General features: G+C 42.2%; 1 protein-coding gene and 1 long non-coding RNA gene across 8 annotated transcripts; one reads left to right on the forward strand and one right to left on the reverse strand.

Annotated features, from left to right (window-relative positions):
* Window positions 1–150,290: 150,290 nt before the first annotated feature.
* LOC146346927 (uncharacterized) lies at window positions 150,291–170,379 on the reverse strand. Its single transcript, XR_014790109.1, has 3 exons — window positions 170,132–170,379; window positions 163,115–163,214; window positions 150,291–150,784 (listed from the first exon to the last, which is right to left on the reverse strand). It is a non-coding gene; the product is annotated as an uncharacterized LOC146346927 (long non-coding RNA).
* TOX (thymocyte selection associated high mobility group box) lies at window positions 169,775–454,763 on the forward strand. 7 transcript variants are annotated; one of them, XM_084849474.1, is made up of 11 exons: window positions 170,036–170,579; window positions 171,182–171,400; window positions 315,011–315,076; window positions 334,679–334,921; window positions 380,357–380,395; window positions 386,165–386,443; window positions 392,985–393,215; window positions 425,607–425,687; window positions 435,960–436,346; window positions 450,141–450,292; window positions 451,990–454,742. In XM_084849474.1, exons 3-11 carry the CDS (start codon window positions 315,026–315,028, stop codon window positions 452,024–452,026), a joined length of 1,500 nt encoding a protein of 499 aa, XP_084705600.1. In that variant the 5' UTR covers window positions 170,036–170,579; window positions 171,182–171,400; window positions 315,011–315,025; the 3' UTR covers window positions 452,027–454,742. The 7 variants fall into 7 exon arrangements, with proteins under 7 accessions (XP_084705595.1, XP_084705596.1, XP_084705602.1 ...); XM_084849471.1 differs by lacking the exons at window positions 170,036–170,579; window positions 171,182–171,400 and adding exons at window positions 171,832–171,881; window positions 311,058–311,212; XM_084849469.1 differs by lacking the exon at window positions 171,182–171,400 and having other exon boundaries at window positions 169,775–170,579; window positions 451,990–454,763.
* The last annotated feature ends 60,052 nt before the right edge of the window (window positions 454,764–514,815 follow it).

The following is a 514,815-nucleotide window of genomic DNA, read 5'->3' on the forward strand; positions in this document are numbered from 1 at the left end:
GGAGTACTCAGGCCACACCCCTCCAATTCAGTTGGAGCTCTCAGAAGCTCCTGGTGAGCTCACAGCCAGTCAGAAGGATAAAGGGCAGCGCCCTGGGCTTCCTGCAACCCACTTACCTCTTAGCCTCTGTCTCCTTTGTCTCCTTTGTCTCTTCAACCACTGCAACTCCCCTGGCCAACTCCTGTTTGCTCCCCCTGTTCGCTCGCTCTGTTCGCTCGCTCTCTGGGAGCTTGCCTGCTTCTGTAGTCCCTGGACCAGCTGGAGCAGCTTGCTCTGCTCTGCTCTGCTCAGCTGGGAGGCGGGAAACAGACTGAAGCTTCCCGCCCAGTCAGCTGCTGGGAGTACTCAGGCCACACCCCTCCAATTCAGTTGGAGCTCTCAGAAGCTCCTGGTGAGCTCACAGCCAGTCAGAAGGATAAAGGGCAGCGCCCTGGGCTTCCTGCAACCCACTTACCTCTTAGCCTCTGTCTCCTTTGTCTCCTTTGTCTCTTCAACCACTGCAACTCCCCTGGCCAACTCCTGTTTGCTCCCCCTGTTCGCTCGCTCTCTGGGAGCTTGCCTGCTTCTGTAGTCCCTGGACCAGCTGGAGCAGCTTGCTCTGCTCTGCTCTGCTCAGCTGGGAGGCGGGAAACAGACTGAAGCTTCCCGCCCAGTCAGCTGCTGGGAGTACTCAGCAGGGTATGTGTTTGGCTACACTCAGCTTTTGCTTCCTTTAGAACCAAGAACTCAAGTATAACATGGTCACTTTCCCCCAGAGTTCCCGTAACTGCTACTTTATCCACTAAGTTATCTCTTTTGGTTAGGATCAAATCAAGTTCCTTCCTCCACTTTCTGAAGGAGGAAGTTATCAGCAACACAAGTCAGGAATTTCTTGGAGGGGTCATATTTTGCAGAAATCGTCTCCCAACAAGTCTCGGGGAAATTGAAGTCCCCCATTACTACTACATCATGCTTCCTTGAAACATTGGCAATTTGCTTTTCAAAAGTTTCATCCTCGTCTTCTCCTTGGTTGGGTGGCCGGTAGTAGACTCTGACCACCAGGTTCCTTTTATTCTTTGCTCCATTTATTTTAACCCAGATGCTCTCGATGGGACTACCAAGCTCATCCTCCTGTATTTCTGTGCAGGGATAAGTATTTTTAACATATAGTGCAACCCCACCTCCCTTTCTGTTCCTTCTGTTCTTTTTGAACAAGTTAAACCCTTCAATTGCTGTATTCCAGTCATGAGAGTCATCCCACCAAGTTTCAGTTATACCTATCAAGTCATACCCCTTCATGGATCACTGCCTTGTTGTGGCGAAGGGGCTTGCGTAACTCAGTGAAGCCATAAGCTATGCCGTGCAGGGCCACCCAAGACGGACAGGTCATGGCCGAGAGTTCTGACAAAATGTGGTCCACTGGAGAAGGAAATGGCAACCCACTCCAGTATTCTTGCCAAGAAAACCCCATGGAACGTATGACAAGGCTAAAAGAGATGACGCCGGAAGATGAGCCCCTCAGGTCGGAAGGTGTCCAATATGCTACTGGGGAAGAGCAGAGGGTATTTCCAAGTAGCGCCAGAAAGAGTGAAGCGGCTGGGCCAAACCCGAAAGGACACTCAGCTGTGGATGTGTCTGGTGGTGAAAAGAAAATCCAATGCTGTAAAGAACAATATTGTTTAGGAACCTGGAATGTCAGATCACTGAATCAAGGTAAGCTGGAGGTGGTCAAACATGAGATGGCAAGATTGAACATCGACATCTTGGGAATCAGCGAACTCAAATGGACAGGCATGGGCGAATTTAATTCAGGTGACCATCATATCTACTATTGTGGGCAAGAATCCCTTAGAAGAAATGGAGTAGCGCTCATAGTCAACAAAAGGGTGGGAAAAGCAGTACTGGGGTACAATCTCAAAAATGATAGAATGATCTCAGTACGAATCCAAGGCAAACCATTCAACATCACAGTAATTCAAGTCTATGCCCCAACCACTGAGGCCGAAGAAGCTGAGGTTGATCAGTTCTATGAAGACCTACAACACCTTCTAGAACTAACACTAAAAAAAGATGTCCTCTTCATCATAGGGGATTGGAATGCTAAAGTAGGAAGTCAAGAAATCACCGGGATAACAGGCAGGCATGGCCTTGGTGTACAAAATGAAGCAGGACAAAAGCTAATAGAGTTTTGCCAAGAGAACACGCTGATCATAGCAAACACTCTTTTCCAACAGCACAAGAGGCGACTCTACACATGGACGTCACCAGATGGTCAATATCGAAATCAGATTGATTATGTCCTTTGCAGCCAAAGATGGAGAAGCTCCATACAGTCAGTAAAAACAAGACCTGGAGCTGACTGTGGCTCAGATCATGAGCTGCTTCTTGCAAAATTTCGGCTTAAATTGAAGAACGTCGGGAAAACCACTAAACCGTTCAGGTATGACCTAAATCATATCCCTGATGAATATACAGTGGAGGTGAGGAATAGATTTCAGGGATTAGACCTGATAGACAGAGTGCCTGAGGAACTATGGACGGAGGTCCGTAACATTGTTCAGGAGGCAGCAACGAAATCCGTCCCAAAGAAAAAGAAATGCAAGAAAGCCAAGTGGCTGTCTGAGGAGGCTTTACAAGTAGCTGAGGAAAGAAGGGAAGCGAAAAGCAAGGGAGAAAGGGGAAGATATACCCAACTGAATGCAGAGTTCCAGAGAATAGCAAGGAGAGACAAGAAGGCCTTCTTAAATGAACAATGCAAAGAAATCGAGGAAAACAACAGAATGGGAAAGACTAGAGATCTCTTCAAGAAAATTGGAGATCTCAAGGGAACGTTTTGTGCAAAGACGGGCATGATAAAGGACAAAGAAGGCAGGGACCTAGCAGAAGCAGATGAGATTAAGAAGAGGTGGCAAGAATACACAGAAGAACTATACAGGAAAGATCTGAATGTCCCTGATAGCCATGATAGTGCGGTCACTGAACTTGAGCCGGACATCCTAGAGAGTGAAGTCAAGTGGGCCTTAGGAAGCATTAGTAACAACAAAGCTAGCGGAGATGACAGTATTCCAGCCGAGCTATTTAAAATCCTAAAAGATGATGCTGTTAAAGTGCTGCATTCAATATGCCAACAAATCTGGAACACTCAACAGTGGCCACAAGACTGGAAAAGGTCAGTTTACATTCCAATTCCAAAGAAGGGCAACGCCAAAGAGTGTTCAAACTACCGCACAATTGCGCTCATTTCACATGCCAGCAAGGTGATGCTCAAAATCCTACAAGCTAGGCTTCAGCAGTATGCGAACCGAGAACTACCGGAAGTACAAGCTGGGTTTCGAAGAGGCAGAGGAACTAGAGATCAAATCGCCAACATTCGCTGCATCATGGAGAAAGCAAGAGAATTCCAGAAAAATGTCTATTTCTGCTTCATTGACTACGCTAAAGCCTTTGATTGTGTGGATCACAACAAACTGTGGCAAATTCTTAAAGTGATGGGAGTACCAGACCACCTTACCTGTCTGCTGAGAAACCTGTACGAGGGTCAAGAAGCAACAGTAAGAACCAGACATGGAACAACCGATTGGTTCAAAATTGGGAAAGGAGTACGACAAGGCTGCATATTGTCACCCTGCTTATTTAACTTATATGCAGAGTACATCATGAGAAATGCCGGGTTGGATGAATCAGAGGTCGGAATTAAGATTGCCGGGAGAATTATCAACAACCTCCGATATGCAGACGATACCACCCTAATGGCAGAAAGCGAAGAGGATCTCAAGAGCCTCTTGTTGAGGGTGAAAGAGGAGAGTGCAAAAGCTGGTTTGAAACTCAACATTAAAAAAACGAAGATCATGGCATCTGGCCCCATCACTTCCTGGCATATAGAAGGGGAAGAAATGGAAGCAGTGACAGATTTTACTTTCTTGGGCTCCAAGATCACCGCAGATGGTGACTGTAGCCCTGAAATTAAAAGACGCTTGCTCCTTGGGAGGAAAGCTATGGCAAACCTAGACAGCATAGTAAGAAGCAGAGACATCACCTTGCCGACAAAGGTCCGTCTAATCAAAGCTATGGTTTTCCCAGTAGTAATGTATGGCTGTGAGAGCTGGACTATAAGGAAGGCTGAGCGCCGAAGAATTGATGCTTTCGAACTGTGGTGCTGGAGAAGACTCTTACGAGTCCCCTGGACTGCAAGGAGGTCAAATCAGTCCATCCTAAAGGAAATCAACCCTGAGTGCTCATTGGAAGGACAGATACTGAAGCTGAAGCTCCAATATTTTGGCCACCTAATGCGAAGAGAAAACTCTCTGGAAAAGACCCTGATGCTGGGAAAGACTGAAGGCAAAAGGAGAAGGGGACGGCAGAGGATGAGATGGCTAGATAGCATCACGGATGCAATGAATATGAACTTGAGCACGCTCCGGGAGAGAGCGCAGGACAGGAAGGCCTGGCGTGCTATGGTCCATGGGGTCACGAAGAGTCGGACACGACTGAACGACTGAACAACAACAACAATCAAGTCATAATTTCCCTCCTGTATTAAGAGTTCAAGTTCGTTCTGTTTGTTTCCCATATTCTGGGCATTAGTATACAGACATCGAAGACCATGTGCTTCATAGTCTGGCTTTCTGAAGACTATATGTTTCTGAACATATTTCTGAAGACTATTATTGGGTGCTATTAGAGCTGTTCTCTCCATTGTGGTGCATGAGCCTTCGTCCATTGTTACCTCCAACTTTACGTCTCCCTCCCCCCGTAGGATTCAGTTTAAAGCCCTCCTGATGAAGTTCTTCATGCTGTGGCCAAACACATTCTTTCCAGCCTTTGTGAGGTGCAACCAATCCCTTGCCAACAATCCATCTTCCAGGAAGTATAGTCTGTGGTCCCAGACTCCAGTGAAGGGTTTGGTTAAGTGTTTGGAAAGAAATCATTTTTTTAGCTGTATTTTCAGGAGCATTTTGGACTATTTTTCTGTATTTTAGTTTTGAAATACAGGCCGCGTGCGTCTCACACACACACACACACACACACACACACACACATACACACATACATCATACAGGGAGAGAGAGAGACATTCAAGCTTCAGTCTTTGTATTTCTAGTTACATAAAAGATGGTTCTTTATCAGAGTGCTTTATTTGAGGAATAATATTCTTTGTGTGGTGTCATTGGACAACTCTGATTGTTCTTGACATTATACAGCAGCAAATTAGCTTCCAATTTCATCTTATACTAGTCAATATGAGATCAGCTTAGACAAGACCATTTCAGTTTTTACGAGCTGTTAGTAACGAGGCTACATTCAATGGGATAACTCATGGACATAAAACTCGATCCAGCCTGTGGCAGCCTTTCCCAACCTGGCACCCTCCAGATGTTTTGAATGACAACTCCCAGCATTCCTGACTCTTAGCCATGCTGGTTGGGGCTGATGGGAGTTGAAGTCCAAAACATCTGGAAGGCACCAGGTTGGGAAAGGCTGGCCTGTGGCATTTACATTTACCAACATTTTGTACAATGCTTTAGATCAGACGAAGATTTGAAGACTTTAGAGATGCTATGTATGTATGTATGTATGTCTTTATTTATTTATAACATTTGCATCCCACCCTATATCATTAAGATCTCAGGGTGGTGTACAGATAAAATCAATTTAAACAGTATAAAACAATAAATAATTTAAACAGCTAAAAGCATATTAAACACGCTAATACCAATTTAAAAATCTAAAACAATAAAACAGTTAAAACAATGTGCAATTTTAGGGAATTCAGTTAGCCCTCAAAGCCTTTGGTAAAATGTCATGTTTTAACTTGGCAGTGGAATGAAACCATCATCTGTGCCAATCGGGCCTCCAGGGGACAGCATTCCACAACCGGGGTGCTACAGCAGAGAAGGCCCTCCCCCAAGTCCCACAATAGCATATGTCTTGCACTGGTGGGATGCAGAGGAGGGCCCCTCCAACAGATCTCAATCCTTGGGCAGGCATATTTAGGGAGAGGAGCTCCCTCAAATATCGAGCTCCCAAGCTGCTTAGGGCTTTAAATGTAGGGATGGACGAAAGTCCCTTACCTGATCCCGATGTTTGCTTCGCGGTGGGGGGGAGGCGCTCCGTCCCTCCCACGGAAATTCTGGCCGGGGGGGAGGCACCCCGTCCCTTCCCACCGAAATTCTGGCAGGGGGGAGGCGCCCCGTCCCTCCGGCCACGAAACTAAGTCTCCTGCTGGGATGCAAATGGCGGCGGCCATAGCTGCCGCCATTTGCGTCCCCGCAGTCAGCCGTGAAAGGCTACATAAATGTTTACGTAGCCTATCACGGCTGACTTAAAAAAAAAAAGCGTGTATGCAAATGGCGGCGCCCATGGGTGCCGCCATTTGCGTTCCTTATTTTGGCATGTGTAGTCTACGTAAACATTTATGTAGACTACAGCGAAAATAAGGGCAACGCTATTTGCGTTCCCCCTATTTTCGCCATAATCTACGTAAATGTTTACATAGACTACACATGCCAAAATAAGGAACGCAAATGGCGGCACCCATGGGCGCCGCCATTTGCATACGCGCTTTTTTTTAAAAAAAAAGTCAGCCGTGATAGGCTACGTAAACATTTACGTAGCCTATCACGGTGTTTTTTAGAAATCTAGCCATGATAGGCTACGTAAATCTTTACGTAGCCTATCACGTTTGTTTGTGGGTTGTTTTTTTTACTTGGAAATGGCGGTGGCAGCCGGTCGGAAGACTGGCTGCCGCCGCCACCACCACCCCGCTGCCGGAGCCGCCGCCGCCAGGAGAATTCGCCCAAGCTAAGTCCTGTCCCGGGGGGGGGGCGGGGGGACAGACCATTTCTCCACCAATGTCGGGGGGCCAAATGCGCTGGCATTCGGCCTCCCCGAGATTCGTGGAGAAATTCTCTGACATCCCTATTTAAATGTCATCACCAGCACCTTGAATTCTGACCGGAAGCATATTGGCAGCCAGTGCAATTCCTTTAAAACTGGTGTTACTTGCTTTACGAGATGTTCCAGTTAGCAGTCTAGCTGCTGTATTTTGCACTAGCTGCAACTTCCGAGTCCATGTAAAGTGCATTGTAGTAGTCTAATTGGGAAGTTACTAGCACTGTAGCACATGCACTACTGTGGCTACGTTATCCCTGTCCAGGAAAGGCTGTAGCTGGTGGATCAACCGAAGCTGGCCCCAATTACTCCAGGCCACAGAGTCCACCTGGGGGTCCAGTGACAGGGATGGATCTAGGAGTACTCCCAAGTTATGCACTTGCTCCTTCAGGGGGAGTGCAACCCTATCCAGGACAGGTCACTTACCCAATTCCTGGACTCGGGAACCACCAGTCCACAGAGCTTCTGTCTTGTCAGGATTTAGCTTCAGTTTACTGGCCCTCATCCAGCCCATTACAGCCTCCAGGCACTGGTCCAGCACCTTCCCCTCCCCAGCTGACTCCAGTGACAAGGAGAAGTATAGCTGAGTATCATCAGCATACTGGTGTCACCCCACACCAAAACTCCTAATGACCTCACCCAATGGCTTCATATAGATGTTGAACAAGAATGGGGATAGAATAGAACCCTGTGGCACCCCACAGCTTAATAGCCATCAGGTGGAACAGGAATCCCCCAATACCACTCTCTGGAATTGGCCCTGCAGGTAGGAGCAGAAGCACTGTAACACAGTACCCCCAACTCCCACCTTGCAGAGCCGCTCCAGTAAGACACTATGATCAATGGTATCAAAAGGTCCTGAGAGATCCAGGAGTATCAATGAATAGATGGAGAGGGGAGTGGGATTGTGCTCACTGGCCCCACCCCAACTTCCACATGTTCACAAAAACCTGTGCTCGGCACTTAAATGTGCATGCAGGTTGTCTACAGCTTTGGGGGAATGCATGGGGTCAGGCCAGTGAGAACGATCCCATTTCACCTCCACACATTCATCTGGACACTGAAAGACGTATATCACCTATCTACAGTGAAAGCTTATAGTAGCTTGAAAATCCAGGCACTGCTGATCCCAGTGAAATTATCATGTAAAAACTTATCTATCTCATAGGGTTCAATCCAGATTTAGTCATACTTGGAGTAGACCTATTGAAATCAATGGGAGTTAAATTAGTTATGACTAACTTAAGTTCCACTGATTTCAATTGGTCTGCTCTAGGCATGGCTAAATCTGGATCTAACCCCATAGTCTTTAGTACAGTCCAAAGCAAATGCTGCTGAATTAGAAGCGACCCAGATGTTTTACCCTCAAGTCGGATATTCTACACTAAAAAGACTGTTGCTCAGATTTTGTTTGTTTTTGTCCCCCTTCACTTCAGTTGCTGGGGTTCTGGCTAGCTTGCAAGCCACTCTCATAGTTTTCAGCTTGCTTGGTCCCAGTTATTTTATATATCACAAGGTGGCTTAGAGAACTGATTGGAGAGAACTGGGCCTTGTTTATTGGAAACATCTAAGTTTATTTTGCAGCCATTGCACTAAAACACAGTGGCAGGGATCCCATTAATAACTACTTTAGGTATGCTGAAGGGCTTGCTTGAGTGTGGAACTGTTGACCTTTCTCCTTTGAAGAGCTGACCCTTATGTCATATCACAAACTGCTTTTGAAATGAAACTCCACTCTGTTTCAGAAGGAATTTGCCATGTGACATGGGGGCGGGGGCAGTTCTTTGAGGGTGGGAGGAGGCCAAAGCACATTTGGACATGTTGAACTAATCATGCAGGTCTTTGGATTCAAACCATGTAAAGCAGGGGTGGGCTCCTAGTAGATCAGATCTACTGGTAGATCTCTGGGTGATTTGCAGTAGATAGACAGGAGTTTCTGACTCTCATCTGTCTAGTGGCAGTAACAACTAAAATGCCTCCCCCCACAAATTAAGTTGCTGAAAAAGAAGACTTAGGAGTCTTCCAAGAGTGCATTTTTTGTGTGAAATTATTTGTGAACTTGGCTCTGGTACTGATCACAAATTCCTGGGGTGAGCATATCTACAGAGGCACCTTGTTCTTTAATTCTTGGTGTATCTCAGCCTGCCTGAGCCACCTGGCACTGGTTGGTAGACCTGAAGTAACCACCACCACCACCAAAGTATCTCTCAAGCCCGAAGTCTGTCCACTGCTGATGTAAATTTTATCTCTGCACCCCAATCTAGAGCCCTGACAGAACTACCATGTGCAAACAGACAGTGCCGGTTCCAGGTTTTTGAGGGCCCTTGTGAATGAGGGCCCTCCCTTAGAGAATCTACCTTCTCATCACTATTGTCACCAGCTGCTTTTGTTCCTGATACTTTTTCTCATCATTGCTACCACTTGCTTGCTAAACAGACAGAGAGCCAGTGAACAAGTAGGCTGTGGCATCTACTTCTCCTCCTCCTCACCACCACTGTTGTTTGGGCCAGAGCAAGAGGCAGATAAGAAAGCAGATTGCAATGATAAAGAGGAGGGCCAACTCCAGGGGGGCTCATTTAGGGAATGGGCCCTCAGCATATGCCCGACCATGCCTACCCTTGATGATGGCCCTGCATACAGAGATTCTGTGCATGCAATCTTCCCTGTTCCATTCAGTGGAGGCACAGTTCTATATACACATTCTATGAGCCTACAAAGCTATTTCTGCTGAAGTGAACAAGAAGCCCATGCAGGCAGGGAGCAGAGGAGTTCTGTGAGTACACGGGAGCCCAGATACTCAGAAGGATAAAGTTTTGTACTAATTGGATTTTAAGTTTAGCTCAAGATTCTCCCTTAATGAGCCTGTATGAATTTTTTAGCCTTATAAATTGTTATAAGCTCCTTTTATTTCACATAACTTTACAGTGAATCTGTATCAGAAACTTTGCCGGCTTCATACCAAAAATCACATAATTAGGGCCAACAAAAAGAAAGATTAGATATTTTGAGCAGCTCCAAAGGGACAAACTTTTTCCTTTCAAATTAATCTTTGGAAAGCTGAGAAACAGCAAGAAAATATTATTAGCCAATATAAGTAGAAATAATTGAAATTTTATAAACATATGATTTTGTCAGAAAATAAGTATATTGGAAACAACTTCAGCTATCTTATGGTAATTGTTATGAAATCTGTGCAGAAAAAAAGATGCTGAAGTCAACTTTCAAGGGAACATCAAATGCATTCTGATAAAAGTCAGTTCTCTGCCTTGATATGAGCCAGAAGAAAATTTAGTAATTGTGTGCAAGATGAAAAATGAGCATTCAACCACCACAACAACAATAATCTGTAAATGTGCAAATTCTTTCTAGGCAGAGCAAGTTGCGTGAACTGTCTTTTTGCATTCCAAAATTTAATAAAATTTTTAAGGGATCATAAAACAGTTATTTTTGCAGAACTGTTAGTAGAAATTTGCTATTACAATGGCGATCTGCTTTTAGGGAAAATCAAAATAAAGATAAAGTGTTGGGAGACTGCTCTCTTGATGACATGCATATACAGTGATATTCCACCAGATGCTCTTGCCCTGGAACTCACTTCCTTTTTTCCTCTCCAGATAGAGGAACATATAGGGATGTACGAAAGTTCCGCCACGGATCTCGGGGAGGCTGAATGCCAGCGCATTCGGCCCCCCGAAATCGGGGGTGGAACGGCCCCCCACCCCCCCCGGGACGGGACTTACCTGGGGCGGATCTTCCTGGTGGTGGCAGCTCCAGTGGTGGTGCGGCGGCCGGTCTTCTGACCGGCTGCCGCCGCCACCATTTCCAAGTTTAAAAAAGAAAAAGAAAAGTGATAGGCTACGTAAAGATTTACGTAGCCTATCACGGCTAAATTTTAAAAAACACCGTGATAGGCTATGTAAATCTTTACGTAGCCTATCACGGCTGATAAAAAACAAACAAACGCACGTACGCAAATGGTGGTGCCCATGGGCACCGCCATTTGCGTTCCTTATTTTGGCACGTCTTAGTCTATGTAAACATTTACGTAGACTACGGCGAAAATAAGGGGAACGCATGGGTGCCACCATTTGTGTACGCATGTTTTTGTTTTTGTTTTAATCAGCTGTGATAGGCTATGTAAACATTTACGTAGCCTATCGCGGCTGACTGCAGGGACGCAAACGGCCATTTGCATCCCTGCTAGCCAGCGGCCGGATGTCCGGCCTCTGGCGGAGCTGGCCAGAGGCTCCGCACAATCCCTGTGGAGCGGAGCCGGCTGGCCAGGATTCGGGGGGGGAGGGACGGAGCGCCTCCCCCCCGGGCAGAATTTTGGGGGGAGGGACAGAGCGCCTCCCCCCCAGCATCAGCATAATCCGCGAACAGGTAAGTGACTTTCGTACATCCCTAGGAACATATAAATAGCAACCTTGCCAGTAACCATCTAGAGCAGCCACAGCTATAGTGGCAGGATAGGCTCTACTAAGCCTATCCTGTTCTTCTTCTGTTACTGGACTACATGAGTGGCATGTAACATTTTCAAACAATTATACAAAGTCAGAAAACTCATTTCAGGAGAAAATATTTTTGATATCTATGTACTGGTGTATTTCTTCAGCAAAGGAGATCGTTACCTTGTCGTGGTGCTGGAGCTTAAGCACCTCAATGATACCATGAGCTAAACCATGAAGGGACACCAAAGACGGGAAGGTCATGGCAGAGAGGTCAGACTAAATATGATCTCTGGGGAAGGAAACGGCAACCCACCCCAATATTCTCGCCATGAAAACTAAATGGATCAGTACAATTAGAGATATGTCGGTATACCATCGGAAGATGGGACTCCCAGGTTGGAAGATGGTCAAAATGCTACTGGGGAGGAACAGAGGATAAGTTCAACTAGCCCCAGATGTGATGATGCAGCTAGCTCAAAGCCGAAAGGATGGCTAGCGGCCGACAGTGCTGGTGATGAATGACGAATCTGATGTTCTAAAGATCAGCACACCATAGGAAACTGGAATGTAAGATCTTTGAGCCAGGGCAAATTGGATGTGGTTATTGGGGAGATGTCAAGATTAAATATAGAGATTTGGGGTGTCAGTGAACTGAAATGGACTGGAATGGGCCACTTCACATCAGATGACCACCAGATCTACTACTGTGGACAAGAGGACCACAGAAGAAATGGAGTAGCCTTCATAATTAATAATAAAGTTGCTAAAGCAGTGCTTGGATACAATCCAAGAAACGATAGAATGATCTCAGTTCAAATTCAGGGTTAGCCATTTAACATCACAGTGATCCAAATATATGCCCCAACCACAGATGCTGAAGAAGCAGAAGTAGATCAGTTCTATGAGGATCTGCAGCACCTACTGGATAATAGAAAAGAGATGTTATTTTCATTACAGGAGACTGGAATGCTAGGGTGGTTAGTCAAACGACACCTGGAATTACAGGCAAGCATGGTCTGGGAGAACAAAATGAAGCAGGACATAGGCTGATAGAATTTTGCCAAGACAACTCACTGTGCATAACAAACACTCTCTTCCAACAACCTAAAAGACGACTTTATACATGGACTTCACCAGACGGTCGACACCGAAATCAGATTGACTACATCCTTTGTAGCCAAAGTTGGTGGACATCTATACAGTTGGTAAAAACAAGACCTGGAGCTGACTGTAGTTCAAATCACGAACTTCTTATTGCACAATTTAGAATCAAACTAAAGAGAATAGGGAAGATCCACAGATCAGTTAGATATGAACTCACTAATATTCCTAATGAATATGCAGTGGAGGTGAAGAATAGATTTAAGGGACCAGATTTAGTAGATAGGGTCCTGGAAGAACTATGGACAGAAGTTCACAATATTGTTCAGGAGGCGGCAACAAAAAACGCCTAAAGAAAAAACCAAGAAGGCAAAATGGCTGTCTGCTGAGACACTGGAAGCAGCCCAAGAAAGAAGGAAAGCAAAAGGCAACAGTGATAGGGGGTGATATGCCCAATTAAATGCAAAATTCCAGAGGTTCGCCAGAAGAGATAAGGAATTATTTTTAAACAAGCAATGCGCAGAAGTGGAAGAAGATAATAGAATAGGAAGGACAAGAGACCTCTTCCAGAAAATTAGAAACATCGGAGGTAAATTCCAGGCAAAAGTGGGTGTGATTAAAAACAAAGATGGCAAGGATCTAACAGAAGCAGAAGAGATCAAGAAAAGGTGGCAAGAATATACGGAATATCTGTATGGGAAGGATAATAATATCCGGGATAGATTTGACAGTGTGGTCAGTGAGTTAGAGCCAGACATCCTGAAGAGTGAGGTTGAATGGCCTTAAGAAGCATTGCTAATAACAAGGCAACAGGAGACAACGGTATCCCAGCTGAACTGTTTAAAATCTTGCAAGATGATGCTGTCAAGGTGTTGCATGCCATATGCCAGCAAATTTGGAAAACACAAGAATGGTCTCCAGATTGGAAAAAATCAACTTATATCCCCATACCAAAAAAGGGAAACACTAAAGAATGTTCAAACTATCGAACAGTGGCACTTATTTCACATGCCAGTAAGGTAATGCTCAAGATCTTGCAAGGTAGACTCCAGCAATTCATGGAACAAGAATTGCCAGATGTACAAGCTGGGTTTAGAAAAGGCAGAGGAACTAGAGACCAAATTGCCAATATCCACTAGAAAGCCAGGGAGTTTCAGGAAAACATCTATTTCTGTTTTATTGATTATTCTAAAGCCTTTGGCTGTGTGGATCATAACAAATTGTGGCAAGTTCTTGGTGGTATGGGGTAACCAAGTCATCTTGTCTGTCTCCTGAGGAATCTGTATAACGACCAAGTAGCAACGGTAAGAACAGACCATGGAACAATGGACTGGTTTAAGATTGGGAAAGGAGTACGGCAGGGTTGTATACTCTCACCCTACCTATTCAACTTGTACACAGAACACATCATGCGATGTGCTGGGCTTGATGAAGCCAAGGCTGGAGTTAAAATCACTGGAAGAAACATTAACAATCTCAGATATGCAGACGACACCACTTTGATGGCTGAAAGCGAGGAGGAGCTGAGGAACCTTATGACGAAGGTGAAAGAAGAAAGTGCAAAAGCTGGGTTGCAGTTAAACCTCAAAAAACCCAAGATTATGGCAACCAGCTTGACTGATAACTGGCAAATAGAGGGAGAAAACGTGGAGGCAGTGAAAGACTTTGTCTTTCTAGGTGCAAAGATTACTGCAGGAGCTGACTGCAGCCAGGAAATCAGAAGATGTTTACTTCTTGGGAGGAGAGCAATGACAAATCTTGATAAAATAGTGAAGAGCAGAGACATCACACTGACAACAAAGGTCCGCATAGGAGTTAAAGCAATGGTATTCCCCGTAGTAACCTATGGCTGCAAGAGCTGGACCATAAGGAAGGCTGAGCGAAGGAAGATAGATGCTTTTGAACTGTGGTGTTGGAGGAAAATTCTGAGAGTACCTTGGACTGCAAGAAGATCAAACCAGTCCATACTCCAGGAAATCAAGCCAGACTGCTCACTTGAGGGAAGGATATTAAAGGCAAAACTGAAGTACTTTGGCCATTTAATGAGAAGACAGGATACCCTGGAGAAGATGCTGATGGTAGGGAAAGTGGAAGGCAAAAGGAAGAGGGGCCGACCAAGGGCAAGATGGATGGATGATATTCTGGAGGTGATGGACACTGACTACAACACCTCCACTGAAGATGACAAGACAGTGATGCTGCGGCTCAAGGCTGGCCCTACCATTAGCACAGCGAGGGGGTGGCAGATGCTGGGAGTCAGCAGCCAGGAGTGGAGGATAGAGCTGAGTCCCCCTAAGTTAGCCTGTTGCCTTCAGGTGTGGTGGATGATGCTGGCCCATTGCCAGTGTTGAAGAGAAATTCAGCAGCCATTCCAGCCAGCTTTTGCCCATGGAATGGAGGAGGGCACCATCTTCTTCTTTGCTCAGGCAGCAAAATGTCTTGGGCCAGCCCTGCTGCAGCTGCCAACTCAGTGGTGATCAGATGACACCAGTTGCCAGGAAGATACCCTCTGACCTGATAAGCTTCTGACTCTGGTCTGCCGCCTCAGCCTAAACAATTAAATTGCTCAGGTACAGCATGAGCTGCTCTTCGACTACCTGTCCATCTCTTTCTCCCCAGTGTGGCAGCTAAGTAATGTTAGACTATTATTGGCTACTAGTTCTGATGGCTCTCTGCTACCTCCAGGATCAGAGGCAGTATGCCTCTGTACACCAGTTGCTGGGAAACATGGGCAGGAGGGTGCTGTTGCGCTCATGCCCTGCTTGTGGGTTTCCCATTGGCAGTGGGTTGGCCACTGTGTGAACAGAATGCTGGACTATTTGGACCCTTGGTCTGATCCAGCAGGGCTCTTCTTACGTTCTTATGACCCTGGGCTTAATGGTCTTACCAGAGGCAGAGATGCTTTAGACAACTGTCAAGGATAATGGCCTGCTTTCCGCCATAATGTCCGGTCAGGCTGTCACGTCGGATGTAACCACCTGGAATTGTTTGTAATCTAGAGGCTCCTCAGCCCTTTGCCCACAGCCAGGCGCAGCACCTGCTACCTGGAAAGTGCCAACAGCTGGAGCTGGTGGGGAGTTCCAGCCTCTTGGAGCCTAGGGCGGGCCACCCAGGATCTGAGCCAGTGATTGGCTGAAGCAAAATCTGCTCTGGTTGCCAGGGCTGGGCTTTAAAAGCGGGCTGAGGTCGCGGCATGGTGTCTCCCTTCATCCTGGTGGTCCTGGACCTGCAGATGGCTGGTTGCTATCCGGGGAGATCCATGCTTAGGTATGTAAGGATAGGCCAGGTAGATTTATTGTTTTGGCTTGAGTGTGCATTCACGAAGCTTTCCGTTTACAGTTAAGTGATTTAGCTTTGTACCCTCTGTAACTTGCTACTTCCATTCTTCCCTCTCCCTCTACCCCTTTATTTTGATCTAAATAAACCTTTATCCAACCTTTAGTTGATACGGTCTCTCTGCATAACCTCAGTGCTAATTTCAGTGCCTCTTGGCTTACGAGGGTAGCTACTGGGTATTTGGGGTGACTGAAAGGCCAGGTTTGGCTAGTCCTGTTTTGGGGAAGGGGACCCCGGGATCGGGTCTTGGGCGGTCCTCCCTCTCAGGGAGGTTGGGGCCGGTCCCAGTGGCAGGGATCCTCCTTCCCTTCCCCTTGACAGCAACCATGCATATTATTTCAGTTGTGATGTACACAACTAATATTTCTCTTTCTTCCCCCACACCCAATGCCATTCTATGCTTTACAGCTGCTTCTACACACCTGAGCTTTCAAAGCAAAAAAAATGAATTGTTTGCCACTCTGATAAAGAAAGAAAAGCAATACTCTGTGCAGTTTTGCATTTTGAACTCACTGACATCATAGCCCCATCATGACTGGAGGAATGCCCATGCCAGTCCAGGTGCTGATGCCAGGCCTGTTCGCCATGGCGCCGTCACCTGCTGCTGCTCTCTGGGCAGTCATTGGGGGTGGGCTATGGTGAGGGGCCCAAGACCTCTGCCCTGAGATCCAGGTCTAGCTGCAGCTGTGTCTCTCCCACCTGTTTGACTACTTCCATCACTGCCTGCTTGCATCCAGACCACCAGCCCTGACAGGGTGGGTATTAACCCAGAACATCCTCGGTAAATGCCACACTATCCTACAGCAGACTTGTCATAAAAGACCCTTCTGCTCCCCTTCAGGTGATCCCATCCTGGCTTAAATCTGGCACACCTGAACAGCATTCGGAGGAAGCCTAGCCAGGCTAAGAAGCCCAAGATCCCAAACTACAGACTATTAGCAATGGGCAGGGAAGTGCGAATGAGCGATGTTCCACATCTCCAGGATTTTCCAAACATCATCTCACCACTCGTCCTGTGCCTGGTTCGTGTTCATGTTTACAATCTCTACTTGCTCTGTACAAACATGAAAATTGCTCAAATCGAGCAGCGATTAAATGGGAGATTTGCACAAATTTCCACCAATTTGGGCAAATTTACTAACTTGCACACATGTCCTCCATAGGCTAAAGCATGTCTGATTCAATCTACAGAGGAAATTTGTGCAAATTAGGAAATGTGCATAAATTGAGCCAGGCATCAGGAACAAGACCAATGCGAGCACGTGTCTGGCAATTTGCAAACATTTTCAGCAGACACATGCTCACGCTTACTTTTGGAGCTCTAAACAGGGCATGCACACATTGGGAGCAAAAACAAATTTCTCATACATCCCTAGCAAGATGTGGAATGAGGCATTTGCTGAGGGCAGGGCATTGCTGGGCCATCCCTGAATGTATTCTGCAGGGCCCCAGACCTATTCCTCAAGCCCCCGAGTGTCCATTGGTACTAATGAAAGCAATGGAGGCTGGTGGCTTTGATTTCGGTGGGGTTGTGAATCCATTCTGGGTTTCACTCAGAACCAGCCAAAACTCTAAAGGAGCTATCGAAGGTGCTGAACTATAGCCCCAAAATAGGTTCAGCACCTTGGATGGCTCCTTTAGAGTTCTGGCTAGTTTTGACTGAAACACAGAATGGATTCACAGTCCCACCGAAATCGGAGCCACCAGCCTCCACTGAATGGGAGGGCTTTTTTCTCAGTTTATTTGCTATGCAGGGGGAGATTTTCAAGGGGGACTGCAGCTGGGGAGGAAAGGTTTAACTCTCCTGTCCCCACATGCTGCAACAGACACACACACACACACACACACACACACCCTTCTCCCTACATGGCAATTAGGCTTCGGAAAAAAAAATTTTTTCCATTAGTTTGGAATGATCTGAGGCAGGGTGCAAATTAATTGAAGAATATATTTTATTTGTGATTATTTGGCTGGCTTTGCTTCCTGTGAAATTTAAATAAATCCTAGTGATTACTAGGTATAAATCAACATATTATAGAATCATAGGGTTGGAAGGGGCCTACAAGACCATCCAGTCCAACCCCCTGCTCAGTGGAGGAAGCCTGATTCCCAGGTGGTCTCCCATCCAAGTACTAATCAGGGCTGACCCTGCTTAGGGCCAGGGCCTGAATCTTTCAATTGCCTAGTAACACCCCTGGCTGAGGCCCGGAGACTTTTGAGGGGCTTGCTAACACTTCCTGCTGCCATGTTTCCTCATATTGTGCAAATACGGTTACCTGGTTTGGAGATTCTCTATACCTAATGATTCTTTAACTTTTGGCATGATTCTTTTTGGCATGTTATCAAACTTCATGCCTATAGCAATTTTAACATCCTAATTTCTATGTGGTACCTTGCAACTCATTTACACATGAATCTTCTTAATATGTTCCACTTGGTTTTGGATCAGACCAGCTCTGATCTCTGAAGGCCACATCAACAATGACTGGAATTTCTGAGGGTCTGGCACAAGAGGGTTTCTTGAGGGAAGAAAAGGACGAAAAGAGAGAGAGAGAGAGAGAGAGAGAGAGGAAAAGGTGCTACTTCTTGGGCAGGAGTCAGGGCCAAAATAGACATGATGCAAGAGATCCCCTGCAGCTCTAGCCAAATTCAGAATCCCCAGCCGATGTTCTACAGTGGAAAAAAAAAGTCCAGTCACATTGCTCCTGGACCATGTCTGCTTTGGTCCTCATGTCTACTGGCTGGCCCTGTTGCAGGCACAACCTCCTGAGCAGCAGATGAGTATTTTCCAATGCATCCCCTTCCAGTGAGAAAGTTGCTGCTGAGGTGAGGGAGGAGCAAGAAGAAAAGTAAGACTCCTTGTTTCCCACATCTGATCTAATTCATTCTCCTGATAAAGAAGGAACTTGTTCCTGTGATTGTGTGTTTGTGTGAAAAGAGAAAGATAGAGTGATACAGAGCTTTTCAAGACAAAGCCTTTATTGTGTGCTCACCATTCCGCACTCACGGTTGTTTATGGATGCTTTACATGACATTGTCACCCTCCAGTAGGGATGTCAGAGAAATTTGCAAGGGAACCAAATGAGTTCAGATTTTTATGGATCTGACCTTTAGATTCTGCAGCGGACCAGCTTTTCCCCTGTCGGGTGGGTTCTGTGGACTTGCAGACCATTTTTCTAACCTTCTGGAATTTTGTGCAAATTTCATCATAGAAAAATTTGCAAAAACTAAAAAACCCAGCCAAAAATGTGCATTTCCCCCATAGGGTAAAGCGTGAAAATGGGCATGGGGGGATTTGCACATTTTGTGGGGATTTGCACATTTTTTGCATGTGCAAATCTGCACAAATTTGGAAACTAAAAAAATAAAATTCGGTCGATGGGCAGACAATGGAACAAAAGGTGTCTGACAACCTGCAAAACACAGACAGAACGGATTTTACACAGTCGGTGCATCCGTATCATCCAGCTTCACTTCTGCTTTTTAAAAGCACTTTTTTGGGGGGGTGAGCAGGGAAAATCTGGTAATTTTTGGCATCGTGAAACAAAGCAGAAGTCCCCACCAGTGTAGTTGTGTTATTCTGCTACACCACAGCACTACCTAGAGGTTATGTAGTGGAAAGTACGAAAAGGAAAATAATCCATGTAGAGTTCCAATCTTAATTCTGAAACAAAACCGGAAGTAAAAACAGAAGGTTAAACAGCTTCATCTAGAAAAGCTCACAGTGTGCTTCCAGATGAGTCTTTTACTGCGCAATTGCACTGTCTCAATCACACATTTTTATGGAAGCTCCAGATGTTGTTATCCTCGATTTGTAGCTCTCTTGTGTTTTCCCACCACTTCTTCCAAGTTTTTTCTTACCTGAAAAAAATCACTTAAGGAAAAAAAGACGGAATAGCTACACAATGCCATTTGAATGTTAGCGCTAGAAGACCTCCTTCTGGAAGCACCCTCCGTCCTTTTCATGTAGATTCATTTGGGTGTGATGCATGAGGGAATGCACACAGGCACCCGTTGGTTTAACCTAATGGCCAAATTACTTTTCTATACTAGTAAAGTGATGTATCCAATTTTTCAACCCACTGAAAAACAATAATAAGCAAGAATAGTGAAACTGGTAGAAGAAAAAAAGAGAAAAAAGGCTCTGAAATGCCTGAAAGTGCTCCTTCCATTATTTCTCAATGTACAAGTAAGCCAAAATTAGCAAATCTACTAAGACAAGGTCTCCATGCTTGTCAAAATGGGATAGCAATTAAAGTGGCATGTATTCTGCACCTCAGTTTTTGCGAATATATTTTTCATGGCTTTGACAGTCAAAAGCTATTTAGATTATTTATGACATTTCCAATGAGTTAGTAATGCTTTTTTATTGCATTGTATTTTGCATAATATAATTTGTCACTATTTCTTTATTAAGCTTGTTTTATATTCATAGTTGTCCCACCACACTATATTTTCCTCTTTGTCAGCTCAGAACTTCATTATGAAGGATGAGGTTTTATTGTTTCCTAGTGATGCAAATGTCTACAGTGAATAAGTGTCATTATGCAGGAACAGGAATTTAGTTTTCCTCCATTAAGCAAGCAGGCTAATGACTCAACAAGTTTATAGCCCACCACAAAATTTGATAGCTGAATGTGAGTTAAAACAAATGACTGCCACACATACATGAAAATTAGGACTGCTCTTTTGGGATGGGTATTTCACATCCTTCATTTAAAGCCCAACCTTCTGGCATAAACTGGAAGTGGATCCAGAGGTGTTTTTGTGAATATCACAAATGCTGCCCTCGGTCCTATGTTTCCCCAAGGCCTGTTCAAGCTATTGCTGGAGGAGAACTCAAATGGCAGTGGTAGAGCACAAGCTTTACCTGCAGAGCATTCTGGATTCAATCCCTGGGTTCTCCAGGTTAAGAAAAAAATAACTGGTCACAGGACTGAAAAAAAACCCTGCCCGAGACTTCAAAGAATCATCAGAGGAGTCAGTCGGCTCTGAGTAGATCATAGTGGACTAGACTGATTAAAGGTTTGTCTTTATATAAGGTAGCTTTGTATGTAACTGCTACATCACCATTGTTGCCAGGGCTGGGGTTACCACCCGGCATCCTAGGGCAACTGCCAGGGTCCAGCTTCCTTCAAGGGCCCACTGCTGATGCATGCCCAGGGCTTGCTTGATTCCCACCCCCCGCAGTCCTCTGAGCATCACTAGGCGGCTAAGGGCTCAATACTATGCATGTTTAGACAGAAAAAAGCCCTAGGAGTCTCAGCATTCCCCAGCCAGCCATGCCCTAAGTCTAGCTGCTATTTTAATTGCCCACCATGTTCCTGATGTAGTGTCATTCTGAAGAATGTGTTAGTCTTTAAGAGGTGTTGTTTATAAAGCTAAGAAGTACAGACCAAATTTTTTTCTGGTTGCTCAGCACCACACAATGAAGCAAATCGTAATATCGCTGTTCTTTAAAAATGGTAAAAACCTTTCGTAAAAGACTTGCTAACTAAATGATATTGAGCAACCAGCAAATATTGGGCCCGTACATCTTAGCAGTGGAAAGAAGAAAGATGTCTTGTGGCACCTTAAAGACTAACAAATTTATTATGGCATAATAAACTCTCTCGTGGACCACACATACATGGAATGTCATCATGAGTATGAAGAGAGATATATGGGTATCGGGAGAAGAAGAAAATGTTAGGAGTGAGGTCAAAGGGGAATAAAAGGCAAGAAATACATACAGTGACAATTACATTCAAGTTAGATGTACAGTCAGGGCCAGAAATATTGGAGCAAGGATAACTGTTTTGGCACCACCACATTGACGTTGAAAGGAAACACACCCAGATGGGAGCGAAGTCAGGACTTTCAGCTGTATTTCAATAGGTTTGACAAAAGTGGGGCACTAACCATTCAGGAAGTACAGCCAGTGGCATACACCCCCCCTCATTGTTGGTGGCTCATAAGTAATGGAACAAACGGACATCATTTCAAACTTAAGGATCGCCTGTAATACCTGGATGAAAATCCTTCGCAGGCAATGACTGCCTGAAGTCTAGAACCATGGACATGACCAAATGTTGAATTTCCTCCTTCGTGATGCTTTTCCAGGCCTCTACTGCAGCTGCCTTCACCTGCTGCTTGTTTGTGGGTCTTTCTACCTTCAGTCTTGTCTTCAATAAGTGAGAAGCATGCTCTATTGGGTGGAGATCAGGTGACTGACTTGGCCATTGAAGAACATCCCACTTCTTTGCCTTCAGAAACTCTTGGGTAGCTTTTGCTATATGTTTTGGGTCATTATCCATCTGCAATATGAAGCGGCGTCCTATCAGTTTGGTAGCATTTGGCTGAATCTGGGCAGCAAGTATAGCCCTATACACTGCAGAATTCATCCTGCTGCTTTTATCAGCAGTCAGGTCATCAAAAAACACCAGTGACCCGGTTCCATTGGCAGCCATACACGCCCATGTCATAACACTGCCTCCACCATGTTTGACAGATGATGTGGCATGCTTTGGATCATGAGCTGTTCCTTTCCTTCTCCATACTTTTCTCTTCCAATCATTCTGGTACAAGTTAATCTTGGTTTCATCAGTCCAAAGAATCTTATTCCAGAACTGAGCAGGCTTTTTTAGGTGTTTACTGGCAAAGGCTAATCTGGCCTTTCGGTTCTTGAGTGTTACCAGTGGTTTGCACCTTGTTGTGAAGCCTCTGTATTTACATTCATAAAGCCATCTGTTGACTGTAGATGTTGACAATGACATGCCTACCTCCTCAAGAGCATTCTTGACCTGGCTAGATGTTGAGAAAGGGTTCCTCTTCACCATGAGCAGAATTCTGCGGTCATCTACCTTAGTTGTCTTCTGTGGTCTGCCAGGCATTTTGCTGTTGCTGAGCTTGCCAGTTCATTCCTTCTTTTTCAGGATGTTCCAAACTGTTGTATTGGCCACTCCCACTGTTTTTGCTATCTCTCTGATGGGTTTATTTTGTTTCCTCAGCCTAATGATGGCCTCCTTCACTCTCATGGACACCTCTTTGGACCTCATGTTGGGAGTTCCAGTGAACAGCTACCAAATGCAAATGTAACACTCAGAACCACCTCCAGGCCTTTTATCTGCTTGATTGGTTATGGGGTACCCAGGAAACAGGCCACACCTGGCCATGCAGCTCCTTGTCAGCCATTCGTTCCATTACTTATGAGCCAGCAACGATGGGTGTGTGTATGCCACTGGCTGTACTTCCTGAATGGTTAGTGCCCCACTTTTGTCAAACCCCTTGAATTACCGCTGAAAGTCCTGACTTCGCTCCCATCCGGGTGTGTTTCCTTTCAACTTCAATGTGGTGGTGTACAGAGGCCAACTGCCAAAACAGTTATCCTTGTTCCGATATTTCTGGCCCTGACTGTATGTCAAATAATTACAGACAACATTTACAAAGGAGTGTTGCTACACATCCTGGTACTGATATGTAAATTAACAGCTCTAGTGTGATAAAAACCAGAATGTTTTAGTGTGAATCCAGATTCAAGATAGAGGTGATAGTACTGAAATTCTTGATAAATGTTAATTCAGCAGTTTCACAATGAATTCTCCCTTTAAAGTTTCTTTGTTCAAGAATAGTCACTTTTAAGGTTAGCAATAGAGTATCCAGGGAGAATGAAATGTTCTCCTACTGATTTTTTTTAATATTGCCCAATATAATGGTAGATTGACACTGCTGAATTAGGGATGGCAAGGACATCTGATGGGGCTGGGAGTCCATTGGGCTCCCACCCGCCGATGCCCCTGGACCACACCTGCTGAGCCTCACTCGCCCCTACTTGTTCCCTCCCAGACATTCCCCACACTCACCTGGACCCGTCCATGAGCACCCACCATTTTGCTGAACTTATTTTTATGGGGAAAATGTGCATATTTAAATATGCACAAATTCAGACTGGGAAAGCTTGATATATGCAATATTAGAGATGTAAATGGGACATTTATGGGTGGGCACTCATGGACAGGATCCAGGGTGAGTGTGGATGGCTCAACGAGCTTGTGGGGGCTCGAGCAGGGGCAGCACTTCAGCAGGCGCCCGCCGATACCAGACAGGGGTGGGTTCATCCATCCCTATGCTGAATTAACACTTGTGACAAAGTTCAGATCTATCACTTTTGGCTTGAATTGGGATCACAGGGTTTTTTTAATCATATTACAGGTGTCAATTGACATACATCTGGGCTTTAACAAAATTATCACTGTATGTATTTCTTGCATTTTATTTCCCTTTGACCTCACTGCGAATATGTTTTTTCTTCTCCCTGCATGTGTGTGTGTGTGTGTGTGTGTGTGTGTGTATGACTAGATATATAGTCCAGGCATTCCAAACTGCCACTCCTGATACCCATTTAACAGCAAAGGTACTGATGAGGGCAGAAGCCAAAACGTTTAGCTTAAAATACACATTTTTGATACTCTGTTGTTAGTCTTTCTGTCTTTCTTATACATTTTCCCTTAAGACTGATTGCATCCACAGTAGATCCAGGGTCTCCTTTTTGCTTTGCTGTTGTGCCGCTTTACACCAATCTCTCTCCTCACCCCCTCTGTACAGATGGACAGACAGACAGATAATCTGCAAACTCAGGATGATATTCCATGCATTTGATGAACTGGTGGTCCATGAGAGCTCATACTATAATAAATTTGTTCATCTTTAAGGAGCCACAAGACTTTTTGTTGTTTCTGCTATGGCAGATTAAGATGGCTACCCCCTCTGGAAATTCTAAGCATCGTGTTTTACTACTGAGGCAGGTATAGTCTTCAGAGAGGAGTGTCAGAAGGCTTAAACAACATGCCAATTATTTGTAGCACCACAAAGGGTTGTGAAGTAAAATTTCAAAATATTATTACTACTATTCTCCTGTTGAGAAAATTTTCTTCCCTTGATTGTGTGACACGCTGTAGGTTTCAATAGGTAGCTTTGCACTTTCTGCTATAAAAGAAAACAAGTTTCCCGAGTAGAATGTGTAATGCTAGGTTTTATAGAAAAAGAAAATACATGTAGCAGTTCACAAGCTGGCTTTCGGTAAGTTCTACATATTAACAGTCACAAAAAAATGAGGTTTGTGCCCTCAGGCACTGAACTCAATCACTTCATCTTTCCAAGTAGAAACCTTATTTTAGCTTCCCCACAGGCACATAGTCACACGACAGTCATTTTGAATTTTAAATCCAAGAATGAACAGAGTGGTTAGCTAAGTTTGGGGGTTAGCTCAATACTGCAACTGTAGAAAAACCTCTCTTTTTTTAAAAGTCAGATTTTGGAAGCTTGGACAGACCACAGAACTGCCAAAATATGTCAGCTCCTAATCCCACTGAGAAGGGAACAGTCAGGACTGGCATCAAGGGTAGGGATGGCTGGGCATCTACCGAGGGCCCCCACCCCAGCAGAGGCACACTGACAATAGCCCCTTGGAGTTGTTCCTCCACTTCACCATTGCAACCTGCTTGTTCACCTGCCTCTCACTCTGGCCCAGACAACAGTGGTGGTGGCAAGGGGGTGGGCAACATGTGCCCCCTGCCACCACTGTCATGCTGTGGAGGTGGCAAAAAAATCGGCAACTCAGTGGCAAACCACCGTGGAGGGTAAAACGGTCAAATTTAACTATTTATTTATTTATTTATTTATTTCATTTCTATACCGCCCAATAGCCGAAGCTCTCTGGGCGGTTCACAAAAATTAAATCCAAGCAACACACAATAAAACAATTTAAAATATACAGAACATTAAAACCACAATATAACAATACAACCACAATAAAACCTAGCAGCAGTGCAGGAGTTTAAAATACAGATTTAAAACAGCAAAGATAAAAATTTAGAAAGCTAAAATGCTAAAATGCCTGGGAAAATAAAAAGGTCTTCACCTGGCGCCGAAAGGAATACAATGTAGGCGCCAGGCGAACCTCACTAGGGAGCACATTCCAGAGCCGGGGTGCCACAGCAGAAAAAGCCCTCCTCCTAGTAGCCACCCGCCTCACTTCCTTTGGCAGGGGCTCACGGAGAAGGGCCGCTGATGATGATCTTAAGGTCTGGGCAGGCACATATGGGAGGAGGCGATCCTTCAGGTAACCTGGCCCCAAGCCGTTAAGGGCTTTGAATGTTAACATCAGCACTTTGAATCGGGCCCGGAAATGGACTGGCAGCCAGTGCAGCTGGAAAAGTACTGGCGTAATATGAGCTCGCAGGCCAGTCCCTGTTAACAATCTTGCTGCCCTATTTTGGACCAGCTGAAGTTTCCAGACCGTTTTCAAAGGCAGCCCCACGTATAACGCATTGCAGTAATCCAGACGAGAAGTTATCAGATCATGGATAACTGTAGCAAGGCTATCTCTGTCCAGATAAGGGCGTAGTTGGTATACCAGCCTAAGCTGATAAAAAGTGCTCCGTGCCACTGAGTTCACCTGTGCCTCAAGTGACAGTTCTGGATCCAAGAGCACCCCCGAACTATGAACCTGATCCTTTAGGGGGAGTGCAACCCCCTCCAGAACAGGTTGAATATCACCTAGCCGGGCAGATGAACCACCCACTAACAGTACCTCCGTCTTGAACTTGAAGCTAAATGTTACCTTTTTACCCCTCGGTAGCGGTTTGCCATCAAAGCCGAAAAACCATTGATTTGTTTTCTGCCGCTGCTGCCAAATCCAACAGCAGCAGGAGAACAGCCCACAGGTGGGGGGGATCTGAGGGGTCAAAAGTGGCTCCTGGACCCCCTGAATTTGCCCATCCCTGACCTTCTCGCTTGCTGGCTCTCTGCCTGTCAATCATGCAAGTGGTAGCAATGATGAGAAAAGAGTGTAAGGAGAAATAGCAGCTAGTTACAAGAGTGGTGAGAAGGTAGACTCACTATGGGAGGGGGCCCATTGAGGGTGTCTTGCCCAAAGGCCCTCAAAAACCTGGAACTGGAACTAGGAACAGTGCTTAGTGCCACATGATACAAGCCTGCACAACTTTCGCTTGTAACCCAGCTAGCTGAAGTCAGCCTGCTAGCTGTGTATGGTGTGTTCCCTTCCCCCTCTTCCTATAGACAAGAGAAACCCTGCTGCAGAACTGGGTTAGGAGTAGGGATGTACGAATTGTGTACCTTCTGTGCCACTTGACTTCCGCAGTTTGCGGCCAGTGCTCCATTCCGTCGTTCACAAGTCCCCGGAATTCTCCTCTTTTTTTTCCACTCCGAAAATTACAATGATAAATCCGTACCGACAACCTTGATTCCGGTGCCCAGCCATCTCCGTGAGTCTGCATAACTTCTGTAAGAATCACTATTTTTCGTAAATATTTACATTGGGGGTTTTTTAATTGAAATCCTTCATCTTTGTTTACTTTCAACCAAAACACTTCTTCTTCCTAGGGGCTTCCCAAAAGAAGGCTGTCTTAGGTGTGCCTGAGTGATAAACTCTTTGTTTAAAGCAACACTGTTTTAAAGAAAGAAAAAAAAACATTTTAAAAGGTTTTTTAAAACCGGCATGGTCATTTTAAAAGGTTTTTTCTTTCTTTAAAACAGCGTTGCTTTAAACAAAGAGTTTATTACTCAGGCACACCTAAGACAGCCTTCTTTTGGGAAGCCCCTAGGAAGAGGAAGTGTTTGGGCTGAAAGTAAATGGAGGTGGAGGATTTCAATTTAAAAAGAACACCCACAAACAAGGCGGTGAGCACAATTCATTTTTTTAATAAACGTACGTATTTATTATTGGAATATACTACACTGCGTTTTTATTTACGAAAATGTTGCAACTCTTTGCAGATGACGAAAAAAAAGCCGCATGACTACTGGCTCCGCAGGACCCCGTGGTGCCGTTCCACAGAGGATTCCGTGGCATGGATTGCAGGGAATTCGATCCCATTTAAGCCCATGGTGGAATTCTCTGACATCCCTAGTTAGGAGTACTGGAGCACAATAAATAAATTACCAACAGTTCTATGGAGGTTAAATTAGGGATGGACGAAAGTCCCTTACCTGATCCCGAAGCTTGCTTCGCGGTGGGGGGGAGGCGCTCCGTCCCTCCCCCCGAAATTCTGGCTGGGGGGGAGGTGCCCCGTCCCTCCCCGCCGAAATTCTGGCCAGGGGGGAGGCGCCCCGTCCCTCCAGCTGCGAAACCTCCTCTCCTGCTGGGATGCAAATGGCAGCAGCCGAGCCGCCGCTGTTTGCGTCCCTGCAGTCAGCCATGATAGGCTACGTAAATGTTTACGTAGCCTATCACGGCTGACTTTGGGGGGGAAAAAAAGCATGTACGCAAATGCGTACATGCTTTTTTTTTTTTCAAAGTCAGCCGTGATAGGCTACGTAAACATTTACGTAGCCTATCACGGTGTTTTTTAGAAATCTAGCCATGATAGGCTATGTAAATCTTTACGTAGCCTATCACGTTTGTTTGTTTGTTTGTTTTATTTGGAAATGGCGGCGGCGGCAGCTGGTCGGAAGACTGGCCGCCGCCGCCGAACCGCCGCCGGAGCCGCCGCCGCCAGGGACATTCGAACAAGGTAAGTCCCGGGGGGGGCGGGGGGGCAGACCGTTTCTCCACCAATTTCGGGAGGCCGAATGCGCTGGCATTCAGCCTCCCCGAGATTCATGGAGAAATTCTCTGACATCCCTAGGTCGTTAAATCCAGTAGGTGAGGTTTAAGAGACACAATGTTGTAAACCTTCAGTGGCATGATAAACCTTCTGTTTTTACTTCGTCCTGGGATAGTCAAGCAAATAAATGTCAATACATCCCTGGTGGCAAAGCATTTGGCTTTGCATGTCACAAGCAGGTCTGATCTGACTCACCAAAGATGGAATGTGTATTCTATGCTGGACAGCTGGATAGACAGGGGAATCTGCTAAGCTGGAGGTGTTGAATCTCTTCCAACCTGGGAGCCAAATTCCATTTCAGAGCAGCTTTCAGGGGCCACATGCTAGTGGTGGGCAGGGCTGACAGCAAAACAGGGCTCGGCCAAAGGCAAAAGGAGCAGAGCCAGAAATACCAAATGTATCAGCATATTGTAGCTTAAAGCTCTTACAGCCAATAACTGTGAATGTCCTCAGAGAGGCATTTCAACCTTTAGCTTGCAGAAAAATCAGCAAACAAGCTGGGAAACCACCAAATGATTGGTGGCCAGGGGAAAGGGTGTGTGGGTCTGGAGAAAGGCTATGGCCATATGGGGAACCCTGGAGGGTTAAGCTGGGACCCCAGGCATGCCATATTTGGCCCACAATCCCGAGGCTCAACACCCTTTTCACTCATTACCCATCGGGCACTTACATGTAGAAGGAGCCTGGCCTCACTGTTTCCCCTGATGTCACACAGCTGCTCACAAGTAAGAGTTCCTCTTCAGACATCCATACTCAATGCATAGACATCGTTGCAAGATCAGCTTGGCCACATATTGAGGATGTGACTACACACTTTCTTATATATGTGAATGCCCTATATGGAAGTAAGACACGAAAAGTGTTTTAGTGTACCAGAAATCAAGTTGTCCAGCAGGCTTTCTGACCAAACTGGCTGAGTCGGTTTTAGCAGTGAGAACATAGCCTGGGAATAAACTAGCCACAGTGAACTATTTTTAATGCCACTGATTTCAAGTTCTAAATATTGGCAGGATCTAGCCCTCTTAAATGGATTTTGGAAAGCATGATAGAAAATCAAAGCACAGAGACAGCAACAAATATTTCAGATATCCATAATGGATTAATTATTGTAATTTGTGCTAAGGTTCATTTAAATATCCAGACAAATGGTTTAAAGCTAGTGTGGGGCGCAGCATCTTCTTTGGATTTTGTCACTGTTGTATAGAATATACCTATGTGAGTAAAAGAGCACAATAGTACTGTATGTCTATAAAGTATATAAATCTCCAGAAAATGGTGGAGTTGGGTTATGAAAAGGTTCTTAACGATGATACAAGGACTAGCACAGCCTGGAGCAGAAAGTCTCTTGGTAATAGCAAGTTAACATGCAGCTTTTCTCACCACAACAAAGGGAAGTTTAAGGGATTGTATTACACATTTGTTTAAGAAAGAACATGTTAACTTCCATATGGATTGTCAAACAATGTGTTCGCTGGAACACGGCAAACAGGGGAAGGCATGTTTATCTTTTAAAAGAGCGCACTAAAGGTCAGGGATTTGAGGGGGGGAAATATTTGTATTTTGAGTAATATGATCAGATCTGCAATCTGAACTGGAAACATTTATGTCAGGGGAAAGAATAAGATGCAGACAAAGTGAAGCCTGTATACAGGTGCTGCCCATATCTGCTTCAGACACAAACAAGGAAGCTCATAAAGGTTACCAGCCATCAGTCAAAGGAGCATTTTGAATGTTTTAGTAGATTTCTACTTATATTTCTAGAGGGCTTAAAGATGTGTGCAATTCCTCAGTCCGCACAGTAAGGACCCTAAATAAATATTACTTTGTTATTATTTGTTAAAATTGAAACGACAAGTTTGGAGGAGGAGAAGAACCTGCTGAGAAGCATTCTGAGTCTGGATACGCACATCTGAATTAGGGTGTCTCAAGGAATGGAGTAGGGCTGCTTGAATAGTCACATAGCCCTGTTCGATGCCTATGAGAAAATCAGGATGGAAAGCACAGCTCACCTCAAGGGGGCCTCCTCCCACCCCAACTTTGCTGCAGTGAATACCAATTTAGCTGCTGGATTCCAAGATCTGAATTGGCATTTGGCTTTCCAAGTGAGCCTTTGACCACTATTGAATTTTTTTTAATTTTGATTAGAAAACTGCCACTCTAATGGATGTTTTCATTCATCTTCACTGTTTGAGCAAACCGTTCATTGACTTCAGTGGATGCTTCAGGCTCTCGGGGCCAGGCCACATGATCAACAATCACTTCTCGGTGTGCAGCAATGCCAATAAGTAGTGTAACTAGCAATGTAGCCAAGTGGTCAATTCCTCCATCATATGCTCAAAACATGGCTCAGTATAAAAGTAGAGAACAAGATTAGTCAGGCCATCGCCCACTGAACAGCAGCTGGGATAGGTGAAGGGGTGAAAAGCTTACATGTGGCCTGCCACATGTTCTTCAAGTCAACATGCAACAAGGCTGATATCTGGCTGTGTGATTCAACTCACTAGGTGCTATGACTCAGGGAATATAGAATGTCAGTGCAAATGCGGGAATAGGAACTTCTCTAGTATTTAGTAAATGGTCAAAAGCATGAAGCCCTGACTTATTTTTTTACTTACAGCTTTCACCAAATCGAAAAATACAAATAACAAAAAAAATACACAAAAATTCTATACACCTTTGTAACATGATCAATAAGGATAAAAAGCAGTTGTATCTATGTAATTCTTTTATTCCATGAGAATTTAAAGAAACTTCCCAACTATGTGTAATACCAGTGATGAATCTGTATAAATCTGTGGTAGCACCCATGTTTTGCATGCAGAAGGTCCCAGGTTTGATCTCCAACATCTCCAAGTAGGACTGGAAAAATTCCTGCCTGAAACCCTGGAGAGCTGCTGCCAGTCCTTGTCAAGAGTACTGGGCTAGGTGAACCAATGCGCTAACTCAGGATAAGGCTGCTTCCTATGTTCCCAATCATTGCATAACAACTGAAATGGTGAGCTGTGTGTTTCTTTTTTGGATCATGTATTGAATTATTTAACTATCAGATCAAACCATTTTTGTCATAATCCCTTGTTTTGAGAGCACTTTCATACCAGATCTTCTGTTTTAGGCAGCTTACCTGGGCATTCCCCGCTTTGAAAATAGTCTATTCAATCAGCTCCAAATTACAGTATTTTTCATCTAACTGCAGCATGGAGTCTACAGGAGTCAGGTTGGATTATCTAGTGTGTAGCATGATACAATTTGTAGTAGTTCTGCTGGGATATAAAAATACTTGCTTTTAATGAGGCATATTTATTAGTCTACATCTGGGTGGGGAATGCGTGGGCCTCGGGATGTTGCTGGACTGCAACTCCATCAGCCCTCACCAGTATAGCCAGTCATTGAAGGGATAATGGAAGTTGCAGTTCAGCATCAGGAGGACCACATGTCTCCCATCCCTGGTCTACATATTTAGAATTGCATATATAGTCGGAAAGAACCCGCCCTTTTATCAGGCCAGGGTGGGCCAAAGTTGTCTGTCTGTTGGTGACAGATACCAGATGGTTCCAATCATCAAATTTCTGAGGTTCTCTTATTTCGATAATGTATATATTGTGTGCTGCAGATCGTTTCTTTCAGAAGATTAATTCTGGAAGTGCTCTGTTTATAATACTCCCTGGCATTTCTAAGCAACAAGGCCATTGGCTTTAGGAACTCATTTTGGGAAATTGAATTGCCTCCAAGATACCCTGCACTACCATATACCAGAAAATAAGACTACCAGTCTTGAGAAACTGCTTTGGGGAAAGACCCATCATGAATTCCAGGACTATTCTATCTTGATCAGGTCTGCATGAGCCTCTTTGGATTTTAGATAATTTTATTATGGAAACCAAAAATTATTAAAGTAGACAAATAAGGTTGAAATTACCAAGGCTCCTAACTTGCACACAGGTCTTCTAAAAAGTCTGCTTCTATCAGGGCAAGCTAGTCCAAAGAGAATTACTGTTGTTTGGATTTGATCAGTTTCTTATTGAAACCACAAATGCTATGCTGATTCCTTACCAAATCTGTCAGAAATTCCATCAGTTTAATAGTATATTTAGTTTTCTTATCCTATAAGCACAAGCATTTCATCTGGCAAGCACATAACAAAAACAATTCTTGTAATCAGTTTGACAGCTTAACCCAAGCAAACTCATGGTCATGCAAACTGAATGCACACAACTTTGCACTTTTTATACTGTAAAAAAAGTAAGTGACAAGGCTAACTCATTTACAGCACAAGCCTATGCATGTTTACTCAAAAGTAGGTCCTACTGTGTTCAGTGAGGCTTACTTTCTTGTAAGTGTGTTTAGAATTCCAGCCATAGATCCATGTTGGACTGCTGAAAATATTGAAAAAGTAGCAATCTGTAAAATTGCTATATGTTCCATGTACATGTATGCCAATAGATGCTGCATTGGTCTTCCTTGCAGAGTTGTCAAAATATGGGGACAACTCTAGCTATGTTATTTTCTTCTCACTATCACTTGATTTATTTTTTAAAGTGGTGACAACACTTTCACTCAAATGGAAGTTTTCAGTGATCTTCAGCAATTTCACTTTATTTACATAATTTTTTTTTAAACTATCAAAGGACTAAATTCACAGCTACCTGTGGCATTTCATGCCATGATTGAGGCTGCACTCCTGTACATATTGACCTCGGAGGAAGCTCCCTTGAGTACAATGGACCTTACTTCGAAGTAAACATGCTTATGATTGCACTATTAATAGTGGTTGAAATTGTTAAGCAGAAGCTAGAAAGTCCCTGGCTAAAATCTTACCTCAGCCACAAATCCATTACTTGCCTAAGGCTTAGGCAACAATTTACTCTCAACTTCAACTTTCATTTGCAATATAATCATACAAACTTCCCTTAAAGAGTTGAGTTGTTTAAGGATGATAACTGTAAAAGTTGCTGCAAGATTTCTGAAAAACTTTATATGCTTAAACTATATAATGTTTATGCTTAATCTTAGCCTAAGAAGGCAAGAAGTGATTTGCTGCATTTTATTATTAATGTTGTTGTACAGGGGGATGATATTAAGAAAAGTTGTTGGTCTCCCAAGAACAAAGAATATAAACTGGTGGAATAATACCTTTCATTTGTCCAAGAGTAGTTCAAACCAAAGATCAAACTGATAACGTATATTGCTTGATTATTGATAATCATGGGTTTTTATTAATAGCCTCAAGTAGTCTATAAAACATCCCAATGAAATCAAAGACACTATTGTAAAAGCATGTAATTTGAAGACTAGTTGCACCTTTAAAAGCTACCATTTAATTCACTCAGCACTGCCTTCAATATTATTCAATGGCTGAGGTCAGATACCACACTAAACCATAATTTAAGGTGATGCAAATGAGCCACAGCTTCTAGCTTTTGCGTTCCCCCTCCCCATTCCAATTTTGCTTAATCACAGCTTGTTTGTCAGTTTGGAGAATACGACTAGCTGTGGTTATGCAAAAATGGAAGCAAAAACTTCTAAACTACTTGTGGTCTCCTTGTATACTGTACACATAACTCCAAATTATTCTATATAAATTAGCATAATACATGGAGAGAGTGTCACACATACTCTGCATTATAAAAACAGAACAGAATTTAACAATAAAAAGGGGTTGTAAGAGGTTGTTTTGTTTTCATTTTGGTCAGGACTGCATTCATTTTCCTACCTGAAAACATTATTTCTGTCATGTCTCTCATACTTATCAAGTTTCCTTCATTGGACTATTTTTCTTTTCGGGACTTGCATTTGTCTTTAGGCTTTCTCCCCCTTCTGGGCAATGATGTCAGCAAGGAAGACGTCAGTGGCTGCTCCTGGTAGCTAAGGCTGGTATGCCAACTACGCCCTTATCTGGACAGAGATAGCCTAGCTACAGTTATCCATGCTCTGATAACCTCTCGTCTGGATTACTGCAATATGTTATACGTGGGGCTGCCTTTGAAAGCGGTTTGGAAACTTTAGTTAGCCCAAAATAGGGCAGCAAGATAGGGCAGCAATTGTTAACAGGCACTGGCCAACAAGATCACATTACGCTAGTACTTTTCCAGCTGCACTGGCGGCCAGTCCATTTCTGGGCCCAATTCAAACTGCTGGTGTTAACATTCAAAGCCCTTAATGGCTTGGGGCCCAGTTATTTGAAGGATCGCCTCTTCCCATATGTGCCTGCACAGACCCTAAAATCATCCTCAGCACTCCTTCACCGTGAGCCCCTGCCAAAAGAAGGGAGGCAGGTGGCTACCAGGAAAAGGGTCTTTTTTGCTGTGTCACCCTGGCTGTGGAATGAGCTCCCTAGAGAGGTTCACCAGGCACCTACATTGTACTCCTTCCGGCGCCAGGTGAAAACCGTTTTATTCTCCCAGTATTTTAGCATTTTAGATTCCTAGGGAGGAGGCGATCATTTTAGATTCCTAGGGGATGTTTCCACCAGCGGTTTACTTCGAGCTGGCTGTGTATTGAGGTCATTAGGGATACATGACGTCGTGGCCATCCAGCAGCCACCCCGGAGCTCATCAGGGAAAAATCAGATTTCCTGAGACTGCTTAAAGTCCGATTCTTTTCCTTAAGTTGGGTTCTCCCCGGTAAAGTTGCTGTGTGCCCCAACCCCCGCACTGACCTCAGGTATGCTAGCCCTGCCCAGGGGTGGCCCTTTCACCGTGACCCCAGTCAAGGCGTGTTTCCTCCCATTGTGTTGAATGAGGCTTGCCCTCTCAATGATCACAGAAATAACAAAGAAGCCCCTCAGTTGACACTGCACATTTTAAAGCCCAATTTCTTAAGTGCGATTCAGCGCGATCTCGAGGCTCCGATTCATTGCTTGAGGAAGTAAATACTTCAGCTTCCTTATAGAAATTCTGTGCATTAAAATGGGGGCTGGTTTCCATCTCTTCCCACAACAAATCCATTACTGTCTCCTCAGAAGTAACTCCCATTGTGCTGAATGAGGCTTGCCTTTGAATGCCCACATCAGAACTCACAGAGGTTCCCCTTCAATTGACATGGCACAGTTTAAACCTAATTTCCAAAGTATGGTAAAGCACGATTCTCCTTTGCTTGGTTTATTGCCTTAGGAAGTAACTACTTCAACCCTTCCTTATAGAGATCCTGCGGGTTAAAATGGGGGCCAGTTTCTGTCTTTCTGTCATCCCCCCGCTCTTTCCCAGTACAAGCATATGTGTGTCTACTCAGAAGTAACTCCCATTGTGCTTAGTGAGGCTTGCTCCTGAAATGCAGGTGCATCTGGACTTTCAGAGGAAAGGAGAAATGGGGTGGGGGAAGGGAAAGCCTCTCTTATTGGTTGAGCAGCCCTTGCCAGTCAGATGACGTTCATTCCAACCCCCACCCCCACCAGGAACTACGTTCTGCGAAGCAATTTTTACTGCTGCAGAGAACCTGCTCATGGAGCCCTCCATGGACCAAAGCACAGCAAAGCTGATTCCTTTTTAAAAATGCAGTACTCCTCCATTAGCTTCTCCTTCTGTTGTTGTGGAAACACAGCCCTAGTCTTTTAGCTTTGGTGTTTTAAATCTGTATTTTAAATCTCTGCATTGCTGCAAGGTTTGATTCTGGTTGTACTGTTATATTGTGGTTTCAAGCTTTCATATTTTATATTGTTTTATGCTGCACTTTGTGGTTTTAATTTTTGTGACCTGTCCCAAGAGCTTCAGATATTGGGTGGTACAGAAATGAAAATAAATAAATAAATATCACACACACACACACCCTGTGCAAGAATGCCCTGAAGCAGAGTTGTTCCATTTTGGGGTGCCCCTTTTTTGGTGCCATTTTACCCCCCAGCACCCACAAACAACACTCCATCATGATATTCTGGGTGGAACTTGTAGCCACCATGAGCAGCTCGCATTGTCCCCTCCACTGCTACAGTAGATAGATAATCCTCCTACCCCTGAATGGGACACATAGGCAGAAAGGGAAGCCCCAGACAGGACTCCTCTTCATGCCCATTTGTTCTTCTGACCGTTTGCAAATTGGACTGAATGGGCCCTGTTTGGGCCAATTTCCTTCCATCCTGAAATGCATACTTCTAAGAGAATACCCTTTATTGTGGACATGTTTCTTTATGCGCCACACAAAGCCTTATACAATTCAGGACCAGGTTATCTCAAGGAATGGCTCCCCTATACTGACCTCTCAGGCCACTGTTCTTCAGGGGAGGCCTCACTGTCCATACTTCAGCCTCCAGGTTTCTGTTTGGCGATGACACTGAGACGGGCTTTCTCTGCGTAGTACCCACTCTGTGGAATGATCTCCCCTCTGAGGTATGTCAGTGCGGGTGAGTTTGCTTTGACTTTCCCCCAGCTATGAACTGCCTTTGTCATGATACAATGTGTGTGTGAGTGGTCTTTTTTGTCTGTTTGTTTTGTTTGCTTTTATTCTTTTGTAAACTACTTCGGGATTTATTTCAAGTGAGAAATGGTATATAAATATTGTTAATAAATGAAAGAAAGAAAGAAAGAAAGAAAGACTGGTGCTGTTTGACTGTGTCTTCCCATCTACTCAACGTGTACACCTGTAAGTTATTATGAATGACACCATAATTCTCCATTGCTCTTTCTCACAAGAAAACTGACCCAGTATCATAAACTTCATACTACTTGGCGATGGAGGAGGGAAGCAGTAAGAGAGTAGTTTTATGCATCTAATATGTGAAATAATGGAGTACAGTGGCTCTAGGGGGAAAATGGACGCTTGCAGTGATTCTTTGCTGTTGTTGTCCCAATTCTTGTCTTGGCTGAATAGGGTTTTTAAATGGTATCTCCTGCCAAAAGCCATCTGTGCCATTACAAGGAGTACGAAACTGCCTATTAGTTAATGAAGAGAAACAACTTACCCAGAAAAAAAAATTGTTCTATTTTTGCCTTCAAGGTCGCTAGTATTCATGTAGAGTGAAAAGAGTACAAATCAAATGTCTTTGTAAGTTATGGACCACACTGCTGAAATTCAGTCAGTCAGAAATTCTGTTTCCTAGTAGTGCATTCCTAAATGTGTTTTCTCTCAGAAAGGAGTGTTTGCCAGGAACTATATGAAACATCACCGTTCTGAAGAGTAAAAGGGTTAAAACCAGAAAGGAATGTAGGACTCCAGCTGTTCTAGGATGCAAGAAATGTCAAGCAAAATTGTCTCAATGTTAAACAAAATTTTATTTATTTTAATTTGTTCACTGTCTGCTTAGTACTCTAGTAGAATCACAATATCACTTCCTAAGCTGACAGCCGCTGTGTTTCCAATACTTTAGCAAATGAATACCTTTCTTTTACATTTCCTAAACTATGTCCTGCAGATTTAAAGAAAAAAGTTAGGGAAGATGGGAAAATCTATCCATCATAAGCAACCTACTGACTGAGCAGAAGGGTTCTTAGTCAGGGGAAGTGGTTCAGCTAATATTTCGTTGAGTGTGCATTAAACCAAACACGCAAAATTGTGTGTGTGTGTGTAAGAAAATTCAGTAACAAAATACAAGTGGAAGAAAATATTGTTGCATGCTCCTATCACCATGACCCGTCTGTTGTTTATTCATATATATTTGTATTTTTTAAATTAATCCATGCCTTGTTTCCATTTAGTTTTATTTTATTAACCCCACCCACCCCAATATTAATGCATTTGGAAGACTTTAGCAACTAAGGACATTTCTCTACAAGTTTTTTGACCTTTGGTTCACAGTTTATGGGCAACATATTTATGACCAGTTTAGTTCATAAATCCATATTTGTGAAGAAAGACTAGCAGGCCTCGTTAGAAGTTTATGTCCTTGTTATTTCCTTTTCCTTGTTCGCTGACAAAACTGCTTTTATCATTGGCCGTGCCAAATAGCATCCAATAAGTCTCAATTCTCCTCATGTAGTCAGCTAATTGCAAGTTATGCTGAATTTTTGTCAGTGGCATCCACACTTGAATATTAATAGTTTGCATCTTAATAAGATACACTAAAAATGAGTATGAAAAGTAAATAGTACTTTTACAATGCACAAATCAGTGTATGCTACTTGTTTACTTAGGACATGCCTACACATTTTTGCATACACCAATTCATTGAATACAATTCCAATAAGACAATACCAATCCCTCAGTTTGTGAAACTGAAAAGAATCTCTGGCAGTCAGACTACAGCAATGGTGGTGGGAGAACTGAGAGTGAGGTCCACATGGCCCAAAGTTGTATGAAAATATTGGCTTGGATCCTGAGTTGTCCTACAGTGAGGAGTGTCAGGGGTGTTTCTGGGTGCAGGGAGTAGGGGTGCACGAAAGTCCCTTACCTTTCCTCGAAGCTTTTCGCGGTGGGGGGGAGGCACTTTGCTGCTCTCCCCGCGAAGTTCAGGCCGTGGGGGGGAGGCTTCCCGCCTCGCCCGGCTGAAATTCAGGCCAGGGGGGAGGCTTCCCGCCTCGCCCGGCCGAAATTCAGGCTGGGGAGGAGGCGCCTCGCCTCACCCGGCCGCGAACTAAAAAGTTAAAAAAACAAACAAACACCCCCGTGATAGGCTACGTGACGATTAACGTAGCCTATCACGGCTAGATCTGCAAAGTCAGCCGTGATAGGCTATGTAAATCGTCACATAGCCTATCACGGGTGACTTAAAAAAAAAAAGCGCGTACGCAAGTGGCGGCTCCCATAGGGAGTCGCCATTCGCGTTCCTTATTTGGTCGCTGTAGTCTATGTAAATCTTTACGTAGACTACGGTGAAAATAAGGGCAACGCTATTTGCGTTGCCCTTATTTTCGCCGTAGTCTACGTAAAGATTTACGTAGACTACAGCGACCAAATAAGGAACGGGAATGGCGGCTCCCTATGGGGGCCGCCAGTTGCTTACGCGCTTTTTTTTTTTTTTAAGTCACCCGTGATAGGCTACGTGATGATTTACACAACCTATCACGGCTGACTTTGCAAATCTAGCCGTGATAGGCTACGTTAATCGTCACGTAGCCTATCACGGGGGCTTTTTTTTTCTTTTATTGGAATGGCGGTGGCGGCGGCAGCCGGTCGAAAGACCAGCTGCCGCTCCCGCCCCGGACGAAGACCCGCCGAATCGCCGGCCGGACCCTCCGCCGGGAGGGACATTCAGCAAAGGTAAGTCCCGTCCCGGGGGGAGGGTGCGGGGGGGTGCGGAGAATTTCTCCCCGAAACTTGTTCGGGGGGCCGAACACGTTGGCGCTCGGCCCCCCGAAGTTTCGGGGAGAAATTCTCCGCCAACCCTAGCAGGGAGTGGGATAGCAGTTCAGATTCTGAAGGAGAACCATCAGACATGGGGGAGGTGATTTCCCAGGCTAGTCCAAATATGAGTAGGCCTGCTTCTCAGGTTACAAATGTCCAGATGGCTGAGCTTGAGGGTCCCTCCTCACACACACACACCCCCGTGAGAGGCAGCGAACAGGAGGTTGACCTAATAGATGCCAGGTGCAAGTGCAGAGCAAAGAGAGGGAAGGCAGGGGCTGAACTTAGACGGTCTACCCAGTTGGCCTTGCATGAAAAGCTGCACTTAAAGGCTTCACGACAAGAGAGGGATCTCCCCCCTTAAGTCAGGCTAGCGAGACCGCCTCCCTCTTCAAATAGCGGGTAACTTTCATAAATTCCATTTGGATCCCCTGAAGGCATTCCTTTGTAGACGAAGAGTTCTCTGAGAATTTGCATCTGCGTGACCCTGAGAAGCAATGGATTAAAAGCTGTAGATTGAAGGCTCTCGTCTGTGCATGTTTGGGCATTGAAGTGAAGTGGGGGCCAAGGGAATCCTGACAAAGAGTGTTTCAGCAGAGACTCCTGCTGGTGGAGGTGGTCATGGTGATTCCCACTGGTTTCTCCTCCCTGCAGCCCCTTATGACACTTTCCATGCTGTTCCAGAGGACTCCAATCCTTTGGAGCAGATTGGGGGAGCACACAGAGGGTTAACCCCTTCATGGATCACCACCTTGTTGTGGCAAAGCAGCTTGTGTAACTCAGTGAAGCCATAAGCTATGCCGTGCAGGGCCACCCAAGACGGACAGGTCATGGCAGAGAGTTCTGGCAAAATGTGGTCCACTGGAGAAGGAAATGGCAACCCACTCCAGTATTCTTGCCAAATCAACCCTGACTGCTCATTGGAAGGACAGTTACTGAAACTGAAGCTCAAATACTTTGGCCACCTAATGCGAAGAGAAAACTCCCTGGAAAAGACCCTGATGTTGGGGAAGACTGAAGGCAAAAGGAGAAGGGGACAGCAGAGGATGAGATGGCTAGATAGCATCACCGATGCAATGGATATGAACTTGAGCACACTCTGGGAGAGAGCGGAGGACAGGAAGGCCTGGCGTGTTCTGGTCCATGGGGTCACGAAGAGTCGGACACGACTTAACGACTGAACAACAACAACAGAGGGTTAAAGGGGAAATCGGCAAATATCTTCTCCCCCTCTTCCACCAGTGGGAGCTCATGGCATCTCTGGCCATGGCATCTCTGGTCATGGCATCTCTGGCTATGGCATCTTCTGCTCATGGCATCGCTGGACCCAAGTCATAATGTATAGTACCTTTATGTGGTTCCATTTCTTCCACTTCCAGGAGCACAGGATTTGCTAATATAGTTCACGTATGAGCAACTCTGGATGCAGTTAATGTAAATGGTTTCTATTTATTAAATGATATGTGTGCATGGTGGGGCACACTTTCCAGGGCTTCAGGGCTTCAGCATGCTAGTGGTAGTACAAGAAACAGTACCAACACATGGTGTGGATCATGTTGTATAGAGCTCCCGCTGCAGTATGGGTCCAGCTACATATTAGGGAAGAAGCGACCACATGGCAAAAGTTACTATAACAGCACTATCCTCTGTGTGCAGAAGTAAGCCCCAGTGAATTGCAAGATTTTGGCAGTCCCCCACTTGCACTCAGCCACCCAGGCCATTGTTCCTAAGCTTTGTGCAACATCACAGAAGTTTATGACCACTTTATTTATTGATATAGTTATTTTATAGGCCACCTTTTAGGGTCCATCTCTCATATGGAAGCTTTCATAAGGATAAAAACATTAAAATGTATAATACAATTTAAAGCCAAAGTTACAAACAACACAGTTATCCAACAGCAGTACAAAGTTATTTAAAAACATAGGCCAATTAATAAACAAAACAGCAAAGTAAAAATACTAAAACATTTCAAACTCCATTAAGTTTAGACTTGCAGCAAGTAAGAATTCAAGAAAAAATGACCTGGACTAGATGAGTTAATACTTGCTTCAAAATGTGCAGGCTTGAGGCCATATGCATCTCCATGGGTAGGAAGTTCCATAACCTCAGGGCAGCCACTGAGAAGGCCCTGTCTCCATGCCCACCAACTGGATTGATCTTACACGTGGACCTATGATCAAGGCCTCTAGGGCAGATCTTAATGCCTAGATAGGTTTATATGGTGGCCCTTCAAGTAACCTGGTCCCAAACTATTTAGGGCTTTATAGGTCAGAACCAGTACTTGAAATGGGCCCAGAAAGGTACTGGCAACAAATGCAAATTGGTGTCACATATTCTGATCACCTGACTCCTGCCAAGAGCTAGGTGGTCACATTTTGTACCAGTTACAGTGTCCAGGCAAACGTCAAAGGAAGACCCACATAGACCATTTTATAGTCTAAACCATGGCGAGTTATGATTTCCCTAGATAGGTTCTGTCTAGAGATAGAAGGCACATCTGGCCACTAATGCCACCTCTGCCTTGATAGAGTTTGCCAAGTCCTGGGGAACTTCCAAGCTGCAAATAGTGTCCTTCAGGGAGAGTGCAACCTTATCCAAGACTGGTCCCAGCCCTCTATCCAGATCAACCAACTTCCCCACCCACAGTACCTTCACCTTGTCCAGATTCAGTTTTATCTTGTTCACCCTCTTTCATCCCAAAACCATTTTCAGGCACCTGCTCAACAGTTCCACAGCCTCCTCTGGATTTATAAACAGAAAAGAGAGGTAGAACGGGGTGTCATCCACAGAACAGTGACACCAAAAATCCAAACCTTTTCATGACTTCTCCCAGCAATTTCATGTAGATGTTAAATAGCATGGGGAACAAGATAGCAGGCCCCGGGTTGCCTGTATGAGTAGTAGACTCCTTTAATGTTATTTGATTTTTAATTAATTGTTTTTGATGTATATTTATTTTGTTAATAGCAACAACAGAATCTAGGGATGGCTGAATCTCTCCCTTTTTTGCCATCCCTTGGTGATTTTTTTTTAAAAAAAACACATCAGCACATAAATTAATATGCATTTTTACATTCATTTCTCCTAATATATACATTTTTGTAAACACTTTTGCCTATGTAATATTTTGAAGGGGTAGGGTTACCCCCAAACCCCCACCCCTTGATCCCTGATCTCTGTCAGAAATCATATTAAGCCAGTGCTCTACTTAAGAGTGTCAACCACCCTCATTTACTGACAGACTCAAGCAGTTTCACACCACTCCTGGGCCATCCCCCTTTTGCTCCTTGGGCCCCTACTCTGGACTGGTCTATGGTAGGCAGCATTGCTGCCTTTCTCCGGAGGGTAGCTGTTCACCAGGTGAAGACCCTCAGCTCCTTTGGGAATTTAGCAGGGAAATTAAACTTAGCAGTTTGCCCTAGCTACAACTTCCACATTCCCCCGGCTGAATTTATGGTTTTCCTCAAAAGGGAGCTTTTATCCTGCGATTGAGATTGTTCCTTTACGGAAGTTTGCAGGCTCTTTATATGACGCCAACACTCTCCAGGGCGTCTCCTGCACTAAATGCCCTTTGTTCCATTTTTAAATAGATCGCAGATAATGAGCTATCAAATTACCCCCTGATGTTCCACTTGAGTGAGTTCCCTCCGTGAAAAGAGGAAAAGGGGCAAGAAGAGGAGCAAGATCAGTGAAAGATAATGAAAGACGCCAATACGGGGAGAAGGAGGGGGGGAGGGGAGGAGGTGAAAAAGGAGTCATTGTGATCCTGCATTTAAAACAGAAGCAGAAAGCCCCATTTTAAATGCAGGATTTTAGGCTGGTGTAGAGATACCCTATATATGGAGAGGCAAGCATCAGCACCTTGTTTTGAGGTGACTAACAAAGTGGCTAGGACCACTGCAGCTGGTGTCTGCAGAGGGAAAAGACTACCTTCAGCCAGGTAAGTCCTACAGGATGTTTTTCCTTCAGCTTGCTGACACCTCACATCTTCCCTGGTCCTTTTCCCTTTCCAATTCACCTTTTGGATGTCATCTTCCTCCGCTTCAGCCCACTCCATTATCATTTTCCCCCTGCATGGTGGACATCCTTTTCCTCTTCCCATCTGGTTACCCTGCTGCTTCTATTGTCCTTGCATCTTCTCTGCCTGGCACTTGACTCTCTACATCATTTATTTTATTTTTATTTTATTTATTAAATTTCTTAATTGCCCATCTGGCCGCTCACCCGTCATGCCAGCGTTCCTCATTTCTGCTCTCTACCCCCTCCTTTTTAGCCCCGTTCCAAGATTCAGCTTATCTCTCTCTCCTTCCCTCCCTTGAATCCCAGATGAGCAGGATTTTAAAGCCCCCCTGCTCATGGCAAGCCACGCCACAATCCAGCCTCTTTGTAGTGCCGCATCCTCTTGCTGGCTTTTGGGTCAGTTAATAGCGTCCCAGGTGTGCTGGCCATTGAACCTGAAGCCACCCAGACCATTGCCAGCTGCCTTCTGGCATGATTGTCAAAGGACATTGCCTCTCTGTTTCTCCTGGACCCCTCAGCCAGGTGACAGCCGAATGTACACATTTTTGCAAGTGGTTTTCCCTTGTATAATGCTTTTCTGTGTGTTTCTTTCAATACCATATGCATGTTTGTGTGTGCTTTCCCCTAAAACATTCATTTGTATTCCAACAAATCACTCACTCACTCTCCAAATTTAAGTACTCCCCTTCGACATAAACCATTGCACCTATCCTTCTGAAATGTTGCAGTTTTATTATTTAGTGCAACCTCTATTCTGTCTGTCATTTTCAGAAAAATGATCCATAAGGAACTTAGGGGGACAAGCATGTCCTTGTTTGTATACTGCCAAAATGTAAATGCTACTGTTGCACAGCACTCCCTATACCTATTCAGCTGAAATTTGGCAGGCTCGATCCCCTTAGAAGTGTGAACAATCTCTGCAAATTTCATCCAATTCTGCCAAGAAATAAAAAAACGTTTCCAGCAGTTCCCTTTAAAAAAAATCTAACTTTAAAGGTGTGTTGTACAAAAACTACTGCACCAATTGTCCTTAAATTTGGCACGCATAATCCCTTCATAAGGGGCTTTTATGCCTGGAAATTTTATCCACCTCTGACAGACATAAAAAGGTTATAGCCATTCTTTGATTTTCCATGATATGTCAGTGGAAGGCATGAAGCCTCAGATGTCCAAATCTTGACTCGGGATGACCTCCAAATCAGTCTGAGCAGAAGCAGGCTATTTTCCAGAGTGCTAAATCAGGGTCCGAATAAAAATTTGTGGTGTGTGCACACCTGTAGCCTTAATCAGTACCTGTAGTGAAAAAATGGTTGATAGAGTTACTTAAATAGGTGACTTCCTACACCCTTCAGGCTCAGCCCAACAGTGTAAGACCTGCAAAAGTTTTAAAACACATTTCCCCAAGTGTGCAGATTTTCTCATGACTCTTTTACTGGCAGTCTCTATGATCAGCATATGTTTGGGGTCACACAGAGGGCAATGCCTTATTGAGGCATTGATCCCTTTCTTGATCCCTTTCTTCTATTCCCACTAAAAATATTACATCAACATGTCTGAGGAACATTGCTATCATGTACTCATTGTGTGGGGTTTCAGTCTGAGTCAGTTTTGATACAAGATTTGAAAATAACGTATATAGATACATACACACACGTATTCTTAGGAATGAAAGAGTTGCAGTGCAGGAGATGTGCATTCACATCTGCTTCTTTAAAACAATTAAAAACAGCCCTGTAGCCTCCAAATTGGAATGGGCTGGTGGCACAAGCCCTTTCACTAAACTGAAGTGGAGTGAAAAAGCTCATGTACCATGAACCTGTATATTTTCTGCTGGGGCTCTCATAGTAGCGTTCTGGGCAATTTAGACTGGAAAATGGCACAGAGGAAAGGATTAAGAGCCCTTCCTAACATTGCTGCCCCAATTTTGATCATGGATCTTCCATCACATGAGTTCTAGTTCTCACCAGATTTGCAGATGAATTCGTGTGTGTGTGTGTGTGTGTGTTCACGTGCACGTGCTTAATATCAGTTGTTTTAATTAATTTGTAAAGCTCTTAGTTTGTTCTAAGAACTGAACTTTTAGAAAAGACTATCTAAGAATGTGAGTAGTTTAATGGAACAGTTATCCTGCTTCTAGATAATAAGCACTGCATAAGTAACTGGAGGACTGGAGCCAGAGACAAATAAAAACAAATACTGGAAAGAAAAGATACAAATACTTGCCCTTTGCCACTGCATAGGAAAATATTTCTAAATCGTTGGGGATTATTTGTGCGTGGTGTAAACTTGGATGGGTTGTTTAGTTCTTGATTCATTAAGGATGATAAAGTGAAATTCAGATTTCCATGCAATATGTAAATATTAAAATATAAAGGAATTGTGTGGAAGAGATATGTTCCACTGTGGTATCAAGACCCACAGAAAATAAGGAAATGTTTCCAACAGGAATGCAAACCTACAAATGCAGTATGTAACTTAGACCTGTATATTTCTACATTAAACATCTTAATGAAATACCAAACATATTGGGGTTGTGTTGCTGATATGAAACTATGGGAAAGGTCAAGATAGAAGGGGAGAAATACAAAAGTTGCTTGAAACATTTATTTAAACAGAAATGTACAATGGAATTAACCTGCATACTGTTTGAACCTATAAGTGAACCTTGTGTTTAATGGATAGAATCTGCACCATAGATCATTGCTCTCTTTCCTCTTTCCCCTTGTATTTATTTCTCTGATTCATTAAAATATGAGAAGATGTTCTCGGCATCACCCCTTCACCTCTTATTCCTTCTTTCCTCTCCTACCCCCTTCCCCAATTTGATTTTATTGGTCCTAGACAAATCAGCTGCAAAAGATTCAAATAAGGTGAACAGATGTCCGGGGGACAGGGGGAGAAATCAAGGTGTCCATTTCCCCCCTGGCTTCTCCATATTACTCTACTCAGCTGCACAGTTGGGGGGAAAATAATACGCAATTTACATTAGGGTAAATCATTGGCAAACTCTGCAATAAATCACTTAGATAAGAAAACTTTTACAACTGTTTGTGGAGATTAAGTCAATAATGAAAGAAACTTTGTTCCTTCTTTGTTGTTATGCCAGCAGGTTGTCTAAAACATCTGCTGTGGTAATATGTCACAAGCAATAGTCTGTGCAGGTTAGGCCAGTCCATAATAGAAGTAAATGTATTTTTAAATGCCAGGTCCTAAAAGAAGACAGATCTGCTTGGTATCTCATTATAAAGGAAATAGCTTTTCATGTCACCCCCATCAGTGGCTATGCAGCTTTGGGGAGAGCTTGAAAGGTCACGATCCATACCTTTTAACTCTTAACTAATTTACCATTTTCCCATGGGAGAAAGGGAAGAAGAAAACACCAAGAAGCTTCTAATTCTCATCAGAAAAAAATGTACTCAGTATTTTATTTTATTTTATTTTTGGAGGGAAGAAAATAATTTTTGTCCCTTTTCCTGCTTTTCAGTGTATTATTGTTTAATTCTAAAACGCTTCCTCCCCCTATAAGCCCATTTGGACACAAACATGCCCTTTCATCCGTTTTCACAGGGCTGGCGTCAGTACCTGGCATCCTTGGGCAGCTGCCAGGGCTCCAGCACACTGGCAGGGCCCACTGCTAATGCCCATCCTGGGCCTCCATTTTAAAAAAAGAAATGGCCCACTCTCTGGACAGTGCCAGGTAGCTTGATCAAGCCACTCTTTCTAGCCCCCAACCAAGTGGCTCTGGTGAACTGCGAGGAATTAAACAGAGGAGGGCCTACCAGAGGATATTTTACCCAGGGTCTACTCAGACCTGGACTTAGCCCTGCTTTTCAAATGTGGCATCTCTCCCCTCCACCCGCCCGCCATGTTCCCCCCTTTCAAAACCAGCCGGATTGCCGCCTGTACCCAATCTAATGCCTTTATGGTCTTGCTCCATAGCTTCCTTCATCAACTTGGATCCAGCTACTGATTCATGTTTGATACCGCTTCCTAATATCTCATATTGAGCATTCATTATCTTCTGATAGCTGATTGGATTTCTAGTAGAGGTCATCTTTCCCCCATGTAATGCTTTCTGCACATAATAAACCAGAATGTTTTAGCATAGTTTTCTCCTGATAAGGAGACAGGGCTTTTTAAATTGAAGTGCATTTAAAATATGACATCTCGAGTTGTGTGAACCTCCTCACCCTTCTTGGTGCATATCATATTGAGCTGGAAATAAGCAGAGATATCCCACCATGGAAAATTTTGGCAGGACCTGACTCTTACCCCAGTGAGCATCCTGCTGTCCTCCTTTCCACCCACTGATCCCCAAATCCGTTCCCCCTTTCCCTTTAAACCTGGGTGGTCTAAGAGTGCTGCTTCAGCTGGTCTTCTTCTCCCTCCTCTCTCTCTGGCACCTGGAGTGCTATATAGCAGCACAACAGGACCCAAAATCGAGGTGTCCCCCTTGGGAAATGTAACCCTTTCCCAAGGGCTGCTGAAATTGAAGGGGCACTTTTTTTAAAAGTACATATCCCAAGGACAACTGGTCCCTTGGGTCCTGGCATGTTTCTGTGTTGTATTCCAGGTTCCTGAGGGGAGGACCTTTTTCTTCCCCTCTCTCAGCAGCTGGAGCTCATCACTGCTGCCATCACCACTGGCCCAGCCAGGGAACAGTGGTTTAAAGGGAAGGTGAAGGGTATTTCCAGAATCAGGGAGCTAGTGTGGTAATTTTAATCCAAGCTGGAGAAGTATGCCAGGGCTTGCCTCCTCTTTGAAGTGAGCATTACAAGTCCCTGAAGGTCATGTTCAAGCCTCGATACAGGAAACGTCACCATCATGTGTAGTTATATCCCATCAGACGCTGTACACCCCAGAGTTCTACCACCCTCATCTACCATTTCATTCTATGTTATGACAACAGCTCTGAGAAATTCTAGAAAATGATCCATTCTGAACTGTTATTTTAATAAATGGCAAAAATGTTGGCACCTTGGAAGCCTGAAGATCACATCCTGAAATATATAATGGAACAGTACCCCTACTTTGCAGGTTTTAGATGCATGTAATTACACAATTGGCATATCATTTGTTCAAAAACACTAGAGGGCTTTCACTATTGGGGGGTATAGAAGTGTCATAAATAAATACATAAAGGCCAATGACTGTTGGACACTTGTTCTACATTACTCTTGCTGAGTAGCATAAGATCTGGTGTGAGGGAGGGATAGACCTGAAGAGTCACAGGAGAATATTTTGATTCTCTGCAGTGGTTCAAAATGGTGCCTCATGTTGATATCAAGGTCCTTTTATGGTATGCGAGAGGTGCTGGATGTTCAAGAGGGTACAATGGGAAATCAGAGACATTCAGTGCTTAAGCTGATGTCCTTGTTAGGTTGCTGCTTTACTTGGTTAAGTGAAACTCTTTGTGCTAGTCTAAGAGTCAAAGCAATCCCTTATGATTCGGCTCACTGCCTGATTAATACCAGAGAGAGGTTTAAAAGAGAAAAGAATCTAGCTTAGCATCATCACTCTTTCCAGAGGCATTATAGATCATGGCTCTTTGTATAGTAAAAAAATATGTTTATTTCCTATAGGCTCCATCACTTGTATTCTGTCTAATGTTTTGGCATAAAGAAATTAGACACATGCTTAATATTTTAAAGCCATAAGGAAGAAGTGCGAGGGAAAGGGAAATAAATTATTATTGGGTGTAAAAATGTCTCAGAAAAATGAGACCTGATTATCTGGGAACAGATCTGCTCTGCATTGCTGTCATACAATAATGCTTTGGCCTGAATGTCTTTCAATGTTTTAACCAAATTACCCTTTAAATTACCAGCCAACAGCCAGATGCTTTCCTCATTCATGTCCTCCATAACTCAAATTCCTTCTTAATTTAAACAAGTGAGATGTGATAAGCGTCTCTTTAGTTTAAAAAGGATATATATGCGTATTTTCTTGGTGGAGTTGTAAAGTCAGTGTGTTGAGTGCTGATTTCCCAAAGGCGTCCAAAGGGCCTCTAAGTCCTTTTAGGGCAGCGGTATTGAACCACTGTTCAGCCCAAGGGCCAAATTCAGTTCTGGAGAAGCTCCTGGGGGGCACATTCCAGTGCTGAACAGAGCCAAAAGCAAAAAGGATGGGGCCAAAATATAAAAAAAATACCAGCACATTTTGGCCTAAAGCTCTTACTGCCAGGAACTAAGGCTGAGGGGAGGCATTTCAACTGTTTAGAATGGGGAAAAAATGTGCAAAAGCTGGAAAATCATCAAATGAAAATCATCAAATGATCAACAGTCAGGGAAAAAGGGGTGTGGCCAGGAAAAGGACATGGCCGCCTAGGGAACCATATTAACCAGAGGGCTATATTAAGAACCCCAGGTTTGAAGTTCCCCACCCCTTTCTTAAGATCTCTCTTTCTTGTGCCATTAAACTATCAAACTAGGAGCTGCGCCCCCAGTCCTACATGTTTGAATGGACGAACATAGAAAATAGAATGTGTCATGTGACTGGTTAAACTGGCCTGTCCAGACATCTGTGTTTGAGACTGATTGATTTCCCACCTCCTCCTACTCGTGGGGAAAACCCTATCAGGTTGCTGCATCTGCATCCATGAATAGGCTAGTTCACCTCATACAATGTTCAGATAATTGCTTCCTCTGGGAATGGTCTGGATCCATCAAATAAGGCCAACTTGATCACATGAATAATAAACACAGGCTCTAGATGGAGATCCTTTTAGTATAGTTCTAACTTGCAGGTCCACAGGATCTGCAAGATCAAGGAACCTATTGTGTAATAGCTAGCCGTTCTATTATCTTCTTTAAGAAGGCATCAGGGGAGAAAATAAATACAAAAAGGAGAAAACAGAGTAAAAGAAATAAGGAACAAAACAAGAAAGATTTCATGGAAAGTGAAGAAAAAATATTATTTTCTGAGGTCACAAATTGTCATTTAAGTTTTTCACAGAGGACTATGACTTACTTTACAGGAGACCATAGCTCATTTTATGCTTTATTGTATAAAGCATGTAACTTTAATGTATTTGATTAGTCACTTGGAGAGTATCAAACTTTTCTGAGTGTTCCAGAAATGCTCTCAAACAATGCTTAAGAACCATAGCCCTGAAACAAAAGTCACAGGAAACCAAGCAAGTTAATCAGCAGACAAGTGATAAGCTCATTTAAGATGAAGGCAAACATTCACTGCATTGTCCTTTCATGAATAACCAGATACCCTTATCAGTATACAACAATAGCCAACAAGCTGATATTTACAACAAACATACTAGTGTATGCCTGAACTGCAGAAAAACAGTGAGACACAACTCTATAAGGCAAGAGTGGCTTTGATCACTGCTGGAAATCCTCTTTTGCTCATGGAAGGGATGTTTCTAACTTAGCAGAAGAGCAGTGGATGAGAAAGTGAGCACAAATCCAGATAAATTCCATTTGCACAAGCTCAGGACGTTTTTATAACCCACTTGAGTTTATATTCTACAGCTTGTATCTCTCTTATTCACCATGTTTCTTATACTGTAACACAACTCCCAGGCCCTGCACTGCAAGGCAACTTCCAGCGGCCCATGCAAGAGTTTAAGAAACAGCACTAATACATTTTTCTCTTCCTCCTGATGTTTCTTTGTATCCAAGGTACTGCAAAGTCCACTGCACTCTAAGGGTGCAATCCTATGCATATTTAGCCGGAAAAAGTCCTGCAACTCCTAGAATTCCCAGCCAGCCATGCATAGGATTGTGCCCTAAGGCAATTACACATGGATCTCCTATATCGTGACTGAAAATGCACCACACTGCCCATCACACTGACAACTGAGATATCATAGAATCATAGAATAGTAGGGTTGGAAGGGGCCTACAAGACCATCGAGTCCAACCCCCTGCCCTGCTAAATTCTATAGGAAGGACAGGGAAGGGCATACTGAGGGAGGTGTTGCCCTGTACGTCAAAGAGGGCATAGTGTCAAGCGGACGAGAACACCTAAAAGGGGGATGTTCTTCCAAAATTAATTTGGTGCTAGGAACATGCTATCGTCCCCCAGACCAGAATGCTCAGAGTGACCTTGAAAAGGAAAAGGAAATCAGGGAGGCCTCCAAACAAGGAAATGTCATAATATTGGGCATCTTCAATTACCCCCACATTGATTGGATAAATGCACATTCCAGCCACAACAAAGAGATTACATTTCTTGATGCCCTAAACGATTGTGCCCTAGAACAGTTGGTGATGGATGGAACCCAACCAGAGGGGAGGCGACCTTGGATTTAATCCTGTATCGCCCAGGACCTAGTACGAAATGTAAATGTTGTTGAACCAATTTGAAACAGAGATCACAGTGCTATCAGATTTAATATATATTTGGGTAGGAAATTGCCCGGGAAGTCCAACACAGTCACATTTGACTTCAAAAGAGGAAACTTCTCTAAAATGAGGGAACTGGTGCAAAGGAAGTTAAAAGGGGGAGTCAAGAGGATTAAATCCCTTCAGACTGCTTGGAGATTACTCAAAAGCACAATAATAGAAGCCCAGCTAAAATGTATACCACAGGTTAGGAAAGGAAGCACCAAGTCCAAGAGGTCACCGGCATGGTTAACAAACAGTGTTAAGGGAGCTATTAGAGACAAGAGAGCTTCCTTCAGAAAATGGAAGTCTTGCCCAAGTGAGGAAAACAAAAGGGAGCACAAGCTTCCACAAAGGCGATGCAAGCAGACAATAAGAGATGCCAAAAATTTATCCCTATTAAATTTTGAAGAGCATATCGCTAATAATATCAAGGCCAACAATAAAGAATTCTTTAAATATATCAGAAACAGAAAATCGACTAGGGAGGCAGTTGGACCACTGGATGACAATGGATTTCAAAGAATCATAGAATAGTAGGGTTGGAAGGGGCCTATAAGACCATCGAGTCCAATCCCCTGCTCACTTCAGGAATCTAAGTCACATCATCCCTGACAGATGGCTGTCCAGTCTCGTCTTGAATGCCTCCAGTGTGGGAGAGCCCCCTCCCCCGGGAATTTGGTCCATTGTCATATTGCTTTAACAGTCAGGACGTTTCTCCTGATGTTCAGCTGGAATCTGGCTTCCTGGAACTTGAGCCCATTATTCCGTGTCCTGCATTCTGGGATGATCAAGAAGAGATCCTCTCTGTGACAACCTTTCAAGTACTTGAAGAGCGCTATCCTATCTCTCCTCAGTCTTCTCTTTTCAAGGCTAAACATGCCCAGTTCTTTCAGTCTCTCCTCACAGGGCTTTGTTTCCAGTGCCCTGATCATCTTTGTTGCCCTCCTCTGAACCCTCTCCAGTTTGTCTGCATCCTTCTTAAAAGGTGGTGCCCAGAACTGTACACAGTACTCCAGATGAGGCCTAACCAGTGCTGAGTAGAGGGGAACTAGTACTTCCCAGGATTTGGAAGCTATGCTTCTATTAATGCAGCCCAAAACAGCATTTGCCTTTTTTGCAGCCACATCACATTATTGGCTCATATTCAGCTTGTGATCTACAACAATTCCAAGACCCTTCTCGCTTGTAGTGTGGTTGAGCCACGTATCCCCCATCTTGTAACTGTGCATTTGCTTTCTTTTTCCTAGGTGCAGAACTTGGCATTTATCCCTATTAAATGTCATTATGTTGTTTTCTGCCCAGCACTCCAGTCTATCAAGATCCCTTTGAATTTTGTTTCTGTCTTCCAAAGTACTATCTATCCTGCCCAATCCTGTGTCATCTGCAAATTTGATCAGCATTCCCTGCACCTCCTCCCCCAAGTCATTCATAAAAATGTTGAAGAGCACTGGGCCCAGGACTGAGCCCTGAGGTATCCCGCTCATTACTTCTCCCCAGTTTGAGAAGGTCATTGTTTCATCTAGACCACTTTGAGCTAGTTTGCTCATCAGGATATCATGGGGCACTTTGTTGAAAGCTTTGCTGAAGTCGAGGTATATTATGTCCACAGCATTCCCACAGTCCACAAGGGAGGTTGTTGTTGTCGTTGTTGTTGTTGTTGAGTCGTTCAGTCGTGTCCAACTCTTCGTGACCCCATGGACCATAGCACGCCAGGCCTTCCTGTCCTGCGCTCTCTCCTGGAGCGTGGATATCATGGATATCAGGATATCATGGGGCACTTTGTTGAAAGCTTTGCTGAAGTTGAGGTATATTATGTCCATAGCATTCCCACAGTCCACAAGGGAGGTTACCTGATATATTTTATCAAGTCTCTAAATTGTTGGAAAATACATTTTTTTATATATTTATAATGAAGGAGACAGAAAGGCACTCTACTCTTTAAATGTTCTGCTATTTTCTATCAAGACATCTTATAGCTGAGCATGTTCCAGGCAGAGGGATTGCAAATGTACTATGGTTAGCTAGCATGAGCTGTATTATATACTCTTCTAAACTAAAATTCAAGTTATATTACCTTCACATACTCTGTCTTTCTTGGTTTATGCACTGTCGAGGTAATTCCCACCACTTTTAAAAAATCACAAAGAGTAATGCTTGGATCATCCTCTTTCACCATTCATGACATATTTCCTGGCTTATGGAGTGTAGTACGATGTCATGGAATGTTCTGTTGCCAGCGCATTAATTAATATAACACTGAATCCTGTTCTCAAGTGCATGGATTTGTAAGGGCCAATTCTGTACATATAATACATTCACACATTACATGTTACAACCCAGTTAAAGGACTAATGTCAATAGATAATGTTTATTTTTTGTTTTATTTGTGTTTTTGTACAGTGCACAGTGACTAGCAATTTTAGGAATGATGGTGCTGATGATGTAAGATGTGATTCAGCATCTCGTCTTGGAGACTCAATCAAAAATTGTAAGCAGCTTCTAATCTCCTTTAAAAGGGAGCTACCACACATTTTCAACAATGTCTGTTAATTAGCCAGAAATGAAAGTCATTATCCGTTATTGCCTTCTGTACATTATCGTAAGTAGCAATAAATGATCATTTAATGGCAGATAATACTTCACCCCATCAGAAAGAAGTAGCCAAGGGGTGAAGCAAAAATACTAACAAGTCAATGCATATCTCACTTTCAGTGTCTCATGTCCTTTTTCATTAGCCACATTTGCAGCTTTACAGGAAAAACTAAAATAGATATTCTAAAACTGGGAAAGAGAATGGTGCAACTGAATACTGCCCAGCTGAAAAGCAATAATGATTTTATGACCTTTACTTTTGCCTTTGTTTGTTGCTGTTTTTAATCCCGGCACCTGCTGCTAAGGATTTCTAGCACAGCCTTTGCCAACCTGGTTGGACTGCGACTCCCAACATTTCCAGCCAGCATGGACAATGGGCATTAGTTAATGGGCATTAGTTAATGCAAATGTGCACAAATCTCCCCAAAGGGGGGGTTTATAAAAAACACAAATCCGCACCCCACCCCAATCCTCATTTTCACGCTTGAGCCTATGGAGGAAAATGCATATTTTTGGTCTCCGTTTCTCCTTCCCCGACTCAATTTGCATACAATTCCAGAAAGTTGTTTTTAGAAAAAGAAGACACCTGACAATCCATAAAATGTAGATGGAGCAGACTGAACAAAGTTTTACTTTAAAAAAAAAAAATTGTGCCACAATGAACACTAGGATATGTGCCAGGAGCTGGTAGGGACCAAGAGGGAAACAAATTGTGGCAACCCGAGGAGCACCGGATACTGTGTTGGCAGTAGCTTGGGTTAGCCATGGATTAAAGAAGCTCCTGTGGCTTGTATTCAGGGTGGCTTATTGTGATGTGTGAATTCGCCCCATGTCTGCTAACCAGCCACTTAATTACAAGAGCCTTCCCCAGTGGACACAGAGCTATAGCCCTATTCAGTCCTCAGTACTGCCAGCTGGAACAACATTTGAATCTGCACTTGTGAATCTCCAGCCTGAGTTTCACTTGTAGCAGGGTAGAGGGGTGCAAAACCTCAGAGCCGGGGACCAAATCCAGACCATCTGGCATCCCAATCTAGCCCTCTGGGGTTCTTTGTATGGCCATGCCCCCTTCCCCAGGTCCTGGCCACTTTCCCCAACTACTGATTATTGGGCTGTTTCCCGTCTTTGAGGGTTTTCCCCCTTCTAAAAGTTTGTAATGCCTCTCCTAAGTCTTAGTTACTTGCAGCAAGTGCTTTAATCTAAAATAGGTTGGGATTTGGGGCCCTGCCCCTTTTGCCTCCAGCTCCACCCACAACTGGAATGCAGCCCCCGAGAGTGTCTCTGAAATGAAATTCAGCCCTCAAGCTGAAAGAGGTTCAACTAGTGCTGTGATGAAAATTTCTCCCACATTTTTTTCAACCATTCTTTGTCAATTTGATAGAAGAGAAATTGCTTTTGAAAAGAAATTCAGTGGTGAAGAAATTTCAGAGAAATTCTTGTGGGTTGGGTTTGGGTTTCTTGGGCTTACCTTACTTAGGAGGTGGCCAAGGAGTGAGCACAAGTGTCCTGTTTGTCATTGTGCAATCATCTCTCTGGCCGCCTGTGGCCTCCTCAACTTCCTACACTTCAATTAAAGCCCAGTTTAAGGCACCATGAGGTCATTCCTCCCATGGGGCTTTTTCAGATCTGGATGTGCAGGCAGCCTGGGAGGCTGGCTGTGATTAGGCAAGCTCAGAAGCACCACAAAAATATGTTAAGAAACATCCTGAATGAGGCAGCACAATGGGAGTCTCTTTCATGGGGGAAGAAAACTTTCAGGAAATTGGAGGACAGATTTTGGCAGAGCACAAACTTCACCTCATCCCTGGAGCTGGACACAACACTGCCCCCACCTGCATTGCGGTGGATGCAAACTGGGGGCCAGCCTGCCAAGACAGTTGATGCTCTTGCAGCACAAAACATGCAAAAATCCTTAGGAAAAAAGAAAGAAGCTGTGCTACAAGCCCTGCCAATGGGGAGCCCTACCTGGGAGAAACTGGAGAAATTCGGCGAAATTGTCTCCCAAATTTATCTGCCCATGAGTAAGGTGGAGAATTTCAAGAGGCCACTTGTGCACCTCTCTAGGTTCAACACTCCTGCCATAAAAGAATTAGGAGGGCACAAGCCAGGTAATGATGCTGGCCCTAATTTTAAAGGTTAAGGGGCAGACCTTGATAGTTTGTGGTGGGTCAGGAGGTAGAGCCTGCTTGATTGATGTATAGACTGAAAGAAGGGGGCAGGGGATGTAAATCCCCAGCTCAAAATACTTGGCTCATGTAAGAATTATTAAATGTTTTTGGCCAAAATGCCAAATGGACAGGTAAAATTCCTGATAGTTGCAATCCTACATTCTTCCAAAAATCCATGCATATGACATTTAATTATCATCAAATAAGGCTTGGCATGTTTGAAAATACCATAAATACAGTTTCAATGTAATTTATGTTCCTGTCATTGCTAGGTTGCAACATTACTCTTCCAGCCAGCTAAACAAAAGTGATGGCATTTACTCAAGGTCATTCTTGACATGGAATAGGCGAACCAAAGGTGGTATTTAGACATAGACCTGGCAATTCCAGAAGAACTAAACGACAGCACAGATTTCAAGAACAGTGTTTATCAGTTTCAGATAAAAATAGGAGACCCGTTCATGTTTGCTCTGGATTCTGGAGTTCAGTGTAAACTCACTGCTATTTTTGTTCTTGTTTTTTTCCCTATGGCTAGGCTAGGCTAGAAAGCTAACTTTAAAAAAAAAAGAAACAAAAGAGAGGAGGAGGAAGAAGAAGAAGCAGCAGCAGCAGCAGCAGCGGCTGCTGCTGCTGCTGCTCTTCGTAGATTCAGGCTGCAAATCTATATACACTTACCTGTGAGTAAGTCCCTTTGATGTCAGTTGGGCTTACCTCTGAGTAGACATGTATAGGATTGCAGTGCATGTAATCTGAGGTTACGTGCAGTGCAATCCTATACATGTCTACTCAGAAGCAAGCCCCATTGACTTCAGAGGGACTCACTCCCCAGGTAGGTGTGTATACCAGGGGTAATCAACATGACTAGGGTCGCCCCTTCTTTATCACCAAAAAAAGAGGAAATGCATAGCCAAAAAAAAAAAAGGACAAAAGAGGACACCAATTTGCATGAAATTTGCACATGCTAATTTTTTAAAATATAGATGGAAATTTAGACTTAACAGTTACAATTTAGATAGAAATACAGTAGATGTCGCCATAGTGTGGAAGACTGCAACCAGGTGACTGGCGTGCCTTGCTCCATCTGCTGCCCAGGTGTTGCTGATGGGCAACTTCAAGGCACAGCTGTTCCCTCTGATGATTCTTTATCTGGAAACTGGACTTGGACTGGACAGCCCTTCAAATATAGGGCTGTCCTCTGTAAAACACATGGCCACCCTATGTTGTGGCCTTCCAGATGTTTTGGCCTTTGGCTATGCTGGCTGGGGCTGATGAAAATTGTAGGCCAAAACATCTGGAGGGCCACAAATCACCTACCCCTGGTGTATAGGATTGCAGCCTGACAGACAAAGAGCTCAGACGTACTAAAGAGATCCCCTTGTGTAGCTCACCTCTTAGTTTCCAGAGAAAATCTTGCCCATGTCTTTTAGTTAACAGAAAAGTTAGTTCAAATGAGAAATTTAAGAATAGGACAGAGGTGGGTTGGGCTGAAAAGAATAGGGAGGAGGAAGAAAAGGAAGAGCTGATAGCTCCTTTTTCCTTAAAAAAAATAACATGGGGTGAAGATGACAGAATGTTTGTATGGACAGCAAGAAGACATCCATAGAAGAGGTCATGGCATCTCCTTTGGCTTGTCCTAGTTCACTGAACAGCAGGACACTTATGGCTGCCACAGTGCGAGGTAACAGGAAAACATGTTAAAAAATATGAGTCCAAATGTCACAGGAAAAAAAAGACTTATTAGTTTCATAAAGAAAAACCTGTGGCATTTTCTCTTTTTAGTTATTCTTGGTTTTCAAAAGGTTGTTCTCAATAGAGAACTATGAGCACATTGACCAAAAAACTTTCTTGAAATACATTGGCCCAAAGATGTTTTCCACCACCACCACCACCACCACCACCCCACCCAAATATTTGAAGTGGTTGACAGGCATGCAATCAAAGTGCAGGTCTGAACATTACCAAAGCCATTCTGTACTACTGGTTCCTTAGCTATTAAGAATCCAGAATTGTTTAGGTGTTTGTGGATGGAGATGGTGTTGCTCCAGTTCTTCTTTAGGTCACCCCGGATGGGGCAAAGACTAGTGTTGGGAGGTATCTACAAGTGACTGTGGGAAAATGGAATGGAAGGGGGTAAAGGGTTAAACCCGCTCCCTTAGTGCCATAATCCCAGTCCAAATCAGGCACACACACCCCGCCAGCTGCTATTTACAAAATTTAAAGGGATGGGAGAACTGATCACCGATATCCATCAGCTCATATAGTTCGACCCCAAGATCAAATGACACATTATTATTTATTATTATTTATTAGATTTATTAGCCACCCATCTGGCCATCCACCTGGCCACTCTTGGTGGCATACATACAAATAACAGCACAAAATACAACAAAACAACTGAACAAAACAACATTACTCAAAAAAACACTCCTAACCCACCCCAAATGCTTGCCTGAACAGCTGATGGGACAGACAGAAGGCCTTCCGAGGCCGACCATGTTGAGTGGCATCCCTGGTGTTGCTGGAGGCGCTCCTTGAGATAGGCTGGGCTGGAACTGCATAGGGTTTTAAAGGTCAATGCCAACACCTTGAATTGGGCCTGGAAAACAACTGGTAACCAGTGCAACTCCTTCATCACTGGAGTGATGTGAGCTCGCCAACGGCTGCCTTTAATCAAGCGGGCCACCATGTTCTGCACCAGCTGCAACTTACAAACTGTCTTCAAGGGTAATCCCACATAGAGCACATTATAGTAGTCTAGGCAAGAGGAGACCAGGGCATGAACTACTGATGGGAGAAGATGGTTAGGGAGGTAGGGGCACAGCCGCCATATCAGATGGAGTTGGTGCAGCACCATCCGGCTCACGGCTGACACCTGAGCTTCCATGGACAGCTGGGAGTCTAAAATGATCTGGTCCTTCAGGGGCAGCCGCACCCCCATTCAACACCAGGTCAACATCCCCTAACCTCCCCTTGTCTCCCACCAAAAGTACTTTGGTTTTCTTGGGGTTATGTTTCAGCTTCTTCCTTCATTCACTGACTCTGGACATTTGGACAGGGTTCCTACAGCCAATCTTGATGAGGATTTAAATGAGAGGTAGAGTTGCATGTCATCTGCATACTGGTGACCCTGCACCCCAAACCTCCTGATGATCGCCCCCAGTGACTTCACATAGATGTTAAATAATATCGGGGAGAGAATAGAACCCTGTGGCATCCCACAAGTGAGTAGCCAAGGGCCTGAAGTCTCCTCCCCCAGAGCTACTCTCTGATACTTGCCAGAGAGGAAGGAACAGAACCACCGTAATACAGTGTCCCCCATGCCCAACCCCTCCAGGAGGTCCAGGAAAATACCGTGGTCGATGGTATTAAAAGCCACTGAGAGATCAAGGAGAACAAAGAAGGAGCATTCGCCCCTATCCATAGCCCTCCTCATATCATCTGCCAAGGCGACCAAGGCTGTTTCTGTCCCATGCCCAAGCCTGAAGCCCGATTAAAATGGATCCAGATAATCAGCTTCTTCCAAGTGTGCCTGCAACTGCAACGCCACCACCCGTTCAATCACCTTGCCCCAAAATGGCAGATTTGAGACCAGGCAAAAGTTGTTCAAGTCTTGGGGATCCAAGGAGGGCTTCTTTAACAGTAGTCTTATCACAGCCTACTTGAGGGCTGATGGCATCACTCCCTCCTCGAGGGAGGCATTCACCACCACCTTGATCCCCTCCCTAAGTCTCTCCCTGCAGCTCAAAATGAGCCAAGATGGGCAAGGATCGAGTAAGCAGGTGGTCAGCCTTAAAGACGAAAGCACCTTGTCCGCTTCCTCAGAAGGAAGAAGCTGGAACCGATCCCACACAACCGGTCTGCCACTGTTTGCCCCTCATTCACTAACTGTATCCACAGCACATGGAATAGAACTCCTGATCCAGTCAATTGTATCCACAAAGTGCTTTGCAAACTCATCAAAGGAGGCATTAGAATGCTCTATTGGTTCTGGAACAACTGGACCGACCAGACTCTGGACCACTTGGAACAGCCTCCTGGTACAGCACTCTACAGAGGAGATAGAGGCAGCATAAAAATTATTTTTTGCTGCCCTTATCGCCACGTGGTAGGCTGAAGCTACAGCTCTAACCCATGTCTGATAGTTTTTGGAGCAAGATTTCTGCCACCAGTGCTCTAGCTGTCTCACCTCCTGCTTCAGAGCTCGCAACCATGGGGTGAACCATGGTGCAGTCTGAGGTCTGTTCAGGGAGAGAGGGCATTTCGGAGCCACACAGTCTAATGCCCCAGTGATTGCAGCATTGCAGCCATCCACCAGGGTCTCGACCAAGCGGCCGTTTGCATGCTCCAAAGAATCCCCAAGTCAGGAATCCATTTGGATCCATAAGACACCTGGGGCAGACCATCTTAACGGGTCCTCCACCCCCTTGGTTCTTGGAGTTGTGGAACCAAGAAGTCCAACCCACCAGCTAGTGATCTGATCATGACAAGGGGGTGGTGGATATACCCCCAATTTCCAGATCACTCCCCACCTCTCCAGAAACAAATACAAAGTCTAACACATGACCAGCTACATGGGCGAGCCCAGTTGGAATAGGGTGCGGCTCCCAGGAAGTCATGGTCTCCATGAAGGCCCCCACAAGGATGGCCTCCGAATATACAATGAAGTCCCCCAACTCCAACAAGTTAGGGGAATGCACACATACATCAGAGACCACCTCAAGCACCTCAGCCAGGGAGTCTGTCGTGCAGCGGGGTGGACGGTACACAAGCATAATCCCCAGACTGCCCTTCGGGCCCAACCTCCAGTACATGCAGTCAGCAGCCCTGGTCTCCCAGACAGGGAGTCTGATGAGGACCAAGGACTCACGATGGATAACAGCCACTCCCCCTCTCTGACCCCCAGCCTTTGGCTGCTGTGCATACAAAAATCCAGCCGGACAAATGGCCGCAAGAGTGGGAGCAGCAGCCTCATCTAGCCAGGTCTCCGTAATACATGCCAGGTCCGCACCCTCATCCAGAATCATGTCATGGATGTAGGGATGTATGAAACTCACTTACCTTTGCTCCGCGCGGAATCATCGATGGGGGGGAGGCAATCCGGTCCTCCCCCCCGGAATCCTCGACGGCTGGCTCCACTCCGTGGCCAGGCCGTGGAACAGCCGGCCAGGGCCATCCGCTGCTGGATTTCTGGCCGCAGATGGCCTGGTGCAGACGCAAATGGCGGCCATCGTAGCGGCCGCCATTTGCGTCCAGCTAGACAGCCGTGATAGGCTACGTAAGAATTTACATAGCCTTTCAAGGCTAACAACCCCCCTCCAAAAAAACACGCAGCGTACGCAAATGGCGGCGGCTACGGCAGCTGCCATTTGCGTTCCCTATTTTTCGCCGACTTATCTTACGTAAATATTTACGTAAGATAAAACAGTGAAAAAAAAGGGGAACGCAAATAGCATAGTGGATAAATATTTACGTAAGATAAGTCAGTGAAAAATAGGGAACGCAAATGGCGGCTGCCGTAGCCGCCGCCATTCGCGTACGCTGCGTTTTTTTGGGGGGGAACGTTAGCCGTGATAGGCTACGTAAATTCTTATGTAGCCTATCATGGTCCAAGGATGGCAATGGCGTCGGCAGCAGCCCTGCCACGGCCAGCTAGGAGAACAGCCACCGCCGCTGGAGCCACCACTGCCACCGAATCCGCCACCACTGCCAAATCCGCCGCCGAATCCACCCCAGGTAAGTGCCATCCCGGGGGGATTCCATGGGGGCAGGAGGCTGTTCCGCCACGGATTCTGGGGGGCTAGATTCTAAAGAATCCGGCCTCACTGGAATCCATGGCGGAATTCTCCGCCATCCCTACATGGTTGAGAGATGTTTTATGGGCAACGGACCTGGCATTACACAGCACCAGACAAAGACCAGAGGATGGAATCATGCATCCCACAGCTATCCTTCAGCTCTGGACAGGCCCAGAACAGGGGACAAATATTACGCATCTCTCCCCTGTTCCCTTTACCCAGCATGGCCTGCTCCTAGCTCTCTGCCAGCATCTGCCACCCAGTCTCAGTATATTCGGGCTCCCAGAACTCCCCCCCACTGCCTCTGTCAGGTGGACACATGCCTCCCATGCTTCCACCTATCAGGTGGGCACCCCACCCCTAAATTCACAAACAAAACCCCATAAACCTACCTCCCACCGACAATGTTTAAAAACTATAACCCAGGCCCTCTGCTCCCTTGTGGCTCCACTGAGTTGCTCACCCAAGTTATAAGCCTACACAGGTGGCTATATCCTACCCCTAGTTGGATGGAGCTTATCTTTCTCTACCCACAGACTCGGGGGGGGGGCACACACCACAAACTTCCCCCACCCAGGCTCTTACCCTGGGTGGGGCTCACAGGCCTGTCTCTCACACAGGAGCTTGGCAACCTTCCAGGCACTTGAGCCGCCTCTGTAGCTGGGGTCCGTTGGGGCCCTGCCCTCCAAGGCCAGGTGGAAGAGAGCCAGGCAGAGGAACGGGGTCCAGGTGCTGCAGGACTCACACATGACACACTCACAGTTGCATCGAACTTTGTACAACTTAAATAGCAGGTGCAGGTTTAAGATAGGGCAGGGGTACGTAACGTCTTTTAGCATGAAGGCTAAATTCCGTTTCGGAGAAGCTCTCAGGAGCCAAATTCCAGTGGTACATAGGGCAAAGGCAAAAGGGACAGGGCCAAAATGCCAAAAATACCAGCATATTTTACTTTAAAGCTCTTACTGCCAATAAGTAAGCCTTAGAAGAGGCATCTCAAACTTTTAGAAGTGTGTGTGTGTGGGGGGGAACATAAGAACAGCCACGCTGGATCAGACCAAGGGTCCATCTGGTCCAGCAGTTAGGGGTGTACGAAACCACACTTACCTGCATCTGCGGGGGGTCCGCCGGGGGAGGGGAGGTGATCCATTCCTCCCCCCCGGAATCCTCCCCGGCCGGCTCCGCTCCGTGGTAAGTCCGCGGAGCCGCTGGCCAGGGCCACCCACAGCCGGACTTCCGTCCGCTGCTGGGCTGAGGCCGCAAATGGCGTCCCGCATAGGGGATGCCATTTGCATCCCTGCTTTGCCATGATAGGCTATGTAAATATTTACGTAAAGCCTATCATGGCAAAGAGCAGGGAAGCAAATGGCATAGCGGACGCCATTTGTGTCCCCACTTTAGCTGTGATAGGCTACGTAAGTATTTACGTAGCCTATCATGAAAAGAGTAGCAACGCAAATGGCATAGCCAACGCCATTTGCGTCCCTGCTCTTTGCTGTGATAGGCTACGTAAATATTTACATAGCCTATCACAGCTAAAGCAGGGATGCAAATGATGTCCGCTACGCAGGACGCCATTCACAGCCGCAGACCAGATGGCAGACAGCAGCAGCCGGATCTGGACCCGCCGGAGGCAGGTAGGAGCCAGTCCGCCAAGACTTCGCAGGATGGTGGGGGGGATTGCTCCATTCTGCCACGGACTCCGGGGGGGCTGAATTCACTGGAATTTGGCCTCACTGGAGTCCATGGCGGAATTCTCCGCCATCCCTACCAGCAGTCTGTTCACACAGGGGCCAACCAGCTGTCGACTGGGAACCCACAAGCAGGGCATGAGCACAACAGCACCCTCTCACCCCTGTTCCCCAGCAACTGGTGTACATGGGCTCACTGCCTCTGGTACTGGAGGTAGCACATGGCCATCAGGACAAACATCCACCGATAGCCTTTTCCTCCAGAAATTTGTCCAACCCCCTTTTAAAGCCATCCAAACTGGTGGATATCACTACATCCTGTGGTAGCAAATTCCATAGTTTAACTATGTGCTGTGTGAAGGAGTACTTGTTTTTATCTGTCCTGAATCTTCCACCAATCAGCTTCATAGGATGACCCCAGGTTCTAGTATTTTGAGAGAGGGAGAAAAATGTCTCCCTATCCACATCTTCACATTATGCATAATTTTTTTAGGCCCCTATTATGTCTCCCCTTACCCCCCTTTTTTCCAGGCTAAACAAGCCCAGCTGTTGTAACGCTCTTTCATAGGTGAGATACTCAAGCCCCTTGATCATTTTAGTTGCCATTTTCTGCACTTTTTCCAGCTCTACAATGTCTTTTTTTAGGTGTGGTGACCAGAACTGGACACAGTATTCCAAGTGTGGCCACACCACAGATTTGTATAGGGGCAGTATGATATTGGCAGTTTTATTCTCAATTCCTTTTCCAATTATGCCTAACATGGAGTTTACCTTTTTTACAGCGGCTGCACATTGGGTTGACATCTTCATTGAGCTGTCCACCACAACCCCAAGATCTCTTTCCTGGTCAGTCACCGCTAGCTCAGATCCCATCAGGCTATACTTGAAGTTGGGATTTTTTGTCCCAACATGCATCATGTTACACTTGCTTACATTGAACCATATTTGCCATTTAGATGCCCATTCTCCCAGTTTGGAGAGACCCTTTTGGAGTTCTTCACAATCCCTTTTTGTTTTAACCACCCTAAATAATTTGGTGTCATCTGCAAACTTGGCCACTTCACTGCTCACTCCTAATTCCAGATCATTTATGAACAAGTTGAAAAGCATTGGTCCTAATACAGATCCCTGTGGGACCCCACTATTTACTTCCCTCCACTGGGAGAATGTACCTTTAATTCCTACTCTCTGCTTTCTGTTCTTTAACCAGTTGCTGATCCACAAGAGGATCTGTCCTCTTATTCCATGACTGCTAAGTTTGCTGAGGAGTCTTTGGTGAGGGACTTTGTCAAAAGCCTTTCGGAAGTCCAAGTAAACAATGTCTACTGGATCACCTCTGTCTACATGTTTATTAACACTCTCAGAGAACTCTAAAAGGTTAGTGAGACAAGACTTACCTTTGCGGAAGCTGTGTTGATTCTTTTTCAGCTGGGCTTGTCCTTCTACTGTTTATTCTTACTAATTTTATCTGGATGAAACTGATTATCTGGACTTATTTCAAACCGACTTCAGAGCAGGATACGGAGTTGAGACATGGTCGTCTTGGTGGATGATCGCCTGGGAAATGATAGGGGGAGTGCAATCCTGTTGATTCTTTTGGATCTCTTAGTGGCTTTTGATACCATCAACCATGGTATCCTTCTGGATCGCCTGAGAGAGTTGGGGGTTGGGGGCACTGTTCTGCAGTGGTTCCTCTCCTTTCTCTCAGGTCAGTTCCAGATGGTGTTGCTCGGGGATAGTTGTTCCTTGATAAAGGAACTATTATGTGGAGTCCCTCAGTACTATCCCCGATGCTGTTCAATAACTACATGAAACCACTGGGAGAGATCATCAGGAGGTTTAGGGCTGAGTGTTATCAGTATGCTGATAACACCCAAATCTATTTCTCCTTAACATCTCTGTCCAAGGAAAGTATGACTCCTCTGAATGACTGCCTGAAGTCAGTAATGGGCTGGAAGAGGGAGAACAAGCTGAAATTGAATCCAGGCAAGACAGAGGTGCTCATTGTGAAGGGTCCTAATTCAGGTATTGAGGTATGTCAACCAGTTCTGGATGGGGTTGCACTCCCCCTGAAGGAGCAAGTTTGTAGCTTGGGGGTGCTTCTTGACCCAAGCCTCCCTGCTCCTGGCACCCTAGGTGGAGGCAATGGTGAGAAGTGCCTGTTATCAACTTCAGCTGATACGCCAGCGACGCCCATTCCTGGAACATGTGGACCTGGTAACGGTGATGCACGCACTGGTAACCTCTAGGCTTGATTTCTGCAATGTGCTGTACTTGGTTATGAGCCAATCTGCGGTTACGAGCTCTGAAACAGGAGGTGAGACGGCTAGAGCGCCGGTGGCGGATGTCTCACTCCAAAGACGATCAGACACGGGCTAGAGCTGTATCTTCAGCCTATCACGTAGCAGTGAAGGCAGCAAAAAAGGAATATTATGCTGCCTCCATCGTGTCTGCAGAGTGCTGTCCCAGGAGGCTGTTCCAAGTGGTCCAGAGCCTGGTTGGTCCTGTGGCTCCGGAACCACTGGAGCATTCTAAGGCCTCCTGTGAGGCCTTGGCAAGGCACTTTGCAGATAAAATTGATCAGATTAGGTGTGTTACTCTGCACGCTGTGGATACAGTTAGTGAGCAAGAAGCGGCCTGTGGCAAACAGGTTTTGTGGGATCGGTTCCAGCTTCTTCCTCCTGATGAAGTGGACAAGGTGCTTTCATCTGTAAGGCCGACCACCTGCTTACTTGATCCTTGCCCATCTTGGCTCATTATGAGCTGCAGAGAGAGACTGGGTGAGGGGATCAGGGCGGTGGTGAACGCCTCCCTTGAGGAGGGAGTGATGCCATCAGCCCTCAAGGAGGCAGTGATAAGACCGCTCTTAAAGAAGCCCTCCTTGGATCCTCAAGTTCTGAACAACTTTCGCCCAGTCTCAAATCTGCCATTTTTGGGCAAGGTGATTGAGCGGGTGGTGGCAGTGCAGTTGAAGGCACACTTGGAAGAAACTGATTATCTAGACCCATTTCAGTCGGGCTTCAGGCTTGGGCATGGGACAGAAATGGCCTTGGTCGCCTTGGTAGATGATATGAGGAGGGCTCTGGATAGGGGTGAATCCTCCTTCCTTGTTCTCCTCGACCTCTCAGCGGCTTTTGATACCGTTGACCACGGTATCCTCCTGGACCACCTGGAGGGGTTGGGCATTGGAGACACCGTATTGCGGTGGTTCCAGTCCTTCCTCTCCGGCAGGTACCAGAGGGTAGCACTGGGAGAGGAGGTTTCGGACCCGTGGCCGCTCACTTGTGGGGTGCCACAGGATTCCATCCTCTCCCCAATGCTATTTAACATCTATGTGAAGCCGCTGGGGCTTCAAACCTCATCAGGAGGTTTGGGGTGCAGTGTCATCAATATGCGGATGACACGCAGCTCTACCTCTCATTCAAATCTTCACCAAGGTTGGCCGTAGAATCCCTGTCCAAATGTCTGGAGACGATGAGTGGCTGGATGGGGAGGAATAAGCTGAAGCTGAACCCTGACAAGACCGAGGTACTTTTGGTGGGAGACAAGGGGAGGCTGGGGGATGTTGACCTGGTGTTGAATGGGGTACGGCTACCCTTGAAAGACCAGGTCCGCAGCCTGGGGGTCATTTTGGACTCCCAGCTGTCCATGGAGGCTCAGGTGTCAGCTGTGAGCTGGACAGCGCTGTATCAACTCCATCTGATATGGTGGCTGCGCCCCTTCCTTCCCGACCATCTGCTCCCATCGGTAGTACATGCCCTGGTCTCCTCTCATTTAGACTACTGTAATGCGCTCTATGTGGGGTTACCCTTGAAGACGGTTCGGAAACTGCAGCTGGTACAGAACGCGGCGGCTCGCCTGATTAAAGGCAGCCGCCGGCGAGATCACATCACTCCAGTGCTAAAGGAGTTGCACTGGTTACCAGTTGTTTTCCAGGCCAAATTCAAGGTGTTGGTTTTGACCTTTAAAACCCTATATGGTTCCGGCCCAGCCTATCTTAAGGAGCGCCTCCAGCAGCACCAGACAGGCCGCTTAACAAGATCAGCCTCGGATGGCCTTCTCTCTGTCCCATCAGCCAGGACAGCTAGACTGGTGGGAACGAGGGAGAGGGCCTTTTCTGTGGTGGCCCCCACTCTGTGGAACTCCCTCCCTAGGGAACTCCGTCATGCCCCCTCTTTAATGAGCTTCCGTCGTGCATTAAAAACGTGGTTGTTCAGGCAGGCATTTGGGGTGGGTTAGGGTATTTTAGAAAATGTTTTTATTGTAGAATTTTATTGTTTTAAACTGTTTTATTGTATGTTGTACATTGCCCAGAGTGGCTGGGTGACCAGCCAGATGGGCGATTAAAAAATTTAATAATAAATAAATAAAAATACTTGGGGCTGCCTTTATATTTAGTTCAGAAATTGCAACTGGTACAAAATATGGCAGCCAGGTTGGTCTCTGGGACATCCCATGGAGACCATATTACACCGGTTTTAAAATCTTTACATTGGCTGCCAATTTGTTTCCGAGCAAAATATAAAGTGCTGGTTCTTACCTTCAAAGCCTTACATGGTCTAGGTCCAAGGTACCTTAGGGAGCGCCTTCTCACCTACGTCCCAGTCCGCCACCGAAGGTCCTCTGAGGGCTCTCTGCTGTAGCTGCTACTGTGGGATTGGCAGCCACATGCAAGAGGACCTTTTCCTTTGCCACCCCTCAATTGTGGAAATTCACCTGCTGACCTTGCTGAAGGTTTTTCAGCAGGCATTAAAGACGCTATTATTCCAGCAGACCTTCCCTTTTTAGAACTCTTGTTTCTTTCGTTGGATTTTGTATACTGTTTTAAGCAGTTGTTTTAAGCTGTGTTTTATTGTTGGATTTTTAAAAAAATGTTTTAAATTCAAAGTTGTTTTTAGTTATATGTTTTAATATATTGTCCATATGTTTTATGTAAATGGATTTTAAACTTTGTATATTGTATTTTAATGTTTTAACTTTTGTAAACCACCCAGAGAGCTTTGGCTATGGGGTGGTACAGAAATATAATAAATAATAAAAACATCATCATCATCTTTAATAATGCCTTCAACCAATTTACCCAGAACAGACATTAAGCGAATGGACTTGTAATTTCCCAGTTCCCCCTGGATCCCTTTTTGAAAATTGGTGTTACCTTGGCCACCTTCCAGTCCTCCGATATAGAGGCTGATCTTAGGGACATGTTGCATATTTTGGTTAGAAGATCAGCAATTTCATATTTGAGTTCTTTGAGAACCCTAGGATGGATACCATCTGGACCCCATGATTTATTTGCTTTCAATTTATCAATAAAGTGGAGAACTTCACCTTTTGTCACCAGTATTTGCCTCAGTTCCTCAGACTCCCTTCCTGAAAACATCAGTTCAGACATAGGTATCTGTACTATATCTTCTGCAGCGAAGACAGATGAAAATAATTCATTCAGCTTCTCTGCAATCTTCTTGTCCTCCTTCAATACTCCTTTAAGTCTGTTTCCTGCCTCCCAGCTGAGCAGAACAGAGCAGAGGAAGCTGCTCCAGCTGGTCCAGGGACTACAGAAGCAAGCAAAGTCCCAGAGAGTGAGTGACCAGAGCGAGTGAACAGGGGGAGCAAACAGAAGTTGGCCAGAGGAGTTGCAATGGTAGAAGAGACAAAGGAGACAAAGGAGACAGAGGCAAAGAGGTAAGTGGGCTGCAGGAAGCCCAGAGGACTGTTCTTTTTCCTTCTGAGTGGCTGTGAGCTCACCAGGTGCTCCTGAGAGCTCCAACTGAATTGGGGGGAGGGGTGTGGCCTGAGTACTCCCAGCAGCTGTGTGGGCAGGAAGCTTCAGTCTGTTTCCTGCCTCCCAGCTGAGTAGAGCAGAACAGAGGAAGCTGCTCCAGCTGGTCCAGGGACTACAGAAGCAAGCACACTCCCAGAGAGCGAGCAAACAGGGGGAGCAAACAGGAGTTGGCCAGGGGAGTTTGGCAGGAGAGATCAAGGGGGAGGCCCCTAACATAATATTATTATTATTTCATTTATTTTTCTTGTAGCACAGACTTCCATACCAGTGGGACTCTGCTAGGGATGTACGAAAATTACTTACCGTTTCACGGATCTGCTTCACGGTGGAGGGGGAGGCGCTCCGTCCTTCCCCCCGGAATCCTTGACGGGGGGAGAGGTGCTCCGTCCCTCCCCCCAGAGTCCTGCCTGGATGTCTCCGTTCTGCGGTGATTCCGTGGAGCCGCCGGCCGGCTGCGCCAGAAGCCAAACGTCCGGCCACTGGGTAGCAGGGACAGAAATGGCGGCTGCCATAGCCGTCGCTGTTTGCGTCCCTGTATTCAACCGTGATAGGCTACGTAAAGACTTACGTAGCCTATCACGTCTGGGTTAAAAACAAAAACAAAACACGGGTATGCAAATGGCGGCAGCTACGGTGGCTGCCATTTACGTTCCTTATTTTTCGCCGTCTTAGTCTATGTAAATATTTACGTAGACTATGACAGCGAAAATAAAGAGGAATGCAAATAGCGTAGTGGGTGCTATTTGCGTTCCTTTTTGATTCGCTGTTTTAGCTTACGTAAATATTTAAGTGCAATCAGCTATCCTTGACTTGATCCTAACCAACAGAGATGACTTAGTGGATAAAGTAGCAGTTACAGGAACTCTGGGGGAAAGCAACCATGTTATACTTGAGTTCTTGGTTCTAAGGGAAGCAAAAGCCGAGTGTAGTCAAACACGTACCCTGGATTTTAGGAAAGCTGATTTTCATAAACTCAGAACAATGATAAGTAAGGTCCCATGGCAAGTGACTCTAATGACAAAAGGAGTCCACGCTGGATGGGAGTTTTTAAAGAGGAAATTCTCAAGGCACAATTACAAACAATTCCAACAAGAAGAAAAGGGGGAAGACAACAGAAGAAGACAATGTGGCTTCACAAAAAGCTTAGAGACGACTCAAAAACAAAAAAGGACATATAGGAAATGGAAGGAAGGCCAAGCAACAAAGGAAGAGTGCAGGCAGGTAGCTCAGAATTGCAGGGATGGTGTCAGGAAGGCTAAAGCTGAGAACGAGCTGAGGTTAGCGGGGGATGCTAAAAGTAACAAAAAGGCTTTCTTCAGCTACGTGCATAGTAAAAGGCAGAGGAAAGAAATGGTGGTTCAGCTATTAAATAAGGTTGGCGAAATGATGACAAAGAAAAGGCAGAGGTGCTCAATTCCTACTTTGGCTCAGTCTTCTCCCGAAAGAGGGTCTATGACTCCCCTGGCAAAGGCGAAGTATGGGCTGAAGGGGCAGGATTGCAGCTTGAGATTGATAGGCATATGGTCAAGGAACACCTAATTACTATGAGTGAGTTCAAATCTCCAGGGCCAGATGAACTGCATCCTAGAGTAATAAAGGAACTGGCATAAGAGCTCTCAGAACCACTGTCTATTCTCTTTGAGAAATCATGGAGGACGGGGGAAGTGCCAGATGACTGGAACAGGGGTAATGTTGCTTTCTTCAAAAAGGGCAAAAAGGAGGAACCTGGGAACTACAGACCAGTCAGTCTGACATCAATCCCTGGGAAAATTCTGGAGCAGATGATAAAGCAATCCATCTACAAGCACCTTGAAAACAATGCAGTAATTACCCGAAGCCTACATGGATTTGTCAAGAACAAATCCTGCCAGACAAATCTTTGCCTCTCATTTTTTGATCAGGTAACCACCCTTGTGGACTGTGGGAATGCTGTGGACATAATATACCTTGACTTCAGCAAAGCTCTCAACAAAGTGCCCCATGATATCCTGATGAGCAAACTAGCTCAAAGTGGGTTAGATGAAACAACGATCAGGTGGATCCACAGTTGGCTACAGAATCGGACTCAAAGAGTGCTTATCAATGGGACCTTCTCAAATCGGGGAGAGGTAATGAGCGGGATACCTCAGGGCTCAGTCCTGGGCCCAGTCCTCTTCAACATTTTTATTAATGACTTGGAGGAGGAGGAAGTGCAGGGAATGCTGATCAAATTTGCAGATGACACAAGATTGGGCAGGATAGATAGTACTTTGGAAGACAGAAACAAAATTCAAAGTGATCTGGATAGACTGGAGCGCTGGGCAGAAAGCAACAGAATGATATTTAATAGGGATAAATGCCAAGTTCTGCACCTAGGAAAAAGAAACCAAATGCACAGTTACAAGATGGGGGATACGTGGCTCAGCAACACTACAAGCGAGAAGGGTCTTGGAATTGTTGTAGATCACAAGCTGAATATGAGCCAATAATGTGATGTGGCTGCAAAAAAGGCAAATGCTCTTTTGGGCTGCATTAATAGAAGCATAGCTTTCAAATCCTGGGAAGTACTATTTCCCCTCTACTCAGCACTGGTTAGGCCTCATCTGGAGTACTGTGTCCAGTTCTGGGCACCACACTTTAAGAAGGATGCAGACAAACTGGAGATGGTTCAGAGGAGGGCAAAAAAGATGATCAGGGCACTGGAAACAAAGCCCTGTGAGGAGAGACTGAAAGAACTGGGCATGTTTAGCTTTGAGAATAGAAGACTGAGGGGAGATGTGATAGCGCTCTTCAAGTACTTGAAAGGTTGTCACAGAGAGGAAGGCTAGGATCTGGCAATATGACAATGGAGCGAATTCCCGGGGGGGGGGGCTCTCCCACACTGGAGGCATTCAAGATGAGACTGGACAGCCATCTGTCAGGGATGATGTGACTTAGATTCCTGCAGTGAGCAGGGGATTGGACTCGATGGTCTTATAGGCCCCTTCCAACCCTACTATTCTATGATTCTTTGAAATCCATTGTCATCCAGTGGTCCAACTGCCTCCTTAGCTGATTTTCTGTTTCTGATATATTTAAAGAATTCTTTATTGTTGGCCTTGATGTTATTAGCGATATGCTCTTCAAAATTTAATAGGGATAAATTTTTGGCATCTCTTATTGTCTGCTTGCATCGCCTTTGTGGAAGCTTGTGCTCCCTTTTGTTTTCCTCACTTGGGCAAGACTTCCATTTTCTGAAGGAAGCTCTCTTGTCTCTAATAGCTCCCTTAACACTGTTTGTTAACCATGCCGGTGACCTCTTGGACTTGGTGCTTCCTTTCCTAACCTGTGGTATACATTTTAGCTGGGCTTCTATTATTGTGCTTTTGAGTAATCTCCAAGCAGTCTGAAGGGATTTAATCCTCTTGACTCCCCCTTTTAACTTCCTTTGCACCAGTTCCCTCATTTTAGAGAAGTTTCCTCTTTTGAAGTCAAATGTGACTGTGTTGGACTTCCCGGGCAATTTCCCACCCAAATATATATTAAATTTGATAGCACTGTGATCTCTGTTTCAAATTGGTTCAACAACATTTACATTTCATACTAGGTCCTGGGCGATACAGGATTAAATCCAAGGTCGCCTCCCCTCTGGTTGGGTTCCATCACCAACTGTTCTAGGGCACAATCGTTTAGGGCATCAAGAAATGTAATCTCTTTGTTGTGGCTGGAACGTGCATTTATCCAATCAATGTGGGGGTAATTGAAGATGCCCAATATTATGACATTTCCTTGTTTGGAGGCCTCCCTGATTTCCTTTTCCTTTTCAAGGTCACTCTGAGCATTCTGGTCTGGGGGACGATAGCATGTTCCTAGCACCAAATTAATTTTGGAAGAACATCCCCCTTTTAGGTGTTCTCGTCCGCTTGACGCTATGCCCTCTTTGACGTACAGGGCAACACCTCCCTCAGTATGCCCTTCCCTGTCCTTCCTATAGAATTTATATCCAGAGATGACCGTATCCCACTGGTTCTCTCCACTCCGCCAGGTTTCTGTAATGCCCACTATATCCAGGTTTTCCTTTAAAATCAAGCACTCTTATTCTCCCATTTTGGCTCGGAGGCTTCTAGCATTTGCATAAAAACACCTTTATACGGTATCCCTCCCCAGATGCCTCTGGCGTGTGCATCTTTTGCTATGGGACATCCGCCCCTTTGATTGGCTATTATGTTCTGCCATATGCTCCTGGCCTATTTCCTCCCCGTCTACATTTGGGCAATCAAAAACATTTTCATCTTCATCCCTTTGGGATGATTTAACCTGAATTGGATGCTTTCCAGTTCCTGGTGGCTTTCCCCCAGGGTTTAGTTTAAAAGCTGCTCTGCCACCCTTTTTATGTTTAGCGCCAGTAGTCTGGTTCCATTTTGGTCAAGTGGAGCCCGTCTCTCTTGTACAGGCTTGGCTTGTCGTTGTCCCAGAATTGTTCCCCAGTGCCTAACAAATCTGAACCCCTCCTCCTGGCACCACCATCTCATCCATGCACTGAGACTCCTCAGCTTCGCCTGTCTAGCTGGCCCTGCGCATGGAACAGGTAGCATTTCAGAGAAAGCCACCTTGGTGGTCTTAGATTTCAACCTCCTACCTAGCAACCTAAATTTGGCTTCCAGGACCTCATGACTACATTTCCCCACCTCATTGGTACCAACATAGACCACAACCACTGACTCCACCCCAGCACTATCTACTAGGCTACCTAGACGGTGTGTGATATCTGCAGACTTCACACCAGGCAGGCAATGCGGTCTACACGCCCATCACAAACCCAGCTGTCTATGTGTCAAATGATCAAATTTCCCACTACCATAAGCCCCTCTCCTCCCCAGAGGCACATCCTTGGTGCGAGAGAATATTTGTTTGTCTTCTGAGAAATGGGTCCTTTCTAAGGGATCATTTCCCTCTTCCTCAGAATGACACCCTCCTTCCCTGAGACCCACATTCTCCATGACAGCAGAGGAGCTGTCACCCTGGGAGGGGGACACAGCTAAAAAGTCTCTGAAGGTCTCATCCACCAACCTCTCTGCCTCTCTTAACTTTTCCAGGTCAGCAACCTTGGCCTCAAGGGAACGAACTTGTTCCCTGAGAGCCAGGAGCTCATTACACCAAGCACACACCCATGACTTCTGTCCAGCAGGTAGATAGTCGTACATGTGGCACTCAATGAAACACACTGGATAGTCCCCACCCCCTGCTGGTTTCTACCTTCATAACTGGTTTTTTATTTGGGTGTGTTTTCCCTGGAAAACTTAGTTGTTTACTACAAGAAGTTGGAGAAATTATTTATAGCTATTTATTTACAGTTACTTACTGTGAGTACGGAGTAGGGAGGGAAGAGTTCACTGCCCTGGCTTTCTTGCTCTGTTGCTAAACTCACACAGTTGCTTAACTCACTTGTTTGCTGATGTTTAATTACTGGGGCTGAGATGCTTTGTCACTGGGTCTCCTCGCACTGGGGCTCCCTCGCAAGTGTGCTTCCTTATATAGATAGGCCCAACTGCTGCTGCAGTGAACCCGATTGGAGGGCCTCATTTGCAAAGCAAGGGAGGCTGTATGAAAACTCCTGATCAGCACTAGCTTTCAGAGGCTGAGAATATAGGTCAGTCACCCGCTCAGGCAATGGTGATTCCTAATTAGGAAGGAGGACTATTAACAATAGTGAATGGGTGATCTATTGAGGGGAGTTCCTCTATTCAATGGGTAATTGGAGGGGACAGGAGACAAAAGGTAGGTGATTTGGGAAGGCTGTGGCTTGCAAAGTCTGGATCCTTTTTCTATGTGCTTTTTAAAACTTAAATGATGTGCTGAACCCTTAAACTTGCTTTATTTGGTGAACTGCTATTTAAGGCTGAAAGCCTGAGCCTAAACTGAGACACAACTGAAGCTAGTCTGCATTTTTTTTCCTGCTTTAAGCAGACTCTTATTTCCCCTTTCTAAGCTTGGGGTGAGTTCAAAATATGCTGCTGAGGTTCATTTCAACCACTCAGTGGTCTTTGTTAATGCAAGGCCTGTAAGCTCTTGCTAGATTCCCCCCTGATATTTAGCTCTCTCTTGTAAGTGTGCAAGGGGTTAACCCTCTGGGATTTAGCTGTGCCCTTGTTTTGGCTTCAGCTGCTATTTATCAATTTTATCATACTATTCTATGATTCTATGAAATTGTTACCTGAGGTACTATAATAGATAATGGAGGGAGCAATCCTATGGCTGGTAGTCAGAGGCTAGACGGCCATAGGATATCTGGTTTTCTGGGAACCGACCTCGGAGCCCGCACCCCAAGGTCAGTTCCTGGACCTTTCCCCCCTTCTGTGCTGTCTCGCAGGCAGCATGGAACAGTCCCGTGCTCCGCGCTTGTAGGAGGAGCGCAAAGCTGCCAAAATGGGGCATTCCGGGGGGCATTCCAGGGTGGGGAGGGCAGAAATGCCAGTATGACATATCCTATGTGTCATCCAGCAGCCTCCTCCCCTGCTCCGCCCTCCCACGGCTAGACAGCTGAAATCGGCCGTCTAGCCACAAATGCAGGCCAGGAGAATCATGGAGCAAATGATCCTCCCCGTGCTTCTCCTGCCCTGCATTGGATAGGCAGTCGCCTCCGAGTTTGGAGGCGGCCACCTATCTGCATAGGATTGTGCCCTAAGTAATTTCACTTACCTTTCCCTCGCACAGTTGCTTAACTCACTTGTCTGCTGATGCTTTGTCACTGGGACTGAGACACTTCGTCACTGGGGCTCCTCATGCTTGGAGAGTTCCTTGCACTCAGAGAACCATGTAAATGGATCGGAAACCATCAAACAATCAGCCGTTGGGGGAAAGGGGTCATGACTATCGGGGGAAGCCCAGAGTGCCAGATTGGGACTCCAGGCTGGGCATATTTGGCCTGTGGGTAGGGAGTGGGGATTAACCCTTTCCTCCCATGCGCTGGTCTTGATGAGCTTCCCTGCTGGACTAAATAGCAGCTTCGGGGGCAATTTTCATCAGGACTGCAGAGTGATCAGAAAGTAGCCCTGCCCCACCCACACAATGCAGCCCGGATCCTGACGATTAGTGCTCAGGCCTACTATTTAACATTGTTAAAAGATCTGTACAATTGTGATTTGGGCCCCAAGATTTGATCTCCAACATGCCATTCTTCTGATGGTGCTGCATGTTAGTCTCGCCCTCTGTAGTGGGCAGCAGCCATTATTGTTGCTGCGCTATGGCTTAGCACAAAGTGTCTCCAATTGATCCGATTCAGTTTCCTGCCCAGTGCATGGGAACTTTCCAGAGTGGTGACATGGGAAAGCACCCCATTCCAAGGCGTGCTGCTTCAGCGCCATCTCCCTAGTGCCTTTGCAATGTCGTGCTAGCAAAACGTTGAAGCAAAGGACCGCAGAGGCCCTTTGGGGGACTTTAAAAGGCAAGTGGGGCACGGCTGTATGCCTCTTTCTCCCTCATTTAGCGTAGGATACCATTTCAGCTGTCACGCCACTCGCCTCTGCTTGCACTGCAGCATGCAACATAGCAGCACATGTGGACCACTCCAAATTAATACAGTATACAAGTTAGATCCGGAAGAAGGGAAACAAGCCTTGAGGCAAGACAGGCATTCGTGATAATGGCATGTAATGAGTAAGTCCACTGAATTTTATCAGTTTTGTTCAGCAGAAAATAGTCTCCAAAAGTTTAACATTGAACAAGAATAGCTGAGATGCATTTTATATTGCTGATAAAGATCTGAACAATTAGCAGGCACTATTCCTTAGATTCCAAGCTTCGGCTGCAGTGCGAAAGTGAGTTTACTATGTAAATACTTACCATGGACTGTTTATTGTGTGAACACTTACCATGAACTTTTTAGAATAGTTGTACCCTTGACGTGCAATTCAATCTTCCACTTATTAAGTATTTAAAGATAGAGGACAATGCATTAATTCTCTTTATCTCCATTACTTTTTTTTACAAGCTGTTAAGCTGTGTTTTCTTTATTGCAACTCATCCATACATAATCCTCTGCAGTTTAAAAAACTGCAACTAACATTTTCAGGCCCAACTTTATAAATTGGTTTGATTTATTTCTGTCTCTAAGGCCTAAAACCATTTATTAAAACAACAAAACATTCTCCTATTCTGGTGATGGAAGAACAAAGTCTCCCCGTTTACTGTGTAGTGAGAATTGACAGATGGCCAAATGGGGTGATAGATTTGATTTTAATGTGTCTTAAGAGAGTAAATGAACCAAAGGCAATCTTCATCTCATGTGAAAAGTTGGATTTTTGTGTGGCTTGTCTGCAACATGGAGGTGCAATTCTCACAGCACTTCATTGATTTTCCAATCAAGCATGACCATTCAGATGGCAAAAAGCAGGGTCACAGGATTTTTATAAAGGCTCTCTTCTCTCCACCCACACCGCATTTCTCTGGAACAGCTTGCACAAGCATGGGCACAGAGTGCATCTGATACAGTTTACTGTGCTTTTCTGCCCTACCATGTCCTTCTGGTGAATTTAATTTTGCACAAAATGAAGCCATTTTGTCAGGAGAAACATTTGCATCCCAAAGACAATGAGAATAAAACTTACTCACACCTCCCCACTTTTTATAATACAGAGTGGATCATGTTATTGTTTGAAACTTGGGAAGGGAGTATATTCCAATAGTGGAACGGGAGCAGTACGTAATGTGAAATAGAATAGGACACCGTGGTGTTTTCACCATGAGCTCAGGCCTCAACTTACTTAACAGCATCTATAACCCTTTCTGGAGATCCAGGGTGTTTGTTCTGAGCTGGGGAAAGGAGAAATGCAGACCATTCTTACAACTCAGAACAGTGTGTGTGTGTGCGTGTTGGGCCATATCCTGTCCTCTTCACCAGTTAGGGTGGCCACTTGTGAATCGCCCAAAAAGAGGACGTGAGTCACCAAATACAGTACATCTCAGCATAGTGGTTAGAGTGCCGGACTGGGACTCAGGAGGTCCGGGTTCTAGTCCCCACTCAGCCATGAAACTCACTGAGTGACTTTGGGCCAGACACTGACTCTCAGTCTAACTTACCTCACAGGGTTGTTGTGAGGATAAAATGGAGAGGAGGAGGAGGACTATGTAAGCTGCCTTGTGTTCCTCACAAAAAGGAAAAAAGCAGGATATAAATTTAATCATCATCATCATCTATGTGCTACCTGCTCATTCTCCTGTCCAGGTGCTATTGATAGGCAGCTTCAAAGCTCAGCTCTTTCTTCTGATGGTTTTTCATCTTTAATCCAAACTTGGACTAGACAGCCCTTAGAGGACACATTCAAAATAGAGGACGGTTCCCTGGCAGCCCTTCAACTAGAGGACTGTCCTTTGTAAAAGAGGATACATAGCCACCCTATCACTAGTCTTTAACAAGGCTAAACACAATTATCTGAGGGGCCGTCTTCACAAGTGATTTAGTGCGAAGTTAGAGCAGTCTGAGTTCCTTCATGACAGATGACATCATCACCAATCCGCTGCTAACCAGCCACTTCCCTCTTGGAAAGCTGTATTTTCTGAAACTCCTCTGACTCCAACTTCTTTATTGAAAGCAGCTCACTGGAGGTTTTACCAGTGTGCCATGTCCCCCCGCCCCACATTAAATCCTGGGTGTGCCTCTGTGACCTGGTAGAGATGTGGTCAAGGGGGTGGGATGCCCCATTCCCTCTTGTTCCCCCAATCCAAGTAGTTTTTCCCATTGAGAAAATCCCCAGGAGCACAGCGGTGACCCATCACATTACCACAATAGTGGGGACACTCATTCATCTTAGCTAGCCTGCTTTTAATCTTTAACATATTCTGTGCATGCTTATTCATGTGAAGTCCCTTCTCTGTTTATCACAGTAGCAATCTTTTGGGAGCTTCTCATTGCAAGCAGGGAGAAGGAGAAAGGGAGAAAGAGGGGGATTGGAAGCAATAACTCGGTGGGAGAGGGCTGCAATGGGGCAAAATGGGGGGCTGGGCTGCTCTCATGGGAAGCCCTCAGATACTGCACTTGAGACTTCAGGATTTTGGCTTCTAAAGGCAAAAATGTGCACATTGGGGAAAAGGGGGAGAGATAATGTAGTAGCGGGGAAGCCTTCAGAATTGTGAATTAGTTGCTCTTCATTCATAATAACAAGGGGGAGGCTGGACAGGGGTGGGAAACAAGCCTCTCTCGTTGGTTGAGCAGCCCATGCCAGGTTGATGATGTTCAGTTCTACTTCCCCTACCCCACCCGGAAGTATGTTCCTCTCAAGTGCTGTGTGATCCCTGATAACTGGATTTTAAAGGTACAAAACACTCGATTTATCTTGCTTCATGTGTCCCTGACAGACCAAAGCTGCGTCCATGAAAATCCGGGTAATACTCCAATGTCCTTCTCATTCTGTTGTCGTAAAGATCCCTCAAGTCACAAAAAAGAAACCCATAAAGGAAGGCTTGTCTGCTATACTGGTAATAGTTTCTGCTTTAGTATTCTGGATCTGGAATACCTAGAGCATTCTCCAGTTCATAGAACAGAATAGGCAAGCTTAATCTTAAATCAGAGTAGGCTCATGTTTTTCAAGGTTTTTCAGAGAATTCTTGGGAACACATTGGGCTTTTCGCAAGATTTCTTGAAAATATAACCCATTCCAAATGCTCCCTGCCCGGCCCTTTGCTGTAGTTCAGCCTTCCCCAACCTGGTGCCCTCCAGATGTTTTGTACTACCACTCCTGTTATCCCTGACCACTGACCATGCTGGCTGGATAAGAGTTATCCAAAACATCTGGAGGGCACCAGGTTGGGGAAGGCTGCTGTAGCTGGTTTCCCTCCTCTACCCTTGCAAAAATTTATCTTGTCAGGAGGAAAGGGAGAGAAATATCCCCACCACCACCCCCTTGCAAGGCCCTCCTTCTCTTTCCCCTCTCCAAACTTACCAACTGGAAATGGTAACTAATGCCAGGGAAGACCCAAAGGACTGCTCTTCAGGCCTTTATTAGACCCTAAAGCCTTGCCTACAAAGTCTCCAGTGCTAAGAACTATGATTTGCCAGAACCTGGAAGCCCTGGTAAACTACAATTCTTAGAAGGCAAGCCTATACGTGTCAAAGTCCCACTGTGTTCAATAGGGCTTACCCCTAGGTAAATGGTTAAAGAAGTGCAGCCTTAGGGACTTTGCATAGGAAAACTATTGTTGCTAAGAGCATAGGGCAGCCTTCTGCAGCCTGGTGCCCTCCAACTATTTTGGACTAGAACTCCCCGCATTCCTGACCATTAACCATGCTGTCTGGGGCTGATGGGAGTTGAACTCCAAAAAATCAGGAGGGCACCTCCAAAAAATCAGGAGGTTGGAGAAGGCTGATTTAGGGCCTACTAAAGGCCTGAGGAGCAGCTTTCTCCTTGCTTCTGCCAGAAAGTATATTTTAGAGAAAGATAAGGGCATAAATGCAGCTCATAATGGGTCTGAGCCAATTCTTAAAGTTCAAATGGGTTTTGGCTCAGATCATACAAAGGCATGAATTATTTCCTACACAGAGGCAGACCTGCTGCAATTCTAAAACTCAGCAATATCACTAGAGATAAATATAACATGAAGGCTACAACAGGAAGGTGAAACAATAGCTTGTTTTATTTCTTGGTCTCTCCTCATACAGTTCTCAGTCTGGCATCCATCTTGGAACCACACCCTGAACCACAGTGCTGGAGCATGCTCAGTTCCAATTTTTCTAAAGAAACACTTTTGCTTTCTGACCACAAGGTGGCAACAACCTAAACCTATCTTACAATGAACACTGCACATGCACACCAGAGCTTTGGCTAGGGCTTTTGTAGCTGATCAACAACTACTCTTGGAACCTTCTTTCATCGACTCTGATGTATTCACGTTTCTATATCAGCCATTTCCATGAAGAGTTTGTTAATTCACACAGTAATCCGCTCATGTCGGGATATTTGCCAGTTGGTCTGCCAATTTTCAGCATGCTGCTACAAATCACTCCAAAGGCAGCTGTGATAGTGTAGTGAAGTATTAGTGAATCCATATGACAATGGTCACTCACCAGCAGCTCACCACACAGAAGAGCCTACATCCAACTGCATATGAAAGGACCACCATGCAGCTCATGCATCATATCAATCAGATCTTCAAAAGTTGCTTGTAAAGACTGAGATCTTAGAATCATAGAATAGTAGGGTTGGACGGGGCCTACAAGGCCATCGAGTCCAACCCCCTGCTCAATGCAGGAATCCAAGTCAGAGCATCTCTGACAGATGGCTGTCCAGCCTCGTCTTGAACGCCTCCAGTGTGGGAGAGCCCACCACCTCCCTAGGTCATTGGTTCCATTGTCGTATTGCTCTAACAGTCAGGAAGTTTTTCCTGATGTTCAGCCAGAATCTGGCTTCCTGTAACTTGAGCCCATTATTCCGTGTCCTGCACTCTGGGATGATCAAGAAGAGATCCTGGCCTTCCTCAATGTGACAACCTTTCAAGTCCTTGAAGAGTGCTATCATATCTCCCCTCAGTCTTCTCTTCTCAAGGCTAAACATGCCCAGTTCTTTCAGTCTCTCTTCATAGGGCTTTGTTTCCAGTCCCCTGGTCATCTTTGTTGCCCTCCTCTGAACCCTCTCCAGTTTGTCTGCATCCTTCTTAAAGTGTGGTGCCCAGAACTGGACACAGTACTCCAGATGAGGCCTAACCAGTGCCGAGTAGAGGGGAACTAGTACTTCCCGGGATTTGGAAGCTATGCTTCTATTAATGCAGCCCAAAAGAGCATTTGCCTTTTTTGCAACAACATCACATTATTGGCTCATATTCAGCTTGTAAAATTTTAGGGATGTACGAAAGTCACTTACCTTGAACAAAATTTGATTTGCGGTGGCGGGGAGGCACTCCGTCCCTCCCTCCTGAAATTCTGGCCGGGGGGGAGGCGCTCCGTCCCTCCATCCCGAATCCTGGCCGGCCAGGCCGCAAATGGCAGCGGCCGTAGCCGCCGCCATTTGCGTCCCTGCAGTCAGCCGTGATAGGCTACGTAAATGTTTACGTAGCCTATCACGGCTGAGTAAAAAAAACAAAAACAAAACCGCACGTACGCAAATGGCGGCGCCCATGGGTGCCGCCATTTGCGTTCCTTATTTTGGCACGTCTAGTCTACGTAAACATTTACATAGACTACGGTGAAAATAAGGGGAACGCAAATAGTGTAGCGTCTACGCGTGGGTTTTTTTGTTTGTTTTTTACTCAGCCGTGATAGGCTACGTAAACAATTACGTAGCCTATCATGGTATTTTTTTTTAAATCTAGCCTTGATAGGCTACGTAAATCTTTACGTAGCCTATCATGTTTTTTGGTTTTGTTTTGTTTTTACTGGAAATGGCGGCGGCGGCGGCCGGTCGGAAGACTGGCCACCACAGCCGCCGCCGCCAAACCGCCGCCGGAGCTGCCGCCGCCAGGAGGATTCGCCCAAGATAAGTCCCGTCCCGGGGGGCGCGGGGGGGGCAGACTATTTCGCCACGAATTTTGGGGGGCCGAATGCGCTGGCATTTGGCCTCCCCGAGATTTGTGGTGAAATTCTCTGACATCCCTATGATGGACAACAATTCCAAGATCTTTCTCGCTTGTAGTGTTGTTGAGCCACGTATCCCCCATCTTGTAACTGTGCATTTGCTTTCTTTTTCCTAGGTGCAGAACTTGGCATTTATCCCTATTAAATGTCATTCTGTTGTTTTCTGCCCAGCGCTCCGGTCTATCCAGATCACTTTGAATTTTGTTTCTGTCTTCCAAAGTACTATCTATCCTGCCCAATCCTGTGTCATCTGCAAATTTGATCAGCATTCTCTGTACTTCCTCCTCCTCCAAGTCATTCATAAAAATGTTGAAGAGCACTGGGCCCAGGACTGAGCCCTGAGGTATCCCGCTCATTACCTCTCCCCGATTTGAGAAGGTCCCATTGATAAGCACTCTTTGAGTCCGATTCTGTAGCCAACTGTGGATCCACCTGATCGTTGTTTCATCTAACCCACTTTGAGCTAGTTTGCTCATCAGGATATCATGGGGCACTCTGTCGAAAGCTTTGCTGAAGTCGAGGTATATTATGTCCACAGCATTCCCACAGTCCACAAGGGTGGTTACCTGATCAAAAAATGAGAACAGATTTGTCTGGCAGGATTTGTTCTTGACAAATCCATGTAGGCTTCGGGTAATTACTGCATTGTTTTCAAGGTGCTTGTAGATGGATTGCTTCATCAACTGCTCCAGAATTTTCCCAGGGATTGATGTCAGACTGACTGGTCTGTAGTTCCCAGGTTCCTCCTTTTTGCCCTTTTTGAAGAAAGCAACATTACCCCTGTTCCAGTCATCCCACTCATTACCTCTCCCCAGTTTGAGAAGGTCCCATTGATAAGCACTCTTTGAGTCCGATTCTGTAGCCAACTGTGGATCCACCGGATCTTCATGTATCAATCTGCTGTGCCCACAAAAGCTAATGGCACAATAAACCAATTCATGTCCCACACACCTCTTCACCTTTTTGCTGTTATAAACTAACATGACAGCTCTTCTAGCACATGCCTTTAAACATTGTCCTCACTGTCATAGATGGGGTGTTATAATAGCAGAAGCACAAGTTTCACAGCAGGTTGGTGAGTCATACACACTTCTATACAAAATGTGCATAAGAATCATGTCCTCCAAGCCTTTGAATATGGGCACATGGAGATATGAATTATGGTCAAAGAGACATCTGTTCTGTCTAGCTTTCCTTGCATAGAAAATGGAATGATTCATTTCACATAATTGCATTCTTGCCTTTCCAAATGTAATGTGTATGCACCACATGGAACTTTTCTCTGCTGCTTTTAGCATTTGAACAGATTGGAACTTGGGGGGGGGGGATATTAATACAGCTCATTGTAACAAAAGTATAGAAGTCATCAATGCATTAATTTCTATCGTCTGTAAGCACATGATAGGACTGGGCATTTATTCTTGCAGAGAAAAGAATGATGGGAAAGAATGTCTTGTACAGGGTCACCAGTGAAAACTCACAGTTTGCCTGTTTCACTGCAATAACAGATTCTGTAAAGAAGCATTGGGACTAGGAATGAGATTCAATGACTCAGCATCATTTGTGACATGAATCATATCTTTCAAATTTTTCTACATAATTCATACACATATTTTCAACTGTTGTCATTTCAGATGTACTACATACTATCATGGGTCCCACGTGACCATTTTCAGACCAGAATCTTTTGCGACTGTAATTCATAGCAAGCTGGAGATTACCAGTGTGTAATTTCTCATTTGTTACTTAATCATCCTGATAACCTTGGACAGAGGATAAATCAGTTATTAGCTATAGTAAATATGAGCCAGGAAAGAAACATCATAATAATTAATAATAAAGAATAGCCTGATTAAGTATGAGTTGGTTAAAAAAAAGAAAACAGTACAGTTACAGATGTGTGTGTGTTTGTGTGTTATATTCCCAGTTGCTAATCACAGTATGATGGAAAGGATATGCAAATATTAATAGTGACAAGGAATTTGAGGTCATCTCTGTAGGAGACATTTTTCAAGGATCCAGCATCATTCACTGCAATCGTCTGAGAAACATACAAATGGAGACAAATATGAATTGGGCAAAAATGAGCATAAAGACATGATCAGTTCCATCTATAGGCAGGCAACAATTGCAATTCACATTAGTACCTAGAAGAGAAGTGCTGGTCCAGATCCATTTAGGGCACAATCCTATGCTTGTTTAGACAGAAAGAAGCCCTACAACTCCCAGCATTCCCCAGCCAGCGTGCTGGGAGTTGTAGGGCTTCTTTCTTTCTAAACATGCATAGGATTGCACCCTTAGAATGCAGTTCTATCCATGGCCCCATCAACATGGGGCTTTTACTCCAGTTCTACTCCACCCCCAAATTGATAGTGTCAGATGACACACACTGCTTTCTGTAGCTAGCCCAGCGTTTCTTGCCCTAAATCCCGGGGGGGGGGGGTTCAAACTCATTTTGGATTTTCCTGTCACCATGGCTTCAGTGCCTTCTGAAGTCCATGCTTCGGCATGGCTGGTGGAAGCAGCACTGATTGGCGGAAGGGAAAGTAGCATGGGGTGGGGGCATGGGGAGAGCAGAGGGGTATACATGTCTACCCGGAAGTAACTCATTGCCTTCAGTCCCACATCGCTGCCTCTCACTTTAAGTAGTCGAGCTTGGGAGTGGAGGCGAGGGATCCAGCCCTGCTGTTTTAAAACTCTGCAGCTGCGCAGGAGCACAGCTAAGAAACAGTGGCTCACTGCCTCTCACTTTAAATAGTCATTGAGCTTGGGAGTGGGGGTGGGGGAGTCAGCCCTGCTGTTTTGAAATTGTGCAGCTATGAAGGAGCACAGTTGAGAAAGGAAGGATGCCTGTTGATTCGAAGCTGTGCAGTTGAGAAAGGGTGGCTGCCAGGGCAGATTATTTTCATGAATGTGTACTCATCAACATTACATTGAGCCTGTGTTTGTGAGGGTGGGGGGAGCCTGTTGATTGGGCAGTTAATGTACAACAAAGACAACGTGCTGGTTGCTCTCCTTCCTCGCCAGCGCTGCGCTCTCTGCTCTCAGCACCCCTTGCACTCCCGCTCATTCTGCTCAGTCTCCAGGCAGCAGCGTCTGCCTGCTTGCCTGCCCGCCTCATAAACGTGTGTGTGTATGTGGGGTATGCAGGGTTTGTCATGGACATCTACTCGTAAGCAAGTCCTGCACTGCACCTCGTTGAACATGCGAGGGAGGGGGAGCAAGCCTCTGCTCACTGGCTGCCCCGCACCTAGTGATGTTAGAGAAATCTTCCGTGGATTCAAATGAGTCAAATCCGGACACCTCCGGAATCCGTGGTGGAACAACTGCACTTACCTCCGCGTCCAGAGGATTGTCTACAGAACGGCACTCAGCTGCTTCCTTAACTGGAGCCATTCTCCTCTGCGCCGATTGCCATTTATTTATTTTTAGCCGTGAATCTCGCATATAAGTCTATGGGCACATCCTGCCGATCGCCATTTCAAAAAAAAAAAAGGCGATCAGTGTGGAGGAGAACAGCTCCAGGTAAGCGGCCCTCAAGCTGGGCGGCTCCTCAGAATCCTCATGGAGTGGAGCCGCCCTGGAGGATTCCATGGGAGGGAGGAACGGATTGCCTCCCCCCCAGGTGGATTCCCCACCGGAATGGACAGCGGGGTTTCCATACATCCCTATCTGAACCTACTCAATTGCTGATGTTCATTTCTACTGGTGGCGGGACTCACCTGTAGGGATGTCAGAGAATTCCGCCATGGATCTCGGTGAGGCTGAATGCCAGTGCATTCGGCTCCCCGAAATCTGTGGCGGAACGGCCTGCCCCCCCTGCCCCCCTGCGGATCCCCCCCGGGACGAGACTTACCTGGGGCGGATCTTCCGGGTGGCGACGGCTCCGGCGGCGGCTCCACCGAAGGCGGCGGCAGCGGCCGGTCTTCCGACTGGCTGCCGCCACCACCATTTCCAGGCTTGTGGGGAAAAAAAAAAAAGACGTGATAGGTGACGTAAAGATTTACGTAGCCTATCATGGCTAGGTTTTTAAAAAAAGAAAAAAAAAGACGTGATAGACTACGTAAATCTTTACATAGCCTATCATGGTTGGGGGTGGGTTAAAAAAAAAAACCGCGTACGCAAATGGCGGCGGCTACGGCCGCCGCCATTTGCATTCCTTCTTTTTACCATCTTAATCTACGTAAATATTTACGTAGACTATGACGGCAAAAATCAAGGGGAACGTAAATAGCGTAGCGGGCACTATTTGCGTCCCTTTTTCATTCACCATTTTAGCCTACGTAAATCTTTACATAGGCTAAAATGGGGAATCAAAAGGGGACTCAAATGGCGCCCGCTACGTTATTTACGTTCCCCTTGATTTTCGCCATCATAGTCTACATAAATATTTACGTAGATCAAGACGGTAAAAAGAAGGAACGCAAATGGCGGCGGCCATAGCCGCCACCATTTGCATACGCATTGTTTTTTTGTTTTTTTTGTTTTTTACCCAGAGCCCTCCGCAGCTGGAAATCTGGCTGCGGGTGGCTCTGGCCTGGCCTGGCCTGGCCAGGCCAGGCCTGGCCAGCTGCTCCGTGGAGCTGCCGCAGAGCACAGCCGGCCATTCAAGGATTCCGGGGGGAGGAACGGAGCACCTCCTCCCCAGCCAGGATTCCAGGGGGAGGGACGGAACACCTCCCCCCCACCATCAACATAATCCGCGAAAGGTAAGTCACTTTCGTACATCCCTACTCACCTGCCCCTAGGGATGACGGAGAATTCCGCCATGGATCTCAGTGAGGCCAAATGCCAGTGCATTCAGCCCCCTGAAATCCATGGTGGAACGAAGCCCCACCACCCCACCACCCCGCGAAAGGTGCGCAAAATGGAGCACCCACCTGGTGCCATTCGCGCTGGTTTGCGAATGGCGGCCGCATCTGTGGCCGCCATTCGCTTCACGAGTTTTTGACATGATAGGCTACATAAATACTTACATAGTCTATTACAGCTAATGTAGGAACGCCATTTGCATTCCTGCGGAGGCCGTGATAGGCTACGTAAATATTTATGTAGCCTATCACGGCGAAAAAAAGGGACGCAAATGGCGGCAGCTACGGCGGCTGCCATTTGTGTCCCTGCGCAGCCCAGCAGCAGCCAGATGTCACTTCGGGCAGCCCTGGCCGGCGGCTCCACGGAGTTGCTATGGAGTGGAGCCGGCCGGCCAGCCAGGATTTCGGGGGGAGGGACGGAGCACCTCCCCCCCACCGCAGATGTTACGAAACGAAACAGGTAAGTCATTTTGTACATCCCTACCTGCCCTGCCCCAACTAATGTGGCCTCAGTTCCCATATACACTTCAAAAGTGGAGGAATACAGAGTCATGGAAAGAGCTCATTTGATTCTGTGAAAATGCGGATTTTGCCCAAATCACTTCACAAAGCGTTTCTGTTTAGGTTGGTCTTGTGTCTACTCAGAAGTAAGTGCAATTGAGTTCACTGGGGCTTACTTCCAGGTAAGTAGGTAATCCGGCATTCTGTTTCCCAACATTAGCCACCCTAATTCTTCAGGGAAAATTACTCATAGGGCATGAAATCATGAATTCCTTCCTGTAGCTTGTCCCTGCAATCTTGTATTCATAAGTACACTGCCTTGGAACATTTTGGTTCCAGGAGTGTAGTGATAAATTTTGAAGTGCAGGAACTCATCATGACAGCAGGATATAAGTATAGATAATTATATCCATACCATAGCCTTGCCCCACAAGGAGAATCCAGAGTCCATAATTATCTACACTTTTATTCTGCTTTTCTGTTATTTGTATATTCTGGCTAAAATCTACATCATAAAGCACAGGCATCCAAAGCAAACAAAGAAACCACTACTGAAATCTCACAATTATGTTTATGGTGCATGACTTCAGTCCTGTGCATAGCTGCCTGGAAGGAAGCTCCATTGAACTCAGTAGTGCTTAGTTCTGACTGCATAGGTCGTAAAACACATTGAGCTTTGGCTAGCTGAAATACAGCTTTTAGCTTTTAATTAGAAATGCAAACAATCTTGCAAAGAAATGTAAACCTTCTAAACAGCTAGCATGAAGTAGGAATCCCATCAAAGAAAAGGAAAAAAGTATCCCGCTTCTACTTGGTTGTTTTCCTTGTGCTGACTTTTTCTGTGCTCATCTGTCTGTCACAAACAATAGTAGAACTTGAGAGCCTGACTATTTCATTTCATCAATTTCATTGATTACATTTCTGTCATGCTCACCAGCCAAAGCAATCTGGGCAGATTACAAAGATTAAAACTTTAAAAATACAATACAGTAACATAATATAAAAAAAACCATTTACATACAAAAAATATAAAAAAAAATTTAACAATCAACAATAAGAAATCCCAGGACCCATTAAAAATCCTATCATGTGCTGATGAATGCTTGGGAACAGAGGAAGGTCTTAACCTGGTGCAGAAAAGGTGGCAATGTTGGCGCCAGGCAGATCTCATTGGGGAGGGTGTTCCACAACTGGGGAGCCACCACTGAGAGGGCCCTCTCCCTTGCTACAATTCTCCCAGCTTCCCTTGGAGGAGGGACTTGGACAAGGCCTTGGATGACAATCATAATGTAGAGGTAGGTTCATACCAGGAATGGTGCTCCATCAGGTATTACAGTCCCAAGACATGTAAGGTGTCAGGATTGGGTCCAGGCCCCCTGCGGTTTCTTACGATTCTGATTCTGAGCTGGAAGTAGAACAGTTAGACCAGAGAGTGGGAGAAGACATTCTCCAAGTGTCTCCAGGAGTTGGAGAAGAATCTTCCCAAGGCCTTGACAAACAGTTGGCCTAGTCCGAGACACTGCCGCCCCACTTCCCTTGGGAAACCAAGCCCTTTCTGAGAAGGAGGAGGGGTGCACGACTTCGTTGACATGAGGTGCATCTTCGGTCTAAGAGGGCGGAGTTAGGGAGTGGCTTGAGATGCTCTGCCAGAATAGACACCCACCAGAGCCAATGCAGAAGGGAGCCACCCTAAGGGATGGGCTTAAGCAGCCTTTCAGGTCTTGCTGTAGGTGCCTATTGTCAATGGTGGCAACTTCTCTACATTGCTAAAGTCTTCCCTAACAGAGCGCTGGAGTAGTCTATGAGCTTCACTGAGTCTGTATTGTGGAAAAGCGTGCCATTAGCATAATAAAGCAGTATCCGCTTGAAGTTTGAGTCTCTGTTTTGTTGATTGCGTAGAGGGAGGGCTATAGGCTTGACATAAGGCTTTATAGGTTATGATTATCACCTCATTCGCTTGCCAGAATAAAGGAGGACCCATCAATTTCCCTGGCACTCCAGCAGATTAAAAAAGCCCCAGAGCTGCACTCCCACTCCACTACCACTACACCACGGGAGGTTCCATTTAGTTATTTTAACTATTGTAACATTGTTACATTTAACTTATAATGTGCTACAGAATTCCAAATACAATGTTGCTGTGTTCCAGATGAAGTCTTCAGGTAGAGGGTGATAAATGCAAACTGCATGAAGCTACATTTCATAGGTCAGAATTGGTCAACCATGGAGACTTCTGTGATTACAATTTCTCTTTGCTGATAACGAATTTGTGTATTCGCAAACATCTCTTTAACAAATCCTTTGTATCTGTGACTTTTCATCTTGCCACTCCCAACTTAAAAACATGTAAATCTCATACCCTTTTGCCAGCACAGCCCGAGAAATGTGAGATTAACCGGTAAGGCAATTCGTATTCTCAAATGAATGTAAATGTATTCATCAAGTCAAAGCAGAGCATAGTCTGTTATATACACAATACACTAATAAATAGCCATGCATTAAAAAATAATGAGGTTTTCTACAAAACAACATCCTGTGGTGTATGAGGTCATAAAAAGATGCTAAAAAAGGGGAAAGAAGATTATGGATAAAATCTGATTAAAATACAAAATCCCTGTTATAATTGTGAGATAAAATAAATGTTTTATTAGTTAATTGTAAACAAAAGCACAAGTGCAGTAAAAGGTAATTAAAAATGTAAAAGTGCAGGGAGTGATTTATTTAATTACAATAATTTTAATATTACAAGTGGTATGTAAATTGGTACCAGGCCTGTCATACCAAAACCATTGAAATGGCTTATTTTTTAGAATGAATTATAGTCTTTGTTCTCCTTTTTTTAACTTTCATTTTAAATATTTCAAAATGGCTTAGGAATAATGCTGCTTCTAGGCTTTGTACGTCTTAAGAACCATGCATCTCTACTTCTTTATACATCGGGATTTATTAATATATATAGATTATAGAATTGGAAAGGACCTCAATTTTCATCTCATCCAAACAGATAGGAAGTCAATAGTTACAAACAGAAATGGAAGTTTTTAATAAAATACATTTCAAGAGTCACATAGATTTTCTTTACTGTGTTGTTTTGACATTTTAGGCCCAGTGGCTACTTTCATATGTAATAAACCTCCTCACTGTGTCTCATCTCCAAACAGGCCTGTACAAAAGTACTGCATGGTTCAAATGAGGACAAATGGGGCAACAGAGGTTCAGACACCTACCTCACAGGGATGTTGTGAGGATAAAATGAACCCTACTTGATACTTGGACAAAGAGCAGGATATAAATGGAATGAAAGAATGAACAAATCAAAAAGAGAAATGTGAACATGAGAGCTTTAGCACTCTGAAAGTCAGGCTGAATTTACAGATATATACCCATCGGTCTCTGACAGCAAACATGATACCTTACATGTGTGAAATACAGACCAAACACTACAGAGTGAGCTTTTCAGCTTACTGTGTATCACCACAAATATTGTGCTTTTTGACAAAGGCAATTCATAGGTTCAGCTGCCTGCAAATCAACAAGTGATATTGGTGACATAATATTAATTCCAGACATGCATAGGGTTGCACGCTTGAGAAGAGACATTTTTAAGGCCCATTTGAAAGCCTGCACTAAAAGGAACCTAGTATTTGTTTGGAAGGGAGTTCCATAGCCATGGAGCCACCTCTAAGAAGACCCTAAGAACATAAGAAGAGCTGTGCTGGATCAGACCAAGGTCCATCTAGTCCGGCATTCAGTTCACACAGTGGCCAACCAGCTGCTCACAGGAAACTCACAAGGAGGCCATTAGTGCAACAGTGCCCTCCTGCCCATGTTCCCCAGCAAGTGATGTACATAGGCATACTGCCTCTGATACTGGAGGTAGCATAGAACCATCAGGACTAGTAGCCATGGATAACCTTCTCCTATGTCCACCAACCTAATCAATCTTGCCAGCAGGCATATGCACAGGACCCCTGAACCTAATCTTAATGTATGGGTAGGGTCATGTGGATAAAGATGATAATTTAAATATATAAAAATAAACATTATGGGTATCAGTAACATATTATAGTAAAGGAGACATAAAACAGACCAGTTCTGCTCCAGTTCCTAAGCATAGGATCATGTTTTAGTTATAGCAGCAAAACTTATCAATTGTACGGTACCACTGCAGCTAAAGCTGATTCACAGGCCTGCATAACCAGCGATCCAACAAACCAAATACAATCTCCACCCAGGTATTATAATTAGTCCCAATGTGGCAGCAAAACAGAAGGTTAATTGAACCTCTGTAAGTCACTATGCAAAGCTAGTGACCTGCATTTGACATGGCGGGTCACAAGATGTTCTGGCCTCAGAAGATTAAGGAAAAATCTAAAGAACTGGAAAACAGTCTATTTCCTACTTCCATATTTTCAGTTGCTTACTTACAACAAGTTTAGTACCATTTAATTTCAAGATATATCAGCAATGCTTTTCTTTTTCAGCCATTGGAAAGCTAGAATATATATTTTTTTGTTACCAGAGAGGAATAGGCCTTAAATGTGCTTAATTTTAAGAGTATTGAGAATTTTTCTTAAAAACCAAAACCAAAACCAGAACCCCTACTTACCTGAAAAGCCTGATAGACCTTTCAAATCAACAGCCATATCAAAACCATGCCATTTCTTTTGCTATCTCTCAAAAGCCTATGTACCTGAAATTCCTCTGCAGAACTCATTTGCATCCATGCACTTAATGTGTAACTTGTACCTTTGCATGTAGAATCTAGCATGCATGCTTCCAGTCTGTTGCCCTAAGTATCAAGGCACCAGTTATAGACTATGTTCACTATTCACCTTATTACGACATGAGGTGGGCTTGGGAGAAGGATAGACACATTAATGGGCAGATCAGGGGACAACAACCACTCTACCCCATTTCACGTTAATTATGCCCACTATAATGCTAATGCACTAGCTTTTATCAATGCATCACTTTGTAGTGATGTTCTGATAAGTGTTGTCATCATCCAAGAGAACAGAATGAAACCCACTATCTTTATATACTTTGATCAGGCAAAAGAACCAGCAAATAGCATAGTAGCAAATAGTTATGTGAACAGAAATTATACATGCATATTGTCTAGCTGAACGTTTGGCAGACTAGGAAACCGCAGTCTAAAATGCCATATATAAACCATATTTCTTGATGTTATATTACAGGGATCGGTCTTTGAAAGTAAAGGAAAAAAGGACATTCATTTAAATTGGGCAGGAAAGCAAAACAAACAGAATACTCTCTTAAAAAAAAAAAAATCACAACTTATAAATAGCAACCCAAACTGTCTGTCTGACTTAGCGGGCATATGAGGTTTAATTTAGTTCTCAGTATGTCAATGAATTCCAGATGATTTTTGCAGTTATGTATTATGGGCACCATATCTCTGTGTTTCACTGTGCCTTCAGAAGCCAAAATTGTGGCTGTTGTATCTTTTAAGAAAAGGCATATAAGTTCCTTTAAAAAAAAAAATCAATAGGTAGTCAAATGAAACACTGCAGAGAAAATGATCATTCTCTCATTAGAAAAGCAAAAAGAATTAGGGAGAGGAAATGAAAACTTCAGATGTTTGCTTTCTCATGTATTGCTTGTATTGGCCCTGATTCTGGAATTACTTATGAGTATGTTTAAACTTAAACACCTGAGCAGTCCCTAGGAGGTCTCAGACAAAAAGAAAAAGAAAATTACATCTGTTAGAAATTATTAGCATAATCAAGTTCGTATTGGTGAGTGATAGAGACTGAATGCTATTTTAGGAGCACACACAAAAATGAGTGGGAAAAGAAAAGTCTTCACAGAGTTATTAAAGCAAATGATCCTTTTATACTAGGCGAAGAGGCCCAGGTGTAAGAGACAAGAATCAGACTAAAAGAATCAATAACAGATTGCATCAAAGAGATGAATCCTGAACACCACATATAGAAAACTGAGGTAGCAAAGTAATCACTTAAGTGCTTTACCATAAGCATGGTCAGTCCAACCATTAGGCAAGATGACTCACCTCAAGTAACAGATTTTGAAGTACAATTAAAGGGCAACAAATTATGGATAAATTACTTTTTATGATAATGTTTTTCCTATTGGAGGGTGGATATGCCATTTGGCTTTTCTGATTCAAGCACCAAAATATGATGGCCCCTCTGATTGCAAGCTGAGCTCCTAGTTTAGTGATACTACTCTGTGCATGCGTGCATGCATACGTCATTTGCAGTAGATTGTTCAGACATTGGCTTCAGGTATCTCCACTTTGAATCTATGCTGACAAGCAAAGTCACTGTGGATTTGGATTAGGGATGTCAGAGAATTCCACGACGGATCTCGGTGAGGCCGAATGCCAATGAATTTGGCCCCCCAAAATCCATCACGAACGAAGCCCCCGCCCCCCCCACCCCACGAAAGGCATGCGGGACGAAGTCCCCACTGCACCCACCCCATGAAAGGCACGCGAAACAGAGCACTTACCTGCTCCCATCCACGCTGCTTTGCGAATGGCAGCCATCCTGCAGCCGCCATTCACTTCCTCCTTTTCATAGCTGTGATAGGCTACGTAAATACTTACGTAGCCTATCACGGCTGAAGCAGGGATGCCATTTGCGTCCCTGCAGAGGCTGTGATAGGCTACGTAAGTATTTACATAGCCTATCACGGCAGGGGGGCAGAAAAACCCAGCGTACGCAAATGGCAGCGACTACTGCCATTTGTGTACGCTGGGGGTTTCCCCCCTGCCGTGATAGGCTACATAAATATTTACGTAGCCTATCATGGCTCAATACAGGGACGCAAATGACGGCGGCTACGACAGCTGCCATTTGCGTCCTTGCATGGCTGCCCAGCGGCTGGATGTCCGGCTGCGGGCAGCTGGAGCCGGCTGGCGGCTCCGCAGCTTGGCCATAGAGCGGAGCCAGCCGGGCAGGATTCCTGGAGGAGGGACAGAGCACTTCCCCCCCATCAAGGATTCTGGGGGGAGGGACGGAGCACCTCCCCCCCACCGCGGATGCCCCTGCGCGGAGCCAGGTAAGGGATTCGTACATCCCTACTTTGGATAGAAAAGTGGTTGCTTCAAGTGGATCTCTGGTGCCATCAATTACTTTGGTCTGATTTATACCTCTTACCAATAGCAAACAAAAAATTAAAATCTTTCATATTCAAAGATGCAACTGAAAGTCTGTAGTTAAATTGAGTGATCTCAGAATATTGTAATTCTGATGTTTCTCTGATTAAAAAGAAAGAATTTTGCATAATAAGTAGCCAGTAGGACAGTGCATAAATAGCTCCTAATTCATTCTGGAATTATGGAAGTTCATCTGTGCCTGTGACGTGAGGCTGTTTTGTGGAAACTGATACCTTTCTGTGCGAAGTGCCCCTTTTTTCATAATTTCCATTCAACAAACTTCCACCTAGTGAGTTCTAAGTGTGTATGACACGCGGCCAAAGAATTACAGGCCTATGCCACATCACCTATCATCTGCTGTCAGGGTATATGAAACAGTGACCTAGTTCGCATGACATGCTGGGCTCACCATGGGTTATTTTAGCCAGGATGAGCCACAGTGTTTGCTGGGGGGTGTTTTGAATATGCAACCCTCAGTGGAGTTGCAGTGGGTTATGTGATGGTCAAACAGGCCTTGCATAAACCCTGATGGCCAGGTTCAAATGACATGCTGCAATCCCATAGGGGGTTGCATATTCAAAATGGAACCTGGCACCTGGCACACACTGCAGCTTATCGTGGTTAAGCATGTTGTACAAACCAGGCCAGTCAGCTGGGGATGAGGAGTTGGAGGGCAAATGGGTCCTGCTTAGGGATGGACGGAACACTTACCTTCCTTTCCGTTCTGTTTCTGCTGGGCGGGGGAGGCGCTCTGTCCCTCCCCCCAGAATCCTTGATGGGGGGGGAGGCGATCTGGTCCTCCCCCCTGGAATCCTGCCCAACCACCCACAGCTGGACATCCGGCTGCTGGGCAGCCCTGCAGGGACGCAAATGGTGGCTGTCATAGCCGCCATTTGCATCCCTCTTTTAGCCATAATAGGCTACATAAATATTTACGTAGCCTATCATGGCAGGGGGGGGAAAACCCAGCATACGCAAATGGCGGTAGCCGCCGCCATTTGCGTACGCTGGGTTTTTCCCCCCCTGCTGTGATAGGCTATGTAAATACTTACGTAGTCTATCACGGCCTCCGCAGGGATGCAAATGGCGTCCCTGCATTAGCCGTGATAGGCTACGTAAGTATTTACGTAGCCTATCATGGCTTGAAGAGGAGGAAGCAAATAGCGGCCGCAGGACGGCTGCCATTTGCAAAGCAGTGCAGACGGGAGCAGGTAAGTGCTCCATTTCATGCATCTTTTGTGGGTTGGTGGGGGCGGGGGCTTCATTCTGCGATGGATTTCGTGGGACTGAATGCACTGGCATTCAGCCTCTCCGAGATCCGTCGCAGAATTCTCTGACATCCCTAGTCCTGCTGGGAGGACTAGCTTATGAGGCAAAATACTGGGTGGGTGGATTTGCCACATGGATTGCTAGGCAGACGGTGTGTGCCTAAAGAGATGTTTGCTCCATGAAGGGGGTGGCTCCATGCAGCGATCCCCCAGCTCAGCTCAGATATGCCTGGATGTGGGGGGTCCTCTCCATCTGTCCTAGTGTGGGTGGGTTATAAACTGGATTTGAACCTGGGTCTCCCTACATGTAAACTGTAAGTTGTTCTACTCAGCTTGGGCTCTTCCTGCAGCCCCTGTGCTTCTGGCATCTGTCAGTGTGTGTTATAGGTGGAGGAAAGTCAAGTGCCCTATGATGTCTCTGTCTCTTGTCTGCTTCTGCAGTTGAGTGGTTTGGGAACAGTTTTGTGGAGTTTGCAGCGTGGGTTCAGGTCCTGGGAGCGCTCTCTCTCTCTCTCTCTCTCTCTCTCTCTCTCTCATCCCTGACATGTCCTTTTCTTTTGGGGAGCCAGGCATTCAAACGTCGACTGGGGCCATATTCGCCCCTTGACTCTGCTGAAGCTTGAATTCACATTTCCTGTTTCCCAACCCCATGCTGCAGTGAGCCATTAGTGTGTGTCTGTGGCTGCCTTGTGGCATATCCTGGCCTCCCCACTTTGCCACTTGGCAAGAGAATATTTTCCTCCCTGTGTGGGTCTTGAACTCTTATGTGTGGTCCATGCAGGCATTCTGCCCAGAGAGTTATGTAAGTGCTGTGTAGTGTGTCTTCTCCTTTCTCCCCTTTATGTGTGTTGTGCTCATAAAACAGTGGTTATGAGGAGCGTAAGGACGTTCAGACCCCTCTCTGCAGGAATGCCAGGGGTCTGGCAGTCGCAGGGTCAATGCTCGGTGTGGTACTGGGCTGATCGAGTTGGGGCACTGTGGAGTCATCTTGTAATTTGTGTGTGTGGTGATTCCCAGTGCCCACCTTTAGATTAATTAGACTGCTGAACACCAGGGATGGGGCCTTCTCAACAGTGGTCCCCTACCTTATGGCATTCCCTCCCAAGGGATGTGTGGTTGGCCTCCATCACTTGTGGCATTTTAAAAGGCTTTGAAAACCTACCTAAATGGCTTTTAATTTATGTGTTTTTATTGGTCATGTTGCTGTTGTACTGATGTTTTATTGCTGTGGCTTTGGGAATATTTTTTATACTAGCTGGATTATTTTTCAGTGTATCATTGGCTTGTTGTATTTGTAATGTTGAAGTCTTAAATGTTTATTATAATATCCTATTGTATTTTTATTTTTATACTGTATTTTGTTTGCCTTGGGTGGACTTGGTCTAGAAAGGCAGCCTATACATATTTAAACAAATGAATAAATAAATCGTGCTGGGGGCATGTTCCTGTCATAATTAGTTCACCAGCAACCTCTGCGTGTGGGTGACATGTGGGCATCGTCACTGGCATGTAGGGTGGCCACGTGTGAATTGCACCAAAAGAGGACATGGATCACCAAAAAAGAGGGCAAAAGAGGACACTGATTTACATAAAATTTGCAGATGCTAATTTATATGTATACATACAAATTTAGAAATAATTATTATAATTTAAATAGAAACACAGTACATCTCACCAAACTGTGAAAGACTGTAACCAGGTAACCTGTGTGCCTGCCTACTCATTCTGCTGTCCAGGTGCTGTTGATAGCAACGTCAAGGCCTAGCTCTTTCTTCTCATGGTTCTTTATCTTTAATCCAGACTGGACCACCCTTCAGACAGATGACACCTTCAAAACAGAGGACAGTCCCTAGCAGGCCTTCAAATAGAGGACTGTCCTCTGTAAAAGAGGATGCAAAGCCTCAACTGGCACAGTCCCTGTTCGGTGGGCTGTGACAGGGACACTATGGACATCTTTATGCCATTTCGTTTGGTGTGTTTCCTTCCCTCTTCTGAGTTGAGCATGTATTGGATACAACAGCCATTCCACTAATGTAGCCGTTGTAAATCTCCAATCCTGCAATAATGTGGGTGTAGGATTGCTTTGCATGGGGTCCCTTCTTCTCATTCCATGCCCCTACAAAGCTTTCTGATGGAGCTGGGCTTAGCAGACTGCCCAAGTGCCCCTGCTTAAAACTCTTTCAGCCCCTGATAAAGAAGTGGTGTAGGAAGAAGAATTCACAAGCTGCAGCAGAAATACTCTATAAAATCGTCTCCTTCTGTTCTCTCTCTCTCTCTTTTAACTTGAAAGTTTCCACTTCATTAATTTTACACATTTAAAAGTTTTTCCTATAGTCATTAACATAGCTGAGCCAAGATTCTCAGTGCTCATTCCACTTAAAGGTTTCCAAATTAACAAGCTTTGTCTGATGACATAATACTAGGAAATCACAAAGGACTGAATAAGATTTCATTTGTTTTTCAGAGGATAAAAATGGCTAATAGCTGTGCACACTTCCAGTGTACCGCTACATAGCACCGAGATCCTATTGACTATCGTAGCACCCTATTCAATATTTTGTAATTAGCAAATGCTCCTACAACACAAACCCCAGTGGGAAGAGGTTTTATTAATAGAAGGATTACTAATTAATCTCTTTACCAACCACAACTATCAGGAGTGCAGGGAGACCTTTTCTAGCCTTCCCAGAAGTGTAGTTGACTTAAGGACACTTCTTGATGGTTGCGTATGTATATTTCTCTTCCATTTTATGTGAAGTGACCCTTAGTATACAAGCTACCCTGGAACAATGATTTTCTGGACCCCAACCTTTTCCTCTCTAAAAAGAATATGTTTTATGTCATAATGTCACCATTGGGGTTTCTGAAATTACCATAGATTAATAGGATCAAAGTTTTATTTATATACATCTTAGCAGAATCTCTTTGTAGGGTCAATTAGCTGCTCTGCGGCAACTCAGGATTCAAAGGAGGTACCAAGATGCTAATGAGTTACGATATTAAGTAGTTACATTGAAATGTTCCTGATATTTAAGCAGATGCTATACATTTCAGTCTATTTATAGTGTACTAGTAAATACAAGTTTGATTTTCTCAACATATGTATGTTCCTGGCTGACACTGGAAGTCCCAAATCAACACCTTTTTCAAGCATATGAAGGCAGAAAGTCTACATTTTTCAATTAACTTATATATGGCATGCCCCATTTTCCAACGTACATCTCTGGCTGCCAGTGCCAATTCTCCCCTCCCATAATCTGAGGCTGAATGAACTTTGCGAACTCCCACCTCTTCTGCCTTCCATTTCATTATGTTTGGCTTTACTTGCTTTCCGAGATGCTTGCTGGTATTATGAGAGACTTTGCCTCTGGCTCCAAATTTTGAGAAAGAGACTAGGGATGTTAGAGAATTCCGCCACGGATCCCAGGGAGGCCGAATTCCAGTGAATTCGGCCCCCTGGAATCCATGGCAGAACGGCGCAAACCACCCACCATCCCGTGAAAGCCCCGCAAAACAGAGCCTACCTGGCTGCAGCGGCGGCTGCAGCTCCAGCAGCAGGTGAAGCGGCACTGGCAGCGACAGTGGTGGCTCCGGCCACTGCCAGGCTGCTGCGGCCACAAATGGCGGCCGTTGTAGTGGCTGCCATTTGTGTCCCTACACCAGCCCATGATAGGCTAAGTATATATTTACATAGCCTATCACGGCTAAAGCAGGGACGCAAATGGCATAGGGGACCCCTACGCAGGACACCATTTGCGTCCGCAGCAGCCCGGCAGAGGCTGGAGGCCCCGCTGCGGGTTGGCCTGGCTGGCGGCTCCGCAGACTAGCCGTGGGGTGGAGCCGGCTGGGCAGGATTCCAGGGGGAGGAACGGATTGCCTCCCCCCACCTGCGGACCCCAGCGGAGCCAGGTAAGCGGGGTTTCGTACACCCCTAAAAGAGACACACAAATGTCCCGTTTTCAGCGTACACATGTATCAAATTTCAGTATTTGTTCTTTTTAGAAGTACCCCAATCATATTAATAACCCCATGAGACTCAGCCATTTGTATTTATATAATTAATATAAATACAGTCCGTTTTCAGCAAGCATGTATACATTCCTTGCAGAGCCTGGAAATTCTGCTTCCTGCAATGCAAAGATTTTCTAGCCTGCAGTGTAACAGCCACTTTTCCAAATGTCCTGCATAAATGGCATTGTTAATTGGATGCTTTTGTGTTAACCCAGAGATCACAGTGAAATAGAAGAGAAGTTTTTGGATGGGTTGTGAAAGAATGGTTACTTACGATCCCTTCAATAATATAACCCCACCACTAGGACACAAATGTGAAATGTTATATCCCATTCCTAACGGGATATGTAGGAAAAATGGTGACTGGGTTTCCCAAAAATCCAAATGAAATTTGTCACCAAACTGTGGGGGATCTGGCTTCCAATCCTTCTTCTGACTAATTTATAAAGTATAAATTAACTTTAATTCCTTACATTCCATTAAAGCCATTACAAATCCTAATAAAACCTTCCCTTTAGTACTCCACAAATATTACAGTAGCAGGTTATTATGTTCTAGACATGGGATGAACAGACAAAGAGAATTATTTAAAGGAAATCTGTCTATCTATCTATCAGCTTTACCGATAATGTATAGTAATATAATAAGATTAAATGTTTTCAATAAGTTTCCATAGTTACTTTAAGTGTATACTGCCACTTTAAGGAAGCTGTTATCTGATTTATTTATTTATTTATTTATTTAATATACCATCCTACAACAAAAAGTCCTTAGGGAAGCTCACACAATAAAACAGGTTACACACACATCATTCCAATCTAAAAAATCTACAATGCCTGGGAGAAATGTCTTTACCTGGCACCAAAAACGTAACAGTGTGGGTTCCAAGAAAGCCTACTTGAGGATGTAATTTCATGGAAGGGGTGCCACAAATGAGAAGGCCCACTCTCTTGTAACCCCCCCCCCTTCATTTGGCAGTGGCACCTGAAAGAGGGCCTCCCCAGATGGCCTAAAAGTTATCCTTAAGTTCACTTCCCTAAACAAAACGTATGTCAATTACCCTTCCCTTAACTCCACCCAGTTAGCTGTCCTAGAATGACACAAAGGAAAAGACCTGAAGTTCTTCATCTTGTCTTGGACTCACTGAAAGGATACAGGATTAAGCAGGGCCTCTTCAGTTGTCACTCATGATAGACTCTCAGTTTCTTGACACTGACACACACTCTCTCTGGCATGTTTAATTCAACTTCTATTAAAGTTTTCCTTTATGGTCCTTGGACTTCAGTACCTGGGCACAGCCAAGAGGATGCCACAGTTATCTCCTTTTCATCTTCCTGCTTCCTTAGGCCAATGGCCTGCTGCTGTCACTCTAGCCAGAAGCTATCCTGGAGAACTGCCTTCGGAGTTTTCTTCTCCTGGTTAACTCTCACAGCTTTGGCCTTCAGTGGTCTGAGCTTGCCTTATGCCTCTTCCTAGGCTCTTCTTCTTCAGGTGCTGTCTCTGCTGACCACCAAACTATGCTTCTCCTCTTCTATCTGCTGTGATTGCACTTTTATACAATAAACTTTTTAGTTTCAGTCGGGACTCTCTGAACAATTATCTACAATTACCTCACTATCTACCAGCTCATTGACCTATAACTATAAGTCAATGAGAACCAACAGAATGTTCATAAATGACATATCAAAATGTGACCTTTTGAATCCTCCTACATAAGTTGACAGGTCTATGAAACAATAACAGCTTCTTTGTAGCAACTGACAGATATGGGCTGCCCACAGTAAACTTTAAAAAAGTAACAGGCTTCAGTTAGATCTGACTTTTTTCACCTCTCACTGTTGTTGTTTACAAGTGGGGGTCCCGAAGAGTCGGACAACTTAACGACTGAACAACAACAACAAATTACCTTTCAAAACACACTATTATTTTAATATTAACTATACATTTTAACAATATTTTGATTCTCCACATTGGGTCCATATTATTGACAGGTTTGGAGGTCAAACCTATAACCCAGGGTACAGAAAGAAAGGAAGTTAATTCATCTAATAGGTGATGTTTCATTATCATTTGTCATTTCTTTCCAATTCCTGGAATTGTGGAAAAGCAAACAAATCTAACAAAAAACAGGATGTAACTAAACCTAAGCATGTATAATAGAAATATTTGCATATTCATTTCCTGATTACTCCTTTCTCCCCTTCCTCTGTTGTCAATTTTTAGATTGTAAGCTCTTTGGGGCAGGGACCTATTGTAGTCTGTGGAGTGCCATGTACACAGATGGTGCTAGATAAAAAATAAATAATGCATACTCTGCAAAAACACTTCCCAAATCCTTCAGGCACTCTTCGTTTTAAGAATATTGTGCTCAGTTAGAAAGACTAGATGGTGGGTGGTACTGGGTGGGACCAGACAGAGTATGAAAGAGTGAAATCTAGAAAAGTAATTACAAAAACAGTTGTGGCATGTTCAACTTTTTCTCTTTCTTGAACTCACTATAAGAACTAGCAGAGATTGAGACTTATCCTTTTGTCTTGTGAACAGTGTGATTTTTATTTAAGCAATTCTCTGTTACTTCTATCAGCAAAGTTAGATACCCACCCAAGTTGTTTCAGTAATGCTTGGTGAAATATGATATATTTCAATTGCTGTTTTAACTGGATCTGTTATTTGAATACACAGTATTCACAGCCCTGGTCCAGAAAGTGATTTAAAAAAGAGGGTTTGCATTTTTTAAAAGAAATTTAAGAATACCATAGGGATTATATCACATCGCTGAGAGCAAGTGGCATCTATTGAACACAGCACAGAAGTTTCACCTGGGAGAATTAAAAAAAACCCCAAACTATCAAATAGTTTGAATATGATTTTTGAAATTCAAAAGCTGTACCACTCATTCATCTGCCTGGAGAAAAAAAACTGATAGGACTCAGTGAGGCTAAAATTAGTACTTTTATCCATTTTTTTCTGGCAGGAATATGAACATTTTATATAAGGACATTGATGTCAAAATTTAAGAAACACTGGATTATTAGTTCACAATCCTGATCACATTTATAAATGCCTTTCTCCTTGCTGACAGACAATTCATGATGACTGTACAGTTTGACAGATGTGCCACGATCATATTGCAGAGTATGTCAGATTTCTCTGTAATTTTCATGCGGTCTTAATTATGAATCAATGCAGTGTTATGAATAGGGGTATTCATTGCTAATGCTTTCAACATGCAGAAAGTAATAATTCTGTTACCTAAACCATGGTCATATCCACAGGCACTTCATTCTGGATGGTCTCTTCTGTGAGTATCCCAACATATGCATTTTACTTAATCTAATGGTCAAGGAAATGATGCATTTTGTATGGAATTTAACTTTGCAAATCAGAATGAATTTTCAAACTGGAGAAGTGTAAACCTCATGGGATTGTTTATGACTGACACAATATTTTATCTGCATACTGAAACAACACACTTATCAAATGAAAGAGAAGAAAAATTACTGGAGATTTGATCTCCCTTACAGCTCTTAATAGTAAAATACGCTGTGTGATTAATGAACCTGTCAACTGTAATGGGAAGAATATGTAACAACTAACTGTGCATTACTTGTTTGTGATTTTTATCTTATAAAAGCTCAGCCAAGTGTAATATGATAAGATTAACTCTTTACACATTTAAGGTAACACTATAATAATATATCTTTTCCCACATCTCTGCTCTTCCTTACAGTTCTATTAAAATCAAGACTTCAAGAACACATTTCCTTAACTCTGTCATTATTTAGCATATTTTACATCAGGCTTACTTGCCCTGTATTGTTATGGTCACCTCAGTTCTCCAAGCAATGAGAATTTCCAGGGTTGCAATGCTACCTGGGTTTAATTTGCTTTGGAAGGAGGTCACTGGAGGTTTGTTGACCTTTTGTAATATTTGTGTTTATTTTCAAATGTACAAGTTTAGCATTGGTGGGGTATAGCATGAAACACTCTGACAGATGTCCCACCGCTCCCACATAAGATTTCTGGGGGTGGGGCAGGGCAGTCAGTACCCTAGGATCCCTGCAGGGTCAACTGGCCTTTCTCACCCTCTCCTCTGTCGGCCTTTCTCCAAACTGCCCTTTCTTTACACCCGACCTGTGCCCACACACACAGCTTGATGTCATCAACCCTAGCCAAAAGATGGAGGAAGTGGGGAAAAGAAAGCCATGCCCCCTTCCTCACAATGGCTCTCTCCTTCCAGAAGCAGTCTCTGGCCATTTTCTCATCATTCAAAGGAAGATGGTCTAACAATTAGTCCCTATGGCAACCTATCACCTTAGTTTATCTAACAATAAGGTGTGCCTGGGTAAAAGCTGCCTGGCAGGTTTCAGGGCCCTTAACCCTCTCTCTTAGAGCCAAACTACATGTTATGCTAATTGTATAACACCTGACTTCTCTTTTTTCTTACTCTAGAGTAAGCCCATGCAGCTCCATTCAGATTGGAACCACTACATTCCAGGAGGGGAGGGTTAAACCTTCCCTTACCACTGTTTTTCCCCCCAGAAATTCCTCCTCCCAGGGGTTTAAAAAAGGAAAGCCCCCATTGATGCCAATGGATACATTTTTCTCTTTTTTTTTACCTTCCTTGTGGTGGATTTCAGAGGAAAATGCTTGGGGGAGGGAAAGCTTAACCCTCTCCTCCCAGAGCAAGGTGGTCCTGATCTGAATTGGGGCCATGCAGACTTACACTAGAATAAGAATAAGAAGAAAAAAGACAAGCGTTAGCTACACATGATATGATTAGTGCAAAGTGTAGTTTGACCCTCAGGATTAAGAACCATGGACTTGGAAAGGGTCCCAAGGGATCATCCAGACTTAACTCCTCAGACTCACAACATTAAGATATAAGAGAAGGAAAAGGTAGCACAGTGTCTAACTTACATTAGAGTCCACGATCTTGTTACAGCTAGATTGTTCTTTGTACTCTCCTTTCTAATGCTCCTTGCCTTTTTAATTTAGATGTGGCACAAGCCCTTGCAAGGGCATCATTGGCATAATGCTGCTTGTGAAAATGGGTAGAAATGCACTGGTTCTGTGGTTTCCAAGGTGAATTCTCTCCAAAACTCATCTCCAGTTCCTTCCTTAGTGCCCCCCACCCCCAGCTCAACACAGACAAGACTGGGGATTAGGAGCCTCACCCCACCACCACCACCAGGGCCTCTTCCAGTCCTAAGGACTGGACTCTCCATTGGCCCCTTCACTAGTGTTCCAGCAGTGTGTGAGCCATGGTGCTATTGCATTCATGTCCTACTTGTGGGTTCCCCACAGGCAGCAGGAACTTTCAAGCACCACTTCCTATGATGCTCAAGGGACATTGTAGGAATGCAGTTTCTGTGGCTGCAACCATGTTCATAGAACGGGATGTTTTTCTTCCCCCTTTTTTTCAGTGGAAGCAGAGGCTGGGGGACTGTGGGCTGCCAGACAAGGCTTGCAGAACAGCTTGCAGCCTCTACTTTTTACACCCCTGGTATAGATGAAAGCATTGCACACAGATAATTTTCATTCTCTGAGTTTATACTTCCATAAATTTTTATGTATTACTTACGACTCCAATGTAAATTCAGTGGTGCTGAGACAGAAGCAATCTACTTAAAGATTTTGTTCATTGTAATGCAAAAAGGGGTTATCTGTAAAATATCAAGAACATTTTCTGGATTGACCATTTAGTTGCTACCTTTCAATTCAAATTTCTCCTCCTCATTATCATCTTCTCTGCCCCAGCTCAGTATAGCTAGCCAGAAGGACAGAGCTGTAAACTGACTAATTAAAAATACAGTTACCTTTTCTTGTTATTCCATATTAATAATATTCAGAAATAGAAATATAGTTTGTCAGAGATTTTTTCTTTTTCTTTTGGTCTTTTCCTCAAACTAGATAGCTACACATCACACCCTCTTAAAGACCGGTTATAAAAAGTGCAAAATGAAGGAGGCAGGAAAATAATTTCACTGACCCATATCGTTTGTTTAGGAATGGCTGTTGCCTCTGTCATGTCTATGCGAAGTCCAGTGGCTAGTATTAGAATTGGCAATTTTGTTTTAAAAAAATCATTCTGAAATAATAATATTTATATTCATACTATGATTAAACTTGAATAGTCACAAGGTCTCTGCTTGTATGTGTCTTTTAAAAAACTAACAGATGATTAAGCACTTTGGAGAGAGAGTGAGAGAAATAAGGCATTTACAAGGTTTATCTTCAGCGTTGGCAGGAAATGCCTTCTCTGGCATGCTTTCCTACCACTGCCATATGAGCAGTCAGTTAATATGTTAACACATTAGACATGCCAAAAGAAAAGTCCTTAAACCGCACCCAGTGACATTAATGATAGACTTTGGAAAGGTTATTAATAATCTACATTCATGTTTTACTGCCAGATGCCAAGAAAAGCACTCTTGCTCCTTGAATTCATACCATGAGAAGTGAGAAAATTCTTAGGAAGTGTATTTTGAGTAACGACAATAATAGCATTCCATTTGCATTCATGTCAAGCACCGAGGACTTAATATTTCACATTTTACTCATTATTTACTACCACAGTACTGCTTGTCAAGAATGATGGTAGAGGGGACCTTAACAGGAGTGCTGCCGCCTTCGTCCTCTCCCCTCCTTCACTCTGTCTGATGCCGCTATCACTGGGTATACAAGCAAGTATCAACAGCAGGTCTAACTTTCCAGACCCAGCCTCTCCCCTTCCTCCACCATGTTTACAGCAGCAGAAGCTGGAGAGAAGAACTGTGGAATGGAAAAATGGGAGGAGAACTCTCTCCCCATCTTGCTGTCATGCAGCCTTCATCCATGGCATTGTTGATCTGAAAGAGTATGCCTAGAAAGCGAATATCAACCTTTGGAAGCCAATCTTTTTGCCTTCACTGCTGTAGTAGATGGGCTACAGTTTTGGGAATCAACCCTGCTTATCTGTATAACCCCATCCTGGGTTCTATTTCCTGATCACAATCGCGTGCAACAGAAGCTTAAGAATTGCTAGATATGCTGCTGCTGTTAATGCATTATATTCAGGGGTTAATGAATTATATTATATTATATTATATTATATTATATTATATTATATTATATTATATTATAGGCATTATATTATAGGCATTATATTATTATATTATAATGCATTATATTATATAGAATTGCTAGATATGTTGCTGCTGTTAATGCATTATATTCAGGGGTTTTTTCATTGTATTTGTTATTATTTTATATTGTACACTACTCTGGGAGTCTTGCACCAAAGGGCAGCCTATACATAGATTGATTCATTAGTTAATTATCAATATACAATCTATTTAGTTGAGAAAGTTTACAATAAAGTATTTGGAAATCCTATGGAGTCATAAGGATTTTTCTCTTTCTTGTCAAAATTGTGATCCCCCCCCACAGAAGCTTCAATTTGATCTCTTTTTGCTATCTTTAAATCCCACACAAACCTTTTAAGGTACACAAGTCTGGACATTAAATACGATATTGATATACATACTAATGCAGACTGCCTGTTTAAAAAAATCCTTATTTTCAATGTGCATACTTTGTCTTAAATACCTGGTTGAAACAGTGTATGCCAGACTGAAAGAATATATGAAATTTAGGTTCCAGTTCTTTACTCAAATTCCACTGGCTGAGGGGCAATAGGGTTTGGCAGAAACCCCATTAGGCCAGCAGATTGCCTGTGCCATGACAAATATGCCAGCGGATCTGCGCAGATATGCCAGTGGAACACTCCACCAATGTAGCAGGACAGATAAAATGGGACAGAATTGTGGGCAGGATGCAGGCAGCACAGGGGAGAAACACATTTATAACGTATTCTATTCCCCTTCACAACCACTACCACAACCACACCCCTGTCAATGGCCCCTGCCCAGACCAGGCACAAGAAATTGGGATGCGAGGAAATAGAAACATAGGAAGCTGCCTTATACTGAGTCAGACCCTGGGTCCATCTAGCCCAGTACTGTCGACACTGACTGGCAGCAGCAGCTCTCCAAAGGTTCAGGCAGGATTCTTTCCTGGCCCTACCTGGAGATGCTGAACCTGGGACCTTCTGTAGACAAAGCATGTGCTCTGCTGCTGGGCTATGGCTTCTCCCTTGTATTGACAACTGTCTCACCCACATTGCCACAACAGGGTATACACTATGGTGAAACTAGGCACCCAATCACTGCACACCACCACCAGTATACAAACCATTTCAGGTTCTTCTTCATTCCAGAGAATATTACCTAGCCAACTTACACACAGAATATTACCATTAAGCTATTCTTCCTTGGTATACATTTCCTTAATTACCTTCTAGGTTTTCTTCCAGTGACCAGTTTGAATTATGTTGAAAGCTTTTGCCTCTGATGACATCTTTTTGTGGATTGTTTGTTTATATATTTTTACAAGCCCGAAGGGGAGTTAATCAAGACATCATGAATAATGTGAATGCCTAGAGGAGACACTGAAAAGATTTTGTGGCTGTCACTGACCACTGAATCATATTATATACTGCAGAATGTATTGTGTGGAATCATGTTATATGTTCTAAGAATTGCACAGGATGATTGGAACACCTTAAATCCTTTCAGATTCACAGCCATTTGCAATGAGATGTTAGTTGCAGTTTATAACAGGAAAATAAAGAGGGACATACTGGGTCTTGGGCCAGAACTACATGGGGCTTTTATGCCGGTTCTACTGCGCCCCAAAGTTGATAGCGTCAGATGACACATACCCTTCTCTGTAGCCAGCACGCTGTTTCTAGCTCTAAAATCTGGTGTTTTTGATATGGTTTTTCTGGTGGATTATCCTGTTGCAGTGCTTTCATGGCTCTTTTGGGGTCTGTGTGAGCTGAACTGCCCTCACTGTGGGCTGCTGGAGCAGCGCTGATTGGCGGAAGGGAAAGTGGCATGGGGTGGGCACAGGGAGAGCAGAGTCATGAACTAACTAGCCTGGACCTAACTTCAAATTGCACTTTGCAGAGTACAGGAGCAGAGGGGTTGGGAGAATTCCTCTGCCTGTTGTTATAATATTCATTGAGTGCAGGAGTGGGGAGGGGGAGTGGCAGACTGCAAGTCTCAAACAGCAGGAGAGGGAAGGAATGGAAGGAGTTAATCTTGGGTTTCTCCCTATTGCACTCCTTCGAATATGAATGGGGCCGGCTCTCTCCTTTCTCTCTTTTAATTTCTTTGCATCAAGGAACAATGAGCTGGCATGGATAACCATGTCTACTCAGAAGTAAATCACATTTTTTTCAATGAGGCTTACTCCTGAGAAAGTCAGCAGGTTGCTTTTGGGTTCCGTTTGTAAAAATAAATAAATCTCCATCCTAGTTTTATACTAATTCCTGCAGTTCCCTTCCCCTCCGCTCCTTCCCAATTCTCAGGTATGCAGAGCTTTATTGATTTTAAGAGCTGATGGCCCCCAAATGACTCCTAATCCCCCCAGGACCATTGTTATTATTATTAGCACTGCTGCTGCTCAGTCATTCACAATATCACTTTTCGGGAGGAGCATTGTTGAGCACCTTTGCATTACTTCACCCAGGCTTAGGCACGCCTCCACCAGCAGAGGGAAAAAGAGGGGCAGGAGGCAGAATGTTTGCATGTCTACTCGGAAGTAACTCCTCCACTGCACACAAGTGGGCAGTGGGGGAATCCTGTTGATTCAAAGCTGCAGGGGGCAGGGGAGCAGAGGGCTAAAAAATGGAGATGCGTAGGTACACATAGGGATGTACGAAACGACTTACTTGTTTTGTTTCATAACATCCGCAGTGGGGGGGAGATGCTCTGTCCCTCCCCCTGAAATCCTCGCCAGCTGGCTCCGCTCCGTGGTGAATCCAGCCGCTGCTGGGCTGCGCAGGGACGCAAATGGCAGCCGCTGTAGCCGCCATTTGCGTTCCCTTTTTTTGCCGTGATAAGCTACGTAAATATTTACGTAGCCTATCACGGCCTCCTCAAGGATGCAAATGCGTTAGCCCTGCGTTAGCCATGATAGGCTACATATTTACATAGCCTATCATGGCAAATATCGTGAAGCGAATGGTGGCTGCAGATGCAGCCGCTATTTGCAAAGCAGCGCGAATGGCACCTGGTAGGTGCTCTGTTTCGCGTGCCTTTTGTGGGGTGGGGCGTGGGGGGGCTTCGTTCCACCACAGATTTCAGGGGGCCGAATGCACTGGCATTCAGCCTCACTGAGATCCGTGGCAGAATTCTCCGCCATCCCTAGGTACACAGAATTGTATTGATGTTATGACCTGATGGTTTAAATGTGCGCATATATGAGCTCAAACAGCAATAGTCCTCAACCCCCAACCCCCCTCATTCTCATCCATTTCACTTGACTGAGCGTGGAAAAGAGAACTGGGTCAGAAATAACTTGGTGTTTCCTATTGTCTTAACAAAGCATGAAGCGCAGAGAGTGGCGGGCGGGGGGGAGAGCAAGCCTGTCTGTCTACATGTCCACAGCATTTTAGTTCAAGTACTTTAACTCACCCTGACTTCCCCTGAGAGAGGGAGCATGCGAGGGGAGGTGTCTACTAAACCTGCCTACTCGGAAGTAAGTCATGTGCATCCATTGCACTTGACTGAGCAGTTTCATTCACAGAAGGGAAGAGGGGGGGCAGTAGTGGGAGTGTGGACAGGGCGGAGAACAAGCCTCCCTGATTTGCTGAGCAGCATCTCTGTGGTTGATGATGTTCACTTCAACTGGCAGGACTCCACCCAACCCCAAAGTAAGGCAGTTTAGTGTGCTCTTGTGTGACTTGCGAAAGTTTTAGGTGGTGTATACTCCACTTTTCTTGCTTAGTGTGCCACTGATGGACCAAAGCTGACTTCATGAAAATCTGGATAAAACCTCATTCCGTTTCCATGTAGATTGGGCCTTGGAATTATCTATGTAAATAGATCTAGGATCATGTGTTATATTTTGTCAAAATTGTGATTTCCCCCCCTAGAAGCTTCAATTTGATCTCTTTTTGCTATCTTTAAATCCCATGCAAACATTTTAAGGTACATAAGTCTGGACATGTAGTACTATATATAAGTTAAATACAATATTGATATACATATGCTTAGTTCCACAAGTTTGATCAGCTTCTCTTAAATTTGGTGGTCTTTCCCCCCTAGGATTATACTATTTCTCCTCTTTGTAAAACCCACTGAATAAATGAGCACAGCTTTTTGTTCTGCCCTTCATCCCAAATTATAGCTTCCATTTACAGCATAGATGTGTTACAACAGGAATGTAAATATCTTGGAATATTGTGTAGGGAACACTTAAGCCATGACAGGGCTTGACTGGGCTGTTCATACCAGCATTACGTGCTTATCCAGTGATAACTGCTAACATTATATAAATACCAAATATGATCCTGGAAAAGACTTGACCCCTGCAGTGTTCAAGTTATTCTTGCTTTCACATCCTCAGGTGCTAGCTGGAAAGTACCAAGAGAAGAACTAAAAATGGCCATCATACAGGGTGTTTCAAAATCATGCACCCAATTTCAAAGCAGTATATTTCACAATGGCAACATGTTACAATTACACCAAAACTTACAAACAGTTTAATGAGTTATCAAGTTTTACTAACCATTTTATAAATGCTCTATGTGCCCTCCACCTGCTGTATGGACAATATCGAGATGATAGTTGAATTCGTCCCAAACGCCTCTCAAAGTGTCTTCTTCCACTGAAGTCACCGCTGCCGTGATTCTGTTTTTGTTTCCTTTGTCACCTGCATGAAGAGCCTGTACCAATTGCCACTGGTATGGCCTCATGATTAAACGTCGCCTTAACACACACCAGACAGTCGTATGAGAGATTGCAAGTTCTTGTCTGGCATGACGAGTGGACTTGCGCAGGCTATGCTGAAAACTCTCTTGAATTCTTCTCACGTTTTCCTCTGAAGTACATGGTCGCCCTGTGCTCTTCCCCTTACATAGACAGCCTGTTTCCTCAAATGGTCGGTACCAACAACAAATGCTCTTTGGCATTGGCGGATCAATATCAAAACGCCATTGAAACACATGCTGCACCGCAATTGCAGATTCAGTCTTGCTGAACTGCAGAACACAAAACACCTTGTGTTGTGGGGTCGCTATCTTGCGAATGGCTGAGAGAGGCATCTAGTGGTAATCATTTGAGTTTCATTCATGGGCAGTTCGTGGTTGCAGAGATATAGCGATTTCAAATCAGGTCCATCGTTTTGAAACACCCTGTACTTGAGCCCCAGTTTTTCGAGGGAGGATGCATTAATATAAAGCAAGGAGGCACTTTATCATTGATGGGCTGATTAGTTTTGAAGATTTATACCCCACCTTTCAGTAAAATGATCCCCAAGGCAGCTTACAACAGATGACAACAGGGGTGTTGAACCTCCTTCAGCCCAAGGACTGAATTCCATTCTGGAGAAGCTGGGGGGGGGGCATTCTAGTGGTGGGTGGAGTTGAAAGCGAAATGGATGGGGCCCCAAAATCACAAAAATTCCAGCACATTTTAGCATAAACCTCTTACTGCCATTAACAAACCCTTAGTGAAGGTAATTGAACTTTGTACTATCCTCGGGGGGCAAGGAGAAGGCTGAACAGCACAAAAGCCAGGAAACCACCAAAGGATTGGTGGTCAAGGAAAGGGGGTGGGGCCAGGGGCGGGGGTGGTGTTATCCTGAGAAGGGGGCGACTGTGGCTTAGTTACTGTTTTGGACCTTGGCACTCCTGTAGAGTTGGGAATAGAAACAGTGGGTGGAGCTTTTGCTACGTTCTTCACTTCTGTGTGTGATAAATAAAGGACAGTTGTGTTTGAGGCTTACTGAGTCTTACAGTCCTTCCCTCTACCTATACAAGAGTGGCCATCTGGGGATCCATGGAGGGCCATATAGGGAAACCAAGTGGGCTGAATTTGGCCCCAGACCAAAATTCTGCGCTCCTGAATTTTAATAATACAAAGCAAAGCAATTCTTGGTGGTAGCCAAGAGAGTTAATGGGAGACACAACATTGAAGCATATCCCCAGGTCTACAGTGTCCCTAACCTGGTGTTCTGCTCTCCTTATGGGGCATGAGTTGAGCCCAGGAGAAATACTTTTTCCGAGAAGAAAACATGCTTCCAGGCAGCACTGGATATAACCATCATTAAGGGGATGCGACTTCTCCCACAACACAAGCCAGATGGAACACAGCTCCTTGCTGATCTCTAGAGGTGAAACATCTAAAAGAGTTGCTAGAGGACATGATATTAAAGTTTCTCATCAGCTTTCAGACATTCCTGCCACAGGGCCTGCAATGAGCCCAAGTGGGGGAAGGAGCATGCTGCCAGAAAGCACCAGCTGTAATTCTGGTGTAGTAATTCCCTTCCATTTTAACCATTTCTTGGAATGAAATCTGCTTTCTTCACCCTCATGCCAAGGGCCAACTCACATAATCAAGTTGGCAAGTTGAGCATGTGAGTTGGGTGGGTCTACACAGGTATGAGCATACAGTTGAAAGGCCTGTGATGGCTTCATCTCTCAGTCAGCTCACAGCTTAGTCTATGTTTAAATTGCCATTGTGTGCAAACAATGAGATCCTTAAATAGTTGTAAGCAACTTTTTAAAAGAATTTTTAAAATCCCCCAAGTGGTGCCGGCACAGAGGAGAACGTGTGTTGCTTGCTCGCCTTCTGTGTTGTCACAGGTGTTTTCCTTGAAATAGGTACTACTCAATAAGTATCCATTGGGCCTGCATAGCTATAGTACTTACTAGCAGAATGGAAGCACTATAGTTGGGTGGAGGGGAAATCTAGTTTTCCAAGCCATATCTGCATTTTGTGTACTGGGAAATGGGATTTCCTAGCAACAGTATTATTCCTCGAAGGGAAGATTTCTAGATCAGCATAACAACTGAGAAATTACTGTGCATTCAATATTCAACAAAATAATTATCTGGGAAGACCTTAACTGAAAAGTTTTGCAAAGCAAAATGAATTGTTTCTTAGTATTTGTGGATATTGGCAACTCCTATGTGCAATTCAGAAATCAGACATTCACATGTGTGTGCAAACAATTTATGTTTGTGTATATGTCAATTTATGTGCACACACGCTCTCTGCCCAACTATAGAACAAGGGTGGGTAACCTGTGGCCCACACAGATATTGTTGGACTTCAACTCCTACCAACTTTGATTGGGGATGATGGCTGTGGCATTCCAGCAACATCTGGTTCCCCACCCGTGGAAGATCCTCAGTTTGGTAAGCATATGAACCAGCCCGTTTACATGTTCAAACATACCCACATTCACACCAGAATTGAAAGTTGAGAAGTAGAGGCAGTATGGTTTGGGTCATGAAACTGCAAAGTTCTTTAGAGAAATGGAGTGAGATCCGTGAGCTTGAAAATGGTGAAAAAACCATGATTCTCTCAACTGTAAGTAAGAAGAAAGTATTTTTCATGTGGTCAACCAGGTGAATTTAAACACAAAAATGTTAACTTCTAGTAAGTAACCAGTTCACAATACTTGTAATGTAATAAAATCATTTGTTTTCTTCTTGTGCATAAAATCTTATCCAGATATAGTGACTGAATAATGTTTTATATTTTAATGCCACGGTATATAATAAACCACCAATCCGTCTCTGTTTCTTGAAGGGTAAGATTCTCTCAGTACGTTATTCACACTAATGGCATTAATGAAATACAAAGAATATAGTAAGATCTACACTGTTCATAATGTAGATGTTGTCTTTTCAAAGAAGGGCTGATTGTATTCTGAATAGGTCAGTCTGTGGGCCTGACATTTCTCTTCAGTTTTCCTATGACCTTTTAATAAGCGCCTTGTTCTTCCACTGTAGAAAATGGAACTGTCTGTTTTGAATCAGTAAATATGAGAGGCACAGTTTGAACACCAGATTTATTATATTGCATTATTATAACTACATTAACATAATACAGAAAAACTAGCATATAGACGTGTTAAGCTATAAACAGTGCATCAGTATTAAGGAGATGTATAGGAGGAGGAAAGGAAATAATAGCTAAGTCCTGTTAACTCTACACAGTTACTTAGCAGTGTGGCCATTTCAGCTGTTTAGCACTAAACAGTTGGTCAGTGCTGCACAGCTGTGATTAATGTTGAAATTAATCAACATTAATTGATTAATGTTGAAATTAGTTATTGAAAACCATGTATATGCTGGATATTCAATAGCATGTTTTTAATATATCAGGGTGGCATTTTGTCCCATACTTTAGGGACTAAGTATTAGAAAAACTGGTCAACATTGAAATACAGGACTATGTTGACCTATGAGGTCAATATGCAAAAAGCCTCACTTTACTATGCACAAAATAGTGTATTTTATAACATATATCCCCAATTTCAATTGGTATTCATAGGTATTATCATGTATTTTATGTAGATGCCTTTGCTCTTGTAGAGTAGCAAGTCAGTAACAGCCTTGCTTAATACATTTGTTGTTTGGAATGACCCTGTGAGGCCTTGCTCATATCGATGTTAAGTCGGGCAGTATCCAACGGGGCTGCTCCTCCACCACTGGTTCTGCTTGTGCAACAGGACTTTCACGCTTCCAAAAATAACCCTGGAAACAAGCAGAAACACACATTTCTAGCCTGGGACAGGTCATAGAATCATAGAATAGGAGGGTTGGAAGGGGCCTACAAAGCCATCGAGTCCAACCCAGTGGAGATCCCTTCTGCAAGTTCCGCTGACTTGACCCATTCCAGAAATGGGCATTTCCACTCATTTTGGGTTACTTTCAGAAGAGTGAAACTGAAAGCCCAGTTCCACGAGTGGTCTTTCCCATGAGCACACAGGCACAATACGATATTACCCATAGCTATGAAGAAGAGTTTAAACATAATAATGGGTAATGGCATTATCTTTTATTCGATTTCTGCTGTAAAAGAACATCAGTTATATCTTAAGTGTAATAAGGAACAGCAGTGTCAGTTCCAGTGTGTTGGATCAGAAGCCCCCAGTCATCCAAAGAGAGGGTACTCACACCTGTTGTAGAGAACATGCTGGTTTATTAGTTTTCCATAGCATAGAAGCCCAAAATGGAGTTTAACACTGTAGTAACATTAAGTGTACATTAAAACAACAACCACACAACCAAACAGGAGTGCAGCAGAAGCTCAACCCATCCTACTTGCATTTTTCCTAAACACGTAATATGTGTGCCAATTTAAGATTGTGATTTGTGTGTACTCAAGTTTTCCTGAGCACAAAACTCAATAAATACATAAGCAGTTGTGGTGTGGCATTTAGGCACTCTTCTGCTTTTGTTCCCCAAAAACTGCTATTGAAAGGCCTATCTACTACCTCTGACACTGAAGGTAATATGTAGCCTAGTAGCCATTGTTCCTCCATGAATTTGTCTAATCTTTTAAAGCTGTCCAAATTCCTCACTACATATTGTGGTAGCAAATACCACAGTTTAACTATGCACTGTGTGAATCATATGTGTAACTCAACGATATATCACAAAAACACTATAAGCCTCCAGTACTTCATTCCAGGGAAACCAAAACCCTGGGTAAGACTTACACCTCTAGAGTTCTTACCACTCAGAGGATTAGGGTATATGACACAGAGACACACAAAACCTAGGTTCTCCCATAAGTGTTCACCAAGTTGAGCTGATTTAAGGATGCTTTTGAGATGTGTGAAATTCAGAATGGAAACACTGAGAAATGTATATAGTAGTTAGCACGGATCAAGAATAGAATGGTTTATTTTGGATATATTGTGTATTTAAGCAGTAATCCTGTAGGAATTCTTTTTAGTTTAACTATGTCAATAATCAGACAAGAGATCCCTAGTCAAAAAAGCATCTGGACCTGATGGAAATTGATTACTATGTACAAGGTGTAGCTACGGGAACTTCAAAGCACAGCCAAAAACCTCCAGTGAGCAATCTGGCTTGTATTCACAGCAAGTTGGTTATTCCTGACCCATTCTTGCAATAGAAAGCTGAACTAATCAGGTGTGAATCATTTGATGCATGGCAAGATTAACTAGCATCAGGAGTGAGAAGCTGGCACAGGAGGAGGCCTGGCACTACAGAGAAATAGACATTTCATAGGAAATGTTGTCAAAAACATTGAGATAATCTGATTACAGTTCTACCGGAGCTTGGCAGTGGGCCTTATTTATGATAATAAATTATTTTTCTTGTTGTGTTTCTCATTGTTCCCAGCTTTCTCTTTATTTTAGCATCTGCTACCACTACAAATCCAGAAGAGACTTTTTCAAAGATTTCAGGGAGAAAGAAAAGTGATCATCAGACAGGCCATATATAAACAGCTGGTATAAACTGAACACTCCTAAGATCATATGTTGTTTCTTTATCTGGATAATCACCTGGGTAGAGAAAAATCAGTGCTGGTGATTTATTTATTTATTAACAACATTTGTATACTGCTCCACATCTAAACAGATTCTGGAGCAGTGAACAACAGGAGATAAAATGAACAAAAGATAAAAAGAAGAAACATGATATTGAGATTATTCTTTAAAAAACAGAGTGCCAATAAAACTGAGACTGGTTAACCAAGGAAGGCTGCCTGGAAAAGAAGTGTTTTCAGGAGGCGCCAAAAACAACCCAGTGTTGGTGCCTGCCTGACCTCCAGAGGCAGAGAGTTCCATAGGATGGGAGCCACCACACTGGAGGCTGTTCTCTGGGTGGACTCCAGTCAGGCCATAGGTCCATGTGGAACCACCAGGAGCATGCCCTCCGATGACCTCAGTGACTGGGTAGGCTAGTTAGGGAGAAGGCGCTCTCTCAGGTATCCTGGTCCCAAATTGCCATCCATTTAGATCCCAAGATCCTAAGTCTGTGGTCCAGCAAATGGTAGCAAATGTTAAGTGTAGCAGTACAGAGAGCAGCCAAAGAACAAGATTGCAAAAGAATGGTTCAAGACAGGGCTGATTAGGAATTGGCCCCCAAAAGAGTATATGGCTGTGGAGCTGCAACTGACCTGATCAAGAACTGTTTATACAAAGTTCCCAGCAAATCAGAATGTGAGTCTGGGACTGGAACCCACCATGGATTTGGAAGAAACTGCAACAACTCAAGAACAAGGATATAACTGAGAGCAGCAGGAGTAAACTTAGGAGCAGTGAGAAGGTAATCAGAATCTACTGGTACATCTCCAAGTCGTTCAAAATAAACCAGAAAGTGTTTCTGGCTCCCAATTGTTTAACAAAAGAAACAGCAATAAAAAAGCTTTTCTTTTCTAAATTGGGCAGCTGAAATGAAGAAAGTAGGGTGGCTGTGTCCTCTTTTGCAGAGGACAGCCCTCTCTTTGAAGGGTTGCTAAATAACCATTCTCTGAAGGTATCCTCTTTCAGAAGGGCTGACCTGTCCAGTTCCAGTTTAAAGATAAAGAACCATCAGAAGCCATCACCAGTTAGCACCTGAACAACAGACTGAACAGGCAGGCACAGAGGTTCCCTGGTCACAGTCTTCCACACTATGGTGAGAAGTACTGTATTTCTATTTAAATTATAATTATTATTTTTAAATTTGCATGTATACAAATAAGTTAGCATATGCAACATTTATGCAAATCACTGTCCTCTTTCAGGGCAATGAATTTCCTCTTTTTTGGTGATTCGTTAGTGGCCACCCTAGAAGAAGGTTTGTGGGTGAAACTGGGAGTGAATTTTTGTGTGAAAGGACTGTGAGCTTAGTTCTGCAACTGGAAATACATTCCTGGGTTGAACTCATGCTCAGAGGCACCTTGTTCCTTAATTCTATATGCATATCTGCCCCTCTGCGCATTTTTTTTTTTGCACCTAGCTTAGGTTGGTGGACCTCAAGGTTCTAGTAGAAAACAAAATAGATCCTGTAAGCCTGAGGTTTGCTCACCCTTGGTTTGACTTGGGTTGATATTATTGTTAATGAGCCATGAACTTATCACCAGAAGAAACCAAATACTCTAATCCCTTAATACAGCTGACTAAAATTCAAGTTAAGACCACAAGGTATATTCAAGGCCCAGCTACAAATTTCATTTCAGGTGTCCTGGTAATATTTCAAATGATGTAAGAAATAAGAACATCCTAACATGACACTGCATAAGTGAATTCTGTATTAAAAAACTAAGGGAGCAATCCTATCAAGATCAACGGGTGCCTCCGACCACAGGGGCAACCGCCTATCCAGTGCAGGGCAGGAGGAGTGGTGAGGAGCAGATCCCCTCCATCTCCCCCAGCCTTGCTTTCATGGCTAGACAGCCAACTTCAGCTATCTCGCCACAGGACTTCAGAGCGTGGGAAGCGGCAGCCAGATGACACATAGGATTTCCGACTGCCCTGCTCTGCCCCTGGGAAAGCCCCATTTTTGCCGCTCTGCACTGCTCTTACGAGCATGGAGTGTGGGGCCGATCTGCGCTACCTACAAGGCGGTGTGGGAGGGGGTGGGGGTCGGTTCTCCGGGAACCGACCTATCCTATGGCTGTCTAGCCACTGACTAGTGGCCATAGGATTGCATTCTAAGTCATTAAGGGTGCAATCCTATGCATGTTTAGACAGAAAAACTGTCTGGGGCATGCTGGGAGTTGTAGGACATTTTTCTGTCTAAGCATGCATAGGATTTCGCCAAAGGCACAGATAGTCAAAACCAACCGTAAACTCTGACTGAAAGAAAATGAGGCACTTATTACATATAGACACTTACATTAACAAATCTTAGATCACTGGCATTTTAGGAATAATTCTGTCATGCACTGTGAAACATACGTTAGATATATATAGATATATATATAGATATAGATATATATACACACACACACACAGTATGTGTGTGTGTATATGTGTATATATGTGTGTGTGTGTGTGTATATATATATATTCTATCTTACAGAATTGACAAATGTAACTTATTTCATTTTATACTCTCCTATGCCGTTGTGCACTCATAAATGACAAATAATAAAATGACATGGTGTAATATTAAACTGTACATATGCACATACTGGAAACACTTTCCTTTCTGATTTGTCCGATATCCCCTACTTAAGTGCCAGGTATAACGTTGCTCTGAGGTACATAGTTAGCAGGCAATGGCCTGTCACCCACTGACCTTGACTTCTTGCTGTTCTATAGCTCACCATTTTCAGCTCACAACGTACTCTCACTATGAAACTTCTTCATATCCTAAAATAGAGTGCCCTGTTTGTTAATATTTAAGACTTATGCTATGATCCCAGATACAAGTTTTATCTCTAGTAGCCTTGCAAGTCAGGCTTCATTTTAGACGGGACACACCATTGCTTAGCCCCTTTTTACAGGGCAAATGTTCTCTCTTGGAAAGAAGGTCTTCCAAGCAGGTTTAAGTCTTGACATCTTTCATATCAAAATTAAGAATCAAGGGTGCTTGACAGAAAAAGATAAAATCAATGAGAATCCTGGCATTGGGCGTGGTAGAACACACAGACAAATCCCAGTGCAACCATTCTGGAGACCTGTTGCTTGATTCAGAATCTGCCTTTCACGAGAGGAAGGGATCTTCCGCAAGAGGGAAGGCTCTGCTCATAGAAGGTCCTCCACCCAGTTTTTGGGGATCCCCCCCCACACACACACACTATAGGTCATCCCATTCAGCAGGGTCTCCTGGCTTTCTGTGTAACGTTTTCAAGAGGCTGGCGTGGCTGCCATGGGATGAGAGGGCAGGGAAGTCCAAAAACACAACACAGTTGATCCAGTATAAATCAGGGTCCAACTTCTGCTTTTTGAGGTGTGGTTATTGATTGAGAGGGGTCATTCATTGCTTCTTCCATGAGCAATTGCCCATGCCTCCTTAGTAGGATGTAAGCAGTTATGCTTTCATGACTGCCCTTTGAAGCTCACCACCACCACTACCATGATCCCTTTGGCAGAACAAAATTGAAGAACTTGTTCCTGAAATTGTTATTGGCAGATTGAAAGCAAACAAAAGCAGTGACCTTGGCAAAAGTTGATTTTTCCTTCCATGTAAAGGATGCCTAAAAATTTCTTCAGATTAACGTTAAACTGCAAATTAGGTTTGTGGTGTGAACCATTTGGGGGCAAGTAGCTTAACAAAACAACAAACTGTGCTCCATCTCAGGCCCAGTCATACGAATATATAAAGCTGATCATTGGCCGATCTAGCTTAGAGCTGCCTGCTTTGACTGGCAGGGGCTCTCCAAGGTCTCTGGCAGAGGTCTTTGCAATCATCTTTACCTGGAGTCGATGGGAATTGAACCCGGGACCTTCTGCGTGCAAAGCATGTGCACATACTTTGACTCCTCCCTAATCATAGTGCACAGCATAATTAAACGTGACTTTAATTTATAATTGAGGACATTCTTTAAAAGGTAATTACTGTGTACACACGGAAGCATAAGCATAGATTAATTCTTAAAACCACCTTGCTGCAAGCTTTTAGCTCTTAGAACTAAAGGAGACCAGAGAGGTGGGGGAGGGGGGAGCAACAGTGGCTCAGTGGTAGAGCACATGCTTTGCGTGCAGGAGGTCCAGGGTTCGATCCTTGGCATTTCCAGGTTGGGCTGGGAAAGATTTTTGTCTGAAACCCTAGAGAGCCACGGCCAGTCAGTGCCAGCAATACTGGGCTAGATGGAACAGTGGGCTGACTCAGTATAAGGCAGCTTCCTCTGTCCCTAAGGAGAGCATTGTTTCAGAGTTGACAAAGGATCTGAGAACTGAGGCAAAACAGGAAATAGAACACTGCTGTGTTAGGGCACTCCACATGCACAACTATACATCAATGTGAAAAAAGGGAATAGCTAAAGTGATCAGGAGAGAAAGCAACATCATGTGTGTGTTTTTCAGCCAGTTGGGCAGACCTGGAAAAAACCAGGAAAGTGGTGTCTCCAGGATTTGATTTCTATGAATTGTGAATAATACAACACATATCAACATGAATAAATATAAAAGGGGAGGCGGACAAAAGAGGTTGACATGCTAGTATGTAAAAGCTCTTTTTTTAATCTTCTCCCCTTGGGACGCTTTGAACTGTTGTGCCATTGTATTATCATTGTTGTACAATGACAGAAGCGTAAGCCGTTCATCATTTTGCACACTCCCCCATTTTTCTCTTACGTCTCTCTGTCTCGTTGTTAATAGTTCCCCAGAAATCCTATCACTTTGCTGGAGGATTGATGTAAGTCTCCAGCAATTAACATAATTACAAGCCTGATTATCTTCTAATTGCATTATGAGTATTTGGTTATTCACTACACAAATTAGGGAAAATTAAAGAGGAGCAAGATCCTGCGGTGTGGGCGGCATGATTTTGAAAACTGTTATGAGCATCCGAATACTGCAATATAACAAGACAGTGAAAATATATGGTGTATTTCTTTCAATTTAATGTTGATACTGTCATTGTGGAAGACTTTATTTTTCCTCCCAAAGTGTTGGATAGCATTCTATTTTTCAAATTTATAGCAAAGATACTAGGTCCTAACAGCACCATATCTGAGGCAAGTCTCTAACTTTTAACGTAGGTTATAGAGGAGAACTACAGGACCTCTAAAAAACACCCATAATTCAGGAATGTGATTCTTGGATAGTGTTCAAGATGGTAAGAATGTGCAGCAAAAAACCCCCAATATAGAGATATGTGGGTTGTCTCCTGCAGGATTATTAAGGGGGTTGGACTCGATGGTCTTATAGGACCCTTCCAACCCTACCATTCTATAACTGAAATGTTCTTTCCTATGGAGTGGTACTGGAATAAGCACTGGGATTCCCCCCGCCCCTTTTTCTTTTCTGGAATCAGTTACTCCATATAACAAGCCACATGCATCCTCAGATAGGCTTGCATTGGTCTCATACCATTCTTTAAGGAGTTTGCTGACCTGTCTGCATAATTAAGAATGATAGTGGTCTTGTGAATAAAGTGCTAGTGTTGCAGTGGGAGAATGGATTCAAATCTCCCCTGAAGCAGAGGAAGGGCAGAATACAATCCAGATGAATGTATGAAACCGGAGGTCCAATGCTGGTATTTTCCAGCACCATTTTGAGTCTGAATAAGTCAGATCTGCCAGTCTGAGGTTCACCTACAGTTCTGCGTAAGGCAGGGGGGTGGCACCCTAACGTGACTTGGCTTTTCAAGAACTAAAGAGCTATAAAACTTTTTTGTAAACATTTCAGTAAAACAGTCAATTTGTGTTAAGAAGCCTGTCATCTTAAGTAATTATCTTAAATACTGTGGCATTGGGGGTGGAGAGCTTAAGAAGTGCCAAGTGGATCTGGCAAAGGAATTATTGGCAAAGGGAAATGTTTCCTTGTTTGTTATCATTTACTATTCTGGATTAGAAATAAGATACGTTTGTTCTAGAATTTGTGCAAAGAGCTAAATTTGATGTGATATGGCTAGTTGCTACACAGCCTATAATGCAGGGATGTGGAACCTGTGCCCCTCCAGATGTTTTTGGACTACAGTTTCCATCATCTCTGGCTATTGGCCATGCTCTCTGGGGCCGATGGGAGATTGAGTCCAACAACATCAGGAACAGGTTCCCCACCTGGTATAATTCCCAATCTGCCCACTTAATATAATTGCTGTTAAGGTTTTTTTCAGATTTGAGGTACACAGTTCTCTGTTTTCTCAGATCCAGAGAAGGTGGTCTTAGCATAACCTGTCCTTGGCTAGGCAGCTTCGTATTTACATGTTACAACAATAAGAATGCACTTTGGCCACTGTGGCTTATTAATCACCCTGCACTTGCCAGTTGTGTGCAGTCCGGATTGGCATAATTACCCTCATCAGTGCAGCCTCTCATGTTCTCTGAACCCGGCGAGGGTGCGCTGTTGTAGGGTTGTGAGGTGGGTTGTTACCCATCCCAACAAGCCAGCCTTGCCAGGGTCACGTGACACGAGAAGTTGCTCTGGCAAGGGTAATTATGCAAATTCGTCTGGCACACAAATGACCCACACAGGGTTGTTAACAGGCCATGGTGGCTTGTCAGCCACCCTGCGATCATGTGGACCAGGCCAGTATTTCATTAAGGAATTTGACCCAAACTATTTATGCAGCTGGCCCCACCATCAAAGTGCCATCTACTTTTATAATTTCTTCCTTCTCTATTAGAAGTGAAAAAAACAAAGGGTTTTTTAAACTGCTTCCTTCCTTCATTCAGAAGCATTGACGACATGCTTAGCTGGCAGGAAGAATAATTTATTTCACCATCTTCTTATTTGTTCACCTGCTGCAAGGTAAATAAGAGCTAAGTCACTTTTTATTTGTTTAGCTTCTGAGAGACACCCATACAGACAAAATGAATATAATCTATTAAGTGCAGCAGCAACCCTGTTTTACTGACCACAGGAAAAGTGTGAAATAATCGCCTTTATAACAAAGTTGTCCATTAGATGTTAATAGTTTCACAAACAATGCCTTAGTCCCTGGTTTAGAAAATCATCCATCTAAGCTGTTTTCACTTGTCTCCTTATGTTCAGGATTTCTTTTGACAGCAATTGTAATACTTACAAACTTCTGAGCTGATTTCTCTCCTGTGAGAAAAATCAAAGGTGCAAGAGAATCAACTAGGTAGATGAAGAAGGAAGGAAGGGAGAGAAGGAGGAAAGGAAAGGAATGGAAAGGAAAGGAAAGGAAGAAATAGTATAAAGAACTCAACTCGTTTCCACACTGTTCCCCTATATTCCTGGAATCTAGGCAGCAGCTTCAGATTCCTTGGGTCATGTTCCTCTTTGGCCCAAAAGAGAAAGTTCACCACCACTTACCTTTCATATATAATGCTAAAGCCCACCCACTATCCCTGCTGAACCATGTGCTGAAAAGTGACTGTCCCCTATTCCCACAGGGTCTGTTCATGGGTTTTGGAGACCTACAGACCCTACCTGCTGAGGATTCAGAGTTAGAACTTTTGAAGTTGGGCAGGGTTACTGCCTTACTTAAATGCAAACTGGGAAAAACTTTGAGCAGGGAGAAACCTCCACTAAGTTGAAGGCTAAGTCTGAACAGAGTTGCCTGAAGGGAGGACTGCCTATTTTTGATCTTTCTAAATGGACTACATCAGGAAGAGAGTCCATGTTGGTTTAAGACTGGGGTAGTCTCAACTTGTGGCCCTCCAGATGTTTTGGCCTACAACTCCCATGAGCCCTAGCCAGCTTAGCCAATAGTGAGGGATGATGGGAGTTGTACCAAAATATCTGGAGGGCTACAAGTTGACCATCCCTGGCTAAGTCCCAGATGCCTTCTCCATAACAGCCCTCTTTGTGCATTACTCACATGGAAGGTATTTGTGTAGAAGAAGGAGTGGGGCTGTGCCCCTGGCTAGCCCTGCCCCTAACATCCATGCATTGAGCATGGACATCGGAAAGCTCATACGTGGGCTTTCCTCTTCATATGTCTATGTCCAGTGCATGGACATCACGGTCAGGGCTCACTTGGCTGCAAGATGTGGGGAGTGAGCAAGCAGTCCTTCCATGCGTAAGTGTCCTCCACACAAGTAGTGCATGAAGATGGCTAATGTCATTGGACATTATTCAAATATTTTCTGACAAGGAGGCTTCCTGTTCTTTGAAAAAAGCACACGCATGCACATGAACTCCCAATGTGTGTATTTATTGGTGCACCTTCCCATTGTGTGAATGTACCCACTGAAGAAAAGAGAAGTTCCAGCATGCATGGAGCTCCATGCATACACGGTACTTGCTTCATCATGGGACCCATATTCCATTGATGTCACTGGCAAAATGGTTAGGTTTCACCACTTATGGTCATTTTAGCAACCAATTGCACCCAATAATCCTAACCATTTCCACAAATATGCTAACATGACCATAAGTCAGGAATTGGCAAATGTTTTGACGTGAAAGGCTGCATGCATTAGTGGACAGTGGGTTGGAGGGAGGGGTTAAGATTTTTACATAGCATCATGTGGAGGGGAAAATGCTTCAAATTATTATGGGCGTCACAGTGACCTGTGCTCCCCTTTTCTTTCTTTCTTTCTTTCTTTCTTTCTTTCTTTCTTTCTTTCTTTCTCTCTCTCTCTCTCTCTCCCCCTCTCTCTCTCTCATGCACACTCACTCACTCACTCACTCTCTCCTAATCCCAAATTGCAGGGATGGGAAAGTTTAAATCTCTCTTCCTGGCATTTTGAGATCCCATTACACACCTCCCCCAACTTCCGCTGCCCAGCTGATTAGCACTGAGAACAACTAAGGAATATTCTAATTGTTTCCAGCACCAATCGCCTGGGGAGTTTAAAAGGGGAGGCACATGACTGGATAGCAATGATCCCATTGTACAGCTGCTCATTTGGTTAGTACTGGAAACTGCCGAGGACCATAGTTGCCCATTGGTTTGCTCTTCAGCAATGTCTGGTGCTAATCAGCTGGACAGTGGGAAGGGTGGAAGTGGATCAGCCAGGGGGTGGGGGTGGGAAGGGCCCCCACAAGCTGCATGTAAGTCAGCTGCAGGTTTCATGCAGGCCATGGGTTGTCCATATGTGCCATAAATGATTAAGCTACTTGGGGAAATTTACACCATCATTCATTAGGGAAAGAAATCAGTGTTAAAGAGAAGACACCACCAAATAATTACCTATTGGATGGCATGTGCACATGGGTAGCTCCCAGGTGAACAGACAGGAAGAAGCAGATTTACTTATACATTTCATCATATGTATGGAAATGAATAGGGAAGGCCTTGTAAGCAGTGGGGGCTGGTGGCTCTGATGTCAGTGGGACAGTGACTCCACTCTGGGTGTCAGTCAAAACCAGTCAGATCTCTAAAGGAGCTATCCAAGCTTCCATGCCTTGGATAGCCCCTTTAGAGTTCTGACTGGTAACCTGGAGCAGATTTACTGCCCCACTGACATCAGAGCCACCAGCCTCCACTGCTTGTAAACAAGGGAATTTGGTGTAAGCAATGCTTGCAAGAGTTCACTAGGTCATATCACACATATGATTGTGGGGGTCTTGACACATGGCTTTAAATAAAATATTATAATATTGGAGCTCCAATCTGTATAACTTTCTGGAAGCAGAGTTCATCAAGAAACTTTTTTTCCCCAGGTAAGACTCTTACATAGCTTCAACTGGGGAAAAATGTGCTTCAAATTATTATTAAGATATTCCATTTTTAATTGTATGTTATTATTTTATGTTGTGTGCCACCCAGAGAACAATTGGTAAATAGAAAGAAATAATATAAAATCATATTTTCCCTTTAACACTGTAATACAGTTGTGTTGGTTTTTAAAAATCAAAAATGGTTTATCACATCAAGTAAATATTCCAGAGAAAACCACCTGGCTCTACTCCAGTAGATCAAAGTTTCTGCTGTTGTATATGCAGAATTTCTCCCACACCCTCCAACGCAGTATCTGTTTCTGATTCTCTAGCCCTGCCTTCCCCAATCTGGTGTCCTCCAGATGTATTGTACCACAACTCCCATCACCCCCTGACAAGCATAACAATGCTGCCTGGTGGTGTTGAGAGTTGTAGTCTAACACATCTGGAATGCACCAAGTAGGGGAAGGTTTGTCTAGTGCCTGCTTTTGGTGACACTTTCTGGAAGGTTCTAGAGTGTTCTGCCCCAGAGCCAGAAACCTTCTATGATGCAACAGGCCATGCTGCATGAAAGGATAGAGTGGCATCTTTATATCATTGCAACATTTGGTGCAATTCTGCCTTAGGCAGAACCAATCAATCAATATCAAGTCCTGTTTGGGGTGGAATTCAGAGGCATATCTGGGAAATTTATAATATTTGAAAATGAATGTAAGAACACATTTTCTTCTGACATGTTGCAGATATATCCCCACCCAAACCATGGTTGTGTTCTATAATGTGTCTTCAAAGTACTGTTTTTTCCCATTATTATTACATAGTTGACTGTACATGGTTCTGCATAGAAACTCCTACTGTGTGCTGACTGTACATGTCTTCTGCAGTCTTAGTGGAGTGTAATACCAACAATTGACATAAAACCTCACAGAAAGCTTTTTTAAGACCCCAAATATCTGAATAGGTAGCAGAACTATTGTAATTTTTCTGAGAAATGAAAGTTGTTGAAAACTCATTGCTCAGAATGAGAGTGCAGAGGATGACTCAGGCAGCAGCTTGCTTGCTTATGCCTACTGCACTTTGACCTTACCAAATAATTGCAGGGCAAAACATTCTGCATAAAGAGAACGGGTGAAGTGAGATAGGCTATCTCAGTAAGCAGAGTAAAAGTCAATCAAGGGCTGAAATAAAAATATAGAATAAACAGAAGCAGTTAGGGCTAGTGAATTAAAGTCAATAAGAGTTGAAGCTGGGAATGTACACTTCCAGAGCAATCCTAAGTAATTAGGAGGTGCGGGGTGGGAGGGGAGTGCAGTGGCGGATCTTCTGCCACTCTTCAAAGTCCTGCCAGCTCACACCAGCCAGGATAGGAGATGGAGCAGGTGACTTTGCCAGTCTTTTCAGCCCAATGGATCTTTAAAAAAAACAAAAAAACATTGAAAGTAATAAGGGGAGACAGCTACACCAGCCCCTTGGCTGAGGGGTCTGTGTCTGAACGTGGCCCCTCTTGGGGAAATGGAGGAAATCCAAGCTGATTCCATGCCACCCCTCCCTTGGAATGCTCTCTTTTGGGGTCTACAGCTGGCGGGAACTTTCCACAGTCATAAATCGTGCCATCAGGGTGGATGTCCTGCCTCCTGTCATCAGAAGTCCTCTCTGCCAGCAGAGGAAGAGACTCCCACCACATCCAAACCCTTCCTGGATGGTTACCAGTGGGGAATAGACTGCTAATCTCTTCTATTACAAGCAGAGTTTCTAGCACGTTTTGAGAAGTAAGTGGTGGTGGTGATGATGATGATGATTCACATAGTATGACACCATATGATAAATCATATGGATAGGCTAAGAGCTGAACTATATGATCAGCATACTCATATGATGTATCTATTTCTGGACAGTACCATTTTAGACTGTGGGGGACTTAAATATTTGAATGCCCCATCATATTAAAATCTCCCTTGCTGGATTTTTATCTCTAAACTTATCGGTTGTGATTTTCAGGACTGGCGTCAAAGACCACACCCCAGCAGGGACCCACTGGCAAGAGTCCCCAAGACTTTCTCCTCCTCTTCACCTTTGCAACCTGCTTGTTTGCCTGCCTCTCGCTTTGGCCCAGGCACCGGTGGTGGTGAGATGGAGTAGTAATAGATGGCATTGCCTACTTGCTCACTGGATCTCTGCTTGTCAAGCAAGCAAGTCACAGCAATGATGAGAAAGAGGATGAGGAGCAACAGCAGCTGGTGACAATGGTGGTGGGAAAGTACACTCACTGAGGGAGGGGGGTCAGTGAGGGTGTCTTGCCCAAAGGCCCAAAAAAAGGCCACCAGCCAGCACCACACCTCATTTAATAATAATTTCGCCTCTTGTCCCCCCCACCCCTGCATCCAAACAGAAAGTTTCCTTTCCGAGACATTGTGAATATTTATATGTAGTTAAAAACTTTATAACCCACATTTCCACTATAAAAGATTATTTACATCAAAATTAAAATGAATATGAATATACTTCCATGTCTGACAAAACCTGGGTCAGTGTTTGAATCACTGATATTTTCCTAGGAACAAGAAATGGATTTTCTCACACTTTTCTCTCACATTTTTATTCTGAAAAGAATTATAACGCATCTGTTACTGATAATTATGGAAGGAAGTGGCTCAGTTCATACCACATCCTGAAATCTGTCATTCCTTAGTGCTCTACTTCCTGTTTTATTGATGTGAAAACCCAAATCTCAAGTAAGCTCGTACAAACCTTCCAGTTGTTGATCTGAACAGAAATTTCACCTAATTCCCTAACCACGACAGTATTTATTTCCATTGTTTCCATTTGTTTCTGTCTCACTTCTTTAAAAACACACACAAAGCAATGTAAAATATAAAATAAAACCAACCACAATAAAACAGTAAAATACATGCAGCAGTAAAAATTAAATCAATATTAGTGTGATTAATTAGTTATTATTTTATTATTAATAAAATAATTTAGAATAGCTGAGTATTACAATTGCATGTATCAAATACTACAAACCTGTTGGGATTAAAAAATATATAAATATGTGAAGGCAAGAAGCCATGGAACTTGTCAGATGGATCCCACCCAGGAGGAAATTCCACAGCTATGTTGCTCCTTCATAGAAGTCCCTGTTCCTGCTGCACAATAATTGAAATCCCCTAGGAACAGGCCAGAGACCAGGGTGTCAAAGCTGAGTCCTCAAGCTCAGGCATGTTCATATGGGTGAAGGTGATCCTTAAGATACCATTGTTGTCCCAGGCCATTAAGAGCTTTAGGGTGCAATCCTATGTGTGTTTAGACAGAAAAGGCCTACAACACCCAGCATTCCTGGGAATGCTGGGAGTTGTAGGCTATTTCTCTGACTAAACACACATAAGATTGAGCCCTTCAAGAGTAATACTAGCATAAATTGAACTTGGAAATGAATCAGTAACCAGTGTAGATGCTGTAAGACCAGAGTAATATGTTTGAGACAGTGTGTTGTGTTCCCACAAGCAATTTGGTGTTTGCATTTTTTACCAGTTGTAGCAATGAACATCATGTACTCCTCCAAGCTTTTTCCTCCTGAATGGCACATTTTCATTCTTACAGGTCTCGATCTGGAATGGGATCAGCACATAGTATCCTGCACATTATGCTAGGTGCACATGACTGGAAGGCTGGAATCTTGCCTGGCAGTATTTTCCCTTCACTACCACACACCCACAGCTGTATGAATTAGCCTTTTCAAGTAATACTTCTGAAGACCACTCTGGAGCAAAGGGTTTGTTAAAGCATTGTGCTAACATTATTTTCCTCATTCCGAAACAATCAGGGTACTAAAGGCTAAATTCTATCTCATTTCGATGTGTGATTAAAAAGAAAGTGTTTCTTTTCTCTTCATGGCAGCTCCTTTCCTCCAGAACAAATAACTTACTTATTTTCATCTTGATAGTGTGTTGTAGCACAGCAGATAATTATTTTCTGATACATTTTTACCGATGGGTCTGTCACTTGTGCTGACAAATCAGGATTTATTGTCATGTTTAAACCTAAACGATAATATAAAGTTCTCACTGCTGCTGTTATTGTCCTTGGACAGCACTTCACAATATATAAATTTTGTGTTTGCAAGACGACAGTTGTGCCACTTGCTTTTTTTTTTTTTTTTGGTTACTGTTATATTGCTGGGACTTTCAAAAAGTGACAGATGTCAGTGAGCTGGATGAAAATATAATGGACCCAGATCTTGCTAAGCTTCTAGAAACATCCTAACTCTCTGGACATGAACATTTTCCACTTTTGCATAGTCATAACTTCCATATATTCATTATATGAAAACCAAAATTAATACCTATGCAGGTGTCAAGATGAAGGGCTAGACTCGAGGAAGTGTTTGATCATAATGCTCGTTGTTACATACCTTTCCCCTTATTGCCTGATTAATAACTTTGTCCACATATCAGTATATGTAGAAAACACTCCCTTATATGTTTATTGCACACACATTTCCTTCAAAGAACTCAAGGTGATATTCATGGTTACACACGCACACAATTTTATGCTCACAACCATCCTGTGAGGTAGATTATGCTGAGACAAGTTTGTTTGCTTGTTTATTATTAACAGTATTTGTAGGCCACCCTTGTAACAGAGTTCTCATAAAGTAGAATTTAAATAACTTATAATTAAAATTCAGTAACAATTGAACAAAGTAACAATTAAATCCCCTTCATGAATCACTGCCTTGTTGTGGCGAAGGGGCTTGCTTAACTCAGTGAAGCCATAAGCTATGCCGTGCAGGGCCACCCAAGATGGACAGGTCACGGCGGAGAGTTCTGACAAAATGTGGTCCACTGGGGAAGGAAATGGCAACCCACTCCAGTATTCCTGCCAAGAAAACCCCATGGAACATATCACAAGGCTAAAAGATATGATGCCGGAAGATGAGCCCCTCAGGTCGGAAGGTGTCCAATACACTACTGGGGAAGAGCAGAGGGTATTTCCAAGTAGCGCCAGAAAGAGTGAAGCGGCTGGGCCAAAGCCAAAAGGACACTCAGCTGTGGATGTGTCTGGTGGTGAAAAGAAAGGCCGATGCTGTAAAGAACAATATTGTTTAGGAACCTGGAATGTAAGGTCAATGAATCAAGGTAAGCTGGAGGTGGTCAAACATGAGATGGCAAGACTGACCATCGACGTCTTGGAAATCAGCTAGGGGTGGACGAAAGTCACTTACCTGTCCTCGAAGCTTGTTCGCGGTGGGGGGGAGGCACTTCGCTGCTCCCCCCGCGAAGTTCAGGCGGGGGGGAGGCTTCCCGCCTCGCCCGGCCGAAATTCAGACCGGGGGGGAGGCTTCCCGCCTCGCCCGGCCGAAATTCAGGCCGGGGAGGAGGCGCCTCGCCTTGCCCGGCCGCGAATTCCAAAGTTTAAAAAAAAAAAAAACGCCCCCGTGATAGGCTACGTGACGATTAACATAGCCTATCACGGCTAGATCTGCAAAGTCACCCGTGATAGGCTACGTGACGATTTACGTAGCCTATCACGGCTGACTTTGCAAATCTAGCCGTGATAGGCTATGTTAATCGTCATGTAGCCTATCACGGGGGCGTTTTTGTTTTTTTTCTTTTCTTGGAATGGCGGCGGCGGCAGCCGGTCAAAAGACCGGCTGCCGCTCCCGCCCTGCACGAACACCCGCTGAACCGCCGGCCGGACCCGCCGCCGGGAGGGACATCACCAGATGGTCAATATTGAAATCAGATTGATATGTACTTTGCAGTCAAAGATGGACAAGCTCTATACAGTCAGTAAAAACAAGATCATGAGCTTCTTATTACAAAATTTCGGCTTAAATGGAAGAACGTAGGGAAAACCACTAAACCATTCAGGTATGACCTCAATCATATCCCTTACGAATATACAGTGGAGGTGAGGAATAGATTTAAGGGATTAGACCTGATAGACAGAGTGCCTGAGGAACTATGGACGGAGGTCCGTAACACTGTTCAGGAGGCAGCAACTCAATCCATCCCCAAGAAAAAGACATGCAAGAAAGCCAAGTGGCTGTCTGATGAGGCTTTACAAGTAGCTGAGGAAAGAAGGGAAGCAAAAAGCAAGGGAGAACAGGGAAGATATATCCAACTGAATACAGAGTTCCAGAAAATAGCAAGGAGAGACAAGAAGGCCTTCTTAAATGAACAATGCAAAGAAATCGAGGAAAACAAGAGAATGGGAAAGACTAGAGATCTCTTCAAGAAAATTGGAGATCTCAAGGCAACGTTTTGTGCAAAGACGGGCATGATAAAGGACAAAGAAGGCAGGGACCTAACAGAAGCAGATAAGATTAATTAGAGGTAGAAAGAATACACAGAAGAACTATACAGGAATGATCTTAATGTCCCTGATAGCCATGATAGTGCGGTCACTGAACTTGAGCCGGACATCCTCGAGAGTGAAGTCAAGTGGGCCTTAGGAAGCATTACTAACAACAAAGTTAGCAGAGATGACAGTATTCCAGCTGAGCTATTTAAAATCCTAAAAGATGATGCTGTTAAAGTGCTGCACCCAATATGCCAACAAATTTGGAACACTCAACAGTGGCCACAAGACAGGAAAAGGTCAGTTTCCATTCCAATTCCAAAGAAGGGCAATGCCAAAGAGTGCTCAAACTACCGTACAATTGCGCTCATTTCACATGCCAGCAAGGTTATGCTCAAAATCCTACAAGCTAGGCTTCAGCAGCATGTGAACCGAGAACTACCGGAAGTACAAGCTGGGTTTCGAAGAGGCAGAGGAACTAGAGATCAAATCGCCAACATTCACTGGATCGTGGAGAAAGCCAGAGATTTCCAGAAAAATGTCTATTTCTGCTTCATTGACTACGCTAAAGCCTTTGATTGTGTAGATCACAACAAACTGTGCAAATTCTGAAAGAGATGGGAGTACCAGACCACCTTACCTGTCTCCTGAGAAACCTGTACAAGGGCCAAGAAGCAACAGTAAGAACCGGAAATGGAACAACCGATTGGTTCAAAATTGGGAAAGGAGTACAACAAGGCTGCATATTGTCACCCTGCTTATTTAACTTATATGCAGAGTACATCATGAGAAACAACGGGTTGGATGAATCACAGGTCGGAATTAAGATTGCCGGGAGAATTATCAACAACCTCAGATATGCAGATGACACCAACCTAATGGCAGAAAGCGAAGAGGATCTCAAGAGCCTCTTGTTGAGGGTGAAAGTGAAGAGTGCAAAAGCTGGTTTGAAACTCAACATTAAAAAAACAAAGATCATGGCATCTGGCCCCATCACTTCCTGGCATATAGAAGGGGAAGAAAGAGAAGCAGTGACAGATTGTTTTTTCTTGGGCTCCAAGATCACCACAGATGGTGACTGTAGCCATGAAATTAAAAGACGCTTGCTCCTTGGGAGGAAAGCTATGGCAAACCTAGACAGCATAGTAAGAAGCAGAGACATCACCTTGCTGACAAAGGTCCGTCTAATCAAAGCTATGGTTTTCCCAGTAGTAATGTATGGCTGTGAGAGCTGGACTATAAGGAAGGCTGAGCGCCGAAGAATTGATGCTTTCGAACTGTGGTGCTGGAGAAGACTCTTACGAGTCCCCTGGACTGCAAGGAGGTCAAACCAGTCCATCCTAAAGGAAATCAACCCTGACTGCTCATTGGAAGGACAGATACTGAAGCTGAAGCTCAAATATTTTGGCCACCTAATGCGAAGAGAAAACTCCCTGGAAAAGTCCCTGATGCTGGGAAAGACTGAAGGCAAAAGGAGAAGGGGACGGCAGAGGATGAGATGGCTAGATAGCATCACCGATGCAACGAATATGAACTTGAGCACGCTCCGGGAGAGAGCGCAGGACAGGAAGGCCTGGCGTGCTGTGGTCCATGGGGTCACGAAGAGTCGGACACGACTGAACGACTGAACAGCAACAACAACAACAATAAAATATGATAGCGAATGGCTGAAAGTCACCTACTGAAATTCATGTCTGAGTGGGGAACATGAGTCTTCCCAGTCCTTGTCTGTCATTCTAATGTCATGATCACACTGGATGGATGCACACCACAAAACATCTGCACAAGGTGAATTTTTAAATATCCCAAGGTAAGTTGTTTATGGCTCTGATCTGTTTACACAACCAAGTAGCTGTGGCCAATACTAAATGGACTTTAGTTTGATCCAGCAGGGCTCTTCTTCTGTTCATGTGTTAAACCTTATATCAACTGAAGCCTGAACTGATCAACAGAAGTATGTCATATGATTATTTTGCAATGTCTCTGGACACATCTTCTGCTGCAGGAACAATGTAAGATGGACTAGTGGTCTCCCGCACCCAACAATGGTATATTTACTTGGGTGGACCCAGAATTAGTCATAGTTAGAGTAGACCCATTGAGATCATTGAGTCTTAAGTTAGTCATGACTAACATAAGTCACATTGATTTCAATTGGTCAACTCTAAGTATGAATAAATATGGATCCAACCTGAATGTCTTTATTCATGCCTTTTAAGAACAGGTCAAACTGAATGTCATGTGTTGATCTGACAATATTACACACTTTTCACAAGTCAGCCTTTATATTTTATTATTCTGGCTGTCATGTTTCTAACAGTGATAAATGGAATAGTTAACACCTTTCCTTGCAAGGAGCTCAGGGAAGCTAAGAACTCAGATAAAAAACAATACAACACATCAACACCCTTAAAATTATAACTCTACAATTACAAATACACAATAACATACAATAAAACCATCACTGCAACACCAGAAAACAGATAAAACACCTATACCCCCAAAGCTTGTACAAATAAAGATGCCTCTGGTGCCTGAATGGCAACAATGAGGGACAGCCAAACCTCTACTGGAAGGGAGTTCTATAGTTTTAAGATGCAATTCTATCCCAACTTACTTAGTGAGATCAATGAAATACAATGGAAGATTCAGGGCATTTCTACACCAGCCTAAAATCCTGCATTTAAAATGGGGCTTTCTGCTTCCGTTTTAAATGCAGGATCACAACTGACTCCCTTTACATGTGCTTCCTTTTTCCCTTCCCCTTTCCCCCTTCTCCCGCTCCCCCTTATCTGAGTCCATTATCTGTTATTGATCTCGCACCTCTTCTTGCCACTTTTACTCTTTTCACGGAGGAAACTGAAGCGGAACACAACGGGGTAATTCGATAGCTCATTATCTGCTATCTATTTAAAAACGGAACAAAGGGCGTTTAGCGCAGTAGGGTTATGGCAGGGTCACGGCGACATGTAAAGAGCCCTCAAACTTCCATGAAGGAGCAATCTCAATCACAGGATAAAAGCCCGGTGTGAAGGAGTCCTCAGATACAGGGAGAGGGCGGGGGGGAAAGGAAGTGCATGTAAAGGGAGTCAGTTGTGATCCTGCATTTAAAACAGAAGCAGAAAGCCCCATTTTAAATACAGGATTTTAGGATGGTGTAGAAATGCCCTTAGATTACTGGTGGACATTTTCTCTTCACAACATCATCTCCCTATTAGCCTAATATGACTTGACTCTTTCCGTCTCCTCAGGACAATGTGAATCACCAGCAATGTCAAACTGCATAATGCAAAAAGAAGAAGCCGAAGAAAGAAAATAAAATCAGTTGTACAGGGTGCATATGCTTGTTTTGATAAACAATTAAAATATTCCCTTTTGATTGAATTAACTTTGCCATTTTCTCTACATTAATTTATTACCTCTCACAGACTAACAAAACTAGCCCAATGTGATTTCATCAGAAGATATCAACATGTACAACAGTCATTTTATCAACCTCCAAAATATCCACCTGTCTCTTTGATGTGAAAAACAACATTACTCTAACATTGTTTCTAGAATGCGATTCTCTGAGGAGCCATTCACAAGCAACCAATTATTGCTTCAGATGATGAAAGCATTTGTCTTTCATCAGAGAACTGCTTTTGATACGTTCTCAGGACCATCCTCTCTTCTGCTCTTCCCCCAGTCACTCTCTTTTCATGTGCCTACATGTACACAGTTTACCCAATTTTCTACTTGACCCCATAAAATCAAACATTATTTTTGTTCAGAGCAGACACTGGGTTGTTTTGTTTTTTCCCATGTGAAATTAGTTATCCATCTCATGTAGAGTCATATCGCATCAAATAAATGCTTTGTTCACAAAGAAACTTCATCACAGAAAAATATTAAGATTTGCTCAAGAACTTTATAATAGAATTGAAAGGAGGCCAATAAACAGTTTAGTTCAATTCTCTGCCAGAAGACAGAACCATCCACCATGATCCCCTGCCCCCAAGCAAACCAGGTGGCCATGCAGACCACAGAAGTAGAGCCAAAAGGTGCCTGAAGGTAAGTACTTCCAGAGGACTAAAACAAAGCCATATACCACAGGAGAAGGCAATCCTCCACCCCCAATCAATCTCACTGAGGTGGGGAAATCTCAAACATGATAATACATCAGACCTGGGTCATTGCTAGAATGAGTCAGTAGGAAACTCTGAGGGAAGGGGGGGCTTCCAGACTCCTGTCCATATCCCAGACCTCTGATCACAAAGAATTGTTCAGACCTACTCAGGGCTAGCCAAAGCTTTTTGCTGCCTGTAGTAAAGGGCAAGATGGCAGCCTTCTCCCATTCTACCTACAGAAGCCAACTGGATCAGGAGTTGAATCTTAGGACTCTTCCAGATGGAGGGCTCCTAGCTCCAATCATTGAACTTCTGCTCTAAAGTACAAGCGGAATTTCCATGTACTGCCCACACCGCCAGGGGAATTTGCCACTACATGACACAAACTTCTGTTCACGCTAGTAAGCAGCGATGTAGCTAAAGCTCTTCCCTCCCTTTGCTGCTTCTTCCCACCACATTATTTGTGCCAAGTTGGGGGATTGTTTGTTTTTTTTGGTTGCGGTTTCTTCTTCTCCAGAATTGCACAATTGTGAAGGTTCACTGCTGCGTTTTTACTCCTGTGTAAGTGCACGGAGTGGAGGGTTAACCTACCACACGCCAGTTTTTCCCCTGATGTTCCACACACAGAGCTGTTAACTGGGGAGTTGAAAAAGAAAATGTACCCATTCTAATCATTTTCTTTTTTTAACCCTCTGAGGGCATGGAGTTGGAATTTCAGGGGGAAGGGAACTGAGGAGGGGGGAGATTTAGCCCTGTCCTCCTGGAATACCATGTTCCTGAACTGAATTGGGGCCATGTGCACTCACACAGGAGTAAAAGTGCAGCAGTGAACCTTTGGACTTTCAGAATTGCACAATTGAGCAATTCTGGAGAAGAAGAAAACAAAACCAAAAACCCTCTGTTGTGCAGCTAGGAAGCGCAATTTTGAGAAATGGGTTGTGTGAATGAAGTGAGTGCCTACACCTGCATAGCTTTTCTTTCATTTCACAATCTTTCCACCTTTCCTTTTCTCTTCTTCTCCCTCTCCCTCATTGAGCTCATGGAGCTCTGTTTGTTCGTGCAATGAAAAAATGAAAAATAAAAAGGGCCTGCACCTCCCCTGTGTAAGCAAACCTATGTACAAAGATTACTAGTTGCCTCACACACATACCACCCTTAATTTTGTTGGTAAAACAGGAATGTGTGTGTTGTGGGGTGGGGAATGAAGGGAAGAGCAGCAGCAGCAGGGAGAACTGCGATCTGCTTCCTGGGCGAGGGAGAAATGCAGCTGTCTGGCCAGCCTGAAGCAATGAAAACATGCCCCCAGCAACATCACTTTACATGTCACACGGCCACACCTCCATAAAACACTGCAAGCTCCTGAAATCTGAGAGCCACAGCACTATTTTTTTGCAGATCATGGTGCAGCAGCAAACTGTTGTTAGATTTTCCCCAGTGTGAGAAAATACAGGAGAAGTGGGAGGAAATACGGGATGACCCAGGATGCCTGCGCGAGATTGACGTTGCGTGGGCAGTCCAAAAATTCCCACTAACAAGGCAAGATGATAGCACCTTAAACACCCTGTCTGGAAGAGCCCTTAGTTCAAAATTGACAACACAAGAGCGTCTTCCACTACACCTGAAGGCAGCAGCTAGCTTAGTAGGTACAGGGCAGGCCTAGGGTGGCCATGTCTTCTCTTTTACAGATGACAGCCCTCTATTTGAAAGACTGCCAGAGGACTGTCCTCTGTTCTGAAGGCATTCTCTGTTGGAAGGGCTGTCCAGTCCAGCCAGGTTTAAAGATAAAGAACCACCAGAAAGAAGAGCTGCAATTTGAAGTTGCCCATCAACAGCACCTGGACAGCAGACAGAGCAAGGCACACAGGTCACTTAGTCACAGCCTTCTCCACTATGGTGAGATGTACGGTATTTCTATTATAATAGTTATTTCTAAATGTGCATATATACATACAAATTAGCATATACAAAAAAATGCAAATTGGTGTCCTCTTTTGTCCTCTTTTTGGTGATGCATTTCCTTTTTTTCTTTTCTTGCTTTTTTTTTTTTTTAGCAATTTGTAATTGGCTACCATAGGCAGGACACAGGACACACACATGTCTGTCTTCCAACAAGAAGTCTGTCTGTCTTCTTGCCTGATGCTCCCTGCCCTCCCCCATCTGCTGCCTGAGGTGGCTGTCTCACTCTGCTTAATGGTAGGGCTGGCCCTGAACCCACTCCTATTTCAATCCAACATGTGTGTTTGTGTTAACAAACTGTGGCTTGTTGAAAATGCAGCTGGAGAGAGCTTTTTTATTATTATTATTTCTATACCACCCAATAGCCAAAGCTCTCTGGGTGGTTCACAAAAACCAGCAAGCACACAGTAAAACAATATAAAATATAAAAACGTAAGACCACAATATAACAATACAACCAGAATAAAGGCAGCATAAAACCCCTGTGCTTGCCCAATCTTGCTGTGATAAACAACCCAGGGACCCAAAACGCTGGATTTAACCATGGGTTTCAAACTCTGGGTTGTTCATCCCCCAACAATGCTGAGTTCTGGGTTCAGACATCATGATAAACAACCCAGGGACGGAGCAACAACCAGCATGCACACTCGCTTCTGGACCTTCATAGCTACCCAGGGTTTCTGGATGCACCTGATCTCATCTGATCTCAGAAGCTAAGCAGGGTCAGCCCTGATTAGTACTTGGATGGGAGACCGCCAGGGAAACAGGCTTCCTGCACTGAGCAGGGGGTTGGACTCGATGGTCTTGTAGGCCTCTTCCAACCTTATGATTCTATGATTCCATTATATGATTCTATGATTCTTTAAACATTGGGTAGCCATGACATGTGAACTGGGTCTTAGTATCCTATTTCATTTTAAGGAGTTTTTATTCTGAAGCTGGTTGCATTTTTCCTCGATTGTGGTGATGATAGTGAAGATTTTAAATATTTATTGTGTTTCATTTTAGGTTTTATTTTTAGATCTATTTTTAAATTATATGCTGTTCCGAAAGACTTTGGACTAACCGAGTGGGATAGAAATAATTATAATAAATAAACATCTGTGCAATGCAGAGAGCTTGATCTCTTTCCCACCTGATTTTGCTATAGATTCATTAAAGAGTGAAATGCATACCAGGGTTTGGGTTGGTTTTTCAAAAACATAAACCAAGCTTCACTGCAGGAGAAAGCAAAAAAATCCCCAAGATTAATCTGATAGGTATGGATAATTTATTTTATGAAGAAAGAGACAAATTATATGCTGTGGTTATGCTTGTCTATTAACCTTTACCATTGATCGTAACTGAAATGTCTCAGAAGAAATATGTTATACTAATATAACCATATAAATGTGTGTCATAATAACAGTAAAGTGTTCGAAGATGTACAAATTGGCTACAGTGTTTATCTTACTAAATAAGCGCTTGCATAAACCTGTACATGAAACCTAACAATGCTCAGTGTTACAAATGATGGCTTTAACTGTCTGTGGGCTACATATATGGTCACTGTAAACCACCTTTAGATGACGAAGGTGTTATAAATAAGCCTTATATTTGTGCATGTTTTCTTTTATGTTACACTAGGTAAAGGTCCATCAATTTGGTGCTGTCTCTTCTGCTTTACTCTTGCCTTACCCTTGGGAAGATGCCATCATTCAAGGTAGACCACATGGTTTGCATGCATAAGGTCCCAGGTTCAGGGCATGGGAAAGGCCTGTGCCTTAGACACCTAGAATCACAGAATAGTAGGGTTGAAAGGGGCCTATAAGACTGTCGAGTCCAACCCCCTGCTCAATGCAGGTATCTAAGTCAAAGCATCCCTGACAGATGGCTGTCCAGCTTCATCTTGAATGCCTCCAGTGTGAGAGAGCCCACTACCTCCCTAGGTAATTGGTTCCATTGTCATATTGCTCTAAAAGGACATTTCTCCTGATGTTCAGCCAGAATCTGGCTTCCTGTCACTTGAGCCCATTATTCCGTGTCCTGCACTCTGGGATGATGGAGAAGAGATCCTGGCCTTCCTCCCTGTGACAACCTTTCAAGTACTTGAAGAGAGCTATCCTTTCTCCCCTCAGTCTTCTCTTCTCAAGGCCAAACATGCCCAGTCCTTTCAGTCTTTCCTCATAGGGCTTTGTTTCCAGACCCCTGATCATTTTCGTTGCCTTCCTCTGAACCTTCTCCAGTTTGTCTGCATCCTTCTTAAAGTGTGGCAATCAGAACTGGACACAATACTCCAGATGAGGCCTAACCAGTGCTGAGTAGAGGGGAACTAGTACATTACGTGATTTGGAACCTATACATCTATTAATGCAGCCCAAAAGAGCATTTGCCTTTTTCTGAAGCCACATCACATCGTTGGTTCATATTCAGCTTGTCCACTACAACAATTCCAAGACCCTTCTTGCTTGTAGTGTTGTTGAGCCACGTATCCCCCATCTTGTAACTGTGCATTTGTTTTCTTTTTCCTAGGTGCAGAACTTGGCATTTATCCCTATTAATTTTCATTCTGTTGTTTTCTGCCCAGCGCTCCCATCGATCAAGATCACTTTGAATTGTTTCTGTCTTCCAGGGTATTAGCTATCCCACCCAATTTTGTGTCATCTGCAAATTTGATCAGCATTCCCTGCACCTCCTCCTCCAAGTCATTAATACAAATGTTGAAGAGCACTGGGCCCAGGACTGAGCGCTGCAGTACCCCACTTGTTACCTCTCCCCAGTTTGAGAAGATCCCATTGATATACACTCTTTGAGTCCAATTCTGTAGCCAACTGTGGATCCACCTGATAGTTGTTTCATCTAACCCACTTTTAGCTAGTTTGCTAATCAGGATGTCATGGGGCACTTTGCCAAAGGCTTTGCTGAAGTCGAGGTATATTATGTCCACAGCGTTCCCACAGTCCACAAGGGAGGTTACCTGATCAAAAAATGATATCAGATTCATCTGGCAAGATTTATTCTTGACAAATTCGTGTTGGCTTTGAGTAATCACTGCACTGTTTTCAAGGTGCTTCCAGATGGATTGCTTTATCATCTGCTCCAGAATTTTCCCAGGGGATTGATGTCAGACTGATTGGTCTGTAGTTCCTAGGTTCCTCCTTTTTGTCCTTTTTGAAAAGAGGGACAACATTAGTCCTCCTCCACTTCACGCATCCTCCATGATTTCTCAAAGATAATAGTGGTTCTGAGAGTTCTTCTGCCAGTTCCTTTATTACTCTAGGATGCAGTTCATCTGGCCCTGGAGATTTCAACTCATTCAAAGTAATTAGGTGTTCCTTGACTGTATGCCTATTGATCTCAAGCTGCAATCCTGCCCCTTCAGCCTGTACTTTGCCTTTGCCAGGGGGCTCATAGACCCTCTTTCAGGAGAAGAATGAGCCACAGTAGGAATTGAGCATTTCTGCCTTTTACTGTTATCATTTTGCCATTCTTATTTAATAGCTGAACCACCATTTCTTTCCTCTGCCTTTTACTATGCACATACAGTAACTGAAGAAAGCCTTTTTGTTGCTTTTAACCTCCCTCACTAACCTCAACTCGTTCTCAGCTTTAGCCTTCCTGATGCCATCCCTGCAATTTTGTGCTACCTGCCTGTACTCTTCCTTTGTCGCTTGTCCTTCCTTCCACTTCCTATATGTGTCCTTTTTTGTTTTCAGGTCATCTCTAAGCTTCTTGTGAAGCCACACTGGCTTCTTCTGTTGTCTTCCCCCTTTTTTTCTTGTTGGAATTGTTTGTAATTGTGCATTGAGAATTTCATTTTTTAAAAACTCCCACCCATCTTGGACTCCTTTTCTCATTAGGGTCACTTGCCCTAGGACCTTATCATTGTTCTGAGTGTATTAAAATTGGCTTTCCTAAAATCCAGGGTACACTCAAGACTTGTTGCCAGTTAGAGTTACTGGGCTAGACGAACAAACAGTCGGAGCTGTTATAAGGCAGCACCCTAAATTCTATTTCTAACCCCTTCCACCACTAATCCCCTCACCGTTACTCCTGCTTCTCTCACTGATTTTGCTGTATCTCTTTCCTTCTCAATTAGAGCTCTTCAACATGAGGCTAATAATCCACTGTATCTGCTTTTGGTTTTGTTGCGGAATTGAGATCAGAGCACTGCATGAATAGTGTTTTGTTTCCTGCTTTTCCACTACATAACCTCTAGGAGGCAGTGTGGTATAGCTGAATAGCTCAAATACACAAGTGGAAAAAGCTTGTCTGAAAGACTGTATTCTCCCCTATGAGCCTGCTTGTGCCCTGAGATCTTCAGAGGAGGCCCTTCTTGAGGTCCTGCCACCATCACAGGCTTGCCTGGTGGGAACATGGGAGAGGGCCTTCTCGGTGGCTGCCCCAAGGCTATGGAACTCCCTTCCCAGGGAGGCGAGAGTGGCACCCTCCTTGGTATGTTTCTGCAGGCAGGCAAAAACTTTTTTTGTTCTAGCAGGCCCTTGGGGATAGATAGTCTGGACCTGTGAGAATATGATGGATTGGTACTATTGTTTATATTGTTGTTGTATTTTTAAATGCTGATATTTTACACAATTTTAATATTATTGATGATTTAATTATATTTTTAACTTTTGTATATTTCTATTTATATGTTTTAACTGTACAAGTTTTTAATGTTGTAAAGCCACCTTGAGTCCCAGTATTGGGGAAAAGGTGGGATATAAACATAATAATAATAATAATAATAATAATAATAATAATAATAATAATAATATCATTTTCTTTTGCTTTCACAAATAATACATTTTCCGTGCTCTAAAAAAACTAGCCAAAAGTGCTCTTTAAAAACATAAGCAAAACTGGAGGGTTATGGCATCATCTAAAGAACCCATAAACAACTGTGAGTAGGAAATGATGAGTGCACAATAAATGCTGTGTGCAGAAAAGCTCTTAGCCTCCCCCTAGTTCCCAGGGCATGCCAGCCTTGAGACTATTTTGAGGCTGGTTGGGATGGGGAAACGAGGCAGACTGCTCTCAGCTGCCTGACCCCCCCCCCCCCCCCGCCGCCAAACCATTCAGGAAATAGAGATGGCTCAGTGTATGATGTTTGGTGATGCTTGGTCTCTGCATTCACCCTGCCAATGACAGACTTGCACTCTCCCAGCGCAGGAGAAGATGGGAGGAAGGTGAGGTGGCTCCCTCACACCCAGCCAGCTCTCGTATCATGCACCAAAAGTTTTGATTCTTGATAGAATTGGAGAACTGAGTGTGTGTGTGTGTGTGTGTGTGTGTGTCTGAGCACATGTGTGAGCATGTGCACATATACACAATACCCAACTTGATGACGTTGGGGTGTATGTGGAGATAAGGTTTATATATGACAAGGATACTTCTGTGTATGTCCCGCACTGAACTCCACTGTGAGAATCCTCTGGCTCACTATTAGAGGTAAAGGGTGAGTTTAGCTGACACTTTAACACTGTCACCAAGTGGACCACTGGGTGTTTCTCCAGAGGACTGAATGACAACTTATCACTTATACCTACTTACATGGGAGAACATAAATAGGTGCACATCTTCGAAACACCAGTGAGGAGGCTGACTAAACCTACCCCCTAACCCTGGTAGCCATCAAGGGACTATTCTGTGCCTCTCTCCATAGTCCTGCCCCGTTATCTGCATAGCCTCATTCTGCGTTCTGCTTTGCAAAACTAGAGAATGACACAGTGTTCAGAATTGGCTTTTATATATATACAGTCCTATATATATTATTTACCTATTTGTTACCTTTAGATACTACCACACTCCAGGTGGGGTTACAGTTTAAATTAATGGCATACAATTTAATATAAAAGATATAAAAGGGAAAGGGAAGGAAGGGAAAAGTAAGGGAAAAGGGCTGCCATGAGATGGTTGTGGGAGAGAAGAAGCCAAATGGCAGCTGGTCCTAGCAAGGCCTTTAGAAGGATGATTAATCCAAGAAATGGATTATGTGGTTTTAAACTCATCCCACAGGGGTGTGAATCACCAGGCATCTGTTCACCTCCATGCAGCCAATTGAATCCAATGGATGGTGCCACATAGTGTGTGCCATTTAGAAGTGTGCACAACTATCGGGTAATAACAAGGGAGGTTTTTCCATACTGTGAGTAACTTTCCAATCAGTAGCCCCTATTTACCCATTTTGTACCTGTAACATGGCCCACCTTCTGTTTTTTAAACTCCAGATGTCTGACCATAAGAACTCTGACCCTAAAGAATTCCGGCATTCATTTCTTCTGTGGCAGAGTTCTCTTTTCCACAAGGGAATTCTCTCTTTCGCATGGGAATCTGCAACAGTACTACTCAATTTCAAGAGACTGATGTATAAGCTGTTATTCCTAAATTGCTTATCCCTCCCCACAATCAAATAGACTACAAATTGGATAAAGTAACTGGTCTTGCCCAACTATGAGGCAGAATTTTCACGCTCACTGAGTTTTGCAACTTTTCAAACCATTCAGCCATGAAGTCTGAGTATGACTTTACTAAGCTGTATATTCTGAGAAACATGTTTCTACACTGTAAAAATGGCTTCCATGCTACACTTTCAGCAGGCACACTTTCTTAAATGTACTAATTCAATCATGCTTACATTTAACTAAGCCATCTCCTTTCCTGTCAAGAGTTCTAATTCAGAAAGAATGATATGCAGTAAAACACAGAATTCATTGACTTTGATGCATGCCTCATAACCTTAGATGGAAGTTGACCATTTTGCTTTAGCTGTTTCTGTAAAAGTATATCCATGCTACTCAGACACATTTATAGCTACCATTGGCATGATATGGCCTAGTGGGAGCCGTCAGTTGTAGTTAATCTACACTTTCGACAGCATTTTCAGTGGCCTGATTATAGCATACGGTGGGAACTGGGAAGGGACTATTACAATACCCTATACAAAAAAGAAAATTCCCCAGCTTATGATCTTAGAGTGCAATCCTGTTCCTGCTGAAGTCAATAGCAAACTGTACATTGATTTGAGTGGAACACGACTTCAGCTTTACAGCACCATTCTAAATCAGCTCAATGGGGCTTATTCCGGGTAAATGGGTATAAGATTGCAGCCATAGACTGCAATGCTATGCACACTTCCTTCCCAGAGAGTAAACTCCATTAAGCACCAAATCATGCCAAAATCACAAAGCATGGGGCCAAATATCTAAACTCTGGCCAGCCATCTACTTAAGAGTATTCCCCTCTTATATGTTCTCCAAAGACTTACAGCACAACCCTAAACATTTTTACTCAGAAGCAAGTCCCACTCGGTTCAATGGTGTGTTTAAGATCAAAACAGTCTAAGCAGGTTGTTTCTTATTCATCATGAGAGAGTTGCATGCTGTGTGTACATCTTAAGGGTATTCCAAACCATCAAGAAGCAATTTGTCTTCACTGAGTGGGACTGATCTTATTGGAAGATTGCAGGAGGATGTGAAGAATACGAGCATTTCTACAGGAGGCTTTCATTGCACACTCATGATTCGTCACTTATGGAAATTGTGGGTCCTTTACATGACATCGTCAACCTCCAAGGCATCTCCCGTGCTTTCTGACCTTTATCCCATTTTTTAAAAGATCGGTGATAACCTGATAAGGAACATTAATCTGATATATCGGCTGTGTGTAATGATGGAGTTATGTTATAATCACAGAGCCATCTAGTGGCTCTAAAATGAAATAGATAGAATCTGGAAGCAGAAGCCCCCGTAAGCCTTGTATGTTGAAGCTCTATGTGAAAAAGGTGGTGGAAAAAGGAGATAAATTACCTTTATATGTGGTACACGTAAGCAAACAGGCCATAGTGACACTTGGATCTGCTGGAAAGGTGAAGATTTTCTAATCTGGGAAAACAGTGGTGAACATTGATGACTTTTAGTATCTGGGCAGCATATTCTCCTGAAGCTAAACATTGATCTGACGTGAAACTGGATTTGTAATTCAGCCACACATGGAAAGGCAAAAATATGCCAATGAAATGTAAAATAAAATTGCTACAGTCTCTTGTGCTTAGCATCTGGTGAAAATACAGCATGTGCTGAGAAAAGAAGACATTCAAACGATGTCTCTTTGAACTGAAATGATACTAGCGAATGTTGCTAATTAGGTAGGAGTCATCTGAATTCAAAGGAGAAAGTCGCCTGAATTTACAGCGGAGAAGGGGAAATGAATTTTAGTTTAAATGGACTGGTACAGGTGAAGGAAAATTTGCCTAAATATGCTTTGTAAGTTTTTATCTCAAGGCTGATATTAAGGGGCTTGATAAGGTTAGTGGTTATACGGGACAATTGTGACCTGCAGTGTTGTATCCCCAGCCCCTAAAAAGGAGGCAATTTTCAGCAGAAAAATGGCACAGACCACTGATTCGGAACAGGAGCTGCTTTTCCTCTAAAATAAAAGTGTTTGGATCAAGTACACTCTTTTTTTTTTAATGTGTGGATAACTTCACATGTAGTTTGGCCCTCAGTGGATTCATCTGTGGCAAGGATGTGTTGTTTGTGCAAAGTACTGATTCTGAAGAGGGCGATCAGTAACACCCTGCTGCCTCCAGCTGTAGACAAGCAAGGGAGAATGGCGGGGAATGGAGTCATTGGGAGATGTGGATGAATTGAAGCACTGGACCAGGGGTGGGGGGTGGGAGGGGAGGGAAAGGGAAAGGGCACAGATCAATTCAGGATGTTCTGCTGGCCAGGAACAGTAGGGCAAGGATACCAAAAATGTAGAGCACCCCCCCACACACACACACACACCTTTCAGACACAGGGAGTTACATTAAGAAGTTTAGATAAGTGCAGAGGGCTTTAGAGGAGCTCCAAGGAAAATTAGAATAATCGGGGTGGGGTGGGGGTCAGAAACACCAGCTATAACTTTTTTTGGAGGTATGAACAACTTCTCTTCAAAGGGTTGGTAACTCTGTGGTTCGATGACAGAACATTCTTATTGTCACACTTAAAACAACAACAACATTATGCTATTTTACAATTCCCAGAGAGCAAACAGGAATTGCTCAAGATGCTGCACTTGCTGATATATTGGTTGAAATTTAGATTTGGTTTAAACATGGGCTTTGAATGTAGAACAGGGGGGGATCTGGTTCAAATTCCTCCTCAGCCATTAAGCTCATTAATGGCACAATCCTATGCATGTTTAGACAGTCAAAAATCCCACAACGCCCAGCATGCCCCAGCCAGCCATGCTGGCTGGGGCATGCTGGGAGTTGTGGGACTCTTGACTGTTTAAACATGCATACGATTGTGCCCTAAGACTAAGAGCCATGAGGAAAGTAACTATTTCTCCACCTAGCCTACTTTACAGAGTTGTTTGTTTTAGTAGATTTATATCCTGCTTTTTGACTGAAGGTCCTCGGAGTTGCTCACATTTGCAAGCTCCATTGGATATATGACAAACCATTCATTTTCAGCATGAAACCAGCTGCAGCAAGGGCAGGTGTCTGCTGCTGACTTCACCTGCCTTCTTCTGCTGGAATCCTTCCCACAGGGTGGTGAAAGCCAGATGGCCCTGTGCAGGAGGAGATGATGGCCAAGCTGGAGCTGGAACAGGCACCTCTGGTTGTCTTTACCTGCCTCCCTTTGCAGTTGATCTTAGGATCATTTACATTAAATATCTAGCATGCAGCTCCTGATATATTTATTTTATTTACTCAAAAGTAAGTAATCCTGATAAGGATTAGAACAATAGTGTATAGGGTTGTTGTTGTTCAGTCGTGTCCGACTCTTCGTGACCCCATGGACCACAGCACGCCAGGCCTTCCTGTCCTGCGCTCTCTCCCGGAGCGTGCTCAAGTCCATATTCATTGCATCCGTGATGCTATCTAGCCATCTCATCCTCTGCCATCCCCTTCTCCTTTTGCCTTCAATCTTTCCCAGCATCAGGGTCTTTTCCAGTGAGTTTTCTCTTAGCATTAGGTGGCCAAAATATTTGCGCTTCAGCTTCAGTATCTGTCCTTCCAATGAGCAGCCAGGGTTGATTTCCTTTAGGATGGACTAATTTGACCTCCTTGCAGTCCAGGGGACTCCTAAGAGTCTTCTCCAGCACCACAGTTCGAAAGCATCAATTCTTCGGCGCTCAGCCTTCCTTATAGTCCAGCTCTCACAGCCATACATTGCTACTGGAAAAACCATAGCTTTGATTAGACGGACCTTTGTCGGCAAGGTGATGTCTCTGCTTCTTACTATGCTGTCTAGGACATTTAATCCTTTCCTCCCCAGCTACAACTCCCCCCCCCTCAGAATCCCCCCCCCCTTATGTATAGCAGTACATACAGCACCAATGGGAGGGGGGGTTTACTATGTGGCAGAGGGATTCTGGAGGAGGTCACAGCTGGAGAGGAAAGGATTAAACATCACCTCCCCCATGCACTGTGGGCCTGATTGTGATTAGTCCCCATGCTTAATTTTGTGTAAACAAAAGCACACACAGGGCAGTGCCGGCTTCATGTTTTTGAGGGCCTTTGTGCAAGACACCATCAATGGCTCCCCTCCCCGAGTGAGTCGATCTTCTCACCACCATTGTCATCAGCTGCTATTGCTCTTTCTCATCATTGCTACCACTTGCTTTTTTTGACAAGCAGTGAGCCAGGGAGCAAGTAGGCAGTGGCATCTTCTGCTCTGCCTTCCCACCACCACCGTTGTCTGGGCCTGAGCAAGATGAAGGTGAACAAGCAAGTTGCAATGGCGAAGAGGAGGAGCAACTCCAGTGGTTCTTGTCAGTGGGCTCCTGTTGGGTGTGGGCCCTCGGCAGGTGCCCAATCATGCCTACCCTTGATGTCAGTCCTGACACTGCTACATAATTAAAAAGGGTTGCACAAATGGGATTTCCCTTTCAGTAACCCCTTTGCATATATATTCAACAGGTTTTGTTTTTTAACAACAGTTTTCAGAGAAACTTGAACTGCCAATTTCTCCATCCCCCCCACCCCAATATTGTACAGCATCCTAGGGATTAAAACCTCACAAAACCAAGGCATGCTTTTTAGGGTAAAGGGGGAAAAAATGAAGCTCCCTGGGCCATGGTACAATGAGTTGGAAAAAATCCAGCTCACTAACAGATGTCCAGACCAATTATGTTTAAGCACTTTATGGAAAATCTAGTTTACAGAAAGGTATTTATGGTATTGCAACTGCCTCTCTAGATTCTCTCCTACATATAATTCTTTTTTCAATCCTTCCATAAGAAAATCAATTATTTCATATTCTGTTTTCAGTTTTGCTTTTCCTTGCCTCAGTTCTTCCACCCTCACACTGCAAGCTCCCCCCCCCCCGCTTTTCTTTCATATCATCTCACAGCTTTGAAGGGGGAAAGCTGTCTTTCTGTATGCTATGTTCTTAGGCTTTAGCAATTTTCCATTTCACTTCTTTCTTGTTATACTTTTTCCCATTTAATATTTTGGGAGAAAAATTGTTCTTTTGAAGGTGAACAGGATACTGTCAAAATGATTCAAGCCAAGAATGTTTAAGTAGAAAGTTTAGTTTATGCCCAGTTTCCTTTTAATTCCCTTCAGTGTTGTTTTTTTTTTAATTGAAAGCTCCCACAGAAGATATAACTTTTGGGATTTTATGTGCATGGTCTCTGTCCCTGGCTTCTGCGAATGTCCTCTCAAAACCCTGAACTCCATCACCCACTACTTGGATAGCTGAGAAGAAGAATTGTGTAGGTTTCTTCCTGCCATCTGAGTTGCTAATAATTGCACCTCCCTAACATCCCTGTTCTCTTAGCGGTCATGTGGTTCAATGAAGTGTGTGGGTCAGACTTTCACATCCAGCATGGTACCATTTTCTAAGGACCAGTTTTTTTAGTTGGAAGCAAGTTCTCGGATGGCCTTCTCCCTGTCCCATCAGCCAGGACAGCTAGACTGGTGAAGACGAGGGAGAGGGCCTTCTCTGTGGTGGTCCCCACTCTGTGGAACTCCCTCCCTAGGGAACTCTGCCATGTCCACTCTTTAATGAGCTTCCGCCACGAATTAAAAACGTGGTTGTTCAGGCAGGCATTTGGGGTGGGTTAGGGTATTTTTAGAAATATGTTTTTAATGTAGAATTTTATTGTTTTCAACTGTTCTATTGTTGTACATCGCCCAGAGTGGCTGGGTGACCAGCCAGATGGGCGATAAATGAATGAATGAATGAATAGCTCTTCCATATCTCCACATTCCCTCATCTGGGTTCTTTATAGTATCTTTATAGTATCTGTAGATGATAGATACACTATTGTCTCAGGGGGATGAAACCATTGCATTTGCTCTTAACATGTCAGTCCATCTTTCTTGAGTGGATTCGTTAGCCCTGGCTTGGATCACACATCTATTCACATCACTTGATTTCTCTATACTTGGCATTGCATCAGTGCTGAGTGGTGGTGGTGGTGGTGGTGGAATCTTAAAAGACCCATCTTGGCTGCCCCATGATGCTCCGCACTGAGACGAGCTCTGAGCAGCTGCAGTGGGGGGTTCTAAGTAGCTGCAGTTAGCAAGGGAGCCAATAGTTTAACCTCTCCACAATGCCCCAATGTAGGAGTGATGCTACATCAGGGATATTGTGGAGGAATTAAACTATTGGCTCCCTTGCTAACTGCAGCTTCTTGGAACCCCTCTTGGAGCCATAACAAACATTACTTTCAATGACCTGGTTCACAGAAAATAAACCAACTCCACCAAGTGATGAGAAAAAGAAGAAGGAACAATAGCAGCTGGGGACAATGGCGGTGAGAAGATAGACTCACTGAGGGAGGTGGCCCATTGAAGGTTCAAGGCACCTCAGAAACCTGGAGCCGGCACTGCACTGCACTGCACTGCATTCATTGATTACATTTCTATATCGCCCAATAGCCAAAGTACTGTGGGTGGTTCTCAGCATGGTAAAATAGAATATAAAACCTTTAACATTCACAAATTTAAAACAGTTTAAAAACAAGTTTAAACCTGCTGACAATACAACTATCATGACCTGATTAAAAAGTGAAATGCCCCATCATGTGCTCTCAAATGCTTGGGAGTAAAGTCTTGACCTGGTACCAAAAAGATGACAATGTTGATGCCAGACAGATCTCACTGGGGAGAGCACTCCAGAGTTGTGGGAGCCATCACCAGGAAGGATTTAAATGGGAATTAGACAAATTCATGGGGGATAAGTCTGGCAATGGCCATTAGCTATTGGCTATATGGGAACCTCAAATTCAGAAGCAGTATGTCTCTCAATAACAATTGCTGGGGGCAACAGTGGAAAGGTTCTTGTCTACTTGCCCTGGTTGTGAGCTTCAGAGAAGCTTCTGGCTCATCATTATGGGAACTGGATGCTGGAATTGATGGACCTGTTGTCCAGTCCAGCCAGGTTTTCCTTATGTTCTTAAGGGAAGAACTAGGGACATTCCATATATTATCTACATGGGAGGGAGGATATTCTGCAATGCTGTAATATGTAGCATCACTGGTGATGGATCCTCTAATAAGAGTGCTAAATATCCCTGGAGGTATTCATTTTGAAACTGTACCATATCAGGAAGGGGGGAGGATTACATGTCTGAATGTTCTACCACATAGAAAACTTGCATGTCAGGAATAAGATGATATGCTAGGGTTCCAAGGGCAGGGAGTGTTGTTGCTGTTATTATTAATCTGAGAAACATTCTAACATGTGATTCCACTGCCTAATTGTGAAGTGGTTTCAGGACGGCTGAATATGTAGATCAAACCTAGAGTCTCTTTATTTGTGATTCTCTATTTTAAAAAAGTTGAGTATAATATCAAGCTTTAACTTTTTTTTTCAGTGGACCAGTAATGGAAAGATCATGCATCACCGACACATCACCTTGTATTGTAAGGATGAAGGCCTATATGTCTTTGCCTAATACTTCATACTGAAAATGTTCAACTACAGCTCAATTCTGTTAAAATTTATTTCCTCATTGCTGTCAAGGTTGTTCACGTACTCTGTAAATGCTGATTCAGGAAGTTACAAATTTCAAGGACATCTTTTACACACTTAAAAAAATGTGGACAAATGTTTCAGTTACTTTAGGCAAGTTTAGAACACATTCTCAAACATTCTAGATCATTATTGTGGTGGAAATTGACACCCTCCATCATCAGGAAAAGATACATCAAACAAGAGAGAAGGTGTCGCCCCCTCCTGCCACCCCAGAAATAAACCAAACCAAATTAGCTTTCTGTTTAGAGCAGTTTGGGGACCAATCTACATGGAAACTGAATGAGAAGCACTTTCTCATTATAGCCAGATTTTTATGAAATCACTTTCATTTGTCAGGGGCACACAAAGCAAGAAAAGCAGAGCATACACTATATAAAAACTTGCTTTCATGGGTCAAACTGCACTTGAAACCCCCATATTTAGGGTTGGGTGGGCGGAGTAGAACTGAATGTCATCAACACCGCAGGTACTGCTCAGTACATGAGAGTGGCCTGTTCCCCACCCCTGTCCACACTCTCCTGCTCAGGGAAGTTTACTGGAAGTGCTGAATGATGCCCTGTAGTTTACCCCACACCTCTCCCCTCTCATCCACCATTGGGATATTGTGAAAGATTAAAAGATACTGCGCTGTTGTGAATGGGAAAAATGGGCCAAATAATCTGAATGGGTGAAGAGGTTACTGCACTATTGTGAATGCTTGAAACAGTGCTACTCTGCTATTATGAATCGGAAAAACAGGCTACATACTGTAAACGGGTAAAGCAGCTACTGTGGTATTGCGAATGCTTGAAACTGTGCTATTGTGAATGGGAAAAAGAGGCTAAATAAACCGATTGGGTAAAGCAGCTACAGGTATGACCTAAATCATATCCCTGATGAATATACAGTGGAGGTGAGGAATAGATTTCAGGGATTAGACCTGATAGACAGAGTGCCTGAGGAACTATGGACGGAGGTCCGTAACATTGTTCAGGAGGCAGCAACGAAATCCATCCCAAAGAAAAAGAAATGCAAGAAAGCAAAGTGGCTGTCTGATGAGGCTTTACAAGTAGCTCACGAAAGAAGGGCAGCGAAAAGCAAGGGAGAAAGGGGAAGATATACCCAACTGAATGCAGAGTTCCAGAGAATAGCAAGGAGAGACAAGAAGGCCTTCTTAAATGAACAATGCAAAGAAATCGAGGAAAACAACAGAATGGGAAAGACTAGAGATCTCTTCAAGAAAATTGGAGATCTCAAGGGAACGTTTTGTGCAAAGACGGGCATGATAAAAGACAAAGAAGGCAGGGACCTAACAGAAGCAGATGAGATTAAGAAGAGGTGGCAAGAATACACAGAAGAACTATACAGGAAAGATCTGAATGTCCCTGATAGCCATGATAGTGCGGTCACTGAACTTGAGCCGGACATCCTAGAGAGTGAAGTCAAGTGGGCCTTAGGAAGCATTAGTAACAACAAAGCTAGCGGAGATGACAGTCTTCCAGCTGAGCTATTTAAAATCCTAAAAGATGATGCTGTTAAAGTGCTGCATTCAATATGCCAACAAATCTGGAACACTCAACAGTGGCCACAAGACTGGAAAAGGTCAGTTTCCATTCCAATTCCAAAGAAGGGCAACGCCAAAGAGTGTTCAAACTACCGCACCATTGCGCTCATTTCACATGCCAGCAAGGTGATGCTCAAAATCCTACAAGCTAGGCTTCAGCAGTATGCGAACCGAGAACTACCGGAAGTACAAGCTGGGTTTCGAAGAGGCAGAGGAACTAGAGATCTAATCGGCAACATGCGCTGCATCATGGAGAAAGCAAGAGAATTCCAGAAAAACGTCTATTTCTGCTTCATTGACTACGCTAAAGCCTTTGATTGTGTGGATCACAACAAACTGTGGCAAATTCTTAAAGTGATGGGAGTACCAGACCACCTTACCTGTCTCCTGAGAAACCTGTACGAGGGTCAAGAAGCAACAGTAAGAACCAGACATGGAACAACCGATTGGTTCCAAATTGGGAAAGGAGTACGACAAGGCTGCATATTGTCACCCTGCTTATTTAACTTATATGCAGAGTACATCATGAGAAATGCCGGGTTGGATGAATCAGAGGTCGGAATTAAGATTGCTGGGAGAATTATCAACAACCTCCGATATGCAGACGATACCACCCTAATGGCAGAAAGCGAAGAGGATCTCAAGAGCCTCTTGTTGAGGGTGAAAGAGGAGAGTGCAAAAGCTGGTTTGAAACTCAACATTAAAAAAATGAAGATCATGGCATCTGGCCCCATCACTTCCTGGCATATAGAAGGGGAAGAAATGGAAGCAGTGACAGATTTTACTTTCTTGGGCTCCAAGATCACCGCAGACGGGGACTGTAGCCATGAAATTAAAAGACGCTTGCTCCTTGGGAGGAAAGCTATGGCCAACCTAGACAGCATAGTAAGAAGCAGAGACATCACCTTGCCGACAAAGGTCCGTCTAATCAAAGCTATGGTTTTCCCAGTAGTAATGTATGGCTGTGAGAGCTGGACTATAAGGAAGGCTGAGCGCCGAAGAATTGATGCTTTCGAACTGTGGTGCTGGAGAAGACTCTTACGAGTCCCCTGGACTGCAAGGAGGTCAAATCAGTCCATCCTAAAGGAAATCAACCCTGAGTGCTCATTGGAAGGACAGATAATGAAGCTGAAGCTCCAATATTTTGGCCACCTAATGCGAAGAGAAAACTCCCTGGAAAAGACCCTGATGCTGGGAAAGACTGAAGGCAAAAGGAGAAGGGGACAGCAGAGGATGAGATGGCTAGATAGCATCACGGATGCAATGAATATGAACTTGAGCACGCTCCGGGAGAGAGCGCAGGACAGGAAGGCCTGGCGTGCTATGGTCCATGGGGTCACGAAGAGTCGGACACGACTGAACGACTGAACAACAACAACAACAAAAGCAGCTACTGTGCTATTCTGAATGATCGAAACAGCACTACTGTGCTATTATGAATAGGAAAAACAGTTTGCATATTGTGAATGGATAAAGCAGCTACTGTGCTATTTTGAGTGATTGAAACAGTGCGACTGCGCTATTATGAATGGGAAAAACAGGCTGCATACTGTGAATGGGTAAAGTGGCTACTGCGCTAGGCTACATATTGTGAATGGGAAAACAGCACTACTGCGATATAGTGAGGGGATGAAACAGCGCTAAGTGGGAAAGAAAGCCTGTGTCCAAAAGCATCCTACTGCGAATGGAGAAAAAGGGGGAATATGGGGAGGGGCATCCCCACCCCTTGGCCATGTCACTGCTAGGTCACAGAGGCATGCCAAGGTTTAATGTGGGGGACAGGATACACTGCAGCAGAACTGCTCAGGAGCTGAGTTTAAGGAAAAAAGATGCACTAAAAGGACTTTCTGAAAATGTGCCTTTTCCAGAGGGAAGCTGTGAGGTTGCTGTGGATTGACGACAGCATCATCTGTTGTGAATAATCCAAATGTGTTCTCGCTCCACACTAAATTGGCTGACTAGATTCACTCTGGGTAAGTTCTGAAAGACTCTCAGACAGAATTTATCTGAGAAAAGATAAACATGAAAATATGTTGATGATTCACAATGCTTCTGTGAGTTCTGGCTGTTTATTCAGTGCACACAGTGCATGGAACCACATTTATTAGATGGTGGAGTGGGAAACATCATAAAGTCAAGATTCATTTTACTGGGGGTTTGTATCTCCTTAAGATGGAGCAGGGATCAGAATGCCCATGCAGGAGAGCTCAGAAGGTTTCCCCAGGCTTGTTCCTACCTGACACGGAAGAGCACCTGCATGGACATCTGTACTCCTGAGTCCCAGACTAGTGAAGGAGGAGAGAGTGGCAGAAGGATGCTGGTTGTTGATTAGATCTTAATTTAAATATTGGACATTTGTTCAGTAACTTGTGATCCAGCGGCTTCTGCCTGCCATTGCCTTTTCTCCCTCCACAATAATTCAGAGGCAGCTGGCCAGGACTGAACAACAATGAAGCCCAGCGACAGCAGCGCTGGTCAGCCCATGGAGTTTCCATTCAATGCCTCTCCAAGCCCACTAATCACTTTGGCCTCCACTTTCTCATTTGTCTTCCCTGGCATGATTTTCAATGGAGCAGCAGAAGCAGCATCCTGCCTTGTCCAAGTCTCTTTTTTCATGGGACTCCTTCAAGATCTTTTCAGTTCAAGAGGACGTGTGAGGTTGTGCATATGTGTGGCTCAGGTCTTTGGGGAAAGGGATTTTCCACTTTACTCACAACTCTGTCTGCCTGTTTGGTTATGAACTCTGTTTGATGCGGGTGTATGTATACTTGTATATATGTAGGCCTTGTGCAGATGTATGATGCCCTCATCCAAATCCCCTTTTGTTTTGTAAAATTTATTCATTTATTATATTTCTTTACCGCCCCATAGCTGAAGCTCTTTGAGCGTTTCACAAAAATTAAAAATCATTAAAGCACATTATACAAAGTACAAAAAAAGTATTTACAGAAGGACCATATAAACATACATTTATAAACATATAAACTTGCTTTTATCCCTTGAAGTTAATAATGAGTTAATGTGTGCATGCACTTTGCACATGTGTGTCTAGGGGAAGAAATCGTTTTTTTCAGGAAAGGCTCCTCCCTCTCCAACATGCTTGTTTTGTTTGCAACGTTGTAGTACTTCCTCTCTCTTTCATACAGCTGAATAAGAAGCTGGAATTTTCTTTCTTTGGAAGGCCAGGGAAATTGGGAGCAATTTTTTGGGGGTAGGGGGAACAGGAAATCTGATGTAAAAGTAATTTTTGGAAGGGAAACCCCATATGAGGGATTAATGTTTGGAGCTGAGTCAGTTACCCACCTCTACCACCTTACATTCAGTTTGTGCTCTTGGGTAAGTCTCCTTGTCTCAGCATCACCAGTTGGCTCCACTTCTTCCACACACTCAGCTTATCTTGGGCAAGTCATTTGTCTCCAGTAGTTGGCCCTCAGAGACATGCTTCAACTACAGACCAGTCAGTCTGACATCAATCCCTGGGAAAATTCTGGAGCAGATGATAAAGGAATCCATCTGGAAACACCTTGACAACAGTGCCGTGATTACTCGAAGCCAACATGGATTTGTCAAAAACAAGTCCTGCCAGACAAATCTGATCTCATTTTTTGATCAAGTAACCTCCCTTGTAGACCGTGGGAATGCTGTGGACATTATATACCTCGACTTCAGCAAAGCTTTCGACAAAGTGCCCCATGATATCCTGATGAGCAAACTAGCTCAAAGTGGGCTAGATGAAACAACGATCCGGTGGATCCACAGTTGGCTACAGAATAAGACTCAAAGAGTGCTTATCAATGGGACCTTCTCAAACTGGGGAGAGGTAACGAGTGGGGTACCGCAGGGCTCAGTCCTGGGCCCAGTGCTCTTCAACGTTTTTATTAATGACTTGGAGGAGGAGGTGCAGGGAATGCTGATCAAATTTGCAGAGGACACAAAATTGGGCTGGATAGCTAATACTTTGGAAGACAGAAACAAAATTCAAAGTGATCTGGATAGACTGGAGCGCTGGGCAGAAAACAACAGAATGACATTTAATAGGGATAAATGCCAAGTTCTTCACCCAGGAAAAAGAAACCAAATGCACAGTTACAAGAGGGGGATACGTGGCTCAACAACACTACAAGCAAGAAGGATCTTGGAATTGTGGTCGATCACAAGCTGAATATGAGCCAACAATGGGATGTGGCTGCAAAAAAGGCAAATGCTCTTTTGGGCTGCATTAATAGAAGCATAGCTTCCAAATCCCAGGAAGTACTAGTTCCCCTCTACTCAGCACTGGTTAGGCCTCATCTGGAGTACTGTGTCCAGTTCTGGGCACCGCACTTTAAGAAGGATGCAGACAAACTGGAGAGGGTTCAGAGGAGGGCAACAAAGATGATCAAGGGACTGGAAACAAAGCCCTATGAAGAGAGACTGAAAGAACTGGGCATGTTTAGCCTTGGGAAGAGAAGACTGAGGGGAGATATGATAGCACTCTTCAAGTACTTGAAAGGTTGTCACAGAGAAGAAGGCCAGGATCTCTTCTTGATCATCCCAGAGTGCAGGACACGGAATAATGGGCTCAAGTTACAGGAAGCCAGAATCCGGCTGAACATCAGGAAAAACTTCCTGACTGTCAGAGCAATACGACAATGGAACCAATTACCTGGGGAGGTGGTGGGCTCTCCCACACTGGAGGCCTTCAAGACGAGGCTGGACAGCCATTTGTCAGGGATGCTCTGACTTGGATTCCTGCATTGAGCAGGGGGTTGGACTCGATGGCCTTGTAGGCCCCTTCCAACCCTACTATTCTATGATTCTATGATTCCTCAGAAATGTAGGTTCCATTTAACAACACTGGCTGATAAGAGTAGCTTCTATTGGTGTAGAGCAATTGGGTTGGAGCAGTTAGAAGGAACTTTGAGTGGGTGGGGCTTGGGGAAGACAGGATCAGTGGGACTTGTAGCATCTCCACTAGTTGAGACACTAGTTCTCCTGTGTATATATATCTCTCACCTGAGTTGATGGAAACTGGGATTGTAAAGTGAGGAAAAAATGCTTGTGTCAATTTACTGTTAGTTAATATGAGTTATGTGCTTTATTCTCTGTACAGTTTAGTTAACTGTTTTACTGCTTACTGTTTTGAAGCTCTTCAGATGTACCTGCTTAATTTCAAATTCTTTGCTTTTCTAGGCTGCAGATAATACTGACAAACAGTCATCATCTTGGTAGTTTGCCAGTAAGAAAACCTGCTAAGTTCATTTAGGGTTTCCTGATTTCAGTTTCAGTTTAACCACCTCTATCTGTTTTTGATAACTTGACCGTGGGCTTTCTGTTTTAAGAGAGACAGCATGAGCAAAGAGAACCATATGGAGCCAGTCTTTATCTTGAAGGTGATACTAAATGGGTGGGTTGCTTGATTAAGAAGATATGGTATATGCAGAAAAGAGTTAACCATTCTAACATGCCACAGCTTCTGCTGTTTTAAAGAAAGCATTTGAAACACAGCCAATTTAGGCCTTAAGCCTAAGCACATTTACTTGGAAGCAATTTAATTTCCATTTAAATCCATGGAACTTACTTCCATGTAAACGTGTTTGGGGTCAGGAAACCACCTCAACAGTTTTGTATACAATGCTAACAATCGGTGGAAACAAAATTTAGTTACCAAGGAACTTTTGCTTTTTTTAAAAAAAAACCTAAAATATACAGATAGAAATTGTTTCAATTTACGCTATAACTTCTTGATCAATATGCCCCAGCCCAGCAACAGAGATCTATGTACAGAATACTGCATACACAGCCAACATGAAAAGAGATGTGCATCTTCATTGTCATACTCACCCAGGTCTACTGAACTAGGATGCATCATTTGTTATGGATGAGGACATGCAATCCTTTTCAGAGCCACTAATTGATTCCCAAGACACTTGCATGGAACTAGTGCTGGTTTTATGAACAAAATCCATAAGGACCCTTTGAAATATTGAAAACACCGACCCACAACAGAACATTAAAATGCTTTCCTCATATTGAAATAGCTGCCATGTTACAGATGATTAAAGAACAAAACTAGTAAACTGTTGTTCTAAAAATATTGCTCATCTATATTTTGCATGTCCAGATAGTATTTGTACTGGTGTATTTTGCTGCATAGCAAGGTAAAATTGCAGTACCTCTGGGGTAACATTATGGTTTCTAACATTGTGCAGGTGGTGTACTACATCTTTTGCAATTATCTGGAAAAGTTTTAGGATTGGATTGTAAATCTAATTTACAAAAATCTAATCAATAACTTGGATCCAGACTAAATTAATCACTGTTAGGTCCCACTTAATCAATGGGATTTAAGTTAGTCTTGACTCACTTTTCCTGTTGATTTAAATGGGACCTAAGTGTGACTTAAAAGGGCCGCGGTGGCTTAGTGGTTAAGACACTGAATTGCAGACCGGAAGGTCAGCAGGACAGCAGTTCGAGACCCGAGTGCTGTGTGACGGAGTGAGCTCCCGTCTTCAGTCCCAGCTCCTGCCAACCTAGCAGTTCGAAAGCAAGAAATTGCAAGTAGATAAATAGGTACCGCTTCGGCGGGAAAGGTAACAGCGTTCCGTGCGCCTCGGTGTTCAGTCATGCCGGCCACATGACCACGGAAGCGTCTTCGGACAGTGCTGGCTCTTTGGCTTAGAAATGGAGATGAGCACCACACCCTAGAGTCGGACACGACTGGTTGGGGACACCTTTACCTTTTTTTTTTTTTTTAAGTGTGACTTACATGTTTGGATCCAGCCCCTTGGTTTTACAAGGTGTCTTTATAAGTGGAAAAAATACAGTTGTGGTTAGCTATATAGGCAGACCCTCCTAGGCTTCCCGTATGGCTGCAATCCTATACCCACTTACCTGAAAGTAGCCCCACTGAATTCAATGGTACTTACTTCTGAGTAGGCATGTATAGGATTGCAGTGTAAGTTGTAGAGTTAATTTCTGCCATGAGTCTCACCTTCAGGATTGGTCCAGGTTTCACATACCAATATCTGGAAAGTTCAGTCGATCACCTGGCATTAGGGAGCATGTGTTGAACTTTCAGTCCCCAGCACCTCCTGTTAATAAAAGATCAGGCTGGGAAACATTCTTGGGTAGGGATTGCTACCAGTCATTAGATCCAACAAGATTGGGCAAGATAAACCAATGGCATCCTCAGTATAAGACAATTTCATATGTACATTGTATGGGAGACAATGGAGTAGAGGCTGGTGGCTCCAAGGTCAGTGGGGTGGTGAATCTGCTCCAGGTTTCAGTCAGAACCAGTCAGAACTCCAAGGAGCTATCCAAGGTACTCTGTATCCAAGGTACTCTGTACCTTGGATAGCTCCATTAGAGTTCTGACTGAAATCCTGAGCGTATTCACTACCCCACTGACATCGGAGCCACCAGCCTCCACTGCATATGGGCATAACCTTTAATGGTACACTTCTGTGTTGATTCTATGTTTGACTGATCTTTTTAGGGCTAAATATGTAAACAATATGTGCCTATAATACTGTACTCCCCACTCACCATCCCATAGTGCGTAGCAATACCAAATAGTCCAGAACTAGTAAGACTAGTAATTCTTTTTTCAAGAACAGGCCAAATGTTCAAACCCTATGAATGATCTTTCCTTCATAATCCAAGCCATTTGCCAAATGGATGCAAGGAAAATACTTTCAACTGTTAGCATTTTTTACGTGAGTTCAGAGATGAGTACATGCAAAATTAACATGCAGTAGAATTCTTCCTAGACCAGTCACTTCAGATTACTGGTGGGAGATTAAATGTTTGAACACTCCCCAACCATGTCATAAATTCATAGACAGCTATTTATTATTATATTATTATTTTTACTGCATTTATATCCCACCTTTCTTCTGCCATGCAACTCAAGGCAGTGTACCACGGGTTCCTAAACACCAGGCTCTGACCAGATCGAGACCTGCTTAAGTGGCTGCATCTCTATTTTGATCTAATATTCTATATGCATGGATTGGTGGTGGGGGAGAGAGAGAGAGAGAGAGAGAGAGTTTTTTAAAAATAAAAATAAATTCAAATACAACAAGAACCCCCCAAAGTGGGGGGAAACCACAAAAGAAGAGTGGGGGGAGAAGAAAAAGAAAAGAAAAGACAAGATGTCATAAAAAAATCCATACACAATAATCATTTACATCACCAGGAAGAGGGAAAAACAAGGATTTAACAATTCCATTTCTAACATATATGTCAATGTAAGCAGACCATATATCTAAATGAGCATCCATATGAAATCGATGGCTGTACGAGATATGGGCTTTCTTCACACGGAGCTTTTATCCTGCGATTGAGATTGCTCCTTCATGGAAGTTTGTCTTTACATGACGCCGTGACCCTCCAAGGCGTCTCCTGTACTAAATGCCCTTTGTTCTGTTTTTAAATAGATCGCAGATAATGAGCTATCAAATTACTGCTTGAATTGTGTTCCGCTTGAGTTCCCTCCATGAACTGTAAGGTCTTTCAGTATCTACTTTTGTGTCCATTTGTTCATCCCTGCATCACACGGATGTAATTTAAGAGTGCAAGAACATCTGCTATCATCACAGATTTTTCAAAAACAAATTTATACAAGCCATAGCTTCCAACCAAAATAAGCCATTACAGGACATGCCTATATCATACGCCTCAATAGATGGAAGCACCCAAACCATGCATGCATGTCAAAACCTGCACATATTGGGCTCAATCCAGGTTCTCCCTTCTGTTGACGGAAGGTGCTCTGCCTAATTTGGGGAGATTACCCTCTCGTCCCTGCAATACAGTGCATGCCATTGATCAAGGTCCCCTGACCCTCTGTGTAGCATTTCAAGGAGCTGGAGTGGCTGCCATGGGGAGAAAGGGGCAAGGAAGTCCCTTTCTGCTAGTCTAGTTGCACATGCCTAAAAGTAAAAGTGCAACCGGCTGTACTAAAAGTGCAACCGGCTGTACTTATTTTCTTATCAAGAGCATATTCAGGGCAAAACTGCAATTACACAGTATTTGGGTTGGATCTGGAGTTAGGCATGCTTAGAGATCATTGATGTCAATGAGACAAGCTAGTTATGGCTAACCTAAGTCTTATTGGTTTCAATGGGTCTAACTCTAAGAATGGCTATGTTTGGATCCAACCGTATAACAGCTGGAAAATAAGAAGTACTTGCACATATAGGGGCTACAAATAAATATTTGATGCAAATATATTTCTTGCACATTTGGCTGTCATTTGATTTTTAGTGAGTTGAACTTTGAATTGATTCAGTCTAACCTGGCAAATTTGCATGATGCAAAATTCTGTTTAAATAAACAGGAAAAATTCTGTAGACTTTTTGCCATTTTTTAAATTTGTGAATTTGCAGTTTGCTCTTAGATATTCATGAATTTCTACTCCAGAAATTGTAAATTTTCTAAAACCTGAGGCCTCATGCACGTTATCCAAATCAAAACCCAGATTTCATTTTAGTAACAGAACATGTTAATAGAGCAATACAGGTTCTAAATGTTAGAAACACAAAGCATCTTGGTTGATTCTACAAGAACTCCATTTTAAGAAAAAGAAAGTATGCTCTTTCTGAATACCATGGATAACATTAATTGGTTTTGTCTGGCCTCTTTCATTCATTTTGTCATTATGTCATCTTTTTTCTCTACTTAATTTTTTGTTTCAGTGTTATTAGATTATACTCCCCTTGGGAAGAGACCATGCCTAGTGTACATACATCAGGGCAGAGGGTTATCAGGATAAGCTTTGACTGCAGTGTGTTTGGAGCACTAAAGCTCTAACATGGCCACTTTGGCTTTTCACGGAATCCTGCCTAGAAGGAGTGTATTTAATGGGGTTCAATCCCATTCTATTTTATTATGAGCCCATTCAGTTCGCTTGTCATCTCCTGATTTACTTTAAATCTGTATCTAGCAGCTATGTCTTTCCCCCCATTTTGAGTCTAGAGTAGATGCAGGGCCCCCAATCCAGATCAGCCCGCCCCCCCATGCCTACTCTAGAGTGAAAATGTAGCTATAAAAACAAAGCTGTTAAATACAGACTTAAAGTAATGTCTGTTCTGGTCCTAGGTTTACCCAATGTCAATGTATCTCTCAATTTCACTGTCCATACTTTTCCTACAGAATTCATGTAATACAGTTTCATCTCCTATCTCATCTTAACCTAAATTCCTAGATATCCAAAAGAAACAGTAAAGTTTACTATTAGCCTTCCCTGAGTCTGATCCTCTAGGGTGGTTAATTAGCATCTCCCTGTGCCTGCCTTGCATGGCAGATGTATTCATTTAATTGTATTTATATTTATAAGCCTTGTTTCTGGATCAAGTCCATCCTGGGCAGCAAACAACACATACACATAAACACAAAAATACAATAATATAATAACACTTTCATATTCAAAATATTTTTTTTTAAAAAAAACCAATGATACGTTAAAATGCAATACAGCCTGTACATAAGGGGGGGGGGGGGAGAGGAACATTTCTAGAACCATACCAATAAAACAGCAGCATGTCCAATAAAACACATCAGTATGGAGAGAGGAATGCTGGCTAGTGAGGAGTAAGTTGCCCCAAGAGATGGCAGGGACTGACTACACCCTAGAGTTGTAATGTCCCTGTGCCCCCCTACAGTTTCAGACACGCAACCACTACGTGCACACAAGAGAGAATGCGGGTGACCAGATATATCAGCTGCTCATTGGGACTGGGCCCACTAGGCCCAGTCCTTGACACTGTGGGGCAAAGGTAGTGTCTGCTCTTGCAAGTAGCAGCCTGTCTCCCCTCACTTGTTTGCCTGTGTTTGTGGTCTCTCTGGAGGCTTGGTGGTTGGGATTAGCCAAAGTGGGCCCATTCCTCCCTGTTGCCCAGAAGAGAGGGGAAGCAAGTAAGGCAGAGGCAACCTAGTCGTGCAAAGAGCAGCCACTTCCTATCACTCCCTTGCCTTCCTTCATCCCCTCCTGTTGCCCTGATGCTGGGTGGCCAGGACTGGACTCAGCAGACCCAATCACAGTACTGAACTACCCAGATGGAGAAGGCATGAGACCAATAAACGGGAGGAAGCGGTTGCTACTGTCACTCACTCTCTCGTTCACTTGCTTGGGTGGACAAGCAAGAGAACAGGGAGGGACAAGGAGCAGCCACCAGTGTTCACCTGCCTGCTCCCTCTGGGCGGTGGTGCTGGGTCTGGTCCCTGCCACTGTCTAGCTGTACATGGCATGTGAACGAGTGGAACCAGCTTCTTCTTTAAACAGTGGCCACAGCTTGCTTCCTTGGGCAGATGGGAAAAGTGCCTACCATGTCCCACATCTAGGCAGACATGGGAGGCGCGCTAGGAGAAAACATCCTACAGAGTCGAGGAGCACCCAACTGAGGGATCCAAATCTCCCAGGAGACCCTGCACCAGGGGGTGGAGGCTCTTGCTCTTCAGGGTCAGCTGGTCAGGGACTGCTGCTGTTCAGCCTTCCCTGAAGCACAGGTGCCTCCAATGCCAGCTGTCAGTTTTGAGGGGCACTTGGGCAAGATGCCCCCTCCCTCAGCGAGTCTACAGCTGCTATTGCTCCTCATCCCCTTTGTCATTATTGCTACCACTTGCTTGCTTGACAGTCAGTGAGCAAATAGGCAGTGGCATCTACTGTTCCTCCTTCTCACCATCGCTGTTGTCCCAGTCAGAGCAAGAGGCAACTGAACAAGCAGGTTGCAATAGTGAAGAGGAGGAGCAACTCCAGGGGGCTGTCAGTGGGCCCTTTCTGGGGTGTGGGCCCTCGGCATTGCCCTACCATGCCTACTCTTGACACCGGCTCTGAGTGCCTCTAACAGCTGTCTGAGAGTTCTGATCCATGTCTCTGGGCCTGATAAGACAACCCCCCTGTCTTACATAGATTATATGAATTACATACACAAATTTTGAATTCTTAGAACTGCTCTAGCATGGGAGAGACAGTTTCTGCAACATGTCAGCTGCTACACTCTGACGGTGTTGTTAAAGCTTTCTTTTTGTGTGAATCAGGCTGTAACTGCCCATCCTTCCCATGTCTTCTTTCCCATCTGTTTTGTTTTTCGCTGACTCCTCCCCCTCCGCAACGCTCACTACTTCTTAAAGCTTTACTTTCTTATGTCACCTTTCATTTTTATTGTCCTTAATATGTATAAAACAAAGGCTTTGTTACGTATGCCACTATTTGTACATCGTGAAATACCTCCATCACAGCATCCAGGTGACACTATCCCATTTTACATGCTGGGCAACTGAGGCCCAGGAGAGACAGAGAGGTTTTAAAATGCAGCAGTGGATGAACGAAGGTGCCGTCCCCAATCACTTCAGGAGTTCTGAAGTGATTGGGGACATTCTCTGTATTATCTTACTGCTTAGTGCACTTTTAAAATCCTTTTGTGGTGTGTAGCAGGCTGTGCTGACGAAACCTGGAGTTGCTTCTCTCACCCACCATTGTGGGCATTGCTTAATTTCAGAATGAGATCTCTTGGGAGCTCCAGTTCTTCATTTGAGATATAGGAGGCTGCCATATACCATGTCAGACCATTGATTCATTTAGCCCAATACTGTCTGATCAGACTGGCAGGGGCTGTCCAGAGTCTGGGGCAGAGAGAGGTCTTTCCCAGGATGGTGTAAAAGCTGGAACAGAGTAGGCTGGGATGGCCCCTTTATTAAAAAAGAAAAAAAGGCCATGACAAAAACAATGGCATGTGTTAGAGATACTGGAGAACATCCTATCCAGTCATGTGTGACTGGTGAAATTCGTTATTTGGGCTTACTTGAGGTTGGTGTTCCAGGCCATTCCGTTCCGGACGGGTTATGGGCATTATGGGGTTAATAATAATATACTGCAAAGGTTTCAGTCCCAAAATATTGTTCTCAAGTGTTTCTCACACATGCCATTGCTTTTGGTCTAAAAAAATAAACAAATAAAGGGCCCATTCTGGCTTTTACACCGTCCGGGCTTTCCCATCACCTGCTGCTACTTTTAACTGGGGATGCCAGAGACCGAGCTGCATGCAGTCCACCACTACGCGCCATGTTGGAGCTGTCTCCCTTTGGAGGAAACGACGCTTTGCACATTTATTTATTTATTTATTTATTGCATTTATACCCCGCCTTTCTCCCTCTCGCAAGGAACTCAAGGCGGCTTACATTATCCTCCTCCTCACCGTTGTATCCTCACAACAACCACCCTGTGAGGTGGGTTGGGCTGAGAGTCTGTGACTGGCCCAAAGTCACCCAGTGAGCTTCCATGGCCAAGTGGGGACTAGAACCCGGATCTCCCGGCTCCCAGTCCGTCACTCTCACCACTACACTACACTGGCACTACACATGCTCAAAAGTCCCTCCCCTCTTGAAAATGGTCCAGCCAAGAAGTTGGGGGCAGGTCATGGGGTCTCAGCCTAGCTCAAACTACCCTGGCCGCGTTTCCCTTCCATCTCCGTTCTTCCTTTCCCAGCATTCCCTTCCTTATTCCTACAGAAGCGCTGAGATGGTACCATAGTAACTAGCAGGGGGGTAAGGCTGGTGGTGGAGGAGGGGGAGGAGGAGGGTGGCTGGAAAGGGAGGCTGGGCTGGCGGATGCGACAGCGCCCCCTGTCCGCGCTTCCCCGCGCGCTCCGCGGCAAGCAGCAAATGGCTCTGGGATCGCGAGCTCCTTTGTGTGAAGCACACTCGGAGCAAGGCGGCAGCCGTTCCAGAGCCGGGTCCCTGCCTCGCTTCTCCCCCCAACGGCTCGGCGGGAGCTCCCCCCCCCTTTCCCCTCCAGCCCCTTCCTTTACTCCTCAAGGTGGGGAAATAAAGACCTCAGAAATAAAGCCGTTGAAAAGAAAGGGGGGAGAGAGAGGGAGAAAGCAGGCTGGGAAGGAGGGCGGGCGGGAGAGAGCGAAGAGCCGAACTCTCCGAAGGCAGAGCGAGATCCCTGCTCGGCGCCTTGCCAAGTAGCGCGTGCGGGGAAAGCAGAACTCCTTGAAGTTACCTGCCCTGCCGCGAGAGAAAGAAGGCGGGCTTTGCTGCGTCTCGTGCGGCCATCTGCAGACGAGACGAGACCCGGCGCTTTTGGGGAAGAGTTTTCGCCTCCCCTTTCTTCTCTTTTACAAACCACAGACGGATGTGAGGCAGGGAAGGTGTTTCTTTTTTCTTGTTCTTTTGGCTGCCGCTCCTCCTCCACTCAGGTACCTCAGTCTTCTGGGGCTTTTCCGGGCTTTTTTGTTTGTTTGTTTTTGCCTGAACACAAACACAAAAGAGGGACGAACGAGGAGTTTGCTTGATGCTTTAGTGCAATGGACGTAAGATTTTATTCGCCGCCGCCGCCGCCTCCGCCGCCGCCGCCGCCACCCCCTCCGCCGCCACCCCAGTCTGCGGCCGCTCCTGAGACTCCTTGCCTGGGACCTTCTCCTTGCTTGGACCCCTACTACTGCAACAAGGTGATTTTGTGTTTTGCGTCTTTTCCCTCCGAGGGGGACTGGATGGATTTGCGGAGGGCTGTAGCTTGAAGGGGGGACTTCAAGCCTGGCAGGTTGCAGGCTTGAGCTGCACGCTCGAGGAAAGGCACCGGCGCGGGTGTCTCGCTCTGTGTGTATGGATGTGTGCTTTAAAGGGAGGTGGGCAAACGAGGTCGCTTTCCTTGTTCAGTGTTTATATTGTAGCCGACAGATTCCGGGCGGGGGGGGGGGCTGTTGCAACGGGCAGGCGGGCCAGTCCCCGCTTTTGTAAAGTCAAGTCTGTTGTATCTGAGAGTCTAGACGCCTCTAAAATAGAATCCTAGCATGCTCACGGGAGGGAGGAGATCTGGGGAGGGGATGGACTTCTCTTCGCCTCCATCCTTACTCGTGAGCAAGTCCCATGGCGATCGATGGAGGCGTCTTCCCAAGGAAATACATCTAGGATCCCCAGAGTCCCTAAGATGAAAGTCTCTTCTGAGTAGCCTCTCTGCACGCTTTGGATGCTTATGCGGGAGATTTAAATCCACCGTCTCTCTCTCTCTCTCTCTCTCTCTCTCTCCCCCCCCCCCCCCTGCTCTTTTTAGTGTTGTTTTCGGCGAGTGATACGAGAATGACAAAGCGTTGCCTGCACACGCTGGTTCGAATGTCAGATCTTGGCCAAAGCGCGCGCCCCCAAGTTTTGTGGGAATTTCAAAATCGGGAGAGTGACAAGTTCATATTGTAGAGCCGGAGGACTTAGTCCGGAATCCAGCTACGTGAATCCCCCTATAACTTGATTCGGTCGCGTATCAGCGCAGTTATGGGTAATCAAAAAATAGGTTTTCTCCATGGTCACGAGGGAGGGGGGAGGAATGTGCAAAACAGGCACTGCCAGGGCAGGAAGCGAGGGAGAGCCGTGCTCTAACGCAATCCTACCCAGGTCTGCTCAGAAGGAAGTCCTATTAGTCTATTGGGACTTGTTCCCAAGAAAGTGTGTATAGGGTTGCACCATAAGGGTTCTTCTGATTGGTTTTGTGCTGTGGCATCCTTAGCACTTAAGGCTTCTGTCTAAAAATAAGACCATGGTCATGGATTATTTATTTTCCACATATATTCTTTCTCTCTCTGGTTTGAGCCAGCTGCTATACTAGGCATGATGTTCACTCCCCCCCCCCCCGTTGTGGAATGGGCAGTGCTGGCCTTGGGAAATAATCTGGAAGTGCAAAAGCTTTCCAAAACATTACTTGGAACACACCCCCATGAGGGGGAAGAGAACAAGAGCTGTGAGCAAGCATTGGCAGTAAGGTTTGTTTAAACCTGGATGCCTGTTAGGCTTTTGTTTAAGAGCTGGCTCTGGAAGGCTGGAGCTTTTGCAGGCAGCACCAGATGTTTTTTGTGCCCTATAAACTCATTATCTGTTCTGTCGGTATTGAGCTACTTCTTGCTTTTAGATGATTCTGTGCTTGGTTATTGCTTTGCAACAGACAAGGAATTATAGATGGCCAGTGTTGCTCCACAGAAGGGCAGTGCGTTCACTTTACATTTGAAGGGTTGAACACTGTTGTGTTTTGTCTGTTGTATATGAGGGTGTATGTGTTGTGGGCTGTTTCAAGTGCTCTGGCCAAAATGCACCCAGATCTAGTGGTAGAAGTACAGAGTTCTGCTTTGCTGCTTGTTTCAAGAGTGCAAACTGCTGCACTGTTGTTAGAAAAACACACACACACACATGTTCATTTTTCAGGAAATTTCCAGCATGATCTCATCTGCCTTTCATAATGTGTAGAACCCATTTCTATTAGGACAAGTGTGACAAGGGACTCACAATATCCTCCTAACTTCTTAAATGTGGAATCTGACAGCAGGGTTACAAAAAATCACACAAAAAGATTTGTGTACAGTGATCATCTGAACTGTACTACTTGGTCCTTTGGTTTTAGATCAAGTAAAACCTTGAAGTAAAAGTTTTCTTTAATGATGCTACCATGGAAAAGGAGGGAAAGGAAAGCTTAAAAGTCTGGATAGCACCCACCTACCCTCCCATGGCAGGCTGTTTGTGTGCTAAGGCTCCTTAAGTACTCAGCAATGATTATTATAGAACTACTTTCACTCTGTGACTTGCCACTATAAAATATAATCTCTATTATTTTTTATTGTGAATTGTAAGCCTGCCATGCTGAAAAGTAAAGAAGCATTGGGTAGAATTAATGACATAAGCGCCAAAGTGCCTGAAGAGCCATTTGGCAATGAAAGCTGGACGAACAGTTATTAAATCTATCAGTGATTTAAAGCTTCAAAAAGAAGGTAATGACTTGAATACACATTTTGCTCATCATACTCAAGATGGTGGGCCAGATTTAATTTAAAAGTTAAATGCTTTGGAAAATCAGGAATTACGCTAATATATTAAATCATTTTCCAATTAAGTGCTTTAAATCATTTCGGGTGGGTGTCACTCTGATTGAATAAATTAATTTAGAAAGTCTTTTTTCCCTCCACTCCTCACCCTCTGTCCCCAGTCAGGGTTTTTTGTTTTTTTTTAACTAGCTGGTTAAGTCCAACCATAAAGAAGAAGCAAACTTTTCTTTAAGTATGGAAATGAGGCACTCTATTTCACTTAGCCAGGACTGATAATGGATTTCAGAAATGCACAGTTGTAAGACTTCTTTTTTTCTTTTTTTAAGCTTAGGAGTGACATACCAGGAATGTTTCTCACAAGACAACATTCTTCAAGCAATGCATATCTCTGTCAAGCAGCTCTGCCAATGACCATTGATTATAGTAAATGGAGTTAGAGTAGCTTTGCTGGCTGGGCCTCTCTGAGGCATGTGTTGACTGAACATCTCATTTTCCTCCATTTGCTCATCTTCATCTGATTCCATGTTAAGGCTGATTAACATGGTTATGAAGCCTTAACTTTATGTATCCTGTTGTTCCTGGCTGCAAAAATACACCGTGCCAAGTTGTTTTCATGAAACTGCTGTTGGAAAACTTTTCTAAATGTTGCTTTCCCTTCAGCAAATTTGATGAGTACAGATGGAAAGACTGCCCTGTATCTCAAAGCACTAATGACAGTCAAAAATTATTTGAAACCAGTGGGACTTTTACCAGAATAATAGCCTCGGTGTTCACAGTTTTCTCTGTACTTTCAAGCTGATTAGAAATTGCAAGACAAACTTTAGACTGGCTTGTTTACTTTGCATAGAAACAACTGCAAATATAGGTTGCATTTACTTTAGAGTAATCCCACTTAAGGTAATTGTGTTACTCTACAATACGTGGACTGTGGCTATAAAATATGCCACGAGAGTAAGCATTTATAAACTTGTTAGGATGACGAGCAATCAATCAACATAGGTTTTATTAATGATCCCAGCATCCATGTCTTCTGGCATAGAATGTCATAGTTCACAAGCAGCATTAGAGTTGACACTATCTAGACTTATGTCTGTAGCACAAGTTATAATGAATCAGTCTTGATAATGTTTTAAATAACATGGAATTCTGTAGATCTTTTTGCTCTGCTGGTTTTCTGTTGGCTGTCTTTGTTTCAAAAGATTATTGAGATCGTTTCTTTATAAACTTAAAATGATGTCCCTAAACGTTTTAGTTGGCCATTACTGTGTTTTCCCTTGCAGTGTAGTGTGCTTTGTACGTATTGTGCTGGATCATATTTCTTTCCCATCTAAACCTCAGAGGGAGAAAAGTGAACGAACAATGCAAACAATGTTGGTTATGGCAACTGTGTGAGGTATCTCTTATACAAACAGAGAGAATGGATGGTATGCTGCTGTATATAGGTCAGCCTTTGAAATAATACAGTAAAGCTCATGGGCCGGACAGACAGATTTAGACTTGAGGTAATAAGGCTCATCTCTGAAACTTACAGGAGAACTACATTTCAAGCAGTTTTATGGGTGGTAATTTAGAAGATAGGTATATTTTAATTTTCCTGGAAACAATTACATTGGACATTGTGTGATCACAGTAGTAAAATAATTTCCTACTCTTTTGCTGTTTGGAGATGTCATGCCTTCAGTTTAAAGATGTATCCATAAAGAACAGTACTTATCTTTTCCAGACACTGTTTTGATAAGTATTGTGAGTAAAAGCAATTGCTTACATTTTTTGCCAGTTACCATTCTTTTCAACACTGCTGAACTATTAAGTATTTGCTTAATTTTGTTTTGACACTAGTAATAACAGGGATGCTGACTTGTGCCAAGAGCAGGAGGGACATAATGGCTTTTATTGCTCCCAGTAGCTAGCCTTGCAAAAATATGTACAGATTTTTTTTTCCCTGAGATTTGCTGGTTCAAAGATATAGAAGCCCACAGCTCATTTGCAATTTACTTCCTTATAGTTGTCAATGCAGTGGAAAAATACAAGCTGGAGAGAGAGAGAGAGAGAGAGAGAGAGAGAGAGAGAGAACTAGACTAAACAAAATGGGAGCAGGGAACAAGGCAACACTAGGAAAGAGTACATAGGGCAAATCATATTTTAAAACTTCCTAGTGGCCTCTCTCACAGAACCAAAGTAATTACAGAGTCTTGTTAGACTTTAAGGTGCTACAAGGGTCTGTTGTTTTTTCTGCAACGGGATAACATGAGTACCTCTTGGAAAGTATTTACAGTATTTTAATATTGTATCTTTATCATACCAAACCAAAACTTAGATATTGCTCTTTACGAAATGTTCCAGAAGTATATTTCTACTAGAAGCTCAAATGCCCAATATTACTTTTTTCTGAAATAGCTACATTCTAGAATTCCTTCAGGAAGGCTCCAAAATGCTTATGTAGCAATAGTTTTAAAGACATCTCAACATCTGTGCAAGAGTGGACTCAAATCAGTGTTGGATTTGTTTTTTGGTTTTTTTATTCTCCTGGAAGGGTGGTTTTGGGTGCCACTAACATATTTTGGCTCTATTGTTAATTCTTCTTAAAGAGAGAGGATTCTCTACTCGTATTATTGATTTGCTGTGTTGGTGTTATTAATTAGCTTTGTTGCCCTTTAAGCTACTTCGTGTGTCTTCTGACCACAATCTCCAAAATACTATTGAATTTCAGTTTTTCCAGAAAAAAGAACTTATATTTTATAACATAGTAAGAGGCGATAAAGTTCATCAACTCAAAACCATTTGATTGATGATAGAGATGCTCCCCATTCATTGGCAACACATTCTTTAAAACATTTTACTTGTTTTAATATAAAAACTCAAGATGGCAGGCACCATCTTAGGAAAAAAAATACTCCCTTCTCTCTTACATGAGAGAGAATTAGTTTACTAAGATGGTGTTTGCTGTGACACATACATGAATTATCTAAAAACATTGAAAGCTTTTTTTCTTTCAGCGCAATTGCTTTGTTAATATAATGTAACTACATGCAGATTTAATTGCTTGATTTGTTAAAACCATAAATTAGGATGCAATCCTATGCACCCATAATGGGACTTACTTCTGAGTAGACATGTATAGATCGTGCTATTAGTTGACTAAGGCTTCCTTAATTGCATGACAACTCTAAGATAATAGGGATGTTCACAAGACACAACAGCCCAGTATGGTTATTTAACTGTTTACATTGATTTTATCTGTATGCCGCCCTTAGATCTTAATGATATGGGGTGGGATAGAAACGTTTAAAATAAATAAATAAATATTTAACCCACTATGAGGCTGCAAGGAGTGTGTGGCTGCCATTTGGAATAGGCAACCCCTGCTCCGGGGTGTCATGTTGTGCAAACCCAGCAAGCGTGGGCTATGGGAGGGTTAAACAACCTTTACAGAATCCATGGTCTGTGTGAGGGTTACTTAATCCTCACATAGCCCACACTTTCTGGGTTTGCATGAAATGACAATCCCCAAGTAGGGCTGCATATGTAACCTGGTACCTGTCTCTCGTGGGTCAAATAACCCACTATGAGTCATGGCATGTTGTCCGAACCCAGTCAACATAGTTTCTAATTTTAAATCCCAATATGTAGTTCATTTGGTGAGCCAACTTATTTCAACTCAACAGGAAAACAATATTCCCCTGTTCACGTTGGGTTAAAGATAAGGAAACTCAAGCTTAAAAAATCATTCTTGGCCTATGGACACACATGTATAATCTTGTCATGGTATGAAAATAATATTGAAGAGTGTGAGGATGAGGAGCAAATGATATGAGAAAATGCAGCTGGGTATACTCAATAAGGAAAAAGCAAAGCTTTGAATATCTTCCCAAATCAACGAACAACATGAGCACTACATTGATGTGTAGTTTGTAGCCATTTCTTATAGACAAGTTAGATCCACTTATTTGAGTGGCATTCCTTTGAGAAATGGGTAATTCAGACCCTCACTTTATTTGCAAGCACAAATCTTTGGCAGTCAGTTCATCTTATATTGAACCTATTCTTGTGAATGGATTACGCATGTCCCTGGATTTTCTTTCCTCAAACTCTTGCAAGGTTGTTGACTATGTTGATGGAAACCAAGTATGTGATGAATCCATTCACAAAGAATAGACAACATGTGGATCTCTACCACAACATGACTGTCAGAGCCTACGAAAATGGTTGTGGAAGTTGACCTGAGATAGTTTGGAGCTTCAGCCCACAGGGGTCTGGTCTTGAAAGTCTTGTATCCTTAGATACCAAATAGTATTTTGCTCTGTGGACTTAGTACTGTGCTATCTTTACAATGTTGTAATATTTATTTCTAAAAGAGAGAAAAAGAAAAAAAAAGGTTTTGATAATATCCAGCACTTAATGTAATAAAATATACTTAGGCTTCTGACGGAAGATACAGACCTAGTAAATGAAATGCCATTGATTCCAATAGACTTTGCTCAGAGGCACGTCTGTTTAGGATTAGGGTATGAATACTTACATTAGGCGAGAGACCAGAATTCCTGAAACTCTATATCCACAGCCAACACAATAGTGCATGCTGAATAGTCCTGGTAAAAGCTTCCCCATTATGAACAGGGTTGAAACACTTTTATTAGAAGGTGGTCTAGCGTTCTGTTCCATCTTTGCTCTCTTTGTTAAGACAGATAAAAGTGGCAGTTGCTGACACTTTTAAAAAAAATTATGATGATGGTGTTTGCCCTGTGTGGCTGTTTTGCCCAAGGAATCATTTTTCATTTTAAAAAACCTGTTATAAACTGGTCAGAAAATGTGATTCTTAGTGAAAGTGCCAACAGACAGTTAATTATAAGCAGCAAGACATGGAATTTTCTTTAACCTGAATTACATTTTTCTGGTCATAACATTTTTCCTTATAACATGGGGCTTAAAAATGGCATCCTTCTAATATGAAGGCTGCATTCCACTTTGGCAATATATTAGACAAAAAATCTATTCAAGTCTGTTTTGTTGTACATGCTACAGTGTTCATTTATGTAATGTATATATGTCTGTGCATGTATGTATATGTGTGAGTGTGTATGTATAGTAAAGCTGAGGGCTGGAAATGAATCTTTTCCACTTGCAGTTTAAATACCTGTTTGTCTATAGTCTTTTGCTGTTCGTTCACAAGAAAGTTTTTGTGTTAATTTATTTAAATCTCTTGTGGTATATAAACCTAGTTTTTCTTTTGTATAATTGCTTTGCTCCAATCTCTTGTCCAGCCATTTGGTTTTGTTGGGTCACCAATAGTCTAAATAGCTGACACATCCAGATCAGTGAATAACATGTGTTGGCTTATTTCATACTTGATACTAGAAGCCAAAGATTAGCCAATTAGTTCAAATTAATATATAAAATATATTTGATATCTATCAGGTGTGTGGAAAGCAGCGTGTCAGTCTTTAAACAACTTCACTGTCTTCCGTTTCTGACCATAATTGGTTCTTGCCTTTAAAGCCCTAAACAACTTAGGACAAAGCTACTGAAATACTGCTTTTTCCTGCATGTAATTGCTGGAGTGTTACAGTCCTCCCCAGACATTCATCTCTGAGTCCCCCTGCCTTTGGAGGTAATGTGGGTGGTGACCAGGATAAGGCCTTTTAAGTGCTGGTGGCCTGATTATGGAATATTTTTCCTGGGACAACTTGCTTGGTGCTACTAATTTTGTTTCTCAGAATTGGGTACATTTTTATTTGCTCAGACCTTTTCGATCTGGTATTTTTAAAATTGTTTTTCACTGAGGCTGCTGTGGTCATAGAATCATAGAATAGTAGGGTTGGAAGGGGCCTATAAGACCATCGAGTCCAACTCCCTGCTCAGTGCAGGAATCCAGGTCAGAGCATCCCTGACAGATGGCTGTCCAGCCTCATCTTGAATGCCTCCAGTGTGGGAGAGCCCACCACCTCCCTAGGTCATTGGTTCCATTGTCGTATTGCTGTAACAGTCAGGAAGTTTTTCCTGATGTTCAGCCGGAATCTGGCTTCCTGTAACTTGAGCCCATTATTCCATGTCCTGCATTCTGGGATGATCGAGAAGAGATCCTGGCCTTCCTCTCTGTGACAACCTTTCAAGTACTTGAAGGTGTTGCTGGCTGTTACTTATTTTGTATTAATTTTACTGTTGGGGTTTTAATTAGTGTAAGCGACTCTGAAAGTCTTTTGACTGATGAGTGGGGTAGAAGTAAATAGATAAATAAAGCAGTTGTACCTCCTGCCCTATCATTTCTTTGGTTGGTGTGTCCGGTCTTAAAAGTTCTCTTGCTTGCCCATTCCATTAATGTCAACAGCCAACATTAATGTCAAGCGTACTTTTTAACATCTACCTGAAACCAGTGGCACAGGTTTTCCAGGGATGTGGGCTGAGGTCTTGCCAATATGTAAATGACATCCACCTCTACCTCTCCTTTTCATCCAATACAGATAATGCAGTAGTTGATTTGAACCAATACTTGGACAGGGTAATGGCCTGGATGAAGGCTAATATACTGAGACTCAATCCATACAAGATAGCGATACTATTCATGGGATGATTCACCTCTCTGGTTCGGTGGTGGTTGCCCTCTTCTGGAGGAGGTTGCACTGGTTTGTGTAGATTGTGGGGTGCTCTTGAGTCCATCATTGTCACTAGAGGTAGAGGTAGCCTCAGAGGCTTGGAGCTCCTATTATCAGCTTAGGCCGATATGTCAACTATGAGCCTACTTGGACAGATATAGCCTTGTGACAGTTATTTATACTCTGTGTCTTCCAGTTTGGATTACTGCAATGCACTATACATGGGACTACCTTTGAAAACAGTCCAGAAACTTTAGTTAGTTCAAAACATGGTAGCTAGACTGTTAACTTGGGCTGGCTGATACCATCATATTATGCCAGTATTTTGTCATCTGCATTGGCTGCCAGCCCATTTCTGGACCCAATTCAAAGTGCTGGCTTTTACCTTAAAAGCTCTAAATGGCCTGTGACCAGGTTACCTGAAGGAGTGGCTCCTCCCATATCTATCTACCTGGCCCCTAAGGTCATCATCCAAAGGCTTCCTCCAGGTATCTCCTGCCAAATGAGGTGCCCCCACCAAAAGAGAGAGTCACAGTCATTTTGTACTGTTTTATTATCATTTTATTATGAGCTTGCATTTTAAGTTCTTAATTTACCTTTAATTTAATTTACTCTGTGTATGCTGCACAGAGAACTTCAATTACTGGGTATTCTAAAAGTGTCATGTAGTCTTGTCTCAAGAGGCCCCATGTAAAGGTTTTTCTCAACCATCTTGTTGCAATCTTATCTCCTCAGTTTGTAGTACTTCCTCAGATCTTGTCTCTTTCAGCCATCATTCTCTGCTTTTCAAAACATTCCATTGCTTTTCCCCTCAGTTTCTTCAGCCTGACTCTAAGCCCATTTCCCATTCGTCTTCCTTTTAGTTGCCCAGCATGTCTGTCTTTTCCCCTTACCTTTTCTGAATAACAGTATAAGCCAGCTTCCCCCAACCTGGTGCTCTCCAGATGTGTTGCACGGTAACTCCCATCATCCCCATCCAGCACATACCATGCTGGCTGGGTATGCTGGGAGTTTTAATCTAATACATCTGGAGGACACCAGGCTGGGGAAGGCTGGACAAGCCTTTTTGGCTGTTCTTATTCTTGTTAATATCCCACCTTTACACTAAAAATAATGCTGAGATGGCTAATAATAAATTACAGATAAAATACAAAGTTATAAAAACTGAAAAACAAACAAATTTGCCTTGTATAATGGTTTCCCAGTTTTCCTTTTCTTACTCGTTTTTCCTATATCGTCTGCACTTTTTCATTGGGTAGCTACTTCTTCTACCTATCCTTCCCTGAGATTTATTTATTTATTTATTTCATTTCTATACCGCCCAATAGCCGAAGCTGTCTGGGCGGTTCACAAAAATTAAAACCAAACAACACACAATAAAACAATTTAAAATATGTAGAACATTAAAACCACAATATAACAATACAACCACAATAAAACCTAGCAGCAGTACAGGAGTTTAAAATACAGATTTAAAACAGCAAAGATAAAAATTTAGAAAGCTAAAATGCCTGGGAAAATAAAAAGGTCTTCACCTGGCGCCGAAAGGAATACAATGTAGGCGCCAGGCGAACCTCACTAGGGAGCACATTCCAGAGCCGGGGTGCCACAGCAGAAAAAGCCCTCCTCCTAGTAGCCACCCGCCTCACTTCCTTTGGCAGGGGCTCACGGAGAAGGGCCGCTGATGATGATCTTAAGGTCTGGGCAGGCACATATGGGAGGAGGCGATCCTTCAGGTAACCTGGCCCCAAGCCGTTAAGGGCTTTGAATGTTAACATCAGCACTTTGAATCGGGCCCGGAAATGGACTGGCAGCCAGTGCAGCTGGAAAAGTACTGGCGTAATATGAGCTCGCAGGCCAGTCCCTGTTAACAATCTTGCTGCCCTATTTTGGACCAGCTGAAGTTTCCAGACCGTTTTCAAAGGCAGCCCCACGTATAACGCATTGCAGTAATCCAGATGAGAAGTTATCAGATCATGGATAACTGTAGCAAGGCTATCTCTGTCCAGATAAGGGCGTAGTTGGTATACCAGCCTAAGCTGATAAAAAGTGCTCCGTGCCACTGAGTTCACCTGTGCCTCAAGTGACAGTTCTGGATCCAAGAGCACCCCCGAACTATGAACCTGATCCTTTAGGGGGAGTGCAACCCCCTCCAGAACAGGTTGAATATCACCTAGCCGGGCAGACGAACCACCCACTAACAGTACCTCCGTCTTGTCTGGATTGAGTTTCAGTTTATTAGCCCTCATCCAGTCCATTACCGTGCCCAGGCACTGGTTCAGAACAGCCACTGCCTCACCTGGTTTTGATGAGAAAGAGAGGTAGAGCTGGGTGTCATCCGCATATTGATGGCACCTCAGCCCACACCTCCGGATAACCTCCCCCAGCGGTTTCATGTAGATGTTAAACAGCATGGGGGATAAAATAGAGGCCTGTGGAACCCCATGGCACAATTGCCATGGCACAGAGCAATAATCCCCCAGCACCACCTTCTGGAATCGGCCATCCAAGTAGGAGCGGAACCACTGTAGTGCAGTGCCTCCAACTCCCAACCCAGACAACCTATCCAGAAGGATACCATGGTCGATGGTATCGAAAGCTACTGAGAGGTCCAGGAGAATCAACAGGGTCGCACTCCCCCTGTCCCTCTCCCGGCAGAGGTCATCCCACAGGGCGACCAAGGCAGTTTCCGTTCCAAAACCAGGCCTGAAGCCCGACTGAAATGGATCTAGATAATCCGTTTCATTCAAGAGTGCCTGGAGCTGTCCTACAACCACCCGCTCAAGCACCTTGCCCAGGAAGGGGATGTTGGCCCCTGGCCTATAATTGTTAACATCCTCTGGGTCCAGGTTAGGCTTTTTCAGGAGTGGTCTAATTACTGCCTCTTTTAAAGCAGCAGGCACCACTCCCTCTCTCAAGGAGGAATTTACAACCTCCTGGACCCAGCCGGACAACCCCTCCTTATTTGATTTAATAAGCCATGAAGGGCAAGGGTCAAGCACACAAGTGGTCGATCGGACTTGGCCAAGCACCTTGTCCACATCCTCAGGCCTCAGTAACTGAAACTCATCCAATAAAACTGGACCAGACGGTGCTCTGAACGCCTCTACCAATGGAACTGCATTAATGGTGGTGTCCAATTCATGACGAATCTGAGCGACTTTATCCTCAAAGTGCCGCGCAAACTCGTCACAGCGTGCTACCGAGGGTTCCACCGTCTCTCTCCCTGGCCCAGAATGTAACAGGCCGCGAACCACTCGGAAAAGCTCCGCCGGACGACACTGAGAAGATGCAATGCTGGTGGAAAATAACTGCCTCTTTGCCACCCTCACCGCCACAGAGTAGGCTCGATAGTGGGCTCTTACCTGTGTTCGGTCAGACTCAGCACAAGTTTTCCTCCACCTGCATTCTAGCCGTCTCCCCTCTTGCTTCATTGCCCTCAGCTCAGGTGTATACCAAGGAGCTGACCGGGCTCTGCTCAGAGGGAGAGGGCGCTTGGGCGCGATCGTGTCAACCGCCCGAGTCATCTCTGCATTCCACAGAGCGACCTGGGCTTCGACAGGAGCACCAGCCATACCAGCAGGAAAATCCCCCAGAGCCCTCTGGAATCCATCGGAATCCATTAATCTCCGGGGGCGGACCATTTTAATAGGTCCCCCACCCTTGCTGAGGGGAAAGGCCGCCAGAAGTCTAAACCTCAGCAGGAAGTGATCTGACCATGACAAAGGGACAGATGTTAATTCCTCCACTTTCAGATCACCATCCACCTGCCCAGTCGAGAAAACCAGATCAAGCGTGTGTCCTTTTATATGCGTTGGGCCGATGACATGTTGGGACAGCCCCATGGTTGTCATGGCGGCCATGAAGTCCTGAGCCGCCCCGGATACAGCGGCCTCGGCATGGAAGTTGAGATCCCCCAGGACCATCATCCTGGGGGTCCTCAACAACAAGTCCGAGACCACCTCCGTCAGCTCAGGCAGGGAGTCTGATGGGCAGCGGGGTGGGCGGTACACCAACAGAATCCCTAATCTGTCCCGGGTACCCAACACAAGGTACAAACACTCAAGGTCTGCACTCGAATGAGCAGGAAGCCTGGAGAGGGAGATTGAATTCCTATAGACCATGGCAACCCCCCCTCCCCGACCCTCAAGTCGGTGTTGGTGCTGCACCAAGTACCCAGGAGGGCACAGCTGGGAGAGAGTGACCCCTCCCAGTTCCCCCACCCAGGTCTCAGTAATACATGCCAGGTCAGCCCCATCATCCACAATCAAATCATGGATGAGGGAGGTCTTATTTTGGGCCGACCTGGCATTCAGCAGCAGCACCACCAGACCCGAGGGCAGACTGGTAAGGCTGCCAGGAGATTAACTACTACTTTCCTCCTTCAGCCACCCTGTACCTTATCTGCTGGACCTTTTCCTACTCAGTTTCCTTGCCCTAAGCTTCTCATCCTAACCCTAGTTTATTGTGCAGTTTCCTCAGCCAAACTGACCTTTAAATTTCCCATCAAGAATTTTTTCCCCTCCAGGCACACCTCCAACACATTCTGATGTTGTTGTGATACAGCTGCTAGAGCATAGTTTGTAGGAAGGTAGGGTGATGCACAAAACACTGGCTTCTATGCGTATACTCAATTTGTAGAAGCAAATGCTATATAAGGAATGAACAAAATACATGTGTCCAGGTGATGAATTTTGCAACATTTGAAGGAAATGTCGCCATTGCGCATATGATGGGAGAGTGATGAACTCCTTCATCTTTCCACTCATAAAACTGATACTGTCAGAAGAGGGGTGAGGAAATGCAGAGTTTGTGCACAAACAGCTGCACTAGGGAGTGGGTTTCCTGAATATGGTGGCTTTGTCTGTGCTAAGGATAGCCAGCTTTCCCTCTCTACAGACACAGTAACCTAGTTCAGACATAACGAGAAGCCACCATGGGGAATTTTCCTCATGGGGCTTTTCATTGTAGTGATGGCTGCCATTTTGAATATTTAAGCTGTAGCAGAGGCACGTCGTAGCTTTTCGTTATGTGTGAACCTGGTGAGGGTGGGTTGTTGGGGTGCTTGGCAAGCCACCTGCAACCCAGAAACAGCCCATGGGTTCTGGGCAGAACTACAAACATTAGAATTTCCTTGAAATTCTGCAGGCATCTTTCTATCTTGCGGTAATTTGGTCTTGTGCTCACCTCACTACTTTTCTCAACAGGTGATAGGGCACTATTCATATCTGCCATACCTCTGCTCAACTCCTCAGGTTGGTAGATTGCCTTGTGTGCTTCAAGGAAAGATGTGATTCTCTTGCTATCATTAAATGGGAAGGAGGTTACTATATGGAACCAAGAAAAGGACAATTGTGTAAAGGCAGGAATCCCTTTTTCCTGCTGTGGGCAGTGGAGAGTTTAAGAATCGGTGGGTCTTCTAGAGTCTGTTCTACTGGGGAAAATCATGAGCAGGTCTTGGGCTTGTATTTTTCCTTCCTTGTCCTTCACTCACCTTGCTTCTTACTTACCAAATGAACTGGGGATCTGATGTTGTTTGACTGTGGGTGGGGGAAGGACTTTGTGCAGTCAAGGCCCATTTCAAGATCATACTCTCAAGGTCTCATCCCAAAAGGCCCACAACCTCTCCCCCACCCCCCGAGTCTGGATGAGCATGAAAGCTTACCAGCTTTTATTTGGATGTTAGGGTGGAGAAAGTTGTGTATTTTCTGCCCAAGCACACAGAGTGGAGGGCCATCTTGTCTTAATCTATGTAGAATGTGGTTTATATTTTTAAATGTATTGTACTTTCCAGAAAAAGATAACACTAAAAGAGAGAAAAGCACTATACCTTTACAGGTGTGTCTATTATACATCAGCGATAGGCTGACTTATACCTTGCATGGTCTACTTTTATTAGAATGTCTTCTGATCTACCAATATGTTCTGCTTTGTAAATTTAAGAGTGCATAGTCAGGATTTATTTAACAGTTATGGCATAGCTAAACTATGTTGATTAAACCTGAGTATGTACTGTGGATTAAGAACGTAAGTATAATTGCCTGGCTAGTTCATGATCCATTTAGACCAGGGGTACGCAACTTGTAGCCCTCCAGAAGTTTTGGCCTACAACTCCCATGATCCCTCATCATTGGCTATGGTGGCTAGGACTAATGGAGGTTGTAGGCCAAAACAGCTGAAGGGCCACAAGATGCCCACCCTGATCTAGCCCAACATGCTTTAGAAAAATCCCAGCAACACGCATGCAGTAGGTATTCCACCCGAAATTGGTGGTTCACCAGTAGATCACAAGCTACCTTTTCTGCACCTCCACAACAAATAGACCTTCCTGTCCATTCCCATTAGTTTTCCATATTATTGCTACTGAGTTTATTTTCCTAAAAATCCACATTCCTTGCAATTTTTACCTGTTTAGTGCAGGTAAATAAGTTTATTGGGTTTATGCGAATTCCATGACTTTTTGCTATGAGCATAATAAATTACATCATTGTAACATAGTTCTTATTTTGAGTTCTAACTCATTGCGATACTTTATTATTCTATCCCAAACTTTTTATATGCAATCAAACCTTGTGAATGGGCTGTAATTCTTATGCTGTGAGCAAAGTTATCCTTACAACTGAAAATAGATGTTGAATCTGGTATATTTTTCTCACATAGAAACATGTATGTTGTAAATCTTGGCAGTGCATTTCTGGATCAGTCCAGAAACAGTTTGTGTTATTTACAAGACTTGCTTTCCATGGAAGATGTTTCCAATGCAGCAATGCCCCTTTTGTGATGAATAAAATAAAATAAAATGGATATATGTTGTACATATCTTCCTGAAGTAGAAATGCTAAAAAGGGAAACTCATTCTAAAATGCCCCCCCACCCCATTCAACAAAAGGGACATTTTACATTTGGCAAATACAGTAATTAAAATTAGTCATAGAAACCTACAGATAGCAGAGCTTAGTATCATAGTTAATGATTTATTTTATGTTAATGACTTTCTGCTAGAGCATAAAAGACTGTTCATAATGGACTCTCAGTGCTATATTCAGTTGCTAAGGATAATGGGATAATCTTTCCCAAAATTAAGCTTTTTTGAAGTAAATTATGCTGTTATTTTTCAAGTTAACTCTTGAAAATTTATTGCGGCACTAATCTTTCAAGACCTACTTGTATCCTAATGGAAATGGGTTTTAGAAACATCAGGTTCCTTGCTCATTAACCAGGTCAGTTAATTATGTTGGAAATGTTTCATTTTATGTTTAGTTTTATATTCTGGAGATTAATATTCATGAAGTGGAAGTCTTAAATGTGGAGTTAGATTCTGTGTTGGACCTATTGCTGTTGTAGTCAACTGTTTAAGTGAGGCGGCGGGGCGGGGGGACGGACAGCAGAACTTTTAGACATTTCCAAACACATAACTGTCTGACCAGTAGTAAAACCTTTTAATTTTGAACTGGGAAGTTTGCTTTAAAAAATACCATGTTGATAATTGGTTATAACTAACATCATATTTCAGTAACAGATAATTTGCCTACTGAAGTTTGCATAATGTGCTAATCATGTCTAGTGGTTAATAAAGGCCTCCGATCTCACTCCCCTGATGGCTATAAAAGGCTATTATGTTTGTGGCAGCAGTTCAGGTACAGCTGCTGTGTGTTAATAATGCATAATTGTCCCACTAATAAACACAGCAAAGGTCATCACCCCAAGCACCTAAAATACCTATTTTCTTTCCAAAATATTTATTAACACCTTAAAAGCATATCTATTCATTTTAGTTAACTGTATGCGAGTTAATGACACTCATAGCTTCTTGTGTATCAAAGCTTTTGACACCTCAGTTGTACTGTGGTTAGATTTAATGTGTGTTGTGGCTAATCTTTTACTGCTATATTCCTTTTTAAAGCAAGCTGTGCATTATGTGAATATTGGGCTGGCTATGGTGCAATTAACTTGATAAAGTACTTGGTGGGAATGCTCAGTTCAGAGTGGGTTAGTTTAAGATCATAGGACAAAAGGGCTTCTCCACAGCGCTCTGACTTGAAGGCTTACAATAATCATGGTTGAAATGTAGAGGCATTAATTTGTGTATGTGGACATTACATGCATGGGCAGTGGATGTGTTGCTCGCATCTGCCTATACACCACCCTCATTTAGTTTTAACTTTGTATGCTGTGCTAGTCAGTAACCTATTTATTGCTCACATATTCCCTTTTGGCAGGGATTGCTGTATTCATAAAGGCTTTATAAAATATATTTTCTCTAGACAAAGAGTATTCACATGGGATTTCCATTTTGCCAAGGAAACATGCAAATCAATAGGCCAGCACTTATCTGCATTGAAATTAGGTATACTGTAATTTATGGGCATAGTGTTATTCCACACCCAACACACTCCGTAGCCTAACATTCTTTAAGGTAACCCTGGTTATGTCTCCTTTGAGAGAAGCAACTGAACAAAATCTCATTTTCATGTCATGTGCTGTTGTCTCATGTTTTCTGTTACTCATTTTGATAAGCTTGCATTTTTCCCCTCCTGTTTTGATTTGGAAACAAATGTTCAGAGAGCAGAGAGATTCAACAATGTTTCTATCATCAAGAGAAATTAGAAAAGCCTGACTAACTGAAGGAGTTTCATTTGTGCCGTACATAGCATACAACAGTTCATTTGTCATGCTTTAAATTATAATACAGACAATAAAATATGTGCAGGCACAGTTGTGATATATGTAGTGTCTGGCCCCATTGCCATTGTTCGTGGTCTCTACGCTCGTCATACATTGTTCTTTGTACATCATCCCCCTCACAGCAGAATTTGACACAATTTCTAGCTTTCACTGCTGCATTTTCATTGCACAATATACATGAGTTTGACAGGGTGTGTTGAGGACAACTCTGGCAAGCAATTGATATTTTGAAGTGGCAAGCGTTCCAGCAGCTGCTTGCTTGTGAAAAAGGAATGATAAGATATACTGTATTGTTAGTTTCAGGCAAAGCATTAAGGTTTAAGCTCTGTAAAAATGTACACATTATTCGTCAGTGGTGAAGCAAGCCTTTTATGTTTTTTAGAGCTTAGCTCCCTGGCTGATGTGAACTAGAATGACATTGGTTTAATGGTCAGTAAATGAATAGGAGTACTTTGAATTTGAACTGCTGCCAATTTTGCACCAACAAAGAGACTGACAAAAGAGAGATTTTATGTGAAATGCAAAGCACAAGAAGTGTTTTGGAGGGAGGTGGAAGGGAGAGGAGCAGGAAATCTCCCAACAGAAATATTCTTTAAGGCAGTGTATAATATAAATGATATTAAAATAGTTAAATTATATCCATTTCATGTGGCTCAACAGATTTGGATGTAAGCTGTTATCTTTAATGTTCTACAAAACTTGTGTGTATGCCCAGACTTTTAGGATATATTCTTGTGGAATTTACAGTGTGTTTTTCTAAATACCACACTGTGCCTGGAAGGCCTGTTGGCAGAACATTAGGGTTGTCCACTGCTGCGGTTCCCAAGTATCTCTTGCTATCTGGTAGTGCAAAATTGTCATTTAATCAGTTGTGGCACTTTCAGTGTGTAACATTCATTAGTAAGGCAATTTGTCATGGCTGTTAATAGTCAGGATGCATCTGCTCTCTTCCTCAGTCACTGACTGTGATAGGTAAGAAGGCAAATATTTCCCATATGTGAAGTTAACTTGTGCAAAATTGTAACCCATGGTCAACTGCTTCAAGATACATGCATCAGCAGCAACATGCAAATGTTTGCTGGCCCCTGGTTTTTATAGATTTATTTCCATAAAGTAGACTAAAAGGAAATGCATTCTTTGATTGCTCTTAAATGGGAACTGGAAAGTTATGGATGTGGCATTATCTATATTCTGAGAATAATACTTTGTAGAGACCATCGTAAATTAAAATGCATGCACATCTATTCTTTTAAAACAACAGTGGGGATATAATCTGTCAATGTTTTTTCCATTTGAATTGGATCGCTTCAGTGATTTTACATTCAATTAGTGTATTAAAGCTAAAAACCTTATTTCTTATTTTAAAATCTCTTCTAGTACATAACAGTGAGATTAAAATTTAGTTGTAAAAACTTTTTCTTCCTCCCCGGTAAACTCTCTTGTAATCATTATTCTAAAACTGAGGTTATTTCCATGAAACTTTTCACATATAGATATTGTGAAATACAGAAGCTTTATGAATCATTCTATATTTTATTAAAGTCCCCTACATTTTAAACCAAATGTTTTGTTTTTTAGAATCTGAATCCAATCTTGATAAAATCTCTTCTTCCTGCTGATAACAAAACTATTACTGTTTAAGTTCTCATTTGGCAGTTAGTTGGTACGCTTCAGTGGATGTTGTCAAAAAGGCTTTTCTTTTGAGTGACAGCCCTGAAAGAATGTGAATAGAGATTTTAATTGTATATCATGTGTGCATATCAGAGCAAGTGGATTGACTGAGTCTGCTTAGCTCTCTATCTTTACGAGTTAGCCATATTAAAAGATACTTTTAAAAAAATAACCAATTGAGATATTTTGCTTAAAAACATACCCAGGTACCAAATTGCTTAGGATATCTTTTTTAGTTCACACATTTTTGTTAAAACAGTTCAAATGCATTAGGGACTGTTTTGATTATGTACCTTCATTTGTATTGTAAAATGGCCAGAGAATGCCAGAACATATTTTTCTTGCAGCATTTGCTCTGAAAAGTTATAGCCACCACTCTACTTACAAAACTGACTTAGAAAAATAAAGTGGAAACTTTAACTAAGGCCAGTGGCCTTTCAGTAACATCTGCTTTTTACAGTCCGATCAACAAATCAGTTAATTTAAATAAATAGGAACGCATCTGCTTGAATGGGAGCTGGACTGGCCTAAATCTAAGGCTGAAATCCTATGCATAGTTACCTAAACACATGGGCTTTCTTTTGAATAAATATGCATGGGACTCGAGAATGGCTTCAGACATTGGGAGCAAAACACACAAGTAATTGATGAATTCTGTGTTCCATGCTCCAAAATTTGTTCCCCTCCCTTCCTAGCTGAGATGTCTTCAGATGTGAAGAGAGTGCAAGTTTCTAGCACGGGAAGAGATTTGGATGTTGTGCTTTGGATGTTGCAAAGAAGCACCAGGAACAGGAAGCATGAGTCTTTCTCATTTCCTATTTCCTCCTAAAAGGCTGTAACATCCAAAGCGACTCTCAGGTAATGACTTAATGTGCATTTCATGCTAGAGGGGTACTAAATGAAAAGTGGCATTCTAACTAGATATATAGCCTAAAAGCCTAACTACATGTTACATGGGAGATCAATGCTTTGATTTCCTGAATGTTTTAAATCGTGTGTGAGTGTGCATGCGTGCGCCAGTTTTTTAGGAATGGTGGGGAAGTTCCTTCCTCCCACTATTTCCCCCAAATTTCCTCACTTCAAACTGTTGTTTGTCCTATGAGGGGAATATCCAACAGAGCAAGCAGTAGCTTGCAACAGGAAATTTTGATTGGAAAATTGGTGCAGGAAAAAGGGTAAACCTGCCTCCTGTTCCTCAGTTTGGTGGTGGTGTGGCGGGGGGGGGGGGAAAGTCTGATAACAAATCTCTCATATAAGGTGATGTTTGGTCCTAGTAGACTGGACAGGACAGAGGTTACAGTGCAATCCTATACATGTCTACTCAGAAGTAAGCCTCTTTGCATTCAATGGGACACTCCTAGGTAAGTATAGGATTGCAGCCTATAGGAGTCTCTGATGTCCCTGTGGTCTGTAGAGGCTTTACCCCACTTTTTGACTTGGCATCTCAGGGAGTCACCAGATAAGCAGAATGAACTCAGTGTCTCAACGGTGACCTGGATTTACCACTGGGACTAGATTCTCCCTAAAACATATAAGGTATCAATAACTGGCCACCAGCTGAGTTAAAGCAGTAGAGTTTTGGCGTACTCCGGAGAAAAATTTAACTTCGATCCAGAGTTGCCACTCCTCAGGCTTCAGTCTCTGCCCACCCCAACTCACCTACAGGTTTGGCATACTGTCACTGAAACTTGATTGATAGGATCACTGCATCAACATGGGTTGAGATTAGGTTACCATGATCTACTCAAAATGTACCGGTTAATCAAAAAGGTAGGTTTATTAATGACACACACAGAACCTAGAATGGCAGTCAAGTAAATAAGTGTAGAAAGTGATGTCTCTACTTATCTTGGCTGTTAAAGCAGGGAGGGAGGTCATACCTTACATAGCACCAGGCAGAAGGTATAAATGAGAAAGCAAAAATCCTGGCAGAAGAAGCAGCAAGGCCTCTAAGAAGCATAGCTAGCTAAGGGCCAAACGACATGTTAAACACATAGAGTGTAGTTACATCTAGATTTTTTTTTACTTAAAAGTAAGGGCTGGGGTTCAGTCTGAATTGGGTCCACAGCACACAGGGAGGGGAGGTTTAAGCTTTCCCTCCCCAGCTGTGACCTCCCTCCCCGCCACTCCCTCCTGAAATTCTCCCCACTCCCAGTGTGGCAGCTAGGGATAATAAAAAAGATCCCGTTTGGCACAGTGGCATGACCTATTTAGGATATCTGGCAGTGGTTGATCTTTGCTGGTCAATTGTATTGACATACACAATTTAGATACTCTCTACAAGTAAAATGACTATAATTTAATCTGTTGTGTCCCAACTCTCTGTGACAGAAGGGATGAGATTCGATAAAGAGCTAATGATGGCACAGTGGGGGTGGGAAAATACTGCAGCAGACACTTAAAGGAAGGGGAGAGTAGACCCAGGAAGAGTTTTGGTAGGAATTGTACTTTGTATTAACTCAGTAATTCTAAAACATGATAGAAGGGCTATCATATTTTGTTTTGTTTTTAAATTAAGATACTACTGTGATAGATAGACTCCCTTCCATGCCTCTGATTACAAATCAGTCCAATTACATCAGATTTATTTGGAGAATGTCCGCTGGGTGTCTGAAATTTAATCCCATTTTTTAAAAAAAGACTAATTCAGAATTACAGAGTTCCCTAGGTCCTTTTGTGCTTCTAATGTCCCATCAGGAGTACAACAGGGTCTAGAGGCCTCCCTAAATCTAGCAGCCTTCCCAGGTAGTACAAAGCCCTTCCCAGTCCCCTACTTCATGTAGAGCAGAGATAGGCAACTTGGAGTCCTCCAGATGTTTTGGACTACAACTCCCACCTGCCCTAGCCAGCATGGCCAATGTAGTCCAAAACATCTGGCAGGCACTGAGTTGCCTACCATGCAACGTACATACAATGTTGATGTAGAATATGTGAAGAGTAGTAGGTATAGCTGGGGTCTCTGGCAAGGCGATGTCTGAGCCTGTCCAGTTTTGCATTCTGTCCTGTCACTAAGACAGTGCATTGAATGCATCCACTGCTATGTTTATTATTATTACATTTATATCCCACCTTTTGTTCTCTTGCAAGGAACCCAAGGTGACTTACATAGTTAAGAACATAAGAAGAACCATGCTGGATCAGACCAAGGGTCCATCTAGTCCAGCATTCTGTTCACACAGGGGCCAACCAGCTGTCTACCAGGGACCCATAAGCAGGGCATGAGCACAACAGCACCCTCCCACCCATGTTCCCCAGCAACTAGTGTACATAGGCTCACTGCCTCTGGTACTGGAGGTACTACATAGCCATCAAGTCTAATAGCCATTGATAGCCATTTCTTCCAGGAATTTGTCTAACACCCTTTTAAAGCCATCCAAACTGGTGGCCATCAATACTTCCTGTGGTAGAGAATTCCATAATTTAACTATGCACTGTATGAAGAAGTACTTCCTTTTATCTGTCCTGAATCTCCCACCAATTAGCTTCATAGGATGACCTCGGGTTCTAGTATTTTGAGAGAGGGAGAAAAATGTCGCCCTATCCACATTCTTCACGCCATGCATAATATTGTAGACATCTGTCTTGTCTCCCCTTTCCCTCCTTTTTTCAAGCTAAACAAGCCCAGCTGTTGTAACTTTCTCTCATAGGGGAGATGCTCCAGCCCCTTGATCATTTTAGTTGCCCTTTTCTGAACCTTTTCCAGCTCTATAATATCTTTTTTTTTTAGGTGTGGTGACCAGAACTGTACACAGTATTCCAAGTGTGGTCGCACCATAGATTTGTACAGGGGCAGTATAATGTTGGCAGTTTTATTCTCAATCCCTTTTCTAATTATGCCCAACATGGAGTTTGCCTTTTTTTACAGCAGCTGCACACCGGGTTGACATCTTCACTGAGCTGTCCACAACCCCAAGATCTCTTTCTTGATCAGTCACTGCTGGCTCAGATCCCATCAGGCTATACTTGAAGTTGGGATTTTTTGCCCCAACGTGCATCACTTTACACTTGCTTACATTGAACTGCATTTGACATTTAGATGCCCATTCTCCAGGTTTGAAGAGACCCTTTTGCAGCTCTTCACAATCCCTTATTTGTTTTAACCACCCTGGTGCCATCGGCAAACCTGGCCACTTCACTGCTCACTCCTAATTCCAGATCATTTATGAACAGGTTGAAGAGCATTGGTCCTAATACAGATCCCTGTGGGACCCCACTATTTACTTCCCTCCACTGGGAGAATGTACCTTTTATTCCTACTCTCTGCTTTCTGTTGTTTAACCAGTTACTGATCTATAAGAGGACTTGTCCTCTTATTCCATGACTGCTAAGTTTGCTCAGTTCTGTCTCTCTCCACTTTATCCTCACAACAACCCTGTGAGGTGGGTTAGGTGGAAAGTCAGTGACTTGCCTAAAGTCACCCAGTAAAGTAAACTAAAGTAAGCTTTGTGACTGAGTGGAGACTAGAACCCAGATCTCCCAAGTCCTAGCTCAACATTCTAACCACTACACCACACTTGCTCTGAAAATGCCTGTTGGAGTCAGGAAGTGCTGTGCAGCATTAATTGCCATTCCTGTACTCTGCCATCATCTGGGGATATGGCATCAGCATCCTTCCAAGAGATGGATATACCAGGATTCTTTGATTCAGCCTCTTTTACAGCTGGCAGGTAGGGAATCCTGGAAACATTGCTCGGAAATCATGGTCCTGTCCCTAACCCTGTGATTCATTCTGCCATGTGGAGGACAGGATACTGGGAACCAATATTGACTAAGCTGTTCTGCAGTTCTGGAAACTGATATATAATATAATATAATATAATATAATATATAATGGAGTATAGCAGCAAAGTGCACCTCTAACTTTTATCTAGGCAAAAATGTGTCCCGGGGGTAAAAATCTTTGGGAAACACTGTCTTAACTGGATTGTAGACTGGCTCGATGAGAGATGAGTTTGCAGTAGTGAGCAAACTCACTCCCCTTCTTATGAAAACAAAAAATATTTATGAGCAATCTCACTTTCGAGTGTGCTTATGAAATAAATGAATGTAGCATTTCATAAAAATGTTTTAGTTGATGTTTAGACCAGTCCTGGAGAAATGGGACTTGTGGAATAAGGTCCTGTTTTGTTTAATGAGACTTACTTCCAACTCTGTTTAGGAATGTAACCATTGCCAGTGAATTAACTTATCATTATTTAGCTTTTCCTGTGCCCCTTGTTTTTACAGCAAGTGTAAAAATGAAAATTTGTATTAAAAATTATACCAGACTTATGGTACAACCCTATATATGTCTACTGAGAAGTAAGTCCCGTTGAGTTCAGTTGCCCTTACTCCTAGGTAAGTCAGTATAGGATTCCACCCTAAGCAAAGGGGGTTGTTGTCATAACCACTTGCAAACCTTGTTTATGCCTTCACATTGAAAACATCTGGTCTCAGCCTCACTTGTGTAAAATCCCTGAGTTGGGGTTTTGACAGAAGAACGGAAACAACCTATATGGTAAACAAGGCCACAATGCAGAGTGTTCCCCAAAGCACATAGCACATTGTAAAAAAGCAAAACAAAACATGAAACCCCTTGAATTATTATACCTTTGTACAGCGTCTGTGTTCCTGTTATGCAAGGTGGTAAACTTGAGTCATTCATTTATGAGGATGCTGCCAGATGAAACAACTCAATCGGTGAGCATTCTTATCAGAATGAGATAGATACACTGAAGGTAAATTACTATTAGTGAAGAAACCTGAATTAAATGATTTTTTGACAACATACTACCTACCATTGGGCAGTATCCAACAGAGTGCAAGTGCACAATATGTTGTGCTACTGTAAACTAGTCTACCACAACGCTAATAATGTTAGCTGATGCACCGCATTCCCCAGAGAATTGGTGCGCCAGCTAATGCTATTGGTGTTGTGCTATCATAGTGCAAAGTTGTGCCCCACTGGATACTGCCCATTGTCTTAATTTCCTTTCGTGGGGCAGAATCCAGCGGTGATTGACTGACAGCGGCCAGCCCTGCTAATTCCGTTGTGCAAGCAGACCCTACTGCTTGTGCAGTGGTGATTTAGCGCTTCCAGGGGTAAGCCCTGAAATGAGCAGAAATGCTCATTTCTAGAAGGGGGCTGGTTGGCGGAGTTCACATAAGGGAGCACCACCGATCTGCCCCCTTACAGAAACAAGTGTTTGGACCCTGCACACAGGCAGGCAGGATTAGATCCTGTCCTTAGTCTACCCTGACTTCAAAAAGGAAAGGGCTTTACTTTGGCCCTTCCGTTGTGACAGCCACGGCTTTCAATCATCCCATGCCACTTGCTGCCATGGGAACTGTATGCTGAAGCCAGCTTCGATGCTATAATTTTTAGTGCACCACTGCAAGAATCTCAGATTAATGCAATTGTATTGTGCATATTGGTCAGACAGTTGAGAAGTTGGACTTAAGCAGTTGAATGCAATGCTTTGATAGCTTTATCCAAGTCATTACAGTTCTGCCAGGAATACATTTGACTTGCATAAGTCAAAAGCTTATAAACCGTGGACTTGCAAACAGTAGTTGGACAGATTGTTGCAAGTGGGTGGTGGAAACGGTAGAGTGGAAAAGTGATTACCGCATATGTACACAATAATACCTTTGAAAATAAAGTGTGTAGAAATATATTCCATGTGAGGCCTTCTCAGTCATTTTGGAGTAATTAATGAAATCCATTTATACCAGTTAATAATTTTAATTGCCATCATTTATTTCATGTATTTCACTAAAGTGATTTGGGGTTTATTTGGGTGTGTCCAGACATATATAATTTAGGCTGCCTACTCCAGGAGCATACTTGCCATGTTGTGTTCAGGCATTCCATCTTCTCCTAAGGACTGAGCTCAGTGGAAGTCCATTCTTTTGGCTGGCCACTAGCTGTTCATCATGCTGCTGATTGGCTGGCTTCCTGCAACAGCATGGGGCGATCTTCCCTCTCGTTCTCCGGAGCAATTTTTGTACTTCAAAAAAACCGATTGAAAATGTGAGCAACTATTTATTTTCTTATTTATTTATTTGGAAAATTTATATACTGCTTAACATATTTTTAAAAACCACTTCTAAGTGGTTATAAGTAGCCCTTTTCACGAATTCTCTCCGTGTGTACATTAAATTCATGGAGGAAGCAGGACACTGCTGGTCTTGCCCCAGATGTCACACACCCCACTGATCCTGCCCCCTTTGCAGATGTTCTGCTTAACCAGGAGTGTTTGGTTAGTAGGGTATGTGATGTTGGGGGTGGGCCAGCAGACATAGGCCTGCTCCACTCTGTCCATTTAGTGTGGATGTGAAGGGAATGCATGAAGGCAGCAAGCCCCATCTACATGAGCCATTTGCCCCGGTGCTGCTTCGAAGGGAAGATCTTTGCGACAGATGACGCAGTCCCCGCTTTGCAGCACAATTGTGGTTTTCATGGAGAAATCTGGGTTTTCCGAGAGTCCATTTGCTGTGAAGTTTTCACTTGCTTCAGGTTCACTGCGGGAGGTTCAGCAGTCTGTCCCTTCCTCGGATTGACATCGCAGCATCGTTAGTGATGCCCCTCCTGGTTCCTCCTGTGCAGCTCTGCAGTTACAGAGCCATGAAGAAGCAGGCTAGTGGAAGCCACGTGGATTGGTGGAAGGGAGAGTGGTCTGGGGCAGGGGCGGGGGGAGAGCAGAGGGGCAAACATATCTGCCGGGAAGTAACTCATCGCCTTCAGTTCTATGTCGCTGCCTCTCTCACTTTAAGTATTGAGCTTGAGAGTGGAGACATTCAGCTACAAAGGAACACAGCTGCAAAACGCTGGTCGTCTGTGGATTCGAAGCTGGCAGTTGAGAAAGGGTGAGTACCAGGGCGGATGATTTTCACAAACATGTACTCAGAAGCACGTCACTGAGCCTGTGTTTGTGTGGGGGGTGGGAGCCTGTTGGTTGGGCAGTTAATAGACTACATGCTACTTGCTCTCTCCTCCTTCCCAGCACCGCGCTCTCTGCTCTCAGCGCCTGCTCAATCTCCGTAGGGAGCCGCTGCCTGCTTGCCTGCCCGCCTCAGAAATGTGTGTGCGGGGTTTGTTAGGTGTGTCTACTCGCAAGCAAGTCCTACATGCTAGTCGCGTACCTTCCTCTCCAGTTCTGTTCTCTCTGCTCTTCCCAGCTCTGGAAGCTCGCTTCAACCCACCCATCTACTGCCCGAGTTGCTCGTTCACAGTGCTAATACGGCGCAGCTCCCACTGAGCAAACAATGAAATCGGTGCCATGTAGATGCGGCCCTAGACGGTCCTCCTGAGGCAAGGTAGAGGGAGTCGGTGAACAACAGAACAGACTGAATCAGAGTTCATTTAGCTGATTAGTGCTGTCCTCTTCTTTGGTACATCTGTATGCATCCTTTTATTGTTAATGTAAAACGAACACTACACACATTTCCTTATTTTCCTTCTAGGGGGAGCAGACTTAACAATCAGTTTATGCTTTTCCTTAGCGACAGAAGATGGGTACAGTTTGATTCCAGCATTTCTGTAACCAAGTCCTAGAGAAATATGTATCTGTGAGTTATGTAGATCTTTCCAGAGTGTGTGAATGTGGATGCTTTTATACCTTTATTGAGGAAGCACAATGTTCTGGACTTAAATGAAACTACACGCTCTGTTGATCTGCACAACAATAGCTGAATAATAATAAAAAGTAAAAAACTAGGGGTGGTACAAGTATCAAGTCCCACCATCCTATCAGACCATTCCTGCTATACCCTTCCACCACTCCACCCACCTAAAGGTTCTAACTCAGGGTAGGTAACCTGGTGCCCTCCAGGTATTTTGGACTACTACACCTATAATCCTTTACCATTGCCAAGTTGGCTGGGGCTGATGGGAAGTAATATTTTTCAGTGATTGGAAACCCTTTTTTGAGTTTGAGTCAGAAATAACCATTTGGATTTTGGTAAATAAAAGACGAATTAAGGAATGTTGAGATTTGACAATTAGATGTATGATAAAAATAGGACTACATTTATGTACTGATAATAGTTATATAGTATTTATAGGGTTTTTTTAAAAAAATAAAAGCATTATGTAGAACCACTAGTCCCTTTACTAGTATATATTGAAATATTTGTAAAATATTACAGGGTTTAACAAATTTTTAAGAAGTATTTGTAATTTATAATAATAAATAAATTATCATTGAGTACACCACAGATGAGGACTCTATTTAACTTTTTTAAAACCAATTTTATCTGTAGATAATGTTTGTTTGATTTGTGCCCCACTTTCTACCAAGAAAAGTGGCACTCAAGGCGACTTACAACCATAAATAAAACTTTATTAAAACAATAATAGAACAAATGTATTAAAACACAATTAAAAACACAACAATAACAGAATAAAAACAGCATCTAACCCTGCAGACGTGCTTACATGCTGAAGGCCTGCTTGAATAAAAAAGGCTTTTCCTGCTGGAGGAAGGACAGCAGAGAGGGAGCAAACCTAGCATTCCTTGGGAGGGAGTTCCACAGCTTGGGAATGGCTGCTGAGAAGGTCCTCTCTAGTGTCACCACCAAATGTGCCTCTGAAGGCAGTGGCTCAAAAAAAGGACCTCTTCTGAAGATCTTAAGACCCAGGCAGGTCTTATGATAATTCATTATAATCTTTTAATGTATTTTTAGATGCATGGTTTCACAGTAGTGTGGCTAATTCAGTAGTAGTTTGAGTTGATTTCAAAAGATGAAATCCACTAAAAAAAGAAACTTGACAAAGAATATTTGGAAGTAATTATGGCCAACCTTGCTTAAAATAATTCAACATACACTATATTTTCTCAACATAGTATGCAGTTAAATTATGATTACACCTTCAGAATGCTTTATTGTAAGAACTGAAATGCACTCCTGGAGCTGTTCTTATATTTTAAATACTCTGTTTGCACGGGACCACCGATGGCTATCAACAGCTCTTCCTCAATATAATGTTATCTCTCAGTTTTATAATGTGTTTCGTGCAGTGCCAATAAAATGCTTTCTTCTTTATTTTTGAATTTTTAATGTTTCCAGCATTTATATCTCTAAATGACACAATGGTAGGCACAACTTGGTGTGTGTGTTTCTAGAGTTGATCAATAAAGAAATAAAACCTCTTTCATGTGAAAACCCTCCACAATGGGTTCAGTACAACATATACTCTTTCCATGTTTTTAATCTACATCTGTGAATAAAGTATAACATCTGTAACGTCTTTCTTACTGCACTACTCTGAAATTGCCTTCCGTATGCATGGTAACCTATGAACGCGTCATTCCAAACCAATGTTGTTGTTCATTCCTTATAACTACATTTAGTGTAAAACACCATGCTCTGGGTTATGTTCATCTTGTCATTTAGATAGATTAGTGTCTGTTGCTGAGATGGAGAGAATACAATAACACTTGCAGAGTATATACTTCATGTTTTTATAATAACCATTTCCTTGCCTTCATCATTACTTGGGGATTTTAGAAAACTTAGCAGTAATAATATTTCTTCATGTCACAGGCTTCATCCTATAGATCTTATTCATGAATGTCAAAGGGAATTATGTCTGGAAGCTCATTTCTTTGGTCAGAGTTTAATTTCAGTAGTTTTATTCTGGAGCAGATGCAATGCCGTGCATACCATGATCTGTTAGACTTTAAGGGGTAACAGGTAAATCACATAATAATGTTTTATTATCCTGTTAGAGAAAATTAAATTATTCTAATCATCAGTTTTAAAATGTTAAATGTTGAGACTGTTACCAAAGTGTTGCTGGCAAAACCAGCCCTTTTCCAATCTGGTGCCCTCCAGATGTGTTGGACTGTAGCTAGAATTCCCAGGGCTAGTATGCAGGTGCTAGTATTGACATCTTGACTGTTTTGTAATAATGAGATTAATTATACCATTTGAGCTCCACCACCATTTGTTTTCTACAGTAAAAGAAAAGCACCAAGTTGATGTAAGCCAGTGTGGTGTAGTGGTGAGAGTGTTGGACTGGGAGCCAGGAGATCCGGGTTCTAGTCCCCACTTGGCCATGGAAGCTCACTGGGTGACTTTGGGCCCGTCACAGACTCTCAGCCCAACCTACCTCACAGGGCTGTTGTTGTGAGGATAAAATGGAGAGGAGGAGGATAATGTAAGCTGCCTTGGGTTCCTTGCAAGAGGAAAAAAGGCGGGATATAAATGCAATAAATGAATGAATGAATGTAGCCAGGAAACCTTCTTGGCATGTGCCAGCAGTTACAAGCACAGAAAATGGTCGATGATCTACCAGTGGCTACTAGAGTTAATACATCTTCAGAACCAGTGATGCAACCAGGTCATTTTAGAACCTGCAGTCAATGATTTTATGCGGGTCCCCTTTAGATGGCCCTATGTCTTACTTCAGTTGTGAAGCATACAGTTAACATTTCTCCCCTCCCTTTGTCACCATTACCATGACATGCTTTACAACTGATTCTACATTCCTGAAATGTTAGAGCACCACCATGTTTGCCAACTCTGATTTAAAGAAGGAAGACATGTTCTGAGCATGTGCAGTTTCGCATTTTAAACTTATTTAATCCTAGCATCCTCATGACTACAGAAATAAAATTGAGTTTTCTTTTGCTGCCATGATGCTTAAACATATCCCCAAATTTACATGGTAATGAGTACCATTTCATCGTAGAAAGGGATAATATAATTTAAAAGTAAAAATAATAAAATGAGCATCTGTAACCACGCAGATGCCAGGGTGTCTAGCTCTGACTATAAAACGATTTAAACAACAAGAAGAAAAGATACTGCGGCAACCAGCATCAGCCCCAGTGGGCCCATGCTGATACGTGCTGCTGCTAGGCCTGTTTGCCTCACATCGTCACTTGCCACATTTGGACCCCCCAGTCTTCGGGGTCCTGGACTTTCAGAGGCAGTATAATTCTGACCTGCGGGGTGTTGGTGAAAGCAATTCACTGTTTATACAACATTCATATTCGTGGTTTGGTTTGGCACTCTTAGACTGGACCAGATGGACCTATTTGTCTGATCAAGTAAAGAATCTCAGCCTTACCTGTATTTGCAGCAGAGGATGGAAGGCCATCCTATTAATTGATGGTTTCTCCATATCTCTTAATAGGCATTCCTGGGAATTGGCAGAAAAACTTTAGGAAGGTGTTTCTGCTGTTTAGGAGTTTTTATATCAAGATACTAATATATGTTTTTTGAGGACCAGAAGTGAATATTGTGTCAAAACAGAAAGGCTGGGTGGGGCTGAGATCAACTAATTTACTGTCTAGCCTAAGACAGGTTCCTCTAAAGATATGTATCCATTAAAATATCTGTCCAGAACTATGATATAAACAAAGTTCTTGAATCAGTGAAACACAATGTCAGATTTTGTACTTCTGAAAGCTTCCAGAAGGCACTCATGGTTAAAACTACAAACTCTCCTTGGATTTATTTAAGTAAATAACTGGTCTAAAGAGAGAGAGCTTCTGTTTGTGCCAACAAACTCTAATTAAACTTTAAAGGGATGGCATTGTTTAAAAAAATCTTGTTTAGGGGAATGGAACCTGCTGTTGGATTCTATGGTTCTTTTTTAAAATGAACATTACTTTGGTCATCAGTGCAGAGTCTGAATTAATTTTAGATAGACACTGACATGTCAACAGATCATCAGCACTTCAATGCCTAGAGCTCAAGCTTGCCTAGTGGAGAGGGCAAGCTCTCCTGCTGGTCCTGGGTCATGCTGGGCTGGCTAAAGAACCCAGTTCCTGCAATGATCCCAAGCCTAAGCCCCCAAACATGCTTTGAAATTTGTATGGAGCCCAGGGTCCATACAGTGATTAGGGCCTCATCACTAGAGATTAGGGAACAGTAACTAGACGTTGAAAGGCTTCTCCCATATAAACCATTTAGCATAAGAACATAAGAGCTATGCTGGATCAGACCAAAGGTCCATCTAGTACACCATTCTGTTCCCATAGTGGCTAACCATGTGCCCACAGAAAACTCACAAAAGACATGCGTGCAAAAGCACTTTCCTGCCCACATTCCCCAGCAAAGAGACCTGGCTTCGCATGGGTTGGAATAGCCCTTAGTTGGATACCACAAAGTCGTCAAGAAAATTTACACAGCTGTCAAAGTTGGACACACTGGGCAGCACCCAAACGGGGTGCCTATGCCCTGCCAATTCCCTTCCACAAGTGGTGGGCCCCACCACTTATGCAACGGAGATCTAAGGCTTCCTAGTGGAACCCCCAAACAAGTGGAAACACTCATTTCTGGATAGGGACACATCAGTGGAGCTCCCTCATGCAAGCTCCACTGATCTGTCCCCTTCCATAAATGAGCGTTTCTGCTCAGTTGGGATTGCTCCAAGAAATGCTAACTCTTTGGAATCAGTGCCCCTTTGGATACTAGCCATTGTGCCTGCCCTGTCTGAGTGAAGCCATGCCCACTGGCACTTCTAGGCATGGCCCCTGCCAGGTGCACTTGTATAGTCCCTGAAGGGAGGGGTCTGGTCACTCCATTCCACTGAGAGGGGCTCCCCATAGCAGGGAGGTAGGGCAGATGTATAACTTTGTCCCTCAGCCCACTAACCTCCCCTGGCTTCAAAGTGGATTGCAAAACAATGTGCTGGTTAGGGAAGTCTTCCGTTAGCGGCTGAAGTTGTTAGTGTGACTTCAACCACATGGACAAATTAACATTAATTAAAATCAATTAATGCATTTTAAAAACAATCCCAAGGTGCATTCCCCTAGGTTCCCTTGAGTATGCACTCCAAGTTTCCTCTTTTATTATTGTGGATGTGATCTTTAAGAGGCGAGTGAGTGAGCTAGTGGAGGACGGATGGAGCACCTGGTCCCTCATCTGCACCCAGCGTAGAAACCAAGTGGGTTGCTTGAAGAAGAAAGCCCTGTTCTCTCTGGCCAACATAGACATTCAGCTCTCTTTCTCTCTGTTGCCAGTTCTAGCAGGCTAGTAAATTTTCATGCCAGCTAGAAACCTCTGTGGGTTTATTTACAAGGCAGCTTTAGTATCATTTAGGTGCATACCTCAGACTTTTCTGTCTTGTTGTTGTTGTTCAGTTGTGTCCGACTCTTCGTGACCCCATGGACCATAGCACGCCAGGCCTTCCTGTCCTGCGCTCTCTCCCGGAGTGTGCTCAAGTCCATATACATTGCATCGGTGATGCTATCTAGCCATCTCATCCTCTGCCGTCCCCTTCTCCTTTTGCCTTCAATCTTTCCCAGCATCAGGGTCTTTTCCAGGGAGTTTTCTCTTCACATGAGGTGGCCAAAATATTTGAGCTTCAGCTTCAGCATCTGTCCTTCCAATGAGCAGTCAGGGTTGATTTCCTTTAGGATGGACTGATTTGACCTCCTTGCAGACCAGGGGACTCATAAGAGTCTTCTCCAGCACCACAGTTCGAAAGCATCAATTCTTCGGCGTCCAGCCTTCCTTATAGTCCAGCTCTCACAGCCATACGTTGCTATTGGGAAAACCATAGCTTTGATTAGACGGACCTTTGTCAGCAAGGTGATGTGTCTGCTTCTTACTATGCTGTCTAGGTGTGCCATAGCTTTCCTCCCAAAGAGCAAGCATCTTTTAATTTCATGGCTACAGTGACCATCTGTGGTGATCTTGGAGCCCAAGAAAATAAAATCTGTCACTGCTTCCATTTCTTCCCCTTCTGTATGCCAGGAAGTGATGGGGCCAGATGCCATGATCTTAGTATTTTTAATGTTGAGTTTCAAACCAGCTTTTGCGCTCTCCTCTTTCACCCTCAACAAGAGGTTCTTTAGATCCTCTTCACTTTCTGCCATTAGGGTGGTATCATCTGCGTATCCGAGGTTGTTGATAATTCTCCCAGCAATCTTAATTCCGACCTCTGATTCATCCAACCCAGCGTTTCTCATGATGTACTCTGCATATAAATTAAATAAGCAGGGCAACAATATACAGCCTTGTCGTACTCCTTTCCCAATTTGGAACCAATCGGTTGTTCCATGTCTGGTTCTTATTGTTGATTCTTGACCCTCGTACAGGTTTCTCAGGAGACAGGTAAGGTGGTCTGGTACTCCCATCTCTTTCAGAATTTGCCACAGCTTGTTGTGATCCACACAATCAAAGGCTTTAGCGTAGTCAATGAAGTAGAAATAGACGTTCTTCTGGAATTCTCTTGCTTTCTCCATGAACCAGCGAGTGTTGGCGATTTGATCTCTAGTTCCTCTGCCTCTTTGAAACCCAGCTTGTACTTCCGGTAGTTCTCGGTTCACATGCTGCTGAAGCCTAGCTTGTAGGATTTTGAGCATCACCTTGCTGGCATGTGAAATGAGCGCAATTGTACGGTAGTTTGTCCACTCTTTGGCATTTTCTTCTTTGGAATTGGAATGTAAACTCACCTTTTCCAATCATGTGGCCACTGTTGAGTGTTCCAAATTTGTTGGCATATTGAGTGCAGCATTTTAACAGCATCATCTTTTAGGATCTTAAATAGCTCAGCTGGAATACTGTCATCTCCACTAGCTTTGTTGTTAGTAATGCTTCCTAAGGCCCACTTGACTTCACTCTCGAGGATGCCTGGCTCAAGTTCAGTGACCGCACTATCATGGCTATCAGGGACATTCAGATCTTTCCTGTATAGTTCTTCTGTGTATTCTTTCCACCTCTTCTTAATCTTATTTGGTTCTGTTAGGTCCCTGCCTCCTTTGTCCTTTATCATGCCCGTCTTTGCACAAAACGTTCCCTTGAGATCTCCGATTTTCTTGAAGAGATCTCTAGTCTTTCCCATTCTATTGTTTTCCTCGATTTCTTTGCATTGTTCATTTAAGAAGGCCTTCTTATCTCTCCTTGCTATTCTCTGGAAATCTTCATTCAGTTGGGTATATCTTCCCCTTTCTCTCTTGCTTTTCGCTTCCCTTCTTTCCTCAGCTACGTATAGAGCTTCATCAGACAGCCACTTTGCTTCCTTGCATTTCTTTTTCTTTGGGATGGATTGAGTTGCTGCCTCCTGAACAGTGTTACGGACCTCCGTCCATAGTTCCTCAGGCACTCTGTCTATCAGGTCTAATCCCTGAAATCTATTCCTCACCTCCACTGTATATTCATAAGGGATATGATTTAGGACATACCTTAGTGGTTTAGTGGTTTTCCCTACATTCTTCAATTTAAGGCAAAATTTAATGGTTAACTGTGATCTGCTGTTTTTATTATTTTTTACCATCTCTGTACTCATTGAATCATTAATATCTGCTGGGTTTGTAATGGTATTGATACAGTAGCAGTCAATAACGTTATTATTTATTGACTGTTCATTTGCGTTTTGTTAATGATTTTGTATTGTTATGCTCTTAGAGTTATTTTTTGTTATTTAATGTGTTTATGTATTTTTGTTATCTAATTCTTGAGTCGCTTTGTAGACTAAAGTGGAAAGGAAGCACACAAATTTTTCAAATTAAATACATGATTTTCTTTATGAAGAAATCTCCATACTTCAAAATAACAGAGAATCCCGTAGTCCCTTAAAGACTTAAATGTATTATGGCATAAAGCTTTCATGGACTAGTGTCTACTTCATCAGATTCAACTCTAGTCCACAAAAGCTTATGCCATAATGAACTGATAACCTTTAAGTTGCTACTGCACACTAGTTGTCTTAAATGGCTACTTCTTTGGAGGTTTTGACCACATCACTCGTGATTCCAAATAGGCCTCTGGGCAGGGAGGGGAGGAAGGAAGAGAGTCCAGGATCCACAAGTTCTTAAAGTGTCTCAATTTCCATCCCCGCCCCAGGAAGATAAGCAAGCTAGACAGTCTCAGAGGCCCATCTAGCTAAAAAGTACTTTTAGGGCACAATCCTATGGAGATAGTCGTCAGCCTCCAAACTCGGAGGCTGATGACTATCCAGTGCAGGGCGGCCAGAGCACAGAGGTGATCCTTGCCTCCATGCTGCAGCAGCCCTGCATGTTTGGCTAGACAGGTGATTTCAGAGCTTCAGAGTGGGAGGGGGGAGGCCACATGGTGCATGGTCTCCTCCCCAGCCCCTGGGACCACCACCTTTTCACCATCTCCCTTTAGACAGTTTCTAGTGGTCATAGGATTGCCCCCTTATTTGTTTGTTTATTATATTTCTATATTGCCAAATAGCCAAAGCTCATTCAACATTTAAATCCATAAAATACAACATGATAAAACACAACATGAAGGTTAAAAAGTTTAAAACTATATTACAAAATAAAAAATAAAAACCAAAATAAAACCTAGGAGCAGTGCAAAGATTTAAAATACAATAGCAGATTTTAAACAACAGAAACTGAAAGACTAAAATGCCTGGGAAAAGAAAGTCTTCACGTAGCTGAAAAGAGCATAATGTAGATGCCAAGCAAGCCTCTCTGAAAGCTCATTCAGCAACCAGGGTGTCACATTAGAAAAGGCCCTCTTCTTAGCAGCCATCCACCTCACTTCTTTTTGTGTGGGCTCCTGGAGCAGGAATGGGGGCAGTCTTAGCTGGGCAGTTTCCTAAAGGTCCCGTTTTAAAGGCGGATGGGGTGGATGTAAAAGCCTCTGCCGTTTCTCCCACCCTGCATGGCTCTTGCCAGCATTGGGTGGGTGGTGGGCTCTGATTTCTGAGCCTTCAATCTAAAGAGCAGCAATCCTTTGTGATTGTACTCTAAGTTACTAATCTTACGATTTGTTGATCTCCTGTCCCTTTATTTGCTTGATCCATATCAGTTTAACTGTAAGGTCCTGTAATAATTCTGCTGGGTCTATTGCTTCAGTTCATGCGGACAAGTTTTAGAGGCGGTGTGGTATGTTTGCGATTGTATGAAATAAATGAAAACATGTACATTGATCTCAATTGACTGTAAATTAAATTTAAACACCAACTATGTTTTTGTGAAAAACCATTGTATAATGGTTTCCATGCAGTGGAAGTATCAGTACTCCCACTGTAAATATATGATGCAATTGTGCTATTTAATTTGGGGTTAATAAGTGCTTGCCAGACAAATGTGCAGTCATGTAGTTGGGCAAATGCACAAAAATGTCATTAACTTGTTTATATCTTTAGGCAGTGATGTATGTGACCATTTCTCTGAATTGTCCTGCTTTGCATACATCAAAAACTACCTCATTTACCAAATATGGCTGTGATCCTTTGTCTGTATTAATTGAGAATGGCATCCTTATTCATCATGAACAAATTCCTTTGTAACAATTAAAGTACCATCCAAACGATGACCCAACTGAGGAAAACTGTGAAATAAATGCATGGCTCCTGATTATCTGTTGTTGTAAGGCTTCAGTTTTGTCCTGGTAAAATGAACGGGACCAGAATGATCATGTCTGAGTTGTAGTGCAACTGCTACAGAGCAGAAATTTCTTCTTGGAATATATCAGTAACCGTGTTTTGCTTAAGCCTTAAAGCAATTTCATCAGCAGTGCATTTTTGTTGCCTCCTTTGACCTTCTGGGAAAAAAATCATGAAAAATATATTAAGATAATTTACATTACTTGTCAAAAACTATGTTTGTTTCTTGGATAATAAAGGTTTCATTCCCTTGATTAAATTTATGTTTATATTTGACATTTTCCTGGGGTACATAAATCCACATGACAGTTAAAGTCTATGCAGTCTCAGTACAGAGTGCCAGGTTGAGTTGAATTTGGACACATCACATAAATAAAAGTGGTTTTACGTTTCACGTTCATCTGGTAGGTAAGCACTCCACCTTTTCTTGTGAAACATAATCGCTTTTGACATGGCAAAATTAGATCCTGGCTATTTATTATCTGCTGAAATCAAAAACCATAACTGGAAAAGCATGTGGCAAATTCATTGGAGCAGCTTGCGTGCAGAGAGGAAAAGAAGAGGCTTTCCTTTTTTTAAAAAAAAAAATCTCAAGGTGATTTTCCTCTTAACACCCAGCACATTTTAATTAATTACCCTGAAAGATTGAGTAAATTATTATTTGAATACTTTATGGCATTACATGTTAACATTTCAAGGACAAAGTGCTTTACTTGCTTTTCAACAATGCTTCACCTGTCAGAATATATCTTCTGAATTTATGCAGTATACTACAGTGTAAAGAATAGTCAGGTCTTGAGGACTATGAATTATTATTAGGTGCCTGAGTCAAATTTGATCTACTGGAATAGGAATGAATATTTATGGATGCCTGCTTTGGGCATGAAAATTAACGAAAGCACAGATCTCACCTGCTTCTTGCAGTTCGCTCTACCTTTGGCAGGTTTGTTGGTGGCGGTACCCCCAATTATGTCATAACATAAGAAGAGCCATGCTGGATCAGACCAAGGTCCATCTAGTCTAGCAATCTGTTCACACAGTGTCCAACCACCTGTCGACCAGGAACCTACAAGCAGGACATAAGCGCAACAGTACCCTCCCACCTATGTTCCCCAGCAACTGGTGTACCTAGGCTCACTGCCTCTAGTACTGGAGGTAGCACATAGCCAACAGGACTAGTAGCCATTGATAGCCTTTTCCTCCAGGAATTTGTCCAACCTCCTTTGAAAGCCCTCCAAATTGGTGGCCATCACGACAGCCTGTGGTAGTGAGTTCTGTAGTTCAACTATGCGCTGTTTGAAGAACTCCCTCCTTTTATCTGTCCTGAATCTCCCACCAATCAGCTTCATAGGATGACGCCGGGTTCTAGTATTTTGAGAGAGGGAGAAAAACGTCTCCCTATCCACATTCTTCACACCATGCATAATTTTGTAGACCTCTATCATGTCAATTGACCGCGGAGATTTTCCTGTATACACTTGTGTTCTATACTGATACTATGTAATAGATATTCACCACTCTGTCAAGTAGAATGATACTTTACAGAGTATCATTCCTCCTTCTCTCCCTGCCCTCCCCCTAATATAGGAGATGGGGCAGTTATGGAGCTGTGCCAGGATGCTGTTGTTGTTGTTGTTGTTATTACGGCTCCTGCTGCTACTACTATTTGTTGTTGTTGTTGTTGCTATTGTTATTTCACCATTAGTATTTTACAGATGACAGGTCCTTGCCCCAAGGTGCTTATAATTTAAAATTCGACATTTAAGAACTGGAGGGAAGTGGAGGCAGGGGTAAATAGAGAACCAAAATGCAGTTGTTTCAGTTGCACGTGCTTAAGCTTAGTTAGAGCTAAACTACTTGTTATGCTAATTGTGTAGCGGAAGGATAGCTTTTTCTTAACTCTGGTGTAAGTACGCAGGACCCCAATTCAGATGGGGACCACTGCATACTGGGAGGGGAGAATGAAACCTCCCCAGCCACCATTTGCTTCCTGAAATCGCCCCCCCAACCTTATTTCAAGTCTCCATTGATGTCATTCGAAACTATTTTTCTTTTGTTAAAACCTCCCTGTTGAGGGCAGGAGTATTTTGGGAAGCAAATAGTGGGCTTTGTTGTTCAGTCGTTAAGTCATGTCTCACTCTTTGTGACCCCATGGACCATAGCACGCCAGGCCTTCCTGTCCTGCGCTCTCTCCCGGAGCATGCTCAAGTTCATAAATAGTGGGCTAGGGAAAGCTTTAATCCTCCCTTCCTGGTATAGTGGTGGTCCTGATCTGAATTGGGGCTGTGCATACTTTCACTAGAGTAAAGGAAAAGCTACCCTTCAGCTATGCAGTTAGTGTAATATGTAATTTGGTTCTTATAGGCTCAGTTAGAGTAGTAGGGCCTAACCTGTCTATCAGCCTAATGCCACATCCTGGGGGCTGAGAGAAGATGGAATATAGTGCGTGTGCTATTAATGCAGTAGCCTCTTGCTTCCACTAGTCAGAATAGCCATAGTACTGGTTGCTGAACCAGGGAGCCAATTCCCAGTAGGGGCTTTATCCCCTTCACCTTCACATTGTGAAGACCAAAACATCTACCTTAACAGCAGTGATGTATTTTTCATTTTTATTCCAGAATAGGTAGAGCAGGCCCAATCTGGACTGGGACCCTAGCTTGCAGTGTAGGAAGCTTTAAGCCTTTCTTGGCTATGAGTCTGGTCTGGATTGGGGGCTGTGTGCCAGCAATTTCTATTGCAAAATAGTGATGCTTTTGTTTTATGGGCCATTATTTTGCAATAGAAATTGAAGGACAAGGCCCCCAGTCTGGATTGGGGGCCCTGTGCCTACTCTAGAATAAAGATGACTTGGGTGGCCGGGGGGTGGGGTGGGGGAGGCGCAGAAACGACATAGCTGCTAGCTACATCTTTAAAGTAATGTCTTTTGTCCCTGAGTCCAAGACTAAACTAATGTGGAACCTGTGTGAGTTGGCAACTGAGGCTCCCGTATTTGTGCCTTGGTGGTTCAGAGGTCTTGCTTTGCCATGTTGTGCAGAAATGCACAGCGCATAGCTGTGGTGCAGCAGAAAGACTTCATCTGCGTAGTCCCCCTGGGATCTGGATGAGGCTTAATAGAATATCCCGCTCCTCGTGTGCTTGTGTGCACAAAGAGCACCTTCACCCTGCACTCTGTACACTATTGGTGGGTACAGGATTGTGATCTGCAATTGTAAAGTCTGTTGTTGCAAACTACCCTATATATTACACACCCAGTATAACTATTTATTTATGAAGCTCAGCAATGATTTCATTTGTAGTAAGTTAAATGCACTTTACTTAAATCCGTTTTCTCCAGATTTTGTGATTCCATCTGATTAAGAAGAAAAAAGAGTCCTCAGTATATAAGGCTGAAGCTTGCTCAGTGAGCCTACTTAGAGGTGGAAAGCACATAAAATGTTGTAGCTGTTAACTGCATTTTCTAATCAATAATAACAAGCTGTAGACAACAGATATAATATGTCTTTTGCTGTAAAGGCACCACAACCTTCTCTTGACTTCAGCCAACCATCAGTAGATTAGATTAGATTAAATTCCCATTTGCTGCATTATATTAATATTTTCAATCCAAGAAATAAATGTGGAAGTTACTATGGCTACACTATAATGGGCACAGCCATAAGACTGTGCCTTAAGGCCACATAAAAGACTTAATGTACAGACTGAATAGGTGCACATTATTTATTACTAATCTATCAAACCAAGAATTTAGTGATCTCATTTTTTAGATTTGTTCTTTGAACCAAACTAATTTGCTTGGCTCGTGACACTGAGTATTTAAAGCTACAATGGATTTTAAAAAAATTGTTAAGGCAAATTTGATTTAAAGCTTATTCATGATTTTATGTTCTCTGTAATATTTATTGATAGTAAGAGACACAACAGTCTTCTTGTCAGACTACTATCAACTGACAATAATGTAAGGTTTGCACAGTGGATGAATTGTGAAGCTTAGATCTGAATTTTGTCTTACAGAGAGGTACAGCAAGTTTCACTCCTTCATACTGAGCCTTCCTCTTGGGTCTAGTTCATCTTACTTTACACATCTGAAAGTACCCTTGTAGGCTCATCTCTTCCATGTTTGAGTGCCGTCCTGTGTCAAAAACATGTGGAGCATGGAAAATTAGAACATCAGGGAGGAGGCTAACACAGCATACAAGATAAAACTAATATTGCTTTATTTCCCCCTCAATATGGCAGAATAAGTGCACTATGTCCACCAACTAGAGTAGGATACCCATAACAAAGATATCCAAATACATTATGTAAGCTGCAACTCTTTGCCTTTGATTAGATTTCTGATGGGGTTCCTGATGCTGAAAAACATGGTACCCTCTGCTTTAGAGTTTGCAAATTTAAAATAAGGCTTTTAAACATGTGTGAGGTGAGAGAGAACGTTTGTCTGCCTGTGGGAAGAACTCAGTAACACTCCTATTCCCTAAACTTGTGATCCCTAAGAATGAGCATGACAAACCTCACTTCATTTTTATTCTCTCTCTCTCTGTCTCTCTCTCTCTCTCTCTGTCTGTCTGTCTTCAGTGTCCCTTCAACTGTTTGGGAACCTAGAGATGTTTCTAAACACTTTGTGGAGAATCAAGGTCTGGCGTGCTTGGGCAGTTGCCAGGGTCCCAGCAGGGCCCACCACTGATGCTTGCCCTCAGCCTTAAAAATCTTCTTTACAGCCTTGTTCTCTGAGGAACTCTAGGCAGCTCAGTCTAGGTGTTGCTCTGGGGCACTGTGAGAAATGTAAATGGTTACTATACTCGGCTGCCAGGCAATATTTTGGGTACTGCAGTCCGCCACAAGGTAAGCTTGCCAAGACCCACCAACACAGGAGGAAGCCCACCAGAGTGTATTTTGTCCTGCGCCCTCTCAGACCTGGAACCAAACCTAAGGGGAATGTTGATTACAAACTTGCCCCCCGCCCCCTGTGTGATTGAACAATCCTTCTGGGCCGTGGCCAGTGTCATATCATTTGTGGCTTTATCATTAGCAGGTAGAAATATATAGCATGGAATGCAACTGTCTCCCAACAAATCTGACTTGTTAACATCTTTACGATAAAGTACTATTTGGAAGCAGTTCAGACTGTATCCTGGTCGTAGCCTGTGAGTTTACCCTTGCTGAAATAATTGGCGAAAGACAAAGCTGTTCTTATAAGATATTATTTTACACTTCCTATGTGGGCTGATATTTTACTTGATCTTAACCTACTAATATAACAGTAATATGCTGCAGAGCTGCCAAGAGCTGACATTTCCAGAATTTCACATGTCAATAAGACTGTTTAAAACATTGTAGGGAGTCTGAGTGAAGACAAGAGAGACTTAGCAGAACATATTAGTGGTTTTAACAGAGGCCTCCCAATCTAGTTAAGCCTTAAAATTTATGTTGTGGAAAATCCCATTTCTAGTAAGTCAAAATAATCTTTGACAACTTTTATAAACATAAAATGCTAAGGAATAGTGACAGTTATTTACAGAGCATAGCTTACGTAGAGCGTGAACATAAAGTTATAACCTATGAACTGGTTGCAAATAGAGTAATATGCTTGTGAAGTACTACAGACCTGGGAAAACATAGAGTGTAATGTCTTTGCCACCTCATAAGTGTCTAACGTTTATGGGCCCTTTGTGGGCATTTGCCATTATCAACACTACAGTAGTCTTTTGCTTTTAAGTACTCTTGTGGATTAAATACATCTTGTTAAAACAACTGACTGACTATTAGATTGCAGAGAAAACATGACTTACATGGTTTTTCTGCTGCTGATGTAAATATGGAAGAAAATGAAACATCTGTAGTGTGTGCAGTTGACTTGGTCATGCTGCACAAAGAAATGGCTGCAAGGATAGTAATAGTTGGCGAAGTCACACCCCTATCGCATTATGTCGAATTACTATGATGGCTGTAATGGAACGACTTGGATGTGTTCACTTTGACCATATTTGGAAGGACTTCTAATGGTCCATGGGTAGCCTTAACCTTTTCTCTCTTCCCAAGGTGAAAAGGCTAATTCACCACTTCCCAGTTAATAACCACTCTGATATCCTGGCTGGTGGCTGCTTCTTCTGGCAGGATGGGCAGTGGGAAGAAAGTCTCTCCAGTAATGCCAGAATTTGCATTGTATACAGGCATCTTGGAAGATATAATACCATCTTAGATCCACAGTTCTAGGGAATCTGGATCCATTGTGTATATCCTGCCCAGTCATTAAAGACTAGGTGCTTGTTTTACCCACAACTGCAAGAGGCCAAAGCTGGTGAAGCTAGAGGGGAGATAATTTGGACAGAATGTAGTCACAGTTTTAAGTCAGAACATTTGCCCCAAAGTTGTCACTTGAGGGAACATTTTGCCAACATTCTGGTTGGTCTGACACTGACAGGCATGAATGAATTATGGCAGACAAGAAGTAGGAATTCCAGAGTGGGCAACAGAGGTATTTGATTCAGAGATGTGCATGCCCCAAATTTCTTTTGCGAGTTTCCTATTTTTACAGTAAAGGTTAAAGGTTACCATCATGTAAGACAGAGGTGCTGCCTTAGTGTTCCATTCAGCCTAATGTGCCTAATCTGCCTGGTAGCAACTCTACAAAGCTCCGGTGGATGACTTTACCAGCCATGTTACCTGAAATCCTTTTAATGGCTGATGCCAGGCATTGAACTTAGGGCCTTTGTATGTGAAATGCTTGTGCTTTGTTGAACTGAATTATGGCTCCTCCCTTAACAAATACAATATTTGGTATAAATACAGCCTAATATGGCAGCTTGGAGAAAATACTGGGTTTGGATCGACTGTTCCAATTCTCACTTGTGTGTGCATTTGAGTTGGTGATCCTGAGTACATCACTACTTGGCCTACTTCACTGGGTTCCTTCTAAAGGTAAATAGACTATTAATATAATGCTATTAATATGGTTATCATTGGTGATACTATTTATATATAATATATATATTATATATTTTTAGTATTTGCATTTATGTCTTTTCCTTTTTTCAATAGGTTTATTAGTCTGAAGTAGCTTTAATAAGAGATTATGACCGCTGGTAGCACTGCTGCTAGATTAAATTTAATTGCGTATAATATATGTGTGTATTAGAATAATAGAATCATAGAATAGTAGGGTTGGAAGGGGCCTATAAGACCATTAGGTGCTCAGTCACAGCATTTTAGATTGTTTTTAATGAAATTAAGTGGGATTACGGTATAAAATGGTAGATTTGTATTCAGATTGCATGCTGATGGTTGTGGGATGGGAGATACAGATAGTTGAATCAGTGGAGACAGGGCTTCTTGCACCAGCTCTGCTTCTCTCTAGGAACATACACTATGGGTGGAGCAGGATCCTTGTACAGGATCCTTGTACAGAAATACGGGTTGATTCTTTCATCAGTCAGTATGAAAGTATAAATTCCTGGTGTTGCTGGTTGCACCTTTTTCCATATCAGTCCTGTAAAACAATAATCTTCAGTAGGCTGCAACTCTGTACTCACTTAGCTTGGAGTCAGTCCCATTGGACTCAGTGGGGCTTACTTCTGAGTAGGCATGCATGGGAATATACTGTTAGTGCGTAGCATTTAGAATTGGTCAGAAGGATTGATCTGCCATGTATGTATGTCAGTAAGACTTAAATTCTTGCAGTCCACTTTCAGAAAGGAGTTGCCAAAACTTTGGAGCCCGTGATTAGAAACTTAATACTACATAAAGCACAGACTAGGATCTATATTTCCAACCTGAGGACTCTAACATGATTGACACAGAAAGCTATGCTTAGAGCTTCTGCACAGAGAATTGTCCCTATTGTGAATGAACTACATGAGCCGCCTTGAGTGCTATTTTTTGGTAGAAAGGCAGGGTACAAATCAAATATCTGATTTGATATATCAAATGGTATATCACATGGTATATGGTGTCACATGATACCATATATCACATGATACCGTATATCACTCTGATATATCACATGGTATAGCGTGTCTACCCAGGTGAAGGTAAGGTACTACTGACATTAATCTTTCAGACTTTTCGCCAAACAGTGAATATTTTCCAGAGATCAGAAATCTCATATGTACCATTTAATACATATACATCAAATATGTATAGCTGATGCATAAGTATCAAATACACTCGATATGCATATGCACTGATTGTATAGATTCCTTTTTTTAATAATTGAATATTTTAAAACAGGAAGTCTGCTGGAGCAGAGCCAATCAGCTTTCCATACTGTGTGAACAGATTCTTAATACCTAATAGATTTATTTATTTGATTTGTACCCTGCCTTTCTACCAAAAAATAGCACTCAAGGCGGCTCATGTAGTGTGGTGTAGTGGCAAGAGTGTTGGACTGGGAGCTGGGAGATCCGGGTTCTAGTCCCCACTCGGCTATGGAAACTCACTGGGTGACTTTGGGCCAGTCACACACTCTCAGCCCAACCTACCTCACAGGGTTGTTGTTGTGACGATAAAATGGAGAGGAGGAGGATAATGTAAGCCGCCTTGAGTTCCTTGCAAGAGGAAAAAAGGCGGGATATAAATGCAATAATAAATAAATAAATAAATAAACAATAGGGACAATTCTCTGTAAAGAAGCTCTAAGCATAGCTTTCTGTGTCAATCATGTTAGAGTCCTCAGGTTGGAAATATAGATCCTAGTCTGTGCTTTATGTAGTATTAAGTTTCTAATCATGGGCTCCAAAGTTTTGGCAAGGTATATTTGAGAACTATTCATCAGTTAGTGTTCCTGCTAATAAAATAGACTTGGACTTTTGCGAGAAATATCCCCATATCTGTCCCTTCGGAGTTTTGTCTTTGCATCTGAGAGGGATCAGTGGTTCAGTTTGGCAAATACTGTTCATTTGGCTCTCAGATTAAAGCACAGCCCTTTGTTCAAGCATTATGCTTGTTTACATCCACAATGAGTCAACAACAAATTGAAGATACATCTATTTTATCCAAATCTCTGTTAAATCCAGTTTAATCCTTCCCCTCCAAAATCAGTGCAGTCCTCAATGATAAAGTTTGTTGTTTTTCCCAAGTATCTGGAATTGTACCACAGGAATGAAGTTGGATCATCTTGTAATAATTTCATTCACTTAAGGCAGGCAGTCTTATTTATTACTTACTTGACTTTATAATTCTTCCCATGATGAAAACTGGGCATGAAGAACAATACATTTAAAGCAGATGTAAAATATCTGATTGAATTTAAAGACCAGCTCAACAGCTTTATAAAAATGTAACAAATGTTAAAGTCCCTGACTTCCTACCTGTTTGGTCCCAGCTTTCAAAGCATTGAAAGTCTTGAAAGAAAGAGCTGTGGGGATGGGTAATGAGGATATGACAGAGTGGGCAGGACAATAGATTAATCCCCACTCTTCCCCTCACATGATTCTAATCACATGGGTGTGTGGGTGGGGGTGAACTTCTGAATAGGTCCATCATTATCAATCTATTGTAACTAGGGATGGGTAGGAATTTCGTTCAGATTTTCAAGTGAACTCACCTAATTCACACTTCCTGGACTAATATGTAGATTGGAACACAGTTATCCTTTGGGTTGCACTCTTCTAAGAATTTTGCAATGCAGTTCTCAGCTCAAAAATTGCATTAAAATGTGTAAATTAGAAAACCTTGTGTGCAAAAATGTGTATATTAGAGAAAGTTGCATACAATTTTTTTTGGATATTAGAGAAAGTTGTGTACACAAATTTGTATATTAGGGGAAGTTGCATATGAAAATCAATTGAAATTTTCATACGTTTTCTTTAAACAAAAAATTGCAGACTGATGCAGAAATTGGATGGAATGGACTCAACGCATGAGAAACTGATTCTGACCTGATATAAACGGATTTCTCCATCCCTAATTGTAACTTGTGAAATTACAGCAAGCAGAATTTTTTTGTTGTTGTTCTAACAAATAATTATCTATGCCAAGGTTAAGGATTAAAAAATTCATTGAGTTATCCCCTTGCCTTTGGAAAGACATTAAGCAAAATATGTTTAAATAAGAAAATGTGAATGAGAAATTTGGAAGCATTCATACGAGTGAGCTATTGCTCCTCTCTGCTATAGTCGTTAATAATGACAGATGTATACAGTGCAGAGTTCACCCACATTATTGTCAGTACCAGGGAAAGAGAGAGAATATTTATTACAGGAGGAGGAGAGAGGGAGAAGACATGAAGCTGAATTGGAAGGAAGGAGCAGAGTTGAATGAGTTCCTTTCAAATGTGTAAAGAAGTGCCTTTGTAAGGGTTTGGGACTTAACAACTATAAATAATGTTTATATAACATCCCCTCCAGTACTTACAAAATACAAAAAAGTACATCACCCGAAAATAGTAAAATTTACATAAAACAGATTAGAAATGTTTAAATGGGAGGCAAAAGTGAGGCCAACAGTCAGCAATGCCATTTCAGTAGGTGAGTGAGTGAGTGAGTGGGGAAGTGGGGAGTTTCACAGCAAGTGTTAAAGGTTCATCCTCGAATATATTCAAGGTTCAACTACAAAAGAAAACACTTTTCAGAGTATTTTTGTTGTGGTTACTTTGTATACCTTGTAAATATCATTGCTGCAGTTATTAACACAGGTCACTTTCTCCCCACCCCTGCAAAGGCGTTTACTATTTATGCCTTTGGCATACATAGCTTAGCACAAAGGATTATTTGATTCAGTTTTTAAGTGTCTTTTAAAGGTGGGAAACAAAAGGACAAAGATGAATATCTGGAGGGAACAAATTCCATGCTGTGGGAGCTACCACAACAAAGGCATGATTGCCCACTGACTTAAGTTGGGATGACCAGTGCCCTAAAGAGTGGACATAGAATCATAGAATAGTAGGGTTGGAAGGGGCCTACAAGGCCATTGAGTCCAACCCCCCCACTCAATGCAGGAATCCAAGTCAGAGCATCCCTGACAAATGGCTGTCCAGCCTCGTCTTGAAGGCCTCCAGTGTGGGAGAGCCCACCACCTCCCCAGGTAATTGGTTCCATTGTCGTATTGCTCTGACAGTCAGGAAGTTTTTCCTGATGTTCAGCCGGAATCTGGCTTCCTGTAACTTGAGCCCATTATTCCGTGTCCTGCACTCTGGGATGATCAAGAAGAGATCCTGGCCTTCTTCTCTGTGACAACCTTTCAAGTACTTGAAGAGTGCTATCATATCTCCCCTCAGTCTTCTCTTCTCAAGGCTAAACCTGCCCAGTTCTTTCAGTCTCTCTTCATAGGGCTTTGTTTCCAGTCCCCTGATCATCTTTGTTGCCCTCCTCTGAACCCTCTCCAGTTTGACTGCATCCTTCTTAAAGTGTGGTGCCCAGAACTGGACACAGTACTCCAGATGAGGCCTAACCAGTGCTGAGTAGAGGGGAACTAGTACTTCCCGGGATTTGGAAGCAATGCTTCTATGAATGCAGCCCAAAAGAGCATTTGCCTTTTTTGCAGCCACATCACATTGTTGGCTCATATTCAGCTTGTGATCGACAACAATTCCAAGATCCTTCTTGCTTGTAGTGTGGTTGAGCCACGTATCCCCCATCTTGTAACTGTGCATTTGGTTTCTTTTTCCTAGGTGCAGAACTTGGCATTTGTCCCTATTAAATGTCATTCTGTTGTTTTCTGCCCAGCGCTCCAGTCTATCCAAATCACTTTGAATTTTGTTTCTGTCTTCCAAAGTATTAGCTATCCCTCCCAATTTTGTGTCATCTGCAAATTTGATCAGCATTCCCTGCACCTCCTCCTCCAAGTCATTCATAAAAATGTTGAAGAGCACTGGGCCCTGGACTGAGCCCTGCGGTACCCCACTCGTTACCTCTCCCCAGTTTGAGAAGGTCCCATTGATAAGCACTCTTTGAGTCCGATTCTGTAGCCAACTGTGGATCCACCGGATTGTTGTTTCATGTAGCCCACTTTGAGCTAGTTTGCTCATCAGGATATCATGGGGCACTTTGTCGAAAGCTTTGCTGAAGTCGAGGTATATAATGTCTACAGCATTCCCACGGTCTACAAGGGAGGTTACTTGATCAAAAAATGAGATCAGATTTGTCTGGCAGGACTTGTTTTTGAGAAATCCATGTTGGCTTCGAGTAATCACGGCATTGTTGTCAATGTGCTTCCAGATGGATTGCTTTATGATCTGCTCCAGAATTTTCCCAGGGATTGATGTCAGACTGACTGGTCTGTAGTTCCCAGGTTCCTCCTTTTTACCCTTTTTGAAGACAGGGACAACGTTAGCCCTCCTCCAGTCATCTGGCACTTCCCCCGTCCTCCATGATTTCTCAAAGAGAATAGACAGCGGTTCTGAGAGTTCTTCTGCCAGTTCCTTTATGACTCTAGGATGCAGTTCATCTGGCCCTGGAGATTTGAACTCATTCAAAGTAATGAGGTGTTCCTTGACCATATGCCTGTCGATCTCAAGCTGCAATCCTGCCCCTTCAGCCTGTACTTCGCCTTTGCCAGGGGGGTCATAGACCCTCTTTTGGGAGAAGACTGAGCCAAAGTAGGAATTGAGCACCTCTGCCTTTTCTTTGTCATCTGTTATCGTTTTGCCATCCTTATTTAATAGCTGAACCACCATTTCTTTCCTCTGCCTTTTACTATGCACGTAGCTGAAGAAAGCCTTTTTGTTGTTTTTAACATCCCTTGCTAACCTCAGCTCATTCTCAGCTTTAGCCTTCCTGACGCCATCCCTGCAATTCTGTGCTATCTGCCTGTACTCTTCCTTTGTTACTTGGCCTTCTTTCCACTTCCTATATGTGTACCTTTTTGTTTTCAGGTCATCCCTAAGCTTTTTGTGAAGCCACATTGGCTTCTTCTGTTGTCTTCCACCTTTTCTTCTTGTTGGAATTGCTTGTGATTGTGCCTTGAGAATTTCCTTTTTTAAAAGCTCCCACCCATCTTGGACTCCTTTTCTCGCTAGCATCGCTTGCCATGGGACCTTACTGATCATTGTTCTGAGTTTATGAAAATCAGCTTTCCTAAAATCCAGGGTACGATGCGTTTGACTACACTTGGCTTTTGCTTCCCTTAGAACCAAGAACTCAAGTACAACATGGTCGCTTTCCTCCAGAGTTCCTGTAACTGCTACTTTATCCACTAAGTCATCTCTGTTGGTTAGGATCAAGTCAAGGATAGCCGATCCTCTAGTTCCTTCCTCTACTTTCTGTAGGAGGAAGTTATCCGCCACACAAGTCAGGAATTTCCTGGAGGGGCCATGTTTTGCAGAATTTGTCTCCCAACAAATATTGGGGAAATTGAAGTCCCCCATTACTACTACATCATGCTTCCTTAAAACATTGGCTATTTGCTTTTCAAAAGTTTCATCCTTGTCTTCTCCTTGATTGGGTGGCCGGTAGTAGACTCCGACCACCAGGTTCCTTTTATTCTTTGCTCCATTTATTTCAACCCAGATGCTCTCGATGGGGCTACCAAGCTCCTCCTCCTGTATTTCTGTGCAGAGATATGTATTTTTCACATACAGTGCAACCCCACCTCCCTATCTGTTCCTCCTGTTCTTTTTGAACAAGTTATATCCTTCAATTGCTGTATTCCAGTCATGAGAGTCATCCCACCAAGTCTCAGTTATACCTATCAGGTCATAATTTCCCTCTTGTATTAAGAGTTCAAGTTCGTTCTGTTTGTTTCCCATACTCTGGGCATTAGTATATAGACATCGAAGACCATGTGCTTCATAGTCTGGCTTTCTTCCTACATGTGTCTGAAGACTATTATTGGACGCTATCAGAGCTGTTCTCTCCATTGCAGTGCATGCGCCTATGTCCACTGTTACCCCCAACATTACATCTCCCTTCCCTGTAGGATTCAGTTTAAAGCCCTCCTGATGAAGTTCTTCATGCTGTGGCCAAACACATTCTTCCCATCCTTTGTGAGGTGCAACCCATCCCTAGCCAACAGCCCATCTTCCAGGAAGTATAGCCTGTGGTCCCAGAATCCAAATCTCTCTCGTTGGCACCACCTTCGTAGCCAGTCATTCACCCGGAGTATTTTTCATTTCCGTTTCCCTCTTCTAACTACTGGAAGGATGGATGAGAAAACTATCTGGGCCCCAAAGTTCTTGAGTTTCCTTCCCAAAGCTTCAAAGTCTGATGTGATCTGTTCGTAGCTCCGCTTGGCGGTATCATTTGTTCCCACATGGATGAGAAGAAAGAGATACCTGTCAGTGGGCTTTATGAGTGCAGGCAACCTTTCAGTCACGTCTCTAATCTGTCCTCCTGGGAGACAACATACCTGGCAAGTCCATGGGACTTCGTGACATACTTGGGTCTCAATCCCACGCAGCAAGGAGTCTCCCACTACTACCACTCTTCTCTTCTTCTTCTTGTAGGCCTGGGTTTCATTGCCTCTGTTTGACTGACCTTTAGCCTCTTGCTCACTCTCATGCAGGTTCTCCTGTGATTCTTCCTCTGCAGGCTGTCCTCCAGTCTCATCCGCAAGTACCTGGAATCGGTTCCACAGTTCCACTGCTTCCACTGGTGCAGAGTGGCGTCTAGTTTTTCTTCTCCTAACTGTCACCCTTTTCCAAGGAGTATCCTCTATTCTATTTTTCTTCACCTCAGCATTTCCCACTGCCTCATCTTGCTGTTGCTCTTCAAGCTTCTGGTCTGCCCTTTGCTGCTGTAGTTCCCCCATTCTGTCCAAGAACTCTTCGTGTTCTCTTATTCCCCGGAGGGTCGACAGTCGCTGCTCCAGTCCACTTACTTTTTCCTCCAGCAGCGTGATCAACTTGCACTTGTTGCAGGTGTAGGCCATGTTGTTCTCAGGCAAGAAAACAAACATTGCACGCACCTTGCAGGTCACCACCACTGGAGAGTCTTGTCCTTCCATAGCCTCTTTTCCCTTTTTGTGTCTAGCTTTGTGATTGTTCTAGACTAGCCTGTGCCTGCTCCTCTACTCAGTAGAGGTTAAAAGCACAGTCCCACTGGTGTGAAAGTGTGTGTTACAAGACAAATAAATGGAAAAAAGTTAGTTAAAATAAAAAATAAAAATAATTAAAAAAAATGTTAGGGGCCTCCCCCTTGACCTCCCCTGCCGAACTCCCCTGGCCAACTCCTGTTTGCTCCCCCTGTTCACTCGCTCTGTTCGCTCGCTCTCTGGGAGCTTGCCTGCTTCTGTAGTCCCTGGACCAGCTGGAGCAGCTTGCTCTGCTCTGCTCTGCTCAGCTGGGAGGTGGGAAACAGGATCCATGGCGACTAGGAGTTGGAAGCAGATAGGATTGCTGGGGGAGGGGGGAATGTAGCAGCTTAGGTAACAACAACATCCAGTGAGATGGCAGAAAGAGATAGGATTGAGAACATGTAAGAGGAAGGAGTACAGGAAGAGGAGGAACAGGACGGGAAAGAGAGAGGTAGAGAGAACAGAGCAGATAGTTTCATTTTTATAACTGAGAACGAAGCAGACTCTTGAGCGACTGAACAGAAGGGAAATGGAGGGGCATGCCTTAATGGATTTTATTTATTTATTTTTCAGTATTTTCAGTTCTGTTCAGTATTTATATACTGGCCAATAACTAAAGTTCTGTGAGTAGTTTACAAGTAAAACCATAAAATACAATAACAAAATAGGAAAATAAAATCTAAATCAGAATAAAGCAGCAAGAGAATCAGACCATAATAAAACCACCAGCAGCAGCCTGCTGCCCTCCGAGTGTTGTGGACTTCATCTCTCATCAGCCCCAGCCAGCATGGCCCATGGTCAGGAATTCTGGGAGTTGCATTCCAAAACATCTGGAAGGTACCAGGTTGGGGAAGGCTGAGGTAGATAGTTCATGATCAACCTCTGGATGGTGGGTGTCAGGGAGACAGGAGCTGTAGAGTGTATTTGGCTGTTAGGAATATAGGAACATAGAAAGTTGCCTTATACTGAGTCAGACCATGGGTCCATCTAGCCCAGGATTGTTGACAGTGAGTGGCAGTATCTCTCCAGGATTTCAGGACAGATTCTTCCCTGTGAGAAGCTAGGGATTAGACCTGGGATGTTCTGCATGCAAAGCAGGTACTCTACCACTGAGCTAGGGCTCCTCCTGAAGCCATGGTACAGTTACGTACGTACTACTACACTACTGCTGTATCATATTTGTTGGATGATTTAATTTCTCATATTTTTAGATTAGTACTACTGTTTTACTTACATTAGTTTGACTTTGAGCCTAAGGGAAATCATAGTATAAAAGTTCTCCGATAGCAATAATTGTCACCTATGTTGCCAGTTACATGGAGCCTGATTTAATTACAGACGGAAGTGTCTCTTTTTTGTTGGAAAAATTAACTTCCCTATTTCACATTGTGCTCTTTTTCTTTCTTTTTCTGTTTTGGTAAACTGAACATTTAACAATTCAATTTTGTACTCGTTATGGGGATTTTTTTTTCATAAATGAGGATTTTTAATTAGTAATATGATGTATTATGTTAAAGGCTTATATGCCACTTTTCAAGACTTAGGGTGCAATCTTATACATATTTAGACAGAAGAAAGTCCTACAACTTTTTTCCCAGGCAGGGAAATGCTAAGAATTGTAGGACTTTTTCCTGTCTAAACATGCATAGGATTGAACCCTTAAACATCATTTCAAAGCAGCTCATGTTAGGATTTTAAAATAAAATAATAATAGAACAAAACATCAATTTTGTTGTTGTTGTTGTTCAGTTGTTCAGTCGTGTCCGACTCTTCGTGACCCCATGGACCATAGCACGCCAGGCCTTCCTGTCCTGCGCTCTGTCCCGGAGCGTGCTCAAGTTCATATTCATTGCATCCGTGATGCTATCTAGCCATCTCATCCTCTGCCGTCCCCTTCTCCTTTTGCCTTCAGTCCTTCCCAGCATCAGGGTCTTTTCCAGAGAGTTTTTTCTTCGCATTAGATGGCCAAAATATTTGAGCTTCAGCTTCAGTATCTGTCCTTCCAGTGAGCACTCAGGGTTGATTTCCTTTAGGATGGACTGATTTGACCTCCTTGCAGTCCAGGGGACTCGTAAGAGTCTTCTCCAGCACCACAGTTCGAAGGCATCAATTCTTCGGTGCTCAGCCTTCCTTATAGTCCATCTCTCACAGCCATACATTACTACTGGGAAAACCATAGCTTTGATTATACAGACCTTTGTCGGCAAGGTGATGTCTCTACTTCTTACTATGCTGTCTAGGTTTGCCATAGCTTTCCTCCCAAGGAGCAAGCGTCTTTTAATTTCATGGCTACAGTCCCCGTCTGCGGTGATCTTGGAGCCCAAGAAAATAAAATCTGTCACTGCTTCCATTTCTTCCCCTTCTATATGCCAGGAAGTGATGGGGCCAGATGCCATGATCTTAGTTTTTTTAATGTTGAGTTTCAAACCAGCTTTTGCACTCTCCACTTTCACCCTCAACAAGAGGCTCTTTAGATCCTCTTAGCTTTCTGCCATTAGGTTGGTATTGTCTGCATATCGGAGGTTGTTGATAATTCTCCCAGCAATCTTAATTCCGACCTGTGATTCATCCATCCCGGCATTTCTCATGATGTACTCTGCAAAACATCAATATATAACAGCAAACCAACAATTAAAGTCTTCAAAACCGAAAAAATGAAGGAATAGTACAAAAACATTAGGCACTCCGCACAATGTCAGAAATTAAAGTAATTAAAACATGAAGACCAATAAATTACACCAGTCCAATTTCCTTTCCAAAGGCGATTTGAAATAAGAAACATGCTAAGGCATATCTAAAAAAGAAGAGAGATCCAAAGATATCTCCTGAGGCGGGAGTACCAGAGTTGAGGGGACACCACTGAAAAACCCTATTTTGTGTTCCCACCAGCCTGATGGTATCTTCTGTTGGTCATGGGCATGGCCTCTATGGCCAGTTTCAAGGCCTGGGCAGGCTCATAGGTGGTCGTTCAGGTAACCTGGTCCCTAACCCCTTAGGTATTTAAAGGTCCATACAAGCCCTTTAAATTGGGTTTGGAAGCAAATAGGCATATTACTCCATTGGGAGTAATATGCTCCAAAGGCTTAGCATGAACAAGCTAAGCTAGTCTTTATTTGACTACACTGAAAGGACTGCAGCGAAAATGGGTCCACTGGAAAACAAGAGGGAGGTATCAGTGTGCTTGGAGAAACCTTCTTCAGTGGGGTAGGCACAAAGTTGTGTGAACAGCTTTCCCTTCTCTTCCTCCCCTCTGCAGCTCTATGTACCCCTGAAAAGCCTTACTGGAATATTGGGGATCTTCCTGAACACTCTTGGCTTCGGTGCGATGGGGGCTTTGCAGTGTGTGGGTGTGTGAATTTCCACCGGGTGGCATAAAGTTTAAATCAAAATTGGTTATAGATATACATTTTCAGGAATGGAAGAAATCATTCGTTGGTCACCAAAATAGTTACAGCAGACTCTGCCCTTAATTTCCGAGCAGGATTATATGGCTGAATATTCAACACAGACTTAAGTAACTGAATGGCATAGTCTGAAGCTGGAATCACTTCCTCTAATAGTGAACTGTGATGGTAACTGCTAGCTGACTGGAGCGAAAATGGGGCCACTGAAAAATAAGTTCTTGGAGAAACCGTGAGGTTTGCAGAAGTATGAAAACTCTTCAGAAAAAACTCTGAAGAAGCAAACGCCACCCACCCACCCCCTGGAAAACCCAGCCCCAGCCTAGCAAGGTCTGATCGTTTTCAGTAGCCACAGAATATTGAGTATCAGTTGAAAAAGAAAAATGGAAAACTGCGGGGTGGGGAAGTGAAATACCCAGCTTGGAGGAAATACCCAGCTGGAACTCTGAACAGAACCACTCCTGTTTGGAGCTGAGGATAGATACACTGCAAAATTTGGTTGCAGTTTCCACATGTAAATTTGAAAGCTGCTAATGCAGCATTGTCATAACATAGGAATACATGTGCTGTATGTAAGGCCATTGGATTACTCAAGGTTCTAATGAGTTTGCTTTTTGCTATAGCAGAATGTCCCTACAGCCCACCTATTGGTTCCCAGCCATAGATGATTAAAATCATACCTTCTCTGTGTCGCTTGGAAGTAGTGCAATGCCACTGAAACTATTTTTGGAGAATAGTTAAATGTGGGACTCAATATTGTTCTGAGTCAGTGAAAGTTCTATACTAGAAGTTGACTCATTTTGTGGAGTCGATGTTATAACTCATTTTAATCACTGAATAATATTTTCTTTTATTGAGAAACATTGACAATATAATTCGATGTGCTCTGTGCCTTTCTTAACTAAGAAATAAATATAGACTGCAAATATAACTTGATTTCTCTAAACTTGTTTACCCCTTTCCATCTTCTTGTTAATTTTTTTTTTTTAAACCTCCAGACAGTCTGCTCTAATCTAAATATTAGAGCTGGATTGATGTGAAAGAATCCTCATGGTAGTAAATAACACCAGGACTGTTTGACCTATTTAGCTGTTGGTTTTAAAATCAGTTATTGTACATATGTGCGCATGTGTGCATAGAACTGTGGCAGCTATTTTCCTATCTGGCAGTATAGCCATTAAAAGTTGTAACTGTGAGATAAGTGTCTGATTAAGTTTTTCATGGTGCCAATTTCCAATCATGTTGATACTGCTTGTTCATATATGTAGTTTAAAAAAGCTGTCTTTGATCTGAATGTCCAGCAGAGCACAACATACACAGCCAGCACAGGCCGACAGGGCTTTGGGCTTACTTATCCTGGTCCCTGCTTTAGGATTGTTCTGTCCAAAGCTGGTTCTTCTTGGGTATTCATTCAAGCCAAGACATCATCTGTGCAGTGCTGCTGCTGAAATAAATTAACATTTAGTAGTCAGTGATTTGGCTTTAGATGCAATTTTTTTACCTATTAAATTGTTTTCATCGTTTTTAGCCCATTCATACCCTACTCTTCAGCCAGAAAGGCTCCCAGAGTGGCTTATGGATCAATAAAAACAAGACAGTTCCTGAACTGGGGCTTACTATTCAAGAAGAAGCAACACAAAAGGAAAAGGGGATGGGGAGGGAAAAGGAAAACAAGAAAACTCAGGCAACTATTCTTAATGCTATCCTTTTCTTGTAACAATCAGCTGCAATACAGCTGGAAGTTGTTGGCCTTCTTATCACAACCAGCTGTAATGGAAACAATTCAGAGAAGAGGAGCCAAAAATTGCTGGTCTCTCAGCTGAGCTGATGGAGTGACCCTGCTTCTTTTATTACTCCCTCCTCTGCAGCCTGATGAAATGGCTGCTGGATGACAGTTGGTGTCTCATGCCATGAACATGTAACAAAGGCCAGCAGCCACTGGGGTGATTCAGTTAACTTTGGAAAAATCTTTTGAACAACATGGGCTCTTGCTGACTTTTGATTCAGCTGTCCTATTTTCTAGTACTTCTCCTTGGGAAATCACTACGCTGTTTTGTCCCCCCCCCCTTTTTTTTTTTTAGGGATGACTTGTTAGTGTGAGTTGCTGGTTGGTTGTCTTCAGGTTTTGCCCCGTTTCTCCCTCCCTCTAGCAGGATAGGAATGGGAATCAGATGTACTTTGGCTCTTTTTCACACAGATGTAAATGCATACACGTGATCACTAAGGCCCCATATAGTTCACAGCCTGCCATCACACATACAGAGTTTATTTTGAGCACTTGACTGCCTACTGTATGATGATGATGATGATGATGATGATGATGATGATATCCTTAATGTATCTCTAAACCAAAACACAAAAACCCTCTTGGTTCAGAGCACAGGCTATTGCAGAGTAAAGGAATACAGCAGATGAACCGGAGTAGCCTTTCCCAACCTGGTGCCATCCAGATGTGTTGGCCTGCAACTCCTGTCGTTCCTAGCCAGCATGGCATAAAAGTGTGCCCTTACTTTCACCAGTGAAATGTTGGAGGGTGTGAATTTTACTACATAGAGCTGGGCTCATGTGGTTCTGTTTGAAGCAACCCTCTGTGCAAATGGTTGCTTGTGTGAACTGGACCTAAGAAGTACTGCTATGATTGTGAATATAATACTGCCATTAGGGACGGGCCATAGGTCAGTGTGACAGAGCACATGCTTTGCGTGCAGAAGGTCCCAGGTTCTATCCCCGGCGTCTTCAGGTATGGCGAGGAAACCCTGGAGAGCTGCAGCCAGTCAGTGTCGACAACAGCGGGCTAGATGAACCCATGGTCTGACTCAGCATAAGGAAGCTTCCTACGTTCCTATTCCAAAACCTGCCTACTAATCTGTATTTCCCTGTGTTGCAGAGCAAGCATATCCTTTAATCATAGCTGCTAGTAATCAGATAGGTCCTAGAAAATGCAACAGATAGGCAAAACAGAAAAAACTACTTTGTCCCCCCAAAACAAGATTTGCAATGATGAATGTTGACTCAGTTGACATGTGACCCCACCCTTCTCCCCATGTACGCATAAAAGTTGATTGCCTAAGTTCAGTGCATAGAAGACCAACATTCTTTATAATCAAAGTCTTAGTCTGAGTTGCCTAAAATAAGGGCAGAATATAAATGTAACAACTGAGTTAGTTGCGCTCTCATTTTGCTTATAAAGCTACTGTGATTCTCCTTAGGGCACCCTATTTTTATTGCTTTTATGAAAATGTTTTTGAAAATGCAGTTTATTTCCTGTCAGAGCTTAAAACATAGTATTATTAAGAGTAGGAAAGAACTTACTATTTGCTGTTTAATTTCCTTACTAATATGTTGGCATGTTTGGTTTGAACCTGAGCTAGTGGAAGCTTATTCTTAACCAAAGCAGTTCCTTTTTCAAGGAAGTAGGTTAAATGTGAGTTGTAGAGCCCCAGGGCTCTTTTTTGTTTAGCTTCAAAACTCCTTCAAGTGGGCCTCCTTTTAGAGACCTAGAATCATATGTTTGTGAGGTTGATCCAAATTAACATCAGAATAGTTCCTTTCAACTTTGTAGATATACAAAGAATTGGAAAAAAGGGAAAAGAAAGGAAAAAAGTACTAAACTGACAAGGTTTGAAATCTCTCTGAATAAAGATAGTTAATTTTCCTTTTGCTCAGCAGGATTTTTTAAATGCCTGTAAGAGTATGTTAAGGTGCTGCAGAGTATAATAAAATGCTATTACTGTCAAAAAAAAGGAACATAATGAAGGTGTCTGCACAAAAGGTTCATATTAATGTCAATCACTTTCTTCTGGCTTATACTCTTAAGTGCAATATTTGAAGCAGATAATGTCTAATGTTTGGACAACAATTCAGAACCTTCCATTTTCATCAAAATATCAATTTGTCTTTATCACACCATGATAGAATAGTTTTATACATGATTAACTGGCATTATTTAGGGAACAAACCAATATTATATAAAAACATGTTGAGTTACCATGTGTCTGTGCTTTCAAAGATAAAGTAATTCTATATGTGTTCTATTTATTTTTAAAACATATCTGAGTTATGTTAGGGCATATTTGGATTCGGTTTGCTGCTTTAGAGACTAGGTGGCCTTTACTATTCTCCCTGTTCTTTGAATGGAAGAAGCAAAGTATCACTCCTTCTACAGCACACAATGCAAGTTAACTGGGAAGCAAACATATGGTTGGTCCTTCCTTTGTAAGATCAATTTGAGTGTAATAGTCTAAAAATGTTGCTGAGAGGAAGGAAGTGTGTGGCTCAATCAAGTAAGCCAATAGTTTAGTTTTTAAGCCTTCTGTGGCGCAGAGTGGTAGGCGGCAGTATTGCAACCAAAACTCCCCCCATGACCTGAGTTCGATCCCAGCACAAGCTGGGTCTCAGGTAGCTGGCTCAGGTCGACTCAGCCCTCCATCCTTCCAAGGTCGGTAAAATGAATACCCAGCTTGCTGGGGGAAAGGTAGTCATGACTGGGGAAGGCAATGGCAAATCACCCCACTATAGTCTGCCATGAAAACGCCAGCACAAGCGGCGTCCCTCTAGGGGTCAGTAATGACCCGGTGCTTGCACAGGAGGAACCTTTCCTTTCCTTAGTTTTTATAGTACAAATAACCATTGTGTTACAAAACTGGAAAAGTAGCATCATAACATCCAGTAATTGTATGTCATTATAGTTCTTAAACATCTTACTTATCTCTTTTTATACTCAAGTTTATTAGAAGAAGTTTAGCACAAAGATACATTCTTTCAAAACACATATAAAAGATAAACCATAGACAACAGCATTTGGTCTGATGTACCATGGAACAGTAAATTCAAAGAATAAACAATATTTATTTCATTTACATGTATTAAGGCATAGTTTCAATGTGGCAAAGTGACTCGTGGCTTGTGCAGAATGCTTCGTAGAAAAGGTGGAGTTTGAGGGAGGAATTTAAAGGCGATAAGAGCAGTAGAATCATGCAGGTGTTCTGGGAGGTGGTTCCAAGCTTAAGAGATGGCAAGAGAGAAACTGCGGAGTCATTTGAGGAAATGAGACCTAAATGTGGAGAAGCAAAGCCTATGGGCAACGAAGTATTGGGATATAAGAACAGAGAGTTCAGAGAGGGCAAGCCTATGCAGCGCTTTCAAGACTAGAAGTTTGTTCAGGATCCAGCAACAGACAAGAGTGTGTAAATATGTAAGGAGAGGCCACAATGGTCAGAGCAATGAGATTAATGATTTGGCTACCCTTCTGGAAAATTTTATTAAGCATAGTTTCTCAGGGTCGCTTCACACTCTGGGCTGGGTCAGACCAGGTTTCTATGCTCCCTTTTCATCTCCCGCCATGGTTTGAAGGGCAACTGCAAACCATAATCTACTGATTCAGAAATAATGGCAAACTACAGTTTGCCTGAATCAGGAACCCAGGGAAGGTATTAGGCTATGGCTGGGCAGAAGGTATCTCCAGATGTTTTAGAGTTCAGCTCCCAAAAGTCCCTGCCAGCATGGCAAATGATCAGGAATGCTGGGAGATGAAGTCCAAAATATCTGGAGATCTACTTCCTGTCCACACCTATATTAGACCATGCAAACAGAGGAGGATTTATAGAAGTGGAGGACTAGGTTCCAACTGGTCAAAACGTAGTTTACATCTAAAGTACATAAGGCCATTATGATTTTTAGATGTAAAAATGTAAACATAAATGCAATTTGTATATATTTGAAAACATGCTTATTAACAGAGTACATTATACAAATTGACAAAGTATTTGAAAGCTCCAATATTTTGATTCCTTTTTAAGCAATGATAACACAAACTAGGACCTGATTTCCAACAATACTGTTCAGCGGCAGAGCATTTTCTGAGGTTCAGTCTTTGTGGGACAGGGCTGGAGAAGTTATTTTATCAAGATAAACAAGATCTAGATGTCCTTCATAGTATTAAGCTGGGCTCTTGTGCACCTTGCTTTCCGTTAATGATCTGTAAATCTGAACACTTAGTGTAAAGGTTAATCCATCCATATACATGGTCATGTTCCTTTTCTCTGCTCACTCACAGATTTCTTCCTGTCCTCCATAACATACAAGTGAACTGGCTGTTTTGGTGCAATGATTTTTCTGTAAAGCAGTTTGAGATATGTGACACTTAAAAGGAAATGATATAAAAAATATCAGTGCAGAGTAAAACCATGCTATAAAGACTACTTTGCCACCTGTTAAGAGAGCTCAGTTATTGGACAGTAGAATGAAACAGTTAATGGTTTATGTTTTTCTAAGGTAGTGAAGGGCCAGTGAATTTTCTTGACAAACCTGATCAGACTGAAACTAGGACAGCCTGAAGGGTTACTTAAGAATGTGTGTAAATACAACGTGTTCCAGTGATCCTTTACTGTAAATTAACTGTAATGAAAAGGAATTTCCACACACTGCTATTATTAATGTTGCATGTTGAGAAATGAGTAAAAACTGTTTTACTCACATTATATTGTGAGATGGTTAAATATTAAGTGTACGTATCTACAGAGGTTGAAGTTAGCAACAAGTGTGAGTTCTAACAGTGTGGTGTGATTGTTTATTTTCAAACTACATGTATGTGGCTATGGAACTCCTCTGCTATCTCTAGTGTCAGTGGCTTAATTTTTTTTTCATTGAGCCTTGCTTACCCATTATAGAGAAATATCTTGATTTTAATCAGGCCTATGGCTCTCAGTGGTTTTGGCTGTATTCCCAACATGGGCAATCTGCTGCACCTGCGATGTGCACTTTGGGACATTATCTGGAAAACACTGATATGAATTGTTGGAAAAAGAAACATGATTGCACATTGAAGAGGAACATGGCAAAAGAAGTGTGTAGGTTTTCTTATGGAACATATCCTGGCCGTATCATTGAGCTCATCTACTCATGTATAAGTAATAATGATTGCAAAAGATTATAAACTATATATATATTTAATGTAGTTATATCCTGCACTTTTAGGTAATACCTCATAGCAAATAGCTTATAGCAGTTAATAAATATGACATATCAAACAATTAAAAAACAACCAGTAAATTGAAAATTATAACAGCAGCAACTAAAACATGAAGCCAAATATAGCTATCAATTAAAAGCTGAATGGAAAACAAAAGTATTAAATCTGCTATAAGCCACCAATGAGGGGGCCATACACACTTCCTAAAGGAGAGGTTTCCATAGATGTGAAGGCAGCACTGTAAGGGCCTTGTTCCTGGTAGCTGCCAATCTGGTGGTTCTTAGCAACAGGCCAGAAACGGTAGTATAGATGAGGGCCACCAACACTTGCCATTTTGGTTTCATTTGGATACAAGGTCATATTGAATGTGTGTGTAAATTACATGAATGTTTCTGTTTTTCTTAGTGTTGCTTCAGTTAAAAGCCTTCTGTTCACCACTAATGCTCTGCTTCTTCTGTCCATATATGACATTATAATTCATAATGCTGTGACTTATTAAACTATAGGCAGGTTTTTTAAATATTAAAGGTATTCTAAATCGTCCTAGAAACCATGATGAGCTTATCATTAATTTGTTGTCTGCAACCAAGCTGGCCCTACCACAATTTTGGAATATCGTACACTGGGTCAACATTTTCATCAAGCTGTCCACCACAACCCCAAGATCTGTTGAGAGAGAGAGTGCATGGCTGGCTGAGGTATGCTGAGAATTATAGGACTTCTTTTCAGTCTAAACATGCATAGGATTACACCCTAAAATGCAAATAAAATAGTCGAATGTGATGATTCAGTGAAATGGGCATCAGGTCTTAATTTTATCTAGGAATGAAGACATTATTTTATATGTAAGAAAATGGAATATTTAGATTTGCACACAATAGAATAGGGAGCACATCACACTGGACTAGTACTTAGGAATATGCCTTATGCTGAATCAGAGCATTGTTCCATCTAGCTTAATAGTGTCTCTGGCAGCAGCGGTCCAGGCATGTGCCCTACCCTTGAGCTGTAACCATTCAGTTGCAAAAGATAACTTGCTGCTTGACAATAGCACAGGGCAGAATCAGATGAAGGATTGTACCGAGACCTAGACAAAGGAAAGGAGACGCAAAAGGAAGGATGAGGTAAGCATTAGAGTTAATAACTTAGTGAAAACATGGAGTGGGGTCATCCAGAGTTTTGAAGCGTGTTGTTATCCGTATGCTGATAACAGACCGCATGGCAACAAGGAAGAGGACCTTCTCAGTGGTGGCCCCCTGATGAGGCCTGCTCGACATCAGCACTGTCATCTTTATGATGCCAGGTTAAAAACTTCATCTACTCTCAGGCATTTAACAGTATGTGATGGAGTTTTTTTTACAGGTCCTGGGATTTCCTTTTGTTGATTTTTAAAGATTGTTTATGTGTGTGTTTATATGTTGTATGTAAATAGTTTTTATATTACGTTACATTATGGTATTTTAAAGTTCTTTAATGTATGTATACCACAAAAAGAGTCAAGGCACGCTAAAACTATTTGAAGGAACTTTTCATATTAATCAAACTCTGTTGATACCTCCTTAAAAAAAATATGTAATACACCATATTCAATATTTGAACCACCAGTTAGTTTTCAGTAGATTTTAAAAAATGCCCCCAAATATGTAGGTAAATTATTTTTAAAAGAAATCTTTGCTATATGTTCTTATTTCTAGGAAGGGTATAGAAGGAGTATGGAAAGGAGCTGTACAAAGCATTTTGAAGCTAAACGATATTCAGGAGTTATTTGGTAACAGACTACAGGCATAGTGGGAGAATATTTATCATCTACACATTTGTGCCCTTTTACACACATCTGAGATGCAGTAGAATTTTTCCTAAAGGGTTTCAAACTAGTGTTGAAACACTACAGAAATTCATGTTATCTGAACTAATTTGTAGATTACGGAACCTGATACCCAAGTGACTTCTATTGTGCTGTTACTTGCAGTTAGTTCTAGAACTGCCTGGCTCTAAATCTATTTCTGCTTGGTTATCTTGCTCAGATAAAAGAATTTTTTTCTACCAAAAGGATGTATCTACAAAAGCCCTTTATATTTCTTAGAAACCTATGCTTATCTAGTATGCTTTACAAATGCAAAATATTTATTTTAAAGCATTTACCTGAAAAGGTTTACAAATGTTAGTAAACATGTTGGGGGTTCTTTTTACATCTTACTTAGTTTTAGGAACCAGATTAGCATTTTTAGGCTTTTACACTTTAACAAGGTACTTTCATTGATCAGCTACTTAATTACCATTGATTCTCCATGTGAGTACATAATCTCTTGGCAGGGCTAGAGTAACAGTTGTTAACAGCTCAGTAATAATTTAACCATTTCAGTAGTCTGAACGTTGACAAGCCAGAGATGGCTGTCTGAAGATTCACATGGTAGTTGGTGAACACTTTATTTTAAATTATAAATAAAGTAGTATTACATCATATTGTGTGTGTGGGGGGGAGAGAGAAATGTATACAATCATCTTGGTTCTATCCCCCAGGAGGACAAATTTTCTAACTGTTGAGATTTTTGAAAAATGGGAAATCTTCTTGTAGATTTACATTTGGTGGCATTGACTATCAGTCCATGGAAATGTTGTTGAAAATTTGTTCAAGAACATAGGAAAAGGAAAGGTTCCTCTTGTGCAAGCACCGGGTCATTACTGACCCCTAGAGGGACGCCGCTTGTGCTAGCGTTTTTGTGGCAGACTATAGCGGGGTGGTTTGCCATTGCCTTCCCCAGTCGTGACTACCTTTCTCCCCAGCAAGCTGGGTACTCATTTTACCGACCTCGGAAGGATGGAAGGCTGAGTCAACCTGAGCTGGCTACCTGGAACCCAGCTTCCGCTGGGATCGAACTCAGGTCGTGGGGAGAGCTTTGGTTGCTAACATAAGTGTTCTAAAATTGGGGCAGGGATGTTTAGGTATCCATGATGTATAAAAATAAGAGGAATCTTTCTATATATAGAGAGATCTATAGGTATAGTGATAAAACTAGATAGTGTTTGTTCCAATATGATTGTGTAAATATGCTAAAAACTAAGAACATAGTGATGGTGTTCTATCATATTGTTAAGTGCATGTTAACGATTTAATTTTTTGTTCAAATTCTGCTTTGTAATCCATTTTATGGTGAAACACATGTTATTACCTCAAGGCATTTTCTTGAATAACCTTTCCTCTCAAGTTTTAATGTTAATGCTAGAGGGTGGAGTGTGTTTTAGGCATAGACATCTCTGTGACTCGGGAAAGGGCCAGCTGAATATGGCAGAGAGGACTCTTCTGAGAAACAGGTGATTAAGTTGCTAAACGTCTGGAGAATTTTTGTCTCAAACTCTTGCTATCAGGCAAAGACATATGCAGTTGTCAATAGTTCACTCTCAGGCCTGCTGCAATCCATCTACTTTTCTGATCTTAAAATTAGTATCTGTTTTAAGGATTTGAGACTTGAAACTTGTACAGTTTTAGACATCGAGGATTTTGTTCGGTCTGCATGTGGAAGTGATCTGACCTGATTCGAACCTCCCAAACTAATGTTTAGATTAGACTAAAGCCATCCTTCCACTTCCACGCTTCTCCAAATTTTGCGATGCGGTTTTCAATTTTAAAAAAATCCAAAAATGCAAATAAAAATGTGTATTTACCATACAATACATACACATTTCTGACCCCCCTCCCCCAGTTGCCTTCCCTAGATTAATGTGGAAAAGGGATGGGATGGACTTATGAATGTATACATGTGAAAATGTCACAGAACAAAAATAGTTCCATGATACATTCATCTCTATCCCTTTTGTCTTGAGGTAAAGTCTGCCAAGCTAATATTGGCGCCTTGTTATAGATGTACACACTCTAGCTAATGATGATAAATAAGACCAACCCAGTCCCAGAAGTACAGTAATTACATGAGGATAGCTAGGGGATTGTACAGATCTCAGAGAATATTGTTCTTAGTTGATGTCTAGAGCTACTGGTTGGTATGACTAGGGAGAAGGGGTTGTTTTGCTAAGAAATTTCGTTTGCCCACTTCATAGAAAAGAAGACAAATGTGGGTTTCCTGTCTATGATGGCCCTGACAGGTATATCATAGGCCTGTTTGGTTAAGACTGTGGATTGTCTGCCAGGCTGTTTTGCAATGTTTCTAGCTGATAAACTCCAAAGACAGCATTTGTATCTTTGTTTCGCACGCTTACTATTTATAGTAACATGCTTTTTGTTGGAAAAAAATCACCAAGAATTTGAGATAAATAAACATTCATAATTTTTCATTTTTAAATACTGACAATTTTAAATCCATAACACAGTGATTTGACATAGATATGCTATTATGAAATAGAGCTCCACATTTTGTAAGAGCACAAGCATGCCTTTGGAGAGTATGTTGTTCAGTCGTTCAGTCGTGTCCGACTCTTCGTGACCCCATGGACCATAGCACGCCAGGCCTTCCTGTCCTCCGCTCTCTCCTGGAGTATGCTCCCGGAGTGTACTCAAGTTCATTTGGAGAGTATGCAAATATTTATTTAACTAATCATTCTGATCCTTCTCATTCACCAGTATACCTTGCTAATACTTTAATTTAGTGTACTACAGATGAGTATCTGTAACTCAGAAAAGTCCCTTGGATGACCATTCGTCATTTCTGTTATCAATACATAGCAATAATAATGGAGTCAGACTGGAAACAAACCTCAAAACAACACCAGTCCTCTACTTGTGATGTTCAGGTGTGAGTACCATTGCTTATGTAGCCAAGATGCCCCCCCCACACACACACACGAGAGAGATCAGTATCAGTTGGCTTGGGGGAACCCCTAGGTTTGCATATCTACATCCAGTCTTTAGTGGGGGAATCCTAAGGGGGGTGCATCCCCAGAAATAACTCAACAAGGACTGAGCATGCTCAGTGGCAGTGGAATGCTGACTGTTGTGGGAGGGACTGGAAGACTATTTGGGAGGGTGGGATGGGGAATGGAATGAAGTACCTGGAGATGGAACTGAATAGGAATGTTCCACACCGCAACATTTTTTTGCAAGTCCAATTTGTAATAATGATTATTCATTTATACATTCCTTAGAGTAGTCCTGCAAGAGAGGCTGGGTGAGGATTTTCCTTGACCTATCTAACTGGTCCTACAGCTAAGGTAGGATTTGAACCCAGGCATTTTGAGTCCCACACAATCCACTGCGTTGATGATATTTTGTATCTAAGTCACAACAGCATTTTGTTGGCAATGTACACACAGGGGACATACTTCACCAAATCCTTTTCACTGTTACATTTGCTCTATTTGTTTGTGGTGCATCCTGTCCTACATTGTAAAAGTGGATGTGTAAGGTGCAGTTGGGTGGATGAGTCCTGTATTTGGGCAAGAGTTCAGACTTATTTATTTATTTATTACATTTATATCCCACCTTTTTTCCTCCTTAAGGAACCCAAGGCGGAGTACTCCTCTCCATTTTATCCTCACAACAACAACCCTGTGGGGTAGGCTGGGCTGAGAGACTGTGACTGGCCCAAAGTCACCCAGTGAGCTTCCATGGCCGAGTGGTGACTAGAACCCGGATCTCCCAGCTCCCAGTCCAACACTCTAGCTGCTACACCACACTGGCTCTAGATAGCTCTTTCATCCCTTTCAGCTTACGGTAAATTCCAGTGAGATATTTCATTCTTGGTGAGTCAGTTTTCCACCCACCCGTCCACCTTTCTCCCCAGATACAGAAAGTCAGAATTATTTATTTGTGGTGGGTAGATGGAGTGCAATTATCTGAAGCTATAAAAACGAAGTTTAGTAATTCTGATCCTAAAGGAATTACTAATATATGTTATAAATATATTTCAATAATTCTTTTTATTAAAGTTCTAAAAACATAGTTACAGAACTAAAGTATAATAATCAATATTTCATTTAAATATACTGTAACAGTTTCAGAACTACCTGCAGTTAAGACATACAAGATGCTTGTATTTTGCAACATGTATATTTCACAGTAACTTAGTGTCATACTACACAAAAGGGGGTGTGGGGGGGTTTGCAAGTCAAAAGCAACCAGAATAAAAAGGAAGAAAAATAATTTTAGCTAATACTACAATAACAAAAGAGCTTTAGAACTTCAAAGGGTCATCAGTAAGTCAGCCACCTGAAGAAGATGAAGAATAGTATTTTAATAATTATCTGTTTGCTGTACTTCTCATAGGTTTATTATATATGGTTTTAAACATATAATTACTTTATAATACAACCCTTCCTCTTAGTTATTTGTAACACTTTTCCATTTTATTTAACCAGCAATTATCCTATATTTCTTCTTCTCCTGCATTTCCAATTAATAGTTTAACAGTGTGATCCTGTGGATTGGTGTTATCTAAAGAGAAAGGATAGAAAAAGATAGTCCAGTTTGGAAACATTCTTTTCCAGTAGACTTGTTTCTTTAAAAAATAAAAAGAGGGCTATTATCTACATAAAGAAATGGTGTTATATGCCACCATTTTATCTTTCTAATTGCTAATAAGGTACAAAAGTATCTAAAGATCATGTGCAAGTTTTTTTGGGAGATGGGGGACTATGAATGTCACAAACGTTCTTCTGATGCCTAAATATCAGTGCTAGGATTGAAATGAGACTGGTTTATTTGAAGGAGAATGTTGTAGATACTGAACAGAACATTGTATATATTGAACAGAAGCTACACTTCTTGGCTGCCAAATGTGAGTGATCGGCATAAGCTGCTTATTTCAAAATGTATTAATTATTCACAGTTTCAGCAGAATTGTTTTGCTTCACACACGATTGGTGGCTGTGATGACCATTTTGATGAGCTGCTTATAACATTATTAGGGTGTTTTTGTTATTTGTTTTGCTTTCTGGTGCCTTAGAGGTGAGCTCGCTCACCCACAACAAAGCATTTTTCTTATGACTGTTGCTTACAAAGCCAAAAAATGAAATAAATAATTTACCATCTACTTCCTTCCACTAGGTGCTCATAAATGTAAGTTATGCAAGCTCCTGAATAATGATACATTAAGAATACTCTTTGGGACATTAAAAGTTGAGCGCCATGGTTCTGCAAAAACGTATTCAACAGAAAAAGATTTGTAGGGTCAAAGGAATTTAAGGATAAAAGCATGACATTGCTTTATAATCTGAATCAAATATTTGCAGTGTAGTATGTATCATCTGCAATTATGACTAAACAAAGGTGATAGAAAGGCCTTCAGTAATGGCCATTTCTTGTTCGTGGTTAGTCCAGCCTTAAAGTGTTGCTTGCATAAGTACGAATGTAATTCTGTTCATTGAATTTGTATATCAGCTTTGGAAGTTGACCTGCACCCCTTTGTGTCAAGCAGGCTGCTGTTTTTATGTAGAATATCTTGTAAATATTCTGTTTTAATCAACTGTTGTGTTACCTGGCAAAGCATATGCTTTTGTGCCTGGAATTACCAGAAATCCAGGAACCTCCGGTTTGTATATTTAAAGCAGGAAAATGGAGGATCTTACTACGAGAGAGTATTTTGTAAGGAATTATTTTGATCAATTATTTATGAAAGGCATATTTCCATCCTTTTGATAAAATTGTAATTTGGTTCTAGATTGTATAAGACTCACAGCTGCTGAGTTCACATGTTACATTATTCACATAAGTGCAGTTCACTTGATAAACTGAACTTGTGCTTCTTCTGCCTTCTCCTGCCATTGCTTATTTCCCAATCCAGAGGGTATCTGTTGTGCATTTACATACTATTTGACTTAAATTGACTGAAATTATCCCCTTTGGGCCATTTTACATTAGCAAGATTGTTGGAATATATCCTTTACCAGGTGTGCCATCTGCTGCCCACAGCCATATATCCCTCCAGTGGAAAGATGAGAAACCAAGAGATCCCTGCAGCCACATTATTCTTTTATCTGTTTGAAAGATTATGCTCCAGGAAGTTGCATCGTACAAGGCAAAAAAGTTTCTTTTTCCTTAAAAAAAAAATAAAAAAATCCTTCCATGTTATTCTTTACTAAAAGCATTTTTGGACATTTTTTTTTTCTGTAGTCACACATTAATAACTTCAATACACATTTCAGTAAGGGAGTGGAATAAAATGGTAGATTCCTTGTAAACTAGATCATAATTGTATTAAGACTTCTGTAAGTACATATATTGATGCTGACATTACCCTTGATCTTTTAAACAATTTTTTTTCAAAGCCTGTACAGTTTCCAGCCTATACGCTTTATCCATGCATGCTACAGGGTTTTTCTTTCCTTTCCCAGGATGAAAGTAGGGCCTGCTATCTTGGTCACGTGGACTTTACCTACAGGTTACCTAGGAACTCTAGATTGATTCTAAACACTAGAATGATGAACTTTGACTTCCTTAACAGCAGATGGAACATTTACTGGTCATGTGTAATGTTAACTTGTTTGCCTTTCTTAGCAACTAACAAAGGGGCAGCATATGCCCTGTTCTTCAGCTTTACGCAGGCTGGAAATAGATGTTATTAAAATCACATCCTCCAAGCACCATGCAGTTGTAGCATGAAATATTATGTTCATTAGAATGTGGTAACAATTCCCTGTATTGCCTTTGCAGCAACTGTACAGCATGTTTTAAAAATGAACATTAACAGACATGACACATAGCCACAGTTGTCAGTGTTTAATTAAGGAGGGTCTCTGCGATGTAGAATGTCACTGTTTGTAAATGTGTTATAAAAGGTTCAAATTAAAATGCTGTACAATTAGTTTGCATCACAAAATGACTTTGCAAGACCCCTACAATAGACAATTTAGAGAAATAACTATTCAGTGTTTAAAATACTAAAGGAGCAACAATTTAAGCAGATGGCAGTGGCTTTCCTCTTGATTATAACTTTGAGGCATGCTTTACTAAATGGAATCAGCGGGGTTCATTAAGGTCCCGTTTGATGTATCAGTATTATAAAAATACCATGTTAATTATCCTCAAACGTTGCAAGTTACCTCCATTTTCCTGCAATCAGAAGATGAGAGAAACCCTGTGAAGCAAATTAGTCCTAATTGAAAGAAGACTGATTAATATTTAAATAAGGCATTGTGTGAGGGATTCTGCCATGAGAAAAATAGGCTGAACATCTGAATTAATTGCATAGCAGGTTAAATTAAATTTCATATAACGGGTTGGAAGATGAGTTGGCACAGTGCTTTAGCAAGGAGCACAATGGCTGAAATACCAGTCTTTTCTTTCACTCTTGGCTGGATTCCATCAAGGTCCTTGTAGCCCTTACCTCTTTGTTGTCTCTCTTTCAGTGCAAACAAAGGTACTAACAGAAAATTGCAACTACATTTTAAAAAAATGTTAATCCTTTTTTGAGGGAGGAGGGAGGGCAGATAACACCTGTCTACATTTTCTCTGTTTCTCTTCCATGTTGGCTGCAAAATTGAGAAACATCAGTCTCTCTTTCCTCCTCCCTCTATTGCACATTTAATGAGGATTGATGACATAAAATGCTAATGGCTGGAATATAGTTAGAATTGTGCTATTAGTGGGTTATCACTGTCTGACATTTTCACTGTACAGGAGCATACATGTGGAGCCTGTTTAAAGTGATTGGGTTACTTAAGGGTCCCTGTTAGGGATATTTAATCCAACATAAATTACTTATGCACTTTGTTAGTGTTCAAAGGGAGAGTGTCACGTTGTACATGTTGGCAGTTTTCCAGTCAAGAGCTGTTAATTACTGTACTGTTCATGAATACATTTTGTGGCAACAGAAGCCAGAGGGAGGGGGAAGGGAGGAGGACAGAAGAAAAAGTCTTGTATCCATATTCTGTCTAACTAAAAATGAATAGGTGAGAGAGTGCAGAGGGAGAAAATTATACTGAAGTTATTTTCACCCTTAGGTGTTACAATGCTGTTTGTTTTCATGTTGAAAATAAAAACAAATGACAGTACAAATACCTAAGGGGAAAGTACTTTAGCTTTAAAGAATCCCTGCCAGAAACAAGCCATTATCTATTTGTTTAGTGATAAGAAAAAAGGATATTCTCCAAAGCTTTATTTCAGAACTCACATCTTCGTAAAGTTCAAGGTTTGCTATGATACTGTTTGCTTATCAAATAGCACACAAGTGATAACTTGGGGAACTGTGCATACAATGTATCTATCTTTTCTTTCAAGCATACAAGTATATAGCCAAGTTCCCTAACATTGCTTTAAGTACTACAGTAAATTAATTTTCTCCCCACAGAATCAAGGGAGGACTGTTGAAAATGGTGCTGGGGGCGGGCAGGCAGGTGGGTGGGGGAGAATAAACAAATATAGTTACATGGCTTGACCTTGGCAGTTAGCCATAAGAAATACCACTGACCAACTAATATATCTAACATGCAGTCACAGAGATCATGTTACTCCAATAGCAGAATAAAATAGATTATTGTTTTAGTAAGCTATCTGAACAGTATACAGATAAAGGGCCTTTTCTGCCCTTAATTTTTGTGTGAAATGGAAATGAAGGTAGCTTACATTCGTTCTTAAACAGTATCTTTCTTCAACATTGTAATCTAATGTCTCTGCACCTATGTAGTTGGCCATAGAAATTCCTCACCATGAACACATTTCATTTCTGTTTATATTTTGGAAATGGCTTTGGGCAGAAAAAATATGCATCACTATGATTATGCAAAGACACTATTCTTCACATGCATCATTTATAAAGGTCTTGGGGGGGGAAATGGATGTCTAGACTTAATACTTGCCCAACTAAACTCAGACTATGAGCAGTAGAAAGGTTAACAGGCTCTTTAATGAATTAATGTCCTCTTATTGTGGGTCAGCTTAACTATAATGTTTCTTTTCCCCCTTATTGGAATTCACCACAATGAGTATGAGATCATCCTTGGGATAAATAAGAAGATCCCCTGCTGGATCAGACCAAAGGGTTATCTACCCCAGCATTCTGCTTCTCACAGTGGCCAACCAGATGCCTATGGGAAGTTCTCAAGCAGACATGAAGGCAATAGTCCTCTCTCGCTATGTTCAGGTGATGCATTTCCTCCAGTTAGCAGCAACATTTTGCAAGTTATTGAAAGTGTGAGGAATAAGGGTGCAAAACTCCAAGGATCCACTACCCCTTGGCACTTTAAAAAGTTGGGCTTGGCAACTGAAGAGGGAACAAAGCTGGTTTTTCTTCCTCTGATGTATCCTGATGTTTGTAGTATCTGATATCAGCATCATTTTAAATTCCTTTGAAGATGTTCCCCTTCTATTATTTTTTTTTCTGCAATTTATATAAACAAAAACCAGAAGGGAGGCACCCACGCGCAATAAAATTCAAAGGTGCCAGAAAGGTGCCAAAGGGAAACTTCTTATATGCATTTCAGAGAAATTTATATGCATTTCAGAGACAAAAGCTCCTTAGGGCACAATCCTATGGGATAGGTGTCTGCCTCCGAACTCAGAGGTGACCACCTATCCAATGCAGGGAAGGAGAAGCATGGATGGGATCATTCCCTCTGCACTTCTCCTGCCCTGCATTTGCAGCTAGACAGCTGATTTTGGCTGTCTAGCTGCGGGAAGGCGGAGTGGGGGAGGAGGCTTCCGGACGGCACATAGGATGTGTTGTACCGGCATTTCTGCATTCTCTGCCCTGGAATGCTCCGTTTTGGCTGCTCTGTGCTCCTCTTCTGAGCGCGGAGTGTGAGGCCGTTCCGCTCTGCCTGCGAGGCAGCACGGAATGGAGGATGGTTAGTTCCTGGAAAACCACATACCCTATGGCCGTGTAGCAGCTGACTAGCTACCATAGGATTTCTCCCTCCATCAGGGCGATCTTATGAAATGCAAATGTTGAAAACAGAGTAAGTCAACTTACAAAGGTGGCGCTAATCCTTCATACACCATCAAGTCACCTATGTAAGCTGGTTTAGTCTGTTTTCAGCATTTACATTTTATAAGATTGCCCCTAATTAAGGCGGTCTTGACCGGGTTTGAATGACATGCCACGGCTCATTGTGCTTATTTAAGCCATGGGTGCCAGGCTGCATTTACAACCCCTGCTTGGAGGTTGTCATGTCATGTGAACCTGGTGAGCTTGGGTTAAAAAAAGGTAAAGGTGTCCCCAACCAGTCGTGTCCAGCTCTAGGGTGTGGTGCTCATCTCCATTTCTAAGCCAAAGAGCCAGCGCTGTCTGAAGACGCTTCCGTGGTCATGTGGCCGGCATGACTGAACACCGAGGTGCACGGAACGCTGTTACCTTTCCCACTGAAGCGGTGCCTATTTATCTGCTTGCAATTTCTTGCTTTCGAACTGCTAGGTTGGCAGAAGCTGGGATTGAAGACGGGAGTTCACTCGGTCACGCAGCACTCGGGTCTCGAACTGCTGTCCTGCCGACCTTCCAGTCTGCAGTTCAGTGTCTTAACCACTAAGCCACCACGGCCCCTTAAAAAGCTTGGTTTATGCGAAGGTTAAACATCCCTTGCATAACCCTAAAACAGACCATGGGTTATGCGAGGGTTGTTTAAGCCTCGTATAATCCATGGTTGCTGGGTTTACATGACATGACAATCTCCGAGCATGGGTTGCATTTTCAAAATGGCAGCTGCATGCACTACAACCTCACCATAGCTTAAATAATCTACAGTGGGCTGTCATGTCATATGAACAGGCCTGTTGTCTTAGGGTTGTCATGCAATTAAGGAAACTTTAGTCAAGTAATAGCGCAATCTGTTTTGGGCTTCTGCGTCCTACCTGGAGTGTCTCACTTTCTTATTTAACTCCATGATGGGGTCTTAATGGGTCTACATGGAGGAGGAATGCAGTGGGGAATAGAAATCAGTCTCTTATATAGTGGCTGTTAATAAAGATATCCTGAAGCAGAAGTGCTGAGAATTAAATGGGGGTAGGAAGTTACCCTTTTAACCATAAAGAGTGTGCAGGAGCAGGGTGCTTTTTGTGCTTTCTAGGGTTTGTCAAAAAATATTTGATCAACTGGCCTGTCACACATTGTCAAATAATATCCAAGTACATTTCAAGCATTAATTTTATTAGAACAATAAAAGGTACTTTAATCATCATCAGGTTTGATACTTATACTAATTATGAAAATAAATTAGTTAAATTTTATTGTGAAACAATCAAATTAACTTTTAAGGGATAGGGGACAAGCAACCCTCATTCCTGTCCTTTCTAAGAAATGACACAATAGTGACTATAAAGAAGGAAAGCTGCCACCAATATGTGTATGGCATGACATTCATGGGTTGGATCCAGGATCTGCCTTCCATGAGAGAAAGGGCTCCGCTCGTGGAAGCCATCAGCGACTTTTTGGGGATTCCCCACCACACAAACAACTCACCTCATTCAGCCGGGTCTCCAGGTTGTCTGTGTAGCATTTTTAGGGCGCTGGAGGAACTGCTGTGGGAAGGAGGGGTGAGGGAACTCCACTCCCGCTAGCATAGTTGACCCCGCGTAAATCTGGATCCAACCCTATTTATTTAAAGTAATTATTTTACTGCCCTTAATCTTACGATACCAGGACAGTATACAAAATGGAATAAAAATCCTAATATATTTTACAGGAAAAATGACAAGACAATATCAAGTACAGCAACAACATGTGACATGTAAACAATGGCCTTCATGCCTTGTTTGGTGCTTAGAAACTAGCTCCCAGTTGTACACAGACTGGTATAATTAATTCCTGCTGGGTTTTCTCTAGATTGGTCATAGTTCTTTTAAAGTGGTGGGATAGGAGAAAATGTTATGCTTTCACCTTGTCCTAACAGTGTCTTCCCCTGTTCTGTACACTAATATACATTAAAGAACAAAGCTATTAGTTCAGTAACCTGTATTAAGCTGCAATCCAGGCATTATAAAGCACAAAAATACAGCATAACTATCCACAGGCTAAAGTGTAATGGAATAAAGAATAACAGAGAATATTACATACCTCTGAAACAACCCAAAGCCATGCAGACAAAATAATAATAATAATAATAATAATAATAATAATAATAATAACCCCAAACCACCTCAACATTTAAAAATAGCAACAACAAATTGCAAAACAGCAAAGTCCCACACAGACAGGCGCACCAAAATAATTCACTAAAAGGACCTCTAAAGGGGTCAGTGGTTGCAGCTTAATATTCAAACACTACTGTGCTTCAATTGTCCTGTGGTTTTTCACTTGAAAGCCATGGGGGCTAATTATAGTAGAACAGATTTATATTATAAATAATTAATTTACATGTCATTTTACTAATTATTATTTAGATTTCAACTTATTGTTAACAGTATTGTTGCTATAATACAGCAATATGCAGACTAGCATGCAATGTGAGTATGTAGACTAGTGTTGCATAATAATTTTATACCATAACTGGGATTTCCTATTTATTCCAGTTTTGTCTTTGGAAAAGAAAAAGGAAAAATATACCCAAAGCTGAATCTGTATCTGATTATAAACTGAATTATATTTATAGACCACTTATCATATCATCTAAGAACCGATTCACACAAACCTAAATGACTCAACACTTGATGATGTGTAGCTGAAAATGGAAGTGGTCTCCATTGAAAAATATTATGTTTGAAGTGATATTGATGTCAGTTGATATGAAAGATCTGCAGTGGCGTTTGAACTCTGATGGCTATTTGCACATGCAAGCCTTAATTTGATGTCACAGGAGCTAAGTAATCAACATGCAGATATAAACCCTCCCAATAATATGGACTGAGAAGGCATCACTGCAAGCCAATGCAAATATTTAAGACAGGCATAGGATACAGTCCATCCAGGACCATATCACCTCTTAATGTACATGGGCATTACATGTGTGAATGTTAAAATGGTCCTGCCACTGAAAGGTAGAATATCAGGGACAGGGGGTGCTTCCAGATGGACAACTCCTTACACTAGAAATCAAAAAGCATTGTGCAGGTATTCCATCTTTCCATGTTAACAGATTTTTTTGTGGTAAGAAAAAATGATGGAAAAATAACATGGCTAGATTACAAATGGAAGACAGTATCATCTGGATCTCCCATAAAATTCTGTGAATGAGGCAGGATGATTGCCCAGTGGAAGTCTCATCTGGAAGCACCCAGAGACGAGAGGGTAGTCTTGGTGTTCCAGATTAGGTCAAATAATAGCAAAAACACAATTATTGACAAATAGGAATCACTGTTCAAGAGGTTTTCACTGATTAGAAAAGACATAAGCATTTCATTGTCAAAATATTTTTGTCTGTCTGTACCTTGTATTTGTCTAATAGCATTGAATAACTTTATTAAAATAAGCCTCACAAATGTTCACTGTTTCTTCATTGAGGGACTGATTCACTGTTCCAAACCATGGTTATGAACAGCTGCCTGACAGCGAGAAATAAAATTTTCTGTTTTCTTTGTAGTGTCTGATAATTTGCTTATCTCCAGATTTGTTGAAAGACATAATTAGAACATTTATATCAGGGACAACTTTTAATGCACAATCAATAGTATCTGTAATTATCTTAAAATGAAACACTTATTACAAAGAGCTTATTGATAAAATTAGGGGCTACAGATGCAAGGATGTATTATTTACATCTCCCCCCGACTTGGAATGCTCTCCCCAAAGAGGCATGACTGGCACCGATATTACAATCTTTCTGGTGCCAAGTTAAGTCTTTTCGATTTGACTTCAATTTTTAAAAGGTTATGTTGTCTTCATCAGTATGAAGTTTTTAACAGTATTTTGCTGCCTTTTAGCCTGTAATTATTATGAAGAATATTGTCTGATTGTATTTGGATTTTGTCTAATTATTTTGGTTTGTGGTACACCATTCTGGAATCCATTGGATGAAACGTGGTTTAGAAATATTTTTAAATAAAATAAATCAATAAATTATTCAGGTTCTTTATGTGTACTTGGGACCTTTCAAGGCACAAGAAGCTGTACAATTTTGGTTCGATTTCTAGCGCTAGATTTGCTTCTGTAAGTGCTGTTCACAAACTCAGATCCCTTGTGCTTGCTGACCATAGGAATGATCAAACCACGAGAGTTGAAATTCATGGCAAATTCCACTGAGGTGTTTCGGCATAATTATTTAATGTAGTTTGGTGGGCCATCACTTTCCCACTGGAATTGTAGAAAGGAATGAGAACCCTTTAAAATTAATGTATATTTACCATTAACTTCAGCAAATAAGGTTAGATTCTCTGACTACAAATTCTCCCTCACAAGTGATCTGTTTGGTCTGTTCTTTCATATTGCAACATGATTGCTGTAATTTATTCTACTCTGACTTTCGGTTTAGATTATTGCAATGCACTTCAGTTGCAATGATCCTCAAAGACTGCTTGGAAAAGTACATATGGTAAAGCAGAGTCTATAATCTTGTTAGGAAGCATTAGCCATAGGGAACAGGTTACACCAGTTCTTCAAAAACTTCCCTGACATTATTACTTCCAGGTCAAATTCATGTTATTTATACTGATCTGTAAAGATGTATGTTGACCATTACCTGTGGGGCCATTTCTTAGACTTATTTCCCTAACCCCCAAGAAAAGCAGTGCACTCAAACACCCTTTCAGTATTTTTTCAATCCTTGCTTTCAATTGAAAGTGACCTTTAACCCCAAAAGAAAGGAGTGGTCAGACCCTGGACTCGGCTTTAAGATAAATCGCGTTTGTTGACAAATAAGGAAAAGGGTTTTATGTATTTGAATCTAGACTGTTGTTTAAATTAGTTTGTTGTGCTTTAAAAAGAGTTGGTATAGGTAAGGTAAACAAGGGATCTATGACAGAAATATGCAAGATAATGGATGTTCTACAAAAGCAAAAAGGCGGTTAGTATTTACTCTTTTTTATGACTTGAAAGGACACTCATGAAATTATTACTCTTATTCATGCAGTTACACCTACAGTCCACTTCTGGGATAGACATTGTAAAATTCAGAAGGTTTATACTCACAACTATTTGCAGGGTAGACACAAGCATACCAATAAGGCTAGAAGGATGTTTCAGAAACGTAGAAGTATGGTGCCAATGTAGCGTGCTGGTTACAATGCTGGAGTAGGACCAAGAAGACCCAGGCCCAAATCCCCATTCAGACACGAAACTGGGCCACTCTGAGCTTTAATTAACTCACAGATGGTAGGGGTGGGGGTGAGAAGAGTTGTGTATGCCATCATGAGCTCCTTGGGGGAAAGTCGGGATAAAAATATAATAAATGACAATAAATAGAATTTAATCAGATGTTGCATGTTTTGTCAGAGGAATGACTGGTGACTGCAGTCCCAAGAACAAAGCTAATTTTGGAGGAGACTGTAGTATGCATTAGGTTTAACTAACAAATAAGAAATTCATTTTGGACACGCAGTTTAGCAATGTCGTAGAAAATTCTACTAACTCAGGGTTGGGTAATGTATGGCCTTCCAGAAAATGATGGGACTGCAACTCCCATTAGCCATGCCAGCATAGCCAAGGGTGAGAGATGATGGGAGTTGCAGTTCAACATCTGGAGGGCCACAACTTGCCCACCCAGCCCTAAATAATAATCCCAAATAACCCTTAATTATAATAATGCATTGTTATATTGATCTGGCTGAATTGGTCTGAAATGAATAATTTTCAGTTCACTTTTTGAAATGCTGATTTTCAACATTGGTCCTGATTCATCTGTTGCTATAGGGATATGGAGTCACTTCTGTGTGCTTTTGCTCATGCTGCTTTAGTAACATCTGAAAACTAGAGCTGTGTGAGTGGGATTACTGATATGGTTATTCCCCATCATCTCCTCCCTCGGATCGCAGTGGTTGGTAAGAGATACATTGGGCCTTAGGATGAATTTTTTAGGACTTAAACTCCATGATTGTTTAATTTGACACTTCTGCTGAAATATCTGATAGTTTTGGAGAAGTTGGAGCTTTGATCTTGGCCCAGTATTGCTTCTTTTATGCTTGTGTGACGTATCCTGCATCACATGACAAAGAGTGATATGTAGAAAAAAAAGTCTTGAGTGCCCAGAAAGTCATATTATATTATACAAATAGCATTCTGTAGATTTCCCTTCAGTGTCTGGTTAAGTTATTTCCCGTATCGCAAAAATAACCCCCCATCAGGTTACTTGATTTTGATTCTGCCTTGTTAAATGTGCTTCTCATGAAATTATCTCTCTAAAGCTATGAGTTTATATCAATAAAAGTGGTAGCACTGTGGCTGGCCTACTCTCTTCAAGGCACCTTTGAAGTTGGCAGAGTACTTTTTAAAGTTTTGGATTTAGATTTCAGCACCTGTAAAGATATTAGCTTGGATGGATTCCAACACTGTAAGAGATGTTGGTAAAATTCTCTTATACAGGGTGTTGAGGGTGTGTATGGTTTAAAAAGAACCCTGGGGATTCTTAGCTTGATAGAAGATACCTAAAAATGCTTGCGGGTAGATGCTTTCAGAGCTGTGACAGACTTGCTGGATAGATGATGCAGCTACAGGTGCTTCCCAGTTTAGTAGGATTATCCATTCTGTGCTGCAAAAACATGTAGGTAGGTGTTGCTACTTAATTGGCACCTGCATATTTTTGAAAGATCTGTGGATTATGAATATGCATCTCCTGTAAAGGAAGGCATGTAACTGTTACTGTCATTGAGAGATCTTTCTAATAAATAAATGGTTCCTTGTAAATATGTGCAAGTCTCTGTTGGGATTTTGTATTAATGTATGGTAGATGTGTTTCTGGATGTCAGTGTTTTGAGATTCATGACATTACTTTTCAGATGCTAAAAGGACAAAGCGTTAAGACCAAAGGTGCCCAAGACACAGCCCTCGAGTGCTTTCTGTGCGGCCCAGGAGAGCCCCACCCCCTTCCTCTGCAGTGGAAAGGCCAGCAGCACCAGGAGCATGATCCGAATCCTTCAGCAGCCCCAAACAGTTTCACCACCCCACCGCAGCGACCTTGCGCAGGATCGCTGGGATGGGGCTGAGGGTGTACATGCATTATGCGCACATATATGTGCAGCTGCTGACTCACCACCCAGCATTGCATGTAGCCCTTGGGTCCAAAAAGGTTGTACACCCCTGCTTTAAGATATAGAGTGGTGCCATGCAAGCCTCAAAGGGATCTCATCTCTGTTTACGTACTTGAATATAGGGCTAAGTGCAACCTTTTGACACAGGGGTGGGGAACGTGTGGCCTTCCAGAAGTTGGTGGACTGCAACTCCAGTCAGCACTAGCTCACATAGCCAATGGTGAGGGATGTTGGACTGCAGCTCCAGTCAACATCTCTGGGGTGTCCTGTTCCTCACCCCTGCTTTAACATGTGTTAGGATGACACCAAAATTTCAAAATTGTACACTTCCCCCCCCATTGACTAAAGTGTGCAAATCTTATTATTTTGAAGTGTGCACATTTTAAATTGCACATTTTTCAAAATATGCATTTTTCAAATGTGATCACAAGTTCAGGAACTAGCAAACTTTAAACAACCCAACCCATTCCTGTTTGTATTCAGGATTGTGAGCAGGGCAAGTTCGAATTATTTGTGAACCTAAATGAAATTCTCATATATTCCTAGTTCATTGACATGGTTCAAATCAGCCAAATCTGTTAGATGCTACTTCATGTGTCTGGCGCTGGACACGTAGGTTGTATTCATAGCAACAACTTAGCAGCACCTAGGGGTATGAATTCCACATTCTGACATATTTTCTTTTTAAATGTAATATATAGAAATCATGGGTTTGATCCAGAGTTACACATGTGCAACAGGGCTGGCAGAAGTGGGCTTCTCTGCCCCTTTTAGCCCCCCAAATGCTACATAGTAGGAGGTGCTTCAGCTTGAGTTTTGGATCCTCCCCCTCCCTCTCAGCCCCCTGCCACTTTCCCCAGTCTTCTTTGTAGCATTTTCAGTGGGCTACTGTGGGGAGCTGGGAGTCTACTTCTTCCCAATCCGTTATGTATGCTTAATTCTTGATCCAACCTCATGTCTCTTGATCTAATTTTATTTGATTGTAGTTTTAATATAACTGCAGTACACACACACACACACATATAAACAAACATTATAAAAATTTTTCTGAACATTGTTTCCCCCCCCCCCGTTATGTTGCTGCACACGTTTTATCCACTTAGCAAACCGACAGAGAGAGCTTAAATATTTTTTAGCCAAGCAATCATTTAAAAAAATTCATACTTTTGACAGTAGCTTTTATGCACGAAGTAAAAGGTAGGATGAATGGCCTACTTCTGTCTGTTTTCATTACTCCGTTTTTCCTATGTGCTACTCCATCTTTTTTACTCTGTATGCCTAGTGGGATATTAAAGGTTCTGTAATTATTTCAATAAGATCAGGGGTTATCGAGTGTTTTGGTTGTGTTTACTTGTTTCCTAATAAAACCTGACTGTGTGCTGAAGGCCAACAAAGTTGGGTGTTTTTTTAACTATCACTTTTTAGCGTGATAGATTAGAGAACATTTTTAAAAGCCAAAATTGTAGCATATGTGCCCATCCTTTTTAATACTTCACTGCAATTTTGAATAAAGAGAATTAAGGGGTTACGTGCCTAATTTCGCAATTATTTAAGTACCCTTTTAAAATTAGTGTTTTTGGAACCTCTTGATATTTTAAAAACAGCAGCTAGCATAAAGTTTATGCAGCATCATGGGAAATTCAGTGCAACTGACTGATTTTCTTACCCACTGAAATAAAGCATTTTATAAGAATATCCCCATAATAATTACAGTGAAGGTGGATTTGGGCTGGAGTAGGCAATTTATGGCCTTCAGAACTATTTCATATATCTGACAGATTACACCAATTTAATAAAGCTCACATTGGCACCACACCCCTAGTTCCTGTAGAAATTGGGTCTCTTTGGTCCCTGTTTTGACCGTAGACATGACCCAATGTATATGGGTGTCATTGCACATATATGCCATGTTGTGATCATGCTTGGCTGGAAAGCTCTCCAGTAAATTATGTCTGTCTGCCTAGTCTTGTTCTCTCAGAGGCCAAAAATAATGGTTCGTGTGCGTGACTATACCTTCACAACCTCATCAGATATGAAGGAGAAGGACATTATAAATACATGTTGCTGTAATACCTTTATTAGGCCAACCAAAAGATCACCAAAAATTGTGCAAGCTTTCAGGATCCTCAGATCTCTTAATCAAGCAAGATGTTATAAGGGGGTGGGGAGGAGGGAAAGAAAGGCTAGATGGTGAAGGCATATCATCTGCAAGTACAGACTAGTCCCAAGGTATGTTGTAGGAAGAGGAGTCTGCTGGTATTCAAGATAGGCTTAGCAGGTCATGTGATGGTTACAGGAGGCTCCTGCTACCCCTAGTTACACTGGAAGAAGTGTGGGGGAATGCTTGATCATCCAGTTCGGGGAAATAGAAAGTCCAGCTATTCTCAGAAGTATTTTCCATCCTGATCGAAGAAGCACATCGTTTTCTTTTGCTGGTGCATCACAGAGAGAAATTAGGCAGTCTCTATATTAACAAAACAGGAAATTATTTTAGATGCTGTTCTAGGTAATAAAAGTCAATTGCCTTAGTAGCCTATCTGTAGACTATAGCCTCCATTGTGAAACCCATATAACCATTGTAAAAGTTTCATAACTTTTTGGTAGCCCTTCTATCTGCGACCCTTTTAACTGGAGATGTCAAGGATTGACCTTTGGGGCATTCTGCAAGTAGTCTAGGTGCCACTGAGCCATTGTCCTTGTCCTATGTTCCCATGGCACCTGTAAGTTAGTCTTACAACACAGATTTTATTGTGGGTATGGACCGTGTGATGTTTAAAGATTTTTATCACCTAGATTTACATTATTTGGGGCAGTACTTGGGCATTATAATAGATGAGCATAATTCATTTTGGCATTTACAAAACATAGTTTATGTAGATTCTGAGAGAATACCGCAGCTATGTTATTTTTCTTGGAAGCCAACTGATGCCTGGATAAAAACCGAATTACTGTTTTTGACCAAGGCTTAAATGTTTACATCCTGGGTGTTTTAAGTAATGTATACTGAGGTAGCTTTAAGACTAACTGTGGAATTGTGCTCCCTCTGGTTGGAGTGTAAAGGTAATTGAGCTTGAACGTTGAGTAAAGCTTTAAGCATTATGCCTAAACTGGGCTATTGTTTAGCATATGTATACCTTGGCTCTTGTATTTACTGGGTTGGATCCAGAAAAATACCAGTGGAAAGAAGTGGGCGGAAGCTGACTTTCACACTCCCTCCTCCCTTATTAGCCCATTGGAAAATCTCTCCTGAGAGTTGGAGGCTCTATTAAATGGGATAGGTTGTGGTGTGGGGGGCAGAAAGGAAGGGGGCATCTCTGAAAAACCATAGAAAGTGCCAATGTTTATTTTTGATTATTTCCTCTTCCCTCCTCACTCAACAGGCTCCCTGATACTCAGGAGAGGCTTTTTAGAGTGTAGAAGGCTATCCAGGGAAAGTCTTCCACCCAGCCCCTTCCACCAGCATTTCTACAGTTCCAACCCACAAAATGGATCTTTTTGAGCACTACTTCCTGATCTTGAAAGGTCTCTGCAGCCTTGCCTCCCATCTTTCTGCTTTCATATTCTGATATATCACTGCTTTTGACCTTGCTCCTCCAACTCTATCCACCTCAGCTGCCCAAAGGTCCCCTTTTCGCTTAAATATCTCTTTGTTCTCTTTGTTGCCTGTTGTACCTGGAACCTAGAATTCTATATTGTGCCACCTATCTTATTTTCTTCTGTCGATCTCTTGCTCATAAGTCTTACCTCTTCCATGAACAGAAGTCCACAAACGCTCCTGCCAGATTTCCACTGAGCTGGTCAGTGCAGGTGTGGAAAGCACAAAGCAAGAGATGGGTTAACACTGTGTTTGTGCTGGATATTGGAGGCACTTGGAAATAACGGAAACTGCTTTGGGGTTTCTCCAAAACCATCTAGACTGCAAGGGTGAATTTCTGCCCTTCTCTGAAGTACAGGAAGGCTTACTTCAGAGGTTTTCCAAATCAGCAAATCTGAAGGCCTTCAAAACTGTAGAAATAAGACCCCTCTTCTACCTAGCTTGGAGAAAGAGCAGGGGCTCATCTCTATAGCCATGTTAGGCTCTGGAAGTGTTACAAAACAGCAAGAATTTCTGCTTCTGGGTTCCTCCAAAGTTCAGTGTGACTACAGGTGTAATCTTCCTTTGCTTTGCCCAGGCTTGAGAGAAGGGTGGGAACTTTTCCCTTCAGTTGCACTGATCTTCTGATTTGGAGTGGCTCCAAAGTCCAGCATAACTGCAAACTAAGCTTCTGGAGGCCAGCATGACATCAGAGTTTAACATTCTTACCAAAACTGAAAGGAAACACATGCAACTGCTTTTCTCCTTTTACCCCCTATTATGCTTATCTCTCCCTCCCATCCATCTGTTGTCAGAGGTTCTTTGCCTGGAAAAAAACAAGTTTGAAACTCTAGTTGTGTGTAATTATTAAGTGGAATAAAGAACACAATGCAGTAAGATTATGCATTTAATTAATAGTAGCAGTAATTTGAGGTGAAAATATGTAGTAAGATTGGTTTGTTCCTTTTATCTGTTGGAAGTAGTCTGCAAAATTAAGGTAAGGTGGGGACTAGTCTATGCACTCTTAGGGGACAAGTTGAAATTGTGCGAATTTCTCAATTTAAAGTAGGTGAGGATGTTGCCTCTTGTTGGGCAATACGTTAATCAAATTAGTGACTCTTTTAGCAAAATAAAGGAAATAAGATAAGACTTCAATTAATGCCTGGTAGGCCATGAACCCCTTAATGGGAGCAAGTACATGTGTATTAAAAAAAAAAAAGTTACTTGGGGAGAAAAATAGTTTTAATTAGAACTTTAGTAACATAGCACCTAAAATATGAGAACAAAACAACTTCTGTTTGCTTTTTATTTTGTGGTTGTTTTAATGAAGAATAAAATAAAAGTTATAGAGCTGGGGTAGAAGGAAACCAAGTGTTTTTCCATTCACCTTTATTATTGAGCTGTGGTTGCATGAACTTCCTTTTTCTGTTATCAAAATCTCTCAGCTAAAATGTCAGTTAAATATGCTAAATAACCAAACTGTTTTAGGGGCAAAGACATAGCTTAGAGGCACCTGTGCTTGATTACGGAAGACAAAAGGATACAAGTAAAGTGTAGGGGGCAATTTACAGGGTGAATGAACTCGAGATTGTCCTTTTGGGTAATAAAAAACATTTTGTTTATTTTCCAATAGGGAAAGAGAATACTAAAAGAATACTAAAAATAGTGGGTGCTTTACAATCGATTGTGAAACTGAAAGTGTACTACTGCATCCCGTTATGGGACTTGAGTAAAAGTATCATTGGAAAGTACTATGCAAGAGATTAAATGTAGTAAAACTGCATAGCCACAAAAGCTATATAATTAAACAAGAAGGTAGGAGTAAGCATTGTTGCCTGATTACTTCTTCATGCCTCAGATAAAGATAGAAGGCAAATGCCAAAGGCTGGATGAACATAACCACTCAAGAAGTGTGATAATTGCCCTGAAATGTACTGCCTTAAGGTGCCTTGCTGCAATGACAGAAATTTTCTTCACAATCGAAAGGAAAAGGGAATTTGCTGGGAAATGGAGACATGAATATGACATAATATACAGACAATCAGAAATTCTGACTCATGTCTACACTTCTAAAGCCACATCACAATGTCAAGTAGCATTTAATTTGGCTGACTTGACTGAAATCTTACTCTGGAATCTTGTGTTATGGAATTGGCTCGAAGGATTTTATTTATGCTGGTAAAGGTCAGTGTGATTTCCTCCCACCCTCCACCAAACTAATCTAACCTCATTAAAATAAAGCTACATAATGGGTTGAATCACAACATATAATTTTGTCAAATCACATTTTCTTTTCCTTTGTAATAAACAGAACCATTTAGTACAATATAGACTGAAGTGTTTGTTATGTACCAAACTCTGAGTGAAAGTCATATAGTTTTTCTGCAATTTCTTAATTTGTAATTTTATTATTATTATTATTATTATTATTATTATTACATCCAGCTACAGATTGTGGTGGGCAGTCTGCAGAAAAAGAAGGGCTTCTTTACCCTGCTGGTAGGGTTTCTGCTGAAAACCAACCATTCCAAGCAGGCATGTTTTTTTTGCTCTGGGAGAAAATATACAGGATCTAATTTGAGGATATGATTTCTACAGGAAAAAAACTGATGAAGAGGGATAAAGTTAAGAAGCTACTCCTGCCCTTAGGCTGTAATCTGCTGCAAAAGATTTACTTATGTAGCTAGAAGTCATACACTGTGTCCTTTTCCTAGCACGGGCCATCCACCAAGGTGACCAAGGCAGTCTCTGGACCCATAAAAATGGCCTGAAACCTCACTGAGCATTGCATGTAATGTGACTCTTTATTAAGACAATTGATTTTGTTTTGATTAAGATGAAAGAAGATGGGAAGAGGGAAGTTTTAACATTTATAGATACAAACTGAAAAAGGAAAACATTTTATATATATATATATATATATATATATATAGTGTGTGTGTGTGTATGTGTTGCTGTTTAACTACTATTTAATATTACAGCACTACTTTTATATTACTTTTTTCCTTTATGGTCTTGAGTAAAAAGATCTGTTCGAAAGTACATAGTAATACTGGAAAGGGTAGGGGACACTGAGTAGGGTAAGGAAAAGATTAGATTATCCCCACTGGTCAGTATCTAATTTGACACTACCACTAAAGTAAATTATGTTGTGCTAGCAAAAGTGACCTCCAGCGCTATGCCAATAGTGTTTGCTGGCGTGACGGGTTTTCTGGGGAAATTTTACTGCCCAAAGAATTTTGTGGCACTTCAAATATGAGTACATTTATTATTACATGAGCATTCATAAGCAAAACCCCATTTTTATCAGGTGACTGTGAAAGTGATGGATACATATGTATATGCTGCCAGCACACCAGTAGTACTGGATTGGCCACATCTCTTTGCAGCATGCTTATTGTAATTCACAGAAATGGATGCTGTTAGGGCCTGTTTGCTTTCAGAACTTGCCATCAAATTGTCTTTCCTTTGTGTAACTTCCATCATCTTTCAATACTGAGAGAAGTGTATTGTAAGTTGGACATAGCTGCTGTTATAAGTAGCCCTGTGAGTAGCACATTACATGTACCACTCTTTACAGGGGGAGCTAAAAAGGAGGGGAAAGTGCTTGTAGCATGGCTGTACAGTTGTCCAAGATTCACACACAAATCTAAGCTTCAAGCTCCAGTATGTTGTATTCAGGTGGTGATACAGCAGCAGTCAACAGAGTGGTGCTCATGTTCAGAACTATGCACAAAAATTGCCATGCACAATCAGTAGCTTGTCCCCTTTGTTGATTTTGCTCCAATGAAGACTAACATGGTTATTCTTCTAAAATACACTTTAGTGGGGCTCATATGGGGCTTATAGTGTTGTTATAGTGTAGTATTGCTGCTACAATAGCTAACTTTAATGTGGTTTTTTAAATTAAATTAAATATCTTCCAATTAAAATAATAATAATCAGATATTTCTTCATTATTATAGAGCAAAATAAAATCTAAGAGCCAAGTTTAAAAAAAAGCTTTCAATTTGCTGTAGCTTTTTCTTTTCTTTTTTTAATCAATAGATTTATTTTATAATGATGAAATTGCAAATGAAGTCAGGTCCAGAAATATTAATTTAGTTATGCTCACAGCTGTGAAGACTGGAAATAAATATCCTCTGCAATAATGTGCTCTTGACAAAGGGCATAACAAAAGAATGATTTCTATTCAGAGATACAGGGAATACTTATTTTGCATGCTGGGGGAGGGGCAGTGGTCTGTTGCTGCGACCCTGACCTAGTTTTGTAGCTGCTTATTATTCAGCTATATGTTTCAGCTATTTCTGTAATTTAATTTGGCAACTTTTTCCTGCACGTCTGCTCCCAGCTAATACTAAGAGCACCTAGCGCTATGTCCTATCCAAAATCATGTTTGTGTTGTTGGGTTTAAAAAACAAAACAAAAAACCTTACACATTCATAACTCAAAAAAGAAACTCTTTAATTGTTACCAGAGAACTGCTTGATTACAGACTGAATGTCTCGTCCAGGCCCTGCCATAATTAGTAACCACTGTTGACATTTAGATTTAAATTGAATTTTCTTCTAATTAAACCCAGAGGGGGTTGATCCTCTCAGATGTACAGGTTAATAAAATTAGTCAGAAACTGTTAAACAGTAAGCTGAAGTCTCAGAGTGCTGTGCCTGTGTATTGTTAGAAAATCTGTAATTAATAATAAAAGGATTCATTAGATTCTAGAGTTGCCTTTTTGTTTTGGGATACATATGATTTTGTTGCAGTTATTTCTTTAATTGGGTCTATTTCCTTTTGTTAACTATAGTAATACTAATTTCTATCATACTTGTGAATATGTAATCAGAAACACTGTAGCACTATTCATCCATGCCTTGCAATATAATCTTTTTCCCCCAGACATGCAATGAATGGTAATGAAATACTTATAAAGACAAGACTAGAATGGATTAAAATTTAAGCAGTATTCTCCCTATCATCAAACCATGTAGGGCATATAAGGTCGTTACCCCTATGACATTTCACTGTTTTTGCTCAATTAATAATTTGAAGTGTCTAATATTTATTTGTAATTTGTTTGTCCAAATATTGCCAATTGAATTGTGATTTTTTTTTCTGTAGTTCTGCTTTCTAATCCTGCTTAGAGGAAGAAAAAATAATAGAATGTGATGATAATTAAAGATTAGATGTTAAGATAATTGAAAACATAAACAAGGGACATGTGGGATTGGCATGGTATTTACTGTGATGGCTAAGGTAAAACTGGACAAAGCTAAATTTATCCATGCTAAGGAAAACTAATTAGTCCAAGTTTCAAGCATTAACATAGTTCTCAGTTACTATCTCCTATTGCAGAAGTTTTATTACATGGAAGATGGCAGTGGGGTTACACATACAGTTACGTGTTTGTTTCATTTTCAAATTGCACTTTTATCTAAGGCAGAGGACTCAGATATATTTGTGAAGTAATTATAATAAGGTACATTTTATGGGATTTGATAGTCACATGGTACCTTGGTTTCTTATAGCACCATGCTGTACGTGTCTACTCAGAGGTAAATCCCATTGAGTTCAGTGGGGCTGACCCCCAGTTTGCAATCCCATACACACTTACCTGGAATAAGTCTCACTGAACTCAGTGGGACCTATTCCTGAGTAGACATGCCTAGGCTTACAATGTTAGTTTCAATTATCCATCTGTGAAATAGGGAATCATATACAGGGCTGTTGTGATGAAACAGAAGAAAAACTGGAAGATACTTATCTGGTAACCCTATGCATGCTTACCTTAACTCAGTGGTACTTACCTCTCAGTAAATATTCATAGGGTTGCAGTGTTGGTACTTTTAATTTGAAATATAGGTGATCATTAGTGGTAGTAATCTGACCTTGAAAATGCTGAGAGGAAACAAACGAGGTGAATGGGCAATGTCAAGGATCTGTTCCCTTTTTCCTGTGGTGGTTGCATTCATGTGCATAATCAGCAGAAGCATGGAGCTCAGTCTTTCCCTTCCTAGTGTCCTCCAGACAGAGTTGAACTCCATCAGCCTCAGCCAGTATGGCCAATGGAATGTGGGAGTTGGTCCAAAGCATCTGGAGGATACCAGGTTGGGAAGTCCTGCTCTGCTTCATGACCAACAACATTATGATCTCAAAATTGACTCTCAAGAATACAGGTTTATGGAACTGGTAATATACCATAAGTATTGTGTATATAAATATACCATAAGGGTAGGAAAAACTAAAAACTGCACTTCCAGTTCCTGATTAAAAGCCACTTTATGTAGAAAGAAGCATAATGCAGATAGGATAATTTGCCCTATGCCTTAGTCATGGTCTTCTCCATTTGCTTGGCTTCGGTTGCTACCACATATGGCTGTGCTCAATTGGTGACACTGGAGCCCTTGAATTACACTGATATGTGATTCTTTAGCTTTTCTTATATCTAGGAAATACACAATGATTTTGTATGTTCTCCATAGAGATTGGAAGGCAATCAACACAGGCTCCTAACTCAACAGCGATATCATTCACCTTAGCCTCATATAGCAATTCCTGGAGCCACACACTTAAAGAGGTCATTGAGGTAAATAGGTCTCAGTAGGAGCTATGGAGAGTTTCTTAAAAATGCAACTTTATTTACATTTCTTGGTGGGGTGAAGCAGGAGAAAAATAGATGTGGTTAACTCACTAAGCAAAAATGTACAACTAGTACATGAGTGAAATATTTAACATGGCAATTAATGCAGTGCACATTTTAATTGTATTATAGCCATTTTAAATGTTAACCATAGGCACAAGTATAGGGTTTTCTTTAATCATTGAATCATAGAGTTGGAATGGACCTTGGAGATCATCTAGTCCAACCACCTGCTCAGTGCAGGCTCTGTCTGCAGTGCAGGATGCAGCTACAGAATTCCTGACAGCCATTCAGCCTCTGCTTAAATACCTCTGGTGGAGGAGGTGAATGGAACTTTATTTGCAAACATGTTTGGCTCCTTTTCCTGCTTTTTGACACATATCAAAAGATATCTATTCAAATATCTCTGCAAACAAAACTAGTTAAATGGCATTATCATGGGGAACTAGCTGTAGTGTATTTATATTTAAGAAGAGTAATTCAGATACAAAACTAGTTAAATGGCATTATCATGGGGAACTAGCTGTAGTGTATTTATATTTAAGAAGAGTAATTCAGATACAAGTAATTAGAATAATTAAACTGAAAATGTATTGATGAAGCATTCTCAGCCTCTTATACCTGATATAATGTCTCACTGCTGATAAAGAGTCCAGTATACTCCAAAGTGTAGTCTTCTGTTGAACCAGAACAGGAAGCCAGACAGCTGACACATTTTGGACTGTTTTATTTATGAAGAATATACCTCAAGAGAAAATTACTCAGCTGCAGGCATGAACAGGCAAAGGCCCATTAACATCTGAAAACAACAATAACATACCTAATAAATTCCATAATGAATGTTTAGTTTAATTGCATTCTGCTTACTTCTTGTCTGAGATGTTATCATAAGTTCATCATTTTGAGGATATTCTCAGTCAACCATTCGGAGAACATTGGTTAGATGTATGTTGGTACAGTTGGTTTACTCTGCTCCCATTTCCCGCAGTTTGATGCACCATTCTGATATCGTTAATTGCAATAAGCTGTTTTCTTATGAAAAATCATAAAATGTACAGATCAATTTACTTGTTTATAATCAGTCCCTGGAAATCAGTGCACCAGCTAATGATATTGGCATTGCACGAGAGTAGCACAATGTAATTTACGTTAGCGGCTGTGCCCCACTGAATACTCCCCATCTTAAGTAGTTGTAAATATTAATTGTTATGGATTTTATTTATTTATGATTTAATAATAAGATTTGATAGGATGAAGGGCAGGATAAAATACTTTAAATGCATGGAATAAGGTTACTCACTAAGTCTTGGGAAAAATAGTGGCTCAGCCATGTTGTGGAGAAAATTAAACTTTCAGGGAAATTAAAGAAATCTCTTAATTTGTATATTGAGACTTGCTAATTGTTTATAGTATATACGGGCACTGGTGTACAGCTATATGAGAATCTTTTCCCCTCCACAATTCATTCTTCATCAAAACAGACTGTTAGGACTTCAATCTGAAAAATAAATAAATAAGCAAAACTCCTTTCGTAATAGTTTTCAGGGAGTGTTTGTTAAGCAAGGAACATCAGGACAGTATTCTTATTGAAGCCATATATCGTGTGTTGTGCATTTGGGTTTAGTAGTGCCATATATTCAGACTTAATGGACCTGGTTTTATGCAGGAATGTGGCTTGAAGGTTAAGCTTCCCTGTTGGCCCCATGTATTGGGAGCACCCATGCTGCCATCTACAGACGGCACACAATAGTACCAATATATTTGCATGTTTTTCTCCTGAAGCATTTAACAATGCCAGTAGACTGAGACGGCCTGAAGTGTATCATCCTGTGCTAACAGCAGGATTTATCTTGCCCTGAACACTCCAGACAACGTATCTGGGCATGCACTGCTGCTCATACTGCACAGTTTTATGGGAATATTTCCAGCATTGCTCTTGAAGTGAATAATCAATGAATATGTCTCTGTCAGTTCACATCTGTGGTTGCCTGACATGTAAATGTTCTGTTTGGCAGTTTTTGGATGACTTCCCTGTTCTTGTATAGAAGTTATGTTCTCTTGTGCTGTGATTAAGCAAGGAGTGGTGTTTTTGTCTGGGGAAAAGGCTTGTTATGATATGCTATAGAAACCTGTGGCTAGAATGGGCAAGGTTGCTATTTCACTCCTTTCCCCTTACCATAGCCTAACTGAAGTCAGTGGTGATACCCACAAGTATTGTATGAGATTAGGCCTGTTATAGTCCTCTATGTGCTTCCATTCTCTACATTTCCATTAACTACATAGTAAAAAACAAAAGCAAGCAGTATAAATAAGATCCTTTAGCTCAGCAATCTTTCCTGTCTACTTAAAAATGTAATTTGGAATTTAAGAGGCTAATAATAACATAAAATGACTTATTTCATAGTGATCTTCCATTTTCCAATTATACATAGTGACTTCTTTGTGACTTTTAAAGATCTTTCACAGTGTTATGCCACATAGGACATAATCCTAGGCATATTTAGACAGAACTAAGTCCTACTCCCAGCATTCCCCAGCCAGCATGCCTAGGAGTGCACCCTTAAGTAATGTTTAGAATGCTAGCTAAAATTAGAGTGGTTTGATTTGGATATAACAACAAAACATAGTTTGGGACCTCTTAACCAGTTCATTCAGGGGGAGTACAGGACTTCCTGAGTGGGGTACCACTCACCCATCCACAGCAACTGTGTCTCATTTATGTATGTATGTATTTGATTTGTACCCTGCCTTTTTACCAAGAAAATGGCAGTCAAGGAAGCTTACAGTTACAAATAAAACATGATTAAAATAATAATGAAAACAAATACATTAAAATACAATTAAAAAGACAATAACAGAATAAAAACTGCATCCAACCCAACAGACCCACTTACATACAAGGCCTGCATAAATAAAAAGTTCTTTCCCTTTTTAGGAAATGCGGAAGGACTGCAGACAGGGAACAAACCTAGCCTCCCTCGGCAGGAAATTTCTCAGCCTGGGAGCAGCCACCGAGAAGGCCTTCTTTTGAGTTTCCACCCAACACACCTCTGCAGGCGGCAGTCTCAAAAGAAGGGCCTCTCATGAACATCTTAAGACTTGGGGAGGTTTGTATGGGAGAAGGCAATCTTTCAAGTAGCCTGGTCCCAAGCTATATTGGGCTTTATAGGTAATAACCAGCACTTTGAATTCTGTCTGGAAACAGATCAGTAGCCTATGAAGCTGTTGTAACGAGGGAGGCACGTGCTCCCTGTAAGTGGCCCCGGTCAATAGTCTGGCCGCAGGATCCTCCCCCCCACATCTGGCTGGCCTGGCCGTGAGGAGGATTTTGTGGGTGGCGGGGGAAGGCAGAGACGAGCAGAGTGCCATTGGCATTCCCTGGTGGCACCACCAGGGAGGGGAGGGGCTTACCAGCTATTTTAGACTGAGGGGGCCCTCCCTTCTGGACCAGCTGAAGTTTCTGAACAGTTTTCAAAGGCAGCCCCACATAGCGTGCATTACAGTAGCCCAAATGGGATGTAACTAAGGCATATGTGATCGTGACCCTAGGAACAGGCGCTGTTGGTGCACTAGCCTCAGCTGTGCAAACGCACACCTGGCCACCGCTGAAACCTGGGTATCCAGCTTCAAGTCTGAGTTCAGGAGTACACCTAAATTGTGAGTTGTGTCTTCAGGGGGAGTGTAACCCCATCCAGCACAGGCTGAGTCCCTATTCTTATCTGGATTGAGCTTCAGTTTACTGGCCCTTACTGAAGCCAGATCTTAACATTCAGCTTCCCTACTGTTCTTGCTGAGAGCGGAATCAAAGTAAGGAATGAACTGGAGATTCTCCTTTAAATGAAAGCAATACTGCTAAATCCTTTATTGCTTTGTCATGTGAACCCTTAATAATTGTTTTGTTGAGTTTTATTAAAAAGTTTTCCAGGTACAACAACAGCTAAAACACAATTACAGGTGGCATATTGTAGGAATTAACATAACTTCATTGTTTTAATGAAAAATCTTAACTGCTGATAGGGACTGCTCCTTCTGCTGATAGGGACTGCTGCCCACCACAGAGAAAATGGCTACTTCAGCTGCAGAAAGCATAGCCAATGGAGTCTTGAATAGCCCAGTAAATATTATCCACCCTGGGGTAAAACTACATTCTATGCTCTTCTTCAGATTTATTTGAACAATATAGAACTAAGCAGTGCCATCCAGAATAACCCCCACAGAAGTTCTAAATTTGGTTTATATTTGTCCACATGAATGCTGCTCAGGAGGTGCTACATTTTATATTTCTCAGAGTCAGGATATAAATACTTGTTCGATTAGAAGTGAGGCATTTTCTCCATTAAAATGCTTCACAAAACGTTCTGTGCTTTGCATTCTGCTGGTCTTCCTTTCAGATTTGCTAGTGATTTTCCAAAATAATGATCCCCAATACTTTTTTCCAACCTAGTTTCTTAGTTTAGATTTAAAAGCTTTAGTTTTTATTTTTCAAGAAGATGCTGCACTCGAAAGGGTATGCTTGGGAGGGCTGATAATGTTAGTGCTGTTAAAGAAAAGAGAAAGAACTGGAGAAAATTGCTGTTGACTGGAATCAAACTACACTTGTTGCTTACAATTGATTGTATGTTCTTCAACCACAAAGATAAATTAGAACACAGAAACACTGCAATAGAAAAGTGGTATAGATGTCAGTGGCAGTATGACTATTTTTATCTTTCTGTTGTAAACCATAGCTTACAGTGGCTGAAGTGACATTGAACTGTTTTTCTCTTTTGATGATTTACAACCTGTAGAGTACATTGGAAGGAGCAGATGTCACGTTTTATGTATTTGAAAGTATCAACACTGATGAGTTATGTTTGAAGATTTTGTGCTTGAGTCAATATAATGTCGTGATTTCAATGTCTTAGAGATTCCCCCCACCCGCTGCTGCCAACATAATAAAAATACACAGGACATTCTGTCACTATAGTGCTGCTCCTGAACTCTCACCCCCCTCCCAAGTTTTACGTCGGAATCAGATTATTATTTTGTGACATGTGAATTCTTTTCTAGCCTAGAGAACCAAGGGTGAAATTCCTTCTTTTGCTTTATATTAGAAACGTTAAATACATTATGTTTCCTTTATAGACATGGGTGATAAAATGAGAGACAAACTGAGCATATGTATGCATCAAGGTTATAAAATTAAAAGTAGACTAAATAATCTATATAGAATTAATTCGTCTAATACTGTCCTCCATTTCAGATTGATTTTATCTGAGCATTTTAGGTCAAGTTACTGACGGTCCCTTAAAAAAAAACCAAATTTGCATTTAAATGGAAAATGCTTTGAGCCTGAAACTTTTTTTACTGTGTGTGTGTGTGTGTGTGTGTGTGTGAGAGAGAGAGAGAGAGAGAGAAAGAAAGAAAGAAAGAAAGAAAGAAAGATTTTCCATCATCACAGCCCTTGCACCAGTAAGCAACCACAGGGAATTCAGGCTCATACTACCTGTGTGTATTTTTTAGAATAATTTCCTACACTACTTTCCTGTGTAAATATAATTGCTGCTTCTGAAGTAATTGTAGATCAGGGGTGGGTAGCTTTCAGGCTTTTGGAATCTACTTTGTCTTTTACTGTAACCCTTGGATCTACCAACCACAGCCAGGTGCAAAATAGTGGTGACAGTGGGCAGATATACACTACGCATAAAAAAACAGATTTATTGCTGGGCAGGTGCTTAGCCCAATAATTTGTGATCAGTTCCAGAATCACACTTACAAGTCCTATCACACAAAAATCCTCTCCTGGGAAAGGAAACCAGGGAAGTTCAGTGGTCATAGAACCTGCCAGTTTAAGGCCAGAGTTAAGGCTATCTCATGTTGGCGCAAGCTCCACAAAGCCGTGAAAGTAATGAAGTTGTGTTGTGTAATATCACAAATTGTGCTTGCTTACAAGCAACAAGCAGGCATGGGCCCATTCACAGCAGGATTTCTCTAGCAATAGTGTAAGTTTCAGATGCTTTATAAGGCAATACAGGACTAGGACAATATGGGGCATCTTTGCTGGTCCCAGGTACTTGGACCTGACATCTTTGCGGGTCCCCATCTGGACATGGTCCTGAAAGACCAAGGAAAAGTGTGTGCACATGGAGGGTAAGTTGTAAGCAAGCACAATTTGTGATGTTGCACAAGAACGGGACACTTCTGTTAAGGCATTAGCCTTAGCTTCAAATTTCCTGGCTTTGTGGAGCCTGAGCCAACATGAGATAGCCTTAACTCTGGTCTTAAACAGGCAGGTTTTTAAAATCACGAATAACCTAAAGTAGCTGAGAGGATTTTCACAAAAATTAACTTGAAATGGATATAGTCTCATACTTGTTTTTTCTTTCATGATAAATTTTAGTAACAGTCTTTCAGCCTCAATATGCCTTGAAATGTTAGGGAGAAGAATAGATTAGTTAACAAAGTAGTTGTATATCTAGGATTTGACTACTGGGAGGCGAGAGGTCTAGTTGGTCTTTATTGACGAGAAACCTAAATGAACCATTGTCCTTAAGCACAGAATCTGAACATCAGATTTGGAAGTGCTAGGTCCACTACTCTAAGGAAAAAAGGATAATTGGTCGTGTTAACTTGAGGTTTGCTGGTAATGAAGAGAGTTTCAGAACTGTACAAAAGGAATGTTAATCTCCAGAAGGCCTTCATAATTTTGGCCAACCTTTTTGCAAGCCCTATCACTTTGGATTTGACCCTCCTTTTGATCTGTCCACTGTTCTTTAAAACCATGGCAATGCCAATAAGGGCCTGGAATAAAAGAGTAGCCTTTTTTATTTAAGGTAGAGAAGAGAGAGGGAGGGAGGGAGGGAGGCTGGCAAAGATCGTCTCAGGGCCTGCTCCAGGGATACTCTCCCTCCCTTTCCTCAAAAAGGCTTTCTGCCATCAACTGCCCTGAAGGACAGATCCTTATGAGTTGCCATTCTAAATATTCTTTTATAATGGTTTTGATTAATGTATTGTTTGTGAGCCAGGATTTTATCCTGAAAGGCAGTATATAAATCATTATAATAAGTAAGTAAGTAAGCCCCTGCTCAGCCAGAATTGCTGGATTTTTACTTGGCTCTGAAAAGATTGTAATGTGGGCATTACAATGTGGGCACCAGGCAAGTCTGTTTTGGAAGGGCATTCCACAGTTGGGGCGCCAATGCCAAGAAGGCCCTGTCCTTTGTTGTTAAGTGGTATAGCTCTGATAAAGAAGTACCTGGAGCAGAGCCTTGACAGAAGATCTTAATTCATGAGGAGCTTAATATGGGAAGAGGCACTCCCTTGGCTATTTGGGTGCCAAGCTGTTAAGGGCTTTACCACAAAGTATGAGCACCTTGAATTGGGCCCGGGGGCAAACAGTTAGCCAGTGCAGTTCATTTGGGATTGACGTAATGTGCATAATCCTGGCCATGCCAGCCCAAATTCTGGCAGCTGTATTCTGCACCAACCAAAGATTCTGAGTCATCTTCAAGAGCAACCCCATGTATAATGTATTGCAGTAATCCAATCTATTTCAAAGACACATGAGAGTTTTGCCTCTGTATGCATCCCAAAGAAGGTGGCCATGATTCTATGTGCATACAAGGAAGAAATAAGAACTTTCTGTGTGAAAGAGAAAAAAAGGAGATAGGGGAAGTTTTGGATGTGACTTACTGGCCAATTTAAACTTCTGTATCCTGTCCCTTTGTTCTTAAAATGTGAAGAAGTTTCTCAGCTATAGAAAACTAGAGCTCTACATTAGCCTTTCCCAACCTGGTGCCCTCCAGATAGGTTTGATTACAACTCCAATCATCCCCAAGTCCCACGGCCATAGTCTTGCTGGCTTGGGCTAATGGGAGCTGTACTCCAATAGATCTGGAGAGCACCATGTTGGGGAAGGCTGATCTAGATCATGCAAACATGTGGTTTCCAGGACTAGTTCAGAAAAGGTGTCCTTCCCCAGGATTATATGAAAGATTTATGTATGAGGCGGGACCATAGCTCAGTTGATTGAACACCTGCTTTGCATACAGAAGGCTCCGGGTTCTTCCCCAGCATCTCCATTTAAAAGGATGGGAAAGATCTGTGCCAGGGGCCCTGGGGAAACTTCTAATCTGTGTAGATGTACTGGGCTAATTGGACAAATAGTCTGACCTGGTATAAGGCAATTTCCCATGTAATTTATATTATTTAGAAATATTATTGGTAGGACTACAACAAGAAATAAACCATAACATAAAAACAGCTTCAATTAATTCACACCGCTTGTTTCCCAAACGCTGATGCAGAATTGATTGCTTAGTTATGGAGAAAAGTAAGCACTAATAGAATATTGCTGTCTGTTTTTGACCCCTTCTCTTCTTCCAGGAGTCTGAAGTTTTAGAAGGCTGATGTACTATCTTAGTTAATAGTCATTGGATTGTGCTATTTTTCAATTAACTTATATAGTCATCTTGGAAATAAGTTATATTGTTTGCCATTATCACAACCCAATCATCTTGTTCTGTAAATAAGGTCTCTGAGAGGCAGTACATTCATTTCAGAAAAAGTAAAAAATAGCCCTCTTCGACTGTGTTGTTAGTCCAAATCTGTCTTTGAATGTGTTGGATCCTAAGCAGTTTTCTTCTGGGCTTATTGTGCTGTTGCCACCCAAACCCACTGAATAGAGCTGGCTTTGCTATCAAAGATGTAATCTTGTAACAGGGTCTCCTTCTGTTGACTGTTCCAGAAAGATATTTGACTGTTCCAGAAAGACATTTGAAGAGAGACAGGTGCAGGTTGATGGAACATCAGGGCCTGCTCCATTTGGACTCTCCCCCCACCCCTCCCCAAACAGGGCTAACTGACATCAGCTGCCCTGTGGGAAAGAAGTTGGGAAGGAAACAGGAGCAGGCTGAGGGAGCATCAGGACCTCTTCCACTGGACTGTACCCCATAGGAAATAAGAGGTGAAGCAGGACCATTCCATCAGCCCTGCTAAAAAATCTATTTCATTTTTTCCATTTCCTTCCCCATCCACTTTTCTTTGTGAGTCGTGCCTTTGTAGATGGTACGTCTGCGGGTAGGGGCTGTCTTATTTTACTGATTGATTGTAAGCTGGCCTGGGAACATATTTTTTGGCTGAGGAGTGGGATAGAAATAAGCTGTGTAATAAGCTATGAATTGCTATGGGAAGTTAAACAAATATTTCTCTCATTAAAGTAAGATGAAATTAATATATGTGTTTACTGAGTCATATATTCAAAAGATAAAAATGAGTAGGATTGCATCTTCTTGGGAAATGGATGCATATTTATTTAATTATTTAAAAATATTTCTATATTGCTTCCCATTTAAAAATCCCAACGTGGTTACAGCAAAGTATAAAACAATACATCATTTTAAAAGCACAACAACATTTAGACAAGTTCCATATCCATTTCCAGTGATATATTTCACATATCGCAATCCAGCAGGACATATGTGTTCTGTTCTTACATGTTTGTCCTTAGTCAATGTGTCAAATAGATGGTGAGTTGCAAAGAGCTGAGAAAAATGTTACTTGTTGACTGGGGCTCAAAACTGATATAGATTTCTGTTTATTGTAGCAGCTAGCTTAAACACAAGGGAAATGATGTTTTGGAGACATAAACCAATTAAGTTAGAGTACTTAAATTCAAGTACTCCAAGTTAGCTAGCTGTGGATGGGGCTGAATAACTTGAGTTTTAATGCATAACAAGCATCAGAGGGTTGAGTGGGGGTGGAATTGTAATATTAGCTTTCAAAGCAAATCGATGTGTAGTGGTTTAATTTCTGACAGCATCTGTATTGGCTTTACAGTTGTAAATAAATAATGGACTTTTACGCACATTCTTGTCAGGTTTAGTGTTCTCAGTTGTAGTGAGCTTATACTGTTAATTTATACACTGTGGATCAAAAAGATGTGGAGAAACTTTGATCAAAGCATTAATGGCTCCAAATTCAGTGATGAAATTTGAAAGCCAGGCAAACAAAGATATATGTTTGCAGTGCTGGCTCCAGGTTTTTGAGGGCCCTTGGGCAAGGCACCCTCAATGGGGCCCTTCCCTTCCTTTCTCATTGCCATGGTCACCAGCTGCCGTTGTTCCTCATCCTCTTTCTCATCATTTCTACCGCTTGCTTGCTTGACAGGCAGAGAGCCAGGAAGCAAGTAGGCAGTGGCGCCTACTCCTCCTGGTGAAGCGAAAGAGCAGGTCCAGGGGACTCTTGTCAGTGGGCCCCTGCTGGGATGTTGACCCTCAGTAGGTTCCCAAACATGCCAGCCCTGCATGTTTGTCATGATAAAGGGAAATGGATGCTCTTACATAGCACATAAACATCAATTGTCTAAAACATGAGTCATATGTGAGTATTTAATTGTATTAATATCTAAATCTGAACCCAGGGTGAAATAATTAACGTGCTCTTCCTTGTCTTCTGTTTTCCCCCCTTCACATTTATTTTATGCATTTCATCTGACAAGCACAAAACACTGTAAGAATATAATTTACCAATAGTTTTAATCATTAGTTGATTGTTTTTGTAATAATTGATTCAACTGTTGTATTTGAGATATAAAATGTGTTGATGTACAGCTTCCTGTATTGAATATGTTTATAATTCTACTTTTCACCATGTTTTGCTCCTGTAGTGTAATTTTAGGCTTCAGGCATCTAGCTGAAACTGATTAAATACTTCTAATATTTAATTTTTCAAAATAAAAATAAACTTCCCAGACACCTACAGTGTTATAGCCTGAAATCATGGAAGTTAATCTGTCCTGGTGTAGATCCATTGTGCAACCCATGTAGAACATAATAACATGCATGGAATTTAATTCTGTTTCTTTTCAAGCAGGGAAAGCTAATTTTGAATTAATCTTTAGTGAAAGCAATTTATAAATCAGATTACTACAATTTGATCCAATCCTAATCTTGGGGACTACTAGAGCTTACTTATCAGGTGGAGGCTAGTTCGGTACTTTGAAAGCAGCAGCATTTGGGTAGCTTACAGTGCAATCCTGTACATGTCTACTTAGAAGTAAGTCCCATTGATTTCAATGCAGCTTACTCCCAGGTAAGTGGCTATAAAATTGTAGGCTTAATTGCTTTACATTTAAATTTATGCAACTTTTGTTTTTAGGTATTCTGGAATAGTATAAAATGGAAGGTGTTTGTTTTATTTGTGTTCTCTATTTTTAGAAATACTTCCAGAAGAGAAACTTCCATATTGCTTTATGCATTGCAAGAAATTATAGCTTGAGCCTTTCCTTTTCATTAGAAGGCAGCTGCTGTACCATGACAAGCTCATTGGACAGTGGAAGAGAATCCTGTTATTACTCTTTAGAATATTCTCTGTGGGGTGGGGGACTCCCTATTCTTTCACCGAGATCAGATGTTTAAGGGTTCGGTGGTATCAGGAATGAGGAGATTCTGCAGGACTTGCCATTCTTAATTCAGGACTTTCTTTTTTCTGTCAAGAAAATAGATAATTTGCTCTAAACCAGCCATGAGTAGCGGTGGGGATTTTTGAGCTAAACAATTAAATAAAGACTGTTGCTAGGCTTCTTGACAGTTGACTATTATGCCTTAATATATCCTTTGTAGTGTGGTCATTTCATGTTCATGAGTGACACAAAAGTAGCACATTTCTGTGTGTTGCTCTATTGCCCCTGAATTTAACTTGCTACTAAGTGAAATTGACCATAGATGGGCAATGAAGAGAAAGTAGAATAGACTGGATTGTAAATCTCTGAAGCAGGATACTGAAATACCAGCAACCTCATAACTACTGAAAGAAGAAAGCAGAGGTGTAAACATAGAGTAAAATAAACCTGTTGCTTCAGGGTAGTTTAAACATTGTCAAGCTAGTTCTTGGTTGAATGACACAATAATTTTTGCAAGTTCTCCATACTTTAATCTATTATGTAGATGACTCAAATAAATGTACAAATGCAGCTGAATGTCAAAGCAGGAACTATTGTAAATGGGTTTTTATAAAATACAGACATTATGAGAAGGTAAAAATTTTGCCTCATAGAGATGTTATGAAAATGTATCAACTGGTCCTACTTGCTTCCATTGATTTGAAATTGAATTAATCTTGGCAGAAGAAGATATTTTTTCTAGCTTACGAATTCCACCTCCTATCTCCTCCGTTACTCATTGAAGCGGTGCTAGATAATTTCAACATCTTGCTGAACACAAACATCATATTGTATTACTTGCACTGCTGTAACAGCAGAACATCGAAAGCTCAGAATATTTGTCCATCTAACCTAACATTGTCTACTCTAACTGGCAGCAGCTTTCCAGGCAGAGGTCTTTCTAATCCCATTCTTCTACTGGAGATGTTGGGAATTCAGAAGAGAGTCTGACAAGGAAACAGACAGGCTAGGATGAAATGCAGAAATAGGAGAGGAAGCCAGACAGCTATCAGATGAAGTCCCAGGTTAAGTATAAATATTTGACCTGGTCTTCACCTGATAGCTGTCTGTCTGGCTTCCTCTCTTATTGTGTTTATACTCTTACTGTATAAATAGTTCATCTGCAAGTATTTATAGCCAGAACAGGTGAAGGAAGTGAATGGATTGCCTGGAGGTGTGCTGTTATTGAGTCTGGGAAGGACAATCCTGGCTGCTTGTAAGCTATACTGCAATCAGAAATAACTCACCACCAGAGCCTTAGAAGGTTCCTGCTGGTCCAACAATCACTGAAATGCATTAGCTCTCTAAACAAATGAGAATTCATATATTAGGTGAAGCTGAACAGTTCACAGGTAGTCACAAGGTGATATTTAAAATTTACTAACATAGATATGATATTTAAAATTTACTAACATAGATATATTTTATTTAAATTTGCGGATATCTTCCAACATATCTATAAAGCAAAGCTGCACTGCAAGGTTAGCTAGAATGATGTGTTGATAATATGTTAGAATACTCTAAATTTACACGCTGTATGAATGAAATGAAATTTTAGCTTTCCTAGCTTTATTTATTGTATTAATTGTTACATTTGTATTCTGCCCATCCTCCAAGGAGCTTAGAGTGCTTTAGCTTCTCAACAACCATATGAAATAGATTAGGCTGAGAGAGGATAATTTCCTAAACTTGACCACTGTGCTTCATAGCTGAGTGAGGCTTTGAACCTAGGTGTTCTGTATCCAAACAACAGTTGAGCCTCTGCACTACACAATAAAAAGACAATACATATGGTTTTACTTGTACAAGATGAGAAGAATCACTTAGTGCGGCTCTAGAAATGTTTTGGGGGATATGGAATTCATTACATAATTTTATCAATATGGTCCTTGGAAGGGAATCCCAGAGGCCACTGAATATTTTGGAATATCTTCTTCACCCAGAGGGGGAAATCTGCCCCTAGAAGCCTCTGCACAGCAGTGGAAAAGTCCTCTGCTATTGGAACTCCAGTGGAGAGGGCAAGAAGGAAGAATTCCGGGGGTGTTCCAGGGTCAGACAGGAGAGGCTTTGGACACATACCCCCAAGTGTGTGTGTGTGTGTGTGTGTGTGCTAGAGCTGGCATAGTTTATTGCCCTCCATTGCTGCAATAGAAAAAGGGGGTGGGGGGAAGGCTGAAAAAGACCCTCCAAGAGAAAAAAAACAAACAGTGAAACTGGCAAGATGTAGAAAGTGACAATTTGTCCACCATGGATTTTCCCTCCCCCACTCCTATTGGATCGCTCTGCCCTATTATAAGTATAATTTTTTGAAAACTAAAATTAAAGTTTTTGTTTTTTTAATAGCTGGGCATAGCCCATTGAAACCTCCAGAGCAGATTCTAAAATCTGGACTGATTGAGAAACCTAATCTGGACTCTAAAACCACTTATCTGCGTAACTTCCCATTCATGACAGCCCAGCACTGCATGGGATAGTATCACATAATGAGAAGGTTTTCTTGTATATCGCCAGGCTGATGATGCCATTGATCTACAAAATGTTCAAGCAAACTTTGCTTTGAAGTGGCATGATACTATATTAGTGAAAAGGCCCATACATGTGCAGCAAGGCCTTATAGCAACTTGCTGAGACCAGAACCCACCAGAGTCCAGCTCATTAACAATTCCTTCCCAACTAGAACCCCTCAAAATCAAGCCCTCATTTCACCTGGGACTCAGTGTCATTTCATTGCATTGTACATTTTTTAAATGCATGTGGGATCATATTTTTCAGCATGCATTCCAGAAGCCGACAAGTCCATGCACTTTGCTTTAAAGATTTTTGTTTTAAAAGCTATGGCTACAGATGAGATTGGAAAATAAGACTTAACTAGCTTGTACGGTGATACCATATATCACCAGATCCCTTTAGTATGGGTGATAACAATTTGGGGGTACAGCATTGTCATTGTTCTTTTTCCTTCCTGATAAGATGGATTTAGAAAGTGACTGTTTGGGTGAACTGCTACTACTTGTTCTCTCTATAGAGGACTTGTTTTGTCACTATTGTTGTTTAACATCTACATGAAGTTGTTGGGAGAGATTCTGTCTGGAAATTTGGCAGATTTCTTCCCCTCAGTCAGAAACCTATGTGAATCAGTCAAACAAAAGCAAATGATCCAGCAAGAAAAATCAGATGCAATGATACAGATAGAATGAAATCCATTTTGTATATACCGGGGTGGGGAACTTCTTTCAGCCTGCAGGCCAAATTTAATTCGGAGAGGCTCCAAGAGGCCACATTCCAGTGGTGGGCAGGGTCGAAGGCAAAAGAGGTGGGGTCAAAAATTCGAAAAACACCAGCATATTGTAGCTTAACGCTTTTAAAAACTAAGCCTTAGGACACACATGTCAACCTTTTAGAAATAGGGAGAAATTGCACAAAAGCTGGGAAGCCACCAATGATTGATGGTTGGGGAGAAGGGGGTAGGGCCTGGGGAAGGGGGTGTGGTCCTCTGGGGAACCACAGAGAGCTAAATTTGCCCCCCCGGGCCTGAGGTTCCATACCCCTTTAGATAGACTAGTGTGATACGATGTAGGATTGGTGATCCTAGCTCTTAAAAATACATCTAGAACCCTTCTTATGGTAATACAACCTCTTCCTTTTTACTAGGCTTTGAAAGTTGGAAGTATCATAGATTTTTAAGAAAACATATTTTCAGTTGATCCATGACTTCAAGAGCAGCATTTCCATGTTGCAAAGAACAAATGTCAAGTATATTTGTTTCTTTTCATATGAAAAGTGATCACATTTCATCTCAGTGTAAAATAATGCGTGCAATTTGATACAGAATGTTGACTGACATTTTTAAAAGTATTGTGAAATGGTAGTTAATACTGTTACATGCGTACGCTCCACTTCCAACTAGTGAGTAGTTTCAGGGTCTCCTGTGCTTATTTAGGATTCAGTCTCCTTAGAAGAAGGTCACTGGAGACCAATAGTGTTTCTGCGATATATGCAAGCTGAGCATAAGATGGGGATTAGCATCATTAGCACTCTAACAGATTCCTGTTCCCAGTGAGATGTCCAGTGAAACTCATAGTCCCATACAGTTCTTTGCAGAAAGCCAAGTCAGGTCTCTGCCTCTTTTTCAGACCCAGTTCCACCATAAATGGACTCAGCTACAGATTTAGCTTGCTTTTATGGTTTTTCTTTGGGAGGGGCAGGGGAGAAAAAGGTAAACACCCTTCCTGAGCAGTCTACTTATGGCCATCTCTGGCAATAGCCACCAGTAAGCTAAGCTCCACAACAGTAGGGAATCTGCCAGTGGTAAACTTGCCCAACCAGCTTGACCCATTCTAGTAACCTTGTTTCACAGCCACAGACTCAAAAGGTTGAGGAGATCCTTGAAGGATCATTTAGACTGACTCCCCCCCCCCCACAATGTACAACAGTTCCTATAGAATTCTTATAGATGCCAATCAGATATCATAGAAATTAAAATATGAGAAGAGGCAAACGAACTTCGCATCTCTTTCTTGAAAAGCAAGTCACTAGAATTGAAATGGCATTAAAACCTGTTACTATGACCTGTATTCATACATATTGTTGTTTATTCATTCAGTCGCTTCTGACTCTTCGTGACTTCATGGACCAGCCCACGCCAGAGCTTCCTGTCGGCCGTCGCCACCCCCAGCTCCCCCAAGGTCGAGTCCGTCACCTCCAGAATATCATCCATCCATCTTGCCCTTGGTCGGCCCCTCTTCCTTTTGCCTTCCCCTTTCCCTAGCATCAGCATCTTCTCCAGGGTATCCTGTCTTCTCATTATGTGGCCAAAGTACTTCAGTTTTGCCTTTAATATCCTTCCCTCCAGTGAGCAGTCTGGCTTGATTGCCTGGAGTATGGACTGGTTTGATGTTCTTGCAGTCCAAGGCACTCTCAGAATTTTCCTCCAGCACCACAGTTCAAAAGCATCTATCTTCCTTCGTTCAGCCTTCCTTATGGTCCAGCTCTCACAGCCATAGGTTACTACGGGGAATACCATTGCTTGAACTATGCGGACCTTTGTTGTCAGTGTGATGTCTCTGCTCTTCACTATTTTATCAAGATTTGTCATTGCTGTCCTCCCAAGAAGTAAATGTCTTCTGATTTCCTCGCTGCAGTCAGCGTCTGCAGTAATCTTTGCGCCTAGAAAGACAAAGTCTGTCACTGCCTCCACGTTTTCTCCTTCTGTTTGCCAGTTTTCAATCAAGCTGGTTGCCATAATCTTGGTTTTTTTGAGGTTTCAATATGGAACTTCAGCACTGAGAATTCTGATGAGAAGTGTATGAACCTATCTGCCAGGGTTCCTCTTATGACCTGGACCCCCTGAGCAACGCCTTAAGGATCTCTTGCCCCCTTAAGAGTTCCAGCTTCCTTCTTTTACCTTCCCCTTTCTAATAATGTGGGGTTTAGGCTGTAGGTGTGGGTGATTGACACTCTAGACAGAGGGTTTAACCACAACAGTTTACTGGTAAATTAAAGCAAGCAAATCACAACTGAAGCATTTACACAATACAGCTGAGTGATACAAAAGGCTTTAATAGAAAATAAAAATGGCAAAAATCAAATTCCATTACCCTAGCTGTACTTAGACTTCTCCAGGCTGCTTCTTCCTGCTCCCTCTTCAGGCTCTGGTCTTCCCGACTCTGCTCTTACTGGCTCTCTAGCTCGCTTTTTATACCCTCCTCCCTCAAAACCAAAGGTACTGTTTCAAACCTGAAGAAATGAAACTTAACTGGGGAAATGAAACTGAAATTTAACTGGGGAAATGAAACTAGTCTTCGGTGGGAGCAATCCTATGGATGCTAGACAGTGTCTAGATGGCCATAGGATTTTTCGGTTTCTGGGAATCAGAAACCACCACCCCGCCCCCACCCCCTCCGCCTCATAGGCAGCACAGTTCATCCCTGTCTCTGCGCTCGTAAACACAGCACAAAATAGGTGAAAAGGGGGCATTCCCGGGGGAGGGGAGGGGAGGGGAGGAGACCATGGCAGCCAGCCTCCCTCTCCCACTCCGGCATTCCCCAGCCTGCTCTGACATCCCCAGCTAGATAGGCAAAATCAGCTGTCTAGCTGCAAATGCAGTGTGGCCGGAGCGCAGAGAAGATCCCCTCTGTGTTCCATCTGCCCTGCATTGGATAGTTAGCTGCTTCTGAGTTCGAAGGCGGCCGACTATCCGAATAGGATTGTGCCCTGAGGGATACCCCCTCCCAACAAAAGCTCCAGGTCTCTAAGCCTGACCTTTTTCTCGTTTTTCCTCTGTAGGCCTCAAACCTTCACGCTATCTTTAAAAGTTCAGGCTGCAAAAATTAGCCATAATGTAAGGGTTTACAGATTTATTATATAGGTTGTATAGCAGGAGTAAGCAACACGGTGCCCGCGGGAGCCAGTACGCTCCCAGATACTTTTCTTGGTGACTACCAAGGTGCCCCATCCCACCCATTTTTAAAATAAACACTTCTTTTTTTCTTTTTTTTTTTACCAACAGCTGGGATAGCTGTGCAATAGGTTTCTGTTGGTGCTGAGAACTGTGGGTCCAAAGGAGTTGTTTAGTGTGTTGGGGCTCATACCCCACCTCCGCCTTGTGCTCAGTCTTTTGGGCAGGTTAATTGTTCTTTGCCATGCTTCTCATGGCAGCCATATTGTGATGGTGCCCAGGACAGTTGTTCAAATTACCAAATATGCCCATGGCTCCAAAAGTTTGCCTATACCTGATGAATGGCGTTTGGGTGACATTTTATTTTTTTAAAAAAGTTGATTCAAGTATAAAGAGAATTCAAAGTTGGGGGTAATAAAATATTAAATAAAAATATTATTTTCATCTTCGGCTTACACTCTTTTTTTCCCATAGGTTCCATGTGTCTGATAACAGTTTTTGTTGTAACGTTGCACCTGCATACCTGTTACATTTCAGTCTTTTATGTTCTGTCTGAAAACAACTCTTTCTAAATAAGCTACAAGCTAGTTTCTTGAGCAGCCTAGACAGCCTGAGGTTGTCCTGAGAGTTTTCTTTTTATCATTGCACAGAGACAGCAAGGCCTGCCAGGTACAACTAGTATAATAGTCTCTCCAACATCTCCATCATGCAGTAAGCTGCAGCCAGCAAAGAGATACTGTACAGTGATACACTGGTTAAATTTAGTGAAGAGTGCAGATTCTGTAAATCATGTTCCTTTTATTGATTACAATCTCAAAGTGTATTAACCCTCCTTAAGACTTTGAGCACTATGTTAGTAAATGCTAGTGAGAGGTTTTTGGAAATGCATCGGTTGATGCAGGATAAACATACACACACAGAAATGCGCACACACGCATACCTGAATACAGAAAGGGGATATCGGATCCATTGATGACTTTGACTACTACCCCATGTGTGTATTTATATCTGCTAGAAAAAAAAATGCTTTGCATATTCCATGGAGGAATCTTAAATGGGCCTTGAAACATTCAAATAACAAGTCCATCAATTCTGTATAAAGTACGGAAAGTAGACCAGGTTATTTGGAAGTTTAAAATAATTACATGATTGAGGGTTCTCTGTTCAAGTAATCAGTTTTTTTTAAGCAATATATAACACTATTTAGTACTGGAGTTTTCCAGAGCTTTGGCTATGTTCTTGTTTTTTAAAAGTGTATTTCCTTTTGGGTTTTTCGCTTTTGTACTGTCATGCCAGTACTGTGGAGGCCCAAAAATATATGTGAGTTTATTCAAAAAAATTAGACTTCCTTTCTGCTTGAGGAACTAAGTGATTTACTCTGTTTTTGAGCTCTGGGGCCAGTGCTTAATTTTCTCTTTATCACATTCTTCGTTCGTATGAAGCAATTTCCTTTAGCTTCACTGCACAGAAATTATTTAGGTTTCATAGTATTTATGAAGTATATGGTGTGTGTGTGTGTGTGTGTGTGTGTGTTTCATTGGTTTTAGAGGACAGAGTTTGGGCTCTGTTATAGTGGATCCAATTTTACTTTGTTGTGGACACAAATTTACAGTTAGTGAATTGAAGATTTTAGAAAATGAAGACTCAAAAGACATGTATTTACTTATTAAAATATTTGTGTTCCATCTTCACATCTCAGAATAAGCTACTCAAGGAGGCTAATAACAATGTAAATTAAGAATATTCAGATAATTAGCTAAACACAACCAAATAACTTAGCAGGTAATCAGCAGCATAATATTTAGCAACAGACCATAAGCTTGTCAGAATAAAAAGTTTTGGTCTGGCATGTAAATGCCACGAGGGAAGGGGCCAACCTGATCTCCCAGTGTTTGGGAGTTCCACAGCCTAGGCACCACAGTAGAGAAGGCCTTAACTGTACATCCCCATTAACCGTACCTCAGATGGTGGTGGGACATGGGGCAGAGCATCTTCTGAAAATGGACAGCAGGATCGTGCACAGTATAAACTTACCCTCCAAACATAGAAGGGGGAAGAAGGGATGCGGAGAGAATTGTGCTTTCACAAAATTCCATCTCATGTCTCTTTCTGTAAAGAGAAGAAAAAGATAGACAAGCAAGTTTTTATTCTTACTATATGCTTAAATTGCCAGACACTTGCTGTGAGTTTGTAGCTTATCTATGATGCTTCCAAACTACTTGAGAGAGAACTGTCATCCAAGTTCCAGAGGGGTAATCATGTTGGTCTATTTCAGCAGAAACAATGAGTCTTGTGGTACCTTAAAGACTAACAAAGTTATTCTGACATAAACTTTCATGGACGTTGTCCACTCCATCAGATGCAACCCATCCAAGTTGACGGTAAACCAGCTTTTCATTGTGGCAATGATTGGCAGGCCAGCTTTACAAGTGCCTGAAGGAAACATCCTCATGTCTCCTCCCTGACATTGTTCTGTGTGATGATGGAAGTGGCTGTCAGGGGTGTTTCTGAGTGCAGGGAGTGGGATAGCAGTTCAGATTCTGAAGGAGAACTGCCAGACATGGGGGAGGTATTTTCCCAGGCTAGTCCAGACATGACTGGGCCAGCTTCTCAGGTTACAAACGTCCAGCTGGCTGAGGATGTGGGTCCCTCTTCACCCCCCCCCCCATGAGAGACAGCGAACAGGGCAGGGTTTGGGGAGTCTGATTTAATAGACACCAGGCGCAAAGCAAAGAGAGGAAGGTCGGGGCAGAACTTAGATGGTCTACCCGATTGGCCTTGAGTGAAAAGCTGCGCTCAGAGGGACCTCCCCCCCTTAAGTTAGGCTAGTGAGACTGCCTTCCTCTTCAAATGGGCAACGCTCATAACTTCCTTTTGAATCTCCTGAAGGCATTCCTTCATAGACTGGGAGTCACTGAGACGTTGCATCTGTATGACCCTGTGAAGTAATGGATTAAAAGCTGTAGACTGAAGCCTCTCGTCTGTGTTTGTTTTCGGCGTTGAAATAAAGTAGGAGCTAAAGGGATCCTGACAGTGGTAAAGGCATAACCTTGCATAACCTTTTCTGTGGACCTTCTAGGTCTTTGCTTGCCTCTTTTCATACTCAGGGCAGTATGTGTACCATTTATAGGTTAATAAGTTGTCTGACAAGATAGCCACTTTGTACCTAATTGCTCAGTTTATTTATGTATTATTGATGAGCTCAAGTCTTGAACTCCACTTTCCTTGGAGACTGCTTGATAAATCTGTCAGCTAATCCTGTGTAAGACATAGAATTTCCTGCTGTAGCATAATACATGACATTGCTTTTACTTTGTATTCCTAAAAGGAACCTGGTTGTGCATTTTCAGTGGGCTGTGTCAAGCAGCATAAAAGAAAATCAGATACATAATTCACACTGCTTTCTGCATTACCAAGAGTTCCACAGTGGTGCCCTGTAATGTACTGAATACCTGTTTAGCCTTTAAATCAATGCTTTGACTGTTCTGGCTTGTAAACGGTCACCCAACTAAAAGCTATTTGAAAGGTCTAGAGCACATCGTATGAAAAAGGTGAAGGTAACAGACATTTTTAGCTTGGAGAAAAGAAGGCCGTTTTCAGTTTCTAAAGGGCTCTTATAGAGAAGAAAAAAGTTGACTGAGTACCTGAGGAAATGGAGATAAGGGACTTCAATGTGCAACAAAGCAAATTTATGTTAGCTATCAAAACATTAAAGTTGGACCTTATCAAAACAACTTGTGGATTTTCTTCCTGGGATATTTCTAAGACAGAATTAGTGAACTGCCTCTGGTAGGAGACATTGAAGTAGGGAGCCTTCCTGCTGTAGTGGTGTGTAAATGGGAATTGGTGACCTATGGATTATAAATCTTTTTTCCGTTCTATGACTTCAAACTGAAGACACATCAACCAGCATGTAAGGCAATTTAATTATTGTGCAGAAGTAGCACATAATGGATTCTGTCCTTAGTTGTCTGTAAACATCTCTCTCCCTGTGCTTGACAGGTGTGATTAAGTGGAACTACACCTTTTGGGAGATGTGTAACTGCTGCTGGAAACAGCAATATCAGTCTTCTCTAGTAACATAGGGAAAGGAGGAATTTTCAGAATGTATGAGGTGTTCCACACTGGAACAGACTGTTTGGTAGTTGGTGGACTCTTCTTCATTAGAGGTTTTTAAGCAGAGGGTGGATGGCTACCTATCAAGAATGCTGTAGCAGTGCATTTCCTACATCAGCAGGAGGCTGGACTATAGATTACCTTTGAGGTCCCTTACAATGCTATGTTTTTATGAAAAGAGAGTGTGTGACATGATATCTGCTAATGAAATGGAGGGGGAAATGAAGAAACTCAGAGTACAGTGATGTCATAACATACCTTCTCTCCATTATGAAGGGAGGGAGGAGGAGGTCCATTTTGGTTTTCACAGGGGGCCCTGCTTAACATTTCCTTATGATACATGTCAGATAAATGAAGGTATATGCAAGAGCTTTCTTGGTGATGAGCCTGATGTCGCCAAACTCACTTCCATAGGAAGTCCAACCCTAAGCCTATTGATGTTTTGCGAGTATGAAACCCTTTTTGTTTACTGAAACCTTCAGGAATATATAACTGAGACAATCTATTGCTGTTAAAATGAAACTTTCTGCTGTGTTTGTTTTGGTCCTTATAAGAACATCAGAGATAAATTTAACAAAGATTTTTTTTTAAAAAATGTTACTTTGATTGGTCCAAAAAATCATCACTCTTGGAGGAAACATGAAGAAATGATGTTCAAGCTGGATTTATCAAAGAAAGACATTTAAATATGAATATTAGAAAATGCATAAATATCATCAATAATGCACAAAACCCCAACTCTATTATTGTTTCTAGATGCCGCAGAAGCATTTGACAGAGTGGAATGGGTATTTTTGTTTAAAGATATGTCTGTCTTTAACGTATGACCTTAATTTATAAAATGGATCAAGATGGTTTATTCCACACCTTCAGTGAAATTATTGATAAATATTTTGTTTCAGAATGTTAGGCAAACTTTATTCCAAAAAGAGGTACTACGCAGGGCAGCGTGTTCTCACCTTTCTTATTTGCATTAGCAATTCAGTCCTTATCTATTATGCTCAGGGGAGAATATCATATTTTTGGACCTACAGCAAACACAGCTCAAGTTCAGCTAATGCTATGGGCAGATGAGTATGGCATTTATAGAAAAATGTGGAGGAAAGATCTCAGGATATAAAATAAATAAGCAAAAATCTGAACTTGGAACACTAAAAAAGAAATCCATATAGAACTACAATATGGTCTCTTTATAACTCAAAAAGCAGTGAGCTATTTGGTAGTTAATTCAGTAGTTGTTATTTGGAAGATTGGGAAAATCAAATTTGAACCCTTGATCCAAAACATTGGTACAGAAAGATGGAAAAAACTGAAATTACCATGGATGGCCAGGTTACCCACTTTCAAAATTGCACTTCTTCTCCAATGTTTATTTTTGCACACATCATTTCCTTTGTTAGTTGATTATCACGAACTGAAAAGTTGGCAGAAGATTTTAGACAACTTCATTTGACAGGACAATAGGCCTGAGATTGAAGCTAACACTATGCAAGCCTCTGTAGAAAGAGGAGATTTAGCAGTTCTGAATTATATTATGAAGCAGCACAATTGGCATGTTGGCTGAGGCTATGGATGACATGAAATCAGAATAATGGATCATTTCAATTAGAACAATTATGTATTTATTTTCACCTTGGAACACTTTTCTGGATGCCAAAACAAAGCAGAGAACCAGCAGAAAGGAAAGTGATACCACAACAGTTACTTAAAACAGGAGTGGGAAACCATTTTCCTGTTGAGGACTGCATTCACTTATGGGCAGTCTGTCAACCTCATGTTGGCAGGGAGCGGGGGCAAAGTCATTGGTGGAAGGGCCATAGCCAAAAGTGGGTGAGTCACCCCTTTTCTCTTTCGGACACATCTCTTTCTCTCCCTCCCTTCCTGTGCAGTGGGCTGCCAAGAAAGGGATTGGTCTTGCCAGGCATCTGAGTTGATTGCATGCAGAGGACCTTTGAAGTTAGGCTGAGGGCTGCATGCGGCTCTAGGACTACATGTTGTTCACCCTTTACTTAAAACATAAAGGAAAACTAAGTCTGTATGTGTTCCTATTAGTTCCAGTCATTAGAGACAAGTAATTGATCAGATGAAACAAATTTTGAAACAAATGAAACTAGAAAATTGGGAGGTATATATTGAGTAGAATTGTATTTTTATGATGTGATATTTCTGTTTAGTTCTTATGTTTCCTTCTCTTGTTTTCTTGTCTATGGGAATGTCAATAGAAATTGCAGTACAAATGTTAAAAATAGACACCCCAAGCCAATATACAAGAGGTCCAAGAACTACAATTAAATGGCAATTCAGTATAAAACCGACATTATGGAAACACTGTGAAAGTAAAAAAGAAAAGAAATTGTGTTGCAGCTTGACTAGCTCTTTATTAAATGAATTGCTAATCTGGGAATCCCTTCCAAGACAGCAAAACTCTGGCAATAAAATGGATCAGAGGTTTCCCAGCTGTTGATTTGTTTTGCCATGTTTTAGCTGGTTTGCCAGCACTGTTCTTCTTCTCTCTCCCCCCATCCCCCCCAAATAAACTTTCATGAACTAAGTTAGTGTTTTAATATTCAGCAAAGTTGTGGCTGATTTTGAAAGACTCAAATTCAATTTAAATGATGAAAGTAGATTGCCTGTCTCTAAGTTTAAATGCCCTGGAGGAAAGACCTTTTAGAGCCAGTGTTATTTTGAAGTTGTTGATTGTTACTCATGTTGATGCTTTTCCTTTAGATCATATATCACATACCAAGTATCTTAATCAGTGCTTCCTCTCAGATTCTGCTTTCACGTCCTTCCCTTTGCTAACATCTTTTAGCCTGCACCCTTGCATGAAAAGCTGAGACAAATAAAAGAACATGGAATCTGTGAAACACTGTGTTCACATGAATGGAAGTGAACAGTGAGGGTTAGGCAACTGTTTGTTACATATAGAATTCTATACCTTCTGTATCCAGGGGTTTTCTGGGGGTCAGAGGTCAAGTGCTTATCTTTTCTACCAATGTAAACGCCAAAATAAGTATTCTTCACAGAAATATATTTCCCACTTGTTCCTGCAAGGAAATGAAGTCAGGGGGCAATACTGGAGAATGTTCTCCCCCCCCCCCTTTTGTTTAGAGTGGGAGTAGTCATTCTCTTTCTCTCAGGTGGAGAGATGTGTCCTGGGAAAATAGTGACTATTCATTGTTAATTTAATACTAATTAATTAATTAATTAAAGACTAGGTGGAAAAGGTCTTTAAACAAAACTTAATGTTTATTTATTGATTTATTAGATTTATTAACCGCCCATCTGGCCGGCCGGCCACTCTAGGTGGCATACAATACTAATAACAAATCTACATAATCAACTGAACAAAACAACATAACAAAACAACACTACTCTAAAAAACCCGAACCCACCCCAAATGCCCTCCTGAACAGCCAGGTTTTTAAAGCCTGGCGGAAGCTCATCAAAGATAGTATCCACTGGAATTTGCCAATGAAACAGACATTGGATGTAGTTTTTCTTGATACTTCACAATTTGAGCAGGGGGTGACGGACCATTATCGGTGTAGCATAGATGTTTCCATGTAGAAACTCTGGGGTTCAGTCACTGGCTTCTCCAGCTAAAAGGATGACATAGTAGATGATGGGAATGGCTGCTGCCTGAGACCCTGCAGTGCTGCTACAAGGGCCAGCCCTCCCATGAGGCAGGATGAGACCCTTGCCTCAGTCAGCAGATCAGAAGGGGTGGAGGAGCATGCCCCCCATCCTGCTGCCACAACCAGCCATGATTCCTTGGCTGGCTACAGGGGAGGATACTACTTCTCCCACCTGCCGACCGCAGAGTATTCACTGGCCACTCTCACGCTGTGGCAAGTTGCCAGCGTGATTCTCAGGAGAAATCACTGAGCCCAATAGCTCACTCTGAGGTATTCTTAGTTCCTACATCTTCCTCAAATGATGGATGCTTTAGGCTGAAGCCTCTGTTAGTCTATCGCCCAATTTGCAAGAAATCCTGCTGCTTATTCTTGCTAACTCAAGTGTTAGGAAAACTGCACCATCAGACCCCAAAGTTAGGTGACTAGGTTATGAAAGCAAAAGTCTCAGTAAACCTGTGATTAAAGATCATGGAGCCCATTATCCTTGACTTCTGCAGCTCACTAAAAATAAAGAAACGAGGCTAAGCTTACCAGCACCTACTGAAGTTTGGTCAAGACTCTTGGAAGGCAAGATCCCCAATATCTATCTATCTGTCTGTCTGTCTGTCTGTCTATATCTGTAAGCCATGTATGTTACACCTCATTACCATAATGAACATATGAATACATGATTAATACTAGGAAGTTTAAGTACCTATGTATGAAAATAAAAGGGGAATAAATCCCTATTTTTCTTTTGAAGATTTATGAAGTAATTTGAGTCTTCTTTATAATGGACTCAGGCGACAATCTTATGCATGTTTAGACAGAATAAAGTCCTACAACTCCCAACGTTCCCCAGCCAGCCATAGAATTGTACATTTAATGGATCAAGTGTTCTTTGATGTACCCCTCCTGCTGGATCCGTCAACAGTATTGTAACACGAATGTACTTATTTAATAACATCATCATCGTGTTGTACTTAATGCAGAGGATACTGTGTGATTATTCTGAAGATACATTCCTGCATTTTTGTTAACGTTTGTGTTTCAACCTGGAACTAGGCAACTGGGTATATACCCAGCACACTTACCTGGGAATGCACACTTACCTGGGAGTAAATCCCATGGAACACAGTGGGACTTCTAAATAAATACATAGGATTGTACTGCATGATAGAGCTGCCTTTTTGAATGACTGCTACATTAATATTCTAGTGTCTCATTTTGGGCTTTAGACAATTAGTACCAAAGTTTGCTCATAAAGGAGCAAAGTTAGGCACATGCAAGCATCAGTGCTATCTATATCATTCCATTGCTTTCAGTAGAACTAGCTACAACAAGTTTATGCTGGATTGTACCCCATTTAAGATTTATGAAATTAGCTCTACATAGTGTCCTTTCTTCAAAAGGGAAAAATGTTGAGGGTGGCCTTCAGTGTTCTCCGTGGGCAGAAGAAATTTTAGCCTGAGAGGATTTTCAGTCTGAGCTGAGTTTGTCTGTTTAATCAGGTATGTGTATAAGAGTCTCACATATCCAAGGGGATGCAGCTAATAGGAGCCTAAGGCTGCATCCCACCCTGCACTCTTGTCATTGTTAATTTCAGTCTTATTCTTCACCATCTAGAACAATTGTACAGAGTTTGCCATGCTTACTTGCTGCTCTTCCTTTGCGCTGTAGGTTTCAGGGTGTTCTTTATGCTTAAAAGACCTAAAGTTGTGTAAATGCATGCATTTATGGTCCCAGGGCATAATCCAAATGCACATGATGTAGCCACCTAGCTGAACTACACAGACGTTTGGGTCTGGTCAATGACTGGATGGGTTGGCTCCTGGGAATCATGTGTACACACTGCCTTGAATTTCAGCAGGATGGAGAAGGTGGATATAAATGTGCAAAATAAACAAACATCAATATACCCATGAATATTATTATCCCATAATGCAGCCTTACATTTTATCCAGTATGCTAAAAAACAAACAAAAAAGTGACGGTGGAGAAACATAAGATGGGATTGTGACGAATACAGGGTTCGTAATAATGAAGTAGAGATGTTTAGCTTCTGCTAAAATAAATGAGTAGACCAAATTAACTCTATGTCTAGGTTATGTTTTACAGGTGTGATGGTACAAATTCACATTAAAAGGAAACAAATTGATAATGGAGAAGGTGGGACAGGCTAAGGTCCCAGACAGGAACCAAACTAGGCATCTGTCCAAAGATATCAGACAAACTTTTTCTTTTAATCAGGTAGAAGACTTTGTGCAAATATTTAGAAAAGTGGAATAGTAATTGGGATGTGATGTAGCTTATATTCCCATCATGCATATGAACTTTCCTTAATTCAGGTCAGACTATTTGTCCATTTATTCTCTATCTATTTGTGTTGTGATTGGCAGCAGCTCTTAAGGAAGAGGTTTTTCCCATTGCCAGCTATCTTATCCTTTTATTTTTATTTATAACTAGAGATGCCAGTGATTGAACCTGAGATCTTCTGCATACAAAGCATGTGATCTGCCACTGAATTTTGTTACCACTGAGTGGTCCCTTCCAAACCTACGTGAATATAATCAACAGACTGTGCAAAACCTGAAACTCTGATAATCAGCAAAGTAAAGCTTTGGGCTTTCACACCACCCCTTCCCTATGTATTGATTCTGGTAAAATACTGAGCTAAATCTGGAACATTTATAATCACAATTCAGGATGCCTTGACCTGGAAATAAGGAAGTGCTGCAGATAAAATGGCCTCCTGTTGGGCAGGACACAGCAGCTAAATCTATTGCTTATGCTTGTTCCCATTACCTGTGGATGTGTAAGAGAATATTTTTATGTATGTATTTATGTATTTATTTATTTTATTTCTATACCGCCCAATAGCCGAAGCTCTCTGGGCAGTTCACAAAAATTAAAACCAAACAGCACACAATAAAACAATTTAAAATATACAGAACATTAAAACCACAATATAACAATACAACCACAATAAAACCTAGCAGCAGTGCAGGAGTTTAAAATACAAATTTAAAACAGCAAAGCTAAAAGTTTAGAAAGCTAAAATGCCTGGGAAAATAAAAAAATCAGTTGCGCTGCATATATAAAAATACAGTTCTTGAAATTCCAAATTCATGAAATTTCAGCCATAGGCACACTCTGAAGGAAGTTAGGCAGTGCTAGTCTATAGAATCTAAGAATTCATATCTTTCCTTTTACACTCGGTGCGTGCAATCCAGTAGGTTATATGCATAATAGTTCCTAGTGCCATCTGTGAAGCAGCAAAGGCCCATAACAACAGAGAGAATTTATTTTTCCATAGCAGAGAATGAGAGAGAATGGTTGTATGTAGAGTTCCTTTAACAACTGTTGTCGTTTTGTGTAGCTAGGGGAATGTCTGTCAAATCGGACAGATTGTATCCATGCAGTGAGGGAAGAAAGAGCCCCAGGGGAAAAGAGATGAGCCACATAAAATGAGAGTATGTCCAGAAGCTGTGTATCCTCACTTTATTTGTGAGGGATAACCAACCAGACAGAAGCAGTGATATGTATGTACCACTGGCAGCATGGGCAGTGTTGGGTGCGCCTCTCATCTCTTCTTCTTGCTTGCAAAGGAATTAGGACTGAGAATTCAGTCACAGGCAAAAGTGACCTCCTTTAGGCATTCAGAGACTGCTGGCTGCTGCTGATAGCTACTGTTGCCCTTCCTTCTAGATGCTGCTACTAACAGATCTTGCTGTTTGGTGACCTGTTCAGCCATGAATGGGCAGTGGCAGCAGTGCAAGGTTAGGAATAGGAAAGTCTTGTCAAGGTTTGTTTCACTAAATTCCTCTTAGTCTTTGCATCAGTTTGTGATTTTTTTTAAAAAGCCCACACAAACATTCATACATCTTTCACGCCGTTTCTCAAAATGTACACACTTCTTTGTATGCCTTTCTGTACACATTTTGCAAATTATATGCATTTTTTGCAGGCTATTTGCCCTAAGATGAAGCATTCTTGTGTATACTTTTCTGTAATATATGCATTTTTGTTCACACTTTTCTGTACTATATGCATTTTTGTACACATTTTTAAAATGTGCAAACTTTACAAACTTCTGAAAAGTGTGAATATCAACATTTGACTGCATTTCACTTTGTGTACAACTTTGGGTAGTGCAAATGTGGTAGATTCGCATACAAATGTGAACTGACCGAATTTGTCCTCCATCCCTCCTACTCAAACTACAGCATGGCCTACGACAGGAAAAGTTAGCAATAGCCTTTCACCAGAGTCTGCTCAACAGCAGCAACTGTTTCCCATTTCAGACATAACCAGACACTGTTAAAGCTCATTGATACATTTGGTGAGACCCAATGTCAGTTGTCAATTTACATCGTCGGTAGGCAACGAATAGAACTTGGTAGATGGCTAATGATGCTAATCCGGATTCTAGGCCTGCAAGGGAATCCCTACATTCATCCAATATAAATGAGGAAGATGCTCTGGTAAAGGCAGTAGCAGTGAGTTGCCTGGCTGGCTGAGCTGCATGTCCATGGAAGCCTGGCATGGCAAGGGCCCCCCTGTTCCTTTTTTGAACAAAAGCCTGAAGCTGCTACAATGCAAAAGAGAACAAGACAGAACGTTGGGATTATACACTCTGGCCATTATACAGAGTGATACAGAATAGTTGCCTTAATAGGTATCTGTAATCTATGCTATGCTACGCTACACCCTCATTGGATATAATATCAAAGCTTTTCATCTTGTACCTGGGCTCCAACAATTCATTGATGTCTCTGTGTTTTATAACTGGTTTCTCTAGTTTATCTTATTTCCCCAAGGAAATATATATTTACTCTTCCCTACTCTGTACAAAATAAGAAAAACATTATTTTCCTAGTGTTATGCAGGTTATTCTGCAAATCCAAGAAAGGACGTATAGTAATTAGCTGAAGAGTAGAATGTGAGATTCACTCTAAACATTAAGCACCTAGTTCCTTCATGATCCTCTTCCCTTTTGCTTATTACTCACAAGCATGTGACACACACACAGAGTGACCTGGTTCACATGTTACAGTGGCAAATAATGAGTTCATTAACCCTTGATTTGTGGGATCAATTAACCCATGATTTCTGGGATGCTTGGAGCATGGAAACCGTTTCTAGTTTGCATAAACAACCTATGAACGGAGCCCTGCTCGTATGTTGTTAGCGTGATGTCCAAACCCCAACACTCTTCAGTTGTTTATGGGTTAAATAACCCAGGATTAATGCGACAACAAATCATAGGTGAGCTGTGGGTTGTTTAACCTATAAACAATCTAGAATATCCAGGTTTGGACAATCATGCTAACAATCTATGAATGGGGCATTTGTAAGTTTTTAATGCAAACTAGAAAGGGTCGCACACAGCTCATATCCCTGGAAATTGTGGGTTTGCTGCCATGACTTGTGAACTGGCCCTGAATTTTATATGATTTACTGTCTCCAAATGTGAGAAGCACTTACATTTTGGTTGGCAAGTAGGTGACTAGCCTCACCAAAGTTGTTGAAGTAAGAGAGTAGCAGTTCGTTTTAAGGAGCCAACATACATGGTAGTACTTTTGGATCTATTAAGTTCAGCATTTTATTAATTGTCTACTCTCGTTTAATTTATTATTTGTATTATATAATATATCCCCTCTTTCTGACATATATTTAAAATGACTTATACAAAGAAAAAATAAATAAAACAACAATATTGTATTTATTATTTAATGCATTTATTAACCGCCTTTCAAGACAGCAGTTGATGATAAAATTAGCTGCAGATAAACAAAATAAGTAAAATATGTCTGTCAAAAACATGCCTCTAAGAGGAAGTCCCAAATGCTAGATTAAAAAATATGTTTTTACCAGACTTCTACAAGGCAAGCAAAGAGGAACTGTTGCTCTGTTCCAAAGTCAGATTGTTCACAACAGAAAAGGTTCTCCTTCTAGAAGCAGATGTTCAGCTGGGAAGGTAACTGAAGATGGGTTTTACAAATATAATGGCAGAACGGTCAGTTTCTTTGTGTTCTTCAAATTTATTTTTATAATGTATTGGTCTAAAAAGTTGTCTAGATAAAATGCAATAGTTTTTCCTCCCATTAATTCTCTTCTGAATGAAAGGTTCACAGCCAAGTACTTGGCATTCAATAAGGCTAATGCATTTGGCTGAGCATGTCCATCTGAATTGGGATGTGGCTTCAGTGTTGACTGTCCTCTTCAAATGTGTGTCTGATCGGTTTTGTCTCTATATTCAATAAACAGTTTATTCAGTGTTTCAGGACTTCAGTGATCTTTTAAAAATGCATTTAACCCTCAAGGTCAAAGGAAGATGAAATCCCACAGAGAGCATGCATAGTTCACCTCTGCATGCCCACAGCCTCACACGAGACAATATGGTGGTCCACCCTGTGGTGTCTTTGATATATTCACTATGTCTCTGTCTGGACTCTCCTTCTCTTCCACTTAGTCTGATCCTGCTTTTGCTAGCCTGCTGTGCTCAGTGCTGCATCTTCATTCAGCCAGTACACTACACAGAGAGGCGATAATAATTTTGAGACTCAGCCAGGCACTGACACATGCGGCTCAAGGCAGAAAGCTAAAGAGACTTACAACCTCTCTAAAGTGTTGCATTAACTTCTGTCAGAGGTACAAGAAATGAGTGAAATGCAGTGCAGTCATGGAGGCTTGACCTCTGTTGTGTGGCTTAAAAATTAATTCCACTGGTATGGCACATTTGACCAAACATTCAACTTCACTAGATTTTCACAGATAGAAAGAGAACAAGCTAATTTGACAAGTAAACATCTGAAAGGTTTTATAATTTTAATCACACACACACACACACACACTTACTTTTAAAAATGTATTAATTAAAATATTTATATACCAGCTTTCAACCCTAAGAGGGCCTCAAGGTGGTGTAGAAAACCAAACTTTTAAACAACAACTAACCAGCTTTAAAAATTCCAGAAACTGGAGCCAACCTTAACTTTAAAATCCTTAAAAGCTGAGCTGAACTAAAATGTTTTAATTGCCTTCTTGAAACTGAACAAGGATGGGGTTGGTCTAACTTCCCAGGGAAGGGAATTCCACAGGTGGATGCTGCCACAGAAAAGGCCCTGCCTCATGTTCCCATCAACCTAGCTTCCTTTGGTGGTGGGACATACAACAGGACCTCTAAAGAAGATTGTAAATAACAGATTGTAAATTACTCCCATAAAATTGTATGGGAAGAGCTGGTCTTTCAGATATCCTGGCCTCAAACCATTTAGGATCATACATCATTAATGTTCCAATATATTCACATAAGCTGCAGTGGTAATCTGTGGGAGCCAAATGAGATTGAGAAAAGGACTCCATAAGAACATAAGAGCCATGCTGGATCAGACCAAGGGTCCATCTAGTCCAACTTTCTGTTCACACAGTGGCCAACTAGCTGTCAACCGGGAACCCACAAGCAGGGCATGAGCACAACAGCACCCTCCCACCCATGTTCCACAACAACTTGTGTACATAGGCTCGCTGTCCGTGGTACTGGAGGTAGCACATAGTCATCAAAACTAGTAGCCATTGATAGCCTTTTCCTCCAGGAATTTGTACAACACCCTTTTAAAGCCATCCAAATTGGTGGCCATCACTACATTATGTGCTAGCGAATCCCATAATTTCACTATGTGCTGTGTGAAGGAGTACTTCCTTTTATCTGTCCTAAATCTCCCACCAATCAGCTTCATAGGATGACCTCAGGTTCTAGTATTTTGAGAGAGGGAGAAAAATGTCTCCCTATCCACATTCTCCATATCCAAATCCAAATCCACCATGGATAATTTTGTAGACCTCTATCATGTCTCCCCTTACCCTCTTTTTTTCCAAGCTAAGCAATCCCAGCTGTTGTAACCTTCTCTAATAGGGGAGATGCTCCAGCCCCTTGATCATTTTAGTTGCTCTTTTCTGCACTTTTTCCAGCTCTACCATATCTTTTTTTTTTTTGGCGTGATGACTACAACTGTACAGAATATTCCAAATATGGTAACACCATAAATTTGTATAGAGACCAGCATCTGCCGCCCAGCCTCGGTATGTTCTGGCCCCCAGAACTCCCTCCACTGCCTCCGCTAGGTGGACACATGCCTCCTGTGCCTCCACATATCAGGTGGGTACCCCACCCCTAAAATCTCAAAACACAACCCCAAAGCCCACCAACAGTTTTTAAAAGCTACAACCCAGGTCCTCTGTTCCCTTGTGGCTCCCCTGAGTGGTTCATCCAAGTTATAAGCCTTTCAGGGTTGACCGAAGGCTGTGTGTTCTTTCAAGCAGGGAGGGGTGCATAATTCCCCACACCATTTATAATTTTGTAGACCTCTATCTTGTCTCCCCTTACCCTCCTTTTTTCCAAGCTAAACAATCCCAGCTGTTGTAATCTTCTCTCATAGGGGAGATGCTTCAGCCGTTGATCGTTTTAGTTATCCTTTTCTGCACTTTTTCCAGCTCTACAATATCTTTTTTTAGGTGTGGTGACCAGAACTGGACACAGTATTCCAAATGTGGTCACACCACAGATTTGTATAGGGGCAGTATGATATTGGCAGTTTTATTCTCAAAACCTTTTCTTACTATGCCTAACATGGAGTTTTCCTTTTTTACAGCGGCCGCACACTGAGTTGACATCTTCATTGAGGTGTCCACCACAACCCCAATATATCTTTCCTGGTCAGTCACTGCTGGTTCAGATCCCATCAGGCTATACTTGAAGTTGGGATTTTTTGCCCCAACGCACATTACTTTACACTTGCTTACACTGAACCGCATTTGACATTTAGATGCCCATTCTCCCAGTTTGGAGAGACCCTTTTGGAGCTCTTCACAATCCCTTTTTGTTTTAACCACCCTAAATAATTTGGTGTCATCCTCAAACTTGGCCACTTCATTGCTCACTGCTAATTCCAGATCATTTATGAACAGGTTGAAAAGCATTGGTCCCGATACAGATCCCTGTGGGACCCCACTGTTTACTTCCCTCCATTGGGAGAATTTACTATTTATTCCTACTCTCTACTTTCTGATCCATAAGTTACTGATCCATAAGAGGACCTGTCGTCTAATTCCATGACTGCTAAGTTTGCTCAGGAGTCTTTGGTGAGGGACTTTGTCAAACAGTGACTACTGGATCACCCCTGTCTACATGTTTATTGACACTCTCAGAGACGTCTAAAAGGTTAGTGAGATAGGACTTACCTTTGCGGAAGCTGTGTTGATTCCTTTTCAGCAGGGCTTGTCCTTCTATATGCTTACTAATTTATCTTTAATAATGCCTTTAACCAATTTACCCGGAACAGACCACCACAGCTCACTGATAGACCGTATGATTTGCATGCAGAAGATCTTCAATATCTCCAGTCACAGAAGGTTGAGAAACTGGAAAACTACTACCAGTTAGCAGCTTCTAAAGTGTCCTCTATATGCTTGGAACCAGTGATGTAGGCTCATAGAGATGCAGTCTTTCCATCTGTCTTCCCATAGGATTCCTTTTTTGTGCTGTGATTGAATCAATGCACATATGTACATTGATTAAACTACAGCGCAAAAAGAAATGTTGAAGTGATTTATGATTCCGAGCTTTTCTAGATGAGACTTTTATTGTGCCCTTGTCATTCCTCACTCACAGTTGTTTATAGATGCTTTAGACGATGACATTACCCTCCAGTTTAACTTCTATTTTTTAAGAGCACTTTCCTAGGTTCGTTTGGAGCAGGGAAAATCTGGTATTTTTTGGCATCCTGAAGAAGCGCAAGTCCCCACCAGTGTATATGCAGTATTCTGCTATATCGCAGTGCCACCTTGAGGTTTTGTACTGGAAAGGCAGGAAAGGAAAATAATTTCATGTAGAGCTCCCATCTTAATTCTGCAGTGAAACCATAACTAGAAACAGCGGGTTAAACAGCCTCATCTAGAAAAGCTCACTGAAACAAGATTCCTTTTTTTTTTTTTTGGCTACTAAGAGTTTATTAGATATTTTTCATTTCATGAGCAGATAAACTCAATAGATCTGGAATCCAATTGTGTATATTTGGGGTTTTATTTTCTTTCCAATGTTGTAGAATAATGTGCTTAGCTCTCAGTGTGGCCTTGCAAAACCGTGCATCATGCTCCTGTATCAAGTCCCAATAACCCAGAATGTGTTCCATTAAGGCATGGACATCTTTTATAGTGAGGATTACTTTTTGCCTGCCTGTTTTTAATCAGTACTCATATGCAGTTATATTGGTGATCTGTAAGACAAAAAAGATGCAAATTACAAACTGTGACAGTTGTACATGCCCATCAGTCTGAACAAAGCCTGTATCTTTACACACCCACAAAAGCCACCAAAACACAGAGGTATGGCAGATCAGTAGAACATCACTGCTGGTTCACAAGCAAGATCAGGTAATCCAGAAGTCAAACTCTCAAAATCCAACATTAAAATTGGGGGAAATCTCTACAATTACTTACATATTGGGTTGCATATTTAAGCAATATACCATCAGTACATTTTAATTATTTAAACTGTATTTTTTTTTAATTCTAAAAACTGTTTTTACCTATCCTGAGCTAGATAGGGGGGTGGGTCCATTTTAGAGATCTGGCTACTTTAGTCTGCATAAGTAATCAAATAGTGTTCAGTAATTACGTATAATTACTGTATCCCCCTTCATGGATCACTGCCTTGTTGTGGCGAAGGGGCTTGCGTAACTCAGTGAAGCCATAAGCTATGCCGTGCAGGGCCACCCAAGACGGACAGGTCATGGCAGAGAGTTCTGACAAAATGTGGTCCACTGGAGAAGGAAATGGCAACCCACTCCAGTATTCTTGCCAAGAAAACCCCATGGAACGTATCACAAGGCTAAAAGAGATGACGCCGGAAGATGAGCCCCTCAGGTCGGAAGGTGTCCAATATGCTACTGGGGAAGAGCAGAGGGTATTTCCAAGTAGCGCCAGAAAGAGTGAAGCGGCTGGGCCAAACCCGAAAGGACACTCAGCTGTGGATGTGTCTGGCGGTGAAAAGAAAATCCGATGCTGTAAAGAACAATATTGTTTAGGAACCTGGAATGCCAGATCAATGAATCAAGGTAAGCTGGAGGTGGTCAAACATGAGATGGCAAGATTGAACATCGACATCTTGGGAGTCAGCGAACTCAAATGGACAGGCATGGGCGAATTTAATTCAGGTGACCATCATATCTACTATTGTGGGCAAGAATCCTTTAGAAGAAATGGAGTAGCACTCATAGTCAACAAAAGGGTGGGAAAAGCAGTACTGGGGTACAATCTTAAAAATGATAGAATGATCTCAGTACGAATCCAAGGCAAACCATTCAACATCACAGTAATTCAAGTCTATGCCCCAACCACTGAGGCCGAAGAAGCTGAGGTTGATCGGTTCTATGAAGACCTACAACACCTTCTAGAACTAACACCAAAAAAAGATGTCCTCTTCATCATAGGGGATTGGAATGCTAAAGTAGGAAGTCAAGAAATCACCGGGATAACAGGCAGGCATGGCCTTGGTGTACAAAATGAAGCAGGACAAAAGCTAATCGAGTTTTGCCAAGAGAACATGCTGATCATAGCAAACACTCTTTTCCAACAGCACAAGAGGCGACTGTACACATGGACGTCACCAGATGGTCAATATCGAAATCAGATTGATTATGTCCTTTGCAGCCAAAGATGGAGAAGCTCCATACAGTCAGTAAAAACAAGACCTGGAGCTGACTGTGGCTCAGATCATGAGCTGCTTCTTGCAAAATTTCGGCTTAAATTGAAGAACGTAGGGAAAGCCACTAAACCTTTCAGGTATGACCTAAATCATATCCCTGATGAATATACAGTGGAGGTGAGGAATAGATTTCAGGGATTAGACCTGATAGACAGAGTGCCTGAGGAACTATGGACGGAGGTCCGTAACATTGTTCAGGAGGCAGCAACGAAATCCGTCCCAAAGAAAAAGAAATGCAAGAAAGCCAAGTGGCTGTCTGATGAGGCTTTACAAGTAGCTGAGGAAAGAAGGGAAGCGAAAAGCAAGGGAGAAAGGGGAAGATATACCCAACTGAATGCAGAGTTCCAGAGAATAGCAAGGAGAGACAAGAAGGCCTTCTTAAATGAACAATGCAAAGAAATCGAGGAAAACAACAGAATGGGAAAGACTAGAGATCTCTTCAAGAAAATTGGAGATCTCAAGGGAACGTTTTGTGCAAAGACGGGCATGATAAAGGACAAAGAAGGCAGGGACCTAACAGAAGCAGATGAGATTAAGAAGAGGTGGCAAGAATACACAGAAGAACTATACAGGAAAGATTTGAATGTCCCTGATAGCCATAATAGTGCGGTCACTGAACTTGAGCCGGACATCCTAGAGAGTGAAGTCAAGTGGGCCTTAGGAAGCATTAGTAACAACAAAGCTAGCGGAGATGACAGTATTCCAGCCGAGCTATTTAAAATCCTAAAAGATGATGCTGTTAAAGTGCTGCATTCAATATGCCAACAAATCTGGAACACTCAACAGTGGCCACAAGACTGGAAAAGGTCAGTTTCCATTCCAATTCCAAAGAAGGGCAACGCCAAAGAGTGTTCAAACTACCGCACAATTGCGCTCATTTCACATGCCAGCAAGGTGATGCTCAAAATCCTACAAGCTAGGCTTCAGCAGTATGCGAACCGAGAACTACCGGAAGTACAAGCTGGGTTTAGAAGAGGCAGAGGAACTAGAGATCAAATCGCCAACATTCGCTGCATCATGGAGAAAGCAAGAGAATTCCAGAAAAACGTCTATTTCTGCTTCATTGACTACGCTAAAGCCTTTGATTGTGTGGATCACAACAAACTGTGGCAAATTCTTAAAGTGATGGGAGTCCCAGACCACCTTACCTGTCTCCTGAGAAACCTGTACGAGGGTCAAGAAGCAACAGTCAGAACCAGAGATGGAACAACCGATTGGTTCAAAATTGGGAAAGGAGTACGACAAGGCTGCATATTGTCACCCTGCTTATTTAACTTATATGCAGAGTACATAATGAGAAATGCCGGGTTGGATGAATCAGAGATCGGAATTAAGATTGCCGGGAGAATTATCAACAACCTCCGATATGCAGACGATACCACCCTAATGGCAGAAAGCGAAGAGGATCTCAAGAGCCTCTTGTTGAGGGTGAAAGAGGAGAGTGCAAAAGCTGGTTTGAAACTCAACATTAAAAAAACTAAGATCATGGCATCTGCCCCTATCACTTCCTGGCATATAGAAGGGGAAGAAATGGAAGCAGTGACAGATTTTACTTTCTTGGGCTCCAAGATCACCGCAGACGGTGACTGTAGCCATGAAATTAAAAGACGCTTGCTCCTTGGGAGGAAAGCTATGGCCAACCTAGACAGCATAGTAAGAAGCAGAGACATCACCTTGCCGACAAAGGTCCGTCTAATGAAAGCTATGGTTTTCTCGGTAGTAATGTATGGCTGTGAGAGCTGGACTATAAGGAAGGCTGAGCGCCGAAGAATTGATGCTTTCGAACTGTGGTGCTGGAGAAGACTCTTACGAGTCCCCTGGACTGCAAGGAGGTCAAATCAGTCCATCCTAAAGGAAATCAACCCTGACTGCTCTTTGGAAGGACAGATAATGAAGCTGAAGCTCCAATATTTTGGCCACCTAATGCGAAGAGAAAACTCCCTGGAAAAGACCCTGACGCTGGGAAAGACTGAAGGCAAAAGGAGAAGGGGACGGCAGAGGATGAGATGGCTAGATAGCATCACGGATGCAATGAATATGAACTTGAGCACGCTCCGGGAGAGAGCGCAGGACAGGAAGGCCTGGCGTGCTATGGTCCATGGGGTCACGAAGAGTCGGACACGACTGAACGACTGAACAACAACAACAACAATTACGTATAATTAGTATATTGGTATAATTAAGTTTACACCTACTCATCACCATGACAGGATCCATATTTTGTAGAACTCAATTTTTTTAAGACATGTTACATTTTGTGGCCATCACTTGAGGATACAAGATTATACAGAGAGAATTGTAAAGATACACTTAGTTTAGGAGCATTCATATGGGTTTTGGTTTATGAAAAAAATCACAATAACTATCATTACTTTTCACAAAACTTTTAATTTTAACAACTTAAAAATTTTGAAACTTTTTGAAGATGATGATCCTTTCACAAATAAAATAAGGAAAAGTGAATAATATTCCAGGAAACAAGTTTCTTGACTTGCCATACATATATGTAGCATTTTAGCAACCTTGCAGAATGGAATGTAGTTGTTTTTTGTTGTGAAGAAAAGGTGACTTTTGGGGGGAAGACTGTGCACTTAGGCCCATTTATCACAACAATGTTAATCATGTGGTGGTACTTCAGGGCTTTTCAGACATTCAGTCCTGGGTGATAGTACACAAGTATTGAGGGGAGTGGGAGCAGCCCCTGCTTAGACCTAGTTGTGCTCATTTTAAGGGCTGAAGAGAACAAGTACAATTGTAGGCTCATAAGCTATTTTCAGACCACTTACTGAAGGTACGTGGGCCGAAACAGCACATACGATCACATTCTTTCCTTCGTGTGCATTCATTATGTCATCCCAAAAGGGCTATAGTTAGCAATACTCAAGTGTTGAGTAGTTCAAGTGGTATGAATCATTACACAGCCTTGCTTGTTATGCTTTATAAGGAACAAGAGGAGTGATTTCCCTTGCACTGCTGCTTACCTGCTAACCCCAGTCCTGCACTGCGTGAGTATAACTCAAGAGAGACACTCCAACAGTAGTACCACCTTTAACAGAACTTGGGGTGGAATTGGCTTTGCCAGTGAAAGATCTGGGGCCTTAGTGCTGGCAAAATAATTTCCACTAGTCATGGGGGGACCATATAAAGGGAGATATCTTTATACTCTACAACCAAATATCTGTGGGTACACTAGCTTGCCGTAAAACGTTGTCACTCTACGTTCACTTCTGTCTCAGCTGCTGCAGGAGTAAGGAACAAAAAGCCAGACATAGCTAGCTACAGACAGTGGTGTACTGGAGGGGGAATGGAGGGGACCTTTTTCAGAACAGGAGCAATGACATTATCTGCCTGAGTACCTGGTGTATTGACAGGCCCTCCTTACTCCAATGAGGTGATAAAAAGGCTTTCATATTTCACTGATTGTGACAGATTAGCATAGAGGAAGTCTAGAATGAGAAAATAATCAAGCAGAGGCTGAATACTTATTTTCTTTGATGGGGTTCCTACTTCAGGATAGCAGTTTAAATATTGCATTTTTAATTAAAAGCTAAAGGCTGCATTTCAGCTGGCTGAGGATCTTTTTTTGTTAAACCTTAATGTGTTTTCAGGTTGAACCTTCATAGTCAGAAATGAGCACCACTGAACTTACTCGCTAGTATATGCATAGGATTGCAACCATGGCACATAAACCTAATATGAGATTTTATGTTGGAATTTTTTATATCTCTGTTTTGTGATGTAGGGGTTTTTTTTAACCAGTCTTAGCTTCTTTGAACATGAATAATAGAAAAGCAGGATATATATCACTCTTGGGTGTAGAACCTCCTTGGGGGTATGGCTATGAGGACTGCCACAATGAGCTCTTGCACTTCAAAATTTACCACTATACCACTATCTACAGCTTTATTAAAATAAGATAGTAAAGCACACTACCTTTTAGAACAGTGTGTGTGTGTGTGTATAGCTACTGATGAGAGCAGAAGCTGAACTGTTTAGCTTAAATATATTTTTTTAATACTCTGTTGTCAGTCCTTATATCTTTCTTATATATTTTACATTAAGACTGACTGCATCCACAATGGATCCAGAGTCTCCTTGTCATTTTGCCGTTGTCCTGATTTACATCAATCAATCTCTCTCTCTGTCTCTCTCTCTCTGATGGGGGAGTGGTGGATTGCTGAACTGAGATTTTCCTGACTACAACATCTTTCAGACTGAAATCGCATTTATTTATTTATTTATTTATTTATTTATTTATTTATTTATTTGATGTCTATACCGCCCAGTAACTAAAGCTCTCTGGGCGGTTCACAAAAATTAATCACCTACTTCTTTGGGGGGAGCCCCTATTGGTTCCATATAGTCACTCCTATAGACAGCAGTCCAACTGGTGGGCCAGTCCAGTCCTGGGAGTGTCTGTCATCCTTAGCTTAGATGGTCCTCCTAGGAACCTACCCATGATCCTTCAACTACTTGTGTTTTTCAAATCAATACTGGTCCCTTTGTCATAAGAAGAATTCAGCTTGTCTTGTCTCCCTTTCTCCCCTCATCCGTAATCCTGTCCATAAAAGTTTGAGTTAAAATGCTGTGCTATAATTTAACACCCTTCTTTATAAAGGTGAATACCATCACAATTGGTGATTCATAAAAGCGATGCTTGGCTGCTTAATTATTGTGGCTTGCCTGACAATAATCCTGCTATCACCCTTATTTATTTCTCTTCTTGCTCTGTCCAACTTAGTGTAGTTTACAGCCACTGCCATATCTTCCTAGAAACCATTTCCACCACAACTGTCATGCGGGAAAACAAATGTTTTGATGTTTAATGGACCTGGGGCAGTAGCCTATTTGGCACTAGTGCTAACATAAATTAATGTTGCATAAGCTACCTTTAGTGAAATGTCGATAGTGTTTGCTTGCATGACAGGCTTCCCCAGAAAACCTGTCGTGCCAGCAAACACTATTGGCATTACACTAGAGGTAGCTTATGTTAGCGCAGTGTGATGTACATTAGCGCTAGTGCCTATCAGGATACTGCCAATGACATCCCCTACCATATCTTCCTAGAATTAAAATGTTGCCAACAATTCAAGGCCAGATACTTGGTTAAGGCAATTCTTGCTTAGACATATTACAAAGACTTGGGATAGCTGCTCCCCTTTCATCTTTTGATGCAAGAGCAATAGTGGGTCCCGTTGTATTCTTTGAGAGCCAAACCAACAAATGGTGGCTTCTTTTTTATCTAGGTAATGCAATCAAAGAAAAGAGATGAATAGTATTTTGTACAATATAGTACTGTAGGATCTATTCTACTACTGTAAGTGGTTCTTGCATGTTTTACTTAATTTCTGTGAGGGGTATTACTAGTCCCTCTGTGTTTGTCAGCCAAAAGTCCAAGGGTATCTTAAACAGTTCAGGGTTATAACCCAGTATGTAAAGACTTCTGCTTTAATTACCAGTTCACCTCTTAAATCCTTGGTTTAGTGATGTAGTAACAAGCGTGTAATACAAATGGCAAAGCTGTTAGTTTTCACAACAGTTTTTCAGATCTGTTTGCTGGCAGTGAAATTCTCAAGCATTAGATCAAACAGTTTCATGTTGGAGTTTGGTAATATGTTCAGAAGCTGAAGTCGAGTATTTAGACCTGTTTATCGGGGAAGTAAAATAAAATGTATTGGGGAAAGGGAAAGAACAGGAACCTTATTTCTTTTTAAACACTGGTACATATCCTGAAAACTTGAGTTCACAGAAGCCAAACTCATACAAAGTAGAAACATTTAAATTGCCATAGCAATCAAATTCTTCTTGGCTCTATCCTTGTAATATAATTTTCACCAACTGAAAACGTATGTCTAAGTGCAGTTCCAAAACCCTGTGCATTGAAAACCCCAGTGAAGACAGGGACAGTAGTTGAGTAGGGGTCATAATTTCATTAATCAGAATCAAGACCTTAATGGCCTGCCTGCTTGATTCTTAGGGCCAGTTTATGCCTTTTACTTTTTGGAAATTCTGTACATGAACAGGATAGCATATACAATATAATTGTGCATATGTATAGCTGTACACATATATGCATGATTCCACTATTCTTTCCCCTTAAAATAAGGTAGGGGTAGACAGATTTGAATTTTGTGTCTACAATTATTTCTTCATTCTTTTAAGGTATTTCTAAGCTGTGTTTCTGAAACCCACCAAAGTGGTGTACAAAGAGTTTCCTTCATCATGACATATGTATCAGCCCACCTCCTCATAAAATATAAAATATAAGTAACTCTTACAGCCCTACATAAAGGTTTTTATGTATCTTGGCCAATAAGTTTTTTTCTTTATCTTATCCTTATCTCAGCCTTGGTTTAACACTTGATTTTCTACTGCTTTCCATGTAATAGGTGGAATAGTTTCCCACTTATATTAGTTCTTACATGTTATTCTCCACCTCCTCCTCTTCTTCTTCTTCTTCAAATTCTACTGTACTATATTACATTACATGAAGCTTTATTATATACCAACCTTTCATATACCTTAAATTCTAACTTGACATTTGTTTTTATCATGTCTCTGAGATGTAGCGTTCTGTAATTGTAAAGCTGACTGGGTTCATTAAATTGGTCTATAAATATTAACATCATACTTGTTTGGATTTTATTCAGAATTACTGCTTTTGAAATCAGATGGGGATTCTTGACATTAGTAATGATTTTCTCACTAGTTGTTTTCAAAGGTGATACCACTCTTCCACAGAATTTATACATATAAATTATATGCCTGTACAAGTGGAAACTATGGCTGTAATGCACAATGTAGATAAGTTATTTCATCATACAAAATTGTCTATAATCCAAGTAATTTGGTTTAACAGCCTGATTTAAGCCACCCTCCCTCACTTGACTTCAATGTGTCTACTTGTGAGTAGACATATCTAGGTTGTTGTTGTTCAGTCATTAAGTCGTGTCCGACTCTTCATGACCCCATGGACCATAGCACGCCAGGCCTTCCTGTCCTCCGCTCTCTGCACTGTTAATACATATTTACTCAGAATTAGGTTTCACTGGGTCTTATTGCAATTTAGGATTGCAGCCTAAATTGCAGGTGAAGCCACCCCTGTTCTCTTCTAAATATGTTGTCTTTCGATGAGAACAGATTTGCTACTTTCTGCCATTAAAATTCCAGGTGAAATTTTGATTTAGGGTACAGTGTTAGCTATATATATTCTTACTCATTTACAAAGTGTATAGAATCCTTCATTTTCTTCTAGACACATTAGAAATCATGTCATAGAATTCTGTGGCTTTTATCTTGTTGGTTTCACACAACTGCTCATGCAGTACCAATTTAGTGTGAAAGGAAACTTTGTCAGAAGTAATTTATCATGTATAAATACTCAATTAATTTTCACATAACAGTTTTCAAAACTATCAAGAAGCGTTAGCGTGGCACTTGGAAACCCAGATATATAAGCTTATTGTGTCATACAGCTATATAAAACATGGTAAGCCAATGTAAAATACAAACCAGTTAAGCCAGAGGACTTCAGTGTTAGAATTCTTGGATTGGCATCAGACAGGCTGATGGTTCAGTTCTAGTAGATTAGCAACATAATCCTATACAGATATGAGTCTGAGCTCAGTGGGGCTATTCCTAGGTAAGTGGGTAGTGGATAGCAAATTTAGTGGCTTAGGAATGTTAAAGACAAATTCATTTCAGCATTGGTATTTGGAAATATTTTTATGGCACTTTCCAAACACATGATACCTGGAGACACAAATGCATTATTGGTCCAGGGTCAATGGACTTTCTCTAGAGTTGTCTAGAATTGCATTTTGTAGTAGTCAGTATGGTTGTATCCAGTGTTACTTCTGCTTAGAGTAAACCCAGCAAAATGAATTGGACTTAAGTTAGACTAACACTGGATACAACCCAAGGTTACCTGCAGAGTCAATAGATGAAAGGGCTTTTGTCCTCATTTAATGCACATGCTGTTCAAGACAGCATCGTTGGGCAGCTGCTGTGGCCCCAGCAGGGCCCACCACTAACACCTAACCTGACTCTCTCCCCCCACCCCACCCCACTTCACCTCCATTAAACTATTTCTGGTGCTGTAATCAGCACTGGCTGGTTGAGTCTAGCTGTCATTTTAGTTTTCTCCCAGTACCCCGAAGCAACAACGTATTAGGAGCATTGTGTGAACTTAAAATGGTAGCTAGTCTCAGAAGCACAGTGCTGCATGGAGAACCGCAACCACCAGGTAAGTCTGACAGGGCTTACTACTGGAGGAGCCCACCAGAGGGCGCTTTGCTCAGGGCTCCCTCAAACCTGGAGCTGGCCCTGGTTCAAGAACAGTGAAAGTTGGGGGAAGAGAACAAGAAAGGCTAGAAAGCCTGGGAAATAATCTCATTTACACTCTTGTCATTTAGATTATTGCCAAGGACACTAGCAGTGGAATCCTCTGCATGTCTACTCAGAAGTAAGTTCCATTGGGTTCAGTGGGGTTTACTCCCAGGTATGTGGGTTTAGGATTGCAGCCTAAAAAAGGGCATCTAAAACATTGCCTACAGTAAACCAGAGACACTTAAGTTAACTTTGTAATTAAGGCTGCAATCCTATCCACATTCACCCAGGAGTAAGTTCCATTGAACTCAGTGGGGCTTACTTCTAAATAAACAGATATAGGATTACACTGTTAGTATTACTAAAATAAAATGATAATGTGGGAAAGTGGCTTGGTACAAACTAAGTTTTTGTAACTGGAAGGGCCTTGAGCTCATTGTCATGTTGTGAAGGACTCTTTTTTGGAGGATGACCTGGAGGCCCCTGACCTAAACTCGCAGAGAACCTGCCTGTTTCCCTTGAGGCAGATTAGGGTGATCCCGGATCCTTGGAGCAGGCAGCCATTGCCCTTTTCCCACAAGACATAGCTAGTCCCCTACAGCATTTGGAGGCAAACACTGAACTGTAGGGCTGGTGTCAGGGGTAGGCATAATTGGGTACCTGCCAAGGGCCCACATCCCGGCAGAGGCCCACTGACAAGAGCCCGCTGGACTTGTTTCTCCTCTTCACCATTACAACCTGTTTGTTCACCTAGCTCTTGCTCTGACCCAGACAGTGGTGAGGACGAGCAGTAGATGCCACTGCCTACTTACTTACTGGCTCTCTACCTGTCAAACAAACAACAGGAGAAAGTTAATGAGGAATCAAGAGCAGCTGGTGACAATGACAGTGAAAAGGTAGATTCACTTGTCTTGTCCAAGGGCCTTCAAAACCCTGGAGCCAGCACTGCAGAGTGGCCACCTATCCCTAGGAAGCTTAGGTGCGTAAAGGTTCAGGCTGCAAGACACAAAGGTATCTACCTGGGGAATAAACACTTCTCATGAGTAAAGGTGTACTCATGGGCAAGGTTTTGCTCATGAGTAGACCATTCCTAGGTGACACTGATGGCCTGCAGCTGTGCTCTAGCCCTGAAGGCTCAGGCCTAAAAGCCTTCACTACTAGTCACAGAATATTGGAACAACATCTCGGTACATCAATTCCTGCCTTGTATTTTCCTATTAATCTCGCTCTTCTGTGGAACTCCCTGTGTTTGGGCTGCCTACTGACCTAGCCTTTGGTATGGACCCAGACTAATTCCTTGCTCTGTTCTTGCACCACCCTGAGCAGGACAAGCATGAAGAAATAAATCTGCCCAGTGTAACATAATTCACAGTGTTCCATTCTTAACCTGCTTCTAAAAGTTCCATGAGAACATAGTTAGAATCACCTGAGCCTTTAGAAGCAGATTAAAAGTGCAGCACTGAATATGAATTAAGCAATGCTGAGTGGCAACATATTTCTTCATACAGTTTATGTGTGTGCTTGATACTATTTAAATAATAGGTGTGAGAGATCATGTAATCTTAAATGAACAATTGCTCAACTGACTTTCAGTATTTTGGAGCAAATTGGCCTGATTAAAATATTGTTTAGATACGGTTCATACACGTGGAGAGCACCATTTCAGTTTGTTCAAATGCAGCCACGGCTCTCTTCACATGGAGCTTTTATCCTGCTATTGAGATGGCTCTGTCACGGAAGTTTGCGGGCTCTTCAGATGACGCTGTTAACCTCCAGGGTGTCTCTCGCCATTTTCCCCAGCCTATCCCATGTTTTCCCCAAACACAAAAAATGTGGTATTTTTTGGCAGCCCACGGAACAGGAGAGCCATGACCTCCCTGTGAAAATCTCCAATAGTGGAAGAAAGCGCTGTGTCTGCTGGCTGAAAACAACTTGTTTTCAGTTGTTGGGGGCATGGTCAGGATGACAAAGGCATTGAGGATGGGCTGCGGGGCATGTCGCACTTGGGAGAACCTGAACGGGGTTGCACGGAAGAAGACTGAACAGATTTGACAGGTGTGACGGCAAAAATCGCCCGCCAATTGCACTCTCTCCCTTCCTTGCAAGGAGGAGAGGGTGCACTGGTTGGAGGGAGAATCCTGCCTCCGCTCAAGTCTTGCTGAGGAAGGACTTTCCTCGATTCAAACCATGTGTCTGCCATGTAATTGCTTGAGCACATTTCTCAACTGGGGGGAGAAGAGGGTAAAATGCCTCCCTGCATTGAAGGGAGACAGATCTGATCCCCCACCCCACTGAGCTCAGAATCAGCATTCTCTGTTGATTAAGAGCACCCCATTAAGTTCAGTGGGGCTTACTCCCAAGTAAGTGTGCTGAGGGTTGCAGACTTACAGAACAACAGCAGCATGGGGGGGGGGAGGCAACCACTATCTCTTCTCCTAGCCCACCTTACAGGGTTGTTGGGAAGCCAGAATAAAGGGGAAGAGCAACAACAGCGCAGGGGGGAGGGGAAGAAAACCAATATATAGGAAGCCTCCTGTGGAGGCACCATGGGGATCCAAGGAAACGTATCAGGAAGGAGGGTTCCCTTCACCTTTAAAGTCACTAGAAGGGCTTCTGACTTCTCTCCTGCTGGGAGGAGTGGAGGGATGGGCGGAGCCATCAGTCATGGTACAGGAACCAATGATCAGTCTTCTGTTCTGATTTTTCCGTGCAGCTGTGAGAAGTTAGAGCACAGAGGGAAGCGCTATGAGAGATGCCTGTATATAGGGCCAGTCTAAATCCCGGAAAGGATCTGAAATCAAAAGGACCGGTTTGTAGTGGGATAAAATGCCAAGTGTGAAGAGAGCCCACATGGAGGCATACCATAAGGTATGGTGAAGTGGCTCAGCACATGGTTCCAGCTATTAATGTATTAATTCTGTTTAGATGTGGAATATGTTTAGATGTCGAGCAGTATATAAAAGTTGTAAATAAAATAATTCTCTGATAATGCTTGTGAAAGCAGGGAGAAAGATAATTCCTGCTGACCTATTTTGAGAACTTGACCCCCCCCCCAGGTTATATACAAACTGATACTACAGGAAGGATTAGGAGAGTATGCTGGGCACAATGGATTGATTACACAATAAATGTCAGAAAGGAGTCTAATTTTTGTGATGAAAAATTTAGATCAGCTGTTTGCTTAGATCTGAATTCTGTCTTGTCTCACAACAGATTCCAAAATATTTCAGATGAAACACGTATTTTAGGAAAAAATAAGTTCCAAAAAACCCTTGGTCATAAGGCCAAGCAGGATCAGGGCTTTCTCAAGTTGCTTTCCAGACACTGAAACTCTACTGCTGTAGTCCCACCTGCCTAGCAGATAGGGCTGGCAACTAAAGCCTGGAGAGAATGCTACTGAAAAGTCAAGAAATAGACTGGACCTAGCATACTTCAGTGTGGTTGCCAGATCTCTGAGTTTGACCCAAAGGCTCATGGCTTTAGCCTCCATCTCAGGATGCTGATGACACACAGCTCTATCTCCCTGTGACATCTGAATCAGGAGAGGCTGTACAAGTCCTGGACCAGTGCCTGAACTCAGTAATGGGCTGAATGAGGGCCAATAAACTGAAACTGAATCCTGGCAAGACAGAAGCCCTGTGAGTGAATGTTTCCCGAGTCTGGGAGATAGGCTCATTGCCTGTTCTGGATGGGACTGCACTTCCTCTGAAAGATAAGGTCCATGGTTTGGGGGTACTCCTAGATCCATCACTGTCGCTGGAAGCCCAACTAGCCGTTGCGGCTTGGAGTGCCTTTTACCAGCTTTGGCCTCTCCTGGACAGGGATAGCTTGGCCACAGTGGTACAGGCATTAGTAACCTCAGGACTGGATCATTGCAATGCGCTTTATGTGAGGCTGCCCTTGAGGCTGGTCCGGAAGCTGGAGCTAGTGCAGAATGCAGCAGCTCAGCTGTTGTCGGGAGCTGCCCCTTTTCAGCATGTAACTCCTTTGCTGAAGGAACTGCACTGGCTGCCTATTCACTACCGGGCCAGGTTTAAGGTTTTAGTACTAGTGTACAAAGCCCTAAACAACTTGGGACCAGTAGGATACCTGACAGAGCACTTTCTTCTTTACCAACCTGCCTGGTCACTGAGGTCATCGGAGGGCTTGCTCCTGGTGGATCCACATGGACCTATGGTCTATTTGGAGTCCACCAGGAAGAGAGCCTTCAGCATAGTGGCCCCTTTCCTGTGGAATTCCCTGCCTTTGAAGTAGGGATGGCGGAGAATTTCTGAGAATTTCTCCACGAATCTCGGTGAGGCCGAATGCCAACGCATTCGGCCCCCCGAAATTGGTGATGAAATTCTCCGCCACCACCCTGCCCCCCCCGGGATGGGACTTACCTCCTGCTAATGTCCCTCTCGGCGGCGGGTCCCAGCGGCGGTTCGGCGGGGGCGGGGGCAGCGGCCGGTCTTCCAACCAGCTGCTGCCGCCGCCATTACAAAATAAAGTAAAAAAACAAAACAAAACCCCGTGATAGGCTACGTAACTATTAACGTAGCCTATCACGGCTAGATTTCCAAAGTCAGCCGTGATAGGCTACGTTTATCGTCACGTAGCCTATCACGGGTGACTTTGGGGGGAAAAAAAGCGCATACGCAAATGGTGGCGTCCCATGGGCGCCGCCATTTGCGTTCCTTATTTGGGCCCGGGTAGTCTACGTAAAGATTTACGTAGACTATGGCGAAAATAAGGGCAACGCTATTTGCGTTGCCCTTATTTTTGCCGTAGTCTACGTAAATCTTTACGTAGACTACCCGGGCCCAAATAAGGAACGCAAATGGCGGCGCCCATGGGCCGCCACCATTTGCGTATGCGCTTTTTTTTTTCCCAAAGTCACCCGTGATAGGCTACGTGACGATAAACGTAGCCTATCACGGCTGACTTTGGAAATCTAGCCGTGATAGGCTACGTTAATAGTTACGTAGCCTATCACGGGGTTGTTGTTGTTGTTTTTTTCACTTTTTGTTTTGCGGCCGGGGAGACGGGGCGCTTCTCCCCGGCCTGAATTTCGGCCGGGCGAGGCGGGGCGCCTCCCCACCCGGCCTGAATTTCAGCCGGGCGAGGTGGGATGCCTCCCCTCCCTCGCCTGAACTTCGGGGGGAGAAGCGAAGCGCCTCCCCCCCCACCGCAAAAAAAGCTGCGGGACAAGGTAAGTCCCTTTCGTACACCCCTACTTTGAAGGTCAGGCAGGCACCAAGTTTGTGTTGCTTTTGGTGCCTCCTGAAGACATGGCTATTTCAAGAGGCCTTCCCCGAATGACCAGCTGCAGTTTATTAAGTTCAGAATCTGTTCTTTTAAAATGTTTTAATTGTTTTAATGATGGGGGTTTATTCTTTTATCTTGCTGTTCACTGCTCCAAAATCTTTGATGCAGAGCGGTATATCAATATTGTAAGTAAGTAAGTCAATCAATCAATCCCGGAGAGAATCGAGGGCCCATCCCAGCCTTCTCTCCCATTTTAAAGATTAAGCAACTGCTTTCTGAAAGCCAGATGAATATCTTCAGGAGTCCTGATTGCCCTGGCCACTAATTAGCAGGGTGGACCACAGTCTTCCTACATTATGGGGATGGAGCTTGGCCCATCCTGTAGTTTCGTCTAACACCTGCAATTACTAATTTTGCTTAGAAGAGATCCCAGGTGAAGCCAGGATGCAATATCAGGAAAGGTACTGACTGTAGCAAGGGAGTTTCTAAGGATACCATACAAATTATAACATTGTAATGACTTGCCATGCAATTCTGGCAAGATCCTGGCTGAATATCAACTACAACAAAACAACAACATTAATCATCCCATGTTTTGTAGATCTTACCATGCTTCAGGTTTGATTGAGGAGTAAGTACAGAGAATTCTACATACCCTTGCCTCTGCCTCATTGCATTGTTTGTGTTTTTCTGCCTATCTGGTATCAATCTCTTAAACCATACTCTGTAGTTTTAATTTCTGATTCAGATTTAATTTCTGATTTCATGTCATTTAATTTTTGTCACAAATCTGTATTTAAGAGTATAAAAGTTATAAATTCTAACATTTTGCTGGAATGGTAATTCCAGTTATAGTATAGTATAGAATAAGTTATTTTCACCCCATCAAGCAAAATATTGACTTATGCATCTTTGTTTATCTACTAACATATTTTGCTTCTCAGATCTAGTACATTTTCTTATTTTCTAAATGGGTATTTCATTAAGGTAAGATCTAATTTGTTTTGAAATTGTTCTTTATTGGGACTAAAACTTAGAATCTATTAAGAAGCATTTTAGTACATTTCCATTTTCTTTTTCTTGTCAAAAATGTTCAATTCACTTACTACTTCATTACCACTAACAGCAATATGTATACATGGTGCACAAAATGAGCCATTTTGTTTTAAAACAGATTGCAGTTGAAAAGAAACCATTCATTGCTTGCTGTAATTACTAGAGCACTAATTACTCCTAATCACTGACATCCAGGGTCAATAAGAATGACAACAGGAACATCAAAGATGAGATGCGCATGTTCAATTACACATCTTTCAAACCAAGCTATAATTTTTTTATGGCTACTGTTTGTCACTTGATGCTAGAAGCATTAAAAGCTGCAGATTTTTTGTAAAAAAAAATTTTTTTTTTCATTTTCAGTTTGACGGTGAAAACATGTATATGAGTATGACAGAGCCGAGCCAGGAGTATGTGCCAGCCAGCCAGGTGGGTTAATTAATCTTCTCTGCCTTGTTTCAAATTGTAATTAAACAAATTCAAAGAATTGCATTGCAAATGAGTGGCACTATCAGTAACTGCTGCAATCAGAAATAATCATAATTTATAAACAAAGCATTTAAGTCTTGTTTCCAGCTAATGAGATAGCACTGATAAAACACCAGAGTTGGCAGTTGTTGAAGATACTACCTCGTTTGCTCTCCAGAATGCAAGCAGCTGTTTTGCCAGCATGATCATTCCCAAGCAGTTGTTTTACCTTTAGGAAATAGTCTTTACAGGTGCATGCTATTTGTTTATCTGACTACAGACAAGTTAATCATTATAAGCCACAGGTGCCACAAATTGCTTTACTTATGTTCCGGCCTGTTTGGGCTGAAGGGCTGGCTTATTCAGATTTAATTTTTTGGTGGTGGTGGGGAGGTTATCCTAAAAACTGGTTTTATTATATAATTATTGTTTAATCCCCATCTGGAACACTCACCATGCAGTTCGGTGGCTGCTCCCAGGCTATGGAACTCCTTCCCAAGGGAGGTTAGGGTTGCTCCCTCGTTGATGTCCTTCCACCAGCAGGCAACGTCCACTTTATTTAAGAAAGCTTTTAACCTGTGAGGCTGGTGGGTTGGGTGCTATTTTTAATAATATTTTTCTGTAATTGTTGTTCTTACTGCATTTTACTGTATTGTTTGGTCAGTTTTAATTGGTTCTGTAAGCCCCCTTGAGTGCCATTTTTTGGTAGAAAGGTGGGGTACAATGTCCCCTGCCCCACCTCATTCAGAGGGAGCATTTGGAGAAGGGCCTCAGAAGATGAACTTAGATTTCGGCGAAGTATATTCAAGAGAGATGCTTGTTCAGGTTACGTGGCCCCAAGCCATTTAGGACTTTAAAGTTTAATACCAGCACTTTGTATAAGGCCTGGAAATGAACTGGAAGGCAGTGCAGATCACAAAGCAGTGGTGTAATATAATAATCCATTCCTAATTAATAGTCTCACTGCCCTATTTTGGACTAGCTGAAGTTTCTGGACTATTTTAAGAGGCAGGCCCACATACAACTCATTGCAGTAACCCAACCAGAGTAAAAAGAGGTTACCAGATCATGGACAACTGTAGCAAGGCTGTGTCTGTTCAGACAGGATCACAACTGGTATATCGGCCTAAAGTGCTTTTAGGTCTAGAGGCCACTCCAGTGTCATTGCTGGATCCAGGAGCACTCCCAAACTGTGAATCCAATCCTTTAGAGGGAATGCAACTTCCTCTAGAACAGATTGAAACTACCCAGCAAGGCAGAGGGTCCAGCCACTAACAGAACTGCCATCTTGTCTCCATTGTCAGTTTATTGCCCCTCATCCAGGCATTAGTTCAGAACATGCACGGCTTCACCTAGATTAAATGAAAAGGAGAGGTAGAGCTGGGTGTCACCCATATATTGGTGACACCTCAGTCTACATTTCTAGATGGCCTTCCCCGGCCATGTCATGTAAATGTTAAACAGTATGGGGGATAAAATAGTCCCCTAGAGCATAAATGCCACAGTAATAATTCCCCAACACCACCTTCTGGAATCAATAATCCAAGTAGGAATGGAACCACCACAAACACAGTACCTCCAAGTCCCAATTGAAACTGCCTATCCAGAAAGCTACCATGGTTGATGGTACTGAAAGCTGCTGAGAGGTCCAAGAGAATCAGCAAGGTCATACTCCCTGTTTCTTATCTCTCAGCACAGGTCATCCAACAAGGAAACCAAAGAAGATTCTGTTTCAAAATCAGGCCAAAAGCTCAACCGAAATGGATCTAAAAATTAATTTAATGACAGGGTGCCTGGAGTTGAACGGCAATCACCTGCTCAAGCACCTTGCTCAGAAAGGAGATGTTGGCAATTTGCCTATTTTTTAGATCTTCTGAGTCCAGGTTAAGTTTCTTCAGGAGTCGCCTGATCATCACGTGATTCAAAGAGGCTGGTACTGCCCCCTCACTAAAAAAGGAATGTATAACTTCTCCCTATTCAGTGTAATAAGCCATGAGAGATAAGGATTGGGCATGCAGGTGGTAGGCCAGGTTTGCTCAAACACCTTGTCCTCATCTTCTCAGCAACTGGAACTCATCCAAGGCCAGATGGTGCTCTGGATATGTCAATTCAAGGAACTGCATTAAATGTGGAATCCAAGTCATGACAGATGCAAGCAATTTTATCTTCAAACTGTCCCACAAATTTGTCATAATCTGCTACTTGAGGGTTCCACCATATCTCTCCCAGGGTCAGATTGCCACCCACCCATGTTAAATCCACCACTTGAAGATCACCATCCTCCTGCCTGGTTGAGAAAACCAAATCCAGAGTGTGTTGGACCAAGGAGATTAAGACAGTCCCATGGTTGTCATGGTAACTGTGAAGTCCTGAGATAACTCAGGCCTCAACACCTAGTCACCATCTGCTCAAACAAGGAGACTGATGGGTAGCAGGGTGGATAGTATGCCAGAAGAATTCCTAAAAAAAAGGTAAAGGTGTCCCCAACCAGTCGTGTCCGACCCCGGGGCAGGTGCTTATCTCCATTTCTAAGCCGAAGAGCCAGCGCTGTCTGAAGGCACTTCCGTGGTCATGTGGCCGGCATGACTGAACACCGAGGCGCATGGAACACTGTTACCTTTCCCGCCGAAGCGGTACCTATTTATCTACTTGCAATTTCTTGCTTTCAGACTGCTAGGTTGGCAGAAGCTGGGAGTGAAGACGGGAGCTCACTGCGTCACGCAGCACTCGGATCTCGAACTGCTGTCCTGCTGACCTTCCGGTCTGCAGTTCAGCGTCTTAACCACTAAGCCACCGCGGCCCCATCTAGATTAAATACTCTAGATTGGCACTGAGACAGCCTGGAAAGCGACATGGAATTCCTGTAGATCACAGTAATCCGCCCCCAACCCTCAAGTCTATTGGTGCTGCAGCATGTATCCAGGAGTGCACAACTGGGAAAGACTAATTCTTCCCAGCTCCCCCAAACTAGATTTCAGCAATGCAACCATATTGGTCCCCTCATCCATAATCAAATAATAGGTGAGAGGTATTTTATTTTGGACTGACCTGGCATTCAGCATCAGTACCAATAGATCTGAGGGCAAGATGGAAAGGCAACCTGATACTATCCAGTTGGGGGAAGAACCAGAAGAGGGGTCCTCTTGAGTCCCACTCACGACCTGCATCATCTCTGGGAGAAATACCCTACCCACCTTAAAAGTCCTCTGGGGGAGATATTCCAAGTGTCCCAGTGGGACAGGGCTTTCCTCACCCAGACTTGGATGGTGCAACACAGACAGAACCCACTTCCAGATTTTCCTTTGCTGAACTTTGGCAGTGTTGGTAGAGCCTGGGCAGCTGGAATTAATAGTCTCTCCCAGCTCTCTTGATAACCTGGCTATGCCCAGTTTGCTCTGCTGCCCTGGGGTCTGCATTAGGCCTGGGGTAAATGCTCCACCTACTTGGATGCATCTTGATCCATTTATTGAACCTTTTCCAGGTCTTTCAATATGTTATTGCTAAAGTGGAGACTTTTACATGTCTATGTTAAAGTATAGATACTTCTGGAAGTGTACAGAGATGTTGAAGACAGACCATAACATAAAATTTGGTAGTTGTCAGTGGCAGCACTATTTCTCCAACATTTCACTTAGGAATATAGGATTGCCGTAAGCTTTGCACACATACAGCATATACAGTTACAGTAGGTAACTGGTCCCTACTTCCTCTGCATTCAGGAAGGGGGTCAAGATGCATCTTTTTAATCTGGCTTTTAAAAATGCTATGTTTTAAAGATGGTTTTTAATATTTTATTATATTTATTATCATTTTTGTTTTTTTAATTGTTGTAAACCAGCCTTGTTGGTTCCCAGAAAGGTGGTGTAGAAATGGAATTAATAAATAAGTAGGTGAGGCATGTGTAACTTTTGTGGTAGTTTAGATCAGATAGACTAATAATACTACACAAAGAGGAAAGTGAGAGTAAGGTCTTGTGTACATGAGACCTGACCCATAGATAGCTGTATATAGCAAGTGCTCAATAAAATTTAGCAATGCTTTCATGAAGAAATTAAAGCAATAACAGCATGACTGCTGATGCTGCTTCTAAGCTTTCTGGTAAATTTTGGTTGAGATCATGTAGTTGTTTTAGGGCACAGTCATATCCTGATGCCCATCAGCCTCCAAACTCCGAGGCTGATGGGCATCCTATGCAGAGGGGGAGTCTCCATACTTCTCCCACTCTGCACTTTTGCTAGACGGGTGGTTTTGTCTGTCTAGCTATGGCTCTGCAGAGGGGTTGGGAAGGATGCTAGGGAGGGCTGGGGATAGCTTGTATCCCCAGTTCCCCAGTCCCCTCCCTGCTTACAGTACCACCCCCTTTCCCTCCTCTCTAAGGGGGGGTTCCCTCTGCGCCTGCTGCAAGGGGGAGGTGGCGGGGAGCTCCGACTCCTGGATCCGAGGTCAGAGTGCTATCTCCAACCTCAGATCCAGGAATCCGAACTATCCTATGCCGCCCCCCCCCCCCCGCCACCGACACTGTCTAAAGGCCATAGGATTACTCTCCCCATGTTGTTATATTATTTATGTAATTATCCAATCTATTTTTAATTATCTCCTGACAACTGTAGTATGCAGGAATGAGTTCCCTTGGAAAATGACATTATTCTAAGATGTAATCATGGAGTCATAGTATTTTACAGCTGCCATATATATCCATGCATTCTGTTTCTTTAATTGTTTACCCTTAACATGACTGGGTCACAGTTCAATATTTTAAAAAGCTATCTTTAAAAAGCACATGACTGAGCCCATTACTTCCTAGCCTGCTGCTGAATTATTTTAAGAGTGGCTTTTGGAAGAAAAAAAAAAGGAATAATAGGATTGGATCCTCAGTTGCCTCTCCACAAATGAAAGGGCTCCTTCTGATGATGGAGCGAACCAGGATCAAGCACAGCCTCTTTGCTGGAGTAAGTGGGTAGAGTGGCAACTTTCACTGATTCCTCCTTTCTTCTATAATACTCAGGGCCACCTCAAACACTTTCCTGGAGGGTACCCCAACCCTTCAGAGCAGATTTATGGGAGGAAAGTGGCTGTGATGATGGTGGGGAAATTGGTGAAAATCACCTCCCCACCCACCCACCCACCCACATGATCATCCAGTTTGCAGAGTTCTATTCCATGCAACTCTGGATCCAGTCAGTAGCATTTACAGCTGTCACATGCATATGTGTCCATACTTTCATTTATAATTTCATGTTGTTTCTTTAATTACTTAACCACCCTTAACATGACTGGGTCATATTCTTCAATATATAGCTGTCTTTGAAAAGAAAGTGTTCCCAACACATTACTCCCCAGTCTGCTGCTGAATGTACTAAGAGTGACTTTTGGAAGGATGAACTTGTATGATTGAACTTACTTGGCTAAAAATATCCCAAGTTCAGTATGTAGCTTTGAATAGAACTGTTTGATTAAAAGTTGGGGGTAAGGAATATTCTTTTTTAACCTTTAGATCCAAAAACTGTCTTGACAAGTTTAGCAGCACTGTTAGATTAAAGCAACCAGGCATCATCTTGTTCTTGCCTTAAGGGCTTTCAAGCACAAGGACTAATTGAATTTGTTTGAAATTGTAGAAGTACAAACTCTCTGAATGATTGCTGTTACAAAGCAGCTGCTACCTTTCAGAGAATCATTATGTCTGTCTTACATAGTTTTGAACAAAGAATGCACCTCCACCTTTTCCAAAAGAGCCATTTTTCTTCTGATGATATGCTGTTTATAGTGCATATATTTAAATCACTTCCTTGGGATTTTTTAAAGATCTATGAAAAAGGTTACCGATGTTACACAATTTATGTTTATTTATTTATATCATTTCTATACCACCCAATAGCTGAAGCGCTCTGGGCGATTCACAAAAATTAAAACCAAAAAGCATAAGATAACACAATATAAAAATATAAAAACATTAAAACCGCAATATAACAATACAACAAGAACAAAACCTAGCAGCAATGCAGAGATTTAAAATACAGATTTAAAACACCAAAGCACAGTCCTGTGCTTATGTACAACTTCTGTTCATAAGCACGGGACTGGCTTGAGGACTCCCAAAAGGACACTAAAATTCTCTTTTAATTGTTGAACACCAATATATTTTATAGATATACTATTAAATGTTAAATGCATTATTCAAAATAATTATATTTTAGTACTCTGGTTCTACTGTTATGTACAATCCACTATGACCCTAGAGAGGTTCGCCTGGCACCTACGTTGTAGTCCTTCCGGCACCAGGTGAAGACCTTTTTATTCTCCCAGTACTTTAGCATTTTAGCTTCTTAATCTTTTAGCTCTGGTGTTTTAAATATGTATTTTAAATCTCTGCATTAGGTTTTATTCTGGTTGTACTGCTGTATTGTGGTTTTAAGCTTTCATACTTTATATTGTTTTATGCTGTGCTTTGTGGTTTTAATTTTTGTGAACTGTCGGGAGAGCTTTGGCTATTGGGCAGTATAAAGAAAGTTGAAAAAATTACATGCTCCTTCTTGTGAATTTAAATTTCACCATGAGAAATAAGATGAATATGCTAAGAAAGCTGAACTTCAAATTCCTTATGTTAGAATGTGTTTGTATTCAGGGAGGCATCCCTGTGTCTTATTTTAAGGCTTTTAAAATCAATTTATCACCTTTAGGCTAACATAAATAAAAACTCATCTGTCAATCATGAAAAGTAGAACATCAAACATCTGCATAGCTTGGTAATCCAAGACAACTTGCCTCACAGCATCACTTGACAATTATCGTTTCTGTTCAATTTTCAAATTGGTACATGCTTTGGGACTTATGTACTAAGTTGCTTAGTAGCAACATATGGCTCACTACTGTTTCTGTGATGTTGCTGCAAGCAAACAGCATAATTCTAGACTTGAAATAATTTCCACAGAAAGCCATTCTTGGAAATGAGCCAAAAGTATAACTATACCATAAAAATTAATGATATTCTTTTAGCTTGTCCCAAAAGACTGTTTGATGCTGTTAGGTTTGTATATATTTTATATATGTAAATATTGTATTCTTAGTGACAAATATCTAGTATAATGCTATGCATCCCAGGCAGCTTCTAAAATATTTTCACCATCTATATATACACTATCACACAGTAAAATAGGACATTTTCATTAATATTTGAACAACGTCGTGATGATATTTAAAATGGTATGGACCTTAATACATATCAGAGACTTTCCTCTTCCTTTTTCCCCGTGGCAGTCTTCCCCCGGGAAGATTGGTATGCACCTCCTGATAGTATTCTCCATGTGTCAAGGTGATAGAGCAAGTCAGGGACCAAGATGTTTTCCCCTGATGTGAGACTCTCTCCAGAGATTAGTATCTTCTAGAAGCTGTAGAACAGGACTTTATTTGGTCAAGAGTTGATTGTGATTATAGAATAGGTAAACCCGCCCAGGAAGTTTGGTGATGGTGGCCCACTGAATGGCCATTGTCCATTTTGGTTTCTAGGCATCTGGCAGTGTAACTGTTGAGGTCTAAATGACTGCTATATTTGAGATTAGGAATTAATTTTCTCCAGTCTCAGGCTCTAAAAGAGTGAAGCACACTTCTGAAGGACAGCATAAATTGCTGGTAAGACAAGGGTGTTTTTTTTCTTATTCACCCTACCTTTTCTAATATGGCCATATTAAGACTGCAGTGTAATTTCTTAATTTTGTTTTCTAGTTGTTTTGTTCATGGATTGGTTGTGTGGCCCAGAGATGGCAGTTTTTGTTTTTCTGCATCTTTTCCATTTTCTGTTAAGCAGGTTTCATACTGTACTCTGGCATATTCCCTTCATAGTTCAGTCTAAGAATTCATGCACAATTATTATTTTCCCTAGAAGGCTATACCTCATTAAAAAGCTATGTTAATTTAAATACTGTATGTTATCTATATTGCATTACTCAACTCTTATCAGCTGCGGTAGCTGGCTTCTCTATTAATCAATAATACAAAAATAACTAAAGCTATTATTTTATTATAAGGGAATCAAACAGAAAATCAGTCATCCAGTGATACATTTTCAGTTACACCACTGGGGTCATTTCTTCTTAGTTCTTAATGCCTACTGTTGCTTGCTGCAAGTGAGAAAACATACTCTTGGATGGTTAGTGGATAGTCATTGTAAAATGCCCCTTCAAATATCCATCGCATGCCCTTCTGTACTCCTTGTACAAAATAGCTTGCAGGTATCATAAAACATAGCTTCCTTTCTAGGAAACTTTCTAGGGCAACAGTGGCAAGATGAAGAGAAATAACCATGGGAAATACTGAGTGAACTTAATAAGATGACTGTCTTGGTCTACCTGTGGGCATTAAAGTGTTTTTGAACCACTTATTAGGCAAACGACTGTGAACCTGTTCCTTATGGCAAAGGTTCCTGCTGTAAAGTCAGTTTGACCTATTGACCCTCCTGACCCAGTGAAACAATAATGATAGCATGCTATAGATTAATCTAGTTAGTCTCATGGTGTCTGGCATCTCAACAAGCCCAAACTAGTTACTCAAACCCATATTCAGCATAGCATTCAAATGATTACTCCATGCAATCCCAGAGGTATTCATTACAGACAAAATTGCTCTTGCTTCCTTGCATACAAGCTGAGTTTTCAATGGGAAATGAAAAGCTGCCTGGAAAAATAGGACACCTAATTAAGTTAAACTGCTCTAGCATTTGGCTTGACATCTTCATTACTCAAAATTAAAAAGATGCTTCACTTGAACACACAAGTTACTATTGTTTATGTTGTTGCCTTAAATTGGCGTCTCTCACGGCAGTCAGTTTTTCAGAATTATATCTTTTAATCACTCGTATATTTCTTGCAGTTTATAAAAATGTCTGAAGAGCTACCAGAGGTACTCATAATAATCTATATACTGTAAGTACAAATGGTGGACTTGTAGCCAGCTTAGATGCCATACTGGGCTCATGCACAGGGCTTAGTCCTGCAATTTTTTTTATTTTTTTAAAACCCACCCTATTTGTGTAGGCTCAGGATAGTTTTACGATTAAATCGCATGCCCCACTTGTACCAACTGCCCCAAACAAAAATTGCATCACCTCCAATAGATGCTTGGGACTGTAAAGCTTCCTAGAGTCTTTAAAAAGTGGTGCTTTCAGGTTTTTGCACAGCTCCCTTTGAGTCTGAGCAATGCTTAATGTCTGGGACGTGGAGGAATAATAGAACAAAGTTGGTGGGTTTTGTTGTATTTTGACAATAGAACATATTTGTGTGGCGCACTGAAAATCAGAAAATTGGAAGTTTCTCGATGATAGCAAAACTGAAACAGAACAGTATTAGCTCAATTCTACTTTTGTAAGTTACATTTTTAATGGGTTCTATCCTAGGATGACTGAAGTTCTGCTCATGGAAAGGGTGCGGATAGTGCTACTAATGGAAAGGAAGGAGGAAATATTCACAGATTTCCTGCTCCCACCTGCAGCTCCCTGTGCTCTCCCTAAAAAATCCCCTCCTGAGAATTGGAGGACCCTCAAGAACTGTATTAGAGATGGTATGAGGGATAGGGGTGTGTGTGTGTGTGTGTGTGTGAGAGAGAGAGAGAGAGAGAGAGAAAGAGAGAGAGAGAATAGGTAAAAATGTCATCTTCCCCACTTCCATTAGACCCCACCCCCAGAAAATATGTCCTGTATGTTGCTGATGAGGGGTTTGTCACTGCATACCACAAGATGGCAAAGAAAAACAACACACATCACACAAAATGCTGCATAAATGAACACTTCAACATGTATTAATGCAGTCCTATATTTGCACTTGAATAAAGATGTCAGTGAATATTTTCCCTTTTAAGTGGTAATATTTAAAACAGCTGCACTACATATTTACATTTTAGCATCACAGTCCTATATGTTTACTCAGATGGAAATCCTGTGCATTAAAGAAGACTTACTCCTGAGTAAGTGTGTTTAGTATTGCAGCCTATGTCTATTAGAATAACGCGAACATATTAAAAGCACAACATCTTTGTTGGGAGTTTAGAGTCAAAGGTGCTAATGAAGCATCTGACAAGTTAAATGTGGTGTAAAATATACATTCTTCTATAGACATAATGTTAATATTTGGACAACTTTTCATGCTGCAGTTTGGTTGCTAAATAGTTTTTAATAAAGTGTCATTGATTAATTAAAGTTACAGAGTTTCTTTCCAGCATAACTCAGGCTTCTAACATCCTGATCTTTAAAACAGTACTTACAAGCAAGTGTCATTGATCTTAGTGGAACTTCCTTCCAAGTATGCTTACGTCCAAGTTTTTAATCTTTTTGCTTTTTAGGATTGTTTTTAACTATGTTTTTGTTTCAGTCTTAGTTTTATTATAGTTAGCTGTCTTGTGCACCATTTTTTGGTGGAAAGGCAGCATAGATTGAATGAATGAGTGAGTAAATAATAAAATGCATGTGCAGTGCTGAAGGATTGACATTATTATTGGATTTAAAAAAAAATACTAAAGCTCTGTACTTCACAAACACGAAGATGTAAAAGTATCTTAGCAATTTGGGTGGATAATCTAAGGAAATAAGTTCAAGAACAGAAGGAAATAATTTAAAATCTTGTTTTATTTCTATAAGCCACCTTATATGAAATGTGAGGTACAGATTTCAAACGAAAGGCTTGGATCCAACAGTGTTGTTCCACCTGTAGAAGGGAAACCACTGGTGGAATAGATTTCCCTCCTGCAGCCCCCTATACTTCCCCTAGATTGCTCCGGAAGGTCCCCCAATCCTCCAGAGGCCAAGATGTCTAGGAGCACATTGGTCTTTCATTGCACTGAAAAGGTGAGCTTTTTTGCAGTTCAAAGGGGGATTGCAGTAGTGACCACAAGGAGGAAATAGAATCATAGAATAGTAGGGTTGGAAGGGGCCTACAAGGCCATCGAGTCCAACCCCCTGCTCAATGCAGGAATCCAAGTCAGAGCATCCCTGACAAATGGCTGTCCAGCCTCGTCTTGAAGGCCTCCAGTGTGGGAGAGCCCACCACCTCCCCAGGTAATTGGTTCCATTGTCGTATTGCTCTGACAGTCAGGATGTTTTTCCTGATGTTCAGCCGGAAACTGGCTTCCTGTAACTTGAGCCCATTATTCCGTGTCCTGCACTCTGGGATGATCAAGAAGAGATCCTGGCCTTCTTCTCTGTGACAACCTTTCAAGTACTTGAAGAGTGCTATCATATCTCCCCTCAGTCTTCTCTTCTCAAGGCTAAACATGCCCAGTTCTTTCAGTCTCTCTTCATAGGGCTTTGTTTCCAGTCCCCTGAATCTTTGTTGCCCTCCTCTGAACCCTCTCCAGTTTGTCTGCATCCTTCTTAAAGTGTGGTGCCCAGAACTGGACACAGTACTCCAGATGAGGCCTAACCAGTGCTGAGTAGAGGGGAACTAGTACTTCCCGGGATTTGGAAGCAATGCTTCTATGAATGCAGCCCAAAAGAGCATTTGCCTTTTTTGCAGCCACATCACATTGTTGGCTCATATTCAGCTTGTGATCTACAACAATTCCAAGATCCTTCTCGCTTGGAGTGTTGTTGAGCCACGTATCCCCCATCTTGTAACTGTGCATTTGGTTTCTTTTTCCTAGGTGCAGAACTTGGCATTTGTCCCTATTAAATGTCATTCTGTTGTTTTCTGCCCAGCGCTGTAGTCTATCCAGATCACTTTGAATTTTGTTTCTGTCTTCCAAAGTATTAGCTATCCCTCCCAATTTTGTGTCATCTGCAAATTTGATCAGCATTCCCTGCACCTCCTCCTCCAAGTCATTCATAAAAATGTTGAAGAGCACTGGGCCCAGGACTGAGCCCTGCGGTACCCCACTCGTCACCTCTCCCCAGTTTGAGAAGGTCCCATTGATAAGCACTCTTTGAGTCCGATTCTGTAGCCAACTGTGGATCCACCGGATTGTTGTTTCATGTAGCCCACTTTGAGCTAGTTTGCTCATCAGGATATCATGGGGCACTTTGTTGAAAGCTTTGCTGAAGTCGAGGTATATGATGTCTACAGCATTCCCATGGTCTACAAGGGAGGTTACTTGATCAAAAAATGAGATCAGATTTGTCTGGCAGGACTTGTTTTTGACAAATCCATGTTGGCTTCGAGTAATCACGGCATTGTTGTCAATGTGCTTCCAGATGGATTGCTTTATGATCTGCTCCAGAATTTTCCCAGGGATTGATGTCAGACTGACTGGTCTGTAGTTCCCAGGCTCCTCCTTTTTACCCTTTTTGAAGATAGGGACAACGCTAGCCCTCCTCCAGTCATCTGGCACTTCCCCCGTCCTCCATGATTTCTCAAAGAGAATAGACAGCGGTTCTGAGAGTTCTTCTGCCAGTTCCTTTATGACTCTAGGATGCAGTTCATCTGGCCCTGGAGATTTTTTTTTGTACCTTTTTGTTTTCAGGTCATCCCTAAGCTTTTTGTGAAGCCACATTGGCTTCTTCTGTTGTCTTCCACCTTTTCTTCTTGTTGGAATTGCTTGTGATTGTGCCTTGAGATTTCCTTTTTTAAAAGCTCCCACCCATCTTGGACTCCTTTTCTCGCTAGCATCGCTTGCCATGGGACCTTGCTGATCATTGTTCTGAGTTTATGAAAATCAGCTTTCCTAAAATCCAGGGTATGCGTTTGACTACACTCGGCTTTTGCTTCCCTTAGAACCAAGAACTCAAGTACAACATGGTCGCTTTCCCCCAGAGTTCCTGTAACTGCTACTTTATCCACTAAGTCATCTCTGTTGGTTAGGATCAAGTCAAGGATAGCCGATCCTCTAGTTCCTTCCTCTACTTTCTGTAGGAGGAAGTTATCCACCACACAAGTCAGGAATTTCCTGGAGGGGCCATGTTTTGCAGAATTTGTCTCCCAACAAATATTGGGGAAATTGAAGTCCCCCATTACTACTACATCATGCTTCCTTAAAACATTGGCTATTTGCTTTTCAAAAGTTTCATCCTTGTCTTCTCCTTGATTGGGTGGCCGGTAGTAGACTCCGATCACCAGGTTCCTTTTATTCTTTGCTCCATTTATTTCAACCCAGATGCTCTCGATGGGGCTACCAAGCTCCTCCTCCTGTATTTCTGTGCAGAGATATGTATTTTTCACATACAGTGCAACCCCACCTCCCTATCTGTTCCTCCTGTTCTTTTTGAACAAGTTATATCCTTCAATTGCTGTATTCCAATCATGAGAGTCATCCCACCAAGTCTCAGTTATACCTATCAGGTCATAATTTCCCTCTTGTATTAAGAGTTCAAGTTCGTTCTGTTTGTTTCCCATACTCTGGGCATTAGTATATAGACATCGAAGACCATGTGCTTCATAGTCTGGCTTTCTTCCTACATGTGTCTGAAGACTATTATTGGGCGCTATCAGAGCTGTTCTCTCCATTGCAGTGCATGCGCCTACGTCCATTGTTACCCCCAACATTACATCTCCCTTCCCCGTAGGATTCAGTTTAAAGCCCTCCTGATGAAGTTCTTCATGCTGTGGCCAAACACATTCTTCCCATCCTTTGTGAGGTGCAACCCATCCCTAGCCAACAGCCCATCTTCCAGGAAGTATAGCCCGTGGTCCCAGAATCCAAATCTCTCTCGTCGGCACCACCTTCGTAGCCAGTCATTCACCCGGACTATTTTTCGTTCCCTTTCTATCCCTCTTCTAACTACTGGAAGGATGGATGAGAAAACTATCTGGCCCCAAAGTTCTTGAGTTTCCTTCCCAAAGCTTCAAAGTCTGACGTGATCTCTTCGTAGCTCCGCTTGGCGGTATCATTTGTTCCCACATGGATGAGAAGAAAGGGATACCTGTCAGTGGGCTTTATGAGTGCAGGCAACCTTTCAGTCACGTCTCTAATCTGTCCTCCCGGGAGACAACATACCTGGTGAGTCCATGGGACTTCGCGACATACTTGGGTCTCGATCCCACGCAGCAAGGAGTCTCCCACTACTACCACTCTTCTCTTCTTCTTCTCGTAGGCCTGGGTTTCATCGCCTCTGTTTGACTGACCTTTAGCCTCTTGCTCACTCTCATGCAGGTTCTCCTGTGATTCTTCCTCTGCAGGCTGTCCTCCAGTCTCATCCGCAAGTACCTGGAATCAGTTCCACAGTTCCACTGCTTCCACTGGTGCAGAGTGGCGTCTAGTTCTTCTTCTCCTAACTGTCACCCTTTTCCAAGGAGTATCCTCTATTCTATTTTTCTTCACCTCAGCATTTCCCACTGCCTCATCTTGCTGTTGCTCTTCAAGCTTCTGGTCTGCCCTTTGCTGCTGTAGTTCCCCCATTCTGTCCAAGAACTCTTCATGTTCTCTTATTCCCCGGAGGGTCGACAGTCGCTGCTCCAGTCCACTTACTTTTTCCTCCAGCAGCGTGATCAACTTGCACTTGTTGCAGGTGTAGGCCATGTTGTTCTCAGGCAAGAAAACAAACATTGCACACACCTTGCAGGTCACCACCACTGGAGAGTCTTGTCCTTCCATAGCCTCTTTTCCCTTTTTGTGTCTAGCTTTGTGATTGTTCTAGACTAGCCTGTGCCTGCTCCTCTACTCAGTAGAGGTTAAAAGCAGAGTCCCACTGGTGTGAAAGTATGTGTTACAAGACAAATAAATGGAAAAAAAGTTAGTTAAAATAAAAATAATAAAAAAAAAATGTTAGGGGCCTCCCCCTTGACCTCCCCTGCCGAACTCCCCTGCCGAAATCAGTGGAGGCTGATTTCCCCTTCCGAAATCAGTGGAGGCTGGTGATTCTGATTTTGGAGGAGCTATGAATCCTTTCTGGGTTTCAGTCAGAACCAGCCAGAACTCTAAAGGAGCTATCTAACATGTTTAATCAATTTTGGGGGATAGGGTTCAGCACTTTGGATAGCGCCTGTAAAGTTCTGGCTTGGTTACTTGATCAGGGGCAGTCGCTGCTCATCTGGTGCAAGTAGCTAAGTAGATAACTGCATCTGTGGAGTTGAAATTGTGGCACTTTAAATTGCCTTTAATTAACATGGAAAGGTGATTATACTCCTGATAATGGCACATTTTTGGCCGAGTATGAAATGCCTTGTTATATTTATATTTATATTTATATTTACAGAACTGTATGGAAATAATGAGAGGAATTTGAAGTGGTATGCTTAATTAATAAACGCCTTTTTTAAGCGGTCTTTGAAATTGCTGCTTAAAAACACACACATCAGTTATGCTGCAGTCAACATTCTCTTGGTCTTGTAGTGGAAAATTAATGTTTTGCTTGAAGCAGTGCCCTTTATCTAATGTGAATTAAAGAAATTTATGAACATTACAGAGGAAACACGTACCTTCTGCAGCAATATGTTCTTGATTACTTCTGTTTGATAAATTAATGTATTGTATGTTTTTAAAATGACTGTGATTTATTGCTCTTGTCTGCCCAATAAAGAAATACAAAACATTCTTTGCAGGATCATTGACTTGAACATATCAGTGGTGCTCTTGGACAATTCTTGCTGAGTGTTAAGATGATTTATATAGCTGATCAAAGAGTTGTACAGTAGTGTATGATAGTTTTGAACTATCCAGTCTTTTTTATGCCTTGCTAGAAAAATGTTGAGCAACACTTGGATAGTAAGACTTAAAATTAAGGTCCTCCTAATTGCCTTTGTTAATTTATTCCTAACTTCTAGAAGGATGCAAGTGGAAACTTTCGCCTCTTTTAACAAATTATGCCTACATTCTTGCTTCCAGCTATATGAATGCTAATTCCAGTGAAATCACAGTGATGTATGCATGTGTAATTGAGTATAGGATGCAAGACTTGATTCGCCGAAGGTACTAAGTATCTGACCATTGATTATAAGAGGATGAGGCTGTGTTTTGTTGTCCTCAGTTAATAGTTTCACAGTAATACATATTCAATAATATCAGTATCTAATAGATATGAGAAAAGAAGAGATAATTGGGAAGAGACAGCTATCCACAGAATGCTGGCAAAGGAGTCAGACTGTAGTGATGCAGTAGCCCCATGCAGGTGTTTGCCTGCATCGCGCATGGGGCTGCACAGGGATGGGATGTGTGCAAGCATTCATACCCTGCCCCAAGTGTCCGGTGCATCCCGCTAGGTCAGAGACTAAAGATACTATCCTTTGCGTGTTTAGACAGAGAACAGTCCTACAACTGCCAACATTCCCTAATCAGCAGTGTTGGCTAGGGAATGCTGGGACTTGTAGGATTTTTTCTGTCTAAACATGCATAGGATTGCACCCTTAAACACATTGAGTGTGAAGGTCTGCAGATGGGTTCGTAAGTACGTTTGGCCAAACACACAAGCCTGTTCGCAGACCTTCACACTCAATGCGCAAAGGTTTATGAGCTAGCCTGGGGTGCAGGATGCTTTGGGAAAGCATGTGCATTCACACTTACATCCCACCCCCATTTTAGCCCTACATGTGATGCAGGAAAACACCTGTACAGATCTAGTATCAAGCTTGAATTGTTTAGTTTGTTATTTGTTCAGTTACAAGTCCATTCCCATGTAATCCAAAGGGGAAAGGTGGACTTACGCTTCATGGTTTAGCTATAGAGAACATACAGCCCAGTTAAATGCAGTAGTTCAGACTATAATAGCTCTTATTTAGTTGGCATAGTGTCTTCACTTACATTGTTGAGCTTAGATATGTACTAAGTCTGACATTTTGTTAGAAAGCAAGTGATTGAATCTTGTTTAGGATGCTGCATGTCTGTGACACAAAATATTATATAATCAAAGATGAAAGAAAATTATCACTCTGGGCTGGAGCAAAAGGGGCCTTATGTGAGTGGAAAGCACTTCCACTAATGTGAGCTGCCTGCCCCACCTCCAAATCCTACAAATTCCCCCTCCTGATGCATCCCTCAAGCCTCATCCCAGGCCATTCCAGAATTTATTATTAACATGTATATACTGCTTTATTTGCTAAAAAGCCATCATGGTGGTGTACAACAAATTAAAAGAGTAAAACTTTCACAAGAGCAGATTACTGAGAGCATGGCAGTTGCAGTGGGGCAAAAGGGGTAGGAAAATTCCATTATGTGAGTAGAACTCTGCTCACATTTCTCTGGATCCAGCCTTCTGTTATTAAATTGAATGGCACAAAGAAAGGGTGGGCTAATCCAAAAGATTAGCTTTCTGGGGAGCATTTAGATTGTCGGTTTGGTTTGGTTTGGTTTGGCTTATTCAATACTGCCAAAAACTATATTTTTAAAAAGGGACGTAAAATAAAGGATGCTAACTTAAAGGCTGCTTTTCTGCTCTTTCTCCTACATACAGAGTAAAGCTGTTAAGTGCTGTTCATGGCGTTTTCCTGCTATTTCTTTAGTAACAAGGAAACTGATGAGGTCATTTGCCCTCATTTTGCCAGAGGGAATTCGGGGTTTCCCAAGGAATTTTCAGCCTTGTAGGGTTATCTTCTGCCAGAAGAGGACCATCCTAAAATGTCCTTCTTTTCTGAATGGAAAACATGGGTCGCCAGAAAAGAACACAAATGTACTTTCCTTCCCCCATTGCATGCTGGGGAGAACTGCTTACTCGCTTACGCGGAATGCTTGGGTCTCCTGAATACCAGGGGTTGTCTTTTTGGTACTAGGAAAGTGATGTTGGATCCTCACCTGTCTTGTGTGTATTTAAACTGATTATATCTGTAAACAACTCAGTGTCCTTTGTACTGCCTGAGCAACCCCATCTGTCATATAAAGCTCCAGCTTTATATTTCTTACAAGTTGCTGTCTTATCAGTAATATGCTGATACAAAATGGTTCCATACCATTTTGTTCAGCAGGTGAGCTTCCAGAGCATCTGACTCAGCTTTTCCTCTAAGTCAGTGAAGAGGAATGATCTCACTAACTACTCTTGTGGCTTTAGTGATGCATTGAGCAGTATACTCAGATGCAATTTTCTCCTCAGCCACAATCTGTGTGGGGTGGGGGCAAAATAGGCAAATTAAAAACAAGAGATTAAGAGTAGATGGAATCCAGGCAAGTGCCAAATTTTTCCTCTGTTTTAAGTTTTTCAAGTAATTCAGGAACTCTTTGTGGCTTTCAACATTGCTTCAGTAAGAGTGCACCTGAAGGCAGAACAATTTTAGGGGTTGTAATGCTGCTTTAACAATGTCAAGGGGGACCCTCCTACCCATCCCAGGATACACCGGCATGTGCGCGCACACGCACACACAGACACACACAACACTAGTCCTTTTCAGAATATAGTTCAGTTATAATAATGCACTATAATAATTTGGAAGAACAATGCTGATGAAAACCAATGAGTGCAATTTATTCTGAACATCTGAAGAAGGAGAAGACGACCCCAATCGATTTTCTATAGACATTTTCTCTATTTGTCTTGCTGACATCCAGCATAGTTCACTTGGTTCACTGTTTAGAAAATTATTACTCTACTTCTGTTGGTCATTTACCATCTGCCTAATTAACACCACCAGCCAGCAGAAATTCAAAAGTATTGTCATTTGGAATGCGACTACATCTACGCAACCTGATCCAGCTGAGTAATGCACACATGGAAGCAGTGCTCTGTACACACACCTCTTTTGGGGCTCTGGAACATGTATGCAAATGGGTGCTGTGTGACTGGGTCTAGGCTACATCTAGCTTCTGGAGCTTCAAGCATGTTTCCTGTCATTGGATTGGAAACTACAAGGGCTGCTGTTCCAGACACTTGTTGGGTCGGTGCTGTCAATACTATTCACATTCTCCTCCAAAACTGGCAGTAGGTGCTAGCTGGCTGCATTGTTATCACTAACAATCTTGGTTGGTGCACAGGCGTGCATAGTTGAGATTTGTGTCTGTTGACATGAGTAAAGCTGAATCAGGACCCCAGTGTATTTTCATGCATTACATTCTATTTCTAGGTTAATTTTCTGCTTCTGGTGGTAGCAGAATAAATGTATTATTCTTCTACACTTTAGAGCAACACTCAAGAACAAAATTTCTCTCCCCCCTGCCTCCCGGTTATTTTTGCTCTTGAGTGGCAGAGAGTCTTATGAGGTCTTTTTGATCCAATATTAATTTTATAAATTGCATTCCTCTTCCTCAGTTCCTATGAAAAAGGTATTCAGCCCGATGAAGACGCTTAGAAAATTGTAATGCAGCCTTTCAGTTCAGCTGCTGGGGTGGAGGGGATTTCTGTCTAATGGAAGCTGTGAAAATATCAAAGGTTTTATGCTTAGAGGCAATTCTTATTCCACAGATAGTAGTGCAATTACTTTATTACAATGTATAAGTGTTTAAAATGGTCTGTCTCGTGCAAAGCAGAAACTACTGCTTAATGATATCTATAGAGTTGGAAAGGGGGTATGGTCATTTTATTTGAGACTCTAAAGGTGCATGTTTAGACAAAATGCTGGCAGCCAGAATGGCTGGCTGGGGAATTCTGGGAGTTATAGGATGCTTTTTCTGTGCAAACATGCATAGGATTGTGTACTTAGTGCATTTATTTTGTTTTTTGTTTTTATCCTACACCATCTTAAGGATCAGGTATAAGATATTTTAACTGAAATTCTACCTTTCATCTTTCCACAGTCTTTTCCTGGCCCAAGTCTTGAAAGTGAAGATTTTAACATACCTCCTATCACTCCACCTTCATTACCTGACCACTCACTGGTACATCTGAATGACACAGAATCTAGTTATCCTTCACTGTGTCATCCTATCAACCATAACGGTCTGCTTCCATTCCATCCACAAAACATGGACCTACCTGAAATCACCGTCTCCAATATGCTTGGCCAAGATGGAACACTGCTTTCAAATTCACTGTCTGTGGTAAGCCTTTAAAGTGTGTGTGTGTGTGTGTGTGTGTGTGTGGCAGTACCCAATGCTGCCCGTGCACCAGCAGGACCAACCACTAGCACAATGGGGAGCTAGTGGGTCTTACATCAACCAGAGACGAGTGCAAAAGTTTGTTCCTGGAACAGGGGCAGGTCAGTGAAACTCACAAAAAAGAGCTCTGCTGACCCATCCGGATCTGGAAGCTAGTGTTTCTGCTTGTTTCCAGAGTTGCTTTAACTCCCTGTTGCACTAACGGTGGGTTCCACTGGTGCAGCACAATAAGCAGAAGCACAGTAGCAGTATTGAATGCTGCCCATAGTTTTCAAAACGTGTTTCAAGTTCTCTTATGATAACTGGTATTCTGCAGTAACAGAATTTGGGGACCTAGGGCTGTTTTGTGGTTCACTTAAGTAACTTTCAAATCAATCAGTCAATCAGTTACTTCATTTGTATTCTGCTTTTCCATATGCAGTATGCTCAAAGCGGTTCAGAAGAAAGCATGATGAAAACACAATATATTCCCATCCATTTTAAAGAAAAGTCAGAACAATTGTATAAGTACATAATAAAACAACATTTTGAATAGGTTATATCCGATGTGCAATGGTTTAGATTAAAGTAAATTTAGATATTTGGTTTTGATTAGTAAGATCTCCTTGGCATAGTTAGGAATTTAGCTCAGCAAACTAAATTATCTCCCCCTGCAAAACAGAAAACAGATGTTTTTGTTTCTGAGCCCAGTTTGAACCATGTAGCATTCCTGATGATGTCATCATGAGCATAATGGCGGAGTGGTCCAAATGACTCCTCACCCCTCCACCCATTTTCCTTCCTTCAAATGTGCTGGATAGTGTGGCGGCAGCAGCAGCAAGAAATTCTCACTGGTGTCCTCTCTGCAAGGTCCCCCTCTATCCTGTCAGCAGAGTTGCAGTCAGTCAGAAGGAGCCCAAGGATGCATAGTTTTCAGGCCATCTGCTGTCCAGAGATTAGACTCTCACGCTCCAGAGGCCCCCTGGTACCTGGAAAGCTAGGGAGGGAGGAACGAAGGCAGACACTCTCATTCAGGTTACAATCCAGGCCAGAGAAAAACCTTGGAAGGAAAATGTGCGTGATTCATAGTAAAGCCAAGCATGGTGACCTGAAATACTTGTAGTCTCCCAACTAGGTTAGTATGAATTTTGGTGACATCACTAGCTTAGATTAAAACCCACATTCATGCACAAAGCGAATTCCTTCCATTGGGCAGCGGAGGGTCGAAAGTGGCTTGCTTGTCCCACATTTTCTTAGTAGAAAGCTGTAGTTCTCATCTGAACCTGTGGAAAAAGATACACAGCTAGTACTGCTTTTCCTTGCTTATTATTCCTGTATGTGCTGCTCATTTCAGTAGATTCTGAATGTTTGGAAAATGTTTGAGGATCAGATAGACCATTGAATTTTGTATTCTTCTTGGACATCAGAGCTTGACCATAGACATTCTCTTCACAGGGATGAAAGGTCAGTTTTGTTTGTTCTGAGAGCTACTTCAACTTGCTTAGATTCAACTTAAGGATGAAACAAATTATCACAGCTTTACATAAAGGAAAGCAATCTGAACGATACCAAGGGTCTTAACAATTACTATAAAAGTACCTGAAGAAGGTAGGGGTAGCATTTGGCACTTCAATGTAGTGCTTCAGTAGTGCTTCATTGATTTGACCTCTTCTGTATGGAGGTTAGAGTTTGGAAGCTTAGTATTCCCTTAAGTACTGAAGTTTCATATCTGCCTCTTGTAAAAGAAATAGGAACAATAGAACTTTGAGAGCTTGTAGATTGCCACACTGAGCAACTGGAGCAAGGTAAAGTAGATAAAGGCAAATGATATAACTAGTCAAGCTCCTTTTAGGATCTTAATGTAGACCATGGAGAGAGAAATTCATAACTCAAGGGCAGAAAAAAAAGTGGTGGGAACATATTACATGTTGCATGAGCCCCCCCCCCCTTTTTAGTGAGGTGTGATTATCCTTTTTCATCTCAGTACAGCCCAGCTTTTTTTTTTTTTTAAGAGTTATAGCTGAGTTTTTTGCCATCAATTTTATCCTAGTGGTCCAAGTCTGTGTGTGAGTATTCTGAACCTAGAAGTATGTCTTTCCATAATCTCTGAGGAGAGTTCACATCTCTGTGAATGTGTTAAGATAAAATTTAATTTTATCTGAAAATATCAGCTGGTACTATTCTGTACAAATTGTTCTCAGTGAACTGTGTTTGTTTTGTATTGCTAGGAATATAATTCATATTTTTTCTTACACACACAATCATATATACATATTAAGAGCCTGCAGCCAGAGATTTGGTTGATACGTGCCTTCGGCGGTTGTGGGTGAATGGAATCCATGGAGTACTACTGCTAAAATTAGAGAGCTCCTTATTGGTCAGTCTAGGATATAAGTGCTGACCCAGAATGTCTGGGCCCAGAAATTCCAGGGCAACTTTTCCCTCTTTCTTCTTCCTTCCTTCCACGCCACCCCCCACTCATTTCTTCCTATGGGGGGTCAAGCAAGCAGAGCAGGACTAACTAGTGGAGCTAGTCATTGTAATAAGTAGTCATTGTGCATGGCATCCTGCAAGCAGTCCCAATCCCAGCCACTCTGTTATAACATGGCCTCTTTCTCTTTGCATGTCGTAACATGGCCTCTTTTATGATGAGGCTTCTTTGTGTTGTCCTGTGTGGCTTCATCCTCCAAACTGTAATCTGCTGCTGTACCCCAACCTCCTTTTCCTTCTCTCTCTTTCTGCCCACATGGTAGCTGCCCTTTTGCTTGTAGTGTCATAGCTATCTCCACTAGTGCCACTACAAGAAAAGGGAACTGGCAGGATCATCCATTATTCACCTAATCAACTTCCTTTCCTGTGATAAGATAGAACACCAGCCTTGTACCCAGCAGCGACCAGGATTTGCGTGCAGGTGAGTGAGTGGACTGGCAGAGGAAGAATGGAGTGTGTCCAGCATAGAAACCAAGCGGACTCCTAGAGGAGGATAGCCCCCCTCCCCCCACACACATATTCAGCATAGAAAGGCAGCTCTTGGTCCCTCCTCTGCCAGCCCTCAGTTAACTGGTCCTAACTGGAGGACAGGGATACATAGATCAAGGAGGGGTACCAGCTGCCAGCTACTGAGCCAATATAGAGATTGGGCCTGTTCACATGTTACAATAAGCCACTCTGAAAATAAGCCATGGTGGGTAGGTTGTTTGCTCTTGACAAATGACTGGGTGCTCTACAGCTTGCCATGGCTTGTTTCCCCCTTAGTCCTCCAGCCTGCTCCCTGCACATATCCCAGTGTGGCACAACCCCTCTCATATCCTTGTCCCTATGGAGGGAAACTTTTCAGGCTTCATGCCCCGCTCCGATCGCTACGCCTTTTCTGTGCAATTTTTCCGTTCGCAACTTCTTTCCCCCCCTGTTGCTCTGGAAGTCACAAATGGGTTTGAAGAGTTTTCTTCTGTTGTTTGCATGTGCACAGATTCACCTGTCTGCTGTTTACTTGTGAATGACATTAAAATAAAATAAAACAAATCCATTTGCGCAGTAAGTACACCCATACTCCCACAGTCAAGAGAAGCCCCGAAGTGGTGAAGGAAGCTGGCAAGTGTCATTTCAAGATGCAATGCAGCAAGAGGATGAAATTAACAAGTGGGAGTTTATTGCCCCCCCCCGACTGTGACCCCTTTTCAGAGCAATTATTTTGTTCGCAACCATTGGGGGGGTATCCTCAAGTGCACAAATGGGTATGTTCAGCATCTAAGGCCTTCCTTTGGGTGCCTCCTTCAAGAGAGGCTCGGAGGATGGCAGTGAAAGAGAGGGCCTTCTTGGTGGTGGCCCCCCAAGTATGGAAGATCTTCCCAACAAGGCCCGCCTGGGGACAACATTGTTATCTTTTTGGCGCTAGGTTAAAACTGTCCTCCTCTCTCAGGCGTTTGGCAGCATATAATGAGTTTAATCAGGTCCTGAATTGTCTGTTGGTTGATGGTTCATAAATTGTTTTTAGTTATATGCTGTCATTGTGTGTGCTGACGGTTTATATGTTTTTATGTAAATGGCTTATAAAGTATTTTAAATGGTTTTGAATCTTTGTGAACTGCCTGGAGAGCTTTGGCTATAGGGTGGTATAGAATTATAATTAATAATAACAACACGTAATTTTTTAAATTATTTTCCTCCAGTCCTTCGCACGTGTGCAGATTCGCCTGTCCACTATGTACAGTCTGCAGTAGTACAGCCACCTGGTCATTTTCCTTGTAAATTACCTACTCCACTTTGGTGCTTCCCTTGACAGCGAACTCCAAAAGCGGCAGCTGAATGTGATGGACCTTTTGAGGAGGGTATGATCACTGCAGGAGTATGTGAAGTCTATTTCTGCTGTGTCAGTGTACAAAACAACTGATCTAAGGAGGCATGTAGGATAAAAATGACAATATGCTTTGAAGTAGTCCTTCAATTGTGTACACTTGTGCAAGTGCAATGGGAGAAATACATTTTAAAAAGAAGTCTCTGTCAAGGGAAATGCTACAGTGGAATAGGTAATTTACAAGGAAATTGACAAGGTGACTGAAGCACTGTGGACTGTAAATAGTTGACATGCGAATCTGTGCACTTGTGAAGGACCAGGAAAAATACCCATTAAATACTGAAAAGTACGAACCCATTTGCACACCTGAGAAGTACCAAAAAAGAGAAAAGTTTGTGAACGCATTCAGGACATTCCCAAGTGTCATTTATGTTTCAGCGGAGAGGTGGACATCATTGACAAGGGAGGCTTGAGGCAGCACTAGTGAGATTGTGATGAGCAGCCAGGGTTTCTGCTGCTCTTCCCAGGTGGCTCTGTAGCCTGTGCTGAGAAGCTGCTGACTAGCCACACTGCTGAGTTTGCACATCATGACAAGCCATCCTGAGAACAAGCCACCCTCAGCAATCCAACAACAAGCCATGGGTTTTCAGGGTGGCTTGTGCATGGTTAACAAACTGCTCTGAATCATCCGCACTGGGTTTGGACATCACAACAAGGCTCACCACCCCCCATGGCTTATGGTGTCATGTGAACCAGGTCATTATAGCCCTGACTCTGCTGCTACACACTCTTGCATCTCTGCCCAAATTGGATTTTCTCTTTCTCTTGCTTTTTCATCCCAACCCCTTATGTCCTGTCCGTCTGGCCTTTTTCCATAAATGTGCCTTCTATGCATCTCATAAATACTTTTATCCTATCTTAAATTAGCCCTCATTGTCATAGTGTAGGTCCTGAATCCATCAACCATCACACCTTTTCTTTTTCTGCAGCAGTCTGAACTCCTTCTTTTTCCAGAGCCACTGGTAGGTAGCTCATCAGTCCAATGCAATTCAATATAGCACTTACTGGATTGTATTGAGATAAGACACCATTCATTGACAATGGCTGTTGGCAAAGATGTGTTTTTTAAAGTAAGAAACCAAGTTTGCATTTTTTGTACAAAGAACATCCATGTTACTTTAAACGTCTATTATCTGCATGGCAGTTAAAACAGGGCACATCTTCTTAAACATTATGGCATATTTTGAAAAATATAGAAGGGAAAGATAAGATGGATTTCACTTTGAATGCTTTAAATTTTTAAATTGTGAAGTTTAAAGTGGAAAAAGACACTAAAAGACTGTAAAAGTGATGGATTTATTTCCCAAATGCTTTTTTTTCTACAAGCAACAAAAGCTGGGATAATGTGGTTTATTATTTAACTTAGCATATATTCAGAGCACACCTTACATGCTAAAGGCTGCTGAACAATGAACAATGTTTTGACAATGATCACATCAGTAGGTAGAATGCCAGATGCATGAAACTAAAATAGAAATTTTTCTATAGGTCTGTAGGAAGTACAGCACATCAGTGCATTCAAATGCATTTATAGTAGTATTTCTGATGTGCTGCTGGCATCTTGACTAATGCCAATTTCAAAGCTTAGCAGAAAATATGATTACAGACTATTGTTATTGCTAGTTCTGAAATAAGTTTTACATTTTTAAATTTTATTTTTCATAATACATGCAATGTCTCAGAACATACCAAAGAAAAAGAACCATAGGAAATCAAAGTATAGATGAGGTTGTTCTCTTATTACTCAGATGTGGTATAACAGAAGCATTAGCTTAAAATTAGGGCTGTGCACTGCTCCAGAGCCGAATTCTGAGCTGCAGTGGGGTTCTTCGGGCCTGAAGCATGTCAGGATTGGCCCAAACCAACTTGAAGCAGGTTGGGTTACTCCAGAGTGCTTCAGCGCAATCTGGAAGCCCAGCCGCACAAGCTCCCCGCTCTGTACCTGGACCCTCGAGACGTGTGCCGGCAGCTGTTGGTCTCTTTGAGGGAATTGCCATTGTGACTTCCTCTGTTTCCAGAAATTGAGACCTGCGCAAATGGCAGCCGTCATGTACGCAACATTATAGATGTAAATGCCTGTAACGTTGCGTAAATGATGGCTGTCAAACCGCCATTTGTGCAGGATTCGATTTTCAGAAATAGAGGAAGTCGCCAAAATGGGGACTCTCTTGAAGAGGCCAACAGTGTGTGTCCTGAGGGTCCAGGTAAGGAGCAGGGGGCTTGCACAGTGTGTTGGGGGTGTTGGGGGGAGAGCTCGCTTTGGCCATCCGAATCTGGCTTCGGCCCCGGAGCCCAAAGCCGGTCGGATTGGACCTGAAGTGGCCCAAAGCAGGTTGGGGGTCCCTCATAGTCATATTTTAAATAAAGTAGATGTCATAGGGGTTCAATTTCTTTGTAAAAATAAATAAATCAATATCTAATAATTAGTCTTCCATCATACTGGCCAAAATAAATGCTATAAATAATTATTTAACATTTATGCATGAATAGGCACAATTCTTGTTTTCAGTTTGTTTCAAAGTTAAATTCTTTAGCTTTAGAAAAGCTAAAGAAGTATCTTTCACAGAACAGTAGAGGAAATGGAACACCTTCTCTCCTTTCTGTTTCCATATCGTGTAACATAAAACTGTTTATTGTTCGTAACTGGTGGTTGCTAGTAAATCTTATGTAAGAAATAGTGGCTGTAAGTACAAACAGCATTTTTGATTATTTGACTCAAGCTCAAGTTACATGTTGACCTGGGCTTGTACGCACTCAACAGGACTTCTTTTTCTCAGTGTCACTTCCCTGTAACGCATCAGATGCGTCTGCCTGCCTCTCCCTCCCAACATCCACAAATTCCAGCTTTAGGATTGGTATGAAGGATCTGCTACTAAGAAAGAATGTGTAAAGGCCATCACACATGGAGACTGTCATTGCATATATGCATTTAAACTCAGTGTTTATTACTTGCCTTGGGCAACTTGAAACGGTTATGGGTGGGGGAAGGGGAATGTGGCATATTCTGATAGAAAAACAAAAATACTATGTGGATGAACCAATATGTAAGGAGCTTTGGTGAGTGCAGTAAAAACTTAAAGAAATACATTTCTTGTCTAACCAATTTAGCTTCTTGCTGAATGTAAGTAATGCTGCAGCCATGCTTTTTCACTATATTTTCATTAATGTTGAAGATGGATCTAATCTTTAGTGCAGTCTTCCCCAAACTGGCCATGCTGGCTGGGGAAGATGGGAGTTATAGTCTAACACATCTGGAAGGCACCAGGTTGGGAAAGGGTGCTTTAGTGTATACCTTCCATGCGGGCTCTCCTCATAATTTTGGTCTAGTGTTCATTCTTTTTCAATTCATTCTGTTCTGCTCTGACTCCCAAATTTCTGCAAAGTAAACACTGATATCAGAAACTATGAATATATTTTGACTTTTTAAAAAAGTCCTAGACTCTAAGAAACATTAATCCTGACATGTGGGGATGTTTATGGCAGTCAATATGGGCATGACTAAATTGCAAACCCAACAATTTCCAGTATTCGAAAATGGGCAGATATGTCAATTCATCTTCTTCAATGAAGCTGTGTTGGTTTACTGTAAATAAGGATACGGCTCGTAGTTTTTCAGTTGCATTTTCATTCTTTTGTTGTTGTTGTTCAGTCGTTCAGTCGTGTCCGACTCTTCATGACCCCATGGACCATAGCACGCCAGGCCTTCCTGTCCTGCGCTCTCTCCCGGAGCGTGCTCAAGTTCATATTCATTGCATCCGTGATGCTATCTAGCCATCTCATCCTCTGCCGTCCCCTTCTCTTTTTGCCTTCAGTCTTTCCCAGCATCAGGGTCTTTTCCAGGGAGTTTTCTCTTCGCATTAGGTAGCCAAAATATTGGAGCTTCAGCTTCATTATCTGTCCTTCCAATGAGCAGTCAGGGTTGATTTCCTTTAGGATGGACTGATTTGACCTCCTTGCAGTCCAGGGCACTCGTAAGAGACTTCTCCAGCACCACAGTTCGAAAGCATCAATTCTTCGGCGCTCAGCCTTCCTTATAGTCCAGCTCTCACAGCCATACATTACTACTGGGAAAACCATAGCTTTGATTAGACGGACCTTTGTCGGCAAGGTGATGTCTCTGCTTCTTACTATGCTGTCTAGGTTGGCCATAGCTTTCCTCCCAAGGAGCAAGCGTCTTTTAATTTCATGGCTACAGTCACCGTCTGCGGTGATCTTGGAGCCCAAGAAAGTAAAATCTGTCACTGCTTCCATTTCTTCCCCTTCTATATGCCAGGAAGTGATGGGACCAGATGCCATGATCTTCGTTTTTTTAATGTTGAGTTTCAAACCAGCTTTTGCACTCTCCTCTTTCACCCTCAACAAGAGGCTCTTGAGATCCTCTTCGCTTTCTGCCATTAGGGTGGTATCGTCTGCATATCGGAGGTTGTTGATAATTCTCCCAGCAATCTTAATTCCGACCTCTGATTCATCCAACCCGGCATTTCTCATGATGTACTCTGCATATAAGTTAAATAAGCAGGGTGACAATATGCAGCCTTGTCGTACTCCTTTCCCAATTTTGAACCAATCGGTTGTTCCATGTCTGGTTCTTACTCTTGCTTCTTGACCCTCGTACAGGTTTCTCAGGAGACAGGTAAGGTGGTCTGGTACTCCCATCACTTTACGAATTTGCCACAGTTTGTTGTGATCCACACAATCAAAGGCTTTAGCGTAGTCAATGAAGCAGAAATAGACGTTTTTCTGGAATTCTCTTGCTTTCTCCATGATGCAGCGAATGTTGGCGATTTGATCTCTAGTTCCTCTGCCTCTTCGAAACCCAGCTTGTACTTCCGGAAGTTCTCGGTTCGCATACTGCTGAAGCCTAGCTTGTAGGATTTTGAGCATCACCTTGCTGGCATGTGAAATGAGCGCAATTGTGCGGTAGTTTGAACACTCTTTGGCGTTGCCCTTCTTTGGAATTGGAATGTAAACTGACCTTTTCCAGTCTTGTGGCCACTGTTGAGTGTTCCAGATTTGTTGGCATATTGAATGCAGCACTTTAACAGCATCATCTTTTAGGATTTTAAATAACTCGGCTGGAATACTGTCATCTCCGCTAGCTTTGTTGTTACTAATGCTTCCTAAGGCCCACTTGACTTCACTCTCTAGGATGTCCGGCTCAAGTTCAGTGACCGCACTCTCATGGCTATCAGGGACATTCAGATCTTTCCTGTATAGTTCTTCTGTGTATTCTTGCCACCTCTTCTTAATCTCATCTGCTTCTGTTAGGTCCCTGCCTTCTTTGTCCTTTATCATGCCTGTCTTTGCACAAAACGTTCCCTTGAGATCTCCAATTTTCTTGAAGAGATCTCTCGTCTTTCCCATTCTGTTGTTTTCCTCGATTTCTTTGCATTGTTCATTTAAGAAGGCCTTCTTGTCTCTCCTTGCTATTCTCTGGAACTCTGCATTCAGTTGGGTATATCTTCCCCTTTCTCCCTTGCTTTTCGCTTCCCTTCTTTCCTCAGCTACTTGTAAAGCCTCATCAGACAGCCACTTGGCTTTCTTGCATTTCTTTTTCTTTGGGATGGATTTCGTTGCTGCCTCCTGAACAATGTTACGGACCTCCGTCCATAGTTCCTCAGGCACTCTGTCTATCAGGTCTAATCCCTGAAATCTATTCCTCACCTCCACTGTATATTCATCAGGGATATATTTTGACACACAAACAAGAAGAGTTTATGTGATCACAATTCCATAAAAAATAAGTTATACGACCTGCTTTCTACAGAGTCAGGCCATTGGACTATCAAGTGGCTGTGGTCTTCCACTGTCTAGCTTTTCCCAGCCCTGCTATCTGAGATCCTTTTTAACTGGAGATTACAGGCATTTGGGCAATTTGCATGAAAAACATGTGCACTACCACTGAAAGATGGTCCCTCCCAGTTATGTGATACTCTACTGCAAAGGCATAACAGAATTTGACAGGAAGAAACTAAAGGCTGGGTCACATGGCCTTGTCAATATGAGGTTGACACTGGAGTACACTCGCCAGAACTGGCAGTATGTGTAAAGATATCCCCAGTATGAGCTGAGCTCTGCACACCTCATTAACACATCACCACATTTGCCTGACTACATCTGGGTGCAGTAACATGCTGAAAACCAGAGCCTGCAGAACTCAGTGCATGCTTCCAGAACTTTATTGAGTAACATAAACAAAAAGACACAAAGCTTGCAAGTTAAATTTTAACAGAGGGGTACACAGTAGAGAAAGGGAAGGAAAGACAGAGGCATAAGGGCAATGGGAAAATGACAATGCAATTGCACATTTATATACTTGATTTCTATCTAAAGATACTACTCAATCCACCAAAAGATACAAAAGACACTTCTTCCATGTAATGCACAACATCATTCCAAATTTATCTGCATACCTTGCTTCAGATGCTTTGTATCTGAAACTGTTTCCCACTGTTGAAATATTATAGTGGAAAAGAAACATACCCACAACCCTTTATATAAGAGCTCATATGAAGGAAGTAGCACAAGAGGGTGGGACTAGAACTAGTGGGTGGAAATTGCAGGGAGGCAGATTTCAGCTATACACAAAGAGAAACATCATAATTGCACAAGCTGCTTGACAGTGGAACAGACTGCCTTAGGAGGTAGTGGGCTCTTCTTTGCTTGAGGTGTTTTAGCAATTGATGGCTGGCCATCTATTGGAGATGCTGTAGTTTCATCCTGCATTGCAGATCCTGCATCAAGCAGGGGGTTGGACTAGATGATATCTGAAGTACCTTCCATCTCTGTGATGCAATCTAAACAGCAGGGTTAGGAGGAATATGCAGATGTGAAATTGTGGACTCATGGAAAAAACACACCATTCTCTTCCTAGAGCATGTAGTGAAATGAATAAAATAACCTAATAAATGCCCGATGTTAATAAAATATGATGTTTTGTTCCCCTCTTAACAGAGATTTCATAGAGGTTGGAGGAAAAGAGAAACAGCCCATTTATAAAATCGTTGCTGTGGATATAATTAGATCCATTTTGGGACTAAAAGTTTTATGTAGGAACTGACAGAAGGATACACAATAATTATAGTTTGTTGACAAGCTGAAGAGAGTTCCCTTTTTATCTTACAGCTTTAGAAACCAAACTGTAAATAAATATGCTATTTGACAGATTGTGATTGCCATCAGCAGGGCATCTTTTCATTTAATCAGATGGAGTTATTAAAAAAGGGGTTACAATTAAACATTTTATAATGTGACGTAGAACTCCATTAAAATTCTCCAGCAAACAGTAATTTGCATTTGATGCTTCTGCAGCCCCTTTCTATTTGCAGAAATGTTATTGGCTGTGACCTTCCTCTGGTTGGATCTCTGCTGCTCTTTTCGTTCTTTGGTAAATTATATTGAGCATCCGCTGTCAGTGTCACAATGCACTTGAAAATATAGCATGCCTACATTAGATCCTTTTGACCCTTACACTGGAACATGCAAAACAAACAAAATGAAATGTTGAGTTCTCTTGATATAGAATTAATGTCCTGGATTTATATTGCAAAATGGAAATAGTTGGTTCTATCCAATTTGCTATTAAATCTGTTTCGCACAAGATCAATAGGATTTTCTTAAAGAGAAAATAGCTGTTTAACTTAGGTCTCAACTTATGAAATAACTTAATATCATTTAGAGAAGGGCAGTGTTGAATATATATTTATAGGGAAAGCATTTCAGGAATTCTGAGAGCTTAATTCTCAAACACATTTTTCTTCAAGGCAACATCTCTGCAGATTCTATGTATGTGTATCTGTCTGTTATTTACTGATGTTCTTAATAGGAAATAGCTGCATTAAGCATTCTTCCGTCTGAGTACATACAAAACTATTTATCTCTGGATTTGCATTGTGGAGACTAGACAGCAGAGTTATTTATACAAAGTATTGATAGAGACATCTCATTTTGGGATCATCACAAACATGCATTTTTTAAAGAAGGGTTGGTATATAAGAGAGAAAGAGATGTTTAGCATAACACTTTCCATGAGAAATAAAACATCAACAAATGGATTAGGGCAGCAAAAAAACAACAACCCTCTTCTGACTTCTGTTCACGATATGTTCTTACAAAATCTCCAACAAATCAAAGAAGAAAAAGATAAGAGAAAATTTTAAACCTAAATTAACTAAAGCTTATTAACTAAAGTTCATAGACTAATTATACTAGAATAGGCCCAATGGAATCAGTTGACTGATAAATTATGCATGGTGTAGAGAACTCCGGATCATCTAATGAAGCTAGACGTAGGGAAATTCTTAACAGATATAAAGAGGTATTTTTTTTCACACAGTGCACAGTTAAACTGGAATTTGTTTCCATGGAATATAGTGATGGCCACCAACTTGGATGGTTTTAAAAGGGGATTAAACAAATTCATGGAAGATAAGGGTATCAATGGCTACTAGTCATGATCATTATATATTACTTCCAGTATCAGAGGCAGTATGCCTTTGTATACCGGTTGCTAGCGAACACAAGTGTGGAGGGGGTACCATTGTACTCATATCCTGCTTTAGTGCTTCCCATAGACATCTAGTTGGCCATTGTGAGAACAGAATGCTGGACAAGATAGGCCTCTGATCTGATCCACCATGACTCTTCCTATGACTAAACACCAGCTAAATTGGTTTGACTTATTCCAGTTGAGCCAATATACAATCTTGTACTGTATACTGAAGCAGATTGTTGCAGAACTATATAGGTGGGTTTGATAGAACTCTGATCTGAACAATCTTCTGACCACTTCTGTCAAAGTTCCACTTATGACCTGGACCCCTGAGCAACCCCTTAAGGATCTCTTGCCTCTTTAATAGTCCCACCTTCCTTCTTTTAAATGTCCCCTTCACAGTGACGTGGGATTTAGGCTGTAGACATGGGGTGACTGACACTCTAAACACAGGGTAGACAGTTTACTAGTAGATTTAAAGCAAACAAATCACAATTAAAGGTAATTACACAATAGAGCTGAGTGATACAAAAGGCATTAAAAGGAAATAAAACTTGCAAAATGCAAGTTCCTTTACCCTAGCTGTCCTTAGACTTTTCTAGGCTGCTTCTTCCTGCTCACTCTTCAGACTCTGCTCTCACTTTAGGCTCTGGCTGTCTCTGCTCTTACTGACTCTTGCTCTGGCTGCAGCCTGATCTTTCTGACCCTTACTGGCTCTCTCCCTCTCTTTATATATCCTCTTCCCTTAAAACCTCATAACAAAAAACTCGACAGGAGTAGCCATGTTATTTTGTTGCAGCAAACACAACAGGGTCTTGTTACACCTTAAGGACAAACAAAGGTTTTAGGGCATAAACTTCTATGGGCTTCAAAAATCCTAGTATATTCCCACATTGCTTTAGTTCTATTGACTTCTATTTCCTAATTTTGGTTCTGTAGGGAAACTTCAAAACTAATCCACACACAATCCAACAGATTTCAGTGAAGCTGATCCTGTTTCCATCCACTGTAGTAATGTGTTTTTGTTTACACATTTGTTTCTAGCTTAAATTGAAGGCAATGCACTCCAGGCACTGCCACTTTCACCAGGCCAGCCTGAAAACAACAATGTCCTCTCAACCAACTTTCATCCCTCACTCCGAATCCTTATAGAATTTTCTTCTCCAACCTCAGCTCTGGTGGGATTTTCTTTTTTCCCCTGTACTTATTAGATGGAAAACTGCTATTCATGGAACACCAACCTGAAGCACTCTTCAACTTTGTTAAAGTAGTTCAGTGGATCTTGGTCATTTTTTTTTAATTTCACCTACTTAAAATAAACATACTCAGATTGCCACTGTACAGATGAAGAACTGAGGTTGGGAACAGACCTGCCAACCATCCACTCAGGGAGGTTCGTGATTTTAAGGGTTATTTAAATCTACTGTGCAGTCATAATGCAAGGCAAGATTAACACTTGAATGTTTTGCTTTTAGTATATATAAGGAATACAGTGATTAAAATGAATGCAGGTATTTCATTTATATGCCCCAGTTTCTCTGGCTTTACTTTTACCATGGGTCAAATGTAATAGGAGCTTGCAGTGGTGGGATGTAAAGCAACTTGCTCAAGGCTAGTCAGTTAGGTCCTTGGTGAAAATAAATTTGAAATGAGGTATCATAGTACCAAGTTGATTACCCCATCCACTGAAGCACAATGGCCACCAGTGAAGCTATAGTTGGCTTTGCTTATGTCACACCTGAGCCATAGGCAGCCTTCATAGTTGAGCTGGAGAAAAGGAGTTGAGCCAGGGAGTAGAGGAAAGGGTACAATCCAGGAGTAAGAGCTGAAGAATGCATAGAAACACACAGGAACCAGGAAGGCTTTATTGCTCAGAAAATATCTGAGGCCAAACAGGAAGTCTTTTATTGTTCTTGTTCAGAACTTTCTCCAGTTTGGGCTGGGAAAGACCTCTGTCTGAAATCTTGGAATGCTACTGTAGTCACTGTAGATAGTGCTGATCTAGATGGACAAATGGTCTGATTCGATACAAGGCAGCTTCCAGTGTGTGAGGTAAAAATATTTTTCATATTCCCTTTCAGTCATGATCCACTGTCCAGATAAAGCAGAATATTTGGCCAGGATCCACAGAGCTGCTGTGGGCTTTAAAAGGACGTTGAGCTCAGCCAGTAGGACTTTTTCCCCTTTAAAGAGAAGCTGCCCCCTCCCAATGCCATATGACAAGCTGTTAGCGGTAGAGCAAAGGGGCAAGAAGCTAGATGAGCAGATCTTTGGATTCTGGCTATTGTATTTAACAGATTTTCATGGTCTATATAGGCACTAATATAGCCACATAGGATTATTTGATTTTTAGATCTTACAGTACCATTCATTACTCTGAGGTACACCAGATCTTGGCAGGAAAGAACGGGATCTAAGGAGACAGAGAAATAGACGAAATAGTCAGGTAAAATAGTCTTGCATTGGCATGTTACATTTCATACTTTCTTGTATCCTTATAATAAATCCTAAACCTCTTTTGATTGCTTCCAGTTTATGTTATATGACCCTTACTGGAAATCTGAAGACCTACTCTTCTCCCCTCCCCCTTTTAGGCTTATTTACTACCTTTAGTAGTAGAAAAGTCCTATTTCAATCATGTTTGAAATAACTCATTTTAGACAAGTACGTGCTGCTCTGCTTACAAAACACATATGAGTGGAATATGCAATTACCACAACTCAGTTGCCTGCCACAGAAACATTTCAGCATTATAGCATTACAAAAATAGAATGACATGCATAATGAAAGATTTCAAGATTCACCCAAGGCATTTATTCTCTTCACCTTAATGTTCTCAGCAGAAGCAGAGTATCCATTAAAAGGTACTATGAATTATGGTTGCCTAGCAACTGGAAGGAGCTTGTAACAGCACCACAGAATGAAATGGCTGGTTGATAAAATGAATTTTCTCTGAGCATTAGCCTGTTGAAACTGCCTTTTCTTGTGGAACATAAAGTGCATTTATTTGTCTCATGCATTTTTTATTAGAAAATTATTTGAGTTCCAGAGACTTGAATCGTTTTGCTACAGGAGATATTTGATTTTAATGTGTTGTCCTAAAATGAGTGATAAAAGACATTTTCTTCAAAGTAAAGACACCACACAATTCTAGGTAGCTTCTTTTGAAGTAAAAAATAAAATTTTATATCAGGCATGTCATTACCTATTTCTAATTAAGAGTAACATTAGATAGTAACAAAAGTACACTTTCTGATTTTTCTTTGAGGGGCAAAGTTTAACATAGTAGCCAATATGTGGTGAATAAGACAGACCTAAATGTTTGTTGTAGTCTTGACATAAGAAAGATCTGATTTTACTCTTAAGTTATATAGTACATTAGTCTCTGTGAAAATCCTGAAATACAGAAACAGCTATACCTATTAATCATTGTCTGCTATTTATTTTAATGCTGAAAGAATGTTCATCTTAAGTTTTCATCAGCACTGGAGAAGTGTATGTGTGTATACATAGAGTATATGTATACACACTTACATTGTATTTGCTTACATCTGGTAGACAGGCTTTGTTTCAGCTGCATCTATTAAATCATAGCATATATAGACTTACAGACAGCTTTCTACTATGAGTTATACTAGGATGTGTAGAAATATAATCTGTACCTGGGAAGGGGGAAACACATTCCTATCTTGGGCTTAACCAACAGCTCCAGCAGTTGTGGCAAAAGCAGAAGGTGGCTCTAATAGCTACAAAGGCGTTAGGTATGAGGCAAGAGAGAAGAACTGCGCTGAGTACCCTTTCTGCAGCTCCTTGCTGGGGCCAAGGCTGTGCCATTATTCAGAGTCTGAGACCACTGTGGCAGCCCTTAGGAGGAGCAGCTCAACCTCTTTCCCCATCCCATTCTTGATGGAGTTAGGTATCTCATTAGGTACAGCGTCAATATAGGTACAGGGGCTAGAATTTGGATTGCAGCCTAAATAAGCATGTATGGAGGATACAGACTTCAGATGCCAGTAAACATTGCACTGTTTTTCATAGAATCATAGAATAGTATGGTTGGAAGGAGCCTACAAGACCATTGAGTCCAACCCCCTGCTCAGTGCAGGAAGCCAGGTTAGAGCATCCCCGACAGATGGCTGTCCAGCTGCATCTTGAATGCCTCCAGTGTGGGAGAGCCCACCACTTCCCTACGGAATTGGTTCCATTGTCGTATTGCTCTAACAGTCAGGACGTTTCTCCTGATGTTCAGCCGGAATCTGGCTTCCTGTCACTTGAGCCCATTATTCCGTGTCCTACACTCTGGGATGATGGAGAAGAGATCCTGGCCTTCCTCTCTGTGACAGCCTTTCAAGTACTTGAACAGCGCTATTCTATCTCCCCTCAGTCTTCTCTTCTCAAGGCTAAACATGCCCAGTTCTTTCAGCCTCTCTTCATAGGGCTTTGTTTCCAGTCCCCTGATCATCTTCGTTGCCCTCCTCTGAACCCTCCCCAGCTTGTATGCATCCTTCTTAAAGTGCAGTGCCCAGAACTGGACACAGTACTCCAGATGAGGCCTAACCAGTGCTGAGTAGAGGAGGACTAGTACTTCCCGGGATTTGGAAGCTATGCTTCTGTTAATGCAGCCCAAAATAGCATTGGTCTTTTTTGAAGCTACATCGCATTGTTGGCTCATATTCAGCTTGTGATTGACAACAATTCCAAGACCCTTCTCACTTGACAGTGTTGTCCATGTATCCCCCATCTTGTAATTGTGCATTTGGTTTCTTTTTCCTAGGTGCAGATACAGAACTTGGCATTTATCCCTATTAAATCTCATTCTGTTATTTTCTGCCCAGCACTCCAGTCTATCAAGATCACTTTGAATTTTGTTTCTGTCTTCCAAAGTATTAGCTATCCCACCCAATTGTGTCATCTGCAAATTTGATCAGCATTCCCTGCACCTCCTCCTCCAAGTCATTCATAAAAATGTTGAAGAGCACTGGGCCCGGGACTGAGCCCTGTGGTACCCCTCTCGTTACCTCTCCCCAGTTTGAGAAGATCCCATTGATAAGCAATTTTCCTATGTTCTGGAAACGATTATTAATAATAAGTAACCACTGAAAAACAAAATATGGTACTTTGCAACTAAAGGTGAGAGAAACTCTACAGGCATATGGCAAGCACTGATAAGGTGCTACCAAGACCAAATTTAATGATGTTATCAAGATCACTTGAACACCTAGCTCTGGGGTCTCCAACATGGTGCCTGTGCTCTTGGCGCCCACCAGGTTCAGTACTCCATTTTTTTTTCTTAAGAAGCTTTTTAATTAATTAAAAAAAGCTAGGAGGCTGATATACTGCAAAGCGAAGTGAGGCTCTTCAGCACCATCCTTCTTTGGGTTCAAAAGAGTGCTCAGACCCCACCTCTGCCTTGTACTTAGTTTCTTGGGAAAGTTACTTTCTTTTAGTCTCACCAGTTTGCGTTTTGTGTTTTATGACTGAACTTGCCCACCATGGCAACCCCCCCCATCGCAGCCATTTTGTGAGAGTATCCACAACACTTTCTCAAAATTCCAAATGTGCATACTGACCCAAAGAGGTTAGGGACTCCTGATATTACTGTAACATTCTTTTGTGCTTAAAAGATTCTATTTCTAATTCAAATATGTGTTTAAATCTTGGGAATTGTTTAGACCGTTGTCACAGTAAACAACATGTGTATTTACTAGACTGTTTATGTGTGATTCATTTTAAACCATTTTAAATACTTTCATCCTACATTGGGTTAGATGCTAACTGTTCTAATTTAGTATCCAGCTCTTTATTAACTTTGTGGATCAATGCAACCGATTGGTGCTGAATACAAACAAAATATTCAGTTTTAACAGACAATTTATGATGTTATTAGTATTTAAGGTGTTACAAGAAGATTATTCTGTCAGCTCTAGTTTATTAATAATACTGCTTCTAGATGAAGTTATTTCACCCTAATTTGCTGTTTCGTTGTTTTTTCCCTTACAGAAGACAGATGTTCATAACATTTCTCCTGAAGATTCCAATGCTTTGTTAACCATAAAATTATTTATTGCTTGTCATGTTTCACTGCATTTTTTAATCATACAGAAAGGCATAAGGTTTTATATGGAAAAACCTGCCTATTGAAAATTGAGTTTAAATTGGAGCACCTCATTTTAAATGTCATAGCTTATTTGCTAGTATGTAATAACAGAAATTTGTAGATCTATAGTAGCTATGCATACTATATATATATATAAAGTATGTTTCTCTTCAGAAGAGTAGCTAATGGAGGTCTCCCCAACTACCTGAGGTTTTGATCCATAGGTATAGGACCCGCTAGATCCCTGTGACTTCTACATGACCTAGAAATCATTAATATAATATGGTAAACTTTTGGAAGTGTTTATCCATGTGGTTATTTATTGTTGTTATTCACAAATCAATTGGCCAAGCTGTTTGGTTGATTCCATTTCAGCCAAACGTTTATATACCTTTTGTTTCAGTTGTTCCATTTATCAAAGCCAAGCTCTTTAAGGAATTGGCGGGGAAGACTATTCTGGAGTGCACAGACAGAATGAGACATATGGTAGATAAAAATGTGTAAAGAAATAGCTAAATGTGGCTGTAAGTATTTCTGAAACATTTATCCTAATAGATGAATCAAAGATATATAAACACTATCCACAGCCAAATTTAAACAACATGTCTGCCAAAACAGATAATATAGTAACAACATGACAGTATGCAGCACGCTGTTGAACAAATCTTTATTTGTCTCTTGTGCTGTTAATTATCCTGTGCTGTAAATAAAGGCGTTGCAATGGAATCCACATTATTCAGTATATTGGTAGGACTTGAGAGTTATGTGCCAAATAAGGCAGCTCAGAGCAGCTCAGGAAATAAAGTGTATACATAATGTTGCAAAAATGCTTATTGTGTAGCAGGAACTTAATAAGGGACCATGCATTCCAACAGCTGGTTGGCATAATTTTAAAAACTGCATCACAGGATAAAATATTCAAGGGTTCAGTACCTTCCTTACAGTTTTTCACCCATTTTGACAGAAGCATTTGTAACTAGGTGCAGGATTCAAGACTTAACAATGGAGGTATATTTCACTAAAATCAGTGGCCTTTATTTTCAGGTAAATATGCCAGTAGTTCAAGCAGAAGTCATAGTCCTCTGTTCAGGTTTTAAGTCTTCCCTAGACACTGAGACATAGTGTGTTATCTGTTCACAGCAGTAAAGGAATCCATCCGTTAGGACTGTAGTTCAGGGCTAGAGTGCATGCACTGAGATTGAGAGTGCTCCCAGACACAGGGCTCCTAGAGCTACTAATTAGAAGGCATTTTGCAGCTATTCTGGCTTGTTTCTCTTTAATGGATTTTCTGTGGGGGCAAGAAGACAGAAGAAAACATGGGAGACTTAAGTGGGAGACAATGTCATCTGGACCTCCTGTAAAACTCAGTGAATGAGGCAGGGCAAGATGAAAGTCTCATCTGGAAACATCCTCAACCTCTGACATCTCCAATTAAAAGGGGGGGGGTGTTGTTACCAGATGACCCTAGAAAGTCATTGCAAGTAAGAGTAGACAATACTGGGCTATAATCTTAAATTTCCTGTGTTTCTATTAGGGATGGGAGAGAAATCTGCCATGGACCCCAATGAGGCCAGATTCCAAGAATCCGGCCCCATTGGGGCCCGTGGCGGAACGGAGCACTCACCTCCACCTCCCTGTGGAATCCTTCCGGGTCAGATCCATCGCTGCCTTGATCCTGCGGAGTCGCCTCCTGCTCCGTGGCCCTGGCAAATGTCAGTACGGCCGGCAGCCATTGCCATGCCGTATCGCTGTAAGTCAGGCTCCGGACACAAATGGCGTAGTGGGCACCATTTGCAGCCCTAAAGCTGGTAGATTAGCCTAAATGCAGCCATTTACGGCTGCATTTAGGCTAATCTACCAGCTTTACAGCTGCACATGGCGTCCACTATGCCATTTGCGTCCCTGTTTTTAGACGTGATAGGCTACGCAAATATTTTAAAAATATTTTCTAGAGGAAAAATGTAAAAACAGGAGGACAGAGAGGTGAAAATCACCTCCATCACTTTTCCCACCCTACTGGCAGCAGCCTGGCAGAGCATTGGATCTTGGAGGCCTCTGAGACTCAAAGCTTCTCTGTAGCCGGCATCAGCCTGATAGGGTTGCACCCTAAATTATGCATTTTTTAAAGTAGTTATTTCTTTCTTACCTTTCAGACCAAAAATCCTCCCAAAGTGGCACACAACAGAATAAAATCCACACTAAATTGCACAGTCCAGACATTGTGTGGGTATGTAGATAATACTGCAATCCTAAGACTACTTATTGGGAAGTAGGTGTCACTGAGGTCAGGGGGACTTAGTTCCAAGTAAATGTGTTAAGTATCATGCTTTAAACTAAATTAACCACAATTATTCACATATTTAACAGCATAACAAAGGGCAAGTTCCATACACTCCTAATAATTCCTTTTCTCAAAGTGTAACCATAGTTACAGTATACAGTTTTTAGCTGAACTGTAAATATAATCATGTATTATCAACATTTGATCTCTACAATTTAACAAGTTACTTAACTAATAGTGGTTAAGGTGGTATGCCAGTGATACCTTTTCATCTGATTGAAGAGGTGTCATTGTTCAAGGTACTAATTCCAATTTTTATATGTCCGGTTTTGATCTCTGATCAAACTGGTTTTCCAGGGGGGTGTTTCCTCCAGTGATTTACTCCAAGCCGGCTATGTGTTGAGGTCGTTAGGGATACATGATGTCGTGGCCATCCAGCAGCCACCCCGGAGCTTATTAGGGAAGAACTGGATTTCCTGAGACTTCTTAAAGTTCGATTCTTTTCCTTAAGTTGGGTTCTCTGCGGTATAGCAACCCCCACATTTACCTTGGGTATGCTAGCCATGCCCAGGGGTGTACTTTTCACCGTGACCCCAGTCAAGGGGTGTTTCCTCCCATTGTGCTGAATGAGGCTTGCCCTCTCAATGACCACAGAAATAACACAGAAGCCTCTCAGTTGCCATGGCACATATCAAAGCCCAATTCCTTAAGTGTGATTAAGCATGACCTCGAGGCTCTAATCCATTGCCTTAGGACATAACCCCTTCACAGCTTCCTTATAGAGATCCTATGTGTTAAAATGGGGGCTGGTTTTGGTCTCTTTCCCACAAAAAAAAAAACATTAGTGTCTTCTCAGAAATAACTCCCATTGCAGTCAGTGAGGCTTGTCTTTGAATGCCCACATCAGAACTTACAGAGATTTCCCCTCAGTTGAAATGGGATATTTTAAAGCCCAATTCCTTAAGTGCAATTAAGCGATCAAGCGCAACCTCGAGGCTCTGATTCATTGCCTTAGGACGTAGCTCCTTCACAGCTTCATTATACATATCCTGCGGGTTACAATGGGGGATGGTTTCTGTCTTTGTGTTTACTGTTCTCTTTCCCACAACAAACTGATTACTGTCTCCTCAGAAGTAACTTCTACTGTGGTCAGTGAGGTCCTGCAGGCTAAAATGGGGGCTGGTTTCCATCTTTGTATTCTTCCCCCCCCCCTTTCCCAGCACAAGCATATGTGTGCCTACTCAGAAGTAACTTCCATTGTGCTCAATGAGGCTTGCTCCTGAAATGCAGGTGCATTTGGACTTTCAGGGGAAGGCAGAAAGGGGGGTGAGAGGGGGGAAGCCTCTCTTATTGTTTGAGTAGCCCCTTCCAGTTAGATGACATTCACTCCAACCCCCACCAAGAAGTATGTTCTGTGAAGCAATTTTTACTGCTGCAGAGAATCTGCTTGTGGAACCCAGCTCACAGCAAAGCTGATTCCTTTTTAAAAAATCCAGTACTCCTCCAGTAGCTTCTCCTTCCATTGTCATGGAAACATGGCCCTGGTCATTGCACCATGCACAAACATTAAGGCTAGCCTCCTAATGGGTGACCTGCTTTGCTGTAATATAGGGCTGTGCACCGCCTCATCATGAAACCCGAATAACGAGGTGAAGCGGGCTTATTCGGAACAAAATCCTCGTGATACGAAGTGGGTCAGAGCAGAACTGAGGCGCCCCAAGTCAAAGCGCCCCCTCCACAAAGTGCCTCCTCCACCTCATATATTCGGAGCGCTACTTAATGCCTGAGCGGTCCAGACAGGCTGTGTCCAAAATGTATCAACTCCTGAAGGCTCATGCGGAGGGGCAGGAGGAGGACGGGGGGAAGGCAAGCAGACATGGGAAGGGGGTGGGAGGCAGGAAAGTGAGCGCAGGAGGAGGAGGAGGAGAGAGTGTGCTTTGGCAAATAGGAACTCTCAGCCAGAACCGATACCAGCAGTCTTCAATCAGACAGAGTGATGGAGGAAGGGGTATGTATACTTCGGCGAAAGGCTACGTTCGGTTATTGCGCTAGCTGTGTCTTTGGGAGAGGGCTGGTGTATGGGTAGATGATAGTGTGTATGCGTGTGCGCGCGCTTGCATTCCTTGGAGTTGTTCCTTCTATTTCTTCCTTTTTGATCGCCATTAGGCTTTCCTCAATATTTAAATTAAAAGGAAACAGCTTGGTCATAGTGGGATACTTCCCTCGCTCCTTGCTTGTCCGTCCCCTTTGGGACTGTGTCTTTGCAGCCCCCCTTCCAGCCACCTTCTCCTATTTCTTTCTACCTCTAACTTGTTTGTTATTTGTATTCAATTGGATTCATCTCTCCTTTCCATATTTTTTCAAACTAACATAACTTTTCCTTGCTCGTTGCTGCTACACTCCCCCCTCCCCGCCATTCCTCGGTTCATTTGCTTATGTTGCTTGGACTCTGGAAAAGGCTGTTGTTGTTGTTTAAGGTTTACCCTCACTTCTGCTTTCTCCATTCTCTTTCCTTGTTGTTTTTGTCTGTCAACTCTGTCTCTCTTAGATTTTAAAAAAAAACCAGTCTTATTTCGATTTTTAAAAGCAAACATTGACTTCTGGGCATGTTCTCCCCCCCCCCCCACCTTTTAAGTCATACTCAAGCATGTAATTTATCCTTGCTTTCTAAATTCTTAAAGAAAGGCATATTATAGCAGCCTATGTGTATAATGTTTGGTGTTCCACCCCCACCCCACCCCCGGTGAAGTGAACCTTCTGTGTCTTCTCTGTGTTGATACTCCCAAAACAGAAATTAAAGAAGGGGTTTTTTTATTATTGTTTGCTTGCTCTAGGCTCTTATCTTATCGCCTCCACTGTTGTCCTTTATTTCTTGAAGCTACCGTGCCTTCCATAAAAGAACATGAAATATAAAACAATAAATTAAAGACACCCGTTATTTGCTTAGGTAGTTCTGCTTTTCTTTAGCTCTTGTGTGTCTGTGTCCGTGTGTGTATGCATGCTAGGTTGTTGTTCCACCAACACTATATGTCCAGAATTCAAGACAGTGTTGAAAAAGCATGAGACACGTGGTATTTATATGAATTACCTTCTTATTCCAATAACACTCTACTGTGTGGCAAAGCAATCCAGTGCAATATGAGGCATCTTCGGGGTGTTGGCCGGGGCAGAGGTGGGCAAGGTGCTGCTGTCAGTAGCAGCACCATTAGGTGAGCTGTCTGTCCCCTTGTCCAGATAGTGCATCCCGGTGGAGTAGGGCAGCAGAGTGCGAAGGCCAGTTGAAGTGCTCGGAGGTCATTGTTCGAGGAGACTGGCATGGGCAGGTGCCGTAGTCGCACTCTTGCCAAGGTGGAGCAGCATCTCTTTCTGTAGTGGAAGAGGGGAGCCTGCTGATGGAAGTTAGGTCAGAGGTGTCTGACGTCCTTAGCGTGGTGGAGGGCAAGGAAGAGGAGGTCCTCCAGCGTGTGTTGGAGGAGGAGCAGCAGGTAGAAGCTACAGCACCCGACCCCTCTTCCATTGTTCCCCCCACTCATGTGGTGCCCCCCAGACTCAAGGCAGGCAGTCTGCATCTCCTCCTCCCCCGAAACATCAGGGCAGCATTGTGTGGGACCACTTTGAGTTGGGAGTGGATATCAGCATTGGCATGTGCCGCCACTGCACAGCATCTCTGAGCAGGGGGAAACAGCCAGGGCACTACAGCACCAGCAGCCTGCTCCTGCACCTAAGGAGGCAGCACCAATCGATCTTGCTTGGGGAAGAGGCTCCCACGTCCCAGCAGGCCAGCAGCAGGGGCAAGCATAAGGCTGGTGGTGCTGCTGGAATTCCTGCAAGGTCTCCATCGCTCACCCCCAAGAGGCATAGGCAGGCCATCATGGAGGAGGTGGGTTGGGGGAAGTATGGGTACACCAGGTGGAGGTTTCCAGCATTAAAAAATCAGCGGCCCTTCTGGGCTAGGCAACAACCGCTTTCAAAAATCAGTGGCCCTTCTGGGCTAGGCACTGACCGTGTTCATTCAAGATGCATTCAAAATACTCATTTAGTGTGTGCTAGAAATAAACAAAAGCAGATTAAAAAATAACCTCTTCCAGCCTGCCTACCTGCCTGCCAGGTACTGTGTGTATTCAGCCATAGAGAGGCCAAGCCAGTGATTTTTCTGAATAAGGGTTGTTTTACACTTCAAAGAAACCTGCAGCAGAAATTAGGGATAGTGTCCTCTGCTTCAGCACACTTTCCCTTCTGAGTTTGGTCTGAGTTTCTGTGAATATCAAATTCAACCTGCGCCTAGCATACAAGCCAGTGGGCCAAACTGCCTGGACCTTGGTGGGTGGGATGCCCTCGAGGGGTGCAGGTTTCACACACGTTGGTGGAAACAGGGAGAAGTTATGGCTCTTTTCTTTGGCAGTTTTTGTGGAAAACATCAAATTTCACCAGCACCTTGCACACAAGCCAGTGGGCCAAATTGCCTGGGCTTTGGGGGGTGCAATGCCCTCTGCGGGGGTGGAGAGACCAAGATGCCATGTGTGTGTGTGGAAACAGGGAGAAGTTACAACTCTTTGTTTCGGGAGTTTCTGTGGAAAACATCAGAATTTAACTCCGCCTAGCACAAAAACCCCTGGGCCAAACTGTCTGAAATGTTGCAGGTGGCCTCCTCTCCAGAGGGGTGGAGAGGTCCCCAAATTTCATGCCTGTATCATTTATTTATTTGTTTGTTTGTTTATTTATTTATTTATTGCATTTATACCCTGCCTTTTTTCCTCTTGCAAGAAACCCAAGGCGGCTGACATTATCTTCCTCCTCTCCATTTTATCCTCACAACAACAACCCTGTGAGGTGGTTTGGGCTGAGAGTCTGTGACTGGCCCAAAGTCACCCAGTGAGCTTCCATGGCCGAGTGGGGACTAGAAGCCAGATCTCCCAGCTCCTAGTCCAACATTCTTTCCACTACACCACACTGGCTGTCATAAAAAAACTAAAAAAAGTCATGACTGTGTTTTCCCATGCAAGTCAATAGGAAAACGCCAAAAACAGGCGGTTCGGATATCCGTATCTTGCTTTGGATTGGAGTTGGAGCAGAGGGGGTCCGAATCAATCTGAGATGGATAGAGGTCACTCCAGAGGATCTGAAGCAGATCGGGGGGTCTGTGCACAGCCCTACTGTAACAGACATGTTAATTCGGTTGTGACTGTTGTCGGCACTTATTGAATAGCGTATTACGATAAGAAAATCCCTACCCGTCTTCCAGGTGCAAAGCATTTTTAAACATTTGAAAGACTGTTGTTGTTTTTAAAAATGGAAAGTTGTACTGTGTGAAAAGAATACTTCCTCATACATCCCTCTGTGTGTGTACTGCAAAGCTGCCTCTCCCTCTCAACACTTTTTTTTTTTTTGTTTAGTATTATTTCCTTTGGATGTGAAATTGATTAGACCAGAATTCCCTGGAACTCTGGTTTGGTCAGGTTCACTACCGCAATGATTTGCATGGGACTAGAAGAAGCGACTGAAATTAGAAACTAGAAAAATTGAATGAACAGGTTTTCCCACCCATATTATGTTTGAACAGGTTCCCATATTATGTTTGAACAGTTGTGAAGCGACCAGTGGTTGATTTATTACTGCTGTAATGAACTTCAGAAGCATCAACAGATTAGAATCCACTTTGACAAAAACCCACTGTCAGATCTTGTTGGATTGCCCGATCAGTTTACTTTTGTTATTAATGACTCCTCTGGTCAGCTTTTGTGATCTGTCAGCAATATTGTTAGATGATAGAGGTCTTTCATTTGGGCAAAAACCATATTGATGCAGACATAAAATAAGCATTCTGTTTCCTAGGTCCAGTAATGCTGCTGCTGATCATAAGGATATATAATTATGAACAAAATCACTAAAGTAGCTATATCTAGAGCATGAAATATCCTGTACTCCTTAACACTAGAAAAATGTAAACATATCCCAGTGTTCATTGTGAGTTTGCTTGTGGAATGTACAATTTTTGTAATGGTTCAAGTAAGTTGTCAGATCCCCTTCATGGATCACTGCCTTGTTCTGGCGAAGGGGCTTGTGTAACTCAGTGAAGCCATAAGCTATGCCGTGCAGGGCCACCCAAGACGCGACAGGTCATGGCAGAGAGTTCTGACAAAATGTGGTCCACTGGAGAAGGAAATGGCAACCCACTCCAGTATTCTTGCCAAGAAAACCTCATGGAACGTATCACAAGGCTAAAAGATATGACACCGGAAGATGAGCCCCTCAGGTCGGAAGGTGTCCAATATACTACTGGGGAAGAGCAAAGGGTATTTCCAAGTAGCGCCAGAAAGAGTGAAGCGGCTGGGCCAAAGCCGAAAGGACACTCAGCTGTGGATGTGTCTGGTGGTGAAAAGAAAATCCGATGCTGTAAGGAACAATATTGTTTAGGAACCTGGAATGTCAGATCAGTGAATCAAGGTAAGCTGGAGGTGGTCAAACATGAGATGGCAAGACTGAACATCGACATCTTGGGAATCAGCGAACTAAAATGGACAGGCATGGGTGAATTTAATTCAGGTGACCATCATATCTACTATTGTGGGCAAGAATCCCTTAGAAGAAATGGAGTAGCACTCATAGTCAACAAAAGGGTGGGAAAAGCAGTACTGGGGCACAATCTTAAAAACAATAGAATGATCTCAGTACGAATCCAAGGCAAACCATTCAACATCACAGTAATTCAAGTCTATGCCCCAACCACTGAGGCCCAAGAAGCTGAGGTTGATTGGTTCTATGAAGACCTACAACACCTTCTAGAACTAACACCAAAAAAAGAGGTCCTCTTCATCATTGGGGATTGGAATGCTAAAGTAGGAAGTCAAGAAATCACTGGGATAACAGGCAGGCATGGCCTTGGTGTACAAAATGAAGCAGGACAAAAGCTAATAGAGTTTTGCCAAGAGAACACGCTGATCATAGCAAACACTCTTTTCCAAAAGCACAACAGACGACTCTACACATGGACATCACCAGATGGTCAATATCGAAATCAGATTGATTATGTCCTTTGCAGCCAAAGATGGAGAAGCTCTATACAGTCAGTCAAAACAAGACCTGGTGCTGACTGTGGCTCAGATCATGAGCTTCTTGTTGCAAAATTTCGGCTTCAATTGAAGAACGTAGGGAAAACCACTAAACCATTCAGGTATGACCTAAATCATATCCCTTATGAATATACAGTGGACGTGAGGAATAGATTTAAGGGATTAGACCTGATAGACAGACTGCCTGAGAAACTATGGACAGAGGTCCATCACATTGTTCAGGAGGCAGCAAGGAAATCCATCCCAAAGAAAAAGAAATGCAAGAAAGCCAAGTGGCTGTCTGATGAGGCTTTACAAGTAGCTGAGGAAAGAAGGGAAGCGAAAAGCAAGGGAGAAAGGGGAAGATATATCCAATTGAATGCAGAGTTCCAGAGAATAGCAAGGAGAGACAAGAAGGCCTTCTTAAATGAACAATGCAAAGAAATCGAGGAAAACAACAGAATGGGAAAGACTAGAGATCTCTTCAAGAAAATCGGAGATCTCAAGGGAACGTTTTGTGCAAAGATGGGCATGATAAAGGACAAAGAAGGCAGGGACCTAACAGAAGCAGATGAGATTAAGAAGAGGTGGCAAGAATACACAGAAGAACTATACAGGAAAGATCTTAATGTCCCTGATAGCCATGGTAGTGCGGTCACTGAACTTGAGCCGGACATCCTAGAGAGTGAAGTCAAGTGGGCCTTAGGAAGCATTAGTAACAACAAAGCTAGCGGAGATGACAGTATTCCAGCTGAGCTATTTAAAATCCTAAAAGATGATGTAGTTAAAGTGCTGCATTCAATATGCCAACAAATTTGGAACACTCAACAATGGCCGCAAGACTGGAAAAGGTCAGTTTACATTCCAATTCCAAAGAAGGGCAATGCCAAAGAGTGCTCAAACTACCGCACAATTGCGCTCATTTCACATGCCAGCAAGGTGATGCTCAAAATCCTACAAGCTAGGCTGCAGCAGTATGCGAACCGAGAGCTACCGGAAGTACAAGCTGGGTTTCGAAGAGGCAGAGGAACTAGAGATCAAATCGCCAACATTCACTGGATCATGGAGAAAGCAAGAGAATTCCAGAAAAACATCTATTTCTGCTTCACTGACTACTCTAAAGCCTTTGTGTGGATCACAACAAACTGTGGCAAATTCTTAAAGAGATGGGAGTACCAGACCACCTTACCTGTCTCCTGAGAAACCTGTACGAGGGTCAAGAAACAACAGTAAGAACCGGACATGGAACAACCGAGTGGTTCAAAATTGGGAAAGGAGTATGACAAGGCTGCATATTGTCACCCTGCTTATTTAACTTATATGCAGAGTACATCATGAGAAATGCCAGGTTGGATGAATCAGAGGTCGGAATTAAGATTGCTGGGAGAATTATCAACAACCTCCGATATGCAGACGATACCACCCTAATGGCAGAAAGTGAAGAGGATCTCAAGAGCCTCTTGTTGAGGGTGAAAGAGGAGAGTGCAAAAGCTGGTTTGAAACTCAACATTAAAAAAACTAAGATCATGGCATCTGGCCCTATCACTTCCTGGCATATAGAAGGGGAAGAAATGAAAGCTGTGACAGATTTTACTTTCTTGGGCTCCAAGATCACTGCAGACGGTGACTGTAGCCATGAAATTAAAAGACGCTTGCTCCTTGGGAGGAAAGCTATGGCAAACCTAGACAGCATAGTAAGAAGCAGAGACATCACCTTGCCGACAAAGGTCCGTCTAATGAAAGCTATGGTTTTCTCGGTAGTAATGTATGGCTGTGAGAGCTGGACTATAAGGAAGGCTGAGCGCCGAAGAATTGATGCTTTCGAACTGTGGTGCTGGAGAAGACTCTTACGAGTCCCCTGGACTGCAAGGAGGTCAAATCAGTCAATCCTAAAGGAAATCAACCCTGAGTGCTCACTGGAAGGACAGATACTGAAGCTGAAGCTGAAATATTTTGGCCACCTAATGCGAAGAGAAAACTCTCTGGAAAAGTCCCTGATGCTGGGAAAGACTGAAGGCAAAAGGAGAAGGGGACAGCAGAGGATGAGATGGCTAGATAGCATCACCAATGCAATGAATATGAACTTGAGCACGCTCCGGGAGAGAGCGCAGGACAGGAAGGCCTGGCGTGCAATGGTCCATGGGGTCACGAAGAGTCGGACACGACTGAACGATTGAACAACAACAAGTTGTCAGATATTCCTTTTGGTTGTCCTTACTTAATGTGTTTGGAATATGTTTAGCTTATTCTTGTTTTCTTTTGGCATGTCACAAATAAACCTCAGTGACTAGACAAAAATAGTTATTATTATGTTGCTAGTTTTACAGTGTTTAGAAATGTCAGACATTTGACCTGTGGAGCTTTTAAACATGACTTCATTACTGCTTTCCATTCATTAAGCTATCTCCCTTTGCTCTCTTGTCATAAAAGAGAAATGAAGATTCACACAAACTTTGTGAGAGTGAAGATATATTATTTACATTAATGTAGATTAAGTAGAAAGAAACCAATTATAAATCATGCCAATCTTGTCATCTTAAGACTTAGTCAATTTTCTTATTCCCATGATTACAATTCCTGGCCCTTTATAGCACTTCAAAGATGAACAACTCAAACTATTTTCAGAATTGTGGGTAGCAATTATAGTGTGTTTTGCAGTAGAGTCTCAAGATTTAATTATGCAAAATTCATGCTTTCTCCAAAAATAAATAAAATAGACTGTATTTTATACAGTAGATAATAAAATATTCTTAGCTGTGGATATGAATGCTACTCTTGGAGCAAATAAAAACATTTGTGTTGCCTGTGAAAGTTAGCAAATAATCTACATCTTGTGGAGGGAGGGAGAGGGGAGAAATAAAATTAAATCAGTCAATGTTTTGGTTTGCATTTCCCTGAAGGAAGCCAATCAGTAGTTCACTGAAAATCAAAACAGCCTCATTGAACAATATGCGAGGGGTTGATCCAGGTTTAGGTGCATGCAACTGGGCTGGTGGAAGCACAGTTCCCGACCCTGCCTTCCCATAGCAGCCTCTCCGGGTCCCTGAAAATACATGGATTATCAGGGGACCCTTCTGAATAGAGTAAGCTGTGATGTGGGGGCAAGAGGGGGAGGATATTGCAGAGCAAGAGAAGATCAGAGTATGGGCCAGAGTTTTTGCTGAAGGAAGAGAGCTGAAGGGCTATATTCATGTAAAGGCAGAACATGCCAGTGGCATCTTCAGCACTGACATGCAGAAAGCCAATCCATGTAGAGTTCTGCAGCTATTGCCAGCAGTCCTGTGGCTGTCTCAGTACATGCTAGTTGCATGTGCACACAGCAGTTACTACATCAATATGGTTGCATTGCTTAAACCTAAGTGTGCAAAAGAAGGAATAGGAAGCAGTAGGATGACCCATTATGAAATGGTCCATAGGCCAAGACTAGTTTGAATGATGAGCCATTACATTATCTAAACTAGCCTTTCTTAGTCTGGTTGCTGGACTGCAACTCCTATCGTTTGCACTTCCAAGCCAGCATGGCCATTAGTTATGCTGGCTAGGAATGATGGGAGTTGCAGTCTAACACATCTGGAGGGCACCAGGCTGGGAAAGACTGATTTAAACAAAAGATATAAGACAGCTGCATATGTAGTTGCAGTATTCACACTTGCAGGGACACAGAGATCAAAATGTGTTGGCTCAAATAGCATCTTCCCTGAACTTAAGTATCCCCCTGACCAAAAAAGCAAATTACTCATGTGCATCAGCCCCATTGTGTCCTGAAAATAACTTGAAAATTACATTTCTACAGCTCTGACCTTTTGATATAAGTGGAATTAAATATTACTTTCTTTGTTATATCTATGTGAGTATGACTATTCCACAGCTACAAAAGCTTTACTTAAGCTATCACATGGTCCATCATGTGGAGGAAATAACAGAATGATACAACTTCAGAAGGGCCTGAAATTTGGAAAAGTAGAAGAGAAACATAATTTGGCTCTTTGTACAGTATGCAGTTCAGTAAAGTTAGACTTTTGATATATAACACAAGCAGCAAGATCAAATTTGTCAAGTGTTCACAAGCTTATTAGCCCATGCTACTGTATCACAGATGTTGTGGTAAAACAACCTGCAGTTATGTGGTGTGTACAAAAACCGCTCTGAAATGTTTGCAGTTGACTAGAGCAATTTTGAAGCCCATTCATTACAGCAGGGTGAAGTGGGCATATTAAACATCAGGTAAAAGAGTCCAGGAATGTAGGAAGCTGCTTTATACTGAGTCAGACATTAATTTATCTAGCCTAGGGATGTCCATTGCTCTGAAATCTGGTTCTTTTTTGGCTCGACAGAGTTCCACGGTGTACATGACTGGCTTTGCGTCTGCAGGCTGAGCTGCGAGCTGTTCCTCAAACTCTGGGAACTGTTTTGTGCATTTTTGGAAGGTTCTACAATATGTGGAAATGTCTGAGCAATTTGTGCAAATTATGGCCACATTTGTGCAAATTACACACAAATTCTAAAAAGTTGGGCAAATTGCTCAAAGATTTGTGCAAATTACAGAACCGTCCAAAAATGTACAAAATTCCCAGAAAATCCACAAACTGGCCCAAATTACTGCAGATCAAGTCAGGCACTGCAAGGGGAACTGAAACAAAGTCCAGGGGGCTGAGCCTAGGAAACCTCATCAAACTCCACCACCCAAATGGATTTCTCCAACATCCCTAATCTAGCCTAGTGTTGTCTACTCTGAATGGCAGCTGCTCTCCAAGGTCCCCAGCAGAGATCTGTCCCATTCCTGCTACCCAAGATCTCTTAAGTGCCAGAGACTGAAGCTGGGGCCTTCTGCAGGCATATCATGTATTTTACCACTGAGCTTCTTCAGAAGAATGGCAACTTCGTGTGCATGGGCCTGATTCTCATCCTAATTTTACATTTTGACCATTAAGGAAGTTTAGAGGTTTGTAAACTATCTGTCCAATTTTACATCAGCTTGGAGTCTCCAAAGACAGTATGAGGACCTATAGGGATTTATAATGTAGAGATTGTAGTTTCCTGCTGAACTGAACAATGTTTCATTATAAAAAGTGACATATAATTGTAGATTTCCAAAGGGTTCAAGGGTCCAATACCCACTTCGCTTTTGTTGCACTACAACACACAACATATTTATTCCTCCTGGTGCTTGTTAGGGCCCAAAGGTGATGCAGAAGATGGTGTGGTATTCACTACAAGATCTGCACTACAAAACCAATATGGTGCATCAGATGGCAGGTTTGTTTTGAAGGGAAAGGATATGGTGCAAATGAGAGCTAAGGGTTCAATCCTGCAAAATCTTTGAGAAGACAGGAGTCAGGACGGAAGCATTTGAGATAAAAGGAGTGAGTGATGCATTCACCTGAAATGGTATGTCACTGTATTTTCCCATGGGAAACGGAATTGCAATAGAATGTGTAGAGGAGAATTCTCATTGCTAGGCTAGACTCTGGAAAAACACAGCAAGTATAAAATGAGATATGGCAGCACTTCTGAGATCAACTGGCCTAACAATATGTGCACATGTGTTTAGATTCCCTTCATTGTCACCTTAAGGAATCTGCGGAATTGTAGGGTGAGCTTGGGCTAAATTGAGTGCAGTGTCGGGTGGAGAAAATAGGTAATGTGGCTAAAGAAACCTCACGCAACATTATACCTTTTTCACTCTGAGCATACCTGGCTAAGCACTAATGTGTGTCCTGGGAGCAGAGGAAGCTTTTCATATGGATGTGTCCAAAAATGGTCAGTTTTTCAGCACTGAGGATGACATTACCAATGGGGCCATCAGATAGTTGAGGGGTGGGCAGAAGGTAGATCTCCAGATATTTGGGACCAACTCCCAGAAGCCCCTTCCAGCATGGCCAATGGTCAGGAATGCTGGGAGTTGAAATCCAAAAAATCTGGGGATCTACTTTCTGTCCATCCCAGAAATCCTCTCTGCAAGTGTAAGTCTAGAAATGTAATTGTATGTTTTTAATGGTTGAAGGAGAGAATGTAGGTGCACTAAAGAGCCGGGGGAGCAGGGCGGGGAGAGACAAGAAGGGGCTCACTAATTAAGATGCTTGCCATATTTATGTAGGACATATCTGAGGTAGAATTGCATTGTTTCTGAAGAAAAATTTGACCACTGGTATTGACCAACAAATGTCTCTCCAGTTTTTGTGTGCATGGAAGTGTGTATATTATACTTGCATTTGGTTTAAATGAATTCAACTTTCAGATTAAGTGTGTATAGACTTCTGTAAATTAAGATTAAATTTTAGGATTTTTTTCTTTTCCCCCATTTTTTTTCTTCAGGTGCAATCAGATAATTTTTTCAGAACACCCTTAATTTTTTTCAAAATCCCCATAATTTTAAGCACATGGCCTGAAATACTACTTTAAAACTTCTTGATGTAAACTTGCATTTAGGATTTAGAAGTGGGTCAGTTATATATTACAAAAGGCACTCTAGAATAAAGTACATTTCCTAAGTATGTTGGTATATTTTCTTCTCCTTCTCCTTCATTATTTTAACTTATATATTAAGTTTTATTTATTTAAAAGTATTTTTAGATAAATACTTTAAATACTTTAAAGATAAAGCCCTCCCAAGGTAAAAGAAAGTAACCCTCCCATGATAAAACAAACCATTCAAAACAATATAATTCAGTTAAAACAATGAATACAAAGTAGCAGCCCCCAAATTAAGAAAAGGCCATCGAAAACAGTTCGCTGTATTGTTGTTCTGAAGTAGTCTACCAAGGTTAAGAGTAATTTCTTGCTTCCTTTTGATTAAGAACATAAGAAGAGCCATGCTGGATCAGACCAAGAGTCCATCTAGTCCAGCATTCTGTTCACACAGTGGCCAACCAGCTGTCGACCAGGAACCCACAAGCAGGGCATGAGCACAACAGCACCCTCCCACCCATATTCCCCAGCAACTGGTATACATGGGCTCACTGTCTCTGGTACTGGAGGTGGCATATAGCCATCAAGACTAATAGCCATTGATAGCCTTTTCCTCCAGGAATTCGTCTAACCCACTTTTAAAGCCATCCAAACTGGTGGCCATCACTACTTCCTGTGGTAGCAAATTCCATAGTTTAACTACTACTACTATTATTATTATTAGATTAGATTAATTAGCTGCTCATCTAGCTGGCTACCCAGCCGCTCTAGGCAGCGTACACTACAAATAACATGAAATACAACAACTTTACATAATCAACTGAACAAAAAAAATTGCTCTAAAAAAAAAAAACCCTAGCCCACCCCAAATGCCGACCTGAACAGCCAGGTTTTCAAAGCCTGGCAGAAGCTCATCAAAGATGGGGCATGGCAGAGGTCACTTGGGAGGGAATTTCGCAGAGTGGGGGCCACCACACCTCACCCTAGTCCTCACCAGCTTAGCTGTCCTGGCTGATGAGACAAACAGAAGGCCTTCCGAGGCCGATCTCATTCAGCAGCGTCCCTGGTGTTGTTGGAGGCGCTTCTTAAGATAGACTAGGCCGGAACCATATAGGGTTTTAAAGGCCTATGCCAATACCTTGAATTGGGCCCAGAAAACAACTGGTAACCTGTGCAATGCCTTCAGCACTGGAGTGATGTGGTCTTGCGAATGGCTGCCTTTAATCAGGCGTTCTGCACCAGTCGCAACTTCCAAACTGTCTTCAAGGGTAATCCCACATAGAGCGCATTTCAGTAGTCTAGGCAAGAGGAGACCAGGACATGAACTACTATTGGGAACAGATGGTTAGGGAGGTAGGGGCACAGCCGCTGTATCAGATGGAGTTGGTACAGCGCCGCCCAGCTCACGGCTGACACCTGAGCCTCCATGGACAGCTGGGAGTCTAAAATGATCCCCAGACTGCAGACCTGGCCCTTCAGGGGCAGCTGAACCCTATTGAACACCAGGTCAACCTCCCCCAACCTCCCCTTGTCTCCCACCAAAAGTACTTCAGTTTTGTTAGGGTTCAGTTTCAACTTAGTCCTTTCCATCCAGCCACTCACTGACTCCAGACACTTGGACAGGGTTGCTTACAGCCAACCTTCGCGAGGATTTAAATGAGAGGTAGAGTTGTGTGTCATCCACATACTGGTGACCCTGCACCCCAAGCCTCCTGATGATAGCCCCCAGTGGCTTTAACATAGATGTTAAATAACAATGGGGAGAGAATAGAACCCTGTGGCACCCCGCAAGTGAGCAGCCAAGGGTCTGACGTCTCCTCCCCCAGAGCTACCCTCTGGTACCTGCCAGAGAGGAAGGAACAGAACCACCATAATATGGTGTCCCCTACACCCAACCCCTTCAGACGGTCCAGGAGGATACCATGGTTGACTATATCAAAAGCCTTTGAGAGATGGAGGAGAACAAGGAAGGAGCATTCCGCCGGCTTGATCATATCACTCTGGTGCTGAAGGAGTTGCACTAGCTACCAGTTATTTTCCGGGCCAAATTCAAGGTGTTGGTTTTGACCTTTAAAACCCTATATGGTTCTGGCCCAGCCTATCTCAAGGAGCACCTCCAGCAACACCAGACAGGCCGCTCAACAAGATCAGCCTCGGATGGCCTTCTCTCTGTCCCATCAGCCAGGACAGCTAGGCTGGTGAGGATGAGGGAGAGGGCCTTCTCTGTGGTGGTTCCCACTCTGTGGAACTCCCTCCCTAGGGAACTCCGCCATGCCCCCTCTTTAATGAGCTTCCTCCATGCATTGAAAACATGTTTGTTCAGGCAGGCATTTGGGGTGGGTCAGGGTAATTTTAGATGATGTTTTAACGTGTAATTTTACTGTTTCAGAGACCATCTCAAGCACCTCGTCCAGGGAGTCTGTCATGCAGCAGCGTGGACGGTACATGAGCATAATCCCCAGACTGCCCTTCAGGGCCAACCTCTAGTACATGCAATCAGTAACCCTGGTCTCCCAGAGAGGGAATCTGGTGAGGACCAAGGACTCCCAGTAGATAACAGCCACTCTCCCTCCTTGACCCCCAGCCCTTGGCTGCTGCACATATGAAAATCCAGCTGGGCAAATGGCCGCAAGAGTGGGAACAGCGGCCTCATCTATCCAGGTCTCCGTAATACATGCCAGGTCCGCACCCACATCCAGGATCATGTCATGGATGAGAGATGTTTTATGGGCAATGGACCTGGCATTACACAGCAGCAGACGAAGGCCAGAGGATGGAGTCACGCATCCCCCAGCCATCCTTTGGCTCTGGGCAGGCCCAGAACAAGAGACAGATACTACACATCTCTCCTCTGTTCCCCTTACCCAGCATGGCCTGCCCCTAGTGCTCCACCAGCATCTGCCACCCAGCCTCGGTATGTTCTGGCCCCCAGAACTCCCTCCACTGCCTCCGCTAGGTGGACACATGCCTCCTGTGCCTCCACATATCAGGTGGGTACCCCACCCCTAAAATCACAAAACACAACCCCAAAGCCCACCAACAGTTTTTAAAAGCTACAACCCAGGTCCTCTGCTCCCTTGTGGCTCCACTGAGTGGTTCATCCAAGTTATAAGCCTTTCAGGGTTGACCGAAGGCTGTGTGTTCTTTCAAGCAGGGAGGGGTGCATAATTCCCCACACCATTTATAATTTTGTAGACCTCTATCATGTCTCCCCTTACCCTCCTTTTTTCCAAGCTAAACAATCCCGGCTGTTGTAATCTTCTCTCATAGGGGAGATGCTCCAGCCGTTGATCATTTTAGTTGCCATTTTCTGCACTTTTTCCAGCTCTACAATATCTTTTTTTAGGTGTGGAGACCAGAACGGGACACAGTATTCCAAATGTGGTCACACCACAGATTTGTATAGGGCAGTATGATATTGGCAGTTTTATTCTCAATCCCTTTTCCAATTATGGAGTTTTCTAACATGGAGTTTGCCTTTTTTACAGCAGCTGCACACCGGGTTGACATCTTCATTGAGCTGTCCACCACAACTCCAAGATCTCTTTCCTGGTCGGTCACCGCTAGCTCAGATCCCATCAGGCTATACTTGAAGTTGGGATTTTTTGCCCCAACGCACATCATTTTACACTTGCTTACACTGAACCACATTTGCCATTTAGATGCCCATTCTCTTCTCTTTGGAGACCTTCTTTTGGAGCTCTTCACAATCCCTTTTTGTTTTAACCACCCTAAATAATTTGGTGTCATCTTCAAACTTGGCCACTTCACTGCGTACTCCTAATTCCAGATCATTTATGAACAGGTTGAAAAGCATTGGTCCTAATGCAGATCCCTGTGGGATCCCACTGTTCCCTCCATTGGGAGAATGTACCATTTATTCCTACTCTCTGCTTTCTGTTCTTGAACCAGTTACTGATCCACAAGAGGACCTGTCCTCTGATTCCATGACTGCTACATTTTTTGAGGAGTCTTTGGTGAGGGACTTTGTTTGTTTATTTATTTATTTATTTATTTATTGCATTTATACCCCGCCTTTCTCCCTCTCGCAAGGAACTCAAGGCGGCTTACATTATCCTCCTCCTCACCGTTGTATCCTCACAACAACAACCCTGTGAGGTAGGTTGGGCTGAGAGTCTGTGACTGGCCCAAAGTCACCCAGTGAGCTTCCATGGCCAAGTGGGGACTAGAACCCGGATCTCCCGGCTCCCAGTCCGTCACTCTCACCACTACACTACACTGGCTCTCACTGTTTACTTGGACTTCCAAAAGGCTTTTGACAATGTCTACTGGATCACCCCTGTCTACATGTTTATTGATACTCTCAAAGAACTCTAAAAGGTTCTTTGATTCGGAATTGCTTGTATTCATTTACTTTCATATAACTCGAATGAGCCAAGTATATATATTTTTTCTTAAGGCAGGTATAAATGCAATGGTGTCAGTTGAGATTGTATTTTTTTTTTATATTGGCATGTCTTTTTAATCAAATTTAAACTCCTACCATGGCAATGTATTTTTAAACTGGCCCAGTTGTTTTATGTCCATTCATGCTGCTGTTTGAATGATTCAATTAATATACTGTATTTTTGTGGTTTTAATCTAGAAGCTGGCTTAGGAGCCAAAGGGAAGGATAGAATTTTTCTAAAATAAGTTTTTAAAATAAGTTTTTCCCCATACTCTCTGGATTTTAAGCCAGCAAATTTACTTCAGCTGTCCTGTTCTGATCAGTTTCTGTACTTGTCTCCCATGTAGAGGTATTTGAGTTGACAAGGGAAGGACAATAATTATGCTGCAAGCTTATGTGAAAAGATTCTACCTTCAATGAAAGGTAGATCAGCTGTAGAGGCACAAAGCTGAGAATTGTAGCTCAGTGATAGAGCACATCGTTTAGTGGTAGAGCCCATGCTTTGCATGGAGAAGGTCCCAGGTTCAATTCCCAGCATCTCCAGGTAGGAATGGTAAGTTTCCTTCCTGAAACCCTGGGGAGCTACTGTCAGTCTGGAACAACAGTACTGGGCTAGATGGACCAACAGTCTGACTAAGGCAGTTTCCTATGTTCCTATCCACTGGTGAGAAGAAAGGTTGTGTTGAATTCCTTGGGCAGCCAGAAGCATTACATATATCAGAGAGGTATAGGTCAACAGTACCTAATTGCTGCATTGCCCATTAGTAATTGGCACACACACACACGCATGTGTCTGTGTGTGTGTAGGTGAACTGAAATGCACAGGACAGTCAATCACGAATGGGCAATGCCGCAATTAGGCACTATTGATCTACTGTGTACCTCTCTGATATATGTAATGCTTCTGGTTGCCCAAGGGATTCAACACAGCCACACACACGTGTGTGTGTGTGTGCATGTGCGTGTGCGTGTGTGAAGAGATGACCAATGGAGGCACTGTTAACATCAAATATTTCACATCAGCAAAAGCTAATTTTGAATCATTTTCTCCAAGATGGTTAGCATGAATTGACTGCAGGGAGTGGAGCAGGGAGGGTTGATTTTCTTAAAAGGTGACGTGGTAGTCTGAAGGTTTATTCCACTAGTCAGGTCTATGTTCTCAGTTGGAGGAAGGCAGTTCTCATTGCTGATTTAGTTATGGAATTTTTATGGAGCTTCATTTGCCAGAGCAAGCAATGAGAGAATTGAGGATGCATAGGTCTCTGTGATGTGGTGAACTTATATTAATTTTAACCTATTGTGGTCTGGTGGTTAGACTGTTGGACTAGGGCTGGACAAGCCTGGGTTCAAAGCCTTACTCAGCCATGATTTTTGCTGGGTGATAATGGCGCAGTCACTTTCCTTCAACCTCACCAATTGTCCAGGGTTGTTTTGAGAATAAGATGGAGGGAAACACTGTATAGCATCTTGAGCTTCTTAGAGGAAAGGTGCGATCTAAATAACAATAAATAAACCAATGAAAATCTTCTTTATTTTCTTCCCTGGCTCTATCATTCTTTATTTTTTCTCTTGGAGCTTTATTGGGCACCCTCTCTCTTTGTCCTGAACATTTGTGGGGAACTTTGCTCTGTCCTGTTGTTGACCGAGACCTAAGTGGAAACATCTTTGCACACTGATTGCTAGTTGTGATCAAGTTGGTCTGGCAATGCCATTTGTTCACTGATGAGCCTTGAAAGGGATTTTTCCCCTTGTACCCAAAACTGGCTCTAGGACCTACTGATTTCCACCCCGTTTTTTCATGGAGGTGTGGGTCCACTTTGGACAGATAAATCCTAGCTTTACTCTCACATAATGAATACGTAATTTGTGTTTGGCATCGTGTATTAATTTTTTGTCAATTATGTAACCAATAGCTGGTTTTGTTTTAATAATGCAGGTCTCTCAGTGCTTCGCTCTGAAATCGATCCTTTTCACATTGGCTTATTCCCCTGTTCCAAACCACTTGTCTTTTATTTTCTCTGTGTTGTGTCCCTTTTCATGGAAGCTTGGAATTATTTTACTCTGATGCCTTTTTCCTTTTCCAGTACCTCTTATAAAATTTATTGTCAGTATCTCAATCTCACTTTAAACTAAAGGAATTGTATATCTTACCAATGTAATGGAGTTTCAGTATATTTTTGTTAGATGGCTCCAGTTGTAATTAATGCATCTAGACTTTGGCAACAGATATTAAAAGGAGAGGTATTCTATCTTATACGGAAAACAACAAAGAATCTTTTGGCACCTTAAAGACTAACAATTATTATGGAATAAGTGTTCATGGACTGTAATCCACTTTATCAGATGCATGAGGTGTTTACTCAGAGTCTCAGGTACATATATAGTACAAATGGGGTGGGAGTGGGGAATTGTAAACAATGAGGTCCGGTAAATTCAATTATAATGCGTAATTTTACTGGATAAGGTGCAAGACAGCTTAGGAAATACTATGAAACTGATTTCAAACTGATTCAAAAATAGTTTCCAAATAATAATCTCAGTTCATTGCAAATGTTATTCAGTGAGAGAACTGGGTGCATACTTTTTGATGTGTTCTATCTTCTTTCATTTCTAAAATGTTAGTATGGTAATAGTATTAATAAGAATCTCTACTTCATAAAATTTGTTCAATATTTGCAAATAACAATAATAAACTATAAGTATGAAATAGCCTCATGTGCTCTTGTATAATGAGTATTTGCAATTACATATTGAATTTTCCCTATTTGAAAACGATATGTCCACCCCTTTTCTGAATAATGCAAAATCAAATAATTACGATTTTCCTGTTTTGATATATACAGTAGTAGTATTGGAACAGTGCAGTCACATAATTATCCTGCAGATATTAAGCAGACAAAGTTGTAAATAATACAGTACAGGAGAAAGAGGTACTTATTAGCATATCATTAGACCACTTTTGTCCCCAGAGCAAAACCCATTTTTCATCACTTACTAGAAGTGTCTTGCCTTATAATTATATGTATATAAAATTGACAAAGGCACAACATTTGACTGCTATACTGGGTATCTTGCTCATATTGCCAAGAAGACACAGTCAGAATATTTATGTTGCTCCTTCTCAGAGCAGCAAGGCATTTAGGGCATTGTTATTGCTCATTATTATTTGACTATTGTTTTCAATTAATAATTTATGGAGAGAAATTTAATGACAGTAGCATGAGAGCTTTTCTTCCAAAAATGTACTGGGTTTAAATGCTGTGGGTGTTGAGGCTACAATTTACTTACTTACATCATGTGTATATAACAATGTCCTCTGGGTAGTTAACAGTAAAAATTAAAACCCATTAAAACAATCAATAAAAAATTCTAAAAATCAGAAGAACCACAGTACAATACTAAATCAATTAATTAAAATTAGCAACAGCAAAACATTAAAACAGCAGAGCTAAATCCTAACAATCTTAACGTTATCTTAACATTATGTTAAAATGCCTGGAAAAATAAAAAAAGGTTTCACCTGATGCTGAAAAAACCATAATGTAGGTGCCAGGTAAGTCCCAATGGCAAGGGTGTTCCACAGTCAGGGCACCACCACCAAAAAGGCTCTATCTTTAGTAGCCACTCACCTTACCTCATTTGGTGGGGGTACCCTGAGAAGAACCTCTGAAGAAGATCTAAGGGGCCAGGTAGGAACAATGGACAATAATTGTCATGCTGCAGTCATATGATTAAACACAAGTATACTGAACCAGTTAATTGTAGAACTCTCAGTGAAAGGAAGCAGCATATGGAGACTTTACAGTGCTCATAACTTGTCATAACCTGACTGGACACTGGAGGAACTTGATCAAATAAAATAACTAGTACCCGGAGTTGACTCATTGAAGAAACAAGTGTCAGCTGCTAGACTAATCAGCTTAAAATCATTTGATAACTTGCTTAAAAGGAAGCTGAGTCAGTGCTACACAGATTTTCTTCCCTTACGATTTTATAAAATGAATTGGGAGTGCTCCTTCATACATAACAGCAGCGCTGGAGCTGTTTATCTATGGCTTCAATCCATACTGTTGCTATAACATTTAAAAACCTGGCACCCACATGGCCAGGGCCAGGGTCCTTTCCACCCAATCATTTTGAAGCTTGGGCAATGATTGTGTGGGGAGTGCAGACCTTCATGATTGTCCCTCCCACATGATGCCAGGTCTTTAAATGTTATGGCAACAGAGTAGGATGAAGATGTGGATATAAGTGCCTTCTACACAGCTGCTGTATGAAGGCCATCTGGTTTGGCGGCACAATCCATTTCAAAATGCTGCTGGTTCAGGATTTCTGTGAAATTTATTAGATACATTGTTCTTTTTCGTCCTGTGTAATGTTTAAATTATAATTAATTGCAAAGTGTTGATAAAGACAAGTATGCTAGTATATAAGCTCACATATTGAAGTCCCAGTTCTCATGTTAACCTATACCTGCTATAGACCCTGTTAGAATTGGGTGTATTGAAAAGATTTTTTTTAAAGATTCACCATTAATTCTTCAAAACAAGTCACAATTAAAAGCTTTATTATTTGCTGAGAGGGTCCAAATGAGTGGACCCTCTGCAAGATCAAACTAAATTGAAGAAATTTGTCCAAATTAAAATGGAAACATGCATGAAGAATATACTAAATGAACATGTATGCTCCTGTAATAATACTTTTTTATTATCTTAAGCTTGCAGGCCAGACTTTTAATTATGACCCCTTTTTATATCAAGGAAAACCATGTATTTGGAATTAAAAACCTATTTCTTTAACTACTCAAGTTAAAGGCTGTGGTTTGATACATTCCAGGCTACAACTTTTATAAAAACCAGAGAACACTTCTAATAACACTTTTCTAATTTAATGGTTCAATGCACAGTCAGTAAAGATTTAAATAATTCAGAAAGAAAGCCTATTCTCTTCTTTTATTGGAAGTTTGAGTCAGGCAAATTCTTTGACATTTAATAGGTTTTAACCCTTTTAATAACTTCTTATAATGAAATTTATTGGAGGTTGTTTTAAATAAAGGGTTATTATATTAGAGTGAATAGCAGTCAGTGGGGTTTTTTTATGATTAGTTTTGAGACCTTGGCCCTGTGTGACACAGAGGTTATTAACACATCAAGTAGAAGAGAATGTTAATATTCACAAAATGAAGTGTGTACCAAGAAATGTTACGCCAGTACATTTGTGTCATTACATGATCATGCTCTAAAAATCTGCTGTTAACATTTGAGTATTTAATTGTTTTAAAGGAGCTTAAGGTCACTTACAAGAACTGATATGATGGAAGACAACTTAAGATGGCTTCCTTCATGATAGCGCTACCCAAGGTTAATAGGAGAAAACAATAATTAAATTTCAGTTTTTATTTTATCACTCTAAAATTGATTTTAACTCTTATGATTCCAATTACTTAACATTAGCTACTCACTGAATGAAAGATTCATATAGAATTATACTTTGATTCTAGCCCTAAGTAGAAGACAAATGTATTTAAATTGCATTATATTGTAAAACAGAGATTCCTGTGTACATTCATTATTACTGAAACTTTTCTTGGTAGTAATTACTCAGTCCTTTAAAATGCAATCATTTTTTAAAGTTTAAATATATGAACCGTTCCTGCATTGTGCTGTGTTTTGCATATGTTGTGTGATGCACACATTTAATAGTCTTATTATAATCACTTTCTGCTTTCATTCGTTTGAATGATTCTATTGTAATCACTCTCAATTCCAATAACAAGTGGCCAGATTTTCAGTCATTACTATTATGAGTCAAATGCACAGGAAGGTTTGTGATCATCCTTCAAAATAGTGTGGCCTTGGTAGAAGGGAAACAATAATTTGGAAAAATATTTGAAACTTAGGAGTGAAGGCACGGTATTCTTAGATCAATTGGGCTGCGTTGGAAGCGACTTTGCCGCATTCATTCCAAATGAACATATTCCTTTCCAGAGTCAAGCTCTTGCAAGGAGGTGGGAACCACACCTAGCTCTGCAAGTTTTAAGCAGGAGCTTGCTGTGTTCAGTGCTGAACTACTAGCTCCCCCATATCACTAAGAACTGCTTCCTGCCATCACCCATCCTTTGAACTGATCTGCATTTTTAATTAGTTTCCTTCCTTAAAAAGTTAATAGGAGATAAACAAATGTATAATTGAATGTTTATGTAGACTTAAAATGTGTTAAAGGCGGATAGGCCACCTAAAGCATGTGTGGGAGGGTTTGACTAATGACTGAGCCAGTGTTTGATTCACTGATATTCATGTCTTTCATTTCAGTTGCGAAACTGGACTCACATGGCAGCTGAAGAATTTGCTGTGAGCTCTGTTTTTATATTACATCTGTCTTCTCCTTTGGCCATAGCATTGAAGTTAATTTTAGTCTCTCTTAAGATGGATATCCCAAGTATGTAAACATTGGCCCTGATCCAATAAAAATTCGTCATTACTAATACCTATTGAAACCAATGCTTTAGTGGGTCTTAATGAAAACTAAATTTAGCTGGGTTAGATTCCCTGGCTTGGCTCCAAGGGTGCCTTGAGCAAACAGAAAGGTATTTCAACTCGTTCCAGGTGCATTCCCAATTTCCACTGATTTTTCCCTTCCACTACAATCCCATACTACATCCTACTCTGTTGTAGATGGTTCAGAAGACCAACTGTGCTTACACTGTCATGCTGATATTACTGAAGCCGTAGTTAACCATAAATTCATACTTATCTGAAAGTGTCCCTCGTGTAAGCTCCATATTATTACATACCACTTTCCTCCTTATTCAATCAGTTTAACCAACTGGAACAATTGGTTGGGGAAGGGCTGCAGCCACACATTTAACTCCAGCAATGTATTAAATTACATTGACCACCTATCTATCATTGTCAGTTAGGACTCAAAAATCCTCGAGAGCTGTTGCTAGTCAGTGTAGACAGTACTGAGCTAGATGGACCAATGGTCTAATTCAGTATAAAGCAGCTTCCAGTGTTACAGCTGCTTCATATGTTTAATGTAAATTAAGGCATTCTATCTTATGGCCGCAACTTGAAAGAAAATGCTGTCATGGAGAGTTTCTGCCAGTGTGCATTTCCTTCATGCCTTGATCACTTCTCAGCAGTGGCAGGATACACCCACCAACAAACCACTTCACCAGCTCCCACTGATGGCTATCTCACATGTGAGAGGATATTTATAAGAATAACTATGAATTTCCCATAAAAAATTATGTAGAGTCATCCTTAGGCCCAGTGCAGGCATAACACTGAGGGCATGATCTGGTCTTGCACACTTCCTTCCTCTGCATTCCTTATGCATGTGAATTCCCTGTTCCATCTCCAAATGAATTATAGCTCAGTGTCCCATTTATTTTATTATTTATTTATTTAAAACATTTGTATCCTGCCCTATATCATTACGATCTCAGGGTGGCATACAGATAGAATCAATTTAAACAGTATAAAACAATAAATAATTAAAACCACTAAAAGCCTATTAAACCATTAAACAAGCTAATACCAATTTAAAAATCTAAAACAATAAAACAGTTAAAACTGTGTACAACTTTAGGGAGTTCAATTAGCCTTCAAAAGCTTTGGTGAAAAGCCATGTTTTAACTTGGCACTGAAATGAAACCAACGTCTGCACCAATCGGGCCTACAAGGGGAGGGCATTCCACAATGGGGGTGCCACAGCAGAGCATTTGCATCAGTTCTAGCCATGGCTAGTTTTTAAAGCAGGGTTTTGGAAACCAGCTTTCTTGCCCTGGAAATACCATGTAACTTTAAAAGCTTGGCTGTGTATATTTGCACACTCTTGACAGTACCATCGTGTAACTACAGGAAATACGAGATGGTGGTGTTAGTTTATAGATTACTATCAGTTAGCTATGTTAACAAAATTTAACTCTAGTTTGCCTTTGCAACCTCATTTTAATATGAAAATGCTATGTGATATGTATTATTGGCATGTATCGCAAAGGTCCTGTAAATAGGTATCAGGAAAAACATTTTGTTGAGTAATTGTACCATATAAGCTCTAGTCACACTTAACTCCAGCAATGCATTTGAGTAGCCTTGAGGAGAAGACTCTCCAGTGTTCAGGGTCAAATGATAACAGGCAGGGCTAAATGGAAGGGCTTCAGAGATGCCTCACTTCTCCTTGTTTCTTGCTGCATCTGGCACATTTCCAGGCCTTTCCTGCTAACACCACAGAAAGCAGCAGCTGGTGACTAACATTAGCAAATAAGGCCTCAGGGCTGCCCATATTTGAGTTCTTTATTCACCAACTGCTATTCAGTGAAACAGCTGGATCAGAAGCGATACAGCCAAGAAGTAGTTAGAGTTTTATGTGTACAACTGTTCAGATATAGATTGTCTGCTAGAGGCAGAGATAATGATAGCTTTCAAGGCTAATATGTTTGACTAGGATAGAGCTGGTGTTTGAAAGGAGAGATTAAAGAGCCAGTAACAATCTTGAAATGTTTTTCAAGATTCAAATGTAAGCCATCAGTTGACAGTATGCATTGATTTTTTTCCCACCTCTCTCCATCCTACCTCCTCCCCCACCCCATGTATCGATTCTACATACGCCATAAGTGTTGTTATACAAACTTGTAGAAGGCCTGTTAAAAGTGATAACTCATAGTGCAAGGTTCCACTTCAAAATGCCATCGTGAAAAATAAATCCGTATATAAAATAGTGCACATTCCAGGCTTTCTAAATACACCTATTGGCATGAATGTGACTCAGTCCATGTAAGTGCCAATAAATAAATAAAACCTGATCCCCATCGCTTTTGATAACCTGTTGACGAATCCTAGGTTTTTGAAGAAAAATATGACAAAAATACAGTAAGTGGTCTTTTTTAGCTGACCTATAGTCAGTCGTTTTATAATGATCTGTATCAGAAATGCAAGCGTGTCTGTCTCTGTCCTAGTTTAGACATAATGGTTTCCCACTATAAGGCCAAGCCACAGCAAGCCTCAGGCTCACATGCTCACCTTTCCCCTTTTCGTGTGTGTGAGTGTGCGCGCGTGTGCATGTGCATGTGTGCGCACCAAAAGGATAAGATTGAAAGCTTCTGCTTTTTATTTTGAACTGTCCTCAATTATCCATGACATCCAAACCTGGGGAACTGTAGTGTGTTAAAGCTCTGGTTATCAAATCAAGCCCTCCCATTAGGCAGAGTGAGGCAGCTGCCTCAGGCAGCAGTTTTTTGATGTCATGAAGAGGCAACAAATAGTAATTAATGTATTAGTATTGTATTTTCATTGCCAGAGAGAGAGAGAGCGGTGCTTGTGGGATTTTCTCCTGTGCACCTTGATATGGAAGAAGGGAGCCATTTGCTGCTCTGACCCCAGGCAGCAAAATGCCTTGGTCCAGTTTTGAAGGGTATTAAGGACAAGACAGGATCAAACTGTGGTTTCAGCTCTGCCTGGTTCTCAAGCCATGGCTTAAACAAACCACAGTTACCCAAATTCACACATCATGGTGAACTGAGGTAAGTTTAAAATCAAAAGCAGATGTTTTCAGTTTCCTCCTCTAGCCATGGAAAAGAAGAAAGGAAGGGAAAGAGCGTCAACTCAAAGCTTGCCACGGCTCATTCTCATAAAAATATGGTTTACCATTATACCTGAGTGGGCCTCTGTGTTCATAACCAGAAATGTAAAATTTCTGGTAATAATGAAAACGAAAAAAGCAATATTTTCTTTCTTATTAAATTAACGTTACTTCTTTTTGAACATAAAATATACCGTTCCATATTGGGCACACTCACAGATCGTACTCCTTCATCAATATCTGAAGCTATTTTGGATTCTATAACACTTGAAAGTACATTTACAACATCAAGTCCTCACTTCTTGTTTGTAATATAGTCAAACAGAGCAGCAATACTGACATTGCTTACATCACTACCGTTGAGTCTTGGATATAAGAGGTCTCCTACAGTATGAATCAGCTATGTAGCAATATTCTTTTAAAACGTGACTTTAAAAGTATTTAACTCGTCATTCTGAAATATGAGGTATTTCATGTTTTATTTGAATCCCCACTGCCCCTGTCCAGTTTTTCCATTTCAGGCCTTAGAAAAATTGTAAAAAAAAATACTTCACCCACCCAGCCACATTTTTCTGGGTCTCAACAACTTTATTTATGATGGATAGGTGCTTTAAAAAGGCTAATTAATCTTTTTAACAAGATTGTTAAAAGGACTGTGAAGGAAAGGACAAGAACAGAGTATAAAATAAGCATGGTTATAAAATCCTCCAAACTTTCTGCCACCGTTCCTTTTTAACACTTTGATACTTGGATCTAGGGAACTTCCTGCCACAAGGGTGTCTCAGAACCAAACTACATGTTATGCTAATCGCCCAGCATATAGCTGAGGGTTAGCTTTTTCTTTTCTGTAAGTGCGCACAGCCCCAACTTGGATCAGGTCCACCATGCAATCAACTGAATTATTTACATATGGTAATAAGGTGCCACTTTTCAAATAATAGGCTGAGATCATTTTCCAGAGGAGCAGCCATGTAAAAATTTGTTACTCTTTAAGGTGCCACAAGACTCTTTGTAGGTTGAGATCATTTAACTGTACTTAAGCCAAATATGCTTGGTTACCATTCCTAATAAGAGAGCCTTCCCTACTAGTACGTATCTTTTCCCTTAGATTAGATTTCCCTAAAATGTCCACCCAAGCCAATTTCAGTTCTTCCTTTTGCCTTTGGCTTCTGGGATGATTCTGTTTCAGGGACCACTTGTAAAATCTCCTGTCATCCGGCCTCTGCCTGAATCTTTCTAGGGCTGGGCTCTGCTGCCTGCTTGGCCTTCACCACAGCCTCATAGCCCGGCTTCCTGCTCTCCACAGTCACTAGCTTCGGATTCCAGGTCTCCCTCTAGAAGAGCTCCCTCAGATTCCCTTTCTTTATTCATAGTTCTGATCTTTGCTCCATTCAGCCACCAATGGTTAACCCTCCTTAACTGTCTCTCAAAAACCTCTAACTGCCCTTTTTTCAAATCTCCTGTCCTATCATGTTCCTTATGGAACTTCCAACTGTCCATCACCTTTGTTGACCCACCTGACCTATCCAAACAAAGGTAACTTCTCCCCCGAGACATTTTCAAACTTATCTTGAAGCCTCCCTTCATACATAACCAAGGACTGTTTTAGTCCCAATACACAGTAGCAAAGCCAGGTTTCTGGTCTACTCAGATTATAACATCACAGAGGTCACTCGAAGTATATGAACATTACAAAACAAACAGTAAAAATACAGTGTTTCTTCACATTCACCATGACATCATCTTAGCTTCATATTGGTGAATAATTGGTGTGTCAGTAAATTGTGTCAACGTCCACTAGCTCTGAGGAGTATGCTGTTCATGATCAGGATTCTGTTGCCTCTTTCATTTGAAAACCCAGGCAAGACAACAAGTGTCAGTATTTGAGCCCCCTCTTTGTATTTAGTCTGCATATTATAAATTTGAGGACTGTAGAATGATATTATGGCATATCCGTGCACTGTATATTTGTCTTCTGAAGAAATAAAGCTCTCCAGTGCTTTCTCACCTTTGATCTTAACAAAGTTTAGATTCATCACTTGAATTACAAAAATAAAATAAAATCAGGACTCATTAAAGCCAAACGAAGTGGGCCAAATAACACAAATCTCACAACTTTGTTCAGCTCAGAGCTTCAGTCTTTCACATTCATTTTTGGTGATTTCAGTAAATTAGCTGTGTAGTCATGTAATCACCACGCTTTCTCCACATGGGAAAAATACAGCAGCTCCTCAGGCAGTTCTAGGTATATTAGAACTATAGCTCCAGCTACTGAAGGCCTTATTTGAAACTACATGGATTTGGAGAGCATTAAATTTTAGATATATATATTCACAGCTCATAATATTTCTGCTTCTGATTAAGGCATGTTACATGAAGGGGATGTTCCTCGTTGAAGTCAAAAACATTTGCAAATCCCAAATCAGACAATTGTATTTATTTAATGGATTTTAAACCATCTTTCAGGATAACTTATCCTCACTACAGTGGTATAATAATGAGATATGATCATTTTGTAATTTTTCTCCTTTTAGATGCAAGAATTACGGAATACGGAAGGAGCTCAGTATAGTTCCCATCCCCAGATAGCTGCCATGAGGCCAAGGCTTCAGGCTGGAGATATGAGGCAGCCGGGAATGATGCAGCATGGTCAGCTGACTACCATTAACCAGTCACAACTAAGTGCTCAGCTTGGTTTGAATATGGGTGGAAACAACGTTCCCCACAATTCTCCATCTCCTCCCGGAAGCAAGTCTGCAACTCCTTCACCGTCCAGTTCAGTTCATGAAGATGAAGGGGATGATACTTCTAAGGTATGACTAAAATTATACTCTGTGTGTGTGGTCGCTAACTGCAACTAGCAGGATAAAGTAGTGGCAGCAATTCTATGGTAAATGTTTCCTTCCACGGTATGATATTTATAAATTACTGCCAGTTTTTATATTTCTGGAAGATAAAAAATCTTGCATAACTTAGCCATGATATTAGAGTTCCTCTATATTTATGAAAGTGGGCTTAATGTCCTTCCCGAACTATACCCCACCTCAACTGCACAAATATAGTCAAGCACAAATATACGTAATTTAAATAATATCTATTATCTTCCTGTCCTGTATCCCTAGGACATTCGGCTCTTGCCAATTTTTATATGATCCTTAACATATGGAATTAGCAGATGAACCTTAACCATATGTATATCCCATTAACATCAATAGGGCCAAATGAATATGTTTGAGGATCAGATCCATTAAATAAAATTGGCCTGTGGCTTAGAATATTAAATATGTAATTCAACCAGAAGTTGAGAATATGACTTTTTAAGGTATGTCAATTCTTTTCATACCAGAAGCTGCAAAGTAACCATGTATGTAAGAAAATACATTTCACTGCACTCTGAATAAATTTTGCCTTAAAAGGGAAATATTCATAGAATAAACATTCCATGGAAATCACTTTTACTTGCATATTTTATACCTTTGAACGTTTTGTCAGTATTACATGGGACAATAATTTGCATGTGAAATGCATAAACATAATCCAGAGACAGAACACACTGAGCAGGATCAGAGATGTTGAATGGAGGGCACAGTAAGTAAAATATGGAAGAAGTCGTATTGGTACCCAATATCAAGTAATAATGTTGGCCACATATTGTATATCCAAGTAGTAAAGAGAGCACACCCACTAGTGGTGCCCATAAAGAATTCCTGTAGTTCGACACTAGTAATACCAGCTTAACTAAAGTTGTTAAAACTAACCCCAAACAAGAATTTTTCGTAGTATTTTAAGGGAAATACCAACGTTCAGACTTTGAGTATGAGATGGAAAGGAGTGTCACACATAGGACACACATTGAGAATGCTTCTCTGTGCTTTCTTGCCATAGGGGTTTTTAATGAATGGATGATACAGTTAAGGGGCTGCTTTTGGTTTCCAAGGAACATAAGGGCGAAGGACTTCCTCAGCAGTGGTGCCAACCTTATGGAATGCCCTGCCCAAGGTGGCCTGTTTGGTCCCTTTACCTTCAAACACAAATAGGATAAAGTAGGGCCTAAGCTGTTGAAGAATTTCACAGCTCTCCCCATCTTTCCCACAATTGCTGTGAGGAAGGAAGGAAGAGTACTTGAACAATTCAGCACCTCCAGCACTCACTACCAAGACTAGTTTCGCACACCCCATTTTACCTTCAGGCCAGGTAATGGCCTCTACATAAACTTCATACAGTTTCTGTAGAAGTTAGTATGTTCTATTCAACCCTGGGATCTGACCATGCTCTTGGGCATTGCTTTGCTTTCTGTTCTTGTGCTAGTTGAGAAAGAATAGGAGTTGGACTTACTCTGACATTCCCTTCTGTTCAGTAAGAAAAGCAAGTAAACCCACCATATATGCCCTGTATGTACTTGCATTATTTTGGGAAAGGTGTACATAATGTGGTGTAGTGGTTAGAGTGTTGGACTGGACTCGGGAGATCCAGGTTCTAAGACTCACTCAGCCATGAAGCTCACTGGGTGACTTTAGGCCAGTCACTGACTCTCTGCCTGACCTACCTCACAGGGTTGTTGTGAGTATATATTGGAGAGAAGGAGGACCATGTAAGCTACCTTGGGTTCCTTGCAAGAGGAAAAAAGATGGGATATAGATATAAATTTATATATATATATATTTAAAAGTCACATATGTGTAGACCTCCCACTAGTGGCACATGTTAATCAATGACTCTGATTATTTCCTCCTATCTTCTTCATTTTCTCATTCTCCCACAGGTTTTAGCACATTACATTAATACTTTTTCTCATGATGCTCAGATATCTAGGTCTGGATACCAAACTGCACAGAGGGCTGGATCGCATGATCACAAGCTATGGTGGCTTATACAGTAACCCTACAACAGCCAAAACAATTTGAGGGTTGTTTAACCGCCCAGCAAACCATGCTGCCTGAGTAAGACATGGTAAGACATGGCCAGGCAGTGATTAGACAAATTATGTTCAACACATAGCAAGCCAATTTGGCTTGTTTAAGCCACAGGGGCTTGTGATCATGTGAACCGGGTCAATGAGTCCTTACAGTTGCATTTTACAGAATACTGGTTGGCTATAATGAGACATGATCCCCTGGAAATGAGATTTCTTTAAGATTTCTTTAGCCTTAGTTTTTGTAAGTGATGGATCCAACTTTAGAACTTAGCAGTAACTAAGGCTTAGCAATAATACAATTCTGTGTATCTTTAATATAATTTAATGTAGGTTTCCCATTTTCCACACGCTTATTTTGACCACTTAAGGATTCTGAATGAGTACTGCCTTACATAACAATTCATTCTGTTGGTTCATTAAACATGTATATTCTGGTATTGCTATTTATAATTGTGACATGTTAGATGCATTATATGTTCACAAATATGTATTCCTAACTAGATGGATGACGGTTTGTTTCATGGTTGTTTGAGTTTCACTTATGAAAGGATTTCATGGAATTTAGGGAACAGAGAGTAATGAAAGGACTGTAAACAGCAAATGTTAACTAACTGAAACATGATAACTAAAGCACTGCTGCAGCCTATTCTGTTTAAGTGGCAGAGAGAGGCTTTGCCATTTTTACTTTATATGGTAAGTTATAAGTAGAATTTTATGTTGTTTGTTCAGTCTATTATGCAGATGGTACTTGATTAAAATCTATTTTAAACTATGGTGATTACTGCGAGATAGTGTGAATGAAACAGCTCCCCTACTCCCATTAAGTGCCTTGGAACTATTGCAGTTTATTTTAAATATGCTTATAGGCGTTTCTTAACTTCTCAAGGGACATTGAGATATCAACAATGTGCCTTATTTGATAGTCTTAAATCCTCTACTATATATCCTTGTGATCTATTATTTGTGTAACATGGTTAATACACACATTTTTAAAATGAGAGACTATTGCTTTCTTGTGATAAATAAGTTAAATACATCACTATAATTAAGCAATAAGGCCTGACAGGAGGTGGATTACCATGAGCTAACTACACCTCTAGGGATTTTGAAGCACAAGTCTATGCTTAGCAGAATAAGTATGAGGATTTTTTTAATTATTTCCCATCTGTCTCTGTTTTGGTGGTTAGCAGCAAAGTCTGCATAACTGCTAGATGGTTGTAAGAGTAAGGCAGAAGAACATCATCCCCTTTATTTTCAAGGTTATTAGTTGTGAAATTCTTTTCAATTTCCATATTTTAAAAAATGAACAGAGTGTCCCTACTGAATACTCATTGTGTAGTATGGTGGATGAACAACTCAGAGCATTTAGGTTCCTTCAGGGATGTTCAATTTACCAAATAATAGTTCTCTCCTTAACCTTTTGTGAATGTTAAAATTGCTCACAGGGCTAAGCAATGAGTTTTAATTGTTACCCAAGTATGTAAAGAGTTTATCCAGAAGACTTAAAGAACTCAGATGTTTCCCTTAGTGCTATATTTATGCTGCCCTGATCCTGTAGTATTAGCACAATAGCACACAGGTTAATAAGAAAGGGGTGTGACTTTGCTTTAGAAGCACACCTCTCCACAAGTGAAATAGGGGCATGAGTGGGGCAAAGTCCTACAAGATGTGCATTCCAGTGCTGAAAAAAGAAAGGACACATACTTAACAATTATTATTATTATTATTATTATTATTATTATTTATTGCATTTATATCCCGCCTTTTTTCCTCTTACAAGGAACCCAAGGCAGCTTATATTAGTCTCCTCCTCTCCATTTTCACAACAACAACCCTGTGAAGTAGGTTGGGCTGAGAGTCTGTGACTGGCCCAAAGTCACCCAGTGAGCCTCCATGGCAGAGTGGGGACTAGAACCCGGATCTCCCGGCTCCCAGTCCAACACTCTCACCACTACACCACACTGGCTCTCAATTAACAATTTTAAAGGTTGCCCAACATGTGGGAAGAGGGTATAGAGGGTAAAATATATATATTTTATTGTGTGCTGTTTGGTTTTAATTTTTGTGAACCGCCCAGAGAGCTTTGGCTATTGGGCGGTATAGAAATTAAATAAATAAATAAATAATAGCCTGATGGCCTGATGGCTGGAACACTCCAGCGATTTAGTACAGCATGACTGTACTTACAATCCAGAGATGTTCACAAAAATATTTAAAGGTCATAAAATGGTACCGGTATAGTATTTGCTACTCTCATCAATACTGATGCTTGACAGAAGATGCCCATAAGATTCGTGTGACCACATTCCACATAGCAGTTGCAAGAGGAACAGATGCACCACCTGGGTAGGAATTTCATTATTCCAGTGATAAAATATTGCAGAATATCCATCACAACAGAAGTTCCAATTTCAGGGAAGAAGTCTAGATCTTCTACAGTACTAGAGTGACAACTGCATGTTTTAACATGCTAGAAATTGCTGTCTTGGAAAGCCCTAAAGAACTCTTGTTCCTGTTGGTCTAGGAACAAATGTTAGCAGAAAACTTTAGTCGCTTGAATGAATGTGAAGCCCCTTTGAATAAGGTCTACATTTGGTATAGGTGACTATATTTAGATGCTAAGCCCATCACTGCACATAATGTGACTTTATATATAGTTACAGATGATAGACTTCATATATATAGATTATTTTACTACATCTTCTTCAGTGTAACAAAACATGACTGTTTGAATTCAGGACTTCTAGTACTGCTACAGTTTGGGCTGCAGCACTTTTTTCCATTAATCAGACAAATTACTCAAAGTCCTTCCATTAATTTCAAAGATGCCCTTGATAAATTGGGTGCAGTTTTAGAAGGAAAAGATTCTTTCTCTTTCTCCTTGTCCACTTTTAAATTGGTGTCTGGCATTGCCCTTCCCATTCCCCATCTCCCTCTGTTTGGGTGCCAAAGAACTAAATGGAGGCATGGAGCTCTCTCAAGTATTGGCACCACTGGTGGTCTTCATCTTACCTCATCTCTTAAAGGACTTGGATTAGCAAGCAAAAGGATAAGTAGCTACCCAGTCACCAAGGCAAGGCATTACAGCTGGCATTTTGAACAAGCTATAAGGCTGCAGTTCTGCAGACTTCTTCAGGAGTAGGCCCAAATGAAGTAAGTGGTACTTGCCTCCAAGTAACCTAAACCAGAAAATATGTTGTTTTTCTTCAGAACTAGTATTTTCATTCATAAGATATTTATGCAAATGTATTTATTGCTTAATCAACTAAAACCAATATTCAATATCTCTTTCCCTGAAAGCTCTAACTTTATGACCATCCTACTAAATAACCCAAATATTTGCCCTCACAGGTGTCTAAGGACCATGAGATTACATTTGATTATAGTTACAAAGTTGTATATCTTTAAGCAATTACACAAATCCTAATCCATATTGATCTAATTCATATGAGTCTCAACCACTGGACTGGAAAAACACATGGCCCAGTCCTGAGGACTGTACCACTTCAGAATATAATTGGAAGACAGACTACATGTTTGCTTGTCCAAGTCAAAATCTTCCATCAGCCAGAAATCAGAAAGATTGCTAGGCTAGAATCATTCTCCATTATGGAGCTGTTGATAGACCCAGAAGCAGCTATTAAGTAATAAAACAATTTGTAACTTCTGATGTAAGGTTTAAAAAACATAATTCTAATTTGAGACAAACTTGGCTCTTTTTTCTGAAGTTTCACCTGCTATGTGTAATGTTGGCTATCATATGATTAACAAGAGTTTAAAGAAGAATTGTGTGAAAGAATTGCCTTGTCTGTCAGCAGCAGCATCCTTACACCCTCTCTCTGTGGCCTCCTTCTCAGTTCGTGTGTTTGTGTGTGTGTGTGTGTGTGTATTGCAGGGGCTTTAGAGCAAAAATAATCGTATTCATCTCACTTAATTGTACCAAGAGTTATACTTTGAATTACCTTTCCCTGACATAAATATCAAAGTCATTTGATAACACTATTTTCTATTCTCATGTCTGACAGCTCAACCTCTAGGAAAAAGCACCACAAAAAATGTTACCCTATGGCTGAACTAGTGGCCAGTGTATAGTGTGTGTTATGAAACACTTCAGAGTGATGTCATGCCATTAGCAGTAAGACTTGAAAAAGATAAAAAATATGGAAAGCTAAGCCCAACTTAGATGCAACAGTGAAATGAAAGCAAAGTGTAAATGTATAATAAAATTAGATTATATAACCTAGAATATCTAGAAGCATTTTATAGATGAAATCGTGTAAAAGGCTAACAATCTGGATTATGAAAAGAACTATAATTAAAATACCATTTTAAGCTGTAAAGCTCCAAATGGATGTGTACTGAGAAATTGATATTTTGTTTGTTCTACGATAATAGTGGTGTGTGTTTGTTTTGTTATGTAGTCTATACTTTCATTGCAGGTCAATGGAGGAGAAAAAAGACCTGCCTCTGATATGGGAAAGAAACCCAAAACACCCAAGAAGAAGAAGAAGAAGGACCCTAATGAGCCACAGAAGCCTGTTTCTGCCTATGCATTATTTTTCCGAGACACTCAAGCAGCCATCAAGGGCCAAAACCCAAATGCTACATTTGGTGAAGTTTCTAAAATTGTAGCTTCTATGTGGGATGGCTTGGGAGAAGAACAAAAACAGGTACGTGTGTGTGTGTGTGTGTGTGTGTATGAATTTAAATTTATTTAACTTTGCTTTAGAAATGTTTTCTTTAACTACTACATTTAGAAAGGCTTGGCAATAAAGAAGCTATCAGTGTGTCACGTCAGAACTGTTACTGCATGTTCTCATCTACACAAGTCTAGTCATGGATGTGTATCAGAGTAACACATGTCAAAGATCTTTAGCCAAAAAGTATGGTGCATTATGGCAGCAATTGTGAAACCCATCTGGGTAGAAACTAAGAAGACAAACAAGCCAGAATTTAAAATAATTGAATATATGATTTACTGCCAAAATACAAAAAGTATGTGTGAGAGCAGCATTCACTTGGGACTGGCAACTATTCGTTTAAATGTATAGAGGGGTTGAGGATGAAGGAAGAGGACTGAGATAGATGGAGCAATGTGCAAGTGTTTAGGGAGGAAGGAGGGGAGAATACTGCCGACTAAAGAGACAGGAAGATGTTGGGAATCAAATATGCCTTAGGCCTAACTGGGCCAGGGATTTACCAAAATATAAAAAGCTTGGCTCATGGAGATGTGTGTAGCTGTTCTAAAGTTAGGGCAGCAGAGAAGAGAGAGTTAGGAAGGAGAGAAAAGGTGGGAGTGGTAGAAGACGACTCTTAGAGCTCTGCTGTGATCTAGGGGGTTGGACCAGAGCACCGGATTTTGTGGGATGCTCTTTACAAATTCTGAAAGTATTAGGCACCCTAGCTCTCAAACAACACCCTGCTGAGAGGACAGGTACTAGACAGTTATGGAGGACTGAATGCTGGCTGAGCCTTCTGGTTTCCTTGAGTCTTGTATGGCATAGGCCCACAACAAAACAAGAACGTGGGTAGTTCCTGAATTATCCAAATTAGTAACAAAAGTAGACTGTAGTGGGCAAAAGGTTTCTCTTATTGAGCAAGGGACATCTTCTTAGGAAGAAGATTCAGGATGAACTAGAAGTGGGTGGACAGACTAGACATAATGGTTATATATTACCTCCAGTATCAGAAGCAGTATTCAAGCAGGCCTTGGCATCTAAACTGGTCTGTTGGACTGGGTACTGTTTTTATTTCTTTTATTGTTCTGTTTTGTAATTGTGCTTTGAATCTGTTTGTTTTTATGACTGTTTTAATGAAGTTTTTTTTTTTAAATTTTAGTCCTAGTTTTATTAGTTAGCCATCTTTAACACTGTTTGGTTGGTGGAAAGGTGGGATATAAATCAAATAGATAAGTAACAAATAACAGTTGCTGGGGAACATGAACAGATGGGGGCACTATTGCACTCATGTCCTGCTTGTGATTTTCATTTTCTCATAGACATCTGGTTTGCCACTGTGGGAACAGAATCCTAAACTAAATAGGCCTTTGGTTTGATGCAGCACAACTCTTCTTATGTTAGGCCTATGCGCTTTTTGCTGTTTTGAAAATTACCATAGGATCATGCCAAAGGAAGCATGTGTCTATAATTCCCTTCTCTATGGCTGTCTATTAGGGATGTACGAAAGTGACTTACCTTTCTGCGGATTATGTTGATGGTGGGGGGGAGGTGTTCCATCCTTCCCCCTGGAATCCTGGCTGGGGGGGGAGGCGCTCCGTTCCTCCCCCCCCCCCCCGGAATCCTGGCCAGCAGGCTGTGCTCCGCAGCGATTCTGCCGCCGCCATTTGCGTCCCTGCAGTCAGCCGTGATAGGCTACGTAAAAGTTTACGTAGCCTATCACGGCTGATTAAAAAAAACAACAACAACAACACGCATATGCACATGGCGGCGGCCATGTCCGCCGCCATTTGCGTTCTTTATTTTGGCACGTCTTAGTCTACGTAAACATTTACGTAGACTAAGATGGCGAAAATAAGGGGAACGCAAATAGCATAATGTCTACGCTATTTGCGTTCCCCTTATTTTCACCGTCTTAGTCTACATAAATGTTTACGTAGACTAAGACGTGCCAAAATAAGGAACACAAATGGCGGCGGCCATGGCCGCCGCCATTTGCGTACGTGTGTGTTTTTTGTTTTTTTTTAAGTCAGCCGTGATAGGCTACGTAAAGATTTATGCAGCCTATCACGGTGTTTTTTTTAAATCTAGCCATGATAGGCTACGTAAATCTTTACGTAGCCTATCACATTTTTTTGTTTTTTTGTTTTTTTTAACCTGTAAATGGTGGCGGCAGCAGCCGGTCAGAAGACCGGCCGCCGCAGCCGCCGCCGCCGCTGCCACCGCCACCAGGAAGATCCGCCCAAGGCAAGTCTCGTCCCGGGGGGGCGGGGGGGCAGGCCGTTCCGCCACCAATTTTGGGGGGCCAAATGCGCTGACATTCGGCCTCCCCGGGATCCGTGGTGGAACTTTCGTACATCCCTACTGTCTATGCTCTTAGTTTTTGATAGGATAGTCTACAATCCCTTCTAGTTAGCAACAGTGGTCAGTCAAAGGATATCCATTCCAGTAATATCTGCTAGCTTTTGTGAAGATTCCCTTTGGCTCCAGCAGAATATTATCAATGACTCATTTCTGTTGCACTTTGATGCTCAAAAAGCCCTTCAATTGTAGCTCAGACATTGACCTGGTTCGCATGATCAAAATAAACTACAGCGGCTTATTTAATACATGGTGGCTTATTTAAATTGTGGTGTGTGTGGGCCACGATTTTCATAATCACTGCCCAGGCACAGCTTGTCATCTCATCGCAGCCTGGTCAGCATGCTTGTTGGAGGAGGAAACAACCCTCCAAAAACCCCAGAACAGCCCATGGGTTACTGGAGGGTTGTTCTTTCCCTCTAAAGTTTTTGTTCATTTTAATAAAAACATATTAAATATTCACCAAATGGCGAGGCATGGGGATGAATTTATCACTAGTAATGTCATGGGCATAATCAAACAGGTGCCTGTGATACCTTTCATGCAACCGCATTCCAGACAGAATTCGGAATTGATATTGTTTGAGAAAATTCTGTTTAAATTGGTAGGGAAATGTGATTTCTTCCTTAAAAAAGAAACATTTGAGAAATTACTTCTGGATTCTATACAGCAACTGTGAAATTATTGCATCATAAAAAAGATGGGCCCAAACTATGTCTTGGGTTATTAAAAACAATAGCAGCTTCTTTGGTAATATGACCTTTCTATGGGAAGTGCATTTTTTTCTTTATGTGGAAGATATTGTTTCTGGGTTTCTTAGTTTTTTCTTTTAATTGGGAGTCCCAGAAACATTGTATTCCTTATCATTTGATTTCACAGGTCTCATTTATAAGCAACCCTACCACTTCTCTCTCCACTCATTTGTAAGAAACCTCACAGTGACTGTAAGAGGCAGTCAGATGGAATGTAAAGGGCTGAGAGTTCCTTTTGTATACATGTTAGTGTAATAATTCCCTCCTCAACCACAGTTCTTTGCTTCTCTTTTTCTCTTTACAGTTCCATTATTGCCTCTCTCATTCTAACATTATATACACACAATCTGATTTTAATATTTTCCCTTCTAGGTTCTATATTTTATGTAAACCTACTTGAGCAATATATGATTAAACATCATTTTACTGTGGGCATGAGGCAATGCATAGTTTCATACAAGAGATACAGCCACTTGAATATGAAGGGGAGATGAAGTGAATTGGATTGCCAAAATAATAATTCTCACATTGGTTGCAGGGTTGTAATTTCAAACTGAAACATGTAATCCCAGTTTTGTGTGCTTAACTTCAGTTTAACTGTGCTACTTCAGAAGCAGAACAACAAAGGGTGCAACATGATCTTGGGGCACTGTGACACTGTTCTCATCCTCTCTTTCCCCATAGTTGAGGGCATTTTTTGATGGGGACAGCTCCTGTTTGGTTTCTGGGAAGATGCATGCATTTTTAAGCTCTTATAGCAGGGGCGGGCAGCTTGTGGCCCTCCAGATGTTTTGGCCTACAACTCCCACGATCCCTCACCATTGGCTATGTTGGCTAGGACTGATGGGTATTGTAGGCCACAAGTTGCCCACCCCTGTCTTAGAGGTGTTTTGTCTGGTAGAGCCATTCTACCATACATAGAATGTATGAATGTATACATAGAATGTACACATTCTGCTGTATGACCGAGTGCTGTCAGACAAGTGGTCTCCTTCCAGTCTTATCTAATGGGTAGTGATTGGCATCTTTTGCTTACATGCTTTGCACCTGTTGGAAGAGTCACCCTGTTCCTTCCTTTGTCAGGGTGAATAAATGGGGAATTACAGCTTCTGTAAATGGGTTGTTAGGAACTTATGCCATCTCTCCAAAGGAACCCCAGTTGTTGGGTAGGAGCCCTATGTGGGATGATTGATTGCAGAAGTCACCACTGAATATAAGAGGTTTCCTACAGTATGAATTGGCTATGTGGCAATATTTTAAAATATGTCTTTAGAAGTATTTCACTCATTATTCTGAAAGATGAGATATTTCATGTTTTATTTTAATTCCCACCAAACTGTCCAGTTTTTCCATTTCAGGCCATAGAAAAATTGGAAAAATATTTCCCCATCCACCCATATTTCCCTGGGTTTCACATCTTTATGATGGATAGGTGCGAAGAAAAGTTTCTTTAAAAAAAAATCTCTTTAATCTTTTCAACAAGATTGTAAAAATACTGTGAATGAAAGGACAAAAACTGAGTGTATATTAAATAAGAATGGTTATAAAACCACCCAGGTTTTCCAGCACTGTTCCCTTTTAACACTTTATACTTGGATCTATGGATTCCCAGCTACAAGGCTGTCTCAAAGCCAACTATAATTACACTAATTGTGTAGCGCGTAGGTGAGGGTTAGCTTTTTCTTTACTATAAGTGTGCATGGCCCTGACTTGGACCAGGACCACCATGTACCAGGAGGGGAGGATTAAACCTTCCCCTACCCTTTGCTTCTCGAACTCCCCCCCCCTCCACAGGTGGGGGGGGAGTTTATATGTATATATGCATTTTATTATAATCATACTTATTACAATTATACTTAAAATCCAAATGTACAATGCCTGAAGGCATATGTGTGTATTTCAGTTGTTCGTATCTCTTGCTAGGGTTGATTATCTATTAGCCTTTAGGTATTGGGCCAGTTACCATGTAACAGAAAATCTTGGGTTTAATTAACCCACAATTTGCTGGGACATGCAGAGTTCACAAGCCACTTCTGGTTTACATAAACAACCCACAAACACCCCATCTGTGGGTTGTTAGCATGACACCCAAACACTCTGGGTTGTTTATGGGTTAAACAACCCAGAGTTAACTCATTAACAACCCTCTGATTTGGTTCGTACACAAGGAGAAGCCACCATGGGTGAATTTCCCCACAGGGCTTCTTATTGCGGCCACCCTTTTCAATATTTAGGGTGTGGCAGAGGCACACCATAGCTTCTCATTACATATGAACCCAATGAAGGTGGGTTGTTAGGGTACTTGACAAACCACCCAGAACTCACCCTTTTTTATTTTGTTAGCCCCCCACACCATCCCAATGAAGGGGATTTGGGGAAGCAAATTGGGAGTTTAATCCTCTCCTTCCAGTGCATGGTGGTCCCGAACCCTGAACCAAATTAGAGCCACTCACACGCTAGAGCAAAGCAAAAGCTAAGTGTCAGCTACATCCTACTTGATTAGTGTAACATATAGTTTGCTTCGTAGTATGGTTCAATTTGGATAAAACACTGTCAAGTTACCCCACTTTTGCAACCAAATATGGAAGAAACGCTTCCAGGTTTTCTGTTGCTGTTTCATTTTAACACTTTGAGACTTGGGTCTATGGAACTCGCTGCCACAAAGCTGTCTCAATGTGCTTCAATTTATTCTTATCCCACCTCTAGCACCAAATGTGGAGGAATAACCTGTGGGTTATTCTGCTTATGTCCTAAGTGTGGAAAAACTATGTAGGTTTTTTTCACCACTATTCAGTTTTTAACACTTTGAGACTTAGGTCTATTGAAGTCCTTGCCACAAGGCCATTTCAACTATAAAAGCCTTTAACCATAAAACCTCTGCCATGAAAATAAACATTCTGTATCTTATATACCTCAGTAGTCAGTAATTAAGACATAGCATGGGATTGATACCACCACTACATACAAGATAACCCAAACTAAGTGGTTTATTAAATGAATTGTTTCCATGAGGTAATAAGGTGCCAGTTTTCAAATAGTAGGCTGAGATCATTTTCCAGTGGAGCAGCTATGTAAAAATTTGTTAGTCTTTAAGTTGCCACAAGACTCTTTGTAGATTGAGATCGCTTAAGTGTACATAAGTCAAATATGCTTGGCTACCATTCCTGGTAAGGGAGTCTTCCCTGCTAATAAGCCCTCAGTAGCTTTTCCCTCAGATCAGATTTCCCTAAAATCCACCCAAGCTGATTCCAGCTGTTCCGTTTGCCTCTGGCTTCTGGAATGATTCTGTTTCAGGGACCACTTGTAAAATCCCCTGTCATCAGGCCTCTGCCTGAATCTTTCTAGGGCTGGGCTCTGCTGCCTGCTTGGCCTTCACCACAGCCTCATAGCCCAGCTTCCTGCTCTCCACAGCCACTAGCTTCGGATTCCTGGTGTCCCTCAAGAAGAGCTCCCTCAGATTGCCTTTCTTTATTCGTAGCTCTGATCTCTGCTCCATTCAGCCACCAACAGTTAACTCTCCCTAATTGTCTCTCAGAAATGTCTTACCTTTTTCAAATCTCCTGTCCTATCATGTCCCTTATGGAACTTCCAACTGCCAATCACCTGTGTTATCCCAGCTGACCTATCCAAACAAAGGTAACTGCAGTTGCTGGGTGGGAGCCTATTGACTGTATAGAGTCACCACAAGATAGTAAGTTTTGTATTTTGTTTTTGTGCCTGCTTTGTTTTGCTTTTTGCCTTTTATTTGATGTTAGTAATAAACTCTGTTCCTTGATTTGGAGCATGGGAAGTGATTTCAGATCAAACTCAAAAGACAGAATTGTGTTCCTTTTCTTTCCCCATGCAGCCTAGCTTATCTGGGCTATACCCTACAAAGGAGATAAGGAGGAAGGGAGACTTGGTTGGTCATCCATTACCTCCCAAAGGGCATAGTAAAACCCCAAAATGGTTGGCAGTCGGTGGGATGCATATTGAGTTTGGTCAGAAATTCAGGCTTCACTTCAAAATATATGTTTAAGGAGAGAAACCTAGATGGTACTAGTGCTTTGTTTTGTTTTGTTTTTCTTTGTTTTGGAGAGATTGGGAGCTGAGTGGGAAGACATTTGTTGGAACTGACCCAGCAGCTGTAGCAGTAGGTACTATGTCAGAGGAGTTCACTGTTCACTGTTCAGCCACTGTGCAGGACAAGACACTCTATGCAGACAAAATGGCTATGGGTGCCTGTTAGACACTACCATTCCCCACATCCAGCATTCAGGAACAGCATGCATTTGGGCATATCCTTGTCACATAATAGCTATGAAAGGCACATTCCTGCATCATCAAGCCCTATTACAACATGAGAAGGTCCCCCCAGACTCTCAGCCTGTTACCCCTTACTATATAGAGAAAGCATACATCCTCCCAAAACTATTCTTATTCTCAAGCTATTGTTGTCTGAAGATAAAGGAGGGACATGCAACCAGAAAAGAGGGAAGGGGGTGGGAGTCTGAGGAGAAACAGTAAATTCTGAAGTAAAAGTTACATAAATGTGAAATAAATTTATAAATAAGAAGGAATTAAGGTAAAAGGTTGGCAGTTTACTAACAGAGGCCTAGGAGATACAGTGTATAGGTGGCCTACATTTGTCAGTCTGCCAAGAAATGCTATGCTGATATACTTATGGAGGTGACTATGTACTTTCTGAGATTTTCTATTAGTTCAATTGACATTAAAGAATACTGTGGGCAAAGGTTAGAGTGTGAGGGATCCTTTAATGGACATTCCATTTGAACTCATTGGTCATTAGTTTAAAAAAAAGGGTTGTTGGACTTTCAGAGTGTAATTTTTGATTGGTTAAAGATTTCTGACTGAAGAGGATAAAAGGGCAGACACAGCAGTGTTAGAAGGAGTTCAAGGTGGAGTAAAGCAGTAAGTCCAGAGCTGGGAGCTGAATCCAGAACAGGAAGTGAAGCCAGAGCAGGGCCGAGAGCTGACAAGTCCCAGTGGCAGTAAGGGATGGCTGTCCAATGAAGGAGATGGCAGGACAGCAGAACCAAAATCACAGAATGCTGAAACAGAGAAGGTCTGCAGAAAGACTCCAGTAGCAGTTCTACTGAAGAGCTAAAGCTAGATTATCAGTTGTTGACAGTTGTTCACAAAAACCTCTGAGTCTTCAGGGAGAAACAACTGGAACACCTCTGTGATGTTTCCTATCTGTGCTGTACCCTTATCAATGAATCGTTGGCCAGTCCTGTTTAAAACCTGTGGTTGTGTTAACTGTGGAGAAGAAAATAAGGGCAATAGGCTTAGAATAAGGAAGAGAACTAGTAGAAGAAATTAGAAACCTCTTAAAAGGAATTTTAAGAAAATGGGGGTATTTGGACAATCACAGGGGCAAAAGAAGCCATTGTGGCTTCTCCCTGTGCGTGTTGCATGTGTGCTATTTGTTTACATAATTACCCACACTGCAGTGTGGGTCGGCATGTTGTGTGAATCCAGTGCGCTGGAGGGTGGGGGTGACTTTATATCTATACTACAACTCCTACTGCATGGGTTTTAGGGTGGATTTAAACCTGCTGCACCGCGTGCCAGGTTTGCACGACACACCAACCCATGCTGCAGCGTGGGTAATTATGTAAACAATTGTCACACATGAGACACACACACGGAGAAGCTATGATGGCTTCTCCCCCCTCCCCCATGATCGTCCAAATCCAGACACAGTCAAATAAAGTTTAGTTTTACATCTAACCTGAATTCCATTCTATGATCTGATATCATAAATAAGTTTTTAATAAGTAATATATTTGTTTAACTTTGTTTAGCCTCTCATTGCTTAACCCACCTACTATGTATTAAAGTAAAAAAATATATATAATTAGTGGCAGGAGAAATTAAGTAATAAGGAAAGCAGGTGCCTTCAATATTTAAACTGTAAGTAGTGGGCATCCTGTCCTGAGGTAATATAAAGGTGGTAACTTATACCTATACTACACCTAAGAACCAAACCATCACAGAGCCTAAGAACTCCTAAAAATGTACCCTCCCTCCAAATCTTCCCTTGTCTAGGGAGTTCACAACAAACAATCAGTCAGCATAGATGAACTAATTTGCCCCTTGTTCTTAGAATTTACACAGAAACCATTGCAGACAATTCTTTTCTTTCAAGTATTTGCCAGACATGTTACGCTAATTGACAGAAACATCCAGGGGCTTCTCATTTTCCAGCTGTGTTTATTTGACTAGCATGCAAATTATTAAAGGAAAGCTGTGTTAATCACTTGCGTTTGGCAGTTTCTCTTTGTAAATTATAGAGAAACCAACATGTAATCCACCAAAGAAAACAAAGTGAAGCAAAGTATACTGAAAGGTTGCTACGTATTGTCACGTAAGTCTCAGTCCTTCAAGACATACTCAAGTGACCACTTCTGCATTAGCTTCAACAAACCAAAGTCTGACCTTGGAGGTCTGCCAGAAAAAGTTATTCTATTTAGCAATCATTATTATTTATATGTAACTTATAAGTACAACTAGATTGGCTAGTGGGCCAAACACTGGAGCAATAGATTGCTTGTCCAGGTCTATTAGAGAGGAATGTTTTCCCGTCCATGCTCTAATGTATACAGCAACTTCTGTTGCTTGAAGTAACATGGTGGGTTGAATAGATTATTTGTCCATTTCAATTCAGGAATTCTTCTATATAATGTGAATACATTATATTTAAGCATCATGAAAGTGGCTGCTTGCTTCAGGCTTCTAAAGTACACATTGTGTTCAGATTAATCTCAGTATGAACATGCTTTGCCCAACTCTTCTCCTCCTGCCAAGCTCTGCATTAATATTATAGAAGCATGGAACTTCAAAAATAAAACTGTTCCTTTGGAGTAAGGATGGGTGAATCTTTCTGTTTCAGTTTCTAGAGCTTTCAAGCTTTATGAAGTGCAATTCATTCTGTCCCACTTCCACATTGGTTTGCTATTTAAGAAAAAAGACTACATGAAAATTAATAGACATTTTTGTATGCATTTCCCTCAGTGTTTGCATTCTTGTATGCACTACCCCTTTTTAGACATGTAGAAAACTGCATACAGTGGGAGAAATGTGTACAGAAATGCATACATTTTGTATGCATTTCTCCTAATGCATTTTTGTGCAATTTTGCTTAATCTGTGCATTTTTGTACACATTTTATTGGAGAAGTGCAAAATTTGGAGAAGTGCAGTGCAAAACTGAAGGGTAATTGTGTTCCTATTCCAGTATTAGTTTGGGAAGTGTGAATTAGGTTTGTATTAAAATACAAACCAAATATATTTCCCTCTACCCACCAACCCCTTATTCCTACTTTAGAGCTCCTACAGAAGGCAAAAAGACAAGCTGCCCAACCAGCTTGTGAATGGTCCCTGCACATCCCTTCTGGATGTAGCTTCTGGGAAGAACCTGGTACTGTTTATACACAGAAGTTATACTAGGCAGGTCAGTGCCTACTTTGGTTGGCGGGCTGAAAAATGAGACAGAAAAATGAGACATTTTTCAGAAAGGCTGGAAAATGGGACAATGCCACTTCCTTGGATGGGTCTTCATATGGGTAAGAATTGCTTCCTGAATTTTTTGTGGAAGAAATGTTGCTGGCAAATTTCGTGATTTCAGCTTCCTCAATTTATATTTCTGCACAAAACAAGTATCAGATTAGAATAGGGCATTTGGCTCCTGCCTTATCCTTATCTGTCTTCCCAGTTGTGTTTTCAATATTTCCCACATAGATATTAAGCACTGCCACCAATCTTTTAACCATTTGTAATTTTGGTTAAGATTGTTGCCCTCAATTTTTTCCTACCCATTCACCAGCAAGTCATGCCCTTTACATGTAGTTCTTTGTAAGGGATTTTCTGTAGATCACTTTTCTTTGCACATGATTTTACTAGAGGGGAAAAACATACATATGGCAATAAAGAGTTACATATTTTTAGATAGATGGAGCCTTCTTTGGCTTTTAGACAGAAGTCTGGTTTAAAAGACTGTGTGTGTGGGGGGGGGGGGTCTGTTCTGTTGTTGTTGTTATTTTTTAAAAAAATCATCCTAAATGAGAACCAGATGTAAATGTACTAAATGAACCTTAAGTTCCTAATTGGAGACCCGACGAAGCTATAATAGAATGAACAAATTACAAACACAATGTTCTTGTTTACATTAGTGTAACTGACTTCATGGTTTCAGCCAAAGTTTTCAGTAAAACACGCCATTATGCTAAAAATGAAACTGCATGCCCACTTAGAATGTACTGCACAAAGCTCACCTCTATTTGTAACACCACTGTTGTCAGCTGAGTCATAGCAGGAATGAGCTGGTCCCAACATAAGTGAATTTGAACGGGTATATTTACTTAAACCTTGTACTTGGTCATTTTAGCAGGAAGACAGGTCTGTGTACCTAGGGAACCACTGCATAATGATCAGATAAGACATGCCAGGGAACGGTTGGAGTGCTGTAACATATGCTTTCTTTCAGGCTGCATAATTTGTTCTCAGTAATATTAGCTGCAACAGTTCAGCTCAATAGCAACACCTCATTATTTTATCCCTCAGTATTTATTCCTATGTTTGACGCCTCATGAAATTACTGTTAATGTGTTTATATAAGGGCAGATCTGACACAAGTGGGAAGGATTTAATTTCCCACTCAGTCTTTCCTGCTGATATGTCCTCTTTCCCCTGGTAGAAGTGGCAAGTGTAAATAGTTAATTTGCTTCAATTATGAGCCTGTCCTGCTAAATTAGAAGCAGCAGGGATATGAAGAGCTAGAATTATACTTCTGAGGCAGCTGACAAATCCTCTGAGCCCACAAAATCAAATCATTTACTCCTCACTGGTGCTCAAACACCCACTAGACAAATGTGGCAGCTTATTCTGTATCATGAGATGAAGCTCAAGATTGTATCTTGCCAATACTTAACCAAAGTATTTTGTGGATACTGTCAACATTTGTTTTTCTATTACCTTTTCCTTTACCAACGAACAGCTTTCAAGGGTTTTAAACCTGGCCACTAAATATGTCTTGTGTTATGCAAATATGTGCAACCTGTTCCCAAGACCTGTGAATCTCAAATCATGCTCATATATTTGGTGGTTAATACAAAGCAGGGAAAAGAATAAGGAGTGTTGTCCTCCTAATCACGGTTGCCTTTCATGCGATTATGGTAGGAATGTAACTTTCTGTTTCTTCTCACTTTATGAAAGTATGGTGATCGTACTGAATGTATTGCTAAACAGAATTATTTGATACTATCAGGCATTTCCTCCTTAACTAATAAGCTACTTGGGGATCAGATGTGCCTCGAGAGTGTCATTTATCAGATAACAGAGTGGCTCATCTTTCCAGGAACAGCTCCAGAAGGCATTGTACCTACCAGAGTCACAATGGCCCCTAGGATTCCTGCATGCCTCAGGCAACCAGCCCAACTCATAGTAAAAATGTACTTTGAGATAATGTGTAGGGAGATCTAACAAGATCTCCTGCACATTTATACCCCCTTTTCTCCTATGTTAATATTCTAGGGATGAGCAAAATCAAATGACACAGTATAAACTATCTAACACATTTTTCAGCAGCACATGGGAAGTTAGCTTGCCCGTCTCCCAGGGAAAGCCAGCGGCAATTATTATTTGGGGCAGGTAGATGATTATTTTTTAACATTTGCAGTGCTTCTTGGGAAGATGTAACACATAAAGATAGCTCAGTGTTCTGTGAATGCACTGAGAACCTGCCTTCACAGTTGAACTGGGCTGACAAATATGCAAGTCCTCAACTACTTAGTTACTTATTTCATTAATTAACTGATATACCATTTACCATATTTAAAAATATATCTAAGTGGTTTATACAGAAAGATTAAAATACATCATAATCCAAAAATGTTTCTATAAAATATTTATAAAAACATTAAAACCAAGTACTCAGAACACCATGATTAACAAACGGGGCAGCACAATCAATCGGACACCTGGATGAAGAGATGCATCTTTAATTGGCACCTAAAGCACCCCACAGTTGGTGCCTCCTGTATACCAGTGGGGAAGGCATTCTGTAAGGTGGGCATCACCATGGTGGGTGTCACTTCTGCACGCCTTTGCTGCAGCTTCCACCACTTCATCCTCCTCCAGCTGATAAATAATAAAAAAATAAAGCTCCCTACCTAAGATGGTGAAGGCTCTCACATTTCACACACCTGGCTTAAAGGTAGTTTGTTAATTTTCCCCAGCTGGAACAGAAGGGGGAGATTACTGTAATCAGGTAGGGCAGGACTATTACCTTGAACAAGCATTCAGGTTTTGGATATCTTGTCTGTGAGTTCAACTGAGAAGGCAAGCTGTTATGGAGTAAAGAAAACATATATTTACATGTACCTTGTCCCCTCCTCTGCTATACCCAGTAATGTGGGATTGCATACCTTGGGAAGATTTTTAAGTGTGACTCTTTAGTTATATTTCCAGAACATGTATTTACTGTGTATTCATATCCACACGTTTTATTATTATTTTATTGCCCATAGAATGAAAGCTTTACATCTTCCAAGACACCCCATATAAGAAATAAGAATGGGTTACATCCAAACCTGCGCATGAAAAGCCGCTCATGCAGTGTGGCCTCCCTTTGCAGCTCCTTGTACTTTCACCTCTGAAAAGCTTTGCCTGGGGGCTAGGAGGCCCTCAGGAAATGCTTGGGATGTGATACAGAAGCAGGGAGACTGCAGGTGCTTAAGTGGGAATTGCCAAAAATCATTGGTCACCCTTCTGTTTCAGGAAGCGCATCTATTTCTGGTAAAATTCTTTAATAAAACCATTACTTAAAAAAAAGAATCAGCACAAGTCCATTCCATATAAAAACAGCAATTCTAGTTTGCTTTAGAGATTTTGATCCTTTGTTGCTTTTTACTCTTTCGACTGCAACTATGCTTAATGAACTGCAACTCAAGTAAGTGGATAAACTATGTCAATTGACTGGGATGTTAACCTAAATTATCAACAGTCCAAAGGCTTCTTTGCAGACCAAGTATTATTCTCACTGTGGATTTGTATGGCCTTCATAGACTAAAATCATCTGAATTTTTGCACAATTCTGTCCCAAATTTGTTTCAAATATGTTAGAAATGTTTCATTTTTCAGTTACATTTTTTTTTCTAAACAACATGTAAGAGGTCTCCATTATATATGACACATTTAAGTATTTTTATGTCATGGCTGTTGGTAACTTACCACGGTTCAAAATGTAGAGATTCGCAGAGCCGTTAATCAGAATGTCATGAAAAAGCAATTTAAAGGCTTGCTTTCTACCATTGTATTGATCCATATTATCCTTCCTATTTTAGCTGCAGTGCACAAATCACTTGCTGCTTAAGGCTTGCTTAGAAGTAATATGTTTACAAAAAATTGCATTCACGTCCTTTTTTAGTGATCATAGAATCATAGAATAGTAGGGTTAGAAGGGGCCTATAAGACCGTTGAGCCCAACCCCCTGCTCAATGCAGGAATCCAAGTCAGAGCATCCCTGACAGATGGCTGTCCAGCCTCATCTTGAATGCCTCCAGTGTGGGAGAGCCCACTACCTCCCTAGGTAATTGATTCCATTGTCGTATTGCTCTAACAGTCAGGACGTTTCTCCTGATGTTCAGCCGAAATCTGGCTTCCTGTCACTTCAGCCCATTATTTCCGTGTCCTGCACTCTGGGATGATGGAGAAGAGATCCTGGCCGTCCTCTCTGTGACAGCCTTTCAAGTACTTGAGGAGCGCTATCCTATCTCCCCTCAGTCTTCTCTTCTCAAGGCTAAACATGCCCAGTTCTTTCAAGTCACTTTTCATAGGGCTTTGTTTCCAGTCCCCTGATCATCTTTGTTGCCCTCCTCTGAACCCTCTCCAGCTTGCCTGCATCCTTCTTAAAGTGTGGTGCCCAGAACTGGACACAGCACTCCAGATGAGGCTTAACCTGTGCTAAGTAGAGAGGAACTAGTACTTCCCGGGATTTGGAAGCTATACATCTATTAATGCAGCCCAAAAGAGCATTTGCCTTTTTTGCAGCCACATCCCATTGTTGGCTCATATTCAGCTTGTGATCTACAACAATTCCAAGATCCTTCTTGCTTGTAGTGTTGTTGAGCCACGTATCCCCCATCTTGTAACTGTGCATTTGGTTTCTTTTTCCTAGGTGCAGATGCAGAACTTGGCATTTATCCCTATTAAATTTCACTCTGTGGTTTTCTGCCCAGCTCTCCAGTCCATCAAGATCCCTTTGAATTTTGTTTCTGTCTTCCAAAGTATTAGCTATCCCGCCCAATTTTGTGTCATCTACAAATTTGATCAGCATTCCCTGCACCTCCTCCTCCAAGGCATTAATACAAATGTTGAAGAGCACTGGGCCCAAGACTGAGCCCTGCGGTACCCCTCTCGTTATCTCTCGCCAGTTTGAGAAGATCCCATTGATAAGCACTCTTTGAGTCCGATTCTGTAGCCAACTGTGGCTCCACCTGATCATTGTTTCACCTAGCCTACTTTGAGCTAGTTTGCTCATCAGGATATCATGGGGCACTTTGTTGAAAGCTTTGCTGAAGTTGAGGTATATTATGTCCACAGCATTCCCACAGTCCACAAGGGAGGTTACTTGATCAAAAAATGAGATCAGATTTGTCTGGCATGATTTGTTCTTGACAAATCCATGTTGGCTTCGAGTAATCACTGCATTGTTTTCAAGGTGCTTCCAGCTGGATTGCTTTATCATCTGCTCCAGAATTTTCCCAGGGATTGATGTCAGACTGACTGGTCTGTAGTTCCCAGGTTCCTCCTTTTTACCCTTTTTGAAGATAGGGACCACATTAGCCCTCCTCCAGTCATCTGGCACTTCACCTGTCCTCCATGATTTCGCAAAGAGAAGAGACAGTGGTTCTGAGAGCTCTTCTGCCAGTTCCTTTATTACTCTAGGGTGCAGTTCATCTAGCCCTGGAGATTTGAACTCATTCAAAGTAATTAGGTGTTCCTTGACCATATGCCTATCGATCTCAAGCTGCAATCCTGTTCCTTCAGCCTGTTCTTCACCTTTGCCATGGTCTTTGTCATAGACCCTCTTTTGGGAGAAGACTGAGCTGAAGTAGGAATTGGGCACTTTTGCCTTTTCTTTGTCATCTGTTATCGTTTTGCCATCCTTATTTAATAGCTGAACCACCATTTCTTTCCTCTGTCCTTTACTATGCACGTATCTGAAGAAAGCCTTTTTGTTGCTTTTAGCATCCCCCACTAACCTCAGCTCGTCCTCAGCTTTGGTCTTCCTGATGCCATCCCTGCAATTCTGTGCTACCTGCCTGTACTCTTCCTTTGTTGCTTGGCCTTCCGTCCACTTCCTATATGTGTACCTTTTTGTTTTCAGGTCATCTCTAAGCTTTTTGTGAAGCTACATTGGCTTCTTCTGTTGTCTTCCACCTTTTTTTCTTGTTGGAATTGTTTGTAATTGTGCCTTGAGAATTTCCTTTTTTAAAAATGGCCACCCATCTTGGACTCCTTTTCTCGTTAGAGTCACTTGCCATGGGACCTTACTGATCATTGTTCTGAGTTTATTAAAATCAGCTTTCCTAAAGTCCAGGGTATGGGTTTGGCTACACTCAGCTTTTGCTTCCTTTAGAACCATGAACTCAAGTATAACATGGTCGCTTTCCCCCAGAGTTCCTGTAACTGCTACTTTACCCACTAAGTCATCTCTGTTGGTTAGGATCAAGTCAAGGATAGTCAATCCTCTAGTTCCTTCCTCTGTGTTCTGTAGGAGGAAGTTATCCACCACACAAGTCAGGAATTTCCTGGAGGCCATGTTTTGCAGAATTTGTCTCGCAACATATTTGTCTTGCAACATACCAGGGAAATTGAATTCCCCCATTACTACCATATCACGCTTCCTTGAAACATTGGCAATTATTTTTCAAAAGTTTCATCCTCGTCTTCTCCTTGATTGGGTGGCCAGTAGTAGACTCCAACCACCACGTTCCTTTTATTCTTTGCTCCATTTATTTTAACCCAGATGCTCTCGATGGAGCTACTGATGTATCTGCTTCTTAATATTATACCTTTCCTTCATTCTATGCTTTTCAAAAAATACTTTTACTCTAGCAATAGCATTTAGCCTATCTATAGATACTTTCCAGCTATTGATAATAATGCTGTGTGCTCTGGGCAGTTATCCTACATAACCACCCAGAGAACTGCAGCTATGGGGCAGTACAGAAATGTAATAAATATTACATAAATCATAAGTCTTGATACATGATACCACAACTTTGCAGGCCTGGATCTAGCCTGTGTCTGGATGGGACCTGTCAATGCCTGGAAATGCTGGCTTGGATCCTAAATGGAATGGAGTTCTGTTAATGAAACGGACTTTCTGACCATCACCTTCCCCTTCTGTCTACAGCCACCTGACAATCCAGTCCTGACAGGTGGGGGACCCTCCAGAACACAGTTTGGATGGAAGGCTGCAGCAGAAAGGGGAAATCAACTAAAGTCAGGGATCCTCCTCCTTGCTCACACAGCTACGAATGTTGGGCTGTAAAACTTCCAAAGCAGTCTCAGACTTTGCAGTGCAAGCCAGGAACATTTGGATCCAAGCCCCCATGTATACCACATTGAGTACCATGACAGAAGAAATTCAAAATATAAATATAAATTAACTGAAGAAAACTGAAAGTGTGAAAAGAGCTTTTCCACAAGAGCAGGGTTTTCATATCAGGTACTTTTGAGTTTTCAGTTACACCTTTGTTGGAGTGATTTAGTAGAGGTGGTTGGGGACACAGGATCACAGCTCCAGGATTTTTTTCAGAGGAGGAGCGATGACATCATTTGCTGGAGCACCAAGGTAATTGACAGACCTCCCTGCTCTGGCAGATGAATGAGATGATAATGAGGCTTTCAAGTTTTATTATTTTTTGTGACAAATTAGCATAGAGAAGGAAGTCAGAGGTTGAGAAAAATAATAAAGCAGAGGCTGGATACTTTCTTTGATACTTATTTCCCTTTTTTTAATGGAGTTCCTAGTTCAAAGTGTAAAGATTGCATTTTCAAATTAAAAGCAAAGGCTGCATTTCAGCTGACTGAAGATCTTTTGTTAAAGCTTAATGCGTTTACAAGCAGAACCTCTGCAGTCAGAAGTAAGCACCGCTGAGTTCAGTAGAGCTTACTCCCAGGTAACTATCCACAGGATTGCGTAGTTGTGAGTTTTTATTAGACGTTTGTTGGTTTATTTGGAATTCCTGTGTTTTACAATGGAGTTTTCAATCAGCATTAGCTCCTTTGAGTATAAATGAGAAAAGCATATCTCTTGGGGATGTGACGGTGGATTGTCCTCATGGGTATGGCCATGGAGGCTTTCATGATGAGCTCCTGCACATCAGAAATTACAACTAAGACACTACTTTGTTGGGAACTTGGCACTGAAACATCTTTGTTCTCAAACATGATAAATGGTTCTCTTTAATGATATTCACCCATACGATGATTCAGTTCATGTTTTTTGTAGCAGCTTTAATTATGAAATAAGCTTTGAAATTATGAGGTATGTTGACATCACTGTGTGATTCTTCCCATAGTTTTCTGTCTTACATGAAGATGCTTGGGCCTCATTCAGTTAATTGACAGGATTATTAAAATGTGGTCCAGCATGCCCTGATAATTAGAAAAGTCCAAAAATGGAAGATTTCTAGCTCTCTCTCTAAACTATATGAAGCCTGTCTCATAATAGTAGCCAGCACTCCAGCATAAGGTCAGCCCTTCCATGAAGTAGGGTGAAGGTCCTGCCCCAGGAAAACTGTGCACACCACTTGGCACTCCAAAAAGCCATGTTGGCCACTCTCCTTGCAGCAAGAGTTTCTGGCACAGCTCTCTAGAGCGCCACCAGAGCTGTGCCAGGGAGGTAGGCTGTCTTGGAAGCTCCAGCAGCCACTCAGAAGAGAGAGTGGCCTGCATGGCTCTCCAGAGAGCCTGGCTCAAATGCCTTGCTGTGAGGGGTCCTTCCTTAGTCCAAGACATTGGCAGGGAGGTGACCGTGGAGTTCGCCTGTACTGTCGCAGTAGAGGCAGTATCCAGGGCCACCTGCACAACAGTGCCTTGCTCTGAGAAAGGACCACACACTATGAGACATCAAAGGAGAGGGCTGTGGTGCAGCAGTGCCATGGGGGGGGGAGAAAAGGGAGGGCTGTGCGGGGTCATCATCACCATTGTCATCGTCTTGGGGAAGTGAGGGGGGGTAGGGCGGTGACAGCTGCCACTTTCATTGCAACTGGGGTAGGAGAGAAGAGAGGGCAGTGCCGGAAAGAGAGCAGATGGCACCATCATCATCATGGGAGGAGGGAAGGGAGAGGAGGGGTGGGTTGCTGCTGTCTCACAGCCAGGTGCGGGGAGAGAATAGAGGGCAATGGTGAGGGGGTGACAAGGGAGGAGGAGGGCGGGCAGCACTGCCATTGAGGGGGGAGAATGGAGGAGGAGAAGGGGGCAGGGTGGGGCACATGCTCCCAATGTTGTTGCTGCCAGCGTGCAGGGGAGAGAATGGGGGGGTGCAACTTCCCTCCTCAGGCAACGGGAGGTGTTGTGCTGGTGTGCTCCACCACAGAGCAAACCAAAGCATACAAGAGACAGAAAGTTAGGCTGCAGGATTTTAAAAGCAGCCTCACATTGGGGAAGCTTCAGTGGCAGCCAGGAGCATGTCCTGCACATGCATAACATATCCTTCCTCAGGCGGTGGGAGGTATTGCGCCGGCTGTGCTCCACCACAGAGCAAACCAAGGCATACATACAAGAGACACAATGTTGGGCTGTAGGATTTTCAAAGCAGCCTCAGATTGGGGAAATTTCAGTGGCAGCCAGGAACGTGTCCTAAACACGCATAGCGTGCTCTAGCGATTTTTAGATTGAAGGACAACAGATTCCAGCAGTAGCCAGGATGGTATAAATGCCTGCTGATGTATTTCAGTACCTGAAATATGCTTAATACTGCAAGAGAATAGTGAAACAACAGCAGAAGCTGGCTTTAAATCAGTTCTATAACCCCCAAGATCAACTGTAGTCCATCTTGGATTTTGACAGATCCTGCAAAGATAAGCAATTACAGTAGTTTCCATTGCATGAATGCGTTTTAAAAAAAAACCTTCACTTGCACATAAAAGCAAATCTCCTTTCTTAAAATGGGTTGCATGTGGATACATCATAATGGGTACAACTATTTTAGAAGCAGTAATGTAATGTCTAACTATATTATTGTAATATTTCTAATGCTTCATGTTGAATGCTTGAACTTCTAATGCTTGAAGTTGTTTTTAGTCTGGAACATTAATGGACTAGAAAAAAATGACATTTCTTCCCCAAACCTCTAATATGTCACCAGTGTAGTTTTCTGCTCTATTGTCTGGGAACATTTTGAGCCATAAAACTAGTCCTGGAGCTCTGTTCCATGTACAACATTTCTAGGTGGTAGCATTATTTCAGTATCCATTACCATGTAATCTGAATTGTTTTGCTGGGTTGTATCCAGTTAGCCCTTTCTGCCAACAGAACGGCTTCTGTCAGTGGCTTACTGCAGCCCCCTGTGTGCCTCCAAAATCTACTTCTGGAGTAGATTGGGGGATATGGAGGGCTGCAGGGAGAGAAGAGAAAGGAAAAGTCCTGTTGTGCAACCAGAAGTCTGGTCACGTGATGTTGTATTTCACCCTCTATGATTTTGTGGAGTTTTTATAGTCTATTCTGTAATGCAAACATAGGAATTACTCTGGAAGTAGGACAAGCTTGCCTGTGTGTTGCTCCAACAAGCAGTAAATCATGACTGAGCCTTAAGTAAGGTTTTGGCTTTCTTCAGCTCATTATCATTGTCTCCACACTGATTAGCATTGTCTCCACACAGCTTCTCTCTTAAAGGGTTGTGGACCATTTTAAAAACCTCAGACTGTAACAATGCAGGGGTGGCTGTGGCATGCTGGTGTCTTCATGGCTGAAGTCCTCAGAGTCCAAGGACAGCAGTGTAACACAGGGGCAGGTCCCTGCTGTCTTCTTAGGGAACTAGGTCCTAAGGAGGTAAAAGTCTCATGACGCCTTTCTGTAGCTGAAACCTCTCCGTGAACTGCTAACTCAGAAGCCTCTTCTTCTGAGGATAGGGGCTCGGGGTTGTGGAACATGACATCAAGTTGTTAACAATAATAAAATTAAAAACATAAAAACACATCAATAAAAGAAATAGACAGAACCAGTTAAAAGCCTTCAGCCGCAGACCAACTTACATACCAAAGACTTGCCTGAATAGAAATGTATTTCTTTGTCAGTGGAAGGACAACAGAGATGGAGCCAATCTAGACTTTTCTGGCAGGGAGCCCCATAAACTGGGAGCAGCCACTGAGTAGGCCCTGTCTCACATCTTCATAAAACATGCTTCTGATGGCAGTGGGATCAAGAGAAAGGCCTTCTCAGAAGATCTTAAACCCTGGGCAGGCTCATGTCTTTCAGATAGTTGATATAAACAGAGTAGTACAACATTGTGTTGGGTTGCACTTGCCCTAAAGGACCACGTTTGCCACAATTATCCATGTACGAATCATATCCATGCTGGATTACTGTAAAGCGCTCTACATGGGGCTGACCCTGAAGATGATCAGAAAACTTCAGCTGGTGCCAAATGTGGCCACACAGCTGTTGGTGAGAGCTGGGCAATCAGATCATGTGACACCAATACAGTACCAGTTACAGAGATCACATGACACCAGTACTCTAGCAGTGCATTTCCAGCCTCAATTCAAAGTGCTAGTTTTTACTAATAAAGCCCTGAACAGTTTGAGACCAGGTTATTTGAAGGACTGCCCTGCTCAGAGATCTGCCTGTAAAATGAATTTGATTGAAGGGCATGAGAGATAGGAACTTTTCAGAGGTAGCCCCCAGACTCTGAAACTCTTTTTCCACTATGTGGTCACAGTGGTGAATATTTTTAAGAGAGCTTTAAAAACTTTTTTCGTTTGTTTTTCTCTTATATTGTAACTCATGTGTGTGGAAATTGTGCTTTAGTTTCTGTGTTGTTGGAGGATTTCATTATAACTGGCCTGTACCTTTATTATTTTAATCGGTTCCTGCTATGTGATTGTTTGGATTGACTTGGATTTTTAAACTGTGCTATATATTTAATGTTTTATCATGTGAGCTGCTTTGTGAGGATTTGGTCCTAAAAGGCAGCATACAAATGATTATACAAATAAATAAATATCTTCTCCATTAGTTCTCTCCTGATTTGTTGCCTGCGCTTGTAATCCGGTGTTAGGGAGAATGGAGCAGCAGGTAGGGAAGTGGTCAGTTCCTTGGGGACCTCAGACTCAGGAGTTGTGGTCTTTGGAGTTCCTTGTTCAAGTGTCTCTTGGCTAACAGGCTCTGTCTTAGATCCAGTGTCAGGGTCTGGATCTAGTTATCCATGGCCTTCACTAGTGATCCTTCTGATATGGCTAGCCCCACCTATCTAGGTTGGGAGTCAAAGCTGCTGCCTAGAGTAGCAGGTTTGCAAATCAGAATATTGAGCATAGACCATAGGATATTAGGGATGCCGTATTGGTATGGAATAATTTCACTTGAATATTACACACCAGTACGATAAGATGCAGATATGAGATATATTGCTCGCTGAGTTCATCAGAAGGGAAGACAGCTCTGGTGCTCTTGTCTCTGAGGAATCTACCAAACCTGAGCATCACTGTTTTTGTTTTTAAGCGAAATGTTTGTAATTGAGCAGGCATTTCAGTAGCTGGGAATGGTTCTGGGTTTCTTGTTAGTGCTACATTCTTTTGATGTCTTTGATATTTTAAGAGTATGTGACAAGGCTTAGTACTATGACTAAGTAAACAAATTGATTTATCTGGATAAATCTGTTCAAATGTCTCAGTTTCTTGCTTAGCCTGTAAATACTCTCTACTTTTTAGCTGTTTTTTCCTCCTTTTTTTGACTCAACAGATTTTCCTTCATGCTCAGGAATTATTTTAGCCAGATAAAACTGCCTAGCAAACTTGGTTTTGTTAGCACTCTTTCCCCACCGCCCCCAGCCGTTTTTTTCTACTTAAAGCATGTGATTTAGCTAGGAGCAGAACTTCTATAGCACGTGAAATTTGGAGCAGAACGTTGAGCTAACACATAAAAAGAAGCAGCACAAGTGACGTATGAATCCTCTTTCTTTGCTTCTGAGTAGTGTAAGATGCAAGAATGTGGGTAGAACTTTCCCTGGGGAAAATCAGAGGGCCCCCCATTTGCACAGTACCTTGAAGCATGAGAAAAGAATTCTCAAGTCAACAGGGACATCCTTCTATTGTTGCTTCCCAATAAGGTGAAAAGCCACCCTCTGTTGCTTATATTATCAGTATTTGCTTTACTAAGTTATTCATTGTCCTAACTTAAACATGGGGCATCTTGCTCACATCTTCTGTCCATCTGTGAAACACAGTAATCTGAATGATATGTCCTAAGCTATTATAAATATTTGAGTCCAGAGAGGCCAGTCAACACAGCTTTGTTCAAGCACGGTACACCTTGACATACACCCCCCTGCCAGTGGAGAGGGATAGTGTAGCAGATTGTAGAAGACAGTGCTATAATACAGGTGAGAAGAGAGAGAAAATGGTGAAACTGCACATATTTTGGCAGGACAAGAAAGGTGAGAGTACGAAGAGAACTGCAACAAATATTTGAGTATCCCTGCACTAGTTGTCCCCCCCCCCGCCCTTTATTTTCACAACGATAATGCCACATGGTTGTAATTTTGCCTTCAAAAAGTGGAAGTGGGCTTTCTCACATTGATAAATTACAGCAGAGCATGTATCTCACCTGCAGTTGTCTTGAAAAGTTTTTAAACATCTACAATTTATGCCTAAGGGGTGTAATATTTGGCATCTGCAGAAAGAATCTGGGTTGAACACAGAGTCTTCCATAAGTATTTTATGTTCCGCCAAACATGCAATTGCCACCCATCTCGTCTCTCCACCTGCTTGCAGTTCATGGGTATGCTGAGGCTGGTGCCAAAGATGATAATCTGGCTTCTGCTGCCAATACATCTGCATTCTCACTCAGAGAATGTCCTATTCCAATCAATATTGGTTGTATCTACTCCTGGATGGGGCTATATACCCAACCAGTCACTCAGAACTCATACTTCATGCCAGACCTAAGTCATCTCCAACTCGCCTTCCAAATCTCATTAAACAATTGCTATCATGGTTATCCAGCACCTAGCCATTGGCTGGGTGAATCCTCACTGTAGCTGACATCACTGCTGATGTAAATGGGTAGCCATGATTTAGCCTGTCAGGAAGAACCTGTTCTCCAGTACAGAAGTGATGGTGAAGGGTAGGGAAATTGATTTAAAGCAAGGGAATCTAATTCATGATTTAAACCACCGAGAAAAAAATGACTGATCTTTAAATCAGTGATTTAAATCTTTGAATTCATATATTTCCTTGGTAAACATAACAACTAATCAGTTGTTATGACACCCATTAGAATATACTGGGTTTTAACTGAGTAGATCCTGTTCAGAACATAAACTGAAAACTTCTAATCACGAGATACGATATTTGTTTAAAGACAGGAGAGCAATTGTGAAATTAAGGATTGGTTTGATTGTCTGGGGCTTCATTCAGGTACTGCGTGGGCTGAAGGCAAAATAGGGTGGGGACAATCTAGCAGCATACTGTAACTTAAAGCTTTTACTGCCAGCACTAGGCCTTAAGAGAGGCTTTTCCGTTTTTTAGAATGGGGAAAAAAATGCACAAAAGCTTGGAAACCAACAAACGAATAGGTAGTTAGGGGGAAGGAGGGGGGGCTAGGGGGAGGGCTGGATTTTTCCTGCAGGCTTGAGGTTCAACACCCCTGATCTAGCTGATGCAGCACTGGGGCCAGATAGTGCCCAATTAAGTCAACGTTACTAACGAACCCTGTATGATATATGTGACAGTGACTCCAATTTAATGGAAAATATGTGTAATTAATCCTTACAGTTGAGGCTTATAACTAAATGAGGACTGTATCTGGGGTCTTAATGAATATTAAATTTGAATGTAGGGCCCAACAGACTCCTAGTATCTTAGGGCGCAATCCTGTCTGGATAGTCACCAGCCTCCAAAATTGGAGGCTGCCGCCTATCCTATGCAGGGCAGCTAGAGCACAGAGGGAATCTTCTCCTCTGTGCTCCAGCCACTTTGCATTTTTGAAGGTACTTACGTTCCACTTGAAGCCGCCAGTTGCAATTCCTACTGCCGCCCCTGAGCCGGCCAGTCCCACAAAGTGGCCGCTGCCAATGTTACTGGCAAATAAAGAGGCACAAATAAAGAAGCACAGCTTTGGGGAGGGAGAGGGAAGGGGCCCGGAGACCCGATAAGAACCTGCATAAAGCAGCTTCCCCGGTCCCCTCCCTGCCCCTGGGACCTCCCCTTTTCCCTCATCTCCATGCTCCATTTCTGAGCATGGAGACATAGCCAGCGTGGAGAGAACCTCACTAGCTACGAGGGGGCGGGGAGCATGGTATCTGGGATCCAAGGTCAGAGCCCTGGCTCTGACCTCAGTTCCCAGAAACCGAACAATCCTATGGCCCGCTAGACAGTGTCTAATGGCCATAGGATTGCTCTCTTAGTCATTTGTGGGGGGTTTCTTCAACTCAAAACCTCTTGGAAGTACAATCAGACATGACTACTGAATGGTTAATAGTTCATTATTGCAAATGTTTAATCAGGCTAAAGAAGTTACTGTGTAATCAAGTGTGAGTTTTCACATAATTGTCTACTACCTTCTTGTTCCCGGTGGGCCTAGGGGCACTGAAACCTGAAACCATCACATCACCTGATGGGGCCCAGTTTGAATGTCTGCAAACTGTCTTCCACCATATCATCTAAGGATTCAAGCCCTATTCAGGTGTTCCCCAAACATGTTAATTATATACACAAGGAGGGGGAGTGCGCTAGCCCTGTCTCCTCCATCATTGCTGTCCTCACCCTTTACACATGGAGGGTAACTTTGCACAGGGGAGAGCCTCCTCTATCTGTGGGAGCTCTCCATGCTATCAGGGACACTGGAAAATCAGAATTTCAGATCATGTGGAAATTCCCCATGGATACAGGAGGTTCTCCTCCTTTGTGTGTAGAGGATGACAAAAGCAACAATGGAGGGGGTGGGGCTAGCACACTGTCTCTCCTCACATGTTTAACCAGCACACTTTGGGAATGCCTGAATAGAGCTTCTGGCTATCCAGACATCATGACTTCAGCATCAAGTCAGCTCCCCTCCTCATCCCTGCTCCCACACCAACTTGGGTGGCGTTTCTGTAACATCTTGCCTGACAAAGATCTTGAGGTCTGAAAAGGTTTCACTTTGGGGCCAGGGGGTGACTTTTGTTTTGGTCTAATAAAGGTATTACCCTAATATGGACTTTGGAATTTTTCACATATTGTTTGAGTCCTGGGGCTTGAACCTAGGTTGAGCCTGCAAGATTGTTCCACTTTAGTCATAATATTTCCCTGTCATATGATCTGTTCCCATATTTAACTTAGAAGACTAATGCTAGCTTCCTTGTACCACAATCTTAAAAGTAAGCTAGAAAGTGAAACTACTTAGAAATGCTTAGTACTGAATGCTATGTATGACTGGATAGCAAATAACGGTATGATGTCTGTATATGATAGGATGGCGTAATAGTGCTTGGATAAAAAGTTCTATAGAACTACCATTAATTGGACTTATGAAATGAGAAATGTCAGGAATAAATCTGCAATCTTTTATTCTTCTTGGGCTCTGTTTTTGTTTTGAAAATAAAATAACAAAATTATGCAGATGTACTCAAACAGAAAGTACAATTTGCATGCTTGCCTGTTCTTTCAGGTCAGGCAAATTTGATTTTAGTTGCTGGGGGAGCAGGGAGGACTGTCAACTAACGGGTGTTTCATTTCCTTGAAACAAACAATACGTTTTAGCAATAACCACAAACAATCAACCCAGAAACGCAACTTGTTATAAATCTTTTCTGAAACAAAATGAGCTCAGCTCTGTAATCTGAAGAAATTGCAAAAGAATGCACACATGCCGTTGCACAGCTAGAACCAATCTATTATTTTTATTCCTCTCTCGATATTTACAGCTTTAGTATCCTAGGATGCCTGTTTCTCCATTATGATCTTATGTTTCCCTGGGATGCAAAATCTTTAATCCTTTTAAGCAACCTCTGGGTTTTAGCAGCAGAGATCAGAGGGACCTGCATGCTCTTGAAAACACAGCTTTGATGGAATAAAATAAAGAACATTTTGTAAGAATAATGTGTCACCACTTCACAAATAATTCTGCAGTTTGGAAATGTGCTTGGAAATGTGCTTGTGCATGCTCTAGATTAAAATAATGTGGAATAAGACAATCAAAAGAGATCAGTTTAAAGGTAGAGGAAGCATGCCTTATTCTAATACATGTATGGGAATTCCTTAGTCTTTCTGGAGGCAGTGTTTACACTCGCAGCGGACTGTTTTTCATGTGCTTCTGTTGTTACAACTCACTTGTGTTGGACGCACACAAATGATCGTGCTCTCCATAAAGTCCCAGATCACCCATCTCAGCCCTTGCCACCCTTTCAAGTGAACCTCTGTGAAGGTCCCTAGCTTCTAAATACATGCGGTTGCACATATTACATCTTGGGCAGTGGTGATAGACGTAGAAGCAAAGTCATCTTCTTTTACCTACGTTTGCATGTTATTTTAAAATCTGTATTCACTGTTCCTATCAGATTCAAAGGCACTAGCAGTAATTATTTAATCCATGTTGAGATTTGTAGAAAGTATGGCTGGATTTGGAATCCTTCAAAGTATCAGTAGCTAGGTTGTTATACCTCCTCCAAGCTATGTAGAAAAAGCTGGACTGCTTTTACTTCTATGTAGAATCAAATCTACTTCCAGTAAGAACTAGAAGTGGGCTTCCTTTCTTCCTCCAAATCCTTCCTCAACACCTATCTTTTCCACATGGCCCTTGGCCTATTCCTTTCATCTTCATTCCCAGCCATAATCAAGTGCATGTAACTGTCGTACATGCCCGCAGTCTTCCCTCCCTACGCTTGACTCTTGTTCCTTCCCTCTCTTGTTTGTTCCATTACCTATTTATAGCAAGCTCCTTGGGGACAGGGGCCTGTCTGTTTTTGCCTGTGTAGCTCTGTACGACTAGAACTACTAGAAGTAGTTAATAATAACAATAATTATTAATAATTTCCTCTATTTTTGATGTTAGAAGATAAGTACTATTGCTTATCAAAATAGCACTATCTACACACAAGAGAGAGGTATCAACAGGCTTGAGGAAAAGCCAGCATTTGCAGAAGTGGGGAAAAAACAACATCTGGGGAGGGGAAAACCCCAAAAGGGGCGTTGGGAGCAAAAACAGCTTATTGATGACTGACAGGCCTGGCATCAGGGTTCAGCACAATCAGGTGGCTACCAAGGGCCTATCCATATCCCTGAGCCTGCTGCTGCAGCTGCCACCATTTTCCTCCTCCTCGCCCACCTGGCTGAACAGTCCATGCCACGGTGAGCCCACAGGCCCTGTTAAAATGCTCCATTTTAAAATAATGTTTTTAACTTACATTTTGAATAGCAGCAATCTGAACCAAGCTTTTGGTGGAGAGGACACAGCCAATAAGGGCACAGGGTGGTCTGAGTCCCCCCCAGAGGCAGTGCCTGATGAATTTGGATCGCTATGTAAAATGCAAGTAAAAAAAGAACATTTTAAAAATCCTGTGCAGGGCCTGCCACGGGTGCTGCCACTGCCCAGCTAAAAAAAATAAACAAATGGGTGGGTAGCAGGCTTCAGCAGTGGCAGCAGCAGATGGATGGGTAATGAGGGACTACGTCAGTGGCGGGATGGCTGAGGGATCGAGGGGCTTTGGCAGTGGCAGGATGGGTGGGTGAGGGAATTTGGTGGTGGTGGGTGAGTGGGCAAGGGGCTTTGGAGCTGGTGGTGGCAGCTAGGGGAGGTAGGTGAGGGGTTCCTAATTGTGCGGCAGCAGGTGGACAAGGGGCTTCTTTAGTGGCAGCAGGCAGGAGCAGCAGAGACCAGTGGCCGGGGGTGGGGAGCGACAGGAGAGGCTGCAGCAAGGGCCCATCGGCAGTAATATGCTGAGGGCCCACTGGAATCTGCCGTCGGCCCTGACACTGAGCATGCTCAGTGGGCACAGAATGCTGACTGATCATTGGAGAGGATGGAATACCCTGTGGAATGGAATATCATGGAGAAGGACATAACTGACTGATGGGAACACTGAGCAGGAGTACTCTACACTTCCACTTCTTAATTAATAATGCCCATAAATGAAAGTCAACCCAGTGATATCTACAGCTTACTTTCAGCTTAAACAGACATAGATGACTTGGTGTAAATATCTTCCAAATATAATATGCAGAGCTTACTTATTCCCCCATGTGTCCTGGGGCCCATCTACATGGGGCTTTTACTCCAGGTTCTACTCCACCTCCAAGTCGATTATGTCAGATGACGTATGCCACTCCCTATAGCTAGCTCAGCGTTTCTTGCCCTAATTCCAGGGCTTTTTCAAACTCATTTTGTGTCGGATTTTCCAGTCGCAGCGGCTTCAGTGCCATTCAGGAACCTGTGTGAGCTCAGCTGGCTTCGGTGTGGGCTGGTGGAAGCGGCGCTGATCGGTGGAAGGGAAAGTTGCATGGGGCACGGGCATGGGGAATGCAGAGGGGTAAACATGTCTTCCTGGAAGTAACTTATTGCCTTCAATTCCACTTTGCCAAGTAGGAGCAGCCCTGCTGCTTGGAAGCTGCGCCATTGCAAATGTGGGCTCAATCTCTGCCTCTCGCTTTAAATATTGATTGAGCACGGGAATGGGGAAGGGAGCTGGCCCTGCTGTTTTGAAACTGTGCAGCTACGAAGGAACACAGCTAAGAAAGGGTGGATGCCAGGGCGGATCATTTTCATGAACATGCACTCAGAAGCACTTCATTGAGCCCCTGTGGAACGGGGGGAAGCCTGTGACTGGGCAGGTAATATAGATCAGAGACAAAGTGCTGGTTGCTCTCCCTCCTCACGAGCGTCGCGCGCTCAGCTCTGAGCACCTCTTGTACTCCCACTCATTCTGCTCAGTCTCTGAGTGGCTGCCTGCCTGCCCAGCTCATAAATGTGTGTGTATGTGGGGTTTGTCATGAACGTCTACTCGTAAGCAGGTCCTCTATTGCACTGCATTGAACACGCGAAGGAGAGCAAATCTACGCTCATTGGCTGCCCTGCACCTACACAATTGATGTTCATTTCAACCTCTCCCGCCCCAACTAATGCGGCTTCAGTTCCCGTTTGCTCTGCAAAAGTGGAGGAATACAACACTGCATGTACCATGGAAAGAGCTAATTCGTTTATGTGAAAATGCAGATTTTGACCAAATCATCTCACCAAGAGTTTCCATTGAGATTGGCCCTTAAGCTTTCTTTGCCCTACATATATGTACAGCCCATTTTAATCAGTTGTAGAGAATATCTTCATACATATATTTGCCTTCGTTCCAAATTTCAAAATTATGACATTTACTGATGTTATGGGTCTAAACATAATGTTGTTGTAGATGGAAATGTAATTTTAAGTATTATGATTGCATGCTTGCAGATATTACCTACCTAACCTGGTATCTTACAGACAGTAGCCATTGCTATGGCTGTCTTTATATGACATGATGTAAAATAGCCATCATCAATCAACTGTCATGACCCTACTATTATATGCATGCAGTACCTATCAAATGTTTATGCTTACCTTAGAACAGACAAGCATTTTAGTACTTGCTAATTAGCACCTCAGTTGATAATGCAACAGACCACCTTAAGGCAGGTGGTCCTATTCTGACTGGACAGATGAAGGAAGAAGATACAAAGACATGCTGCACTTTATTCCGTTTCTGTTTTTGCATATCAACATTTCCTACCCAAACTCATTGGGTTGGATCCAGACTAAGTTAGTCAGACTTTAGTCTCATGAAATCATTGGTACTTATGGTAGTCATGACTGACTGATTTCAGTGTGACTAACTTCATCAGAATCCAGCTCATTGCCTTGAGTGCTATATTTGGTAGAAAGGCAGGGTACAAGTTACATAAATAAATTTGATTTAGGTCTGCCTAGCGGAGGTTCTTATTCATTATTTATTTTTAATACTTTTATGCTAGCTTTCCATCAGTCACTAAAATGGTGTACAGCAAAAAACACACCATAAAATCAACAAAACAATGCAAAAACGTTACAACAACATTAAAAGCAATAAAAGCAATTTAAATGCCAGGTTGAAAAGATGTCTTTTTGAAAGGCCAAGAGAGTGGGGAAAATCATGCGTCTGAATAGAATGCCTTCTAGTTTGGGGGTGATAGAGGAGAAAGTCCTTTCACATATGCCCAAGAAATGGGCTTCTGTGAGCAGTGGTATACTTAGAAGAGCTTCTTCTGCAGATCTTAATAAATAGACAGGTTCATAACAAGATAGGCAATCCCTTATATAGCAAGGCCCTTTAGGGCTTAGAAGGTTAAAACCTACACCTTGAATTGATCCTGGAAAACGTCTGGCAAACAGTGCAGATCTTTCAATATTAGGGTAGTATGATCTTGATACCATGTACCAGTTAGTAGCCATACCACCACATGGAAATTACTGGAAGTGTTTCATTGTGGCAGTGTACCATGTAGATGTCATGCATGAAAGCCATGTGCATTAATTCTATTAGAGTCCTGCCATACCAATGCCAGCCACTTCCAGGAATTTGTGGCATGGAGGCAGAAAATGTTTCAAGTGATCAGAGCATATCAGAAGTCAGTCCACGTGACCTTGCATGTTGCAGCCACTCCACAGAGCCACCACTATGCAGAATATTCCCCCCACCCCAGGAGCTTCTATAGCCTGGAGCAAAGCAACCACCAATCCTTCTAAAATCATACTTCTAATGTAATAATGCTTTTAACACTATGGTAACTTTGATCAAACAAGCCTTTTTATTTTTAATCCTTCATCTTTCAGTCAGATCATAGTACTATCACCATGTAGGCTTGCATTCTATAAGCATTACTTTTAAATTTTAAGTGCCCACTTACTTTAAAATATATACATTTGCAAAGGAGGGGTAAGGAAGAAAAAACATAAGTTTGTTGTTGCTTTCTTGCTATGTCTGTATTGTAGAGTATGAGATTTTACTTTAGAGCAAAACAGGTCCAATAGCTGACTTACTGTTCCTCCTTGTTTTTCAGGTATATAAAAAGAAAACTGAAGCTGCCAAGAAGGAATATCTGAAGCAGTTAGCTGCATACAGAGCAAGCCTTGTATCCAAGGTAACACGTGACAGATTAGTATTTGATTGTAAACTGCCCTGATATCATATTTGAATGACTGGATATAATAAACCTATGTACCTTCCTAAATAAATGTGTATCAGAAGGGACAGAATATAGTTGTTCCAGGCTTTTTTTTTAAATTGTTCAGTTCTACAACATGCATAGTGGGTTTTGCTTCTGTAAGTTTTGAGGTTAATTCTGTTAATTGCTGTGCAATACGAACAGCTGGCTGACGAATCAAGATAGTGAGCTCCCCCCCCCCTTTTTCCTCATGGAATTTCCACAGGCTGGAAGCATGAGCAGTTCTACAAATGCAATACAAAATAGTTAGTAACTGTGATCAGTAATTGGCTATTCTGATACTCAGTATTTTATGTTCACCTGCACAACATACACTTGAGCACACTCCAGGAGAGAGCGGAGGACAGGAAGGCCTGGCGTGCTATGGTCCATGGGGTCACGAAGAGTCGGGCACGACTTAATGACTGAACAACAACAAGCACAACATACGCATCATTGATCTGGTTTTCACATCATGGCAGCAATTCTTGGGTTGTTTAACCCAGGGATTGCAAGGATGCGAGCCGTGCACTTGTTGTTTCCATTTTTTAATTAACAGCCCAGGAATGTCCCCATTCCTGGGTTGTTTTGTGATGTACTACTCGTGAAACCAGTTTATGGGTTAAGCAACCCAGAGTTAAGCCAACAATTGCCCATGTTAACTGCAAGTGGAAATGATGAGCGCATGACTCGCGCACTCTGTCCCCAAAATTCTTGGGTTCAACAAAGAATTCGCTGTGACATGTGAACCAGGTCACTGTGTGATGTGCTAATGTACGTTTTTGTAGGTGACAAATTGGGTAGCTGAACAGTCTGCAATCTCTCTCATAAAGCAAAATACCTCTTTTTTGCTGTTGGGCCACTGAAATTTGGTGGCAAACCACCAATTCTCCTTTTAAAAGGGGTGTTTTTTCCCCCTTCCGCTGCACCACGAAACTTTGGCATTACGGTAGCAGGGTAAGCAGGGGCAGTGGTGTGGCCCCCACAAGGATCCAGGGGGGCAATGTGGCTCCCCCAACCCCTGGACGTTACCCAACCTTGCTTTGTAGCAAATTAGTTAGTGTCATTAATACTTTGAATGACCAAATTGACCAAAGTCTTTACACATAGCCAACTGGAACTCTGAATATTGACTTAACAAGTATTTTATTGGTCTTAATTGCTGAAACCTAATTTCCATGAATGATCTCATTAATGGGACGCTCTTTGTATGGCTAACCAAAGCTGGGTTTATAGGCTTGGATTCAAGATGCCTTGTACAAGCAGAATGGCACTTTCACTTGTTCAAGGTGTTGTTGTTGTTCAGTCGTTAAGTCATGTCCGACTCTTCATGACCCCATGGACCATAGCACGCCAGGCTTTCCTGTCCTCAGTTCTCTCCCACAGTGTGCTCAAGTTCATATTCATTGCATCGGTGATGCTATCTAGCCATCTCATCCTCTGCCGTCCCCTTCTCCTTTTACCTTCAATCTTTCCCAGCATCAGGGTCTTTTCCAGGGAGTTTTCTCTTCGCATTAGGTGGCCAAAATATTTGAGCTTCAGCTTCAGTATCTGTCCTTCCAATGAGCACTCAGGGTTGATTTCCTTTAGGATTGACTGATTTGATCTCCTTGCAGTCCAGGGCACTCGTAAGAGTCTTCTCCAGCACCACAGTTCGAAAGCATCAATTTTACGGTGCTCAGCCTTCCTTACACTCCAGCTCTCACAGCCCTACATTACTACTGGGAAAACCATAGCTTTGATTATACGGACCTTTGTCGGCAAGGTGATGTCTCTGCTTCTTACTATGCTGTCTAGGTTGGCCATAGCTTTCCTCCCAAAGAGCAAGCGTCTTTTAATTTCATGGCTCCAGTCACCATCTGTGGTGATCTTGGAGCCCAAGAAAATACAATCTGTCACTGCTTCCGTTTCTTCCCCTTCTTTTTAATGTTGAGTTTCAAACCAGCTTTTGCACTCTCCACTTTCACCCTCAACAAGAGGCTCTTTAGATCCTCTTCGCTTTCTGCCATTAGGGTGGTATCGTCTGCGTATCTGAGGCTGTTGATAATTCCCCTGGCAATCTTAATTCCAACCTGTGATTCATCCAACCCGGCGTTTCTCATGATGTACTCTGCATATAAGGTAAATAAGCAGGGCGACAATATACAGCCTTGTCGTACTCCTTTCCCAATTTTGAACCAATCGGTTGTTCCATGTCTGGTTCTTATTGTTGATTCTTGACCCTCGTACAGGTTTCTCAGGAGACAGTTAAGGTGGTCTGGTACTCCCATCTCTTTAAGAATTTGCCACAGTTTGTTGTGATCCACACAAAGGCTTTAGAGTAGTCAATGAAGCAGAAATAGATGTTTTTCTGGAATTCTCTGGCTTTCTCCATGATCCAGTGAATGTTGGCGATTTGATCTCTAGTTCTTCTGCCTCTTCGAAACCCAGCTTGTACTTCCGGTAGCTCTCAGTTCACATACTGCTGAAGCCTAGCCTGTAGGATTTTGAGCATAACCTTGCTGGCATGTGAAATGAGCGCAATTGTACGGTAGTTTGAACACGCTTTGGCATTGCCCTTCTTTGGAACTGGAATGTAAACTGACCTTTTCCAGACTTGTGGCCACTGCTGAGTGTTCCAAATTTGTTGGGATATTGAGTGCAGCTCTTTAACAGCATCATCTTTTAGGATATTAAATAGCTCAGCTGGAATACTGTCATCTCCACTAGCTTAGTTGTTGGTAATGCTTCCTAAGGCCCACTTGACTTCACTCTCTAGGATGTGCAGCTGAAGTTCAGTGACTGCACTATCATGGCTATCAGGGACATTCAGATCTTTCCTGTATTGTTCTTCTGTGTATTCTTTCCATCTCTTCTTAATATGCTTCTGTTAGGTCCCTGCCTTCTTTGTCCTTTATCATGCCCGTCTTTGCACAAAACGTTCCCTTGAGATCTCTGATTTTCTTGAAAAGATCTCTAGTCTTTCCCATTCTATTGTTTTCCTCGATTTCTTTTCATTGTTCATTTAAGAAGGCCTTCTTGTCTCTCCTTGCTATTCTCCGGAACTCTGCATTCAGTTGGATATATCTTCCTCTTTCTCCCTTGCTTTTCACTTCCCTTCTTTCCTCAGCTACTTGTGAAGCCTCATCAGACATCCACTTTGCTTCCTTGCATTTCTTTTTCTTTGGGATGGATTGAGTTGCTGCCTCCTGAACAATGTCATGGTCCTCCGTCCATAGTTCCTCAGGCACTCTGTCTATCAGGTCTAATCCCTGAAATCTATTCCACACCTCTACTGTGTATTCATAAGGGATGTGATTTAGGTCATACCTGAATGGTTTAGTAGTTTTCCCTACGTTCTTCAATTGAAGCCGAAATTTTGCAACAAGAAGCTCATGATCTGAGCCACAGTCAGCTCCTGGTCTTGTTTTTACTGACTGTATAGAGCTTCTCCATCTTTGGCTGCAAAGGACATAATCAATCTGATTTTGATATTGACCATCTGGTGATGTCCATGTGTAGAGTCACGTCCTGTGCTGTTGGAAAAGAGTGTTTGCTATGATCAGCGTGTTCTCTTGGCAAAACTCTATTGGCCTTTGTCCTGCTTCATTTTGTACACCAAGGCCATGCTTGCCTGTTATCCCGGTGATTTCTTGACTTCCTACTTTAGCATTCCAATCCCCTATGATGAAAAGGACCTCTTTTTTTGGTGTTAGTTCCAGAAGGTGTTGTAGGTCTTCATAGAAGCGATCAACCTCAGCTTCTTCGGCCTCAGTGGTTGGGGCATAACTTGAATTACTGTGATGTTGAATGGTTTGCTTTGGATTCGTACTGAGATCATTCTATCGATTTTGAGATTGTACCCCAGTACTGCTTTTCCCACCCTTTTGTTGACTATGAGTGCTACTCCATTTCTTCTAAGGGATTCTTGCCCACAGTAGTAGTTATGATGGTCACCTGAATTACATTCGCCCATGCCTGTCGATTTTAGTTCGCTGATTCCCAAGATGTCAGTGTTCCATCTTGCCATCTCATGTTTGACCACCTCCAGCTTACCTTGATTTATTGACCTTACATTCCAGGTTCCTAAACAATATTCTTCTCTACAGCATCGGATTTTCTTTTCACCACCAGACACATCCACAGCTGAGTGTCCTTTCGGCTTTGGCCCAGCCGCTTCGCTCTTTCTGGCACTACTTGGAAATACCCTCTGCTCTTCCCCAGTAGTATATTGGACACCTTCCGACCTGAGGGGCTCATCTTCCGGCGTCTTATCTTTTAGCCTTGTGATACGTTCCATGGGGTTTTGTTGGCAAGAATACTGGAGTGGGTTGCCATTTCCTTCTCCAGTGGACCACATTTTGTCAGAACTCTCCGCCGTGACCTGTCCGTCTTGGGTGGCCCTACATGGCATAGCTTATGGCTTCACTGAGTTATGCAAGCCCCTTCGCCACAACAAGGCAGTGATCCGTGAAGGGGTTGTTCCAGGTAGCCCCCCAGTATCCACCAATTCTGCCCTTCCACTGCAGCCCCCAGCGCCACATCCATGCTCTTTATCTTCACAAGGCTGAGCCTAATCAAGACTGCATCTGCCTGTAATATTGGTATAATATATTTTGTGATGGGTCACTGGAGTTGCTAATGCTGCAACCTATTGCAAGCATCACAGTTCTGGTGCAGTTAGTCTTATATATGAAAGTCATAAATATTTCAACTGTAACATTTTGTAAAGAGAAATATTACCATGCCAAAAGGTCTAAAAGTTGCTGTTTCGATACTGTAGAGTTTAATTTCTTGGGTTAGAATTACTGGTAGTCAAAAGGTGACCATTGTTCATTTAGAATTGATGATACAAATGTATATTAGTCTACATATTATAAGGTTTGCCAGAGCTTTTCTCAAAGCCTTTTCCCCACTCATGCTTTAGAATTATTGAAATTAATGGTACTACAGCCAAGCTGTTTGATGTGTTTGGAAATAAATATATAAAGAAAAAATCACATTACAAAGCATTTTATATAATGCTGTTCAGATTATGATATTATTTATAATACTGACTAAGCTTTTGCATTGCCCTTAGTTGCAACTTTCATTACTTCTACAAGTAGTTTGTATAGCAAATTGTACAGCATTATTTAAAATGCTGTGAATTGCAGTTTTGTTTCTGAAAAAACAAGCACTTTTTCTTGCTTACCAGGGCATGTTTTTTCTTCAGGCTGACAGTAGGATTTGTTACTTTACCTGTTGAGTAGATATTTGTAAGTATTTTATGTAGGCAACTCCAGCAGCTTGGGGTGTAAAAATCTATCTCAAGTTATTTAAAAGTTATGAGGTCCTATTCAACATACAATAAAATATAGTGTCAGATATGTACTGTGTAATTCATGTACAATTTAGGTGTTATCTTTCAACCTCTGAAGTGCAGCTATATTTGCTACTTTGAGAATGGTGTTAAGGGTGGTGGTGAGTTAATGCCCCAACATGTTCCCTGAGAGTAACTTGCCACCTTTGTCAGAGCTGCCTGCCTGCCTGGCACCAACACTGTTATCTTTTCAGCACCAGGTCAAGACTTTTCTCTTTTCCCAGTCACTTGGCAGCATGTGATGAATTTTAATTGATCCTGGATTTGTTTTATGGTTTGGCTGATTACTCAAAGTTGTTTTTAAATATATGTTGTCTTTGTGTATACTGCCTGTTTGTGTGTTTTTTATATTTTTAAATTTTGCATATTGTATTTTTAATGTTTTAACCTTTGTAAACCGCCCAGAGAGCTTTGGCTGTGGGGCGGTATAGAAATGTAATTGATGATGATGATGATTGTGATAATGTATACGATTCTTGTATCACAGAACGTAGGCACGTATATTTTATATAGTTTACAAAGATTAGGCAGCCTGGTGCCCTCCACTTGGTTTGGACTACAGCTCCCATAATACCGGAACTCTGGCTATGCTTGGTAGAGCTAATAGGAGTTGTAGCCCAAAACATCTGGAGGATGTTGGTTATCCTGTTAGACTGTTTTCAAAAGACAGAGAACAAATCAAACAGTTCCATCCTCCCTCCAGATTTATTACCAAGTCTAAAATGTGTCTTTCTTTGAATCAATTAAAATTGTTCTTAAAGCTGCTAAAACCTAATTTGATTTTCACGTCTTCATTCTCGCTCTAAGTCTTCACTTACTTTGCCGGAATCTCAGCCTCCTCAATCCTTCTCAGACCCAGTTCTCTTCACCTCCTCATCCCCCACTTCCTGTGTTTTCTCTGCTCTGCACTGCTGTTCATGATCCCATGGAAAACTACAGACTGCACTTATCGGGAAGAAATTACAACCCAAAGACTCACTCTCTTGCACACTCCCCCTTCTCGCTGCAGGGAAAAAGTAACATCTGATTCAAGCTACCTAATATTTCTTTGAAGGAATGGGTTCAGGGATGGGGGGGGGGGATACAGCCTGGATCAGATATTGTTTTCTCCCCAAGCATGGGAGCATGATACCTGAGACACTTAGGCTACAATCCTGTACACATTTACCTGAGGTAAAGCCCCACTGAACTCAGTGGGACTTACTTCAGAGTAGATATGTCTAAGATTCCATAGTTAAGAGGTTGAGATTTCTCTTCAGTATGTAACATCTGCAAGAGACTGTGACTTCGTGGAACAATGCCATTTGGTAATCTCGAGTCCCTGACCATTGAGAGTAATCATGCTGTTTGCCATCATAGTGAGGAAAAAGTGAGACTCCATTAGTATGTTCCATCTTTCTTTTGTCCCACTATAATAAAAAAAAGAGTAACATTTTATATCTCTTGCCTTGCTGCCTGTCCAAGTGTGCCGTTTTTCTGTGTGCATGCACTACTATACCGCACGTTGTGTGGGTGGAACACATATTTTTACCTATGCACAGAGAATTGAATTCCCTTTATCATTTCCATTTAATTTTGCTCAGTTTACTGGAGAAAATACGTTTTTGTTGCCATCATTACTACAGCTTGACTCGGGCAGATGAAGTTATCATCTTTTTCATTGTATATCATTGTGCATAATGAACCAATTTCTGTAATGTGCGTATTGGCTGATTGGTGGTGATGGTGCATACATCAAAAGGAATACAAATGGTTCTTCACAGGCTCCAGTGACCCCAGAGTGCCTGGAGTAACGTTAAACTTATTTTGACTTGTAAACGGAGCAAATGTGACATGGAGGTTATGGGATAAGGGCATATATGCATCTTCTAACCCTTGTTTTGACATAGTACTGCATTCTTTCAAAGGAACATTTTATCATTTTTTTCCTGGCATGCTTCACCTTTCACTAGTTATTCATTCAACTTCTCCCTAAGAGATGAATTATTATTCAGGTACATATCCACCGGCAAGCCCTTGGGAGTTAATCTCTTACTCTTTGCTGCATTTATGGGAGCACATCTAGTTTATAAGTCAGCTATGAAATGACTGCGGGGGAAACTGAGCAAAATTTATGCAAATCACTTTTTTAAAATGTTATATGGAAGTTATTACTGAAAATAGTTCTCCGCTGATTATTCCAAAAAGCAAAAAAATATATAAATAAATCTTCCCGGTTAACTTAATTTGTGTTCCAGTCTTACATGTCTGTTGGGATAATGCCCTAGAGTTGGTGAGTTGTTAAACCTGCTCCAAGTGGAGGTAGCTTCTGAGATTCTGAGACCTTGCATTGACTTGCCTCTAGGATCAGAGCTAGCCAATCACCATCACCATCTGGGGCTCTAGAGTAGTATCCTTTCCAACTTCTGCTGCAACTATAAGGAGACAACTAGTCTGCAGTTGCTGTTGCTTGCTAGACAGGGAACAGAGGTGAGCATTGGAGATTCTGAGGCACTGGAAAGACTCTTCTCCAGGGTCAGAATTGACTGAGATTTAATGATCAGGGTCAGAATTGGCTGAGATTTAATGATCTGGAAACCTGGACTCAGACTTCTATCTACCGTGTGCTGCAGCTATAAGGTGTACAGAAAAGAGCATCCAAGAAGTTCAAGGTACTGGAGCACATTCTCTACAAGGAAGAGCTGAAATATTCGTGGCCAAGGTGATCCATGCTCTGGTAGTCTTCTGGGTGTTTTACTGTAATACATGGCACTATCCCTAAAGATGACTCAGAAGTTTCAGTGCAGAATTTGGCTGCCAGAAATCTAACTGGTGCAGCACGTTTTGTTCATATCACACTAGTTTTAAAATAACTGCACTGGTTACCAATTTGTTTCTGCACTCAGTTCAGGATCCTGGTACTAACCGTTAAGGCACTTAACCGCTGGGATCCTAATACCTGAAGGAGTGCCTCTTCCTAAACCAGCTTGAATGTGCCTTTAGCTATTCTGCAGAAGCCCTTTGCTGAGTGCCTGGAAACTCTCATTTCCAGAATGAACCTGGAGCACCAGTGACCTGTCCTGAACCAGTAACTAGCATTTCTGCTCATTTCCAGGGTCACCTTAGGAAATGCCAACTCCTAGTTGCGCTAGTGGTGGGTCCTGTTGGTGTGATGGAGTGAGCAGGAGAGCAGAGGCAGTATTGGATCCTGCCCAATATATCTAAAATAGGATGTGTGAAATCAGCAAAACTCATTGAGGTTTGCCAGATTCTACCTTGAAGCTCAGCTTTTTCCTATGCAAAACAGCCGCAAACATTTCAACCTTTCTTTATAGGGGGTTGCTCCAGCGCCTTGATCATTTTGGCTGCCCTTTTCTGCACCTTTTCCAGCTCTACAGTATCCTTAAAAATCATTATTTGTTATAGATGGTTGACCATAAGAGCCCATTTAGCATTACCATCCCCTTGTTTGAGACCTTCCAAAAGAGCTTCCATGTAGCGACACATTACACAGGAGGCATAAGCAAGCCCCCTGACCATGAATCTCAGTTCAGTCATATGCAGTTTCTCCATGCCGTCCTCAGCCTGCACCAATGATGCAAAGCTGTGGTTTGAATGCACTGCTTCCAGTTGGGCTGGCAAACATGGTAAGGGACTTTAATTCTGCATTAAGTATTAAGCAAGAGCTTTAGGACCCACACTTCCCCTCATGGGTATAATATACATCGGCATTTTCTGTTGACATGACTGCCTGATCTCCCCTGCTCAACGTGCACATTTGTAAATAAATATTCCAAACCAACCAACCCACAGGTACTCCAGGTCTCTCTCGGTCTCTCTCGGTCTCTCTCTCTCTCACACACACACACACACACACCTGACAAAGAAGAAATAATTAAAAACCTGCCCCTAAACAACAGCCATCTGTTAGCTTTATTTTTGTAATAATCAAGTGTCCCCCGTTTGTGCTCTTGTCCGTACACAGGATGAGATGCTTACCCAAGCACTTCATCTGCTCTTGTCTCACCCTTACTCCCAATTGTACCACCACTCACACGAAAGGGGTCAACCCTCTTTAAAGTCTGGAGTGAGAGAGAGAAATCATATGCAAAGGAACTATAGACCTGTGCTGTATTTTATGTATTTTATGGTGGGTTTATGTATTATACACTGCTCAGAGAACTTTAGTTATTGAGCAGTTTAGAAGTACAATAAATAAAAATAAATGAATAAATAAAACTGCAGCAAGACCTATAGGGATTAGAGAAAGAAAGTGAATCCTGCAGAGGCAAGAGACAGCAGTAAGAAGGCAGCAGGAGTAGTGGTGGGGGAAGACACCGTAAAAGATATGTTTATTTGCTCTCCCAAGGGTAGTATTTACCCCAGGCAAGTAAGTGGTACATTACTTGGCTGGACATATCCATGATTGGCAAATGTCTAATTCTGAGCTTGATATTCAAGGTCACATACTACTTCTTGTTTGGATTCGCTTTTAGGATTCAGGCATAAGAGAAGATTTTATTTTCTTGCTTTTATCTTTTCTTTAATGGACATTCATCTTATTATGAGATTTCATATTTAAGTCTAAATATTAACAAGCTAGATTCTTTGATGCACCATCTTAAACTTAATAATATAGTTCAGTATTCAAAAGAAGTAAGTGTTGCCCTAAACTTAGAGAAAGGATAATGTCAATACAGATACTTTTTATAAAATATATTTTGTTCGGTAATGATGTGGCTTCTACTGCAGTGTCTTTGGTTCTTTTGTCATTGGTAGAGTAGAGCAAGCTAACAGCCAATACATGCAATCTATTATAAGCCTGTCAGGTTAACAGCACATATCAGCCTTTAAATGTTGTCTGTTGTTTTTTCTTTTTTTCTGAACAGAGCTACAATGAACCTGTGGATGTTAAGGTATCCCAACAACCTCAGATGATGAATGCAAAGCAGTCGGTGTTCCATGGATCTACACAACCTCATTCAGCCTTGTATCTAAGTTCCCATTACCACCAACAAGCAGGAATGAATCCTCACATAACAGCCATACACCCCAATATTCCTAGGAATATAGCACCTAAGCCCAACAACCAAATGCCCGTGACTGTTTCCATAGCCAGCATGGCTGTGTCTCCCCCTCCATCCCTTCAGATGAGTCCTCCAATTCACCCGCATCTCAGTATACAACAACACCAGCCGCTTACAATGCAGCAGTCCATTGGGAACCAGCTACCAATGCAGGTCCAGTCTGCTTTACATTCACCTACAATGCAACAAGTAAGTCCTGCTTAAGTTTTTAATCTCTTACAACCCTAATACTTCATTGATAATTGTGTGACTTCCTTTTCCTCATTAGTTTCAGATTGCATACACAGCTGCAAGTTATAGTCCCTAGGGGTAGCTTCTTCCCATAGGAGAAAGATCAGATGGCTCCTTGGCTCCCTAATCATATCACAGATTCCAGTATGTGTGCACAACCTGTGGGCCAGCATGACTGATCCTGCCCTATTGCAAGCTTGTGGCCACGTCCTGGCTATGTTGAACAAGTGAAGTTTCCTTCTACTGAGACTATTCAGCTACACAAGCACTATTTATGTTGACTGACAGTGGCTCTCCTGGCCCTCGGGTGAAGGTTTATGTCATTCTACTGGAGAAGCCAGGGATTGAACGTGAGACCTACAGCATGTGTCTGTCCACTTAGCTAGCTAGTCTGTCCCCAATGCATACTCCACAGCTGTAATTTGTTCCTCTGTTCCATCTACAAACTAAGAACCCATTCACTGCATAGAAACAGGGAGTATCCATAAGGCCCTAAGCTGCTGCTTTCTCCACTCCTCTGTTAGTTTTTTTTTTTAATATGTAGATGTTATTAAAATCTATACAAACAACAGAGGGGAAAAGTCATGGTAATTAGAACCATAGTTCGTACCATTCATCATTTTGACACGCTGTGTGTTTTATTCTTGTGTTCAAAGACACATAAGAGTGTTCAAATGAGCATCGCTCTACTGTGTGTTGTTTTAAATAGCACATCAAGGACTTATTTCTCAGTTCCAAAAGTAAAGAACCCCATTCTTTTCCCTTAATCTTCACCATCTCTTTTCTTTCTGAGATACCATTTTTTAAACAGGGTATAAGATGTATACCATCAATTTATGTTATACCATAAAAGTAGAATTTTCAACTCAGTTATATCCTGTTTGTGGACTTTTGTGACCCCAGTTCTCACACTATGCATTATTCAGATGTTTTCATTTAGTGTACGCTAAAGTGACCAGAGCTTTTTCCTAAGTGGTGACAGTTAATTTAGAATCTCAGTGGTTGTAGGTTTCCCCAATTATTTTTTCAATGTGCTTTAACTTATGTTTGGTATAATGAATCCATTATGTTGCTCATTCACCTAGACTGATTGCCTGTATCTTAAGTTTCTCACAGGTCACGTGACAGATATTACCTTCTAAATCATGAGCTTCATTAGTTAAAGGCAACCTAAAAGACGTCTAGCTAATTTAGCCAAGTTCCTTGTAATACTTATAAGCTTACAGACATTTATGCAGGAATTTTGTCGTCACTGAAAACAAAAGGTACTGCAAAAAGGGCAAAAATGTTTTAAACCAAATGTATGTGGTCATGTATTCCAGAGAATGTGGTTACTGAAACATAACTGTCATGGTTTATATTGCTGTGTGATTCTTGGTAAGATAGATACTCCAAATACAAGTCAGTGCCCCCTGTGAAATGCAGTAATGTAACAGAGCCAGGGCTCACAGGGTCGAAGCACCAGGATTTTTTTATTCGCAGGGAAGATGATGTCATCTGACACTGCCATCCGACTTCCATGATCCCTCTGAGCTTAGCGGCAGTCCTCACGTTAACTGGGGGTGGCAATGGATTTTACCAACAATTATATATTGCTGTGAGCTATCCCTGTTGTAACGCAAAATGTTCTGAGGTGGCTTGGTCTTGAATAGGCAAATAGGACCCCTTAGCTTTATGAAAAATCCACTTGCAGTGGAGATGAAAACTGCTAGAACTGGTTTGTTTACTTTGAGATAAAATGTTTCTCCCTGGTGCTGGGAAAGAAACCTGTGCAGTGGTGGTCTGAACACATGTTATGTCCCTCTCTTTCCCTTTCTCATTCAGTCTCGGATCTCTCCATCCAAAGTCCAGCATGCTAACCAGTGCACTGTCCTCTGCCAGATCACTATTCTATTACTGTCGGCTCATCCTAATAAACTGGATGTTATGCTATGTACTGCTGCTGCTCTTTGGGGTGGGGGTGGGGATGTATGTACGTGTGTGTATGCACGCACCTATGGATCTGGATCAACACAGCTGCCTACATTTTCGCACTCCATGGGGGCATGGCGATGGGGACTGACATGATAAGTGCTTGCACTTCAAAATGTACTACTACACCACTGGATTTTTCATTAAAACTAAATGAAAGTTGTGTTTAGGGAATCCAAAGTCTACCTCATACTGGTGTGTAATAGACACACACATACACACACACTTGCATTACAATGTCATGTCACAGAATTACTACTGTGTGTTTGAAGGGATGGGTGAATTGCTTTTAGAATGAGTTTCAGCCAGATCAGTTAACCCTCTGAATTACTTCCTAAAGTAGCCTTCATCAAACGGCCTTCCAGGAATGTTGGACTCCAACTCCCACTGTCCCCAGCCAGCATGGCCACTGACCATGCTGGCTGTTGAAGATGGAACTTGTAGCCCAACACATCTGGAAGACACCAGTTTGGGGAATGCTGTCCTAGAGTACTCAAATTCATAGATCTGGCTATGAGCAATACTCACTGGTTACTGATTCCAATATAAGACAAGCTGCCAATCCTGAAAGATTTATTCATATCATTTCTGTAAATTAGAACATGAGAGGTACCATCACACATACATACTTATATCTCCATATTTCTAGTGTGCTGTTCACTCTCCTGTTCTGTTACACTAGCGATATATTGATCTGCGCTCTTGCTCTTCTGCATTGTTACTTCTGAATTATCTGTATTGTGAATGATGATAGTCTCGTGTGTTCCTGCCCTGGCAGAGAGTGGCCTCAAGATCTAATTCCCATGGGAGAAGGATATATAGGATACACACAGATTTTGTTTTAAATACATTGATTAGTGCTGATTAAAATACCATTTTTAAAACTATTTTTTCTCCAGCAATATGATTACACAGGTGGGTTTTTTTAAGAAATTGCAGCTTCATTTTTTCTGGTGTACCTTTTATTCAGTAAATTCTTTGGCATGCTGTATTTTCGTCACTCTTTCTTCCCCCACCACCATTTCCCCCCTACACCATGTTTCTGAATGTGGTTAAGAGGAGGGGAAAATCATTAATATCTGTCAACTGTCCTTATAACCTTAAGGGAAAATCTTTGTATGATATCACACAGACAGATTTTCAATTTCCTTGTGTAATAAACAGATGCTTTAGGATTTGGATGTAATTTAAAGGTTTAAAAAACCTCACATTGAGATTGATGAATAAATCAGTTGTGAAGACAAAAACATTGATGCCTATTGAAAATACCTCTCCAGACAGGCAGGAAATGAAATTAGTTCCCGGTAAAATGTAGAGATGAGGATCACAGTTTAGGTTCTGCTGCAGGCTTTTTAGTACTTGCTACAGTCGCACACAAAACCCCCAGCTAGGGATACAGAAATCTAATTAAAGAGCAAATGTCCCGTCTGACATCAAATTAATCTTTATCAAGTCCCCTATTTTTATTTCAATCTGGTGCAAGAAAATGAAACTTAAAATTCGAAGCATGTCGCAAAACACTCACTAATTTTATCTCGAGCATTATTACAATGCAAAACATTTGGCATTGTCTCAGTGCATAGAACATCCATTTTTTGATTTTTTAGAAATTGCATTACTGTTTGAAAAACCCTTGCATACCATAAAATTTCAATATTTCTGCATCAGTGGCACAAATATCCAGGACATTTTATGTACTGCTTGAGATAGTCACAAAAATTAGGATCTGAGGACCGTTTTTCAGTTTTTTACTTCTGACATTCTTCCATTACTTTTTGCATATATATTTTCAGCAAGTATTACAACAACATGGATTCCAAATCAAAACTGATAACTTGCAGAGTGTGGGGGAGCTGCTACATCTATTTCATGTGCTTGTAGTTACAGGGGGAAGGGGGACTCTTCATTAATAAGGAAGCCTGATAACCTAAGGTTGAAATAACTAATTGTTATATTTTGTTGTTTGTTGCTTTCAGTCAGTATCAATAACTGTGACTGGTTTTGTACATAGAAACAACAAACAGAAGGGAAAAAACAATTAGTAGAAATTCAAGAAAAGCCACTAATCAGAGCTGGCAGTTCCAATATAAGCATCAAATTAGACAGTTCCAACACAATTCCAATATAAATACCAAATCACCCACTTGACAGTTGGAGGAGTTATAGTATACGAAATACAGGTGCCATTTTCATTGTCTCCTTCAGCATATGCTTTGACTCATGAATAGTAAAATCTTAATTCATTGAGATGGTTGCCACTTTACTGGGGATATAGTTGATGGACACAGAGACCTGATTCTGACATAACAGCAATTCATGGGTTGTTTAACCAAACGACAAACCATGAGTGCAAACTCTGGGTTATTTGTCTGTCATCAACCCAGAGTTTCGGATTCAGACGTTGAATCAAACAACCCAGAAATGGGGCGTTCCTGGGTTGTTTGAGAAACTGGATGCAAAGTGGAAGTGGAGAGCATGCAGGAGGCAGTCCACTTGCTTGCTCCTGCGGAGCCCTGACAGCCCATGGTTTAAACAACCCATGGGTTTTCATTACGTGTGAACTAGGCCAGTGACCTGTAGACCAGTCAAAAAAAGCAGTTGCATCATAGTATGCTGATTAAGGCTGCAATATTCTCCACTTTTACCGAGAAGTAAGCCAAACTGAACTCAAGGGGGGGTATTCCCACATAAAGAATAATAGAATCAGGTTATTAGTGCCTTTATAATTTTAGAAATAACCCATTCAATAAATTGAACTTGGTCACATAGGCTCATGGGAGAGTGTGTGAAGAAGATAAATTTTTGAGAGTTCTCGGTTAATCCATGATATTGGCTATACATTATCATGCTACACCCTACCTGCCCCTGAAAACTTTGTCCAAGTTATAGGCACTCACCACACTTTAGAGAGGCCTAAGCAATGCCCCAAAGTGCTCCATGGAACTGTGGGTCATCCCAGGAAACCACCAGAACCCTGGGGGAAAGGAAGCTGTACAGTCCCTGTACTTGTCTGATCAAGTTCATGGACGTTTTCCCAACTAACAGTCTATAGCTTCTGCAAAGGTTTCTGGTTGGCCACTATGGGAAGCAGGATGCTTGTCTAGATAGGCTGTTGATCTGATCCAGCTGGGCTCTTCTTATATATTGAAGTTTTAAGGAAGTATGCTTTTGGCCTTACCATAAGTTAACAAAATCAAGAAAATAGAAGCTAGAGAGAAGGCATACTGTATATATATGAGGCCTTAGATCAGTGGTTCTCAACCTTCCTAATGCCGCGACCCTTTAATACAGTTCCTCATGTTGTGGTGACCCCCAACCATAAAATTATTTTCGTTGCTACTTCATAACTGTAATTTTGCTACTGTTATGAATCGTAATGTAAATATCTGATATGCAGGATGTATTTTCATTGTTACAAATTGAACATAATTAAAGCATAGTGATTAATCACAAAACCAATATGTAATTATATATTGTGAAATATTTATTTCTAATTACAAATAAATGAAATTTTGTCTTGAAGCATGGTGTAGCATGGGTAACAGTCTTAATATAACAACCCTGAAACTGAAAACTATAAAAACTGAAAGTTACTATAAAATTTTATAAACTAAAACACACACAGCAGTTGGAGGCAGATAGTCTGATCTCTGGCGCACAATTTATTTATTTATTTATATTTATTTATTTATTTAATTTCTATACCGCCCAATAGCCGAAGCTCTCTGGGCAGTTTACAAAAATTAAAACCAAACACACAATAAAACAATTTAAAATATATAGAACATTAAAACCACAATATAACAATACAACCACAATAAAATCTAGCAGCAGTGTAGGAGTTTAAAATACAGATTTAAAACAGCAAAGATAAAAATTTAGAAAGCTAAAATGCCTGGGAAAACTTTTCCCCTGTGTGTGCCCCACACTGAAAGCACTTGCACTTTCAATGGGGCTTGTGCAGGAGCATGTCTTGGTGGGTCAGGTCCCATGTTAGCATGAATTTGGTAGCAGGAAGAATTATGTTTGGATTTTCTGCTTCAGGCACCCAAATACCTTGGTCCTGCCCAGGAAGTGAGCCCCGCTGTCAGTTCAATAGGGGCTTACTCTCAAGTAAGCTTACTCCCACATAAGCACACATTTAATTGCAGCCTTAATGACACCCATAGCCCACTCACCCAATTTGACTGCCTCTCCAGTGTTCCCTTCCAACAGGGCCATTTTGCACATGCCCAAGACCTTTGCACATGCTCAAGAGGCCCACTCTGCATCTTCTCACAGCTGCAACTCTGCACACGCTCAGAGACACCGTTCCTCTCTTTACGTAAAAGGCCAAGACAGGGGCGGGAAGCCAGGCAATAACTTCAAAATCCACAGCTGGGCAATTGGGCAACTCTGGATAAAATCCAACTAAAGCCCTTCTTAGAGCAGACCCATTAAAATGAACGGGACTTAAAACCGTCATGACTACCTTGGGGTTGGACTCGATGGCCTTATAGGACCCTTCCTACCCTACTATTCTATGTTTCTATGAACGTCAGTCCCATTCATTTCAATGCGTCTACCTTAAGTAGGGCTTTAGTTGGATTTTGGGCTTCTTTTGACGGTTAACCTCGAAGGGTTGGCTCAAGACCGACATCCTCATCCCCATCCCTATCCTCTCTCGCCTCCTGGATAGGCCTGTCTCCAGAACTCTTCACATGGTCGGAGGCAAGCCCTGGGCCTGTTGTGGAGCCTGCCCACGAAGCCTGCCATGAAACTCCGCCAGTCCCGTCCAGCGCCTGGCGCCCCTCTGAGCTCACCCCGGAGCAGCGGGACACAATAGCGATGCCTTTGTGTAGCGAAGAGACGAGAGCGAGGCGAGACGGGAGCGGGGTGGCAAGGGAGAGAGAAGCCAGCGGGGGCGGGCAGAAAAGCCCCCTCGGGGGCAGCAGCTCGCCATCGGCCCAACGTCTCCTCCACTCACCGTCGGAGCTGAGCGTATCGTAAGCGTCATGCTGGCGAGACGCGCAGCGCGCCCTGTCGGAGCCACCGGGCTCGCTGTAATCCACCCAGCTGAGCCCTTCCACGTTGTCGTAGTGATGGTCTAAGGCGACCCCTGTGAAAGGGTCGTTCGACCCCCAAAGGGGTCGCGACCCACAGGTTGAGAACCGCTGCCTTAGATTAAACTATATGTCATCTGGGTTGGGGAAATGTCTGTGTGCTTGGTTCAAGCCACAGTTCACCCAGAGCCTTAAAAATCAACCTTTGGAGATATTGCTTAGGTCTGTCTGAACAGTCATTAGTGTCCGTAACGTAGACCTAAACTAAAAGTATTTTCTATGTAGGTGCAGAATCTCAGTTTACATTTTGAGCTGTCGAAGAAGAACTCAGAGAAATTACGTTTGATTTGTAATACATTTGAGTATTATGAGATATGTTTGTATTCTGAGTCATTTTGGCCACATCGCTGTCTGAAACCCACTTCAAACAGCAATTTCAGAGATATCGGAGAAAAAGCAAGGAGGAAAAGTTTTTTTACCACTGACCCAACCTCGCTGCAGACACCAGCTCCTCTCTCTCTGCCTTTGCAAATGGTCACTATTTCTCTTGGAACCAGGAAGGAGTGCGTTGTGTTTCTGTTCCAGGAGCCTTTTATGAGTGTCCTGGTTGGCAGCACTGGGTGCTATTTAAATAAGTTACAAATTCTGTGGAGTGATAGTATGGCACAGCCAGGGGGCCTCGCCACTTTGGAATACCTGCAGTATTCTGTTGCGCTAATGGAATGACATGGTTGGATACTCCTTTTTCTCTAGTATTATATAGTGTTTTGAGTTTGAATTTGATTAAACCTAGTGTGTTCCAGAACATGGCCTATATTAATTACTTGCTTTTATTTGTTATTAGAATGTACTACAATTTATCTTTGAATTAATCACTGCTGAATGATAATTGTGAAGGAGAAATTAGGAGGAGCCTTGAGGAAATATAGCAAAAAGGTGTCTTGTTTGCATCATCTGTGTGGGAAGAAGCTAAGAAACAATGAGGATTGAAGTGAAAGACTATTGATTCCATCATGTAATTTTATTTTTCTAATACTGATTATTTTTGAGCTGCATCTATTTTGATAATTATTTCTTATTAATGAACAGTATATGGATATAACAGCTTCATTAATTTATTTTATGGGGCGATTTTAGATTGATGTTCTGAATTAGCTGCTTTATTCTGTTTATGAACTATATGTTTATGTGAAGGATTTGGAGAATTAATTTCATATCTAACTCCATAAGATACATTTTATAAGAGATACTGTCTTGTTGGATGGATGAATTGGATGAATTTATTGAAAATGTTGAATAAATCTAGTATTCAGTTAATTTATTGGGTTAAGTTTATTGATTTGTCTGATTAATTTAATGAAGTTATCATTTAATTATACCATTGGGGGATTAAATTGTTAGAAATAACTTGAATAACTGAGAGGAAACAATAGGGAGGCAGGGTGATATAACTGATAGAGGATGTATTAGGAAATTTGTGGATTATCTAGATAATCAAGTTTTGATAACTGCCTTTCTTGATAAAATGCCTCCTAGGAAATACCACAGGAGATGGAAAGCTAAAGAAAAGGAAGTCGGGCCAAATAATTTCATTTCAATGGCACAGTCAAAAGAGCTTTTTTCAAAGGAGATTGAGATCAAATATGGAAAGGAATGCTCAAATATATTTGGAAAAGGATAAAAAATAGAAGCAAGGATTATTGAAAGACATTTTAAAAACTAGATAAAATACTATTCGATTTGGAAAGTAAATTAGAAGAAAGGCACAAAAAAACAGAAACAAAATTAAGCTCAGTTTTGGTGGGGAAGAAACGAAAACTGAGAAATCAATAGAAGAGAAGGTGGATGATCAAAGAAATAACAATCCCATAAAGAACAAGGGAATCTATTAAGAGAGATGAAAACAATAATTAGTGAACTTGAAAAAGAAGTAAACAAGTGTAAAGATAATTTGGAGGAAATCACACAAGAAGGAAAAGGAATTTGAAACTTCAAGGGATCCCAGAGGGTTTAGAAAGACAAACTCTGATAACTTTTTTTTTAGAATAACAAATAGCAAGATATTAAGTTAGGAACAGAGAGAGCGTATAGAATTGGGTCAACCAATACATGATCAGGATACCTGAGGGACTTGAAACAGAAAATGTTTGAGAAAGCCAGAAACCCTCCCTGATAAATTATTAGCTCATCTGTTAAAAAGGAGAGAAAATAGATTACTGCATAAAGAAGAAAGAAATCAAAGGGCCGTGCCTCTACACCAACTGATATAGCCGAAGCTCTTTATAAATTTGAAACCCCTATGCAACCAAATATTGAAGAAACGGCGGGGGCAATCCTGTGGCTGCTAGACAGCGGCTAGATGGCCATAGGATATGCTATTTTCCGGGAACTGACCTCCCCCCACTTCCATGCTGCCTCGCGGAGGCAGCCCCATCCTCCGCACTTGCAAGAGGAGCACGGAGCAGCCGGAAATAGGCGTGGCTGGGGGTATTCCGGGGTGGGGAGAGCATAGCTGCCTGTATGACACATAGGATGTGTCATACAGCAGCCTCCCTCCCTGCTCCATGCTCCCGCAACTAGACAGCCACAACCAGCTGTCTAGCTGACAAAGCAAGGCAGGAGAAGCATGGAGGGAACAATCTTAGGATTGTGACCTAAATTTAGTAAAAAACTAACATTTTTAGATGAGGATATGCATTTTTAGACTAGAAGTGGCAATGGAAGAGATAAAACAAATAATACAAGCATTAAAAAAATAAGGCACTGAGCTTTGACAAATGCATACCAATGTTCTATAAACTGTTATTATTTTAAAATATTTCTAGGTCACATTTCAGGGCCAGAGCCCTCCCAAGGCAACTGACAACCATAAAATTTATTATAATGAAAAACTGATTCAGTAATAAAATAACCAACGTTCATAAAAGCAACAAACGCAAGCATAAAACATCTGTCCTAGACTGTACTAAAAGCCTGCATTACAATTGCAGCTTTCATAAAATTATGGAAGAGGAGTTCACAGATACTCTAACTAAACTGTGAAATATTTGATAGGGTATTTTGATATGCCAGAAACATGGGAGCAGGCTAAAATGATGTAGGTTGTATGTAATCTGTATGTTTAAAGACAGATTTGGATCTCACAGGGATGCATGTGAAACATGAACCAAGTACAAAAATAAGACTGTTACCGGATTATCACCACTGACATCATACATTTATGAGAAAATCAATACAAGGGATATATTAGAAGATGCTTTCAACTGAGAAGAAAAAGGGGTCTGCTTTATTAAGGATTTTTTACAAAATGGAAATATCGGGCAGTATCCAATGCTGCCTGTACGCCTCTGCTCATTCTGTTGCACCCGTGGGACTGACTGCTAGCACAAAGGGAAGCTAATGCTTCCTAAATCAACCCTATAAACCAGCTGAAACACTTGTTTCTGGAGCAGGACAGATCAGCAGAGGTCCCTTTTGTGAGCTGCACTGATCTGCCCCATTCTGTAAATAAGCGTTTCAACTCATTTCTGATTGCTTTAGGAACCGCTAGCTTCCTGTTGCAGTAGCGGGTCCCACTGGGATTAAAAATTTATGCAGATTAGAATTTGATAGATATTGGAGATGTGGACAACAGGTGGCAGACTATCTTCATATGTACTGGAACTGTGGGAAACCACTGACATGAAATTCTGATTGTATGTTGAGCAAATAACAGGGTATAAAATACCTGCTAATCTTTTGAGAGTACTGTTGAATTAACTTAAAGACTGTGTAGAAAATAGTGGTGTAGAAATAGTTGTTAATTTATTTACTGCTGCAAAAATGTCAATTGCTTCCTATTGGAAGAAAAAATCACTCCTCTTTTTTCAGATTGCGTTTTCCCCCCTGAATCTGGAATATTACTATGATGAATTTAATTATTATATTCAAGCTAGGGAAAATTCACTGTTTGAAAATAAATTTATAGAAAGATGCTGTCTTCATTACATTTTGTTATGATGAATTTCAAGATGGTATCTGCCTTTATTCTCTTATTTTATAACTGAGGGAAAAACATGCTTAAGCTAATTTAACATTATTGAATAATTTTATAATTGCTTGGATAATGGTTTCAAATGTGATTGATATGTTGATTATGAAATTAGGAAGTTATGATTTATGTATATTTTCATTTTATCTTTTATTTTTGTGTACTTTACTCTGCTTATCTTTGTTTTGCTTGCATTTATTCCGTATATAGTCTTCTTTTTCAGTTAAAACATGACAAGCAAAAACAAATAGCCATTTCAGGTCTTGGTCAAATGAAAACTCTAGTTAACCATAAGTGTGATTAACAGTGATACCAACTGAAATGTTCAAGCACTGCTACAAGAGAATTTTCTCAAAGCAGGTGAGGGCTCTGTGATGGGAGTGCAAGTTTTCAAGAACAGCTTTTGATTATCAACCGAGAACCAGCATTACATATGAATGTAGATATCTAAAAGCTTTGTTACATATGACGCTTCTATGGAAATGGTTTTCAATCTTTTTATATTGTATTTTAATATTTTAACTTCTGTAAACCACCCAGAGAGCTTCGGCTGTGGGGCGGTATAGAAATGTAATAAAATAAAAAAATATGAACCAGACAAGTGTTGTGGATGGTTATATTATCATGAAAAAGTAGATGCAGATTAGATTAATAATAGCCCTTTGGTTTTTTACCTTCATGGAACAGAACCTAAAAAACTGACATAAGTTGTTTGGGGGGGTTATTACATTCAAATGTATAGGGTAGTAAAATTACCCCCAAACAAAGCCATGCATGTAATTTCATAAAATATACACTTAATTCTCTTTAAGTGTATTGTGAGACAATTTTTATCCCACTGAGACATTCCTTACCTCAATACTTTCCACTGACTGGGTTCTCACAACCCGCTGACCCACACTCAGTGCTTGAGTGTGGATTGTTTGTTGAACTGTGGGTTAGTGTGTTGCCTGAACCCAGGACATTTTTTGCAGGGTGGCTTGTTAACCATGCGCTGTGGCTTATTTTTCTCAAATAAGAAACCTTTAGAAACCATAGTAGGTTGTTGGGTTGTTCAAGGTGGTTAACAAGCCACACTGCATGTTAGCATGTTGTGTCCACAGCCCCATTGGCTGGCACAACGAATCAGCCCAATGGCAAAAATCAAGATTTCCTGGGGCATTTTTGTCACAGTGTCTTTTTGGTTTTCAGAAAGAAAATTCCATATGGGCATTTAAATCTGCTTCTCTGCTTCTGTTGTTGTTGGCATATTTGTACCCCAACATGTTACATTGGCTATGACAAAAAATACCCCACAACCAAGGATTCCGTTGGTTTTTGATGGGGCTTTTTGTTGATGTCCCAGCTGCTTTTTGTGTGCAGAAAGAAAAGTGTAAATAGTAAGTGGCTGAAATTTGACAACAATCTCTTAGAAGAGAGGTGGGAAACCTGTGGCCCTGCAAATGTTGTTGGACTACAACTCACATCATCCCTGATCATTGGCTATACCCACATCATCTGGAGGGCCACAGGTTTCCTAGAAGGACTGCATCGAGGGTAAGCAACCTGGTGTTTTAGACTACAATCCCATAAACCCCAGCTAGCATGGCCAGTGTTTAGACTTATGAGCAACTAGCTACCTATGCCTGGTCTACACTGTACGTCAACCTCTATGTAAATCCTGGAATGAAGAGTGCATCCAAGTTATAATTTATCCCACACTGTTGAATAGAGTTAATCTCATGAGTAACAGTAGCAATAGTTTATTAACCTCTCTGGATTTATGTAAACTAAAGCCATTATTTAGAAACCTCTTGGTTTAAAGTAGGAATTTATTATATTTGACATATGCAAACTAGTGCAGTTCCAAGGCTCTGCTCAGCCAAACGAAACCTTTGCTTTAGCTAGTGTACCTTCTTCTGATGTCTTTGGGAAGTTTATTTCTTTGGACTGATCTAGTCTTTTACTTCGGGTAGGCATTAGCCAGTTTATTATGGTGTAGTATAAAGCGCTCCTAACTATTCAGCAGTATTCTTTGTTTATTTAAGCTAAGTACTGTATGGAAATCAATGCATACCATTCTTGAAAATCTGATCAGCTCTGCTGATTTTGGCAAACAACATTTCAGCATGCTCACTCCTGGCTGAAAACAAGAGCAAGTTGGAGGTGGGGGGAGGAAGTGCTGCTTTTTGCTACATTAGTCCAACAACTGTTAAAAAGCTTTCGTTGATTTTTTTGTGCAGTTGAGAAAGAAGTGCAAATAAAAGAAGCAGCAGATGGTCCTTTTGTGACTGAACCAAATAAAAGGGGGTTGAGAACAATAATTGTGAATAGGTGTAGTCTAATAAAACACTCAGCCACCTGCTGCCTGCACCCTTCAAAAAGATTCTGTTGCATATTCTTGGAATTAACTAATAGTGTATCCTTGGGTTGAATCGAAATACGAGCTGTAAGAAACACACAGACCTTCCTTTTATTTTCCCGTATTGAATGAGCTGTTTTTCATGGCTTTAAAATGTCTCTGTTCTTTGTCTCAGAGTTCTACACAATTGCATTGTGTTCTCTAGCATTCCTCCTCAACCAATTAAAATTATTGTTTGAAGCAGCACAAGCATCCTTTTGCTTCGAGTTTGAGAGTATAGATGCACAACTTGGTACTTTGTCAAGACTTTCAGTTAAAAGGTTAACTTGGCCGATCAAACCTTATTTTGAATTCATTTCTTTTTTTAGGGTTTCACTCTCCAGCCTGATTACCAGAATATTATCAATCCAACATCTACAGCTGCGCAAGTTGTTACCCAAGCAATGGAGTATGTTCGTTCAGGGTGCAGAAATCCCCCAGCACAGAGTGTGGACTGGAATAATGATTACTGCAGTAATGGGTGAGCAGCCAATGAATGCCACCTTGTGTTGAGTAATATTTACGACAAAAGCTGGGCAACATTTATTGTATCTTTTTTATATTTATTGTCTAGATGAAATTACAAGGTTCTGACTTACTAATAGATCTGTAGTGAAATAATAAACAAGCAGCGGCTTGCTTTATATATCAGACAACTATATTTTACTATCGGGAACGTTGTTTAGGAGAACAAGGGCTGCAATCATGCACATGTTTAATTTCAAATAACTCTCTTCACTAAAATCAATGAGAGAAATAGAAAATTGTGTCCAGTCAAAAGGAAATGGTATTAATTTGTTGGCTGCATTCTACTGTCTCCTTAACCCACAAACAAGGGTCTGCGCATGGTGGATAGGGCTCTTGGGCCCTTCCTCCTCCTAGCAGCAATCCTTGCCACCACATCTCAGCTTGTGATATAGTGGAGGGCTTGGGCTAATTAATCTTCAGCAGAAAAAGATTTAAAAACATATAGGAATTGCATTCAACCTTCCTGGTGTATTTTTTTAATCATGCTCAAGTGAGAACACTTTTAATAATGCAGCTACCAGAGAGAGAGGCAAACGTAAATAAAATTCTAGTGTTGTATAGCTAGAATATGTAGGCCAACTTGTTTCACTAAGGAAAAATCCTGCATATGTCTAATAAAGGGGCCTGTATTTTTCTGTTCTTATGTGTCATAACCAAGCAAAAATGCTTCCATTAAAACAGCTTATGTTTGTGAGTTATCATATTCCTTTGTGTTCACAGGCTATGATTTGGGTAGGATGGTGCAGTCACATGAGCTGATATACATATAGGGGCGCTTTGCGGTTCAACTTCCTTGCGCCCCTTGGCTGGCATTGATTACTTTCCTTGACCTGAAGTGGGGGAACTTTGGGGACATTCCTTGTTACGGTAGATTCAGTGATGGAACACTTCTGCCACCTGAAGCTGCTAGACCCTGAACTTTGTGTAGAGAGTACTCCTTCTGACCTATATATTTTTGTTAGAAAACTGTACATTCTGATGGGTCAGCCAGGTGCTCATTTGACCCATCAGAAACCCCAATCTCTGTGGTAAATACAGTCTGAGATGCAGAAGATCCTGTCCACTGATTTCTTCTTCCTATTTGGGAGACCTGGAAGAATTGTATTTTCTTAGCAACAAAGAATTTCAGCTCGAGTGCTAATAAAATTATATTTCCTTGCCCTAAAAAAAAGTTATAGGAAAGAGATTTAGATTCCCACAACTGAATAATGGCTGTATATTTATCTGTTTATTATCTATTTGACTAGCACCCTGCCTTTCTACCAAAAATGGCACTCAAGATGGCTTAATCTGTACTAAAAGCCATCTTCAGGAAAGGTCCTACTTATATGACTTGCTGCAAAGCAAGTTACTAATATTTCACCATCCCAGATCCCAAAAGTACTGTGAGAAAATACCTTGGATTTCCCTTTAAAGATTCCTCTCCAATACAGTTTTATGGAGTCATGAACCTTCTGCACAAGCAGATAAAAAATGAAACTTCCACCAAAGTTTAGTGGAAGTTTCAGCTGTTCATGTATTATATTTGATATTACATTTGACCTGCTTGAAATATCATAACAGTGGTTTTCAAGGGTTTTGCTTTTGAATATAAACACTAAGTGTTGTTCTCCTGTCGTTTCCCCCCCCCCCTTATTTCTTTCTCAACAGGGCAATGCAGAGGGACAAAGCATTGTACCTTACCTGAAAACGTTTTGGTAAAGCACCTCTTCTTTCCACTGAGGAATGCAGGGAAGTCTTTTCATCACGGATTGCTTTACATGGTCAAGGCAGTTCTGCATTTATTTAGAAAATATAAGTTGCTAAGCACTTAGGACTTATTTGAGCTGGTGGGTCATTCACTCTGGGAAAAAATAGTCTTGCTCCTTCCTCCGCCCCCTTCTTTCTTTTTCTTTTTCCTTCGACATCCTTTAATGGACGTTGCTTTTCTTCTTTCCTTAAGGAAGGAGGCTTGGACCATTCAGATTTTATGTTGGTTTTTATTTTTGCTGTGAAGTGCTGCGCTAGTAACTGCCTTAGCAACTGTAGATGTCTTGGATAAAAGTCCTGGATTTTCCATTGGTTTTCATAATGGGTGTTTATATGAAACTACTAAAGACTTTTTAAATGGCTTGATGTAGCAGTCATAGCAAGTTTGTAAATAGCATCTATGTTACACTCTCCTAGAGTATAAAATGTGAATGTTTTTGTAGCTAATTGTAATTTGAAACTGGCCCATTCCAGTTTATTGATTTCACAAAGGGGGTTAAATTGGCAAACATTCATATTTTTACTTCATTTTTAAGCAACTGACTAATAGTTCTATATTTTCAAACTCTTTGAAAGAAAAAAGGAAAATTATTCCCAAATGAATTTAATTAAATACGAATTGGCTTTGTGTCATTAGTTATACAAAAAAAGTCTAGTGTTGGGAAAAGAGCAAACACATTTATTTTGTACTGCCTAAAACTGCTTTTTTATCACTTTATGTGTAACAGTTAGTAAACGTCATTTACGTCCTCTTATGTATAAAACTGCCAAATGCTTTCTTGATATTTTATTAGATGCAGAAACAGATTGGAAACAGCTAAATTATAACCTTTACATATGGCTATGTATTATTGTTTCTTCATACTGTGTCTGTATTTAATCTTTTTTTATGGAAGCTGTTGCGCCTATTTATGAAATAATAAATATAGGTGTTTGTAAGTAAATTTGTTAGCATCTTAAAGAGGATTTTTTAAACTACTTTTGTTGGCATCAATGTATTTGCTGCTGGTGTGAATACTTTTAGTTTTACAGTGATATGAATAAAGCCAAACCAGCTTTATCTGGCAGAAAATGAAGGTAATCAGCATTTATTCTGCACTCCATATGTTGATCTGAGACCAAAAGGAAAAAAATGAGAGGGGAGCTAAATCCTTAAGAAACCTCTCTCTTGCTCTGGTCATATAAAAGAAGGCTGTTCAAGTAACATGTTATTTAGACAACGTTAGTGATGACTGATTAAAAAGACATAAAGTACATCAAAAGTCTGATGTGCACAGGGACTTCCCCATTCTCTTCTATGAAGGGAAGCTTTCTGCACATTCACAGGGATTGTGTTACATGCACAGGTCATTCCTCTGCTCGTAAAGAACAACAGAGAAGCCCCTGCATGCGTGCAGATCCATGTAATCTACTGGCCACATAGCCACAGTTTTAAATGAATGCCTTTGGTGTTCAAAGAACATCTTCCCAAAAAGTGAAGAATTATAATGGAAAAATAAAACCAAAATGTAAAGTTACCAAAAAGGCTTCAGTTATGAAGGCAAAAAGGGCTGTGTCATTATCTTTATGAGTAGGAAGTAGCAGAAGCAGGGCCAATTCAGTGCTTCCTTGGTAACCACTGGATGGTCCAAGAGTAGAATACTGAACGAGAGAGGCCCAAATTGCGTATTTGTAAGGTTTAGACGATGAATAGTTAAAGACAACCCATTCTGAGGCGAGTCCATCCTGAATGGTACAAGTTCCATGGTTCTTCAGATGGGAGTGGGCCTACCTAGGAAGGGATGAATATTTGTCATAGGTGTCTGAAACACCTTCAGGTCTCCCACCTGTGTATTGAATAGGCATGGAAAGAAGCCCTCTTCAGGTGTTCAGTGCTAATTGGTAGCACTCTTTTTTTGGGAACTTACTTAAAATCCTCCCTCTCCTCATCCAAAACAAACATCAGATTATATCTTGGCAAATTGGTTCTCATCATTCCCATTTCCTTTTGTTTGTTTTCCTCAGATGATGAGCTCTGCCAAGCAAGGCATCCCTCAGTGTTTGAGGAAGTTTACAATAGTTTTCTTGTCTTAAGGGATGCTCACTGTGGCAAAGTTTTACAACCCTTCTATTGATCAAATTGATAATCAATTGGCTTCTATTTCACATGTGAAATAGAGACATTGTAGTAATCCAATTTTTAAAAATGTAAAATGCCTAAAAAGTACAGTGTTTGCTTTGAAATAAAATTAGGCAATGTACAACCTTGAATCACTTGAGCATGTATTAACTAATAAATTACACAGATCGGATGTGATGATTCAAATGGCTGTAGCTGTTCTAATTTTCTTGTCTTGACTCCATATAGGAATTCCTGATTACATTCAGTTTATTGTCTTTATGTTGAGTACTTTAGAAATATGCCAGCACTAACAATTAGCTAATGTTTTCTATTAATTCTGTTATGATAAAACTTCATTTCCCACTCAAATTAATTCTAGAAAAAGAGCAGCAATTAGTGTTTATGGGAATCAGATTTAAGGGGATTTGATGGGAAAATGTTGTATTATCAGCATCTTTTCTAGAGAGGCTGTGCTGTCACCATTTATTAATTTCAGTAGCCAAACAAGGTTCAGACTAGAAGCAAATATTAATGTCAATAAAACGTATGTCATAAATAAACCACTTGTGCATGGAGGTGTTACTGTTTGAGTATCTACTAGAATTTAAAGGCTCACACCTACCTACACAATGCTTGGAGGTATTTTAGTCATGCTTCCACAGAGTGTTACATAAATGTATGAGTAGTTGGTCCATAGGACAGGTTATGTAGAAGATCTGTGTCCAACAGAGTAGTGGGGAATGCTGTTTCACAATAAAACTGCCATCTGGAGATCAAAATGGCAGCTTAGGAAAGAAGAGTGGCTATACACTTGACAGGAGGGATCACCTCCACCTATGATTATTTCCTAAATACTTCACTTAAAAATCAGACTAACAGGGCAATCCTATGCATGTCTATTCAGAAGTATGCTCAACTGAGTTAAATAGGGCTTACTTCCAGGTAAGTGTGCATAGGATTGCAGTCTAAGGGCATCGTCACACACCAACTAAATTTAAATGATAAATAAATACCTTTAAGTATTTTACCAAGCTTAAGATATTCTTTCTAACCTCATGGAAAGCACCATGTTTTTTAAGCATTGTGCATGCTAAATACATTATTTTTGGTTAAATACTTCGAACAATGACAAGGTGAGGACTAAAACCTAAATTTTCAAACTGCAAAATACAACTATGGTAATAATTCATTGTTGTTAAAAGCGGTCAAATATTGCACAAGCTTTAGAATTTCCCCTGTCTTGGCTTATTTTTATTTTGAGGACCTCTTAGATGTGCTGGTAGTTATATATTACACAGTAGCTATGTAGCAATATTTAACTGAGCAGACTAGTTGATATAACATGAAGGCAATGTAATAGGGCAAGATTATCATCATCCCTCCAGTTGAAGTCAATGGAGGCATTTAACACATGGGTCTGGCTTTATGGGTTTGACCATCACTTCCCCAAATCCATCTTTCCAGTGAGAAGAAGAATACACTATTTATAACACTTCCAAAGCAAAATGTCGTGGTCATCCGTAATACTATCCACACTGCTAACTTACCTTTCTCAAGGACAGTTTCATTTTCTATGTGTACATATTTTCTTTCACGCAGGAGCTGTCAAACATGCATTCACCTGCAGCTGTCATTAAAAGTCAGCAGTCAGTCATGAGAAGACAAGGGAAACCAGCAAGAGATTCAAGCAACAGCATGCAGCCTGTAGCCCGGGAGCCACATGCAGCTCTCTAAGTCCTTTACTGTGTTTCCCCAAGGATGGTCCAACACCTACCACCACCACCAAATCCTCCCCATTGCCCAGTTCCCCATGGCCTGTACTCTTCACTCCCTCCTGCAGAATTCCTCACACAGGTCACTCTTTCCGGCTGCTGCTTGCAGGAAATAGGAATCTGTATCAGGATCACCATGGGCTGTGTCTGTGTGTGTAATATATGTGCCATCTATGTGTATGTGTGTGCTGAAAAGGTGTGTGTGTGTGTGCCGACCAGGCCCAAAAAAGCTGTGCACCCTTGACGCAAGGGATCATCAGATTTATCTCAAAAGAAGTAGGTAAAATATAATTAGAATAATCCAGAAATAGAATACTAAGGCCTATCCACACTTTCCTGAACATAATGGAGCTTACTTCAGAGTAAACATGCATTTCATTTCAGTTATTTCATTTTTATACTGCTCAATAGTCAAAGCACTCTGAGCAGTTCACAAAAATTACAACCTAGAAATACATAAAATATAATTTACAAACTTTAACAGAAATTAAAAAAAAACAATTTAAAACAGCTAAAAAAGTTACAATTTATTTATTACATTAAGATACCAGGACCTGATAGAACAACTGACATTAACAAAAACACCATCCAATGCCTGGGAGTAGAGGGCAGTCTTAACCTGGTGCTGAAAAGATGACAATTTTGGAGCCAGGCGGACCTCAGTGAGGAAAGCATAGCACAATCGGGGGGTTACCACCACGAAGGCTGTCTCCCTTGTTAACATTCTCCAAGCTCAGGACAGTGCATAAGACTTCACTGTAAGTTCCTGCATCATTCGTCACCCTTCTATGTGGGAGATTCAGTTTTAACCACAGAGGAAAGACATGCTAGTGTATAGCTAGCATTGCCGTTACTGTGTAAGATTGTTGTTGTTGTTCAGTATATTCCAGTGTATGCTGAATTTTCATGGCCCTTTCAAATTAATGACTAGAAGAAAATATTTGTAAATCAGCTATCAAGATAAAGTTAAAATGTGTGTCATTTAACAGTGACAATATGGAATTTTGAGGTTGTTCATGCAATATCCTGCCAGAAGTGAAGCAGCACATATGGTTAATTTTACCAATGGTAGAAATGGGCATAAGCCAACAAAACGTTACACAGTCGTGGCAAAACATTTCACCAAGGTTCATCTTGGATCGCTAATATAACATTACAGGACTTCTGGGGAAAAAAAACAAATAAATCTTATCACTGTACATGACACGATGCATCTTCCTTGGTAGAGTTATTTTCTGTTTAAGTACGCTAAATTGTAAGTGCAATGGAGTCCTTCTATAGAAAATTCCCCAAATTGCTGGTGACAGTTTGGACTCTGTCTAGGTAGTTGAAAGAAACCCACTACCTTATGGACATCAGCACAAATTTATATAAACAGCAATCACATTTTGCTAAGGACTTCATACTTGAATGCCAGTTCATCCATGATATGCTACTTTTTAAAAGAGGTCTGGAAAAATGCAAGTTGAGACAACAAAGGGGAATATGCACGAAGCTACAGTCTGTTGCAGAGTAGGAGGTTTGTCACTTGACAAGTCTTACCTTAAGCCCAAACGTAATTGCCCTGCTGGACTGTCAAAGAAAATATTAATTTCATAGAGATTAGTATCGACTTGCTGTTTATTAAGCCTTCTTGAACAGCTGTATCTAGCAACATTCCTGTAAGTGCTTGTCATATCAGAAGATAAGGCTCATACCCCAGTATTTGCCAGCTGTTACTTGAAGCACCATTACACCATCATGAGTATTTTTCTCCAGGTCAGGCAGCTAAGTATTGCCAAGTGAGAGTCTTTTGCTCTCCACCAAAAGTAAACTTTTGGTGAACTCACAGTAAACTCACAGTTGGGCTGATAACAAGTACTGGAAACTTGTAGGTGGTCAGGAAGGTGTCTGAATTCAAGAGGCACCACAGCCTACTGTGGCTTATTTAAACCACAATGGGTTGTGAGTTGTGGCGCCCATAGGCACCAAATTGCCAGTCCAAGTTCCCTACCACAGCTCCTTGTGTTATCCAAACCCAGCAAGGGTGACTTGTTGGGGTAGTTAACAAGCCGCCCCACAACCATGGAACAGGCTATGGGTTCTGGGTCATTTGCTAACCTCCCCAACAAGCCATCCTCACCAGGTTTGGACGGCATTAAAAGCTGCACCCAATGAAGGTAGTTATGTAAATCGGGCTGACATGTGCTTATTAACCACCTTGTGGTGTACAAACCAGCTAGTCTGGGATTGAAAGAAGTGGTTAGACCCATGCATGAGCCTAATGGAGTCTTTGACACTCTTTAAATGGTGCGTGCATGTATACACGCGTGTACACACAATGTCCTCTCACAAGCTACTTTTGAAACTCAATCGTATCCCTCTTTCCCTGGAATCAAGCCCCAGTGAATATTGTGGGACATGTTGTTGTTGTTGTTCAGTCGTTAAGTCATGTCTGACTCTTCATGACCCCATGGACCATAGCACATCAGGCCTTCCTGTCCTCCACTCTCTCCCGGGATGTACTCAAATTCATATTCATTGCATCGGTGATGCTATCTCGCCATCTCCTCCTCTGCCATACCCTTTTCCTTTTGCCTTCAACCTTTCCCAGCATGAGGGTCTTTTCCAGGGAGTTTTCTCTTCGCATTAGGTGGCCAAAATATTGGAGCTTCAGCTTCAGTATCTGTCCTTCTAATGAGCAGTCAGGGTTGTTTTCCTTTAGGATGGACTGATTTGACCTCCTTGCAGTCCAGGGCACTCGTAAGAGTCTTCTCCAGAACCACAGTTCGAAAGCATCAATTCTTCGGCGCTCAGCCTTCCTTATAGTCCAGCTCTCACAGCCATACATTACTACTGGGAAAATCATAGCTTTGATTATACGAACTTTTGTCACCAAGGTGATGTCTCTGCTCCTTACTATGCTGTCTAGGTTTGCCATAGCTTTCCTCCCAAAGAGCAAGCGTCTTTTAATTTCATGGCTACAGTCACTATCTGCGGTGATCTTGGAGCCCAAGAAAATAAAATCTGTCACTGCTTCCATTTCTTCCCCTTCTATATGCCAGGAAGTGATGGGGCCAGATGCCATGATCTTAGTTTTTTTAATTTTGAGTTTCAGACCAGCTTTTGTACTCTCCTCTTTCACCCTCAACAAGAGGCTCTTTAGATCCTCTTCGCTTTCTGCCATTAGGGTGGTATTGTCTGCATATCGGAGGTTGTTGATAATTCTCCCAGCAATCTTAATTCCGACCTCTGATTCATCCAACCCGGCATTTCTCATGATGTACTCTGCATATAAGTTAAATAAGCAGGGCGACAATATAGAGTTTACTTGTCGTACTCCTTTCCCAATTTGGAACCAATCAGTTGTTCCATGTCCGGTTCCTACTGTTGCTTCTTGACCCTCGTACAGGTTTCTCAGGAGACAGGTAAGGTGGTCTGGTACTCCCATCTCTTTAAGAATTTGCCAGAGTTTGTTGTGATCCACACAATCAAAGGCTTTAGTGTAGTCAATGAAGCAGAAATAGACATTTTTCTGGAATTCTCTGGCTTTCTCCATGATCCAGCGAATGTTGGCGATTTGATCTCTAGTTCCTCTGCCTCTTCGAAACCCAGCTTGTTCTTCCGGTAATTCTCGTTTCACATACTGCTGAAGCCTAGCTTGTAGGATTTTGAGCATAACCTTGCTGGCATGTGAAATGAGTGCAATTGTACAGTAGTTTGAACACTCTGGCATTGCCCTTCTTTGGAAATGGAATGTAAACTGACCTTTTCCAGTCTTGTGGTCACTGTTGAATGTTCCAAATTTGTTGGGATATTGAGTGCAGCTCTTTAACAGCATCATCTTTTAGGATTTTAAATAGCTCAGCTGGAATACTGTCATCTCCACTAGCTTTGTTGTTAGTAATGCTTCCTAAGGCCCACTTGACTTCACACTCTAGGATGTCCGGCTCAAGTTCAGTGACCGCACTATCATGGCTATCAGGGACATTCAAATCTTTCCTGTATAGTTCTTCTGTGTATTCTTGCCACCTCTTCTTAATCTCATCTGCTTCTGTTAGGTCCCTGCCTTCTTTGTCCTTTATCATGCCCGTCTTTGCACAAAACGTTCCCTTGAGATCTCCAATTTTCTTGAAGAGATCTCTAGTCTTTCCCATTCTATTGTTTTCCTTGATTTCTTTGCATTGTTCATTTAAGAAGGCCTTCTTGTCTCTCCTTGCTACTCTCTGGAACTCTGCATTCAGTTGGATATATCTTCCCCTTTCTCCCTTGCTTTTCGCTTCCCTTCTTTCCTCAGCTACTTGTAAAGCCTCATCAGACAACCACTTTGCTTTCTTGCATTTCTTTTTCTATGGGATGGATTGAGTTGCTGCCTCCTGAACAATGTGATGGACCTCTGTCCATAGTTTCTCAGGCACTCTGTCTATCAGGTCTAATCCCTGAAATCTATTCCTCACGTCCACTGTATATTCATAAGGGATATGATTTAGGTCATACCTGAACGGTTTAGTGGTTTTCCCTACATTCTTCAATTGAAGCCGAAATTTTGCAAGAAGCAGCTCATGATCTGAGCCACAGTCAGCTCCAGATCTTGTTTTTACTGACTGTATAGAGCTTCTCCATCTTTGGCTGCAAAGGACATAATCAATCTGATTTTGATATTGACCATCTGGTGATGTCCATGTGTAGAGTCGCCTCCCATGCTGTTGGAAAAGAGTGTTTGCTATGATCATCGTGTTCTCTTGGCAAAACTCTATTGGCCTTTGTCCTGCTTCATTTTGTACACCAAGGCCATGCTTGCCTGTTTTCCCAGTGATTTCTTGACTTCCTACTTAGCATTCCAATCCCCTATGATGAAGAGGACATCTTTTTTGATGTTAGTTCTAGAAGATGTTGTAGGTCTTCATAGAAGCGATCAACCTCAGCTTCTTCGGCCTCAGTGGTTGGGGCATAACTTGAATTACTGTGATGTTGAATGGTTTGCCTTGGATTCATACTGAGATCATTCTATCGTTTTTGAGATTGTACCCCAGTATTGCTTTTCCCACCCTTTTATTGACTATGAGTGCTACTCCATTTCTTCTAAGGGATTCTTGCCCACAGTAGTAGATAGAATGGTCACCTGAATTAAATTCGCCCATGCTTGTCCATTTTAGTTCGCTGATTCCCAAGGTGTCAATGTTTAATCTTACCATCTGATGTTTGACCACCTCCAGCTTACCTTGATTCATTGATCAAATCATAGAATAGTAGAGTTGGAAGGGGCCTACAAGGCCATCAAGTCCAGCCCCCATGATCTTACATTCCAGGTTCCTAAACAATATTGTTCTTTACAGCATCGGATTCTTTTTTCACCATCAGACACATCCACAGCTGAGTGTCCTTTCGGCTTTGGCCCAGCTGCTTCACTCTTTCTGGCACTACTTGGAAATGCCCTCTGCTCTTCCCCAGTAGTATATTGGACACCTTCTGACCTGAGGGGCTCATCTTCCAGCATCATATCCTTTAGCCTTGTGATACGTTCCATGGGGTTTTGTTGGCAAGAATACTGGAGTGGGTTGCCATTTCCTTCACCATGACTGTCCGTCTTGGGTGGCCCTGCACGGCATAGCTTATGGCTTCACTGAGTTACGCAAGCCCCTTCGCCACAACAAGGCAGTGATCCATGAAGGGGATTGTGGGACTTACTTCCATGTAAATATGCATTGGATTACACTGACTGCCAGGAGTCAAGAAAAAACAAGTATGAAGCTCATGGAACTAGTTTCATGGTTGTTTGGATCCTAGCCGTACACTACAAGCAATGCTCAATTCCAAAAGACACCTTTTGGTTTCTCAGAATATGCCCATCTGCTGTGCACCCCATTGGTAAAGTTACACACAGATGGGCAATGTAATACCAGCACACAGTGTATAAAAGCCAAATGCCGTTCTTTCATAAACATACACACGGTATGTCGTGGGTCAGTGAAACTAACATTAAGATACATCACTCGTTTAAGTTATGCAACATAAAACACAGTTTAGCATCAAGAATGAGCAATCACAGAGATTCCAGAGTCAAACAAACATTAGCAGTGAAAAGAATAATGCTCCACTGTGGCTAAATGTCAATATAAATAGCAATGTGCTACAATTAAAGTTGATTTGGCCTTTCCAATAGAACTCTGATTTTCTGGGATTAATCTCGACCTTTTCAAGTTGCATCAGGCTGAAATAAGTTGTCAGAACAGATGTGAATTTTATTTGCAAAGAACAGTTGTAATGCTGTAACCCTTAGAGAACCAATGTTCTCCAGACTGCCTGCCGGATGAATGTCTAGGGCATGGACATTTTGATAATGTGGTCATGAAACAAAATCCATGTCAGATTATAATAATGTGAATTTTCATAAAGGAAAGATATAGAGATGTGTTTACCTTGGATGACTGCCTGTATGGCACAGAAATGTTTTCCATAGATAGTATGGTCAAGGTTTGCAACCTTGCAGAGCTTCATAATATGGCGGAGATCAAGAAAACACCCAGCCACTACCACTTCTTCATGTGGATTTTTTTTGAGGGGGGGGGAATTCAGCCCACTTACCTTTTATGTTGGCCCCCTTAGCTACCAGTTTTAGAAGGTTATGGGGTCATGGCCAGGCTAAGCCTGGGGGAAAATCAGGTGTGGGATTTGTGTACCCCCCCCCCATTTTAAGCTCTGTCTCCATGTGCATCAGTTAACTGAGAAAGAAATCTTGTTTCTTAGTCCACATTGGCAAAAAGACCAATTATATCCTGAAATTCGGAAATATACAAAAGTAGAAGAGAAATGCTAGCTTTTCACAAGACAGACAATAACCCACCCCCTGATGCAAACTGCATGCCACATTTTGTTACAGAACTGGGTCTGCAATCTTACGCTTGCTTACTTACCTGGGAGCATGCCCCATTGAACAGAGTGGGACTTTCTTCTGAATAAACATCCATAGAATTGTGATATAAGAATGCAGTTCTAGGCACAGATACTTGTAAGTCCCACTGAACTCAGTAAAACCTATTCCCACATAAGCATAGGATCAGGCTATGCAGCTGCAAGCCTAAGCATACCTAGGACGTAAATCCCATTGAAACAAAGACTTGTTTTGAAGTAAACAAAGCATTGTGTTTAAAGCTACCATACTATGCACACTGACTTAAACAGTAGGGCCCACTGAGTACAGTGGAACATGCGTCCGAGTAAAGAGAGCTTCGGCTATTGGGCGGTATAGAAATGAAATAAATAAATAAACAAACATTCATAAGATCAGCCTTTACCTGTCCTGTGAATGCAGAATTCTAGGGAGTTGCACCATCTCCTTGTTCTCCACTGCTACAATCTACTGAAAGGGAAGAAAGTTCTTATTTTAGATTTATTTTTTCCTAAAACAATTTTTTTGGTTTAAAAATAGAACAGGCCATAGCCTAGAATCATAGAATCATAGAATGGTAGGGTTGGAAGGGGCCTACAAGGCCATCGAGTCCAACCCCCTGCTCAATGCAGGAATCCAAGTCAGAGCATCCCTGACAGATGGCTGTCCAGCCTCGTTTTGAATGCCTCCAGTGTGGAAGAGCCCACCACCTCCCTAGGTCATTGGTTCTGTTGTCGTATTGCTCTAACAGTCAGGAAGTTTTTCCTGATGTTTAGCCGGAATCTGGCTTCCTGTAACTTGAGCTCATTATTCCATGTCCTGCACTCCAGGATGATCGAGAAGAGATCCTGGCCTTCTTCTCTGTGACAACTTTTCAAGTACTTGAAGAGCGCTGTCATATCCCCCCTCAGTCTTCTCTTCTCAAGGCTAAACATGCCCAGTTCCTGCTGCCTGCTAGGTCTGGGCTTGTCTAGATGTGGGTTTGCAAGGAGATGGGCTTCACTTTTTGCGAAAGCTTGTCCATGATACGGCCCTTTACCAAGTATTACCAGATCTGGAAGACTTCATGAAAATTCCACTTTTGCCACAGATTTAATTGTATCGCCTTATTTACTATCCATTTTGACATATGTGAAATGGGGATAATAGTGGCCTACCTCCCTTTGATGTGGAGAACAATAAAGATGATATATCACTTCACAAACTAAAAGTGACTAACACAAAAGTGACTAACAGTGCAAGCCTATTCATGTCTATTCAGAAGCACACCCCATTGGATTCAATGGCCTTCACTACCAAGGAAGTGGGTATAGGATAGCAGACTTAAAAAGTAATGCCAGCTTTGGCCTTCCCTCATCCTCTTCTCCACTCCATTAGCAGATTTATTTGGTTTGTGCACTTGTAATCCAGTTGGTCTCCAAGTGGTGTCATTTTGCATAGGAAGAAGAAACTAATGTCTGTCTCTATGTGTGTGAATAATATGCAGATCATGCTCTCAGGGGTGTTGGAAATTGGATTATTGATAAAGTTAACATCTCTCTCTCTTTACCATGTGCATCTTTTTAAGAACTCTCTGCACCCCAGATCCTATATAATTTTATAGAAAGGGGTTTTAATAAATATGCATGTGACACATCCAGAAGAAAGGGGTCATATCTACACTGTTTTAATCGGTGAGGATGCTGAGTGTTACTGATCTTAGCAACCATTTCACCTTCACAGAATTACAGTTTACAGGGTTCCCTACTAAGGGAATGACCGTTAAACCAATCAAATAATTGCTCAATTGCTCAAAGAATTCCTCAAGTTCTGAACAACTTTTGCCCAGTCTCAAATCTGCCATTTTGGGGCAAGGTGATTGAGCGGGTGGTGGCGGTGCAGTTGAAGGCACACTTGGAAGAAACTGATTATCTAGACCCATTTCAGTCGGGCTTCAGGCCTGGGCATGGGACAGAAATGGCCTTGGTCGCCTTGGTGGATGATATGAGGAGGGCTCTGGATAGGGGTGAATGCTCCTTCCTTGTTCTCCTCGACCTCTCAGCGGCTTTTGATACCGTTGACCACGGTATCCTCCTGGACCGCCTGGAGGGGTTGGGCATTGGAGACACTGTATTGCAGTGGTTCCGGTCCTTCCTCTCCAGCAGGTACCAGAGGGTAGCACTGGGAGAGGAGGTTTCGGACCCGTGGCCACTTATTTGTGGGGTGCCACAGGGTTCCATCCTCTCCCCGATGCTATTTAACATCTATGTGAAGCCACTGGGGGCTATCATCAGGAGGTCTGGGGTGCAGTGTCATTAATATGCGGATGACACGCAGCTCTACCTCTCATTCAAATCTTCACCAAGGTTGGCCGTAGAATCCCTGTCCAAATGTCTGGAGACGGTGAGTGGCTGGATGGGGAGGAATAAGCTGAAGCTCAACCCTGACAAGACCGAGGTACTTTTGGTGGGAGACAAGAGGAGGCTGGGGGATGTTGACCTGGTGTTGAATGGGGTACGGCTACCCTTGAAAGACCAGGTCCGCAGCCTAGGGGTCATTTTGGACTCCCAACTGTCCATGGAGGCTCAGGTGTCAGCTGTGAGCCGGACAGCGCTGTATCAACTCCATCTGATACAGCGGCTGCGCCCCTTCCTTCCTGACCATCTGCTCCCATCGGTAGTACATGCCCTGGTCTCCTCTCGTTTAGACTACTGTAATGCGCTCTACGTGGGGTTACCCTTGAAGACGGTTCGGAAGCTGCAGCTGGTACAGAACGCGGCGGCTCGCCTGATTAAAGGCAGCCGCCGGCGAGATCACATCACTCCAGTGCTGAAGGAGTTGCACTGGTTACCAGTTGTTTTCCGGGCCAAATTCAAGGTGTTGGTTTTGACCTTTAAAACCCTATATGGTTCCGGCCCAGCCTATCTTAAGGAGCGCCTCCAGCAACACCAGACAGGCCGCTTAACAAGATCAGCCTCAGGTGGCCTTCTCTCTGTCCCATCAGCCAGGACAGCTAGACTGGTGGGGACGAGGGAGAGGGCCTTCTCTGTGGTGGCCCCCACTCTGTGGAACTCCCTCCCTAGGGAACTCCGTCATGCCCCCTCTTTAATGAGCTTCCGTCGTGCATTAAAAACGTGGTTGTTCAGGCAGGCATTTGGGGTGGGTTAGGGTATTTTAAAAAAAAAAAATTATGGTAAAATTTTATTGTTTTAAATTGTTTTATGGTGGGTTGTACATCGCCCAGAGTGGCTGGGTGACCAGTCAGATGGGCGATTAATAAATTTAATAAATAAATAAATAAGAATGTAGGATTAATATGCCCACAGTCCAGACTTCCCACTTTCTCTGAAGAAAAATCCATGCAGACACAGCTTCCTATGGAATGTCTTCTGCAAGGAATTATCTTAGGAAGGATGCAAAGATAACCCAGTAAACAGTCCATATATTTTTAGCAGTTCCAGAATAAGATTACCAACAAATTACCTGTGCATCCTGTATACTAGTAGACATAGGCTGGGATCCTAATATATGTTATTTTAAGGAAGTTAAAGGAAGGCATGTTTTCCATCCTATCTTCCCCTTCTATAGCCACCTGCCCATCCATCCCCCCTACCCCCAGCATCTCTGGAGGGTTGTGGCCCTGCTGAACAATGTGAGATGGTGCACAGGAGCTTCTGAGAGATGTGAAATCACTGACAGTTGGGCTTAGATCCTAAATTCCCATAAGAAAGTTCATAGAATGAAGCTTTTCCACACATCTCAAGAGCTCCCTGCATTTATTTATTTAAAATATTTCTTGGCCGCCTTTCAGGGCAGAAGCCCTCCCAAGGCGGCTTACAGCAATGAAATACATAAAAACAGTTAAAATATTAGAAGTGATAAAAACAAAAACAATAAAAGCCAACAATAAAACCAGCAACAATGTTAACAGCAGTAACAGCAACAATAGCAGTCATATCAAGAGAAGGCCAAAGTAAAATAATGTGTTTTCAAGGCCTTCTAAAAAAGTCTGCAGTGATGGAGCATGGCAGACCTCTGATGGCAGCTTGTTCCAAAGGTATGGGGCCACTGCAGAGAAGGGCTTCTCATGTGTGATCACCTACCAGGCTGCTATCACAGGTGGACAAATGAGAAGGGCCTCTCTTATTCATCTTAAAGTGTGGGCAGGCTGATATGGGTGAAGGCAGTCCTTCAAGTAACTTGGTCCCAAACCATTTAAGGCTTTAAAGGCCAAAACCTTTGCACCGCATCCCATCACACATTGTTCAGGAGCCCCCATCCCTGCCTTCTGGAGAGGATTTGGGTGGGGTGTCGCAGGTGGTTGCAGCAGGGAGGAGGGGATGGGAAGCTTTCCTACTATGAAATTCCTTAAAGTTAATTTGACTTAAGACAATCCCAACCAGAATTCTTATATTTTGGAATCAGAATATAATAAATCCACTGGGAGACCTGGGGAGTTTGATTTGAGAGAAAGAGATGATCTGTGGGGATATTTTTGAGCCTTGCTGCACAAACAGCCACATTCAGCTCCAAACTGGCATACTAAGAACACTATTCTTTTAATACTGAGTACATTGCATTTCATCAATTCTGAAATTAGATTTGAGATTTGTATGCAATGCAGACATAATGGAACCCAAAGAATTGCAGCTGCCAATCATCACTTTAAAATATTGCCTACAGCTGTTCTTAGGCTATTTGAACTTTCAAATTATCAAATTGGATTTTTTTTATTTAAAAAAGGAAAACAAAAACAAAAATGCATGTTTGGAGTGTAATACCTTGTAGAGGTTCATCTCAAAGGAAATGGCCTCTTTCAAACATATCCTCCTGACCAAGCACACAACTCTGATTCTTGAAACAAATATGTTTATTATTTTGTCTTTCTGGGTCTTTAATCTCCATGCACAGAGAACTTGAAACTAAAATATCTTTGTTGGCGAAGGCAAGGTAATTGGCCTGAATTCGGACCTTGGATGGATAAGAGCGAAGACAGAGCATTATTTTCTCTCCTTTTATGTATAGCAGTCAGAAGACACCTCACATTTTAGTGCTTTTGCACCAACAGACAGTTTAGATACAAATCTGTTAAATTAATTTGAGGAAATGGTTCCATACCCAAAAAATAAACACATTTCTGTTTTTACATTTTGCCAAGAATGTATTTTACTTGAAGGATTTTTAACCCACTCTAGCTTAAAAACAAGGACCAGTACATAAGACGTAAGCCTATCTTCAGGTTTACAATCTAAATGACATGATAGAAAAGCCAGGTCCATCAGGCCTCGCCCTCTACCTACCTGGCAATAGCCATTCCATCAGGCTGAGGCAATGGAGAGAAGAGAAACAGGGCCATGCCTCCTGGTGATGCACTGCCGTATCTGCCTCCGTTTGCCACCGCTGTGACTGCTTCAAGCTGCAATCATACCCACTTACCTACCTGGAGGGTAAGCCCCATTGAACTCAGTGGGTCATTTCCGATAAATATATAGGACAGTGCTACCAGTGTCCCAGAGTTTAATCATTCTTCTCCACAACAGGACTCTAAATCCTACTTTGCTACAGATATTCTGGGTGTCCCAAGACCTTATTAGAAAAACCTTTTACAAGAAAGGGAAGGGAACACAGGCAAATGAGTTTACCACTATGCCAAGATGAAATACTTCATCTCACATAATCTTTATGTATTTGTTCAGTACATTTTTATTCTTCCCTTTGTCCAAGGACCCTAGGATGGTGTACAAGTCTCCCTTCCCCCAATTTATCCTCAAAACAACCTTGCAAGATATGTTAGGCTAAGTGATAGAGCCTTGCCCAAGATTACCCAGGGCTCAGTAGGGATTTGAGCCCAGGCCATCTTCCCACTCTTACTCTGACACCCTATCCACTACACTACATTGGCTCTCAAAGCAAGCAGGCTATTAGTTTCAACAAAATAAAGACCTAGAAAATTCCCACATAGAAAATCTGTAACATTTAGTCAGAATACCGAATACAAGTTTGCTCAAGAAGCCAGAAAGAAAGAGTAATTGCTGCTGGAACTAGAGAACTGATTGAGAGCGATGGACCAATGACACTAAGATATTATATGGAAGGGATCTGGATAAAATAGGGACACAGTCTAGTGAGCTGGAAGTGTTTATCCGTGGTTGTTTTGTTACCCTCTGGCTCCTATGGTGCTTTGTGTTTTGTGTGTATATGTGTGTATCCATTCAGATTTTAAAACTTTTTCCAAATGACATTTTTCTTCATTAAAATGTAAATGATGTTATTTGAAACTTGTGGCCCCTATTGTGGGAGGGAGAGGGTTACCCAAGTTACCCACCCCACATGTAATAGCCAACAGCACACTACCTAAAGTAGATAGCTGAGACCGAGTGAGTTTTAAGGCTGGTTTGGTGGAGGCAGCCAGAGAAAGAAAGATTTCCACCTGGTGGCAGCAGAAAATGCCACAGGAAAGCAAAAACAAAAAGGAGTCCGAGGACGCTATTTTGCCTGTTTCCCATGCCACTCACACAACAGGGCATTGTTGGTCCCTGACATATATAGAGTTTCTGGGACCAACTGTGTGGTAATTAATATTAAATAAAATAAGTTTGTATGTGGAGCAAGCAGTCCAAAGAAATGGTGACAGTTCTGGAAGGTTTTAAAGAAAATGCTCGAGAGAGGCATGTGAGACCTTAAAGAGGTGCGAGTTCCATTACATGCCTTTAAAGAGTAACCTGCATTAAGACTGAAGGATGATTAAGATGACCAAATGAAATACCAACTCTATGATGGTAAACTTCAGAACTGCAGCACCTACAGTCAGGGACAGCCCATGACATTTTGGTGCCCAAGTCTGCAATCCTATACACACTTACCTTCCATCCTACTGAACTCAGGATTATTTTCAAGCAAGCTACTGCCTTCCCCAACCTGGTACACTCCAATGGCCATGCTGGCTGGGGATAATGGAAGTTGCACTCTACCCCATCTGGGGGACACCAGGTTAGGGAAGCCTGATGTACGGTATTGCACTGTCAGTCAGTAAATCAAAATGGCATCTCCATACACATGCAACTGATACTTGCTGCCCTTTATTTGTACCCCACATTTATTGCAAGACAGGGAATCACTTCACCCTGCATAATGGTATGCCCGCCCTCATTGTAGTTCTTTATTTATGAAGGTGTATGAAGAGTATGGAACTGATGCTAAACAAATCGTACAACACTTAGTTGGAATAACCTAAACTTTAGTTACTAAAACATTGCATGGAGAAATATAATAGATATGCACCAAGGCAGTTTCCTGCTGCTTTACATTATTATTGCTATCAATATCACTTACGTTCAACCATGTGGACTGTCTTCATATTAGTTATGCTTCATTTTCTATTATGAAAAAAGGATATATTTGAAAACTGATCAACATAAATTATGCAGCTCCTAAGTAATTGCTAATTTACACTGTAATTTACACCAGTTTAGTGATATCTTGATTTCAGTGTGCTTAGACTGTGTTAAATTTCAAAACGAGAGAGTATATTTACTCCATTAACAGTAAATGTATGCGGGCAAGAAAGTGAGGGGTTCCAATCTGAGAGGTCGCTACATCTCATTTGATCTCAAAGGTCACTACAAAGTCATAATCCTATCAAGACCAATGGATGTTTCAGTTCAAATGCAGAAGCTTGCTTTCTTAAGAAAACCCAGGAACTTGATCTGAATATGCAAGCAGACTAAGGGAGCAATCCTATGGGGATAGGCGGCCACCTCTGAACTCGGAGGCGACCACATATCCAATGCATGGCAGCAGGAGCGCAGAGGGGATCGTCTCCTCCGCACTCCAGCCACCCTATGTTCGCAGCTAGACGGCTGATTTTGGCTGTCTAGCTGCAGGACATCAGAGCACAGGGTGGGGAGGCTGGACATCACATGGGAAGTGTCGTACCGGCACTTCTGCACTCCACGCCCCCAGGGACACCCCCTTTTGCCCCACACCGCACTGCTCTTACGAGCGCGGGGACAATCCACACCACCTACAAGGTGGCAGGGGAGGGGGTGGGGAGGCAGTTCTCTGGGAACTGACCTTGGAAAGCAGGCTCCGAGGTTAGTTCCCAGAAACCGACCAATCCTATGGCTGTCTAGCTACTGTATAGCATCCAGAGGACTGCACCCTACGTGCCTTAGAAGATAAGCCAATGAGACGTGGAGTTCGCACGGCAGGTTTGTTGCCTTATTAGGTCACGCTTAGAATACATTTCTTGTATTCTGCCTGAATTATGTTCATATTTGATTCATGAGTATTTGAGATATGCATTTGTAATTGCTCCCTGTAGACATGAAACTAAAATAAAATCTGGTCCACTACAGTGAAGCATCAGGTTTACGTTTGTGAAATGGAAGTCTACTCTTGCCTTTTACCTCTATTATGAAACATAGAGTTTTTTCTACGTGAGGCTCTTAAACTGCTGTATCTACATTTGGTTTTGTCACAGAACTGAGATCCGAGTGCTACACAAGGAGTGTTTCCTTTTGTGCTTTTCCAGTACATAACCTCTAGGTGGCACTGTGGTATAGCAGAATAGCACAAATCCAGAAGAGAAAAGAATTGGTTTCTTTCACTTTAACAATTAAATGTAACGTTTTCCCTGCTCTAAAAAACTTACTGAAGGTGCTCTTTAGCTACAGAAGAGAAACTGGAGGGTCACGTCATCGTCTAAAGAACACATAAACAACTGTGAGTAGGGAATGACGAGCACATAATAAATGACTGGTATAGAAAAGCCCACAAAGCCCTTGCCCCATAAGCTTTTTTAATGAAGCTTAATGTTATGACTGTTTGGTATTCCCATTCCTATGTACGGGGGAGGCACTTTTAGTCTTTCCCCAGCATGACTGTCTTCAGCTAACTTTAAATGGCTTTTTAATGGCAACTATAATAACAACTAGAGCAATGACTGCCCCCACCCCCCCGCCCAAATAGGTATTGACGGAGTCACTGTTGAGAACACACTGAATTCTGAAATGCAGGGAAAATCTCCATTTGGAGGAAGTTTTTCCAAAGGGAGGTGGCACTGTCATGTATGTATTTATTCTATCAGACGGTTTGTAGTTTGAATTTAAGCAGATCTAGCCATTAATTTTTAAACAGCCTTTTCTTCTTCTTTCATAGTGAAGATGAGCATGTTTCAGGGGTGCTTTTAATGTCATGAGATGCATATATGTATTAAAAGTGGTTTCTAGTTGTTGCTTTTGTCTCTCCTTTTGGACTAAATTATTAGCTACTTTTATCCCCACATCCATCTTTCTGTCCTATTTATTTATTAAAGGTGTACCCTGCCCTTTGCCCAAGTTACCTGGAGAAGAGGAGGGCATTCATGGGTGCTGTTCCATTTGACCTTCATGACAAGTTCTTCCAAGTCCATGAGGTCAACAGCTAGTGACCTAGCCAAGGCCACCCAGTGAGTTTCATAGATGGAGCAAGGATTCCTCATCCACATCCATCATTTTATGCACCACATACCACACTGGCTTTCCGTGTTTTAATTCATACTAGGGCATTATCTAGAGTTTGGGAGGATCTGAAGGCAATACCATCCCACCTCCAAAATGAGCTGGGGAAGGAAAACTCCTGTGTCCCTCCTTTCTTCAAATAGCTGGAGAGAGGGGAGGGAAGCAGCGTGTGCCACACCGATGGTCACACTAGGCTTCTAGGGGACTACTTGTTGCCTCTTCTCTGCAGGAGACACACGCAACACACCGGACATCTGGTATGACAAAGGTCTTGACATCAGGGAGACCTCCCTATGAATATTGCTGGATCTCTCAGTACTAACTGGTGAACTTTTTAGGGGAAGAATGACATTTCCATGAGTTTGTATTTGACCAGAGGGTGAAGCTAAGTAAGGATTCCTCAGGACCTTTCTCCACTATCTTGGTCTCCCTTTTTCTCCTCAGAATTTTCCTTCCTCCTGTAGCCCTTCAGGGTCAAAAAGGGATCGAACTCTAGATATATCCCCATGGGTTACATATTCCAAAGGGTTACACCAGTTTTGTCCCAGGTGAATTATACCGTTCAGGTCTCTGAATGATTCTGTGCACCTGGACTAGTTTTGGATCTGGTATCTGTTAACACCTGCCAAGATTTCAATGGCCTGGAAATGGCACAATCCTCCATATTACTGAATGAATGTTTGCAGAAAACACAGTGTAGGTAGCATTTAAAGCCAAAATTGATTGGTTTTATGTCTCTACAAGAGGCCAAATTACAGCATTCATTATCCGAAAATATGTCAGGGCATGGGCAGTGTAATGATAGGCAACCTGAGCATGGGCCTCGGATCTTCTGAGCTGTGCCCCAGACCTTTAGAGTTGCCCGAATTGCCATCATCTGACTGCTTTTTCCCTCTGAACTCAGTAGCCTTGCAGTTGCTAGGAGACCTCAGGACTCACTCCCTTAGCAGACTAATAGGGAGTGTAGCATGAAGGCACCAGCCTTTGAAACTGAAGGGGTGGCTGCCACCTTACCTTCCAAAGTCTGCTCACTATTTTCATTGTTCAGAATCCATGGACGTCTGCTGAAATTTTTCCAGGGGGGGTGCAGGGAAGCTTCACAGCAGTTTGTGGTTGTAATTCGTGCGCATAGCATGCACTGTTACAACACCCCTATGCACTTTCCTTGTGTGCGCTCTTTGTTGCTTAGTGTCACATTCCATGACATTTAGAAGCCTATACAGAATAGTAGAAGCACTGAACAGCACTAATGCAGAAGAGTGTTTTATTCAAGAAGCATCATGAATTTCAACAAAACTTTATTTGGAGTGAGAGATTAAAAAAAAATACACAGGAACAAGAGGGGGGAAAAACCCCAGATGCACAAACACAGTACAGCTATCTTAAGAGTATCATAATGTATATTTTATGGCAACACTGGCCTTATCGTAACATTGACAACTTCACATGACTAAGCCTAGAATGATTTCTGTCATCTTGGAAACATTGGTGAACACTCTAGAAGTCTTCCCCAACTGGTGCCCTCCAGATGTTTTGGACTACAACCCCAGCATTCTGGACCATTGGCCATGAAGTCCAAAACATCTGAAGGGCACCAGGTTGGGGAAGACAGCTCTACAGAGTAGCAGTGGAGTCTGTGCGGAGTGTCTTTAGCATTCTCCTTCCTCCTTTTGGAAAGAGAATGAGTATGCTTGATCAGGTTTTAGGGTTCTAAAGGAGCCTGGGCAACTCACTTTATTCACATTGTTATCAGCCACTTTTTTACATCCGCTAATAATACAACTTTTGCGTGGCTTGAATTTTGAACTACACCAAAGTTCTTTTGGAATTGCATATTTTTCTTTTTACTGCACATTTTGTGTATGGTTGCACATTTTTAAAAATCCCCTATAGCATTGGAGAACAGGTCTACCATTCCTGGTAGGTCTGGTGACTGAACAGTGATAAGGCTTGGGCACCAGGTCTACCAAGATACGTAGACTGAGCCTCTGAGAAATTTGTATACCAGATCTACCCCTCTGTTGTTTCTCATTGGGTAGAACATCCAGAAAATGTCTTTCCACCCACAGCTGAAACCCTCAGTTCTTTCCATGACTCCATTCACGCCTGTAGTGGCCCATCCACTCTACAGGCAATGCACAGATGCAGGTACCTTCACAGGAGGTTTCTTTATTTCTACAATGCATGAGAAAACACTAATTTCTGTGGAACTGCATGGCACACTGTCTCAGCTCCAAGGCCAACACTGAGAGAGAGATGGGAAGAGGTTCCACTTGGGCCTCCTGCGAGAGCTAAAACTGGCACTCTTAAAGCTGTGTGTGTGTGTGTGTGTGTGTGTGTGCATGCAAGATTAATTGCTGTGCAATATGAACAGCTGGCTGACGAATCAAGACAGTGAGCTCCCCCCTTTTACTCATGGAATTTCCACAGGTTGGAAGCATGAGCAGTTCTACAAATGAAATACAAAATAGTTAGTAACTGTGATCAGTAATTGGCTATTCTGATACTCAGTATTTTATGTTCACCTGCACAACATACACCTGAGCAAACTCCAGGAGAGAGCGGAGGACAGGAAGGCCTGGCGTGCTATGGTCCATGGGGTCACGAAGAGTCGGGCATGACTTAACGACTGAACAACAACAAGCACAACATACGCATCACTGATCTGGTTTTCACGTCATGGCAGCAATTCTTGGGTTGTTTAACCCAGGGATTGCAAGGATGCGAGCCGTGCACTTGTTGTTTCCATTTTTTAATTAACAGCCCAGGAATGTCCCCATTCCTGGGTTGTTTTGTGATGTACTACTCAAGAAACCAGTTTATGGGTTAAACAACCCAGAGTTAAGCCAACAATTGCCCATGTTAACTGCAAGTGGAAATGATGAGCGCATGACTCACGCACCCTGTCCCCACAATTCTTGGGTTCAACAAAGAATTTGCTGTGACATGTGAACCAGGTCACTGTGTGATGTGCTGATGTACATTTTTGTAGGTGACAAATTGGGTAGTTGAACAGTCTGCAATCTCTCTTATAAAGCAAAATACCTCTTTTTTGCTGTTGGGCCACTGAAATTTGGTGGCAAATCACCAGTTCTCCTTTTAAAAGGGGTGTTTTTTCCCCCTTCCGCTGCACCATGAAACTTTGGCATTATGGTAGCAGGGTAAGCAGGGGCAGTGGTGTGGCCCCCACAAGGATCCAGGGGGGCAATGTGGCTCCCCCAACCCCTGGACGTTACCCAACCTTGCTTTGTAGCAAATTAGTTAGTGTCATTAATACTTTGAATGACCAAATTGACCAAAGTCTTTACACATAGCCAACTGGAACTCTGAATATTGACTTACCAAGTATTTTATTGGTCTTAATTGCTGAAACCTAATTTCCATGAATGATCTCATTAATGGGACGCTCTTTGTATGGCTAACCAAAGCTGGGTTTATAGGCTTGGATTCAAGATGCCTTGTACAAGCAGAATGGCACTTTCACTTGTTCAAGGTGTTGTTGTTGTTCAGTCGTTAAGTCATGTCCGACTCTTCGTGACCCCATGGACCATAGCACGCCAGACCTTCCTGTCCTCTGCTCTCTCCCACAGTGTGCTCAAGTTCATATTCATTGCATCGGTGATGCTATCTAGCCATCTCATCCCTCTGCTGTCCCCTTCTCCTTTTGCCTTCAATCTTTCCCAGCATCAGGGTCTTTTCCAGGGAGTTTTCTCTTCGCGCTAGGTGGCCAAAATATTGGAGCTTCAGCTTCAGTATCTGTCCTCCCAATGAGCACTCAGGGTTGATTTCCTTTAGGATTGACTGATTTGACCTCCTTGCAGTCCAGGGCACTCGTAAGAGTCTTCTCCAGCACCACAGGTCGAAAGCATCAATTCTATGGCGCTCAGCCTTCCTTATAGTCCAGCTCTCACAGCCCTACATTACTACTGGGAAAACCATAGCTTTGATTAGACGGACCTTTGTCGGCAAGGTGATGTCTCTGCTTCTTACTATGCTGTCTAGGTTGGCCATAGCTTTCCTCCCAAAGAGCAAGCGTCTTTTAATTTCATGGCTCCAGTCACCATCTGTGGTGATCTTGGAGCCCAAGAAAATACAATCTGTCACTGCTTCCGTTTCTTCCCCTTCTTTTTAATGTTGAGTTTCAAACCAGCTTTTGCACTCTCCACTTTCACCCTCAACAAGAGGCTCTTTAGATCCTCTTCGCTTTCTGCCATTAGGGTGGTATCGTCTGCATATCTGAGGCTGTTGATAATTCTCCCGGCAATCTTAATTCCGATCTGTGATTCATCCAAGCTGGATGTTTCTCATGATGTACTCTGCATATAAGTTAAATAAGCAGGGCGACAATATACAGCCTTGTCGTATTCCTTTCCCAATTTTGAACCAATCGGTTGTTCCATGGTTCAATAATAATAATAATCTGGTTCTTATTGTTGATTCTTGACCCTCGTACAGGTTTCTCAGGAGACAAGTAAGGTGGTCTGGTACTCCCATCTCTTCAAGAATTTGCCACAGTTTGTTGTAATCCACACAAAGGCTTTAGACTAGTCAATGAAGCAGAAATAGATGTTTTTCTGGAATTCTCTGGCTTTCTCCATGATCCAGTGAATGTTGGCAATTTGATCTCTAGCTCTTCTGCCTCTTCGAAACCCAGCTTGTACTTCCGGTAGCTCTCAGTTCACATACTGCTGAAGCCTAGCCTGTAGGATTTTGAGCATAACCTTGCTGGCATGTGAAATGAGCACAATTGTATGGTAGTTTGAACACGCTTTTGCATTGCCCTTCTTTGGAATTGGAATGTAAACTGACCTTTTCCAGACTCGTGGCCACCGCTGAGTGTTCCAAATTTGATGGCATATTGAGTGCAGCACTTTAACAGCATCATCTTTTAGGATATTAAATAGCTCAGCTGGAATACTGTCATCTCCACTAGCTTTGTTGTTGGTAATGCTTCCTAAGGCCCACTTGACTTCACTCTCTAGGATGTGCGGCTCAAGTTCAGTGACTGCACTATCATGGCTATCAGGGACAGTCAGATCTTTCCTGTATAGTTCTTCTGTGTATTCTTTCCACCTCTTCTTAATCTCATCTGCTTCTGTTAGGTCCCTGCCTTCTTTGTCCTTTATCATGCCCGTCTTTGCACAAAACGTTCCCTTAAGATCTCCGATTTTCTTGAAAAGATCTCTAGTCTTTCCCATTCTCTTGTTTTCCTCGATTTCTTTGCATTGTTCATTTAAGAAGGCCTTCTTGTCTCTCCTTGCTATTCTCTGGAACTCTGCATTCAGTTGGATATATCTTCCCCTTTCTCCCTTGCTTTTCGCTTCCCTTCTTTCCTCAGCTACTTGTAAAGCCTCATCAGACAGCCACTTGGCTTCCTTGCATTTCTTTTTCTTTGGGATGGATTGAGTTGCTGCCTCCTGAACAATGTCACGGACCTCCGTCCATAGTTCCTCAGGCACTCTGTCTATCAGGTCTAATCCCTGAAATCTATTCCTCACCTCTACTGTATATTCATAAGGGATATGATTTAGGTCATACCTGAACGGTTTAGTGGTTTTCCCTATGTTCTTCAATTGAAGCCAAAATTTTGCAACAAGAAGCTCATGATCTGAGCCACAGTCAGCTCCAGGTCTTGTTTTTACTGACTGTATAGAGCTTCTCCATCTTTGGCTGCAAAGGACATAATCAATCTGATTTTGATATTGACCATCTGGTGATGTCCATGTGTAGAGTCACCTCCTGTGCTGTTGGAAAAGAGTGTTTGCTATGATCATCGTGTTCTCTTGGCAAAACACTATTAGCGTTTGTCCTGCTTCATTTTGTACACCAAGGCCATGCTTGCCTGTTATCCCGGTGATTTCTTGACTTCTTACTTTAGCATTCCAATCCCCTATGATGAAAAGGACCTCTTTTTTTGGTGTTAGTTCCAGAAGGTGTTGTAAGTCTTCATAGAACCAATCAACCTCAGCTTCTTCGGCCTCAGTGGTTGGGGCATAACTTGAATTACTGTGATGTTGAATGGTTTGCTTTGGATTCGTACTGAGATCATTCTATCGATTTTGAGATTGTACCCCAGTACTGCTTTTCCCATCCTTTTGTTGACTATGAGTGCTACTCCATTTCTTCTAAGGGATTCTTGCCCACAGTAGTAGATATGATGGTCACCTGAATTAAATTCGCCCATGCCTGTCCATTTTAGTTCGCTGATTCCCAAGATGTCAGTGTTCAATCTTGCCATCTCATGTTTGACCACCTCCAGCTTACCTTGATTCATTGACCTTACATTCCAGGTTCCTAAACAATATTCTTCTCTACAGCATCAGATTTTCTTTTCACCCCCAGACACATCCACAGCTGAGTGTCTTTTCGGCTTTGGCCCAGCCGCTTCGCTCTTTCTGGCGCTACTTGGAAATACCCTCTGCTCTTCCCCAGTAGTATATTGGACACCTTCCAACGCTCATCTTCTGGCGTCTTATCTTTTAGCCTTGTGATACGTTCCATGGGGTTTTGTTGGCAAGAATACTGGAGTGGGTTGCCATTTCCTTCTCCAGTGGACCACATTTTGTCAGAACTCTCTGCCATGACCTGTCCATCTTGGGTGACCCTGCACAGCATAGCTATAAGCCGTAGCTGGAAGTAATTCAGTACAGGTAAGTGAGATCTTCTGAAAGATGGTTGCAATTCACCTCTAATGGGGGGAACAGTGGGAACTACTTTGGACCATTAGAAAAAGATTACTTTGGGAAAAGGGCTACAAGAATGTACAATGTTCAAAAGAGGGTAATGGTGGTTGAACATAGACAAAGTGGTCACCGTAAGAGCATTTCAAGAGTGCTGTTAGATCAGAACAAGGGCCCATTTGGGTTAGCAACCTGCTTCCACAGTAGCAGGTCGGATGTCTCTAGGAAGCCCACAAGCAGGCCATGAAGGGATTGATTGTTCCCAGTAGAGCTAAACAGCTTATGTATATGAAGGTTCCCCATTTAGTTATTATGGCTAACAGCCACTGATAGGCCTATCATATAAGAATCTGTCTCTTCTGTTTAAAAAAAAAATTAATCTAACCCTTGTGGCAGCATATTCCATGTTATTTATTTTATTAATACATTTATACCCTGTTCTTCACATGAAAAAAATACAGGGTGGCAAAAATATATTTTAAAAAACCATCCATATAAAACCTAAAACACAATATCACGACAGAACCCCCCCACACACACACACACAAAAACGATTAAAAAACCCAGCATGAAATCAATCATATTTCAGAGTTGAGCACCACGTTCTGGAATTGGCTGGTGAAGTAGGAACTTTATGACTGCACAATAGCGCCTGCCGTTCCCAACTCAGGCAGCCTATTGAAAAGGATACTGTGGTCTGTAGGCCACTAACAGATCCAGGAGAATGAGAGGAGTTTCAGTGCCAAAACCAGGTCTAATGCCCAACTCAAAGAGATACAGATGATTAGTTACATCCAAGAAATCCTGAAGTTGCATAGCAACCGCCTGATTAAGCATTTTGCCTTGGAATGGAATATTAATGATTGGATAATAGTATTGCACTCTTCCAGGTATAATCTTCCAGAGGGCTTATTCAGGAGTGGTCTCACACCACCTTCTTCAGGGTACCCGGGACTGATCCACTTTGCAAGGCATTGCTTAATACCTTCTGGACCTAGATGGTCAATCCAATTCTATTAGATGTTCTGAACCTAGATGGGCAAAGGTCAAGTATACAGCTGGTAGGTTGCACTCATTCCAAAACTTTGCCCATAGCTCCAGGCTTCAACAACTGAAATTCATCCAATAAAACTGGGCCAGAATTATGCATGTTGTGAAGTAGTATTACCTTTTTGCTTTTCCTGGATCTACAGCCAATCAATTTCACTGGTTGACCCCAAGTTTTAATATTGTAAGAGAGAGGGGATTTATCTCTTTCCACTTTCCCTGTACCATGCATAATTGAATAAACCTCTGTCATCCCCTGCTCCATCATTGTCTTTTCTGAACTAAAAAGTTCCCAAATATATAGTATTTCCTTATAGGGAAGGTGCTTCGACCCCATTAGCATTTTAATTGCTATTTTCTGCAACTCTCCAGCTCTATGATACTCTTTGTGAGATGGGTCCCAGAACTGTACAGAGTATTCAAAACATAGCTGCACCATCAATTCATATAAAGGCATTTACAATACTCACTGTTTTGTTTTCAATCCTTTCTCTAATAATTCCAAATATGGAATTTGCCTTTTGCACTGCTGCTGTACACAGAGTAATATTTTCATTGAAGTGCCCATCCACCACAAGTCCAATGTATCTTTCCTGGGTAGTCAGAGTCAGTTTGGTTCCCATCACGGAGATGTGAAATTTAGAATTTTTTTGCCCCAGTGTACACCAGTCCAATCAGGAATCTATGTCATGTCAAGGTATAGGGTTTCTATTCCTGTAAGAGTTCTAAGACAAACAGAAGTTTCATAGTTACAGTATCAAAGACCATGTAGCAGTAGATGGTAAAGAGGTTACTCATTACTCTGACCTATTGCCACTACATTGCCATCTTAGTAAGTAGTAGCTTTTCATTAAATATGCAAGGCATGAAAATGGTTTAAGATTAATCGTATGTGTCATCAGTCCAGGAGTAGTTCTAGTGTTACAATAGCATGTGATTTCAACTGGTTGGAGAATATTGTCTATCACTCCTTAGTTGTTTATTGTAAGACTGAAAAGAAGCCACATGTCCATTTTGCTTTATGTTTTAGCCAGATTGGGGGGTGGGGGTGGAATCATTTAACAGAATAAGCAAGCAGCTCACAAAAGGTAAAAGCCAAGAAGAAAAGATAACCAGATGGGATACGTCAAGGTAGGTTGCATTTTTTTTTTCTCAATTTAATGGTAAACTCTTCACATTGATAAAATCTTCAAGCCAGCCTGTGTTCAGTAAGAAAAATCATTTGTGCAAAGGGAAGCATCTGTTCATTATCATTCATGGGTTTAATTGTATGTTTCTTATAACCTAGAGGTGTTTAGCTTGTTGCTGTTGTTCAGTCGTTCAGTCGTGTCCGACTCTTCGTGACCCCATGGACCATAGCACGCCAGGCCTTCCTGTCCTGCGCTCTCTCCCGGAGCGTGCTCAAGTTCATATTCATTGCATCCGTGATGCTATCTAGCCATCTCATCCTCTGCCGTCCCCTTCTCCTTTTGCCTTCAATCTTTCCCAGCATCAGGGTCTTTCCCAGGGAGTTTTCTCTTCGCATTAGGTGGCCAAAATATTGGAGCTTCAGCTTCATTATCTGTCCTTCCAATGAGCACTCAGGGTTGATTTCCTTTAGGATGGACTGATTTGACCTCCTTGCAGTCCAGGGCACTCGTAAGAGTCTTCTCCAGCACCACAGTTCGAAAGCATCAATTCTTCAGTGCTCAGCCTTCCTTATAGTCCAGCTCTCACAGCCATACATTACTACTGGGAAAACCATAGCTTTGATTAGACGGACCTTTGTCGGCAAGGTGATGTCTCTGCTTCTTACTATGCTATCTAGGTTGGCCATAGCTTTCCTCCCAAGGAGCAAGCGTCTTTTAATTTCATGGCTACAGTCACCGTCTGCGGTGATCTTGGAGCCCAAGAAAGTAAAATCTGTCACTGCTTCCATTTTTTCCCCTTCTATATGCCAGGAAGTGATGGGGCCAGATGCCATGATCTTCGTTTTTTTAATGTTGAGTTTCAAACCAGCTTTTGCACTCTCCTCTTTCACCCTCAACAAGAGGCTCTTGAGATCCTCTTCGCTTTCTGCCATTAGGGTGGTATCGTCTGCATATCGGAGGTTGTTGATAATTCTCCCAGCAATCTTAATTCCGACCTCTGATTCATCCAACCCGGCATTTCTCATGATGTACTCTGCATATAAGTTAAATAAGCAGGGTGACAATATGCAGCCTTGTCGTACTCCTTTCCCAATTTTGAACCAATCGGTTGTTCCATGTCTGGTTCTTACTCTTGCTTCTTGACCCTCGTACAGGTTTCTCAGGAGACAGGTAAGGTGGTCTGGTACTCCCATCACTTGAAGAATTTGCCACAGTTTGTTGTGATCCACACAATCAAAGGCTTTAGCGTAGTCAATGAAGCAGAAATAGACGTTTTTCTGGAATTCTCTTGCTTTCTGCATGATGCAGCGAATGTTGGCGATTTGATCTCTAGTTCCTCTGCCTCTTCTAAACCCAGCTTGTACTTCCGGTAGTTCTCGGTTCGCATACTGCTGAAGCCTAGCTTGTAGGATTTTGAGCATCACCTTGCTGGCATGTGAAATGAGCGCAATTGTGCGGTAGTTTGAACAATCTTTGGCGTTGCCCTTCTTTGGAATTGGAATGTAAACTGACCTTTTCCAGTCTTGTGGCCATTGTTGAGTGTTCCAGATTTGTTGGCATATTGAATGCAGCACTTTAACAGCATCATCTTTTAGGATTTTAAATAGCTCAGCTGGAATACTGTCATCTCCGCTAGCTTTGTTGTTACTAATGCTTCCTAAGGCCCACTTGACTTCACTCTCTAGGATTTCCGGCTCAAGTTCAGTGACCGCACTATCATGGCTATCAGGGACATTCAGATCTTTCCTGTATAGTTCTTCTGTGTATTCTTTCCACCTCTTCTTAATCTCATCTGCTTCTGTTAGGTCCCTGCCTTCTTTGTCCTTTATCATGCCCGTCTTTCCACAAAACGTTCCCTTGAGATCTCCAGTTTTCTTGAAGAGATCTCTAGTCTTTCCCATTCTGTTGTTTTCCTCGATTTCTTTGCATTGTTCATTTAAGAAGGCCTTCTTGTCTCTCCTTGCTATTCTCTGGAACTCTGCATTCAGTTGGGTATATCTTCCCCTTTCTCCCTTGCTTTTCGCTTCCCTTCTTTCCTCAGCTACTTGTAAAGCCTCATCAGACAGCCACTTTGCTTCCTTGCATTTCTTTTTCTTTGGGATGGATTGAGTTGCTGCCTCCTGAACAATGTTACGGACCTCCGTCCATAGTTCCTCAGGCACTCTGTCTATCAGGTCTAATCCCTGAAATCTATTCCTCACCTCCACTGTATATTCATCAGGGATATGATTTAGGTCATACCTGAACGGTTTAGTGGTTTTCCCGACGTTCTTCAATTTAAGCCGAAATTTTGCAAGAAGCAGCTCATGATCTGAGCCACAGTCAGCTCCAGGTCTTGTTTTTACTGACTGTATGGAGCTTCTCCATCTTTGGCTGCAAAGGACATAATCAATCTTATTTCAATATTGACCATCTGGTGATGTCCATGTGTAGAGTCGCCTCTTGTGCTGTTGGAAAAGAGTGTTTGCTATGATCAGCATGTTCTCTTGGCAAAACTCTATTAGCTTTTGTCCTGCTTCATTTTGTACACCAAGGCCATACCTGCCTGTTATCCCGGTGATTTCTTGACTTCCTACTTTAGCATTCCAATCCCCTATGATGAAGAGGACATCTTTCTTTGGTGTTAGTTCTAGAAGGTGTTGTAGGTCTTCATAGAACCGATCAACCTCAGCTTCTTCGGCCTCAGTGGTTGGGGCATAGACTTGAATTACTGTGATGTTGAATGGTTTGCCTTGGATTCGTACTGAGATCATTCTATCATTTTTAAGATTGTACCCCAGTACTGCTTTTCCCACCCTTTTGTTGACTATGAGTGCTACTCCATTTCTTCTAAGGGATTCTTGCCCACAATAGTAGATATGATAGTCACCTGAATTAAATTCGCCCATGCCTGTCCATTTTAGTTCGCTGATTCCCAAGATGTCGATGTTCAATCTTGCCATCTCATGTTTGACCACCTCCAGCTTACCTTGATTCATTGATCTGACATTCCAGGTTCCTAAACAATATTGTTCTTTACAGCATCGGATTTTCTTTTCACCACCAGACACATCCACAGCTGAATGTCCGTTCGGGTTTGGCCCAGCCGCTTCACTCTTTCTGGCGCTACTTGGAAATACCCTCTGCTCTTCCCCAGTAGCATATTGGACACCTTCCGACCTGAGGGGCTCATCTTCCGGCGTCATCTCTTTTAGCCTTGTGATACGTTCCATGGGGTTTTCTTGGCAAGAATACTGGAGTGGGTTGCCATTTCCTTCTCCAGTGGACCACATTTTGTCAGAACTCTCTGCCATGACTTGTCCATCTTGGGTGGCCCTGCACGGCATAGCTTATGGCTTCACTGAGTTACGCAAGCCCCTTCGCCACAACAAGGCAGTGATCCATGAAGGGGGGTGTTTAGCTAGCCACATACATTTCCATGTGTCCAGCCTCCAAGACAGAATAGTTTCAAACCCACCCACCACCAAGAAAGAAAGAAAGGAAGAGGTAGTTTCAAATAACTCTTTAAAGGAAAGAGACAATATCTAAGGGATGGAAGTTTTTGAAAGCTCACATTATTGTTCAGGGTATTACCCAGCATTTGAAAACTATGAGAATATGATGAGTTACAGCAGATTAGATTTCATGTTGCAGGCACTGAAATTCATTAATCCTAGAAAAGGGAAGTCAGGGTTTTCAGCTGGTTTGCCTGGCTGAAATAGAGGATATCTTCACTGTGTTGGTCTGGAGATGGTCAAACTGAGAAAGGATAATGGTATCAATAAGGAGTACAGGAAGATGTTGAAGAGTAAGATATTGTAGTACAATCTGAAAGGTGTTTTCAAATATCCCTCCTAAGAGTGACAGTAGTGGAAGACAATCCCTGACACAGGAAGTATTAATTTGAGAGGAATTTCCTGTTACAGGAGTTTTGAGCTACCATTACTGTTCAGGTGTGATGGTAGAGCCTTGTCTCAACATGCCAGTCCTACTAATTCAACTATCAGAACCATGTTCATTCATGCAATACCTATCTGAAAATGTGAATTCTGGAAATCCATGCCCTTATTCAGAATGTTGAACACCCACGAATTGTATCTCTATTTACCAAGAACAACGTATTTTCTAGTCTTTCTCCTTGATAAACCATTGACTCTCCTTTGTCTCTATTTTTGCCTTTGGGGGATGCCTTACAAATATTTTCTTTGAGTTGCAAAGCTGTTGTTTTCAAGGATGAACCCCCTTCCCTGGCCTTTAAACCTTAAATTTCAGATGGCTTTTAATTAAGAGTGTAAGGTTATGGTTTTAGTAATGCTGTCATTAGTGGCTCTGTTTCTATTTCCTATCATAAGAATAACTGCCTAAAATGAGATGAATTGATAAGATTTTATTGGTTTTTGTACTACTCTTACTATTTTGTTGTTTATTATTTTTAATGTAAGTTTTAGTGTATTTTTATTTCCCATATGCTGCCACGGAAAAATATTGTATTTTGAAAGGTTGGTTATAAATCTTCTAAATTAAATTAAATTAAATTGAATCCTTAGCCACTATAGGTCAACGTCATCACATGGTAAGACCATTTTGCTTGTGTTACCCAATGGAAAGTTACCTTAATTTAAATCGCTTATTTTTATATATTTTAAATCACATATTTTTATATTTTCACTTGTTAGCTTTTAGGATAAGACTGCATACAAATAGTTAAATAACAAGGAGATAATCCAATCATCTTAAATCTCCATCATTTACAGACACGAGCACCACCACCCCATGGGGGCTTTTTTTGTTGGGGTTTTCAAGGGGAAAAGATCACATAAATCAGATCCTCACAAGTACACATCTACTCTTGTAGATATATGGGAAATGCCATGGGTATGTCTACTCCTCCACCATACATACTCAACCAGGTGTGTCAACAATAAGAATCAGAAGCAACAGATAGTTATAGCAGTGACATGCATTGGTTTATTACCCTCTATCAATATTAGAAAAGTAGGAAAGGAATGTGATCCAGGGTGCAATTCAAAAGGATGACATTAGCATTCTACTGTAAGTGGACAAGTATTCTAATAGTAAACATCTCAACTATAGCACCATTATATCTTTAAATAAAAATACACAAAGTACATTAGCACCAGCAACTTGTGAATGTAAATATGGTGCTAATCAGGAGAAAGAGAATGAGGAGTTACAGTACATAAATCCCCCAAAGCCCTCCACCTAATTAGTGAAGATAAACTGGTTGACGGATTGCACAGCCCAAAAAACATAAAGCAAAAGAGATTATAGTATTTATTATTGCTGTATAGAGACACTGATTAGACCGACATCCCCTCCCAACCAACATATAGATCTAATCACTAGTCTCCACAAAGGATAACGGCTTGCTCTGTCTGCATGGTTTGGTAAATTAAACCAGATCTGGTCCAAATAAAGGGATCTACACTCTCCATATATCAATGAACTTCATGCTAGTAGAGTAGCACCACCACCAAATGTGTTAATAGCACTGATGCTAACTAGAGAAAACACAGATTCACATCATCTCATAATTCAGGGCAACTTGTCCTGTTACAGTTTCCCTTAATACAAATATCTGTGCATGTAAGGAAATGTGCAAATCCAAATGGTTGAGAGGCTCTTCTAGTGCAGCCTTTCTTCTATGATGTCACCTATAAGCTCCCAGCAGTGGTGCAGTTAGGTAGTTTTAAACTCTGAACTTAATGATCTTACGCCCAATACTCCAGATGGTGACATGGACTACTTTCACGAACTTCAAAATGCAGTAAGACAGCCCTGCATTTGGGGGCACTCCTGCTCATTCTTCTGAGGGGGGCCCTTGACATCTGCTCCAGAGTCCTGCCCTGATGGCACCACTGGTTCCCAGATGTCCAGCCAAGCAACCACTCATTTATCCAGGATAGAGCTTCCACTTCCACAGAATTCCTGCAACATGGGTACACACTTTTAAGGAAAGTGGAATGTTAGAAGCAGCCCATTTAAATTAGGGATGTACGAAAGTCACTTACCTTTCCGTGGATTATGTTGATGGTGGGGGGGAGGCGTTCCATCCCTCCCCCCAGAATCCTCGATAGGGGTGGAGGCGATCCGTTCCTCCCCCCCAGAATCCTCCATGGCCGGCTGTGCTCCGCAGCAGCTCTGTGGAGCAGCCGGCCAGGCCCAGCCAGGCCAGAGCCGTCCACAGCCGGATTTCCGGCCGCGGAGGGCTCTGGGGGGGGGGACTGCGTATGCAAATGGCGGCGGCTGTAGCCGCCGCCATTTGCGTTCCTTATTTTTGGCCGTCTTAATCTACATAAATATTTACGTAGACTATGACAGCGAAAATAAAGGGGAACGCAAATAGCGTAGCGGGCGCTATTTGCGTCCCTTTTTGATTCACCGTTTTAGCCTATGTAAATATTTACGTAGGCTAAAATGGCGAATCAAAAAGGGACGCAAATAGCACCCGCTACGCTATTTGCGTTCCCCTTTATTTTCGCCATCATAGTCTACGTAATTATTTACATAGACTAAGACGGCCAAAAATAAGGAACGCAAATGGCGGTGGCTGTAGCCACCGCCATTTGCGTATGCGGTTTTTTGTGTTTTTTTTTAAACCCAGCCATGATAGGCTACGTAAATCTTTACGTAGCCTATCACGTCGTTGGTTTTGTTTGTTTTTTTACAAGACTGCAAACGGCGGCGGCGGCAGCCGCTGCCGCCGCCCAGAAGATACGCCCCAGGTAAGTCTCATCCCGAGGGAGATCCACGGGGGGGTGGGGGGGGCAGGCCATTCCGCCACGGCATTCGGCCTCACCGAGATCTGTGGCGGAATTCTCTGACATCCATAATTTAAATATAATATGCAAATCATAATGTGTGAGTGGCAGTCCAAACATTATTAACACCAGAAATGGGTGAATTTGCCCAGAACCTGTCTGTTTTGCACAGACTTGGAAATAAGCTGAATTGTTTTAGGGGTGGAAATCTGAGGCTTGGGGAAAAAAATTTAAAAACAAACCTTCTTCACCAGTACTCCTCAGTCTCCAAAGCATTCTCCCTGCCAGCTCTCTAATCCACTAAACATGCCCCTCCTCTTCCTCTGAAGGCCTCAGGGAGGGCAAAGGAGGAAGTGCCCCCCTGCCCCCAGATTCTGCCACATGGATACAGAGTATGCTAATGTGGCTGAGCCCAGTGGCTCTCATAAGAGATGGGCTCTCAGTTGAAGAGAGGCTTTAAAAGCACTCGAAGTTTCCCTGGGACAATGGCACTAGGATGGCATGTGCTGGGACAGCCACACATCTTAAGCAGTCTTAGCCATTACCACTACAATATAAAGTATTGCCAAAGGAAAAAGCTTTTCATTGGCACTTAGATGGGGGAAGTCATGTTGGAACTCGCCTTCAGAGCAATGAAGTTCTACCATTTGGCACAATAAGAATATTCTACACTATACACTGTATTTCTTGATGTGAATGTTCAAGAAATTGTTTGAAATGAAGGAACATACTGCTTCCACACCCACCATTCAGGAAAGTCTGCAATAATACAACATTGTGAACAGTTAGCGTACTGCTGCCAACATCATTCGGCATTTAAAACAGGGTGCAATACAAAGAATTCTTGGACCAGAGATGAAAGATGAAATGTTCAACAGCCAGCCAGTGAATTTCACTGCCATTATAGAACAGAGAGAGAGAGAGAGAGAGAGAGACCACCTGTGAAGAACAGGTGCTTGCCCTTTTATATGGCAGCCAATTCTGTGATCTGCTGGAGCAGATTCCAAGGCTCCAAGTTCTGGAGGTGGAGAACTTTCTAAGAGAGCCTGAAGGCTGGCAGAGATCAAGAATACCTCATGAACGTGTTTCTTCACCTACTAAAGAGACATTCCACCACTGGCCTCTACTTGAAAAGTGTGCCCAGGCTCTGCTAAATATAGATTATTCTCAAGTACAAGCATATGTTGGAACCAAATCCATAGCTACTAACTGCTAATAAACATGGAACATGGAAATTGTTTAGACAAAAATTCCTGCCAGTTTCTTTCAATAAGGAGCTTACCTCCATATTACTATAGTGTGACATCTGAGGAATATTACTCCATATTACTATGAAGTAAAAGTCCTATAAAGAAATTTGTGGAAGCCATGGTCACTGTAGATGAGGGATCGATTCACTATGTGCTTCTTAATGGGAGATATGGGCTAAAGATTAGAATAGCCATGAGTGGCAGAGTTGGTGTTTCACTACATAATAACTATGGGCAATTGGAGACCTTCTGTAGAACATTATTTATTATATTTTCCACCCTTCTTCCAAGGAGTTAAGAGTAGTGAATATGGGTGAACCCCTCCCTAGTTTATCTTCACAACAATGCTGTGAGGTAAGTTAGGTTGAGAGTGCTTGATCCAAGGTCACGCAGTATAGTTCATGGTCAAGTGGGGATTTGAATCTGGGACTCTTCACTTAGCTTCAGTAGGAAGCAACTGGCACCACCAGGTAAGGCTGCGGAGAGGAGTGGGCTGCATCAATAGCAGCCACTGCCAATTGCCAAAACAATGGGGCTCACTCAGCAGTGCCCACCATGTGGGGGCATCAGGGCTAAGCTCCTGGTGGGTCCTGCCAGGGTGCAAGGTGGCAGGACCTGCCTCTGGGAATGGTATTGAAGGAAATAATGCCCTTCTAAATAAACCCTATAGCGGATCTAACGGTGACTCTCTTTTTTGTGTATGTGGTTTGGGTCATTGTTTGCATAAGCAGAGATTGCTAGTATTAAAAAAAAATCCCTTCAGTTTATCAGTCACCTTCATAGGGGTGGCATAGAGCTTGATATTGCTTGACCTACGGTAAGCTGTGAGCAGCATAAGAGACTATTTTCTGAACTACAGTGTTTTTTGTTTTAAATACTTTCATGGAAAGGATTACGCTTACAACATGGTGGCACTGACAGAAAGCAGGATGTGCAGCAAGAGAGAACCTCTAAAAGTAACACTCCCTCGAGACTTCGGTATGTCCTTGGATGTGTCTCCATATAGCACGAACCCTCTCCAATACATTTAAAGAGATCTGTGCTTGGGACCCATTTTGCTAGATGAAGATTAAATATCAAAACAGCCAGTGGATGAAACAACCAAATACATGCTCAGATTTTAAGTGAAGAAATGTACAAGGTTACATTTAATCAGATCTTAATTTCAACTGGCCTTACTCAGAAATACAATATAAAATCTTTATTGCTTATGCCATAAGCCATTGCAAACAATACTAAAGTAAAGAATCTAAAACAAAAACATAAAACATGAGTAACTGGGCATCCCAGTTCTCATTTAACATAAATACCATAGCTAAAATATATCCTTCATAAAAACTTCCAGTAATTACTTTAACTTGCTCAGATTTGAGAATCACCTTTAGAGTCCACTGCTAATTTCTTCACAATACTTCACTGAATTTTCTTAGCTGCTGTTGCAAATAATGTAACATGATAGGATGGACATCTAAAAGTAAGGACACACTACATCATTGAGACACATAATAAGTAAATATGATGATGATGTTGATGATAATAACATGACTAGTCCTAGGATTTATCATGACATTAAGTCAGAGGGAAATCTATTTCTTCTTGACATACAATGATTACCCTTCAAATATTCGAGGATTTTTGTTTCATTTATTTTTTGTTCTTAAAAAGGCAGCATAATATAATTGGCCAGGTGCCTTATGGCTTGGCGTTTGTAATTTATTTTTTTGTCTTCCCCAGAAGCAATCAAGAATTTATCATTGCTGAGGGCAAAATGCTAGACTGGATGGACAAAGAAGATGCACTACTATTACAAAAGCTGCACTAAATTTCAATAATTAGAACTGATTTCAAATTATAATGCTCCACCATGCAGAGCCTGTTTATGAAAACTAAATTTCAATATTTATAGAATATTCCATACTTTCAATATTGCCATGATGGGAATTATTCTTGGAAATATGCCTGTGGTTTAATCTGCAATCTCACCTTCTGGTCTCCTTCTACCCCTCAAACACACACACACCCCCCATCTGTTTCACTGACAGCCTGACCCTGGAAACCAGATGTATTTTCCCAAAGAATATGTTGCTGAGCCAATAGAGAAGATAAAGTCGAATGAAGTCAAATTTTAAACCTGTACGAAATAGAATCTTTTATAACTCTAGGATATATTTACAGTTATTCAGGATCGAAACATTACTTTATCCTTATGGTTTGGCAAAATGTCCAGCCTCTCAGGAGCCAGCCACCTATTTGTAAATATAACTGCTCATCAAGGAAATGGCTACTTATTTGAGAGAAAAAACACAGATAGGTCTTTATGAACGGAGTCAGGCTTGACATGCAGCAGAATGAAGTCACCCTTTTCAAGCAGCACCTTGATTGGGGGGATAGATGGAGGCAGGAACTGGTGTCTGAAGGGTGCAACAAGATTTTTTTAAGTGCTGGCCCTACTGTGGGGGGAAGGGGATATTTGGGCTCTGCTTCAGACAGAAAAATGTCTTGGGCCAGCGATGCTAATGTACTTTACAGCAGGACTGGGCAGGCTCTTTGGGCTTGCCGAAACTACTTCATCTTTTTTACTAGAGCCCAGAGATCCACCCATTGGTGCCTAGTGCAAGAGACATACACTTACAATTAAAGAATTCTGAGCCCATGAATTTGTTTCAAGTACAAGAACTGAACTGAGCTTCCAGTCCTCCTTCCACACAAAATCCACTCCCACTTATCCCCTTCCCTAACTTTCTTCATTTCAGCAGTATAATTTGCCAAGGGTGGGGAGGAGTCATTTTGTGCTTTGGTTGTTTACATTTCTAGGCCTCCCAATAGCCGAAGCTCTCTGGGTGGTTCCCAAAACTTAAAACCATAACATACAACAATATAACAAAATGTAATATAAAAGAAGCGTAAAACAGAATTAAGCTGAAGTAAAATTGTTGACATTCTTCCAACAATTGAAGTCCAAAATCCTTGCCAATCTACTTCAAATCATCCAGAGATCTATCTAGCGAGTATTTTTATCTTGCTGTTCCATTGAAAATGCTCCCAGGGCTGTTCACATAAGATAAATACCAAGACAGTCCCTGCTGCTGGCTTACAATTTAAAAGACATGAGACAAAATGGAAAAGGGATGAGGAGGGAAGAGGAAAACAAGCAAGCTTAGTCACTAGTTCTTAAAGTAATTGCTTTCCACTAGTAAATGGGTTACCCGAGAAGTGAAACTTTAGATCAGGTTGTTCTGAAATACAACTGTTTGTCCTTGTGCAACCATGGGCTTCTCCACATGAGCGATTTATTGCACACTGTGATTGGCCACTCACAGAAGTTTGTGGGTCCTTTACACGACATCGTCAGCCTCCAGGATGTCTACCCCGCCTTCCCCTGGTAATCTTGCTTTAAAAAAGATTGGAGATAAGTCACTATTTAAAATTATCAAAGGCTATCCCCAGCGTGTAAAGTCAGTGTTGTGCTATAATACACTCACTAGATGGCGTTGTTTCATTGAACCTGATGGAGCATTGCCAAGAGGGGAAGTTTTCAATACAAATCATGCAGTTGCTGTGGGTCACCATCTAAAGGAGCCCATAGTGAACGTGGAAATACTCCAGAAGAAGAAAGCCTGGTAAGGGTACGGGTATTTTTCCTTAATGCAGAGCCGCCCAAAGCCTGCTTCTAGATGAGGCTTTATTGTGTGATTGCCCTGCATCATTCATGGAATTTTATGGAGGGTCCAGAGGACATCATGATCTATTTGTAACCAGCCTGTGTTTTCCCGGTGGTGCATCCATCTTTTCTTCTAACCGCAGAAAATCTGGTAGGGAGGGAAAGAGCAGAACAGCCGTGCAATTTTTTAGCCAGTGTGGATACAGAAATGTGCAATTGAGGCAGGTTGGGAGGAGTTGTCCCTGGAGAAAGTGGATGACATGTTGGGGATGCCCTCCTTTCTCTATTGTCTGCTGTGCATTTCCGGTTGCAGAGCCATTTTGTGTCCTGCAAAGCAAGTTATTTCCAGTGGAGGCTGGCGGCTCCAATGTCAGTGGGGCAGTGATCTGGTCTGGATTTCAGTCAGCTATCCAAGACGCAAAGCTGCACAGATCATAGGTTACAGTGGTACTCTTGTTTGTTAATGTCCTAGGAGGCTGTCCCAGGAGGCTGTTCCAAGTGGTCCAGAGCCTGGTCGGTCCTGTGGCTCCTGAACCACTTGGCATTCTAAGGCCTCCTGTGAGGCCTTGGCAAGGCACTTTGCAGATAAAATTGATCAGATTAGGTGTGTTACTCTGCACGCTGTGGATACAGTTAGTGAGCAAGAGGCGGCCTGTGGCAAACCGGTTTTGTGGGATCGGTTCCAGCTTCTTCCTCCTGATGAAGTGGACAAGGTGCTTTCATCTGTACGGCTGACCACCTGCTTACTTGATCCTTGCCCATCTTGGCTCATTATGGGCTGCAGAGAGAGACTGGGTGAGGGGACCAGGGCGGTGGTGAACGCCTCCCTTGAGGAGGGAGTGATGCCATCAGCCCTCAAGGAGGCAGTGATAAGACCGCTCTTAAAGAAGCCCTCCTTGGATCCTCAAGTTCTGAACAACTTTCACCCAGTCTCAAATCTGCCATTTTTGGGCAAGGTGACTGAGTGTGTGGTGGTGATGCAGTTGAAGGCACACTTGGAAGAAACTGATTAGCTAGACCCATTTCAGTCAGGCTTCAGGCTTGGGCATGGGACAGAAACAGCCTTGGTCGCCTTGGTAGATGATATGAGGAGGGCTCTGGATAGGGGTGAATGCTTCTTCCTTGTTCTCCTCGACCTCTCAGCAGCTTTTGATACCGTTGACCACGGTATCCTCCTGGACCGCCTGGAGGGGTTGGGCATTGGAGACACCGTATTGCGGTGGTTCCGGTCCTTCCTCTCTGGCAGGTACCAGAGGGTACCAGAGGTTTGGGGTGCGGTGTCATCAATATGCGGATGACACGCAGCTCTACCTCTCATTCAAATCTTCACCAAGGTTGGCCGTAGAATCCCTGTCCAAATGTCTGGAGACGATGAGTAGCTGGATGGGGAGGAATAAGCTGAAGGTGAACCCTGACAAGACCGAGGTACTTTTGGTGGGAAACAAGAGGAGGCTGGGGGATGTTGACCTGGTGTTGAATGGGGTACGGCTACCCTTGAAAGACCAGGTCCGCAGCCTGGGGGTCATTTTGGACTCCCAGCTGCCCATGGAGGCTCAGGTGTCAGCTGTGAGCCGGACAGCGCTGTATCAACTCCATCTGATACGGCGGCTGCGCCCCTTCCTTCCCGACCATCTGCTCCCATCGGTAGTACATGCCCTGGTCTCCTCTCATTTAGACTACTGTAATGAGCTCTACGTGGGGTTACCCTTGAAGATGGTTTGGTAGCTGCAGCTGGTACAGAACGCGGCGGCTCGCCTGATTAAAGGCAGCCACCGGCGAGATCACATCACTCCAGTGCTGAAGGAGTTGCACTGGTTACCAGTTGTTTTCCGGGCCAAATTCAAGGTGTTGGTTTTGACCTTTAAAACCCTATACGGTTCCGGCCCAGCCTATCTTAATGAGTGCTTCCAGCAGCACCAGACAGGCCACTTAACAAGATCAGCCTCAGATGGCCTTCTCTCTGTCCCATCAGCCAGGACAGCTAGACTGGTGGGGATGAGGGAGAGGGGCTTTTCTGTGGTGGCCCCCACTCTGTGGAACTCCCTCCCTAGGGAACTCTGCCATGCCCCCTCCTTAATGAGCTTCGGTCGTGCATTAAAAACGTGGTTGTTCAGGCAGGCATTTGGGGAGGGTTAGGGTATTTTAGAAAATGATTTTATTGTAGAATTTTATTGTTTTAAACTGTTTTATTGTACGCTGTACATCGCCCAGAGTGGCTGGGTGACCAGTCAGATGGGCGATTAATAAATTTAATAATAAATAAAATAAAAATAATGTACAAATTTGCACCACTCTGTTCTATAGGATCAGGACAGGTCAAAAAGCTCATAAAATTAAAACAAGACTACAGTGCCATCTTTTGCATATTTATTCAGAAGTAAATCCCACAGAATTCAATTGTACTTGCTCTCAGGTATGTGTGTGTTGATTTGTGGCCTAAAATCCATGCTACAGCTCTCCAATAACACCTAAATCTTGGCTGCTGAAAGGCTTCTTAAATAGGAACAACTCAACAGTGTTTGTAGAACATGGTCAGGTTCTGGCACATTTACCATCTGAGGGAGTTCCAAAATCAGGACACATTCCAAATGGTGAATCATGTTTAGTTTCTTGCAGAAGGCCCTCCAGTACCTTAAAGATGAAGGGCACACTCTTATGGCTGTGGAAGGGCACGCCAAGGCCATAGGATTTTCCCAATCTTCCTCTCTGAGGGTGGAGAGAGAGGCCTGCCCTTGGAGAAGAGATCCAACCTTGCAAGCATCCTATCCCCTGCTGAGGAATGGTCTGCAGCCGATACTACTCCAACATCAAGAGAGGACAAAAAGGAGGTGTGCTAGAATAGGCTGGGGAACCACTCTTCCGTTCCACCAACACACCTACAGGGGAAAACTACACCAACCCTGGAATTTATTTTCTTCCCATTAGGGCAAATGGGAGGGAAACTTTAAATATATAAAGCTGAATGAATATATATATATATATATGAAAGGCCAAATATAAAAGAAAAAAAAGCTGCACATTCCACCCTGCATATGTAAGATCCAGCTATCAAAACGTCAGTTAAATCAAGTAATAATTACCTTTGCAGGGGTATTTATTTTTGCAGGGATTATCTTTGCAGGGTACATGTCACTTGGTCAGAGAAGACTCCACCAAATGTCCTTGATACATGCCACTTGTGACACAAGCCCCACCTACCGCCTGAAGGTGGCTTTGTTAAGGCACCAGAGTCTTCATCACCACCTTCCTTCTATCAGCATCTCTCCACCAGTCTAAAATCCTGCATTTAAAATGCGACTTTCTGCTTCTGTTTTAAATGCAGGATCACAACAGACTCCCTTTACATGCACTTCCTCATTTCCCCCTTATCTGAATCTTCTGTATATTTCATTTTACAGCTGCTAGATAGCGCTGTGGTCTAGCTCCTCTTATTGCTAGGTTTCCTCTTTTCACGAGGGAAGTCAAGTGGAACTCAAGAGCTGTAATTTGATAGCTCATTATTTCTGATCTTTAAAAAAAATGGAATAAAGGTCCTTTAGTACAGGAGACACCCTGGAGGTTGACAGCGTCATCTAAAGGACCTGCAAACGTCTGTGAGTAACCCATCTCAGTAGCAGGATAAAAGCTCCGTGTGAAGAAGTCCTTTATCTCCATGTTATATAAGTTAGAAGACATTACATTGGAACAAAATGTAGCAGCATCTCTAGAGATCAATTATACAATGCTTCAGATTTCTGTTGTTCTGCCTTCAGACATACTAATAACTTCGGAAGATGAAGAAAATAATTGCATCACAGTTATGCCATCACTATACCACTGTTGAGTATAGAGGGACGGGCACTCTGCTATCAGCCAGAGGAACATGGATCATTGGGAGGTGTCCCTCTCCACTAGAACATCACGGCAAGAGGAAAGCAAACATGCCACCCTGGAGATTATTGATCAAAAGGTGGAGCATACATTAGAACATCAATACAATAAAAAACGCTTAGCCTACTCTTCTAGATTTACACAGCACATAATGACACCATATATACACTAGTAAAATTTGTCCCAAAACTATCTGATAATAAAATATCTTTAGCCAAATATATAGCAGTTATTTTGAGCCAATGTGTCAGCACTGGATATTATAATAGTGAAGATGTCTGTGAGCATATGTTGGTGCTTCACCACTTGGTGGTCATAACCAACCTCACAGAGACAGTTTTCTGTGCTGGCACCACTCTTATTTTATAAATTAAATGCTGCAGACATGTCGACATTGCACACCACTCTTGCCAGACTCCATTTCTTGTCCATGTTACAAGGAAGTAGCACTTCTCTAGCAGACAAGCACATACACATCCCTAAAGTGCCACTCCTTGCTAAACTGCCTCAGCTAAAGCTTGCCAGCAGAGTCAGCGCAGCCTGGGTTATGCATTTAAGAACATAAGCAGAGCCCTGCTGGATCAGACCAAGGTCCATCTAGTCCACCATTCTGTTCACACGGTGGCCAACCATCTGTCAACCAGGAACCCACAAGCAGGGCATGAGCACAACAGCACCCTCCCAGCCATGTTCCCCAGCAACTGGTGTACATAGGCTCACTGCCTCTGGTTCTGGAGGGAGCACATAGCCATCAGGCCTAGTAGCCATTTCAGTACTTTCCCAGCGCCCACTACTGCTGAGTTGTGGAATACCCTTTTCTTGAAGACTCAGGCCTCTTCTGTGTGAAGGTGAAACTTGGCTTAGCTGTGGGAAGGTGTTAACATGGCCGCATCATGAAAATTAAACATTGCTGCAAACAATGTTATGAACCACAACAGCACAAAAGATCATCAAGACATTTATTATGATTGATGGCCAATGAAATAATTTAGATAGAATATGGGGCAACAGAGTGGGCCAACTAGTTGTTTTTTCTTGGAATCTCATCAGTTGGCAGCTGTCAAGATTTGGGCTATTTTTAATGTAAGAGAATTAACTTTCTGGGCTGTACAGAATTGCTGATTACAAATTGATAGTGAGTTTTTAGAAAAAGAGAGGTCATCCAGCTCAACCCCCAATCTTATAACACTTTAATTGGTCCAAAATGCCACCACCATAATGTTGACTGGAGCTGGCCAGATGGAATGCAATTTATTTTAAGAAAAAATCTAGCTTGCCATATATTGATAGACCTCAGGGTAAGATACAAGCAATAAAACAATTCAACATAAACCCTAAAACAATGTATAATATATCACAACCATCATCAGCATAAAAGCAACACTAAAATACATTAAATAATTACTTTGATCAATTCAGTGTTAATTAGAACTTAAGAGCCATGCTGGACCAGACCCAGGGTCCATCTAGTCCCGCATTCTGTTCACACAGTGGCCAACCAGCAAACTGCCTCTGGTACTGGAGGTAATTGGTTACTTATTAATTTCTCATCTCAATTTAAAGATGTTAATGCTTACCTTTAGGCTGAAATCCTATACCCATTTACTCATGAGTAAGCCCTATTGAACTCAAAGGGATTTACTTCTGAGTAGATACATACAGAACTGCACTGTTAATGCCCTAAATGGCTTGAGGCCATCTGTCTCCTTCTGTATACTCTACTCAGCATTTGAGGTCCTGCTAGAGTCCTTCTACAGATTGCGGTTTGGCTGGTAGGCATGAGGAATGGGGCCTTTTTCTGTTATGGCACTGACACTTTGGAATGTCACTAAGGGAGCAATCCTATGGGGATAGGCAACTGCCTCTGAACTCAGAGGCGACCACCTATCCAATGCATGGAGGGAGGAGTGCAGAGGAGGTAGTCTCCCCGCCACGCTCCAGCTGTCCTGCATTCGTGGCTAGATGGACGATTTCGGCTGTCTAGCCGTGGGACATCAGAGCATGGGGTGGGGATGTCAGATGACACATAGGAAGTGTCGTACCAGCACTTCTGCATTCCCCGTCCCACCCACCCCTGGGAACACGCCTTTTTGCCCTGCTCCATGCTGCTCTTGTGAGTGCAGGACTATCTGTGCTACCTACGAGGTGGCGTGGGAGGGCGTGGGAGGGCGTGGGGAGGCGATTCCTAGAAACCGACCAATCTTATGGCCATCTATGATGAGGGAGAGGGCCTTCTCTGTGGTGGCCCCCACTCTGTGGAACTCCCTCCCTAGGGAACTCTGCCATGCCCCCTCTTTAATGAGCTTCCACCATGCATTGAAAACTTGGTTGTTCAGACAGGCATTTGGGGTGGGTTAGGGTATTTTTAAACAACGTTTTAATGTGTAATTTTACTGTTTTAAATTGTACTGTTGTACATCATCCAGACTGGCCAGGTGACCGGCCAGATGGGCGATTAAGAAATTTAATAAATAAATAAATAAAATCTAGCCACTGTCTAGCAGCCATACTATTGTGCCCTAAATGTCTTCCAGCACCAAGGGAAGACCTGGTACTTTAAAGACACAGGGCAACTGATAGATTATTTTTATTACTGAACAGAAGGATTTTAAAACATTTCTGCTATTTGTACTGATTTTATTATACTATTTATTATGTTTTCATATTTTGTATTTTTATGCTGCAAGCTGTTTTGATTACCTTAGGAAAAAAAGTGGAATACAAATTAAAAACAAACCAACCAATAACTTTAGTTTGACACTTAGCCAAAAAGCTTTATTTCTTGATGGAATATTAATAATCTTGTTTGCCTGCAAATGTGTGCCTGCAAAGCTTTCCACAGGCATAACTGGGACCTAAGGCAGATTATGATTTCTCTGTAAGGCACTATGATAATGTAATAAAACTAAGCCAAGGATGAAACAAAACTGGGATGTATTGCAAATATTTCAGGAAAGGCTGACAGCCAAAATGAATGGATAATCTGAAGACCTGTCAGGTAGGAAGAAGATAAAACTTCAACAAAACACATTACACACAGGAAAACACAACCAAGTGCATAAATATATGAAAGGGGATATCCTATTAGGCAGCATCATGCCTGCAGAAGACTGTAAATTATGTTGGGGAAGTTAACCTTTGAGAGAGGTTTGGAGGATGGAAACAAAGAACAGGGCTTTCTCAGTGGTGGCCCCCATGATTGTGGAATGCTCTCCGCAGCGAGGTCTGCCTAGCGCCAACATTTTTGGTCCCAGGTGAAAACTTTCCTCTACTCCCACGCCACTGATGGCATATTTATCTACTACATTTCTATATTGCCCATAGTTGAAGGTCTCTAATGGGGCTTTTTAACATTAGTTGCTTTATTGGGTCTGGGCATTTTATTATTGTTTTAGCTGCTTCAAACTGTTTAAAATTTTTGTGTACTAAAGGTTTTATGTTAGTTTTACCATGTTGTATTTTAGGGTTTTAATTTTTGTGAACTGCCCAGGCAGTTTTGGCTATTGGGGAGTCTAGAAATGTAATAATTGAATGAATTACTGTTAAGCAACAAATTGAACACAAGTGAAGTTTCAACTATCATGTGCTGCAATTTTAGATTGCATTAATAGGAGGGAGCATAAACACTCATTTCACACCGCAGAGGGGTAGCCGTGTCAGTCTGCTGCAGCTAAAATGGGTCTTGTAGCAACTGAAAGAACCAGCAAATTTATTAAGGCATGGAAGCTGATGCCATAATAGAGGTCAGTTTTTAGGCATCTCTACACCAGCCTAAAATCCTGCATTTAAAATGGGGCTTTCTGCTTCCGTTTTAAATGCAGGATCACCGTGACTCCCTTTTTCACCTGCTTCCTTTCCTTTCCTCCCCTCCCCTTCCCACTCCTTCTCCCCATATCTGAGTCTTCCATTGTCTTTCACTGATCTCGCTCCTCTTCTTGCCACTTTTCCTCTTTTCCCAGAGGGATCTCAAGTGGAACACAACGGGGTAATTTGATAGCTCATTATCTGCGATCTATTTGAAAAAGGAACAAAGGGCATTTAGAGCAGGAGACACCCTGGAGGGTCACAGTATCATGTAAAGAGCCTGAAAACTTCCATGAAGGAGCAATCTCAATCACAAGATCAAGCTTCCATGTTAAGAAAGTTTTTAAGGTGCTACAAGACTTTGCTGTTTCTATTTCACCCTGGTAAGACCTCAGAGATTACAGTGTTCAGCTCTGGCACAATTCCAGAAGGATGCTGACAAAATAATTAAGAGAGTGACAAGGATGATCTGGCAAAGGGATGGGCAACCCTTTTTCTGTTGAGGCCAAATTCCCTTGGGGGTAATTTTTTTTGGGGGGGGGCATATATTGGTGTTGGGCTGGGTCAGAGCAGAAAGTGGATGGGCCCACCCCCTTTCTCCCTTTCTGCCATGCCCACCTCCCCCTCTCTCTGCCATCCCTTTTTCTGCCTGTCTCTCTTCCCACCCTTCTCTCTCTCTGTCCTCTGTGGGCTGCTGGGGAAAGGACCGATTGCTCTTGCCAGAAGTCTGAAATGATCACTCACAGAGGTCCCTTTAAACTGGGCCAATGGCCGTATGATATCAGGTCAAGGGCCACAGGTTGCCAACTTTGGATCAAACATATGAGGAAAAGCTGAAGGAAGAGCAAAGTTAAACAAGTCCTACTGCTTTCAGTGCTCAAGTTAAGCAGATCCCTCCCAATGAAGTATGTTTCATTTCATTTTTAATCTCACCATTCCTCCAAGGAGATCAGCATGGTGTACATAGATCTTAAACCCCACTCACTCTCTCACTCTCACCCCATTTTATTCTCAGAATGACCTTGTGAGGTAGGTTAGGTTGAGAGGTGCTCACTAGTGACCTTGGAGCAGTCATGGACATGTTCGGGTAGGGATTTGCACTCCTTGTCCTTAACACTTTAGACACTACACCACACTGGCTCTCACTGGTCTTAGAAGTTCTTAGTCTGGGATTAACTGTGTCATGGATATGTAAAATATTGCTTAGAAAAGATTTTTAAGCAGCGTTTAAATATTGTTAAAGGATATTAAGGGGAGGAGGAACAGTTTTTCACATATCCAATGACGATTCAATAGGCACATTATTTTGAAAAACTGAACAAATAGCGTTATTAAACAGGCCAAAATCAAGAAGCTGGTAGAGCTTTTGAGATACTTTATTGTTTAGGAGTTGCCAGCTGTGTTTTGATGAGCTTTTAAAGATTTTTTTATTGCTGAAATCCAGCCCCAAAGAACATGAAACACAAACAGAAACATTACCAGTTTGTATTATGGCATAACACCTTTCAGTGCATTCAATTAACATGTATACCATGTTAGTTTAGCACCACCAAGTGACCAAAAATGAGAAGGGGCACAGACTTTTTTGCGGGGGGGGGGGGGAGGTAAAATTGCTACAAAAATAGCTTCGTTAAATGCAATCCTGTACTCAAAAATTGCCAGCCTAGAGGTTCTAGGATGTGGTGAAAGCCCAACTACAGTGGTGCCATGCAAAATAGTTTGGCAGAACAGTCTTGCACAGATACACAGTCCCTGAAAGCAGTGGTGTTTCCAGGAATGCTGTGGGCACATCTGCTGACTTTATTTATTGCATTTATACCCCGCCTTTTTTCCTCTTGCAAGGAACCCAAGGCGGCTTGCATTATCCTCCTCCTCTCCATTTTATCCTCACAACAACCCTGTGAGGTGGGTTGGGCTGAGAGTCTGTGACTGGCCCAAAGTCCCCCAGTGAGCTTCCATGGCCGAGTGGGGACTAGAACCCGGATCTCTCAGCTCCTAGCCCAACACTCTTGCCAATACACCACACTTTACACCATTTTTGTATGTTTTCCCTCCTCCGAGACTGAGCACCCATGGGATTTGGCAGTCATTCCACTGGCAACTTAATTCTGGTCCCGGAATAATGTGAGTATTGGATTACTCTGCTTGTTTTGTTGAAACAAACCCCACGAACAACTAAAAGTCAATTTCAAAGATTTCTGGTGGATTTAAGATAAAAACTTCCTAGTAGCTCCAGCAAGAATGTATCATTACTATTTTGTCAACTGAATATGGTCAACTTACTAAAGGTAACTAAAGCAGCAGCAAGATTTTCAAAAATCTCCTGGAATTCTCATGTTATGATTTGAGTGAGCATGAGTAGGTGTTGGGAACATGCTACAACCATAACATTGTATGCATGTGCATGTCTTTCTCTGCATACTAAGAATCAGGCAAAACGTGAGTAAGGCAAAACGTAAGTCCAGTTCTCCACCATGTTTTCTCAGTGTATACAAAGATCTGTATGCAGTTCAAACGCTATGGTTATAGAGGAATAACACCATTACACAAGTAGGAAAGTACATTTGTTTTCACTTTCATGAATACTTCATTTTGCCCACTCTAAAAAAAAGCCCATGAAAGTGTTCTTAAAACATAAGTGAAACCAGAGGGTCACACTCACAACATTGTCTAAAGAACTCGTAAACAACTGTAAGTAATAATGAGCACACAATAAATGCCTTGTGTAGAAAAGCTCTAAGAAAGAGTCTCAACTACTTTTAAATACAAATGTTCAGGATTACATTGCAATACAGAGCAGTAAAATGGTAGACAGGACTCATTACTCAAATAAGAAAGATACCCCTTAATAGGAAGAACTACTAAACTAATTTGAAGGGGTTGCTTGAAATACTAATTGATTTCCCTTCTTTATCACTGTGGCTCAAACAAGACTCATTCTCAGAGTCTGAATCATGTTAGGAACTTCTAGAACTGGGCTGGGCGACTTGGGATCCTCCAGATGTTTTGCTCTACAAATCCCATCAACCCTTGCTAGCATGGCCTGATAGGAGTTGTAGGCCAAAACATTTGGAGGGTCACAAGATGCCCACCCCTTCTTCAGAAGAATTCTGAATTTTTTGTTTCAGATGATTAAACCTGGAGGAAATATGACTCCCTGAAGGCTGTTTTGAGAAAAGGATTGTGTAATACCTTTTTTTTTTTTTTTAAACCCTCTATTCTCTTTTGAGTGTATTGGCTAAGACACCTTCCTACCCATATTGTAAATTAGAAAAGGGTGATTCAACTTATTGCTGATCATATTCAGCAACTTCTATCTACCTACCTACCTACCTACAGTCAGGGCCAGAAATATTGGAACAAGGATAACTGTTTTGGCAGTTGGCCTCCGTATACCACCACCACATTGAAGTTGAAAGGAAACACACCCAGATGGGAGCGAAGTCAGGATTTCCAGCTATAATTCAAGGAGTATGACAAAAGTGGGGCACTAACCCTTCAGGAAGTACAGCCAGTGGCATACATACACTCCCATTGTTGGTGGCTCGTAAGTAATGGAACAAACCAACATCATTTCAAACTTAAGGATCGCCTTTAATACCTGGATGAAAATCCTTTACAGTCAATGACTGCCTGAAGTCTGGAACCCATGGACATGACCAAATGCTGAGTTTCCTCCCTTGAGATGCTTTGCCAGGCCTTTACTGCAGCTGCCTTCAGCTGCTACTTGTTTGAGGGTCTTTCTGCCTTCAGTCTTGTCTTCAGTAAGTGAAACCATGCTCTATTGGGTGGAGATCAGGTGACTGACTTGGCCATTGAGGAACATCCCACTTCTTTGCCTTGAGAAACTCTTGGGTAGCTTTTGCTGTATGTTTTGGGTCATTATCCATCTGCAATGAGCTGTTACTTTCCTTCTCCATACTTTTATCTTCCCATCTTTCTGGTACAAGTTAATCTTGGTTTCATCAGTCCAAAGAATCTTATTCCAGAACTGGGCAGCCTTTTTCAGGTGTTTGGTGGCAAAGGCTAATCTGGCCTTTCGGGTCTTGAGTGTCACCAGTGGTTTGCACCTTGTTGTGAAGCCTCTGTATTTACATTCATAAAGCCATCTCTTGACTGTAGATGTTGACAATGATATGCCTACCTCCACAAGAGTGTTCTTCACCTGGCTATATGTTGTGAAAGGGTTCTTCTTCACCATGAGCAGCATTCTGCAGTCATCCACTTTAGTTGTCTTCCATGGTCTTCCAGGCCTTTTGCTGTTGCCAAGCTTGCCAGTTAATTCCTTCTTTTTCAGGATGTTCCAAACTGTTGTATTGGCCACTCCCAATGTTTTTGCTATCTCTCTGATGGGTTTATTTTGTTTCCTCAGCCTAATGATGGCCTCCTTCACTCGCATGGACACCTCCTTGGACCTCATGTTGGGAGTTCCAGTGAACAGCTACCAAATGCAAATGTAACACTCAGAACCACCTGCAGGCCTTTTATCTGCTTAATTGGTCATGGGGTACCCAGGAAACAGGCCACACCTGGCCATGCAGCTGTTTGTCAGCCATTCCTTCCATTACTTATGAGCCCCCAATGATGGGTGTGTGTATGCCACTGGCTGTCCTTCCTGAATGGTTAGTGCCCCACTTTTGTCAAACCCCTTGAATTACAGCTGAAAGTCCTGACTTTGCTCCCATCTGGGTGTGTTTCCTTGCAAATTCAATGTGGTGGTGTACAGAGGCCAACTGCCAAAACAGTTATCCTTGTTCCAATATTTCTGGACCTGACTGTATATATATACACACACATACAGTTTGCATCATTTATGCTACCCATTTTGCTAATATACTGCCAGTTTCAATGACAGTATCTACCTTGATTTTCTCCCTATGATATAACCACATTGAGAAAACTTCAAGATTACGATTTCTTATTCTGAATCCTACAATATACACTCTTCCACATTTCAACATTCTTATCAATTAGCTACATAAACATCAGACTGCTTAGCTTTTAAAGGCACAATTCTGGTACTAAAAATATCATCAATTTTAAACTGCTTTGAATCAGTTGATAAATATTGATTGGAATTTCTTACATGGTACCTTGAGCCCATTTATTTATTATTTATTTATTGCATTTATACCCCGCCTTTTTTCCTCTTGCAAGGAACCCAAGGTGGCTTACATTATCCTCCTCCTCTCCATTTCATCCTCACAACAACAACCCTGTGAGGTGGGTTGGGCTGAGAGTCTGTGACTGGCCCATCGTCACCCAGTGAGCTTCCATGGCCGAGTGGAGACTAGAACCCAGATCTCCCAGCTCCTAGTCCAACACTCTTGCCACTACACCACACTGGCTACGCGTGCGCGCGCACACACACACACACACTACGCCCATTCTGAAGTCCAAGAGCCTCAAAATTCAGTTCAGGTTCAGTCCAGGCAACAGAAGGCTGGAAAGGAAACAAGTGATTTCTTTTTAAATTCCAATTTGCAGTTCCTCACTGGGGCCAACTGGGACCCCGAAGGCTACCACTCTTCTGTTCAGTGGCTGATCACCTGAGATACACAGGCCAAAGGCCTTTGGCTCACACTTCTAGTGAACTGCACTGTTTTAAGACCTGTGAGGAAGGTGGGGGCAGACAAACACTCAGAAACTGGGCCAGGAGATAACACTCCCTAACCTTCCAGCCCTCCCTATCATGCAAGCTCTATTGTGTCCAATGAGAATTCTTCCCTAGGAATGGGTCATGACTGCAAAGAAAAACAAGTAATCTCTGTTTGCAAGAAGACATTTGTCTTCAATTAGAAAGTGAGCTAACCAATTTAAACTGCTTAAGAGAACTCATTTCTGTGGCAGTCTATCCCTAATAAAGTAATTTTATTGAGCAGACTCTTTAATTAACTAACTTTAAGATGAAGTACCTGCTGCATGTTTAATTTAAGAATGCTGTGTGTTATAACCATATATGATCACAAGGAGGAGCTCTAAATCAAGATGTTTTATGTGTTTGTTAAGTTTATCTAAGGCAAACCTTGTGTCTAGTGGGGGGGGTAGCGGGGGGGCTATATAAATAAATACATTTAAAGTTGAAATACAGGTGCATGACAAATTTGGGAACTGTACTAACCAATTAACTTATCAACAAGTAGCACATCTTTAATGTGAATTCAACATTTTAAAAATGGGAGAGTGGTAACAGTTGGCTCAAATATTTGCGTAGAGGCACTTTAACTATTGTCCCAGATGAAATGCAATCCACAAACCACTTGCTCTAATACAGTTTCAACTCTTAGAATATATAGTTTGTGGGCTGTTAATGCAGAAAGAAACAATGAGGAACTAGAGGCCTCCTTTGATTTTTAATGCCATTCACCTGACTGAAATCTGGAATGGTAAAAGCAGAAGATGCCACTTCCCTTCTTAAAATATCAGCAACTGTCATCTTTCTGGAGACTGGTCTGTAGTGAGAGTTTCCTGATGTCACCTGTTAGCATTTTACTGTGAAGTCTTGTAAAAAATTTTTCAACGTAAACCACTTTGAATGCATTTCTGTTGGAAGGCAGTATATAAGAATTGTAACCAACAATATTTCCATTCTTTTTATTTTATTTTCAGGAAGTATGAAATGTGCTCATCTGTCTGTGTTTGTGCTTAGAATCTGGCTGTATGATTGCTGCACAAGCAACTGATTATTTACTATGGAAAAACATTAGAGAAACACAGCCACAATGTCAGTTTCACAACACCACATGCATCTGTTTTAGTAGCCTACAAAAGGAGAAAAGCACAACTTTTCCATCTGCCATACCTAATAAGGAAAGTCCAATCTGCATGCTCAACATCACTGCCTATAGTTTTAACTTCACATTTCCAGGATAATTGCATGCTGTTAGGAAACTGGGATGTTTAGGATTAAGGCAAGATAATCTTCCAATCCTTTTTGTCCTGGAAGATCAGCCTGAAGTCCCATAGTAGTTTCTGAGGACCAACAGCAAACCGCTGCAACTGTACTAACAAAGATGTCAGTGCTTCCCTCTTGACTAACTGTGTATCAGGTCGTGCCCATTAGAGGTATATAGTTACAGAGAGATGTAATGTTTTCAGAGCTCTGGCCCCAAACCAATTTCAATATGTATGCATGCATATATGTATGCATAAAATCACTTATATACTACCTTTGGGTCCTCAAATGTACCTTAACACAACTATAAAAACCAAACAACATTCACAGGGCAAAAACTAAAACAGATCTGCAAGTGGATAGGAATTACTTTAATTCTTCAAAAACCTAGCAGAATAAAAGAGAATGTTAACTGCCTGCCTAAAAACCATCAATAAAGGGGCCAACCCAGTTGAACCTGTCTTGCACGAGAAGTTCGCCATCAGGTCCCCCCAACAGAAGAAGGGCCTGTCCTGCATCCCAGCCAGATGTACCTCACAGCGGTGGAACATAAGGCAAGGCCTTTGAACACAAAAGCTATTATTATGAGTGGATAGGTTCATGTGGGAGGAGATGGTCCTTTGACATTTTGATCTCAAACATTTGGCTGAAGAGTATAACAATTTAGCATTGATAACACAGCGCAGACTGGATATGGCCCATGGGGGGGGCGGGTGTCTCCATCCGGCCTGCCAGCATCTCCCCAGGCCCTCTCCCCTAGGCAGGGAATTCCCTGCTGAAAATATCTTATCTCTGATCAGAGATGAGAGATTTTCCCTGATTCCCTTCACCTTTTAAAAAGCCTTTTTAAAAGCCTCCACTCTCGCCAATATTAGAGTGCTTTAGACTCAGCGTTCAAGGAGCTTCCCATCAATTATTTAATTATAATTCTTACAAGAACCCTGTATGGTCTGTTTTATTGTCTCCATATTGCAGATGGGAAGCTGGGGATGAGAGATGGCGGCTTGCCTAACACACTTTGTGTTCCATTGTTTGGGAGCTGAAGTATATACTGCTGCAATTGGTGTAGCACAGTGGCTATGAGACCAATCATGAATCAGAAAGTTGCCTGTGCCTTCAACTCGCTAGGGCACAATCCTGTGCTTGTGTACTTAGAAATAGATCCGACTTTGTTCAATAGAATGTGGTCCTAAGCATAAGCATGTTTAGGATTGCAGCCTAAGTAGCCTTAAGCAAGCCACTGACCCAGATGATCTGGGGGCTCCAAGTCTGTGATTGTACATGGAAAAAATATAGCCCAGTGGTATAACACAGTGGCTACAAGACTGACAGTGCAATCCTATGCAATGTCTACTTAGAAGCACGTCCTACTGAGTTCAATGGAACTTACTCCCAGATAAATGGGTATAGAATTGCCACACGAGTTATGAATCAAGAAGTCCCTGGAATGAGTCTTACCTAACTTTCATCATCCATATATTGATGGCCAATCCAGATGTTATAAAAATATATTAATGTGTCTCCTACCTTTTAAAAAGATTTCAAAGCAACAGAAAGAGGGATGAAACTGGATTGGGGCCACAGTGCTGTGGGAGGGGGAAGTTAGCCAGGCTCTTTTCCCAGTTTAACCTCCCCCATTCCTCAATGGCCTGGTTCATACCTAGTGACAATGCAAAGCATGGGTTGTCACTGAATCGTAGGTTGTCATTATGTGTGAACCCTGCACTATAGTTTAACTATAGGTTGTTATTTTATTTATTTATTATATTTCTATACTGCCTAATAGCCAAAGCCCTCTGTTATCCACGAACAATCCAGGAAGAGTACCCATGGTTTGTTGTTGGGCTGTGAACTGTGGGTTGGTCATGGTTAACAACCCATAGTTAAACCATAGTGTAGGGTTCACACATAACAACAACCCACGATTCAACCACAACCCATACTCGACCCATACTCTGGGTTGTCATTATGTGAGAACCAAGTCAAGATCTGCTATTAGCCATAGAGGAGGGAAAAGGTGCTTGAATGGGTGGTTCCAGGACAACTCCGGTCATGAATGAATTATCTAGATCCATTTCAATCTAGAAATGGATCAAAACAACACCCAGTGGAAGGACAACAGAGAGGGAGCAAACCTAGCCTCCCTTTGGAGGGAGTTCTACAGGCTGGGAGTGGCCACCAAAAAGGCCCTCTCTTGGATCACCACCAAAGGTGCTCTGAAGGTGGGAAAGAAGGGCCTCTAATTACTCTTGCTTTTGTTTTAAATGTTTTTGTTGTTGTATTCACTTTGTTGTGTAACTCAGTTGGGATTGGGATAGCACAATGCTTGGAGTTCAGCATCAGCAATAATGCCCTTATGCTACATATGAACTTGATCCATCAAGTATAAAAATGCACTTGCAGGCAACATCAATTAATTACAGTTGATAATGAGTTGGATCCAGACTTAGTTATGCTTGGAGTGGACCTACTGAAATCAATAGGACAAGTTAGTCATATCTAACTTATGTCCCATTAATTTCAATGGGTCTGCTCTAAGTGTGGATCCAATCTTGCATATATTATTGTAACTAGATGGGACTTAGGCATTCCTAACTTTGCACAGGATCAGGAGGCATAATTCATCTGAAGCATACTATGGCACAATCCCATGATTTTTTGTGGCTAAAGACGATGTGGACGATCCATGACTGGATCTCCCCACCTTTTTTCCTCAAAGGCTAAGACTTAAGACTTAAAAGTTAATGGGGCCAGCATATTGGATTAGGACTGTGGTGCTGAGGGAGTTTTTTGGGTTTTTTGGTTTTAAAAACACTCTCCTTAATTTAACACCTTTCCCCCAGTCCTGGTATTATAGCTGTCTTTTTAGTATTTATTTATGCATTTATTTATTTTGTTTCATTTCTATACTGCCCAATAGCTGAAGCTCTCTGAGCGGTTCACAGAAATTCAAACCACAAAGCACAGCATAAAACAATATAAAATATGAAAGCTTAAAACCACACTGTAACAGTACAATCAGAATAAAGCCTAGCAGCAATGCAGAGATTTAAAATACAGATATAAAACACCAAAGCTAAAAGACTAGGAAGCTAAAATACTGGGAGAATAAAAAGGTCTTTACTTGGTGCCGGAAAGAGTACAACATAGGTGCCAGGCGAACCTCTCTAGGGAGCTCATTCCACAGCCAGGGTTCCACAGCAGAAAAGGCCCTCTTCCTGGTAGCCACCCGCCTCCCTTCCTTTGGTAGGGGCTCTTGGAGAAGGACTGCTGAGGATGATCTCAGGGTCCAGGCAGGCACATATGGGAGGAGGCGATCCTTCAGATAACCTGGCCCCAAGCCGTTTTGGTGGCCACTCCCAGCCTGTGGAACTCCCTCCAAAGGGAGGCTGGGTTTGCTCCCTCTCTGTTGTCCTTCCACTGGCAGACAAAGACCACTTTCTTTAAGAAGGCCTTTAAGCTGTAAGTGGGTCCGTTGGGTTGGGTGCTGTTTTGAATAATATTTTTTTCTGTAATTGGTATATTTTCATTGTATTTTAATATGATGCCATCGTTGCTGCAAGGAGAGGAAGCCCTTCAGTATTCCAAGGCAGGTGGGATCTGGCGCTCTTGTAGCTGCTGCCCTGCTGGAGCTGTACCTCCACCTGGGGGACTTCTACTCTGCCTCCTTGCAGACCCAGGTCCAGCCAAGCACCACCCCACTCCCAGCTGCAACACCTGTGGGAGCTGGGGCATAAAACCTAGGCCCGGTGGGGGTGGGACCTCCACTGGTGGGTGTCGCCCCTTTGGGGGAGCCACTTCAGGGGAGCACAAGGGCGAGGGCCTGTCCCCCTGCTTTAAAGGAGGGAAGGGGACTGTTTGCCTCAGTGTGGCCAGCTGGACTGTCCACATTAAATGTGTGTTTTCCAATGAAGCGGGGAGGTGTTGGGAGCCAGGGAGGCCATTACAGCTCTACAGGGCAGAGGGAGATACGGAGGGGGGAGACTGTCACACTCTAAAGGCAGAGTGTGTAACAATAGGGTGCTGAATGTCCCTAAACTGTCCCCCAATTCAAATAATCTGGATGGCCCTGGCAACAGACCCCCTGGGTTGAAACTGCTGCTGCTGAATGCCAGGTCAGTGAATGGTAAAACAACTGCTATCCAGGACTTGATCCTGGATGAGTACACTGACCTGGCTTGTATTACAGAGACCTGGCTGGACGAAGCTGGGGGGGTTAACCTCTCTCAGCTCTGCCCTCCTGGGTTCTCTGTTCAGCAGCAGGCAAGACCTAGGGGGCAGGGAGGTGGAGTGGCAGTGGTCTATCATGATTCGATCCCCCTCACCAGGTGCCCTATCCCGCAGCCTGCTGGGTTCGAGTGCGTGTATTTGAAGGTGGGTGCCCGGGACAGAATAGGGATTTTGTTGGTGTACCGTCCACCCCGCTGCTCAACAGTCTCTCTTCCTGAGCTAGCCAGGGTAGACTCGGGGTTGGTGTTGGGAGACCCCTCGGCTTGTTGTGCTGGGGGATTTCAACATCCATGCTGAGGCTGCCCTGTCGGGAGCGGCTCAGAACTTCATGTCCCCCGTGACAACCAATGGTCTGTCCCAGAAGGTATCTGGCCCCACCCATGCTGCTGGGCACACTCTGGACCTCGTTTTCTGTGCTGGATGGGGTGATCGTGATCTGAGACTGGAGGAACTCTCTATAGTTCCGTTGTCATGGGCAGATCACTACCTGGTGGGGTTTAGACTTGCTGGCACTCGGAACCTCTGCAGAGGTGGAGGGCCGATTAAGATGGTCCACCCCAGGAGGCTGATGGATCCGAATGGTTTCCTGACCGCTCTTGGGGATTTTCCTGTTGCCTCGGCAGGCGATTCTGTCGAAGCCCTGGCCAATCTCTGGAATGGAGAAATGACTAGGGCCGCGGACACAATCACTCCTGAGCGTCCTCTCTCACAAAGTGGAGCTGCACCAGCAGCCTGGTTTTCTAGGGAGCTGGCAGTGATGAAACGAGTGAGAAGACAACTGGAGCGACGTTGGCAGAAAACTCAGAGTGAATCCAATCGAACACGGGCTAGAGCCTATTTGAAGGCCTACTCTGTGGCAATACAGGCAGCAAAGAAAATATTTTTTTTTGCCACTATTGCGCCTGCAAAGAGCCATCCAGCTGAGCTGTTTCGAGTGGTTAGGGGTCTTTTACACACTAGCCTGCAAGAGGATAATTTAAACCCGTCGACAGCCTGCTGTGAACAATTTGCTCACCACTTTGCAGACAAAATTGCTCGAATCCGCTCTGACTTGGACGCTATAGTTGCTACAGACCCAGAGGATGTAACTTTGGCCCCTGCTTGTCCAGTGTTGTCGGATACTTTTCAATTTGCACAGCCTGAGGATGTGGACAGGATCCTTGGAGAGGTGAGAGCCACCATATGTGTTCTAGATCCTTGCCCTTCCTGGCTCATAAAAGCAGCCAGAGGTGGACTGGCCAAGTGAGTAAGGGGAGTGGTTAATGCCTCCCTTAGGCAAGGCAGAATTCCAGCCTGCTTGAAGGAGGCGGTGGTGAGACCTTTGTTAAAAAAGCCCTCCCTGAACCCCACTATATTGGATAATTATCGGACAGTCTCCAATATTCCATTTCTGGGCAAGATATTGGAGCACGTGGTAGCCTCCCAACTCTGGAGATTCCTGAATGAGACAGATTATCTAGATCCATTTCAATCTGGCTTCAGACCCAGTTATGGGACAGAAACAGCTTTGGTCGCCTTGGTGGATGACCTACACCGGGAACTAGACAGGGGGAGCGTGTCCCTGTTGGTTCTGCTGGACCTCTCAGCAGCTTTCGATACCATCGACCATGGGCCACCTTGCTGGGATGGGACTTGGAGGCACTGTTTTACAGTGGCTCCATTCCTTCTTGGAGGGGCGGACCCAGAAGGTGGTGCTGGGGGACTCCTGTTCGACTCCCAGGCCATTGGCTTGTGGGGTCCCTCAGGGTTGTTTTCTCCCCCATGCTATTTAATATATACATGAAACCACTGGGGGACGTTGTCCGGAGTTTTGGGGTTCGGTGTCACCAGTACGCTGATGACATCCAACACTACTTTCCCTTTCCATCTAATTCCAAGGAAGCTGTTGGGGTGCTGAACGATGTCTGTCGGCAGTAATGGACTGGATGAGGGCAAACAAAGTGAAGCTTAATCCAGACAAGACAGAGGTGCTCCTGGTCAGTCGAAAGGTAGATCAGGGAATAGGGATACAGCTTGTGCTGGACGGGGTTACACTCCCCCTGAAGACACAGGTTCGCAGCTTGGGTGTACTTCTGGATTCAGCCCTGAGCCCGGATGCCCAGGTTTCAGCGGTGGCCAGGAGTGCATTTGCACAGCTAAAGCTAGTGCGCCAGCTGCGCCCGGTCCTTGAGATGTCTGACTTGGCCACAGTGACGCATGCCTTAGTTACATCCCGTTTGGATCACTGTAACGCGCTCTACACTGGCAAGGCAGCTGCAAGAAGCAGCTGACTCTGCTCTCTCTCCGGCCTTCTTCCCCCAGAGTGGGTGTGGTGGCCGCAGCAAAACAAACAAAGCAGCAGAGCAGCAGCCAATTTTACCTTGAAAACAAGCTAAATTTGGCCACTGCTGCATTCTGTAGTGGTTGGCCACCAATTCACAGCAGCAAAGCAGCGGGCGGGCGGGCTGCATTGAATCCAGGTAACAGGGTGGCAAGAATCACATGCAGCCCACCCATGCCCTAGCTGGCAGCAGTGATCAGGCCTCGCACTGCCATCCAGAGGAAGTGGGTGGACAAACTGAATGGCAGAAAACAGCTGCCCCCTCTCCTGGCTTGCTTGCTTGCATGACCTGCCCCCTGGTCAGCAAAGCAGGCAGGATTGGGACTGCGGCACCCAATCATCAGCTCTGCCATTCAGGTCAAGAGCACAAGTGAGCAAGGAAGAGGAGGCAGGAGGCAGATCCTGCAAGGAGCATCCTTCCCTCTGCCCACTCACTTGCCCTCTCCTCCTGGGATATTCTGCTGAACCGATAGGCAACGTGGTGACTGCGGGCACCAATGCGCCCTGGACACCTTTCTTGGTGCCTACCAATTTGCCCCAACCTCCACTTAAAACAAACGAACAAACAAGCACATTTTCTTACCGGCAGCTGGGATAGCTGTGAAATAAGTTTCTGTTGGTGCTGAAAACTGTGGGTTCAAACGAGTTGCTTAGGGCACAATCCTATGGTCCCCACCCCCTCCTGCGCCACCTCATAGGCAGTGCGGATCAGCCCCGCGCTCATAAGAGTGGCAAAAACCGGGCGTTTCCATGGGTGGGGCAGTCAGAAATCCGGTACGGCACATCCTATGTGTTGTCTGGCTGCCGCTTCCCACGCTCTTGAGGTCCTGCAGCTAGACAGCCATAATCGGCTGTCTAG

This window comes from Heloderma suspectum, chromosome 4 (genome assembly GCF_057233095.1).
Source record: "Heloderma suspectum isolate Gila_16-S chromosome 4, 16-S_ref, whole genome shotgun sequence".
NCBI classification, from domain to species: domain Eukaryota; kingdom Metazoa; phylum Chordata; class Lepidosauria; order Squamata; family Helodermatidae; genus Heloderma; species Heloderma suspectum.

Excerpts from the sequence above, each read along its gene's own strand:
- TOX (XM_084849469.1), top strand. The coding sequence starts at position 170,436 with ATGGACGTAAGATTTTATTCGCCGCCGCCGCCGCCTCCGCCGCCGCCG. Across the intron at positions 334,922-380,356 it reads TTTCAAATTCACTGTCTGTG|TTGCGAAACTGGACTCACAT; the intron begins GTAAGCCTTTAA and ends CTTTCATTTCAG. Across the intron at positions 425,688-435,959 it reads GAGCAAGCCTTGTATCCAAG|AGCTACAATGAACCTGTGGA; the intron begins GTAACACGTGAC and ends TTTTCTGAACAG.